This window comes from Rhinolophus sinicus, chromosome 1 (assembly GCF_057876585.1).
Source record: "Rhinolophus sinicus isolate RSI-liver-muscle chromosome 1, RSI-T2T, whole genome shotgun sequence".
Classification (NCBI taxonomy): domain Eukaryota; kingdom Metazoa; phylum Chordata; class Mammalia; order Chiroptera; family Rhinolophidae; genus Rhinolophus; species Rhinolophus sinicus.
The window spans coordinates 134590596-135078182 of NC_142501.1; the positions used below are offsets into that span (position 1 = coordinate 134590596).

General features: G+C 38.9%; 7 protein-coding genes, 1 non-coding gene and 4 pseudogenes across 43 annotated transcripts; 7 read left to right on the forward strand and 5 right to left on the reverse strand.

Moving 5' to 3' along the window:
- The first annotated feature begins 119124 nt into the window (after positions 1 to 119124).
- Positions 119125 to 123869, forward strand: LOC141570006 (patched domain-containing protein 3 pseudogene; annotated as a pseudogene).
- A 117-nt stretch (positions 123870 to 123986) lies between these two features.
- On the reverse strand, positions 123987 to 124919 carry LOC148759274 (TIM double twin CX3C motif protein pseudogene; annotated as a pseudogene).
- A 1153-nt stretch (positions 124920 to 126072) lies between these two features.
- SPATA18 (spermatogenesis associated 18) lies at positions 126073 to 169425 on the reverse strand. 3 transcript variants are annotated; one of them, XM_074324681.2, is made up of 13 exons: positions 169049 to 169425; positions 159419 to 159524; positions 159196 to 159311; positions 148223 to 148335; positions 143722 to 143817; positions 141508 to 142032; positions 139533 to 139845; positions 137714 to 137872; positions 136676 to 136851; positions 132910 to 133033; positions 131021 to 131104; positions 128595 to 128640; positions 126073 to 128296 (listed from the first exon to the last, which is right to left on the reverse strand). In XM_074324681.2, the coding sequence occupies exons 1-13, from the start codon at positions 169133 to 169135 to the stop codon at positions 128289 to 128291; spliced, it is 1953 nt and encodes a 650-aa protein (XP_074180782.2). In that variant the 5' UTR covers positions 169136 to 169425; the 3' UTR covers positions 126073 to 128288. The 3 variants fall into 3 exon arrangements, 2 of the variants coding, with proteins under 2 accessions (XP_074180782.2, XP_074180781.2); XR_012493739.2 differs by having other exon boundaries at positions 128204 to 128296; positions 132860 to 133033; positions 169049 to 169283; XM_074324680.2 differs by lacking the exons at positions 126073 to 128296; positions 128595 to 128640; positions 131021 to 131104 and having other exon boundaries at positions 132604 to 133033; positions 169049 to 169283.
- Positions 138344 to 138446, forward strand: LOC141570226 (U6 spliceosomal RNA). The gene has a single exon (XR_012494237.2). It is a non-coding gene; the product is annotated as a U6 spliceosomal RNA (small nuclear RNA).
- Positions 169426 to 179089: 9664 nt separating the features above from the next.
- On the forward strand, positions 179090 to 197105 carry SGCB (sarcoglycan beta). The gene is made up of 6 exons (XM_074324679.2): positions 179090 to 179213; positions 183202 to 183411; positions 189305 to 189490; positions 190143 to 190334; positions 190648 to 190779; positions 193870 to 197105. The coding sequence occupies exons 1-6, from the start codon at positions 179181 to 179183 to the stop codon at positions 194071 to 194073; spliced, it is 957 nt and encodes a 318-aa protein (XP_074180780.1). The 5' UTR covers positions 179090 to 179180; the 3' UTR covers positions 194074 to 197105.
- A 137-nt stretch (positions 197106 to 197242) lies between these two features.
- Positions 197243 to 226272, forward strand: LRRC66 (leucine rich repeat containing 66). Of its 3 annotated transcripts, XM_074324677.2 has the most exons (6): positions 197243 to 197483; positions 200261 to 200761; positions 212380 to 212549; positions 217663 to 217882; positions 219135 to 221230; positions 224289 to 226272. In XM_074324677.2, exons 2-6 carry the CDS (start codon positions 200266 to 200268, stop codon positions 224295 to 224297), a joined length of 2991 nt encoding a protein of 996 aa, XP_074180778.2. In that variant the 5' UTR covers positions 197243 to 197483; positions 200261 to 200265; the 3' UTR covers positions 224298 to 226272. The 3 variants fall into 3 exon arrangements, with proteins under 3 accessions (XP_074180778.2, XP_074180777.2, XP_019596580.3); XM_074324676.2 differs by lacking the exon at positions 224289 to 226272 and having other exon boundaries at positions 219135 to 221689; XM_019741021.3 differs by lacking the exon at positions 224289 to 226272 and having other exon boundaries at positions 217693 to 217882; positions 219135 to 221689.
- An 18480-nt stretch (positions 226273 to 244752) lies between these two features.
- Positions 244753 to 311424, reverse strand: DCUN1D4 (defective in cullin neddylation 1 domain containing 4). Of its 10 annotated transcripts, none has more exons than XM_074324672.2 (12): positions 311269 to 311423; positions 309889 to 309950; positions 290743 to 290813; positions 290527 to 290566; positions 281854 to 281968; positions 278820 to 278911; positions 271712 to 271764; positions 268350 to 268441; positions 261345 to 261453; positions 250371 to 250475; positions 248175 to 248277; positions 244753 to 248065 (listed from the first exon to the last, which is right to left on the reverse strand). In XM_074324672.2, exons 2-12 carry the CDS (start codon positions 309905 to 309907, stop codon positions 248010 to 248012), a joined length of 855 nt encoding a protein of 284 aa, XP_074180773.2. In that variant the 5' UTR covers positions 309908 to 309950; positions 311269 to 311423; the 3' UTR covers positions 244753 to 248009. The 10 variants fall into 10 exon arrangements, with proteins under 10 accessions (XP_074180773.2, XP_019596592.3, XP_019596593.3 ...); XM_019741033.3 differs by having other exon boundaries at positions 271712 to 271782; positions 311269 to 311420; XM_019741034.3 differs by lacking the exon at positions 309889 to 309950 and having other exon boundaries at positions 311269 to 311424.
- Positions 311425 to 334380: 22956 nt separating this feature from the next.
- Positions 334381 to 440450, reverse strand: CWH43 (cell wall biogenesis 43 C-terminal homolog). Of its 12 annotated transcripts, XM_088789763.1 has the most exons (22): positions 434531 to 434665; positions 433616 to 433799; positions 427905 to 428092; positions 420557 to 420712; positions 405835 to 405954; positions 399063 to 402206; positions 395200 to 395362; positions 388655 to 388846; positions 383154 to 383274; positions 382631 to 382785; positions 380222 to 380423; positions 373637 to 373725; positions 365361 to 365618; positions 362801 to 362926; positions 359671 to 359750; positions 357028 to 357133; positions 355852 to 355987; positions 354033 to 354182; positions 348614 to 348758; positions 343301 to 343362; positions 342367 to 342522; positions 334381 to 334644 (listed from the first exon to the last, which is right to left on the reverse strand). In XM_088789763.1, the coding sequence occupies exons 8-22, from the start codon at positions 388806 to 388808 to the stop codon at positions 334566 to 334568; spliced, it is 2019 nt and encodes a 672-aa protein (XP_088645889.1). In that variant the 5' UTR covers positions 388809 to 388846; positions 395200 to 395362; positions 399063 to 402206; positions 405835 to 405954; positions 420557 to 420712; positions 427905 to 428092; positions 433616 to 433799; positions 434531 to 434665; the 3' UTR covers positions 334381 to 334565. The 12 variants fall into 12 exon arrangements, with proteins under 12 accessions (XP_088645889.1, XP_088645875.1, XP_088645894.1 ...); XM_088789749.1 differs by lacking the exon at positions 399063 to 402206; XM_088789768.1 differs by lacking the exons at positions 399063 to 402206; positions 433616 to 433799; positions 434531 to 434665 and adding an exon at positions 440288 to 440450.
- Positions 419315 to 420258, forward strand: LOC109452209 (large ribosomal subunit protein eL22 pseudogene; annotated as a pseudogene).
- On the forward strand, positions 434410 to 436536 carry LOC109452234 (DAZ-associated protein 2-like; annotated as a pseudogene).
- Positions 440451 to 442533: 2083 nt separating the features above from the next.
- OCIAD2 (OCIA domain containing 2) lies at positions 442534 to 454391 on the forward strand. Of its 4 annotated transcripts, none has more exons than XM_019741071.3 (7): positions 442534 to 442651; positions 444912 to 445035; positions 449504 to 449600; positions 451168 to 451221; positions 451884 to 451931; positions 452999 to 453116; positions 454044 to 454391. In XM_019741071.3, the coding sequence occupies exons 2-7, from the start codon at positions 444970 to 444972 to the stop codon at positions 454123 to 454125; spliced, it is 465 nt and encodes a 154-aa protein (XP_019596630.1). In that variant the 5' UTR covers positions 442534 to 442651; positions 444912 to 444969; the 3' UTR covers positions 454126 to 454391. The 4 variants fall into 4 exon arrangements, with proteins under 4 accessions (XP_019596630.1, XP_019596631.1, XP_019596632.1 ...); XM_019741072.3 differs by having other exon boundaries at positions 442588 to 442670; positions 454044 to 454341; XM_019741073.3 differs by having other exon boundaries at positions 442633 to 442770.
- Positions 454392 to 465732: 11341 nt separating this feature from the next.
- Positions 465733 to 487205, reverse strand: OCIAD1 (OCIA domain containing 1). 9 transcript variants are annotated; one of them, XM_019741026.3, is made up of 9 exons: positions 486992 to 487205; positions 485547 to 485612; positions 485047 to 485127; positions 481046 to 481099; positions 474941 to 474988; positions 473812 to 473947; positions 472937 to 473112; positions 468676 to 468828; positions 465733 to 466243 (listed from the first exon to the last, which is right to left on the reverse strand). In XM_019741026.3, exons 2-9 carry the CDS (start codon positions 485605 to 485607, stop codon positions 466206 to 466208), a joined length of 747 nt encoding a protein of 248 aa, XP_019596585.1. In that variant the 5' UTR covers positions 485608 to 485612; positions 486992 to 487205; the 3' UTR covers positions 465733 to 466205. The 9 variants fall into 9 exon arrangements, with proteins under 9 accessions (XP_019596585.1, XP_019596587.1, XP_019596590.1 ...); XM_019741028.3 differs by lacking the exon at positions 486992 to 487205 and adding an exon at positions 486840 to 486920; XM_019741031.3 differs by lacking the exon at positions 486992 to 487205 and adding an exon at positions 486777 to 486902.
- Positions 487206 to 487587: the final 382 nt, after the last annotated feature.

The following is a 487587-nucleotide window of genomic DNA, read 5'->3' on the forward strand; positions in this document are numbered from 1 at the left end:
AGGATCCTTAGGGTTGACAATCTACAGCTGTTGAAATGCACAGGACAAAGGGTCATTTTCCTCATGTGTAGGAACTGGTTTCAGATGTTACCTTGTGAAAAAGCCGTGTTTGATGCAGAGATTCAGGTGAGGAGCCACTATTCCTATTATTTCTGAAAGTTTTGATCTGCTACATGAAATTTTGATGGTTTTCCTATGAAGAGGGGTAGAAATGAATACGTCTAGTGAATCGCTACTTTTAGTGTCTAAGAGCTTGATACTATCATTTCAAGGCTGGGACTCAAAAACACCCAGTACTGGGCAAGAGCAAATCACATCCCACTGTCAGTGCTAGAGACAAATCGCCTTCAGCCATGCTCCCACCATGCCGGACTGGTTTACTTGTTTTCAAACGTGCATCCCCATGGAACTAAAACATATCTTGGGGATTTCAGCTGACGAGAGAAGTCAGAAAACCCTGTGTTTAGTTTCTGCCAAGCCCACCCCTGTGTACTATTGTACATCTTGGGGGAGAGTGGGGGAAAGAGTAATTGCACCATTAATATAATTTTTTAAATTGATGAACTGCAAACAATCCTACTTTTTTGGTAATGTTCCAAATAGTGGGAAAAGAAGCCTGTGTTAAGTACTTAAAAGCAGTCTGCAGAGGGAAAAACACAGGTAAAAGTCACAAAAAGAAAGTGTTAAAAATGCCAGAAGCAAGCTCACTATCAATAGTCAATTAAGTAGACAGACCAGTGACTTGATAATGGTGCGTATCCAGCTACACTATATTTATACACTTTATATCTTTGTAATATCTCTCATAGCCCTTTCTCTTTAGGAAAGGAACATTTTCTGGTCTAGATTTCAAATAAAAAAATTAATAATGACATCATTTTGGACAAAAAGAGGAAGAGGACAATAAAGAAACACCAAGAATAATCTCATGCAGGTTGGTCACAGGCTCCACCATGGTAGGCAATAGTTTATTTCCTAGGTAGTCAAATTCTACAGAGGGTAATAGTGTCCAAGGATTCCTAGAGACCCACAAATGGATACAGAAACTGAGGAAACTGTTAATATAGTATGCGACACTGAAAATATATTTGTCTAAGTGTATTTTTTTCTGAGGAGATGGTCATAATTTTATCAAAATCTCAAAAAGTGACATTACCCAAGAGTGTGAAAATCATTCGTTTGCAGATATTAACAACATTGGTGCTAAAATCACGCTTGTTACATGTGACTTCTTTAGTTTCCATTTCCCACAGGGACTGAAAACCCTATCACCATAAAAATTAACAAATCTTTACTTAGTCCAGTAAGTTCCTTAAAAACAAAAACATATGGTGTTTGTCATGTATTTGTTAGTAACAAGTGTCTTTGATCTTTTTCTCATATTTGACCCAAATAAAGAGATAAGTTACTAAACTCAGAAGTTTTCTGTTAAGTTGATGGTAATTCACAAATGATTTCCATGTTGTTTTTTTATTAACACTATTGATCTCACACAAAAGTGACATGGAGAATGAAGGCTTAATGCCTTTTTCTACATTGGGGCACAGATAGGAGTCTTTAATTTTACAATGTCACTACTTTCAGAAATGGGCTTTCTGGTCTATTTAAACCTTATTTGGGACAAATAAAAAACAGCTGAAAATCTTCACCTAAAAAAATATTAAGGAAAAACAGAACTGAATAACACAGCATTGTCATTATGGACATATTAAGTCCCTATAACAGGAAAATATGGGTTCTTTGTACCATCTCAAAAGCTCCAGCAAACTCTGACCAAACAGCAGATGTTTGTGAATTTAACTTGTCAGTTTTAAAGAGAGTATTTGTTTCCCTCCTTTCAGGCAACAAATAGCTCTTTTAGAAAGGAAAGTCAATGTCACTCAAATTCTTTCTACCAACAAAGTGCTGATATTCTTGCTTTATTTTAGAGGAAGATGTCAATTATCATTGGACTTGGTAGCCATCTGTCTATATTAAAACAATATTAGGATATCAAGAATGATTAATGATTTTCTCTTATCTGGACATTTAATTACTCAAATAATACTATAAAAAAAGACGTGGGCTGGAGAACCACAAACTCCAAATTTCCCTCTTGATGGCAATACGGTTTGCATATTTCTATATAAAATCAGTTGCTAAGATGACTTTCAATACTAACTGAATATTTTCTCTCATTTACCAACAATCTGCTAGTCAAATCTTGGTTGTTTAGGTCTCATTTTCTATGCAATTTGTTGTTCTAAGCTATTTGGGTATTCTGCCATTTAAGAAGATACATAATACAGAATGAAACAAAAATCTGTTGGAGTTTCTATATTGCTCTAATTACTGATGAAGAACAAATTTGAAAAGGTGTTTTTGAAAGGGGTACCAATCAGAGTAACAAAGCACTGTGCTTGCCTCTTTCCATGACCACATTAAAATTACAACTAAATTTTAGAACAATCAACCTGGAGAACCATCTGAAGAGAAGCCCTATAACTAAGGATATAAAGAAGCTACGTCAAAACTGTTAGGAAGGGTGGAGACACACAGTGGGCTGGCCCCACACATACATGTGGCAGTCGGGAATGGGAGGGATATCTCTGCTGTAGAAGTCTCCCCAGAGGGTGAGTGGTTCCAAACCCACACTGGGCTCACCAGCCTGGAGCACCAGTGCCCGTAGGGTAGCCCACACAACATCTGGCTGTGAGAAACAGTAGGGATTCCATCCATCCAAATGAGATAAAAGGCTGCTGAAGAAACAGCCATTCTCTTAAAGGGCCTGTACATAGATTCTCTCACTCCCATGCACTCACCCTGGGCTCCAGTTGAGGGACTGCAGCTCAGGATGTGCTAGAGACATACAGGGAGTGACTGAGTTGTGTTACCTTTGGGCAAGGGCTGAGGGAAAACCAGCTGCCCTCTGTTGAGCCCTCTTCCCATGCCTATGGCTGGGGGCCATCTTTCCTGTGTTGCGCCCTTCCTCTACACAGCCAATTCTGAATCTCCATTAACTGGTTAAATATACTCACTCCATCATAGTGACTACCTGGAAACCTGCCCCATCCAACTCATATATCACTTTCAGGAGCAAGCAGCTGGTCTTGGCTTGTGCGCCACCAAAGTCACTTTCAGTGGTGGGCAGCCAGCCCTGGCCCAAACTGCAGTCTTTCTTGGACAACTCTTAGGGGTCCACAGGCCCCAGGTAGGTGGAAGCTGGCCCCCGCATGCTGAGCCTTTTGCCAAGTGGCCCCAAGTTCAGCACTGGTCCCAAACCTAAATCTGTATTAACCTGGTAAACACCACTGGCCCCAGCCTGGTGACTCCCTAAGACCCAATGTCACCCATTCACATTCCACTGAAGCCTCTTTCAGCAGTTGAGCCTTACAGGCAACAGCAGGCAGCAGCAGGCCTTGGTGTGCCATGGGTTCTGTTGAGCTGACTCAGGCCTGGTACTGGTGGCAACTTGCCTTGGTTTGCAACATGGCCTGTGCCACACACTGCCAGGTCAAGCACAGGCATCAACCAACCACAGATCAGTTTTTTAGTTCCTACCAGGTAGCCCTGGACAGGTCACAGGCAGCAGCTGATTTTGCTTGTATGGTAGCCCCTCCCAAAAGGTCTCAGAACCAACATACCTGGAGGCTTGTTTCAGACCACAACAGAGCATCACCCAATTAGCCCTACAAACAGCACTCCCAAAGGGTGGTCTTCGCAGATACAAGAGCCTACTAGGGTAAATCCTATTCCATGGGGTCAGATCCCACACAGCAGCTTATATGCAGTGGGTGTGGCCAATCCTTACAGCCTGAGGGTCAGCCCCACCTACTGATGTGCCAACAGCAGTCAAAGCTCAAATACAACAAACAGGAGGGCACACATATCACGCACAAGGGACATTCTTATAGCACATGGCACAGGTGATCAGGGAAACTGCCTGACTGAGCCCCATAGGACACTTTCTACACAAGGCCACAAGGCTAAGACTAGGAGACATAGCAGATCCGCCTAATACATAGAAACAAAACACAGAGAGGTAACCAAAATGAGAAAACAAAGAAACATGTCTCAAATGAAAGAACAGGAGAAAACTCCAGAAATGCAGGCCAACAATCTACCAGAGACAGAGTTCCAAACATTGTTTACAAGCATGCTCAAGGAACTTAGTAAGAGCTTCAACAAAGAAATAACAAGGGTAAAAAATAAAGGACATAGAAACCATAAAAAAGATGCAGTCAGAAAAGAAGAATGCAATAACAGAAATGAAGAATACACCAGAAGTAATCAACAGCAGATTAAATGAAGCAGAGGATGAAATCAGTGATTTGGAAGACAAGGTAGCAAAAAACACCCAATCAAAATGGCAAAAAAATAATTAATTATTAAAAAATTTTTTAAATGAGGATAGTTTAAGGGACCTCTGGAACAACATCAAGCATAAAAACATTTGCATCACAGGAATACCTGAAGGAGAAAAGAGAGAATTGAAAACCTATTTGAGGAAATAATGACTGAAAAATTATTTAACCTGGTGAAAGAAATAGACATACAAGCCCAGAAAGCACAGAGAGTCTGAAACAAGATGAACTCAAAGAGGCTCACACCAAGACATATTATAATTAAAATGCCAAAAGTTAAAAGCAAGGAGAGAATCTTAAAAGCAGCGAGAGAAAAACGGTTAGTTACATAGAAGGAAAATCCCTCAAGACCATCAGCTAATTTCCCAACAGAAAGTTGTCAGGCCAGGAAAGACTGGAACAAAATATTCAAAGTGATAAAAAGCAAGGACCTACAAACATCATTTATCTACCTAACAAGGCTATCATTTAAAATTGAAGGACAGATAAACAGCTTCTTGGACAAGAAAAACTAAATGAGTCCATCAGAAACAAACTAGTATTACAATAAATGCTAAAGGAACTTCTTTAAGAAAAAAAAAAAAAAAACACATATGCATAATAAAATGACAATAACCGTGTTTCCCCCCAAAAAAGACCTAGCCAGACCATCAGTTCTAATGCATCTTTTGGAGCAAAAAATGAATATAAGACACGGTATTATATCATATATCATATCATATCATATCATATCATATCATATTAAAGACCTGGTCTTATATTATAGTAAAATAAGACCAGGTCTTATATTAATTTTTGCTCCAAAAGACGCATTAGAGCTGATTGTCCAGGTAGGTCTTATTTTCAGGGAAACACAGTATCAATAATCAATTTAAATGTAAATTATTAAATGCTCCAACCAAAAGACATACAGTAGCTGAATGGATAAGAAAACAAGACCAGTACATATATTTTCTACAAGAGACCTATTTCAGATTGAAAGACCACACATGGACTAAAGTAACTGGATGGAAAAATATATTTCATGAGAATGGAAACAAAAAATACTGGGGTGCCAATGCTTGTATCAGACAAAATAGACTTTAAAACAAAGACTATAATAAGATACAAAGAAGAACATTACATAATGATAAAGGGATCAATCCAACAAGAGGATATAAACCTTGTAAATATTCACATGCCCAACATAGGAGCACCTAAATATATAAAGCAAATATTGACTAACATAAAGGGAGAGATTGACAATAATATAGTCATAGTAGGGGACGTTAACACTCCATTGATACCAATGGACAGATCTCTCAGATAGAAAAGTGAAAAAGGAAATAACAGCCTTAAATGACACACGAGATGAGATAGATTTAATTGATATTTTTATAACATTTCACCCCAAAGAAGCAGAATATACATTCTTTTCAAATGCACATGGAACATTTTCCAAGATAGACCACTTGTTAGGTCACAAAACAAGACTCAGTAAATTTAAGAAGATTGAAATCATATCAAGCATCTTCTCTAACCAAAAGATCAGGGAAGCCAAGAGCTGGTTCTTTGAAAAGATAAAAGAAATTGATAAACCGTCAAACAGATTCATCAAGAAACAAAGAGAGAGGACCCAAGTAAATAAAATCAGTAATCAAAGAGGAGAAGTGACAACTGACAACAGAAATAAGAAGGATGATAAGAAAATACTATGAATAATTATATATTAGAAAAATTGGAAAATCTGGAAGAAATGGATAAATCCCTAGAAACATACAATCTTCCAAGACTGAATCAAGAAGAAAAAGAAAATCTGAACAAATAAATTACTACAAATTAAATGGAATCAGCAATCAAAAAACGCTCAACAAACCAAAGTCCTTGACCAGATAGATTCATGGGTGAAATTAACAAAATATCAAAGAATTAACACCTATCCTTCTCAAATTATGCCAAAAACTTCAAGAGAAAGGAAGGCCCCCAAGATCATTTTACAAGGGCCCTATTACACTGATTCTAAAACCAAACAAAGACATTTAGAAAAAAGGGAATTATAGGCTGATATTTCTTATGACCATAGATGCAAAAATCCTCAATAAAATATTAGCAAATCAAATTCAGCAATACATTAAAAAGGTCATACACCATGATCAAGTGGGATTTATTCCTGGGATGCAAATTTGGTTCAGTATCAGCAAATCAATTAGTGCGATGTATCACATAAACAAAATTAAAGATTAAAATTATATAATCATAACAGTAGATGCAGAAAAAGCATTTGATAAAATCCAGCACCCATTTATAATAAAAACTCTCAATAAAGAGGGAATGGAAAGAGCATATCTCCATATAATAAAGGTCATACATGACAAACCCACAACAAATGTCATATTCAACAGGGAAAAGCTAAAAGCATCCTCCTTAAGATCAGGAACAAGATACATACATCCATTTTCACCATTCTTATTCAATATAGTATTGAAAAGCTTAGCCACAGCAATCAAACAAGAAAAAAAAGAAGGTGGGGGGAATCCAAGTAGGAAAGGAAGAAGTAAAACTCTCATTATTTGCAGATTACATGGTTCTAATATAGAGAACCCTAAAGATTCCACCAAAAACAATTAAAAGTGATTAATGAATTCAATAAAGTGGCCAGATACAAAATCAGAAATCAGTTTCATATTTATACACCAATAACAAACTATCAGGAAAAAAATTAAGAAAAAAAATCGCATTTACAGTTGCATCAAAACAAAACAAAACAAACAAAAAAAAACCAAAAAAAAAAAACCAAGGAATAAATTTAACCAAGGAGTTCAAAAAACTTTATGTGGAAAATTATAAGACATTAAGAAAGAAATTAAAGAAGATACAAATAAATGGAAGCACACACCATGCTTATGGATAGGAAGAATTAATGTTAAAATGTCCATACTACCCAAAGCAATCTATAGATTCAATGCAATCGCTATCATTGGTATCAATCAAAAATACCATTGCCATTTTTCACAGAACAAATAATCCTAAAATTTATATGGAACAACCACAGACCTCAAATAGACATAGCAATTTTGAAACACAAAAACAAAATTAGGGGCATCATGCTACCTCCTATCAAACTACACTACAAGGCTATAGTAATCAAAACAGCATAGTAGTGGCATAAACACAGACACATTGATTAATGGAACAGAATAGAGAGCCCAGAAATACACCAACACCTGCGTGGTCAATTAATCCATGACAAAGGAGGCAAGAACATACAATGGGGTAAAGACAGTCTATTCAACAAATGATGTTGGGAAAACTTGACAGATACATGTAAAAAAATAAAACTGGATGACCTTTTACACCATATACAAGAATAAAGTCAAAATGGATAAAAGACTTAATTGTAAAACATGAAACCATAAAACTCCTAGAAGAAAACATAGGCAGTAAACTCTCTGACATTGCTCTTAGTAATATTTTTTCTGATATATCTCCTCAGGCAAGGGAAACAAAAGAAATAATAAACCAATGAGATTACATCAAACTAAAATACTTTTGCACAGCAAAGGAAATCATCAATAAAATAACAACAACAAAAAAAAGACAACCTACTGAATGGGAGAAGATACTTGCCAATGATACATATGATAAGGGATTAATATCCAAAATTTATTTAAAAACTCATAGAACTCAACACCAAAAAAACATACAATCTGATTTAAAAATGAGCAGAAGACTTGAACAGACATTTCCCCAAAGAGGACGTATAAATGGCCCAAGGACAAATGAAAAGATGCTCTACATCATTAATCATTAGAGAAATGCAAATTAAAACCACAGTGAGATATCACCTCATAACCGCCAGAATAGCCATTATCAACAAATCAAAAACAACAAGTGTTGGCGAGGATGTAGAGAAAGTGGAACCCTCATGCATTGCTGGGATTGCAAATTGATGCAGCCGCTGTGGAAAACAGTTTGGAGGTTCTTCAAAAAATTAAAAACAGAACTACCTTATGACCTAGAAATTCCATTTCTGATTACTTATCCAAAGAAATTCAAAATACTAATTGGAAAAGATATATGCACTCTGATGTTCACTGCAACAGTATTTACAATAGCCAAGCTCTTGAAACAACCCAAAGGCCCGTCAATAGATGGCTGCATAAAGAAGTGAGATATATATATATATATATATATACATATATATATATATATATATATATATATATATATATATATGTATATGTGTATATGTATATGTGTATATATACATATACATATATGTATATGTATATATGTGGAATATTACTCAGCCATAAAAAAGAATGCAATCTTATCATTTGCAACAACATGGATGGACCTGAAAGGTATTATGCTGAGTGAAATAAGTCAGAGAAAGACAAATACCATATGATCTCACTTATATGTGGAATCTAAAGAACAACGTAAACAAACAACAATAACAAAAAACCACCAAAACAGACTCATAGATACAGAGAACAGATACAAATGGTTGCCAGAAGGGAGGGTGGTGGGGGACTGGGTGAAAATAAAACAGTGAAGGGATTAAGTAGTAAAAATTGGTAGTTACCAAATAGTCATAGCACAAGGAGTATAGTCAATAATATTTTAATAACTATGCATAGTGCCTGTTAATCAAGGGGATCACTTCATTAATCATATAAATGTCTAACCACTATGCTGTTCACTTGAAACTAATATAAAATGTGTCAATCTAATATTTAATGTCAAATGTAATTGAAAAATAAATTTTTAAAAAGTTTTTGAAAGAATGCATAGTAGACAACTTGAGGGTTTTTTTCTCCCTCAGTAAAGAGACAAAGGGTAAGATGTTCCCTTCCTTATTATTTCCAAAGGAGAATCCTCTTTCTCTTATTTTTCCTTGATGGTTCTGATCAATAATAAAGCACCAATATTAAAGGAATAAATAAAAATGGTCCAAAAAAAAAAAACAAGAATGGTGATTCAAAGTGAAAATTTTATGCACTCAATTTACTTTCTTGTCTTGTGCCTTCTGGTAAATACATACATGCATTGGCCATTCCCTCAGTAAGGTTCTAAGCACTTTGCATACATTAACTTAACTCATCTTCCCAACATCACTTTGAGATGGATGCAATGATTATTTATATTTTACAATGGTATGTAAAAAATATTTACAAAATTTAACTAACTTATTTAAAGTCTCAAAGATTTTAAACCATATGGCCAAGATTTGAAATTTGATAGTGTAGCTCATAAATTCTGAGCTTTTAACCCAAATGATCTGTTTCCCTCCTACTTAGCCTTATAATTACTTTCTGTCTTAATGTATGTTTTTCATTATATTAAGGTATTGTCTCTGTTTGTTTTGTATTTGTTTATGTCTTTTTTCATAATTTAACATTCAAAATTTCCTTATTCTATGTTTTAGACATAGTTTTTATAAATAGTATGCTGCAGAATTTTTAAAAAAACAAATCTGTTAATTTATATATTGTAATTAGCAAATTTAATCATTAACAGTTATGATTACTGATATATTCAGATTTACATTTTCTATCTTACTTTGAGCTTTATATATGTCTGTTTTTCTTAGTTTTGTTTTCTTTGTTATTACTTGTTTTGTTCTTTCTTTTTGGTTATTTCTTAACTGCTTTGATTGTTTTTATATTTCATCATTTTTAAAAACATAATTTACACATTGTGATTTTAATTATTTTATGTGAATAATATTTGCTTAAGTTTACTTATTTTTACCATTTGCTTTGTTCTCTATTCTTCCTTACATTTTAACTCTCTTTCTTTCTGAAATACATCATTTAGAAATTCTAATTGTTGGCATGTTGGTGGTAAACACTCTCAGTTTTACCGTTCCATTATCTCCTTACTTTTACTTTTGTTGTTGAGAAATATGCTATCCACTTGCTTTAAAGAACTTTAAAAAGATGTAAAACATTAACACATGAAAAGCTTTGAATAGCCTATAATAATATATAATCGTAAGAGGTTATTATTCAATGTCAGTATCTTAGAAGAATGATATATATCACATACTTTTCCTAAATTAGTTAACTAGATAATTCAGTTAACTTATACAGGAGAAACTTGATTATGACTAACAATAACAATATATAAATCATCATAATAATTATAATAACTGGATTTTCTTTTTCCATCACTCTTCTAAGACCTTTTCAGAAATTAACTATTACCATAATGTGTCTAGGTATAATTTTTGTATTTATTCTGTCTTTGTTATGAAGTCCTTCTTGAACTTGTGAATTCTTGTTTGTAATTTATTCTGCAAAATTCTCTGGCATTACCTTTCAAATTTTTTTTTATCTCACTCTCTGTCTTTAGCTCCACTAACACATTTACTAAATCTTTTCACTGTGTCTCATAAACCTCTTACTTTTTTCTAAAATTTTCTACTCTTTAGGCTTTCGGAATCTCAGTCTGGGTATATGTTCTGATCTCTCTTCCAGTTTGCTAATCTCTTCAGCTGTGTACAAGCTTCTATTTAATACATCTACTGGTTTATTAAGCTCAATTATTTCATTTGAAAGATCCAAAATACCTATGTGATTCTTTTTTCTACTTTCTGGTTTCTACATCTCCTATCTTTGCATCTAATTTCTTCAAAATGTAATCATAGTTATTTTAAAGTTTTTGTGGCAATAAATCTTAACATTTGAATTTCCTGTGGGTCTGTTTTGGGTTTGTTTCTATTACCTATTTCTTCTCTTGGTTTTAAATTGTGTGAAGTTGCGTGCTGATATGACTGGGGATTTTACTGAACTCTAGACATTGTCTATGAGAAAAATATAATATGCAGATCTAAATAGTGTTGTCTTCTTCCACAGAGGATTTATTGTTACTTCTGGCAAGCAGTTAAGGTAGGAGCAGATAAATTTAAGGCTAATGAGGTCTGAGTGCTGACCCATAGCAGGGCTTTTGAATTTTTAAGAGGTGACCTATTTCTGATTCACCCCATGTGGTTGAGGGAGTCCCAGCTGATAGCCTGGAGTGTTAAAATGTTCCCTTACACTTCATGAGCTCTGAACTCCTGTTTTTGTCCTCATACTTCCATAGGATTTTTGAAATCTGTGCCAGCTTCTCAACCTTCAGTAGCCTCATCAAAATAAAAAATATCTCAAGGGGGAAAGCACCACAAAAGGTAGAGCTCACATCTCTGAACTAAACGCCAGAATCTTATCCCCACAATCCACAGGTGTTCACTAACCAGGTAGCTCTCTGATGCTTTTAAACACACACACACACACACACACACACACACACACACACACACACACACACTATTCTGCATTTTGGCCTGTTTCTTAGTTACTATACATAATTCAATGCTTGACTTTGTCTGGCATAGAATAGACAATTAATACATTGTGAAGAGAGATAGAGATATATTTTTCCCCCTTGTTTCTTTCCTTTTTTTTTTAATTTATTGGGGTGACAATGGTTAGTAAAATTACATAGATTTCAGGTGTACAATTCTGTATTACATCATCTATAAATCCCATTGCGTGTTCATCACCCAGAGTCAGTTCTCCTTCCATCACCATATATTTGATCCCCCTTACCCTCATCTCCCACCCCACACCCCCTTTACCCTCTGGTAGCCACTAAACTATTGTCTGTGTCTATGAGTTTCTGTTTCTCATTTGTTTGTCTTGTTCTTTTGTTGGTTTTGGTTTATATACCATATATCAGTGAAATCACATGGTTCTCTGCTTTTTCTGTCTGACTTATTTCGCTCAGCATTACACTCTCAAGATCCATCCATGTTGTCACAAATGTTCCTATATCATCTTTTCTTACCGCCGAATAGTATTCCATTGTGTATATCTATAGAGATATATTTTTAAAGAACTTCTCATGTTTCAGTCACTCTTTCAAGTACATTCATATATTATCACACCAGTTAGTAAAATCCCTATGAAATTACATTTACAAATAAGGAAACTTGGTGTGGAGACACTAAGCAACTTGTAAAAATTTGCATATCTTCAAATGGTAGAGCCAAGATTAAAAACAAGATTTGTATGAAACAAAACGTTATTATCTTATTGTCTTTTTTATACTAATACTCTATATTCTTTCTTTTTTCTTTTCTGTTTCACTTCTTCCTGTCTTGCTTGCTTAGGGTCTTTCCCTCCCTCCTTCCTTTCCCCTTTCCTTTTTATCTTTGTAACATCTAAGGAGAAAATATAATCTAAAGACATTGTCAGCCTAGATTCTGACTAGCCCGAGGACCTACATAAGTATGGGTGAACATAATGACAACACCAGCTGTCTGATGAATTGAGACAAGGGGAGGCTAAATCTGCTACATATCTCAATAAATGGTTGGTTACACCATCTCAAATGAGAGATCTCTAAGTGGCACATGTCCATTCTTCTCCTTTATTTCCTAGTCTCCCAATTTGCCACAAATCTCTCCATTTCTCATCGTCTTCTCTTCTCCTACCTTAGTTTAGTTACTATTATCTTTTATTGGGAACTATGTGTACTTCCTAAATGTATCCATAATTGTAGTTTTGCCAGGGTCCAGTGCATTTTCCAAACCAACCAAACTGATCTTTCAGAAAAGGAAAACTTTTAATGACGTCACATGCCTGCCAAAAGCCTTCAATGACCTTTTATATATCCCGCAGGGTAACCCTCATTTGGGAGCTGAAAGCACTTCATGGTCCAACCACTTGTCACTTTTTTAGCCTCTTCTCACTTGTTAGCTTCTCTGCACATTTTCCACAGCTCTTTAACATACCATATCCTTTTTTAAAATTTTTGCATATTGTTTTTTTCTCTTTGAAAATGGAATGGCTTTACCACTCCATGTTTCATCGTGGGTGATTCCTCCATTTTTAATATCAACTTAGTCATAACCACCTTCAAGATTTTTCTAATCACCAAAGACAAGATTTCTACGTGCTGCCATAGATCTCCATGCAGCCCATATTATCAGCTCACTGATCATGTCATCCTATCGTGTCTTATTCACTCATCTGTTTCCTAGTCACCATTGTACCTCACAATTAGCATGACATGCAGAGGGTTCTCATTAAATGTTTATTTAATAGATGATTGAGTGAGTGATAAGAAAATAAAAGTGCAGCAAAGTACCCATTGTGTGACCTAATTTATATGCAGGAAAAATTCTTAAACATGTAGATGCATACATACATACTAGTAGTAAAATAATTGGAAGATGCTATAGCACCATATTTATAATGGATATGCTAAAAATACATTCATAAGTCACTTGTACAATTCAATCACATAAAAGTGATTATAGATGCTACTTCCAATTTCATCACATATGAATAGAAATTTGTAACACCTAGAATATCAGAGTTTTTTTATATATCATTTTCTGGATTGTCATTGTGCTACTGGGATTTGAGCTTTAATTTGAGCTCATAAATTATGCTTAACAAATACATATTAAATTACTATCATGCTGTTACCACAACCTTGTGGTATGGTAGAAAAAATGAGTCTACAACTGTTTTTGCACTGCTTGCAATTTTTTGGAGAGAAAAACTATTAATATATAAATAAGACTTAGAATTTTTTCTACCAGGTAATCAGGTGTATATACTTGTTTGTAAAATATTCAGAGGTTTTTGTTTGTTTGTTTTTTAATATATTTTAATGCCTCTCCCAATCTACTCCTCTCTCTGTACTGGTCTTTTTTGCTCATATATATATATATATATATATATATATATATATATATATATATATATATCACAAAAAACAACTATATACACACACACACACATATATATATAGTTGTTGTTTTTTTTGTGTGTTTTTTTGACTCATAGAATCCTACACTTAAAAAGAGCTCAAAGAACTTCAAGGGGCAAACCATTGTTTGCCTGAATGTTTTTTGCCACATTATCTCCAACTTGTCATATTTTTCAGGCTTAAACACCTCTAGTAATGAAAACTCAGTGCTTCTCAAGATTTTACCACTTTGTGCCATCACCTTGTGGTTTCAAATCACAATGTAAAGACCAAGTCCAATTCCTCTTCCCCTATTGATCAGTGAATATCTGAAGATAAATATTCTGTTACTTCTGAATTTTCTCATTGCATTGCTATTTAAAAATCCCTAGTGTAATCTAGACAAGGATTAGTTAATTTATGTGGTTGGTTTTTTGAAACCACATACAAATGTATATATTTCCATAGGAAAATTTTTTTCTTAGACTCTGGCCTAATTTTTTCACTCATCAAAATCTTTTATTGGTCCATAATTTATACACACATACACACAAAGAAACTGAGGCACCAATAGGTGAAATGACTTGCCTAAAGTCACACAGTATGTAGTAATGGAATTGAAATTTGAAACCAGAAAGTTTGGCTTCAGAGTTCCTCCGTATGATACACTGCCATTTTGTATGTCATTCTATGAATAGTCATACATTGACAATACAATCAAAATGACAAGTGTGGCTTGTCACTTTCTTTCTGTTATGGTCAATATATATCAGGGGATTTGTGCCTCTAAAGTCACAAAGTCAGCGTGAACATTATAAAAAAAGTCCTTATGGCAAGCTCTGCTTGACAACCACACATTATCACCTAGCACCTACTTCTTAAAACTAATTCATTTAAAATGTGTCTTATTATTTTTGCATTATTCAAGAAACTACTTATTCATTCAGTGATACAGTTTCTATTTAAATATAAACATACATGTGCATATATTAAAATATAACTATTTTAAATTATAGAAAAGATTGAAATATAAAACCGTATTTAAATAAAGACACTAAGATAGAATGTTTACAGTGAAGTTGTTGCAAATGCACTTCTGAAATATTATTTTTTAAGTCTATAATTAAGACCAAATTATGGTGACTTAGCCTGGGGTGACAAAATAATATACTCCTTACTTATGTTACAATGTGCTATTTGTTTTGAAGTTTGAATAAGTGAGAGGCAATTGGAAAAATTTACAATACCATTTTACAATGAAAACTGGTATTTTTTTCCATTATTATGATTCAAGATAAATATAATGCTTCTCCTCCTTACTATCCAGTGGAAGAAGTTCAGAAACTGAACTGGAAATAATTGTGTCCTTGGCAGGGACACAGTGACACCGTGTGGAATAAAACAGAACAGAGCTATTCTACAAGGCCTGACACATGCTCTCTGGAAGAGCACAACCTGAAACACTAGGAAACTAAAGCCTGGTTTTTCAAGTGACTCACCTAATTTTCCTAATTTTCCTTTAGTATTCTTCATTAAAAATGTATGTCCAGGTCAGCTATCAAATAGAGAATAAAACTGATGGTAAGACATTATGATTCATATACATCTGATTAAAATCTATAAAGAAACTTTCCCTTCCCATTTCGCTCCAATACACATTACAAATATTATCCATAAGTGTATCTGGAAACTTTAGTGATCTAAGAGCATTTAAAATAAAACTACAGCTTAAATACTTAATGAATGAACTTTCTTCACAAATTCTTCAGGAAAATTCACAACAATGAATTTTATGCCAAATCCAATAATATAAATCAATTGCTTCAACAGGGAGAAGCCAGGACGTCACTGGCTAACATGTATACTTGAGATGCCATTTGGGGAAAAATTTTGACTTAAAATTTTTTGAAGAAAGATGTATGCATCTGGAATTATGTGTGTTGTTAACTTTTTTTTTTCATGTATTGATTTATTGAACAACTATGAATGGCACATGTATAACATTTAGACGCTATGAGAAGTGTTGGAGACACCTCTGTAAAGTACAAGTTCTTGTCTTTGACTTATGTCATGCAGGCGACCCTGCTCGCTGCACCATTTGTCACGCAGGGTCTCTGGTCCCACTTCCCACATAAGAACGCAGGATATGGTGAGGCCAAAAAGGAACGCCCACAGAGCCATAGGTAGGGGAGTCATACCACTATATTCTCACTGGTGGCTGGGTTGGAGACACGGGAAGCAGGAGACACAGGAAGCAAGAGCCACACGATCCACAACCCGCCATCCATTTCTCTCTGCCCACCAACCTCACCTCCAGCTGCAATCCGCCATGCTAACTGCAATCCGCGCTTGCTAGCTCAGCCACCATCTTCTTGATAGCCCCCATTTAGCGTAGCCACAGCAGTTATATTAGTGGCCGATGGCTCACTGGTTACAGCGACAGCCAAGTAGCCACAGCTGATGGCCATCCAATCACAGTTGATGGCCATTTACTACCTGAGCCAGCACCTTTCCATGTGAGGCTGAGAGCCTGGAAACTGCACTCCTGGCTCTGTCCCCACACTCCACCCCTACAGGGTCTCGCCTCACAATCTACATGACAAGCATCTTCTGCGAGGGGCCCTGTGCAAGGAGCCTGGAGGTGAATGCAATATCCTGGACACAGCCAGGCTCTCTGGGCACAGCCAGGGTTTCTCAGGGCACCACCAGTACTTCTGGGCACAGCCAGATCCTGGACTCAGCCAGGGCTCTCAGGGCATCGCCACTCTCTCTGGGCGCAGCCAGGGCTCTCAGGGCACTGCCAGTCTTCCTGGGCACAGCCAGGGTTTCTCACATTTTCTCCATGGTGGCCGGTGGAGACACAAAAGCAAACATCTGCCAGTTCCACTACATGGTGGTAAGTTCCCAAGCAAACAGTCAAGCAGTCCATTAAATTATGGATAGAAGACAATTCCCCATAATCCATAGTCATTCGCCAGGACTGTCCTGGGGGTGAGGGACAACCTTGACCTCACCCACATCTCCCACGGAGGACTCAGCAAGCCTTTCCTCCTGGGACTACAAGTCCCACATCTGGGCTGCCTCAGCAAGAACTTCCCAGCCCACAGGGCCACAACGACCTTTGCTTTCTACAGCCTATGCTGGTTGGGGAACCGTCCATGTCTTTCCACCCCTCCATGGGGTTCCAGCTCTCCGGCAGCTGCTCCTCCCGGTCTTCCTGAGACTGAGTGTTCATACGCACAAACTGCTCCACTGCCCTTCAGGGAGCTTTGGCCGGCACCGTACCCTGCTCGCTGCGCCATTTGCCATGCAGGGGACCCTGCTATCTGTGCCATTTGTCACGCAGGGTCTCTGGTTCCACTCCCCACATAAGAACACAGGATATGGTGATGCCAAAAAGGAACACCCATGGAGCCATAGGTAGGGGAGTCATACCACTATATTCTCACTGGTGGCTGGGTTGGAGACACAGGAAGCAAGAGCCACATGATCCGCAACCTGTCATCCACTGCTCTGCAATCCGCAATCCCCGCTCCACTTGCTAGCTGCAATACGCTGTGCTAACTGCAATCCGCGCTTGCTAACTCAGCCACCATCTTCTTGCTAGCCCCCATTTAGCGTAGCCCCAAGCAGTTATATTAGTGGCCAATGGCTCACTGGTTACAGCTGACGGCCAACTAGCCACAGCTGATGGTCATCCAATCACAGTTGATGACCATTTACTACCTGAGCCAGCACCTTTCCACGTGAGTCTGAGAGCCTGGAAACTGCACTCCTGGCTCTGTCCCCACAACTTACTAGCAATATAATGAATTGTCAAAAAAAATAAAGAATTTTACAATATTATGTATAAAATACCATTTTAGCATTTATGAAAAAGATCACAATATTTTCATACAGACCTAACAGGATAAATTATATCATTCTTTCTCCACAAATATCCAGAGATAACTGTTTAATAACGTGTCCCTCTTACATTTACATAAATTGGAATTCTCACTCTGGTCTATGCCAGCTTCCCTCACCCTTCCCTCCTTGCCTTTCCACTCTCATCTCACTATACTCTCCCGATCTGACAGGCCTTGCTCTTTTGGATACACAGCCCATCTCTGTTAGCAGCAGGCCTGTGCACAAATTCTGCTCCATCACTAAAATATTCCTCCCTGACTTCTGCACAGCTGGCTCTTTTTATCTCTCAAGAGTAAACACGACTCTCATCTCCTCACAAAGGACATTATCTAATTCTCCAATTTAATGTTTCCCCCAGACTCTATATAGCACTTCAATCCATTATGATTCTCTCCTTATCACATATTACTACCAGTTAGCTATTATTTTCTTATTGATTTTTGTTTATTATTTTTTATGTGGCTCCAACGAGCGTGTAAGTGTGGGGACAAAGTCCCAGAGAGCAGTTTCCAGGCTCTCGGCCTCATGTGGAATGGTGCTGGCTCAGGTAGTAGATGGCAGTCAGCTGTGGCTAATTGACCATCAGCTGCAACCAGTTAGCCAATTAGCCACTGATGTAACTGCCGCAGCTGCGTTGGTTTGTCAGTTGGTTGCTTGGCAGGCAGAGAAGCAGAGAGCAGGTTGCAGGTCGTGTGGATCCAGCCTCCAGTGAGATGATAGTGGTATGACTCCCCTATCTATGGCTCCGTGGGTGTTGCTTTTTGGCCTAGCCATATCCTGCATTCTTATATGGGGAGCAGGAGCAGAGACCCCGCAGGCCGCATCGCACGACAAATGGCACAGCAAGCAGGGTAAGCTTCCAGCAAGAGCTTGTTTTCTGTTAGCTATATATCTTATCGTTTAGAATAAAAGTTATACACTCAAAGGTACTCAACATGTATTAATTAAATACACAATGATTTGATCTTCATTTGTTTATTCATTATACATACCCTCTTCTAAAGAAGAGACTTTGAGGCACTTTCTAGTTTACTTTTTTTCCTTTCTTTCTTTCTTCCCTTCCTTCCTCTCTCTCTTTTCCTTCCTTCCTTCCCTTCCTTCCTGCCTTCCTTTCTCTATTTCTCTCTTTCTTTCCCTTACAGAAATATAAGATTTTCATGCTTAGCCTTTAAAGAAAACTGAAACTGAATGCCAAATCAAATGTCTTTGTTTTGACTGAATTCTTAAAAACAATTATTTGGAAATGGTTCTCCAAACACCATGAAAAACTGCTGGAACAAATAGCAAAGCTAGCTTATAATAAGTTTTGCAATTATATTTGTCCTAGTAGGAGTGATTGAAGAAACACGATTTATTTGAGTTAGAATAGTGCAACCATATATGAGGTATGTTAAACATTTAAAAAGATTTTCAGACCTTTAATAAAGAAAGGTGTTGGAGTTATGCTGTAATCAATGAGTAGTAATTATGAGGAGACACATTTTAACAAAATATAAGAAAAAATTTACAAATGAGAAAGACGTGTGAAATTTAAATTGTCTGCTTCAACCAATTCCAACTCTAGTTAATTGTTGGTAGCTGCCTTAAGTACTATGTCTCTAAGGATTCTGAGGTCATGTGTAGGCTCTGTGGGTAGTTCTATGATAAAATAACAATGCGTATGTAAATAGCTCCCTGAAGTAAAATTATGTTAGTTGAAATACCTAGTGTGATTTCCATGTTCTTTAATGGACTTTGACTGATATTGAAGCACTTTCCCAGGTGTTCTATTTATATACTGCAGTAATTAAAAGGTCATTTATTGAAAAAGCATCAAAGTATACTGCACCTGAAAACATTTATGGATAATCTATGAAATTACCTAGTTTTTCTGCTAGAAAGGTCTACAGGGGGCATTGAACTGCAGAGAGTGGATGGATGCATGCAAATTTTGAGTTGCCATGAAGGGAGATTGTTCAGGTCTTCTAGTCTTATTCTTGGAGAGAGAAAACAACTATTATTGTAGCATAATTCTGAACAGTCCTTTGGTCCCATGTCCTTATACAAATATAATGAGATACCTATTTGGCCAGCATGCCACTTGAGCCTAACTCTCTTGATTAATTTCTGCCCCGTGCTCGCTTGATAGAAACATTTGTGTATAAAGTTAGCTGACGTAAATGTGGGTAAGTGGGCACAAGTATTTTGAAATGAGTTGCCTTAGAGTCATTGTACAATTAGACCAAATAGTTAAGTAGTCTATAAATTTGAAACTGATTTAGACACAGTACTTGAAATAAATGCTTGCATTTATTTACAGGCCATAGAAGTGAAGCCAATGTCTGCTAATACTAAGTTGCATAAGGGTTATATCAAGAGGTAAGTGAAATCTACATCCCAGATCTACTTTGAACTTTATAATGAAGGGGATAAATTTTTTAAATAATTTATCTCTATAGGTCCAGAAATTGTGAAACTATGCATATTAAACACTGAAAGTTATTAAGTGGTTACTAAATACTATAATTCAGTTCTGATACTTCTATCCAGACCTCTTTTTCCCTTTGTGTTGGGTGAAGGAATAGGCTGAGGAAGGAGTGGGGGGAGGCAAATATAGAAAACGACGGAAAAGAATTTAGTAAATGTTACTTGCATATAAGAGGGGAATATGACAACTTTTATTTCAGCTACTTAATTCCTGGAATCTATTCTTAAAATTGGTAGGTCCACTAAACAACAGCTTTGATAGTGTTGAAAACCAATGTGAAATGAAGTATATCACCAAGGTTCTGGTTCAGTGTCACTGAAACATTCCATGACTGATTTTGGTGACCTAAAATTTTCAGTAAAGACATGTCAACAGCTTGAAATCTGAGAAAAGATAATCCTGGACTTAAGCTCCCCCCAAAGAAATTCTATATATCATACTGGAACAGATGAATTACATGAATGTTTGCAATTTCTGTTTATTCACCAAAGTACATTTGAATTACATCAACATATTAATTATTCCATCTTTATTTTGAAAATTAGAATTTAAAAAACAAATTTAATCCCAAATACTGGTTAATAAAGAGAGTCTGAGTTACAGAACATTTTTAAGGAGGAAAATTACTTATTTCTATTAATACTCCTTTCCAAGAGCATGGTTTTCTTTTATTTTGGCCAGCTCCTATTGCCAGGGGAAAATAATACCCAGATACATATGTTTCTGAGTAATTAAATTAAAAAAAGACAGTAAGTTCAAAAATAATTGAACAGTGATTTATAGTATTTAGATATACTTTTACTATAATTGCAAGATCAAGGATTTAATGTTTGCAGCCCAGTGATTCAGAATTTTGGAGGGAAATACATAGCTGTTGATATTTCTAATTATTTATACATATGGACAACTTTAATGTGAAAACCTTGCTCTTCAACCCATTGAATAGACATAGGAAAAACCTGCCCATTTTCCTTAAAGAATATCCCACTAACAACATTTCTGAATTTAAGTATATTGGTACAGTTTTCATTAACTAACAAACTTCAAGAAATCTATGAGTTAGGCTTAACAGCTAAGAATCCATGAGTCTGACAATCTTAACCATCCATAAACCTGAGTAAACCAAGTAACATGGCACTTTCCAATTTTTAAAACTTGAGGCTTTAGTAAAAGTGTTTTGCTTTCTCTTCACAATGACATTTTTACATTTGAATTTAATTTAATAGAAGCTTTGATTATCCCTAACAAATTTTTCAACAAGTTAGGAAAGATAATGTTTTCAATTTTGAATTCATCAACAAAGTTTAATAAAAAATACTTTTTCATGAATAAGCAATATTTTGTTTTCTTAAAGTAGGATAAAGGCTGTAAAAAAATAATACGTAGTTCTTTCTTTGATGATTATCAGCTGTAAAGCATTTCTCTTCAGAAAAGATGATACCTTCCACTGTTTTCAATTGCATTTTCTCTATTTGCAACAAGGAGAATTAATTGAACTTTATTGTTCAATACTGTCTTCCTCAAGCACAGTTACTGTTACTTACTGAGTAGAATAATTTCTGAACTGCTCTTTTAATGAGGCCAATAAGTCAGTAGGAAAAGGAATTCTGATCCCTCAATGTAGATTATTCACTTAAAATTCTATCAAATTAAAATTGCAGTTAAGACATAGCAATTATCTGGGAAAATGTTTATACTCCATGTCATGATAGGAGTCTGTGTTCAGGTATATGCATTTGTCAAAACTCATTAAATAGTATGTTTAATGTTTGTGCATTTAATTGTATATAAATTTTACCTCAAAATAAAATCAAATGAACAACAAATAATAATGGAATTCTTTGTAATGATATGTATGATAAGTATTCAGGGGAATGTGTACTAATGTCCACAACTTATATATACCAAAATTCATTAAAAAGATGGATTGCTTGATAGATATAAAATGTCATGATAAAACAAATATATTTTAATGTTATTGATAGAAACTAGGAATAGGTATTGACTGTTAACTGTGAAATTGTTTGAAATTTTCTCTATGCTTCATATTTTCACAAGAACATTTAATTTTTTTAACTATAATTAAAGAAAAATTGCATATCCATATCTACCTAATGAAGTCTGCTTTATTCTTAAAGATTATTTTTAAGGATTTAAAGAGTATGTGGTTAAATAGATCAAATTATTTAGTCAGTTAAAACAACTTACATTTTTATGTAGATTAAATTGTTAGTGAGATAGATTTTGCATGACTAATTATTAAACAAATATTTTCTGTGGGAAGATGATAATCAGAGGAGAGTTTTAACATTTCAATCTATATGTGTAGGTTTGACTGGGTGGACCAAAACTGAGATAACATTTTGATTTCTTGCCCTTCCATTGACCCCAATTTTCAGAGATTTAGAAATTGGCTGCAAAATTGGCTTTGGTGCTGAAACTTGGCACCAAGACCTAAAATCCAAGACCAAGTCGTCATTTTCAGTTTATTTTCAAACTTATTGGCAAGAAGTCACAATATTCATTTTTTTGCATGAGACAATAGTGCCAGGGGATGTCAGGACACAATGTCCCTCAGGAGATGTATCAGGAATATCTGAAAACATGTGGAGTAAGTAAGATGATAATGGCCTAAAAGGTCCAAAAATACTAAAGCATAAATTGAGAAAGAAATGAGAAGATAAGGAAAATTTAATTTTCAGGGATTAGTTATTATTCTTTTTCATTTTTACTAAATTCTGCATGGATAAATGAATTGTCTAGCTGAGGATTCAATATGTTAATAAGTTGATTTGCCATCTTATTATTATTATTTTGCATTAACATTTTGAAATAAATAGAACAGTAATGTTAGTCATTTGTACATTCAGGTGGAGAAGGTAGGAAAGTTATTTCTTCTGATTCATTTCTCTCTTTACTTCCACTATTTTTATGTGCAGCTTTTTTTCTATTTAATTGATTAACATTTTATGTTTCTTAAAATTATTCTTCTATGTTATATCTTGACATACATCTCAAAATCTCTGGAAAATTTTGGAGATTAAAATGGTTTTGTCTTTGGAATATCAAGGACCTCGGGCTGGTGCTGAGTTGTAAAGAAAACAAAACACTAACTCAGAAATAGCTGATCTTCCCAAAGAATTTACCCAGAACAATAAACCAAAGTAAAGATAAAAGCTGGAGGAAAGACAATAGAAAAAAAAAATGAGTTTGAGGAACCTATTCATTCAATAAATATCAATTTAGCACTTCTGAATGGCCTACCCTACATGAAGTGCTTTGCTGGGAAATGCAGAAATAAAGAAAACATTGTTTCTATCTTTGAAGAACCAATAAACATGCTGTGAAAAATTGAATAAACAAGTCCTCCTACTCAGGAACCATACCTAGTTTGAGATAATAAGTAATCAGCAAGCAAGTTGACTTCACAAGCTTGTCTAGTAGGAATTTTTAAAATTCAGCAGTGAAACCTAGAAGCAAAAGAGAAATGAAGAGGAAAAGAACCAGTAAAGAGTACTGTTAAGGATGTTTAAAACTGACAACCAGTATCTCTTCAGCACTTACTACATATCTGGTATAAAGTACTCTATTTGCATTATCTTGTTTAGGTATACAACATTCTCATGTAGTAGGCACTATTATTCTGTCCATTTTACAGACAAGGCAACTGAGGCCTATGGAATTTAAATAACTTTCCCAAGATTACATGGTTAGCATGTAGTTGAACAAAGATTCAGAGATGGCTACTCATTTCAGAACCTAAACTCATAGGATAGTCACTGGTTCCAGATGTTGTAATGATGCTATGCTGGGATGGACTAAAAGGTAGCTATTGAATTTGACAGAAAGAGAACATAAGTGAGTTGGCATAGTAGGATGAAAGAGAAGAACACCAATTACAGTAGTATAAAGATATAAGATATGAGATAAATGAAGTATTCTATGGTCATAATGGTTATAATAAACAATAAAACCCTAATTCACAAAACACTATAACAGTGAAGAGAATGTCACTTCCTATCATTTAAATATTCTCTAAAAATGCTTAAAAAGGATAAAAGAAGAATAAAATCTGAGTGGTTCAACAAGATAAATTCTCCAAGCTATGTTTGCTTCACTGAAATGGTTTAAGAAATATCTTTTTCATTATGCAGTGTATGATTGGTTAGTTCAGGATAATCTAGTAGGTAAAAATGGTCTCTCCCTGGACAGTCTGTGTTTCTGTCTACACATTGTTTCATTTGATTGGCCCAAATTCCCCATTTCCTAAATCTCCTGTCTCCCACAAGATTTTTATCCTTATTGTTATGATCATGTTTGGAGAGCCCCAGTATTTAGGCCAAATATGGCAATTCACATCACAAATAGTATATATCTTCTAATTGATATGTAGAGGAACTATAGAAAAATCATAGAAAATATACTATTTTTATTGTTCAATTATTTAGTCATGTACTTTGATACTTGATTGCCAATTCTAAGGCAGTTTGACTATTAGAAACTCTTCATTTGGCTCTTATATCCCTTTGTCATATGTCCATCAGTGGTTTTTGATTGTTTTTGTTTTTAACACTCCTTACTTTCTGGCACTACAAAATGCTCCAGGCTAATCTTGTATATTTTTTGCCCCAGTCATGGACTTGACCATGTCTCCAAGGAGCCTTGGTTCCTTTGTTTGGAGAATGATATTAGAAACCAAGATCTGGAAGGACTGGTCCAAGATGGTGGATTAGGTGAAAATCTCAAATAAACAGTCTAACTTTACACCTAATGGAACTGGAAAAAGAACAGGGAACAAAGCCCAAAGTGAGTACAAGGAATGAAATAATAAAGATCAGAGTGGAAATAAATGAAATAGAGATTTTAAAAAAAAATACAAAAATAAATGAAACTAAAAACTGTTTTTTAAAAAAGATAAACAAAATTGACAAACTTTAACCAGACTCATCAAGAAAAAATAGAGAGGACTCAAATAAATAAAATCAGAAATGAAAGAGAAGAGGTGACAAAAGATACCACAGAAATACAAAAAAAAAAAAAAAAAAAAAAAAAAAAAAAAAAATTAAGAATATACTATGTTTACATCAACAAGGTGGACAATCTGAAAGAAATGGATAAATTCCTAGAAACATACAATCTTCCATGGCTGAATCAAGAAGAAACAGAAAATATTAACAAAACAATTACTACCACCAAGTCAAATTAGTAATAAACAAGATACCAAGAAACAAAAGTCCTGGATCAGATAGCTTCACAGGCAAATTTTACCAAACATTCAGAAAAGAATTAACACCAACTCTCAAACTATTCCAAAAAATCCAAGATGTGGGAAGTCTCCCAAGCTCATTATATGAGGCCAAAATTACCCAGATCCCAAAACCAGAGAGAGACATTATAAAACAGAAAGCTATGAAGCAAAAATCATCAATAAAATATCAGCAAACTGAATTCAGCAATACATTAAAAAGATCATACATCATGACCAAATGGAATTCATTCCTGGTATGCAAGTTTGGTTCAATATCCACAAATCAATTAATGCGATACACCACATAAACAAAATGAAAAATAAAAATCATCTGGTCATATCAATATATATGCAGAAAAAGCATTTGATAAAATCCACCGTCCATTTATTATAGAAATTCTCAGCAAAGTGAGAATAGAGGGAACATATCTCAATATAATAAAGGCTATATATGACAAACCCACAGCTAATATCATACTCAATAGGAAAAAGCTAAAAGCATTTCCCTTAAATCAGGAACAAAATAAGAATGCCCACTTTCACCACTTTTATTCAATATAGTACCGGAAGTTCTAGCCATAACAATCAGAGAAGAAAAAGAAATAAAAGCCATCCAAATGGGAAAAGAAGAAGTAAAATTGTCATTATTTGCTGATGACATGATACTATATATACATAACCCAAAAGATTTCACCAAAAATCTATTAGAAATGACAAATGAATTTAGTGAAGTAGCAGAATATAAAATTAATATTCAGAAATTGGTTGCATTTTTATACACCAATAGCAAACTATCAGAAAGAGAAATTAAGAAAACAATCCCATTTACAATTGCATCAAAAATTATTTAGGAATAAATTTAACCAAGAAAGTAAAAGACTTGTACTCAGAAAACTATAAGCCATTGAAGAGAGAATTAAAGGTGATACAAATAAATGGAAACATATACCATGCTCATGGATAGGAAGAATTAATATAGTTACCATGTCCATACAACCCAAAGCAATCTATAGATTCAATGCAATACCAACCAAACACCAATGACATTTTTCACAGAACTAGAAGAAATAATCCTAAAATTTATATGAAACCATAAAAAACCCAAAAGCCATGGCAATCCTGAGAAAGAACAAAGCTGGAGGTATCATGCTACCTGATATCAAATTATACTACAAGTCCATAGCAATTATAACAGCATGGTATTGTAATAAAAACAGACACACAGATCAATAGAACAGAATAGAGAACCCAGAAATAAAGCCATGCCTATAGGGTCATTTAATCTATGACAAAGGAAGCAAGAATTTACATTGGAATAAAGGCAGTCTATTAAATAAATGGTGCTGGAAAACTGGGCAGATACATGAAAAAAAAAAAAAAAGAAAAGAAACTGGACCACCCTCTTATGCTATATACAAGAATAAAGTCAAAATGAATTAAGGACTTAAATGTAAGACCTGAAAACATGAACCTTCTAAAATAAAATATAGGAAGTAAATCCTCAGACATTACCCTTAGTAATATTTTTACTGATATATCTTCTCTGGCAAGGGAAACAAAAGAAAAAAATAAACGAATGGGACTACATCAAACTAAAGGTTTTTTACAACAAAGGAAACCATCAACAAAACGAAATACATCCTACTGAATAGGAGAAGATATTTGCCAATGATACATCTGATAGGGGTTTAATATTCAAAATTAATAAAGAACTCATAGAACTCAACACCAAAAAACAAACACTTCTATTAAAAATGAGCAGAGGACCTGAACAGATTCTTCTCCAAAGAGGACATACAAATGGCCAATAGACATATGAAAAGATGCTCAACGTCACTAATCATCAGAGAAATACAAATGAAAAAACCACAATGAGATATCACCTCACACCTGTCAGAATGGCCATCATTAATAAATTAACAAACAACAAGTTTTGGCGACGATCTGGAGAAAAGGGAACCCTTGTGCACTGTTGGATGGGATTGCAGATTGGTGCAGCCACTATAGAAAACACTATGGAGTTTCCTCAAAAAATTAAAAATAGAACTACCTTATGACCCAGCAATTTCACTCTTGGGTATTTATGCAAAGAAATCCAAAACACTAATTGAAAAAAATATATGCACTCCTATGCTTACTGCAGTACTATTCACAATAGCCAAGATAAGGAAACAACTGAAATGCCCATCAGTAGACTAGATAAAGAAATTGTGGTACATTTATACAATGGAGTATTAGTTTGCAATACAAAAGAATGAAATCCTACCATTTGCAACAAAATGGATGTAGCTAGAGGATATTATGCTAAGTGAAATAAGTCAGACTGAGAAAGACAAATGCACATGGTCTCACTTATATGTGGACTCTAAAGAATAGAATAAAAAAAATAAACAAAACAGAAATAGATTCATAGATACAGATAAACAAACTGATGGTTGCTAGATGGGAGGGATTCGGGGAATGGGTGAGAAAGGTAAAAGGATTAGGTAGTACAAATTGGTAGTTACAAAATAGTCACAGGGATATGATATACAGTATGGGGCATATACTCAATAATATCGTAAAAACTATATGTAGTGTCACATGGGTCCTGTACTTATCAGGGGATCACTTCATAAATTATAAATGCCTAACCAGTGCTCTGTATACCTGAAACTAATATAGAATGTTGAATGTCAATTATTATATATATATATATAATAGTTATATTATTATATACATATATACATAAAATATAACAACTAATGTATAACAATATAATATAACAACATATATATATATATATATATATATATATATATATATATATTCACGGGATGTAGAGTATAGCGTAGGGAATATAGTCAACGGTATTGCAATAGCTATATATAGTGTCAGGTGGCTGGTAGACTTGTTGGGATTATCATTTTGTGAGGTATGTAAATGTCTGATCATTATGTTGTTTTTTACCCCTGTAACTAATACCAAAAAATAATGAATAATGTCTCCAATTCTAATCTATTATCCATGCATGGATCATTCCTGTCTTCCTTCTCTCTTTGTACTTCTGTATCCTCCCACTTACTTTATCAACTAGAGTACAGTGCTTATGTACTCCTTTTGCCTTGATTTTTACAGACTCCACTCATTTCCAATGTTACTTAAGTCAGCAACTTCTCACTGTTTTCAGTGAGGTTATTTCATATATTTGTAGCACAGTTGGATTATTTTGCTATATCTTGCAGTCCTTCCTGAAATCTACTGAATTTCTAAATATTTTTTTAAATTTGTATGCATTAGGTTAATTATCTGTGTCAGTGGGCTTTGACAAATGCATGTCATATGTCCACAATTACAGTCACATGCAGAATAATTTTATCCCCCTAAAGCCCCTCATGTGCTTCACTTATTCAACACTCTCTCCATTGTGTAAGTATTTTTAAATAAACCTCCTTTTCAAGGAGGACAAAATATTACCATTTATCTTGGCATATATGGCAATATAGTCTTCATTGTTTGATTTATGTTTAGCTTTTCAGACACATCTTTAGAATCATTTTCAAAGTCAGCGAAACATTTGTGCATTCCATCCTAATACAACAACAGAGGGTGCCAATGTATACACATTTTAAGAAAGGAAAACTGTATTAAAATTGTGATATCAATATATACTGATAACAAAAGGTGAATACAAGTCACATTTGACTTCTGCAATTACAAGAGGTGCTCAAAGTGGTTACCATCAGCATCCAGACACTTCTGATTACGATGAACTGCTTGAGCAATGCTGACCAAAGTGTCTACTTGTATACATTTTTTGGCACCCCCAGTATTTGTATTTCTTAGAATATATCTTGTCATTAAATTAACTTCTACTAAATACTAATCCCTTTGTCTAAAATGTCCTTACAGATGTAAAAGCCTGGAAAATTTCTACATACTCTTCAAAAATTATTTCAAGAGTTATAACCATCAGAGAAAAACCTTCTTGATCACATAAAATAAGTTAGGTAAAACATCTTAAGTGTATTATTTAATTTATGTCATTTGAATTATTCTTCTACATCGTTATATTTCTATTATTTTCCCCCTCACTAGAATTTAATCACCGTGAAGAAAGGCATGTTATTCATCTATATATACCTATCACAGTATCTTTCATTTAATATTCACATATTCAATAAATACGAGTTGAATGGACAAAAAATGAACAAATGTATGAGAGGGAGAATAAATGAGTCAAGCATATGTATTGATTTCTGATTTCAACTCTCAAAACTTGAGCTTTTTTAGAAGTTGAGGCTGGTCTAAGGCTAAAATGTTATGTCTCGTCTTCCAAGGGGAGTTGGAAAGGATCTGGAGTCTAACCACTTAAGGACTGCCAGGTCTAGTTTTTGCAGGCTTGAGATATAAACTTGATATGCATTGTATTTCCTTATAATTGCTGCATAGTTTCTTTCCTGCATTGACTTACTAAACTTAAAAGGGTGCTAAACATACCCATATGACTGCTTAACCTGCCGTTTATGAGTACACAGTTACACATACACAACTCTAAAAATGATTCTTTGGCTAAATGGTGAATTTGGGTGATAATGTTGGGCCATCGCAACCCTCCTCTCTCAGAAATCCCTTTTGTCCTTAATTTCACACTCTCAATCCACAAATTTGGTGCAAATATCATCATATTAAGTACAAATTCCACTACTGAAATTCCATATCCCCCAGGCTTCAAAATAAATCAGTAAAAGTAATATAAATTCTTGCACTACATCGCAAGATCCCTTCTCCATGTTACGTAGAATCACGGCTCTCTAAACATTCAATGTGAAGTTCAACTGTTCAACCACGGAATATTGTAATTTTAATAAGAGCTATCAAATGTGGCTGAGGAAAGGGTCTTACCTTCTTTATTAGATCCTCCAAATACAGGAACTAATCGTGTCAAGTTAAACCTTGTATTTCTATAGGCCAAAGCTAATACCTGCTCATTGAGCAGACTGGGTGTTATTTAACTTCCGTGTGCTGAGTTCAACAATTAGCCAGAAAACAAAACTCTGCTTGGAAAATGTAATCACCTCAAATAAAATGAACTATTTAACTTAATAATAAAAATAGTGATTAATTCTAGCGTCCACTCTTACAAGATCAAGGCATTTCATTTAGGGATAAATAAAAATCTTCCCCTGTTATTTCTAACCGTTAACCTTAAATCAATCTAGACATTTGCAGTGAACTTCTTGAATAGGAGTATGTTTTCCTTTTATTGTTCTCTAAAGTGAAATTGAATAGAGGTAGAAATTTCAAAAATAGTGATAGAAAACCATTTTGTGAAGGAACCGATTCAACTGTTTTTCTTATGACTGCCACACTAACTTTATTAGTTCTGCAAACTAAGTTTGGGCAGGTTTCTTATCAAGAGCTGAGCTTTTGGATGTTTGTGTAAACAAAACCTGGAATGTACTCTTTGAAGTTAATTCTGGTACTGTTAATTTAAAAGTAACCTGCAAGAGTGTTAATATATAATAAAATCAATAAATATTTATTTGCTGACTATTGTTTTGGGTGACAGAGATAAATAAGAAGTTCACAGGTATTCAGTGAGTAAAAAACCTTAATACTCATTGAAGAGTGAAAATGCAGCAGCCTCTGACGTAGGTGTTTGTCATTTAAAAAGGAAAGAGATACTCTAGAGGAAATATGACCTCTGAAGTTGATTGTAATTAAACAGATACAGATTTACCTATAATAAAATTTTCTGGCACAGATTTTATAATTATGTATTCCCATGAGCAAACATTTTGGAGCTGGAATTTATTTTTTCTTAATTTCAATTTGCTTTGCATCCCTTACCTCTGATTCCTAAGAAAAACAAAAACAAAAAAAGCAATTATTTCTAATCATGTTATCCTAGTCTGATATGTGTAAAGTCCAACTGGAGAGTGCAATTACATTTTTTATTTTTTATCTTTTTTACACTTTATTTATTTATTTATTTATTTATTTTGACATTGATTATTATTTTACATTAATTTAAGGTGTACAGCATAGTGGTTAGACATTTATATTATTTAAGAAGTGATCCCCCTTATTAGTTTAGTACCCACCCGGCACTATGCATAGTTATTACCATATTATTGACTATATTCTCTGTGCTTTACTTTACACTCCCATATTTTGTAACAACCAATTCTTGCTATTTAATCCCTTCACCCTGCCTCCAAACCCCACATCTATCATATCTAAAGCTAGCATACCCATCTGACACCATATTACAATATTATTAACTATATTCCTTATGCTATACCTTACATCCCCATGACTACTTTGTAACGACCAATTTGTATTTCTAATTTCTTCCCCTTTCTCACTCACACCTAAACCCCCTCCCATCTGGCAGCCATCAAAATGTTCTCTGTATCTATGAGTTTGTTTCTGTTTTGTTTGCTTGTTTATTTTATTCTTTAGATTCCACATATAAGCAAAATCACATTGCATCTGTCTTTCTCTGTCTGACATACTTCACTCAGCACAATACCTTCCAGGTCCATCCATGCCACCACAGATGGCAAGGCCCCAATCCCTTCCAAGGCCAGCAATATTCCATTGTATCACCTACACTTTATCCATTCATCCATCAATGGACACCAAGGCTGTTTCCACATCTTGACCATTATAAACAATGCTGCAATGAACACATGGATGCATACGTCCTCTCAAAGTACTATTTTGGCTTTCATCAGATAAATACCCAGAAGTGACATTACTGGATCCTTGTCTCTTGTTATAGCCTTTGTTTTAATGTTTATTTTGTCTGGTAAAGTATGACTACATCAGCTTTTTTTGTTTTTTATATTTGTTGTTGTTTGATTTCCATTAAATATCTTTTTCCATCCCTTTACTTTCAGTCTGTGAGTGCCTTTCAATCTGAAATCAGTCTCTGTAGGTAGCATATATAAGGGTCTTGTATTCTCATCCATTCAACCCTATCTTTTGATTGAAGAATTTCATCCATTTACATTTAAAGTAATTGTTGATAAATATGTAGTTATTGCCACTTTATTATTCTTATGTTTTGTCTTGTTTTCATCTTCTTCTTAAATAAGTCCCTCTAAAATTCCTTGTAATACTGCTTTGGTGGAGGTGAATTCCTTTAGCTATTTCTCTTCTGGGAAGCTCTTTATCTATCCTTTGATTATAAATGATAGCTTTCCTAGGTAGAGTAATCTTCATTGTAGGTCCTCGCTTTTCATTACTTTGAATATTTCCTGTCATTCCCTTCTGTCCTGTGAGTTTCTATTGAGAAATCAGCTGACAGTCTTATTGGAGCTCCCTTGTAGGTAACTAACAGCTTTTTTCTTGCTGCTTTTAAGATTCTCTCTTTGTCTTTAACCTTTGCCATTTTAATTATGATGTATCTTGGTGTGGGCCTCTTTGGGGTTATCTTGTTTGGGACTTTCTGTGCTTTCTGATCATGTATATCTATTTCCTTCACCAGGTTAGGGAAGTTTTCAATCTTTATTTCTTCAAATAGGTTTCCTTTCTTTCTTTTTTTCTTTCTTTTTAAATTTTTTTATTGGGGAACGTTGGAGAACAGTGTGTTTTTCCAGGGCCCATCAGCTCCAACTCAAGTCGTTGTCCTTCAATCTAGTTGTGGAGGGCGCAGCTCAGCTCAAAGTCCAGTCACCGTTTTTTAATCTTTAGTTGCAGGGGGCGCAGCCCACCATCCCATGTGGGAATTGAACCAGCAACTTTGTTGTTAAGAGTTCGTGCTCTAACCAACTGAGCCTTCTGGCCACCCCAACAAGTAGGTTTTCAATTTCTTGCTCTCTCACTTCTACTTCTGGTATCCCTGTAATGCATATCCTGGTGCACTTGATGTTGTCCCAGAGGCCCCCTAAACTCTCCACATTTTTTGGATTCATTTTTCTCTTTGTTGTACTGATTGGGTGTTTTCTGTTACTTTATCCTCTAAATCATTGATTTGATCCTCTGCTTTATCTAATCTACTGTCGAATTTCTCTAATGTATTTTCATTTCGGTTATTGTAATTTTTATTTCTGAATGGTTCTTTTTTATGCTTTCTATCTGCATTTTTATGTTTCCTATATCTTTGTTGAAGTTCTCCCTGAGATCACTGAGCAGCCTAATAACCAGTGTTTGAAACTCTACATCTGGTAGATGGCTTGTCACCATTTTGTTTAGATATTTTTCTGGAGCTCCGCTCCATTCTTTTATTTGGGACATATTTCTTTGTCTCCCCATATTGATTGCCTCCCTGTGTTTGTTTCTATGTATTAGGTAGGACTTCCATGACTTCTGGTCTTAGTAGATTGGCCTTATATAGTGGGTACTTTGTGCGACCCAGTGGTGCAGTCTCCCTGGTCACCAGAGCCAGGTGCTCCAGATGTGACCCTTGTAAGTGTCTCCTGTTGTAGTTGAGCTTTGGTTGCTATTTGCACGTGAATAGGGGGATTGACCCACGGCTGATTGGTTCCAAGGACTGGCCCTGACTACAGTGGAGGAGTTGTGGTACAAGGGCTGACCATACAGAGCAGAATTTGCTTTAGTGAGGCTCTGGTGCCTGCCCAGTCTAACCTTGGGTTTGTCCCCAACGAAGCAGCCGGTAATGCTCTGGTTTGGTCTGAAGCTGGCCACTATGTGTGCCAGCCCTGGTCTCCTGGGGTCTCCTGGGGTCTCCTGGGGTCTCCTGGTATGGGACCCACTGCAGGACAAGGTAGCCACAGCCTGTACTTTGCCTGGGGCCACCTGATATGAGCCGCAAAGCAATCTGCAGATGGCTACCGCCTGTACTGGGGTTAGAAGTATCTTGAGAGGCCAATCTCGGAACCAAGGCTGGCTGTCGTTAGTGCCAGGCTTAGAGCTACTCAGCCAGAGATACAGAACACGCAAAAGCCAGATACTGCTTATTGGATTCTGTGATTCTCTGAGAGATTTTATGAAAGTCTGCAGCATGAGTTATGATAGGTTTTTGTATGGAAAAGCCACTGGAAGTGGCTTGAATATGCCCAAAAGTTGGGTGAGGCTGGGTCTCCAGCAATCACCAGAGTGGGGCTGACGAAAGGTGACAGCCAGTTTGATGGAGACACAGATATGGCATCTGCCTGCATCCACTCACAGGGAGGGGGAAGGCTCAACAAATAAACAGTAGCTTCCACCAGCTCCTCCTTCTGGGAGAAAGCTACCCCTCTAGCCCTCACTCTAATGCCAGACAATTCAGTTTCTCCCCATATGTCCCTGGAACCTTTCAAGCTGTTACCTCAGAGCTGGAGCTCAGAGTGAGTGAGTCCATCAGTGAGTAAGTCTGTGCATGGGCCCTTTATGGGGAGTGCCTGGGTCTCCAGCTGGCTTCCATTTCACTTAGTCACAATCTCCACTGGTTTACACGCAAAAAAATTATGGAGAATTCTCTCCCCAGCACTGGAACCCTGGGCTGGGAAGGCTGGTATGGGACTGAGACCCCTCGGTCCTCTTGGGGGGACCTTTGCAACTGAGGTATCCATCTTGATTTTTAATGGCCACACATGCATATGGAACCAGACTATTCCATGTCTCTGCTCCTCCTACCAGTCCACAGGTGGCTTCTTCTGTATGTCTGTAGTTGTAGGGCTTTGGTTCAGCTAGCCTTCAGGTAATTCTCAGTGATGGGTGTTCTGTAGTTTAGTTGTAATGGATGTGGTCCTGAGAGGAGGTGAGTGCAGCATTTACCTACTTTGCCATCTTGACCAGAAAATCTTGAGAGTGTAATTATTTTCAATTCGGCTTCAAAAAAACTCCTTCTTGAACTAGGAAAGGCTTAAGAAAATTAATGTGATGAGAAAAAATATTAACAGAGGCTCATATTTTGAAAAGTTAATGTAAAAGAGGATAGCAAACTAAGGTTTAATGGAGCAGCTATAGTAATTTTCTCGGGAATAAGTAAATATCTTTGTTTTTGAACTGCTAATCTCTTCGATGAAGAATGAAATCATGTTTTACTGTCTTTATTTGATTAAGGCAAAACATTTAGACTATGATTGTTTAAGTGTAACACACTATAAAATGTTATATTTAACTATTTTTACCAAAGAAATAAAACAAGTTTATTGGTTAAATGACATTTTTTCCTTTAAAAGTTAAAGTAATTTTCATTCCCATTTTATGTGTAGGTGGAAGATAAGATTTTTACAGTTGCTGTAACACAAATACTGCTAACCTTTTTATAATAACATTTCTCTTTTCTTTGGAATAAATGATGCCTGAAAACCAGTGAACCATTTCCTGCTATGTGTTATTCTTACAGTTTCATTAACTCCAGATCTACTGCCAGTTTGAAAGCTCCTGTGCATAAAGCACTGCCAAGCTAGAAAGTATAATAAACCTCCTGTAATATTCTTGGAAACTAAAGATACAGTGAGCTCAGAAAGTCAAGCATTTCTATGTTTAAGTCAGGTATTGCAATTCTCCTAATCTCATGAGATAATAAATAACTATGGCTGAATAAAGCTGTTTTCTGCTAACAATGATACTTCACGCAAATCTATCAATATCAAATGAAAGTTTCCAAAATAGAAGGTGAGGTTTGCATTCACAGAAGAGGGAGAATACCTGGGTGGGTGTCATGAGTGCTTGAAAGATAAAACAAATACTCATAAGCTATGTTCAGAAAGCAGAAATTCAAAAGTTTCAGTACAAAATATATTTGAGCATCCATTTACCTGACATAATTTTTTTCAGGGACAAATCTATGCTTTTGTGTGTTCCTTATAGTCACTGAAAATATTTGATTCTCTGATACAACCCTCCAGTTTGAGTAAAGGAAATTAAAGAATATAGAAATGTTTATCCTTCATTATTAGAAGTGTCTGGCATTTATTATAAATTTTCTTACTATTGTAATTTGCACGCATTATAGCTGATAAAACATTCTACTCACTGGTCAAGAATGATTCAGGTCTCAGATCTTAGATCAAATATAAAAAAAATTTGATCAAGGAAATTCAGTTTCCTTCCTGTTACAAGAAAATATTAGGTCTTGCTGTTAAGGTCAAAGATGAAGCAAGCAGGAGCAAACGTTTAGATGTCCCCAAGACCTCTGATTCATAATCTGTTTGTTTGTTTTTCCCTATTAAAGCAGTAGTCAGAAAACCATAAGCATACAGAGTACTCTTCTGGAAAAACCAGAAGTAAAACCTTATCAAATAATAAACTTCTTGAGGTCTGAGGAAATTCTCTCTCTACAGAAATACTATTTTCTTTATTGGTTTTTTGAGAATGTCAAGACAGTTTCAGAAGGCTAAGAAAACATATACATTGTATTCTAACAGCAGGATGCTTGACATGGTATTCTATTGGTAATATGTGTGTTGATTTTCGTGGCTGAATTGACCTTTGCATGCCTCAGTTTCCAGTTCTGTAAAAAGGGTGTAAATCAGACCCAAAAAGATTTTGATGAAAGACTTTGTTTGTGTTTTTATTTGCAAAGTAGCCTATTTCCCAAATGCACTCTCTTTTCTGAGAACACGCAAAGTTTCTTTTAGTTCTACAGTGAAATGATTCCCAAAGGCTGGGCAAGATATTGACTCTTCCCCTGTGAGTCAATCTATATCCATCTATATCCAAATGTTCATGTTAAAGCTGATAATGATAATGAGAAATCTGACAGTAAAATGGAGGTGTAAGGACAGTTGGAAGGTTATTTTTCCCTACCCCCATCATCCTTCTTTCCCTTTTTCTTCCCTTTCTCAAATGGCTTGGCCGCTGCAACGTGAGACAAATAGTTGCACTGTGTCTGCTCTCTATATGAGGTGAAGTGAGGAGGGGAGCGGTGACTGCCAGGCACCAGATTGATGGTGTGTGGAAACCCAGAATCAGAGCTGCTGGCAGCCAAGTGCTTCTCCATGGGGATCCCACATAATACACTTTCCAGATTTCCGGGCCTCCATCCAGCCACACACTTCTGTGCGTGTAACTCTCCCTTCATGAGAAAGTGATAGGGGGAGGGATGGAGGTGAAGGCCTATGTGTGCACTTGCTTACATATTTACAACTTTAATAAATGTGTTTAGCATATGTTATTTAAGAAGCAGCCAGGGAGTGGAAGGCAATCTGACTATCTCTTTCCACAAAGTGATCGCTCATCTCCTTCTGGGGTGAATGATTAAAGTTGAATAAGGGCCAGTCTGAGAGGGTGATATATCTTCAGGGCTGACAGCCACTGAAGAAGGCTTATGTGAATGTGGTAAAAACAACACTGATAGCATCTCCTCCACTGTCAGCTATGCTGCCATGAGCAATTAGAATTTCAATTCTAGGCCATCACCTCTGTTCATAACTGCTGTTTTCTGGGAACCCAATATCCCTGGAACATGATTCACTTAGGTGCTCTAGAGGGCCCAACAGCTGGACAATTACTTACCTCCAGGACACAAGAGGACTAGATTATGTACCTATGAATTAACTGAGAATATCACCTTTTCCAGCATCAGCTGGTTTGGAATGTCCTTTTCCCCTCCAAATAAAAGCTAAATTTGAAGCAGCCTAAATGTAAGCACACATAGTAAGAAATGGTGGAGTGAACAGAGTATATTGAGAACAGATTGTATTTGTGGTCTCAGATGAATTTAAGATGTCAATATAATCAGAAATACAAAAACATTACAAGATTAAAATCATATTGAAAGAAGTGTCCCAAATAACTATAGAGTTGAAGTCTTGTGGCTCAAGGTATCTGATTCAGCATATACATTTTCTCACCTCTATTGAAGTGACAGTAAATGAATTAAAAATTATAAATCCATAATAAAAAAAAGAATAAGAAAGAAGGAATCTATGGAAAATATGGAAAGTAGATAAAAGGATGGAAATGGTTAAATCAGACATAAAATGAAAAATCTATGACATGAAAGGTGGGAACTACATAGACAAGGCTATAAGACTACAAGTTAAATGACACACAGAGAGAACAAGAATGTGGGAGTGAAAACAAGGTAAAAAATTAAAGGATAAATCAATTCCCATTAAACATTTAGGGGGTCATAGAGTCCCTATCAATCCATGCCTCATCCCAACTCCTTGTGCAGACCGACAGTTTACCTCCAGGCAGTATATTGGAGAGTTGTTCTCTATAAAAAACTGCCAAAGAGTTTGGGAAAAACTATGGCACCTAAGATGGATATTGACATCATAGAATAAAGTACTAATTATCCTGGCATTTTTGAGAAGCGCCAGGATAAAGGCCAGCTTCTTCTTGATCACTCATGCCAAAGCATTTTTTAAAATGATCTCCAAGCTTCCTGTTTGTCATTCTAACCTCTCAATATAAAATATGAAAGAACAAATAAAGACCACTAGATATTTGAAAAAAAGCCTCACAACCCCTCCCCCACTTAGAATGTTTCAGTAAATGTTTTGTGAAGAAAGAAAAATCAACAATTACTATCAAAAAAATAATACCAAAAAAAGGGTCTTAGAAAAAAACCTTTTTTATAGAGAACAACTCTCCAATATACTGCCTGGAGGGTTTTAAAGTATGATTGATTAAAAATGTCAATAGAATGCTGGAAAAATAAAATTGAGGAGTGCTCCAAAAACTTAACTATAGGACATAAAGTGTTAATTCCGAAAATTCAATATCTGACTAGCTAATTGTGAAAATAAAGAAAAAAATTGGAAAACAATGTAGTGAAGAAATAATGGAAGAAATTTTCCCAAGACTGAAATGGGACAGATTACTGTAAATATGTTTTCGTGTTTAAAGAGCCTTCTAAGTGCCGCGTAATAAGAATTTGTGAAAGACCTACACCTAGAAAAAACTACCAATTTTTAAAATACTAAATATATCAAAATAAGATTCAAAAAAATTTCCTGGAGAAAAACAAAACATCTTCTATAAACAAACAAGAATGAGTCTTGCATCTAATTTTTTCACAAAAACAATATCTCCTAGAAGACAAACAATAGAATTTCTTAAAAGATAGAGGGACATATTTAAGAAACTGAAATTGTATATTTTAGCCAAAATATGAAACAAGTATGAGTATGAATTAAGATTTTTAAATAAAATATTCATAAATTTTCTTAAAAGCATCCTCCATGAGGAACATTTTGAAGTTGTACTCTAGTAAAACAAAGCTGTAAAACAAGACAAATAAAGATGTTGGATACAAAAAATGATGACCCTGCCTTAAGAGTCCAGTTAAAAAAATTTCTTAGCCATGCAGTATGCCTACGATTAATCTTTCCAAATTTGAACTGGAAGCCAGTTGCTTCTAAGAAGAAGGCTTTCATTATAAGAGAAGAGTATACTACAAAGAGAGGTTATAAGTTGTAAGAACTTGGAAGATGTCAGAAATAAATATGGTATTGATATCGTATCTCAATAAGAAAAATAAGAAGCAATCTCAAATTCCAGGAAAAACAAAAACATGTCCAATAAAGATATGATCTAAGTATGACTCAAAGTAGAATGTGACTTATTATAAACAATTGACAGGCAAGAATGAAATGGAAATTTAATTTATTTGATGTTACAAATATGAGTTTTTATGTACGGCACAAGGATCATAACAGCAGAAGTAAAGAGAAGAACTAAAAATAACAGAGGCACACTACTTGGCTCCTCAGTAAAAAAAAAAAAAAAAAAAAAAAAACACTCACCTGGTCACAATTATGTACACATTATTTATTGGCTATTAACTTTTAGAATCAGGATGAAGAACTTAATTTTAGTTATAGAATGTGACAGAATGTTGGAAGTAGAACTTGAGTAGAGGCAGAGGTTACATTCAGAAAGTCCATGTTCTCATCTTAAAAAGCAGCAAATCAAGACACTGTTATTAGCATAATAATCTTAAGATCTATCCATTTTGTCATAAATGGCACTATTATGCTAAGCAAAATAAGTCAGACAGAAAAAGTCAAGAACTATATGATTTCACTGACATGTGGTATATAAAAGTGAAAACAACAAAAGAACAAGACAAACAAATGAAGGAACAAAAACTCACAGACACAGACAATAGTATGGTGGTTACCAGAGGGTAAGGAGGGTGGTAGATGAGGGTAAAAGGGATCAAATATATGGTGATGGAAGGAGAATTGACTCTGGGTGGTGAACACACAATGTGATATATAGATGATGTATTAGAGAATTGTACACCTGAAACCTATGTAACTTTACTAACAATTGTCACCCCAATAAACTTTAATTTAAAAAAAAGACACTGTGGAGTGTCCATGACTTGAACTTTAAAGGTAAAAATTATCCATAGTTATCCATGTAGTTACAAAGGACTGTATTAAAGGAACTAAAATCTGTGATATAACAATCAAAATATGGAGTGGAGGGAGAAGAAATTGAGATGATTAAGGGAACAAAATTCTTAATTATTAGAAAAGAAATATATGAATATCAATAAACAGTGGTATTTTTGTTAATTTGAATATCATCACAAAATACTGATAACATAGATATTTAAAAGTAGTTGCCTCTAAGAATCTAGGGAAGTGAGGGAGTTGTTACTTTTCTAACACTTTTTGTGCTAGTTCCTTTTTATACTACATGGCATGAATTATTTTTTTTTAAATGTAATTAAACATAAGCAGAGCAGAATGATTATGGATATGATTAAAATGTTTGATTTCAACAAGACCAAGTCCCCTGGTTTTATCTCCATTTTGCAATCTTCCGACACATACCAAAGTATATAGCATTTTCAAATAAATCTATAAAATTGAAAATTTAGTCATATTAACAATGTAAATTTGTTCAGCCACTTAATATTTTTATTTTGCCAGCTGTCAATCAGTAGTAGAAACCTTCAAAGTAGTCCAACATCTGCTTCCATATGATTGATTTCTTTCATTTTTAATGACTCCCATGGGAAGCATAGATGTTTTAATCAAATTCATTTCAATATTTTGGCCATCTTATTAAGCACAAAACAACCCACAAAATCTATTCCCTTTCCATAATACCTCCTATGCTTAAACGAGTTTTGTCTCTTGAATAAAATAATACTGTTTACTTTTCCCTCAACCTTTCTAAGGATTGTCAGTAAAAATGCATGTCCACTACTATAATAGAATTCAAGCTCCTTGTGACAGTGGCTGGCATATATGTTTATATTAAGAAGATAAAACTATTAAATATTTTAAAAACCTTCATATTTTAAATAATAATTTCTGCATTTATTCTCTATCTGCTTTACTTGTTTTAATTATACTCAAGATCATTTGGGCTTGTATTGAGAATTTTATTTTTATGCCCTTTAATTCAAATTTATGTTTCTGAAATGTTCATTAATTTTAAAACACTATCAAAAGTATTTTAGACATGTCCTCTTGTTATGGAAAATTGTCTAAAAAAAAAAATCTAAAAAAATAACACCAGAAAACAGGTACTTGGAATGGATATTTTTGTTACTTATTATGGTTAATTATTTCAAAGTTTTAAGACATTTTTCAAACAGTAAAGTAAAATTTTATCTAGCCTATGGTTAGTTGGTCCACTATTATTAAAAATGAGTAACACATAGAGTACCCTAAGAGTTTTCATTTGCTTTCCATGTTAATTAAAGGACAGTATTTTATTGTCCTAATTTATAGAGTAGAAAAGATTAATTTTTAAACATACTGAAATATGAATATCATAACTTGTTCTTTCAGTAAATAACTCATTAATGGGAAATGAAGTTAAATGCTCACTAGATTGAGAAAATGTCACTTGTTTTCCTGCTTTGAAAATTAAATATTTTTATTTCCCACTATTTCCTTTTTAAACTTCTCTACTTCTTTTCATAGTTATTTTATTGAGAACATTATATTTAATTTTAAAATCCCTTAGAGGGAAAAAGTCTCCACTATAGGGATTTTTTTTCATTTTTGCATCTTGTATAATATGGAAATGAAGAAACTGATTTGATGTAAATATGTGGGGACAAAGCATGAAAAGAAGTTCAGACTTTCAGAGTAAATGATTGTAATATATCACATTTAAATGATATACAACTACTGCCCTCTGTTATATGTGTTTCTTCAATAGACTTCCTTTTTCATTTTTCAATTACAATTGACATTCAATATTATTTTGTATTAGTTTCAGGTGTACAGCATAGTGGTTATAATTTACGGTGTCTCCAAAGAGAACATACAAATAGCAAATAGACATATGAAAAAATGCTCAACATCACTAATCAACAGAGAAATGCAAATAAAAACCACAATGAGATATCACCTCATCCCAGTTAGAATGGCTATCATCAACAAGACAACTATAACAAGTGTTGGAGAGGCTATAGAGAAAAAGGAACCCTCATACACTGTTGGTGGGAATGAAGATTGGTGCAGCCGCTATGGAAGGCAGTGCGGAGGTTTCTCAATTAAGAATAGAATAACCGTATGACCCAGAAATCCCTCTCCTGGGTACCTACCCAAAAATCTGAAAAACATCCATAAAGACATGCGCTCCAATGTTCATTGCAGCTTTATTTATGGTGGCCAAGACATGGAAACAACCAAAATGTCCTTTGATAGTTGAATGGATAAAGAAGTTGTGGTATACATACACAATGGAATACTATTCAACAGTAGGAAAAGATGAAATAGTACCATTTGTGACAACATGGATGGATCTTGAGATTATAATGCTAAGTCAAATCAGTCAGACAGAAAAAGTAGAGAACCACATGATTTCACTGATACGTGGTAAAACTGAAAACAACAAAAGAACAAGACAAACAAATAAAGGAACAAAAACTCACAGACATAGACAAGAGTTTAGGGGTTACCAGAGGGCAAGGGGAAGGCAGGTCTAGAAGAGAGTAAACGGGGTCTAATATATTGTGATGGAAAGAGAACTGACTCTGGGTAGTGAACACACAATGTGAGATATAGATAATGTATTACAGAATTGCACACCTGAAATCTATGCAACTTTACTAACAATTGTCACCCCAATAAACATTAATTTAAAAAAAAATAAAGTTTACGAAGTGATCCCCCTGATAATCTCGTACCCAATCTGGCACCATACATAGTTATTACAATATTATTGACTATATTCCCTATGTTGTATTTTACATCCCTGTGACTACTTTGTAACTATCAATTTGTACTTCCTAATCCCTTCACCTTTTAAACCCAGCCCCCCAACCCCTCCCATCTGACAATAAGCAGTGTGTTCTCTATATCTGTGAGTCTCTGTTTTGTTTGTTTATTTATTTTGTTCTTTACATTCCACATATGAGTGAAATCATATGGCATTTGTCTGACTTATTTTACTTACCATAATACACTCAGGTCCATCCATGTTGTTGCAAATTGCAAAGTTTCATTCTTATATTTGTGTCCAAGTTATATTCCATTGCATGTATGTACCACTTCTTTATCCATTTATCTATTGATTGACATTTAGGTTGCTTCCATATCTTGGCTATTGTAAATAATGCTGCAGTGAACATTGGCGTGCATATATCTTTTCAAAATAGTGTTTTGGATTTCTTCAGATAAATACCCAGGAGTGGAATTGCTGCATCATAAGGTAGTTCAATTTTTAATTTTTTGAGGAACATCCACGCTGTTTTCCATAGTGGCTACACCAATTTGCAATCCCACCAACAGTGCACGAGGATTTCCTTTTCTCCACATCCTCGTCAACACTTGTTTGCTGATTTCTTGATGAGAGCCACTCTGACAGGCGTGAGGTAATAGCTCATTGTGGTTTTAATGTGTATTTCTCTGATGATTAGTGATGTTAAGCATCTTTTCATATATCTATTGATCATCTGTATGTCCTCTTTGGAGAAATCTCTATTCAGAACCTCTGCCCATTTTTTAATTGGATTGTTTGGGGGTATTCCTGGTGTTGAGTTGTACAAGTTATTTATAAGTTTTGGATATTAGTCACTTATTGGATGCGTCATTGGCAAATATCATCTCCTACTCAGCAAGTTGTCTTTTCATTTTGTTGATGGTTTCCTTTACTGTGTAAAAACTTTTTAGTTTGATGTAGTCCTATTTGTTTATTTTTTCTTTTGTTTCCCTTGCCCAAGGAGATACACCAGAAAAAAAATATTACTAAGAGCAATATCAGAGAGTTTACTGTCTATGTTTTCTTCCAGAAGTTTATGATTTTGGGTCTTACATTTAAGTCTTTAATCCATTTTGAATTTATTACTATATATGGTGTAAGAAGGTGGTCTAGTTTCACTCTTTCGCATGTATCTCTCCAGTGTTCCCAACGCCTTTTATTGAATAGACTGTCTTTACCCCCATTGTATATTCTTGCCTTATTGTCATAAATTAATTGACCATATAGACGTGGGCTCATTTCTGGGCTCCCTATTCTGTTCCGTTAATCTATGTGCCTGTACTATACCGTTTTGAGAAAGAAGAACAAAATAGGAGTTATCACAATACATGATATCAAACCATACTGCAATAGAGTTGTAAATAGCTTTCCTGCTGTCTTTGTTTCAGCAAACATGGCCTCAACCACCTTATACATTGTTGCCAAATTTAATGATTTATCATACACAAATAGTCATATTACACTCATATGTAAAAAATGTGTTAGCTCCCAGTGATGATCGGAAAATTCCAATTCTCTTAGCAGAACAAACAAGTCCTGTACAATATGTCCCCATCTGCCTCTTGCCTCACTGCCCTCTTCCACTTCACAGCCAGATTTCTCAAAAGACTTGTTTTTGCTTTCTCCTTTTCTTTACCATTCACTCGCTGTTCAGCACACTGCAATTTAGCTTTCACCTTTATTACTACTGTACTGACATGTCGTCAATGACCTCCTTGCCATTTAACGAACAGAATCTTTTCCTTCCTAAAGCACTTTCTTTTGCTGCTGACTTCATTGACACCACTTCTGCCTCATTTCTCTCCTGTTCTTTTAGGTGCTCATTTCCTTTCTCCTTCTGGTTTATTTAGTTCCAAGCAACCATTAAAAGTTGAGAGCTCCTCATAGATTAGGCCTCAGCCTTCTCCTCGTTTTTTTCTCCAGTCTCTTAGTCTAAGGTGATTGCATCCACATCTACAGGACAATGATGATGTGTACACAGATGACTCATAAATTAATATCTACATAGTAGGTTATTACACTGAGCCCTCAACCACATAAATCAAACTGCCCACTTGATACATATTCTTTAATGTCTCAACCAAACCTCAAAACTCATCTTATTCACAACCAAACTCATAAATTCATTTCAAAACCCAGTCTGCTCAGTAAATGTTACTACTTGCTATCTTGTTTTAAGAAATAAAATGCTTTAGAACCAAGCTTGATATGTTTCCGTCATCATTTCCTACTCCCCTAACCAATAAATTAAGGATTTTACTATCATTCTTAATTATCTATCTAGGGTTGTCCAAACTGCAGGTCCCAAGTTTTTATATCAATTAAATGGTTCAGTATCATCACTTTTTCTGTTTTAGTGACAAAAAAAAATACAGTAAACTAAAGCTGAAAGAGGTCAGAGTAAATTTTAAGTCACAAATATTTATTTTCATTATAGATTGATACATGTATCTGTTTGTGTATGGGTCCATGCACGCACACATTAGTTTGAAATGTAAAAATTACTTATTTTAGACCAGGGTCAAAAAGTTTGTTTTCTCTTCTGTTTTCCACACCTCTATCCATCACCACCATCCTTATCTATTGCCATCAGATCTCTCAAAAAAACAATCTCCTAATTGATGTACTCTGTAATCTTAGCATAGTCTCTGGGACATATGCTCCACACAATTAATATGAATTAGTTACTCTAACTTTATCTTTTCAGTGTCGTATTCTACTGGTCTCCTTCATAAGCTGTACTTAATCACAGCAAATTTCTCTCCATCCTATAAATAATTGCATCACAATATGCTCATCCAGGTTGTTTTCTCCATTTTAAATTCGAGGCTTTCCTCTTATTTGACTGAAACTCTGTGAGGCCAAAATCCTAGCTTGTCCTGCTCACCACTGTGTTGGTGAGTTGCACAATACCTGACAGATAATAAATGCTTCATACACAGCTTTTGAATGAGTAGATGAATGAATATCGATAAAATGGTGTTAGAAAATTGACACATTTGAAGAGAGTCAAACTATGTATTTGACAACACAAACAACTTGTGTTTTGAAAATCAGTCTAACTTGTATGAATTAAACCAGTTTGCTTCAAAATATCTTACTATCCCTACACTTAAAATTTTAAACTCATGCATATTTTGAAAAATATATTGATTTGCTAAATAACTCAGTGAAAAATATTATGAACATACAAAATACTTGCTCATATGATTTTATGAACTGTTTTAAGGCGAATTCTTAGTATTCTTTGCTTTCTAAATACAGTGAGATGTGTCTTTTGTTTCTCCATTCAAATATTTTACATTTCCAATTTTACCTATAATCTGCAGCAACTTTTGTTCCTCCTTTCGAAACTATTACATTAACCTTCGCTTTTTAATATCTTTTCATGCTGAGGTTTGGAAACATAATTTGAACACTGGAACCACATAGCATTCTAGACATCATGATTTTACTACATAAAAGAAAGGATAACCTATCCCAAACAGTTTCTACTTTTAGTCTAGTTCTAAAGCTACTTTCCTAGATTGCAGTGAGTAAAGATCAAAGACATTTTATGCCAAGTTTGATCTCACTGAAATTTCATGGATTTAAGACTTTGAATTAAATTTAAATCCTCCCATAGTAAAATATGCTTTGTTTGCTCTCTCAAAAATTACTTTATATTTTGAAATATTTTTTGTGGGTGAGGTGTACCGTGTTTCCCCAAAAATAAGACCTAGCCAGACAATCAGCTCTAATGAGTCTTTTGGAGCAAAAATTAATATAAGACCCGATTATATTATATTATATTATATTATATTATATTATATTATACCCGGTCTGATAGTAAAATAAGACCGGTCTTATATTAATTTTTGCTCCAAAAGACTCATTAGAGCTGATTGTCTGGCTAGGTCTTTCAGGGCAACAGGGTATCAAGGTACATTTAAATAATTTTTTTAAACTAGCTATAAAAATTTGATAAATATTTCTGAACATTAATTAGCTTTTACAAAACCACAGTTTGTGAGTTGTAAATTACTTAAGAACATATATGTAAAGAATATATATAATATACACATATGTATATTATACATATATAATTTTCCTTGAAATCTACATGGATTTAAGACTCATTCTTATATTACATATCATGCACTACAGTGCTCTTATCATAAGAAGTCTAAACAAGACTGAAAAATAGAAGAATTTATCAATACAATGCTAGTAGTTTTCAATGTGCCGGTTTTGTCTTTACATCTGTACTTGTATGCATAAAACTGCAGTGATTCTTGCTTAAGTGAATAATAGTAATTCAGTAATACTGGACTCTCTTTAAACAGGCAAGCTTCTGGACTCAGTATTTAGCATGCCTCAATTCAACAACTTCTTCAGATGTAAATATTTCCAACCTTTATGCTCCATCCATTTATACCTACATTCTATTGATTCTCAATTTCGTGTTTCAAGTGCCCTCAGTTTTATTATCTGTTTTGCTTTTGTATTTTTAACAAAATTTTGACCATCACACTCTCTTTTAAATTGCCCAATTTTTCCCAAAAGCCTCTGTGATAATGTCCAAGTCCTTACATGATAATGTAAAGTTTCTGACAATGTGGCCCCATTTATCCCAAATGTTTCTTTCACTAATTCTTGTCATACATTTTATGCACCTTTCAACCCAAATCTTGTTTCTCTCTCAAAATAGTTCTATTTGTCTTTGCACATGGTCTGTGTGGAATGTCCACCTCTTTCTCACCTCTTACCCTGCTTAATTCTTCAGGGTAAGTAACGAAGCTTCCTTCTTTTTGGTCTTTTCTGTTATTCTCCAACAGTAGGGTTCAGTCATCACTAAGTCCTCCCTCTGTTCTCCCACAGCACTTTATCAAATCTTTTACAACATTATCATTGCATTTTATGGTATTCATTGGACTGCATTGTATTACAGTGCCATATTAATGTGTCTTTCTCTCTGTTGCAAATTCCTTGAGGGTAGAGAATTTGCTGTATTCATGTTATATCTAAAGTATATCTCTTGTCCTATAATAAGCAATAAATCTTTAGTGATTTGAATAATGTGAGAAAACAAGAAGAAAAAATTGGACTTGAGACTTATACAGGAATATGTCTTATCTTATTTCTTATCATTTTTAAAGATATATGTACTCCTATGTTCATTGAAGGTTAATAACTCTTGCCTATATTTTATTTATAAACTAGGCCTTGAATATACATCTTGTGGAGGGTTGTAGCAAATTAATCTTCTAACTGTATGTTTATATTGTTCTATTTGATTATCAAAATTTAGTCTCCAACATGGAGAAAAAAAGAAATTTCACCTATGTGACAAATGAAAAAATAGGAGATAAATGGGATTTGTTAATAATTGGCATCTGTCACAAACATGATAATTTTGTACTATTTGTGATAGTAGTAAAATGAAAAAATTGTATATTCCTTGGGTTTATGTATCAAACACATTAATACCAATTTATTTTTTTATTTCATTTTTAAGAGAAATATGTTACTTTAAAATGATTTATCAGTATAATTTTATATATTGAAAGAGCAATTAAGTTACTTTTAATGCAAATAAGCATTTTCCATTGTAATGGCAACTGTAAAAATATTTTTTTAATTCACACCAGGGTGTGCGGCACAGAGTTTTAATACAGCCAATGTCCCTAAGATGTAGAAAATACAATATTACAAAATCAGTAGAAAACAGTCAAACAAAAATGTTTATCTCCTTTGTCCAATAAGTTTGGGTATTAGGGCTAAAGAAGCTCTATAACAAGTTGCAAATTATGTGTGAAATGAACCACCTATGCTTAGCATATAAGCAGAGACTATAAAGTTACTTACCCAAATACAGTTCTACTGTGTTGATTGCTATAAAACTCAGATCACATATGGCAGAAAGATGACCAAATTTAGATAACTTATACACTGATGTCATTTTGAACTCTCTCCAAATGTTCCTATGAGATAGGGATTGTTATTATTCCCAATTTTAAAGATGAGGGTCCTGAGGCCTGGAAAAGCTAAATAATAGCACGGCTAAGGTAGTAAGTGGCGAAGTCAGGGTTTACCCCTCAGCATTCTCTCTCTAGAGCCTGTCGTCTTCAGCACTGTTACACACAGCCCTTGACCATCTCTACAAGTTTGCAGGATGCACGCGTTGGTGGATGAGTGGGTACAGACACAGCATGTTGGCTACATTCACACCGACTATACTAACAAATTAGCTCTGGGAAACACTACTATCCTTAAATAAATAAGCGCTGTGGGGACTCACCTTGGAGCAGATCGTCCATGTGAAGCAGCCTTACCTCACACCAAGTCTTGAGGCCTCTAAGGAGACTGTCCTGTTGTCATTCTGATGTGCCAGCTTCTAAACACAGTGTGTACACCCTACAAAAGGAAATTTTTCTCGTTATACAGAATCTATATTCTGAAGTCAGATCATCCCAAATGACCCTCAGGTTTGATGACAACCTGTCACTCTACTCACACATCATTTGAGAGATTGAAAGAAACTTATTTTGTATATAATAAGACATTTTCTTTCCCTCTCCTTCCCCGCTTGGTAGCCCAGTAAGCAAAGGACAGCTGCGCAGGGCACTTTCCTGTTTATATGTTTTTCTCCTAAGCAGTGCCTGGTCTCACAGTGTGTTCTTGATCCTTCTTTCTCTATATCATCCAATATTTATTGTCCTGCTAAGAACCAAGAAAAAAAAGAAAAAAAAATGAAACTTGCCATATGCTGAGTAATTTCACATACTTTGAGGAATCCAAATCTTAAGGAGTTGAAGTTTCTTGATTAGCTCACACAGTACACTAGTGGCAGCACAAAATTATAATCCAGGCCAAGCTAAGCCCAAAGCCCTTTACACTTCCAGTCCTACTAGCAATTACCTTTTAGAGGAGAGCAATTTATTTAAAAATCTAAAATACTCATAGGTCACATGTATTTTTTCTATTTAAAATGAAAATGATTCCAGTATGTCCAACTGGAAAAAAAAAAATGTATATTTCTTTCGTTTAAATTTACTCCTTTTATGGAATGAAATAATACGCATTAAACAATTGGCACTGTTTTTAGCCACTAGCATGTAAATATCTGGGATTATTAGTAGTTTACAACTTAAAGTCTGTTTTCTAATCTTTTATTTCTCATCTTTTATAGTCAAGTGTCGTCCTCTTACTTCATTTTTGGAAAAAACAAATCCTCAAGATAGTTCCTTCTGGGTTATAGAAGATGAATTTGAAGCAAAACATCAGAAATTACTTACTGAAGCTGAAGTTACAGAGCAGTGACTGAAGGTAGTTGGTGCCATTCATTACCACATCCACCAAACAATCGCAGAATGGGGTATCCCACTTGACATAGACACAAGGAGATGGTAAAGGTGTGCCCCCTGTCTTTCCCCTGTCAAAGTCCCCATCACTTGGTCTCCTTCACTGTAGTGGTATACAGACCTCAATGGTTAAATGATTGTGTTTCATATGGTTGGATATATATAACAGGGAGATAAAGATTCATGAAGTTGCAATTCTAACCAATAATATTTATATTGTATTATGTCTGCAATACGGTTTTATTCACACTCCTTTTAATAATATATTCAAAAATGTTTCAAGCATGCTCAAAAATATAAATGTAAATAAGCACCATTATGAAAACTACTCAGCTTTATCCAATTAAAAAGCTATTTTACATGATTCCAAATTTTACATGTGGCATTTTACAAAGTGGAATATACAGGTATTATAGTATAAATTTCATAAAATATGATCCCTGAGCTGAGGATCTTACTGCTTTAGTTAGAGAGAAATATGCATAAAAAGAAAGTGTTTATAACTCACGATTATACAAATACAGTATAATATTAGAAATATGTGCTAAGTATAGAGATGAATCAAGTAGCAAACATTTTACTCTCCTCTATCAGCAATGTAGAGTAAATAATTGAACTAGGTATTAAAAGAGGAGAAATGTTTTTGGCATTTCAGAAACAATAACATTGCAAGCTTTGGTTTCTGAAGCAGTATGCATAAACTGAATAGAATAATATGTAATTCAAAATGATTGAACCATCAAATATCTGACACATTTTGTGACAGATGGAATTTGAACATGTAGGAAGGGGCTGTTTTCTGTTTTATGGTTATAATTACTAAAACAAGATTTGGACTTTATTTCACAGTGGGAAACTTAAATATTCTTAAGTAGAGGAGTGCATGATCATTTTATTTTAGAAGCATCTTTCTAGTGGCTTGTTAACAAAAATAGGGAGACTTCTATTGTAACACAGAAAATAATGCATACAGGAAGAAATAGATTTTAAAGAAGTTAAGAAAGTACACTTGAAACTTTATTAACAGGTTTCTGTCTTAAAAATTTGGAAACGTGTGGTATTTTTCAAGACTAGAAAAAATGGGAATATAGTAAGCTTGGGAAGAAAATGAACATTGGACAAGTGTGAAAATAAGTTAAATATGCTGTATTTGAGACAGCTGTAACACATTCAGGTGGAGTTTATAGACTTTTCAAATATGTGGATCTGGAATTTAGGAGAGAAGTATAACCTTGAAGCACAGGTTTCGAAATCATTAGCATCATTGGAAGTAAACATAACTGTTGTCAGGATCATCCCAAATATGTGTATGACCTTATAGTGAGTGGGACTGCTCTGAAACAGTCGGCAGCAATTTGGTTGATATCTTGAGCTCCATACACAACCTTCTTAAGCCTTGACTTTTTCAGCGCCAAACATCCGAGCTTTTTCTCACTGCCACATTCTCGTTGATTAAAAGATGGTCTCTCTCTATGTTCCTTTGATACTTTATGCATGTTGTTCCACTATATCTCATCTTTGAATCTTTTGCTTGCTTAACATGAAAAATCTTTGCCTTACCAAGTATTTTAAGCCAAATCCAACAGATCTTACGTTGTTCTCTCTCCAGTCATGTCATTTGTCTGAAACTTGTCCACTTGTAGATCCTCAAGAAAGACCAGGAGAAATACATTCTCTGATATTTGCAATTTTATGTGAGCTATTTCTGAACAGTTGGGCTAAATGTAAAATCCAACCACACAATTTCTTTCCATGAGCATCTTAAATATGTTACTTTGTTATCTTCTGGCTTTGATATTAAAAAGATGGTAACAATATGATTTTCTTTCAGTTTTAACTGACTTTCTTTTTTGCCCAAATACCAAAAGATTCTATTCGGCCTTTGCTTTAAAATTTAATTATGTTACCATAACATTTCTCAGTGTTGGCTCTAATAGGTCAATTTTCCCAGCTATATAGAGTGTCCTTTCAATATGCATTTTCAAGTCATCTTTTGTTTTTGTAACTTTTCTTGAATTACAATTTTTACATTTGTGCTTATTAACTGTTTTAGTTTTCCTCTCCAGGGTCTCCTAGTAGATTTATGTTGGACCTTCTTGGTTTCTCTTTTATCTCTAACACTTTATTAAAACTTCTCTTTTCAGTTTTAATAATTTTTCTTCTTTTCATATATCTCAAGGCATTATCTGATGTATTACTTGTTCTCATGTTACTTCTAATTTAGTTTTCATTTCCAAAATTATTTGTTTTGTTACATTCTTGGTACTTTTCTAATTTTGTTCCCCTTTTTCAAATATCCTTTTCTTCAAGTAGATCATTTATGATTCTTAATAATTATTTATGTTTTAAAATAGCTTTTAAGATTTTCTTGTTATTCTTGGGTAAATTGAAAATACTAAGTTATCATTTTCATCATTTAAAGATACATATTTTTTTTGCTCTTCCTCATTGAAAAGAAATTGTATCTTTATTTTGTCACAATATGTAGGAATTTTGTATGTCTTTTTTAAAAAAATTTTATTTAAGAAAATATATCTAACATACAACATTATATCAGTTTCAGGTGTACACTATAATTTTTCAACATTTATATACCTAATGAAGTGATCACCATAAGCCCAGCAACCATCTGACACTGTACTGTGCTATCACAATATTATCGACTATATTCCTCATGCTGTACATTACATCCTTATGACATATTTGTTTTATACCTGGAATTTTCAACCTTTTAAAAATGTTCAATTACAGTTAACATTCATATTACTTTATATTAATTTCAAGTATACAGCATAGTGATTAGACACTTGTATAATTTAAGAAGTGATCGCCCTGACTAGTCTAGTATTCGGCTGGCATTATGATTCAACTGACATAATCACTACTTCCCAAATCAACTATCTCCCCAAATTTGGTAACAAACAAATTTTCTCACTTATTGTGAGAGTTGTAATTTTTAAAAAGCCTAACAGACTGAAATTGTTATTGTGGGGACAGAGCCGGGAGTGCAGTTTCCAGACTCTCAGCCTCACGTGGAAAGGAGCTGGCTCAGGTAGTAAATGGCCATCAACTGTGATTGGATGACCATCAGCTGTGGCTAGTTGGCCGTCAGCTGTAACCAGTGAGCCATTGGCCACTAATATAACTGCCGTGGCTATGATAGCAGAAGATAGGGGCTAGAAAGAAGATGGTGGCTAACAAGCACGGATTGCAGTTAGCACAGCAGAGTGTGGGGGAGTGTGGATTGCAGATTCTGTGGCTCCTGCTTCCTGTGTCTTCAACCCAGCCACCAGCGAGAATATAGTGGTATGACTCCCCTATCTATGGCTCTGTGGGTGTTCCTTTTTGGCCTCACCATGTCCTGCGTTCTTATGTGGGGAGCGGGACCAGAGACCCCGCCTGACATCCCGCATGACAGTTACGTATTTCTTTTCTAATTAAATTCAATAAGTTTTATATATTTATGTTCTTTTCTTTCTCTACAGAGATGTTACTCTGTACCTTATTCTCTTTTTCTTATATAATAAATTTTATATGGGCTTAACTGAAATCCTTTTCAATTGTTTCAATGAAATAAGTTTTCCTTTACTTTTAAAAGAGAGAGATGGGCCAAGAGACAATATCTACCTTTGTGTTTCTATAGAATCCTCTCTTATTTACTTTTTTTAAGCAAAGTGTTAAAATATGACAGTGCTTTGTGAAATATGACTCCGACTGTCACATTTTTATTTAAAACTTCTCTTCCATTTGACCATATTATTCTTACCCTGCTCAATCTGTATTCAAATCCCAGCAATTTCTATGCAATGCATGGCTTTGTCTTAGAAAGGAGATGGTTTAACAGTTTCTAAAATCCACACTCTCAATTAACATCAGATAGCCATCATTGTCCCCTTACATTAATTTGAAATTCATAAACTGCTGAATTCCTTTTCACTTTGGTCTGTGTTTGCAGATTGATCTGTTGTACTTTCCATTGAGTACCTATGAGCAATTTTATTGTTCTACTGCTCTCAGAGCATTTAGAAGCACTGATTTCTTTTTTCCTTTTTATTTCCACACAAATAATGATACTAAACAGTAATGTGGGTGTTGGTAGTTTGCATTTTGGAGTTCAGGAGAAATTCTTGTCACCTGGTTTTATTTGTAAATATTGTTTCTAGGTGTTTGGTTCTGTCATACTGTTATTTTGTAAGTTACTGTTCACAATCTTCCTGTAATCCTTCATTAAAAAAAAATTTTAATTCACTTTAGTCTATTAAAAAGTTAGATTTCCACATCTCACCGAAGCTGTTTGCCAGTCTAGGAACAGCTGTTTTAAGTATATCATAGCTCTTTTCTTTGTAGGCAATAATTAGAAATTGACTGATTGCTCTGGTGAGGACTTCCAAAACTATATTGAATAACAATGCTGAGAGGGGGCAACTTTGTCTTGCTGCTGATCTTAGAGGAAAAGCTTTTGGTTTTTCATCATTAAATATGATATTAAAGAGTTTGTCACATATGGCCTCTATTATGTTGTAGTACTTTCCTTCTATATGCATTTTGTTAAGTGGATAAATGGATGTTGTATCATGTCAAATGCTTTTTCTCCATCTATTAATATGAGCATATGATATTTATCCTTTATTTTGTTTAAAGTCCTATCCAGAGCAATTGGGTAAGAGAAAGAAATAAAAGGCATCCAAATTAGGAACGAAGAAGACAAACTCACTTTTTTCAAATGACATGATTCTTTATATAGAAATCCTAAAGACTTCTCCAAAAAACTATTAGAAACAATAAACAAATACAGTAAAGTTGCAGGATACAAAACCAATGTACAAAAATCCATTGTGCTCCTATATACTAACAATGAAATTTCAGAAAAAGAGAAATGAAAAAATAAATCTCTGTCGTAATTGCAACAAAAAGAATGCAATACAATACTTAGGAATAAATTTAACAAAACATATGAAGGAATTATACACTGAACACTACAAAACTTTATTTAAAAAAACTGAAGAAGACACAAGGAAATAAAAAGATATTCTGTGTTCATGGATTGGAAGAATCAACATAGTTAAAATGGCCATATTACCCATAGCAATATACAGATTTAATGCAATCCCCATCAAAATCTCAATAGCATTTTTTAAAGAAATAGAACCAAAAAAATCATAAGATTTGTATGGAATCACAAAAGACCCTGAATAGCCAAAGCAATCCTGAGAAAAAATAACAAGTCTGGAGGTATCACCCTCCCTGACTTCAATTTATACTACAAAGTGATAATAATCAAAGCAGCATGGTATTGGCAGAAAAAAAAGACACAAAGTCCAATGGAATTGAATTGAGAACCAGAAATAAACCCACATATATATAGGCAGATAATTTTTGAAAAAAGAGCCAAAAACATACACTGGAGAAATGAAAGCCTCTTCAATAAATGGTAATGGGAAATTGAAAAGCCACGTGCAAAAGGAAAAAACTAGAATGCTGTCTGTCACCATGTATCAAAATTAACTCAAAATGGATCAAAGACCAAAACGTAAGACCTGAAATATTAAATTGCATAAAAGAAAGCATAGATACTAAATTTATGTACCTTGGGTTCAGAGAGGATTTTATGAATTTGACTTCAAAAGCTAGGGAAGTAAAAGTAAAAATAAATGAATGGAACTATATCAAACTAAAAGCTTCTGCACAGGAAAAGATACATCAACAAAACAAAAAGGCAACCAACTGAATGGGAGAAGATATTTGCAAACAACACCTCCGATAAGGGGCTAATATCCAAAATACATAAAGAGCTCATACAAGTCAACAACAAGGAGGAAAAAATCCAATTGAAAAAATGGGTCAATAACTTTAACAGACACTTCTCTGAAGAAGACATACAAATGGCTACCAGATACATGAAAAGATGCTCAACTTCATTAGCTATTAGGGAAATGCAAATCAAAACCACAATGAGATACCACCTCACACCTATAAGAATGGCTATTATCAATCAACAGGACAAGTAATAACAAGTGTTGAAGAGGTTGTGGAGAAAAGTGAACATACACTATTGGTGGGAATGTAAATTGGTACAGCCACTATAGAAAACAGTATGGAGGTTATTCAAAAAATTAAGAATAGAATTACTATATGACCCAGCAATCCATCTTCTGGATATCTACCCCAAAAATCTGAAAACATTTACCTGTAAAGATATATGTGTTCCAGTGTTCATTGCAGCATCATTCACAGTGACCAAGACATGGAAACAACCAGTGTCCCTCAACAGATGATTGGATAAAGAAAATGTGGCACACACATGCAATAGAATATTACTCTGCCATAAGAAAAGATGAAAAAATGCCACTTGCGACAACATGGATGGATTTTGAGATTTTCATGCTAAGCGAAAAAAGACAGAAAAAGTCTGGAACCATCTGACTTCTCTCATATATGGCATATAAAATTGAAAGCTACAAATGAACAAGACAAACAAACAAACAAAAACCCATAGACACAGACAAGTTTAGTGGTTACCAGAGTGTAAGGGGGAAAGGGCATGGTAAAAGAGGGTAAAATATATGGTGATGGAAGGAGAATTGACTCTGGGTGGTGAACACACAATGTAATACAGATAACGTATTATAGAACTGTATATTTGAAATCTATATAGTTTTCCTAACCAATCTCACCCCAATAATTTTAATTTTAAAAAAGAAGGAAAAAATTGACATCATTCCAAAAGGGAAAACACAATTTTTCTCAAGGAAGTACATGTATTTTATACAATTTGGAGTGCAACTACAACTTAATAGGCAGTTTAATCATTTTAATCCATCGAAAAGCATTTCAAGAAAAATGAACAAAGGAAAGAAAGGAGGTAGATTATTTTATGTAGTGCTAACACATTTCTTCTGGGAACCTAAACACTTTAAAAGAAATTCAGTTAAGTGTCCAAATATTACATATTATAGCCAGGAAATAAAAATCTACAGTCCTACCAAAGTCATTGTCCTTTACATGCCCAATGTTAAACCTTGGCATTGGCTGTCACGGTCACATCCTAAGTCACACTTTCAAAATAGCCATGTAAGTTATAAATAGTCCCTCATAAAAATATAGGAATTTTATTGTAGTGACCAGAAAATGAAAAGCCAGCTCTCTTCAACTCACCTCTGTCTTTTCTCTCTTAAAATTATTAATGGCCAAAAATGGGGATTAAAGGAAAATCTAGTATGGCTTCATGATGGCAAAAGACATTTGTTTTCTCTGAGGTTAATGCATTTTCCAACAATAACAAAGCATTTTCCAACAGCAGAGTAGCGAAACACAGGGGTTCTTTATATTCAAGCAGGATTTTTGGGTCTGTGCTTCTTTTACATATCACTGAAATTAATATTGCCTGACAGCTTTAAGACTTGCGTGCTGATTAAGCTAGACAAGTTTTGGGAATAACAATAAGTTGTTCTTTATGGATAATTGGAACTGTGGTAACTTTTCACTTGGCATGTGGCATAGCCCTTTGGATAGAAGTGACTGGGATTGGAATATTTTATCTTTTTGAAGAAAAAGAATCTTATTTTATTTATCTTTTAACGCTCAGTATCTAACAAAAAGCCTGGCAGAGTAAAAGCTAAAAATATTCTTTACATTCAAGATTGAGTAAGTGAATGAATGAATAAATGAGTGAATGAACAATAAATAAATTCATCCTTCACAAAGGAAAACAGTATCCTTTTCATTTTTCCAGATATTGAACATGGTCTTGGAAATTTGCTATCTGATATCCAGTATATGACCAGTTAAAGCAGAGTGGTCCTGCCTTTAGAACAGTAAATTCTGTGGTTAAAATGAACATAAATAACCGTTATTAATGCACTGTGCTACCAATAAAACAGAAACAATAATGTGGAAAAGTACTCTCCCTGAATGTTTCCTGTGCCCACATTTCATTTTTCAATTAAATTTATTATAATGACATTGGTTAATAACATGATATAGGTTTCAAGTGTACAATTCTATAATACATCATCTGCAAATTGCTTTGTGTGCTCTCTACGCAAATCTAGTCTTCCTCTGTCACCATATATTTGACAACTATACCCTCTTATTCCTTCTCCTCACCCAGTTCCCCGTAGGTAACCACCCTTCTGTTGTCTATGTATATAAGTTTGTTTATTTTTGTTTGATTGTTTGTTGCTTTCTGTTTTGTATCTCACATATGAATGAAGTCATATGGCTCTTATCTTTTCTTAATATTTTTAATTACAGTTGACATGCAATATTATATTAGTTTCAGGTATACAACATAGTGATTAGACATTTATATAATTTACAAAGTGATCACCCTAATGAGTCTAGTATGCATCTGATAGCACACATAGTTATGACAATATTTTTTACTATATTCCCTATGCTGTACTTTACATCCCCATGACTGTTTTATAACTACCAATTCATACTTCTTAATCCCTTCTCCTTCTGCACCCATCTTCCCAACTTCCTCCCATCTGGCAATCCTCAAAACGTTCTCTGTATCTATAAGTTTGTTTCTGTTTTGTTTGTTCATTTTCTTATTTTAGATTCCATATCTGAGTGAATCATATGATGGTTCTCTACTTTTTCTGTCTGACCTATTTTGCTTAGCATGAAAATCTCAAGATCCATCCATGTTGTCACAAATAGCAGTATTTCATCTTTTCTTACAGCCAGGTAATATTCCGTTGTATATATGTACCATATCTTCTTTATCCAAGCATCTATCAAAGGACATTTGGGTTGTTTCCATGTCTTGGCCACCGTGAATAATGATGCAGTGAACATAGGGGTACATATATCTTTACGGATAAATGTTTTCAGGTTTTTGAGGTAGATACCTAGAAGAGGGATTGCTGAATGAGTAAGAAAAGAAGGCAACTAAATAAGTGAATAAGCTAGCTACAGTCAGGTGTCTAGTTTATTTTCCTCGTGGCAATAATTGTATCATAAAATTCAAATGAAAAAAATGAGTAATTTGTTCTTGATTTAAACTATATCAAGAAAAATGAACATCCACAGCAACATCCATAAAAAATGGATTAACATAACCTACATAATTTCACACTGTTTTTGATTTTAAAAGAAAATTGTATTTTTGTTAATCTTAATGTTCTTCTAAACTCGTATTTTATGTATTCAGCCATGTCAGAACTTTAAAACAAAACAATAACCTAAAAAGCATCAGAATAAACGAAGACTGGAAAATATTAAGAATATAATCTTGTATTAGTGTGTAGGAAAGCTCTTTCATTTCATGAACAACATTATTACTTCCTCAGATTTTGAGGTACAAAACAATATCTTTTGAACACTTTGCATTATACATGTTATTAAATGCTTAAATTGTAAACTTTTAACTTAAAAAATATGCATCTATGAGAAGCTACAAGCCAGCACAAAAGAGCATGAATTTTGCTGCCATCCATCAATCATGACCACTATTGTAGGCAGCCATTTTCCTCTTGGGCTCTGTTTGTTTTCTTCTCTTGATCTATCACTTTTCATGTTACTTTTTAAATGTAACATCTTGTTATAGACTTATTTTTAAATAAAAAAATTCCAAAATCAGATGTTTTTGATACTTTTAAAAGAGAGTAGAAAAGATATATATATAAAGATATATATATATATATATCTTTTCTACTCTCTATATACATATAATTCTCAAGTAATGTCTACATTTACATAGATGTGATATATTCCTTTAAAGGAGAGTAGAAGAGATAAAATAAGTGCTCATGCTATCTATCTATGTGTATATATATATATATATATATATATATATATATATATATATATATATAATTCTCAAGTAATATCTTCATTTACATAGATGTGATATATCCCTTGCTTTGTATAGTGTACATGAAGTTGTGAGAAAATGACTTAAACACTTTTGAAAAAGTATTTCCTGGTAAGTAAAACAGGTTCAGTATAAGTCACTTGTTTAGGCATTTAGATGAGTACAGTTTGAAATTTAATTATTTGCCCTTGTGTGCTTGAAATCTTAACTTTATTCATTCAATCTGTAATGACTCAAAACTTTGTTGCAGACCTAAGATACACACAGTATTATTGAAGCCTGGGAATGTAAAATGCAAAGCACCATCCGACTGTCAGTATGTTGAAAGATGAACATGTTAAGTGAGGTGCAAATCAGGCAGAACCTAGACTTACAAAGATCCAGTGTTGGGAGGAAGCCTATTGGGGGAATGAATACAAGCAGTTCCTGAGGCTGAAGGGAAGATATAACAGGAGAGAGTATGAAAAGTCCAGAGATGGGAAAATGAACAAAACAATAAAGGTCTGAGCAACCATTTGGAATTTATATTTCACCTTGAAAACAATAGAAAAATATTAGAAGAATTTGAAACAGGACAATGACATGCTAAGAACTAGTTTATCGAAAGAGAAAAAATAAGACCAAAAGGACAAAACACTTGGCATTCCAGAGAATAATTATGTACAGGCAGAGGATTAAAGTGCATTTTTGGCATGAATAATATTGTCCATTAACAAACTAATGCAGTGATCAAGGGAATACTTTTTTTCACTTGTAACAGCAATTAATTGGAACAAATTTAAACTTTAAAATTTCCGTAAGGTAGTTATGATTCCCATAACTCAAAAGGACTTCTGTCAAATAATTAGAGTAAAACATTTCCTTGACACCAAAACCTGAATCACTTCCCTTAGAGTGAATTATAGGTGTTAAATGAACTGTTTTCCCTTAAGAATTGTTTTGGGAGTACATCAGACCACTATTTTCAAAGTGGATATTAGTGAAAATGTTACTTTCTCATAGAAGCTTTTTGTGGTCTCTCATTTTCATGACCTGAACCTGGTATCATGCCTTTACATGAGACATCTTCACTAAAATTTTGTTGAGCTGAACCACTTACAAAATATAATCCCAAGATATTTTTATGCAATACGTGTTTTCACCATATGCAGTTCTTTTCTTTCCTCTCCACAGGATAAAATAGAAACTAACCCATTTCCAGATGATAAATTCTGTTTCAGCACATTTGAAAGAGAAAACTCCATCATACCAAATGCAAAGTAAGAAATAAATTTATATGAAAAGTTTTAAAAGAAAAAAATTTCCACTTAAGGAGAACGTTAACATCAGAAGATCATGATATATTTTAGAGTTCCCTTTTCTGTTAAAAGAAAAACAAATTAGTGGGTCAAGAAAGAGTGAGAATTTAATTTTTAAATTCTTCTCTTTGCTCCAAATACATAGCAATGATAAATAGAATATTTTTTAATTAAATGACATAGGAAAAGTAAAAATAAGATAAATATCACCTTGGACCAAAAGGAGAATAGTATTGCACAGGGAAAAGAGGGCATTAACTGTTAGCAGCTAATTAGAAATAAGTAGAGAATATTTTTTAAAAATCAACTCTTATTGGGCTAACAAAGCCAAAAGTACCCCAGTTGTGGTAGGAGAACTAAGAAAAACCCACTATGTAAGATAGAGTTTCAGCCAAATTTTCCAGGCCTTGAAAAACCACAAAAATAATTATTCCATAATTTGGCTTTTTTTATTTATTAAATGTTTTGGGGTGACAATGGTTAGTAAAATTATATAGGTTTCAAGTGTACATTTCTATAATATATAATCTCTATATTGCATTGTGATTTGCTTTCTCAAAGTTTCTTTTATCTCTTCTGACATTTTTGGATTGATTACAAGTTTTATTTCTCAATGATTAAGATTCTGGAAAATTCTCTACTTTTTTCACTCCTTAAATTTTATATCTCTCCTCGCCCTTTTTCTTCTTTTAGAACTCCAGTTAAAATTATGTTAGGCTCTTAAAGTCTGGTTTTTAAGAACTTTAACTTTTCTTTCCTATCATTCTATCTCTTTGTATTTATGTACTTCCTTCTTAATATCTTCAGGTAAATACTCCAATCCATAAAGTTTCTCTTCAGGAGAGTCAAACTTGCTCTGCAATTTATATATTGAGATTTAATTTAAATAATTATATTCCACATTCCCAGAAATTTTTTTTGCTTCCTTTCTAATTTGCCTGGTAATTTTTGAATAGTCTCATATGCATGAACATGCTTCTACATCCTTCATTTGTTTCTTTAAGCATATTATATGTAGCTACTTTGTAAACGCATTCACTAATTGCAGCATCCAGAGCCCTTGAGGTTCTGTCTAAGTGTAAACTTGAAGTACCTGGGTGGGGCAGCGAGACCTCTAGAGAAAATTTCCCTTTGTTTCTCTTTTCCTCCTGGCCTACATTAAGTATGTTTCTAGGCTGGAGGTTTATCAGAGCACCTGTGTGGTGTGGGTTGGAATCTTAAATCCATGTGAAAGTAGGACTGTAGATGTGAATTTTCAGAGAAGACATTTGGAATATTTTTTTGATTTACACCCAGAATCAAGGTGAAGACTTACCAGTCTCCCTTTGCTTAGAGAATATTTTTTATGCTTTGTCGTTTTATTGGGGGTTTAGTTTTCTGGGTGTTCTAATTCTGTAAGAGAGTCTGAGTTACAACTTCCCAATTATCTCTTGTACCCTGTATAATCAGTGAAGCCTACAGCACCTGGCAACAGGACAAACTCTCACAGAAGAAGTGCTTTCAGTACCTCATTAAGACACTGATATGTAGCTCCCCCTTTGTTTTGAGATTTGCATATTTTCCTAAAAATTTTGAATGTTTAACTACATGTCTAAATTTATCTTTTTGGTGTGCTATTCAGAATTCTTCGAACTTTTGTGGTAGGAATATTTTTCTTTTTACATTTCTAGTCCATCATGTTTCCTAAATGGAAAGCCAATAAGTATTTATCAGTCAGGAGATATGACCTCTGTTTTTTGTCAGGAAGATGCCACCACTGCTTTGCAAGAGAAAAATAAGGTCTTAATTTTCATACAGCTCTTGTATGTACTAACCACATTATCTCACATCCTGCTTTCCTTTTACTCATTTTCCATTTCCAATCATTAACACATGATTACATTCAGATACATCAGACTGACATCATCACTACACAAACACACACACACACACACACAAACACACACACACACAAAATGAATATATACTCATCGATACTCCTTCAAAAACTGATGTTCATGTGAGAATAAAGAGAAAACTGATGTTCATGTGAGAATAAAGAGAAGCCCACTTCTGTTTTCTTAAAGGTACCACGGTAAATTTAGATGAGCCAAGAAACCTTGATTTTAATAACACTTCTTATAAGCTACATGGGAGTCTGAGTATGCTATTCAACCCATATAAGCCTAGGTATCCTCTTCTGAAAAATGAGGAGGGATACAGCTGGGAGGCGGAGGAGGTGAGGAGTTGTTCAGTAGGTATTGTGGGTCAGTTATGAAGGATAGGAGAGCAGTTCTGGGGATCTGTTGCAGAACAATGTGCTATAATTGACCATATTGTACTGTACCCTTGCAAAATGTGAGGAGGGTGAATCTTATGTTCCTTTTGCCATAATAATAAATAAGTACATACATAAATATAAATTTAAGAAATGAGGAGGAAGCCTTAAATAATCTCTAAAAATCTTTTTAAATGTATTAACCGCTGAATCTATAAACCTAACTATGATTTGGCATTGAACAAGTTTCAATAGGGTGCTAAGGATATAACACACAAATATTTAAGGAAGGAAAGTGTAAAATACTGGGACATGTGCAAACCCAGAAAAATCTGCATAAAATTTGCCATTATTTTGCAAACAAAATACCCAGTTTTAATGATCAATGTACCCGTTAACATTTTGGTTATTCATTTTCCCCAAAAGTTGTTGGTCAGTGGAACCCTCACATGTCTTTCCTTGGAGTGGCTCTCTTCCCTTCCAACTCGTGTTCTCCACTAGCTGAATCTCTCACAGGATGGTGGGAGGGCTCTGACCAGACCAGGGCCAGTGGCTCTGAGTGTTCAAACAAATCTTTCAAGGTTGCAGCTCCTTCCCTCCGACTGTGAGCAGCACTCCATCCAGCACAACAGCAGCCAAATGGAAAGTGGGAAAAGGCAATATTCTTTGGCAGCAACAGTAGTGCATTCACTGCCAAATCTTATGAATTCATGTCAGCGAAGACTGGCATTTCTTGAAATGCTCCAAACAAATGAAAAGGAAAAACCTAGCTGCATTTGCATGCAGAATATATTTAGTCCAGATGACTGCTAATTTTCTTCCAAGAGCCAAGATGGGTGATTCTGACATCTTGTAGACTAGCTCCTTGTCACGCTCTTTTTTCTCTGTTCTGTCTCCTACGTATTCCACTGACAAAGGTGAATCATATTTTGCTGTCTTAAGAAGCTATTCTCCTAAAATGGATGGCCATAGTGAGAGAGATTTGGTAATGAACTTATAACAGGGATGTGCTCTAAGACCATCACTGGGAGAAGGCATTCAGTAAAACACAGGTCTGGGAGAGGAAGCCTTCACATTAGTGCACAAACACTGGCTACTCAAGGATGGTTCTTATGTGCTGTTTTTCCTGCTGTTAAATTTTCAGAGACAGCCTTCAGTTAATACAGCATTTGGAAAAATGTATAGCAAAGTTCAGATGTACATTGCATACAAGAGCATATGCTTAACATTTTACAGAAACAGGTAATGAGGACACAGCCTCATTTTCTGGTTACGCACTATAGAATTCTATAGAATAAACTGATCAATTAGCATAAACCCAGGAACCCCAAACCAAGATAAATTAAGCCAGAGTTTAAGAGATTGATTACAGAAGAGGATTTTATTTTCTGAAAGAAACTGGTCATTATTGATGCTAATTTTAATCAATTGCATTAATAACCAGATAGTCTGAGAAAAGTCCACGTAACATACAGCGGCCTGATAAGGTACTTATATGGAGAATGACAAACCCCAGAGAATAAAATGTATCAAGTAGAAATAATTTCCAGGTCATCAATGTCCTGGCTTTTGTCATCGATACTAAAATCTTTCTACCAAATGAATAGAATATTAAAATTTTTATTGAAAGTATCTTGTTTATTTCAAATACTTTCATGACTTTCTAATTTTTCAACCTAATCTTGAGGTGAATACTTCATATATACTTATTTTAAAGGTAAATCATAAATATTTTACTAAGCATGCTACATTGATATGCAGCAGTACACTGAGCACTAAGGAGAGATAAAGAAGGATAAGACATGATTTCTACTGTTAATGAGAGTTAGTACTACATTTGTAGTAGACGCGAGTATCTCTCTATGGGTGGCCAGCATCAGGACAATTAATTGGAGGGATTTACAAGTTCAGAATTTCTGTACAAAGAGGTCGGTTGAGATAAAGGGTATAAGAGCTGGGGCTTGCTAAATATAAATTGTTTTCTTTCTCATAAATCTCATTCTAATCACGTATAAAATGTAAGAACTGGTTTTAAATTTTAATAAGTGATTATGCAGCCAAATATGTATTTGGAGTTCCCAAAATTTATGTAACATATTAAGTTTTTTTCATAAGGGAGTCCCACATAAGGGTGGGGGGAGGAAGCTATCAAATATTGTAGTGCCTCTCCAATGATTACACCCACTTTGTAGACCTACTATAGAAATCTGTACATTTATTGAAAGACACTGCTTCTTTGAGGATCATGCCACTAAGTTATGCTACTTTCTATTCATCCTTGTCACAGTCATTTCTGTATTTGTTAGCATTTGCTGCATAACAAATTGATCTAAAACTTAGTGGCTCATCTGGTTGTTCTGGTTTCAGCTAGACTCGTTCTTGCCACCATGTTGACTGAGGGATGACTAGACTAGGATGATTTCAGATGGGGCAGAATATTTCTACTCCACATGGTTTCTTATCCCCCAGCAGACTACCTTGGACTGGCTCAGATGGTGACTGGGAAGAACTACAAGAGAGCAAGCATTGAAGATTTTTGAAGTCTAGACTCCAAATTGGCAAGCCAGCATTTCCACTACATTTCATAGGTCCACTGATACAAGATAAGAGATCAACACAAATTCAAGGGGGTGGGAATAGACTTCTCCTCTTGATGGGAAGATTTGAAGGGTTATAACTGCCAATGGCATGGATGCAGGAAGAAATGAAGGATTGCAGTCATGTTTGCAATCTCTCTCAGCTTCTCATCTCCTGGTTCCTCTCCTCAGTCACTAAAGACTTTTCCTTAGAACCATAGTCCACATCATTTCCCTATGACCATCCACCATTCTGACTGACTTCTGGATCTCCATACAGCATTCTAGCTTCCCAGGATCCTAACCTCTTGATCACCAAAGACCTTCACTTCCGTGCCATATTGGTCATGTGTTGCCTAGCCACACCTGTATTGCTTAGACTCTATGCTAAATCATGTTATTCACTCTCCTGGTTATATCTTCAACTTCTTTTAAAAATACAGCTCAGCAATCTTAATGTTCCTTAAAAAAAAAAAAAAAAAAAAAAATGGCCACAACGAAACCCAATACTCTGCAGAATATTAGAGACAAAACTGACCTACAAAGCCACACATCTAAAAATGGAACCTATGCAGGTTGATGCCTGGCCTATTTTGCAGTTCACATTTCTTCACCTCTGCCACAGTGGTTCTTATTGTTCTGGAGTAGATGAAGTCCTTACATGTGTAAGTTATTTATTTTGGTATTTTAGCTTATCCAGGACATTAATAAACCAAAGAAAGACTAAGCACATTTACAAGGGGACATAGAAATATTTGAAACTGCACTAGGAAAATTTGATGGTTTCCGCTCCGCCCTCCTAAGCCTCCAACCATCTTAATCTCACCTCACCTACCTGGAGAAGGCTAAGAGCACAGTAAATCCTTGGATATTTCCTGAGCCACTAGTCATTTTTAACTTCTTAGAAATAGAGGGGGAAAATACTAACATATAAAATATAAAATAGTATTTTTATTTTAAAACAAATAAAATAAAATAATGAAAAAATATTAACATATATAACTATAAAAAACAAGAAACACTGAAATGAATTTCTATTCATGGAGGCCAACTGGTAAAATATGGCATTTTTAAAAGAGGGACAGAATGAGTGCCCAACTTACGTTACCCGTAATTGAATGTGTTGAAATCCTCCAGACTGGTGAAATCTTTTGGTTATACAAGTACAAAACCTCCTTGTAAGAGAACATACTTCATTTTCTCCCTCTGATGCAAACTGCTACCAGGCATTTATTTCACTTTAAAAAATAAACACACTGTTCTTTTACCTCAAACTTCACTATTTTATTTCAACTTTTTGTAAACAAATAGAAAATTTAAGACAGGCTCATGAAAACGATTCTTTATACAGGTCACAGTGCTAAGAAATTTTATGCTCAACTTGAATACAAATGTTCTAGCACCTACTTCAGCATTCTCTTCCCTGTTCTACAAGGTCAGCACTAATCCAGTCTTGTGTCACTTTTGTAATAACCTTGTTTTCTTTTATCGTATTGCTCTTCTTGTAGCTAGATACCTAAACATCATAGTCTAAAACAAAATGAACCAACAAATAAAACAAAACAATGTTTTTCTTCCACTCTGTTGCCACTTTCACTTTATCACTTGGTACCTTTTAATTTATGCATTCTTGCTCAGCCTCTGAAGCAGAGACTTAAAGGGAAATGATCATCAATGAATGCTTACTCAATCATCCTTTGACGAGAGACTCATTGAAAGGTGAGTAACTGAATTAGGAGAACCATGCCCTTTAAAAAAAGAAAACAAAAACTATAATATGGCCAACAAATGAGGAGTTTCCAGTGAGGAATAGAAGGGGAGTATTATAGGCAATCATTAGCTTAGTGATGGGTTGCAATAGAAACCTTTGTTTTTTAATTGGCTATTATAAACAGAAAAGTGTTTTTTGTTCAAATTATGAATCTTTTCAATCATACTAGTTTCCAATATCAACCTTAGAACATGTTCACAGGAAGGACAGTATTTAAACCGAACACTGATTACTGGGGTAGCGGTTGTCAAAATCTGGTCCATGTACCACTTACATTGTAATTACTTGCTGGGAGGTAGCTGTAAACGGCAACCTCTGGATCAGTCACAGACTGATGGTGAAGCCAGATTTGTCGTGGGCAGCAGTGTGGGGGGGATCAGGTGGGGTGAGAACAGATGGATGTATCTCAGGAGAAATCCTTATCAGAGAAAGTATGAAAAACCAGTCACATGTGGCACCACTCTAGGTCATTTCAACCTCAGATATTATGGGGATTTTTTTCACAGAGAATGGAGTTGATAAGTTTAAAAGGACCCTGCCTGCCAATCACACAGAGGATAAACTTATACTTTGAATGTTCATAATTTATGTGTTGCCTTGACATGGAAACCTCACTGTTTTAAGAAGTATCTGAGTTCTCCAACAGTAGCCACTACTACTTATACATATTTAGACCATATATAATAATAAAATATTTATACATGGTATAACATGCATAAGAAATTTATAGGTAAAAAATTTTGAATCAGAAGTTCTCAAAGAAACATGGCTATGGACTCTAAATAATTCTGACAGAAAACTGGTTTTGACTTAGAAATAATGCCTCAGACAACCTCAAATTCAGAGCAAAAAAAGACATTTTCAAAATTCATCCCTGTCTAGGCACCCCTGTCATTTCAAACCCAACCCTCACCTCAATAATGGCTGCTTTATCAGAAAGAATCAAAATGTGAATTTTAATTATAATTTAAAACATTGGGTAGTTGCAAAAAAACAAGAATACTGCAGTCTCTATTATAGTAATGACGATGAATCATACTGAAAGAATATAGGGAATAATTAAAGAATACAGGTTATCTGCTTATAATTAGAAGTAATAAAAACTATTAAGTGTAAGTTAATATTTTTAGTGATTAGAAAAATGAGGTTCAAAAAAGTGATTTTGTTCAACCACAAATAATACAACTCTTTAGTGACAGAATTGCTACTAGAACCTGGCCTTTTAGTAAATTATAGCTTTTAGAGGTATGAAGGTATCTATTAAATAATTATTTGTTTTAGGAAAAGATGTAAAGAAAGCATGTCATTTATACCACAATTTCTTTATCCTATTATCTATTGATGGGCATTTTGGTTGTCTCCACATCTTGGCTTTTGTAAATAGCACTGCAGTCAACATCAGGGGGCATATACCTTTTTAAATTAGTGTTTTGGGTCTCTTTGGATAAATAGCCAGGAGTGGAATTTCTGGGTCATAAGGCAGTTCTATTTTTAATTTTTTGAGGCACCCCCAGACTATTTTCCATAGTGGCTGCACCAATTTGCAATCCCACCAACAGCGCACAAAGATTCCCTTTTCTCCACATCCTTTCCAACACTTGTTTGTTGGTTGATTGATGACAGCCATTCTGACAGATGTGAGGTGATATCTCATCGTGGCTTTTATTTGCATTTCTCTGATGATTAGTGATGCTGAGCATCTTTTCATGTCTATTGGCCATCTGTATGTCCTCTTTGAAGAGAGGTCTATTCAGGTCATCTGCCCATTTCTTAATTGGATTGTTTGTATTTCTTTGGTATTGAGTTGTATGAATTTTTTCTAAATTTTGCGTATGAACCCCTTATTAAATGTATCATTGGTGAATTATTCTAACATAAAAAAGAACGAAATCTTACCATTTGCAATAACATGGATGGACCTAGAGGGTACTATGCTAAATGAAATAAATCAGACTGAGAAAGACGATACCATATGATCTCATTTATATGTGTTATATAAAGAACAAACTAAATGAATAAGCAAAACAGAAACAAACCCATAGATACAGAGAACAAACATAGTTACTAGATGGGAGGGTCTTGTAGGGCTGGGTGAAACAGGTGAAGGAATTAAGAAGTACAAACCAATAGATACAAAAGAGTCAGAAGGATGTAAAGTATAGTATGGGGAATATAGTCAACAATATTATAAAATCTATGTATAACGTCAGATGGGTACTAGACTTATCAGGGGCTCACTTCACAAATTGTATAAATGTCTAACCACTATGCTGTACACCTAAAACTCATGTAAAATAACATTGAATGTCAACTATAATTTTTTAAAAAGATAGTCACAGAGATACATAATACAGCATAGGGAATATAGTCAATAATATTATAGTAACTATGTACAGTGTCAGATTGGTAATAGACTTATTGGAGTTATTATTTTATGAGGTATATAAATGTCTAATCACTATGTCATTTTGTAAACCTGAAACTAATTAAACAAAAAAAAAGACAAAACCTAGAAACTAAAAATCAAAAAGAAAAAAGAAAGCATGTAATACAGTCCAGAATATCAAGGATTTCAGCAAAAAAAAAATTAATTATGAGAATGGTGACCTCCCAATTTACTGTCCAGTTCTGATCACTTAAGAGTGAATGGAATATTAATGAAAATTATATATTTTATGAAATATTTAATGACTATCAAACTGATATTGATACATTGCTATATTTAATATTTTATTTAAAAACTATTTTCAGAAATAAAATTATTTCTAAAAGTTAGCTATACATGTATATTAAAGCAAAAACCTATTTTGACTATCTAAACATTAAAAATAACAAACAGAATACATACGTGTGTGTGTGTGTGTGTGTGTGTGTGTGTGTACTTAATCCATTTACTAGTAACCACGTGAGCAGCATTTTTCTGAAAAATATATATTTTTTTGGAATGGTATTTTACATATTTATCATCTGCTTTCTTCAAAAATGGAAAGACAGTTCTGACTATCTTTTTAATTAAAGTGTACTTTTTAAAGATCATTTCTATTTCAAGGAGTTTATTACAAAAAGAAAAATGTTACAAAAAATAAAATACATATTTATAGATTTGCTCCACACACAGCCGCTATAGAAAGATCTCTTTAGTCTTTATCATTTTTTTCTTACACTTAAACTATAGTTTCCCAAGTTTCCTTCTGACCTTTCTACCTGGATTTGTGTGTCTCCCAGGCCCCAGAAATGACGATGGCACAAGTAGCTGAGGTGATCTGGAGCAGAGACAGCAGCAAGGACTCTCCCCTCCTAAGAATGGAAGTATTCTGCTATCCCAGACTTTTATGTCAGTGCATAACTTGGTTACAACTGTTAGTGCCCAGTATGCTGTCCATGAAACTGAGCTGTTAAATCACATTTAGAAAAGAGAAACAGGTTGGCTATTGTTGGCCCATTTCAGATTTAACCACAGACATTTCTTACTTGCTATAGGACAATCTATTGCAGAAGCTAGAAGTGAAAAGTGACCAGTGTCCAAATCCATTCCAAATTATAACACATCAATGAAATACAATTTTCTTTTAAATAATGAAACATCAAGATTGGTGCTAAAAGGACAGGACATGGTTCAGGAGACATAAACCAAGACTTTCCAGGACATCTCAGTTATGAGATTTCAAGGACCAAGACCAGAAGAAACACTTGTCTGGGCCTTGTTAAGGTGTTGATATGGCCAATGTTTTTGTTGTTATAGCAACAGAAGAGCATGTCACGCTTGGTATTTGTCCCATAGCCTCTTATGAAAGAGCCTTTTTCCACCCTTTAGGTATGCCCTTTACAAATGCATCTGGCTTTGACTCTAAGGGTTAAAAATACTAATATGTATATAATGTTTACCGTCATGCTCAAGCCCTTGAGTTCTGGATCACTCATCTATAGAATAACACTAACCTATGTTGGTGATACATCAAATGTTTACTAGCAGATACACCTTGATAAAACATTACATAGCAAGGTAACTTTGGGAAAGATTATGCTCTTTTCTCTCCTTGGAAACATATTTATAATATATAGTAGCATTCTAAAGATGCTGAGAAATCCCATGAGCTAACACAAAGGATAAGATGTCACTTCATACACACAAATCAGAGATCTTTCTTGAGCTTCACTAATAATTTCAAAGATAAAAGTAATCAAATGGCACAAGTGAAGCAGGAAGAAGTGTGGGACACCAAGGTCAATGCCCCATGAGTCTCTTTCCCACATTGCGTGGATGTTTTCTGGTCTGTAATACTGATGAACTTTTTAAAAATCAGATCCACAGATTATTACTCACAAACCTAGAACATGTAGGTTGATCCCATCTTATACACTAGATAGTTCTTACGTGACATTTCTGGAGGCCATGCTTTATAAATCTGTAGATTCTATATTCGTTATCTATAAGCAGTTCTGAACCACAGACTTCCTGCTAAAAACATTTCACAAGTAAGAACTCTGCTCCTGGCAAAGACAATGAGTCTATTTACCAGGTCAGTTTTCAGCCATGTGGACAAGGATGTCAGAATGAGTCTCCCACTCTACCCATAATGGGGAGGGGAAAAAAATCATAAGCCAGCTGCTTTAATTCCTTTATCTCCACCCTACATTTTTAAATATCTGTTAAATTTCTTTGATCCAATGTTTCAACAATTTGTTTAATTTAGGAATAATTTTGTGAATACAAATATCCAAGGAACACATTTGGGGAAACACTGAAGTAGATAACCCTAAGATGCTTTTTAGTTACATATTGTATAAGTTATTGAAACCTAGGACAAGATAGTTGCTCTCCATGAATTTCACATTCTGTCAATAGAATGGAGATAACGATACTTGTTTTTTGCAGAATTATTGTAGGTATTATAAATAATATACAAAATACCTATTATAGCTTATCACTGAGTTTGTTATATTTGGCATTAAATGTGTCGTAGCCTTTTGCTCAATGGTATTTAAGTCCAGGTATAGATTTGTGACAAATTTTAATTTAAAAAAACTATAATTATTCAATTAGCTCAGGTTCTACTCTCCAGTTTCTTGGTTCTACCCTCTGAGACATCATTCCATTTTTTTATAGCATGTCACCATTGTTTGTAGTTGAGATAATTTGGGAGATCTAGAAGCCTTCTTTCATTTCATAATGTCACAGTCTAATTTAGTACAAACTGACACATTTCTGCTGGAACAACTTTCTCAGAAAACTTGTGGGTCTTCCATGTATTTCATAAGGTTCACATCATTGGATGAAAACCAGGTCCAAAGACTTTTTCAAGATAATCTCTTTGCTACTTGGTGTCCTGTTGAGATGGTGGAGCAACAACCACCTTAATCGTCCTAGAAAAATGAACACTCTGGTCTGATGGAGATGGTCTGGAAAGAGCATCTTTAATCTCTTGAAAGGGACTTTTGTGTGCTTGTGTGACTGAATACTCTGACTTTTTTACCTTTCTGAGGTTTTACCAAAAGGGTATACAATCACACCCAGCGTTTTCTCTGTGCCATACTTTTGGCTGTTATTTCTAACTTTATCATCTCTTGTTATATAGAAGTGCTGTCTTTTCAAAGACCTTGGCTCCTTTTTATTTAACAGTTTTCCCCTCAATTTATCTCTCTCCTCTTACATTTTACTATAAGCAACAAGAAGAAAACAGGCAGCACCATCAACAAAATTGTTTGAAAGTTTTCTTAACTACTTAACAAGTTTCATCCTTTACAAGTCCTGATTTCCACATAACAGCTACACATATTCTCACTTGGCTTTCTGCCACTGTGTAACAAATCTAACTTTCTAATAGCTATCTGTTCAAGGCAACCTAGGCTTTCTCTATCACGTGCCTCAAACTGTTTCCAGCCTCCACCCACTGCCCTACTCCAAAGCTACTACTAGATTTTAGGTATTTGTTATAGTGGCATTTCACTTCCCAGTACCAAAATCTATATTCCATTTTAATGGTCTATTACAAATTACCACAAATTTAGTGGTTTAAATCAACATAAATGTATTATCTCACAGTCTCTGTAGTCAGGAGTCCAGGCTGAATCCTAGGCTGTCAGCTAAAATTAAGGTGTTGACTGAAGCTGCCACCTTGTGTGAGGCTTTGTGTCCTCTTTAGGCTCACTAGTTGCTGACAGGATGCAGTGGTCACGGCTATAGGACTCATCGCAGCTCTTTTCTTCAGGCCAGCAGGAGAACCTCTCTGCAGTGAGCTATGATGGACAGAACCTTACATAACAAAATAAGCCAACCATGGGGAGGCTTAATCCATCATAATCACAGTCCCCGCTACGTACAAGGGGAGGGAGTATATACAATCGGGGGCAGGAATCTTGGAGGTCATCTTAGAATTCTGCCTACCACAAACATATTCATATTTTTGTCTCTTTAATCTATCCCAATTCTGAAAATTCTCTTGTCCTCCATAATTAATGTGGTTTTCTCATGTCATCTTTTCAGCCTAGCATTTAGTCAATCATCATAACTTAGAAACTCATGTTAACTCTCAATTCAAACAGATCTGTTCTATTTTTATCATTAATTATTTTATTTTCTTCATCTACTTGGTTTTTTTCCTTCTGGATTCCATAATGAAAGTACCTTTTTGAAAATATTTCTTGTTTTCAATTATAGTTGACATACAACATTATATTAGTTTCAGATGTACAACATAGTGATTAGACATTTATATTACTTACAAGATGATGACTCTGATAAATCTAGTACCCATCTGACATCATACACAGTTATTACAATATGATTGACTATATTCCTTATGTTATACATCCCCATAACTATTTTGTAACTACCAATTTGTACTTCTTAATCCCTTCTCCTTTTTCACCCACCACCAACACTCCTCCAATCTGGCAACCCTCAAAATGTTCTCTGTCTTTATGAGTCTGTTTCTGTTTTGTTTGTCTACCTATTTTGTTCTTTAGATTCCATATATAACTGAAATCATATGGCATTTGTCTTTCTGTCTTACTTATTCCACTCAGCATAATACCCTCCATCCATGTTGTTGCAGATGACAAGAATCCATTCCCTTCCATGGCTGAGTAATATTCCATTGTATATATGTAGTGCCTCGTCTCTTCTTTATAGACCATTCATCCATCAATGGACATCCAGGATGCCTCTACATCTTGACTATTGTAAATAATGCTGCAATAAATTTATGGATGAATATAGCCCCTCAATGTAGCATATTCAGTTTCTTCAGATAAATACCCAGAAGTGGATTATTGGGTCCATCTTTGTCTCTTGTTATAGCTTTTGTCTTAAAGTCTATCTTGTCTGTATCAGTATTGCTATCCCTGCTTTTTTTTTTTTCATTTCCATGTTCATGAAATATCTTTTTCCATCTCTTTATTTTCAGTCTGTGTGTGTCTTTCCATCTGACGCAAGTCTCTTCTGGGCAGCGTATGTAAGGATCTTGTTTTCTTATCCATTCAATCCCACCCTGTCTTTTGATTGGAGCATTTACATTTAAAGTGATTATTGATAGTATGTAGTTTTTTGCCATTTTATTATTCATATTTTTTATCTTCTTTGTTTTCCTTTCATCTTCTTCTTAAAGAAGTCCCTCTAACATTAATTGTAATACTGGTTTGGTGGTGGTGAACTTCTTTAGCTTTTCCTTGTCTGGGAAGCTCTTTATCTGTCCTTTGATTCTAAATGATAGCTTTGCTGAGTAGAGTAATTTTGAGGAAAAAAACTCATGCAGTAGACTGACACAATGAAAAAGTCAGAAAGATTTAATGAGTCTGTAAGCAATGACATCTCTCATACTGATGAAGGCTGTGTAAACCTACATAACATTTGGAAAACAATCTGGCATTATCTAGAAAAAGTGAAGATATACACACCAGAATTAGAATTTCAGTTCTAGAAAAATGGTGTATGTCCAAGATGAGGGCCCAAGTAGAAGAATGTGCATATAAGCATTGTCTATATTAGAATATAACTGTAAACAGCTCAAATGTGCATCAATAATAGAATGGACAAAGACAATTCCATTGATCAGTGACCCTATCTCTCTGTGCCTCAGTTTCCTCATCTAAAAATGGGGTAATAACTGTCCCTATCTCACAATATTATCTATGGACAGATCCATTTGAATTGCTCTATGTGTCTGTTTTTCCCTATTCAGACTAAGTTCTAGATGGTGGTTACCTTTAGCACTGATGAGGAGGCAGAGGGGTGTGATCTGAAATGTGCCCCCAGGGGCTCCAAGCATATTCTTAAATCAACTGCATAATGTGGTTGGCACATTCTAATGTCATTTTATTTCATTCTTTAAACTGCGCATATACACTACATATTTATTTTATGTGTCCTATAGCTTATACTTTAAAAATTAGGTTATATATTATAAAATTATTTGCCCATGTTTTTTCTCTTAAAATGTGCAATATACCATTTAAACTGTGAACTTCAGATTAATGAACTATTTTGTTTTTTCTTCTAGTTCCAAGAATTGGTATTCAAATAATACTTGCTGCTAAAAGGACTTTATTTTAGACAGCACTTGATACTCACACACAAATTGGTTTTTAATCTGGGCATTTGATTGTGGTGAAACTTCTAAGGCATAAACTTTCATCCAGGAAATGGTACATTTGTAAGACTATAAAACTTCTAATTTACTCCATGAATTTAGTATACCTTAGTAAATTTGTAGCTGGAAGAGACTTTTATTTAATTCATACTTAAAGAACTAAAGTGTAATGAAATGAAGTTTTCCATAACGGCTTACTCTCCTGTACAACTCCAAAATATTGTTAGGAGCTCAGGAAACGTGTAAAAATGTCTTAAGTTCTACTCCAACAGCTCAGGAAACAGAGGCAATCCATGCCTGCATTAATTAATCCAATCATCAGCCTTCTAACACTGGTCTGCACTAACTGAAATCTGTCCTGATAGTTCACCTTGAAACTTCCTTTTCATATTGATGCTTTTCATTGCAACCACCACCTGGTTTAGCTGTTTACTCACCCCTAAGATGCTGTCTCTTGACCTCTTTGGAGTCTATTTGCTGAAGCTTTCTTTCCAGCTTCGTGCAACCCCGAACTCAGCCCCAGCCCCCAAACCCCAGAACCAAGAGCCAGGCCTAGGAAGAAGAGAGATTTGACAATGATTTAGTCAGTAATTATGCAGTTACCGAACAACAAATTTGAACCTAGTACAAGCTACTACTAGATCCTCATGTAAACATGTTCTGCTTCTTCATCAGAATTTTTGTTTCAGTTAGTGCAATTTAGTAAATTTGTGTAGGTTGGCATCTTTGCATTAATCTGCCGAGTTTCACTATTCTCCTCTTTAAATACTAATAAATTTCTTCCAATGAACAACACACCTTAGAGGCTAAATATCAATTGTCTTATAGTATTGGATTTTGTGACTCTCTTAGGTCATCCATTAATACTCTCCTCGAGACCATGCTGCTTAAATGTTCTGGCTCCTGTTTTCCTCTAAAACAATTATGTGGTTCCACTTCAGGGCTTGTGCACTTATGGCCTCTCTGCTTGGAATTCTGTTCCTACATGTCCAAGCAGCTGAGTCCTCTACCTTCTTTACAGCTGCACTTAAGTATTCCCTATTGATGAGGCATAATCTGATTATTCATTCAAGGTAGCAACCTCTTCCTCTTCCTGACACTTCCAATCTTGCTTCCCTGATACATATTTTTTTCTGCATAGAATTTTTTACCACCGAACAGAGTATTTATTGATTATATTTCTTCATCACCAGAAGCATATGTTCCATGAGATCAGGGTTTTGTATTTGCTCTCTTATTACTGTATATCCAGTGCCAAGAACACAAGAATTGTTCAACACCTATTTGATGAAAGGGAGGCAATAAAGGAAGGGAGAAAAATAGCAAGTGAAAGTTTTGTTTTCATAGCTTCATAATCCCGTCACCCAGCATCATAAACATGCCTATGATATTATGTTGAGGGGCAGCCATGCTGTTTCCTTTCACACCTGTCACATATTATCTTACTAAATCACTGAAATACCTTAAATTATTTAATTAATTGACCTGGCCAAATGGTAAAGAGGAGCAGAAGTAAAGATGAAGCGTGAAAAACAACACTTTAAATGCATCTTTATTCCATTTGTCTCTTCATTTCTTTCTTCCTTCTTCTGTCCTCCCTCTGCTTAGTAACTTTGTACCCTCTCCTCCTTCTGCTCCTTTTCCTCTCTTACTAAAGCTCAATGCATCTGTGGCACCAAGCCACGCTGAGAGGCAGAGACTATTGAGGGTCTATGAGGCACATAGTAGATGCAGTTAATCTGCCTTGTACACTGTTGGAGGAAGAGGTCCTGGTGCTGAAATTGGATAGGGTGTTCTGTAAATCGGCCATCTCCAGTAAGCATTTGATTTAAACTGAACAAGGTATTGCATATTAAATTGCTATCAGTTGCTTAGAGACACCTGCTGATGAGGACGCATTATAATAAAATATAAAAAAAAAACTGAGGATGTTTTTCAATTACTTTTTTTCTTTGGTTAAGATTACTGTGTCTCTTAACTGACAAATACTTAAGAGTAAATTTTAAAAGTGAACAAGATTCAGTGTGTAAAGAAAAGGTTAAGCCTTTTAACATTGGGCAGATTGCCTTTCAATTGCATATTAAATGGATGTCTGTCATGGAATCAGATATGATGTTTTGAGATATAATTTGTTGGTGCTCCTGCCTCCAGACACACACTAACTGGTTCCTGATCATTTTCCAGCTAGAATTACACACTGCATAAATCCCACACTGCCTTAATCCAGAATTCCTTGAAACAAAGCAAAAAGAAATATATAATGAGTTGTTGTCATGTCCTCAATTTTAAGTTAGAACGTCTAACCTGGAAATGTAATTGAGAACAGGGCGTAAACACCCAGAAACCCTTGTCAACGACCTGAGTTGTAAGTGCAAACCCAAATCAGAAGCAGCTATTTGTGACAAGCAAGAATGAGGCTGTATACAATACCAATTCTTGGATAAGAGGTTGGGAAATAGAAAACAAATCCTAAACAAATAATTCTCCATTTCATTCTTTTAAATATTTTATAACACTTCACCTGAAATCATTGCTCTGCCTCAGGCATTTTACAAACTTCCTAAAATTCGATGTAAATTTTTGTGTGAATGTACGCATGTCAAATTTTCTGGAATGTGTGTCTATAGTAACCTTAGATGTTTTTTTCTGTTTATAACTGCCCCCCCCAAGGAAAAAAAAAGATAAAGAACTACTGCTCTATAATCTTTCGGCTATTTGAAAAACAATGTGAGATAAGTGTCTGGCTTTCTGGTATTTTTAGTTGACAGGAGTCCAAAGAGCTGCCTAAGTGAAGGTTCTTTGGTTGCAAGAAACAGAAGCCCAAATAACCTAGCTGTAGCAGATCAAAGATGCCTATTAATCAGAGTTTTGAACGGCAAACAACAGAAAGAGAATCTAGCCATTTTAAAGTGAAACTTAATTCATTGGATGAACATCATGGAATTCCTAGAACTGACTGGAAGCTTTAAAAGCTAGGTTTAAAAATACAGGCAACAACTGAGGCAGGCCATCAGAAGCAAGTCAAAATCCAGATATGAAAAGAGTGTGGTTAGGACCCTGTTGATTCTAGTGCAGAGCCTTGCATGACACGTCCGTGTTTCCAGAACACTGGGAGGCACCAACTTTGCACACACTTGAGAAAATGAAAATAATCCCAATTTGTAATCATTCTTTTCAAAATCAACTTGTATTTAATTTTGTTCATTGGTAAAAATGGAAACGTTGCTCATCAATATTCTGCACAATATCTTTTTGCATATGTAAAAATGGATTGATAGTTAAGGCTACTTTTCAAACTTAAGAGACTGATTTTTTTTTCATGCAACTTGAATTTCCAGATAATACAGACAATAAATGTATATGCTCTTAAGGCGACAACAATAACAGTCCAAACCATGTCATTTCCAAACTGTCTATATTTCACTTAAATATATTTTATTCCACAAATTAGAATCATGATTCCATTATAAAAATTAATGAAATACCAGCCATCATTTATATTCAGCCCTTTGAGATCATTCTCTACTTAGAGCTAAGATAAACAAATCAAATTTAGATCTAACAATCACGGAAAACGAAGTTCAGTTAAAGATTTAAGTGATAAAAAAGGAATGTAACAACAACAAAAGATGATTCAGATAAAAAAACAACCTACTAAAATATTATAAGAACAACTATATCACTAGATAATCCAACTGAGTATAATATTGAATATAATCTTAATATGACATATATTATCATTCTGGCCCATTACATTGGTGGTAGTATGGTAATTGGGCCTGGTTAGCAGCGAGTTGCAGGCAATCTAGATCCTTGCTACTCAAAGGGTAGTTTGTAGACCAGCAACATTAACATTGCTTGGAAATTTTTAGGAATGCAGAATCTCAGGCCCTATCCCAAACTTACTGAATAAGATTCTGCATTTTACCACAGTTTTCAGTTGATTCACATGTATATTTAAGTATGAGAAGCACTGCTCTAGGTCTCAGTTACTTGCTTTTCTTCAGGACTGTAATTTTAACTAGGAAAGACTAAGGATTGAGAAGAATCACTCGGGAATATTTTTAAAATCCCCAAACCTGTCCTGTGACCAGATTCTGCAATATTCTTTGAGTATAAGAGGTGTAGGTAGTCCAGTATGAATGCTCTTTAGAAAACTCTCCAAATAAATGCCTTAACCTACCCTCTCTGGTTTGAGACTGTCTTACTTAGTAATGATCATTTCTAAGTCCCTGCTCTGTAATAATAGGACCACAAGTCACCTACTGGATCTAACTAGTTGTGTGACCCTGATCAATTTACTTAATTCCTCTTTACCTCATTTGCTTCATCTGTCAAATGGGTGTAATGATAGTACCTATCTAACATGGTTTTGAGAGAATTAAATGAATATGTAAATATAATGTGTCTACAACTGTGTGGCAAAATATGCATCAATAAAAACGTCTATGGTGATGCTGTTAGTGATGGTTGTGGTACTAACACTCGCTGGCACAGAAGGTTCCTAACTATATCTTGATTTTGGAATGTACAATAATTTAGAATATGAGTTATAGATTTTAACTACAAAAATACAACTGTTTTGACAACAGTTATCAGAGGGTAAGGGAGGAAGGAGGTGGTAGAAGAGGGCAAAAGGGATCAAATATATGGAAGGAAAATTGACTCTGGGTTATGAACACACAGGATAATATATATAGATGAGTTTCCAATAAAAATATCCATGACAATATATATAGAAAGGCAGATTACAACCATATATAAACTAGGGCTATTGGTCATTTCTCTATAAGAAACTATGAGAATTTCCCATTACCAAGGTGGAGATATACAGTCCAGTGACAAAATATTGTGGCTGGTTAGAAAGGGAGTAATAGGTCTCACTCACTACTGTATAAGAGGTTCTCTCCATGTCTCCTGCCCACGTAAGGCTTTTATTTCTTGCCCTACATTCTTTAGCTGTCCATTAGTATACGAGTTATTCCATTTAAGTGAAAACTATGCTTCGCATTAATGTAAAACCATCAGGGAAGAGGCAGACTCCAGGGTATCCTGAAATGTTGACATTTGAATACCAGAGTCCGAAACAATGAAGAAAGATCTTAAGGGAGCTGTGCTCTTTGGGTATTGATCATACTTATTTTTTCTCTGCTTTTTAAGAATGTACAAGTTACAGTATACTTCAAATAATTTATGACTAAATTCTCCTATATATATTCATATAACTAAGAAGTGGTAGCATACATATTTTTAGCTATCTTTCAGAACTGCATAAAATAAATGACAAGCACTAAAAATTTGACTAGGGGCTGTGATAATCATTCCACCTTTCAATTTAAAGTCTAAAATGAGGATTAAAATAGTAATCATGTGGATGAAAGGAAATTTATCCATGCAGTTTATTGACAAACATCAGGCCTAATTCATTTTAAAGATGGGTAACAGAAAAAGAAAATTAAAACAATCAAATGACAAAATCAAAAACAACTTTTGTAATTTAAAAAACATCCTTCAGCATAAGTGGAAAACAATAATTCAGAAGAAAAACGTACTTTTAGTTAAAAAAAAAAAGAAAACTTTTAGTTCAAGAAATACAATTAAATTTTAGGGCAGCTGGATGGCTCAGTTGGTTAGAGCACGAGCTCTCAACAAGAAGGTTGCCAGTTCAATTCCTGCATGGGATGGTGGGCTGTGCCCCTTGCAACTAAAGATTGAAAATAGCAACTGGACTTGGAGCTCAGCTGCGTCCTCCACAACTAGATTGAAGAACAATGACTTGGAGCTGATGGGCCCTGGAGAAACTCACTGTTCCCCAATATTCCCCAATAAAATAAAATAAGTTATTCATAATTCCTTTAAAAAAGAAAGAAAGAAATACAATTAATTTTAAAGACCGTGAGATTTTTACTCAAAAAAGTCCAGAAAACATTGACTCTCTTGACATGAAAGATGAAAAATATGATGATACAACTGAAGGAGATGAAAAGTGAACAGGCTGATGGGTATACATATAGAGAGAGGGGAGCCAGGTGACACAACCTGAACACTTGAGGCAGAGCCTTCAGAAGTATTGACCTACAAATAAGTCATGTGAAACAAAGGGCCAGCATGGAGTAGGGCCTCATTAAGTGTATTAAAGCTATTAGAAAAGAGGGGAAGACGGTTCAGAGGTATACAAGAAAGGAAAATCCAAAAAAAATAAACAGAAGATAATGTAATTACATGATACACTTGTTGGAGTAGAAAGCAGAATTTACAATGTAAAAATTGGATCAGTAATATTGAGAGCAAATAAATACAAGTTTACCTTATTTTATAGACAAAAAATAGAGCTATGCCTTTTATATTGTTAAAAGATGCAACCATACTCAAAATAATTTTATGCATTGAATAAAATAATAGTGAAATGTATATAAACTTTGAAATACAGGTAGAAGTTAGGATACACCTATTTTATGATTGGCAACTTCCAAAATGCTTTCATAAAATAATTAAATAAAACACACATATACACACACAGAGAAAACACTTCCCTACAAAAAAATATATATACTCAAATTTAGTATTTTAATAATGGAATATGTTCACATACTCATATTACTTTAAACATTTTACACAATAATAGTGTGACTTTTAAAATCAGAAAACATTTGTTACACATTTTCAAACAAAGTTTTAAATGTACCAGCAGCACTATAAGACTCAATATCTCTCTCTCTGTCTCTCTCTCTCTCTCTTTCTCTCTCTCTCATTCCTCTCTCTCTCTCTCTCTCTCTCTCTCTCTCACACACACACACACACTAATGTCCCTGTATGTAGGCGAGAGATTTGTTTACTCAAGTGGATATGCTTACTAGCCCAAAGAAAATATCAGCTAGTTTCACAAATAAAAAAACTCCTATAAAAATAGATATATAAGCCCAGGAAGCACAGAGTGCAAATCCCAAACAAGATAAACCCAAAGAGGGACATGAAGACACATCATAATTAAAATGCCAAAGGTTAAAGACAAAGAAAGAATCCTAACAGCAGCAAGAGAAAGGCAACTAGTAACTATAAGGGAGGTCCCATAAGACTGTCTGCTGATTTCTCAACAGAAACTTTACAGGTCGGAAGGACTGGCAGGAAATATTCAAAGTGATGAAAATCAAGGACCTAAGACTAAGACTACTCTACCCAGCTAGGCTATCATTTAAAATTGAAGGACATATAAAGAACTTCCCAAACAAAAACTAAAGCTGTTCATTGACACCAAACCAGTATTACAAGGAATCTTAGAGGGACTTCTTTTCAACAAAAAGAATTTTTTAAAAATCAAAACGTGAATAATAAAATGGCAATAACTACATATCTATCAATAATTGCATGAAATTTAAATGGATTAAATGCTCCAATAAAAAGATAAGGTGGCTGAATGGATAACAAAACAAGAACTTTACACATGTTGTCTACAAGAGACTCACTTCAGATGGAAAGGTATGCACAGACTGAAAGTGATGGGATAGAAAAAGATATTTCATTAAAATGGAAACAAACAAACAAACAAAAAACTGAGGTAGCAATACACATACCAGACAAAACAGACTTTAAAACAAAGGCTATAACAAGAGATAATGAAGGGACCAGTAATCCCACTTCTGGGTATTTATCCAAAGAAACCCAAAATGCTACTTCGAGGGGACAGATGCAATCATACTTTTGTTGCAGCATTGTTTACAATGGCCAAGGTGTGGAGGCAGCCTGGGTATCCATCAATGGATGAATGGATACAGAAGAGGTGAGATATATATATATATATATAATGGAATGTTGCTTGGCCGTGGAAGGGAATGGGTTCTTGCTATCTGCAGCAGCATGGATGGACCTGGAAGGTAGTGTGCTGAGTGAAGTATGTCAGACAGAAACATAAATGCCAAATGATTTCACTTATATGTGAAATCTAAAGAACAAAATAAACAAATAAAACAGAAACAAACACATAGATACAGAGAACATTTTGATGGTTGCCATATGGGAGGGGGGTTGGGAGTGAGTGAAAAATAGGAAGGGATTAATAAGTACAAATTGGTAGTTACAAAGTAGTCATAGGGATGTAGGGTATAATATAAGGAATGTAGTCAATAATATTGTAATAACTATGGACGGTGTCAGATGGGTACTAGATTTATCAAGGTGACAGATGAGAGGTGGAGTTGGGGGCAGGGTAAAAAAGATGAAACGATTAATAAATACCAATTGGTAGTTATAGAATAGTCATGGGAATGGAAAGTAAAGCATAGGGAATAAAGTCGATAATATGGTAATAACTATGCATAGTGCCAGATGGGTCCTAGACTAGTGAGGGGAATCACTTCTTAAATTATATAAATGTCTAATCACTATGCTGTATACCTGAAATTAATATAAAATAATATTGAATGTCAAAATAAATAAGTAAAGTATAAGAAAAAACTTCTATAGACCACCATTATGGCTACTCTTTATTTCAGATATTCTAGAAGAGTTTTGCTCTAAAAAAATTCTATCCCTGCTTGATTGTGGTAATCATTTCATAATGTATACATATATTAAAACATCATGTTGTACATCGTTAATATATATACATTTTATTTCTCAACTCTATTTCAATAAGCTGGAAAAAATTTTAAAAGCAGGACAAACATACTGTTAAAAGTACTAAAATATAAGTCTTTTTACTTTCATCTTCATTTCCACTATCAAGCTGTCTCTCATGGTGTCTTTTTTAATAAATTTTATATTTTAGAACAAAAAATAAATCCATCCTTTTGTCAGGCTGTTTATGAAAAAACATATCTCGTGAAGATTTTGATTTGGGGTTCAAAAATATGATCACCTTTTACACATTCCCAGGTAACCATTGACATTTATTTCTGTCACAACTGGGACACTAAATGAAACAGTTTGAAAGATGTAGTGAAATCCATCACTATGATGGAGAAAGGTTAAAGTAAAGGGTATTAGAGTTTCAGTAAAACACAGGAGGCCCAGTAAAGTCAAAATTTTAGATAAACAATAAATATTTTTTAATATAATTATGCCTCATGCAATATTTGGGAAATATGAAGATCAGACAATTAAGTTCACGAACTCATCCTAGAGAAAGTGCTATATACCGCATTGCTGAATATCACTATGGTCACCTTCGAAATACTTCCCCTTGGGAAGCTATACACCAATGCCAGCACTTAGTCCACCCTTCAAAGCAATTTTGGAACTCTTTTACTGCAATGGCCATCAGAGCTATCGTTGTGTTACTCTTGATGTCCTGAATGTCATCAAAATGTCTTCCTTTCAATATTTCCCTTATCTTCAGGTAAATAAAGAAGTCATTGGGGACCAGATCAGGTGAGTAGGGAAGGTGTTCCAATACAGTTATTTGTTAACTGGCTAAAAACTCCCTTACAGACAGTACCGTGTCGTGACGTAAGAGCCATGAATTAGTGAAAAGTTCAGGGTGACTAACTTTTTCACACAGCCTTCTCAGCACTTCCAAATAGTAAACTTGGTTAACTGTTTGTCCAGTTGGTACAAATTCATAATGACTAATCCCTCTGATATCAAAAAAAGGTCAGCAACATGGCTGCAACAAGTTCATGAACTTAATTGTCAGACCTCATATACTAAAAATTATTTGTTCTTTTTCTGATATTCAACTGTAGCCAGAATCTTTTATTTTTATTTGCTAAATCTAGTAAACCTAGGAAGGCTTGCTGCACTAAAATTAAGAAGTGTTATTTCTGCTCTATTCATTAGCATTGAACACTTAATAAGTGTGCAACCGTAGAGGAAGGACCAAATGCTATAATAAAATGGCTTGTTGAATTATAGTTTCAAATCAAATACCAATTGATGTCCAATATATTAAATTAAATCTTCAACGTCTATTTGATCCTATATTATAAATGCCAAATATGACATACCATAATAGCACAATTTTAAAAGATAATTTAAGAATATGTCACTAGGGTTATGTATTCATAGAGACACAGCTATGCACTCAAGGATATGGGCAAACTACTCCAGCAAAACAGGGAATACAAAAGCTTCTGGAGAAATAGACTATTTTTAAGTGAAACATCACATATCTCAAGTCAAACTGTTAATTTGTGATAATATTGGCAGTGCTAAAAGCCTAATAACTTATAGATTCATAATATTGGAAAATAAAGCATATTGTTGGTTTCATTTTTGGAATGCTATGTAAAACATGTAATCTCTCCCTCAAGACTTATAACAATTATACAATATAAAATAAAAGCTAATTTTATATAAATATTTGAAAATAAAGTTGATAAATCTCCCAAACTGAGAATTGATTTCTAGCTAGAGAAAAATATAAATCATACACCTTTTTACTTTTAAAATATCACAGATTTTATTAGTATTTTCAATAATAACAAAAACAACATCAAACACATTTATATATACTTTCTAATCCTTTACAATGCTTTCTACTCTAAACTCTGAGACAGGAACTGCTATGGTTCTCCTTCCGTAGATGAAGTGCTGAGGCTTAGTGAGCTGAGTCACCTGTTCACAATCAGTGAGGAGCAGAAATCCAGTTTGTCCATAAGAAAAGAATTTAACAAATAACATTTTCAGTAAAGTTATCCTAATACCTATGAAGTCTAAAAATACTTATTTCATCTTTTAATATCAGCACTTCTCCAACATCTCTTAAGCCTGCCACCAAATTTATCTCCTTAACCCTCTTATTCTGTAAAGTATGTGTAACAGACACAGAGAGAGAAAAAGTGAGAGAGTAAAAGTGAGAGTAAAACAGACAAAAAGACAAACAGAGAGAGAGAGAAAGAGACAGAGAATGGAAGACAGAGATGGAATTTACTGTAAAATAAGATAGGAAGGACTCTAGTATGTCTTTCCTTTGCTTTTTCAGTTCTGAAGTTCCCATTTTCATCCCTTAAAGTTGGTCTGGGATAAGTAACTTAAAGGAATACACAGAATCAGAGTGATGGAAAAGGCTGGAAGGGGAAGTAGTGACTGAAGATCAAACACTGAAGAAGGGGTAAGGGATGGCAAGGAAGATGGTGAAAAACACAAGTATAAAGATAGGGTCTTAGTTAGAGAGGACACACAGGCTGGAGGTTAATACCATGCAAGGGTCAAGTTTAACATAGTGAAAAGTATGGGCACAATGCGAGACCTGCCACAGTAAACTAATGATGGGCATGTTTGTAACAACAATGTTCAGACTGCAGTTATTTTAAAGATTGAATGTTCTTAAAATTGGCATGCCACGTCATTTTCAATGGTAAAGCAGATATTTTATTCAGTTCTCTCTCTCTCTCTCTCTCTCTCTCTCTCTCTCTCTCTCTCTCTCTCTCTCTCTCCTCTCTCTTCCTTCCATTCCTCTATTCTTAATCTGCAAATTTAAAATCCAATCTCCCATCCAAGTAGTAACTAGGCCCGACACTGCTCAGCTTCTGAGATCAGACGAGATTGGGCACGTTAAGAGTGGTATCCAGATAAAAATAGTAGAGGACCATATGACTTCACTGATATGTGGTATATAAAACTGAAAGCAACAAAAGAACAAGATAAACAAACAAAAATCATAGACATAGACAACAGTTTAGTGATTACCAGAGGGTAAGGGGAGTGGGGGATGGTAGAAAAGGGTAAAGGGGGTCAAATATATGGTGATGGAAGGAGAACTGAATCTGGGTGGTGAACACACAATACAACCTATAGATGATACATTATGGAATTGTACACTTGAAACCTATATAATTTTATTAATCAATGTCACCCCAATATATTCAATAAAAAATTGTAAAGGTATTATACACATAAATAAATAAATAAATAAATAAATAAATAAATAAATACATACATACATACATAAATACATAAATACATAAATACATAAATACATAAATAAAATCCAACCTCACATCAGTTCTTTTTAAAACTATAAAAAATGTGAAAGCCTCAAATGAGGCTTGTGTCATAATCTGGCTTTTACTGCCACTTGGTGGTGAAAGGAGCCATGAGTCTGACTAAGATCATTTAAGGTAGAAATTCTTTATCTCTCAAATTATACTTTTGAAATTCTAGCCACATTTAATGGTCCAAATGTTCCATTCTGTAGAACATGTTATAAAAATAGTTTCTTTTCTTCTCTTATTTCATTATTATATCATGCTTTAATTTGTGGTAATTTGTAAATGTGTCATATTTTCTGAAAGCTTCTTAAGGTCAAGATCATTTATGATGATTTTGTGTATCCCTTAATCTCTTGCCCAAATAAGTGCTCAATAAATGTTTGCTAAGTTAATGCCATTGAATAAAGTAAAACAATGTTATTTCTGCTATTTATAATGCCTGATTCTACATTAGCAGGGCAAGAATTCTGAGGCATTTGTCTAACAAGCATTTTGAAAATGACTAGCCAGCTTTAGAACTAGAGACCATGGAAAAGGTACTGAGTGAAGTCATTGGTTGACCTTGGCTTTACTTATACATTCTCTAACCAAATGGATACAGATCAGAGAGTCTCAGAGTTGGAAGGCACCATAGAAATAGTCAAATCAGAAAAAATATTCCAAGAAATACTTAAAAGATGTATTGAGCTATTAAAAGTTTTAAAAAGTAAAAATTTAAATGCTAGTTTCTTAAGAAAAATGTCACTTCACAAAAGAATACTCTTAACCATTACAACAAAAGCGATACTTTTGACAGAAGTACATTCATAGGTTTGTACACATTTTCAATGAAATATACATTTTTATGAAATATATGTGTTTATATATATATATATATATATATATATATATATATATATATATATATATATTTGACATAAGCAGATGGTTTCAAATATTTAAAAGTGACGTAAGCTTGATGTACAGTCCCAAATATTTCTGTCAGATGTCCAACTTCTTTGATTTTGAATCTTAAATGTGTTCCTTAAGTAAGTGACTTGAAGGAGATTTTCATCATGCTTGTCTTCCCCGTCCTCACTCAACTGAGAATGAGAATCCAGCTAATTACAAGGGCACAGGGCACCCTGATCTGTAGTGCCTGGGTGACATGGCTGTGGAGTAAAGCACTTTGGGGTCAGCCCCCAGACACTTTCCTGTGAGTCTTCTGTTTTCACATGAAGCTTCTGAAAAAGCAGAAATAAAAATGCCAGGAGAAATACATTGCCCTTCAAGAGTATAGACCTGCTGGGAGAGGTGTATACAACCATGGACAGAGTTCAATATTTTAAATGAACTTTCCACATGGTGTATGTGAATTTAACAGACTATTTTTGGAATCCTGTTTCTAATTTATGTCTACATTCTTTCACTTAAATTTAAGGGAATATTCATATTGGCTTTGAGAGATGTGTCTGCATTTGAATTTTTTCTCTTGCATTTTCTGATTGCTAGTGCAAATGACACTAATATTGCCCAGAGATGTGAAGTCAGTAGGCATAGTGTTTATCTAATCTGCCGTTTTGGACTCTCCTCCTCAAGATATATAGTCTTTACTTGAATGATAATGTTATTATCTTAACAATGTGGGTTCTAGTTACTAAGAAAAAAAAAGGAGAATGGGTGTTGAGGAGAAACTAGGAACCTTTGACACACATAAACCTTTTCTATAATATAAATGGTTTTTTAAAAAATTATTTTATATTAATGAGAAAAAACATGGGAAATCCAATAAAAGTTTGGCCAAAGAATATAATGGCCAAAGGTATTCGAAGGTGGGGAAAAATCCCAATGGATTAAAAAATATGTGAAGAGAAGCTCAAGAAAATTCACGATCAGCTAAATAACACAAAATTACACATTATAGACATTTATACATACATTTTAGAGATTAGCATCATAAAAATGTTAGTGAAAATGTGGGTAGAAAGGAATGTAAATGTTTTATCTCAAGGATGCAGACTCATTTAGAGATCTTAGTACTTACTGAAAATACTTATGCATATACTTTATATCCCAATCATCACATCCTGAGTGTTTTCCCCAGAAAAATAGGCACAGATGTCTATAAGCACATTTTCAAGGGTCTTATTGGAAGCACTTTTTTGTACTGCAAATTGTACTGAATTTAAATGTCTATCACTTGGCAATTCTAGTCATAAAGTGGGGTTTATCTTGTGTAAATATTACCATGATGTAATATGACTATATGACCTATATAAAATATGTATTTTTTATGAAATATGTGTGTGTGTGTGTGTATATATATATATATATATATATATATATATATATATATACACTGAGTACTATAGGTAGACATTTTAAATGGTATTGAGTGAATATATTAAGCACATTTTAAGAAGCAGATGGTTATCTATGCCGAGTATTACTTATGTATAGTTAAAATATATATACACACAAAACATAATATTATATGTTTTTCAGAGGCACATACGTCTCCAAGAACATATATCAAGCACATTAGAGTAAAAGCCTGGGGGGGGGGGGATTAGAAAATTTGAGTGAAGATAAAAAAATTGTGGAAAATAAATAAATAAAATAGAGAAAAATAAGAGGGAACTTACGAGGATCAATGCTGAGTTGAGGAGAAAATGAACTCAACTCAGTGTACTATTTCTCTCACCCCTGCACTTAACCTACAGCAAGGTGAAGAGTGAAAAATATAGATTAAAGTGATGAAAGGTGGGATCGAATAAGGATATATTGCTGACAAAATAAATGTCAGAATAAGAAAGAGTTTAAATACTATAATACTTGACACCTAACTGAATTTGGGATGATTTCCAGATTCTTAAGTTGGGTAAGTGGATAAATAGTGTTGATTTTTGACATAGGAGATTTTAAGGAAAAGTTAATAAGGTCAGTTTTAGACAGAGTGAGATTGAGGTGCCAATAGATGCCAAGTGGACAGTTGAATTTTAGGGTCTAGTGATCAGGGAAGGAGGGAAGTTCTTAAGACATATACTTAAGAGTGATCATTACGGAGGTGATAAGATCACTTAAGAAGAGCATCAAAATTTACAAGAAAAATGGGTCAGAAACACAACCTCAACAGGCACCAAAAAATAATGGATAAACAGAAGCAGAAAAAAAAATTGTTAAAGAAGCAGGACCATGGGGAACTCTTAGATACAGTGATCTGAGGTAATTGTAGTGTCAGTTTGTAAAAACTAAGGGAGGAAAACATTTTAAGAAATACTGTAAACATGTATAGAGTAACCAATAAGCAAAAAATGGAAAGTTGATACTTCCAAAGATTGACACTTATTTGGAAATATCAATAAGACTGATTTGATATCACATAACATGTCCCAAAGCAGCCAAATTATCTGCTGGCTATAAATATATACAATGACTCTTCAAGTATTTACCAAAAATATTGTTTCATTTAGAATGGTTTCAACTGAAAACAATAGAAAACTTAACTAAAAGGGTGTAAAAATAAAGATATTTATAATCTCACATAGCATGAAGGCTGGAGGTAAAAGGTTGGTTGATTCAGTGGCTCAACAACATCATTAAGGACCCAAGCACTTTAACTTTCTACCCTGCTATTCTCTACAGGCTTAGGTTGCCTACTTCTCAGGATGGCTTCAGCAGTTGCATCATCACATGCAGGGAGGAAAGAAATCAGAGGAAGAAACAGGAGTAGCCCTTAAGGAAAACCTCTCTTAGAAGTCCTCAGCCAATTTTCCTTACATCTCATCAGACAAATGATGTCACATAGTCATGCTTCACTCAACCACTGGGAAGAAGAATAAGGTGGATGCACTTTTTTTAGACTAATTATGATCCACTGAAAGACCCCCTCCTCTGAGCTACTCCTCCTACCACGAAGGACACAGCCATGACCATTTAGTGCAGGGAAATCACACCATAAAATAGTGAAGATGTCTTTGAGTAGAAAACCAAAAGTGTCTTCCGTAAACAGGGTATGGGAGATATATATAGCCTGCTTTTCTCCAACTTTCCTTACAATAGTGTCTTTAATCATCAGAACAAGCAAAACATCTATAAAACACAGACAGAAAGCATGCAAAACAACAACAAAAAAACAACAACAGTGTTTTATCACTTGAAAACTGACCTTGCCAATACCATCTCACATACTTTCAGCATGTAAACAATGTCATTTAAAGGGAAAACATGATTAAGCTTGTACCATAGTACCTCCTGGCAAAACTAGCACATCCTTCAACATCTAAAACACACCCCAAAGACATAAAGATATATACAATCATACAGCATTTTGTGGAGAATAATAAGTTATAAACCAGGAAACAACATTTACATTCAAGTAAGCTGAACATGGTACTAAAACATTTTTAACCACATATACCAAATCAGCAACTGTGGAAATTTAAGTTGAACAACAGCCCATGTCTATAATATTGGGTAGAAAAATAAAACTACTTTAAAGTGTGCATTTGTCCCAAATTACAGAATGATAAACTAGTCTCTGAAACCTGACAAATAAAGTAACTACATGAAAGAGTGTGTTTAAGATATTATTGTGGGGTTCCTTAAGTTAGGAGAATATGCTATGTGAGGATTCTTCATAGATTGAGTTGCCAAATATTCATGGGATATATACTAAAATGTATTTGTTCTTTATCTGAAATTCAAATTTAATGGAAGTCTTGTATCTTGTTAACTCTAGCAACCCTATTTATACAGGAGAAAAGCTTACTAGTGTTGGACTTCAGACAGAAAGCTTCTGGAATTAAATTCATTAATGCTTTGGGGGTCAAGTTCATCAAGTAATGAATACAAGTTGGTAAAAAAAAAAAAATACACATGCAAGTATGAACTGAATTTATTTGTTGCGTGTAACAATGTTTGACCAGTATCTCTTTTTGTTGTTAGTTTCAAGTGTACAAAACAATGTAATAGACATGTACACCCCTCACAAAGTGATAACCGCCCTCCCCCAATCTACCACCCCTCTGACCAGTATCTTAAGTTGAATTGTTTTTATTTTTGTTCTCTTAAATGCTATCATTTTGGGGTAAGGTAAAATCATGGAACTAGGTGATTCATAGTTTGACACAGTGATAGCTCTTAAGAATCTGGTCCTTAGCTGGCTAAAAGTGGTTGGAGGTAGCAGTCATCTTAGGGTATGAGTCAAAGTTACAGACTATTTCATTTGAAATGTCCAGAACCTGTTTATACTCATGTCCTAAATCTATATTTCTTAGACTTTGGTGTGCATGATCAGTCTTGCCCAGAACTGCTATATAACAGGACCATTTTCCAGGTGCTGCTCTACAAAATCAGAAAGTCAGGATGGGAATTCAGGAACTGTACTGTGGAGGATTTCTAAGAGCATTTTTGCAAAGACCTCACTGACAAATGCATTTATATATCATGCTGTAACTTCACAAGCTAAGTACTTTCATCTCCTGAATGGATGTTCTGCTGTAGCTGCTAAGGTGCTGCGGTTTTAGAAATGCTGCGTTGTTCTCCTTTGGTCATTGCCTTCAGTGAAAACTGGAATTTGTCTATTATATTCATTGTCGTAGTGATTGGCTTCCTTGTGGTATGCTTCAAATGTGTAAGTACCTACTAGGTAGGTATCAGATGGCTGGAATGTGAGGAATGTGATAGGTAAGAGAGCCTCCCATTCAAGTAGCTAAAAGGTATGTTTGGAAGGTGCAATTAACGATTTTCACAAATTATAATAGGAGCTAGAATAAAAAAGTAGCATGGTATAAATATAACAAAAAATTCAATTGGATTCCAAAAGGAGGAAATTATATCAAGTTGTGTGGAGATAAAACTTCAAGATAAGATTTAAGAATGAAAATGGGGAGAAACCATTATTACATGGTAAATAGTTTTATTTAAAGATTTTCAACACAACACGTGGTCAAGAGAAAAAGAAGCAAGAGGACAAAATGCACCGTGAAAATGCTTTATAAAATGTACTTTGGTAGTTATGTAGAAGGCTTATTCTTAAGGATGAGGGACATTAAATCTGAGAGTAAGTGAGTTATTTAGATTAGATAGAGACATCCCCTTGCCCAGTTGCTTCCTTGGTCCAGTTGCTTTTTTTTATTAGATTTTTTTCCTTGTCCAGTTGCCTTCATGTTCACAAATATTAATATTTAGGAAAAAGTCCCTCTGGGATACCATCTGTATATCAGTTCACTCTAACTTCCCATCATCAATGCAAGCATTCAATTACTAACAAAACTCGGCTATGGCCTATACACATAACCTATGTACCATCACTTCAGGAAACCCCAGGCTTGGGAACTGCAATTCCTTTCCGGACAACAGAGCAAAGCGTATGATTTTACTGCACACATCTGATGTTTAGGGACGACATGGAGGAGAGGAAGTTCAAAAACAATAGTGGAGGCTTTGCTGCCTTGCACCTGGGCTGACAAGCATACACAGGAAGGAGAGAGAGAAAAAGTGGGGTCAAGTGAGGGCTACAAGGGTGGAAATCAGACAACAGAAATGCTAGCAGCCCAGGAATTTCAAACAAACAACAAAGAATGGAATCTGGTCTGCTAGTGGCAATAATTTCAAGCCCATTTTGATAGGTTGAAGTTTTTATACACATCACAACAAAACATTCAGCCTTTCAATTCTTGCTTTGAGTCATTCTAACAATATCAATAACATAGGAATGGTGCAAGAGCTTGATGGAAGACAAGAACAACTGCCTCTTAGAGCTGAAAAACACAAATCATGAACTAAAATAGGATTTTTACAAATAAATGTATATTGATTTTTTGCTACCACAATAAAGGGGCATATTTTCTGCAAAATTTTTAATAAAGACTGCCAATGAGAGCTATCTAAGCCAAAATAAACCTCCTTTGCTTTTTCACTCCTAAGGGCAGCTATGCTTGTGGAAACCACGCAGTTGTGAAAAGCTTCAGCAGTTAATAGATAATAGACGGTTTAGAAGCCAGCGATTTTAAAACGCATGAAAAAGGAAAAGATCCTGAATGAGAATTATGACCTTTAAAAATAACATTTAGCAAGTCAATGAAGACATGATTAAGTAGAGAAGCATGAAACTGTGTACAAAACCATTGTGCAAACTTTTGTGGATGGGAAATTCAATTTGTTTGGTCATTCACCAGTGCCCTAAGTAAACCGTTTTGCTTCATAAAAAGCTAAATAGGCTGAATTCAGTTCAAGGAAATACTGTGACCATTTATGCAACAACATTAGTTTATACAGTCTGGACAAGATTTAGCATGCTCTAGGGGAAGGGAGGCTTTAAAAGGAATGTATAAAACATTTATCTTAAGTATCTAGTTTAAACTAACATACAAATAATAGCATGCCATCTGAGCAACCAAGAAAAAGTATTATGGTTTTTATGTTAGAAATAGATTATGACCAAAAAACATTGCACTGTGTTGTTAAAAGGCCCTCAAAACATTTTCCAGAGTGCAGAGAAAATAATCAGGAGGAAATTCTGCTTGTAAATACTTATTAGGCATTCCCACATATAGGGAAATTCCTTCCTGAAATCTCACATAAACGGGCTTTATACTCTTATAATAGAAAGAACAACCAATAAGTTGAGAACTTACCATTACTTAGGTATTATACTTGCACTTTTTATGCATTATCTCAGGTAAGTGAGATGAACTATTTAGTTAATTATTCTGCCAATAATTCTGCAATTATTTGGCAGAATCTAACAACATTTTTAAATTGCTAATTCAATCAATAAATTAAACTATCAACTTGCTTTTATTTTTCCAAGCTGAATTAGATACATTTATTATTATATTGGTTTTTTTATTGAGATAAAATGGACATAAAACATAGTGTAAGTTTAAGGTATACATCATGTTGATTTGATATATTTATTTATGGCAATATGATTCCCACTGTAGTATTAGTTAACACCTCTATGACATCACATAATTATCAATTTTTTTTGTGGTGAGAACATTTAAGATAGAGTCTCTTAGCACTTTGATGTATATAATACAGTATCATTGTCTATAGCCAATATGCTGTGCATTAAATCTCCAGAACTAATTCAGATTCATGCTATAAGTTTGTACCCTAGACTAACATCTCCTTAATCCCCCCAGCCCCTAGCCCTGATAACCACCATTCTACTCTCTATTTTTACTAATTTGACATTTTTAGATTGCACATATGTATCATATAATATTTGTCTTTCCCTGTCTGACTTTTCTCATTTAGCATACTGCCCTCAAAATCAATCTATGTTGTTGCAGTAGCAGGGTTTCCTTCCTTCTCATGGCTGAATAATATTCATATATATAATATACATATATAATATATATATTGGTGTGTGTATATATATATTTATTAAAAATCAGGGGTGCCAAAAAAATGTGTACAAGTGGACACTTTGGTCAACGTTGCTCAAGCAGTAGTTCGCCGTAATCAGAAGTGTCCGGATGCTGATGGTAACCATTTTGAGCACCTCTTGTAATTGTGAAGTCAAATATGACTTGTATTCATCTTTTGTTATCAGTGTATATTGAGTATTACAATTTTAATACAGTTTTCCTCTCTTAAAATGTGTATACATTTTTTTGGCACCCTCTGTATATTACATCTTCTTATTTATCCTTTCATCCATTGTTGGACATTTGTATTGTTTCCACAAATGGGCTGTTGTGAACAATGCTGCAATAAACATGAGAATTCAGATATTTTTTTCAATGTCTTGTTTTCATTTCCTATGGATATATACCCAGAAATTGGATTGCTGGATCATTTAAATTAAGTTTAAAAAAAGTTGTTGAGGAATCATGGTACTGTTTTCCCTAGGGGCTGAATCAATTTACATTCCCACCAACAGTGCACAAGTGTTCCCTTTGCTCCACATCCTCATCAATAATTGTTATTTCTTGTCTTCTTGAATAACCATCCTAAAAGGTGTGAGGCGATACCTCATTGTGGTTTTGATTTGCATTTCCCTGATGATTATTGATGTTGAGCATATTTTCATGTACCTGTTGGATATTTGGATATTTTTCTGAAGAAAACTGTCTATTCAATTCTTCTGCCCATTTTTGAATTTCGTTGTTTGGTTTTTTTGCTGTTGAGTTGTATGAGTTTTTAGTATATTTTGGAAGTTAACCCCTTATCAAATATGTGATTGGCAAATATTTTCTCCCATTTCATAGGTTCTCTTTTCATTTTGTTGATTGCTTCCTTTACAGAACAGAAGTGTTCTAGTTTGACATAGTTGATTTTTAAAATTTTGTTACTTGTGCTTTAGGAGTCACATCCAAAAATTTGTTACCAAGACCAATGTCAAGGATCTTGTTCCATATGTTTTCTCCTAGGAGTTTTACAGTATCAGGTATTACATTTAAATTTTAGTACATTTTGAGTTATTTTTCTGAGTGGTGTGAGATAATGGTCCAATTTCATTTTAATATAAGACCCGGGCTTATATTAATAAAAGACCAGGTTTTTATAATGTAATATAATACAATACAATACAATACAATACAATACAATACAATACAATACAATACAATACAATACAATACAATATAATATAATATAATGCCGGATCTTATATTAATTTTTGCTCCAAAAGACGCATTAGAGCTGATGGTCCAGCTAGGTCTTATTTTTGGGAAAACACGGTATCACATTGTGTGTTCACTACCCAGAGTCAGTTCTCCTCCCATCACCATATATTTGATCCCTTTTACCCTCATCTACCACCCCCCGCCCCCCTGGCCCTTTGGTAACCACTAAACTGTTGTCTGTCTATGAGTTTTTGATTCTTTGTCTTGTTCATTTGTTGCTTTCAGTTTTATGTCCCACATAGTGAAATCATATGGTTCTCGACTTTTTCTGTCTGACTTGTTTCACTTAGCATGATAATCTCAAGATTCCTCCATATTGTCACAAATGGCAGTATTTCATCTTTTCTTATGGCAGAGCAATATTCCATTGTGTATATGTACCAAATCTTCTTTATCCAATCATCTATCGAAGGACACTTTTGTTGTTTCCATGTCTTGGCCACTATGAATAATGCTGCAATGAACATAGGGATACATATCTTTACAGATATTTGCAGATTTTGGGGGTAGATACCCAGAAGAGGGGGTTCGGGTCATATGGTAGTTCTATTTTTAATTTTATAGGAACTTCCATACTGTTTTCCATAGTGGCTTTGCCAATTTACATTGCCACAAGTAGTATATGAGAGTTTCTTTTTCTCCACAGCCAGGAGATTGAATATTTTTAAAACTTGGATGTTGTGAGATCATTTTTATAATATACATGTCTTGAATTTAAGTTTTCTAAAATTGTTCATAAAATAAAAGAAAATGAGAAAGGCATTTTAATATCCCCTTTAGTAGGCCAAAAGTATAGCACTAACGTGTATTTTTTACAAACACCATTTTAGAAATCATTATCTTATTTATAGTAATATAGAGAAAATTCAGAAACTGTAAAGTAGAATATCACTTAGAATGTGCTTTGTCTGAACTTTGGAAATATTTTGGGACTGTACAGATGAATAACATGATTTATTTAGAAAACGCGACTGAGGAAAAATAACATACAAAAATTCAATGATAATTAGTTGAAAACATTCATTCTGATGTAAATATTTAGACCTCATAAATTGGTTCTTCCTCCCCTCTGCTGGCCATTTCTCAAACTGCAGACAGAGCTGTGTTCAAGTGAGAGTTTAAACTATCAATAAATCACAGGGTTGTGAATCACACTCCAAATTTTAGATATTGGAAAAGCCTCAGGAATCATCTCACTCAATTCACTCATTTTAATTTTGTTGCATAATCACAATATCTCAATTACATAGGCTCCTTTGAGATTACTGACTTATAAAATTGAATTTTGGCATCTCTTGGCTATTTGACTTGGATGTTAAATTATCCATAGCGATAGTAATTTTCCATAAAACGTTTACAAGCATAGTGTAATCTGAAGCTCTATAAATATTTCATAAGGCATGCTTTTCAAATAAATTAATTAAATACTTTAAAATGTACTTACTCTGCTTCCTACTGTTAGATAAGGCCTTTATATATTCTTTTATTCCTCATAATCACCCTATGCAGTATGTGACTTATATACTACACTATTCAAGTTTCACAGGGAAATACAATGATGCTGAGAATAACTAAATTAACTTAGTAACTGGCATACCCAAGATTTTAAAAACAATCTAAATCTGTACTTTGTGCCCTACCTCTTTATTCTTTTTCAAATCCATATAGTTTATTGTGAATTGATTTTAAATTAGTTAATCAAAATAAGTTATTAGTGTGCAGCTTACAAAGTGTTATATAACATCTTACTTTTGTTTAAGTCAGCATTGGTTTATCATATATTTTTATATTCTAATATATGCCAGCCTTAAAGATCTGAGTTCTTCTATAAAATTTAAGTACCAGTCTCTTTGATTTTAAAGCTGAGTTTTTAAACTATCTGAAAAATTTTGTTTTTAGTATTTAACTGAAGAACTTAGAAGCAGGAACTTAATGCTTGGTGTCCTTTTAATGTTAGGTGCCAAATAAATGCTTGTGGGCCACAAAAAAAGTACACCTTGAAAAATAATTACAGAATTAAAGAGTATAATTACAGATAAAAATGGTTATTAACTTGAAGAAGACTTTTCATTACTACAGAATTCCAGACTAAGCTTTCTTAAAGTTCCTTGTCTAAAATAGCTTCTTTAAAAATTCCTTGGGCATTCTGATTATAGCCACTACTTCAAGACAGATCATTTGAGTAAGCTATCGGTCATGTACAGACCAGTGACTCTGGTCATTCCGGTCAGTATGCAGTCTCTCCCTTGAATTTCTGGTTTATGCTGCTAATATGGCACTGACTTCACACAGCCAGCACAATAGGAAACATGAAGCAACCTCTAAGAACTAAAGAAAACAAATCATTCTATAAGAGTGAAGCAAGTAAAATTCATACATAACGGTCCAGGTTAGCCGCTGTAAAATAACCAGAGAATATGTCTGCAAATATGTGACTCTTCACATGACCCAAGTGACTTGAATGAATTCTCAGGGGAAGAACAGAGATTCAGCTACAAATAGGCAAGCTCAAATCTAGCCAGTTGTAATATATATATATATATATATATATATATATATATATATATATATATATATATGTCAAATACTTAAAACCCAAGTCTTCTAAATTTATCATGTGTATTAATTAAAGCCATTTCCACAACAATCCCGAGAGAAGTGTTGTTATTAACCACACTTTCATGATGAATGAATTGAGGCACAGAGAAGTTTAGTAACTTATCCAGGATTCCAATCCAGTAAAGGATGGAGCAGGATTCAAAGCTGGGTTCCAGAGTAGGCACACATAAATACCACACTATACTGCCTCACTTGATATGGGCTACTCTCTTACGCTATAGCTCTTCAGGATTGGGAAATGCTGTTTGTTCAGCACTGTTATCATTCCTACTGTGGTGTAGGAATAAAGTGAGGGTTTATTAGAGAGAAGGAATCAGAAAGCAGGGTCTGTCCATTATTCATAAGACCAAGTACTGTCTAAAAAAGAAAGGGGCCAGATCATGAGGAAAAGAGAGTATTCTGCTATTTATTCATCAGTCATGCTAGGAAAAATAATACAGAAATAAAATATGCAGTTTCTGCCCTCCAGGGCATCATACTTCTTAGGATAGCAAGCAAAGTTTATATGGATAAAATCCTTTTAACAGGGTAGCTTCCATCTTAATCTTAAATGAGCATGGACCTAATAATGGAGCTTCAAAATATATGAATCCAAACTTGATTGAACTGAAAAAGGGAAATATATTCACCATCATAGTTGGAGATTTCACCATGCCTCTCAGTAATTGACAGAACAGACAGAAGTCAAATACTTAAAACCCCACTCTTCTAAATTCTCTCTTCTAAGCAGAGAGAAGCTCTGAAAGTATCTACCACTAAGCATCATTAACATGTATAGAGCACTGTACTCAAGCAAAGCAGAATATAATTCTCTTCAGGAGCACTTGGAACATTCACCGAGAATGACCATATCCTGGGCCATAAAATGAGTTTGAGCATGTATAAAAGGAGTAAAACCCTTCAACATTTGCACTCCTCCTGGCTGTGAAGCCTCTTCAATCTGGGTACAGGCAGAAAGAACTAGAAAGGGACAAGCCTGCATTTCTGAATGAGAGGCAATAAATATTTGCAATTACATACAGGCCTGAACAAAACAACGTCAGAAATATTGTAGAGTGGAAAATTGTGAGAAACGTGGAGATGTAGTGCTTGTAGGGAGTAGGGCAAGTATATGAGTTAGAAATCATTCCATGGTTTCTGGCTTGGGAAATTGAGTTGATGATGATTTGATTTACCAATAATATAAATACAAGACAAAAATAAAAATTTGCAATGAATTTATATGTCTGTATATCTGTATGTGTGTGTGAATTTGTAGAGATGTAGTTAGTTTAGTTGTTCTGTCTTGTCTGTTCAAGAGAATATCAGTTTGAACACACATAAAATATCTTTCCCAGAAAGACGGCTTTCAAAGTCAAGAACATATAGACGACAGACAGACCCAAAGTTATGAATGAAGAGCTAGAAGGGAGAAAATGACCAGACAGTGCCCCAGTACAACTCTATTAACATGAACATTTCAAGGGTGAGCAGAAGATGAGAAGCTTGAATAATTATACTAAAGAAATTCCAGTAGAAAGTGATTATTGGTTTTTTCCCTTAACGAACTTCACGCTCTCTTTCTTAATGGTAGAGCTCTGTCCACCCCTTTTTGAGAAAGAGAGAGAGAGGGGGGGGGAAGGAAGGAAGGAAGGAAGGAAGGAAGGAAGGAAGGAAGGAAGGAAGGAAGGAAGGAAGGAAGGAAAAAGAAAACAAGAGAAAGGATGAAAGCCGCATGGAAAGAAACAAGTCTCCATACTTCTAATCATACTTCTAATAGATATTGTCATATCTGGTTTTCCTATTGCCAAACACACACAACCTGAAGTGGGACAAGCCCCCAAATAAGCACAAAATTTGAACACGGCAAAAATGAAAATGAAAAATTATTATGTCTTCAATGATGTATGAACTTATTATTGACAAACCATGAACACTTAGTATATTGGGATTTCTTGTTAAGTGTGTGGCTATTAAATGAGACAGCATAATTTCCTTTTCAAATGAGATTATCTCATTTTTACATGGGTTTTCTGAAAGTTAAAGACAAAGATATCTCTAACGTAATAGAGCAGTATCACAGACATCCAACTGAAAAATTGCTTAAAGGAGAAAATAGGTTAACTGAAAGTTTATTGGTGATTTTCATATGAGCAATTTCACTGTAATTCATATGAATGCAAGATAAATTTCAGTAGATTTAGGGTGAATGAAGGTGAGATAGGATGTGAAAATCTAGATTTCATATTATCTGTTACAGAGTTTGGGCTGTGAATAAAAAGAAATTGGGTAGAAGCTAGATTAGGGTTATAATAAAGACATTTTGTTTTATTTAGGGGTTCAGATTTTTCATGGTTGTTTTTATTTTTATTGGTTTGTTTTGTTGCATGTTTGTTAATGGGGCACCTTAGCATGTTTATGTGCCAAGGGGAAAAGTTTGCTAGAGAGAGAGTACTTGGCCTAAAAAGATGGTGATACTAGTGGTACATCACATCAGGAAAGGATAGCTTCAAAAGGAGAGGTGGAAGGATTGGCTTTCTGTCCTCATAAACTACCCCATTTTGGATTATTTCCTTGCACTCCAGATTTTTCATATGACAACACTTGAACACTCCTCATCAGAACACTCTTTTTTCCTCAAAGGAATTAGGGTTCTTGCCCCTATTAATTCTACCACCCCTGTCAACACCTCTAACATTGTAGGTGTTAGTGAAAACCTGGAGGACCTGTCAACTTCTCCTGAAAATGTTTGAAGCACCAGTGACGTAATCTGATAAACACGGAGGGAGAGTTAATGTAAGACTCCAGAGTTCTTCTCCTACCATATTCTAATCATCTGTTATCACCAAAAGCTGAAAGGAAACTCTCTGGGTTTATTAAAAGCCTTTTTCCAGGTCCTTTGATCTATGTATACCCACATTATCTTCCATTCTTTCTGGTTCACCTGATCTTATTAAACACTATTGCAATTATACTGAACAACTGAAAACGTAACATCTGTATACTCATTGGGAAAAGGATGGAGATTAAGAGTTCTATGGAATTACATGCAAAATTTGGTGTATATAGGCATAGATAAATTTATTTATAGCAAGGAGTTCTTTATATTCATCAGATGTGTAAGGTGATCCATGAATAAAAAAGGTATTAAGAACAAATAAAATAAAAGAGGCTTATGCCTCACCTGTCATCTCTACTTACTCTTGGCTGATGCCAGTGCCTGTTTCAATGGAAAGGACACTGGCTAATGAAATACAAATTGTGTATCTCAAAAAGTTCTAGAGATCTGCTGTACAACATTGTGTTTACAGTTAACAATACTGTATTATACACTTAAATTTTGTTAAAAGGGTAGATTTTTTTATGTGCTTTTGATCATAATAATAAAAAAAAGATAACCCAACTATCCCAGTACCAGTTAGCTTAGAATACTTCATACAGTATTATTTGGTACTTATATTGGGGCCAAACTCTGAGCTAGATGCAAGAAACGGAAATACAAATATAGTACAACCCTAAATGTGCTCCAGATCTTAGCCTTATATGGAAGCCAGACCTATAAGTGTATAATTTTACTTTCATATATCTGTGTGTCTATACACACAACATAATAAATATCTGAACTACCCATTAGAATATAACATTAAATAAAAGAGAAAAAGTTGCCTCTGCCTAGAGAATCGAAGAAGGTTCCTGAATAAAAGGTTGTGAGTGGAAACATTTAAAAAAATGATTAAAGAATATCTTCATAATAAATACGGTGAAAACAATTCCAGGTAAAGAAATAGTGTGAGTCATACAGTGTAGTCATAGAAATACAAGTAATTTTGATATTTTTAGGCCATGATTTGCCAGGAATGGCATGAGAAGAGATGAAGCTAGATGCTATGGTAAAGGTCCATTTTTAACTTGCTAGAGAACTTGTATACTTACAGTGGAAGGAGGTATATAAAAGGCTGTTAAGTAAGAAGAAAAATTGATTACTATTCTATTTCAGATAGATAATGGTGGGGAAGATGGATCCAAGTGGGATTAAGACTAAAGAGGAAACCAATGTTGCTGCAATGCAAACGGTTCATGCACTAATTAAAAGGATATGAAGCATTCTAAAAATAATTTTGGAGGCACAATTTCTATGATTTTCCTTAATTGATTAAAACAGGGAAGTGAAGTTTAGTAAGTGACTCCTGGATATTTTGGTAAGTAACTTGGTGGAAAACGGTACCATAAATGGAATAGGAGATACAAGGGGAATAGTTGGGATTGGGCAAGAGGAGAAAAATAAATAAATCTATTGGAGCATATTAAACAGAAATTGCTTACAGGACATCTAAATAATACTATCCAGTAGACATATAGGTAATATGTGTCTGAGGAACAGGAGATGTCAGGACTCTTGTATAAACTTGAAAGTCATTAGCATATAGATGGTAGTGAAAATGATGAAAAGTAAATTCCTGTAATTGATAAAAGCAGAAGGTTAAAGACTGAATGGTGGGACCACCGACATTAATGTGTGAATGGAGAAATATCTGTTAAGAAAACTAAGAATGGAGAATAGAGAGATCCAAGATGGTGGAGTAGATAAACACTGTGCCTGTGTCCTTCCATGAACAAATTAAAATTACAACTAAATTATAGAACAATCAACCTGGAGAATCATCTGAAGTCTGGCCAAACAGAAATCCTGTAACTAAAAACATAAAGTAGAAGCCATGTGGAGACTGGTAGGAGGGCCAGAGATGCATAACAGGCCCCAAACCTCCCTGTGGTAGTTGAGAATCAGGAAAGTTATCTCAGCTGCAGAGGTTCCCCCGGGAAGAGTAAGGGAGCCCAGCCCTCCACATCAGGCTCCCCAGACTAGAGTACTGGTGCTGGGAAGAAGAGCCCCCACAATATCTGTCTGTGAAAAACAGTGGGGATTCCTAACCGGTCAGGTGAGATGTAAGGCTGTGGGAAACCCAGACATTCTCTTAAACAGCCCGTGCACAGACTCACTCGCTCGCAAGCACCCACCTTGGGCTCCAGTGGAGGGATGGTGACTCAGGGGCCTCAGAGACATACAGGAGAACGGACTGAGTGGTGTGGCTTCAGAGTGAGGACTGGAGGAGAGTCAGCATTTTCCTGGTGAGGGGTCCTTTTCCCATGCAGCCAGCAGGCAGGCACCATCTTTCCGATGGTGAGCCTGCCCCCATAGGCCAAATCTGAATCTGATTAGCCTGTTGAGCTCTGCTGCTCCACCCTACTAACTCAGCTGGGACTCCTCCCTACCCAACTCATGCACAGCTGGAGGCACTTTCTCCAGCCCCTCCCGAATTGCACTCTTTCTTAGAAACTATAGGAGTCCACAGGCCCCAGGCAGGCAGAGACTGGCCTCAGTGTGCTCTGAGATTTTTGCTGAGCCACCCCAGGCTCAGTACTGGCACCAATCCAGAGTCTACATTAACCTGGTGACCACAACTCTTCCCACTCTAGTGATTCCCTGAGACATTGCCTCTCCCAACTGGCGTACTGCATGAGGCTTTATCAGTGGCTGAAACTTAAGGGAGCTGGCAGGTGACAGCAAGCCTCAGGGTGTCCTTGCTTTTTACAGAGTTACCCCAGGCATGGTACTGGTGGCAACCACCCTGAGTTCACAGTGTGGCCTGTCCCATGCACCTCCAGGTTTAGCACAGGTAGTAAAAAACTGTAGATCACTTTGTAGCTCCTACCAGGTAGCCCCCAGCCAATCACAGGCAGTGGCTGACTTGGGCCTGCACTGGAGCCCTTCCCAAGATACCCCAGAACCAACATACTTGGAGGTTGGCTTCCAAACACAGCAGAGCACTGCCCAATTAACCCCACAAGTGGCACACACAAAGGGTAGTCTCAACAGGCACCAGAGCCTGCTGGAGCAAATCCCACTCAGTGGGGTAAGCCTCCCGCACAGCAGCCCATCAACTGTGGATGTGGCCAAACCCCTAACCCAGTCAGCCTGAGGGTCAATCTCACCCACTGATGTGCCAATAGCAATCAAGGCTCAACTATAACAAAAGAACACACATAACCTGCACAAGGGACATTCCTGGAGCACCCGGCTCAGGTGACCAGGGAAGCTGTGCCACAGGACACCTACTATATAAGGCCACCTGGCCAACACTGGGAGACATAGCAGATCTACTTAATACCTAGAAACAAACACAGAGAGGGAGCCAAAATGAGAAAACAAAGACAACCCAAATGAAAGAAGAGAAAAATCCAGAAAAATAACTAAATGAAATGGAGGCAAGCAATCTACCAGAGACTATTCTGCAGGGACATAGGGAGTCAATGTAAATGAACACAAAGCTCTAGCTACTGCTTTTGCCATGTTATAAAGTTCTTTGTTGCTGACTCAGGTGTTCACATCTTCCACTTGCCTCCATGACAATAACAAGCTGGCCTGTGACCTTGCAAGTAGGGCAAAATCTCAGACCCTGGACACTTCTGGGCAGTTTTGGTGATGAGGATGGGATAGAAAACCAGAGGCATAGTTTTCTGGAACTATGAAGAAACGTGAAGACCCCTGAAGGCTAGGTTAAAAGACATAAGTATACTTCTCAGGATTTGGTAGTGAATGCTCTTGCCCAGTTGGGTGTGAGAAGGAGAAGTAAGGATACTCCACTTCCCTATCTATTCCTATTTCCGATCACTTTCCTATGCAGGAATGTTTAGAGTATGAGCAACAAGAGGTGGGATTGAAACTAACCACTCAAATGGAACCTTGGTTGTTGTTCACTCTTTATGCAATGAAAGGCAGAAGGGATGGTATCATGACAGAGGAAAGGGAGCCCCAACACTCTAGCTAAATGACAGTATGAATGCAACTGCCGACTCAAAAGGTTTTCAACACTGAAACAGAAAAATCCACAAGGAGATATACTGCTTTCAGGAAAAATGTTTGTTTATTTATTGAGCAGACCAGGCAGCTTCTGGACACTGGAAGTAAATGAAAAGCCTCCCTTAATGTTGAGGAGCCACACTCTTCCTTAGAGGACTCCTAATGACTCCCACCTCCTCTACGCCTACTCTAGATGTTTTTAAAACAAAGCCTAACAAACTGGGGAACATCAGAGAGAGAAGGGACTAGGTAATCAACCATTCCAATTTGCCTGGGATTGAAATTATTCCCAGTATGTTGGACTTTCACTGCTAAAACTAGGAAAGTTCAGGGCAAACCTATGTGAATTGCTCACTCTATGGATTCAAACTCTGTTGGATATGAATTTCCAAAACACCGTCTTACTTTGTCCTGTGAGGAGAAGAGCACTGTGTATAAGAGTGGCCAAAAGTGTTGAAGACAAAAACAAAGTTCCTTGAGCCCAAGTTCTCTCTGGATGCTAAGAAGAGCAAAAGGAAGAACATTGATCCTGGAGCCAATGGAGAAAAATGCCTCCCTCACTGCTCTACCACAGGCTAGGTTCTGCTGCCCTCTTTGAATTCTCAGGACTCTCAGCCAAGAGATATGATCTCCTGTGATTATTACAGCCCCTAATACATAGAAGTTAAGTCCTTGTTCTGTGTTTCCATGTAAGAGGAAGAGGAAGCACCTCAATTCAACTAAGAAGGTCTGAGAAAGTCCCATAGTGAGGGATAAATGTTAACAAATTACAAGCTCACTTAAAAAACATACAATTAGAATAGAGTGGAAATATTGAAACAATTGAATTTGTAATGAAAAACCTTTAAACAAAGGAAACTCCAGGTCTAGAACTCTTCACTAGTGAATTTTATGAAATATTTATTGAAAAAATAATACAAATTATATAATATTATTTCCACAGTAAGAAAATTCTGTTTTGTTTTGTTTTTTGAGAAGAAACTTCTTAACTCATTTTATGAGGCAAGCATTACCCAGAAATATAAATCAAAGATATTACAAGGAAATAAAATTACAGACCAGTAGCCTTCATGAACATAAGCAAAATATACTCAACAAAATATTATCAAAGTGAATCTAGCATTATGTAAAAATGGAACTATGTCATGACCAAGTTGGATTTATCCTAAAAATGAAAGACTTGTTCAATATTCAAAACTCAGTGTAATAAGCAATATTAAAGAATTTTTTAAAACATGATTATCTCACTAAATTCAGAAAAAGTATTTTACATAAATTAATATTCATTCATTCAATAGAAGAAAATTTCCTAAACCTGATCAAATATATCTACAAAACATCTCCAGTTAACATTATACTTACTTGTGAAAGATTGAATGTTTTTTTCCTAAAATCAAACATAACATAGAGATGTTCCATCTTACCACTCAGAGCGTAGCTAGAGTCATAAGGGTAGAAAATGAAATAAAGACCACACAGATTACCAAAAATAAAAAATAAAATAAAATAGTCTTTATTTACACATGACATGATTATTTAAATAGAAAATCTAAAGGAATCTACCAAAAAAAGGTAATAGAACAAACAAAAGAGTTTTTTGAGTCATTTAAAAATCAATTGCATTTCTATAATATTGGCAGAGAATGGCTAGAACTTGAAATTTTTAAAATGTGCTGTTGTCAATAGTATCAAAAACCATAAAATTATTATGCATAAATCTAACAAATGACGTGAATGATCTTTATGTCAAAACCATAAAACATTGATAGAAGAAACCCTGATGAAAGAAGACCTAAATAAACATGGAGGTGTGCTCTGTTCATGAACTGGAAGAAGTCAATAAGGTGGTATTGTTAGTTCTCCCAAATTAGTTTATAGCTTTAATGTAATTTAAATCAAAATCACAGCAGGATGTTTTGTAGAAACTGACAAGATGTTGTAAATTTTTATGGAAAGTTAAAGGAATAGAATAGTCCAAACAATTTTGAAAAAGGGAGAACAAAGTTGGAGTACTTACACTACCTGACACTAATTCTTACCATAAAGTTATAGTATCTAAGTCAATGTGGTATTATCAAAAGGATAGATACATACATTAATAGAACTGAAAAAGATAGCCCAGAAATAAACACACTACATAGTGTGAATTGAATTTCTGCACTTTGTCAAAGCAATTAAGTTGGGGAAGAAAAGCAGACTTAACTAGGCAGAAGAAGAAATCAGCAAACTTGAACATAAGCCCCTTGAAATTATTGAGTCAGAGGAGCAAAAAGAAAAATAAAGAAGAAAAGTGAAGATAGACTAAAGGGCTTATGGGACACAATCAGGCAGGCAATATACACATTAAAGGAGTCCCAGAAGTAGGAGAGAGAGAGAGAGAGAGAGAGAGAGAGAAGAGAGAGAACGGGAGTCTATTTGAAGAAATAATGGCTAAAACCTTCCCAAATCTGAGGAGATAAATAGACATAAAAGTTTCAAATGGCCTAAGAATTTAAACTAGAATAAATTCAGAGAGACCTACAACTACACACTTCATAATCAAACTGTCTAAAGTCACAAACAGAGAACCTTGAAAATGACTCTACATGTAGTAAAGCTCCTATTAGATTATCAGTGGTTTTCTCAGCAGAGAGTTTGCAAAGAAGGGAAAGGGATGATATACTCAAACAGCTTAAAGAATAAAACTGACAGCCAAGAACACTATATTTGGGAAAACTGTCCCTCAAAATGAAGGAGGAATTAAGGCTTGCTGAGGTAGTGCATCACCACTAAAGCTGACCTACCAGAAATAGTGAAGGGATGAATGGACTCCTTCCAATTGACGCCAAAGGATGATAAATAGCAACATAAAATCATATAAAAGTATAAAATAATAGTTTATACTGGTAAATATATAGACCAGTATAAAATCCAGTAATATTGTAATTTGGTGTGTAAATCACTTTCAAATATTTTATAGGATTTAAAAATGAAACCATAAAGAGCAATTATAAAATATGTTAATATATAGGAAATATTTTTTAAAAGGTAATGTGTCACCAATAACATAAAGTAGAGGAAGGGAGGGGTAGATGTAAAGCAGTAGAGTTTCATATGCAATTGAAGTTGTTATCAGTTTAATGTAGATTATTATAACCTTAATATTTTCATTGGTTGCAATGATAACCAACAGAAAATATCTATAAAATACACACAAGTGGAAATGGTAAACAAATCAAAATATATCAATAAATTTTTTTTTAAAAACACACAAAAATGGCAGCAGGAGAGGAAAAAAGAGACAAAGAAAGATACAAGACAAGAATATTAACCAAATGTTGATAGTAAGTACGGACTATCAGTAGTTACCTCAAAATAAATGGATTAAACACCCTAATTAAAAGACATATTGGCAAAAAGTATTTAAAATTTCCAACTATATGCTATCTACAATAGACTCATTTTAGATCCAAGGACACATATAGCCTAAAAGTGAAAGGACGGAAAAATACATTCTATGTAAACAGGAACCTAAAGAGAGTAAGGGTAGCCATACTTAGACAAAATACACTCTAAAACAAAAATTGTCACAAGAGAACAAAAAGGTTTATTACATAATGACAAAAAGCATGAATTCACTAAGAAGGTATAACAGTTAAAAATATACATGCATGGAGGTGGCTGGTTAGCTCAGTTGGTTAGAGCATGGTGCTAATAACACCAAGGTTGCCAGTTTGATCCCTGCATGGGCCACTGTGAGCTGTGCCCTCCTTAAAAAAAGAAATACATGCATTTAACATTAGCCTTTCATATATATTTATGAAGGAAACATTGACAGAACTGAATGAGGAAATACAAAGCAATACAATACTAGCAGACTTCAGTAGCTCACTTTCAGTAATGGGTAGAACAACCAGACAAAATATCAGTAAGAGCACAGGGAATTTGAACAATATTATACCAACTGAATGTAACAGACATATATAAAACACTATGTGACAAGAGCAGAAAACACATTCTTCACAAGCACACTTAGAACATTCTCCAGGATGGACTACATATTAGGCCACAAAGCAACTCTTAACAAATTTAAGAAGATTGAAAGTGTATAAAGTATCTTCTCCAACTACAATGGAATACAATTAAAATCAATAGCAGGAGGAAAATACAGAAAAGTGTGGAAATTAAACAACTTACTCTTAACCAGTGAGTCAACGAAGAAAGCACATAGAAGAATCTTTATTTTTTAAGGCTGAATAATATTCCATTTTGTATATATACTACAATTTCTTTATCTATTTATCTGTCAATAAACACTTAGGTTGTTTCCATATTTGTGTATAGTGAATAATGCTGTAATAAATATGACAGTACAGATATATCTTCAAGGTTTAATATCATTTCCTTTGGGTGTACACCCAGAAATGGAATTGCTGGATAATATGGTAGTTCGACTTTCATTTTTTTTGAGAAGCTTCCATACTGTTTTCCATAATGGCTGTACCAATTCACATTCCCATCAACAGAGAATGAGGGTTCCCTTTTCTCCACATCCTCTCCAACATTAGTTATTTATTGTCTATTTTGATAATAGTTATTCTAACAGGTGTGAGATGATATATCATTGTGTTTCTGATTTTTAGTTCACTGATGATTAATGATGTTGAGCACCTTTTCATATACATTCTGGACATTTATACTTCTTTTAAAAATGTCTATTCAGTTCCTTTGCCCATTTGTTGATTGGGTTTGGTTCCTTGCTATTGAGTTGTATGAGTTCCATGCATATTTTGCATATTTATCCCTTACCAGATATATGATTTCTAAATATTTCTCCCATTTCATAGATTGCTTTTTCATTTTATTTATTCCTTTGCTGTTCAGAAACTTTTTAGTTTAATGCAGTCCTTGTTTATTTTTAGTTTAATGCAGTCTTTGTTTATTTTTGCTTTTATTGCCTGAGCTCTTAGGGTCAAATTTAAAAAAAAAAAAATTCCCAAGGCCAATGTCAGTGAGAATTTTTCCCTAATTTTTTTCTAGGACTTTTATGGTTCAGACATTACATTTAAATATTTAATCTACTGTGAATTGATTTTGTGTATAGTGTAAGATAAGGGTCCAATTTCATTCTTGTGCGTGTGGATATCCAGTTACCCAACAAAATTTATTGAAAAGCCTATCCTTTCCCCATTGTGTATTTGTGACACTCTTGTTGAAATTTTGTTGACTGTACATTTTTTTATTTATTTCTGTGCTCTCTTTTCTGCTACAATTGTTCTACATTTCTGTAGAGATCAAATATACAGCATGATGACTATTATTAATACTCTATTGAATACTGGAAATTTTATAAAAGAGCAAATTTCAGGTGCTCTCATCACATAAAATTATAACTATGTGTGGAGAGCAAATGTTAATTAGCTTAACTGTAGTAATCATTTCACTATGTATACGTATCACCATTGGGTACTCTCTAAATACATAAAATATTTGTTTAAAAAAATAAGAACTATTCAATCTAAAACATGTTTGTTGTAAAATTGCAATAGACAATGGTTTGTAATTGAATGAAGGGAGTCTCTAATACGTTTTCGCACACAAGGGAGTACAGTCATTAATGGTGACAATGTGATAAAAATCATACACACAAATATACTGAGATATACAGAATTAAATACTATGTGTAAACTAATGTATGCAAAATTTAATTGAATATAAAATATGCAAGAAACTAAACAAAAGCTATGAGCAAAATCTGTTAAAGAACTCAAGCCTTTCGATACAGAAATGTTCACTAAAAAAAAAAGTTCACTAAGAAATTTATGACAATATAAAATTTTTCTCAAATATAAAATTAAATATGAGAAGCAGTCATACATGTCTAAATCTCTCCCACACAAAAAGACATATATATGTATATATATATATATATATATATATATATATATATATATATATAAATAAAATTGTATGAACCCACAATCAATACATAAAACATAGCACAATACAAACTTAATTTACAGTAAATACTACATTTAACCACCTGACATTGACAAATGTGAATACTAGGTTTGTATTACATACGATAGAGTGACCACATTTCTTAGAATGTGGACCCTAGTCTTAGGAAGATCTGCTTTCAAACACACGCTCCACCCCTTAAAATTTGTAAATTTTTGACATTTTACTTAATCTCTCTTTGTCTCAATTTCTTTGTAAAATTGAAAAAATACACATCTAACAGTATTATTAAGATTTAATAAAATTACATTTGCTTTAATGTTGTATCTATATATAGTGCGAGCAAATTAAATATATGTTTTTTAAAATGATATTTAATATAAGTAATTCTATGAAATTCTTATAGCATTAATTTTTAGCTAATAATAAAATCATCAACAATTTGTAGTAAAAGTACATGGGCTTTGGATACAAAAGGCTTACAGACTAAGTCTGGCTTTCTTCACTTACTGTCTTGGATAAATTAATTAGCCTATATGAGTCTTAGTTTTCTCATATGCAAATTGTGAATAAAAGTATTTGTACTGAAAAAAATTTTGAGAAATTCAAAATGAAATAATTTAAAAACAAAAACTACCAGGAATGAATGCTCAGCCAATTTTTTTCTATTAAAAAAATAATAATAATAATGTTGATAGTGGGAGAAATTGAGCAGCCTTTTCTCAGCGAATGATCGATGATAGGATTAGCACACTATAATGCATATAAAACAGTGTTTAAGATGTCTTTGATAATTCTACTTGTGTGAGTTGAGCGTTATTTCAGTGAATGGATGTAGTTACTACACTATAGTGCATATAATACAGTGTTTAAATACCCATGTGTATAAGATGTTTCTGAGAATTAAACTTGCATGTAAAGTCGAGGAATGCGTTATTTCAGTAAATGGATGTGACCACACTATAATATTTAATAAATAGCCTTTAAAGACACATGTATAAGATATTTCTAAGAATGATATACGAGGAACTAGTTGAGAATAATGTATGTCAGTGAATGGATGTGGTAACAAACTGTAATGCATGTAAAACAGTGTTTACAATTCATGTATAGAAGACAATTCTAAGAATGCTACTAGATAGTAAAGTAGAAAAGAGTTGTTCTTTTAGTGAACAATGTTAATCACCACACCTTCAATATACAGTCATGTGCTGCTCAATCATGGGAGACATTCTGACAAATGTGTTGTAGGCAATTTTGTCATTGTGTGAACATCATAGAGCACACTTTCATAAACCTAGATGGTATAGCCTGCTGCACACCTAGGCTATATGGTATACCACTGTCATATATATGGTTAGTCATTAACAAAAACATTGTATGTGCTGCATGAATGTATATAAAATAATGTTTAAAAACATAAAATGTTTCTAACAATGTTACTTGGCATAAACATTTGAGAATAGTGTTGTTTGGGTAATTGGATGTAATCACCACACTGTGACACGGAGCATTGTCATGATGATGATTTATGGCACACTTTAAAACACACCTTCTGTCAGCCAAGGCTCACACCCGACTGACTGACTGCACTGAACAAGTTGAAACTTGTCACACACTGTTACTAAGGTTTGATGCACCGCTTCCTGTATTGAAGATCCCTGCCTTTCCATTGGATGGCACTTGGTAGCAGCACTAACCGTATTTTGTGATCATAACGGAAAGACTCCATGTCACACATTGCTTGTGGTATGGCAATTTCTATCAAATAAAAACATTACGGTGTGTCTTCATCCACTTTATGCACCAGATCTGGCACCATACAACGTCTGGCTCTTCCCCAAAGTCAAAATGACCATGAAAGGTAAATGGTTTTAATCAATTCAGGAATTCGAGGCAACCACAACAGCACAACAAAAGACACTCATGAAAAACGACTTCCACAACTGCTTCATAAAGTGACAAGAACAATGGGATAAGTGTGTTTGAAACGAAGGGGAGTATTTTGAGGGGGATTAATGACAATGTATCTTTTTCTGTAATAATTTTGTTTTATTTAAACATTCATCGTATTTGGTGATCCCACCTCATATATTGCATTGTGTGTTCACCACCAGAGTCAGTTCTCCTTCCATCACCGTGTATTTGACCCTCTTTTCTCTTCTACCACCATTTTCCCCTCTAACCCTCTGGTAACCACTAAACTGTTGTCTGTGCTCACAAGTTTTTTAAAAAACCTCTCCTGGTTATATCCCCTCAGTGGTCAAATTTCCAAATTGGCCTGTATATTTCTGATAGCTCTTTCCTTTTCCCTCTTAGCTTTGGCCAATGAGAGCTAAATCACTTTTATATAAATCACTTGGGAACTTGTAAATAAATGGGAACTTGTCAACAGCAGGAAGATTTCTATCTATGATATGGTAAAATGCTTTTGTTTGTTTGAGCTTTAAAATAAAGCCTATTTCCAAGGCAAATTTTGCTTTCCTGCATTGTTTTGCATTAATTGGAAAACAACTCAGATGTGAAAAAATCTTTGGAAAAGAAAATGTTGCCTTGAGCAAATGGTGTTTTCACAAATATTTGCCATAAGTGCATAACAGAGAGCTGTGCCTCTACTGTTACTTTAGAAGTATCATCATGTAAAGTGAAATCTTAGAAAATTGAGTTCAAAATGTTTTCATTCAGGGAACTGCTTGACTTGCAAACATGTAAAACTCACCCTACCAGTGTCAACTGAGGGCATTCCTGCTGGGGTTGCAGTGACGAGAGGTGATGTACATATAGGAACAAAAGCACGTGAATGCGGCCCCATCACCTGCTCCCTCTGTACACCTACAACCCGCCCAGGACCTGCATGAGGCTGAGCAGGAGCCCCACTCCGAGGTGGAGACCCCGAGGGGGCCGTGGCTGGCAGAGGGGTTATGAGAAAGGGCGGATGATCTTGCTAGATGTCCAGACGTGACTGACCCTCCTGCCCCAATCTTCGGAAATCTGGGCTCCTGGGGTGCTCAGGGCCTGTAGCCTGCTGCTTCCCCTCCCCACATGCAGGTCCCAGGTCTCCAGGTCTCCACTCCTCCTACACATCCCCAGCAGCACCCATTTCCTAGGTCCTGCCCTACAGCAGCCACCCCCACATACTTCCCTCCCCCAGGCCTTCCGTCCTTGCTGGGCTCTGAGCCTGGCACCCACTCCCACACAATAACAGGAAGTGCTTCTTTCTGAGGTGGAAGGGAAGCTGGGAGACTAGAGTTGTGCCTTTTTCTGAACACCCCATTTCCCAGCCCTCCCTGACTTGGCTTTGGAGTTGTTTCCATGGTAACAGGACCTGGTGTACAGCATGCAGTATACCTCTACTAGAAATAAAATGCTTGTGGCTAAAAAACACATGTATTGCACATATTGTGTAAATACAGTCTGTGGATCTATACCTTGTTGCTTCCATAGCCGCCCTGCATAGCAGCAGCTCTGCGGCCATCGCTACATTCTGCCCCAGGGCCGCACAGTGGAGAGCGGGGTCGCCCTCCACCTCCTTCATGTCTGGTTCCGCTCCATGTTTTAGCAGGATTGTTGCACACTCCTCTTCCTGGCACAGCACCACCTGCCAGGATTATGCCGTTAAATAAACGGTAAATTCTGGGAATTCAAAGTAAGCATTCCGCAAGTTTCCTTGATTAGTTATAGTTTAATGTGATAAATTCATTTTTATTTTAAACAATTAAATCAAATCCGTCTTGTGTTGACATAGTTATAGTTGGCTACTGCGTACCTTCATCAGAGCTGTCCTGCTCTCCTTGTCAGGGAGGTTCAGCTCTTCCTGCCCCAAAGAAAGGAGAATCTGCAAGACGGATCCTTTCAGGGACTTTGCTAAACCTTTGTGTTTGCACCCTATGCCTCCCTGTTTAATCCCAGAAAGATGACTGCACAGTCAATGACAAGTAAGATTCCTCACGGAAGGAACAACTCAAGCCAGACGCAGTTGTGGGAACCAACAGGAGAACCCACAGGGTTCACAGAGGTGAGCACAGCCCCCCACCTTCCTCAGGCTAAGGAAAGCCTCAGTCTCTGTGGCTGCATTCCTTCCGGAAACCTGCAAAGGAGGTGATTTAATGAGGTACTCTCCATCTATTCATATGCATATAGGTTTTGTCCCTTGGGGAAGTTGAGACTTCTGGTCCAGCTCTCTGCAGACAAGGGTTATTGTCTCGAATCAGTTTTCTATTATGATGTATAGGATTCACAGATCTTGAGATTGACAAGCTTTATCTCCTTTGCTTCCCCACCGAACTAATAAAAGTTATTGCGCAGGCCCGACCAGTTGCCACAGCCCAGACGTTGAGGCTGCTGTCCCTTGGCCTACACATTTAAAATCTATTCATGGCTGCTGTCTTTTCTTAACCCTGTGCCGCCCTCCTCGCTCCCCACAACTCTTGTCACACAGGATGGGACAGCTTTGTACTTATCTGCTTTTGAATAAGGCCTGTGAACATAGAAATCTATTTCACTATTCAGTATATATGTTAAGAAAGAAAGAAAGTTTGCTCCTTTTGCCACATGATTTCACCAGTATATTCAATCTAGAATGGCCAGAAAAGACCTACCTTCCCATTCTTTTACTTGGTAGTATATTCATTTGTCAATTTGTGACAACTGTACCAGTATTATTACAGCTGATCCTTGATTTTCATACACTTTTTTTTGCAGCCACCTTAAATTTGTCATTTAAATCCTTCAACTGAGTTTAGATTAAGTTAATCAGTTCATGAATAACCACACTACTGACAGTTCATTTTTGGCAGCATCAAAACATTTGTCTGTAAAATGATTTTGCCAATATTTGAGTATTTAATCATATTTTTCTCCTTATAATACTGCATGAAGATATAAAAATGAATTTACCAACACCCAGAAGCATAGATCATACAAACATAATACAATTATCAAGCATAGACATCATTAGACATTCTGAGCAAAATCCTTACTTACATCAAGTGAAATAATAAAATTAAAGAGAATATATAAAACATTAGAAAAATCATGGAGGGTTACACAAGGGATGGTGGCCAGCGCTCCCTGCAACTAAAATTGAACATGGCACCTTGAGCTGAGCTGCCGCTGAGCTCCCAGACGGTTCATGCCCTCTCAACCACAAGGTTGCCGGTTCGACTCCCACAGGGGATGGTGGGCTGTGCCCCCTGCAACTAGCAACGGCAACTGGACCTGGAGCTGAGCTGCGCCCTCCACAACTAAGACTGAAAGAACAACAACTTGAAGATGAACAGAACCCTCCACAACTAAGATTGAAAGGACAACAACTTGACCTGGAGAAAAGTCCTGAAAGTGCACACTGTTCCCCAATAAAGTCCTGTTCCCCTTCTCCAATAAAAATCTAAAAAAAAAAAAAAAATCAAAGATGAATCAGTAATAGCTTTGACAAATTTCTTGGGATGAAATCCTTATGTTACAACACATTAAGACTACTATTACATTTTTATGCTTTTAAGTTCCACATACATTTGAACCTAAACAGCTATGAACTGGTGAAAATTGCCCCTTAATAACTACTTAAGCTTGCCATCTAGTGGTAAAAGTACCTACTGTCTTTCCAGTCTATCATTTCAAAAGGAAAGAATCCAACTTTTACTATTGTGTTTTTCTGAGTTTTCAGAAATGGATTACAAAAAAGAAAAGAAAAAAGACTATTTCTACTGCTCTAGGAGACTATTTTGGCCCTTTTCTGACAAGCACTGAGTCCAAGTTTTTGGTAGTGCTTCTATACATTTTGTACCTCCTAAGACGTATATAGAGCTGTTTCCAAATGTAGGAATTTTTAGACCTTCAAAATTTGGCAAGTGACGATTCCTACATCACACAGTATTTTACTATAGATGAAGAATATTTTTTAGATTATGGTCCCAGGGTTATGGCTATTGTTACTGAAACTCTTGACGAGTAGGATAAAGATGCTAGGCAAAAAGTGGAAAATGTCTGGCAGATTTTGAAAAGAATGACTATGTAGATAACATTCTTACAGTTTTGGTTATGAGAATATGTGCAATATATATAACAGACAAGATGTACATAACAAGAATGCTTTTATAAACAGTATTTCCAATTTTTATGGATTTTCCACTTTTTATGTATGGTATTAATATTTCATCACAATATGAAATCGTTTCCAAAACGTGTGAAATTCCCCTAATGGTATATAAACAGGCATTTATATATTTTGATCAGTATACTGCAATATTAGAAAACACTTTTTGAAAAGTCATTGTTGCATCAACAGCTACGTTCATTGTTTCCTTAGTGTTAATTCCTCATCCACTGTGTTCCCTGTGGGTAACTTTTGCCATTGCTCCTGTGATTGTGGGAGTAACCAGTTTCATAGCATTCTGGAGCATCAATCTTGAGTCCATACCCATGATTAATCTTGCCATTTGTATAGGGTTTTCTTTCCATTTTTCTGCACACATTTCCTATGCATTTGTTTATGGTGCTAAGCCCTCAGTAAACCTAAAAAACAACTGAGGCATTGTGTATGCTAGGCTACCCAGTGTTACAAAGTGTAACTTCAACAGTAATTGGGTGTGTGTTTTATCTGCAGCTAATGCATACATCTTCAAGACATTTTTAAAGATTATGTTTCTTGTTATGGTATTTGGGGCTACTTGTGGCTTGATTCTTATTCCAGCATTCTTAACTTTTTTTTTTAAATGTTTGTTTGAATATCCACTAGCAAATCAAGGACCAATTATAGAATTCCTGATTGCCCCAATTCGAACAGGTAAAAATGCATGATTAAGAATAGACTAATGGGGTGATCACTGCATAAATTATATAAATGTCTAACTATGTTGCTATGTACCTGAAACTAATAGAAAATAATACTGAATGTCAACTGTTACTGAAAATAAAATAAATAACTAGGAAAACAAAAAATAGTCAATAAGCTAAAAACAGAGGCATTTTTCCTTGGCTTTGAAATTCCATTTTAAAATGTTATTTTAAATACCCTGAGAAAAAATAATTAGTCTTACATTAAAATATCTTACATAAATTAGGAAGTGTTGTCATCTTTATTATGATCTATACAACCAAGTATAAAGTATAACTTTCCAGTTATTTTTTCCCTTTATTTCTTCAATACAAGTTTATGCCTGGAATTCAAGTATTTTATATGTTATATTATAAATGCAACATTACTTTTATTGTACTTCCTACATGCATTATCATGTAAAAGTTCAACTTACTTTATCTCCCAGTCTGGGGATTTGTTATGCATTTTCTTAATGGTGTATTTTGATGAACAGAAATTTTTAAAGTTTTGAAATCTAATTTATTTTCTTCTTTTGAAAATCACAAAAAAAAAGTTCATCTCAGTATTTTTCTCAAAACTAATAGTTTTAACTTTACATATGATCCATAGACCTCTGTTTGTCAGAAAGTATGGATAGAGATTCGTTTTATTCCCACAATAGTTATCTAGTTGTCCCAGCATCATTAGTGAAAAGACAATCCTTTCACTAATTAACTTGGATCAACTTGGCACCTCAAAGAATCAATTGACAATTTATGTGTGGCTTTATTTCTTTCTTTTTTTTTTTTTTTTTTTTAAGATTTTATTGGGGAAGGGGAACAGGACTTTATTGGGGAACAGTGTGTACTTCCAGGACTTTTTTTTCCCCAAGTCAAGTTGTTGTCCTTTCAGTCTTAGTTGTGGAGGGCACAGCTCAGCTCCAGGTCCAGTTGCCATTGCTAATTGCAGGGAGCAGAGCCCACCAGCCCTTGTGGGAGTCAAACAACCTTGTGGTTGAGAGCCCACTGGCCCATGTGGGAATCGAACCGGCAGCCTTGGGAGTTAGGAGCCCGGAGCTCTAACCACCTGAGCCACCGGGCCAGCCCCTGTGGCTTTATTTCTGATCATTAATCCGCTTGTCTATAAAAGCCAGCACCACACTGGCTTGATTACCAAAGCTTTATAGTAATTCTTGAAATTAGGTTGCATAAGTTGTCCAACATTTTCCTTCTTTTCCAAACTGCTTTTGCTACTCTAAGCTCTTTGCAATTAAATATTCTTTTTAGAATCACTTGCCAATTTATCAAAGAAGACTTCTGGGGTCATGATTGGAGTATGGTGAATCTATTGATTAATTTGGGGAAAATACCTATTTTAGCAAAATTGAATCTTCCAATATATGAATATGGTTTATCTCTCCATTTTTTATGTCTTCTTTAACTTATCTCAAGTTTATCTTTTATAGATTTTGACATATTTACTTCTGAGTATTTTTATTTTTATGGCATTTAATTTTTTCTATTCTTTTGTTTTAATTTTTATTAAATTTATTGGGGTGACAGACATTTTAAACAATATTTTTTAAATTCTTTTTCTATTCTTTTCTAGTACATAAAAACACAATTGATTTTGGTATACTTACCTTATATTGTGTAACCTGGTTAGGTTCATTTATTAGTTCTTGCAGAACTAATAAATGTAGTAGTTTCTTTATCTATGCAATTATATAAAGGTCACATAAAGGCTATTTATTTATTTATTTGTTTATGGAGAAAAAATTAAATCCTATTTATTTTTAAAAACCAGACCACTAGGAAAATATATCACAGTCCTGAAACAGCAGGCAGGTTACATTATCATTTCAAGTAATAAACTAGTAAAAAGACAACAAGGTCCTTATCAAAATGGCAAGATGCCAGAGCTGGAGCAGGAACACTGCATGTTGCAAAGGCCCCAGGTAAAAGTGGTATTTGGAAATGGGGAGCTGCCCCTCTTTTGCTCTAAAGGAGCCGTAGCTCACCTGAGTTGCTTACTTTTTCTCCTTTGACCTTCCTGTTGCCAAGGGATCGTCTCAGTAGTGCTGTATTAATTCAGGGGGCTAAGTAAGCAATACTGGATATAGGTTCCATTCCTGAAAACCAAGATTTTTCCAACTCTATTTACTTCATAACCCTGTTAAGCAGCCAACAGTTCCTCTTTCACTGTTCATTCCTGGGTACTGGTATATAGCACAATCAAAATCCTCTTTCCCTTCAAGGGAGTGTCACTGCAAGAGTGTCCTGTCACTTTGCTGCAGACAGCCTCATCATGGCAGCCAGTGAGAGGGAAGGTCTGCTTCCCATACCCAGTGTGACATCACCTCTCATGTCTTAGGAGAACTCCAGGCTGAAAGATGTAATACATGAGAATTTTAAGAAATGCACACCCACATCTGATGGCCAGAAATGGATATCCAAAGGAATCTCAAAGTTCTTATCTAAACTATCTCTCCCAACTCCACATCTTAAATCAACTTCATGCCCTTGTATGTAAGACAAAACCAAGCAAAACAATTACCCAGAAACCTTTCTTCCCCTTTAAATTAGTGACCTCATGGATTTTGTTTTACAGCTTATGGAAACTGGTGTGGTGAAGCTTCTGGTAAACGGGAGGTCGGCAACAAAGAGCAACACCTCTCCTCACACACCAGCAGATCCTTGGCAGGTTAGAGGAGCCTGTCAGCCTGGTGGTACCTGTGGACTAAGAAGAATCTGGTACCTGAGGCTCTGGATTGGTACGAGGGAGATGCCTGCTGCCAGCATAAGCCCTTGCCACAAGAAATTTAGGTTCTCAAAAACTTTCTGACCCAAATTTTAGCACCAGTTTTTCCATTTCATTGTCTAGGATTAAAACATAAAAGAACCAGTATCTCGAGGCAAGTGACATGTGCCTTAAACTTGCTGCCACCCTTAATTTCTTCACTTAGAAACTTTGCTTAAAAGACCAAAATTCTCATTCTTCCGAAATAGAGTCCTGCCCTCAGCCCTGATGGCCAATGGCAAAGACTTCTGTTCCTGAGTGGATGAGAATGACTCCTTCATCTTCCTGGTCATGGTTGGAATGAGGTTCATGTGGTCATCCACACACCTGGTCGCAACTCTCCAGCTGCCGCTTCACCTGAAGCTCTTTACTCCTGGCATCTATTGAATCTTTGGCTGTGTCGTTGCAATGCAGGGTGCACCGGGCAGGCGGTCCTGGAACTTCTCCAACCCACTGGCCCCTAGGGCTGGGGCCTGAGTCAGAGGCGCGCTGCAGCGCTCAGTGCACTGGAGCCCCGGCTGCATGGTCGCCTGGCTGTCCTCACAGCAGCGGGCGTTGCACCAGAACATGAGGCCCTGCCTCTTCCGGATGTTCTCTCTCTCTAGACTCTGCACCGTGGAGTCCACCGCCTCCTGCACACGGAGCTGCTGCAGCGCCGCCATGGAGCCCCGTCGCTGCACCCCGCTCTTCCGGGGCCAATGTGGACTCCATGCATGGGCTCCCGTAAAGGCCATTTTATTTCTTCCTATATAATCTTTCTTATTTGCCTTATTGTACTGGCTTGGACTGTCCAGAAAAATGTCGGAAAACATGCTAAGAACAGACATCACTGCCTTGTTCACAACTCTACGGTAAACATGTTGAATATCTCATCCAGTATAATCATCCCTTGAAGGTATTTCACAGCTGGTTCTATCAGGTTGAGGAAGCTCCGTTGTACTCCTAATTAGTTGAGCTAATTTAGGTATTGAATTTTGTCACGTAACTTTTGTCCATCTTTTAACATCATCATGTCCTTTTTCTATTTTAATCTGACAGCAGTAATTTATGTTGATTTTTTATTATTACACCAACCTGGCACCCCGAGGATGACTCACATTTGGTCTTGTCAAATATTGCTCCTTGTTTTGTGAATATTTTATCAATGATATTTGTTCCTGAGATCATGAGAGATATTGGCCTACAATTCCCTTTTCTTGTAATGTCGTTCTCAGGTTTTGATATCAGGGTTATGCTGCCTTCAAGAAATGAGCTGGTAAATAATCCTCTTCTATTTTCTGAAATGTATGATGTATGATTATCATTTCTTCATTTGTCCCTTAAATATTTGGTAGAGTTCACCAATAAAGTCATCTGGGCATGAAGTTTCTCTGGGAAGCCTTTTTATTTCAAATTCACTTTCTTTAACAAATATAAAGCCATTCAGATGTTGTGTTTCTTACTGGGTCAGTTGAGGTATGTTTTTCTCTTACAAGGAGTTTACTCATTTTTCTAAGTGTCCAACTGATTATTTTTTAATCATCATTTTAAAGCCTCTAGTGAGGTTCCCTGTGCAATTTTTGGTATTGGTCATTTGTATTTCTTGATCAAAGGATTATCGATTTTATTATATTTTTCCAAGAACCAAATTTTGGCTTCATTGATTTTTCTCTATTATTTCTCTATTCACTAATTTGTAGACTTTTCCTTTTTATTTCTTCTTGTTTTCTACTTTAATTTCATTTGCAAGCTTTGTAAAGTGGTAGGTTAAGCCATTAATTTAAACCTTTCTTCTTTTCTAAGAAAGCTTTCAATGCTATAAACTTCCTTTTAAATACAGTTTTATCTGTACCCACAATTTTTTATATGATGGCTGTTCCTTAGCATTAATTTCAAAATAAGTTTCCGTTTCCTTTGTGATTTCTTCTTTGACCAATGTTTTCTTTGACCAATCGAACACTGACTTCATCTTCTCTTCCTTTTTAAAGAATACTTTAACTTGACATAGAATTCTAGGTCGAGAGGGTTTTCTTTCAGCACATTAAAAATGTCATTCCATTGTCTTCTTGATGCAATGCTTGGATTGGAATTCAGCCTTCCCTGTTTCATTGTTCTTCTCTATAAAATCTGCCCTTTTTTTTTTTTTTCTGTCTAGGTACTTTTAAGGTTTTTTTTCTTTATTATTGATTTTTCAGGAATTTGACTATGATGTGGTTGTGTATGGTGTGTTTTCTATTCAAACTTCTCAGGTATCTTTGAACTTTAGGACGAGTTTGGAAATATTGTAGCCTTTATTTCTTCAAATATTTTTCTGCCAAATTGTCTGTCTTCTCTCCTTCTAGTATTCCAATTACAAAAAGGTTCTTCTTATTTTTAGTACGTTTATAAAATGGTAATCTTCAAGTATGCATTTTATTATTAATCAATTTGAATTTGTTTATACCTTTCATACACTGACTGACACCCAGGCTGCCTCCATATCTTGGCCATTGTAAACAATATTTTAATGAATATATGGATGCACATGTCCCTTCAAAGTAGCTTTTTTGGTTTCTTCAGATAAATACCCAGAAGTGGGATCAGCCACTCCCTGTGACTGGCAGGGCACTACCTGGAAAGAGCTACAAAGTGATCCATGGTGGGTTGTTGCCTGTGCTAGACCTGGAGGCGTGTGGGAGAGGCCACCCTGCAAACCGAGGATGGCTGCCAACAGTACCAGGTACAGGGTAGCTCCAGAAAAATGCCAGGACACTCTGACGCCTGCTGTCAGCTGCTGGTTCCCCTAAGGTTCAGCCACTCATAAAGCCTCCTGTGGTAGGGAGTTGGGTGTGTCAGATCTCAGTGAATCACCAGAGTGGAGCAAGCAGAGATCACCAAACCAATTGAGATTCAGATTTGGCCATGAGCATGGTGGGGGGAGGGCTCAACACAGAAAAGAAGCTGCCTGCCTGCCTGCCTGCCAGCTGCATGGGAAGAAAACCGCACACAGGGGAAATGGCAATTGTCCCTCCAGTCCTCACGTAGAAGCCACACACCTCAGTCTATCCCTGTATGTCTCTGATGCCCCTAGAGTCACTGTCCCTCCACCAGGGCCCAGATTGAGTGCCTGTGAGCAAGTGAGTCTGTGTATGAGTCTTTTAAGAGGATCTCTGGGTTTCCTGCAGACTTCCATCCCACCCAGATGGTCAGAATCCCCACTGTTTTTCCCAGCCAGATGTCAGGGCGCCTTTCTCAGCACCAGTACTCTAAGCTGGAGAGCCTGGTATGGGGCTGGAGTCCCTTGCTCCTCCGGGGGAACCTCTGTGGCTAAGATATCCCTCCCAATGTTCAACCACTACAGGAAAGTTTGGGGCCAGGACTTTTCATGTCTCTGCCCCTCCTACCAGTCTCGATGTGGTTTCTTCTTTATATCCTTAGTTATAAAACTTCTGTTCAGTTAGACTTCAGATGGTTGACTTTCCAGGTTGACTGTTCTATACTTTAGGTGTAATTTTGATGTGTTCACAGGATGAGGCAAGCACAGTATTGATCTACTCCACCATCTTGGATCTCTTCCCATGTAGCTTTTATATACATAACATGTACATTAAAACCATATGAAACATTCCCAGGAGATAAACACTAGGTAATTAACATTCATCTCAAAGCTGGCTTCTATCCAAATCATTGCTCTGCATTTATGAAGCAAGAAAATTCTCTTAAGTAAGTAGCTTTGACATATAGCACTCAGTTAAACCAAACTGGGTACTCAAAGTGGAAAAAGAGAGCCAACAATGAACCACAGTCTCTTAAATCATCACCATCTACATTTAGCCTGAAGTCAATGTGACTGCTAGGAGTTCCCCAACCTGAGATTAGGGCTGTCTTCCCAAACTTAAAAGAAAATGAAAGCAGCAATATTGTTTTCAAGTTAAAGCTAATACCAGCAATTATAATACTTATGATCAATTTGTAAACTAAAATGACTCCTCTTGTCTTTTGGACTAAGTATGGTAAAGGTTTTCCTTTTTTATTCATATAGTTCCTAGAAAAGGGCCCAGTACTTCAGGATGAAAATCCTGAACCTGTGTAATGGACTCTGCTTCCAATGAGTATGATCCTAAACACCTGGGCAAGAGTTTTTATCAAATTAATGGAATTTGTATCTATAAAATGAAATAAAATGCAAAATATCTGAAGTTACAAATGCACTATGCCAAAACATTTAACTCTATTTGTGGAGTGATACACAGAATTGCCTTTTCACATTATCTTAAGTGAGGTCTGAGGCAGACACTGCAGGCAGATGGAGGCGCTGGGCAGGTTGGCTGTTGCAGATGTCCTGTGGCAAAGGAACATGTCTTGTGGTTTTAAAACCCTAAGGAGAAAAATAAACAGTTCATTATTATGGTCTCTCTCTTAGAATTTCTTGGCGGAGGACCTAAATAAAGCAAGGTAGTTAATCTAAGTTTACATCAATAAAATCTCTCAATTTAAGCTCCTCCTATGTCACTCATGGCACCTGCTCAGGTACTATCCACCCAGAAATGAAAGGTATGAGGTAGAGGTAAACGCTGTCCCCTTGGAAGCAAAACATTCATTTTGCTGCACAGTGCTGAGTACTAAAAATAGCACTAAAACACAGAAAATTGTTCCACCTAAATCATCCCACTTACTTGGCAATCCATATCTTACTGGAGAAGGACTTCGGCTTTGAGACACCTGGAAAATATAAAAGTGTATGTGAATCACACAGTACATGGAGCTCGATGAGTGAATCCTTCTGATGCTTTTTTGTAAAACCAGCTAAATAGTTGTTTTGAGACACTTTAGAACTATGCTTTTCGCCCCTAAGGTTGAGCACTGCAATTCCTTTTTAACTTCCTGAAGTAAATGGGCACTAAATTTAAATTATATTATTAATTAAAATCTGGGTTCAGTGGCCTAGTTTTTGTTGCTTTTGTTATTGTTATTTAACGATTGCTAAAGACTTTGAGATTGGATGCTCAGAGGCCATACTGAATTAAAAGCTTTCCAGAAAATTATTCCTCTTATTAACTAGTTAAAGCTAAAATGATCAAATACTGTCTGATAGATCCTTTATATGAATTATCTCATGTGTCCAAAATGCTGCCTTATTAAAAAAGGTCACTCGGCAGCCAGAAAAAAAAATCATTGTTCAAATCTCACCTTTGCTTTCACTAAGCAAAAGCCACCACCTGTGCCTACAAACCTGTTACAGCTCACAAATAACTGACTACAGGCATCATTCTTGCTTGGAGCTTTCAAACACTTCAGATAAATAGACACTAGCAAAGATGGAAGCTGTTCTGGATGAGAGACTTCAGATAAACCAAAAAAACCCAGACTAACCAAAAATATTTATCTTTTATTTTGTAGGTGTACCAGTCTTGTTGTAAGGAGACAGTGGTGGGAAGGGACAGAACTTTGTAGCAGTTTCACATTTGAGGCTATATTTTATTCTCATCTAAAGTTTAGATTACTTTGTTCTCTCTAGGCACAAAGTGGGAGAGAGGAGGTGGTTCAGACACGTACAGGGGTTTATTACAGAGTGACGGTGCCCACTGATATCCTCCCAGTGAGCATCCAGAGGTAAAATACACCTTGGCTGTAAGCACAATAGGGTCTAAATTGCTCTTTCTTCTAACGTGCCATTTCCTCTTAGAATGAGGAGAATCTTCCAGTATAAAACTCAAGATTTCCTTCTTATTCATCAGTCCACTAAATGCACTCTCCTTTTGCTTTTACCTACTATAAATATTATCCATGAATAAAGACAAGTAAGTTATATTAAAATCTAAGAGCAAAAGAACTGTGTTAGATGCAAGTCATTTCCATTGTCAAGCCATTTGCTTCATTTGGATTTTCCTCCCCAATTTCCCAGCTCACTGAAATTCTGCCCGATCAAGCTGAACCCCAGCCTCACTAATAAATCCAGGAGGAAGCTCTGCCTACTCTGTGCTGCTTTTATAGATTGTATCATATACCACATTCAGTTACTTTGCTTACATCACATTAAGTTTCCTATATTGAAACCCATTCAGGGAAGAGACCATGTTTTAGCCATTTTTATGTGCCGATCGTGCCATAAATCTAGCGTTCATCAGATACGGGGGGGTGGGGGGGGAGTTTGATACAGGAGCATGCTAGAGTACCAACAGATGCTCACTAAACTCAGTAAGAAAAGTGAGTCTTATTAACTGCAGGGGTTTTTGTTTTTCTTTTGCCAAGAGGGTTTTAGACGTTTTTGGGTTAAAGCTGCATTGCTAGAGATAATTTCAGAGAAGTGGAGTGTTCCCAGATGTGGTTCTCCTTCTCCATCAGTCTACCTAAAACAAGGTTGAACAAATAGTTTAAATTTTTTATTGGAAGGAACAGCACTTTGTTAGCCTATCTGGTGTCCACATGTTTGGTCCAGCCCAGTATTCAAACAGCATTGACTAAATAGTATTTGTTGAATAAATGAACACTATTGAACCATTAATAATATTAATGTGGTGAATCAATAATATTTTCAGTGGTGAATCATTAATAATATTTTCCATTTTCAGAGGTATTTTTACTATTGTTTTTTTATTTGACAGAGTATTAATAATCCTTCCAAGAACTTATATGCAAAGAGAATAACACTAATCTTATTCTTCCAAGTTTGAAGTTGGGAGGAAAGTTAATCCCTGCAATGCCCAATATACAATATTGAAAGCCAGACCATTTGAGCAATTTCTCCGAATCATACAGTAAGTTCCAGAGGAAGCTGAGACCTATTCCGAGGTCAGTTGACCAAGGTGTCCTATTCTCTGTTCAGAAGACTGATACCTAATACCCCATTTTCATTCATAAAACTATGAAATAAGTAAAGTCTATTAGTCTTTCAACTAAATCAGAGAAAAAACTACCTCTACCTCCTTCTTTCTAGAATGATAAATTCCTCCTCCCAAGGTAGTATAAAAATCAGTTTGGGGTGATTGCAACAGGTTCTCTTTCTACCTATAGACTTATAATCACCTCTTTTATAGGCGACTGTTGAAGAAAAAAATGTCAACCATAGAATGACTTTGTGTAAAAATAACTAGACATGTACCGTGCTTAAACCAATATGGCTACGGAGGCAGACGGGACTTAAACTCCTGCTTCGACTTCGACTTACAGACCTCATCGAATTCCACTATGAAAAGAGAAAAAGAAAAACAGTCAATAGTCCGTGAAAGCACACATGGCTTAAAATAGTATGCATATCCCACAGACCACGGTTTTGATGATATGATTACACTTGCCCATTACTGGTCATTAGCATAAGGTACACTCCCTGCATTTCCTATAGTTGCCCAATATTTGACAATACCTTTAGAGTATTTCTAAAAAAGAAATCCCATTACAACGAACTTGAGGATATTCAAACTCTTGGTGCTAGTAGAATTTTGTTTTGATGAATAAGTTGTTAGAAATTACATTAATTTTGCAAGAGTTAGAGAATGTAAGCTCCCCATGGGCAGGGATTTGTGTCTGTTTTGCTCATTGCTGGATCTTCAGCCCCTACACACAGTGCTTGGGTCATAAATAACTACTGAATAAATAACTAATGTTGAATGAAATGAATTCATGAATGAGTGACTGATTCACCAATGCTGCCCATCTACTCTCCAACTAAGTTAATAAGAAGAAAATCGTATTCACTATAATGAGATTTCATTAGTAAAATCCTCCTTAAAAATTTCCCTTCATTTAACCCTTTCATTTTCCAAGTTCTTCCTTTTAGGGTATTCTTGTTTTGTTTTAGGAATTTACACTTGGGCAAATGTTGGTGATATGCTTGGTGGGAGAGAAGGAAATTAAAAGGCAATTGCTAGAACATAAGAATAGTTACTATTTCCTCTTCCTCCCTTCCAAATTGCACTGTAGACCATCTACAGTAAGAGTTTCTTAACAGAAGGTGATTATTATAGGGGCAAGAAGCATGTTTTATGAGTTTATTCACTGTAGAGCCTGTGCAGTTGTCAGATCAACACAATCCAATTTCTATGAGCTCAACTTGCATAGCACAAAATATTTTATTGAGATACAACTAGCTGCAGTGGGCTGCTTAAGTGCAAAAACCCTATTCTTAAATTCTTTTAAAACATACTGCTCCCCTTCTCCACTCTATAGGTGAAAATCTGCCATGATGTATGGCCCCTATTCTCTAGTTGACAGAGAACAGGAACTGAGACCACGCAGGTGGTGGCTTTGCTCTGGACCGAGAAGCTTCACTTCAGGAGTTACTTACCTCTAGGAATGGCAGGGTCAAAACTCTCTAATGTTCACTATACAGAATATGCAAGCACCCATGGCCAGCAGTTCCAACACCCAATCCCACCACAACACACACTCACACACTTTCATACCTAAGACTAGTTTGAAGGCTGCCTAATTATTTAGCATGTTCTACAACCAATGTATGCAGTTAGCAACCTTCCAAAGGTGATTGGCTCCTCTCTCCCCAAGTCCTCTGCCCTCTTTTTCTCCATCCCTCCCCTCTCTACACATCATACCAAGGAGAGAACAACAGGGCACATTCATTGGTTTCCAAACATAGAGAATTGTCAGTAAAAATTTGGCAACTGTTTCCTGAAAGTGAATTAATTATTTTCAAATGCTTGGAGTTACAAAAGGCCTCCAATAAAATGACTTCAAAGGGTTTAGCACTTATAATAGAATAATATTGCTAAGATGGAGGAGGTAAATATGACTAGTTCCATTTTATAAATAAATGAATCAATAGGCAAAGAAATTACTACCAGGAAATTATGAAGAATCATGAATGCATCAAAGAAAAGAATTTGTTTTTTCCCTGCTTATCCCTTTTCTCTCCTTTGTATGAAATTTTATCAACTCTTTATAAAGTTCTTTTATAGAATCTCTGGGTTTATAAATGTTCTCGAACTTGTGAATCAAACACTTGGGATGAATTTTCACTATGCAAGACATCCGTACAAAAGCCCCTCTCTTGGTGACAGCCTCTCCCTTCATGATGACAGTGTCATTCTCCATGAGCGCAGGCCACACATGATAGAAGACCAAGGGGGCAGTGAAATCGGAGTCATAGCTGCGACGGTACCTGTTTTAAACACACAAAAGAAGGAGAAAGAGAAGTTAAGCAATTATGTGGCATAACTGGGCAGGGGAACATCAGAGTAAATTTTTGTTTTGGTTAAGCTCAGATCTAGATAAATATGGATCCTCGTGCTGTTATTAAAGAGATGGTTGTGGGCTCTTAGAATGGGAATCAGTGACGACAAGGGCCTGACAGGGACTCACCGAGAACAAGTCGTGTCTGACTAATCTTGTCCTTCTCTTTTCAGGATTACAAGAGCTGCAATTCAGGGAAATCCTAGAGACTATGTGAAGTCCCATAGGCTTCCTACAAGATTTCTCATGTACACTTGCAGACAAAATAAGTATAAGTAAGTGATTAACTTAAATAGGGGGGTTGGAAACTGATTCAGTGATCATTTCCAAAGTGGGATAATTAGTGGGTCAATGAGAATATGAATGAAGGTGCAAAGGGCTCTCTGTCTCAATCCTGTGATAAATCAACACATTCAGCAATGATTTGGATAAAATATAGAAAAATCGTTCAAAGGTGGGGCGTGGATAGGAACAAAAAACAGATGACAGTAACTGGCTGGAACAGTAAGCTGAATCTAATCAGATCCAACGTAATGCAGATACCTATGGGGTCCTGCAATTGAGTCTAAAAAGCATTTCACTACACAGATAAAAGTGATAGATGGCTTAGTCATAGCACAAGTGAAAATTTAATAACAGATTTTAGTTGAACTCAAAATGAGTGAACAGTGTTATATGGCTGGAAAAAAGAAAAAAGTACTACAAATTAGCTGAAATAATAGAGAATAAGAATGGAAATCATGTTAGTCCCTCTAGGCTGGTCATTTCAAAGCAGGGGACGCCATACAGTGTGGACACTTTCTTAAACAGGAATGCCCAGAAGAGCATGGAGAACAGGCCAAGGAAACCCATCCATTTGTCAGGAAGTCTCAAACCCCCTCCATAGGAAAAAACCTGAAGCCATGAGATCAGAAGGAGGAGAATTTAAATAATGCTTTTACCTGTTTCGTGAAAGGCTGCCAAAGTAAAAAAAGAGAGAATGAAAAGGAAAAGCATTAGACTTGTTTTGTGAAATCCTAGAAGCAGAGCCAAATCCAACCATTACTAGGAACTCCAGTTTCCACTCCACAGCCATACAGGAGCGCAGGCCACAGAGAGCCCCAAGAGGCTGCATGTTCCCTTTCATTAAGGCATGGAAGCAGGAGGCCTGCCAGAGGTCTGGGAAATGTGCAGATTCCATGAACTGAAATGGGTGAATATTTCCAAGTGGGACCATGAATCCTCTAAGGAAAAAGGAATTTAAAAAGAGGCATGCAGATATTGTGTTCTGTAAGAGAATCAAAAAGATCCAACTGCAGTGCAATGTTCTAATATTCAGCTCTTCCATGAGGGGATTCATGCTGGCAGCAGTCATCTGAAAGAATCTAGAAGCTGGGAGATGGCAAGAAAATATGACATGCTACAAGGCAATTGGAAATGCCATCGTTGTGGTTTTTATAAGCAAAATAAAGCTATATGGTCTCCATCATCACAAGCTGGTAGGGATAGGGGGCTGCCACCAACCCATAACCCTACAACCTGAGCAAAGACCCAGAGCTACCATTTCCTGAGAGCATACTACATGCCAGGCAGCGTCCTTAAGTACTTTATCTGAATGATCTCAACGAACTTTCTATAGCCCCAGGAAATAGGTATAATTATTGCTTCCATTTGACAGAAGAAACTAAGGAACAGGAAAATTAAGTAAAAATTAAGTAAAAATGTAGCTACCTAAACCTGTACAGCTCATTCGTGGTGGAGCCAGGATTAGAACCCAGGCAGTTTGACACCAGGGCCTGTTCTTAACCATCAGCGTGGCCTCCTCCAGGATAATCTCCAGCTACATCATAAGATCTCATACAATTTAAGTAAAATGTTCTAAATTAAAGTTCTTCTAATTTATAAAGGAAACATTTACCATGTAAAAGTTGGTAGAAATCTAGTGTTCCAAGATAAAAGAGTCTAGAGCAGTGATTTCCAAATGTTAGTGCGCAGAAGGAATACCTAGGCGCTTGTTAAATTACAGATTCCTCAGCCCCACCCCAGGCCTATACTACAAACATGTCATGGAGTGTGATCCAGGAATCTGCATTTTTAACAAGTACTTGAGTAATTCTGATGCAGGTGACCCATACACCACATTTTCAGAAATCTGGCCTAAATAATGCAATAAAAACCAACAAAAGCAAAAAACCCAAAAAAACCTGATTAAAAAATGGGCAGAGAATCAATCTTCTTCCAAAGAAGACATACAGGTGGCCAACAGGTTCCTGAAAAGGTGCAGGTGCTCAGCATACTAATCATCAGTGAGATGCAAATCAAAACTACAACCTCATACCTGTTAGAATGGCTGTTATTGAAAAGACAAGAAATAATAAGTATTGGCAAGGATATAGGAGAAAGGAAACCCTTGTGCACTGTTGGTGGGAATGTAAATTGGTGCAGCCACTATGGAAAACTATATACAGGTTCCTCAAAAATTTTTAAACAGAACTACCATATGATCTAGCAATTCCACTTCTGGGTAATTATCCAAATAAATCCAGAGTACTAACTCAAAAAGATATCTGCACCCCTATGTTCATTGCAGCATTATTTGCAATAGCCAAGATATAGAAACAACGTAAGTGTCCATTGATGGATGAATGGATAAAGGAAGATGTGATATATATATATATATATATATATATATATATATATATATATATATATATATATATATATATATATATATGAAACAACGTATATACTAGAATATTACTTAGCCATAAAAAAATAATGAAATATTTCTTTTGTGACAACATGGATGGACCTAGAGGGTATTATACTAAGAGTTACAAAACAGAGAAAGATAAATACCATATGATCTCACTTATATGCAGAATCAAAAAAACAAACAAAAATCAAGCTCATAAATACAGAGAACAGATTGATGGTTGCCAGAGGCATGAGCGGGTGGGCAAAACGGGTTAAGGAGGTCAAAAGGTACAAACTTCCAGCTATAAAATAAACAAGTCCTAAGGATGTAATGTACACTATGGGGACTATAGTTAATAGTACTGTACTGCGTGTTTGAAAGTTGCTAAGAGAATAGATTTCAAAAGTTCTCATCACAAGAAAAAAATTTTTGTCATTATGTATGGTGACAGATGTTAACGAGACTTACTGTGGTGATCATTTCAAAATATATAAAACATCACATCATTATGTTGTATACCTAAAACTAATATGATGCTATATGTCAATGCTACCTCAATAAGAAATAAATTTTAAACAATAAAAAGTAATACACACTTGTATTTATATAGCACCTTTCTTTTAAAAAGGTCCAGAGAGGCTTCAGGTACTCATTAGTTCTCCCCAAGACCAATATGTTGAATGGAAATCATATTATCCCTCCTGAATCACATTTGGCTGAGAAAGAAAGTGACCCCAGGAGAGGGCCCTGCCCTGTAGTACCGGAAAGTACATGGCACAGCCTGGAAATTGTTGATTTCCCCACCCAGAGTCCTTTTCCCTAAATTGTTCCCAGGGAATAGAGACAAGGTCACTTATTTACAGAGAATCCCTTAGCTTCTGCTATGTCTCTTACATGGAATCATTAAAAACCTCTCCATCGGCCCCAAACGCAATATCTAAGGGTGGCTCTAAAGTCTGCATTGCAAAGGCAATGCAGCATATCTCCTGGATGAAGTTACTGAGGATGCAAAAGTCAACTTCCTGAGGGCATGAAATCTTGGGGTTGATATTCATGGCTCGGATCACATCCTGAAAAACAAAAAGATGGCATCACCTTGTTACCAACCTGTGACATGAAACTGACAATCCTAAGGATATTATGACTGATGGAAGGTGGGAAGAGCATGTGAGTAAAAACAACTTACAGTAGAGAAGGAGTACATGTGCTAAAAGGAGAAAGCCTGACTGATAGGGAAGGAGGAGAGATGACAGAGTACAGATGACATACTAAAGGCCTCAAGAGAGTCTCAAAAAAAAACCAAAAAAAAAAAAAAGCCTTAGTAGCTTTTATTTATTCTTTCCTTATTCTGGGCAAGTTATATGATATGCCAACACAGAACTCTGACTTGTTCATAATCTATAATAAAAATAATAAATAATAATAATAATAATGGCTTGCTTTTATTGAGAGTCTACTCTGTGCCAAGTCTTGTGCTAAGCAAATTACCCTTTTCCTTTCACTTAATCCTCTCAAGAACTCTATAAGGTCATGACCATTGCTGCTCCCATGTAAAGATTTAAAAACTAAATCACAGAGAAGTTAAGTAGATGTGCAAGATCACACAGCTAGTAAGTGGCAGAGCCAGGATGCAAATCCACACCTATCTTTCCCAAAATAATTTCTCTTAAGCACTATGATAGTCTATCTTGCAGTCTTAAGAGCCTATTGAAAGAATAGAACTATAAAGTTCAGAATACTTTTCCCCATAAAATGTCTAAGAAAGAAACAGCCAATAATGGCTGGTTCTACAAAGTGAATTGGGTGCTGCTCATTTCTGCTTTCCTATTACATAGAAGCAATACTAGGCACTGAATGGACTTCTGAGTCATTAGTATTCGGTATAAACATCAGCAGCAGCAAACCGTCCCCAATAAGAGACCCAACACTTACGTTTACGCTGCTTTGGGCATCATACAGATCAAGATGACAAAGGATATAATCCAAAACAGCATCCTCAAAGTCATTCGTCCCCGCATAAGACGGTGTCAACGATTTCTTCACACGGGTCTTGAAATGTCTGAATGCCATTTTAGCTATATGAAATGCCTCCTGCGCATAAAAATATCAGCAAATTTGTTTGGTGAGAGGAGGGGGGCAAAGATGTCCAGAGCAAGAAATGAAGAATGCCCATCAAAAATTCAACATCACATGGATCTTCTAATAACTAAACACAGTTGGTCAAAACTAATTTTAATCTGGGAGAACATACACATCTCAATTTTGAAAAGTACACAAATGCGTATATGACTATCCATGTTCATTAATTTCAAGACACTGGACTATCGTTCTGGTAATCCTGAGTGCAGGAGGCAGGTTGGTACAGAGGTTCAAGGAAATAGATCGTCTATGATTACATAAATACTGGAAAAGTGCTAGTTGTTGCTATGCTGTCACAGTAATGCCATACTACTGGTGAAGAAATGAGAGAAAATGATCAATCTAGGGTTTATGCAGTACATAGACACACATCAAAGGCCTGGCATGTTAGCTGGCATATAAATAATTCAAGAATTATGTATGGTGCTCGCTTCGGCAGCACATATACTGAAATTGGAACGATACAGAGATTAGTGTGGCCCCTGCACAAGGTGACACACAAATTCGTGAAGCATTCCATATTTTGCTTTTGTGATATCAGCGGGTGGAGGAACTGAGACAAAATAAAGGAAGTGTTTTACAGGATTGAAGTTGCTTCCCATCTCAAACCCCATCCCCAACTCCGCTAAAAAAAAAAAAAAAGAAAAAAAAAGAATTATGTATGAAATGCCTGTTATGTAGTTGGCATTGGGAAAAGTTAGGTATGCATGAAAGACATGGTCTCTATGTTATAGAACTTTAACCAATTCAGAAAGTGATTCTTAATTATAAAACCAGGGGTGTGCAAACTTTTCTGTAAAAAGCTGGATAGTATGTATTTTAGGCTTTAGACATAGGCTCTTTCTCTCTTTTTTTTTTACTACGTTTTAAAAATGTAAAACCCTTCTTATATTCTTAATTCTCTGGTGGTATTTTTCTTAGAAATACAGGCCAGGGACAGCTATGGCCCACAGGTGCTAGTTTGCTGACCTCTGATATAAATGAATAAATACAGCATAAAGTTCAGTAGATTCTGATTATTCTGCTCCCACACCAATGGTCTGTTCTGTTGTTTTAACATTTAACTGTTCTCATAATGAACTCAGCATCTCAATATGGTACTCAAGGAACAAACGCATTTGCTTTGGGATTTAGGATTATATATGAGCGCTTTTTAATCTGCCATACTCAAGTAGCTGATATGTTGGCAGCTTTAGCAACTAGTCTTAGTTAAATAAACAGAAGAGTTAACACAATCACGGCCGTCTGATATTTCTAAGCACTGAAGGAAAACAATCAAATGATAGCCATTAGCAATAATATATCCACTGGTGCATCTGTGTCCATTTAGAAGTCAGTGCAAATCAATTTAGTATGTACCCATCTGAGATAGTCCTACAGCTACGACTACTTCAACAAATGTCTGGTCAATATCTATATTAATATATATGAATAGTTATTGATTGCGAAAAATGACATCCTAAACACTTGCAATGGAAGGAAGAAAGGAGGGCGGGAGGGAAATCCCACCCTCTTGCAGGGACCTCAGGCTCTACCAGTCTGTTCAGTTAACCAAAACTTGTGTCCCCGCTGCGCCCAAGGACCTCTGGAGCGCAGCTGGAGTGTCACATACCACTGTGGCGATGTAAATGATGCGCTGCACCGTCTCGGCTTCGTCAATGCAGCGCCGCAACAGGCACTGGGCATCCAGGCGGGCCTGGGAATAGGCATCGTTGAACCGCGACAGGAGCGCAGCCTTGCGCGCCGCACTGGATAGTCGGGCGCGACTCGGAGACGGGGTCCTGATCTTCACCATTGCGGTGGAGGGGCTGCCAGCCCGGCTGTGTCTGGGGCTGCGGGTGCGGCTGCGGCTGCGGCTGCGGCTGCGGCTGTGGCTGCGGCTGCGGCCGCGAGGGGCAGGGCTAGGAGACCGGCTCCTGGCAGACCTGTTGGTAAGCAAGAATCAGCAGGGAGGCACTCTGATTCACTTCTCTGTCCTTCCTGGACTCTGCTGCTCCTCCCCACAAAAACTGCAAAGGATACTAAGGAGCCATGCGCCCCTGCAGGCGGGGAACGCAGCTGCCTTCCTGACCTCTCCACTAGGCCTGTCAGAGGCACTGTGAATCCACGAGGCCTCAGAGGTGACCACAACCACCAAACGAGACTTGATATTTATTTGCAGGGTGAATTAGAATTCATAAAACCCTTTCACTCATTGAGGACCTCAACGTATCCTTTAAGCAGCCCTGTGAAGCCAGCATTGACTGTTGGCCATTTTACAGATGAGGAACTTGAACCTCAGAAAAATTAATTGGCTGTCCTAGAGTGACACAGCTAGCAAGAGACCGAGTTCAAAAAGAAGTCATATTTTCAGTATTCCGTGCCCCAACACCTCGGTAGGTGTTGTGGTATAAGAGCTCACACCACATGAGCCGCATGTGAAAGAAGATTTATGTTGCCATCCCAGCTTCTCCATGTCACAGCAGTGGCAGCGTCTGCAATCATTTCTCCTCTCCAGAGCCTCAGCTTTCACCCACATAATTTTTGCTCTACTTTGAGGTGGGGGTGGAGGTTGGAAGACCAGGTGAGCTAATACATGTGGAAGTACTTGGAAAATTGGAAAGCACCATATCAGTGAAACATATGTGACTACCAAGTACAACCAAGTATAGACTAGCTAGCCCAAAGGAAATGGGCCTCCTAAAAAGGGAAGTTTTATAGAAGAAACTATGGGGCAAAAGGCAGTGCAACATGGACTCTGAGTGGGGGACAGCGTGGGGATTGGAGGTGGGGAAGCCCTCATTTATGGCGTTTGCCAGTTTCTAGGGTGCAACAAATTCTCCACCCATGGCCAACTTCAAGCTATCAATGTGATGTCACTGAACGCAGAGTTAGGCAAAAATGCACAGAATCTACTCCTAGGAGCCAGTACAAGGTGGTACAAGCACGACACTGGCGGAGTGATTCCCCAAAATGAAAGACATTTAGGGGAACAGGGTGCGGTGGTGGCTTTGATAGCCTGAACCAGGGCATGCGGGGAGGGAGGGAACGTTAGAACAAAGAAAATGCAGCCACTCCAAACAGAAACATACTGTTTTGTCCTCACTTAACACTAACTGAATGACCGGTCGTAACGTTCTGTCCATCGCTAGAAAGGAATTTCACAAGAAGAGGTAGCTACACAGCTATCACACACAGGCAGCTATAAAAAGGAACTGCCCTCCAGTAGAATGACAGCTGGTCATCCCTGGAGGGAGGGAGGACTCTGAGGACGCAGAGACCTTCCTACCATGGAACATTCATTCTTGCATTATAGGCCCGCTCAAATCTGGTTTCAAGCCAAAGAATTTTCCTTTCTCATATGTCTCAGTTTCATTCTTTAAGCCCCGTCGTCAGCCCCAGATCAGTTAGTGCCTAAGTACTGGGGTATCCAGGGAGTGTTTTCTCACCCTGGAAGGGTGCAGTCAGAGAAAGCCCTTTACAATTCAAAGCTTCCCATATTGTTGGGATTTGGGTTCAAGCATGTCATTTTACGTTGTTTTCCAAGCCAGGCTTGTATCACTAACAAAAGGAACTTAAAGGAAAAGGTCTGTGAGAATGTGTCAGACCTTCCTTGAAGTGCAGATTTTTCAGCACACAGAGCAGCGATCTCGTCCTTCAGCGTTCGGATCTGTTTCTCATAATTGCATATCGCTTCTGCGCTGGGCTTTTCAGAGCCGCGCTTGTCGGAGCCCCGCCGCTCGGATCTCCTCTGTTCCCAGCGCCTAGGCTCGGGGCTTCTGTACTCCCAGCCTCTCTGCTCCGAGCGCGTAGGCTCCAAGCTTCTCTGCTCCAAGCGCGTAGGCTCCAAGCCCCTCTGCTCCGAGCGTGTAGGTTCCAAGCTTCTCTGATCCGGGCCCCTAGGCTCCCAGCCTCTCTGCTCCGAGCGCGTAGGCTCCAAGCCCCTCTGCTCCGAGCGTGTAGGCTCCAAGCTTCTCTGATCCGGGCCCCTAGGCTCCAAGCCCCTCGGCTCCGAGCGCGTTGGCTCCAAGCCTCTCGGCTCGGAGCGCGTAGGCTCCAAGGTCTTACGCGCCGAGCCTCTTAGCTCTGAGTTCCTGTTGCGGGCCTCCTCATGGGCTTGAAGAGTTTTAAGCCTGAACAGCAAAAACGAAAGAAAAAAAAAAAATTTTTTTTTTTTTAAGGCAAGAAAGAAAAGAGAAGGAGGGAGGGATGGAGGAAAAAGCAATAAACAACAGTGGGTATACTTAATAACAGTGGCTATTCTGATGGAAATACGTAGGAATTAGCAATTAGAAATACGTAGGAAGTAGACTTGCCAGGGTCAGGGGCCACTCCATGTCTGCAGTTTGCAAGGGAAAAGGCTCTTGAAGAGAAGAGAGGCATGCAGATCTCTAGCAAAAGCAGAACGAGCCTATAGTCATACTGTTCTATATCGGACCGATCTTAACTGTACAAAACTCTGGAAACATTTGACCTCTAAAACCTAGTCCAGAGCTGGGTAAAAACATAATCTGCTATCCTCACTAGCGCTTCCATTCTCTACACAGATGGAATATGGGGAAAACTACAATGGAAATTGAATAACATCCTCAGTACTAGGTGGAAGTACGGACCTATGAAAATAATGTATTACAAATAAACAAAGCTTTGGAAATAAAATTGGCACCTTTATAAAGATACAAAGAGGCATGGCCATCATAAAACTGGAGCAAAAGTCATAAGAAGAGGACATGCTGTAATGAAAAGACAATGGTATAAGATGAAAAAGGTAAGGGGTAAAATTGAGAAGGATGTTAGAAGCTAAAAATGCAACTGCAGAATTAAAAGTTGCGCTACAAACATTAAAGAACAGAATTGGTGCTATTGGAAATCAGAGTAGAATGATCAATGTATTTGAGAAGGTCTACCTCTTAGTATTAGTGCTAATACTAATAGATTAAAGTGATGAGAGGGGAGATAGAAGTGAAAAATAAAATGGTGTTCCAAGCTAAAATTTGTGGGTATTTTTGAAGAAATCAGAACAATTAAAACGTGTGAAGTCAATAGAATGATAGATAGATAGATAGATAGATAGATAGATAGATAGATATAGATAGATATATAGATATATAGATATATAGATATATAGATATATAGATATATAGATATAGATATATAGACATAGACATACATATATGTATTTTAATATACTTTCCACTTGCTCTTTTTGGGGAGAAAAAAATCAAAATTAAGATCAAGGAAGGTATAATCTTAAAGGATCAGTGTCTTTTTCCCCTTCTAGAAATTTACCTGAGAGAATAATCTGAAATTTAAACGGATTTGCCACAAAATTATCACAACGTTATTTCCAGTCTTGAAAACTGCTATCAAAATAATCAATATTAGGAAAATACCCAAATGATGAAACATGATACACCTATTTAAAACTAAGTTCTGCATTTTTTTTCTTAGTAATAGAGAAAAACAATGTTAAGTGAATAAATGGGATCCAAAATTATAAATTCATACTTATTTTGTAGTTTTATCCCTATTTTTCATGTATGAATTGGAAGCTATGTCAAATTGTAACAGTAACTGGTTCTGGAATTACAAGAGGGCTTTTAGTTTCCTTTATACTATGTTGTACTCTGAAACTTTTCTCTAGTAGGTAGGTAATGTTTTTGTAGTAAGAAAAATATATTTTAAAAAAAACAATAAAAATATTGCTGCCTTTCCTCTTTGATTGTGAACAGATTCTTTCATATTTCGATGGAACACCAAACAAGCTAAATTCAAAGATTGGTCAGCAGGCTGCAAATAATCCTGCCATTTCTTTTTCTTACTGATTTCTTAGCTGATTTATTTCCTCCTCTGCAGCCAAAAGGGACATGGCCGGTCTGTCCTTGGTTTCTTCAAGAGTCTTTTCGGTTTCAGTCAGACTGTAAGAGAAATCAGTAACTAAAGACAGATTCTCCAAAATTGGCAGATTTTCTAAATCAAGGCATAGGTTCGCTCAGGAACTTTTGGCGTATGATATAAATTCAATATAAACAAGCTCACTTTATAAGACATCCACATTCAATTAGATGATATTGCAAATAGTATGGAGCACTTGTAGGCAAAAACGTACTAGCATCCTTTCTCAATGTCAAACACAAAGAAATTACAAAGCTACTAGCTCTAAAAGACTGTAATAATTACTAATATTAAAACGTAAAGGAGAAAGAAACTTGTTCAATTACTCCTTCTGACGACCCTAATTCATCTGCTCTAATTACACCAAATTCCCAAGTTGTCTCACTCTATAAAAATCTTCATTTTTCTGCAATATACTATCACCTATTCTCATTACTTTGTACAGTAGAGCAGCATTTGACTTAATTTTCCCAGGCCTCCTAAATGTAAAAAAAATTATTTACCCATTCTGTAGAGAAAGCCCTCCACAATTACACCTGACTACCACGTATTTCATGTCTTCCTGCCTCTGACGTCCACCACTTGTTAAGCACGAGTTTCCCAACTTTTCCATGTAGCTCAGTCACTGTTAGTTAAGGACTCTCTCCATTGTAGGCAAATCATAATAAATCATACTATTCTTTAAGTCTATCTAAATTTAAAAGGAAAAGGGAGTGTGATGGATGACATTGGATGAAGACCCATCAATGGTTCTCAATTACGTTGTCCTACTGCAGTGAGAGATCACGGGCTGGCAAAGGTTTCTTGACTTAGCTCACCCTACTTCCTTAAAACATCCAGGCTCTTTCATCACAGTGGTCCTGAGGCGAAGACGGTGCAACTGTCTTCTAAACTCACACCCGTCTTCCTCATCCTGCCAATGCCACTCCACATACCATCCTCGACTGTCTCAAGCCAAGTTTGTCTCCCCTTCTCCTGAGCTCCTCCAACACTCGGTTCACATTTATAATCTCATTACAAACACACTGTGAACTACTTGAAGGCAAAGATTTTATTTTATTCATCTCTTTACCCCCCAAAATGAACAAAATGTCTAAAGTCTAAAACAAAGCCATAGCAGCAATAACTTCACAATAGGCCTACTAGAGATTGGAAGGAAATTGCTGTGATCTTAGTCAAATGTGAATATGTTATAGGTTTTAAAAAGTATATATGGGAAAATGAACATTTTTATCAAGAGAAAACTGTAGAAAATTACAAGAAGAAATAGACTAAGAAAGAAAGGAGAGTATGAACAGGAATAAAGTAGTTTTTTTTGTTTTCTCTTAAGACATGGTATTCACATGTGAGCACATATCCATGCAAGCAAACATACATGCTAATAATTTGGTGCCCTTGGATGACATACAGAGAGAAGAAAGGAAGGCACTTCATGTGCCAGGAATTGTTTTAAGCAGGTTAATATTTATTTAAATTTATTACAGATTTATTCATTCATTGAGCAAATTCTTGAGAATTTACTATGTGCCAGGTATGATGCTAGGGGCTGGAGATACAACAGTGTCAAAATAGCAACACAAGACAGTAACCTTTGGAGTCCAGTGGATCATAAACATGCAAACAAATTTTTCAAAGTTGCAAATTAGGGTCAGTGCTATTCTTAGATCATTGTGAAGGAGAATTAAAGGAGGGGGCAGGAAAGACCTTTTGATGTATAGTGGTCACAGACAGACTCTGAAAAGTCGCATTTAAGCTGAGATCTGGAGGAAAATAAAGAGCCAACAATGCAAAGAGCCAGCGAAGACTTCCATTTTCCTGAAAGAGCACAGGCAAAGGCCTTCAAGTGAAGCAGTAGACAGTGGAGTAGGTGAGGGGAACCTGGCAAGAGACGAGGGTGGAGTGAGAGGTCAGGCCAGATCAGGCAAGGTCGTGAGAGCCCTGGGAAGGAGTTTAGAATTGTTGTCTAGGAGGCGACTAGCAGCTGTTCAGCAGGGGAGTGACTTGATACAACAGATATATATATCTATATTTGCTATGTGGAAAATGGATTTTAGTAGCACAAGAATGGAAACAGGGAAGCTAATTGGAAAGCAATGGGTTGAGGCAAGAGGTATCGGGGCAATGGCAGTAGAATAGAAAGAAAGGGACAAATGTGGGAGATGCTTAGGGGACAGATTCAACTGCGTATTCTAGTAGATTGGATATAGGAAATGAGGAAAAGCGAGATACCTAACCAGAATCCAGGCATGAAATCTAGCGGTCTTCCCTCGTCTAGGGCTCATCAAACCTGGGCAGCCCTGTCCCCATCCAGCACTGTATTGAAATTCACATCTTTGGAACTGTGTCACAACCAAACATGGGAACCTCCTTGGGTGGCCCATTCATTCCACAGCAGGCAGCATCCTGGCTTTAGAGACAAATAGGCAGAGTAAGAGAGGGAGCCTAGAGCTGGCTGCCCTAGAGTGTAAGGAAGAGCCGCCATCATTTGTGATGCCTTATATAAAAACAGAATATGAACCATAGGTGGATTCAAAACAAAACAAAATTAGGATATTCAGGGAAAAGCAACAAGCACCTTCCTGTGTGCAACTTTCAAATGGAGGGTGGGATGGGGGATATGTGTATATAGATAAACAGAACACACACACACAAATGATACAGCAAATAGGGCCAAAGTGTATGAAAGGGTATATGGATGTTCTTAGTACCATTCTTGCAAAGTTTCTGTATTTGCAATAATTTCCAAATAACAAGTTTTAACAAATGCATGCAGTCATAGTTTTGTGATCCACAGTGCCCCTCATAGGTAACTACAGAGCCATAGTGACAGAGAGGGAGGTAGGGTTCCTGGCTCCTATTGGTGCTGACAGACGTCAAGAGCCAGCAAAGACTCAAAGCCCTACCTCACAACTAGAGGCAAATGGAGGGACCTGGTCATCAGCAGCAGTGGCCAGCAAATGTCCACGGAGACCTAACCAGACAAAACATAACTCACCACCCTTCAGCGCAAGACACCAGTGCCCAGGTGTAACTGAGGCCAGCAAGAACCCAGCGGGCAGTACAAGACCAAAAGGCCCTCTCCTCCAGCGCCAGGAGAGCATGCAACACCCCTCCACCCCTAGATGCCAGTCTAAGGAAGCAGGAGGGCAATGACACCCCTTGACAGGGGAAACACAGCCCCTAACAGAAGTTTGAGCTTGGAATTAACTGAATATTTACATAAAAGGAACTACAATAAACCAGAAAAGAAATGGCACATTTAAGGATCCTCCTCACCCCACTCCAAACCAGCTGACATTAGTTGAAATAAGTTGCAGAAATTTGGAGGAATTATGCTCTTTGTACATTACATTTGTAAACTTTGCTGCAGCTATAAAACTGCTCATTGATGATAGTTCCAATTAAAATAATGAATGGGAATGTGTGGAAGTAACTATGCGTGTGCGTGCAAGTACACACAAAGAAAAATGTCTGGAGTAAAATATACCAGAATATTAACAGGGATAAGATTAACAGGGTGATTTTCATTTTGATACCTTGTTGTATACATTTTGAGAAAGAAATTTGTATTTTCTAATCAGGCAGAACTAAATCGTTCGAGATGGTTTCCTTAGAAGGAAATCTCAACAGAGAACAAGGCAGAATGCCACATCCCATTCCATCACAAGCCTTAACTAGTTAACAAAGCATTCCTCACTCTCCCATATATGTCAGCAGTGGAGCGATGCTGTGGTAGGGGTAACACCTTATTGATGTATCTGTGTTAGGTCCTTTGAATGCAGTTTCATACACACATGTCTATCTTCCTCAAGTACAAGCCAAAGTTTGGGATTTTCTTGGCAGTGATTCCTTAAACTTGTCACCCTGGCTTTGCACATAGCATGCATCTGATATCTGTTGTTGTCTGGCATTGCTTCACTTTTTAAAAACACATTTTTATATCTAATCGTTATTCCAGTATCTTGAATTGTTCATTCTGTAAAGAGTTTTATCTCGCAGTCCCACTCCCTAAATGACAGATAAATGCAGCCTGCTTCATCTTGCTTTTGCTCTTTCTCTTAATTTTTCTCATTACCTGATCTTACACCCTCCTTAACTCTTCCTTTCTGCATCTTGAATAGATTTTCATGTAACAATATTCCTCTGATTATAAATATGGCTGATAATGAGCTTATGGAGAAGAAGGAGCTCCGGGAATGGAGCCAAGGGAAGCAGGGTCTTGGGCATCATGACATAATATAGAAATCCTGTCCCCAGCTTCAAAGACACTGACTCCCAACTCACACACACACACACACACACACACACACACACTCACATTAGCAAATGCCTACATTATACATGAGCCATTATTCTCCTTTCAAACTTAAAAATTAAATAAAGAACAAACAATTTTTTTTGGAAAAAGATAACTTGCATTCCTCTTACTCGTCTTGACCCTGATTGACTTGATTAGGAGATGAGTTCAGCTCAGAGACTAATTGTTGTATAGCCCAATTCCGAACACCAGGATCTTTCTGTTTCTCCTTATCCAGCATGTCCTGCAAGGATACACACATAAAAAAATCATCTGAATGTATAAAAAACATAAACAGATTGCAAAAACATTAGGCTGAGCAAAAGAAATCAAGCCCATAATGTATAGTTCCATTTACATGCAGTTCTAGTGCAGGCAAAATTAATCTAGACTGATAAAATCAGAAGAGTGGTTGCCCTGGGAATGGAGGGAGGTGGTTGGGAAGTGGTATAGGAATGCTCAGGAGTGATAAAAATGTTTCATATTTTAATAGGGGTGTGAGTTACACAGATATATGCATTTGTCGAAATCATCCAACTGTGGATGTTATTGTAGGTAAATATACTTCAATGTTTTTTTAAAAAAGACATTGAAATATCATCGTATATCTCTACACCCAGAATAACATGCATAGGGGTGAGAAGCTAAGAAGCATATGAAAATCCCCAAGGAAAAAAACTGGTTAAAGATAACTGACATCTGGAAATCAGCAAGATGACAGAATAGGTAAACACTATGCCTGCCACCTCCCGTGATCTCATAAAATTACAATTATTGAACAATCAACCTTGAGAATCATCTGAAGATTAGCTGAACAGAACTCCTATAACTAAGGTTATAAAGAAGAGACCACATCGAGACTGGTAGGAGGGGCAGAGATATAAAACAGGTTGATCCCAAACCCACAGGTAGTGGTTGAGAACCGGGAGGAAGGTCCCCCTTTAAAGTGAGGCATCCCAGCCCCACACTGGGCTCATGAGCCCAGGGGTCCTGTGCCAGGAAGAGGAGTCCCCACAACATCTGGCTGTGAAAATCAGTGAGGATTCCCTCCGTCCCTCACGGTGAGACAGAAGGTGGCTGGAAACCCAGATGTCCACGAAAAGGACCTGCAAACTGAGTCACTCACTTGCAGGCACTCACCCGGGGTTCCAGTGGAAGGACGATGACTCAAGAGGCACCAGAAATATATCAGGAAAGACTGAGTAGTGTGGCTTCAGATTAAGGCACAGAGGGATAACCACCATTATCCCTGCATGGAGTCCACCTCACGTGTAACCTACATGAGGGCACCATCTTTCCTGTGTTGAGCCCACCCCCATAGGGCCAAATCTGAGATCGAGTTGGTCTGGTAAAATCCACTTGTGCATGCACCACCTTGGTGACTCCCGAGGACCCCCCCCCCAACTAGTGTGAAATCACCGAGGCACCCTTAGCTCCCGGGCATTTGGCCCTGCCCTACAAGCTGCTGGAGGCTTGTACAGCAGCAGGCAGCCCACTGTGGCCTGGGAAGATTTCAATGGTAAGTAGTCAGCCTAGCTTGCGTTGCAGTCTTTCTGGGGTGGCTCCCAGGGTTCTGGGGGCCTGAAGCTAATGACAGCTGGCCACATTGTTCTCAGGGTATTGTGGAGTGGCCACAGGCTCAGTCTGGCGCAAGAACTAAGTCTGCATTAACTTTGTGAAAACAACTGGCCATACCCAGTGAATCCCTGGAACCCAGTCCCACACAACTCAGGCAGCATCCTGAGGGCATTGTCAACACTGGGTCAACCAGCCCAGCCTGTCCACCTAAGGAAGCTCTTTCAGTCACTGAGCCTTATGGACAGTTGGCAACAGATCTAAGGGGACTCTGGGACTTTTGCTAAGCTGCCCCAGGTCTGACACAGGTGGCAGCCAACCTCTGTTCACAGTAAGGCCACCCCGACATGCCTCCAGGTCCAACACAGGCAGCAAACAAACACATATAGCTTTGCAGGTCCTATAGGGTAGCCCCTGATCACAGGCAAGGCTGAAATTGGCTGGCACATGACCCCTCCTAAGAGGCACAAAAAACAATACATCCAGAAGCCATCCTCAGACCACACCAGAGCACTACCTGATTAGCCCCACAAGCGGCACATCCAAAGGGTAGTATTAATAGGCACAACAGCTCACTCGAGAGAATCCCTTTCTGAGGGCTCAGCCCCCACTTCCCAACTCCCTTACCTCCCCACAGCTGCTCATACACTGTGGGTATAACCAGTCCTCACAGCCAGTCAGCCTGAGAGTCAATCCCACCCACTAACATGCCAAAAGCAATTAAGGCTCAACTATAACAGGAGAATACACACAAGGGACACTCCTGGAACACATGTACAGGTGATCAGAGAGATTGTGCCCACTGGACCACACAGGACACCTACTACATAAGGCCACCTAGCAAAGACTGAGAGACATAGGAGATAGATACCTAATACATAGAAGCAAACACAGAGAGGCAGACAGAATGAGGAAACAAAGAAACATGTGCCAAATAAAAGAACAAAAGAAAACTCCAGAAAATGAGCTCAATGAAATGGAGGCAACCAACCTATCACAGACAGAGTTTAAAACACTAGTTATAAGAATGCTTAAAGAACTTAGGGAAAACTTGAACAAAGAGATAGTAAGCATAAAGAAGGACATACAAACCAAAAGAAGAACCAGTCAGAAGTGAGGGATATAATAACTGGAATGAAGAATATTCAATAGCAGATTAGATGAAGTAGATAATAGAATCACTGATATAGGATCAAGATAGTGGAGTAGGTGAATTAGATGAAGCAGATACTAGAATCATGGGTATAGGGTCAAGATGGTGGAGTAGGTAAATGCTGTGCTCACCTCCTCTCAGGACCATATCAATTACAGCTAAACCATTGAACAATCATTATTGAGAATTGCCTGAAGCCTAGCTGATCTACAACTATGGACATACAAAAGAAGCCACCTCAAGACTGATAGGAGGGGCAAAGATGTGGAATGGGCCAGACCCAAAATCATGTGTGACCATTAAAAAATCACATGAGGGATTTAAATCACACAAGGGAGGGATCTCTCAGCTGCAAAATTGCCCTACTGAGGAGTGAGGGATCCCAGCCCAGGGTTTCAGTGCTGGGGAGAGAAGTCCGCATAACTTCTGGCTGTGGAAACCAGCAAAGATTGTGGCTGAGTGAGATGGAGGGCAGCTGAACTCCCAGGCGCTCCCCTAAAAGGGATCACACATGGACTTACTCGTTGACAGACTCACTTGCTCTGAGCTCCAGCACTGGGGCAGCAGCTCAAAAGGCACCATACAGGGAGGAACTGAATTGTGCAGCTTCAGGGTGAGCACAAGAGGAGCAGCTTTCTCCCAGATGGAGGAGCTGGCAGAAGCCATTGTTTCTTTGTCCAGCCCTCCCTGTCCCTGCGTGCAGACACAGGCAGACACTACATCTGAGTCTCCATCAAACCGGCTATCACCTTTCATCTGCCTTGCCCTAGTGATCCCGAGACCCCACTCTACCCAACTTTTGGGCACACCCAAGCAACTACCAGTGGCTTTTCCATGTAAACAGCCTGCATTGGCTCATGCTGCAGGCTTTCTTAAAAATCTCTCAAAGGTTCACAAAACCCAAACAAACAGCAGCTGGCTTCTATGTGTCCCATACCTCTGGCTAAACACCCCTAAGCCTGGTACTAGCTACAGCTGGCATTAGTTCGTGGCTTGGCCTCTCAAGGCACCTCCAACTACTGTGCAGGTGGGGGCCATCTCTGGATTGTTTTATGGCTCATGCCAGGTGGACCAGGGTAGGGCACTAACTGCCACTGAACTTGGCCAGCAGCAGGTACCCGCCCAGGAGGCCCTGGGGATGGCAGGCCCAGTAGACAGCTTTGGACTAACCTGGAGTATCACCCAGTCACCTCCAAAGATGACATACAGAAAGGCCAGAATAGGCAGGCACCAAAGCCCCACTAAAGTGAACCCTGCTTTGTATGGTCACCTCTGCACAACAGCTCTCCCACTGTAGTCACAGCCAGTCCTCACAACCAATCAGCCTGAGGATCAATCCCTCCCACTGATGTGCAAACAGCAATGAAGTCTCAACTACAACAGGAGAGCACACACAACCCACACAAGGAACACACCTGGCTCTGATGACCAGGGAGACTACACCACTGGGCTGCACTGTACACCAACTACATAAGGCACTCTACTAAGACTGGGAGGTATAGCAGCCCTACAAAAAAAAAAAAAAAAAAAAGTACAGGGAGGCAGCCAAAATGGGACACAAAGAAACATGTCCCAAATAAAAGAATAGAACAAACCTCCAGACAAAGAACTAAACAAAATGGAGACAAGTAATCTAGCAGATGCAGATTTCAAAACACTAGTTATAAGGATGCTCAATGATCTCAGGGAGAACTTCAATAAAGTGACCAGAAACATAAAAATGGAGATTGAAAACATGAAAAAGAACCAGTCAGAAACAAAAACTACAATAATGAAAATGAAGAATACATTAGAGGGAATCAACAATAGATTAGATGAAGCAGAGGATCGAGTCAGATATTTAGAAGGTAAGGTATCAGAAAACACCCAAACAGCAAAAAGAATCCAAAAAATGAGGAGAGTTTAAGGGGTTTCTGGGACAACATCAAGCATACCAACATTCGTATCATAGGGGTACCAGAAGGAGAAGAGAGAGAGCAAGGAATTCAAAACTTATTTGAAGAAATAATAACTGAAATTTTCCCTAATCTGGCAAAGGAAATAGATATACAAGTCCAGAAAGCAGAGATTCCCAGACAAGATGACCCTAAACAGACCCACATCAAGACAGGTTATAATTAAAATGCCAAAGGTTAAAGACAAAAAGAGAATTCTAAAAGCAGCAAGAGAAAGACAATGAGGAGACTCCCATAAGGCTGTCAGTTGATTTCTCAATAGAAACTTTGCAGGCCAGGAGGGTGTGGCAGGAAATATTCAGTGATGAAAAACAAGGGCCTACAACCAAGACTACTCTACCCAGCAAAGCTATCATCTAAAATTGAAGGAGAGATAAAGAGCTTCCCAAACAAGAGAAAGCTAAAGGAATTCATTACCACCAAGCCAGTATTACAAGAAATGTTAAAAGAACTTCTTTAAGCAGAAGAAAGAAGAATAAAAACAAACAAATGAAGATCAAAAATATGAATAATAAAATGGCAATAATTATGTACCTAGCAATAATCACTTTAAATGTAAATGGATTAAATGTTCCAATCAAAAGACATAGGGTGGCTGAATGGATAAGAAAACAATACCCATACATATGCTGCCTACAAGAGACCCATCTCAGATCAAAAGACACACATAGACTGCAAATGAAGGAATGGAAAAAGATATTTCAAGGAAATGGAAACAAACAAATGAACAAAAAAAACAGTGTAGTAATACTTATACAACACAAAATAAACCTTAAAACAAAGACTATAATAAGAGACAACGAAGGATATTACATAATTGTAAAAGAATCAATCCAACAAGAGGACATAACACTGGTAAACATCTGTGCACCCAACATAGGAGCGCCTAAATATATAAAACAAATATTGACCAACCTAAAGTGAGAGATCAACAGTAACACAATTATAGTAGGGGACTTTAACACCCCATTGACACCAATAGCCAGATCTTTTAGACAGAAAGTCAACACAGAAAAAGTGGTCTTAAATGACACACTAAACCAGATGGATTTAATTGATATTTTTAGGGTATTTCATCCCAAAGCAGAAAATATACATTCTTTTCAAGTGCACATGGAACATTTTCCAAGATAGCCCACATCTTAGGTCACAAAATAAAATAAGCCTCAACAAATTTAAAAAGACTGAAATTATATCAAGTGTCTTCTCTGACCACAACTAAAATATAAACCTAGAAATCAACTACAAAAAAAAAAAAAAAAAGAAAAGAAAGAAAAACACACAAACATATGGAGGCTAAATAACATGCTACTGAACAATGAATGGGTTAAAAATGCCATTAAAAAAGAATTCGAAAGATACCTTGAGACAAACAAAAATGAAAACACAATGACCCAAAAATCTATGGGAAGCAACAAAAGCAGTACTAAGAGAGAAATTCATAGCAATGCAGACCTACCTAAAGAAACAAGAGAAATCTCAAATAAAAAGTCTAACTTTACATCTATACTTCTGAAAAAAAAAACAGCAAACAAAGCCCAAAGTGAGTACAAGGAAGAAAATAATAAAGATCAGAGCAGAAATAAACAAAATAGAGGCAATAAATAAATAAATAAATACATACATACATACATACAAAAGATCAATGAAACCAAGAGCTGGTTCTTTGAAAAGATAAATAAAATTGATAAACCTTTAACCAGACTCATCAAGAAAAAAAGAGAGAGGACCCAAATAAATAAAATCAGAAATGAAAAAGTGACAACTGACACTACAGAAATACAAAAAAATATTTTAAATATTATGAGCAATCATATGCCAAAAAATTGGACAATCTGGAAGAAATGGATAAGTTCTTAGAAGCATACAATCTGCCAAGGCTGAAATAAGAAGAACAGAAAATTTGCACTGACCAATTATGACTAATTAAATTGAATCAGTAATCCACAAGTTCCTAACAAACAAAAATCCTGGACCAGATGGCTTCACAGGTGAATTTTACCAATCATTCAAAGAAAAATTAACACTGATTCTTCTCAAACTAGTCAAAAACAATTTAAGAGGAGAGGAGGCTCCCAAGCTCATTCTACAAAGCCACCATTACCCTGATTCTAAAACTAAAGACATTACAAAAATGAAAATTACAGGCTGATATCCCTGATGAACACAGATGCAAAAATCCTTAACAAAATATTAGCAAACAGAATTCATTACATTGCAATACATTAAAAAGCTCCAACACCACAATCAAGTGGAATTTATTCCTGGTATGCAAGGTTGGTTTAATATCTGCAAATCAATTAATGTGATACACCACATAAACAAAATGAAAAATAAAAATCGTATGGTATAACAATTGATGCAGAAAAAGCACTTGACAAAATTCAGCATCCATTTATGATAAAAACTCTCAGCAAAGTGAGAATAGAAGGAACATATCTCAACATAATAAAGGCCATATATGACAGACCCACAGCTAACATCATACTCAATGGGGAAAAGCTAACAGCATTCCCCTTAAGAACAGGAAGAAGACAAACATGTCCACTTTCACCACTTCTATTCAATATAGCACTCAAAGTCTTAGCCACAGCTATCAGACAAGAAAAAGAAACAAAAGGCATCCAAATGGGAAAGGTAGAAGTAAAAGTGTCATTATTTGCAGATGACAAGATACTATATAGAGAGAATCCCAAAGCACCAACAAAAAACTATTAGAATTGATAAATGAATTTAGTAAAGCAGCAGCATACAAAATTAACTTTCAGAAATCGATTGCATTTTTATACACCAATAATGAACTATCAGAAAAAGAAATTAAGAAAACAATCCCATTTCCAATTGCATCAAAAAATAAAATAAAATAAAATACCTAGGAATAAATTTAACCAAGGAAGTAAAAGACCTATACTCAGAAAATTATAAGACATTGATGAGAGAAATTAAAGAAGATACAAATAAATGAAAGCATATACCATGCTCATGGATAGGAAGAATTAATATGGTTAAAATGTCCATACTACCCAAAGCAATCTATAAAGTCAGTGTAATCTCTATCAAATACCAATGGCATTTTTCATGGAACTAGAACAAATAATCCTAAAATTGATATTGAACCATAAAAGACCCCAAATAGCCACAGCAATCTTCAGAAAGAAGAACAAAGCTGAAGGTTTCATGCTACCTGATATCAAAATATACTACAAGGTCATAGTAATCAAAACAGTATAGTATTGGCATAAAAACAGACAAATTGGTCAATGGGACTGAATAGAGAGCCCAGAAATAAATCCATGCCTATATGACCACTTAATCTATGACAAAGGAAGCAAGAATATACATTGGGGTAAAGACAATCTAATCAATAAATGGTATTGGGAAAACTGGACAGATACATGCAAAAAAATAAAACTGGACCATCTTCTTACTCCATATACAAGAATAAATTCAAAATGGATTAAAGACTTAAATGTAAGACCTGCAACCATAAAACTCTTAGAAAAAAACATAGGCAGTAGATTCTCAGACATTACCCTTAGTAACATGTTTAGTGAGGTATCTTCTTGGGCAAGGGAAACAAAAGAAAAATAAACAAATGGGACTACATCAAATGAAAAAGTTTTTGCACAGCAAATAAACTATCAAAACAAAAGACATCCTACTGAATGGGAGAAGATATTTGCCAATGATACATCTGATAAGGGGTTAACATCCGAAATTTATTTTAAAAACTCATACAACTCAACACCAAAAATAATAATAATAATAAAAAATCCAATTAAAAATGGGCAGAGGACCTGAATAGACATTTCTCCAAAGAGGACATACAGATGGCCAATAGATATACAAGGTCTGACAATTAAGTCCACCAACTTGTTGCAACAATGTTGCTAACCTTCCAGAGGGATTATTCATTACGAATTGGTACCAACTGGACAAACAGTTAACCAAGTTTACTAGCTGGAAGTGCTGAAAAGGCTGCATGAAAAAGTTAGGTGACCTGACCTTTTCATCAACAGTTCAGGGCTCTTGCATCACAACGATGCACCAGCTCACACGGCACTGTCTGTGAAGGAGTTTTTGGCCAGTAAACAAATAACAGTATTGGAACACCCTCCCTACTCACCTGATCTGGCCCCCAGAAAGACTTCCTTCTTTACCAAAAAATAAAGGAAATATTGAAAGGAAGATATTTTGATGATATTCAGGAGATCAAGGGTAATACGATGACAGCTCTGATGGCCATTCCAGAAAGAGTTCCAAATTGATTTGAAGGGTGAACTAGGCACTGGCATCAGTGCATAGCTTTCCAAGGAGAGTACTTTGAAGGTGACTGTAGTCATTCAACAATGAGGTATGTGGCACCTTTTCTAGGATGAGTGTGAGAACTTAATTGTCTGACCTCATATGAAAAGATGCTCAATATCACTAATCATCAGAGAAATGCAAATTAAAACCATAATGAGATACCACTTCACACCTCTCAGAATGGCATCATCAATAAATCAACAAACAACAAGTGTTGGCGAGGATGTGGAAAAAAAAGATTGCAAATTGGTACAGCCACTAAAGAAAACAGTATGGAGTTTCCTCAAAAAATTAAAAAATAGAACTACATATGACCCAGCAATTCTGCTCCCGGGTATTTATCCAAAGAAATCTAAAACACTAATTTGAAAAGATATATGCCCCCCTATGTGCACTGCAGTGTTATTTACAATAGCAAAGACATGGAAAAAACCAAAATGCCTATTAGTAGATGATTGGATAAAGAAATTGTGGTACCTATATACTACGGAGTATTACTCTGCCGTAATAAAGAATGAAATCTTACCATTTGTGACAACATGCTTAGTGAAATAAATCAGACTGATAAAGACAAATACCATTAATCTCTCTTATATGTGGAATCTAAAGAACAGTATAAACAAACAAAACAGATCCATAGATACAGAGAACAAACTGATGGTTACGAGATGGGAGAGGAGCTGGAGGGCTGGGTAAGACAGGTGAAGGAATTAAGGAGTACAAATTGATAGTTACAGGAGAGTCATGGGGATGTAAAGTACAGTATGGGGAATACAGTCAATAGTATTGTAAAAACTGTGTAGTGTCAGATGAGTAGTAGACTTATTGGGGGGAGCACCTCAAGAATTATATAAATGTCCAACCACTATGCTGTACACCAGAAACTAATATAAAATAATATTGATGTCAACTATAATTTTCAAAAATAGTCATGGGGATACGTAGTGCCGCATGGAGAATATTGTCAATAATGTTCTAAATAACTATGTACATTGTCAGATGGATAGTAGACTTGTTTGGGTTACTACTCTGTGAGTTATATAAATGTCTGACTACTTTGTCGTTTTGTATGCCTGAAACTAATAACAATAAAATAAAATACAATTCTCCTGTGATTGCAGACAATTGATTGACCAAATAAATAAATACCAAATAAAAGTATCAAAAAGAAAAAAAGACAACTAATGTCTAATAGAGTACTTATCACATGTAAGTTGTTTTGCATGCTTATCACTTTAATTCTCATAATAACTCTATTAGACCAGCAAAAGCATTGTCCCCGTTCAACAAATAAGGACACTATGACGTAAAAGGTTAGACAACCTGCCAAGGACCACAGAAGAGGAAGTAGAATTCTGTCCAGTGATCTCCAAACCGGAATCCTTCAGCCACTACCTCATAAGGCCTGGCTCAACATGCTTTAATTTTAGAAAGGAACTTATGTAAATGCATATAAACGTTTAAAATCCAGGTTACTAATGTTTTGCTTACCCAGCCATAACGATGCCAATGCCTTAAGCAAGCTATATGTTCTCTTTCCAGTCTGGTATTCAACTGTTATAACACTGACACTGTCCCATGGGAACCACCAATATCAACAACACATTGTGATTCCCTTTGTCAGTCTACCAGAACTAAGTGTTCTTCTTATCTCGGAAGTTTCCAATTAGTTTTATTTCACTCTTTCAGAATACCGAGCTTTCCCCCATCTAATGATCTCTTTCCCTTCTGAGCACCCGTGGTACCCTAACTATCTGGGTGACTGATTTGTCATTTAAAAGTTACTATTTAATGTCTAGTGTGAGCCAAGCAATGTCCCAGGTGTAGGTCATCACCAGGCCCTTGTCATAGCGGAGGAAGCAGAGGCTCATTGATTTGTCTGAAGTCACACCACTAGTGAGTAGGCAAAGCTGAGAATTGGATGCAGGCCTGTCTTAAGGGAAAACTCAGTCCGCTGTGCCCCATACAACTGTAAACAGAAACTCACCTTTCATACCTATGTCCCAATTCCCTAAGTAGAATTGAGCCCCTCACTAGGCCAAAACCATATCTTCCATATGTTTGAGTTCCCAGAGCCTGTTGAAAGTCAAGGGGAATCCTTTAGCATCCTTACCTGTGGAAAGGGGGCCTTGCTGCTAACAGGTTTTCCCAGGGAAGCACCAGTAAAGGTGGCCTCTAGCCAAGGCAAAAGGCGTGATTTGATTACTTCCAAACTATCATTACGTCCTCCTAAAAGAATCCACAAATCAGGTCAATGAGAGAAATCCAACCACACCAACTCAAAGAGCATGAAGAAAAGAGGGAGAGCTGCATGGGCAAGCTCTGGCCATTCTCACCTTCTTGAGCTGTTGCAGTGAGGATTCCAAAGAGTTGTCCTTGCACTTTGGCAACTTGTTCGATGAGTTCGAGGCAAACATTTAAGTTTTGATCACATGAGTTTTTCTGCAAAGCCAAAGCGGTAGGCATCAGTAGACATAGTTCCCTTTCCTCCTGGGCACACATTGCTTCCTAACATTTTCCTCAGCGTCCCTAGCAGTTTGTGCAGCCATGTAACTGAGTTGCGGTCCATGGGATGGGAAGAGATGTGTGCCGTTTCCAGGTGTGACCAGAAGAAAACCTCCTGAGCGATTCTCTTCTTTCTCTCTCTTTCCTCGTCAGCCAGCCAAATGCAGAGGACCCAGCAGAGGACCCCAAGGGCATAAGGGATGGTGGAGCCACGAGATTTGGAAAGATGTTCATTGAACATTCTAATGACTGTTACCTAGTAGAGAAAGCTTTTTGTGGATGTTAAACCATTGAGATTTGGGGGTATTTTTAATAGCAATAACCCTGACTCCTACTCAATGGAATTCTACAAAAAGACCTTTTATAAAGTGAATAGACCCTAGTAACACAATACACATCATTGCTTCCTAATTTACCCGCTTTGTTGGTTCTGTCCTCTACCTAAGTTCAATGTGTGCATAAAGAACACCACTTGTTAACAGTAAGAAGGTACTGCTGGGTGGAGGATACAATGGTGAACACGACAAAACGATGGGCCAGGCCACATGGTACATGCAGACGAGTGCGGGAGACGGGAGCATGGACAGTTACCTGCAGTGGAATGTAAGTCTTACTATAGGGCGAGCACAAGGTCTACTCACGAGCCATTGTCGCGGAAAGTCGGGGAAGACTTCCGAGAGGTGAGAAGAAATTAGGCAGACTTGGGGAAAGGGGTGATTCGAGTGGCTGTGGAACCATCTAAGCAATAAGAGCAGAACATGAAGAAGCCAGGAGGTAGGGCTTTTAGCTATCATCCTGCTTTTGTTGTCTCCTGGTGAACGTTTAACGTTTCCTAATTAGCCAAACTCCTAATTGATCCTAACACTAAAGGAAAGAACACAACTATAAGCAACAAACAAATAACATGGGTGTAAAAATGCATAGACTCAAGCCATAATAAGGCACTAGCCGTGGGTGCCTCCTGGACACTACGAGTCTTGAGATAGGAAGCGGGTTATAAGGAGGATAGAAACGAGAATGAAGAGGAAAAGTTTAGATAATCTCCATGCAAGAGTTTATAAGTTTACAAAATGCACATCTGTGTCATCGAGGGAAATGGTTCAAACAGGCAGTGAGCTCCCTATGGAAGGAGGCTGGGCCAGCCCTGCTCCTGCCCTGTAGTCCCAGCCCTGCATTCCAGTGTCTCTATATATGCAAACTCAATAATATGTATTGGATGGATGGATGAATAAACATGAGACAATTCAGTCGTTTTGGATTTGTTACGCACCTCCTAAGTGCCGGGCACTATTAACACTTTCCATATATACCCAGTTAATCCCCACAATAGTATGCTAGGAGCTGTGAGTGCCGTGGTTATCATCCCCACCTTCAGATGAGAAAACTGAGATGCAGAAAGGTGAAATAACTAGCCCAAGGTTACTTAGCTAGGAAAATACCAGAACTGCGGCTAGAACCCAAGCTGCCTCGTGTAGAGCCCGTGCTCTTACCCACTAAACTATACTGACTTTTAGACGGTGATCAGTGCTGGGAGTAGAGGGAGGACTAGCCGCTGCGACAAAGAATGAATGGGGAGGGCAGCCTGGGAAGGCCTCCTGCTCACGTAAGTGGTTTCCCACGCTTATCACACACTAAGCCCTGGATGCAGAGACAGGAGAAAGAGCGTGTGGGCGGTGGGAACAGCAGGGGCAAAGCGCTGTGGCAGGAAGGACTTTGGCCACCTTGTGAACCAAAAGTGGGTGCATGTGGCCGAAGCCCAGAAGGTCAGAGAGGTTGGCAGGACAGAGCCTGGAAGGAGTTTGGATGGAATGACTTATCATAACCTAGACGGCAACTGCAGGTTTACTTTCCTGGCCTGGTAAGTAGTACCTGGTGACCAGCTCTGTTGTAGCGCTTATTTCTGTTGTGGCCATTTGTTTCTGTCTTACCCTCTCTGCTTCTCCTAAAAAGACTATGAGATTTTTACAATTGACTGTGTTTTTCATGTTTGTATCAATTGCCACTAGTATCCATAGCAAATGGAAGGGCCCAACAACGTTTGATGGACGAATGAATGAGTGACTTAACAGCATAATATCGATATGATGAGAACACTGGGAACCCACATCCTGAACAGCGCCATCCATTCCTTCCTCGTGAACCAGCAGCCCCTGTCCTTGCCCTTTAACTCCTGCACTTACCACACTGACCTTTAGCTCCCCTGTTGCAGCCTTTTGCCCCCTGGCTAGACCGTGCCATGTGCTACGTGGACAGAGAATGGGCATGGGAGCCCAGCAAACCTGAATGAGTGTCTCAGTTCTGCCACTTGCCACAAGTTCTGTGTGATCCTGGCACTTAGGAGGTATGTACCAAATACAAAGTGAGTGAACTGTCTCATGTTTATTCATCCATCCAACACATATTATTGAGTTTACCTACATAGAGAAGCTAGAATACAGGGCTGGGAATGCAAGAGTGAACAGGGCAGGCACAAAATAATGCATATCAGCACCTCAGAGACAGGAGATGTCCAATATTTGGTCCCTATGAGGTGGTATGTGGTAGCGAAAGGAGCAATGGGCTTCGGAATAAAGCAGACCTTGGTTCAAATCTGCTTCTCCACTAATTAGCTGCATTCCCTTAGAAAAGAAATTTCAAATATGAAATTGCCTCTGTTTACTCGTATTTAGGAAGAAGTTGATCTCACGAGCTAACTTAAATACAGAGCAGAGAAGGGACATAATAATTAGCAGTATTACTGTGGTATTATTATATGCCCCTAGGCCTTGCCCAGTATCTGGTACAAAGTAGGAACCTAAAGGAATGCTTGTCAAATGGTTGCATACACAACTTAGATAACAGAAGAGAATATACTGTCAGACAGTTCCTGTTCCCAAGACATGTCACAACATGCTGCAACTTCTAACACAAAGCATCGCACAAGATACTCATGTTTCAATAGGGTCACGTTACTCTACTAAACGTGTACTCGCACATGATAAATAATTATACTGCCTCCTCATTCCAAAGCACAGACTTTCAAAGTTCATTCATTCACAAACCATTGAATTCCTATTATGTGTAAGGCCTTGGGTTGGCACTTCTGGACACAAAGCCACGTTAGAGAAATTAAGAATAAAAAATAGGTTGCCTGCTGTCATTGAGCTCACTAGCTGGGAAGTGGAACGAAGAATGGGAAATACACAAGGGTTAAATATTACCTTAGCGTTTATTAAGTGCTCTAGGTGGGCAGTGAGCTGCAGAAGGGACAAAGCACATTCCGGTAAAGGGTGAGGGGTGAGAGGTTAGGGCATCACAAGCAGAGGAACAGCAGGTACCAAGGCAAGAAGCAGCGAGGTACATTACAGGGGAAAGCGGGACACAGGGTCCAGAGACCAAATAATGAAAAATTCAATTTGCCACATGAGGGGCTCTGGGCTTTATCCCATCATAAAAAGATTTAATGGGGCAAGTAGATGAGGATGGATATGACATGGTCAGATTCGCTTTGCATTTCAGGAAAATCAGTCTGGCAGAAGGAGACCAGATAGAGTTTGGATAGAGAGTGAGTCTGGCTGAGATGCTGAGGGCTGCGGAGACGTCAAGCGTCCCCTAAAGCTCCTATCTAGGCCCCAAATCACAGCTGCGTCAGCCAAGGTACCACTGAGGCAGGACTTGAGGATGCAGCTGGGAAGTTTGGAACCAGGTTACGAGGTGTGAGCAGGATGATGCTGTTTGGGGACAGTCAGTGTCTGCAGGACCTTCCGATGGAGATTTCCAGTCATGATACCTAACAGTTATTGAGCACCTACTCTGTGCCAGCCAGGCACTGTGCTAAGGGCTTTAAATACACTTTCCTTTAATCCTCAAAAGAACCCTGCAAACTGGATGCCATTCATCATCCCAACTTCACACATGAGCAAAACAAAGGTCTTAAGTTATTTGGAAGAGATAGTGTTTGAGCTGGAACCTAAACCCATTCCTGCGGCCTCTGACACTGAAGTCGAGTTCTCAACCATGATGTTTTACCAAAAACAGCTGGAAAATCAGCCTAGCTCTCAGAAGAGAGGTGGGGTGGGGGATGTGGCATTGGAAGCCTTCAGCAGAGGGACAGAGTGGAAGCAGCCATATGTGTAGATGAGATCATTAGGGAGAGTACAGAGTGGGGAGAGGGCTGAGGGCTGGGCAGAGGGCAATTTTGCTAATTCAGAAGTGGACTGAGGAGGAAGGGCCAGTGAATGAAAACCAAAACAAGAGCGGTAAGAAATTAGAGGACAGCCAGAAAGAAAGATGAAGAACCAGGAAGGCAACCAGGAGCCAAAAAATGCTTCACTCGTGCATTTATGCTCTCAACAAATCCCTCTGGAGGGAGCTACTGGGCACTGCAGGCGAGGGACACAACGATGAAGGAGTCAGTCTCTTGCCCTCAAGGAATTTATAGTCTAAGACAAACATGTCAATACATGCAAAACCAGGTACTATTTGCTATCATAAAGGTAGGGCCAGATTTCAGTGGTGAGGCTCAAAGGAGGACGTGGTAAGAAGCCAGGAAGATTCAGGAAAGCCTTCACCTGAGGAGCGTGGTGGGCTCCTACTCCAAGAAATTCTAGTTCTTTGAGCGTGAGGCCTGGGAGCTAGAAAATTTTTTGAAGCTTTCTAGATGATTTTTATGCGCAACCAAGATTGAGAACCACGGCATTAGTGGGAAGTGAGATCAATTTAGTAGGGCTCAACCAGCCCCCCACCAAGAAAAATTAAGAGATAACAGAGTATATCACAATTACTAAAGATTCGTGAAAACTTTGCTTCAGTTACATATACATAAGGGTGTATGTGTGTTATGTTATGGAGTAAAATGCATTGATTTCTGTGGGTAAGTTTTTAAAGCACTGCCTCGGGGATAGTGCTTTGCTCTGTGTTGAAAATCACTGGTCTGGGAAATGAGGAGCCAAAAAAAGTCACCCCTCAAACAGCTATATCAAAGTTGAATTGGAGGTCGGCAAGGAGCAAGGCAGGGAAATCAATAGAAATATGCCATGTTCTAGATGTGGAACTTAAATAACCTTCAGACTTAGTCTACGGCTTTGAGCATACGGGAAAGCAAGAGGTAACAGAAAGGAGTAGAACATTCAGGAATATAACTACCAACATTATTAGCATATGCAGAACTTGTTCTTTGAAAGCTACCAACCCCTGTGCAACAGAGATGGGCTATTAGCCTCCTTTTGTAACCACGATGGCTGTAAAGATACTGTGAGTCCTGCTGGGGACAGAATTCTCTGGACAGCAAGAAGCTACTATACCTGAGTCTCCTCCTTGGCTGCAACAGGTATTTTTGCAACAAACTTTGCTTGAGATTTGCCCTAAACATACCCTAGAAGTTGGTTTTCCTGCACGTATAATAAATGATGCGAGCTTGAATAAGAGCAACAGTAGCTAGAGGGGAAAGGTGGGAGGCGTTTGACAGATATTGAAGAGGTAGAGTCCTCAGGGCTTGATGAACCCACTTGTGAGGCAGAATGGGGAGGGAAGGGCCCAGGTTTCTGGACCCAGGACTTGGGTCTCAGGGGCTATCGCCCAACCAGAGGCCACACGCGGAGAGCCAACAAGACTGGAGAGAGGATAACTAGTCCTGCGTGGTTCGTGCTGATTAGAGGAGGTGGAGCTTCCACGTGGAGCTGTCTGGAAGGCAGGTGGGCACTCACATCAGGAGTGATGGAGAATGGCGCATGCTGCAAATAGATTTGGGACTCACCAGCATCTGGGAAGCAGCTAAAGCCATACAATTTGATAAGATGTGCCAATTGCTGCAGAGAAATAAAGGAGATAAGGACTAGGAAAAAACGAGATTGGACTTGACTGACCACCAGGTGGCCTCTAATGACTGTTAGGAGACCTGTTCTACCAGAATGATGGGGGGGAGGGGTACTCGATGGACTTCCAGATTGTTCCATGATGAGGAACAAATGGGAGTTGAAGAAGCTAAGGCAATGAGGACAGAAGAACAGATTCCTCTTTCAAGAAGTGTCATAGTCACAGTGTGGGGAAAGAGCAACAGGACAGAAACATTGTTCCCATCCCTTCAGTGTCACCACTCTCTTGCCCAAGCAAAAGCTCCTGACCCATTGAGCCTAAATGTTGCCTAGTTTCCAAGGTCCTTAATTTCCTCCAGCGACTCTCTCCACTCCAGTCATTATCATGCTCTGCCGTTGCACATATCATGTGTGCACCAGGATGACCACCAATCCTTTAGTGCCTTTCACTTCAGAATCTTTGCCCTAGTTTACTAAATGCGCCAGCGTAGTTTACAAGAGGCTGATTCATATCATGTGTTGCCTAAAGTATCTTCTAGCCCTGTCCATTCTCCCTAGAGTTCCCAATATCCCCATCATGCAACAGCTAGAGAAAACTTTCCAAAACACAGCCCAAACACGTGTCCTCTCTGCACAACGTTTTTAGTTTCGCCCCACCGCCCTCAGGATCAAATCCAAACTCCTTAACACAGCATCCGAGTCCCTCCACCCTCTGGCTCCACCCCACCCCACCTCCTCAGCCTCATCTCATTTCCACTCCTAACCTTTTCACACCTCCTAGCTTTCTGCACATGCTATTTCCTCTACCCTTTGTTCTCTTCCCCAATGGGAAGTTCATCATTACGATGCACTTGACATTTCTATTCCCAGCACCTAGCGCAAACAGGTGCATTGTAAATTCTGAAAAAAATATTTGTTGAATAAATTCATAAATGCACTGCAAAAAAGTATAGAGTGCCTCACCCAAACCTTTACACATAGCAGAAGCTCAGTAACCATTTGTTGAATGAATTATTAAGCTCTTAACAATTGGTTCAGTTCTTGGTTGAACAAGAAGGGATTCTCTGTGGCTCTTTCACCAACATTCTCAATAACCACAAAAAGGGGAACAATTCTGCAAGTTAGGTGTCCACACGAAGCTGTCCCTGAACATCCAGTGGGATCCAAGCTTTAAAGGCCAAGTAATGCAATAATCCAGCATCTCTTTAATAACTAAAAGAAAATGAGTCGGCAATGTTTGCTGTTGTTTTTATGATTTGCTTCAATAGCCACCATATTGGGCAGTGCAGATACAAAACATGTCTGTCATCACAGAAAGTTCTATTGGACAACTTTGCTCTAGAAAGAACAAGAAGGCCAAGAATTGCTAGGGCAGATTGAGCAAGGAGAGTAATAGATGAGGTCACAAAGTTTAAAAAAACACAATTGTATAGGAGCTTGATGGCCATTTTAGGAACTGTGACTCATTCTGAGTGAGATACAAGTCTGGAGGGTTTTGCTAGAGGAGTAATTTGATCTGACTTGACATTTAGAAGAATCACTTTGGGTTATTTGCATAATATCCCAGATGAAAGATGATTGAAAGTGGACAAAGGTGGCAGCAGTGAAAGTGATGAAAAGCGCTGAGGTTCTATGTAAATTTAGAAGCTGGTACCAACACATTATGCTGGTGAAAAGGATATGGAGTGGTTCTTAAGACAAATTAGGAAAAAGGTCGGTGTTTGGGGCATAGGAGAGGCTAATGTTGGTTTTGACTTTGAGATGACAGCACAATTGGAAATATCCAATGGTCAATTGGAGAAGTGAGAACAGGCCCTGAATATAGATATGAGATTCATCAGCTCACTTATAAGAGCTGAAGCAGGAATGAAGGTAGAAGGTAAGATTTCTAAAGTCTGGCCCTCGAACAACAGCCACAAGAGGAAGTGGATTAAGGCACGGAGACAAATAACAAATATAGAGTCTTAGAAGAATGGGGATGTCAACAGTCAAATGCAACAGAGATGCCAGAGAGTTGAAGAAAATGATGGGCACATAATTTGGAAAGACACCGGTCTCTGAGAGTGCAGTCTTTACTACGTGTATGTGGGTGGGTAGTGGGCAGAGCTAGGTTGAAATGGTTTCATTGAGAACAGAGGAATGGGATGGACCACTGTTAATGAGAAGGGAAAGTACAATAAACTTGAGCATTTCTCAGTACTTACAGGTAGTTTCTAAAACAATCATTTAATTTGGTCCAGTTAAATGCTAGTGTCATTTGTGTTAAATGTTGTCTTGTGGCAAACTAAATAGTCTTTTTAACATTCAGAGTTTATTTAGGCCACAGGGCAATAAAACAAATTTTCTTTTATTGAGATTGTTTTAAGAAGGGTAAATACATGTATCAAGATTTGTTATTCTCAACCTTTTGAGTCCAAGTAGCAAGTAGGCACTGTTAAAGGTGGTGGGGGAAACACAAGGCTTTTGTGATAAAGAGGGAAATTCTAATTTTCCTGCAATCTTGATAGAGAAGGAATAGTCAGTGCTGATTCTTTAAAAGTGGGCAAAGGGGGCAAACACTAGGAAGGAAGGCTAAGGAGAAAGCCGTGGCTGTTCTTTGAGCTCCCTTCCACCTCAGGTGTCCTGGTTAAGGGTGAATGGGAAAGTCCAAGGGACTCAGGACAGCAGCCAGTTCCATTTTTCCTGGTAGGGTTTCAGAAACAAGCTGATCTAGACTCAAAAAACTGAGATCATAAAAGGAACTTTATGTATCATATAGTCCAGACTCTCCCATTTAACAGAGAAGGCACTGAGGCCCAGAGAGGTTAGATAAATGGCCCCAGGTCATTCAGCTAGTTCTACACAGAGCCAGATCCTAGAATCTAGGAGGGTGGATTCCACGTCCCCAGCTCTGTCTGCGTCACCGTTCTACTTGCTACGTGGACTCTCCTATTTAAGACGGACTGACCGAATGTAAAGCAAATTCAGCACTGGAGTTCTGCTTTCTGGAGGTGGGGAGAAATAATGAGAGCCGGAGAGGGGATTAAGAAGACTTGAAGAGGCTGGCTTCTTACAAATGCCCTGGCAACAGGCCTTCTGAAATCTGCCTTGGTGTTTTAACTGTGCCAGCATACCAGTGAAACCGCAACGTTGACAAGTGTCCGTTTCACTCACTCTGCTCTGGGTAATAATTCCTGGGTATATTGTAAAATCTGTCCTGATACAACCGCTGAGTATCTCCAAGAATAGGAGGTTTATGGAGAAGAAGGAGGAGGGTTATAATTCGAGTTGGGGGTAGTGAGTGGATTGCTGGCGGAGAGAAGGGGAGGGAGAGTGGCAGGCTTGACCAGACCCAGGTCAGGTAGCAGGTCTTTCCCGTTGCTAGGGCCACCAGCGTCCTTGGTTACCACTAAAGTGACAGCGCTCTCTACTGCTCCACTCCGAATCCCGCGCTCCGCCGGCCGCGCCACCCCAGCGCCGCCCCGCGCGGTGGCGAGCAAAGGGCGCTGGCAGACACGTGCCTGTCCTTCTGTCCCCGCGATCCCAGTCTGAGGCTGCGTCCCTGCTCGGAATCACAACCGCCACGGCTTTGCAAAGCAGCCACCTGGATGCCAGCCCTAAGAAACCTCCTCTGAGGGCTGTACAGGGACTAGAGGGAGGGCGACCCGGGGGTCTTCCACCCCGACTCACGTTGTAGTCCCTCAGCCAGAGCTCTAGCTTGTCCTGCATCGATCGTAAGGATTCGCTGGAGACTAGTTTCCTCAGGTTTTCCGCCATCGCTCGCTTTTCCGCTCGTCCCGGCTCTGGGAGATGGAGACGTGGAGGGGACGAGTCGGTGGCCGACGCAGGACCTCGGGGTGATATGGCGGGAAGGGTGTTATCTTCCTGAGGGGCTCAGAGCGCGGCGGATATTTCCATCCTCCCCCGCGGGTCAGACCTGGCAGGGTTTGGGGAGCCGGGGAGGAGGTGCCCTGAGCCACCGCTGCCGCGCCTCCTCTGCTGCCCCGCAGTCTCCTGACTCCCGGGCGGCTGCCCAGAGCCTGGCCATAAATACCCGGGCGATTATTAAACAAACCTTGACGTGGGGGGGCGGCTGCTAGGGACGCGCGCCGCTGGCGTCGTGGCAACGCCCGGATCGCCACTCAGCCCGCACTGCGCCCTCCACTCACCTGGAGCCCAGAATCCTCAGGGTTCCTGGGCACCCGCCAGGGAGCGCAGTGTTGCTGCTCCTAAAGCTGCGGCTGCTGGCCCAAGGCGAGGGCGCCTCCTACCGCAGAGAGTCCTTGCTGGGCCAGGGGCTGGAGGAAACCAAGACTACAGACGGCGGCTGCAGGAGACAGGCCCGCAGTGTGGAACAAGGGCGGGCGGGAGGGTGGGGGGGTGGAGAGGCAGACAGGGGGTCAGCTGGAGACCTCTTGTCTAGAAAAGCAACGATTATTTCTCTATAGAAGTTTTTGGTTAGGAAAGCATGTTTGGCGCCTTCTTTATTCTTGCACTTCTCAGGCCTTTAATCTTTCATTTGTAATACCTAGGGCTTATGTATATGAAACTTGCTTTAACTAAAGTTTCAATTCTGCCAACTGCTATCATTTCCTTTGTTCCTTGGCCCACTGGGTGGGTGCCCAAGTCAATAGATTTTAGTTCCAGGATGTTCACAAATTAAAATGAATCCCTCAGGATTAGACAAGATTTGTTAGTATATTTTTAGAATCATTGAGTACTTTAAAGTTTCATTTAATTCTGCATTCTCTGAGACTTTGTGAAAGTTCAGACCTGTTTTGATACCATTTCAAAAGGATGTATTAAACCACGATAATAGTTTGAAATGAAACCATTTCAACCATCGTTAAGCACTTTAGAAGCCCTTATTTTATATTCTATCAAATGATGTACTGGTAGCAAATCAGCCTTATCTAGTCATTAAAACAGTAGGGTGGAGCAGGGCCTCAGCTCATTTTACTAGTTTAATTCAGTTTCTTTTCTTTAGGGACTTGAAAATATATGAACATTGTATATGTCCAAGTACTGTAAAATTCAGAACTTGGGGGCGGCCGGATGGCTCAGTTGGTTAGAGTGCGAACTCTGAACAACAGGGTTGCCCCATTCAATTCCCACATGGGCCAATGAGCTGCGCCCTCCACAACTAGACTGAAGGACAACAACTTGGAGCTGATGGGCCCTAGAGAAACACACTGTTCCCCAATATTCCCCAATAAAATTTAAAAAAAAAATTCAGAACTTGACCACCTCTTGTTTTTATTTCTCTTAAATACAGTGGTTTGACTGTCCTCTAATAAAAATGAGAGGCTCATTTGTGGAACCTGTGCTCCTACTATTTTCTGTAGACCACAAAATGACTATAAGGGTGCATAACACATGCTATTCTATCATAGTAGGATAACAATTACTAATGTAAAAAAATAAAATTCATTAGACACCTTTTTCCTAAAAATATAAAGAAAGAGGAAGGGAATGGGGGGGGAACCACACAGATTTCTTAATTTGGAGACAATAATTGCATATTTCAACAGGCAATTGGAATCTTTGAACAGACCTATTTATGTATTTATAAAAACCAAGTTGGAATAGTTAGTCAAATTAGGAGTTAAATCCTCTTCCTTGCTGTGGCATTTTAACCTCTAATCCTTGGTTTCATGATCTGTAAACAAGGGATAATCATTCTTCACAGAATTATTATGAGACTAATAAGAATTCATGTGAAGTACTTAGTACAGTGCTTGGCATACACTGTAGTAAGTGCTTCTCAAATGCTATCATCACTATTACTATGCATATAGATCACAGTATTATATTTAATAGAGAAAATTAGGTTGGAAGCAATCTAAATCTCCAACAATAGGGCATTGGTTGAGCAAATCAAAGAAATGTTGCACGATAAAAGTCCTGTCACTGAAGACCATCTAATTTCTAGGAATTCTCAATGCGTAATGTGAAGTGAAAAAAAGCAGGACACTAAATTATATATATTGTGTTATATTATGCATTATGAACTCAAGGTATGATTACAGGTGATTTTAATTTGCTGCTTTATACTTTTCTGATTTTCAAGAATTTCTACCATGAACACAACTGCTTTTATAAAAGCTTATTCAGAAACAAAACTACCCAAAAACATGACCACCCTCAGAAAAGTGTTAGGCAAAATATCCATATTTAAGCTGACTCAAAACAGAATATGCTTTGACCAAATGTTCATATTACTAATTTAGTAGTTAGACTTAGAGTCTTAGGATAGACTAGATCTTTGCAATCCCTTTAGACGATGCTATGTGATGTTATTTGTCTCTACAGAGCTCTAGCAGCACAACTAGATTCAAGACCCTAAGGCCTACAGTCATTTCGTGTACCTCTTGGTTTCCCTAGAACTCTGGTGTGTGTTTGTGCATAGTAAGAACTTTTTATTAATAACAAAGAAACATAGTACTCAATGACTCAAAAGAAAGGAAATGTTTTACATGTTTATTCATTATTACCCCCTACTAGTTACAAAAAAGGATCTGAAATGGCTTACAGTAAAAGACTTGAATTAGGATGGTGCAAAAGTAATTGCAGTTTAAAAGGTTAAAAATAATTGCAAAAACTGCAATAACTTTTGCACCAACCTATAGATAATATCATTTACATTAGAAATATTTTTAATGGAAAAAGTAAATATGCCCCAATTTTAAGCCTATGTACTAAGACTGAGCCTTATTTTACATTTATTTCTGAACTTTGTGGAAGCCAAGACAGAAAGGAAAAGGAGTTGTGATTATTAATTTTTTAAAATATATATACCAGTTCTTTGAATAGAAAAGCATTTTTCTGGTACTAATTCTAAAATATATTTATCCTTTTCCAAAGAGTATAGAACAACAGAGATGAAGATGCCTTTAATAACCCCCTTTTTTAAATAAAATATAGAAATGATCTTGATATGATTGTTTCTTGCAGTCACCTTTGAGCAATGCCCAGGGGGTTATACTAGAACACATGTCATCAAAGAGAGGGCCAAGCAATTGACACCCATTTTTCAGTTCTGGTGATGTTACTTGCTACAAACTTAGAAATTCCATACCTGTAGGAATCAGTGGACAGTCTCATAAGTGCCCTTAATGATGATCCCCTCTCCAGAGCTTTTAAGGGTGCAGGATAGCAATCAATTAAACAAGAGCTAGAGCCTGGTGCGAAAATAGTCTGTTTCTGATCACAGAAGAATCTGTGTGCTTTTAATTACAAGCTTGCAGTCAACAAGGTAAAGATTCTGTTCAAAGAGTTAAATGAGTTCCATGATCTCTTGCAGTTGTGACATTCTTTAATGCTAGTTGGTTTTGGTTTTGTTTTTTAACATATTGGTTAAGGTTCAGATTGAGCAAATCTTGCTCTTTGTTTCAATTTTTGGTTCACAGTTCAGTTCAGGACAAGCCTTGATTCTGAGAGCATTAGCAAATCACCAAAAGTTGAACATCTTTCTTACGTACAATTTATTCTGCAGGCTTGCTGGAATAACTAATATTCCTAACCTCCAGAAAGTAAACAAGGGATTTCTCTATAGTTGCACTTTTAATTAATTTAAACCCAACTCAAACTGACAAAAATCTTCCTAACTGCCCCAACCACTCAGAGCTCATCACTCTCTTCTTTATGTTTTCTCTGTTTAACTTCCAGACGTGTTAATATTGTTGCAATTATCACAGGATATTATACTTGTCTGCCTCCTATGTAAGCTTGTGAGTTTCCTGAAGAAAAGAAGGGGCTTATTTAGTTTTATATCTCCAGGACAGCAACTGGTATGTTCTATACCCTCTGTATAAATTTGTTGAACTGAATTGTTAACACAAAGGGAAAAGGAAGGAAGGAAAGAAGCAAGAAGGAAGAAAGAGAAGGAGGGAGGAAGGAGATGATTGGCTGCTTTGTATCTAATGTCATAATCCCTTTGAGTTTGAAGAAAGCAAATTTAATAGTGAGTTTGTTGTTTTATGGTATCATAATTCTGTCATGCAGCCAGAAGCCATTTGTTCTAGAGAAATGTAATGTGTCAAACATCTGGACGGAATACACTTTCTGAAAGTCCTACATTTTGCCTACTCTGAATTTTACCTACATTGGTATTAGAGAGATTTTTACTTGTGATTTTATGAAGACAACAAAAGATTAACAGAATCCACTCAGTGAAATGAGAGCTGTGTATGTAGTTCTGTGCTACTCCAAACATAAATATATTCAATAAGCTACAACAATATACGGTGGGATCTTCATCATAATTTCCAGTTCTTCCTCACTAAGGACAACTGCAAACCCTTAGTTAGTGTGGCTGAAGACTAATCTGCTCTGCTCTGGCCTGGATGCTTTTTCAGGCGCCCCAAATCCTCTTCTGTATGTGCCATGCTATTCTTGTCCTACAGCTGTCTATATTAGGACCTTGCACCTTTGGTTCAGGGCCTATATTAAAATTTGAAGAAAATCTTTTAGCCTTTGCTGACTCACGTGCATGATGTTTCCTTTAAATTGTTTTTATTGGTGGCATTGCCAAGGCATTTTGTCTCCACTTGTAGGTAGCAAAACGCTAATTTATCCATTTACTCAGTGTTCTCTAACCTGAGTGCTCTGTGTTCTCATTTTATCAGCTTCATTTGGTCCTTTCTGTTCTCTGCCACACTGGAAGGGAAAAGATTTAAAAAAAAACAAAAAAAAAAAACAACCACTGGAGAAAGAACAATGTGGGGGTTAGGGGTGCCCAACTCCTGCGCAGTTGAAAATACAAGTATAACTTTTGACTCCCCAAAAACTTAACTACTGTTAATCGGAAGACTTACCGATAACATAAATAGTCAATTAAGACGTGTTTTGTACATTATATGTATTACATACTGTAGTTTTACAACAAAGTAAGCTTGGGAGAAGAAAATGTTAAGAAGAAAATCATAAGAGAAAATACATTTACAGTACTGTATGTATTTATTTTTTAAAATCTGTGTGTAAGTGGACCTGTGCAGTTCAAACCCACGTTGTTCAAGGGTCAACTGTAATTGGTAGGGACCTGAGCTGAAGACAGTTTCCCCCTCTGGATAGAAGCAGAGATGCTGTTTTCTGTGTAATACCAATAAGCATTCCCTGCTCAGAGCAACAGTTCAGAATTTTTCTGTAAAATTATTTCATGCCCTGTGTTAATTAAACTACAAAAACATAAGTAATTTTTAATACCGTGTTTCCCCGAAAATAAGACCTAGCCAGACCATCAGCTCTAATGCATCTTTTGGAGCAAAAATATATTATATTAAAATAAGACCAGGTATAATATAATATAATATAATATAATATAATATAACCAGGTCTTATATTAATTTTTGCTCCAAAAGATGCATTAGAGCTGATGGTCCGGCTAGGTCTTATTTTCGGGGAAACACAATATATCACAACTGTATCACCTTAGCACGTAAATAAACTACAGGACATTTATAGCAAACAGATTAGAAGGAAAAAAACACAATTTACTGTGATTTTTGAGAGCCACAAGATACCCCTCCTATCTCAACCCAGGTTTCCATCATTATAGTTAGTTCAAAAAAGAAGACACCCTTGCCCTCAATCTTTTCATCTCTGCTAGCTAAATACATGGCAAATACTCGACTTTATGAAAATGGTCATTGAAGGAGTAAGCTAATGAAGCTATTGCAAAGGCACAGTGGGCATGAGCTATACTGTAAGATACCTTTAAGCACCCCAAGAGGGACATGGGACAGCATGAGGTCAGTTCTAAGGTGAAGGGTGCTGAAATAGAGATTTTCAGCACATTTGGTAAACATTTACTGAATTTCTAGTATGACAGAAACATCTGCCTTAATAAGAAGGCAAAATTAGACTCGGTCCCTGCTCTCACAATCTACTCAGGAGAGAGATAGACAGCCATAGTTCAGTGTGACAAATTACATTAAATATAAAATTCTGTGGAAACACTGACCCTTCTCTTACCTCCTCCTCCACCCCCCTGAAGAAAGCATCAGGGCAAGTTGTGGATGAAAGTGGCATTTAGAGCCAGCTCTGGAAGTATGGAGAGGAGTTCCTCAGAGGAGGAAGAGAAGAGAAAATGGAAGAGGACAGACTAGCAAAGAGGCATAAAATTACATGGAGAGGCAGGGACTGACGAATGCTACTCCATTGTGACAATAGTATCAGAGAAAAGACTGAAAAGATAGTCCTGGGTTCGGCTACAATGAGTCTTGTATATCAAGCTAAAGAAAGTGATTTTTATTTAGAGGCTAACTATTTATCTAGAGGCTAACTTTGGAGCGGGCAGAACTAGACCCAGAAAGAACATTTAGGAGACACAGAGATGAGAGCTAATGAGGTTCTTCTCTGGGGTAACGCATGGTGAGAGCATTAAAGTGGACACATGTCAGAAACACTTAGGTACTAGTAATATTTTTTACCTTTGATGACAATATTCACTCATCAAAGTTACTAGGTACATATTATATACTTGGTTGCTAATGTGTTCAGGATTTGGAGCATCACAGAAGCTGTTAACACATTGCCCCTACTTTATAATGAGCTTACAGTTTACCTGAGAGTAAATTATATGTGCATGAAAGGTGAAATAACACAAGATAGTGTGTTATTATCAAATGTTCATCATAGGAAATGGTGCAATAACAGTTCAGAGAGAGAGAGAGAGAGAGAGAGAGAGAGAGAGAGAGAGAGAGAGAGAGAGAGACAGCAATAATGATTGGCTGTAATTGACAGAAGGAGGTGGGGCTGAAGATGGTCCTTAAAGACCGATGAGATTTGGAGAGGTATGAATTCACAGACAAGAGAAATGGGCAAGTAAATAAATTTCAGCATAGTGGGATAAATGTGACAATAGAGACATGTTTGAAGATCACAGAGAAGAGCACAGAAATCAGAAATTTGTGATGGGGAGAAAGGCTTCCTAGCAGAAAGGTCATTTGAGCTAACTTTTAGTAGAGAAGTAGAAGAACAGGTAGATAAAAAAGATAAATATCCACATATGCAAAGGCACAGAGATCTTCAGAAACTTGATGCATTCTGGCAAGTAGATGGGAACTGCAAATGTTGCACGTGGCTAGAGTAAAAATGAGTTTGTGGGAGAAGCAGTAAAGGAGGCTAAAAAGAGGTAGATGGGAACCAGGAAGTAAAGGACCTTATGTGCTAAATAAGGAGTGTAACTTTTATCATGGAAAGTACTGGAGGCTTTTAAGCTTCTGCATGAGGAGTGACATGATGGGATTTGTATTTTAGATCACACTAGAAATGATTTCAAGTTTTCTGAACAAATGGCGATATCCTTCACTAAGGGAGTTCACGAAGAGCAGATTTGGGGAAAAGATGTTGAGTTCAATTTTTGGATGTTTTGAGCTTGAATTTGTGAATTCGTTTTTTTAAGGGCTGTTGTACCAAATTACCACAATCTTGGTGGCTTTAAACAACAAAAATTTATGATCTCACAGCCTGGAGGCTAGAAGTCAGAATCAGCAGGGTCTGTTCTTTCTGGAAGCCTCAAAGGAGAATCTGTTCCCTGCCTCAATCCTCGCTTCAGGTGATAGTCTTGACATTCCTCGGTTGTAGACACATCACTCCAATCTCTGCCTCTGTCACATCATCTTCTCTGTGCCTCTGTCTTCTCTTCTTTTACAAGACACCAGACATTAACTTTAGAGCCTATTCCAGGGTGATCTCATCTTGAGATCCTTAACTTAATTATACCTGCAAAGACCCTATTTCCAAACAACATCACACTCACAGGTACCAGGGATTAGGACTTGGATATATCTTTTTTGGGGGGAAGACACTATCCAACCCACTATAAAGCGAGTGAATCTGATTAGTACTTCATGATCTGATTCGAACTCTAGCCTTGGTTTGTACTTCTAAATGCTAATATATTTACAACAGGCAAAAGGAAATGCATAATTAAAGACTGTGTTACATGGTAGAAAGAGCAAAGACTTTAGTCAGGTGGATCTACGTTCAGTTCTGGTTCTTTATTAGTTAAAAACCTGGTTAACCTCTATGAGTCTCGATTTCTTCATTTATAAAATGGGGATAATATGACCTATCTCATAAAACTGCTGGAAGAATTAAAAAGAGATTGCCAGGTACACAGTAGACTCTAAATATTATTATTTCAGGGGGGAAAATGCTTGAAGATAATACATTTGGAAATGACCACATCAAAGATGTGGTCATGTGAGTGTGTTGGATCTCTCTTTAAAGGCTATAGCGATTGGTATCAAGGAAAATTGTGAGGTGTCCTGTCAGAGAGGTGGAGATCAGCAATGAGGACTCCAAAAAAAGGTGGTCTTTCAGCTATCAAAGGGACATTTGGCATCAGGAAAATGAGTTATCAGTTATCTTACCACCTAAGTGGGAGAGAAGTTGGCAAAGTCAAGATAGGACTCTAGTCTTAGAAACTGGGATATCAGGCAAATTTCTAAGACAATAAGTGTCAATACTATGCTAGGCATTGGAGGTAAAACGACAAGTAAGACATGGCCCTTCCAGATAGAGTTCACCGTCTTTTAGATGACATCAGACAGGTAAACAAGACAAAACACAATAATATGAAGTGCTAAAAAAGACTAGGAGCAGAATTAAGGGAAAGACCAGCTAAAACTGCCCATAGGAGCCTAGGGAACCTTTAAAGAGAATGTGACATTTTAGTGGCTTCTTGGCGGATAGAAAAAATGAGGACTTTCCAGGCTGAGGAATAAGAGGCAAAGCATAGGAAAGACTAGAGTAACTGAACTGGAGACAGGAACTGAAGATCAGTCAAAGGCCCAGTGATCTAAATCAAGAGATGGGATCAGAGCCGGACTATTCACAGAATCTTACTGCTGATTCCCAAAGCCCTGGGCTGTAACTTCCTGCCTAAAATGCAGGTTTGTCCTAGAGATCCAGGCAGGAGTGGGCCTAGAGATTTCATTCAGGTTGTTCTAGTGTTTGGAAAAGAATATACACAGAAATTAATGAACAGTTAGGTACTGACATTAGCCAAAATCAGGGTAGAGAAGGGAAATGTTGATGAGAGATTTGTTATGTGTCAGATTGTCTATTTAAACTTCACAGCAATCCTCTGATGTAAAGCAGGCAGTTAGTGAAACAATGGCTCCAGTCATTAAAAAGCCATACTGACCGAGTTCCTAGAAAAAGAAAGGTTACTTGTACATTTGGGTGGCTTCCTGGTGTACAGTAAATATCTGAAATTAGGTTTCCCAGGATACACATGGACAACACTGTCTCCAATACTAAATGGTAAACCCACCCCACTGCCACAGAAAAAGGCATCAAACGTCATCGGCCCTCCTCCAAAGTTAAGCAGCATCCCCTAAAGTGACTGTGCATCTTCCTTGAGGACTCTACGCCTTCAAGATTGTAACAGGCTACCTGGCAACTTGTTACCGTCTGTCCACATTGTCGCCACCCCATCTTCGTCCACCTCTACTCTGGAAAACGCCCCTTTGGGCCCCAGCCAGGGAGACCCCGGCCCATGAAGGAATGAGAATAAGCCAGCCGGGGATGGCCTCGGCCCAGCGTGGCGGGGAATGGGGTTGGGGAAGCAGAGGCGTCCTCAGGACTTTGCGGGCGCCCTTTCGGGAGAGTCCACGGCCCGAAGTCGCGTGGAATCGCCGTGGGTGGAAATACGTTCCCGAGGCCACAGTCCTGGATGCAGGGCGCAGCGGAGCGCCGCCTCCGAACCTCCCTCCCGGGGACAGGGTTGGGGGGCAGTGAGCCGCAGGTCCCCCCTCCCACCCGGCCGCCAGGGCGCAGGCGCAGGCGCTCGGGGTGCGGCGGCCGCGGGAAGATGGCGGCGGCAGCGGCGGCGGCGGCCGAGCAGGTCTGTGAGCCCCGCCGCGGCCGCGGACTGCAGGGGCAGGGGCGGGAGCAGGGGCCCCGGGGTCCTGCCGGTGGGGCTGGCCTGGGGCTGGCCGGCGGGAGGGGGCTCCGCGGGGCGGGCGGGGCGGGGCGGGAGGCGCTGTCTGCAGCCCGGGATGCTGGCAGAGGCCGGGCGAGCCCCCGGGCAGGGGCTCCGGGGCTGGGGAGGAGAAGCGAGCCGGGCTCTCGGCCTGGCCTGGCTGTCCCTCGGCTGGGATGAGGAGGGGTCGCGGTCCTAAGAGGCCGGAAGGCGGCCGCGGCGCCGGGAGCCTGCGCGGGGACGAGCCCGGGACGTGCGCTCGGTGGCAAAGCTAAGATGCGGGTAAAAATAACCTCAGCCCCGCCGCCGCCAGGCTCCCCCGACAGCAGCCAAGACACAGCTGTTGCCTGGGTGTCAGCCTGCGGCCACTTCTTGTGTCTGTCATCCCCAGTGTGGAGATGCAGACATCCCTATTTCTCCGCCCGCTTTGGTTTTTGGAGATCTCGTCACCAGTATGAAACTGTCTTCTGACCGATTGGCTTAAAATCATTTTTAAAAATGCGTTATGAAGTAATGCATGATCGGCATTGTGAACTTGTAACTTAGAAAAGTTTAAAAGGCTATTTTCCTCCAAAAGCAAGCTGGACATATGTATATATGTATACATGAAGTGTGTGTGTGTAAAGATACATACACATACCTATAGTTACTAAGGTGATTTGTTATAAAAATAATTTTCATCGTCACTTTTTTCTTTCACTGTTATTTCCCTTAAAAAAAAAAAAACTATGATGTGGTAGATTCTTTTGAAAAAGTCCCATTCTTCAACACTTTAAAAAAATAAATACGAGTCAAGCAGCCAACATTCGGTCTCCAAAAAATCTTTTTTTTCTGGGAAGATTTTCTTAGCTAATTAACGGCTTTTAGAGATCTATTGGATATATATCACTGGAAGAGTCATTCTTAGGGACCTAAAATAAACTTGTCTATTCCAGTTCATCTCTTACTGGTTTGATTTTGCTCTAATGCAAATTCTCTTGTATCACTAACCTATTTCACATCTTCAGTAGTCAGTCCCCCATCGCCTTCAGATAGAATCCATCATTCTTGACATGGTACTTATATCCATTCATTTACTGGCCTCTAACCACATCTCACACCTTTTTGCCCCTTTCCTATGCAGTTGCCTGTACACATTTCATCTATAGCTGCACTTTTGCCTAACTCCTGTTTATCTTTCAAGATTCAACTAAAACCTCAAGTTTTCTTAAAAACCTTCACTGATGCTTCTGCTTGCGAAGTGGAGTTGCATTCCTCTGCTGTCTGTGCATTGCTCCTCTACGGCACTTGGCACGTTGAACTGCAGTTGTTAATGACCCTGACTATCTACCCTACTTACCTGTAAGGAAGTTCATTGAGAGTAGGTGCCGTGTCTTGCTCATTTTAGTAGTCTGAGCATCTGGCATATAATAACTCTTCAATAAATGTAAAGTGCATTCAATGAATATAACAGTGCACGTGAATTTGCAGAGAAGAGTAAAGTATGCATCCTAGGCAGGATGCATTTTGCCCTGTCTCTCTCATCAGACCTATATTCAAACTCTGGCTAAGATTTTTAAATTGCACATCTATCAGCATTGTCACACATGTCTGTGAACAGTAGAAGAAGGCACACCTCCCTTAAGGGATTTTACTATCTTTGGGGGGGGGGGCTATCAAAATGCATATTCAACTCTAAAACATCTAGTGTCATGCACCCTGATAGATGTCGCACCTCATGTAGGTACACAACCACCACAACTATATTCAGCATCGTGTTTTGTGATAAAATCTATTGAGTAGATTGAATTCTCTTCTACAGAGCTCTCCTTGCTGCTTTGTGGAATTTAAAAATTTTATCTACCACATTACTCAAGATGATCTTTCCTGTCTTTTTCCATAAGCCCTCAACCAGCCTGCTACGCCCTGGTGAGATGCCAGTAACTTTCTCCTCTCTTTCGTGGCATCCCTAGGAAAATGAAGAAGGTTTTCCCTTCGTGGTGTAAACCATTTCAATGATGTGGGAGCCCACCCTGTAAGACTGTTCTCTTGTCCTCTGTACCACTTGCTCTCCTGCCTCTCTTGGCATATTTCCTTCTGCCATCAAATATACTAGTCCTCCTACAAATTGAAGGACTGGGGAGGTACTAACAACAACAAAGAAAAGCACAATGTTTCTCTAACAGTACATGATTCTTTAGCTAGACTCCCTCTTTCCTCTTTTCTCCTTCTGAACTCAAAACTAGATGTGCACATGCTGGCACCGTTTCAGGACTAATTCCTACTCTCAAAGTTCATCTTACGGAGGCACTTCCTGACAAATCAAGTTCAGCAACAGTACACATCCTTGATTTTCTTACCATTCATTGTCTTTCTCATTGTCCACATTCCCTGCATGTTTAAAGTTTCCCAGGACTATGTCCAGGGCTTCTCTCTTCCCTCTATACTGTTTTTCACAGTAAACTGATACAGCCTCATAGATTTAACTTACCTCGAGGCTGAGGACTCTCAAATCTATCTCTAGTCCTGACTGACCTAATATCCCATCCTTCCTATGGGCTTTGAGGCATGTGGTATTTCTCATTCAATTCAAACGCAACACATGTAGAATCTCCCTCCTTCATTCCCCATATTTAACTAGTCATCATTCAGTAAACATGAGGTTCTTTTTTTGACATAGCTACAAATTCAGTTAACTTTTCTGTTGAAGTATATTTTCCATCTCTCCTTTTTCATCCCACCTTAGTTTAGGCCTTCGTTTCCACTAACCTCCATTACTACAGCATCCCCAACAGCCTGCTTACAGTCTACTTAATCCTCTTTCCTAGCTCCTACCAGGGCCACATTTAGCATCCTGAAACATACATGTGCCATTCATGCTCAGAAATCTCCAGTGACTCCCAGGTAAACAGACATAAAGACTAGAATTTGCACCCAGCCGTCCAAGAACTTGAACAACCTGCCCGACATTTCCAACTTTATTCTCCCTGAATTACCAGATCTGACCCACCTACTCCTTCTGGTTTCCCTGACAACTCCAAGCCATCCTGTCTCTCCTCTCATTGAATTCCACAGCATATATTGTCTATACCATTGGTTTTGGCACCTGAGCATACAGAATCCTTTATTGCATGCTAATTATTCCATATACACAAATCACATTTGTTTGTCTAGAGGACAAGGATCCTGTCCTATATTTCGTTTGTATTCCTATTTATGCTTAAGCATAAAGTGCTTACTAAATACCTACTTAATAAGTGAATTTTCTCAGAGTTCTATGAAATATGTAAATTGTGCAGTATCCATTTCTACCCATTTCTTTTGTGTTCGTGATGGGCCAGGTTATTACCTAAAATGTCATTCAACCACAGTCTAAGTCAGAGGTCTCAAACTTTTTGGTCTCAGGTTCTCTTTGAACTCTTAAAAATTATGGACAATTCCAAAGCCCTTTTTTTTATGTGGGTTATATCCATTGATATTTGCCAGATTGGAAATTAAAACAACTTTTTAGGGGGTGGCCTGTTAGCTCAGTTGGTTAGAGCGTGGTGCTAATAACGTCAAGGTTGCTGGTTCAATCCTCACATAGGCCACTGTGAGCTGTGCCCTCCTTAAAAAAAAACACAAGCAAACAAATGTGTATGTCAATTCTTTCCCCAAATGAGCTAACTGTACACTTACTGAAGTAGGACTGTTCACAGCAGAGAGTAGAAATATGTTATCAAATAGTCACACTGAAAGTTCTCCTCTATGACACCTCCAAGCACAGTAAGGCCCTTACTGAGCACCTGCAATTAAATGTGGCTTGAAGTTTGTTACTGGAAAATATATCACTAACCAATTCCGCTTTCTTTGGTTACGAATATGCACTTAATAAATAAATGCATCAAAAAGAGAGGCTATAGCTGTCCCTATGTGTTGTGCTTTGTTTTAGCAAAGTTCCAATGGTCCTGTAAAGAAGTCCATGCGGGAGAAGGCTGTTGAGAGAAGAAATGTCAACAAGGAGCACAACAGTAACTTTAAAGCCGGATATATTCCAATTGATGAGGATCGCCTCCATAAAACAGGCTTGAGAGGGAGGAAGGGCAACCTGGCCATCTGTGTGATCGTCCTCTTGTTTATCCTGGCTGTCATCAACTTAATTGTGAGTATGCAGCACAGCACATTCTTTTTTTCCTTACCATGGGGAATTTTTCATCTGTTTTTCAGTGAAATCATGGACTTCGTTTCTATAATTTCTTTCAAGACCCTCTTACTTTCTTCTTTTCTACACGTTTTATCTCTTACTGTGTTTCGATGACTACTTTATATATAAAAACATGCTAATATTGCCATGTATTCATTTTATTTAGAAAAAAATGTCCATGGATCCTTCCCTTTAAAGGACTTAAGTTTTAAAAGGATAGGATCAACTCAGCAGAAAAGACCTTTGCCAAGGTGATTTTATTGCCTTCACCTCTCTTAAAAAATATAATCGTGTCTGTTTTCATTCAGCTTTTCCCACACTTCGTCTTATCTCCTTGGCTAGATTTTAATTTCTTTTTTTTTTTTTAATTTTATTTTATTAAATTTATTGGGGTGACAATTGTTAGTAAAATTACATAGATTTCAGGTGTGCAATTCTGTATTACATCATCTATAAATTCCATTTTAAAATTGTAAACCCTCGGGTGGCAGTAAAGGGTTATTTTTTATAGTCTTAAATCTCTGTTGTTAAAGAATGAAAGGCTCTGGTAGGCTGGTCTACACTAAGGTGCTAAGTACCTGGTATGTTGCCTTTCCCAAAGAGATTTGCTTTTTTAATAAAGAAGACTTTCAATCCAAGGGCATAACTATCTGAGGGTTAAATCTGAAACCCTCTGGCATGTGTGTGGATACATATTTTCAGAGCGTGATTATTGGTGTACTTAACCACTGATCATGAACGTGGACTTCGGCAATTCTAAAGTGATTCCATTTACTTTCTTCTTTACTTCTAATACTCTCAAACCAGTCCTTTGTATTTATGTACATCCAAAACATTTGTGTCTAATTCTTTACTTAAAAAGAGCTGGTACTGTAAATAGCTTTACTAGGAGCACATATTCTGAATTTATTTTATTTTGTAAATTTATTTTCTTGGAAACTTTTGATTAAGATGGCAGAGAAAAGACATTATCATCCCCTTCCTCTCTAAAAAGCTCATCTCCAGGTGAAAATGTCAAGAGACAGAAATATCTTAGAAGAAAGTAGGATTTAACTGAAATCTAAATCATAACATATGAAGACAAAAAGGAGGAGAAGGAATAGCAGATAACTTATCAGAGAAGAGAAACTGCTGTGTGTGTGAGAGACGAGGTTGCAGGGTGTGTGGGTGAAAGCTCCTTGCAGAATCCTGAAACGCCTCAGGAACTGGAAGTACAAGTACCCCGAAAAGCAGAGGTGAGGCGGGAACTGAAAACAGAGCTTGTTTGAAAATCTGTAGAAGGAGCCAGGGGATCCCTAGCCTTCCTCTGCCTTCCAGCCAGCAGTGAGGCAACTACTGCTCCTAAGCCCACACGAAAATACGCTGAACCAGAGAGGATTCTTTCTGCCTGAGGCTGTTGCACAGAGGAGGTAGGGGTGGGGTTCCCTACCGAAAGCAGGGAAGTCTAAATCCTGAGCACTGAGACTCCCTTTCCCAGGCTTCTTTGTCCTTATCTTCCACCTCGTTTTCTGATACTCCAGGCAAGAGATACCCTGGGCAAGAGATAAAATAGCCTCCTCTGGAGAAACTGAAGCACCTGGAAAAAAAACCCTGAAGATATTACCCTTGGCAGGTCCCAGTGAAAAAGTCACATGATCTCCCTCCTGGGAAGCCTGTCAATCACAAACCCCACCCCACACAGAGAACTTTCTATGGACGTTTTGTAACCTCACTGTTAAATATGAACACTGAGCCACAAAGGATCAATATATTTTGGAGGAAAACTCCCAGAATGGAAAAATGATAGAGACCTAAAATATCCAAACCATGGGGAAAGTAGGAATTCAAGGAGATAGAGAAAAATGAAATGAATAACAGAAAACTTAAAAAACAAAACAAAACAAAACCCTAAAAGCAGTATCTTCAGAGAAATGAAAAGATATTACATCCATGAAACATGGACAACATGCCATCAAAAAGGAGCAATTAAAGAAGACGGACCAACTCCTAGAAATCTAGACATGGATGGACAGACGGATGGATGGATGGATGGATGGATGGATGGATGGATGGATGGATGGATAGATAGACAAACAGATAGGTAGATAGATATTGGAAGAACTTTCTTCCAGAAAGTTCAATAACATTAAAGAATCAATCCAAGAACTGTAACATTCTGTTAATAGGAGTTTCAGAAACAGAAGAGGGAACACACTGGGGAGAAAGTTGTCAAACAAATCAAGAAAATTTCCGAGAACAAATTTAAAACTACGTTCTGGGTCCAGCATACTGCATAGAAAAGATTCATACCAAGGCCATTACTGTGAAATTTAAGAAAACCAAGAATAAATAGAAAATCCTAAAATCTTCCAGAGGAAAAAGAAACAGGTTATGTAAAAAGAATACAAAATCAGAGTGGCATTGAACCTCTCAAAAGTAGCACTGAACACTAGAGAGCAAGAAAGCAAAGGCCTTCAAAATACAGAGAGGAAACAGTTTCTTTTTTTTTTAAAATTAATTATTTATTTATTTTTAATTTATCGGGGTGACAATTGTTAGTAAAATTACATAGATTTCAGGTGTATAATTCTGTATTACATCATCTATAAATCCCATTGTGTGTTCACCACCCAGAGTCAGTTCTCCTTCCATCACCATATATTTGATCCCCCTTACCCTAATCTCCCACCCCCCACCTCCCTTACCCTCTGGTAACCACTAAACTACTACGAGTTTTTGTTTCTCATTTGTTTGTCTTGTTCTTTTGTTGTTTTTGGTTTATATACCACATATCAGTGAAATCATCTGGTTATCTGCTTTTTCTGTCTGACTTATTTCGCTTAGCATTATACTCGCAAGATCCATCCATGTTGTCACAGATGTTCCTATATCATCTTTTCTTACTGCCGAATAGTATTCCATTGTGTATATATACCACAACTTCTTTATCCATTCATCTATCGAAGGACATTTTGGTTGTTTCCATGTCTTGGCCACCGTAAACAAAGCTGCAATGAACATTGGAGCACACGTGTCTTTATGGATAAATGTTTTCAGATTTTTTGGGTAGATACCCAGGAGAGGGATTGCGGGGTCATATGGTAATTCTATTCGTAATTTTTTGAGGAACCTCCACACTGCTTTCCATAACGGCTGCACCAGTCTGCATTCCCACCAACAGTGTGTGAGGGTTCCTTTTTCTCCACAACCTCTCCAACACTTGCTACTATTTATCTTGTTGGTGATAGCCATTCTGACTGGGGTGAGGTGATATCTCATTGTGGTTTTGATTTGCATTTCTCTGATGATTAGTGATGTTGAGCATTTTTTTCATATGTCTATTTGCCATTTGTATGTCCTCTTTGGAGAAATGTTTCTTCAGGTCCTCTGCCCATTTTTCAGTTGGGTTGTTTGTTTTTTTGTTGTTGAGTTTCATGAGTTCCTTGTATATTTTGGATATTAGCCCCTTATCTGAGGCACTGTTTGCAAAAATCTTCTCCCATTCAGTTGGTGGCCTCTTTATTTTGTCGATGGTTTCTTTTGCTGTGCAGAAGCTTTTAAGTTTCATATAGTCCCATTCGTTTATTTTAGCTTTTACTTCCATTGCCTTTGGAATCAAACTCATAAAATGCTCTTTGAACCCAAGGTCCATAAGTTTAGTACCTATGTTTTCTTCTATGCAGTTTATTGTGTCAGGTCTTATGCTTAAGTCTTGATCCATTTTGAATTAATTTTGGTACATAGTGACAGATAGCAGTCCAGTTTCATTCTTTTGCACGTGGTTATACAATTCTCCCAGCACCATTTATTGAAGAGGCTGTCTTTGCTCCATTGTATGTTTTTTGCTTCCTTGTCAAAACGTATCTGTCCATATTTATATGGTTTTATTTCTGGGTTCTCAATTCTATTCCATTGGTCTATGTGTCTGTTTTTCTGCCAATACCATGCTGTTTTGATTATTGTAGCCCTGTAGTACAAGCTAAAGTCAGGGAGTGTGATACCTCCAGTATTGTTCTTTTTTCTTAAGATTGCTTGGGCTATTCGGGGTCTTTTGTGGTTCCAAACAAATCTGATGATTTTTTGTTCTATTTCTCTAAAAATGCCATTGGGATTTTGATGGGGATTGCATTAAATCTGTATATTGCTTTGGGTAATATGGCCAGAAAACAGTTTCTAATCTAGAAATGTATACCAACCTAGACTATTGATCAGATGGGAGGGAATATAAGACATTTTTTAGCCATGCACACTCTCAGAAAATGTTACTTCACATAGATTTTTTTGTTTGTTTTTTTTGTTTTTGTTGTTGTTTAAGAGGAACAGGACTTTATTGGGGAACAGTGTGTACTTCAGGACTTTTTTCCAAATCAAGTTGTTGTCCTTTCAATCTTAGTTGTGTAGGGTTCTGTTCAGCTTCAAGTTGTTATCCTTTCAGTCTTAGTTGTGGAGGGCGCAGCTCAGCTCCAGGTCCAGTTGCCGTTTTCTAGTTGCAGGGGGCACAGCCCACCATCCCTTGCGGGAGTTGAACCGGCAACCTTGTGGTTGAGAGGACATGCTGTAACCAACTGAGCCATCTGGGAGCTCAGCGGCAGCTCAGCTCAAGTTGCTGTGTTCAATTTTAGTTGCAGGGGGCGCTGCCCACCATCCCTTGAGGGAGTTGAGGAATTGAACTGGCAACCTTGTGGTTGAGAGCCTGCGCTCCAACCAACAACTGAGCCATCCGGGAGGCAGCTCAGCTCAAGGTGCCGTGTTCAATCTTAGTTGCAGGGGGCAGAGCCCACCATCCCTTGTGGGACTCGAGGAATTGAACTGGCAACCTGTGGTTGAGAGCCCACTGGCCCATGTGGGAATCGAACCGGCAGCCTCCGGAGTTAGGAGCACAGAGCTCTAACCGCCTGAGCCACCGAGCCGGCTCCCACTTCACATAGATTTTTAAGGAGCCTACTGGAGGATGTGCACTACCAAAAAGAAGGTATAAACCAAGCAAGTTGAAGATAAGGATACCGGAAACTGGGTATCCAGAGGGAGAGAAGGGAGAAAAACAAAAGGAAGTTCCAGCATGAAAGTGAAGGGAAAAGTTCATGATTACAGCTGTGCAGCAGACCCAAAGGGTAACAGTCCAGACTGAGGCAAGAAAATAGGGGTTCCAGGAAGATTTCTTGGGAGAGAAAAATAGAAGTTATAAATGATCTGAGAGGTTTGGACCACTAGAACATTTTAGTGAGAGACATTTGGCAGAAATGTTGGAAGGTTTGAAAAGATTTAGTTAGATTTTCAAAGAAACTAAGCAAAGGAAAAACAAATATTAAATTCAGAGACACAAAGTACAAGAAAGGATCTGCCATCATAATACAGTATTTGGCTTAGCAGTAAATAATATTTAAATGGTTATTATACTGAAAGTATTGAACATGGATTTAACCAAAACTTGAGATTCAAGTTGGAAAAGAAATACAGATGAGCTAAAATTCTTACCTGCTAAAATAGGAAACTAACAAAACCTAAAATTGAAGAGTGAAGAAACAATATACACATACTATTTAGAAATAAGGAGGTAAATTCTGGACGAAATAGTGAAAATTATTGAAAGTGGTTGTCCCTGGGTGAGATATGGAGAGGGTAGACAAAATAAGAAACTGCTCTTTTTTTTTTTTATAGACCTTTTAGCACTTTTTAACTTTTAACTATTTGCATGTAATACCTTGATAAAAATAAAATTGATTTTGTTTTTAAGTGGAAAACCAATTGATATGTTCATCTCACCGATAAAACACTGGAAAGTTTAATCCTTTGGCAGTTATCTTTTCTATTTGTTTTCCAATTATGTTAAATGTATGCTACCTATTAACAGTAGGCTTGTTTTCTTTTTTAGATAACACTTGTTATCTGGGCTGTGATTCGCATTGGACCAAATGGCTGTGACAGCATGGAGTTTCATGAAAGTGGTCTGCTTCGATTTAAGCAAGTTTCTGACATGGGAGTTATACATCCTCTTTATAAGAGCACAGTAGGAGGAAGGCGAAACGAAAATTTGGTGATTACTGGCAACAACCAGCCTGTAAGTTACCACGTTAATTGAGAGACATTAAAGAAAAATTCTTGGGAAAACCTAGAGTTGATTCTTAGAAATGGATGTTTTCCTTTAGGGAAAGTTCATAAATATATTTAATAATATTGTTGGTCTTACAATTTATTAATATTAGATACTTTCTTAATATTCTGGATTTTGTTCCTTGGTAGTGTTTTCTGTGATGTAATTACTGTAAGAATACATAGTTTACTCTTTTCTTCTCCGTACAAGGAAACCGTTAAAAAAAAAGCACCTTCCCAGATCAGAATACCCTCTACTTTCTGGGAGTCTAGAAGAGAGTACACCCATCTAGTCAGTGGCAGCCCATGCCAAGTGGCTGCTGTCACACAGGTTTGTAACTGCCTAGAACCTCAAGGAGGTATCCTTACCTCCTCCGCCCATCGTCAGCCTCCGTCCATTTGCCCTGTGACCCATGTATTTGTGCAGAGCAGTATAAGCAAATAAACACATAAGCCTTCATTTAAAGAACTCTTCTCCCAAGTGGGTGGAGGGGGGATAGACAGAAGCAGTTAAAACTATTTAAAATTAGTCTATTATTACAGAGTGTTCTAACAATGTTCTTGATGAAGTTTGGTTGCAGTCTTCTTTGAAACCATTCATGAAAATTGTTTTTCTGAAGATTGTTTTTCAGCAAGGGACAACAAAGCTCAGTGTAGAAAAGAACAAAACTTCTATTACAAGTGACATTGGTATGCAGTTTTTCGACCCAAGGACTCAAAATATCTTATTCAGCACAGACTACGAAACTCATGAGTTTCATTTACCAAGTGGAGTGAAAAGTTTGAATGTTCAAAAAGCATCTACTGAAAGGGTATGATTTATTTTCTTTGCTTTATTAATGGAAGAAAATTATTGTCTGAAGTTACAAAATGGGAGGGGAGTTTCACTGTTTGCTAGTGATATGAAAGAAATTCCAGAGCAATGGAACGGATTAGTTCTAGATGTGTTATTAACTAGCTGATGTGATCATTATCAAGTCATCTCTCTTTATCTCAACATCTGTAAAATGTGAATGAAAACACTTGCCTTTCATATTTCACATTGAAACACCTATTCCGCTATCTCTGATAATAATTCTCACTTTAATTTAGAAACTCTTTTCACTACTTCTTTTTTTTTTTCAGATTACCAGCAATGCTACTAGTGATTTAAATATAAAAGTTGATGGGCGTGCTATAGTGCGTGGAAATGAAGGCGTGTTCATTATGGGCAAAACCATTGAATTTCACATGGGTGGTAATATGGAGTTAAAAGCAGTGAGTATTTTTTAAGAGTTTAAGAGAATTAATAGATTCTTGGGTACATAAATCCATATGTAGAATAATATGCAATTATTGAAAATGGCAGTGTAGTTGTATTTTTGACATGGAAGGATGTTCAAAATGGATTGTGAAGTAAAAGAAAGTTATAAAACAATTTGTGAAATATCTCATTTTTACTTTTCAGAACATATATATGTTTATAAAAACCTGGGCAGGTATGTCAATAGATCAACAGTGATTAACTATGGGTCGCAGGATAACAGATTATTTTAATTTTAATTTTATTTCTGCTTGCCTGTTATTGTCTAAAAAAAAATTTTTTTTTTACATACTGCTACCTATATTATTTTAAAAGGAAAAAAACAAAACAAAAAGCAAAAAAACTTCCAAAAGAGAATTCTGGAAAATTAAAGTAAGTATCTCTTCCACAAAGTTGCCAGGGTATTTTTTCAGTTAGATTTTTCATATCTGTTCCAGAGTTTTGTATCCAGTGATGTGAAAATCAAATAGGAAATATATAAAATGTATTTTTATTTATATATCCATTATTAATTACAAAGGAAAAACCTTTTGCCTTTATTATAGCTATTGAAAAGTGAGATTTTCTCTGCGCATTACAGATTATATCTGAACTTTAATAGGTAACATATTTCATATGAGGGAGCCATAAATCCCAAAACGTTTTACCTACTCACAATCCTGGTAAAAGAATATTTATTCAAAATGTCTTTGAGCACCTGCTATATGCTACTTAACTAAAGCTAATTAAATCTGTTTTAACGAGCATTAAATGAAAAAAGAGAACTTAAAGCTATGGCCTTACAAAATCTTTCCTTTTTTAAATTTAATTTCATAGGTCTTAGGGGGAAAAGACTTTTAAAAATTAAGTTCTTCCAACTTCCAAAAATAGCTTTTCCCATTAAAGCACATATTCCAACCTCTAAATAATAAAGATGAACCTAAAATGTGATTCTTGCCAGAAATTCAATAGCAATACTGAGTATTTTTTACATGTACTGTATAGTAAGAAGCCATTTCTCTAAGAGAATAGTGTTGAAAAATGGTCTCAGGGGGCTGTTCTCTGCACTAGAAACTCGAAGAAGCAATAGATGTTATAGATTTGTACTTAGCCATTAGTGAGTTACTAAATCTTTTATTCCCCCCCCCCCGAGAATTCTACCTGTTGTTAATATGACAAATATTAAAATACTTTAAAATATACATACACATGTCACTTTCTCCACAGTTAAAGAAAAAGCCAGTATTTAAAATAATAATTAGCTTTGTAATTCAGTTAATATTAGTGGTTAGTTTTTAACTGTATAGTTAATCACTAGAGTTTTCTCAAACTGCTTTTAAAAAGTGATGGCTTTAGCAATTTAAAGAAAATAAAATTAAATGACCACAAGATGGCAGCACTGGAACAAAATTGGAAAAGTCATCACTTAAGACTTATTTATTCCATGTACTATCACTTCATAGTCAATTAGCCATTTTCATTACTTTATAACCAACTTCCTCATTGCTTTAAATACCCTCTATAAGCTGATGATTCTCAAATTTGAAATTCTCTCTTTAATCTCTCCTCTGAACTGTGATTCTCATATCCACCTGCCTTCTTACCTTCTCTACTTCAATATCTAACAGGCAACTCAAATTCAACAAGACTAAAATCTTAATATCCTCCCTCCCTCCCCAAACATACATTTCTTTCAGGATTCCCTTCTAGTTAAGTGGTACCTATCAGTACATCAGCAAAGCCTTCAGGCTCTGCCTTCAGAAGACGTACAGAATCTAGCTGCTTCTTACCACCTTCACCACCAGCACCGCCACCACCACCATGGTATAAACCATCATCATTTCCTACCTGCACTGTTGGAACAGCTCTTAAGTGGTCCCTACTTCCTCTTTCACCCTGTAGTTAGTTCTGTATACAGCAGCCAGGATGATCCTTTTTAAAAGATCATACCACTTCCCTATTCAGAACCCTCCAAATGGCTTCCTAATTCAGAATAAAATCCAAAGTCCATTCCCTGGACTTACCTATCTGGCCCCTAGTTATTTCATTGACTCATCTCCTACCAATCTACCCCCTCACTCTCTCTGCTTCAGCCGCACTGACCTCCTTCTTGTTCCCACAGCACCAGGCACATCTTGGGGCCTTTGTGTGTAGTGTTTCCTCTGCCCAGAGTGTTCTTCCCCAGTTACCCACATGGCTTACTCCTTCACATAATCCAGTTCCCATTGCTGCGTGACCTTATCAGAGGGGCCTTCCCCAACCACCCTGTGTAAAGTGTAACCCCTGCCTGGTCACTTTCTCCCTACTTTTCCTGAGTTATTTTTCTCAGATATCATATTTGTCTTACCTGCTCATGTGTTTACTGCCCCTCTCCCATTAAAATGTCAACTGTGTGAGAATTTGAACCTTGCCTGTCTGTCGACTGCAATATCCCCAGCACATAGAATAGTGTCGAACACATAGTAGACATTTAATCGTTATTTGTTGAATGAATGAAAAAAGAAAAGGAACGAAAGGAGAGAGAAGCTTAGGAATTCTTTTTAAAAAGGGAGGTAGGGAGCCTACAATACAAGAATGTTTCTAGAACAGTGGGATTGAGGAAGAAAACCTCCAGGCAGTTTCCCTCGAGTGCCTGGTCTTCAAAATTGTATAGTTTGAATCCTCATTTGAGGTGTTCAAAAACATTGGGAATTAAATTTCACTAGGAGAAAAAGTCTTTTTCTGCTTATCGTCAGAAACTTATCAACCAGTAACCTTGTTAAAACTCTGTTAGGAAGTAACAAATAAAAATGATCTGAGACTTTATCAACATTAGTCTTATTATACACTTAGGAATTTTGATGTAATTTTAACTGAGAAATAAATTGTGTTACAAATCCATTTGTATACATTTGAACTATTACTAAGAGGTCACTAGTTAAATCTTGATACTAGTTTTGTTTTCTTTGTTTTGGTCATAACTTTACTCTTTCTTACTGCCTTCTTGTTAATATGCCAATAAGTTTTATTAGACTTGTTTTATCCTCATTTGCGGAGGTAAATAAATTATACTATTCTCCTAATAGGAAAACAGCATCATCCTCAATGGAACTGTGATGGTTAGCACAACTCGCCTCCCCAGTTCCTCCAGTGGAGACCAGTTTGGTCCTGGCGACTGGGTGCGCTACAAGCTCTGTATGTGTGCGGACGGAACGCTCTTCAAAGTGCAAGTCACGGGCCAGAACATGGGCTGCCAAATTGCAGACAACCCCTGTGGTAACACTCATTAGAAGAACCTGAGAGGTCATCCATATGTTCATGTCTGGACTTGACTTTTTTTTTAAGTATGCATGCAAATCATGTTTTTACAGTTTGTGATAACTGATAATTATTTTATCTGCAGAACACTACTGTATCTATTATATATAATCTCCATATTTAAAATATTCTCAGAGAGCCTACCTTCTGTTTCATTAATTTGCACTGATCTTCAAATTATAGTTCTCTAAAGTAATTATCAGAAATTAATAAAATCAAAATTAATCTTTTAAAAAGTGTTTTTAAAATTCCACTATTCCTTGTCTAAAGGATAAAGGGCTGAAGCAACTGTTGAGACTCCCTATAAGTAAGCTTTTGGTAACTAAATAAAGATAGACCCACTTAAGATATTTAAAAGGTACACATCGTCAGTAAATGTTACACACTGTGTCTCATGGCTTCTTAGAGCAAAGACAGGTTTTTGGTGCATTAACTTGCAGCCATATTCTCACATGCAAGTGAATCATTAAAGAACTTCATGTATGTGAGATAGTAAGAAACTGTGGTTCCTTAGTTTTGCACAAGGAGGAAAATACTCTAATATTATAGAATGTTTACTTGTTACATATTGATAAATACTAAATGTTCACAATGTGGTAGAAACTAAAATTCTATCCATCTCAGCTTTAACTTTTAGATAATGATAATAGCTGTCATTTACTAAGCATCTTATATATCCTAGGCTTTGTCCTGGGCATTGCATGTGTTGTTTCTCTAATTCTCACCAGAGCTCTGTAAGTAGGTGTTATTATCCAAGTTTTACCTATTAGGAAACTGAGGATCAGAGACGTTAAGAAATTTGCCTAATGTCACATAGGAAATAGAAGAGTTGGGGTTGGAATTCAGGTGTAGGTCAAACCTAGATGTACCTGCTTCCAAATACCATGTTCTTTTCAATATCAGTACTGTAGTTTTAATTATTTAAAACTGTAGAAAGTTGAACAAAGACTAATTCAAACTTACACGTAAGAATCGAACAAAATAGGTATGCTTACTCGTGTTAAAAAAATCAGTCACTCAATTGTGTCAAAAAGAAAATAGCCAATCCCTGTTAGATTTTAAACTATCCTAAGCCAATTCCAAAATATTATACTATAGAGATGTTAGATTGCCTACTTATGGGTTACCCTACTTTCCGGACTGATGGGCCTTGGCACACTGGAGTACCTGACCTGGGGAAAAGGATTGCCAAGGTATTTATCCCCTCAGCCCTCAGGGCAACACAGTAAGAAGTGAGGGGGTTAGGGAGGCCATGGCCCCAGTTAAGTCCCGCTGGCCAGGAATAGCCCAGTGGCTTCACCCCAATGTGCGATAGTACCCTTTTTAATGTGTGTCATGCCTTGAAAAAAGTTGGGAAGCACTAGACTAAACAGTGCTAATGCAGGAAATAATACAAATAATTTTTAAGGAAGTAGGAGAACTGACTCTGCTCCTAATATCACCAGCCCACTGTAATGATTTACAACCCTCAGGTCGGTTGATTTTTAATGTATTTTATATTTAACTTGAAAGGAACTCTCTGGTATTATTAAGACATACACAACATCAGGGGCAGAGACTTCAAAGTAGTTTGCTATAAAGTAGGCAGTTGTGATAAATCGTAGGCCCTACTCTGCATTCAACTATGACAATATCCTGTCATGGTCACTTTGAACTGTGTAGATAAAAAAATACAAAAAACAATTTGCATTCAGTGTTGTTACAGTTCTCTTTGATAGAAAAACCAAATGCCTTAGAGATTATCGATAGTCATTAAAGTATACTAAAATAGAGATTGACTTACTACATAGTACTGAATACAGTTTTTAAATGAAGAAAAAAGAAAGTAAAATTTATGACCTCTGAGTGTTATTAATTATAGTGACATTCAGAATCTATTTTAATACATTCAGTATCATTTAATATCTGAATGATATTCAGAAAAAAATCCTTTGGAATTTTCATTCAGATACATAGTATATTTTTAAATTTTACATTCATTACTTGTCTGCTCTATTTAGATTTGTTTTGAAAATTTGTTTAAATAAATATTTTTACAAACACTACAGATGCTATGTTATAAAATATTATTTATTGAATGTAATTCATGAAATAATCTATTTTTACTCCTCTTTGAGAAATACTTGTGTTTTTGATACATTTCCATTAAGTGCTTTGGACATGAGAGGATATTTTGATGTTTTTATAGAATTGATTGTTAAGGTAACAGGTGTAGTATTTGAGGACACTTTAAAGGTCATCCCACTTTTTCACTGAAATGCAGACCTGGAAAATTCCCTGGAAAGCAGATCAAGAACAAACTGTCTGTTTTACCTGTCACCTATTTTGCATAAAGTAAAGCTTGAGCTACTCATTCTCACTACCAGGTCGTATTTTTCTATAAACTGAAATGTTAACTTTCCTCTTTCTGCTGGTTGTTCCTCCCCTATAATGAGCACTGATGTGACAAGCAGTGACCAGGGAAAGGTAGATGACAAAGACAGGGTCCCAGGAGAAGAGGGGACACATCCTTGTTTAAGTAACTGCAGTACTTGAGAAGTGGGATGCAATGGCAAGGGAGACAAATGAAATAAAAGCGAAATGTTTTCAAAACTAATGGGCAGAGAGGAAAAATGGAAAACAACACAAGGTGGGGACTGCCTACATATGGTCTACAATATTTAAAACTATATTTATTTGTATTCTTTTTGCATTATGAGAAAGCAAATTTTGTGTAATAGATTTGTTGATGAAAGGTGGAAATTCTACCTAGTTTGAATGAGTTGTTTTTTTTTAAGAGGGTAAGAAAGTTTCGGTGCTAAACTTGATAAAAAAAAAAGATACCATTGAAATGCTGATAATTTTAGTAATCTTTTAAAACGTGTTGAGGGGGGGCAAACATTACAAATTATGCCATACAAACTAAACCTATAAATCTGTTTCAGATTGCTAACTTGAGTTTCAGTTCATTCAATTTGTAATAACTATTAATGACCTCTGTTTACAATAAAGATTCTGTAAATTGTTTGCTGTTGATTTCTCAGTGGTTAAAATGTTACCAGGTTTCTACTTAATCATACAAACATGAATTAAATTTAGTTTCAGACTGTGGCCCCAGTCAGTATTTCTGGAATCCTAGAGCTGGAAGTTAGAAGTTATACAGCCCCAGTGAGGGTAGTCCTCCAGGGCAGTGGAGAAGCCCCCCCCGCCCCCCCACTGGCCCTGACCTCAGTGTCCCACTGTCGCTGTGGCAAGAGGCCAGAGCCTGGCGATGAAACGGTGAAGGTTTGCCACAGGGCGGGCTCTGTGGACAGATGGGCGGAGCTTCACAGGCTTGGGTCTAACATTCCCACCTGGCTTGATCCAGATAGAGCCCGTTTGAAAACTACCTAAGGATCACAAGGTATACCTTAGAAACACTGTTACTCTTGTGTTCTTTCTACTTAATGAAAAATAGCCTCTTTCTCTTTTTTCCCCCTAATTGTTTTAACTTCCTTTATATAAGAATGGAGTCTTTATTTCCTTTCTACTTTCTGGGTTTTTTTTCTACTGCCCTTTCCCTATCTCTTTCACTCTGACACACACGCCCAATATTTTTAATTGCTTCCTCATACTTCAGCTTGAATATGTCTGTTTAAACATTTACATTTTACTTGTTTTTCAATTTCCTCAGAAAATTTTTCAGGAGTTCTCAGGGGTTCCTTACCTAAGTCACATAAGTTTGTATGTAGTAAATGTAATTTTTCTTTACAGATTAATAGGTTTCACTTTAAGACATAAGATTATTATTACCTAGCTGTTTTGAATGCAGATCTATTAGTTAATGTGTAGATCTCTTCAACTTAGAAAGGACCATGTCAATGAAAATCTTTAATTCCCCTTAAGAATAAATATTTTTCAACCACGTTTCTCTCTAATACTACAAAGTAATGGGCCTGTGAATTATTGTTGTTTATTTGGTGGTTGCTGATATTGTTACATTATCTTAGTATACAGTTGTATATATAATGATTGCAGCTTTGAATATAGAAACAAAGATCTTTCTGACTATACAAATCAATTCAATTTCTGGTATTGCATAAGAGGTACTCTGAAAATAAATCACTTCTCCATGCTGTAGGGCACCTTTGCAATTCATGGCCATGTATAACCCGAATTTAGATGCCCTTCAAAAATGGGAGACTTGACCTTGTATGAAAACAAAGCTTAAAAGTTGCATGGTAAATTTTATTCACTCATGTATTCATCCAAAGAGCACAGTCCCATAACAGACTGCAGACGACTATTAAAAATATAAAACGTGAGGAAATTTTATATATGTATAAATGGAGAGCGAGAGAGAGAGAGAGAGCCAAAAAAACGTACACACATTTTAAGAAAGGAAAAAGCTATTAAAATTATGCTGATGGTAACCACTCTGAGCACCTCTTGTAATTGCAAAATTCAAATGTGACTTGTATTCATCTTTTGTTATCGGGATATATTGAGTATTACAATTTTAATAGTTTTTCCTTTCTTATGTATACATTTTTTGGCATCCTATGTATATATTCTCAAGCTTATAGTTCTAGTTGTGTGTGTGTGTGTGTGTGTGTGTGTGTGTGTGTGTCTCACATGGAAAATAATAATGCTTACCTTCTGGGAGCTTACAGTCTTTGGGGGAGTTTAAAACAGACAAACAGCAAAAATGTAGCAATGCAGGATAGTGTTGATATTCTGTCCAACTGAATGTTGCTAATATGCATTCATTCATTCAATAAGCATTTACTGAAAGATTTCTGAAAACAAAGACAAAGTAGAGGCTAAAGCTGGACAAAAGGTCTTCAGGCCATAGGATTTGAAATGGATATAGAAGGATATATAGGATCTGGACTGAGGAGAGGAAAAGGCATGGAGCTTGGAGTTGGCAAGGAACTAAAACCTAATTTTAGCATAAGATGTGCATATATAGTTCTGTGCACAGTCACACCCTGTAGTTGCTCCACACATACGTTCGGTACCTCGTTCAGAAGGTTAGCTAGATAATGCAAAGTCATGAATGTCAACCTGAGAAATTTGGACTATACTCATCGGCACTAAGGAGCCAACTTTGAGGATTTTGAATGAGGGAATAATATGAGGGAAATAGCAGCATGAGGAAATAACCCTTTGGAATTTTATAGGCTGGACTGAGAAGAAGGAAAATCAAGAGGCAGTGGGGAAAAACAATTAAGCCTCTCTAGCATTTCAGAGTAGTGACGAGGACTTGAAGGGTGTCATTAGAACAAAAAGGAAGGGACAATTTGTTGCCAACCTGCATACTGAATAATGTGGTTATTTGTATGCTCACTGGTTTTTAATCGGCATTTAGTTTAATTAAAACAAATTTTTAAAATGATTCATTGACTCTTTTTAAAAAAAATTTGTGTATATATTTAGCCATTGAGATTTGTGGATACCTGTTTTAAAACTTTCGATTGCTTCCCCCAGAATCTTTGCTGAAAAAGGTACTTGATATGTCTATCTTCTTACATCCTCATGGTTCTGAGGCAGAGCAGCTTTCTTATAACCTGTCTGATTTATGTTAGCTATATCTAAATGATTTCAAAAGGATTTGAAAAGTCACAAAGTCAAAGCTTGGAGTTCTTACAGTCATTTAAAAAAAATGGAGAGTCGCTTTTATGAGCTAAACTTCCCACCCATACACTTACTTCCATAGTTTAGTGTGACCAGCTGGCTGGCTTGTCACACATAATAAACCACGTGACTGATTACAGTGTCATAGATAAGCATGATAGACTTTGCTCAGTACTAATAACCAGCAAGGAAGCAGAGAAATCTTTCCTCTTGGTAGGATTCCCTCACTCCAAAGCAGACTGCAGCACAACTGATCCCAGAAAAGCAGACACAGAGGTAAGGCCCAAGTGAATATTTTCTGAAAAATCAGGGGAGTTCTTTCTTTAGAATGTGACGTAAATGTAATTTTATACTATAGCTATACCATTTTGGTAGCTCCATTTTAATCCCCCTATTTCTAAGCAATTCTAGGAAATTTCTAAGAAATGAAACATTCACTTAAATTGGCAATCAAAGCAAGATACTTTTCCTAAATCTTAAATTGAAAATTGAGTTTTCCGTTTATTTGCTGCTAGTTTTTACATAAGTAATGGTAAATACGTCAATTCATTTTCCTTTCTCCAGGCATCATGAAAAACCTATGTTTCACAGCCATTACCATGGCTATAGGTCTTTATTTTACTGGAACAATGGCAAACCCAGCAAGAAAAAGCAGTATTTCATTCAATTCTGAGTGCCAATGGAATGGATATCTTCTGACCAATTGTTCTTTTCCTGGAAAGCATGCTATACCTATGGACATATCACAGACAGCAGCCACAGTGGATGTAAGTTCCAATTTCTTTAAGATTCTCTTACAGTCTCCCACAAAAAAAGAAGAATGGAATATAAAACATCTGGACCTCAGTAACAACCTCATATCAAAAATAACCTTAAGCCGTCTTGCACATTTACAAGCTTTGGAACTACTGAACCTCAGCAACAATGCCATCCGCTCCCTCTCATTGGCTCTACCCAGTCCTAAGTCCTCATCAGTGAAACGCCACAGAAGCAGCTTGAGAAACGGACTTCCACTTCTCAAGCTGCTGATTCTTCAAAGAAATAAACTCAGTGACATTCCCAAGGGTAAGTACAACCTTAAAAGATCGACTAGACCAAGAAACAGTATGTGGAGAGTTAATGTTTTATGTCAATAAGAATTCCATGTTTCTTTTCAGTTTCAAGAAAACAGCTGAAAATAAAACAATTTGGTCAGAGCAAATACAATAAAGAGTTAAGAGTTTCTCCCTGGAATTTGCAGTTATTCTATTTGGACTGTATAGTCAATGCAATTTAATTACTACAATTTACATTAATGTATATGGATTTGTCGCAAGACACTAAGACACTTAGTGTCACAAGATACTGAGAAGTATGTAAGTGCTAGATAATAATGCACAATTTTAAATTACCTACTTTGAGTATCATATGTTTGTTACTAAATATAGAAAAGCACTGAGAAATAACTAGATCAGATACTTTAAATATGTTAATATAATTCAAATTAAATGTATTGCCATAAGTATAATTTTTTTAGAAGACATTTTGTGTCTACTTATCTAGTTGTCCTCCAAATGTAGACTAGAAATATGCTAATATCATACATCAATATGCAAACTTTCTTCTTATCTAATCAAAATCCGAATTCCTTATCCTGGTTTCTAACAGAACAGCCCATATAGCCTCTTATTATAATAACTTCTCATCCATTCTGACATTCAGTAATCTACGTGTTGGAGTTCCTTAACTAATCCACCAATGTTTTATTTAGAAAATATATCAGGTTCATTAGCCAGAGCTTCTTTTATTCTTTTTATATTCAGGAGAGCTAGACAATTTCCTTTCCCTGTTTGGTTTTAGTCTTGGTCACTATTTGCTAAGTACTTACTTTACAGAAGACACTATACTATAAAAAAAGAAAGTGTAAGGATATTGTCATTTTTCTCCATCCCAAATTAATACTTAGTTTTTCTCATTTTTCAGTTCTTTCTCCTTCCCTTCCTTCCTTCTGTCCTTCCTTCCTTCCTTCCTTCCTTCCTTCCTTCCTTCCTTCCTTCCTTCTGTCCTTCCTTCCTTCCTTCTTTCCTTCCTTCCTCCCTTCCTTCTTTCCTTTCTTCTCTTTCTCCAGCTTCTGGTCTTGTATTAAACATAATTTTGACAATAATAGCCTGGCAGGTGAAGGAATGACTATTCCAGTTACCGTATCAGCAGAATTGTGTGAGTAGGGTAGGCGTCTTCTCTCCCTCGCCTTTTCCATAAAAGCAATGTGAAGTATTTTCAGTGCAAAGTGTAAACTAATTGTATTTTATTTTATGATTTTATTGTACTGTTCTTATTATACAGGAATACTTGTTATTTGTAGAACACTGGGATTTAAAGAAAAATTTTAAGGGAAAAATTAAAGTCCTTCATGTAATATATATTCTTTAAGTTTACTGTTTATGTCTACATATATTTTTTTATTTCAAATTGAATTGTACTTTCCATAATATTTCATAACTTGTATTTTCATATCACAGAATATTTTGAACATTTTTATCTAATTAAGCATCTCATAAATAATATTTTAAATAGTTTTCATAGATACATATATTATAATTGGTTCAATCAAATAACATTTAGGTTATTCCCCTTTTGTTTGCTGTAACTCTTTGATGAACATCATTATAGCTACACGTATACATATGATATAACATATGTTTTTACTAGTACGGTAGATGTAAATCTCAACCCACAAATTCAAGTATACTAGTGATATAACCTTCTGTTGTCTATGACTCAACATAGTTTCTGATTCTGAACCCCCGTTCTACTAGGATCAGTTGGGGGTGGGGTGTAAGGTACTTGTACTTAACATCAATCTTTTGTGAGCTTTCCTGTCTTTCCCCAGATTTGTACCACTACTCTAGAATGTCATACCCTGACAAGGCATCAAAGTGAGTGTGTGTGTGTGTGTGTGTGTGTGTGTGTGTGTGTGTCCCTTATGCCCAATAACCAAAGAACATTTCAGTTTGGAGAAAATTCTTCCTCCTTTTTGTTTCTTCAAAAATCCTTTCTAGTTCTAGAAATTCCTTTCCTCTAAAAGTTTAGGCCTTCGGAAAACAAAAGCCAGAAAGACTTATAGACTCCTCCGCTTTGTGCCTGGCAATGTGCCTCCCCCGGGACAATTAACACAGAGCCTACTTTCTGCTTGAATGGAGAGAAAGGGAAGGAGGAAAATAGAGGTAAAAGAGTAATATGTCAAAATATCCCACCACAAAAGTAAATAGAGAGATGCTGAACATATTTCCTTAAGGCAGATGAATTCCCTAGAGCTAATAGGATATTAGGGCAAATACGACTCCTTTGAAGGACCAAATATCTAGAGTTTCCAGGCGGGAATTCCAGTCCATTCTCAGGAAAGTTTTTCGCTTTCCCATCCCTGAATCCTGAGATACAAACTATTTTCTGTTCTCCATGATGAATCATTTCTACAAAGTGAAGGCTGATACTACCAACCACCTGGGTTCAAGGAGCCGATTTTCCCGATTTCCTGACCAACTTTTCTCGGGATTCGGGAATGGAAAAGTGAAAAAATTTCCCAAGAACGGGCAGGAATTTCCACCCAGAAGCCCTACAAATATCCCTATATGATGCAGATACAGCCCCATCTTCCTTTTCTGAGTTAAACTCTGCCTCCCAAAATACTGGGGAAAATGTTGAACTTGCGAAGGGGGAAAAAAGGGAAATTAGCAAATCCTGTGTCTGAAATTCCATTAGAACTCTAGCAAATGAAATTATAGAGAGATGAATGAAACAGATGGGTGATGGAAGTCCAGTGTAAGCCCTGAATCTAATTGGATATAAGTCAGAATTCTTTTACCCATAGCATTTTGTGATTTGAATTATTTTCCCAAAATCATCATACATTTTCAGTTTTTACTAGATTAAGTTCCCGCCAACATCCCTTCCCATTTTATGATTCTGTGACTGTAGCTGAATAACTCTGACTTTGAAATCTCATTTCAGAGGGAAAAGCCCTCCGAAGAGGGTAAGAAAGAGATCTGCCTCGCATACCATGCTATTTCTGACCTATCCTTTGTCCTTTTTTGATTCCTTTATTCTAAGCCTGTTTAAAGGTAACATCTGGATAATATAATATTTACTCATAGAATTGTTGTGAGGAATAAAGAAAAATGTATCTCAAGAACCTAACTTTACCACAGTATTTGGCATAATAAATGGTAGCTATTAAAATATGTGAAAAGTAGTTTGTAACCTTGTCGTTTACAAATAGTAGTTATTATTACTCCCTTGGCACAAATTGACAATAGCAGTCTATTTATAAACAAATAATACATTTGTTTTTGTCAAAATCCCAAGTTATCTTTTAAAATTTAAATAATTATTGCAGTAGATGGGACTCCTTAGTCCACTATAATTCATGAGCCAAGAATCATTTGTGTCTAACTATTTATACAGGTGTTTGCTCTCATCTAAATTAATAACTTAGAGATATCTGAGAAAGCAGCAATCAAGCTGCTGGCCTTGTAGCACATGTGTACTTTTATAAATCATTCCCACATATCTTAAAATGGTGACAGTTTATAGAGCCAGCAAAAAGTTGCTTTCAGTCAGTAAAGCCCACTTTTGTAAAGCTGACTAACCCAATGTCAGCTGATCCCCTGTCTTCAGAGTCAGCTGTGATGTCACCACTAAATTTCACATTGGGAAACACCCAGAGGAAGTGCCAGCCAATGCAATTTACAATACAGAAGCCAGACATGAATTTAAACTTAATGGTCATTCTATCTTCCTACCATATTTTTGAAGTACAGTGTTAATAATGGAAAAATCAGTTTTAAAAAAACTTAAAATAATGGGATGGGTGTCCAGTTAAACTATCCCACCTTCCTCAGGCAGTATTTTTAGAGTGCTCACAGAGTACCTAGAAATCTATTGGGGCCAACATCTTATTGGGATTCCAGTTAGGTTGACAGACCAGAATGTGACAGCCTGATATTAATGAACTCACTAAATTCCAGAATCCAAGAGATGTGTTATTAATGAGATGAAATAATACCTAACTTTGAAACCGGTGGAGTAAAAAAACATAACCAATGTATTGTAAAAACTAAAGTGTGTTGTATTCTTTTCATTCGTAGGGAATTTAACATTTCATCCTGATTGCTATTGGATTACAGAAACATTAATAACCAATGTTTTCAAAACCAGTTCAGGTTAGAAAGTAACAAAATGAATGTATGTCATTAAGTTAAGAGGGTAAACTCTTTGGCTCACCTATATAAATTTGACCACATTAAGGTCTGGCTTTATGAGTCAAATATCTTATCTAGAGCCATTCACAACTGTATTCTAATTATTAATACTCTTTGAAATTGAAACCACAACCCAATGAATATCATTGTTCTATGGTATCAGTTTATCACACTTGGGAGAGCATTTAAGAAGTTGATAGTCCAAAGGGATGCTTCTAAGATGGCTTAATGTCTGGATATACCTTCTGTGGCTGTTTTTCTAACAGACACGGAGATAGTTTCTTGGGAGTAAAATTGTCTCTGGCCACTTAAATGCAAAAGCTAATTAAATTCCTGTCTCTCATGGCCTGTGTGATCATCAGAAAGCTGTTCAATAAATAATTCCATCTCCACAAAAGTGCCTCCATATTTTCCTCCCAACATTCAACTCTACTCTCTTGGAACATAGAATCTACCCTCTGATGTCCAAACCCCAGCCATCAATGCACCTCCCAACCTCTTTCACTCACCTGAATATCTACCCCCTCATCATTGATTCACCATGCAAAACTTTTAAAAGGACATTATTTTTCCCCACTGAGAAATGTAATTAAGTATCATGAAAGAGTTTATTCAAATTTCCCAGCTCCATTTTGGGAGGCCCTAAACAAGGAAGGTTACATCTCCCATTGTCTTTGGATCAGCCGGCTAATCACAACATGTTATTTTCATGGCCATGTTCTTGGCAGAAGCCACAAGAACAAGCCCCACCATGTGCACACATTTAAAATCTTTGCTCACATCTTGACTGCTAACATCTCATTGGCCAAAGCAATCACATGGTCAGTTCAGTGATGGGATATTCTGCTCACAGGAAAGTAAATATTTGTTGAATAATCTAAACGGTTATACCTTGCTTCCATTGAGCTTAAAATACTTGAAGATCATAGTAATCAAAGATAGACCTCAATTCTACTGTGAGAAACAATTTTTAAGAAAGGAAACTGAAGCATCGAGACCTTAAATGGTACACCCTGATTCACACCAAAAGTCACAAACAGAGCTGGAATAAAACTCAGTATCTTAAGTACCCTATTTGCAAGATGATACAAGTGGAATCACAAAACAACCGCCAGTACATTTGGGAATTTTATGTATTCCATGGCCCATATCATTCTTTTGCATAGAGAGCTCTGCCCACAGCCCCCTTTTCCCTTTTCTAAATTCAAGTTATCTTTCAAGGACTTGCTTTTTTTCTTTTGTAAGAAATGTGCATGGTTAAAGCGTAATTGTTAAGAGATCCGAGTTTTGATCCCAGTTCCACAGCTCCACCCACCATGACATAGAAGTTCTTAACTTTGCTGCATCTATGTTTTCTCTCACAAAATGGTAATAACCCGCAGGGCTTGTGGGAATTAAAAAGATGTTTGTGAAATGCTCAGAGCATAAAAAGAGTACACAATTAAGTAGGGATTTTAAAATAATTTCTTCCCTGCTTTCCAAAGCTAGGCATGATCTCCCCTCCACTGAACTCCTAGCACACCCTTCAATTCAGTTCATATTCAATTCACGGAGAAATTTCAGGAACCATAAATTCACATCCCTATGTAGGCCAAGCAGGAATCATGAAAATGTTAAGAAAGTTATAGCTTCTTTCATACTGGTGTCTTGCGTTGCATTTTTTTTTCTCACAAACCCATATGTTTGCATATTAAAACATGTAGGAATATTCATCGCTCCCAAAGGAAACCTTTCTCCAGGGGGGGAATACTGAAGTGCCTAGGACAGTGGGACAGCACTCAGAGGTGGGGGCAGGACACGGGCTTAGCAATGGCTACTTTACAAACCAATATGGAAGCATTTCTTACTAGCATATGCCAGCTGAATATCAACCTTGGTTCTCTCCCATTTTTTTAATCATGCAGGCTTCTTGGCCTAGCCTTTGATTTCCCTATTTTTGACAGAGACATGAATGCAAAGAAATTATATTCCTCTAGAAGTGCAAGGCTCATGTAAAGCAGACAGTCCTCAGTCAGCTCCAGCTAAACGTTGTCTTCTGCCAGTTGGAACGTCCAATATTTCAAGAGAAGCTAGAAATGCAAATTGTTTGTATTGATGCTTTATCATTGGCTCAATAAGTTTTGAATCTCTGTGCAAGCCAAACACTATGACCTGTGGCTTATTGAATGCATGTTATATTCCAGGCATTACAAGAGTTCACAAAGATGTGAATTATGCCCTCCAGGGACTAATCATCTGATGGAGAGGACAGTCGGATAGTGGGAGCATAATTGCCTCATCTAACTAGTAACTTTTCCTTGTGTATATATCTTATCACTCAACCAGACATAAGGATTCTATGCCATATTGATCGTCAGCACCAAGTGCCTTCACTTATAATGTTTGGATTGAGTTGTCATCCTAATGATCACTTGCTTAGTCTGTGCAGCTGAAGTTAACATATGATAACATAGATGTACAACCATTTCAATTAAGCCATCATCTCTCTGCATAATCAGTCTCACAGGAAGTACTTTGCAAATAGTAAGCAAGGAATAAACCCTTCTGGAACTGAACCAACCTGATCTGTTGTATAGTAGTTGGTTAAAGACGCAGACTACATGTGAGAACACAGCAGAAGGCAACGTAAAAATGCAGAGCTTCCTTGTGAGAGTCATATGGGAAATCAAATTTAGAAAACTGCTGTGACTGGCACTTCATTCTCAACCTTTATTTTCAGTGCCAAATGGGCCTCCTGGTTACTCTCTGGAATCAAGTGAAATACAAGGGCAGAGACCAAAACTCAATTAGATTATTTTGCCAGAACACAAAATCTAGCAATAACTTATCACCTTTGAAAATACATGAATGTGGACTTCCGGTCAAGATGGTGCAGTAGGTAAATGCTGTGCTTACCTTCTCTCATGACCACATCAAAATTACAACTAAACTACAGAACCACCATCATAAAATCCTGCTGAACTGAAGCCCTACAACTAAGGACATGCAGAAGCAGCCACCTCGAGATTGGTAGGAGGGCCAGAGATGCAGAACGGGATGGTCCCACACCTGCGTGTGACCATTAAAAATTAGGAGGATACCTTGGCTGTGGAGGTCCCCCTCGGAGGAGCCAGGGGTCCCAGCCCAGGGTTCCAGGACCAGGGAGAGAAGTCCCCATAATTTCTGGCTGTGAAAACCAGTGGAGGTTGTGACCGAGTGAGACAGAGGGCAGTTGGAATCCCAGTTGCTCCTTTTAAAGGGACCAAGCACGGATTTACTCACCAACAGAATCACTAGCTCTGAGCTCCAGCGATGGGGCACAGCAGGAGAGGCAGCAGGGACAAATTGTGGGGAACTGAGTTTTCTGGCTTCAGGAAGAGGGATGGAGGGGAAGCTTTCTCCTGAACGGAAGAGCTGGTGGAAGCCATTGTTTCTTTGTTGAGCCCTCCCCCTTCCTTGCATTCAGACACAGGTGGCCCCCATATCTGAGTCTCCATCAAGCTGATGCAGTTCGTTGGCCACACCCTGGTAATTCGAAACCCCACCTCACCCAACTTCCAGGCACACCCAAGCTGCTTCCAGTGGCCTTTTCGTACAAACCGCCCACCTTAGCTCACGCTGCAGACTTTCCTAGGGTCTCTCAAAGGTTCAAGTAACCAAGACAAGCAGCATCTGGCTTAAGCATGTCTTATATCTCTTGCTGAGCAGCCCTAAACCTGGCACTACCCACAGCTGGCCATGGTTTGAGGCTTGGCCTCTCAAAGCACTTCCAAGCACAGCACAGGCACTAGCTATCTGGGGATTGCTTTGTGGCTCCTTCTGGGTGGCCCTGGGCAGGGCACTGGCTGCAGCTGAACTTGACCTGCAGCAGATCCCCTTCCAGGTGCCCCTGGGGCTGACACCCCCAGTGGCCAGATTTGAAAGAAGCTTGATCCTTACCCAGCCACCTCCAAGGGATGACACACCCAAGGGGCAGATTGGGCAGGCATCAGAGCCCTGCCAAGACAGATCCTGCTCTGTAGGGTCAGCTTCTACAGCAAAACTCCTCCATTGTAGTCAAGGCCAGTCGTCACAACCAATGAGCCTGAGGGTCGATCCCTCTCACCCTCTCATTGATGTGCAGATAGCAATCAAGGCTCCACTACAAGAGGAGGGCACATACAACACATACAAGGGACACATCTGGAGTGTGTGGCTTAAATGAGCAGGAAGACTGCACCACTGAGCCCCACAGCACACCAACTACATAATGCCAACCTACTAAAACTGGGAGACATAGCAGATCTACCTAATACATAGAAACAAACACAGGGAGGCAGCCAAAATGGAGAGACAAAGAAATATGTCCCAAATAAAAAAACACAACAAAGCTCCAGAAAAAGGAACAAAATGGAGACAAGCAATCTACCAGATGCAGAGTTCCAAGCACTATTTATAAAGCTGTTCAATGATCTCAAGGAGAACTTCAACAAAGGATAGAAAACATAAAATGGAGATAGGAAACATAAAATGAAGATAGAAAACAAAAAAGAACCAGTCAGAAATAAAGACTACAATAAAACAGTAATGAAGAATAATGAAGAATAAATTACAGGGAATCAAAAGATTAGATGAAGCACAGGATCAAATCCTGATTTTATTTAGAAGATAAGGTAGAAGAAAACACCCAATCAGAACAGCAAAAAGAAAAAAGACTCCAAAAAATTGAGGAGAGTTTAAGGGGCCTCTGGGACAACATCAAGCATACCAACATTTGTATTATATGGGGTACCAGAAGGAGAAGAGAGACAGCAAGGAATTGAAAACCTATTTGAAGAAGTAATGACTGAAAACTTCCCTAACCTGAAGAAGAAAATAGATATACAAGCCCAGGAAGCAAAGAGAGTCCCAAACAAGAGGAAACCAAAGAGGCCCACACCAGGACACATCATAATTAAAATGCCAAAGGTTAAAGTCAAAAAGAGAATCTTAAAAGCAGCAAGAGAAAAGCAGTTAGTTACCTACAAGAGAGTTCCCATAAGACTAGCAGCTGATTTCTCAACAGAAACTTTGCAGGCCAGAAGGGATTGGCAAAAAATATTCAAAGTGATGAAAAGTAAGAGCTACAATCAAGATTTCTCTACCCAGCAAAGCTGCCATTTAGAATTGAAGGACAGATAAACAGCTTCCCAGACAAGAAAAAGCTAAAGGAGTTCATCACCACCAAACTAGTATTAAAAGGACTCTTACAGGGATTTCTTTGAGACCAAAAAAAATAAATAAATAATATGAATAATAAAATGGTGATAATTACATGCCTATCAACAATTACTTTCAATGTAAATGGATTGAGTGCTCCAGTCAAAAGATAAATGGATAAGAAAACAAGACCCTTATATCTGCTGCAAGAGACTCACTTCAGATCGAAAGACACACACAGACTGAAAGTAAAGAAATGGAAAAAGATATTTCATGAAAATGGAAACAAACAAACAAACAAACAAAATCTGGAGTAGCAATACTTATACCAGACAAAATAGACTTTAAAACAAAGGCTGTAACGAGACAAAGAAGGACCTAGTAATTCCACTTCTGGGTATTTATGCAAACAAACCCAAAATGCTACTTTGAGGGGACGTGCTCATCCATATGTTCATTACAGCATTATTTACATAAGCCAAAATATGAAGGCAACCTGGGTGTCCCTGAATGGATGAATGGATAAAGAAGAGGTGATACATATGTACAATGGCTTATTACTCAGCTGTAAAAAAGAACAAAATCGTGTTATCTGTGACAACATGGATGGACCTAGAGTGTCCATGTAGTAAGTCAGACAGCGAAAGACAAATGTCATATGATTTCACTTATAAGTGAAACAGACACTTGAAACAGAACAAATGAAATGAAACAGAAACAAACTCATAGATACAGAGAACATTTTGATGGTTGCCAGATGGGAGGGCAGTTGGGAAGGGATTAAGAAGTACAAATTGGTTGTTACACAGTAGTCATGGGGATGTAGGGTATAGTATGAGGAATATAGTCAATAATATTGTAATAACTATATATGCTGTCAGATGGGTACTAAATCTCTCAGGGCGATACATGAGAGGGGGTTTGGGGGCAGGGTGAAAAAGGTGAAGGGATTAAGAAATACAAATTGGTAGTTACAAAATAGTCATGGGGATATAAAGTATAGGGAATATAATCAATAATATGGTAATAACTATGTATGGTGCCAGGTGGGTACAAGTCGGGGGATCACTTCCTAAATCACATGACTGTCTAACCACATTGCTATACACCTCAAACTAATGTAAAATAATATTGAATGTCAACTCTAACTGAAAAATGAAAAGGGGGCGGGGGAGATAAAGAAGAGTAAGAAGTCCAGAGTTCCAGATATAAAACAAGTAAGTCTTGGGAATGTAATACTGTGTTTCCCTGAAAATAAGACCTAACCGGAAAATAAGCCCTAGCATGATTTTTCAGGAGGACATTCCCTGAACATAAGCCCTAATGCATCTTTTGGAGCAAAACTTAATATAATACCCAGTTTTATTTTCAGGGAAACATGGTATACAGCATAAGAAATATAGTCAATAATATTGTGATAGCATGGTACAGTGTCAGAGGGTTGCTGGACTTGTCATGGTGATCACTTCTGTAACATAGGGAATATAATCAATAATGTGGTAATAACTGTATAATGCCACGTGAGTGCTGTTGAATAACTATGGTGTACACCTGAAACTAACATAATATTGTATGTTAGCTATATTTTAATGAAAACCTTTTAAAAATAAATAAAAGAAAGAAAATATAAGAAAGCCTAGAAAATAGTTATAATATCAACAAGTAGATAAAAGAAAGATATAGCTACAAAATAGAATAAGAAACGCTTAAAACTCAGAGTTCATCCACATAAACAAGTCATCAAAACAACTAATCAGTTTTACCCATAGTTCAATCCAATAAATATTTACTTATCACATCCTTCAATCAAAGTTAGATTTTTAAAATTGATGCTTTTATGATAAAATTAGCACATGCTCATTGAAAGAAAGAATTCAACAGTATATAAAATAAAGACAAAGTTGCCTTCCTTCTCCCATCCCACCTTCCCCCACCATCCCTCTCGAAAGTGTAAGTACCACGGACAGTTTACTTCACCTGCTTCGAGCCTTTTTCACTGCTCGCTCAAAAAATATGTATATGTTCTCATATGGCTCTTGTTTTTCCAATAACATTGTACTTGTACTCTATACAACTTAACATTTTCCTTCCTGTTCAGTCAGTTCATGTTGGTCTGCCCCCATTCTTTTTTAAGACTACATAGTATTTTATAGTATTGATATACCATATTTTGTTTAACCACTTCTCTATTGAAAACCATTTAGGTTGTCTATAATTTTTCACCCTCACAAACAATGCTGCAGTAAGTATCATCAGTTTATATTTTAATTTGCTTTTTAACTTTAACAGGACTATGGAAACTGAAGTCATTACAGAGTTTGGATCTGTCATTCAATAGGATATCGCAAATTGGTGTTTCTGATTTTCATAACTGCCTTCAACTGGAGAACCTCTATTTAAAGAGCAACAAGATATTCAGAATCCATCCAAAAGCCTTCAAGGACCTCAAAAAATTACAGGTTATAAAATAGTTCTTATAATATTTCAAATATGCAGATATATGGGCAATTACATTAGAAGAATATGTCCATTGAAGTTTCTTCACAGCCAGTAGTAGTGACTATTAATCAAAAAAATGTAAGTCTATTTTAAGATTCCCCTAAAATTACTGAAGTCTCTCTTGCCTTAAAAATCAGAGGCCTCAGTAATGGATATGAGTTTTACTCGAACAGCAGCAAGAATTGACACATAATTTTTCTAAATCAAATTAAACCCAACTCCGAGTTTCCACTTGCCAATTGGTAAGAGATTAAATCTTAGTTACCAGTGAGGCTCTCTCCCTGAACTGCAAGGTCAGTGAAAGGTCCTGGGGAGCTTATGCAATCTGGAACACTTGGGGAGGTTCCTCTAAACCACCCTGGTCGATGCTGAGATGTCACCAACCCAGGACTATACGGACCTCTGAATACCAGTGACCCTGTTGCTTCCACACCAAAAACGATAATGATAAAAGCTCATACTTTTATAGCACTTCCCATGTGCCACATATTGTTCTAAATATTGGGGGAAATCTGTGTCCCTTCTTGGAGCACCTAGCAGTTAATCTCACTTAAGGTGTGAAGTGAGGTGAAGGTGAGGAACCCCCAAAGTTCTGCTCTACTTTCAGCAGCTTCAGCCCCTTCTCTTACAAACAGTTTCCTCCACCCCCTCTTTTTTGGGGGGATATTGCAAAATCTCCCCTCAGTGCTCCTTTAGAAACACCAGGGTGGCCTCCAGTGGAGCATCTAGAGATGCCTTAGGAAAAGCTTTAGCCTGCAGTCTCCATCACACATCCCCATTCTTTATACAGGCCAGCATCGCTCCATAAAAACAAGGTATGAGCCACATATGCAACTTTAGATATTCTAGTAACCAAACTTTGAAAGTAAAAATAAGCAGCTGAATTTCATTTAGTAATTCATTTTTAACCCAATATACCCAAATATTATCTTTCACGCATATAGTCAATATAAAAGTCATTAATGAGCTATTTTACATTCTCTTTTCCATACCAAGTCTTCAAAACCTGGCGTGTGTTTGACACTTACTGCACACCCAATTTGGACCAGCCACACGTTGATGCTTGCTAGGCACATGTGGCTAATGGCTGTCATGTTAGCATCGACGTACACACCTGAGGTTTTCTCAGTTTTATGTACAGTGATACTCAAGCATAGCTGCAAGATAAATCTCCAACTCTCCCTGTTCCACCAGAATGACCCCCCAACTCCCTTCTCTTTTGAAGGGAGACTAGAGAAGCTGGACTCTCAAGCCAAATTCCTGGGTTTAAACCTAGACTTTCCCACTTTGCCAGCTACATGATCTTGGGCAAGTTACCAAATCTCTCTGTGCCTCAGTTTTCTCATCTGTAAAATGGAGATGGCTTGGTTCCTTTCTCATAGAGTTTTGTGACAATTACATGTTTTAATACATATAAAGTGTCTCAAACAGCACTTGGAATACAGTAAGCTCTTTATCAATGTAGATTACATATAGAAATTCTAAAGTGACCACAGTACCTTACTCATTTAACATACAAATCTGATTGTGCCAATTCTTATTTAAAATCCTTCTAAGCTTTCATAGCACGGATCTGGCTGCTGCCTGCCTCTCCAGCCTCATTTCAACTGTCCCCTGGCTCGCAGCACTCCTGCCTCTGTGTTCACCTCAAGCTCTCTCCACTTGCTGATGCTCTGCCTGGAAGAGCTAACTCATATCCACCCTCCCCATGTTACTTCCTCAAGGAAGCTTTCCCTGGTCCTGCAGATTGAATCAGTTGTTCTTTTATACACACTTATAATATGATATGCTTTTTTCACAGTGAAGTTATTCAGTTTTAGGTATGGTGAGTTGTCAATGCCTGTATCCCCATAATCCGTCTCCTAGATGGTAAGCTCTTTGAGGACATACATCATGCTTATCTTGTTTTCTAGTGCTTAGCATTTGTCTAATACATAATACATATTTAAAAACACTTGTTGAAACAAAGGAATGAATGAATAGATAATGATCACGGATAGGCATGTTAGTTATCTATTGCTGCATAATAAATTACTACAAACTTAGCAGTCTACAACCACACACATATATTATCTCACGATTTCTCTGTGTCAGGAAACTAGGCAAGGCTTAGCTGAGTCCTCTGCTAAGGGCCTCTCAGGAGGCTGCAATCAAGGTGTTGGTCAGGGCTGGCATCTCACCTGAATGCCCAGCTGGAGGAGAATCCACTTCCAAGCTCACAGGAGTGTTGGCAGGATTCGGTTCTTTGTGGGCTGTTGGACCGAGGGCTCAGCTCCTTACTGGCTGTCAGGCTAAGCCTGTGGTCAGTTCGGTCCATGTGGGCCTCCCCATAGGATAGTTCACAGCTGGCAGCTTGCTTCAGAGCCCAAAGAAAGCCTGCTAGCAAGAACATTACAACCCTAAGTAATGCAATCATGGAAGTGACATCCCTTTGTTTTTGCCATATTCTATTGGTTAGAATCAAGTCACAGTCCCCACCTACCCTTGAGGAGATTTCTCAAGGGTGTGAATACCATGTTTCCCTGAATATAAGACCTAACCTGAAAACAACCCCTAGCATGATTTTTCAGGATGACATCCCTTAAACATAAGCCCTAATGCGTCTTTTGGAGCAAAAGTTAATATAAGACCCGGTCTTATTTCGGGGAAACATGGTACCAGGAGGCAGGGTCATTAGGGTCCATCTGAGAATCTGTCTGCCACCGTAATTATGAGAGCAGCTGAGAAAGCCCACTTAACTTGGCAGTCCTCCCCGGTTCACCACAAGCAGGTTGTCAGATTGCCTGGCATCTCATTTAGTATATCGTACACTGATTATAAGTATATTTGTATATGTAATTGCTGTACGTCTGTTTTATTTCCTATGCATTTTTATTGTGCTTTATAAGTCTTCTGTAGCTCACGTGTAATGGAGGCTACAAGCAAACTGAAAAACAACCCCAAGAATGTTTTAAATCACCTGTATTTCTCAATTCACCTGCACTGCCCAAAATTATACAATTTCTCCTTCTCTGTTATTCCTTCTACCTGTTCGACAATAACTTAAAAACTGGTTTTGGAACATGATGAACATATTTGGTACCAGAAAGCTGCATATTAAAATAGATGGGATTTTTCTTTCAGGAGATGTATTTAATACTTACACTGTACAATATGTCTTCCCATGTTGAAATTTACTCAGAAGCCAGATAGATTTTTCAAAACATGAATTCATCATCATGTTTGATAGAATAAATTAAGTTTCATTGGCATTTCCAATTAGCACTGCTGTGTACCTTTTCCTTAATCTTATTCTATTCATCTTAGATTTAGTGATTTGTGTAGCAACATTATATGCTTCTCGCAATCTTTCTGTAACGTACAATCCTTTCAAATGATGGTGGATGGCTATTTCTTCAGCCAAACTTAACCACTCTGTTTTAATCTTTTCTCAGAAATTATTTCTCCTGAATCATCTTATGTATTCTGTCTTCTCTCCAGTTTTGCTTTCAGTTACATGATTTGTAATATAATAGCTGCTAGAATAAAAAAAAAAAAAATGCAGATATGCACTGAAAAGAAAATAACTCCCTGAAAAACATTAGAATATGTCACTCTGTTGTTGAGGAGGGGCACATAAGAAAACTATGGATCCTAGGCAAGGCTAGGCCCAAGCAAAGTGTTGTTGTTGTTGCTGCTGCTGCTGCTGTTGTTTTCTTCCCAATCCCAGTCTCCTATTTCCTGTTTGGGGGAACTTTCCTTTGGGAATCAAGACTGCTTAATTACTTAACATTGGAAAGATCATCCTCACCACCTAATTTCAGGGAGAATTCTGATTTTACATGTAGTGGTCTTGGCTATAGTGCTGACTGTTTGAATCAGCTCTTAGGAATTTATATAACCTGAGATATCAATGCTGCCTTTTTCCTGATGTTTATTAAAACAGTTGACCTGGACAACATTCAGCCTCTCTGGTTTTCATCCATAGCCCTCTTTTTATTTTTCAGCAAGGTTTGAATGATTTCTTTTATGATTTCCTCTTCTCCTAATAGCCATCTGCTCTTCCCCGAACCCCAAGACCCTGCTGTGGTACTTCATGCCCCAAGCCTCCTCCACCCAGTGCAGTGGGAGCTCAGGCTCCGAGAGGGTGTGTTCTGAGTAAAAGGCACCTGGCTGTGAAGCCAGATCAGATCTCAACTCTGCCTTTCCTTCATTCATTCCTTTCTCCATTGTTTACTGGGCACCTGCTACGTACCACACCCTGTTACTAGGGGCTATGTGGGATATACTGGGTGACCTAGCAGTTTCCTCCTCTGTACAAAAGGGAGAAATGAGGGACTTGCTGAGAGGATTAGTGATAACCTATATAAAGTACCCAGTAGAATGCCTAATACACAGCAATGCTCTGCAAATGGTAGCTAGAGGTACATGTAACTGTGCTTTCCATGCTGTATCATGTCACTGCCATGTCCAACTTCAACAGATCCTTCTCTGTGTTCCTAGTGCCACTGAATCCTTTTTGTTCCCTGGTTTCCCCTTCATTTCTAATTAGACTAGAAAAAAATCGTCATCTTGTGTGTAGTGAGTAGCCATGGGTGCAGGGAAATGTCCTAGTACCCTTGAGATAATACTTGATGCAAATGACCTCTCCTTGTTATTTCTGGTCAACCACAACTCTTCTGTGTTCTATGTCCTCCTCATCTAGTATCTTCTGCCACTTTCAAGATCACCATGCTTCTAGACATTGTAGACCTCGCATTTAATTTTAGACCCTGATAACAATGGGGAGTCTCAGTTTTATCTGACAGTACAAATCACAACTCATAGGAAAGAAGGAAGGGAAAATGATTGGGCATCTAATATAGGCACGATACTTAAAGCTCTCACATACATTTAATCCTAACAACAACCTTGGGAGGTAGGCTCTTAGAGAGCAGACAAGATGCTGAGGCTCACAGAGTTGTTAGAAGCAGGGCAGCGATTTAAACCCAGTATTCTCTGACTCCCAAATCAGTGCTAAATTCTTATCGCCTCCATAGAGATGTTAACAATATCTGTAACTCATTTATTGTCTCTAAATGTCTTTCTTCATAGACGGCCCTAAATTTGTTTCTTCCTGAGCAGGCTGTAGACCTCAGCAATAATGCTCTGACCACCATCCTGCCGATAATGATCATTGCTCTAGAACTGCCCCATCTGGAGGCTGACTTGGCAGACAACAAATGGCAGTGTGATGGGAGCGTGGCTGTCTTCCAAAATTTCTTGTCTGAATCCTGGAAAAAGAAGTGGAATGTAATTTGCAACAAGACTATAGGTAAGTCAGTAGTTCCTCATCTCTCGGAAAGGGTTCCTGCTGAACTGAAAAAAGTACACAAAACATTTAGTTTCATTTGAAAGAATAACGGCAAGAGTGCTGTTCCACAGCATTAGTCAGCCTTGGGCTGTAGTACAGAACCATCATTGGTTCCAGACTGTTTTCCTCAGTTCATGAATTTTCTTCACGTGGTCAAAGAAACCTCGTTCAGTTAGCTCAGAAACCACCGGATTTGGTCAAAAACAGAAATTTCACAAAAACAGAATTTTGCCGAAACCCCAAATTGTCAGAATTTTGCCGAAACCCCAAACCTCAACAAATAAGTGATTAAAGAAAGAACTTTCAAAACTTGAAACACGATTATTTAAAATGTTTACTAGCACTCTAAAATGGATAATCCTATGCATACACAACATTTGTACGCTATTTCAAAAGTATATTTTTCCTTGATTCGTTCCCGGCCACTCTCCCAAAGCACTAGAATATGTTACTGGAGTTGAACATTCTGGAAAGCATTTTCCACTATTTACTATTTTGGCTAAATCTTAAACTCCTAACTGGGGGTAGAAGGGGAGTCAGATTTTCTTAAGTGAATCCTGGACTCTGTTCTATTCAGGACTGACATTAAAATGGAAAACGGGCCATGCTTACCAGGTTTAGAAGGAATCTGTGAAGATCAGAGAGCCGTCTTAATATTGTCAGCCACACTTATCTCACTCCTCTCTAAAAGCCACAACTGTCATTCTGAGTGTGCAGGGGAGAACAGCAGGAGCCAGCAAAGAAAACTGAGTATACTTTTGCTGTGTCCCAGCACTGGGGGATAGTGAGGAAATGATATTGCAAACTTGGTTAGGGCTGACGTAGATTGTGCAGGGGCCTGATAGAATGTTCTCACAAACATGCGCTAGGTGAGGCTATGGAGGAAGGAGAAGCAATGAGGCTGCCCCTCCAGTCTGGCTTATTTCCTCCCACAGGTAGCCATCCGTCAAGAAGCCTAAGAAACACACAACCTTCTGGGCCTAGAGCAGCGGACCTCAGCCCGATAGCCATGTGGAAATGTGCACAGAGCCGTATACATACTATTGGTGTTAGACAGTATCAGTCAGTCAGTCAAGTTGCTTGTCATCAAGTATATTCATAACAATGGGCATCATGGACATGAAATACAGCTAGATAAGGATTGAGAGAGACTTACAGAAGCTTTTCATACCATTGCACTCTCCTTTCAACATGTGTTTATCCCCCCTTTCAGGGAATGAGGAGGCATACTGGTGGGCTCCCAGAAGCAGAATTCCCAGGAAGAGCCGCATTCCTCACACTCATCTGAATCATAGGAAAAGCCTCAGACAGAGCAAAGCCGAGAGGCACCAGGAAGGCATGTACATTAGCTTTTCCACTCCAGGGGAAAAGGACCACGCCAGCTCTGATACCAGTGAGCCGCTGGGACGGCTGTCAAGATGGGTGAGGAGTGTCCGGGATGAACAAACAGCTGATGGAAAGGAAGCCGCCCCCCAGAACTTCGCCCTGGCCATCTGCCTGGCGGTGTTCATCACATTCTTCGTGGCTTTCTGCCTGGGGGCTTTGACAAGGCCTTACGTTGACAGACTGTGGCAACAGAGATGCTGGCATAGAAGTTCTGGTTCAGACCATGCATATTCCAACGAGGGCTTCTACGACGAGATGGAAGCTGCAGAGAACACACGGCATGCCAAGGTGGATCCGCGCCAAGCTTGCCATGAGCTAAACCTCTGTGAGAACCAAGACCCGTTCTGGGGGACAGAGGCCAGACCACACGCTTCAGTCATTGCTGACAGAAATCTGGGAAGATGCAGAAAGGAGAGTGGCAGCCAGCAGAACAGGGAACGATGTGGGGACCACACTGGGGCAGGAAGCAGAGAGGACATTGTGCTACCAAATGACAGTACAGCCCGGTCCATCCTCCACGGACAGCCAAATACTGATACTAACGCACTAATTGCAGCAGGACAGGACCGCAGCTACAAGAATGTTATTCCTGGAGAAATAAATTATGACACTGTGTCCCAGGAAGATTCTCTCTGTGAGCATTCAGTGGGCATCCCTGCACTAGCTGGCAGGTCACAAACTGACTCTGGCTCAAACCGTAAGGATTGGAATGAATTAGACCCACCCCTCTCAAGTGAAAGGACAGCTGCTCTCTCTGAAATGCAAACACATACAAAAGCACAGAGGATTGGAAAGAACAAGGAAAGAGAGGGCACTGAACAGTTACCTCCAGAGTTTTCTAAGGAAACGCAAGTGAGCACTTCCATTAGTGTGCTGAGCCCACAACAGCAAAGGCTCAAAGGGGCCATTGCTGAGGAAGAGCTTTCCACCTACTATAGTTCAGTCACACTCAGTAACCCAGGAGATATGGACCCGTCCCCACCGGTCTTTCCTCCAGGATGGGGCAGTGACCTGGCCACCACTCCTACTAATGAGGAATCAGTGCAGAAACACACTCCTGACACACAGTACGAGCTGGACACCAACTACGAGTCTGATGAAGGGTCTTTATTTACTCTAAGTTCAGTAAGTTCTGAGGATGCAAGAAATGTGGCTGAAGAAGACACAGATGGCAAGGAGAGCTGTAGAGCCAGTGAGCCCCTGGAGGACGAGGACTCAGAGGAGAGGAAGGACAGTGTCACGTCATTCGAGAATCTTGAGGACAGCATCACCTTCCAGAAGATTCAGGGGAAATGTGAGAATCAGGAGGATCACTTTGAAAAACCTCTCATTTCTCGTCCAGACTCTGGTTTGTGCGAGAGTCACCTGGAAAGCGCCTCTAACACTAACAAATGTGAGACTCCACTGACCTCGCCCGGCTCACTGGGCAAGAGTCCTTCCGCTGATGAGACCCCAGACATGCTCGTTTACGATTGTGTCACGGCTCCTTGGCCTGAGGCAGCAGAGTGGCTCCGCTCACTTAGCGACTTAGAATTTTTCACTGTGGATAATTCACCACAAACACCACCATGTTCTGCAGAAGTTCCCTCAGAACCTGACCAGAGTGCCCATCGTGAAAGAGACTCAGACTTTGGTACGTGCGAACCTTTCATTCAGGAGACAGACACAGCTCAAAACAGTGTTCTTTTCCAGATCACTACAGGGGAAACCGTAAGACCCTCACAGCAAGATTCTGAAGGGTGCAGTGTGAATTCCAACCCTCTGGACATTGATGCAAGTGAGGGGTTTGTATGTCCTCTTGAGAACTACGATTCCAGAGAGGCTATAAGCCAAACACAATTATCAGAATTCTTTGGCGATGAGCCAGCTCTTCAGTGTGACAGAAGAGGAGGGGAATATTTTGAAGAGGATCCCAAGAGCCAGGTACCATTATTACAAGAGCTTCCGAATAAAACCAGTTCATTAAGAACACAGGAGCCCTTCAGTGATAGAGATGGGCGTAAATATTCAGAGGAAAATATGTTGCAGTGAGAAAAAGATGGTTCTGACTTTTATACTCAAATGCAGAGCCAGAGCCACCTCATAGGAGCTGGCTCTCTAGGTGAGGACTGGCTCTACTATGACAAAGACAGATGTGGAACTTGAAACTCAAAGGGAATTTAAGCCACATTTTAATATAGATTGAAGCACTTAGGTGGAACTGCTGAACAGATTCTAATGAATTCTGCACAGAGGACAGTACAGCTTTTGGGAGGTTCATCATGAAACTACAAAATTGGAGGGACTCAGGGCAATTTTAAATATTTTTTAATAAGGTATGTTAAAAGAAGGATCATTTTGTAAAACAAAGTGTAAATTAAAAATCAATTTGCAAGAAGACAAGAGATTTTTTTGTGTGTGTGAAAGAAAAAGGGACTCCACCGTTATCCTTGCTTAGACCGTCCTCGGCCGGACTCGCCCACTGGGGCTCTCAGCTGTGTTCGTCTGTTTGTCCTCCTGCTTTCTGACACTTTCTCCTTTCCTTTCCTGACACCCCTCCTCTGCTTGCTGTCTTACAGAGCATTCTGCGAGGGTCTGTTGCTCGTCTTTCTTTATGTCCCCTTTGTCCCTCCCCATCGGCCCCCAATCAGCTCTACACGGATGAGGCCCAGATCTACACGACCTCCCTTCCAAGCTCCAGACTCACATTCTCAAACCCAGTTGCCCAAATCCACATACCGTGTTTCCCTCAAAGTAAGACCTACCCCGAAAATAAGCCCCAGTTAAGATCATCAGCCAGACAGACGCATTTAGTACGTTATGACGATGTTCTAGAAGAAGATGACATGACTGGATTTGAATACATGTAGATTGTTGTACATGCAAAAAATAAGACATCCCTGAAAATAGGCCCTAATGCGTCTTTTGGAGCAAAAATTAATATAAGACTTGGTCTTATTTTCAGGGAAATACAGTAGATCCTGCGGGGACCTGAAATTCATCATTTTCGTTCACAGACATGACCTTCTATATTCTCTTTCTTGGTAAATAGTATCATGACATCCACCCAGTAAAGCCAGTTAAAATTTCTGATTAATCTCTGACTCCTTTTCACTTATTTCTTATATCCGACTAGCTTGTAAGCTCCATGCAGTGGAAGTTCCTGTATATCTCTACAGGGAGACATTTAGTAGAGCAATCTGGGCGCTGGGCAGTTGATGTCAGACAGTGTTTGCATAGAAAGCAGCGTGTTTCTACTTAGAGTGTATATTTAGGGTAGATTAGGATGGAAGGTGATTGAGTTTGGGAAAGGGTCCTAAGGATCCCCCAATCCAACTGTTGGCATCACCACTAATCTTACAGGCTCTAGCTCCTCAGTAACTCTTAACTTTGTAATCTCTACTCTTAACCCTCAAATAAGGCATATTCCCTATCTATCACCGAGTTAAGGCCTCTTTGTGCCCTTTGTGACCTTCTCCTTGCCCTCATTCTCCCCCAACTAATCTTATATCCTATTCATCCTTCCTCTACTCAGAAACCTTTGCTAGTTCCCCATTGCCTATAGAAAGACTAAATTTCATAATCTAGACACATCCCACCTTTCCAACTTCACCTCATGACATTATCACTTTGCCACACATTCTCTATTCTAGCTTTGATCATTTGCATCATTTGATCATTTGATCATTTGCATCAATCATTTATTCACTTATTTTCGCAAACGTCTGAGGCCTTCACTGGTTCCTGATCAATCCCCCTTCCCCATTCACAATTACCGTTTTGAAATGTCCCTGTCCCTGAACTTCCTCTGCGAAAATTTAGGCTATGAGGAAGAAACTCCCTCACTCCCCTACCGCATAGCAGCAAACATTTTCCTATCCATAGCTACACTCACGCCTTTCCTCCAGTCTAAGAAGTCAGCATTCTGCGGTCAAGGTTAATCCCTCCTGTCTACAGCAGTCCTGAGCATGGATCCATTCCTGTTTCCCAGTCCTGCACTTCCAAGCCTTCCCCATGCAATGGCTCCTTCCCACGAACCAAGAGCATGCTCAAGTCCCTTCAACCTTAGAAGGAAAGAAAAGAGCACCCTGCCGCTCCCTCAAAATCCTCCCTTCTTCTCCCTTCCATAGCTTCTCATAGGAATGGTCAGTGACTCTCCGCTGCCTCTTCAGGGCACTAAAGTCATGCTCTCCATTCCTTTAATCTGAGCTAATGGATTCCCCAACACCCTCTAATTGCCATGTACCGTGGACCTCAAGCATGACCTCTGCAGGATGTGACACCGTAGAGCACGCCCACCTTGACACTCTGTTTCTGTGCTTTTGTGACATGACGATAAAGGTGAGGATCCCAGAAGGACACCGAGGGCAAGGAACAGGTGTGACTGGAGAGAGCTGAATGAAGGAACCATTAGGAAAGATCTAGACAGGATGAAGAGAAACTGGCAAGGGAAGGTGAAGGACCAAAGGGCCAGCAACAAGAAAGCCTTTCCCACCCTTCGGCCTGGAGAGACCAAAGGAATTGCAGCTGTGGGTGCACAGCACGAAGTGTTGCCTTTTGTAGCCACGAACAATCCACAGTCCAGCGGAGAAAGCCCAGAGAATAAGCAGCTCTCTCTTCCTACCCTCCAGTCTCCTGCCAGCACCTCCCCGTGTCCGAAATCTGGGAGCCAGAGGATCAGTCCACAAAGGTCTGCCTTCCGGCCACTGAGCAGGATGAAGACGGGTAGAAAGTCGTGTTGGAGGGGCAAATGGAGAATATCCAGCGCATACTTTCTTCTGACTCTCCTACTTCTCTGGTCATTCTTTCTCAGGCTTCTTCTCTACCTCCTCTTTCTATGTTCACTTCTTAAATACCTGTGTTTCCCAGGGTTTGGGCTTGGAACCGCTTGTCTTCTGATGAAAAATATTCATAATTATGCAGTGAATAAGGGAATAACAAATTTGCTTACCATCCTTTTTTATTTTTTTTCTCAAACTTGTCATTCTGTCCTTCCTTATAGATGATGTAGACAACTAGAGTGACTTCCGGGAAGCATTGCTGCAACTGGGAGCGGTTCCCAGGAGAATAATGAGATACAATCTGGAAGATTCCACCATTTATTCCAACCTTACTCTGTAAATGAGGCAACTGAAGCACAGTTTAATAACTTTATGTGCCCAAGGTTACCCAGCTCGTTCTTGTTTCCAACCAGAATTCACTTTGGATAGAGCCCTATCAGTGAAGAAGATCCTTACCTTTCTCTACCACTCCTGCTGTTGGCCTCCCCTCTGGCTGGCTGCCTCGACAGTGAGGCCATGCCACCCAGGAGATTTAGAAAGCATTCTTTCCAGGACATCACAGCATCTTCCAGACCCTCCTTCCCAGGAAAACCAGCTGCCTGCTGCAGCAAACACCGTGCCTGGCATGTTCAGAGCCCCACTCACAGGGACAGGGGTAGGACCCCATGGCTGGATGTAATCCTGTGTGTTCCACCGTCCAGCCGGAACTGCACCTTCCTGCCATCTTTCTGTCGCTCCCTCCAGATCCGAGGGAACTGTGTGCTTCTCCCTCTCCAGATCCCCGCAATGCCAGTCCCCTCAGGTCACCTGGGTGCAAAGGGAACCTCTACAGCCACAGGAGTGGTAACAGCTGAAATGGTCCTCAGTTCCCCCACCCCCCTTTTTTTAATTTCAGCCACCGGAATGCAGCCACAGACAGCCTCACTCAGCGACCCAGGAAGAGGCAGCTTGTCTGCTTTAAGAGCATCTTTCTGCTCCTCCCAGCCCACCTGCCGGCTGCAGGCTGCATGCCTCGCTCCCCATCGCAGGAAAAGACTGGGCATAGCACAAGACCTTGAAGAAAACAGACGTGCTCCACTCAATGTCTCCTGGTTTCCTGAGGGAGAATACCAACCAGCAGTGCTCGCTGGGACTGTGATTTAAGTAGGGCTGCCAGACTTAGCAATAAAAATAAAGCAAGCCCAGTTGAGTTTGCCTTTCAGGTAAACAACAAATACTTTCTTAATATTTAAGTATGTCTCATGCAGTTTGGGGGATTTATTTATACTAAAATAAAATTCATTGTTTATCTGAAATTCAGAGTCAACTGGGTGACCCGTATTTTACAAGCCACCCCTACTGCAATGTTCAAATACTACAATGAACTGAAGAATCTTCCATGCGAGGTACTGAAAGGGCCTACATAGTTCAGCAAGGGTGGAGGATAACAACTATTGCTGAGCTGCATTTGCTGCAGCAAAGAAGGGATTAGCTATCTGGTCGGTTCTGGGTTCTGCGTTAGGCATTAAGCACACGCCATCCATGCTTACAAAAGTGCCTCCCTCAAAGCTTAGGCAATGATTTACAAATCAGTAAACATGGAAATTGACTCACACCCCAATCCAAGGGGGCGAACACCCAGCACATCAAGTCCTGCCTGCAGTTGCCAAGGAAATGACAAAATAAACGGTGACAAAACCAAATGGCTGCAAATGTGTTTTCTTGCACAGAAGCAAAGAGCTACTTGTAGGGAGAATGGATTACATAAAAACTTGCCATTGTCAAAAAGAGAGGCCCCCCCGGGAGCCTTCCATTCTGTGCCTCTCACACCAACTCCACCCAGGCCACAAGCTCACAGCTCCAAAATGCATCATCCTTTCCTTGGGCTGACTCAGAAGCCTGGAATGGATGACTTCCAGTTAACTCGGTGGCACATTTTAAAATGCCACAACCACTACTTTGGCCAGCTAAATTGCACACACATACGCACAGAAACCCTTTTGTATTTGCCACGCAGTTCAAATGACCGCTTCTAATGGGCAAAATGCTGTGCAAGACACGAGGTGAGGATGGGGTACAGGGTGTGGGGGAGCACGGGTGTGAGGCTGGACCCACACAGTGCCGCCCTCAGAGCGCTTCGAATCCAGAGAGAAAGTCTCACAAAGACAAGCTTCCGACACCAGAAGTACAACAGGAGCGTCCAGAGAAATCAATTCCATGTTTGGGAAGGGACGGGTGGAGGCAAGGGGGTAGGAATGAGAGGGAGGTGGGAAATATGCATGCGAGACTTCTGTCCATATTATAAAGCAATGTATGGATGGATGCAGAAGGAATGTCAATGTATTATTTAGACCACATACCTAAATAACAGATGTTAAACTGAATCCAAAAGTGCTAAAATATAATGGGCCCTATGTGGGTCAGTAGAGGGAAAATCAATTTACAAATACAGGAATAAGATTCGATTTACATTTAGTGATAAAGGCCCCCTTCAGACAACCTAAAGCTACAGATGGAGGCATGTAGAAATTTTGTCTTAAAATATTATGCACATAATGCTATGAACGGCCATATGTAAGCAAAACTCCACACACTGGAGGAAATGCTAATAATGTTAAATGCTAATAAATAAGATTACCATTAAACAAAACATGAGACATGTTTCTTTTTTAAAAAATGTGAATATATAGATTGCTCTTTTGTCATCCTCCATGAAGACATAGCTGGGATATGCAGCTTCCACCAGGCAGCTAGATCATGTCACTGTCCTGTAGAAAACCTTCCAAATCAGCTCCCTCCTTGGCCCACAGCACCCCATGTCACCTACGCCACTCACCTTCTCGCCAACCTCCCCACTGCTATTCTGCTGATTTCACCACTGCAGCCACACTAGTGTCTCTCAACTCCCAGAATATAATAGTCATGGCCCCACTTCAGAGCCTTTTACTTTTTCCTCTGCGGGAATTGACCGTCCGTAGTTCTCACCATGGTTTCTTATTATAATAAAGATCTCAGCTCAAATCTTATCTTCCCATCTTATTCTGTCTAAAGTAGCACACCCCACCCAAAGCATTCTTTATCACATTTCAGTTTTGTCTTCATACCGCCTAAAATTATCTACAAAACTATTACTCGTTAAATGCTTCCTAGTGTTTTGTCTGTCTTCCCAATATGGACAAACATCTTATTGGTCTCCGTTACTAGAGCATCCCCGGGGACAATACTTGGCACAGAATAGGTGCTCAATAAAAATCTGCTGATTGAACAAATACATTTCAACTCCAGACAAACCAGAAACAGTGCTTTTCAACATACTTACTCATATATCATCAGTAAGGACACATATATTAGAGATGGGAGAGAAGTCCCAGGCTGTTCACTTTTCAGAAATGACTCAAGAAAAATGCATTTAATCTCCTTTAAAAAAATGATTTTATGTAGTTTCTTGGGAAGCATCCCCATGTTCTAGAAAATTTTTAAATTAGGAGAAAAATGTTTACTATTACTGACTTTCAATCTAAATTTTTCTTCACTTAGAACAATTTTATAAAAGTTCAGTAGAGAAGGCTACCAAGTACTGGCTCTCTGACCATTTTCACCATTGGCTAACAGCTGCTTTAACCCAATATTTATATGCTTTTTCCTTGGTCAAAGGAAACTCACCTGTAAGTGTATTTTGAAATAGACTGGGTAAGTATTCCCAGCCTTTCTAGGTCCGCAGTGGTATCTACTCTCGCCTTTCGTCTCTTGAGTCTGACACACTTTCCTCCATCTTTTTTAGTGTTTTAACCAGAGTCCTGTACTTGCCCTGGCTTGGCACCCACACTAGGACACCGCCTTTTATTATAATTCTCCATTGGTGTCATCAAAGATAGGTTTATATAATTCTCTTGGGGCAGCACCAGAGTCTACAAAACAGGAACAGTAGGTACAGTCAAATCCTCTGGGGGGCAAGGGGAGGGTCACCTGAGATGCTACCCCGCACACAGACCTGCAGCCACCAGAGCCCAGCAGACTCATGGTGCAGCAGGTTAGGAGATGGGGCTGGAAGTCAGCTGCTCTTTCTGCCATGATGATGTGGCTCAGACCCAGGCAATCCTGCAATGATCTAGAAAGGGATGTACTTACCCGAATTTATGTGCCACACAGATACCTTTGCCACGTGCTCCTGGGCCCAGTCATGGGGCTGCTGCCAGCTTCCCTGGACCCTTTCCATGCTCTGCTAGCAGCACATCACTACCTATGGGCCTTAGTTTCTTCACCTATGTGATAGGGATAAGAATAGCATCATCCCGTAGGTTTACATAACCTCTTTGTCCCTCAGTTTCCTCATCTGCAAAATGAAGATAATAATATCTACTTCTTTTTTTTCCAGTTTTATCGAGACATAATTGACATAAGGAACAGTATAAGTTTAAGATACACAGCATAATTATTAGACATATATATGTCTAATATATATATACATATATACATATATGTCTAATAATATATACATATACATTTTGCAATATATATACATTGCAAAACGATTACCAAAATAAGTTTAGCTAGCATCCGTCATCTCACATAATATTCCCTATTTCAAGTGACTGTTGTAAGGATAAAATGATTTAACATATGTAACACACTTAAAACAGTGTGTAACACTAATAAGCATCACATAAATGTTTATTGTTTCTGTTATTCTATTTCCAAGTTCGGTTTGCTTCATCAACCTTTCTTTGTGAAGCATCACACTTAGGAAATTAAAATATTTAAGTGTCACAGAATTGTAGCCGTTTAGAGCTGGAACAGGTTTTTAAAAATTAATCAAGTCCATCCTTTTGTGTTCTGAATGACAAAAGCAAGCTCAGAGTAGCACATCCAAGCTTAGCCAGCCCAGACTGGCAGGTCAGGGACCGAAATCCAGCCCACAGCCCTTTCCAACACACCTTACCATGCTCGGTGCTTATCGAAGAAAGCACCACGTGCCAGTAGCTCTGATCAAGCCGGAGCCTTTGCTGCACAAGGAAACTTAGGCCGAGAACACAGAAGCATAGTGGAAGAATTTGAAAATCACCCCCCACACCACGACCATCTCACTGTCTTTGGCTTTGTAATATCTATAGAAACCCGATTCTTTAACCCCCTCCCCTCAAGCGCTGTTCTAGAGCTCCACCTGCCACAGCTTTTAATGGAATTCTAGGGGTTAAACAGGAAAGTTCTTCCAATTCTTCCCAAATGAACTCTGTGTGTACCACCTCTTAATTGTCCCCAAGAAGCCCCTCGTCCACAGAGAGTTTATGTAACTTTCTGCTAAGGTCACAACACAGTTCTCCTTCGGCAGCTGCATAGTAATTGGTCCCTGATCTTTGAACTCTGCTTTTCAGACTGCTGGGTTGAAAAACATTTGTCTTTTAGAGAAAAGAAAGAAAAAACTTTCTCATCCATTCTTTCCTCTCCTTTGCCACTACTGCCACCCCACATGGATCCATTTTCCATACTGGGTGATTTAACTCTGAGGTGCTGAAATGCATTGGGGAAGAGGACTGTGTCGGTGGGTGAGAACTGGCCCTGGCTCTGCCATTAATGAGCAGGGAAGTGGTTTGGGGGAAGTTCCTTAACCGCTCTAAGCAGAGACATGCTGGAGCTGGCTCGAGTCAGCACACAGAGCAAATTTTATGCATCTTTTCCCAGCTCTGTGTTCAGTGACATCATTATGGAAGCTTGAAAATGGTCATGGTGATACTATACACCATGGAAATTAGCAAACACTACACATTAGGGTCTCCCTGTTTCCCCAGGCTGGTTGTTAAGCATTTACCAGCACACCACTACAGGTAAGACTTGCTTCTTCTTCTGTGTAATGGGGATGATGAGAGTTAAATAAGATCATGCATGTAAATGCCCAGAAAGCATAGGACATAGAGTACTCAATGTCATCGCTATTATTAGCCACCAATCTCGTAGTTCCACGCTATTTCCAATCTAATCCATCACTCATTCGTTCAACAAACATTACATTCAGCTCTGCCATAGTCCAGGTGAATCTCCTTACATCATTTTCCCCATAACTTTCCTACTGTCTATGATAACTTTCTCCACTCCCAACTCTACTGCAGACCTGTTCTGGATCACAGGTTCCGTGAATGAGGGAAGAGGAGCAGAGGGGATGTGAGCGAGAGGAAGAGAAATATAGAGTAACTATAGCACTAAATACCTGCTTCACAACCACAGGGACTCAATTTTATTCCTGGCTCCTCCAATAATTCTGTTCTCCTGGAACTGTGACATTTTCTACATGCCTCTGTTTATACATCAGCAAAACATGGGCAGATGGCCCTGTGTGTGTGCACAGCACAGGGGCACGTTCACACCCACACATGTGCCCGTTCACACCCACACAGGTGCATGTTCACACCCACACATGTGCCCGTTCACACCCACACAGGTGCACGTTCACACCCACACAGGTGCACGTTCACACCCACACATGCGCACGTGCACACCACCACCAGCACCTCCACCACCCAGTGTGGGAGGGTTCTCAAGTTTACGTTGTGAAGGTGAACGCTTCTCCAATAGGAAGTACTGCCTGCCACTCAATTCTTCAAGGATACTCGACAGGCCTTTATATGACTTTTCTATTTCCTGATTGGCTTTCAGCTTTCCTTGTCTGTCAACATCATCACCTCCCGATGGAGGAAGGGAAAGGAGGTTATACTGAGACTGTGCCCACGAGATGACAAAAAGCTACTGAGCCTCAATGTATAAAAAGCAAACTTTGTTCTGAACCAAACAGCTATTTATTGGTTTGCTGACTTCAGAAAATCTGCTTTGTGATTTGCTATGAGCTCCCACAGAGTAGTGGGAGGAAGGTAAAACTATTAACTGTCCTTACTTTTGAAGTGTGCAAGGTTAATTATTTATGCCAGGATTCTGCACACTCCCTTGAAAAGGGGGAAAGAGGAGGTGTTTTTCCACGTACTCTTTCCAACGTCTCCTTTCTGCACACATTTTTACCACAATTAACCTAACTCTCTCTTCCCTGATTTTCCAGCTGGCCTGCTCTGACCATCCCTCCTCCCTGGCCCTCTCTCAAACCCATAAGCGTCATCTAGGCCACTTTGTTTCCCTTAGCTAACTTACTCCCCGTTCAGTTCAGTGCAGCAGAGTTTGGATGTTTTCTTACAAAGTCGTATTAAGAACCTAAAGGGCAAGCTAGTATTGAGCTGGCATTCACCAGTATGAGCCTACGGTTATAAAAATATTGAAACACTGCACATGACATGATGTATGTAAAAAACACTAAAGACTCCACCAAAAAATGTTAGAAGTACTAAACAAATTCAGTAAAGTTTCAGGGTACAAAATCCACATACAAAAATCAGTAATGTTTCTATATACTAACAACAAACTACTCAAAAAAGAAATTAAGAAAACAATTCCATTTACAACAGCATCCAAACTAATAAAACACTTAGGAGTAAATTTAATCAAGGAGGTGAAATATCTGTACACTGAAAACCATAAAACATTGATGAAAGCAGTGGAAGAAGACACAAATAATGAAAAGATATCCTGGGTTCAGGGATTGAAATAATTAATATTATTAAAATATTCATACTACCCAAAGTGATATACAGATTCAATGCAATCCTTATCAAAACTCCAATGGCATTTTCACAAAAACAGAAAAACAATCCTAAAGTTTATATGGAACCACAAAAGACCCCAAATAGCCAAATCAGTCTTAGGAAAAAGAACAAAGTTGAAGACACCACACTTCCTGATTTCAAGATATACTACAAAGCTATAACGATCAAAAGAGCATGATATTGGCATAAAAACAGATATGTTTCCAGCCTAAACCTGGGCTCCCTCCTGGAAGCATAAGGCTTTCTGGCCCAGTGATTCTGAAACAGCTACTGAGGATCAGTGCCCATATTGTGCTGAAGGTGTTACCAGCCTACTAAGATGTGAGTGAGGCAAAAGATACCTCATTCCACGTAGGGTAGGTTTTGTTTTATTTTGTTTTAAGAGGAGAATGATGACTGCATTAATTTTATTTTTTATTGTGGTGAAATACATGTAACATGAAATTTTTCCATCTTAACCATTTTAAAGGGTACAGTTCAATCCTGTTAAGTATATTCACTGTTATGCAACACATCTCCAGAACTTTTTCATCTTGCAAAACTGAAATTCTGTACTCATTAAACAACATCTCCCAATTCCCCTCTCCTCCAGCCCCTGGCAACCACTATTCTACTTTCTGTCTCCATGAGTTTGACTACTCTCTGTACCTCATATAAGTGAATCATACAACATTTGTCCTTTTGTGGCTGGCTTATTTTACTTAGTATAATGCCTTAACGGTTCATTTATGTGGTAGCATGTGTCGGAATTCCATGCCTTTTTAATATACAGAGGGTGCCAAGAAAATGTATACACATTTTAAGGAAAAAACAATATTAAAGTTGTAATACTCAATATAAGCCAATAACAAAAGATGAATACATGTCACTTTTGATTTCTGCAATTACAAGAGGTGCTCAAAGTGGTAACACCATCAGTGTAATTTTAATATAGGTTTTTCCTTTCTTAAAATGTGTGCACATTTTTTGGCACCCTCCGTATATACATCATGTTTGTCCATTTTTCTGTCAATGGACATTTAAGTTGCTCCCACCTTTTGGCTATTGTGAATAACACTGCTATGAACATGGGTACGCAAATATCTCTTCAAGATCAGCTTTTAATAATTCTGGGGATATTCCCAGAAGGAGAATATAGCTGGATCATATGGTAGTTCTATCTTTAACTCTTCGAGCAACCACTATACTGTTTTACATAGTAGCTACACCACTTTACCGTCCCATCAGCAATTCACAAAAGTTCCAACATCTCACCTCCTCATCAACACTTGCTATTTTCTTTTTTTAAAACAGTAGCCTTTCTAATGGGTATGATCATGTAAGGTGTGAAAAGATAAATGTATTCCATTGTCCTTTATTCTAGGATTGTGTCTTTTCTTACTTTTTTAAAGGTTAAAATTCTCCTTCCTTTCATCAAATGATGGCGATCGTAGATGCTACTTTTTAAAACATATCCTTCCATGGAAAAATTAAAAATTGACATTGCTGGGTCAGTCCCTGCAATTCAAAGAACATGTTCAGGTCACACAATCCACGTCTAGAAACCTACTGGGCAGGAAAGAGCAGTAAATGCACTAATACTTGCTTGGGGTAAGAAGAGAATGTGTTTAAAAAAACAAGAAAATAAATTGATTCTATCATAGGTGCAATCGAGACAGAATAACAAAATGCCTGGCTCACAGTCAATCCCACTGACTCTAATGTAAGAGGAAGAGCAGATGGATAGATACCAGCGACTGCAGAGCAGCACCTTGCCTCACTCACCCGCTCCGCTTCCAGTGAGGCCGTGAGTTGAGAATGACTGCAACAGAAATGATGACCGATTCAACTAGACATATTTTATATTCTTCTTTATTTTATATTCCTCTTTAGATTTTTTTCTCATGTAAATAACTTGTAGAAAACTAAATTCTTTATGCAGCTAATAACTACCTTGGAATTTGTGTCAAATTACAGGAATTGGTACTGCACATAACAGGTGCATGTAGGAATGCTGTGCTACACAGTCACCTCACAGAAAAAAAGTCTAGAAAAACTCATCTAATGGACATTGTTCAGCTTTTCAAGATTTTAGATGTTATTCTACTATAGACCTAAAACCATTCAAGTTTCTGTACCTTGTTGATAATTCTTAGCGCCAGAGAGAGGAGGGCAGTGATTGATTTCATAGGGCCGAGTGGACAAGGGATGTTAGCACAGCTCGGTTCAGAATACCCAGCCCAGGTAATGTAAATGAGAGGCAGCCTTATATTAGTGGCTAGCTTTTTAACAAATAAGAATGTGAAGCGATGTCTTGGTGTGTCCTTTTAAATGTCATTAATCTGAAGGCCATAAATGTATTTTAATGAGCTTTAGAACACACTCTTTTGAATGATTCCCCGTCAGTACATCACCACTCATCCGAATGGATGTGATTTCACTAAAAGTGATTCTGAACCACATCTGGCAAAGACGGTTGGAATCATGCAGTGAAATGCTAGTATCATCAAGAAAAGGAGATCTGGCTACAAAACAATAGGGCTGATTGGAAAGCTTTCTGAAGGCAATTCCAAAAGAGGAATTCCGAAATTATTTTTAGCAACGGAAGCACTATTGGTAAAAGTGTGTACGTGCCCAACTCGACTACTCTGAAGGAAAACCTACCAGTTTAAACTCTGAATATTTTGGGGGAAACAAAACAAAAACATTGCTTTCCAGGGATAGCTCATAACTCACTCTCTTAGAATACCAGACACAAGCTGGCAACCCAGAGGCCATCGCTTGGCCCACACTTTGGTTTTCTTTGCCTATTTTATTAAAATACTCTGAATATTTAAATTGGGGGATTTAAATTTTTTTAAAATCTCAATTTCTGACGGATCATGAACACTCAGCCAAACTCTGCTGTCATTAGCAGGCATGCTTGCTTGACCTTTAAGTTACTTCAACTCAGTGCCTTAGGACCCAAAGTAACTCCAGTTATTTTCCCCATCTGAAAAATAGGGATAATAACACTGTGTTTCTCTGAAAATAAGACCTAGCCGGGCCATCAGCTCTAATGCATCTTTTGGAGCAAAAATTAATATAAGGCCCGGTATTATATTATATTATATTATATTACATTGCATTGCAGTACATTACATTACATTATATTTTAAAGACCCGGTCTTATATTATAGTAAAATAAGACCAGGTCTTATATTAACTTTTGCTCCAAAAGACACATTAGAGCTGATGGTCTGGCTAGGTCTTATTTTCGGGGAAACACGGCAGTACCTCTAGCACTGGATTATTCTGAGCTTACAATAAGACCATCTATTTGCCTCAATAAACGTGAGCTATTATCTGGGAACACTGCATCCCCTTTTCTGCAAGAGCCGATTAGTGGCTGCCCAGTTTATGAGGGGCAAACATCCTCCAGTTTGACACAGTTCCCATCTGGGCCATTTCCCCCATTTACATGACCCGACCGGCCCCTGTGACGATTTGCAGTCTGCAACCCCTGCCTGAGAATTATAGATCTGGCCAAACAGCCACATTTCAAGATAAAAAAAGAATTACCTTCCAATCACGAAGTTAGTCAGCAGTAGTGCTCGCCGGCCGTCTGCCAGGCCAGGGTCACTTCCAGTGCCCACTCTACGGCCCCATAACCTTGGCCTGTGGCAGAGGCTCTCACCGCCTACTCTAGGGAATTGCAGCAGGGCCACAAAATCATTCCCAAGTCACACAGGCTTGCAGAGCGAACGGAATTTCTTTTACCTATAACTGATATGCTTCCTAGGATAGCAGGAATAACTTACACTTGCCAGTGGAAACTATTTGTATCTCTTCCAATCTAAATTATCTTCTTTCTGTTTAAAATTCTAGTCTGTTGAAAATTAATTGACCTCTCTATCAGGAGTAGGTTAAGCAGCTTTGTTGGCATGACTTCATCTCTGATTTCTGTCTCGTCTCCATTCCTTTCCTCTGGTTGGTATCTGGGTATATGAGGGCCACACTCTGTCTTTGAAGCTTTGGGGAGAAAGGCGCTTTGCAGGAGGTGTCCCTGGACCACCCGGTGGCTGCTCGTCTTGTCATTCTCTGGCTGTCACTTGTTTTGGATTTGTCGAGGTCTGGTAACCTGCACTCACTGCCTACCCCACCCAGGCTCTCACAAACACCCGGGTCTGTCTCCCCTGCATGCCCATCTCCAAAGCCCTACACTAAGGGCCACCCCACTCCATCTCTTTGATAAGGTCCCCAGGCAAGCCCTTAACTAACCTCCCTATGTGCTGCCCGAGGCTGGGGTCCCTAGAAAAAGAGTCTGCAGTAAAATGTAAAAGCCAGGATATTATTGATAGAGGGATGGAAGAGGGAGCATCTTCAGGGAGACAGAGGGGAAAAGGTAACTACTGTAGGGGAAAGGGAATGCAAACACAAGCGAATGCACAGGGAAACACGGCTGGTTGCTCAGGCACAGGGACTTCTCCGGAGAGGCTGCACCGAGTCACTGAGTCTCGGAAGAGTCAGGAGGCAGGAGGTGGGGTAGAGGGAAGAGGAGGCAGGGTAAGGAATGTGTCTGCTGGCTTCTTTCCAGTTCCTGTCTCTCCCTGTTCAAACTTCACCCCACAGTCAAAACTCATCTGCACTTCTGGGCTGTGTCCCCTGACCCCCATGCAGCACAGAGAGAAGCCAAACCCCTGTCACATTGTGCTGCACCTGAATTTGAAAATCGTGGGGGCCCTGACTTCAGCTGCAACAGCTCCCATAGGGCCCACATTTCAGACAGTTAAGAGCATGAGGTCACTACACACCCTGGGCCAGTTGCACGCTCAGGCCATGCTGTGACAGGCTGAGTGGCCCAGTGGTCACAGTTATTGGCCAGGGCGCCTACAATGGGTACAGACTGGCAGAGAACGGAAAGGGTCCAGGGAGGCTGGCAGCAGCCCCATGGCTTGGCCCCGGAGCACGTGGCCAAAGGCATCTGGGTGGCTCATCAATTAGGGCCAATACACCCCTTCTGGGCTATTGCAGGATTGCCTGGGTGTGAGCCACACCGTAATGGCACAAAGAGCAGCTCTGGAAAGCTGCCTTCCAGCCCCATCTCCTGACCTGCTGCACCACGAGTCTGCTCTGGTGGCCCCAGGTCAGTGCGGGGGGTAGCGTCTCAGGTGACCCCTCCCCCTCCCCAGAGTCCTCAGTGATGCCCTTGGCATTCTCCTGGTCACATCTAACCCACGTCCCTACCTCCATATGGAGGAGGCACATCTCACTCCTTTCCTGTTTCCTCCTATCACCTCCTACAATCCTTCACGACCAGAGGGGCCAGTTCCAACCTTACACTTCCACCATTTCATATCCTCCTGTCCTCCACAGCAAGCCTGTGGGCAGAAAAGGGATCTTCCCTATTCAGCGGCAGAACTCTCTGGGCCGGATCCTCTGAGACTGCCTCTCACTGGACCTCACTGGGAGAGGTGATCCACCATATGGGTCCCTGCAAGCTCTTACTGGTGTGCCAGCAGGGCAAGGCCCTCCGCTCCTCTCCACAGCCACTCAGGGTTGTGTTTGCAGGGAGGGCCTGAGGGATGAGGTGACAGCTTCCCCAAACCAAGAGCAGGCTTGCTATAAAAGAGGCAACTCCCTAAACTCGGTGTTCCTTGGCCACGACAAACCACGCTCTCCCTTTCCCCAGTGTTTCTTGTGAGCCTGTGGTGAGGACCAGTGAGGAACCTGCAAATGGGTGAACATTGGGCAGCTCCCGGCGTTCTGCATTGTCATGCTAGTGGCAATTCGTTACAAATCTTAGTTGAATTCTTCTTACCAGCTTGTACAGCCTCTAGAAACATGTGCCCTGGCCAAGTGCTCACGGCCCATTCCTCCTTGGATGTTCCTGTCTTTTGTTAGTTAGCTGCATGCTACCTCAGCTCTCCGGTAGAGTCAAGAAAAGCAAATATGCAGCTTTTCTGGCAGATTATCACTTATTTGATGAAGGCCTAAGACATTAAAGAGAAAGACCGTGACGAAATAACTGAAGAAAATGATGCAGCAGTAAACAGATAAGGTGGAGAACAGACCATCCAATAACAAGAGAAAACTCGGGCATTAAAAACATGATGAGCTGTAGACTGAGCTGGGAATGAGTACTACAGGGACTGCTGGTTTTCATCAGAATCCTTCCTGAATTGTACAGTTCATAACCACGTCCATATATGACCTTGATAAAAAGATTTCAAAATTACAGAAGGCACACAAAATCTTATTTATCACTAAGTCATGAGCAAAACGCAAAGCATCCCTGTCACAGTGTTGTTGGTAGCTGGCAGAGTTTGGGGACACAACATCAAAACCACAGAACCCAAATCTGTTCCCCTGAGGGAACTCGAATCCACGCCTCTCCAAGAAATACAAATTGGTAAATCTGGGAAGTGCTGGCTCTTTGTAAAGTTGGCGTTGCTACACCTCTGTATCGACTGAAAAACAATTGAGTTGTTTCTGGCACCACGTCGGCATCTAAGAGTGTCCTTAAAATTAGGGTTCATATAGTTAAATTGCGTGAGAGGAGCCGTGCCTAGCGATGCCCCATGTTGAGGCTGCTGCCCGACAAGCTGAAACACGGCACTGGTTACAAAAACTCACCCTGGCTTCAGTCACGCTTCACTCCCTCTGACACCCAGTAGTTACCTGAGTTGGAATCAGAGAGTTCCCAGACAGCCTGGCACCCCGAAACAACCTAAACTATGCCAGGGTTCTACTAGTCTTCTCTCACATCTCTTTCTATAATCAAGCATTTCCAGAAACACATTTACAGAAAGAAATGAGTCATAAGGATATGATGTGTCATAGTTGAGCTGTTAGTGAATTTCTTGGATACTTTCCATTTAGTGGCTTAGAACTTAATTTGAAGAAGAAACTAGCTTTCACTTACTATAAGGTGAAGTTGGGTCAAGCAGAAACTGAAACTTTGGAAATGCAGAACGTTCTCAACAGCTTAAAGGAGGGAGGAGGGCAAGTGTCAAAATCTGTACCCCTGATTCCCACACTGGTTCAGTTGTTCAACAGAGAAACAAATAATAAATTCATATAATCTTACGTGTCTTCAAATAAACAGATAAATAAAAACCAAGAAGATCTGACCAAAAAAGAAAAAAATATCGAATGGGGTCCCACCGAGAAAAGTCTGATGTTACAAAATCTATAATCTCCCTTCTTCCCAAGGAATTGGGGTTTGAGCCCGACAGGGTATTGAGCGGAACGGGGCTTCGCAAGGAGCAGGCCCCTACTGCTTCCAGAAACGGGTAGAGTTACTGTCACAGCCGACCGACATCTCCTCAGGTTGGAAGCTACTTGGTCAGCAGCCCCCCTAATTCCAAGCCTCCTCCCTAACTAAGCAGGAGGAAAGTTTTGTAGTGCAAAGCTGCCAAAGCAAGGGTTTGGGCTTTCCACACACAGATGTGTTTCTAACCACAGCCAATAGAGAAAAACACATGTATTTTTTTCTTTGGGCAGGAAGAACATTCTTCCCGGACATAAAAAATTGTGTTTTCCATACCATTACAGAGCATGTATGCAAGAGCAGTTTGAAATGCTGCTAATTAGCCTACGGGAGCTGTGTGGATAGAAGTGAAGAATATGGGAATTCTCATGCGTACGATAATTCCCCAGACGCACATATTAAAACTTGATTTTCTCCTGTTAAAAAACTCTGGCTGCTTCACTGCTTAACTGTGTAACCTGGGGAAAATTGCTTAACGAGTCTGTGCCTCTGATGTTTTCATCTGAATAATGAGGATGTAAGGTTGTAGTGAGGACTAAGTAAGTTGTGGCCTGCAAAGCGCTAAAGATAGGGTCTGGCTCATGGAAAGCACTGCGCACATGTCACTTACCATTGTTCTGGTGGCAGACTTTTCCTGTCCGAATCGCTTGTGATCCACGAGGCGCCCTCTACCAGTCAGCGGAGGAGGAATACCTGAGAGGTCCTGCAGGGTGTCTGTTAACCGAGCCTTCTTTGAAACTTTCCCCATGCCTTGTTCTACATCTCTTCCATCTGCTGTTCCTGTGCTATATCCTTTTGTAATAAACCGGTGATCTAGTAAGTAGACTGTTTCTCTGAGTTCTGTGAGCTGTTCTAGCAAATTAATCGAACCCCAAAAGGGGTGTGGGATTCTCCAATTTATAGCCAGTTGTTGAGAAGCACAGGGGGACTTGTGATTGGCATCTGAACACCACAGTCTTGTGGGACTGAGCCCTTAATCTGTGGGAGCTGATGAGATTTCCAGGTAGACAGTGTCAGAACTGACATTGTTAATTGCTCGGTGCCTTGGAAAACACCATATTTCCCCGAAAATAAGACTGAGTCTTATATTAAGTTTTGCTCCAAAAGACGCATTAGGGCTTATGTTCAGGGGATGTCATCCTGAAAAACATTGCTAGGGCTTAGTTTCCGGGTTAGGTCTTATTTTGGGGGAAACACGGTACCTACATCAGACCATGCCTTTGAGAGCCAGGCCCACACTTCTGAAAGATGGCTAACCAGTGACCTCAATTCCTTGGATGAAGGTTAACCAATCCCTAAACATTGCCACTTCTGAAAAACCAGCCAATCCCTGAACTCTGTTTCCCAGAAACTCTCTATAAAATTAGCAGGAGAGGGGCCCAAGTCATCCACCAGAGAACCACACTGCACACATGGGGCTTACATGCCTCAACCTTCCTCCTGGCAAACTTGCCTCTATCCCACGTGGCCTCCCTCCCCAGTAACCTGCTGGAGTGGAGACACCTACCTGAGTGAAAACTCAGCTCCCCCCACCTCCCAACTATGTGACTTAGGATTAAGTTCCTGAAACATTGTGAACCTGTTTCCTCCATGTACTTTCCACGATTGTTAAAAGGCATTCAAGGAGCTCAGCGTGAAGCACAAGGCCTGCCTGGCCATCTGCTCTTCTGAAAGGAGCTAAATCATGACAACAAGCCACTAGTTGGTCTTCCCGACCTCATCCCTCGAATCCCTTACAGCTTGCTGGCAACCAACTCTCAAAACAAAACTCAGGAGTATGCACATGACACCAGTACGCTCAAGGACGACGATGACCGTGTTGAATCAGAAAGATAAAAAGTCTGATTTTTCTTGGTCACTCATCTGAGTCTATCATCTGCATAGTAATCAGAATTCAAAAAGTACTTTGCCTAAAAAGATCCAAAAAAGTCTGCTCCCTTATCTCCAAATGCCCATGCTGGAGGGAGAGGGAGATGGTTACAGGTGCCTTTTAGCAAATGATTCTTTTAGCAGGGAGGATTGGGGCAGGGGGAACAGAGGGGGACAAAGCAATGAAACTACTTAGCTACAAAGGTTTCGACAATGTAACTGCACAGAAAATCATATGCTGCGGGAAAATTGTGTCAATTCTGATGAGGAGGAGAGAACACAAGGTCTCTGCCAGCCCGCAAGCTCTCCGTGACTGAATGCTGGCAGTCAATGCCTCCTCTGTGGGAGATTCGATACAGTCTGAGCTTTGGCTCTCTGAAAATTAGTTAGCAGGAAGACTTCCTGTTCTCCCCACGCTGTCCTCCCAGCTCAGTCCGCTCATCTACACCTCAGCCCAGCTCGCTCCGTCTCCCCACTGCGGCTCCGCTCCACTAAATCTGCCTGTGCCACACGGACCCTTCTCACCTGCCAGCCCTTCCGCTTCCCACTCCCAAAATCTGAGGTCTGCCTCCCATGGGTGTGGTCCGCTTTTTTAAAGTGCCTAATGGCTGGGGCCTGGGGAAGGAAGATGCTCCTAGAAAACTGACCTTCATCCCTTTTCCTGTAGGGAATGAGCTGGGGTGTTGGTACCAGTTAGTTCCATCTGGTGAGTGGGCAAGCTTGCTGCCAGTGTCCAGAGGGCAGCAGGTTCAACCCCGTGAGAAGGGCAAAGAGAGCATCTTCTGCCCGGTAGAATCCGTGCTGTGTGTGTGCACTTTCAGTCCTAGTTGGACCTTTGGAGCCGGGGGAAGCATTTCCCCCACTGCTTTATCATCTGCTTTACGCAGCTGCCTCACGATACTCTGCGTCCTTTATCACCGACGTCCCCAGTTTCTGTTGGTATCTTTCCAGCAATTGTATTGCTCTCTCTTGGTGACAACCATAAACTCTCTGCCCTGAAACCTCTCTACCGCCTCTATTGCTGTGTGTGCCAGACCTCTCTAAGGGGAGACTACACTGAGTCGCCCTCTTTCCCTATAATGCCCTGCTCTCCAAAAGGAACTCCCAGCTCCGAGTCTTCCTACCATCCATCAGCGGCTGAGGCCACTTAAACTTAGTAGGCACAAGACCGCCCATCAGGAGGTCCTTCCTCATTCTTCAGTGTATTTCCTATTTACCCCAGCCCCCTCTATGCACACTTACCAACTTTAATGCCAGTGTTCCCAATGTCACATAGGAATTCTGCCTTACAATTGACGTTTGGTGATAGAGACGATGATGGTGCTGAGACTCTGCAAACCCACCTTGCTGCGCAGGAGGAACCAGGGCTTGAAGGACTTACGCCTTTGTGGCATGCAGTATAGGTTGCTAAAAGGCACCTCCTATTTTATTCAATGATTTGGGGTGTATCTGTGATAGGATTGATTATAACACTTGTCCAAGTCCCACGCTCAAGATGGAATATTTAGGAGCCACCACAGGTCATGAAGACAAAATAAATAATAAGTAGAGACAAAACACAACGGCTCTCGATATATGTACAATCAGAAGTAGGCCCGAAACTTTTTGAGTTTGTTCACTGGTATTGAGTACAGCTGCCGCTCTCTTTATCATCACACATTTATTGGAAAATTTCTGGAGAACACTAGTTAGAATTTCAAATGCTCAAGTTTAGGCAATTCTGAGCTGTCTCTGCTGGAAAGTGTCAGAGGAAAAAAACAAACCCTTCACAGCTTACTCTCTCATTGCCAGGGTTCACCACAATCCACATTCTCCAGTGATTGCCAAGGAATCTCTTTCAAACGACTGAATACATTTCTTTAGAAGGGATTTACATTTTAAATGATGTACTTAAAAATTTCCATTTAATTATTATAGTCAATTTTTTTCAGTTCCCAATTATTATTCTCAGCATAGCCTATTTACTTACCATAATTTCTAAGTGAGTACTTGTATATACATGGGATGGTTTTATTTTTTGTTAAGGCAATTGAAGATAAATGCCAGGGACCAAATTCAGTGGGGAAAAAACCCATAGAAAACTATTTCCTGCTAAATGTGCCAAAACTGGTGAACAGGCCCTATTTTGGATTATTTCTGCTTAGATAAGTGATGGCCATAAAGCTTGATATTATTTCCTTACGAGTGTTTTTCTTTTTTTTTTTCCTACGAGCTGTAATAAAGTTCCAAAGGCAATTCTTAATAAGTCATAAAAGGTTTTCGCTAATCTTCTGCCTAAAAGTCATTCTTCACACCAGCATTTGGGGATAACATTTAAATGTCACTTCAGTGTGACGTAACGCACATTATAGTACCATGGGAAACGTGTCCTGCCTTCCTAAAGGTTCCAACAAATCAAGCAAGCTGCTGTCCAGACGTCGCTGACTGTCCCCCTCACTTCTATAGCTCCAGGATTGACCCACTGAGCTCCATTTTTTTCTGTAGATAATGCTTTTCATTTCTTCAGTTCACTTTCCTCTTCGTCTCATTATTTCAAAAAACTATCTTTAAAAATGCCCTTTGTTTAGAGCAACCTTCCTGTAACTTCCTTCCTAGCACTGCAGGTATGTCTGCAGTGCACCTCAGCTGGGGTTTTTTTGTCTACTCATGAGTAGACATGAGTGATTTATTCTCTCCCCAGTCTATCTCATTCCAATTACATTGCCGGGGAACTTTCTTTCAACGCCTGTTAATTTTATCGTGAACTACAAGTATTGCCCGGAGAATACATCTCGCCTTCCTAGCTCCTACGCTAGGTTAATAAGCCTCGTGTGCTGTAGCCCAGGTTAAGAATCCCAGCCTAAGGTTTGTCACCTTCCACTCCTTTCTATCAATTTAGGTTAATTTTTTCCTTTATCTCCACCTGCCATCTATTCCCTCTCCTTGCAGGTGTCTGAAAGAATACTTTCCCAGTTTAATCCTCAGCATTGAGCACAAAATAGTTGAAATAACCAGCAACATCACCAATGGAAACAGTGAACAGCTGGATTCTGGATTGTGTTTTTTAGGAGTCTTGTTTCCTACTTCCCCTCTTGCTTTCAAGCTTCCAAAAATCTTAAAGTCTGTATCAGTCCTTCCTAATTAATCTTTACATGAGGTTTCTTATGTCCTGACAATTCTTTGTCATGTGCAAACTGTTACTTGCTTCCTTCCACACACATTTTCTGAGCGTGTGCTCTGTGCCAGAGGCGCCGCCGTCAGGGAGCTGGCATTTTAGTGTAAGACAACTTCAGTGAGGAGGCACGAGGGCTGACACCCACTTACAGACTAACAGGGTGGGAGCCCTGCAAGGAGTAAAAATGGTCATTTCGGCCTGGCTCCTGGAACATAGTAAGCACTCTATTATTGGCTCAATATTTAGAAAGATACAACATATGGTAGTACATATACTTTTTAAAATCACTATTCGGCCAAAGAGTGTTTGCACTGTATCTGGAATTGTTACAGAGTAAAAGAGACTAAAGAAGCATGACAACTAAATGAAACGCTTATCCCTGAATTAAAAATAAAATAGTTGCTGGGACATTATCGGTACAAATGAGATTTTACTCTAGAGGCACAGTGGGTGGGTAATAGCATTGCATCAGGGGTAAATTCCTTCAGTGTGGTCACTGTATTGTGGTTCTAAGAATGTCCTTGTTTGGAAATACTAGGTATAAGGTGTCATAATGTAATTTACTCTCCGGTGGTTCAAAAAAAATTATAGCTCTCTATTTATGTAGAGAGAAATTCATATTCTCTCTCTGTCTCTCTCTCTCTCTGGTGCAGAAACCCAGGTGGTAGATGTATGGATGGGTGTTCATTATATTGTTATTGCATAGTTTCTATGCTTTGAAACTTTTCAATATAAAAAGTTGGGAAAAGAAAAAGAATAAAAAACAAAATACTTTAAATGCCAGAGCAGAGAAGGAAGAATGCACAAATCAGTTCTGAAACCAAACACAAATACTTTTTATTTATGGGATTATCATTTTACATCAATTACATTAAAACCTAAAACCAGTTTGCTGTACTCAAGTTAGGTGGCATAACAGTATGTGAGTTAAGCTGGGCGTCACAGGACTTGCACACGTTTATGAATGTAATGCAAATACTGACGACATGAAGCATTCACAGTTATAGGTTAGCTGCTGTTCATTTAACAGTAACCCCCAAGGAAAATTATTTTATGAAAAAAGCAACCCACGTTTTGGTCTCATTTACAGACACCCAACATTTTAGTTGGTCAATGAATTCTATACATTTATTATACAACATATGAAAGAATAAAAGATAAGGCTTACAGAGGTATTTTAGCAGTTGTAAGAATAAAAACCAAGGGCACAAAATGAACTTTTAAAGCTTTATGTATAAACTTCAAAAGCACTGTGAAAATGGAGACTGAGAGGCAACAGAAATCTGCTGTTAAACGTGAAGGTCTGTCTCGTCAGATTTGTAACAACTTAATTCAGAGTTCGCTTCCAAAAAGCTGCATGTAACATTACAGTGGGTGTTTATGGCAAATCAAATAATGAAATTTGTGACCTATTGCAGCAGTAAACATCTAAAAGTTGTATTCCATTACAACAGGGTATTGCAATGAGGAGTTCCAAACACAACAGAAAGAGATAAAGGGTGTAGACTTAGGTAATAAAGAAAAACCAGAAGAAGGCACCCTAATGTATTTAATATTAGCCAGTTAAGTAAGTGCTTGATGATTCCTCAATTGTATGTAATTTAGGGACATTTTTAAGAAAAGTTATCTTGTTACTCTAACCCTTATTCCTCCCCTTAAAAATAACTTCATAAAATCAAGAAAACCAAGGGCAAGTACTCTGCAGTCACAGAGGTTTATTTTTCAAGGGAGTTTAAGATTATTTGGAGTTTTCTAAATATCGCTTTGGAATACTTACTTTTGTATTCTACACCATGAAACCATTTTCACTCGGGTTTTTCCCCCATTATCAAAATGTTCATTGTGGATGAAATGTACCATCTCCCCTGTGACAGTACATTAATTTAGGATTAACTGTGCCTGGTGTTTAAAAAATTCTCCAGTTTCTAATAATAACTTTTAAAGTAATTTAATCTATGATTTATATTTGTATATTCATTTGTGATTTATAGTTGATCAAATTTAAGAACTGATGACTTTACAGTGATTCTTTTTAAAAAAAACTTTACAGGATACTTTTGAAAATGAATCAAGTTCTCCACAGATCTGAACCCACCTGTGGCCCATCGCCACTGGAACAGCACCGTCTGAACCGAACCCCTTTCAATACACCGGGCTTGAGAGCTGTGCTTGCCGTTAACATCTCCTGTTCTTTTCAGATGTTAATTTGTGCAAACTGGTATGAATTTATAAAGTAGAAGGGAGTCTACAATCCCTAAACAAGGAATGATTAAGTATGCTTAATCACTATGGAGTTTTTCAAACTTCTGGTTTATTTCGCAGCAAACCAAACCTTTCTATTTGGTGGAAAAAGGAAGTAATTTCATTCTACCGTATCATGATTTTGTATATGCACACACACTGTATATACATACAAAATTTCTGTCTTTGGTGGTTCAGTTAGAAAAAAAAATAATATGAAAATCTGAATACTGTTTGCAAAGAAACTGTGAAATAGTGGTCAAAAGTAGCATTGTCTGTGTGCTTTTCTGATTTAATGCCATTTAAAGGTTCACATTTAATCCAGAAGATTTTTCGGCCAGGTTTAGAAATGATCCAAACCTCTTCCAAGCATTATATAGTCAATCATGGATCTTGCTCACAACTATAGCCATTCACTTGTTCAAATGCACCATTAGCTTTTTACTTGGATTAAATCATTAGACTTTTGTGTTTCACAAAACTTTAGGGACTCAATTAGTCACTTAATAGCACCAGATAGTTGAGGGGGAAACATGTTATCTATACATTTCCTCAAGAAGGGTAAGGCAAGGGGAGGGGAGAAAAAAGACATAAAATACAAACCTAAAAATACCATCCTGTTTACTCTTTTTCCTCGTCCACATAAATAATGGCTACCGACTTTCTATACAAATTACTCAGGTAATGATGAGTGGCCTCTCCAGGAAAGGGCCTGCCGTATGATAGAGTTATTAGCTCAATGCTGGTGGTTTCATATCCACTGCCTGCAGTGGACATTCTGCCAGGAAAAGCCTAGCATGAAAGAAACAAAAAAGGAAACCAAAACACCTCTCACTTAGAGTTTTTTCCAAAAAACTAGAAAATTAGACACCATGAAAGCTTAACTAAAAATTCAAGCCACAACTAAAAGTGCTCTGCAGTTATAAAATGCCAGCAAACCATTAGGTTTTCATGGAAGAGGAAAAACAAATTTTACTTAGAATGGCAATGAAAGCATCAGCAGACCAAACACTGACAAGAGAAATGCAAAGGAAGAAAAAAAAAAAAAAACACACACACAAGAAAGTTTACTACAAGAGCTTAAAACCCATCTCATTAAAAAAAAAAAAGGTGAAATTTTAATTTGTTCATTTGTACCTATATTCAAATTATTACAGTTTTTAACATTAGAAAAGAAAAATCTATACCTTGCATTGTGGAAATGATTTGTGACATGGTACATGTCTATATGCTCAAATAAATACTAGTTTCATCATTTAAAAATGCTAATATTTAAGTAGACCAAATTATATTTGGCATTTGCCTCTCAAAAGTTATAACTCCCACCTCCTTCCAAAAGTTGGCCTCTTGAACAATAAGGTGAATTCTGGCAACATTTACTTATGCTAACAGTTGTTTTGTCTTGTTTTCTGAAATGCTACATTTGAGACCAAATAAAGTGTAATTGGTTCATTTGAAAAAAGGGACTAGAAATATGCCACAAAATTATTTTTACAATACATTTTTGCAGAAATAATCTCTAGGTGAAGCTTTTTCTTTTTATACACATATACAAAATTTAAACAGCAATATACACATAATCACAGTGAGGACGTTGGTGAGTTCACCAATCTGTAGTGTAAATACAAACTGCAAAGCAGCCTTCCAAGAGAACAATGCTACACAGCAGGCAGAGCTGGCCCATTCCATAGCAAACACCAAAAAACGTCCCTGCAAAAGGGAGACAGTGCAAGAAAAGCAGCATGCGCTTTGATACAAACAGCGATTTATGGCTAATGGTTGACATAACTGTGGTAACAGTGACTCTTTCGCTGCTATGCATCAAGTCCTAGGACATCTGTTTGTCTTTATACCACTCCACAAACTCGTCCAACAAAACTGGCCCTGAAGAGAGAGAGAGAAAACAGCACGGCTCTGAGGCTTTTCACAGTGAGAAGGACGAGCAAATGTACAGCGATGGGGGAGATGAGAGAACACCCAGCACGGTACTTACACGCTCCGTCTTCATCATAGTTGCTGAGGTCAAGATTAATTGTTCTGCTAAACTCTAGCACATTGCACCACTGGTCTTTGTTAATAACTTTGTATTTTGATTGCTGATGGAGGGAAAAGTAATATGAATTACTGACACAATTAAAAAATAGGACAGTTTCAACTGCTAACTGCTGTATGAATCAACTTAATATACAGTTCATGAAGGTTAACTCTTTCCGTTTGCAGTGTCTTAAGCACCATCTAGGAGAAGGGTGAGAGAGAGCAAGAGTAGAACTTAAGATGACAATTTTCATTACAAAAATATTATGGGGGCTCAACACAAAATGATAAGCACATCAAAAGAACACAGTTTTATTTCCCTAGAAGTGAAATTTCTAGACTGCAAAAGCCCTTTTATAAAAAATGGGGATAATACCTACTTCATAGAGATATTGCAAGGATTAAAAGAGATAATTTATGTAATTTATGTGGAGCACTTCATTCAGTGCTTGGCACAAAGTAAGTGCTAAATAAAGAGCAGCTCCCATGAATAAGCCCTGATATGACCAGCAAGCTCACTGTCAAGATGTCAGCTGAAAGTACACGCAGCAGGAAACGAGGAGTTACTAAGTGCTACACGTGGTCTCAGGCTAGGTGCTCTAGCCGTTGAAGAAAACTACTGTTCTAATAATTCAAAACTTGAATCTGATCATAAAAGTAATCAGAATAGCCATGAAGTAGTTTTCTAGTCCTCTTAGAAAAGAAATATGCCACATGTATATTTTAAAATACAGTATTCCTGTATAAAGATTTGACAATAAAAGCCAGATAAAACAATTTCTAAATCCTAAACATTACTAACATCAGAAACATTGGAAAACAATACAAGCACATAAAAAGCAAAGAGTTGAGCCGACGGTTTTGAGGATGCAAACACAAGAAAAGCTGAAATGAACGGATTACTGTGTCCTTTTAAAAGGATAAGGCAAACTAGTAAGAAAGAGAACAAAGCACAGACTACAAGTTTAACTTTCTAAGCAACTGAAAGCAAAATCCAGTCATTGCAACAGTTGGTGAGGCTCCTGGACTTGTGGAAAGTCCAATCAGCTAAAGAACGTTTCACACTCAGGCTCAAATTCTGTTAATCTCTCTGAGAACAAGAACCTGTTTCTACTCATTTTCCAAATAATGCTAACATTTCATAAGGTTGTCAGAGAAATCAGAACAGATCATTTGTAGGTATGAACTATCATGTAAACAAATACATCTTATATTAAAACTAGTTTTTATACCTTTCTTGAAGAGTTCCAGTTAGTAATGCTACAAGCAAATTTTAATAACAGTCCTCAAAGAATCCTATCAATTGGAAGTTTTTCCAGACAATTACATATAGTAAGTGGTAAGAAAGATGATTTCAAGAGTGAAGCTGCAGTCAGGGAAAGGCCCAGGATTTCCTCAAAGACCCAACACACTCAATCCTTTCAAGCAAAGGGCATTTTTTTGAAAGGGGTTTGTAGCTGGATGGCAAGAAGGATGCTATCTATATGTGACAAGCCAAGTAACTCAAACTTACATCTCAAGTACTGTCAGATCCTAAATATTACACTGCATCAAAACCAGCTCCCAATAAAGAGCAGCTCAAAGTTTTTTTTATCATTAATACTTAAAGCAAACAAATAATGATGGAGTAAAGCGCTGGATTATTGCTAATACAAATGTGAAGAGATTTTTAAACTGTCAGTTTGCCTAACACTTACATTGATTCAAGGTCCCCAACTTACTTGGAGATAAGAGAAGACTACATTATAAACTTCTTTTAACAAGAAGGGAGATGGCTGTTTTTTAAACTTTGCTTAATAAAAGTGGAAATTAATGTAAAGCCACAAAAGAAAATAAACCTTGTCTTACTATTGTTATAAGGAGCAGGGCACCTAAACAAAAGTAAAGCCTTTAAAATGGGGAAGAGAGAGAAGACAGGAGAGAGCTGCCGCTATGGCGGATACACTTGCACCAGGGGAAGGCCACACAACATGAAATGTACACACAGATAGGCTCAGAGAAAACAGGTCGCTGCTGAGTGACAGCAACTACGTCACCATAATTCCTATAAGCAGAAAAGTGCAACAAACAGAAAAGTACACAAAATGGTTAAACAAAGTACACTTGGTAGTTCTAAGCAAGCAAACATATATTCCATAAAATAACAATTTGGTACCTCTAAGAATTGGTGAAAAACTGGAAAAAGGGGCCAGATTTTTCCTAATAACAGTCCCAACATGCACTTGGCAGTGTTTATGTCTAGGCTGCGCTGGTCCTTTTCCTGTTTGACAAACAAAAACATGAATGAGCCCGATGCCCCAAATAAATTCCCATAATCCAAATTTCTACTTCGCTTCAACAAGAAATTAGTCAACAGCTCATTTGTCATTTATCATATACAATAAAACCCTGGATCAAGACTAAGGTGGGGGAGGGGAGGCAGTCAAACACAATGGAAGGCTAGATCATTCTGGTACTACACGAATTTATTATGAGAAAGATTCATTTCAATTCAGTGACTGCCCTAATGTAATATCAACATCATCTACGATTTTTTCATGGGATAAATAAAAATCTATAACTCAATCACTCGCTGTTTGACATTTATGATAATTATCAAAATCATAATTGTTCACCCCAAAGCCCATTACTAAATGAAATTTAAAGGTTTCAATTTCCATGCTTAGGAATCAGGTTCCCTTAATAAAAATCATTTTCTAATAATTTTATACCATTGGTAAATGTTTTTCTTATACTTAAACACTGGAATTATGAATTCAGCTCGTAATAAATGTTGGGCTCTGGAGATTCCAAGTAAGAGGGTGTATTCACCCACCCACTCTGGGGGAAAGCAGTCTGTCTGTTACAGTCCTTCTTACCTTGGATTTGTTAGATGTGATATCTCCTAGTAACCAAGTGAAAGATAACATTTCATAAAGAAGCCAGGAAAGAAATATCATATAAACCTGAATATGGGCAGATTAAGTTCATTCTATTTATATTTGCAATTAAGGATCTAATTTCTCATTCTCAATTTTCTTACAAATTCCCATTCTGGAACTACAAGTGGGGAGTTTCTACGTAAAGGGACAGAGGACCTGGGGCCAGCAGGGGTAGCCTTACATATCCAAAGCTCGCCTCCAAGTGGTATCTCAATGCCAGCGGAAACTTGCAAAAGCACTTTTTACAACGGGAGAACGTTCCTGACCATCCCATTTGGGGTGGAATCTGAATGTTTCCAGATGATGCTGTGACCACCACTGGCAGCCACATATCCAGCACATACACCTCCTGATAAAACATATTATTCCCTCCAGAACTCTACAGTGGAGTGCTCTTTGGTACATAGAGAATTTCTGGCCTTGACACTGACTTTAGAAGTGAAGGACTTAAACAATACAGCAAATGTAAGGGCCTCACTCAACAGCAGCAAACACGGTAGATGAAGATACAGGAAGACGTGTGATCGGTCTGTCTTTTGGTCCCAGTGATAAAAACTAATGACTGTTCACGAACAAACTGGGTCAGATGGCTCCGCATCCGTCACCCCCTCTGTCACAGGCCACACAACTTAAGTCTGGTGACGGTCGGGGTGTCCCAGTTTCGCAGTTCCATGCACACAGGTGGGGTGGGGGGGCTCCTTTCCAAAGCCCTCTCTGCTTGTCCCTTGGCCGTGCACACTGTCCTGCTCAGGGCTGCAGGACTCATTCCCAACAGAGGAGGACAGGACAGAAGGTGCCCTAGAGATTGTCCACCTTTGCCAACCAAGCCTCACTGGTGCGCTGCATTCCAAGGGCTTGTACTTCTGCGATGCATGGTGCAAGCAGATGGAAACCTTCCTCTCACCCTGTCACAAAGGCGTGGCAGACAGCAACAGAGCACCACACTATGAAGCAATCCACAAGAAAAACGAATAAACTGTTGAAAACACAAGTGGCACCACTGGACTGGGCCTAAGTTCAATTGCTGAACAGCAGCTCAGGCAGCAGTGGCTGACGACACTGGTGGCAGGGAAAAGCTTTCCCTTGGAGTCTGCGATCACTCACTAAACCTAAAATTGCTGGTCTTGCCTCCATACATATTGTGCCTTCTTCCAATACCATCAATGCCTATGTCCCCACCACAATGGACATACACTAAGGTGACAAAAAAGAAAAAAAAAAGATACAAGAGACCTGGACAGACTCTTTGGAACAATATAATCATCTGACAAACTGATGATCATGAAGGGTTTCGATGCATGTGTTTGGCAGTGATGCCCCACAGGGAGGAAAGGCATCAGACTCACAGGACCGGAAGCTGAACAGCACTCACTCACTCCTGCGCTGCACAGGTGCCAGCCAGCAGCTCACAAGCACTAACACCATCTTCTGCCTAGCAAATAAGAGAAAGGTATTATGGATGCACTTACGATCCCAACAGTGGATTCTCACTGATAGACAACCAACATTGCCTGGGTTGGATTTGAGGCTACGTGCAAATGACCGTAACTGGAAACACTCAAAGTTCCTGGAAACAACAGGCCTGAGATCTCACCGCAAACATCTACTGAACATGAAAATGGACACATGCCCAGGGGTTCTCTGCAGCAATGCTCCCAATGGCATTCTCTACCAATGGGTTCCCAATTAAAAGTAAAATCAATCTCCCAGGACGCTATGAAGCAAGGCATTAAAAAAAATATCACCTTAATTAATTTGAGGACAGCAAAGACATCTAGAGGCTCCTCGCAGGAAATTAAAAGAGAACACTGTCAACACCAAGACTGCAACCCTCCGTTCAGGGAACACCAAGCACCCGTGCAACAAGGGGCAGGTGTCTGCATCCCCAGGTCAGAATCTAAGCAGAAAGTACCTTGAGACAGACTGTCAAGAGTCAGTCAGCATCCCCAGAAGGCCCGTCAAGGTGAAAGAAGAGGAAACGAAACTTTTCTCCCTGCCCACGTCTTGACCCAAGATATGTCGGTATGTATTTCATTAATTTTAATTTTAATTTTCTAAGGTAACAAATTTTAAAACAATTTTATCTTTTCAAATAGCAGAAACTTGAACAGGTTCTGTCCACCAAAGATGTACCAACCCCCTGCAGTACACAACTAGACTCTGCCTCGTCTTCCTTAAACACAGATCAAAGAGCAGTTACAGTTGAAATTTGGCCTCTTAGTGGTACAGCTGCAAAACCAAAGGATCCTATTGTGAATAGTCTTAAAAGTTATGTTTTGTATACGGAATAAATGCACTCCCTACGATAAAGACTAATAACAGATAACGCAGAGTAGAGAATATTGAAGTTTTATTAAAGTCTGATTTGAAAAAAATATTGCTTTAATTGCCTTTGTTCTAGTATAAGTTTTCCTATAAAATGTGAAAATTAAACATTTTTTCCTTAAATGAAACACATGACTTAAGAAACAATAACGGAAACAAATATGTAAGTGTATATATGTAAATATAAGTGATACCATAAAAATGAATCTTCAACTATCAAAGTATCCAGATACACTATTCAGAGGCCCCCCAATTGTTTCAGATGGTCTAGTTCCAATTCTCACAAAATTTTAATAGCTTAAGATTTATATGTAAAAAGGGGAACCTTTAATTATTAAAATTATAAAGAAAAGAATCTTCAACAGGAAAACAAAATTCCTAAGATTTTCAAGAACTAGTTGGACTCTAGAAACAATATATAAGTGACCATGATTCACAAACATAAAAGGTGACAACCAAGTCCGAAATTGGTACATGAAATCAAAAGGACAAAAATGAAGACCTATGACATATATCATGGAATTCTCATCTGAGATGAGGGGATTACAAAAAAGAGAGAGAAAATACAGTCCTCCTTGACACGGCTGCCTAAATAAACAAACAAAAGGCAAAACTAGAGAGCTCGAACTCAAATCTTAAATAATGTGACTAAGTTTGTAAAACTAAAAATATAGCAAATCAATTTTTTGATGGGAGGGTTTTTAAAAATACACATTAAAAAAAATCATAAAACCCAAGAGTATCTGCCACTGGGGAAAATGAATCTAAATAATTATGCTCTTAGAACTTATCCAGCATTAGTTTACAGATCACAATATTTGCAAGGCAATTACTTCAGCTTAACCTTTCCTTTAAAACAAACAAACAAAAAATCTGCCAAATGACAGAGTCCTTCCTTGTCATTTTATTTGGTACAGATTCTATTACTGTACGCATTAGTCTTGGAAAATAAGTCATTATTTGAAACTCGAGGTTTGCAGACACCTGAGTCATGTCAGTGAAGAGTAATTCAACAACTATTTCTAACTCTATGGTTAACTGTTATTAAGAAATTAATTTGAGCCAGAAACTGTTCTAGTGCCTTAAACTTATCAAATACAACAACCTTCTCAGGATAGGCATTATTATCCCCAATTTATAAATAAGGAAACTGAGGCACAGGGAGTTAAAATGACAGTCTTTAAGTGATAGATAATAGGTAAATAACTAGGACTTGAACCAGGAAGTCTGATTCCAAGCCTGGGCTCTTTCTTCTTCATGTACCATCTCACTTCCCTGAGAAGTGATGAGGGAAGAGAGATTTCAATGTAAAGTGCCATACAGTCCAGTTAGCTTTATAAGTTAACAGCTGAGCAAATCTGTGTGTGTCTGCAATAACCAAACAGTACTTTTTAACTGAAGTATAATTGACATATTATATTAGTTTTCAGGTGTACAACATGAGTCAACATGCATATAGGAGTACATTAAGAACATTAAGCCTCTGCCACAGAGAATGTAGAAAAAATCAGATTTCATTGAATTTAATGACTATTCCCCTATTAACAAAACATTAATACTATAGTCTTTTATTGCATTCTCTTTGTCCAATCTTATTTTCTCTAGGTCCTTTTAAAAAAAAGAATCAAGAAAAGAAATGGCTGCTTTATTTAAAGGAATCATACAGTAATATTTGTTTATATAATAAAATTTAACTTGTATGAGCGAACTGGCCATTTCAGCCATTGAACTTATATCCCACCACCTTCCTCTAACAAGATACCACAGGATGGTGGCAGCTGTTGAGTCAGGGAAGGTGTGACGCTATGGAGAGGACAACCGCCTGCACCTCAGGGGCAGGCAGACCTCGGCCGTGTTATCCTCTCCTCTCTAGCTCTGTTTATTCATCTACACTATGACAAAACTGGACCAACTGATTTCTCATGGTTTCTTTCAGCTGTAAAATTTGTCTCTGACATCCATAACACTATAAATAAGTTCAAGTCAAAGTAAAATTAGGAGAAAAATAATACAACTTTATAGCCAAATAATATTTTTAATTGGCTACAAATCTGAAGATGAGAGAGAAAAATAATCCCGCCCTTAGGAGTACAGTCTGGGTGGAAGGATGTTAAAAGGGCTGTTTTATCATTTTCTGGTATTGTACTAGAGTTTCTTTCTTGGTACTTTAAAGCATAATTCAGAATATTTAACATGTGCCATTGTGATCTGTGATAGAAAATGTTTAGGACATAAAAACTATCAGAAAATGTAATTTCCATTAAAAGTTTGATTTTAAAAGGTGTTAATTATAAATTATTACCTCTAGAAGTCATTTTTCTAGTAGGAAAAAGAAAGATTAGAAGGATAAAAAGCGGTTTGACTTCTGCTTCTAACCAAGATGGAGTTAAGAAAAACCAGATTTCCCTTTTTACTTCAAAAAAACCAGAAAACCGGACAAAATGATGAGAAATGATGACTTTCACATATTGGACAACAGGCAGCACAGGACCATGACCCCTGACAAAAAGGAAACATGAAGTAAGCCCTGCAGTGAAACCACCTAACAGTATGGAGGTGGTTCCAGGACACACAGGACGGGAGAACCCAACTGCAGCCCCATAGCCTTGCTGAGGTGGAAAAGACAGAGTTCGCGGTGACAAAGGTGACTATAATCCGTGGGTAAAAATACTAGCGAGATGGGAGCTGTGGGGAGGGAGCTGCGGGGAGGGAAGGGAGCTGCGGGGAGGGAGCTGCGGGGTGGAAACTAAAGGGTGGGAATGAGCAAAGAAAGACATCTGGAAACCTACAGTATCTCCCCAATCTTTGGCCAAAGATTTAACTTTGCATATGAGAGAGGAAACCACCAGAGCCTGGGGAAAGAACCACTGCAAAAGAGTCAACAGAAATTCTCAGCGCCTGGGAATAGTTTGTATTCCCAAGAGCCAGAGTGGAAAGATCTCATAATGCATAGGGCCTCGGGTGGTAGACTCCTCAAAGGGTATTTGTTTTACAAGTGGGGTCCAGTCATCCTTAGACTGAAGTCTGCTTGGCACCAGCCCTTTCAAAGGATCAAACTGATTCCAAGTAACTTAATTATACACCAGAAAAACTTTAAAAGCCAACACTATTTAAAAGAATACAAAAAAATACCCTAGCAACTAACAACACAAAATTCACAATACCCAGCATCCAATTAAAAAAAACAAAAAACAAAAGAACAAAACTAGCAGGAATGCAAAGCTATAAAATACGATTCATGGCCAAGACAGAAATTAACCAATAGAAAGAGACCCAGAAATGGCAGAGATGATGGAACCTGACGACAAAGTTGTTACTATACCTGTTATAAACATATTCTGGATGTTCCAGAAGGTGGAGGAAAATACTATGATGAAGAGAGAAATGGAAGATAGAAAAAAAGACCCAAATGGAACTTCCAGAGATGAGAAATAACAGTATCTGAAATGAAAAATATACTGAGTAGGACACTGTGGGAGAAAAGATTAATATTAGAAGACATGGTAATCAAAACTACCCAAAAGGAAACAGACAAGGAAATAAACCTGAAAAAAACTGAACTTGGCATCAGCGGCTTGTGGGACAATATCAAACATCAAACATAGGTGTAGGTATAACTATAGTCCCAGAAGGAAAGCAGAGGAAGAACAGAAAAAAATCTGAAGAAATAACTGCTGAAAAATTTCCCAATTTAATACAAACTATATGCCCACAGATCCAAAAAACTCAATAAACCCTAACCAGAATAAACAAATAAAATTTTGCAAAGGCGCATTGTAATCAACTTGCTGAAAAGCAATGAAGAGAATAAAAATGGTCAGAAAATAAAACAAGACATTACATTCAAAGGAATAATGAATACCACCAGACTTGTCATCAGAAGCTACCAAAGACAGAAGACAATGGAGAGAGAACATTAAAGTACTGAAAGAATATTCAATCAACCTAGAATCTTTTATGCAGAGAAGTACCTTTCAAAACTGAAGGCAAAATAAAAGCTTAAAGAATTCATCACTAGAAGATCTCTACTACGAGAAATGTTAATTTTTAGGCACAGGGCAAATGATAACCAGATAGAAATCTGGACCTGTACAAAAGAAACAGAACACAGAAATGACATATATTTGGGTAAATATAAAAGACATTTTTACCAAAATGATAACACACATGCCATGATCTGGATGTTTGTGTCCCCCCAAAATTCCTATGCTGAAACCCTAACCCCCAAGGCGATGGTATTGGGAGATGGGGCCTTGGGGAGGTGATTAGGTGCCCTCATGAATGGGATTAGTGCTCTTATAAGAGACCCCAGAGAGATCCCTCCTGCCTTCTTCTGACACTGCGTTTACAGGAAGTGAAGCGGGCTTTCACCAGACACCCAATCTGTCCAGGCCTTGATCTTGGACTTCCCAGCCTCCAACTGTGAGAAATAAATTTTTGTTGTTTATAAACTACTCAGTCTCTGGTATTTGTTAGAACAACCTGACTAGACTAAGACAATATACTGTGAGATTTACAGCATACATGTAAGTGTATGATAACAGCAAAAAGTATGGGAGGGCGAATGTAAAGTTTCTTGCTTTATACATGAAGTGGTATATTATTTGAAGAAAACTTGTGAAAATTTAAATATAATATACTATAAAGCCTAAGCAACCGCAAGAAAACTGAAGCACAGATAATAGCTAACAAGGCAATAATGGAAATAAAATGGAATTGTAAAAAAACCAAACCAAAAACTCAATCCAAACTAAATCATCAAAAGAGGAAAAAAGGAACAAAAAGGAGATGGGACAAATAATGGGAAAAATAGCAAGATAGGAGATGTAAACTTAACCATACCAATAATTATATTAAATAGAAACGGTTTAGACATCTCAAGACAGATGTCAGACCCAAATATACACTATTTATAAGAAACCCATTTTAAATATAAAAACACAAATAGGTTAAAAGTAAAAGAATAGAAAAAGACATATCTTGCAGACTTTAATCAAAAGAAAGCTGGAGTGGCTACATTTGTATCAAAGTAGACTTCAAACAAGCATTATTACCAGAGATAAAGAGACACTTCATAATGCTGAAGGGTCAATTCTTTAAGACATAATACTAAGTGTACCTAAACTTAATATCTGAGCTTCAGTACATGAAACAAAGAAAATGATAGAAGTGACAAGAGAAATATTATCGTTGGCGAGTTCAACATTCCTCTCAGTAACTGATAGAACAAGTAGGCAGAGATCCATAAGGACACGGAAGACTGAACAACACTATCAACCACCGTGACCTAGCTGACATTTATGAAACACGCCACTGAACAGCAGGGGAATATTCCTTCTTTTCAGGTACACATAAGATATTCATCCCAGCAGATCATATTCCGGACTATAAATCAAGCCTCCATACAATTAAGTGGACTTAAAATTATACAGGATATGTTCTCTGACCACAGCAGAATTAAACTAGGTATCAATAATAAAAAGATTACCTGGAAAATCCTAAATACCTGGAAAATAATACAAACAACACACTTCTAAATAACCAATTGGTCAAAAAGGAAATCACAAGAGAAACTGGAAAATATTTTGGACTGAATGTAAATGAAAATACAACATCTCAAAACTTGTGTGACAGAGCTAAACAAAACAAAACAAAAAAGGATTCAACAACAAATTTTGTGACAGTATATTTTAGCTGAATGGTGGTTGTTATTATTCATCATTATGCAAAACAATTCACTGATCTTAACTGATACTCTCCTTAAAAGCAAAGAACTCTGCTGGCTGCTACAGGGGATACCTAGAAAGAAAACACTAGTCCCTTAGTCTGGCAGATAAAATTGAGGCCTTTACCTGAACTCCAAAGCCAAGCTAGAGGAGATAGGAGCTTTAAGTAAGTGAAGACACAGTACGACCCCAGCACAGAAGGAGGGGGAGGCTGTGTGAAAGTGGAAGGAGGGGCTTGGGCCCGGAAGCAGGACAAGGAGAGAGCTGCATGAGTACACACGGGGCTCTAGGCGGAGGCCCAGCGTGATGAAAGACAGAAAGCAGAACCCACCAAAAAGGTAGGTGGCAGGTTCAGTGAACAGCTAATTCAACTTCACCACAACACAAGTGTCGCAGGCATCACATACATAAGACAGGGAGCTTGGGACTTGATTGTAAGCCTGGATTGACCTGCAGATTGGACTTGGAGCCAGAACGTGGGTGTGAGTCCTGTGTCTACTATTGTTTAACAATGTGACCATGGTCCAATTTCTCCACTTCTCCGAGGCCCACTTTCCTCCTCTGTGAAGTACACTGAAAGCATCTCTGCCTGCTGTGGGAGCAACTGCACCACTGGATACACTGTGAAGTACATACATACAGGCAGAGGGAAGGTACCGAAGGCTTCAGTGAGGTGGAAGGTGGCCAAGTGACCCTAGGGCTGAAGGAAGATGAATGACACCCTACTCATGTGTATGCTGGATGAGAAGTGAAAAAATGTGGAAATAAGGCTACTGTAGCAGTGCAGGCAAGGAGTAGCAAGGGCCTCAACCAGCAAGGCGGTGGCAGAAGCACCATGAAAGAGGCAACCAAAGGACTGACCGAGGATGAATAAAAGCCAGGAAGGAGTAAAATGGAACCTGGGGCTAAAGCGGCAGATACATGGGAAAATTTGACCCCCACATAGTAAAGTTAGAAAATAAGCCCTATTTTCTAGAAAGTTTCTTCTAAACAAACTTTGCCCCATACAGTAACAAACAGCTGACTTTGGGAGGAAAAAAAAATCTCATGTAATAAAATATTTAATCCTAGAAACTATGCATCTATTCTAAAAGCATCTGGCAAATAATATCTACACATAATATCTATATATAACTACACAAATGCCATTTAGTAAAACTCTGTATCTGAGTTTTACCATATAATTTCTAACATCTATAAATTTCCATGCATGTTGTCATTTTATTTGAAAGTTGCAATAATGCAAATATTTACGAATGAGGACACCACAGAAAACTACTAATGTGTTATACTAACACACGAGAATTCACCACTGAATAAACCTTTGGTGCTGAAGTAGCAGAGCCAAAGCAGGTAAAATGTGAAAAAAATCAGCACAGGGGTAGGAAGGAAAAAATCATTTTTCACTAACTTCTCTGCTTTGATAAAAAAATTCATTTAAAATATGCAATCAATCAAGAAAGCCTAGTCACTCAAATTCAACAAACATACCAACATAACAGAAAACACCATGTTTGAATAAAGTGTAATTGTACGGGCTGTTGATTGTGTGTGAGTGAGTACAATGGGAGCTGGTGCCGCAGCACTCAGGACCTATGGTGACCAGGCTGAAAAACAAGACTTGATTTCATTCCAGTAGAACCACTGTCACATACCTGGACCCGGCTCACTATGTAACAAACAAGATGACCAGTTTTCAAAATGATGATTAGAAATTACATTTGAATAAATGTTCACTGAAATTAAGTTTGAAATTCAAATGCTGTCCAAATACAATATAGCACCCAAAGTGAAACCAGATTAGATCTGATTAGCTTATTCTAGTAAACCCAATGGTGAAGATCCGCTGTTTCATGAGAAGGAAGTTTTACCACCTTATCTAAGAGATATTCAGAACAGTGTCTATTGCATGCCCATTTATAAATTACTTCTAAGCGAGAGCTACGAGAGGTCTGTCACTACAGCTTTTTGCTTATCGTACTACTTTTTTGCTCAGAATCAGAGTTAGTTTAGAAAGTGTACACGCAGAAAGAAATTCGAACTAACATCCTGGGAGTAACTTATTAACTTCTTTGCTGTAGTATGTAAAAACAAACCTCAAAAGGCAAAAAAAGGGCGGGGAGAGGGAAACATCTGGATAGGCTCCAGAGAACTCACCCGTGCAAAGTCAAACGCATATCTGTAAATAAGTTTAAAGTTTGTAGAATCATTTAATAATGATCTTAAGTAATCCAAAGTATTTCTGAGTTTTTCTGTTGTATCACATCTAGAAAAACAGAACAAAGGCAAATTATAACCTGAGTTTTCTTTCTTAATTGGGGCAGTAATATAAAACACAATACCAAAAGACAGAATTAAAACCCTGGAGTTGGAACATATCTGTGATGACCGATTTTTTTCGTACAATTTTTATTTTAAAACATTTCAAACGTATAGAAAAGTTGAAAGAATACTAAATAAGCACCCATATACCCATCCCCTCAGTTCACAACAAACATTGTCACACTTGTACTCTCATGCACACACTTTTTTCTGTACCATTTAAATGTAAGTTGCCAACTTAATGACACTTTGCTCCTGAACACTTAAATACTATCACTCTTAGTATTCTATCAGTGTTAACTTTCTTAGCTAATACACAACCCACATTACCAAAGTCCAAATTGTTCCCCCAATTTTCTTTATAGCTGCTGTTTGTTTGTTTTTCAAACTAGGCTTATGCATTACATTTTGCTGTCATGTGTCCTTAGTCTCTGGAAGGGTGTCCTGCTTTGTTTCTGTCTTTCTTGACAATGTCATTTTAGAAGAGATCAGACTAGCTGTTTTATAGAATCTCGAATTGTCAGAAAATTTCCCTATGATTATATTCAGACTAAACACTCATGGTAAGAACACTACATGAGCTGTCCTTCTCCGTGCACCCCAGGAGGAGGCTGGTAACTTCAGTCTGTCCCATTACTGGTGACACTCAGCTGATTCACTTAATTAGGGTACTGCCCATCAGATGCCCCATTTAAAGGTACTTTTCCTCCTCTGAAATAGCATGTAATCTGTAGGATGATATCTTGAGACTCTGAATCCTGTTCCTCAACAACATTTCACCAGTGGTTTTAGCATCCATTGGTGATAACTGTCTGAACAGATTTTACATTTGAAGATACAAAATGGTGATTTTTCTAACTCTATCATGCTTTTACACTTACTGGCTGTAATTTTTCTATAAAGAAGAGTTCTATTCACCACTTATTTTTTGGACTTCAGGATTTTTGTTTTCCATTCAGTTTTATAATCTATTACTGTCTTTATATTCTTTTTGATGCACAAACTGTCCTCATTTGGGCAGCGGCTCCTTCAAGCAGGCTCCAGGGTCCTCCTGACATGCCCCCGTCAGTCTTGGAGCATGTCCTCACTTTCTGACACAAGACATTCTAGCTCACCTTGTACTTTCCCTACCCTAGATTTGAAATCAGCTATTTCTCTGTTGAGCCCTGGTGATGATAACCCATTTTTATAGGTAAGTGGCACACTGTTTATTTTTCTTAAGGAAGTAGACTAATTGGTAATTTTTACAAACTAATTTAGTTTGTAATATCTAGCCCATAAAAATGAGAACCAAGAGTCACCATTTTCACCAGCAATATCAAAGCTTTTCAATGCGGGATGTATTTCCCTGTGCTTCTCTATAGAGCTTTTCCGTGCAGATAATATATATAACAAGTACAGATAATATATATAACAAGTATTATCAATGTAAATATTGTACTTTATAAACTAAAATCTGGCCCATAATAAAGCACACTGATCTATATTTTTAGCAATAAATTTGTGAAACCTAACTACAAAAAAGTCTCCATAATCTACTGAGATGAAATCTCTAACAGCCAAGACTTAGAGCAAATGTTTCATTTCTGTGAGTCTGAAGTGTGATTACCACATACAGTGAATGTTTAAATAGAAAAAAATTATTACAGTAAAAGACACATTGCCATTAATCCCCCTCAAAATATTCCCCCTCACTTTGAACACACTTATCCCATCGTTCTTGCCACTTTCTGAAGCAGTTCTGGAAATCCTCTTTCGTGAGTGTCTCTAGTTGTGCTGTGGTGGCTGCCTCAATGTCCTGAATCGATTCAAAACGGTTTCCTTTCATGGTCATTTTGACTTTGGGAAAGAGCCAGAAGGCACACAGTGCCAGATCCGGTGAAAAACGTGAATGAGAACACACCGTTATGTTTTTGACAGTAATTGCCACATCAGAAGCGATGTGTGACACAGAACATTGTCATGATAGAGGATGAAATAAAGACACTCACAAAAGAGGACTTCCAGAACTGCTTCAGAAAGTGGCAAGAATAATGGGATAAGTGTGTTCAAAACGAGGGGGAGTGTTTTGAGAGGGATTAATGGCAATGTATCTTTTACTGTAATAAGTTGTTATTTAAACATTCACCATATTTTTTGATCACACCTCATATAACAATTTAGAATGTCCTTATTTCTTTCTGATATTTCAAAACTTAAAAAAAGATTAAAATTAATGATTCTGGAAGTCTAATTAGACTATTAAAGATGCCTTCTTTAAGGGACTAACATGTAATCTGATAGCTGAAAGATAAGCAGAGATTCGATGTTTTTGGAGGGGAGGGCTTTCCAAATAAAATAACAGCATGTGCACAGGCCTAGTGGTAGAAGGAAGCATGGCAAGTCCAAAGTCTAAAAGAAAAACACTGTGACTAGACTGAGAAGAATAAGAAGGGAAGTGGTACAAGCTGAGGATGAAAGGGAGGTGGAACCAGACCATAAAGAGTTTCTGTGGCCCACAGTGTTTTATTTTTTTATTGAATCCTAGAACCAATGGAAGCCACCTCCTACCACAGGAGAGACCACGATCAGGCTTCTATCTTGAAAACCTCATTCTGGATCCCTGTGAAGAAGGGTTAGGGAAAGGAAAAAAAGAGACACTGATAGCCTAGTTAGAGCTCTAGTGCCCGAACCCCACTGAGGATAAAAGGGTACAGAAAAAGACAGTAAGTGGGAGTCTAGGAGGCAGGTGCGGGAGCAGGGCTTACTTTGCACTGGGTACTCTACTGTATGGTTTGATTTATTACTATGTATATAAATAATATTTTATTATAACATGGGGGAGGGCCAAAGAGGAGGGCATGGTAACCCTAAAACATAAGGTAGAGGTCCCTGGAACCTGTACTGGAAAGGAATATTACAGACCAAAGCCACAGGAAATTGGCCAGATTTTGGCCAGTTTAGTTTAATCCTGCCCAGTGAGAGGGAGAGCAGTTGTTTGTTGAAAAGATTCAAGGGCAGGAACCACTCATTTAAATAACCTAACAGGAAACAAAGTAGCTGGGAGTCTTTGGGTAGAGCTGCAAGGAGAAATGTCAAGTTCTGCAGCATGCCTGGGAGTGAGTCCAGCCGCCCTGGCAAAAGACGTCCCTATGTTTAAAGGATGGTCAGAAGTCTTTTCTGGACCGTGAAGCATAAAATGCCCAAAGTAAAATTTTCACTTCATTTATCTATTAAGTATAGTTACATGGATTAGAGATAACACTGTCAATGAAGAATTTAATCTGCTTTAAAAGGCGCTTTGTCCTGCAGAGCCCCTGGACTAACCCCCACTAGGGAAACGGGCCGCTGAATCACCCTGTTTGAACCATAGGGTGCCATCTAGTGGCCGTTCAACAGGATGGTCTGCAGAGGTGACTCGGTTCTAGTTCTAACAAAGGGCCTGTGAAGAAACAGGCTTGGGAAGTTGAAGCAACCAGCCTGAGATTTTTCAGAAAGCAGCCACATCTTCACTCCGGTGCCCCCTACTTTGCTGGGTACCACCTATAAGAAAACTCACAGAAGTTGTAGAGTGACAGTGCCACACCACTATGGGTCATCACATGCCTAAACAAAATATACACATTATCATGGGATCATTTCTTATTTGAGTTTTGCTGCCACAAAACACATGCAGAAGCAACAGAAATCAGGACAATCATCCTCAAAGGTTATAGAATCAAAGGTAGTTCTCCCCCCATTACCCAGAAAGGGCCTTCACCCCTTTACTTTGTCAGCCCAAAGGTTATTTCCCAGCCCATCAGTTCTATGCAAACTTAGCTATAACTCTAACATACTTCGTTTTGTTTAGCTTAAACATCCCTATAAAGCTTAATTCATCAGAGGTAACCTTAAACCCACATGTTAGAACAAGGCAATAAATAAAACAAAAGGTCAATTTAAATAAGAACTGTGTTTTCTCTGACTAATGACCTAGGGAGCTTGGGGACAGAATTCCCTACCAGCTGCTGCCACTTCCTCCAACACTCACAAAACCAGGCCCTGCGGAGGCCATGCCCACAACTCCCCTAGACAGTGGCGAGACTGGTCTCTGAGTGCCCAAGCGTATGCCACACTTCATCAATTCATCTTCCTGCTTTCAGAAATGCTACCAGAGACACCAGGAAGTGGCCAAACTGATTCAGAACTCTCTGGTTCTAAAACCCATGCGTGGGCTTTCTATTTCTAGTACACTCCCACTGTACAGTAACAACAAAAACCAGCCTTTTAATCAAATCTACTAGTATATGAAAATGCAGATTCTGTCATACACACTTTAAAGTTTGAGTCCAAAACAGTTCACTGGACAGGTTTAATAAACCCAAAAATGAGCAAAAAAGCAAAAGAATCCAAAATAGAAGATAAAACAGATCATTCGAAAATGGACTACTTACTACTATCTTAAGAGCAAATAAATGAGTGAGCAGAGTTTTCTTAGTTACTGGGTGCACGAACCTACCAATACAGTACTTATTTAGTTAATTCAAGCAGCATAAAGAGAAGTGACCTTATTACTTTTGATCTTTTGCCTGAACATTGCTTCCAAGCCTCGGCCACAAATGGACTTTGTCTTGGTTGTGGGTTTTGTTTCTCCAGGACTAGAACACAGAGCTTGGCACACATCACTGCCATTCAAATATTTGCTGAACAAATGTCAAATCAAGGGAGGCTGGAGGGGGTGGGGGTGGGGGGTCGAGGTTCTTAAAATATGAAACTGGACTATTTTTGAACTACAAAGAACCTTACAGGTTATTCTGAGTAATTATCTCCCGTGTTGATGAGGAAACCAGTCTCAGAGATTCATATCACAAAAAGCAAGCAGATTCCTCAATGCCTTTACATGGACCAGGCTTGTCACTGCACTCTGAACTGCAAGGACCAAGTAGCAGCATTCCATAGGAGCCCACTGCCACCACCTATGTCACACAAAGTGGCAAGCAGAGTCCCCAACAATGAGCCTGTGGAGTGTTCCCCTCAACCCCAAACATACATATAGACCTCTTCCAGGAAACTGCATATTTCATTTCCCAGGTGGTGAGGCCGTGAAAACACATGGGCAAAGCCTGGCAATATTCTTTTGTAAAGGCAAATGTAAAAAAGAATCCAGAACTATACAAAAATGGATATTATATTTGTAAGAAAAATGAAAATGTGCCTGAAAAAATGTTGACGGTGCCTCCTCTGAAGCCTTGAAATAACACTTTGATACGGCCACGCAGTCGTCATTACAAGGACACTTTAAAAAAAGAGCAGCCATCAGGTACTCTATTCAGAAAGCAACAAACCAAGGCAGGAAAACAATGAGTTAATAGGCTTAAAACCATAAGGAGATGTTTGCTAACACAATTTTTAGAGATTTCAGAGACTTAATCCTAAATTCTAGTGCATGCTGAGAGGCAAGTGTAGTTGGAAATGGGTGGTTTTTGGCTTTTACCTAAAACTCATTTGCCATCAGACAATAACAGTACAGGAAGAAGGAGAAGTCTTGGGTTTTCTTCCCATCTCTGCCACTTACTTTTACAAATCACATATCCCCTCTGAGCCTCAGTTTCCTCATTTGTAAAATGCACAAGGATCAAGCCTGACCTTTCTCGGCAGCCATGAGGCTCAGATGGGAAAAATAGTAAGAAGACTTCATAAACTACGAAGGCACAATGCAAATAAATAAAGCATTATTATCAATAACAAATGGACAATGATACTGAAAGTTGACATAGTCCAAAATTATTTAAATAAAACAAATCGATCTCAATTCCACTTTTAATCTAATAAAAATCAAAGTCTATTAATCCCAGTTAAAGTGAAAAGAAAAAGTAATTCAAAGTACTAGATCAACGCTACTATGTTAAGAATTAGCAGTTCATCTTCCAATACCATTTGAAATGTTTAGTCATCCACCTCAACTGTACCCTTCAACGCGTAATATAGAACAATTTGTTTTCTTGAATGCAACTTTCAGCGTACGAACACACACATGCGTGCGCACACACACATACACACACCACACCACACCACACCACAAGCACAAAGCATACACATAAAAACCACTGATTTTTTCTTATTCTGGGTCAGGCAATTCTAACAGAATTTTTATTGCTACTTTTTAATCACTAGAGTAAAGAAGTCCCAATTTTGCCCGAAACTAAAATATATAAAAGATATGAAACATTTTTACTTGTAAGTTTTGCTTTACTCAATTTTTTCACACTGACTGTAAACCAGATGCTAATAAGCCTTTGCTTGTAAAGCTCTACCCTGTGCTAATACAGTACACAGTAAACACACACGTGGCTACCGAGCACTCGAAATGCAGCGAATGCAAATTGAGATGTACCGTAAATGTAATACACACATCAGAGTTTGAAGATGTAATACGAAAAAAGGATGTAAAAGAGCTCACTGATTTTTTAACTATTGATTACATGCTAGAATGATAATATTTGGGGGTTAAATAAAATACATTAAAATTAATTTCACCTGTTTCTTTTTACTTTTTTTTTTAATGTGGCTATTGGAAAATTTTAAATTACACATGTGGCTCACATGCATGAGAAAAGGCTGGTATATTTCTATTGGCCAGAGCTGTTCTAGAGGAACACTAAAATAAATATACATTACATAAAAACTTTATATGGTTGCTCAAATTCAACCATAATAGCCCTCCCCTCCTCATCATATAAAAATGGGGCTTGGCCTTGACACCCATGGCCACAGATCACCTAGCCTTCCTCAGTCACCCACCCCAGGCTCGCTGAGGTCCCAGGGAGGAGGCAGCCCGCAATGAGAGGGCAGGGACCCCCGCAATGCAGTCTCAGGACTTACTGTAGAGAAGTCATTCCTTTTAACCATTCCTGTAGAGTAAAATAACCCATATTTTGTGCATCCAATTTCCAAGCTAGGACAAGCATAACTACCTGTTAAAAAAAGAAATAGAAAGCCCAATGAAATCAGAACAACAGATCGCCTCAGTTAAATACATTAACATCTTGTCAAATGCTTCTGTTCACGGTCGTTTAGTCCCCGAAATACGACAAGGTTAACTTCAAAACAATGAGTCCAGTTTGGCAAACATCTAGAAATTTGACAATTCAGTCTGCTGACAAGGGCTTGGAGAAACATAAACGCTCATGTTGCGTGACAGTGCAGTGTGGGGAGCTTAACCTCTTCAGAGGGCAATTCTGCAGGATCTACCAAAACTAAAACCAGTTACTGACTTGGCAATTCCACCTATGGAGAGTTACCTTACAGACATACCTGCACATGCTCACAAAGGTGTAGAGTCAACAATACTTACTGTAGCAAGAGATTGAAAACAAACACACGTCTACTAACATGGGGCTAGTTAAACACCTCTTTGCTAAATACATTCCGCACAAAGGAATATGCTACCATTAAGACAAATACAGTAGAGCTATCGGTACAAACAGGGAACAACCTCCAATATTTATTTAACGCAAAGAGCAAGGGGCAGAACAGAGTGTTACCAAATAAAAAGCTGGTGGTGGAACATATACAGTGGAGTTGGATCACAAATACATTAATGTTTATAAATTCAACTATATACGCTGTGGGGGATTATAAAGTAGCCTGACCTTCCACTTAAACAGCGCCATGCCTGGAATGTGCACGGGGCAGCAGCACGGCCCAATCACGTCTCAGTGGGCGCCACACAAAAAAATCAAAGTCACTGCTATGATGGTAGGATTAAGTGTACTTTTTCTGTTTAAAATTCCCTTTCATCAAATAGCAATCAAGTCAGTACATAACTATTTTTTAAAAGTTACCAGGTGTGTTAGACTTTAAAAAATCTAGATTACGAGGTAGATTATGGGAGCTGGTTAGTAAATCAATTTATTTACATATTATACACATCATCATAAAATAAGATTGTGAACTTAAAAAATGGCAACTTAAGAGACTCAGAAGAATTGCCCAAAAAGAAGAGGTTATATATTCTTTAAAATGTTCACGTTAGTGGATTTTCTCTTCATCTCTCGGCTTTTCTTAGAATTCTGACTCCTGTATATCCCTGTACCTCGGTGAACAGCCCCCCATTTCTTAATTTGGTATGTTCTCAATATCTATACTCAATCCTCTATTAGAAAGATTACAAGTTCCACATAAACACTTACTAAGTTAAAAAAATGGTGAAGGCACAAGAACACAGACACAGTATACGTAAAATATGTCTAAACTGCCATGCAGACATTCAAGTTTCCTTACACAAAATAGACCTTTTTTTATGATAGCTAATAAGGAAGCTAACTACTTAAATAAAGGACTTTGCCATTACCTTATTAAATGAAAGAAGGCTTGAATTTTTCAAGCCTACTTAAATTTCATAAGCTATAAATACCAGGCAAGGTGAGAGTTTTAAATACTTTAAAGTGCTTACTCATCGAGGAAGACAGCCTTTTAAAAACTTTTTTGCCACTTGTTTCTCAAATGTTAACATTTCTGAAATTGGGATATATCCACAATTAATGTCGTATTAGAGTTATTTAGCAATGTTTTTTCTTTTTCAGTAATGATACAAAATAATACAACTTCTATCAATGGCATCTTAGGATTGAAGTACGGTAATAAATCCTTTAAAATAATATTCTAAATTTGGTCTTTTAGTCTTCAATGTGCATGATTCAACATTCACAAATATTTCTATTTCTACAGAAATAGAGAGTTAAAGGACTCATAAGTGCCCCAAAGGGGGTAACATTATAGTAGCAGCTCTCTTTTATTGAGTCCCAGTATTTGGGGGTGAGGAGCTTTGAGGAGCTGCCATCTCCCCTCCTTTTTTTTCAGTTAGAACCAACATCAGCACCTCCTCCCACACAGACAGCCCTTTCCACCTGTGAGGAAATGCTCATCTAACCCCCTCACACCTCCAGCCGGACCCTGGTCTCCCCGTCTCCTTGCCACGGCCCTGCTGCCCACCCCTGCAATCGATCAATCATCCATCGTACAGGGACTACTGTCCTCCGGGTGGCATCTCTGGATCCCCTCTCAGCCCAGCTCACTCATACCGTTCAGAAAACACCCTGCCAACCTTGGCCCACGTTCTGGCAAACACTTCCTTCTTAAAGTCAGCGAAATATTCTTTCCTGTGTCTACAACTGGTCTGTGGACCAGACTAGGCAAAACACTATTCACCCAGCTGTCCCCAAACCGTCCCACCAAGGTGAATAATTATCAAGATCCCGGAACTAGATCATACTAAAATTAAAAATACAAGACAAAAATCCTGCAGTAAGTTGGAGACATTCCAAAGGCTCTTTAGAAAATGTAAAGTGTCATTGAGGGGAAGTGGTGGGGGACAGAGGCACAGAAATGATACTGAAAAAAAAAGTTTTAATAAAAAAGTGTAGTCTCAATTCCTAGTTTTCTTTCAGAACACTAGATACCCTGCAAACAGTCTGAATGAAGGCGATGCTCTCTTGAGATCTCTTCCAGGTCATAAATTCATTTAGGATCTAAGACATATTTGTTAAATTGGAGGCTAATGCAATATTAAACTGCACAGTTAATGATCTGGGCATTTGTATGAGCAGAATTTTTCATTTTCATGTAAGAGAGAAGATATGGGAACAGGAAAAAATACTCAACAACAACATGGTAAGAACTAGGCAAAAATAATTAAGCATATAAAATAACTTCTAATTAAATTTTTAAGGGAAGTATTCAGGGCTTTTACACTAAAAAGCAATTGCTTTCTAAGCTAAATTCAAATGGAAGTGTAAGAGTTGTGAAAAATTCTTGATAATTACATCCTATCAAAACCCTTAAGAACAATTTTATTTAAAGCCCTGGCTAAATCCTACATTAGACTAGGACAACTGCGGAGGGAGACAAAGGGACACAAGGCCATGACGTGGTCCCCCGGTTGACCTATCACTGTGGGTAGTCATGCCCACATCACTTTTTAAAAATCTAGTTTAATTATTTTATTACTGCACCTTTTAGATACAAGAAATTAAACAAGAGAGACAAAAGGACTGCAGTTACACTATACCAATGACAACAAAAAATTTCACTTACAAACCAAATTAGAAATGGAACTTATTTCTTAGATTGCCACATAAAAACTAACACGCCATTACTTCTTTATTGTTGCTTTAGTAGTCAAGGGAGAGAAGACGTAAGGAAAACAATCCACTTACTCCCCCAACTTTGTCAGTCAGACTTACGTTTTCTGGCTCCACACCGATGTCCTCACAAAACTTCTCCATGCCTTCAGGACCTACAACATCATCAGTACCTGGGATGAAACGCAATCTTATATAAATTAAATCTAACCACGCACACTATTACTACTGCACTGTATTGTCAAAATATTTGTTATTAAACTAAACTAAAATCAAATAACACTTAAGGGCTATAACTCCTTCTCTGAAGAAAGAAATCACTGAGTATAAATTGAAAACTATTCAGGAATTTCAGTTATATCATTAAAGGATTCTGCTCTCTGCACAATCATTTAAGTCAATTTACCTCCATGTCCTTCCCCCTGTGGACATATGGTCCATATCATTTATGTCTACAGATAAGGCTACTGAGTTCAATTTCTGCTCTTTATTAAAGTAGCTTAAAGCTCTATTCTTATTTTCGTTATAATTTCAATACATACAATAATTTTTAGAAACAGCAAGGAACCACATAATGTTCTTTGTAAAATCAATTGAGAAATAACCTGTTTCTTTTACACCGAAAACCAATCAGTCTTTCTGTTCTTGATAAGGCAATAGAGCTTTCCTCCCACTCTAACTTTAGCTTTGTGTCTTCCTGAAAGAACTGTCCACATGTTCCATCTCTACTTTATCTCCCATTCATTCTTCAGCCACTGCAATTTGGGTTCTGCTCGTCTCGCCACTGAAACTCTTCTGGCCAAAGTCACCAATCGCCCCCTAACTGCCAAATCGAATAGACACAGCCCACCTTTGTTTTATTTGACCTCTCTGATATCTGAAAATTTGAAGTTCTTTCTTCACAACTCTTGTGTCCTCCCATGGCTGCTGGGAAGTGCCCTCTCACCTGGTTTCCCCCCGCCTCTCCTCCTCTAGCCTGTTTATGGTTCCTTTGCTTCTCCCAACTTGTTAAATTTGATGTGTGGAGTTCCATACTTAAACCTCTATACACTCTCCTTAGGAAATTTCAACCATACTTGAGGTTTCGGGTATTACCCAGACCTCTTTGTAGCCCGCATTTCCCCCCTTAGTTTTGAACTCTCTGGCTACCCCCACCTCTTCTTCAACTGCCACGACGAAACTCCCCTTCTGCCCCAAACATACTCCTCCTGCATTTCCCACTTCCAGCCACCATCTCACTGAGCCCATCCTGTCCCCATGACAAGCCTGCTTATCCTCCTGTACTGTCTCAACTGGTGGCATCACCAGAATAGAAACCTGGGAGTCATCCAGATTCCTCCCTTCTCCTACACGCTCCACATCCAATCAGTGATCAAGTGTGCTGCCAATTTTCCTTCCAAATATTTCTTAATTGCACTGCGCTGACCTATTCAGGCTTCCTTCTCTCACTTCGATTACCACAGCAGTCTCCTCAGGAGCTCCCTAATTCCACTGTCTACCCCCCTCGGACCCATCCTGCACACAGCCACCCTGGCTTAAAATCCTTCAGTGGCTCCCTACCACCTAAAGCCCAAAGTTGATGCCTATTAAATAAGGTACCGTATGATCTAGTACCTCTCTCCCTCTTCAGCCTCATATCTTTCCACCTTCAAATTACGTTTCTTAGAAATAATCAATGAATATTGCTGAATGAATAAAAATTAAGACTCAGAAACACTTCCTTACCTGTGGCTTGCTCTGCACACCATCCTGACACACAGCCACCACACTACTCTGAGCCTCAGCCCTTCCTCTCCCGTTGCCCCATCTTACCTGGCTAACTCCTTCAATCCTTAAAGACGAACTCAGACAGGCAACCACCCCAATCTCCCTCCCCCCACCAGCAGAGGCTGGGTGTCTGGCGGTCCTCTGTGACCCCATGCAATGCTAGGAATCATGAACCACAATGAATGTATAGGGAGGTTGTCCTCAACAAAGGATGACTATTAAAATCACCTGGAACACTTGTTGGAAAGTCTCATGTCACTTCTCTGCTTCAAATCCTATCTCCCCCTAAACTCTAAACTCAGGTCCTTCCTCATAATCTGGCCAGAGCAAATCCTTTTTCTCCACTCTGTTTACTTTAATCATAAATGTGCTATTTTGTTACAAAATGTCTTATTTCATATATTCAAATCTGTTACCTTTTTCTGGGATTTTTTTCTCCTTTCATATTTTAAATATTTTTCTACATACTCCTAATTTTCTTAACTTTATTAAGGGAAAAGTTCTTAACCAAATAAAATTTTCTTAATTTTTAATTTAGTTATTTTTTGCTACATTAACACACAAACATGACACAAAACTTCATTTAAAAGTGAAAGTGAAAAATATAAATATTTAGAAAGCAAAAGTTTCCCCTCAAACCCCTCCCTACTCCACAGAGACAACCATTTATTAAAGAGTTTAAGAACCGTTCCCAAAATTAGCCATTTATAGAACCTACATGCATGGAATATGTATACATTTATTTGCTCTCTCTAAGTTTATCCAGGCAATTCTCTGTGGCTTTCCAGATATACAATAATATAATCATTTCATCTCCAACAAATGACCGTTTTTGTTCCTCTTTTCCAATATTTATGCCCCGTCTTTCTTTCTGTTGTCTAACAACACTGGCTAATAACTTCCAAAACAATGGCAAATAAGAATAGTCAGAGTGGCCATCTTTCTCTCATTCTTGACTCAAATGGGAATACATGTAGCATTTTATCATTTGATATGTTGCTAGTTTGGGTTTGAGACTGTATGTACCCACATGTGCACACTCATGTATATATTACACAAATGAGACATTAGTAAATACAGTAAACAGAGAAAACTTGCCTTCTCCCTTTCCTTACCAGTTAGCCATGTGTCCTCCCAGACCTTTCTGCTATGCTTTACGGATGTGCAAATATACAATGAAATGCAGCTGAAACATGTTTATCTGCACACATGGGTTCGTGCTGTGCCTATAAATTCTACCCCTTGGTGTTTTCAGTAAATATGCCTGATAATCTTCCTGTGCGTGTACCTACGGATCTACTTGGCTCTGTTAGCGGACACATTCTACATTACTCCACTGTACGTGAATGTGTGTGTGTGTGTGTGTCTGTACGTTCACCATGTCCCACTACAGTAAAGTATTTAGGCTGAAATTAAATAATAATTCTCACAAGGAAATAACCATCTCTTCCTATTCTGCTAAGAGGTTTTGTTTTTAGGAAAAGACACCTTTTTGGTGACTACCAATAGGACTCATTGGAGGTGGCTACCTAGAGCTTAAAAAAAAAAGTTTCCTTATAATTCTTCTTAAATTCCTCTTTGGTTTCTATTCTTCCTGATTAAAACAAGCTCTTTCCCTGTAACCTGTTCTTGAGCCTAGCCAGCCACCTGCATTTCCCAGGCCACTGCACTAGGCCTGACTGTCTTCCAGCTCGCTCTCCCACTCTCACACCCGCCGTCCTGGTGACCGCCAATGTTCTCTATCAACATTCATTACAAAGATGACACTTTTCAATTTATTTGTCTGTTTGCCACACTAGGAAATGAACACAGCACTTCTGCTGACTGTACCCGAGCCTGGCACACAGCAAGCCCTCAAAGGTTTGCTGATATAGATATACTGTGCAGTGGGAATGTTAAAGTTATCCACGCTTTTTCCTTTTTTCCACATTTTACACAATGCCATTGTCATCTTCATTGTATGTACTTACATCTATATGTTTTAAAAGAACAGTCTTTAACAGTATTATTTGCAACGGCATGACTCTACCAGAAGTCATCATTTTATCCTAAAAATATTCAAGTATAGCTTGTCCATCAACATTATTTAAAAGCTATTCATGGGGTGACTGGTTAGCTCAGTTGGTTAGAGCGTGGTGCTGGTAGCACCAAAGTTGCCGGTTCAATCCCCACATGGGCCACTGTGAGCTGATCCCTTCTTTAAAAAAAAAAAAAAAAAAAAGCTACTCATAATCCTGCTATCTAAAACAACTTTTCCTTTGGTCTCACTATCTTTCCCATGCACACATTTAGCTCTAGTTGTAATCGCATTGTTCATTGGAATTATGGTGGTATTTAGACTAAGTTTATCTGTAGAAGTGAGCAATCTTAAGTCTAACAAATATGCCACTGACTAACACAAAGTGGGGTTTGAAGAAGATGGTTTAAAAAACCATTATAGTTAAAATCATAAGCTACGCAACGCCCTGGTGACAAGATTCTGGAGATACATTGAGAAGACAGATATACTGACCATAATCTAGAAAACAGTGATCCTCCCACTTTCCCTGCCATTTTAAGCAGGGGCCCCTAACTAAATATATTTAACCTTTTCACGATGGGCCAAGACCCTCATGGCCAAGTTCCCATAATTACACCACACTGTGTCGCTGAGGCAAACGGGGCCCCACTGTCTTCTTTGGTAGCTTTTAGTATCTCTTCCTTCGCTGACACTTAGCATCTGCTCCCGGTCCCTAATCTCGTTTTGGAGAACCAAAAACAAACGATTTTGCTATAGCACTTAATCCAAAATAACAACTACGGGCCTACAATCGGGGCCTGCACAATTGTGACGATCTGCACAAGTGAGCTTGGTGTGACTGCACAGCACTGGCCCGTGTGCTTGGCTTACTTCCTTATTCTTAGACATACTCCCAGAAAGTGGAAGTTATTACATACATTATTTATATAAAACTGGTTATTTTCATTCTAATAGAAAAGAAATGGGATTCTGGTTTCACATGGAGGTCTAAATAATAGTCCCCCACCTTCCTCCCACCATCCTTTCTAAAGTCACAGAGCACTGAAGTAGCAAGTACAAAAGGGAGTGAACCTATAACCACAAAGAACAGGACAAAGAGCCCCCAGTGGAACGGGCTCATTTATTAAATTTCTGAGAAACAGATACTGAGTTGATAGGGATTTAAAAAGGTGAGAAGGCTGCATCCTAGAATGTGCAAAGGAGGGCTGGGTTAACTGGCCAGGCAGAAGCTGGAGGACCTGGGCTCAGGCAGCAGGAGCCATGGAAAGCAGAGAGCAGGTCCAGGAGCGGAACTGAGAACTCTGGGAAGAACTAAAGGTCCATCCAGGTGAAACAAATGCACCACCGAGGCCCCTGCTGCCCCTCCACTCCACTCAGAATTAAAGTGCAGGGAGTCCGCCCAAACCAGCTGGCTCTCTACCAGGGAAAGTGGACACACTATGAGTGGTAAAGCCCTCCTCATTCTAGCATCTAGGGGGCCTGGGAACTCACAACCTGCTCCCCCAGATTCACCCCACAGCACAACCTGTCAGTCATCCTTGAACAATACTGATCTACAGTTTTTATTCACGTGGTTGGGATACTAAGAGTGAAACAGCTACCACCTGGGGCTTTTAATTATTGCTAGTTTCAAACTATTTTCCCTACTGATAAGATATGTGAGATTAAGGAAAAGGGGAGATTTATAAAAATAGGGATAGCCACACCCACAGAAACTTCTTAGGGATGAACTATAAGGAACCACGCAGCAGGGATCTCAAGGAACCTAAAGAATGTGGCTTAAACTTTATCTCAAATGCCATCTTTGTGAGCTAAAGCAAAGAAAACAAGAAGGAAAACGATAGCCTGATCTCTTTTTAAAGAAAACAGAAGAGTGGCTGATACTATGGAAAAATTCGTATTTGTTCATAAAGAAAGACACACAAAATAATCAAAATAGCTGTGCTATGACGGTGGGATTAAGTATACAGTTTTTGTTTAATATTTCCTTTTTACATTTCATAACAATAAATGTGAACCAATAAAAGACAGCAAAAGGTCTTTATAATCAAAGTGATACAAATATGAGAAAACTCTTAATTCATTTCAGCAGCCATGTACCAGACATCTGGAAAATAGCCAACCACTTTCACTAGGAATACAAAACGTCTTCAAGAAATCTGTGTTTTTATTATCTAAATGTGAAAACAGATAAATTCTCATACTATGTAAGTGTTTGTACTAGTGTCCACGCCCCACAAATAAAATTCAGCTCAAACGAGTTCTAGTAATGAAGGAGAATTCACTAGAAAGATATTGGGGTAGCTCAGAAAAATCTAAAGAATCACAGGAGCAGGATCGTATTCTTTCAAGTCCATCACTGGAAAAGAAAGATGCTCTTCTCCCAGCTTCAATCTAAAAGTGCCAGGGGCTTTTATCTGACTGGCCTGGCTGGCCTAGGTTACCTGCCAGCCACTGGAACAAGAGCTGTGGCCAGAAAAGGGGTAGGGTGAGGGGAAATGGCAAGATCAGGCCGTGGGAGGAATCCTCGCTTGCATATCCAATGAAAGGGTGTCAGAACTAGTTGTGAACAATGTCCTAAAGAAGTACAGAAAAGGCTATTCAGCTAATTAGGGGGCTTTAAAGATGTATAACAGCTTCTCAGATGGAAAATGGAGAAAAGCACCAGGCAAAGAGATGGCAGGGAATTAGTGGTCTTTCATCCCATTGGTGGCAGGGATTTTTAAGTGGGGTGGAGTAGAGGTGGACTGATGATAGCAAAATTGTTTGAAGGTTGCTGGCATAGTCAAGTTGATAGGAAATAAGACAAGGAACAGAAGAGGTAAAAGAACCTTCAGCTCAAACTTGTCTGAAAATGTTTCTTTTTCTCTGTTCATACCATACACCGCTGCAATATAACAAATAAACCCTAGATTTCACTATTACACTATCCAACCAATTATAACAAGTTGCAAAAATGGGACTGAATTTAACACATTTAAATGACAAAACAAACATTTTCTGCCAAAAGATCTTTCAATACAGACACTTAATATAAGAAATTCCATTGCACTACATAAAGGTTCAAAGCAGCAAAGCTTATTTTAACTTTGATGTGTAAATCAAATAACCACCCAGTACCGGCATTCTAAATAGGTTTCCTAGCAATCCAAAGTATTGCTTCCAAGTACATTTCATCTTTTCAGTTCCCTTCTAGTGTTCTGAATTCTTTGGCTTAGCTGCTGGCTATAAATAGTAGGACATTTGGTGATTTGTTTCAACTATGTTCTCTCCCTCAAACAGGGACACACACACACACACACACACACACACACACACACACCAAATTCGAAAAGTACACATTTTTTAATCCCCTATCTCCTCGAGGTAGTCCTTACTTTTAATACTGAGGATCGGTCTCAGATGATACAAGTGATTACCTACCTGCATACTCATAGAACCACTCTAAGCACCTCTTACTTGAAAAGGCTTCTTCTTCAGTCTTTATTCTAGTTGAATCATATTTTCTATACATGCTAGAAATTGAGAGAGCAGTTTTAAGTTATTTACAGTAAAGACAGTGAGTTATTTTAACTAGCAGATAGATTTTATTCACCTACCCAAACCAGACATCTATTCAATCAGTATGTCAAGTATAGTTTAAATATTTTACTTCCTGTTTTGGGAAGCTTCAGCTTTTATAACTACAACTTTAAACATAGTCACACTCAATACAGAATCAAATGGTAACCACTTAATACAAGCTTTTCTCTGATTAACGAAGAATCCGTAAGAACTGAATACAACAGGTATTTGACAGACTCCCTTCTACCTGACTAGCCAGAACTAACTACAGAATGATAGTGAGATACAGTAAGAAATGCTTACAGTGTTTTCTCCAATTGATGACCCTAGAACTCACTTATGTCTCCACATTAAATTCTCCTGACTTCTGTGTCTTACAAGTCAGGTTGGGCACAGAGCACACTCAAAGGAAGAACCTGTCACTATTAGACATCTCAAGAGAACATTAAGAAAATAAAAGAAACATCAAACTATGTCCAAGCCTCCAGGGGAAAAAAAGTCAGGTGTAAGGTTGATGAGATAAAATCCCTTGGACAGTTTCTTGATTAGTATAACCTTAAAAACCTCAGGAGAGAGATGTATAGAGAAACCCTGGCTTCTGCCATTCTCTTACAATTCCCTAGTGTTATGATGACAGCCAGCATCAGCCAGAGAACTGACTCGGGAAGCACAGCAGCCTCCTCCTCCACACTGTGGCTTCCACAGGATTTCACAATGACCCAGGTCTGAGGACTGAGATATTGCTCCGGGGGTGGGGGGGCAGGGGGTGGGGGGGATACAGTATCTCTAAAACAGTGACTTGGATAGAAAAATAATGAATATATTATTTTTCTTATCCCTTATTTATATATAAATTGCCTAAATAGTTATAAACATTTATGAACAGTTTTCATTCACGTAGTACATAATATAAAAATCATATTTTTTAAATGAGCATTTACTCATGACCTTGACATTCACCAGAGTACCTATATATACCTCTGATTAGAAATTTTGAGTTTTAATACCAAAAAAAAAGAACATGGTGATAGCATGTACTGAACCTGCAAACTACCAGTTTTGTATTTCTTCTATAAAAGGTTACCATACTACCTGGGAACAAAGGTGGGTACTGGCCAAGGGTTCAAACAGAGATGCTCCAATCCTGGGCCTAGATATTCCTGTCTCAGCTCAAAGTCTGTAATTGGTCAATAATCTGGAGATCAATATATGATACTGTAATGTTTGAATTGCTTAAACGTACTCTACATAATAAAGGACAATGGAATACCATTCAGCAAATAAAAGAAAAATAATATTGATACATGCTATTAGAAGGATGAACCTCAAAAACATTAAGCTAAGTGAAAGAAGCAAGACACAAAAAAGGTCAACTACATAAAATGTCCAGAACAGGCAAATCTGTAGAAAGTAGATTCATGGCTGCCTGGGGGTGGGAACAGGGAGTGACTGAATGAGCATCAGGGATCTAACGGGTAATGGAAATCTTTTAAAACTCGTTTGTAGTGACGGTTGCACAACTCTAACAACTTCATAAAAATCACTGAGGTTGTGCACTTAAAATGGATGAACAATGTGGTATGTAAATAAGGTGTTTTTTTAAAAAACAACCAAGAATGAAACTCAGATAATGCTATAGCTCCCTTTCCCTTGGGTGATCAAGGAAATGCTGTCGGTAAGAGCACCTCACACCCTTCTGCAACTCAACTACCAGTTTTTAAACTGGCTTTAACATACTAAATTGTATTAGACTGTGGTGAAAAATAATAAGTGCTATATATATATATGTATATGTGTGTGTGTATATATATATATATATATATATACACACACACACATACATACACAGTCACAAAATGCTATGTGATTATTAGAGTTTAACAATGCCCCAAAAATCACATCACCACCACCACGGAATTACATCAAGTAACCTGGCTTCGTAAGTCTAAAAATCATTGGTCTAAACCGTTGCTGATGATTCTCTTCTAAATCACTGCTATCTTCTTTTAGATACTACTTTCTCCTCATTAGGGATATGAACAGTGACATTATTTTCACATTTTCAGAGTCCATCTCTCTATCCCTCCAACTGAATTGTAGCATATTAAGTAACACAGCAAGAAAGAAATAGAAAAATTTCATCTTGATTTACAGATGTGAAAATTCAGGCCCATTAGTGAGGTGACCTACAGAGCAAGAATGAAGGGAGATGGAAAGAGGCAGAAAGGATTAAAACTCTGATGTCTGTTCATTGCTTAAAAAAAAAATAAAACCTGACAAACTTACTTATTAAAATTAGGGTGAAAACCATAAAGAGGCCTAAAATAAACAAGTCTAACAGACCTTTGGAGTTACCAAAATTAACAGTGCACTTGTCTGAAAGAGAAGTGGTTGAAACAGTCTTGTTTTCACAGTCCCTAACCAATTCTCACTCCTCTAATAATAAACCTCAGGCAGGCTTAGAGGATGCAATCCAGGCAGCTCTGTCCAGCCGCCGTCCAGGCCCTTGCAAAGGCAATCAGAGGATTCTTGAGGTGGTATTTACTGAGACTCTCACAGAACAGATACATACCAATCCTGGGGTCCTCAACAGGCACCGACAGCAAGCCCTTAAAAGGAAAGAAAGAAACTCTACACCAGTTTTGGTGGATCAGTGCACTAAGATAAAACTTTAATTTCTAAGAATACAAATGACCTAATTTGTTTTTATTTTATAAACCCACACATAAAGTAAGTGACAGGAAATAACCATACTTCGAAAGTCCACCTGGCAGAATGACAACAATGTTCCCGTTGGCATCTGCACATTTAGAAGACCCACACTGGACTAGGCAGACACGTGACTCTTTGACACATATGTCATCAATTTTGATCTACGGTCTCTGCCACATACCTGTCATGTCTACTTTTCTTGGCAGATAAATCATCTCCAGAGGCAGGTCTTCTCTTTTTCCTTGGTGGCATCACTTTACTAAAGCAGTCCGAAGAACTACAAGACCGCAGACTTCCTACAGCACAAAGAGTCAAAGGGTATAAGATTAATGCACGCCACATCACAACTCTTCAAAAAAATACACCCCCCCCAAATGAGAAAGCTTCGTGACTGGTACTGTAAATGGTTTAGATGTTATCTGTAAATGCTATGAGGTGAAAAAAATGGTTTTTAGCTCCTGCTCGAAAAAATGTTATAGTCAAGAAATAAACTAGCAATGACAAATAAGTTAATACTTTTTCTGCCCAAAACCACACCAGAAATAGAAGTTATCACAACTTCAATTTACTCTCCAAAAATACTAATGTAAATCATCTCAGCTTTCAGCTTCTCTTACATGTCAATGTTCCTTCAAAAAGAATTGCACTGCTATCTCATTTATGTACTTCACCAGGCAAGGTCAGCTCAACCAGTCACCTTGCGTCTAAAATACATACAAGAACATCAGTCCTGACACTCTTCAGTTTCAGGAGATAATCTGGTTTGGGTTTAAAAAAAACAGGATTTGGATACTTTTAGGAAGAAGACTGACATGATCTTGAGCAAAACTTCCATGATAATTTTGAGGTTTTTTTCCTGCAACTTGAAGAAGATTCTGCCACTTTCAGTCAGGGTTTTCAGAAACATACCTTCATTTGGTAAAAAACAATTATTAAAATAACAACACGGAACACTTATTGAAACCTTACGGTTAGCCAGGCCCTGTTTTTAACACTTACTTACATGTATTAACACACTTAACATCATGAGCTTATGAGAAAAGAACCATCACTACTGACCATGCTGATGAGAAAATGGAGGCAGAGAGAGTTAGGGAAGTGGCAAAACTAGGATTCAAACCCTGACAGTCTCGCTTCACACTGACAAAAATTACAAGACAATTATAAGATAATTAAAATACCCATCTTGGCACAAGTACTATCAGATATGTCATTTGGTTCCCACAATAACCCTGAATTATACGCAGAGCAGAGGTAATTATCTCTACTTGACAGATGGGGAAAACTAAGGCTTAGGCATTTAAGCAAATTTCCAAGGTCTCTGAAGTGTTAAGTGATGAATTCTGGAGCGTACATCTTTACTCTTTCCATTGGCCTCTTGGTAGAAGGCCCTGGGGACTTCTCAGTGAGCCATGAGGACGAGCGCGTAGGGGTGCCTGCGCTTGAACAAGCTGCATTCCATGAATGAGTTCCAGCTCTTTACCTACCTACGTGGCTTGGTCAATCACTGACCCTTTCTGGGCCTTGGTGCCCCATCTGAAGAATGAGAACTGTGGTATATCTCTCAAAAAAACATCCATTCAGGAGGTGCTTAGGTGCCAAGTGCTGTGCGCAGACCGATGTTGGAGACGTAAAGAACACGCTCCGAGTGACATATGGGTGATGCCGTGGAGCTCAGGCAGGACCTCACAAGAACCCCACAATGTAGGTGATTTGCTAGCATCCCCATTTTTACAAACGAAGAAACTGAACCAGAGAGATTAGGTGACAGATGGAAAGTGAAGTAAGTGAAGTCGAGGACCAAACAAGTGGCCCAGCAGCAAAACCCAAGCTCTCTGCCACTATGACTGCCACCTCCCCTAGGCCAGAAAAGCAGAGACTGAGAAGCAGAAAACTAAGGACAGAGCCCTAGGGAATGTGGATATTCAGGGGGCTGGGGAAAGAAGGTAAAAACCAGAGTAGGGAAAAAAGCCTCGAGGAGAGTCACGTCCTGGAAGCAGAGGAGAGTGTTTCGAGGAGGGACGGGCGGGCGGCACACAGAGCAGCGCAGGAGGGAGTGAAGGCGCACCCTGCACTGAGCACTCGGGGCAGGAGCAACGGGCCGGGCCGTGAGGGGAGAGGCCAGATTGCACGGGGCTGGGAAAGGCTGTGAGGAGAGGGAGTGAAACAGCGGACATACAAAACTCCTTCCAGAAAGCTGCTCGGGAGGCAGGGAGGCAGCTGTCAGTCGCTAACAGTCACCACCCAGGAAGAGCAATGCTCAGGACTGGAACCTAAACGCCACTTTATACCGAGGCTTCCACCGCTGTGCTAAGTGCTCAGGGTGACTCAAACGCTCCAAGAACATACCAGCCAAGAGCACTTACTCTGTTATGAAACAAGACGGCAGCCTGACTGAGGTGTCCGCCCAGGGCCAAGGACCAGAAAAGGCATGTGCTCGAGGACCCAGCCTGCTACTCCAGCACCCCAACCAGGGCTAAAAAGACGACACTCAGCTACCTCTCCCGGGGGCCCAACCAGGCCTTCCAGAGGAGGGAGTCAGGGTTTGTCTGAGACTTAAGGCACCCCCGGATCTCTCTCCCCATCACAGCAGCAAGAACTGAAAGAGAATGAGCCGGAGAAAGGGCCTACCGCCACAGGCACCTCATTCATCCTCCCTGGGAAATGGTGGTCCAGTTTACAGACAACACCAAAGCACACACAAAGGTCCCAAGAGCTGCAGTGACCCAAGCTTTTGCAGACTGCCAAAATTTAAGAAAAAGATTTAGTCTTGCCCATTAATGCCTTGGGGTGGGCCCTGCAAAATTAAAAAGCACACCCCGTCTAGCTGAAAAGCCTGCTACACTGCTCGGAATTAAGAGTCTGCCTTACACCTGGCGGCTTGCTTCTCCCACCGTGGACATGCTTTGTGTGAAGGAAAGACACTGTCTTCCAGTAATGGTCATGGTTTGGTTCTGAGCATCTGGTCCGGCAGTAACTGCTCCCTTCCACCAGTGTTTGCAGAGCACAGAGGAAAATGTACTTACCTCCTCAACCCGTGGGAAGACGAACACTATTTAATGTCTTCACCAATATTCACCAGTAAAGTTTAATCCACCAGCTGCTCTACTATGCTTCTTCATAGAAACACTGGTATAATGTCAGGCTTTCACTGAATCTCACTTGTCAAGAGTATCATGTATTTGGTAAATATACAAACATTGTAAATTAACCAACTTTTTAAACTTTCTTTTATTTTTTTTCCTTACTGATGAATGCTTTCTGTTAAAGAGTTTCACAAATCACCTTTTCTTGCGTCAGCATAAAACTTATTCATATTCGACCCCTAAATCATCCCAAATTTGACATTTTATTCTTTCACTTATCTGACATTTTTATCTTCTAGGTAAGAACCATCGCTTTTGTTCAGCTCTGTCCACTCGAATCATCAGCATAAGCGAGTGGCTGTTATGAGACCATCTTTCACAAAGAAACAACATCTGTTCCTTCCCTGACGCTCATTACAGCTCAGGCCCCCACGGCTCGGCTCCCTGCTGCTCTCACCCTCACCTCACAGGAGGGAGGAGTCCAACTCAAACCCCCGTGACGCTGCAAAGGACGACACAGCACAGCTCCTCAGGTAGAACCCTAGAACCTATGGCAGCGAAAAGTTTCAGACTACATAAAAGCTATTTTTTTAATGCTGAGGAAAATTAAGTTTACTTAAAATAATGTGCCAACATGAACCAAATCAACAAAACAGAGAGAATACAACTCAAGTTTGCCCCAAGCCCTCCACCCCAACATGGCTCCAAGGACCCTACCTGAGTAGGGCAACAAGTAGGGTTTTAGTATATGTGCTGCCAAAGCGAGCACATCAACAAGTAGGGTTTTAAGTGCACGGATACAAAGGTACACCTTGGTTTGCAGGGCCCTGTTTGGTTCACCTGTGTGTACACAACAGCTAACACAGTATTACAGTGCAGTAATAATCAGACATATACATTGAGAATCCTATAGTAGACTTTCAATAAATATTTGAATAAATGTGTTCCTATAACATGCATAAATCAAATGCTGTTAAAATTCAGTACATTTCCAGATATTTAAAACACTTATGAATAAATAATACACCATTATTTTTGATGTTTTTTCTAATTCTCAGTAAAACAAGCACTTTTAAGATTCCTGGCAGGTAAGAGTTTTTTTTTCTTTAATACAAATATTCCAGAGTATTTGCTTCTTAAAATAACTCTGTGCTAAGTCTTTTTATAATAAAAATCCTTAAGTCTAAATGAATATGTTTTACAAATTTGCATTTATCTGTATAGTTAAATTTAGACTTTACTGACTCAACTTCTATCACAATCACAAACAATGAGCTATTTTGACCCTTTAAACGTACCTACTTAGATACAAACAATCTGCCATTACAGGGAGAGGCAAAACATTAAAGTCGATGTTTTAAATAATAACAATAAAGCACTTTTAAAGTTATCTTACTTATCTTCATAAAGCTGAGGGGTGTTATTACTACCCTAATTCTAAAGGTAAGAAAACTGACTAATAAAGAAAACCTGAAAGTTCCAAGATCGACAAATACTTAACAAATAAAAGTGACTGCCTGATGAACTTTAAGATACCCAGAAATTAATTTGAAATGATCGGAGCTGCAAGTTTTCATTCTTTCACAAACATGCAAGAAAAACAGTGATGAAAAAGATTATAGGGAACCCTCTTAAATCTCCTAAAGAATGTTTCACAGAAACATATGAAAGAGGAAAAGGTTTTTTGTAATAATAAGAAAGAAGGAGGAAGAAGAGAAGAATAATCTCAACCAGTAATCCCAAACTATGATTTGGGCTCCTCAAAATTATCCTGATTGATATTCTCATGCTCAGTCTAACGATCTCTCTATTAGATGAACAGTGAGTAAAATCAACCCTCCCAGTTCTCCCATCATTAGACGCTATTTCTTGATACCGGGGTTTTTAAATGATCCTTAGGAAGGCAATAAAAATTGTTTATAGTTTTTAACTCAAGGGTTATGATTTTAGTTCGGGTTTATTTATTTTCCATTCAGTGTTTAAAGAGAACAAATAAATTCTTCTACTAATGAACTATGTTTTCAGATAAATCAGGTAGTGAATGAATATAGCCATTCTTCCCACATTAAACAATTAGAAATACTGCCAACATTTTTCAACATATCTATCCTAACATTTGGCCCCAGAAAATAAATTTTAAAGAATAACGAGTTTATCTGGCTCAGACCAAAGGCCCTTTACAGTCAAATCCAGTTGGTTCTTTTGCTACTGTGTTTCCCCGAAAATAAGACCTAGCAGGACCATCAGCTCTAATGAGTCTTTTGGAGCAAAAATTAATATAAGACCCGTCTTATTTTACTATAAGACCAGGTATGATATGATGATATGATATGATATGATATAATATAATATCAGGTCTTATATTAATTTTTGCTCCAAAAGATGCCTTAGAGCTGATGGTCCAGCTAGGTATTATTTTCGGGGACCCACCGTAATAACTAAGCATGTTATTCTCAATAAATGCTATCTCAGAAGGTGGTGCGCTGCCTCTTTTTTTCTTTTTTAAATCTTTTTGCTTGTGGGCCTCATGTAAAAAAAGGTCCTGTTCAGGATTTGTTTTCTGTAAGACACATACAATTGTGTGCCCAATTTCTAGTCATCCACAAACAACAGGTCAAGAATTTCTGACTTTTCCAAAATTAGTATAAATGCATGCTCTAATATAAACAACTCACTGTCTAGTTTTTCATTTCAGTGAGTTTGTTGTATCATATAGCTTTATTTCACTTAATAACATTTTACGTGGTTCAGTACATTTTATAGAGCTATTTCACCTCACTTTTCACTGAACAGTGTCACAAAGATACAGTAATTTGAGTTGATAAATAGATTGCAATTTAAGACATCTTACCAGTACCTAATATGTTATTTCATTTTCTTGAACAGACCATTGAACTACTTGCTTGCTTGAGTAAAAAACTATTAAGTGTCTATATGCACAAATTTTATCCTACTATTTAAAGCTAAAATATTTCCTTTCCTTTCTCTTTTAAAAATATTGACTTCTGACATCTATCATCTTCATCATTTTTTTTGTCTACTTCTCCAATATTAACTCTCTGTCTAACACTCGTGTGTGTATGTGTGTGTGTGTGTGTGTGTAAGATTGAAAGCACCAAAGAAAATCATTAGAGGAGACAGAAGGGGAGCTTCCAGCCTCTCCTGCACTTGGGGTTGGCTCTCCACACACACTTGTTACAGATACTGCTCAGATTACGGATGAGCCAAGAGATTTGAACAGGACTACAATGATTAACTTTTTCAGATTTCCAACATTATAGATTATATGTTGTTTAATTTTAAAGGCTACTCTGTCAGGTATAGCAATCACAAGTGGTGCTATAACCAGATGGAGAATGTTAATGAAATGGACAAATCTAAGAAATTCCTAACACTAATTGACACTGACTGGCAATTACGAGGTACTAGTAACTGGACTAACACGTCATGTACCAAACATCAGACACACCCACTGTCCCTAAGGCGCGAAAGAGGAGGCATGAGGCCAAAGATACTTTCCACTTTCATCTTCCTTAATTACAACTTAGCTATTAAACTGCCACATTCAGATTAAGTATTTAAATATGAAATTACTATAGTAACAATACTCAATTTTAATCCAAAAGTCAAAGTTAATTACATAATGTACAAGATTCAGAGCTTAGAACTTTTATTACCTTTGCTAAGGGAAGATAACCTAAAGGCTTTACAAACAAAATTCAGTTTTAAAAATCAAAACTATACTAACTCTTAAATTAAAAAAAAAAAATCCCCAAAGCCTACAAACATATTGTTCCTGAATAGGAGAGAAATGTGCTCTTTTTTTTTGTTACTATTAAAAGTAGCCCTGAAAACTTTTATTTCAGCATTTTTGGTAGTAGCTGAAAGTTAAACATACTTAAATGTATATATCAATAGAAACATATCATGATATATCCATGAACTGGAAAATCATGCACTCATTAAAAAAATTAAGTTAATGCTTTATAAATCTGCTACTATGAAAAGATCTCCAAGATATACTGAATGACAAAAACAAGAGGCACATACAAACGCACACGGTATGTGAGGGAAAAATATACTATCACCATCATCACTTGGGAAACAAATATTAAGAATATGAGCGTTACCTGTAGAAAGTCAAATGTGGAATACTCCTGGGGAATGGGAGCTGGGGTAACAGAATAGGACAGAAACCTTCGCTTTCTGTTTTATACCTTTTTGACACTTCTTTTAAAACTGTGTACATACACTACTTTTAAAATTATTAAGGAAACTTTTGACTGTCTTTGACTTGATCTACATATTATACAATGAAACAAGAAGATCCGGTGCAGGGACACTGGCCTGGCCTTCTAGGACACTCCTGGCACAGTCTCTGCCCCCATCTCTCACTCCTACCCCTGGGAGGAGGAGTGTCTGATCTAACTGGTGATACAGAAGAAGGAGCTGAGCGGAGGGGCCCAGCCCTTCCTGAACTCCCTTTCAGACTGGCCTGCCAACAGAAGCTCAGGCCTTTGCACTGTCACTAGCGGGGCCCGAAGGGGGAGAGCAGCTGTGCTGGCCGGTGCTCATCCAGCTGTGGCAGTGACTGAGTGTAAGGGTGTCTGATTCAGGTGAAACACTGAAAAGCCTCTGCATTTTTGCTGCACAACTAAGCTGTGTTTTCCAAAAAACTTGTTACTTCAACCTTCATCTTGCGCTTAATTTTCAAATGATTCTGAACCAATTTGGAGAGGTTCCAAAAACCTCCAAGATATACCATTAAATGAAAAAAAAGAACGATGCTGTATAGTGTATACTGTATAGTATGATCTCATCGATGCTAAATAAAAAACACCACTATAAAAATATACGCTTGTATAAAAATGTCTGAAAGAACAAACATTAAACAGGGTAAAGAATGGATTGGGAGACGGGAAGGAGGACTGTCACTTTTTCCTCCTCAATTTACTTGTGTGCTATTCAAAATTCTCCAGCAAGCATGTATTCATATATTTTTGTGGTAATTTTCAAAATATTTTAAATATATTTTAATAAGTTTTGCTGGAAGTTTTAGTAACTACAGATCAAGCGCAAGTTTCTAAACTTTATGGTTACCAGCAGTTTCGAGAAGTGGTTCTCAAAGTGTGGGCTCCAGACGAGCTGCGTCAGCACCTGGGAACTTGTCAGATATGCAGACTCTGGGAACCCATCCCAAATCTGCAGAATCAGAAAGTCTGGGGAAGGAGCCTAGCAACCTGTTGTAATAAGCCCTCCCCAGGTGATGATAATGCTACAACAGTATGAGAACTATGCGGCTAGAGAATCATTTACAATAATCAAGTTTCAATTTTCCCATTTATAAATCTTCAGGACCTTTACCGCGCGCGCACATGCACACACACCCCTACCTACCTATAAATCATGTTTCATCTCAACAAACATTTATGGAATACCTTTCAAACTGCGTTAGTGTAGTAACTTTTTAGTATAAACTAAAATACTTCAGTAGATAAATGGTATCTTGAAACCATAGGGAGAATGCCCAGCCCCCTTTTAAAGGGACTGAAGCATTGTCATAAGCCAAAGCCCCAGAACAGATTTCCTACTAGGAAGGAACTGTAACATGGCTGCCTCCATACACACTGAAAAACATCCTCAACCAAATAACAACTTGTTAATGGAATGTTAATACAATGTTGATTATTCTCAGCTAGTATTTTTCCTTCGTAACTTTATGTTAGGAAGTTCATTTAAAATTAAATAGTATTAGCATTTACAGATACCTGTTTGGTGATCGTCTTGGCCAACGTCTTCTGTTAGATTCTGCAAGAAATATGTTCATTAGTACCAAGAAATCACATACCACACTGCAAGTTTTAAAATTCAGTATTTTCATAAACAGCTGGTATCTTAATATCTATAACCTAAATTTTTATCAAATACACTTAAAACAACTATTTTAAACAGTTGGTAGTTTTGTCTTTAAAAGATTGACTTACTAGCTTATTAAGGGTGTGGTAGATCTTATGAATATTTGCCAGTGTTGAGAGATGAGAATTCAGCTGAAAGTCTTTAAAAGAAAAAGGGGAAAAATCAGTGTCATTCATTTCCCACAGTGCAAAGACTATAAAAAACAGCATTCACAAGTGAAGATAAACAAATGTTTAGATACAGTTGAATACTATCTCCATAAATTTGATATTTATTAAATAAAATATAACAGGCAACTACTGACCTAGAAATAAAGTCTAACAATAAAGCTAAAATTCCAACCAAATGTTAGAGTTCATCAAATTTTCATGTGAATTGTAAGAAAAACAAAAATACTTCAGTACTTATAAAATCCTACCAGCAATGAACCTGAACTTAACAGAAAAATATCAATGTTATCAAATTAAACAAGTCACACAAATAGAAGACAGATCTCAAATGAAACTGATCATTTCTCTTTCTCTTTGTCTTCCCCAGAATTACCAGTAAAATATCAAGCTCCCCGGAAGAAACTAATAGACCAACTTCTCAATCATTCAGCAGTTTTTACAGTATATTTATTTTGTTGGCTCTTACACCACAGAGAATAACAAAGGAATCTAAGCCCCTTGCCCTCCCATTAGTCAAACACAGACAAATCAAAGAATGATCCTGCAAGCTGAGCCCGGCAAGCCCTGTGATGGAGTCTGTTACTGCAATATTACATGTGCCACAGAACCAGACACACAGAAACAGAAATCACACTCTGAGAGAAGTAGGCCCAAATCAAAGAATGTATCCACACTGAATTATTTCCAACAGTTGTGGAGTTACTAAATCATACATACAAGACAAATTACGTTGCTCCACCTAAGAATCCCACACAACATAAAACTTGAAGGTTAAACTGTTAGGCTTTTGAATCTCTAATTTCAAATTATTTTTAGCAAGCTAAGTATGCTAGCATACATATTAGGCTATGTAAAAATTAGCTAAAAGTCTGAATAATGTCATATTTGACTAAGCATTAATAGATGTGTTTTCATAAAATATAAGAAATTACATTAGTTGTTTTTCTTTACTATCATAAAGGTTAGTAAAGGTTAGTCTTGAAAGTAACCTTGAAAAGATACTGTATCTCTCCAAGTTATGCCATTCTGATTAAAAAAGGGGAGGGGGGCATCGCCCTTCATGGGGGTATTTATTCAGGACATGTATCAGATGTCAAGAACAGACCCAAAGAGCAGACTCCACAATACAAGCTGTCTATGCAGGGGGCCTGGACATTCTGGGCTACGGCTTGGAATCTGGAAAGCAAGCTGATTTCCCTGCCAGTATTTAGAAAGCTTTACTTTCTTTTCTACATGGTGGCAGTAATCCAGTTCTTGGCTGGCCTGCAGGGAAGAGGGGCCAGCAGGAAGCAAAGCCCTGACACTGATGCTCCACTGCCAGGAGCTGCAGGCCCTCCAGGTCTCCACCGCACGTGTATACTGCTCTCCCTACCAGGTGACAGCCAATCACCTACCACCATAGTCACAGCCATCAAGAGGGGTCCAGAGAACCCGAGCTTTTGGCTGAGAGGCAACCAGAACAGGGGCTCAGGCTCTAAATAGGCCTCGAACATAGACAAGTGTTTATTGTTTGGCATCTGAATGGTTCAGCCATATTTAAGGTAAATGACAACATAAGGTGGCACAGAAGCTCTTCCATTTTAATTAGAGCATTGTACAGAAAAGTTTTAAAAAGCATGAGGGGTGTGTGAGTGTATGTCTATGTGTGTATTTACTTACTCATGTTTATATTTAATAAACATGGACAGCGATCCCTAGAGCTAGAAGCAACAGCCCTCTCCTGAGCTGCCAGAGGCAATGGGGTACTTAACCATATACCACCCCCCACCCCGCATCTACTCCAGAGCCATAACCCCCCTTTTTGTGGTCTCTCAATTTAAAAATAGGAATACAAATGATACCTTCCATTATCATCTTGATATTAAATCCTGAGTTAAAACTCCTGGGCACCCCCGCAAAAAACAAAAATAGGAAATTTAAGGGTCATGATTCTTTTTTTTCACTGAGGCCACACAGGAGGGAAGAGAGCAGTGCGGTTTCCAGGGCCACCGTGCTACACTTGTTCACACCCTGACGTCAATTCACCAGTCAAAATTCACATACAGAATCTAAACGAGTTGTAATAACTACATCCTTCTACACACACACACACACACACACACACACACACACACACGTCCTGCCCAAATAACCACTGTGCTTCACTACCTCTCTCTGGAGTCTTACATCTGGTTTGAATCTCAGGTCCGCTAGTTCTTTAACCTGACCTTTGAATGTCCTCGTCTGTAACATGGGATCACAGTGCCTGCATGAGAGACATCCTTTACAAGGCCTGGACCAAAGCAAGTGCTCAATAAAAGGTATCAACTATCACCATATCCTCTTGTACCATTTTTCACACCACCTAGCTTCTAAAAGTGTCTCTAATTTCCGTAGGTCCAAGTCAAGCCCCAGCACAGAAACCCCCAAGCTGGCGCTCCCTCTGTGACTGAGGCACATGGCCCGACACATCTCCACAGCCTATAGGGCCTCGCTGCACTCATACATCACCAACTGATATTCATGACGGTCAAAGGTCATCTCTACACAGTGGAAAACATCTACAGGAGTCATTAAGACCAGGTTCTATACATGAAGTTTCATGTTCACAAACAGAGAACAACGAAGTCCATTTCACAAATCACATGTCAGCAAGTCTCCATTTCCACATCCAATGGCTACCACCGTCACCACCGCGTCATCGCTTCACCCCCCAAAAAAATCAGTAAAAAGTAAAGGAACCAGCAACATGAATCCTTTTTCTTTAGTTTCACCAAGGTAAGAAGAAACTGAGGAGACACAAATTCAAGGAAAAAAAAGACAAAAATGGCCTTAAAAGATAAATCCACAAAAATTAATACATATTAAATTTATGGTTCATCTGTTCAGTGCTCAGGGCAAGTAATAGCCCTTAAAATCTAAAAAAAGATTTCACATCTTTAAGGAATAGATGTTAAGAGTAAAGATCAAATGCTTTACAGAGAAAGTATTTAGGAAAGCACTAACTGATTCATAAAAATCTCCTTCGGCTCATATTTCAATTCCGAAGGAAATGCTACGTTAAGTCAACTTTATTCCACCATCAAAAGGCTCTTTAGAGTAAAGCAGTGACTGGGGTTGACTCTCCTGTGTGACATGCAAACCCTATATTCTAAATTAACAGCAACAAATGGCTCTGTAAAAAGGCACAGCCTGCGTGATAAATAGCTGCTGAAATTATCTTCTGGGTATTCTTACAACTACCAACAAAGGCTGATGGAGCATAAAAGTTTTCTGGGTTGCTGGATTTTTTGTTGTTTTGTAATTACCATTTGCTGTAATCCACGTAACACAGAAGAAAAAAATGTGTGCCTCTGAGAGGGTGCAAGTCCATTCCCCCAAACTACCCCAGGTAGAGAGTCCCACAAAATAGACCAAGACATAAATATCTGTAATGAAACAACTACAGGTAAGTTCAAACAATGACCATCAACCAAGAGAATCAAATTTTAAAAATTAACAGTCTTTCCGTAAGAGGGTAAGAAAACAATTTAAATGTACAAAAATTAAAACCTTTCCTTTATGCCACAGTCACTTGTACAATACAGCTGGGAGGTGATCTCAATTTTAATAGGAACAAAAAGCAATAATACACGTAGGAATAATCTTAAATATGCAACATTCAAACGAAGAAACAATAAAAGCTTACTGAAAAACATAAATACAGAGATACTACATTCCTGGAATGAAAAGTCCCAGTATTATAAAGCAATCCTTCTCCCTTTACTAAACTACAAAGTAATTGCAAATTCCTATTCTTTGCACCTCCCAGTTTCCCACCCCTAAGAAAGAGGTGGGGAAAGGGAGGGAGTCAGACAAACTTGGCAGGTTGGTTCTAAAGTTCATCTGAAAGAACAAACATGCTAGGTTGGCCAAGAAATTGTTGAAAAGAATGAGGAAGAACTTGCCCAGATATCAATACATAGTATAAAGCAGAGGTTGGTAAACTCTCTGTAAAGACCAGATCATAAATATTTTAGGCTTTGTGGGCTATATGATCTCTGTTGCTACTACTTTGCCATTGTAGCTCAAAAGCAGCAATGAGCACTGTATAAACAAATGAGTGTGTTCCAATAAAACTTTATTTATAAAAAACCAGGTGGTGAGCCAGATTTGGCCCATGGGCTGTAGTTTGCCAATGTCGGATATAAAGGTACATTAGTCCCCTCTTATCCGTGGTTTTGCTTTCTGTGGTTTCAGTTGGCTGAGGTCAACCACAGTCCAAAAACATTAAATGGAAAATTCCAGAAATAAACAATTCATAAGTTTTAAATTGTGTGGTGTTCTGAGTAGCGCAATGAAACCTCATGCCTGCCTGAGACACGCACCATCCCTCTGTCCAGCGTTACCCATGCTGTACATGCTCCCTGCCCATTGGTCACTTAGCAGCCCTCTCCTGTACCAGATCAACTGATCAACTGCCAAGTTATCGCAGGGTTTGTGTCCAAGGAACCCTTCTTTTACTTAATAATGGCCCCAAAGCACAAATGTAGTGATGCTGGCAATTGGGATACGCCAATGCGAAGTCATAAAGTACACCCTTTAAGTAAAAAAAAATGTATGTATAGGAAAAAAACATAGTATATATAAGGTTCAGTACTATCCGTGGTTTCAGGTATCCACTGAGGGTCTTGGAACACACCCTCCACAGATAATGGGGGAGTCTGTATAGTAACTGTAATGGTAGGTACATGTGCAAGACAACAAACGAATGGAAGAGAGTTGATAAACATGTATGTATGCATGTATGTACATATGTATGAACACAAATATAATCAATATATATAATAAAACTGCATTTTAAATTAATGGGGATGAGATAATTACTTAGTAAACACAGGGGCAACTAGCTAGCATGTGAACAAATTTAAAGTAATTCCAAACTCACACAAACGTGACAGATGGAAGGGGAAGGCATGAGAGGGAAAAGTCCTAATTATAACCTCAGAGGCCTGCACACTCTGCCTCTAGCTGTCTATTCACTCTCATGTCCTATTCATCTTCCCCTGGCTCATTATTCTCAGTCATAGTGAACTTCCTGCTGTTCTGTAAACCGTCCAAGCATACTCCTACCCCAGGGCCTTTGCACATGTTGTTCTCTTTGCCTTGAGTCCTATTCCCTCTACTTGCTCTCATACTTCATCAGGTCACCATTTAAATATCCTGTTCTTACAAAACCTTGCCACACCCAACAAACAGGACTCCTTCACTCTTTATCACCTTGCCATGCTTTACTTCTCTTTATGGTACCACCTGGTAACATGTCATATATTTGTCATCTTCCTCTCCCATTAGGATGTAAGCTTCACGAAGGACTGCTGTATCCCTACTACCTACCAGAACAATATCTGACACATACAAGGTGCTCAGTGAATACTCGGTGAATAAATGAATGCAGATACAAATGCACCAAGACCTAAATTCAGTATGTTCAGGGCATTTTAGTACATCTACAGCATTAGGTCTTCAAATGTGAGAAGCGGCATAGTAATAGACTCAAAAAAAGGTCCAAAAAAGAAGACTGAATCCTGCTTCAGAGTTTAGCTTTAATCTCCTAAGGAGATTCCAACTGAGCCAGAGGGTATGCAAGTGTAAGAGGTAAATATGGCACATTCAAGCAGCAGCATCAACTCTGCTCAATGGCAATTCATCTGTAAAAGTGTTACATGAACACAAAAATGTGATTATGGCTATAAGACTTTAAAGAAATGCGCCCACACTGAGCGAGGCTCCCAGGACCGAGAGGGCACCTAAGTCACGGAACCTCTGCCATAGCCCAAGGCTGGTGGAGAAGTGTGAGAAGCACGGCTCTGCGTCAGGGCGCCACACAAGTGGTTTAAATCGGGTTTTTTTAAGAAGATCATTTCTATGGCAAATGTGTGGCATAGATGATGGGTGGCCTGGATTTAAGATGGCCTTTCCTGAAGACTACTGGAAGTGATTGGAATGGAAAATCATTAGGGCCCTAAGTTAGTGGCAGTAAAAATGGAGAGGGAAAATGCTGAGTACAGTGGGATTGCAGAATATCCACATTTAACTCAAACAAATTCAACTTTATTCACTTGGCCAACAAAAAAAGGAGCGAGAGAGAAGAAAGTAAATTTTCAATTGTCCCAGTAACTGTCCTCCCTTCTCCTTACTGAGCAGATGATGGGGCAACGTGAATCCCAGTCACTCAGCTGCCATATGCCAATCACATGTGCGCAACTCACAACAGTGTATGAGTCTAGTATTTAAAGATTTTTCTTCCCCATAAAACACGGCCCTTAAACGCAAGGTAGCTGCTTCAACTGGTGCTCAGCGGAAGAGCCAGCGATGTGTCCTAACGCTGGAGGAAAGGACTGGCTGCGCTGACAACCCCACCGGGACACCTCCTGAAAGCAGTGCCAGTGACATTTTTAATACGGGGGACTGTCACCTTACATATGGACTTTAGAACTAACTTCTATATAAAATGTGATTGTGCTGTGAGGAAAAAGAACAAGGCCGCATTCGGGAGACGAGAGAGGAGCTGTGCTGCACGTCCTTTCGTCCACATCTCACTTTATTAGCTCAAGCAGGTCAGACAGCTTCGCTGTGGCCAAGCTGGGAGTACGTTACATCTTCCAATTCCCAATCCAAAGTCTGCTCTTCCATTCCAGCTTATTTCTAATCTGATCTATCTTCACGCTCCATAAAAGACAAAAGGAAAAAAGCCAACAGCATTTCCCATGCAAAGTTGTTAATAATCAGGCACACGTAGGGTAATATATGTTTTCTAAGCTATCAAAACTGGCTAAATTTAGAACAACCTACCTTTAAAAAAAGAAAGAGAAAAGATGTGCAGAAAAGGTACCACCAGTAATATGGATGTTATTTCTATTTTAAGTACACTTCTTTCTGTTGGTCACTAAAGCGTCATAAAAGTAGTTTATCATTAGCTAAACTCCAGCTGGCCAATCAGAGCAATGCTCTCAGGTATAAAAGTTTTTGATGCAGCACTATGCACAGATATGTACTTAATAACTGCTGTTTGATGACAATGAAAATGATAAACCAAACCAGTAAATGCTGGGGGAGGGGGGGGGACCACGGGACACTGAGACAGTGACAGAAAAATGACTGTGTTACTGCCAAAAGAGTGAAACAGAATTGGACAAAATTAAAGGTTATCAAAACCAGAACTCATCCCAAATGTGTCTGGGACAGAACCTGACCTAATGGTACAGGGCTGGGCCTCTCTAACTGGGACTCAACACAGACAGCGGAGGGCTTCTCTAAGCCATGGGTCACCCGGCCCATCCTCCCGAAAGGTGAATTTCACTCAGTCGTATGGAAAAAGAAAACAACTGTGTTACAGCCAAGGATGTAGGTAGCTGAGAGCCACTGTTTAGGTGTGCGTGGTCTCCTTCCTTCTAGAAGAGAAGCGTTCTCTCCTACGGGTTTCAGACAGAGGATGAGAATGTCAGTGATCTCCAGTGGAGACCTCCCTCCGCCTTTGATTTCAATCGCTGAGATTTCGGATTTGTTACTGAAGCACAATAGACTCCAAGTCTTCCACACGTCCTTCCAAAGCTCTACCTGATCTAAGTTATCCGCCCGAAGTCATCTCATTCCACTTATCCCTGCTCACTCCATTCCGGCCACACTTCTTGAATACAAGTGACTTCCTACCTCAGGGCCTTTGCACTTAATATGCCCTCGGCCTCAACAACCTCTGATGCTCACAGGCCTGACAGGTGACCTCACTGAAATAGCTACTCAAGTGTCACCTGGGCACAGAGGTCTCCCCTGACTTCTCTATCCAAAGCTGTACCTCCATCCCCACCAGATTTAGATTACTGCATAGCACTCATCACTTTCTGACATTTTCTAACAGCTTTATTGAGATCTGGTTCACAAACCACCCAAGTCACCCATTTCAAGTGCAGTCAATGTTTTTCAATGTTTTCACAGAGCTGTGTAACCATCTCCACAATCTAATTTTAAAACATTTTTATCGCCCCATTAGCCGTCACTCCCCATTCCTTCCCCTCACTCCTCAGGCCTACGCCACCATAAATTCCACTTTCTGTCTCTGTAAATGTGCCTGTTCTGGACATTTTATATCAATGGATTCATACAATATGAAGTCTTTAGTGACTTGACATTATACTTTATATATATTTACATCTTTATCCTTTGCCACTTCCCTAGAGCCCAAGGTCCAGGCAGACAGGGACTTTCTTTTGCTTTGTTCCCCACTATATCCCAATACCTAAAACAGCAAAAGCCTAGTACATTGCAGGTACCAATAAACAGGAGAATAAAGGCTTTATAAGTACGTAGTCACTGAAGTGGGCAATGTGACCTTGGCGAAGATTTTGAAGCCAGAACTGAGGCCAGATGAAGTGGGCTGAGAATCAAGCAGGCAGTGAGGGAGAGGACTATGTCAAACATAAAAATCCTGCTCCAGAAGTTTGACTGTGAAAGGGAGACTAGAAATGTACACGGGATTGAGCGAGTCTTGATTAGGGTCTCATGATGGTGAGCATGTTTAACATGCAAACGTTAGATTTGCTTAGTATCCTGGAAGGTTACAGTAGCCAGAGTGTAAAGACCAGGTCAGATCACAAGTCAGTGCAGATCTATCTACACATAAGCTCATATGTCTGATTTTAAAAGTACAAAATGCAGGGCAGCGAGTTGGTTCAGTGGTTAGAGTGCAGGGCTCATAACACCAAGGTCGCCCGTTCAATTCCCACATAGGCCAGTGAGCTGCACCCTCCTCAACTAGGCTGAAAACAATGACTTGACATGGAGCTGATGGGTCCTGGAAAAACACACTGTTCCCCAATATTCCCCAATTTAAAAAAAAGTACAAAATGCAATTTTAAGTAATAAAAATCATTAAAAATGAGTTCTACTTTAAAATAACTTGGAATATAAAAATCTACCACAAAGTAAAGTCTACTTGCTTTTGGCACTATGAAAAGTAGTGTTTTAGGGGGCGGCCGGATGGCTCAGTTGGTTAGAGCACGAGCTCTTAACAACAGCGTTGCCGGTTTGATTCCCACATGGGCCAGTGAGCTGCGCCCTCCACAACTAGACTGAAAACAACTTGAGTTGGAGCTGATGGGCCCTGGAAAAACACATTGTTCCCCAATATTCCCCAATAAAAATTTAAAAAGCTTAAAAAAAACAACAAGTGTTTTAAATGATCTACAATATCAACTTACACCTTTGCATACCAACTGACAGCCATTCAGCTATATGAGATGGCGCGAGTATACAGCTCATCTGTAGAAACAAATATATTCATATTTGAGGTCAAATTATTAAAACACAAAGATTTGAAATGAGTTTTCTATATCGCAATACTAGGAAAACCCAAAAGCTAGGTTTGTGGGTCAGCTTCATTCTACATGCCTTTTATTGCTAGAAGTAGGAATTTCTTTATCTGTAAAATGGGTAATAATAGTGCCATCCTCATAAGGATTCTGTGAGGATTAAATGAGTTTTTGCTGCAATGTGCTTAGAACAGTGCCTGGCACACGGAGAGCGTACCTGAGGGCTGGCTATGTCAAATGGGGTGCAGGAATGGTCTGTGCTACCCGCCCAGGGCAGGGCCTCGGTGACAGAGGCTGCAGATTTTGAGCCCTCTCCCCCACAGCCCAAACCAAAGCCAGCACACTAATTAAGCTACTTAAACGAACCCAGTGACTGTACATCAGAATCACCTGGGGAGCTTGAAAAAAATGCCACTGCCGGCACCCCAATCCAGATCACTGAAATAAGAATGGGGGAGGGGGGAGCGCTGATCTTTTCTCAAGCAGCCCAAGTGATTCTAACGTGCAAGCAGAGAGGAGAGTTCTGTCCCCACCCTCGACTCAATGGCAGCCAATCCATTCCTGGAACAACCTCACAAAACAGACAGGAATCCAACTCATTCATAAGTACCCTATCAGCATGTAAAAAAAAGATCAAGAAGCATGTGAAAAAAAGATCAACGCCAGGGAAAAGATTACAAGGCTGAAAAGCCAGGCAAAAATGAAAAGAAACAAAGTAGCAGTGACGAAGGTGTTAATGTCATTCTCATCAATAAATATTTGCTACTTACAAGGCAGAAAGCCAACAAGGTGAGCATGGAAAGGGGAAAGCCACTAAGTGGGGGGAAGCAGGTCATCAGAGGTGACGCAGCGTTTTTACTGAACACAAAGATCCAAAGTTAAAGCCATCCAAGCACACCGCTGCTGGCTTTTTCCTCCTAACTCTCACAGGACCCATAAAAGAGGCTGGGAGGAGAAACCATCCACCCAGGAGAGGCGCTGTGCCACCTAGCACCCGTCCTCCATCGCACAGCATATGCCTGTGGGAGCCATCTCAAAGGAGTCGGCCACTTCAGGACACCGGGTCTGGCTGCGCTCCAAACGTAACATGGTACAAAGGGCCCTAGATTCATTCCCTTCACCCCACCCTCCCCGCTGAAGAACACATATCTACTCGGGAGTTCAGAGTAAAAATCATCCTTTAACCTCACGAATGTTACAAGAGCGCAGATTTAGGTTCAAGAGTGCAGCTGTGGCATCAGAAAGCCCTGGGTTCGAGTCCCAGCCCTGTGGAGTCCTCGCTGAGTGACTCTTAACCCAGGCTCACTGTGCCTCAGTGTCCTCATCTGTACAGCCAGAATCCCAGGACCCTCTTTCCAGGGCTATTGTGAGGAGGAAATGACATGTTACATGCCAAGTGCTTCGCACAGTGCTGGCCCACGACTATGCACTCATAAAGGGTCATTATTTTAATCCCTATTATTAGAAATGGAAGAGCCTAACAGACTAAACCCAGAAGATCAAAAAGTAAAGACAGGGCAAGAGGAATGACAGGGTGACAGGTCTTTAAAACTCTAACTTCAATAGCCAGTTGCCTGGACTTGAATATACAACTATCCTTCTCAGCTTCCTGTTTAATTAAGAACAAGCGATCTGTGGTTTAATTTTGGGAATGGCATCTGTACAAAGAGATCTTAAAGGGGAAAAGGCTCATCTACGGACAAAGAAGAAAATTTCAAAGATGTTACACAAAAACTACATTAATCGCTCTACTGAAAGGTAAATTTTACATTTTCTGGCTTTTCTGCAATGTAGGTAGATACTTCTTATAGTTTTTAAAATATTAAAAGTGTGTGTTTGGAAAGTACTTAACACATGTCTATTTAAAATAAAATGTTAAGAAGACTAAAAATGACTATTTCACCAGTGAGTTGAGAAAAAGTATGGAAATATTTTTGTTTCCCACTAAGAATCCATTTTTAAATGCCGTCTGTTATTGCGAGTAAAACGGCAGAAATGAGAAGAGGAGGGCTGGGAAAGAAGGAATTCATCCGTGACCCTAATCCTGTTGGAGCCCATTCCGAGAAGAAAAGAACCAAAAGTAAAAGAGAGAAAACCATATCAACTGGCTCTGCTGTCATCATTCACAGGCCAGGGACAAAATATGGAATTCCAATGTATCTGCAGGGTTACCACCAGGATTCAACGAGCATTACTTTACTGGCAGTGCTGGAGTCCCAATGCCTCAGTTAGAATCTCAGTGCACTACTTATAAGCTGTGTGACCCTGAAAAAGTGAGTTAACTTCTTCACCTCAGCTTCCTCATCTGAAGAATGGGGATAAGAACCATACACAACCCACCTTCGGGGTGGCTGCGAGAACTACAGGAGTTAATACGGCAAAGCAGCCGGGCAGCGAGAATAATCCCGTGTGTCAGTCCCTCCCATTTCCCTTGGTTCCTCCTACCTCCCTGCACCCACTTTCTGACTTCTCATTTCTTCTCTCACTTCCCGGTACCTCTTTTCAGCCCTCCCCCACGTAGCTCCTGCCCACCCTCTGCTCCCCTCCCCGCTTCACTCTGGGGCCCCAAACTCCCATTCTGCAAACACAGTCCTCAGGGCTGCCCCCTCTGCTCACACAGCCACCTGCCCACCTCACTCCCCAGGTGCACACAGATCCTTTTCTTCAGACAATAAAACTTCAAAAGCTGAATCCACATGACAATTGCTAGCCCTTCCCTGAAGTCTAATTTTACTGACTCCTTATTTGTTCCAAAGCAGCTTAGGCACCAGTTAACCCAGCAGCCATAGCCCCACACTTCAACTGCCCATTACTTCTCTGTCTCCACCACTTAACTAGCTGGAAGGAAGCTCCTTAAATACAAGGACCCCGGTTCAGTCCTGTTACGGCAGCGCCTGGCAACAAGAAAAACCTCCAATGTTTGGTGAATGGCTGAGTGAGGGAATGCCTCGCTCCTTCGGTGCTTCTTAATCACCTCTTTTCCTCTCCAGGCTCTCCTTTTAAAGCCTAACGAGGAGACTGTCATTAGACAGTAATCATTAGCAACAAAAACAGAAAAGTGCCAAGCACTTCTTTGGATACTATGTGTTTTATCTCCTTTATCCTTGAGATCATTTTTGATCTTGCCTCCTACTTTTTTCTCCTTGGCCCAACCCCCAACTCTACTCCAAGCACACCAGCCTCTTTGCTGTTCCTCCCATGCAGCCTGCTCCCCACTCAGAGCCTCGCGTTGGCATTCCCTCTGCCTGGAATGCCCTGTCGCCTCCATCAGGGCTTAACTTAAAACCTTCTTTGTGAGGCCTTCCCTGACCATGCTATTTAAAATTACATCCTCCACTCCCTCTCCCCCCTCCACCTACAGGGAGGGCTACCTGTGCTCTCCCCCTTCCCTGATTTATTTTTTCTACAGATTTACCTATTTATTATTTGCCTCCTTCCCTGCACCAGAATGAAAACTTCATGAAAGATTAAGAACGGGACCTGGTGTATAGTAGGTGCTCAATAAGCATTTGTTGCCTGAACAACTCCATACCTGGCAGTAGTTATTTCTTATACATGAGAACTCTGAAGTGCACACAGAGCAGTTGAGTAACTTACCCACGGTCACACAGCTAATAGGTAGTAGAGCAAGGATTTGAACCCAGACATTCTGACTCTAGGCCTCACACTTAACTGTTACGTTTTCCTGCCTCCTAAACTGACCCAGATAACAATCAAAAGACATCATCGCATTCAGGCAGCATATCCTAGCACAGTATGTCTTTGGGCCACAAAGAAGTATGAAAAGCCATTTACTGGGAAATCTTTCAAGAGAACAAGTCAACATAGACAGTTTCATGTGGTAAAATAGTATCAGATTTATAATTTATACAGCACTGGTAGTTTTTCTTTGGATTTAATAGTTCAGTAGAAAAGAGAGAGAGATTTATCATACTTTTCTATATTGTAATATCCCCATGAGCAGCAAAATAACAAATTATCAACCAACATGGAGGACTAAAATGATATATATTAAAAGCTAAAAATTATAGTGGGAGGTAGAGAAGTATAAATTACAAGAGGGCACAGGGAACTTTTGTGGGTAATAAAAATGTCCTATATCTTAATTTTAGTAATGCTTATACCAATATAGATATTTATAAAAATTCATCAACCTGTAAACTTAAAAAGGTCCAATTTTACAGCATGTAAATTATACTCAATAAAGTAGACTAAAAAGCAATTAGGACTATCAGATACAAATTCTGGCTAAACAAATATTCCACCGGGAAAAAAAAGCCACAAATATTATTTCCACAGGTAATATTCCCAAGTCAGATCCAAAAAGATGCGCAAGTTACGCTTTAACTCCTCGAATTGTTTTTTCCTAAGGGACAAAGGCGATTAGGGAAAGACAGCAATCAAGGAAGGCTCCATCAGATGAGAACCAGTGGGCTGGCTGGTGTGTCGCTCAGAGTCCTGCCTGACCACCGGCAAAGCAGCCCCCGCAGCTCACACTGCCTGTGTGCTCCGCCACTTCAGTCCCCTAAGCTGCCTTCAAGCAGGACTCCAGGTCTCTACACAGAGTCCAACCAGGGTGGAAAGGCCGATCACTGCTCTTCTCCACCAGCGCCTCCACCAGGAATCGACAGGGACAGGTCTGGATGTTGACTTGGTCAGAAGTCTTAGTTGTGAACATCAGAAACCAACGAGCTAATTTAAACAGAAGAGGGATTTGTTTTTTAAAACCTATTGGATAGTTCACAGACTCCCTAGGAAATCCAGGGAACCAAGCACATCAGCTATACAACCACCATCAGGGGACTCAGCAGAGTACACCATCCACACAGCCAGGACCAGCCGGCCCAGACACCCCACCCCCCACCCCCCACCCCCCACCGCAGCCTCCACTGATTCTAGAAATAGAAATAGTGCAGCTGCAACCACTGTCCCTGCTCTCCAAAGGGCCTGCAGGACCCTTCCCATCACTGGCCTCCATCTTCCGATTCCCACGTCGAGGTGGGTGTGCCTAAGCAGCTCCTCCAATGAGAGGAGGAGCCAGGTCCTGCCCACCAAGACACAAAAGGATGTGGCTGCTTCTGCCAATACTACTGATCCAGGCCAGCAAGTAATGAAAGGTTCGCAAAAAAGCATTCACAAGAAAAACATCCTCAAAGATGAAACTAAAAAGAATCATACCCAGAGGTAATGCTATTTGGGGAGGATGGGGCTTTTTTCATATTATTTAGCATTTTACTCAGTATACTAGTTTCAAAAACTACAAGCCTACCTTCTAAGATTGAAAATAACTCATTAACAGCATTTTCAATCTAAAAAAAAAATTCAAATCTGAAGTGGCTGATAGTTTGTCAATTCGAATACTGGACATGATACAAAAAATATCCTTAGAGCTGAAATAGTCATGCAATAATTGCTAAAATACATGATTCTATTTAAAATGTAGTATCTCAATACCTTCTTCTGCTTAAAACATAAGCCACAAATTATAACCTCTTTTATAGCCAAAAATATTTTTAAATGTATGTTCTGCTTAAAGCAGTAATTCTCAAGAGGTACTTCTAACCTGAATCCCAGAATAAGACAAAAGAACAAGCCATGAAAAACTCTGAACACTAATTCAACCTGACCAACTACAAAAAGGTATCAGCATTAATGTCAGATTCTCAGAAAACTCACCTCCAACTAACAAAGTTTACTTTTTAAATGAAGAAAGCTTTTCATCAATGTCAATGTATTGTTAATATTCAGAAATAAAACGTTAGGACCAGAACTGGTTATGAAACAAAAGGGGGGGGAAGCAGAAGCACTCTAGGCCCCTAAGATCAGGCCTGCCTGAGCCCCTCCGCACAGCGCTGTAGGCCCCCGGATCAGAAATGGACACTTTCACACGCGGACTCCTGGTTCCTCAGCATCATTAGCATTTTAACCTCTTTGAGAATTTCTCCGGGCCACAGACATTCTTTGAAATTGATACATGCATGTGTTTTTAAAGAAATACTATTTAAATCGGTTTGCACATGGCTGACGTCCAAAAAGGCAGAAAATGAATGTGAAAGTTTGCATTCCCTGAAGAAAAATCTAAAGATAATGAAAGACTCAGAAGCCTGCTGGATAGGAAGAGGAAGAATTGAAATTTTCCGGATAATTCACGAACTATTCAAGAGTTGACCAGTTAAGCTCAATTCAGGACATATATGAGGACCTAATAAGCAAGACATCACGGGGACAATAAAGTAGACACTAAGACACAGTCCCAGATCTCAAGGGGGTAATAACCTCATTGGAGAGGGGACAAAAGAGCAAACAAGCAGTTATTGTTATATAAGATAAAATTGAGAACAGAAGTAAACAGTACTTTGGAGATTCGATTCGAGGGAACATGAGTCTGCTAGCAAGGGAATAAGGAACTCAATAATCCAGTTCCATCAGAAGTAGCACTGAAGGCAGTGGGCAAGCAAAGAGCAGTCCAAGGGGAAGAAACTGAGCTCAAACTACAGAAGCTGGTTGGACCCCAGCTTCTGAGAAGTCTGTATTTCGGTAAGCAACTAGGAGCCCTCCAGTTTTTTGGGTAAGGGAATCATAAGGACAAAAATGATTCAACCAGTGATAGAGTAGAGGAGGTTGAGCCTGGCCAAAGGATTACTGGTTATTACAACATATGAAAGGATGGGTCAGACCAAGGATGATGGCAAGAGGTACAGGGAAGAGAGGACAGGCAAGGGAAGAGATCCAGCCGCCCTTTCACTACTGATCAGAGATAGAGAATGAGAAATGTCTAAGCATCCTGCTTAGGTTATTAAATGAACTGTAGTTTCATTAACCAAATGAATAAAATTGGTCTTGTTTTCCTCTTTGTTTTGCCTACTAGGAAGCTCAGAGCCAAATGCATGGCAAGCATTTATGTGTAGCCTGTCAATCTACAGTTTATTTTCCTTCCCTTGACACGATTTTATCTGTATTTTGCAGGTCACCTCTAATTATTTCAGAATGAGGCAGAAAATAGATCAACAGATAAAAATGATGGAGACCAAGGCAGAGACACACCACGTAGCTGGTTCAGGGATATACCTGCAGGCTGCCAACCCAGAGCGTTCTCCTCACCCTTCTTCCACCCTAGCAAAGGCCATATGCCACGACAGCTGAAAAATGCCAGATCTCACTTTCTCAACCTCCCTCATAAGTACCAGTGGCATGAGATCAGTTCTAACTAATGAAACTCAAGTGAAAGTAGCCAAGGTAAACTTCTGGAAAAGACCTCTCAGTTAAGAGGGAGTTGTAAGTAAATAAACTTTTTGCCTCACTTTCTTATATACGTATGTCTGGTGCCGCAGCAACCACATTGCAAACATGAGGTAATGAGCCTGAGACTTTTGATAAGCCAAAATACTAAGAATAGAGGAAGAAAGTGATGGAAAGGGTATAGATTCTTAAGTTATCATTAAGACACTGCATCAGCCTTAGAACCTAAAGAAGATAGATAAGAAATCTTACCTCTGGACTTCTTGCTACTGGACAATAAGCTCTACATTTAAGCCATTATTTTTTTTTCTTATTTAAGCCATTTTTAATTGAGTACTGTTACCTGCCAAAAGCATCCTGACATAAGAGAGGTCATCACAAGGTCGGTTTCTGACAGGTTGATTTTTAAACTGCTGAGTTAACAAGATGATGATGATGATGATGATGATGATGATGATTATTGAGAATAACGCAAAACATGTACTATAGTCAGGAAGAAACCAACAAGCTAATAAGAGCTTCTGAGAGCAGCTAAAGATAGGAACAGAAAAGAATATAATGATAAATAACATTTGATAAAATGTGATCAAGTGTTAGCAGGAGCACTTCTTGAAGGCAGGAAAGAGGAAGAAAAGAGTAAATGTACAGAAGTAATCTAAGGTAGAGAAAATGAGGGAGACTTTCTTTGCTGGCAATGTTATAAACAAGAAAACCTAAAAATCCTTCCCCATGTAAAAGGGTCCAAAAATTCTGTATAAGAAAGATCTGTTTAAATGTATAGCTAAGTTCACAAGAAAATAAAGGACCTCCCCAAAGGCCTAAAATCAAAGAGGATCCTAAAAACCAAAGCAGAAAGTGTAAGTTGATAACTTATAGAAACCTAGGGTTTGAAGAGCTAGGGGAGGAAAGGGGTTGTATTGTGTGCAAAGGGCACCTGCCCTTTGGAATGCAAGATAAAGCAAAAGGTGAAGAAATGACTAGCCTAATATATTCCTTTAAAAAACCCACCATTTTGAAGACAATTACAATTCTTGTTTTCAACTTCATACACTTTATCTTTTACAAGAGCAAATTCCACTGTTAAATGTACACTTTAAAAAACATGTCCGTATTTCATATTTACATATCACAAAGGGTTTCCTGGATATTTCACCACAAACTTAAAAACTATATTAATATAAGATAGATATAAACTATATCCCCCCAAAAATCACACATTGCCCAATTTTTCAGCCATGAAGAAAAGAACCATCATTGAATCAGGTACACATTCAGTGTATTTGTAACCATACTAGAAGGTTTCCAAATCTCAGGGCTTTTTGGTAAAATTTTTATCATTAGGGTCATTATTCTTCCAGTGACTATGGTACCAATAGTTTCAAAATACCTTATATATCACATAAAAATGATTTCTCATCTCCAAGCTAATTTTGTGGCCCTCTACATTATTAATTTTTTGAATCATTACATATAAATGGTAAAGGGAACACACAAAGGATACGAGGTTCAGGTAATCAACAGACTAAGAGAATGGTCTCTAATACTTACAAGGCAACTAGACGGAATTATAGGCTGTAGCTAAAATCAAAAACAAAAAAAGTGTAAACCTCTAAAGGTCCTCCACTGAGTTTATCTTCCTCTCTTATTTGCTTCCCATGCTTCTTTGAAAACTGAAGACATCATATATTCCCTTTATTCATCTTTACGTTTTCATGGTGGCTTTATGAATGAAACCACCCTAGATTCCACCCTAAATTCTATTAATCAGCCTCCATCACTCAAATCATTTCAAAACCGTTTTTTTTTTTTCAAAAAGTTCCCTCATCCCTGAGCAATCCAGACAGCCCACGAAATACAAACACATAATTTATATTATCTTCACAAGGGTTACATGTCTCCACTGTGTTCCCAGATTTATGTAAGACCGAACCTTTCTACCTACTGTTTACAACCAACAGACGCCACAATAAATACACCATCCTAAAAACAATCCTTTATGTTGTGATGCACCTTGAATGTTTTTCCCACAATCAATGTGCTCAATGGTTCAACACTAAGCATTTATTCTACACGTAAAGCCACCAAATGCAGGGGGGAAAAATCAACTTTCGGGATCAAGAACCCCAGTGTGAAAGGACTGCACTTTGCTTTCTCCCCATCCCGCTGACAAAGGGAGGTCTACTAAACCATTTCCAGTCCCAGGGGACTGGGGAGCCTCGGGAGAGCACTCTCAGGTCCACCAGGAATAAAGCAAGAGTTAGCAGAAAAGGGAGGCTCCAAGGGGCGCGCTGCATTCTGGGACTCGTTTCCACAGTTACCCACGTGCACTCAACCCAACCGCCGCCAGGACTACGAGTCCCAGAATTCCGCGAGACCGCCTTTCCCCTTCACACCCGGCGAAAGGAGCCAGACCCTAAAGGAAACCCCTAAAGCGCTCTCCCCTCAAGCCTAGGAGCGGTCGCGCCCCACCAGGCGCTACCCCGGGCCTCCAGCTCCATGCTCCCTGCAGGAAAGCGGGTCCTGAAGCACCAGCCTCCACACCTGACAACCAAAAATTAGAAAACTGCGTCACTGACAAATCCAAGGACCCCGACACCTTCCCTGCGCAAAACCCCCCACCCGGCCTCCACGGCCCAACCCCTCCAGTTCCCACAGCGGAAAACCCGCAGCCCGCGTCCCTGCCCCGCCTCCCAGTCCCGCAGCCGGAGCCCGCACCAGCGCTGACCTCTCTTCCAGCCGCTCGCGGGGGAACCGCGACCAGCGCCAACCTCGGGGCACCTCCCCCGTTCCCTACGTCTCAACCCCGCCCCCTCCCTGGACCCCGAAGCTCAGGGCTCGCTCCCCTCTCCAGGGACCGTGCCTTGATGGAGTGGAATGGGGGGCAGAAAACACCTCCCCCAAACACAGTCTGACACCTTAGGCCCCCACAACCCGGCACAGCCCGAATCTGGACTTGACAGTCGTCTCCCTGCCCCGGCCCCTCCCAATCTCCCTTTCCACCCAACTAGCTCTTTACCCACACCGCACCTCCTTTACCCCTACCCCCATCCTCTCACCCCAAACCCTCCTCTCCTTCCCAATTACCCTCTTACTCCCAATTACCCTATCTTCCCAACACCTGCTCCATCCTACCACCCCAACGTCTGCCCCTCTCACCATTCCCAGTTAGCCCACCACCCTTCCAATACCCCTCCCTCCCGCCCGCTGGGCTCCCCAACTATCCCATCACACCCCAATCCCTCCCACCATCTCGCTCTCCCGTTACATCAGCCCTCATCTCCTCGCCCGCCCTCCTAGCCCCTCAGCCGCTGCCCCCATTCCCCCACCCCATTGTTTCCCCCCACCCCCGCCAACCAGTCCTCCTTCCCATTGTCCCCGCCCCCGAGCTCCCCTCACACTCACCCGCCTTTCTCACCCAGCCGCCCGCACCGCTCAACCCCTAGGAAATCCTCACCCCTGCGCCCCGCTCGCTCGCTCCCTTTCACGCCCTCCGGTGCCACCACCCGTCCCTGCCCGCTAACGCCCGCCGCCTCCACCTCCCTTCACCCCGGACACTCCGGTCCCGGCCCTTCATCGCACGTCCCGACCCCCCTCCCCCAACACTGAAATGGAGCCAGTCCCCACCCCCCTCACCTCCGCCCTCCTCCAGCAGGCCGGCCCCTTCCCCCCACGCCCGCCCCCGCCCCGCGCAGCCCGCGGCTTCACCGGCCGCCTTGGCCCCAAGAGGGGAAGGGGTGGCTCCCAAGCAGGAGCTCCCCGCGCGTTTTGGGACAAGAGGCGCGGGCGCAGGGACTGCGAGACCCGAGTGGAGAGTGTTGGCAGCCGTCCGGCCCCGACCCGCTCGCTCTCTGTTACTCACTGACAGCGGCAGCATCCGAGTGCATTTTCAGGCAGCTCACACGCCGCTCGCCGCCCAGGATCCCGCGCTCGCCTCGCGATCCCCCCACCGGCTTGCCGCACCTCGGCTGGGAGCTGAGGACCCGCGACCAGGAACTCCCGGCCCGCCCACCTCACCTCCTTCATTGGCTATACCTCTGCTGAGGAACAGCCCCTCCGCGTTTCTCATTTGACAAAAGGCGTGCGGAGAGCGCCGGTCTCGGGCTGACAAAGAGGCCCCGCCCCCTGAGATCCAATGCGATTGGCCCCGGCACCTTATCTTCGTAACGCCCCTGGCGGAGGCCACGCTCTGGAGTAGGAGGTTGGACCCCACTGCTGTCACTCATCCCCGGGGTCCGAAAGCGCGTGTAGGGGCGAGGCCCGGGAATTGGTCCACCTTGACCCTGAAGCTCCGCCCCGCCGCGGGCGGGATTGGTGGAGGTGCCGACCAACCGATAAGGATGGGTCGGCGTCTGAAACAAAGCACGAAAAGTGTTCCCAGAAAAACCCGGCAGGGGAAGCGCTGTCGGGGCAGCGTTTATCCCGCTGCACCAAACAGAGGAGGCAACCCATCCCTCACGCCTGGCGCAGCGCGTCCGGATCTCTCACTTACTCGCACGCCTCAGAGTGGCTCTCTGCAGGAGCCCAGTCCGCGCCGAACTTGAACTGGGACTTCACTTGCTGTTTTCTACAGCTGGAAACTGGATAAAGAATTGCCGCGACGTCATTTCCAGCAAACCCTCTGGTGAAGGACAAATTCCCATTTCTTGTACAACAATCCATCCTCTTCCCGTTTTCGAAATGCACTTCTTTTCTGGAGTTAACACATTTACCCCTTCGTCACAAATGGGCTGTTCTAAAGCCTTCGAATGTTACAGGCATTGCCCATCATATACACACATCTGTATGCTTCAGTCCGCATGCAGGAAATCCAGGACCACGCTCCGAGCTTTGGGCTCAGTCTGGCACATTGGTCACCAGCCGTCTAAGGTCAACTAGCGTAAACTAAGCGAACCTAAGTCATTGACGCTGGGAGACCGTCCAGAAAACAAAATTGGCTGTTGCTTGGTAGAGAAAGGCGTTAATTTAGGTGAATTCTGACCATTGAATTTCCTAAGAATTGGCACCATTTTCATGAGTTTTGACCAGTTTTTCCAATGCTTTCACACCAACTCATTACACTCACTACATGATTGTCGTGAGTAATACTATTTTGAGATATTAGTGGAGGATCGCTCCCTCCTACCCCAAGGACAGCACACGTGCATCACACACGTCCATCACCTCCTCGTATCCTAAGGCCCTGACCAAGACAGCACCCGAGTATTCCACCCATCTCACCTCAGAGAATGGATGACACTACAAACAACTGGTAATAAAACATCAGTCGTTTTGGTTTTAGATTTCTACAGCCAAGGTTTGGAGTTTCAGGGTTCGAAAATTTAGGTTTCAAGTCAGGGCATAAATGTTATGCCAAAAACAAGATATTTGAAACAATGGAATCAAACCTGTTCCGCTGTCCCACACCACTCCTGTTGTAATAAACTCCATTTAATCCCTAATGTTTCGTTTTAAAAAAAAAATCACATCCTTATAATTTATAAAATATAATCTATAATATTTCTATCATTCAAACATTTGTGAATCACATCATCTAATCATAGAACGTCAGAATTGAAGGTGAATTTATCCTTCTCAACAAGAATCTCACTCATATTGGTGACCTTAAACCTGACAGAGCATCATCTGGGCGCCATAGAGATGGGTAGTTACCTCTGGACTCGGAGATAAGCCATTCCTTGTTGGGCAAATTTAATTGTAAGAATGTCCATCCATACTAACAGCAGAAAAGCTGCTCCTGAATTCTTTATCCCATTTATGTTTTCAACCTATTCTACATCTAGGAAATAATAAATTATATTTAGCTTATACAAGTTCATATTTTGTACATGTAGTATTCGTATGGGATTTTTTTTTTTTACTTCTTATTATGGTACTTCAAGGGCTAAGGCACAGTTTTTTTTTGTACAGAAATGGGCTTGCTTCTTGACACTACTAAATTCAAATAAGCCACAATTAATTTGTGTTAGGTAGCCATTTGCTATATGAATTCATTTGCAGCAAACTTTGTAATAATGTATGTAAAGCTTAAGCTACATAAGGGACCTTCCAGCTGCTTTGCCCCTGGCACCCAGCTCTCTTCTGGCACAGGGTGTCCATAAAAAAAGTATAGAATGTACAACTTTGTTATTTCTCAGCATAATTTTCAGTGGGGTCAATATGATTATTTTAAAATAAAAAAACAGACTTAGAGAGTAATTTACACAGATTTTTGTAGTGGGTCAGTTGTAGTCTGAAGATTGAGAGGTGAAGCTCATTATTATTCTGCCAAACCTTACTGCCCCCACATTTTATGAATAAAATAGTTATAATTCAATGACTACATAATATTCTGCAAATGCTACCCCATTGTTTTAATAATCCACAAGATTATAAACCTTTGAGGGCAGGAAACTTGTTACATTAATCTTTATGTCCCTAGTACCTAACACACTGCTTTCAAATAGTAGGTACTAATTAACTGTTCCTTAAAGTGAACTGAATGTTCACTGTAATGAAATTTTAGATCTGGAAGGAAGCTTAGAGATTATCAAATCCAACTTCCTCATTTTAAGAATATGAGACTTGAGGTCCAAAATAGTTAAATGTCTAATCTGATAACAAAGCATTAATTAAACTCAAATTTCCTAACTCCTAGGCTAGGTATTTCCCCCTGCACCACACGTCCAAAGCTTCAAATTCCAAAGATGGGTAAACTACTTTCTCCTCCCCCTTGAAATTTATTATATCAATGTAATACAAATTCTATACTTCAGAACTGGAATGTTGCCTTTTTTTATGAAATTCAGTAAGAAAACTTTTCATTATATATTTCAATTTTTTTCATTGATAGCATTCCCAAATAACTTGATCCCTGTGAGGATGTTTACTGAGACAATATTGTTATACTTCTGTGTGTTTATATTAAATCCTTGGAGAAAAAAGTGAATAATTGTCTTGGGACTGTGATGGGTAGAGATATTTGGGAATGCAGTCTCTCAGCATCCCCCTTCACCAGGGTACTGCTTTAAGGTAATATTAAAGCAAGTTATTGTGTGTCAACTGATACCAAATTTAATTGGAATTTTTCTATGTTATTAGTTGTATAATATTAATTTTAATCAGATATATTTTCAAATACCCTAAGCCTGCATTAAAATTTGATTTGGAAAAGTGTAGTGAGAGAAAAAACAGCAGAGCTCTTTAATCAAATTTTAAAACTTTTCCCTAAATTCTACAGACCCCATTATAGCATGCTTTTCCTGCAGATGTTAGGGTTGGGGGTACAGAATGAAAAATGGCATAATCCTCAGGACTGAAATAAAGTTGGGTCTGCTCAAACAAATAGATAAATGTGTTCCTGGTAAGAGTTAAAGAGAATGAGAAAGAACACATGCCAGGGTGGAATAATTCAGCCTCAGATTACAGAGACAGAGTATGTAGAACTTCACGAGTCACAAAAAGTCAAACTAAGGGGGTTTCCAGGATATGGAAATGGGGAAAAAAGAAAAAGTAAATACAGTTGACCCTTGAACAATGCAAAATTGAGGGATGCTGACCCCCCACATAGTCAAAAATCCACATAACTTTTGACTCCCCAAGAACTTAACTACTAATAAATAGCCTACTGTTGACTGGAAGCCTTTCCAATTACACTATTGATTAACACAAATTTTGTACATTATATATAACATAATGTCTATTCCTACAATAAAGTAAGCTAGAGAAAAAAATGTAAGAAAATTGTAAGGGACAGAAAACACCTTTGTAATACTTACTGAAAAAAATCCATGTATAAGTGGACCCACACAGTTCAAATCCGCGTTGGTCAAGAGTCAACTGTGTATCTATAGAGGTCAGGATAATTTATTCCTCCAAACTCATAACCAACTGACAGTTTGCCAACCCCAAAATGATAACCTTTTTCAGTGCTTCCAGTATGATAGGCACTACTCTAGTGCTTTGCCTATAAATTATTCCACCACCCAATGTACTAATATTATCCCCAATTTACAAATGACTTAACTGAGGCTTAGAGAGCTTTAGTAACTTGCCACTCAGCAAATAGGTAATAGTGTTAATATTGTCCCGAAGTAGCCAAACTCTCTACTCTCTATTTTACAATGTTTCCATGCTGGGCTTCATTCAATTCTCTCTCTCTCTCTCTCTCTCTCTCTCTCTCTCTCTCTCTCTCTCTCTCTCTCTCTAATTTTATTTATTTTAAGTGTTTTTCCAGGACCCATCAGCTCCAAGTCAAGTAGTTGTTTCAATCTAGTTGTGGAGGGTGCAGCTCACAGTGGCCCATGTGGGGATGGAACCGGCAACCTTGTTGTTAAGAGCACCGGGCTCTAACCAACTGAGCTAACCACTCACCCCAAGTTCCCTCTCTTTTTAATCAGGTTAATATATGGCCAACATATCTGAGAGATTTATTTATAAGGATACAATAATCTGGATGTGAATGTGCTTTTGAAAGATAGTGAAATCTGGCCTCTGTCTTGAGTTGAGTATCTAACCACTAAGGAGTACCTTGTAGGTATATATTGTGAAAAATATCAGTCAGATTATTTCCAGATTACTACATCTTTCTTATCTATTTAATCCTTTTGACTTTATTTCAATAGCAAATATATACTTCCTGGTATATTGTCAACAATATTATTTATACCAGTCTCTAATGAGGCACTACTGCGTGTAACAAATTCTCTAATACATCAGCATACTGGAATTCACCTTTTAACCACTAAGGCCTGTGTTATTGGAAGCATGTTTCAGTTCTTAAACTTTTAATTACATATGACTATCTCTGCAATGTATATTGCTTTTCACATATATACATAGAACAGTTCTGCAAATAGCCACTTGCCAGATGCTACTAGGGTAATAAATATGTTGGTTTCATTTTTCAGTGCCTGCATACAGTCAGGTCTTAATTATCAGGTTAATGGAAAAAACATAGAAGTAGGCATTTTTCCTTGTTGTCATCAATGAGGACAGCATCTCCTCAAAACTGGAAGTGACTGACAAGCTGAAAAGATGGCATCGGCTGCCTTCTATCTTGCTTTACTATACTTTTTCTTTTATCAGCTTCCATTTTCCCTGCCTATCTTACACCAGAGGTCAGAATACTGACAAACACAAACAACCTCTTTATAATCGCTACAAGTTACTTCATAGAATTGATATGTTCCTGTCATGTGGGCTTATAATGCACATTCAAGAGACCTCCATGTTTTTCATCACCCTCCACTGGGGCTACTACCTGTCCCCCAATATGAAAAAACCTTAACAGATGGAACTTGATAGAACCAATGCACACTAGGCATTTTAGCTTTAGAAGTTAAATTTTGGGGGGAGCTAAACTTTAACTCTGGAAGTTAAACTTTTGCCATTTTTTTGGAAGCCAAACTTAGGCTTTCTGGAGCCTAAGGTCTGGATCAAAATCCCATTGGCTTCACCACTTAAGAAGACAAATTACTTCACACCGCTGTGTCTTAGTTTCCTCATCTGCAAAATAGTGAAAATAATAGGAGCTACCGCATAAGTATGTTACGAGAATTAAATGAATGAATAAATTCAAGTAAAGCACTTAAAAGTACCCGGCACATACGTAGTGTCACTCAATAAATGTTAGCCACTGTTGTCATTGTGACACTCTTCAGTACTCATCACATTCTTCACATCCAACGTGTCATGCCAAATCTGTCTTTTCCTCTAAACGAGTCCCTGACTCCAGTCACTGTTTTATTAACTTGGCTTCTCTCATCCCTTTCAGAGTTGACAGGGAACATTGAGTTAGCATACAAAAGAGCCTCCCCCAAGACATGCCACCAAAGGGAAATTAGCCGAGTTTGGAACTGAAATGTGAGATTTTCTTTCTTTTTTTTTTTTTAAAGGAGGGTGCAGCTCTCAGTGGCCCATGTGGGGATCGAACCGGCAACCTTGGTGCTACCAGCACCATGCTCCAACCAACTGAGCTAACTAGCAGAAATGTGAGACTTTACACAATAAAGAAAAAAAAATGAGTATCTAATGTCAATGCTGTGTCTTTCAAACTCTTTGAAAAACAGTTTAATGACAATTGATACTGGAAGTGCAAATGGGTATAGGAAATTCCTGTGAATATAGACAGACAGCATCTTAAACAACTAAGCAGATTGTAATAAATTACAGGGGATTCTACATGAATAGACACATATTGTGTTCCCACATTGAATAATTTCTCTTCCTTGTACTTTGAAGTAACATTACCCTTCCCTAAGAGCCAGTTACCAGCATAAAAAATTTTTAATCTATACCAGAGGCAAAAGCAAAATGTCTTTAAGTATTACCCTTGGGCCAGCCTGAATTAAGACTCAAATCCTATCACTTAAACCCTTGAACAGGCAGTAAACTTGGCTGGGCCTCAGTTCCTTCATCTGTAAAAATGGGAGTAATACTTTCAAGGAATAAATAAGGACTAAATAAGATAAAATATGTAAAAAAAAATTTGTAAAAGTAGGAGAGGGAAGCAGGAATGAATGCATAAGCACCAATTATGAGATGCTGTCACATATTTCTTTGTGAACCTAATGCAATCTTGTGAGGTGCAGTTGGCTAATTTTTATGCTTGGGACTATTTCAAGTAAAAGTGAGTCTGTGTTTTTAAATTTCTGGAAAATCCTGGTTTTTTTCTTTCTGAAGCAGCCATCTTATGGATCTCTCAGAAAAGCTAAGAATTTTCCAATTATGCTGAGATTCGATATCAGTGTTTCAATTTCATTTAGCAATTATTTTTCTTTTTTTGCCTCCCCTAGATATAGAGAAAATTTCACTTATTTTTAAAACTATTTCTCACTTCCAAGATTTTTTATACATGACTATTAGGGTAGCATTAATCAGCCTTTTTTTTTTGCTAATCTTTTTCTCCAGCACAACTATGGGATGCTTAAACTGACACTGTTCTTTTTCACCAGGGCCTTTTATTTTACAGAAATCACACCTGCCTAGGGATTTTTTTTTTTAATGTATTTATTCATTACCACATGCTCATCTCTGAATTGGGTATTTTCACCTTATTTGCACCGAGCTAATCAAGTCCTAATGATGTCGTATTAAATCGATCTCAGAAGGTATAATTTTCCAATTGACTCTAAACAATGCACGACCTTTATAGTGACCCTCAGAAACAGCATCGCCTCAGTTACTCCAGCTAGCAGGGAATGGACAGAAAGAATAACCATTTTACTTGGACAATGGCTTCTGTGTGTTGTCAGGCTCTTCATTTCTCCTCGCTTTTTCTAGCCTGCTTCCATGAATACAATGTCTTTTAACGTCCCTCTCAGGGCAGTACAGGAGTCCCCATCCATCTCCAGATGTCGGTGCTGCACAGCAGCCGAGCATCTCATTATGGCCAAGTGAAGCATTCTGGGAGAGTGGATGGAGCCGCAGACAGCAATAGGAAATGGGGGAGGGAAGACAAGCTGTGGAAAATATATGCTCATTTCCTTCGTGATGATACCATGGTATGGAAGTAAGAACTTCCTATTTTAGAGAGGAAGAGGATGTAGGATGTCAAAAAACCTGTGACTAAGCAGATTCCAGCCCCCACAACCTGGTTACACCTCCCTCAGCTACCCACACGCCCCTTGACACACACACCTGAACTCCCCGTTGAAGAAACCACAGGAGCCATGTTGGTGGGAGGAAAACAATGAATCCAAGCATTAAAAAAATAAAATCCATGGTTCCAAAATAGAAGAAGGAAAGAATTTGGATACACACACATCCATGCACACTTGTGGGCACATACACTCACAAATCAGTGACGTATGGAATTGAAAATTATTTTCTTCCAACTAACCTGAATGCTTACATTTTACTTTGTTAAGCTGCCTTAGCCAAAATAGGTTAAAGCAAATACTTTAACATTTTGGCAGTCACAGCCCCTTTAAGAATCACTGAAAATGATGCCTCTCTGAAACCTGCCTTTGCCCACCCCATCGCTGCCTAAATTAAGACTTCCTAGGTTAGATATTCATTTGAGTTTACAAGTATTTCCTTTTTAAAACCCAGGCACTTTAGGGAGTAGTCAGTGGCTTTTGGTAACTTCATTAGTGAGAGATAAATTCCACTCTGTTATCTTTCCTCCCAAGTCAGGCTGACATCTGAGTATAAGCTCAAATAATGGGAGTTTTGTTAGGGAACTGGTGGGTGAGGTGAACAGTTTCAGGCTGTGGAGCAGTGACAGAGGAGGAAGGCTTGGCTCTGGGGGCCGCATTTTCAAGGCAGAATGGAAATATTGGACATAGAGCATGAGAGGAGAAGTGCTCTCTGGAGAGGAGACGCCAAAAATAAACATCTCTTTCCACGTTTTGCTCACCTTCAGTTCCAAACTGGGTTACAATCAAAACTGCTTTTTCTGCAGCCAGCCACCTACACCGAGACTCTGGGTCCTACCCTTCCCACAGGTGCCCTTTGCCTTCTCTCATCTAATTGCTTCAGCCCCTCATCCCGGACCCCAGGTCCTGATCAACTCCCACAGCACATCCCAGCTGCCATGCCCCTACACCCATGGTCTGGTCAGTTTATCCTGAAAGTCTGACCTTGAGTCCCTACAACTGCTTCCATTTTATTTTTCATCCCTCCATCTCACAATCACTTTTTCTGGTTTTGAAGCTCTCTCAACCTTCATCTGTTCTAAGCCTCCACTCAAATTTTCTATAACTTTAGCTTTGGGACATTTTAAGTTCATAGATAATAGACTAGGGAATACAAATATTGCAAACAAGTCCTACTCACTTGGTACCAGGTACTGTTCTAGTGCTCATATTAACTCATTTATTCCTCCTAACAATCCCAAGAGGTAGAAACTTATTAAACCCATTTTGCAGGTAAGGAGACTGAGGCACAGAATGGTAAAGTAACTTGCCCAAAGTCATACAACTAGTAAATAGCAGAACTGGGAGAATTAAACCCAAGCAGATGGGCTTCAAATCTGTATTTTTCATCACTGTGCTTCATTGCTTCTTTGTGTAGCATTTTACAGAGGGCTGCTTGCCCACCCAACTCCCCCTCCCCCAACACACACTCCAAGTCCACGAATGTGGATGCTGTACCTATTTTTCTAGTACCACTAGGCAGTCACAGCAAGCACAGTGTTCTCTCTGCCCATCATTAGTGGCAGCATGAAACACAGTTTCCCCAGTTACAGGATATGGAACTTTATTCTCTTCCTCGTTAAACAGATGTGAGGATCCAGCAATAGAACCACATGTTGGGGTATGTTAGAGTAGGCCCCAAAGTAGCAGAGTTGTTACAGGCAATTCGGCTTTAAGGGATTGCCACTGCACGTGGGTCAACACTGCATCGCTTGCCCCTTGCTCCCAATTGCCCTTGGTGAGCCTTCTCTCCCTCTTCCGGCTCCCCTTCCACGTACCCAAGCCTCCCACTGTGGTGCCCGGTGGACAGACCTCCCGGACAGATCGCTTCCATTTTCAGTATGAGGCCCATCCTTAGCGAGTAAAGGCAAACCGCACTATTCTCCAGTAGGAACAAGACTGAGGAAGATTCAGAGGGTAAGGGGGGTGGGGAGTGGGAGATGAGGGTAAGGGGGATCAAATATGTGGTGATGGAAGGAGAACTGATTCTGGGTGGGGAACACACAATGGGATTTATAGATGATGTAATACAGAATTGTACACCTGAAATCTATGTAATTTTACTAATAATTGTCACCCCAATAAATTAAAAAAAAAAAGATATGGAGCTAAATTGGAAATTACCTCAAACAGTTTCATAGGCAAACATTCTTAATAAAAATGGCTGATTTTCCTTTGAAAAAAAAAAAAAAAGACTGAGGAAGATTGAAATGAGCTTAAACAACATCCTTGGGGGAAGCCACAGAAGGAACAGACAGGTGTGGAGAGGTTATAGTACTTAGTGATCATGGAAAGGATTTAGGGCCAGTTGTGTGTGTAGGAGTCTAATGTCATTTTAGCATCATGAAATACAGACTTCTTCCGTCCCTGTCTCCATGAGCCACTCTCCTGCTATTTGAGCAAATCTCCGTCCCCTCTGCCCCACCCTCAGCAAAGTGTATACAGACCCCATGGTGACCCATCTAATTGATACACCCTAGAGATGCTTGTACTCAGGACCTATTTTGATTATCAAAACTCACCTGTCCAATGTCTCATTCCCTCAGATCCTTGTGGATGATTGGTTTGCTGTTCTCGAATAAGCTAATTTGGGGGGAAATATAGATAAGTTAACATGGTACCCTTTACAAAGATGGTATCCCTTACATTTAAAAAACTGCTCCTGGGCGGTCCCGGTGGCTCAGGTGGTTGGAGCACTGTGCTTCCAACACCGAAGTCGCCAGTTTGATTCCCACATGGGCTAGTGAGCTGCGCCCTCTACAGCTAAGATTGTGAACAACAGCTCTCCCTGGAACTGGGCTGCCACAGGCTGCTGTGCTGCGGTGGGCTACCGTGTGCCGCCATGAGCAGCCAGTGGCCGGTGTGAGTGGCCGGCAGCCGGTAAAAGCTGCCGTGAGTGGCCGACCAACGACTGGTGACCGACTGCCTCAGCCAGGGGGACTCATAATACCAACATGGGTCAGGGAGCTGTGTCCTACACAACTAGACTGAGAAACAATGGCTTGAACCAGAGTGGGGCTGGGGAGGCGGAAGAAAGGGGAAAAAAAGATTTTAAAAAAAAATCCTGGGTGACCAGTTGGCTCAGTGATTAGAGCGGTGATCACGAGTTAGAGTAAGGTGATCATGACACCAAGGTCGCCAGCTGGAGTCCCACATGGGCCAGTGAGCTGTGCCCCCCCACCTAACTAGATTGAGAAACAACTTGCCATCCTGGAAAAACACACTGTTGTCCAATATTCCCCAATAAAAAAAAATACTCCTAACAAACAAATGGCTCTACACCAATGCCTAACATACAAGGTCTGAAAATTAAGTTTGCGAATTTGTTGCAATGATGTTGCTAACCTCTTTTGATACCAGAGGGATTATTCATTATGAACTGATACCAACTGGACAGTTAACCAAGTTTACTAGTTGGAAGTGCTGAAAAGGCTGCGTGAAAAAGTTATACGACCTGAACTTTTCGCCAATAATTCGTGGCTCTCACATCACGACAATGCACCAGCTCACACGGCACTGTCTGTCAGGGAGTTTTTAGCCAGTAAACAAATCACTGTATTGGAACACCCTCCCTACTCACCTGATTTGGCCCCCAATGACTTCTTTCTTTACCCGAAGATAAAGGAAATATTGAAAGGAAGATATTTTGATGACATTCAGGACATTAAGGGTAATACGATAACTGCTCTGAAGGCCATTCCAGAAAGAGTTCCAAAATTGCTTTGAAGGGTGGACTAGGCACTGGCCTCAGTGCATAGCTTCCCAAGGGGAGTCCTTCGAAGGCAACCATAGTGATATTCAGCAATGAGTTATGTAGCGCTTTTTCTAGGATGAGTTCGCAAACTTAATTGTCAGGCCTTGTATGTCCTCCAGCCAGCCCCTCACCCTGAAAATCTCCCCTTCTTCCTCTCTTCATACACAACTCCTCCTCAGCCTTTCCAATTCAACTTAAAGCTCACCTCCATGAGACTTCCTTGACTGAGGTTGACAACGGTCATGTCTTTTTCCACTAACACCCACAGCACTAGAACAGAATTTGGCAGGAGAAGAAAACAGAATCAGAACCAGAACAAAAGGGAATAGAACACTGAGCTGGATGATCTCAGAGGTGAGCTCAGCACTTTTCCTCATTTCACACATGAGGAAACAAAGACCCACAGCAGGTCAACGGCAGTATGAGGCTCTCTGGAGTTGTTTCTGCTCAGCCTTCCCCTCTTTTGCTAGGAAGAAACCTCTCTTCTTTTGGGGAACTGCTTGCCCCACCACTCCTCAAACAGAGCTTTGATATAGATGGTTAATCAGGGTGCCTCCCTCTCCCAGTGAGCATGTGATCTCAGCTGGGCCAATCAGCATCCTTCCCTATAATTTTCAACATTGGAATTAAGGAGAGGCAGAGTTCTCTGTCTGTGGGCTCATAGGCTGCCAGCAACCATGGCCCTCACCTCATAGAAAAAGCCAGTCCAAGAGAAATAAAGAAACAAATACTCATTTGCTTGCTCATTCAATTATTCAGGAAGCAAAGGACCTTCTATATGCCAGACACTGCTGGGCCCTAGGAATAACACGTTGAGCATAAACAGGACCATTTGCTGCCCTTGTGGGACTTAAAACCTGCAGGGGCGACATTCCTTAAAATATCATGCAAGCAAAGTAAAACTGCTATTTTGACAAGTAGTAAGGAGAAAAGGTACACAATCCTCTGAGAGCATACAATAGGGAACCTGACTCAGCTGCTCTGTACAGTTGTACAGTTTGTGCACAGCACAAAGGAGCACAGCTGATGGAGCAAGTGGGTTGAAAGCCCATTTTCAGTCTGATCACCAAGCCATGGGGCCTGGTGTGATGTTGTATTTGCTCAGAAGAAGGGGCACCTTTTTCTTCACACATTGACACTGTCCGTACCTTTCTCTAATCTGCCCCAAAGTCTTGATTAGATCAGCCAAGACTCTGTGCGACCCAGTCAGAGATAAGTGGCGGGGAGGAAGAGGCTCTCCTGAGGAGGTGACTAGAGACAAGTGAATAAAGAGTAGGAGACATACTAAGTGGGAGGGAAGAGCTTTCTAGGCACAGAAAACAGCTCTTTTGGTGGCCTTGTCTTGATGGTTATCTAGTCCCTGGTTCCAGTTGCTTCTGAAGCCTTGCTGATCCCCTCCTCTTCCAGGGCATTGGTTTCACGACAATACATTCTCTTTGTGTAATTCAAATTACACAAAGGTTTCTGTCACTTGCTACCAGGACAGCCCTGGCTCATAGAACCAGGCGGTTCCAGCTGTTAATTCTCTCCAGTCCAGTGGACCCCCCCCCCCCCACTCTGCCAGGCCCATCCTTCCATGGCAGAAACCTCTGCTCTGTAAGGCCACCTCACCTTTAGCACAGGACCTCTGTCTTCGATGATCTAGCACTGCCTCCAGCACGTAACAAAACTCAAACATTTCATGAGTCAAGAGTTGACTATCTGCTGGTGATCATTTTGTCCACTATGATAAGAAGAAGTGGTAACGTACGAAAGGACAGAATGGCTTTTCTGTAATTCTCTCATCACCCACCAAGGTCATCCATGGTTTCTACTGGCCCTGAGCATATGCAGTTTCCAGCTTATACTTATGTTAATAGATGGCTCTGATTTATCTAGATAGAATTAGGTTGTGGAGAGCTAGTGAGAATGATTTCATAAGGAAGAGTCAGAGGCTTTTACAGTCTCTGCATACTGAGTGCCAGTGAGGCCCAGAAATGTGCCAATTCCACAAACTCTCCAGAAAATTCTTATGAACACTAATGGTTAAGAGCACCTCCCAGGTCTCTTAGGGAAAAGCTTTGGCTAAAACTTTACACTGTCTCCTATGAACTAACTCAGCTGTGTCCGGCAGCCAGCATGAAGCATGCACAGCTTGAATCATAGGCTACCTGCTCTATCAGGATAGCAGAAATGGGTTTCTATCAGGATAGCAGAAATGGGTTTCTATCAGGATAGCAGAAATGGGTTTTACGAGCTGTTCCTCACAACAGTGTGATGTGGAACTGCTCCAGTCGACAGCTATCACGCACAGACACTGCTATTCTTTGCAGTTTGGTATGTCAGTGGAAAATTTCATGCAATTCTTGGAAATGGTAAATATGTTGAATAAACTCATTCACTCTCCTTCGGTCTCCATTGTCTTCACGAAGCATAATATATCAGGCTAATATAGCCCGTAGACCGTAACAGATTTTTTTTTTTTTTTTTTTTTTTTTGGCTTCCATACATGTAACGGTCTGATGTGTTTGAGGACCATAGAACTAGCCTAGCAGGAGGAAGAAGAACTTAAACTGCTGATGCTATGGGGCCCACAGCTATATAGCGGAAGAAGAACCGGGCATCTCTTTTGTGCTCGAGCGTATACTACATGCTTCCGGTATACACGAACTCATTTAACTCCTGTAACAGTCCTGTGAGATAGGAACAGCTCACTTTATTCTCATTTTCCAGAGTGATTAAATGACTTGCTTCAGCTCACCCAGGAAGAAAAAGAAACGAATGACTTCCCCACCCCAGGGTTAATTAGCAAAATGAAAACAAGGGAAGATAAGAATATGTGGTTCCTGAGGCAGCAGGTTTGCACCGCAGCATCATCTTCAAAGTTTTGTTTGAGCCCCGCATTAGTAAAGACTTCCGAGCGCATCTCCCATACATGTGTATTTATTTATAAATACCGGGGGTGCCAAAAAAATGTATACAAGTGGACACTTTGGTCAACATTACTCAAGCAGTAGTTTTCCGTAATCAGCAGTGTCTGGACACTGTGGGAACCACTTTGAGCACCTCGTGTCATTACAGAAGTCAAACGTGACTTGTAGTCATCTTTAGTCATCGGTACATATTGAGTACTACAATATTAATATGGTTTCCTTTCTTAAAATATGTCTACATTTTTTGGGCACCCTCTGTATATAATAACATACATTAGAAAACAGTTTGCTCTTCAAACTTTAATAGGTATCAGAATCACCTGGAAAGCAAACACAGCTCACCATCAGGCCCACCCGCAGAGCCTCAGAGATTCATTCACTAGGTTTGAGACTGGACTGAAGAACGTGCATTTTTAACAGGTGGTCCCAGGTGATCTCCATGCTGCCTGGGATGGAACTCTCTTTCAATAGCATTGCTGTAAACATAACCCCCAAGGAGATATTTAAAACACGAAAATACTATGGGATAAAATACTAATTCTAATTAATATTTTTCCTGCATCTCAGATAATTGTCTTTCGCAGCTCCAGGAGTGAAAGACCCCATTTCGGAAACCACTGCACTAAACCAAGCCATACTCCCTTTCCTTGCTAGAGAAGCAAGCTCAGTGGCAGGCACTTCAGAAGTCACAGAAATTTCCCAAGCCTCAGACACTGCGAATAAAGGAGATAATAAAGGGACACATTAGGTGGGCACAGCTTGTGGTTCTACTAATCTTCTCCCACAGTGCTCAAGCACTCTGCCTTTCATTTTCAGTTAACTCGACTCCTATCATCTTTCCTCTGCTTTAATTTCTTTTCCCCTTTGTGATAACAGCTACCATCACTTTTAGGTATTTTGCAATCTAGCACTCCTGTTGTTCCTTTTACGGGAATCCTAGCCACTGCAAATGCGTGTGGTACTTGATATCCACAAAGCACAAATGTTCCAAGTGAACGATGCTCTGATTGAACTTTAAATTTGCTGTTGCTTTGAATTCCTCGCTCTGAGGAAGCCAAGTGCTGTTTAGCATGGTTACATTCAGAAGCACCTGGAAGGGAATTTTTCCCTGCTCACACATGATGTAGATTTCCAAGGGGCTTTTGTAGACGTCTTCACTGCTTTTGCTATTTGGTGAAAAATGAGGCAGATTTTTATGCAGTAAATAAAATCCCAGCATTTTGAAGGAGGAGAGAAGGTGTTTGCCAAGACTTGGCACATAAATTTAAATCTAAAGGATACTATAGCAACAGGCTATAGTAGCAATAACAATAGGCTATTATAACAAAATAATTATAAGTAAAATTATATATAATTAATATATTATAATTATAATATAAAATAATATTATATAATACAGCAGTAGGCTCCCCTGTAATGGGAAAAAAGAAAAGGGTTATTATAGCCACTGTTTCGCTAGAAGAGAAAAGCAGCATCTTCTGAAATTTTGAGATAAAGGAAAGTGGAAACACAGCCTGTTAGTAAAGACAAAGTGCCTTCTGCTGGAGATAACCCCAGGACTTCCTGTGACCAAATCTGAGCAATAGAGCAAATGTCATGTACTGGGAGGTGCTTTTCAAAAAGGCATTTGTACTGTACAGAAAAACTGCTGCGAAACATGCTCTGGATTTTGTTGAATAATGTGTCAATTTAAAACCAGCTTCCAAAGGACTGATTCATGTTGGTCAACGAAATGGCTCATGCTTATTTCTTCACCCCACAGCTATTTATTTCCTGACTAGAGTCCCACCCCCATTAATCTCAAATAAATGGGCTTCTACCATGGGTTAAGCCCTTTGCTTGCTCAGAACTCAAGAGAATGTTAACCCAGCAGCATACACTAAGGGCAGCAGCTGGTGCCACTACAGTTATCCAGACCCCCAGTTCTTAGAGAAAGTCCTCCACCTTTTCCCTCTTGCCCCTCACCTCATTCCTGCTTCAGAAAGGAAATAGGTCAAATGGGAAAAGAGAGGTACTGGAACATGTACCGTCAGAAACACAGACACTTACAAGCTCTTCTGGGCCCTCCAATATTTTAAAAGCGGAGGAGCAAAAGAGAAGCAGTATTAGCACATTACGTTCTCCAGGAAGTATTTGAGTCCGGCCAGGTGTCCAGCAATATATGTATACTAGCCTCGGAATCAGCAGTCCTGGGATACTGCCCCCCTGGCCCCACTTACTAGGTGTGCCCTTCTGGGCAAGTCAATCTATCAACCTGAATATTAGTGTCCTCATCTAAGAAATGCAAAAATACCTCTTGAAATCTAGCCTTGGCAGATTAAAGATGGCCACGTACTTTTCGACACTGTCACGTGAGCAAAGCCAGCTTGGACTCGCTGGTACAGCCCAACGACCATCCACATGCCCCCAAATGATTCCAGTGAATGCCACACAGAACAGGATTGCCCAGCCACGTTCTGCCCAAACTTCCAACCCATGAATCATGAGACATAGTTTATTATACAATAATAATCAGAACATTAGCTAGAAAGATGATTGTGAGAATCAAAAAAAAATTGTCGATGGAAAAGAATTTGTAGACTACAAAGCACACCTTTTGTCTGTATTATATGAAAGAGTAAATACAGTTACTATTTGCCATTACTGTTTAGGGACGCAGAGTCAGTTGCCACCAGGTGAGCGGTAGAGATGAAGAGAAATACATTCAACTTCTTGTTCTTTCCTATGATGAGGGCCAAGGTTTTGTGAGTAAGGGGTACGAATGCAAACTCCAGCTGAGAAAAGACTATACCATCGGGCTTTAAGTTATTTACTTCATCACGGAATTCAGAACCATGATTCCTTTTATTTCCTATGAATATATTCACCTTAGCATATTTTGAAGTAATAATCTCAATTAACCAGAATATTCAAAGAATGTGGTACTCTTATTATCTGAAAATTCCATCAGTGCTTCTTGTTGAAAACATTTTCCAAAATGCTATAACTTTCTTGCCTTAGTAAATTGTTCAGGAAATCCAAACTCTTGAAAAGACTGTGAAAAGTTAATTTATTTAAAGGTTCATTTATAAGTTGAGTGTTGGAAACTTAAAACACATTACCCATTGAAATGAGGCTATAAATGATAATAAGATTCCAAGACACAAAGCCAATAGAATTCTAAATGTGCTATATACTACACTTAAAGGTGTGTATTTTTCAATTCCCACAACTAATTCCATATAGAGATTTTTTTTAAAAATGTTTAAGCCTCATGAAGTACACTGAACCTGATCAAATCCTTTTCAGTCAGATCTAGGGAGGTCCCAGGATGTCAGAGCCCAGTAGGATGGTGGCTCTAAGAGGACCACTGCATCCCTGTTCCCTGTGTACGAGCTCAGACAATTAAGTTCACAAACTCATCCTAGAAAAAGTGCTACATACCTCATTGCTGAGTATCACAACAGTCTCCTTCAAAGTACTCCCCTTGGGAAGCTATGCACTGAGGCCAGCACCTAGTTCACCCTTCAAAGCAATTTTGGAACTTTTTTTCTGAAATGGCCATCAGAGCTGTCATCATATTACCCTCGATGTCCTGAATGTCATCAAAATGGCTTCCTTTCAATATTTCCTTTATACTCGGGTAAAGAAAATCATTGGGGGCCAGATCAGGTGAGTAGGGAGGGTGTTCCAATACAGTGATTTGTTTACTGGCTAAAAACTCCCTCACAGACAGTGCCGTGTGAGCTGGTGCATTGTTATGATGCAAGAGCCATGAATTGTTGGCGAAAAGTTCAGGTCGTCTAACTTTTTCACGCAGCCTTCTCAGCACTTCCAAATAGTAAACTTGGTTAACTGTCCAGTTGGTACAAATTCATAATGAATAATTCCTCTGATATCAAAAAAGGTTAGCAACATGGTTGCAACAAGTTCACGAACTTAATTGTTAGACCACATATGCCCACGGCTCAGCCCGGTGCCCAGCACTCAGCAAATGTTTGCTGTCATCCCTCACGCAGCGCAGCAGTGACCTGCTTCGAGTCAAAGAGATGTAGTTTTGATTTGGCTCTGCCTCTTGCTGCTGGTGACCACGGTGCATCTCTAAGCCTTGGTTTCTTTAACAATAAAATAAGAATCAGTAGTGACTACGACATGAGCTCCTGCAAAAATTCAATGGAACATTTTACGTAAAGGCTTGATACCATGCCTGGCATGCAGTAAGTGCTCAAAAAAATGACAACAATTATTATTGCCATCACAGAACCCCAACGTATCCCGTGTGTGGCTCCCAGGGTACCCACTACCCAATTCAGCAATGGGGCATGGTGGGGGTGGGGGAGAGGAGAACATGCAAGGAGAAATTACTACCTCTATTTATATTCCTTTTTATCCAAAAATATTGGAGAGAAATTAACCTTTACTTATATCTGACACATGGATTTACAGTAGTATACGCATGTAAGTTATAAGTAAATATATTAAGAGTGCATGCTCAATATTTTTTTTTTTTTACTGACATGGCAGCACACATCAGAATATTTGGAGATCATTGGCCTAATCCTTGAAATAAATCAGCAGAACCAAAGAAAGGGCAGAGGCACACCCCCACATCAAAGAAGGAGCCCAGCTGTGGGCAGACGGAGCTAAATGTCTTTATAGACACAAGAGAGCCCTTGAGTCTCTATCCCTCTAGCCTCCTACATAGTCAAGGTCCTGCCTCCTTAAGAAGGGAATGACAGATGTTGAATATAATGCTGTACACCTGAAACTTACAGAATACAAAGAAATAATAAATAAATAAGAAGGGAATGACGTTGGAGGAGTGGAAGAGGGAGGGAGAGTGAGATGGAGGGAAGAATTCTAATAGCCAACCAGCCAGTCAGGCAATCTGTCAGTGACAAAGTTAGCCCATGAGTGGGCTTGGGCTCCCTCTGGTCAGGGGACCTCACAAAATGGGGGAGGTAGAATTTCCACAGAGCTGCTGACAGTAGGACTAACAGAGTGAAGGGGAGAAATGAGGTCAAAGAGGGGGTTGGGACAGAAATCTCCATGGGAGATACAGGCCCTGCCCTAGTGCCTGGGGGGAGGGGGAAAGGAAGGTGAAACAGAGATGCAGGTGGCAGACCAGCTTCTGTTGCAATAGGGTGGTAAGACCAGGGTTGGGGTATTCGAGACATGTGTAAGACAGACATAACTCAGTTTGCAACATCAGTGTTTATGGTGTAGAGGTTTGGACTATCTATCAGATCCTCATGATATACCCTGGAAATGTTTTCCCCATCAAATTTTATGAGGTAATATCATATGGAAGGTGGAATGCTGGATCACTGAGTCAAGAAAACAGAATTCTTGTTCCAGCTTCTCTATTATTCTGTCATTATGTACATCATCTAATGCCTCTGAATTCATTTTTCTCGCCTGCAAAGCAAGAGAGCTGATTTATGTGATCTCTAGGTTCCCTTCCAGCCCTGTGATTATGAATTCTGGGATTCAAATGGGCATATTCTCGTATGATTTGTCTCGTATGTCTAAAAATTGAATGTAGGGGAAATTATAGTTTATCAAGGGTGTCTGATTATTTGTGTTATTAATCAATATTTGACTAATTGGTTCCTATTCTAGAGTCTTCTTTAATACTTTCACTCTGAAATTAACTATGTTACTGCTCCTATTACCTGCTCACATTATGAAGGCAGCCAAAGGCATTACCTCTTCTAGAGCTCCTCAGTACAGATTAAGGCAATATAACTAAGAGAGAGAAAAGAGAATGTGCATTATTAGCTCATAGGAAGCTATGGCTAAAAAAAAGGATGCTTCCCAAATACATGGGAATCAAAATGGCTACTGACTCAATTATATGAGATAAATTAACCACCCCACAATACAGCAGACAAGCACTTTTCTTTTTTTCTTGTCTCTTTCATTGTCCCCAGAGCCCATCTGATCATCTGAAAAAATGTATTAGAATTCAAAAAACAAACAGGAAGCAGGAGGATGAGGACGCATCTCTTGAATTCCCAGGCTCCGCTAAGTAGACAATTCATTGGAGAACAAGTAGGAAAGAAAAGAGAAACTGGTTTTCAGAATGGAGGAGACATCAACTGTTAATAGTATGTCCAATGTAAAGCAGGGGGAGATATCTGGACTTTTCCCCACAGGACTGTCTTCCCCAACCTACATACTACCCACCCCAAATTGAGAGTCACTAGGTCAGTAACCCAGTTTTGTTAGTCAGTTTGGGCTGCTATAAGAAATTACCAAGGGGGGCTTAAATAATAGACATTTCTCACAGTTCTGGTGAATGGGAAGCACAAAGTCAGGCTGGCAGCAGATCCATTGTCGGGTGAAGGCCCTCTTTCTGGTTTACAAATGGCTGTCTTCTTGTATCCTTGAATGCCGGAGAGCAGAGAGAAAGTTCTTATGTCTCTTCTTATAAGGGAGCCAATCCCATTCATGGCAGCTCCACCCTCATGACCTAATTACCTTTCAAAGTCTCCACCTGCTCATACGATCATATTGGGGGTTAGGATTTCAACATGTGAACCGGGGGTGGGAGGGGACACAAACATTCAGTCCATAATGCCTGTCCCCCTAAGAGCATCATCAACGAACAACTAAATTCTCATCTTAAATTTAAAAGGAATATGGGGAAAAGAAAATAAAAACCATATTCAACATCTTGCTAGCTAGCCAAATATTTTAAAGGAAAAAAATCTAAGTGGGAAACTGCCAGAAATGTTAGAAAATGTTTACAGAGATATTGTTAGAAAGTTTCTTTGTGGCAAAAAAAAAAAAAAAAAAACACAGAGAAATGTTTATATAGTGTTTTACTCTGCTAGGAAGCAATACAAACATAGGAATCTGTACACTTCCTTCTCTTCAAAGTAAGCTGGAACTGAAGAAGATCCAGGTCCCCAGAACTCCAATCATCCTGGATCAAATTATAGAATACGAACTCTGGTGTTATCATCACTAAGAACCCCAACTTTCCATAGACTTGGTTTAATTTCTAATCTATTGATTTCCTCAGAAACTTTAGTAAGGTGAGCTAAGAGCATGTTGTATTTTTCTGGTTCAGAATACACCAGTTTACTAATTATCATGTTTCCCCGAAAATATGACCTAGCCAGACAATCAGCTCTAATGCGTCTTTAATATAAGACCCAGTCTTATTATACTATGAGACCCAGTCATAATATAATATAATATAATAATATAATACAATACAATACAATATAATAAATATAATATAATATAATATAATATAATATAATATAATATAATATAATATAATATAATATAATACCGGGTCTTATATTGTTTTGCTCCAAAAGACACATTAGAGCTGATTGCCTGGCTAGGTCTTATTTTCAGGGAAACAGGGTACTGCAATTTCAGCTACATTATCAAAGTCTCCAAAGCAGTCTCCCAGGATGGCAACCTTCACTCCACCCAATTTACCACAGGCTTTAGCCTCCTTCTCCAAGGCAGTCCAATGGGTCTGCTCAGAAGAGCCCAGCAATTAGGAAAACTGTGGTCAGCCACTCTCTCACCCCACCCCAAAACATCAGGGCCTTTATTTTACCCCAGGAGTCAGCAGCAGAAAGCACATACTAGGCCAGGAAGGTTAGAGGCACTCTGAATTACTGTGCTTGCATTGGAATCAGAACCAAATAGGAGAAAGCTGTACACTCTGACTTCCACGAAGCACACTACTGTATGAAGGTGTAAAGGGGTTGTTGAAAGTGCTAATTTCTATGTAGAACAAGGATAGTGCCTTTGCAATCATTGAAAAGATGCGTCTGAATTTCCTATTCCCTGGGAGCCTTCCATTTCTTCACCTGAGTTTCTTCTGACCTATCTTACAGTTCTTCAGCTATTTGTCTATTCTGATGTTAAAGGATTCCACTGAATTCTTAATTTCAGTTATACAATTTTTGAGAATTCTAGAATTTTTCTTTTTTTGAAATCTGATGTCACTTTTTATAGTTTCAGTTTCCTGACAGAATGGTCATGCTTGGCTTTTGTGTCCTTGAACACAGCATAATTTTTATAGTCTGTATCCAATAAATCCCCTACCCGAAGCCTCAATATACCTGTTTCCCTTGTCTGCTGTTTCTGCCGATCATGTTTTACAGTGTTTTATTCCTTGTGTGCTCAGTAATCTTTGGTTGTGTACTGAACATTGTGCATTCAAGAGCATTCAAGTCACTATTCCCTATGGAGATGGTGCTATTAGGCTGAACTCTCCCATCACCTACCTGCTTGGTTCTAGGGGAGAAAAGTCACTCCATGGGACCCCTCAGGGCATTGAGCTGTGCTCCCTGACAGACGGTAGCCTGACTGATAAGAGACATCACCACAGTGTGTCATGTACAGCCATGGAGTGATGATATAAACATGGGAGACAGATGATCGATCACAGCAGAGAAGGATGGTGAAGGGCTTGCTGCTGTTGCTGAGTCAGCAATAGTGACATGCACGCATTAGTCTCCTAACAATTAGACTTACTCTTTAAACATCTTTTCCCTGCTTTGTCCCAAGAGGGATTTAAGAGTGTTTGATTTTTGTAAGTAATCCTTAATCAATAAATCAATTTATTATTTTTAAGCATTAAAAAGGTAAGACATTGTAATGATTTTATCTCCAGTAGTAAAACTTTTTTATATTACCACACATTCCATTTTTTATCAAAAATGTAAGAAAACCAATTTGGAGAAATGCTTTTATTAAGCAATATCATTTATTGATAGAATCTCCCATTGCATAGATACCATATTTTTTCAAACTTGAGGTTCTTTTTGTGTAGTTTCCCATTTTTCACTCTTCTCTTCTTTTTATCTTATATACTTTTGTTTTCCTTAGACTTGCTCAATGCATTCTTGTTTTAAATAGTTTATAAAAAGTATTTGGGAGTACTCATATGAAAGTGATGGTTGTTCTCATAATTGTGTCCCTCTTTGTAGGATCCAAATCTAAAGAAAAAAGCAATTGATATGTAAAAACCATTCCGAAAGGTACATTCTTATGTAAAATTTCAACCATAACCTATTGTGGTTTTACTTATCTATAACAAAACTAGGAGAGAAGTGATCAATTAATAAAACACCAAGTGAAGAAATAAAAAAGGATTCATGCATATGGAAAAGGCAGATTAACATTTTAACCTTTGAAGTCCTCTTTCCATTGTTATGGATCATTCCAAAAGCACAACTGTTCAAGAATCATTGGCTGATAACATTGATGAAAAATAAATCTGGATGTTTCTCTCTAGTCCTCAGCTCAAATAATATCCATTTTCTAGGTTAAGCGATCATGAAACCTAAACTGTTATTCATGTTACAGTTATGCATTTATAAAAATCTATTTTGGCATGATTTAAACTTCTAAGTCTTTTACTAGTGCTCACGTCTTGCAGCTTAATTATTCACTTTGCTGATGAAAAACATTAATTATATAGTTCTGGTTAATATACAAAATGCATTGAGATGAAATACAAAAGGCACTGAAAAGGAAGCTAAGACCTGAGCAAATGAAGCCCTTGACTTCCTTTTCTTCAGCAATCGCAATAGCCAAATAACTTCCATAATGTAGGAGATAAGAGATCTGTTTACTTTTTTATCTCAAAACAATAATAAGGTATATTAAAAATTTGCCCAACCTTTGACCCTGCTTGATTCCATGCTAGAACTGAGTCCTAAGGAAGTAACCAAGGATATGCCTAAAGATATAAGAAGAAGTCCCTGGAAGACTTTTTATAATAATGAAAAATTAAATGTGCAAAAACAATTAAATTGGTTAGCTAAAGTTTGATACATCCATACCATGGAATATTATGCAATCCTTAAAAAAATATTTTCAGCAGGCCAGAAGGGATTGGCATGAATATTCAAAGTGATGAAAAGCAAGGACCTACAACCAAGATTACATAGCAAAGCTATCATTTAGAATTGGAGGACAAATAAAGAGTTTCCAGACAAGAAAAAAACTAAAGGAATTCATCACCACCAAACAAGTATTACAAGGAATGTTAAAGGGACTTCTTTAAAAAGAAGAAGGAAAAAGAGATAGAAAATATGAATAATAAAATGGCAATAGCTACATTTCTATCAACAATTACTTTCAATGTAAATGGATTAAATGCTCCAATCTAAAGATTGGTGGCTGAATGGATAAGAAATCAAGAGCTTTATGTATTCTGCCTACAAGAGACTCACTCATTTCAGATCGAAAGACACTCACAGACTGAAAGTAAAGGGATGGAAAAAGATATTTCACAAAAAATAGAAAAAAAAAAAAAAAAAAAGGAAAGCTGGGGCAGCAATACATATACCAGACAAAATAGACTTTAAAACAAGAGACAAAAAAGGACCCAGTAATCCCACTTCTAGGTATTTATTCAAAGAAACCCAAAACATTAATTTGAAGGGAAATGTGCATCCATATGTTTATAGCAGCATTATTTACAGCAGCCAAGATATGGAGGCAACCTGGTGTCCATCAATGGATGAATGGATAAAGAAGAAGTGGTTCATATATGCAATGGAATATTACTCAGTGACAAAAAAAGAATGAAATCTTGCCACCTGCAACAACATGGAGGGACCTAGAGGGTATTGTGCTGAGTGGAGTAACTCAGAGAAAGATGAATACCATATGATTTCACTTACATGTGGAATCTAAATAACAAAATAAATGAACAAACAAAATAGAAACAAACTCATAGATACAGAGAACATTTTGATGGTTGTCAGATTGGAGAGGGGTAGGCGGATGGGTGTAAAAGTGGAAGGGATTAAGAAGTACTAATTTGTAGTTACAAAATAGTTATGGGGATGTAGGGTATAACATAAGAAATATAGCCAATAATATTGTAATAATTGTGTATGCTATTAGATGGGTACTAGATTTATTGGGTGATCACTTTGTAAGTTATATAAATGTCTAATCACTATGTTGTACACCTGAAACTAATATGTCAACTGTAATTTAAAAAAATATTTTAAAAAATAAAATAAATATTTTCAGAAAAATACCTTATTATGGAAAGAAGTTCATAAATAATATTTGGATGGAAAAAAGTCAAGTTAATAAGTAGAATGATTACACATACACACACATACATATATATATATATATTTCATACACTTATATGGTTGGAATAATTGTGTGATCTATAGGTATATACACACATACACACACACACACACACATACACACACACATATGCATATAAAAAGCAAAGATGTATTCAAGAAGATTACCAGTGATAATCTTAGAATTGCTGATCTCCCACCAGAACATAAGCTCCACAAAACAAAGACTTGGTCTAATTCCCCACTCTGTCCTCAGTGTCTAGCACAAGGCCTAGCCCAGCGTTGGCATTGTGGTACTCAATAAATATTTATTGAATTAAGAAATGGGATTTTTGGTGAATTTAGTATTTTTTTACTATTTCTATTTCGTAACTTTTCATATGTACACATTTTTTATAAAGAATTTTTAAATTAAGGTATGACTTTTAATTATGCTTCAACTATTTTCACAATGAAACTAAATGGGAAAACAGATCTAGCTCCCTTCACAGTTGGTTTGGATCCATCTGCAGTTATGATTAGTCAAAAATATTTTATTTGGATTTCTCTACACTCCTGGTATATGAAGAATAAGGAAACAGGAAATATTTTTCTTCCCAGATCTTCTACTTCCATTTACAAATTTACCTCATTCAGCAAAAAGAGGGAAACTATTTTTCTTCTCCTGTTACCACTACAAATCCTATTGTTGCTATTGCAGCTATGGCTATTGATCACTCACCACACACTAGTCTAAGAACTTTATGTGTCATTCAAACCTCAGATAACCTTAGGAAGTAGGCACTGCTATTTTTCCCATTTTGCAGATGAAAGACTTGAGGCTTAAGAGAGGTTAAGCACCTTGCCCACAGTTACCCAGCACTTTGTTGGCAAGAGTGAGAATTTGAACTGGGCAGCTTGACCTCATAGCTGTTCACAACTACCTCACACTTACAAAGAGCAAGATCCCATACAGTAATGGAAGCAAATCAAGGTTTGGTTATAGCTCTCGTCACATGCCTTGCCTACACTTTAGTCCAGTTTTTTCTTGTTGTAAGGACAGACAAGAAAGAAAAAGAAAATGAACGAATGTCCTTTTTTCCACTGAACAAAATAATGTCTGAAAAGTTTATATAGCTATTAGCTGGTAAAAAGAGTAGAATTGTCAAGTAATAATAATGTATATGATGTGTTCTGGTTTGGTTTTTATGCAGACATTTCCTCTCATTGTCCAGTCATGAGAGAAGAAAAGAGCACATACTCCAAATAACAGGTTTTGCTGCAAATAGATTTCTCAGATAACCTCTATTTAAAACTAAACAAAATCCAATATATTTCACATGGTAGATTATCTGCAATGGAAACGAATGATTCATGCTCCATGATCTCAATCATATCTGCATGTTAGAATAACCTGGAAAGATTTTTCAAGTCCAAAGCTCAGAACACTGAGAAGTCCTGATGAATTGGTCTGGGGAGGCCCCCAGGCAGTGGTAGTTTATAAAAGCGCTCCAGGAGAGTCTAATGTGCAGCCATCGCTGAGAACCACAGCAACCCAACGAGACTAACAGGCTTCCTTCCTACTTCTTAGCTCTGTCACTGACTAGCCATGTAACCCTAGGGAAGTTATTTCCTGTTCCTCTAACCTGAGCTCCCTTACCTATAAAATGGAGATAACATGGGTACCGACACACTGAGGATTAATCGAGATAACACACAAAGAATTTAGATCAGGGTCTGAGACATAGGAACACTCAAATATCAGCTATCATGATGGTGACAGTGATAATAATGCAGATGTGATCTTTGTACCTGACGTTGGGGCCACATGTTTCTCTATCCCAGAAAGCAGGGACCATAACTTCAATCCAAGCAGGATTTTATAACCTTTTTTTTTTCACTTGGTAATTATTCTGCAATTTTTTAAAATTATTATTTTTTTAGTTTTCAATTACAGTTGACATACAGTATTAGTTGCAAGTGTACAACATAGTGATTAAACATTTATATAATTTACAAGTGATCACCCCAATAAATCTAGTGCTCATCTGATACTATACACTGCTATTACAATATTATTGACTATATTCCTTATACTATGTTTTACATCCTCATGACTGTTATGTAACTACAAATTTGTACTTCTTAATTCCTTCCCCTTTTTCACCCATCCCTCCCATCTCACAACCCTCAAAATGTTCTATCTATAAGATGTTTTTTTCTTAAATCCTCCTGAGAAAATTTACTTTATATTCCAGTGAAATTCCTTTACTACAAACCTTCCCTTCACACCTACCTCCCACTCCACACACATAGAGGAACCTTCAAAGATTTCTTGTCACTGAGTAGATAAAGTTGTATTTATGAGTTTGTTTCTATTTTGTTTATTTTGTTTTTCAGATTCCACATATAAGGAAAATAATATGGCATTTGTCTTTCTCTGTCTGACATACTCCACTCAGCACAATAACCTCTAGGTCCATCCATGTTGTTGCAGATGGCAAGAACCCATTCCATTCCATGAACAGATAATATTCTACTGTATATATGTACCACCTCCTCTTTATCCATTAATCCACTGATGGACACCCAGGTTGCCTCGATATCTTGGCTGCTGTAAATAATGCTGCTATAAACATATGGATGCACATTTCCCTTCGAAGTAATGTTTTGGGTTTCTTTGGATAAATACCCAGAAGTGTGATTACGGGGTCCTTCTTTGTCTATTGTTATAGCCTGTGTTTTAAAGTCTGTTTTATCTGGTATATGTATTGCTACCCCATCCTTTTTATTTATTTATTTATTTTTCATTTTCATGAAATATCTTTTTCCATCCCTTTACTTTCGGTCTGTGTGAGTCTTTTGATCTGAAGTGAATGAATCTCTTATAGGTAGCAAATATAAGGGTCTCATTTTCTTATCCATTCAGCCACCCAATTATCTTACTTTTTATAAAATGTATTGGGGTGACAATGGATAGTAAAATTATGTAGGTTTCAAATGTACAATTCTATAATACATCATCTATATATTGCATTGTGTGTTCACCACCCACAGTCAGTTCTCCTTCTATCACCATATATTTGACCCCCCCTTCGTCTTTTGTTTAGAGCATTTAATCCATTTACATTTAAAGTAAGTATTGATAGATGTGTAGTTATTGCCATTTTATTATTCATGGTTTTTATCTTTTTTTTCCCTTCTTTCTAAAGTTTTTCTAACATTCCTTTTAATACTGGTTTGGTGGTGATGAACTACTTCAGCTTTTTCTTGTCTGGGAAGCTCTTTATCTTGTCTGGGAAGCTCTTTCTGTCCTTTGATTCTAAATAACAGCTTTGCTGGGTAATCTTGGTTGTAGGTCCTTGCATTTCATCACTTTGAATATCCAGCCAATCCCTCTAGCCTGCAAAGTTTCTGTTGAGAAATCAGCTGCGTCTTATGGGAGCGCCCTTGTAGGCAACTAACTGCTTTTATTTTGCTGCTTTTACGATTTTGTCTTTAAACTTTGGCATTTTAATTATGATGTGTCTCAGTGTGAGCTTCTTTGGGTTCACTTTGTTTGGGACTCTCTGTGCTTCTCGGGCTTGTATGTCTATTTCCTTTGCCAGCTTAGGTAAGTTTTCCACCATTATTTCTTCAAATAGGTTTTCAATTCCTTGCTCTCTCTTCTTCTGGTACCTCTATGATGTTTATGTTGTACACTTGATGTTGTCCCAGAAGCCTCTTATACTGTTCTCATTTTTTTGGATTCTTTTTTCTTTTTGCTGTTCTGATTGGATGTCTTCTGTTACCTCATGTTCTAAATCTCTGATTCAGTCCTCTGCTTCATTTAATCTACTGTTGATTCCCTCTAATGTATTCTTTATTTCAGTTATTATATTCTTCATTTCTAACTAGTTCATTTTTATGTTTCCTATTTCTTTGTTGAAACTGTCCACATTCAGCATCCTTATAACCAGTGTTTTGAACTATGCATCTGGTAAATTGCTTGCCTCCATTTTGTTTAGTTCTTTTTTGGAACTTTGTTCTGTTCTTTCATTTGGGACATGTTCCTCTGTTTCCCCATTTTGGCTGCCTCCCTGAGTTTGTTTCTATGTAGTAGGTAAAACTGCTATGTCTCCCAGTCTTAGTGGCCTTATGTAGTAGGTGTCCTGTGGGGCCCAGTGGCATAGTTTCCCTGGACACCTGAGATGGGTGCTACAGATGTGCCCCTGTATGGGTTGTGTGTGTCCTCCTGTTGTAGTTGAGCCTTGGTTGCTATGTGCACATCAATTGGAGGGATTCACCCTGAGGCTGATTGGTTGTGAGGACTGGCAGTAACTATAGTGGAGGAGCTATTGTGCAGAGGCTGACCCTACAGAGCAGGGTTCACTTTAGCAGAGCTCTGGTGCCTGCCCAATCTGCCGTTTGGGTGTGTCATCCATGGAGGCACCCAGGTGGTGCTCTGACTTGCTTTGAAGCTGGCTACCAGGTGTGCTGGCCCACAGGACCTCCTGAAATGAGCCACAAAGTATTCTGCATGTGGCCGCCACTCATGTTGGGCTTGAAATTACCTAGGAGAGAATAAGCCATGACCCGAGGCCAGCTGCCACTAGTGCCAGGCTCAGAGCTGCTTAGTAAGAGGTACGGGGTATGTCAAGGCCAGATGCTGCTTGTTTAGGTTTTGTGAACCTTTGAGAGATTTTAGAAAAGTCCACAGCATGAGCCAAGACACGTCATTTATATGCAAAAGCCACTGGAAGTGGTGTGGTTGGACTTGCAGGTTGGGTGGGGTGGCATCTCAGGGAATCACCAGGGCAGGGCCAAAAGTGTTAGTCAGGTTGATGGAAACTCTGATATGGCTCCCACCTGCATCTACATGTTGGAAGGAGGATAGCTCAACAAAGAAACAATTCGGATAGCACTTCTGTCTGGGAGAAAGCTGCCCCTCCAGCCCTCATCCTGGAGTCCAGACAATTCAGTTCCTCCCATATGTCCCTGGCACCTTTCAAGCTGCTGCCCCAGCACTGGAGCTCAGTGCGAATGAGTCCATCAGCAAGTAAGTCTGTGTGCAGGCCCTTTAAGAGTAATGCCTGGGACTCCATCTGCCCTCAGTCTCACTCAGCTACAATCTCTGCTGGTTTTCACAGCCAGAAGTTATAGGGACTTCTCTTCCAGCACTGCAACCCTGGGCTGGGGAGCCTGGTGGGAGGCTGGGACCACTCACTCCTCAGGGGGCACCTCTGCAGCCAAGATATCCCTCCCGACTTTTAACTGCCATATGTGGGCATAGGGATCAGCACATTCTGAGTCTCTGCCCCTCCTACCAGCCTCAATGTTGCTTCTTCCATATATCCTCAGTTACAGGACTTCTGTTCAGCTATACTTCATACGATTCTCAAGGATGGTTGTTCTGTAGTTTAGTTGTAATTTTGATGTTGATGTGAGAGGATGCAGGCACAGCATTTACCTACTCCACCATCTTGCTCAGAAATAGGATTTTTAAATCTTTAACATGACTCCTTTACTTAAATGAACCTCTAGAACCAAATATAATTTGTAGCTCATTGTGAGGTAATATTTAGGTCCCTAGAGAGGATGCCATGCCTCATAACTGTAGCTTACAACATAAAGCTTACTCACCTGGGACTGAAATGAATTTTCTCAGGAACTTCCCTGTGGTCTGTGACTACCTTCTGGTTGTCTCTATAATTAATGGGGTCATCAGGGATTCTAAATTTGGCCATCTGAATTTCAGAGTCACTCAGTTCAGCATGGGAGATTCTTGCATAACCTAATCTGTGGCAGAAACAGAAATGGTTTTTAAAGGTTTTATCATCATACAGAAATCTGATGAGATCTAGTAGATAACACCTTAATTATTAAGCCAATTTCCCATTCTAATTCTACTCTGTATATCACTAGAATTACGTTGACTTTATACTATAAATATTTATCAACATATTACTTTTATGATATAAATGAATAAGGAACATGCACATATATTTAAGTAACTAAACACACTTGGCAACCTTACTATTTATACTAATGAATAGTCTATCTATACAAACTGCCTCTCACACAATATATTTTGGAATATATTAATATATAAAATATTCACATTTTGATATGGGATGATATGTTTTAAAAATGTAATTTACCTAGATTCCTCACCACAATATAGTAGTGGCTCAAACAATTTAGTTGACTTATCCAAGATTACATGATCAGAAGCTGGCAAAGCTGGAATTCAGACCCAGGGCCCTCTTAATCTACGGTCCATGCCATACAGTCAAAAAATGCTGCCATTCCTAGTATGTGTTGACGGTTACATACTTATCATGCTTAATAACTTACATAGCATCCTCTTTGTATAATTAAGCTTAATTTGCTTAGCCATTTATTCCTTCTTAAATCATTAGTCCATGACTTGGAAAAAATGTTAAACTGCATAAATAACCAAACAAATATTTACAAAAAGTAACAAAATTAATTCATTGCTTCCATAGAGTTTGAGATAGACCCAAAAGATCACAGTAATAAGAGATTTTTTAGAATATCAAACACCTATGCTCACCTGATCAGCCCCCGATACATAATGTATTCACACCATCTGTCTTGATCTGTGCTGTCAATATCCTAATTAGCAGAGAAGAGAATATTTAAGGCATTAAAACAGTGCTGTATTCTGAACTGCCAAGAAAATATGTGAGGTACAGTAATAAATATGCCTTTGTCCATGTTATTTTCTTTGCCTGGCTCCTACTGATCCCTTAAGGTCCAAATTATTTATTGATTCTACAGATACTTCTGGAACACCTACTATATGCTTATTTTGCTTCTGTACTTGATGGATGGAGTACAAACATAAACATGGTCTAGAGAGGGGGTTAGGTGGGGAAATCAACAATTGCAATACAGCCCTGGCTCCCTGCAACTTTCCAAGTCTCTCATCCCAAGCAGAATTTACTGAATCTTCATCGATCAACCTATATATATGTACACCAGTTACACTGTTCTGTATGGTTATTTGTTTAAATGTCTTCACCTTTCCTCTCCTGAGAAGAGGAACTCTTAATCACTTTGGCTGTCTGGTACTTAGCATGAAACCTGGCATTTGGCAGGTGCTCAATCTGTGTTTGTTAGATTGAATCACCAGAAATAAACACATTTGGGGAGTGATCATGAGTCTTTTTGATGTTAAAAGCTTGAGACCAGGATTATTCTTCATCACAGAAGCAGAACGTACACATATTTTTTTTCTATAATGTGTTGGGAAAACTCTAAATATGGAGATTTTATACTGAAGAAATTTCCATTTTCTTCTTTTTAGAAATCCTATAAACAAAATACCTGACTTTTGACCATTTCTCAATTTTTACTATTAAAATTTAATTTAAAAAGTTTAAACCACTAAAAGAATACACAATTTATTATTATTTCTTAATTTTTTCGTAAGCTTGGCAGTAGACATATGGATGCTTGTTAATCAATCTTTACTATTTCATTTCATACATATACAGAGGGTGCCAAACATATGTATACACATTTTAAGAAAGGAAAAAACTATTAAAATTGTAATACTCAATATATGATAACAAAAGATAAATACAAGTCACGTTTGACTTCTGCAATTACAAGAGGTGCTCAAAGAGATTACCATCAGTGTAATTTTAATAGCTTTCCCTTTCTTAAAATGTGTATGCATTTTTATTGGCACCGTGTGTGTGTGAGCGTGTGTGTGTGTGTGTGTGTGCCTTTAGTATAGATTTTAAAACATAATAAATTTCAAACAAAAATTTCAGTGACAAAAAAGCAAATAAATAAATGAAAAAGGACTATTCTGGTTTGCCTTGGAAAGAGACAAAACTTTAGTCATTCAGCTATATATACCGGAGATAATAAACTGTGAATATGCTTAACTATCATTTTCTTTTATTAGGTTTTTAATAGATACTGTCAATTTTTAAGAATGCAGAATTTAAATACTCATTTGTTAAAGAAAAAAATCTATTCATCCAAGCACTTATGACCAAAACTCCTCTCCACATTAATAAACTTCCTGATAGAAAAAGCTATATAAGAATTCACTGCCAATATTGACACAGCTTCTGACCATTATAGTGGAAAACCAAGGGATGATTAAATAAAAATCAAATAAAATTCATCTTCTCTAACACTATGCATATGCCTTCCACATACACACACACACACTCACACACACGTGTGATCAAACAATAGTGAATATTTAAATAAAAAGATTATTACAGTAAAAAACACATTGCCATCAATGCCCCCCAAAATACTATCCCTTGCTTTGAATACACTTATCCCATCATTCTTACCACTTTCTGAAGCAGTTCTGGAAGTCCTCTTTCGTGAGTGTCTTTAGTTGCACTGTCATGGCTGCCTCAATGTCCTGAATCATTTTGACTTTGGGGAAGAGCCAGAAGTCGCATGGTGCCAGATCCAGTGAATAAGGTGGATGAGGACACACCAGAATGTTCTTATTTGACAGGAACTGCTATATACCAGAAGCCCAGAAGTGATGTGTGACATGGAGCATTGGCATGATGGAGGATGATTTACAGCACACTTTAAACTTTTATTTATTTAAGTATGTTTTTCCAGGACCCATCAGCTCCAAGTCAAGTAGTTTCAATCCAGTTGTAGAGGGCGCAGCTCACAGTGGCCCATGTGGGGATTGAACTGGCAACCTTGTTGTTAAAAGCACCACGTTCTAACCAACTGAGCTAATCAGCCACCCCCTACGGCACACTTTAAAACACACCTCCTCTCAACCATAGCTCACACCTGGCTGATTGCACCAAACAAGTTGAAACTTGTAACACACAGGTTCGACGCACCGCTTCCCATATTGAAGATCCCTGCCTTTCCATTAGATGACAATAGGCAGCAGCATTCACCATATTTTGTGATCACAACAGAAAGGCTCTGTGTCACACATTGTTTCTGGTAGGGCAATTTCTGTCAAATGAAAACATTACCGTGTGTTCTCATCCATGTTATTCACCAACTCTGGCACCGTGTGACTTCTGGCTCTTCCCCAAAGTCAAAATGACCATCAAAGGAAAATGTTGTGAATCGATTCAGGACATCAAGGCATCCACGACAGTGCAACTAAAGATACTCACAAAAGAGGACTTCCAGAACTGCTTCAGAAAGTGGCAAGAATGATGGGATAAGTGTTTGAAGTGAGGGGGAGTATTTTGAGGAGGATTAATGGCAATGTGTCTTTTACTGTAATAATTTTTTTTTATTTAAACATTCACCGTATTTATCTCACACACACACACACACACACACACACACACAATGTGAGAATTCCCTCTTATTAGGATGCAATTTTTCCTTAGACATGCCAAATATCATCTTCTGTAACATTCTTGTGTACTTCACAGACCATGTACTTACACGTTTATCTTATCTGATTTTACACATACAGCCAGATGCACATAACACACATATATGTAGCTACCATTTATCAAGTGCCGCCTACATACCAGGCTGAGGGCCCTGCAGACGTCTGCTTATACTTCATCATAACAACCTTATAATAGAATAGATATTGCTATTACCACTTTACAGATACAGATACTAAGGCCCAGAAAGTTTAAATAACTTGCCCCAAGGTCACACAGCTCATAAATACAGCACCAGCTAGGCTCGTGAATGATGACAGACCATATGGAGAGAGAGGCCCAGATCAGAGCCAGCACCAAGGCCCCAGACATGTAAGTGGAGCCATCTTAGACCGCCCCCTCCAACCACAGACAAGCTACCAGCTGACTGTATGAGTGAACACAGACAAAAACAGAAAAACACAAAGTCAACCCACAAAATAATAAGAATAGTAAACCACTGTTTTAAACCACTAGGTTTAAGCGGTTACATAGTGATAAATGAGTGATACAACCTCTGTGATTTCACACTCTCCATGTTTTTCTTTTACTCTCTGACATATCCTTCATCTCTTTTCTGAGATAATCTCCCTTCTCTTCCCTCATCCATCACCCCCATGACAGCCACATTAAATCAGGGGTTTTCTTTGGTCTTCCTTTTGCACTTCTCTAATTCCATAAGGAATATCATCCACTTCCACGGTTTCAATGATCACCAAGGTGGTGGCAATTCCCTAATTTATATCTCTAGTCCTGACTGCCCTCTCAATTCCAGATCCATATATCCAGCTGCCTATTCAAGAGCTCTCTTAATATCCCACAGATGCCTCAACACAGCTTAAAGCTGAACTCATCATCTTTGCCAAACTCTTCTTCCTTCTCTATTCTCTATGATAACAAATGTCACCATCATAAACCCTCTGACCAAAGCAAAAATCAGGAGTCCCTCTTAATTTTACTTTCTGCCTTATCCACCATAACTCACCTCCCCAATATCTGCCTTGCTCTTCTTCCAAAGTTGTAGTATTTTTAGCAGGATGGTGTGTGGGTATCAAGATTAAATACTGTAACTTCCAACTTCCTGTATATCAAGGTGAGACCATGTGACTAAATTCTAATTGATGAAATGTAAATACAAGTGTTGGAGGTCAGTTTCTTAGAATTTCCCTTCAGAGACAACATTCTTATGCTCTTGGCCCCTTCTTTATCCCCTTCTCTATCTTGCTAACTAGAACATGGATGCTGCCATCTCGGACCATGAGGCAAATTTGGGAATAGAGGCCTCATCAAGTGGAGCTACAGATAGAAGGAGTTCATCCCTGACACCAGAGTGCCGTACCAGGCTGAATCAGGCTTTAACATAAAGAAATACTCTTCTATAGCAAAAAAAAAAGGAAAGAAAGAAAAGAAAAATGAAAGGAAAAAATAAATACCCTTCTCTCTTGTTGAAGCCACTGTCATTTTGTGTTTTCTGTCACATGCAGAAAACCCTCATTATGCCATGCTCTCCCTCACCTGTCTTTCCAAGCACTTGGTAAGATGGATAAGCAAGCTTTTCTCTCTGCAGATATCATTTTAAGTCATGAAGTCAAAAACAAAATGTAAAGGACTAAGACACCTACACAGGGCTTAACTAAATATAACAATTATATGTCTCATTATAAATTCATGTATTAAGCATTCTAGCACATATATCAGTCTCCACGATGTGATTCGTGTGTCAGTTCCCCAAAGCATGATTATATCTGGGTACACTGACAAATTCAAGTGTTTTAGACCGGAACAGGTAAGGACTAATTCAGTGACATTTATTGAGGCCCTGTCTGGCTGATCAGCCAGCCTCGCTGTGTATCATTTCATTTCATCCTTTACGCTCAACATCATACCTAACTTTCATAATAAGGCAGGTTTATTTTTGAAACACAATCTTTCTACATGGTATTCTTATAATATGACTTTAATATTCCTTGAGGAGTTTATGTGTCTTCCACTTGAATGTGAGCATGTTGTGACAATGACAGAAGTCACACTATATGACTTACAAGGCTAGGTCATACAAGGCAAGAGTTTCTTCCTGGTTCTCTTGGGACTCTTACTCTTAGAACCTAACCATCATGCAGGAAGGAAACCCATAGAGAGGAACCAGGACCCCCAAGCACAAAGCCCCTCTGAGCTCCTCGTCAACAGCTAGCACCAACGTGCCACTCGTGAGTCATCTGCAGTCCCCAGCTGAGCCACCGAGTTGTGTGGAGCAGAGATGAGCTATCCCCACTGAGTCCTGTCCAAATTGCAGATTCATGAGCAAACAGATGATTATAGTTGTTTAAAGCCAGTACATTTTTTTGGTGGTTTTCTATGCAGCAGTAGATAATTGGAATACATATTAAGTTGTCAGGTGTTGTTTTTTTCTTAAAAATGGAGAAGAAACATTTTACTTAGTAAATCAAATCCTATTAAGATTGTGTTACCTTCACATTTCCATGTTCAATGAGCTGTTGATAATCTCTGGAACCAGGTGCTGAAGTGATATATCCCAGAAATATCACTTGATTAGAGCTACTTTTCAGTAGTTTTGAAATAGCAATAGCCTGAAGTTTCCTGTCGAGGTCATCTCTAAAAAAAATGCAAAAATGTAATTTTTTTGTATTTGCAAAACAATTTTTTAAAAGGCTTAGGTACCTAAGTTCCAAAAATATATCTTCAATAGAGCACAACCCAAAGTAATTGCTACTTGGGCAAATGTCTGAATGTTATGGAAATTAACAAGACAGAGATACAGTGCTTCAACTGAGTAGGCAGACAAATCTTCAACTAAGAACAACATGATCTTCCCCGACAAATCATTTGTTGTCAAGCTGATTTAAATATCTACTTTAAAAACAGCATTTGTTCGGGGCAGCTGGATGGTTTAGTTGGTTAGAGCGTGAGCTCTTAGCAGTAGGGTTGCCAGTTCGATTCCCACATGGGCCAGTGAGCTGCACCCTCCACAACTAGATTGAAGACAATGAGCTGCCAGTGGGGCGGCCAGATGCTCAGTTGGTTAGAGTGCAAGCTCTTAACAACAAGGTTTCTGGTTCAATTCCCGCATGGGATGGTGGGCTGTGCCCCCTGCAACTAAGATTGAAAACGGCACCTGGACTTGGAGCTGAGCTGTGCCCTCCACAACTAGATTGAAGGATAACGACTTGACTTGGAGCTGATGGGCCCTGGAGAAACACACTGTTCCCCAATATTCCCCAAATAAATAAATAAATAAATAAATAAATAAATAAATAAATAAATAACAAAAACAAACCCAGCATTTGTTCAACTTTTCATCAGACGAAATTATGTCAATAGTCTGAAACCTGGTAGTCAGTATTACAGCTAAAGACTAGTAGAGAACCCTAACATTCACAGAACATTTCAAGCTTATGTAACCTACTCAGCTCCCTCAATTTAGAACACTTTCTAAAAGTGGCTCTCCTGGTAAAATTCTGGCGAGACAGGATATTTTATTATTCTAAGCAATGTCAATATATAACTGCGATAATAAGATAGTTACATGAGGCCTTTGGGCGGGGGGGTTACAGTCAATCTATTTGGGGAAAAATAGGGCCGTCATATTTGATGTGATCCAGCCAGGAAAGCTGAAACCACCCTAAGTACTTCAAACAAAATGAATTCAATATAGGGACTTGATTACTGAGGTGATGGGAAGCCAAACAGCAGTCAGTGAAGCAGCCAGTGTGTAGCAACAATGAGAAACCAGCATAATCTCTAGAGCTAGAGGGACACAAGGAGGACGCCAGCCCTGGCTGGTGGGAGATGATGCTGTGAAAGAGGCTGTCTAGAGGGAGCTGGGGCCATCTAAGGAGGCGCTGGAGCCACAGAAGTCACTCAGCTGCTGCCAGACACACCAGAGAACGCAGAGAGAGAGGATGAGGAGGACCCTGCCTTCTCCACTCCTCCCGCCTTGCAGACTTGCACTAGTGCCTCATTAGCTACACCTACCAAAGGCCAGAAGGCAAAAACTCTGGGATATGTGCTTCCCTGCAATGTATAGGGAGGGTGATGAGCCAGGAATGGATCCAAGAGCAAATAGGCAGTAAAACAACACTGGCATTTACAGAGAAAGATAGCTAACAAATTAAGGAGAAAAAAACAATGACAAAGGAAGATAAATGGAGATCACTGAGGACTGAGAAGATTAGAGAAACCTCGTTAAGATAGGATCTGAAGACAGGACTAAGCTCAGATAAGTATGTGTGGGCAGCTGATACTATTAAAAGATATCTCAAGAAATGGAAGAGCGGAAAGAATGACCATTTGTTTAACATCTTTGATACTGAATTCTCATAACTGAGAGGTAGGTGTTTAGCTCTGCTTTTAAATGAGGTTAAGTAACATGCCTATGGTTATTTTCCACCTCCCCTGCGCAGATCCATTCTCTGTCCTTCTCTATGCCCTAAGAGGCTGACCACTGCAGATTTCATCTCCTGGGCTCCCTTGTCAACTGATTTCCAGTTTTGTTTGGCCAATTGGAAGCACCGGCAGGAGATGAAAAGTTGGGAGGAGAGAGAAGTTGGAGTATTTCTTCCCCAGTTCCTCTGGCAGTAGCTGCATTCCTCCTGCGTGGTGGACCCTCTTTCTGGTTCCAGATTTCTCTCTAGAAACACTTTTCCTCTGCCCGTCCCTAAGGATGGTAATGATTCCCCACTGTTACTAGTGTCTGAGTGCCTGAGCATCTCTTATCTGTTGCTTTGACCCTCCCAACATGTTGGTAAGTCGTCCATTAAGTCTGCAGTGAATTCTGTTCCTTGTGATACGTGGAACTAGAATTCAAATCCAAGTACAGAAAACCCCAAAGTCACTGCGACACAGACAGTGTTTTCCTACAAATACATTTTAGCCATATATTATTGCAAAGTAATCTATAAATTTGATTTTGCATTTTCTCAGGAGATAAATCTTATACAGGGATAATGATAAAAACAAAAAGTATATGTATGGCTATAAGGCAAGGGGAGAGAGAGAGAAAAAAAAACATGTTGTTTTCTTATCTGTTAATATTTGATTAGCCCAATAACCTTATCACGTGGGCTGGAAAAGAGAATTTTATCCCCTATTCAAAGACAAGGATACTGAAACTCACTGAGGTTATGTTACAACAGAACCAAAACAAGTACACAGGTCTTCAGTCTACAGATTCTGTGCTCTTTCTTCAGTGTACATGGATATATATTATAAACAAAAGAAAAAAAAAACAATGGTGATTAACGGGTGGCTCAGTTAATTGCCTGTAATTGAATAAAAAATGGTGTGTACCCAAATGACTTCTAAGAAACGCTGCTATTTCCTACTTATGGGCTGTAAAGAGATATTTGTGTAGTCAGCAATTTTAAAAAAATCTTGTTGAATCAGCTAATGACATGCACAAGCATTCTGTAATTCATTCCTAATATGATTTCATGCAATATGCCATAATCACTAGAAAATGAATTCTCTAAATATTTATTCGCAGTAAGGATTTTTTATTTAGTATTGTAGAAAACAAAGGCGAATGAAAATATGTAATGATGGCTTCACAAATTATCTGAAGTGTGTACTTTCTCATGTCACTTGCTGGGACATGGACTGGGCTTGAGACACGGAAAGTGCTGGATTTATGCTTGATGAATGACTTCTTTTTAAGCTGCCCAACATACTTTACACTTAGAGCTGTCTGATTTGGTTTAATAATAACGTCCAACATTAATTGAGCACTTATTGTATTCATGTACTTTGCATGAGATAATAATCTCATTTAATTCTCATAAGAACCCTATGAAATAGGGGGATTACTGCCCCTGATTTACAGGTGAGAAAGCTGAGGCTCAAGCTAGTTAAATAACTGGATGAAGGACACACCTTGAATTAGAATTCAAACCAGATTGTCTGATTCCAGGTTTTGGAATTCCATGCTCTTAACCATTACACTACACTACTTTCCTCCCTCGAGTTAGATCTCAATAAATGTTAACTATTATTGCAACTACTGTTGTTGTCATTATTATTAAATCAAGAGAGTTAAGAGAGCATATAAAGGATATGGTTTCATCAGAGAGCTTTAAAGATGTGGTTAATAGAAAGTTAGACAAGGCTTTCCTTCCTTCCTCTTTTCTAAACACATTCTGGGGGCTTTTAGTCTCTCTTCCCTTTCAAGTCTATTCTTTACATTGGGGAGGTTGGAGGGAGTTGAAGGGGGAAACGGGGAAAAAAGCAAAGAAAAAAGGGAAGGAGTAGATTCAACTGTTTCTTAGGTTGAAACCTTGCAACCTTTAAACACAAAAGTGCCTATGTTTTAAAAGACAAACCCAATTCAAAGTGCAATTTAAGGTCAATGGAATGATTTTTGAATGCCTATGTTTGCTACATGAAAATGACGAGGAGAAACAGAAGGCATTTCTTCAAACAGCTTTTTAAAAAGATATGGACCATCTATATCACCGTCTTCTAAACACCCTTTTTATTTCTAAGGAGGCAAGCCAGCATCTGATTAGCAAATGGTTCATACTAATTACATTTGGACAGTTTGTTTATATTACTTATGCTCTGACTTATTTCAGAAAATATGCAAGTATACTTTCACTGATCCCCATAATACTGTGAGAAAAAGTGAGGTAACCAGGAAAGTAAGAGTAGTGGACACATTAGTTCTGTTTAGATTAAAACTTACAGTATGACAATGTTGTTTTTCTAGTGTTCTGTATGTCACTTTAAAGCTCTGCAACCTCTTGTGTGGACAGGACTGTATGCCCTATTTTACAGCACTTAGCACTTTACACCAGTGTTTTCTATTATTATTACAGAATGTTTACCATAGTAGAGTTATCAATTATATACCTTTATCTTTGCTTTTACAATACATTCTTGGCATCATTCATGATGTATTCAGTACGAAGTAACTGGTTGTGAATGTTATTCTTTGGGGATAAAACTCATTTCCTCATATCTCCATGTACAGGGGCTTTCTTAGAAAACCATCTCTGGTCTCTCTCTCTCTCCACACTTTACTTTTGGGAAGGATTTTTATAATTAATTAAGTTTGGAAGCATGAACTAGGCAGGTTTGTCTCAAACCCTTCCCCTCTCTCTCATCCTTGGAAACTGCCCGTTTGCAGACAGGATGTTTTCTGGCTTATTCCCTCCACCCAGGAAGGAGCTTGACAGGGCAGCCTCTGCACCTCCTGGGGAGGCTTGTTCTTTTGGGGGAGTCCGTTTCAAGTATTGTTGGGGGATGTATTAACAAGTCCACATGGACGCACTGAAGTCATGTTGTCCAAATAGGCTTATCGGAATTAAAAGTGACATTTTGATCTCCCTGCCACATTCCTCTGTTTACCTATCAGTTGATTGTGAAAACATGAAGGAAAAAGGAATGTCACTTAGTACCCTCAAATCCCAACAGTACTGCTAATTGTAGTAAACCTGCAGAAAGAAAAAGGAATTTCATTTTTCTATAGTCCGGTTTACCATGTGGTTCCAAGCACTTGCAGGCTCTGAACTGGGTCTTCCTAACTCCTAGCTGTGTGACCCTGGCTGGACAAGTCATCTAACCTCAGTCTAGTTTCTTTCTCTGTAAAATGGGTCTATACCAGTACTTACTATATACAGAGTGAAGATTCACTACAGCCGAGCATTAGCACACCAATTGCTCGGTAACTGCAGTGCTGCCCTCTATCATCCCTAAGGACGGCCTGCATCTCAAAGGTTTCTGCGGCTGATTTTTAAAAGCAGCAACACAGGGGGAAATACTTTGGGAGAAAACAATTAGAAAGTAAGAAAGGTCATTGCATGGAAATCCAAGTAATGTATTAATAATATTCCTTGGCATTTGTGTACCATTAGACAGACCAAAGAAACCCACTCATGATTTCCAAAGTGTGTCACAACAAAATCCACCAGTTTGTCGGAGATGGTAACAGTCAGTGTGATGGCTGGTGCGATCTCGCCCTCTGGTGACGGGAGAAGGTGATGCTCTGATCTCACAATGGGGTATCTTGACAAAACCATAATCCTGCAGAGGAGTGAAAAGAAACATCATTGTTGGTCCGGCGATATCACACAGACAGGACTAAGCAGATGTGTAAAAAGGAAGGTGTCACACTGCAAGCACCCCACTGAGGGCATTCAGAGCAATAATGTGGCAGAGACTTATCTGCTCACTGGTTCACTCTCTCTCTGCTATTTAGCATGTCTCGCTGTGTCACTACAATACCAACTCTGTTTTAGTAAGTGATCTGGAGACACGAAAAGGGCAGAATTAATAATACACAAAATTCATTTTACTTGTATTGTTACTCTGGCAACATATTTGCATAAACAATTCTAACATTAATCAACACATTCGGGGATGTACAATCTTGCCAGCAAGGACACAATGTAACAATTTACAACATTACAATTGTCTAATAAAGATGGGAAAACATATTCCTCCTCAGTCTAAGTCATATAACGACACAGGAAAAGGATGAGCAGAGCGCAACCCTCAGCCAGCCTCTCTCCTGGCTGCACGCACTCTCTCCCGGGCCCCCTCATGGAGTCACTCCAACAGGACCATGTCTACAGTGATGACACCTGAATTTCCATGTCCAGCTTGTCCTGTCCTACTCGGCTCTCCAGGCTACCCACAACTGCCTACTGGTTGTCACTTGACTGACCAGCGCCATCTCAAACTTAGCACAATCCTGCTACTCTCCTGGCCATTCCCATCCCATTAAACAGCATCGTCTCCTGTCAGGTATTCACATCAAAAACCTACCTGTTGCCCTGATTCTTCATTTCCAGGCCCTTGGCATCTAAAACATCAGTAAGTTCTGCCAGTTCCATCCCAAAACAGTTGCTGAATTTGCCCCCTTCTCTCCATCTCCCCGGCTCCCACTGTCATCTCTTAACTGTGCTATTGTATCTACCTTATCACCTGTCTCCCTGCTCGCACTCCTGCTGCCAACAATTTGTTCTTCCAAAAACAGCCAAAATGATCTTTTTAAAATATAAATCAGATCAGACCACTCTCATTTTAAATCTTCCAATGGCTTCCCAGCGGAACTGAATTAAATCAAGCCCAAAGCATGGATTACAGGGCTCTTTACAATCAGGTGTCCACGTTGACAGCAGTTCTTACCAGTTCCCCCTCAGTCCCTAGGCTTCAGACACACCACGCTTGATTCTGCCTCAAATCTTTACGCTGCTGGTTCCCTCAGCTCTTGCAACAGGTAAGTCCCCTGGGTCCTTTCATGAGGTTTCCAGAGAGCTTCCTGACCGTCCTACCTGTAGTAGCATCCCCCATCGTCCGGCCCACCCAGTACTCTCTTGCGGTAGCTTGCTTCCTTTTGCACACAGCACTTACTACCTCAAATTCTCTTATTTACTTCTTTGTGCACATGTTTATTTTCTGTCTCTTCACACTAGAACGTAAGCTCCATGGACAGCATCCAGGTCGGACATGCTTACTGTTGTAACCTCAGCTCCTACGCTGAATGGTTCATAATGGTGCAGAATTGAAAATATCGAGGAACAGGCAAACCATTAACACAATTACAGAATATGCGTGTCTTCAGCACCTCCTCATCCCCCAGGGAGCATCACTGGGGCATAGTCACAGGACCAAGGTATGCCAATCTCTAAGCCTATGCTGCCTCGTCTTTCAGGGCTATGTTCAGGATTCGTACCCAAGGTCCACTCACCCCCAAGTGTGATCCCTTGCGCTTGGACCAAAGTCGGTGTAGAAACCCAACTTCTCCCCTAACCACATGGTTAAGTCATTGTTCCCAATAAAAGGCTTAGAGGCATCGCTCTCCAAAATCGTTATGAAATCTGCCCCTGTTCAGGAAAAAAAAAATGCACACGGTGATTAACCACAGCAATGCAAAAACAATAAGCAAAACTTTATTCTTGAACCCTTTGCCTTTACTCAGAAATCAAAAACAAAGTAATTCCTGATGGGTCACGAAAGTGAAGTGGCTCAAATCTGAGCTACAGGGAACTTACCCATATTTAGAATGTAATTAATACATGTGACACCTTGAGAAAATGCAGGAAAGAATAAAAGCATAACTTCTCTAAATTTTCAAATATTCTTAACATCGTCCCCCAAATTTCAAATAAGTTTCATTTCTTTCTCAGATACCCAATTTATGTTCCGAAACAATAGAGTGGTGCACAGTAGTGTTTTATTCCTGGGCAAACACCTCCAGAGTATTGGCACAGAAGTAAATGTATTGGTTTTCCCAGACCCTGGCCAGACGTACGGGAGGCCTGTAATCAGGACTAAGGGACTCAAGGCCCAGGAAATTTGTTAGCGGCATTAGACTTATACAGACCGTCGGCCATTTTCCAGGAGACGTGCTTATCATTAGGAATAACCAGAACAGTATAGCCCTTCATGTATCTTGCTCCATGCTCTAAGAACCCAACACCCACATTATTTTCAAGGATGCTTCATACAGAAACGAGCTCCCCCGAGCACGGAAATTTAAAAATTCTCTCTTGGACTCTTGAAAGCAATTTGCTTCACAAATGAGTATCACTCTAACTCATGCTGCCTTTTAATCTGACAGTTTTCTGGTCCCCAACAGTCAGTCCCCAAGTGACAGAAACCACCAGCAGTAGCATTTCTAAGAGCAAAGTCATGACCAGAATCCCCTGTAGATACCCAGTATGAGCCTTTGCTCAGAATCAACGGAATTAATTGCTCTCAAACAAAGACAGATGTGCTTACAGAAGCTTAACCCTCCGGCAGCTGCCACCAAAGCAAAGCCTTTGTAAGAGATTACTTTATGACGAAGCAAACCCTCCTCCTATGACTTATGAGCTTGCTCAGTAGTTTCTCAAATCCTGGAACTAATTCCAGTAAAACTTACCTGTTTGATTGAGCAGTTGAGCTGATCTTTCCAGACTGGTCCATCCTTCGTTGTCGTACCCAAACCTGAGAGGCCAGATGGCTGCAGAGACCTCTGTGGCTGGTGCCTGAGGAATTATTTTAATGGTAATTTAGGATGACCATGAACAATGGCAAGTTTGGTGACTGTTTCTCCACGTCTCTCTTCCAAATTTCATATTTCAGCAAAGGAATTTTCTTAGACATTTGCCCACATTTAATTCATAAAAATAAGGAGATAGTTGCTATATGGTATTCTCTGAATCTTCTGTGAACTTCTAGCTTAAGCTCAGAAGTCAGGAGGAATGTTTGGAAAACAAGCATTTATAATAAGCATTGTTTACAATAGCAAAAAGTCAGAAACAATAAGGCTGTCGTTTCAATAGGAAAATGAAAACAATAAATGGTGTCACATACGTATAATGGACTGCTATGCAATCCTAACAAACGAATGAGGCTACCTATTTCCATATGAATGAATCTCACAAAGATAATTTTAAGTAAAAAAAAGTCAGTTGCAAAATATGTATGTCAGATGTCATTTAGATAAAGTCAAAAACGTGGAAAAAACAATATTGTCTAGGGATATATGTGTATCATATATTGCAACGATACAAAGAAATGCCTGAAAATAATAAACACCATATTCAGGAGAGGGGTTACCCTTGTGCTGCAGAAGAATGAGATCCCAGAGGGACACATAGAGTCCTTTAACATATTTGTAAAGTGGTGTGCCATCACAACCAACTTATAAATGGTGTCACGCCCCTGCTGTCCTGACAAGGCCAAGGTTCAGGAGTCTAGTCCCCTGGGAGACCTCCTCTTTTCAGTCCATGGGCTCAGTCAGAGAATGCACTGCCCAACCCTAACCATCCATTTCGAATTAGTAACTACTGATTCACAATAGGGATCCTGTGAAAGAGCATGGCTGGATTAGAACAAATCCATCACCACAATTGAAAAAAAACACTCCAAGTGGACCATACAAGTTCAGGTTGAGAGAAAGATAAGTAGCAGCCTCTATGCACAGGAGGGTCACCACTCAACCTAAACAGCTCAATGTGCCACCAGCCGTGAGTGGGGCATTTCATCTTTATTCAAGAAACATTCTTTGGTTTAGTGAACGTCATACAAAGAGAATGGAACCATCAACAGAGATTTCAAGAAGCATGATTATATTCATCAAGCTATCCCTTTATACATAACTCTATTTCTATGACTAACTCTGGATTTCATCACTCCAAAACCTGGTACTCCCTCATTCTTCAAATCTCAGTAAATGCTACCTCCCTGCATTCAGTTGCTCAAGCCAGAAAAACAGAAGTCGTCCTGGAGTCCTTATTTGTTCCTCTGAATACTGTCTTTCTCCCCTACTAGAATGTAAACTCTGTGAGAGCAGGCATCTTGTCCAACTTGTTTATCTCTGTATCCCTGGCACCAGGCATACAAGAGACATTCAATAAACATTTATCAATGAATGAATGAAAGAATGAATGAATGAATGAATGAATGAATGAATGAACGAACGAACAGGTATTAAATCTACCTGAATGACTCCTTTTTGAAAAGAATCCTTAGCTGACATTACATATCCTCTTGTGACTGACATTATTTGCAGTAATAACAACTAATAAATCAACGGAAAAAGAAAGGAATCATGTAATGAATTGTTTACTTAATTAAGAAATAGTTACTGAGTTCTGAGTGTGTGCCAAACACTCTGTGAGGTGCTTGGAGTACAAAAGTAAACAAGAGAAGCCTGGCCTGCATCCTCAGTATAGCTTTTTACTTAATATGAAAAATTTGCTTAGACAGATTACTGAGATTCAAAGTTAACCCTCAAATTCTACATTTCCCCAAACTGGAACTCTAACTGCATTATGAAACAAAACAAACTTTTTATCAGAGCAAATAGAAAGCACACATTGCAATGACTTACTCTTGCTTCTGCCCATATTTATAGAAGAAAAGGGACAATAAAACTTTTAAAACCGTAGACAGTAAGAGGGGAAAGAAAGAGAAAACTTCCACAATGCATCAATACACAAATTACCCATAATCTGCAAAATGAAGAATTGCCTGTAAGATTTTTTTTCTTTTTCTTTTTTTTTAAGTTTCTTGGGGTGACAATTGTTAGTAAAGTTCCATAGATTTCAGGTGTACAATTCTGTAATACATCATCTATATATCATATTGTGTGTTCACCACCCAAGATTTTTCTTAAATTAAAAGAATCTCACATTGTTGCCCACAGCAGTATCTACCAGACAGTACAAAGAAGCCCATTATAAAATAGTCCTTTATTTCACGGTTTAGATATGTTAAATCATGGGATGATTTAGCCATGGGATAAAATTTTAATCATGGGATAAAAATAACTTCATATAACAAAATCATGAGCAGTTTGCCTCTAATATATGGGTCTCTATCCTGTCCCAAGAACCCAACTTCAGAAAACAATTCCATTGTGTTATCGGCCTCTGACCTAATGGCTGAGGAGATAGGTTCCAGGGCCCTGAGGTCATTAGACCTGGGTCTAGAGTTCAATCATACTATGAAGTGTACAAATGTATGTACATACATATATATCATCCAAAATTCTATAGCAAGATTTTTAATTACTTACCCTTTTGCCCAAGTTCCTCTCATAGGCTTTATGCCGTAGTCCTAATCCTAATAAGCCCATACCAACAAGCAGCCACAAAACTAAATAGAAAGAAAATATATTTGTTTAAAAAATTAAGTTTCTTAAAAAATAGTTTTCATGAACTTATTGAAACTATTAATCAAGGATTTTGTGCAGAGGGGAAATGTCTAATTCCTGCATTAATTTTCCGGGTAACATGCATACATAACCCATACTTTAAAATGACGTTTCAAAGAATCTTTCCTAAAAATATTCCAATGACCATAGGCTTAAAATAAAAATAAAGCATAAATAAATAAATAAATAAATAAATAAATAAATAAATAAATTGTGTGTGTGTGTAGAAAATAATATATAAGAAAACAAGTCTCCATGAGCAGTAACCAGCAGGAAAAAAAATACCTGCAAAATGAAGCCCAAAAATACTTCAGATACTGGAACTTTCAGAATCAGAAAATAAGCAGGCTTAACATGTTTAGAAAAGTAAAAGAAGGCATTCAATAGTATGACTCAGGAAGATAAGACTAACTCAATAATCAGGAAGATTTCCAGCAATAAAGTTATATAATATTTATAATAATTTAAATTAGATGCTCAATGGACAACACAAACAGCAGATCAGACAAAGCTGAATAGAGAATTAGTGCAAGGGGCAGCTGAAAAACAAAGGTACAGTATATGAAAGAGGTTAAGAGATATGGGAAGAGGATCACAAGGTCCAGCACATATCTAATTGGAGTCCAAAAGGGAAAAAGAGAAAGAATAAGAGGAAATATTTGCAGTAATAATGCTGAGAATTTTCCAGAATTGATAAAAGATATGACTCTTAGGTTCAGAAATCCCAAAGACTCCCAAGCCAGATGAGTGGTAGGTGGGCTGAGAGGAAGGAGGATCTACAACTAGATACACGAGTCACAGTGAAACTGCAGAACACCAAAACAAATATAACTGCCAGAGAGAAAAGACAGATTATCTTTAAAGGAGCAAAGACAGCTGACTTCTCAGCAAAAATAAAAACTAGATGACAGGGGAATATCTTTAATGTGCTGAGAAAAAAATAACCAACTACTAAAAGAACAGAAATTAAAGCTATAATTTCCAAGCTAGAAAGAGGAGTGGGGAGGAGGAGAATAAGAAAAAAACAAAACCCAATCAACGCAAAAGAAATCAAGAAGGAAAATAAGGAAAAAAATATACACCTGGAGAAAGTAGAAAAGAAAAAGGAAAGTAAGATGAAAGAAATAAATCCTAATACATCAGAAATCACAATAAAAATAGATTAAACTTTGAAGTTAAAAGACAAAGATTGACATTCCAGAAAAGGCAAAACAACGGAGACAGTTAAAAAAAAAACAAAAAAAAACAGTGGTTGCCAGGAGTTGGGAGGCGGGAGGGACAAATAGGTGTAGCACAGGGTATGTTTACGTAGCAAAACTATTCTGTATGATACTGTAATGGTAGATGCATGTGTCATTTGATATAGACAAATGTCATTGGTATACAAGTGTTATTTGGTACATAATGGTAGATACATTATACATTTGTCAAAACCCATAGAACATACAACAAAAGAGTAAACTCAAAAGTAAACTACGGACTTTAGTTAACAATAATTTATCAATATTGGCTCATCAATTGCAACAAATGTACCACACTATTACAAGATGTTAATAATGGTGGAAATTGTGGGGGTAGGAGTCAGAAGGGGTATATGGGAACTCTAGATTTTCTGCTTAATCTTTCTGTAAACCTAAAACTATTCTAAAAAATAAAATCTATTAATGTTTTAAAAAGATAAATATAATGGTTGCCATGGGTAGAGGGAGGGAGGGATGAATAGACAGATCACAGAGGATTTTTAAGTCAGTGAAACTGTATGATACAGTAATGGTGGATACATGTCATTATCCATTTGTCCAAACCCACAGAATGTACAACACCAAGAGTGAGCCCTAATGTAAACTGTGGATTTGGGGTGATAGTGATGTGTCAGTGGAGGTTCCCTGATTGTAATAAATGTCCCACTCTGGTGGGGATGTTCACCATGGGGGAGGCTGTGTGTATGTGGGGTCACGGGGTAAATGAGAAATCTCTGTACTTTCTGTTCAATTTTGGTGTGAACCTAAAATTCCTCTTAAAAATAAAGTCTACTTTTAAAAATCACATAACACTGTCTAAACAACTTTGTAAATAAACTGTTCCAAATGCCTTGATTTGATGAATGAATTAAAGAATTATGGTTCTTAATAATAGATAAGACAACAATTGTCAGGATTAAAAACAAACAAAAACTGTCAGATCCAGGTTTAAAAGGACATAACTCAAATACAAGAACATACCAAAAAAACTCTAGATTTAAAAAATTTTCCCTAAATTTTAATATAATCTTTTCAAATTATGACAAACATATATTAAGGTTTTTATATAATGGTCTTATTGCTTTGTGACATTTCTTTTAGAAATACAGTAAAATTTTATTTAGCTTAATTGTTTTCTACCCCTGTACACTATAATACTTTGTCTTCTTTAATTAAGTATCAAGTCACTGAGGTTGCAGATCAGTTTTTCTATGTCTTTGTATCCTACATAGCACTATGCATTATAATAATGGAATGTATTGTATTCTAATACACTATCTGCAAAGTTTATACATTCAATAAATATTTTTATTTAATACAGTCCATTTGAAATGAGTCAGATACTGAATAGTAAATCAATTTCATGTTTGAGTTTGTAATCCATCAATATTCCAAAAGTTAACATAGTTAATCTCCTAAAAAAAGAAAAAAGGAGAGAAATGGAATAAATAGTCTCAACTATTTAAAAAAAGCGTTTTGGAAACTACCTGTTAAATCATCTTATGTACGTTAGGAGTGAAACAAAGCTAATACAGAGTATTTATGATTGAAATGACATGGTATCAGAGATTTGCTTTAAAGTATTTCACCAAAAAAAGTAGGAAATAGATGATAACAACGCTGGGAAAATGTTAATTGTTGAAACTGGGTGAAGGGTACATGAAGGTTTATTATACTCTTCAATTTCATATATGCTGAAAATTTATATTTTTAATAAAATTCTTTTAAAAAGAAAGCAAAACTATACCTACAAAGTTTCATGTATTTTTCACTCTTTCTGAAAAGTACTTTTGGACTGTTTTTTGTTTGAAGAAGGAAGTGAAGGCTTTTCTTAGGACCAAATAGCATATTCAGTCCAATAATTAGCATCACTGTGCCTATTTAAAAATAAAAAAGAAAGAATATATTAGAATATATTACATTTTAATCCCCAAATCCTTCCAATGATAAATTTCAAGAGCCAAGACTTCAATGAAATGGGCACACACTGAAAATTCAGCTTTTCATTTACCTCAATACCTAAGCAATTACTCTAATAGTACTTTTGATCATAAGAAATCAGCTAGGTAGAACCCTGATGAGGGATTTCTTTTCATCTCCTGAGTGTTTCCCAGTTGTTAGTTTGCTAAGACTGCACATCACTGATAGGTGACTGTTCAGGGGAGTGGGGAGCATAAGAGAAAGGAGCCTCTGAATGGCCCTCGGGACTCGGGACTCGATCTTCTCCACTGAAGGGACTTCACAGGCACCAAATTGAGGAGCGCTAAAGAGGCCATGTAGGTTCTTAACATGGCAGTGTTTGTGGCAATAATTCTGGCCTGAGATGTGGATATTCTGGGCACAGGGTCCTCACAGAGGATGCACGTTGGAACTCACCCTGTGCCAATAAGGCCAACCAATAAAAATGAGCTCAGTTGGGATGCATTACAGTGTAGCTTACGTATAAAGTTTATATACTTCTAAATTGCATATAATAAGAATGGAAACACAAGTATGATGGAACAATACATAAATTAGGAAATGCTAAGTAAAAGTTAAGCTTAGGTAGAAGGCTAGCCAAAAAAAAAAAAGTTATGTGCAATTTCCAGGAAATAGCAGGAGAAACCCAGACAATAAATTTATAACTAGTTTCTGATTTAATACAGATTTTCATAATATGAAAAGCTACTCTGAACACTACCAACATTTCTTAGTTTTTGTGGCCTTATCAATACGTATAATGCCACTCTTACTAAAAAAAAAGAATTCGTAGTTGAGAAGGAACTCAAACAGCACATCGTTCATAACATTCTAAAGAAATAAACTTATGCTTAGAATGGCTTACTTTCATTCGTTTTCTCCACATGGCAGACCCCTAAGCAAGCTGGAGTAAGAAAAAAGCAGGGCATTGGACAGGAAGATAGAGCAGGACAGAGTACACACACCTGAAAGAAACCAGAAGACATACAAGGTTTGCAAAGCCAAGATTATCGCAGAGGAAATGCAGCAACGGATTTCTTTAATTAGATGAGAGCTTGGGTACTTGCCAGAAATATCAAGTTCTCCAAAGTTATTTTAAATATTTCAGGCAATTTAAAAATGTATCTTCCAAATCAGCCTGTCCTGACAGATGTCTAGGTCATGGAGTAGAATGGGGTCAGAAGTAGGTCATATGAAAATGTACAGAGTAGTTAGATGTATACCCAGGGCACAAGGGGGGACGGTAAAGAATCTCAAGAAGCGTAGACTTCTGCACAGCACTCACCCCAGCTGTAATTCCCTAAGTATTTGTCTAATTTTATATATGATGTTCCCCCTACTACACTGAAGCCTCAGAAGGGGAAGAACACTACGTCTCTTACATCTTCAGCCCCGGGCACTGTGCCTGGAACACAGGAGGAGGGCAATAATTTTTTTAATGAATAAATGAACAAATGGAAAAATGAACGTGTGCACAAACAAGAACTAAATCTCCTCACATGTATTGGCTCCTCATCTTTCAGAGATTTTTATCCTGGAAGCATCTGACATATTTTACTTAAATGAGAATGATAGGCAACATTTGATTTTATATGCTTAGTATATACATCTGTAATTTCATTATTGCCAGAAGATAATTTTTTAAGTATTAAACTGAGATGAGTTTAGGAAATTTTAATTTTTGTGCATAAGTTCATAACCAGTGAAATGGAAAATGTATTTATTCTATGATTTGGGAACATATCGTTCACACTAAGATTTATATATGCAAAAATATTTTATTGGTAAAATATGGTAATAAAAATTCAGAACCAAAACAACAGTCGCAATTCCTGTATGTATGTACAAGCCTATCAGTGAAGTAGTAACATGAACTGTCATGACCGTAACTTTTCCCAGCATATCCTATAATACAAATGTTACCCAGTATCTCTTTTACACTTTATTATTAATTAAACTTGATTTTCCCCAACTGAGTCCCTTTTTTTTTTTTTAAGGAGGGCACAGGTCACAGTCGCCCATGCAGGGATCGAACCGGCAACCATTGGTATTATTAGCACCACACACTCTAACCAAGTGAGCTAACCAGCTACCACCCCCCAACTAAGTCTCTTAAAAGGCCTTTGTAGTAATAAATAATACTGAAACTCACTGATGAATTAAGAAATTTGTTTTTAAGTAGCAATACACACATTCTTCCTATTTTTTTAAATCAAGTGACTATTTTAATGAGAAAGGCAAGATCATCCTACTTATTTCCACCAGTCAATGTAAAGTGCTAAATCCTAGGCAGTCCTGAAGGGTATTTTCTAGTCGTTATTACTTTAATCCAGACCTTGCAAATGTACGCACCCAAAAGCACATCAGATCTTTCTCTAGCGTAGACACCTCCTGGGACAAATTTAAAAGCTGTGCACCATGCACAGAAAAATATATCTAGAAGATAAAATATCATGGCAGTGGTCATGGTCTTCCCAGGACTTGACCCTGAGCTAATAAGATGTCCCAGCACTAGAGGCCACATGGACGCTGTGAAGAGGGCGAGTACACAGCCAGAAACAGCGGCTGCCCACGTAGGCAGGTAAAGGAGACCTGCAGCTGAAGCTGCTCCTGTTTGTGAGAGAGAAAAAGAAAAAGAATCAGACAGGAAAGCAGTAACAGTCTCTTCCATTTTCTCAAAAAAAGGGAGGGGGGAGAATAAGCTTAAACGATGACCAACATGAAGCCATCTAGAGCCAGAAGGGACCTCAGGGACATGCAAGTCCAATCTCCACACTAATGAGAAGCTGAAGTCTAGCAAGGTTAATGTGACTTGCTAAAGGTCACACAGCTAGTTACTTGCACAACTGGAGGTGCAATGTGGGTCTAGTAAATTTCAGTCCAGTGCTATTTATTCAGGAATGGTGGTGGGGAGGGAAGAAGCCATTTTTAGGGTATTTGTGTCAAGATCTTAAGAACACTAAAAACTGAAAAAACTGAACTTACCTGTAATATGAAAAACATGTCCATTTAATTTAACCAGCCAGAAGCAAGACATTAGAAAACATGTAGAATCTGTGTGGTTTCTAGAATGTTTTTGTTAGGGAACATTCTAAAGGAATTTCCATCCATTTAAATGCTGCCCCTTGTCCGACAATAAGTAAGGTATCTTTCCCAACCACACAGCCCTAAAAGATGTGACTGAGGTCGTATCGTAGACACTCTGCTTTAGCAATTCTGCAGTTACTTCAGTCCTTATCCAACAGCCTAGAAGGTTTGGGGGCTGTGCAATCTGCCTGGTCCACGGCAGGCACTTGTTTGCTAATTTGTTGAACCAATCCTGAGGGAAAAATTGGGAATTTTTCCCAATTCCTGTGAAATCAGCTTTGAGAAAGTCCATCAGGGTATTACAGCACCCCCTTTTAGAGCCATCAATATGATACTTTTCCATAGAACATGATATTTTCTGCACATTTCAATCAATGTAGTATAATTGGAACCCACCCTAGGAAAGTGTCTACAGCAGACACCTCAATATATAAGCAATCATTTTCCTGTTGCTTGGGGCAGAACTCCAGCAACGCGGGGAGGGGAACAGCAAGCAGCTCCAGCTCATGGCTTCTTAGAGCCCATGGCTTCAGCCATCAGAAAGTTCCACCTGCACCATCACAGGACAATGCCATATGACCATCTATTCCTCCCCACTTCCAAAGACTGTAACTTACCACAGCTACATCATACTCAATGGGAAAAGCTAAAACCATTCCCCTTAAGATCAAGAACAATGCAAGGTTGCCCACTATCTCCACTTCTATTCAACATAGTGCTGGAAGTTCTAGCCACAGCAATCAGACAAGAAAAAGAAATAAAAGGCATCCAAATCAGTAAGGAGGAAGTAAAACTGTCATTATATGCAGATGATATGATACTATATATAGAGAACCCTAAAGACTCCACCAAGAAACTATTAGAGCTGATAGATGAATTTAGTAAAGTAGCAGGCTATAAAATTAATATTCAGAAATCAGTTGCATTTGTATATACCCATAATAAAACATCAGAAGGAGAAATTTAAAAAAGCAATCCCATTTACAATTGCTCCAAAGACTATAAAATACCTGGGAGTAAATTTAACCAAAGAAGTAAAAGATCTGTACTCAGAAAATTATAAGACACTGAAGAAAGAAATGAAAGAAGATACAAATGGATGGAAACACACACCATGTTCATGGATAGTAAGAATTAATATGGTTAAAATGTCCATACTGCCTAAGGCAATATACATATTCAACGCAATTCCTATCAAACTACCAATGACGTTTTTCACAGAAATAGAACATGTAATCCTAAAATTTATATGGGACCATAAAAGACCCCGGATAGCCTCAGCAATCTTGAGAAATAAGAACAAAGTGGGAGGTATAACGATACCGGACATCAAATTATACTACAAGGCTACAGTAATCAAAACAGCATGGTACTGGCATAAAAACAGACACATAGATCAATGGAACAGAATAGAGAGTCCAGAAATAAATCCATGCCTATATGGCCATTTAATCTATGACAATGGAAGCAAGAATGTACGGTGGGGTAAAGACAGTCTATTCAATAAACGGTGCTGGGAAACCTGGACAGACACATGCAAAAAAATGAAGCTGGACCACCTCCTTACACCACATACAAAAAGAAATTCAAAATGGCTTAAAGACTTAAATGTAACATCTAAAACCCTAAAATTCCTAGAAGAAAATATAGGAAGAAACTTCACAGACGTTACCCGGAGTAAGATTTTTACTGATATATCCCCTCGCGCGAGGGAAGTAAGAGAAAAAATAAACATGTGGGATTACATCAAACTAAAAAATTTTTTCACAGCAAAGGAAACCATCAATAAAACAAAAAGGGATCCTACTGAATGGGAAAAGATATTTGCCAATGATATATCTGATAAGGGGTTAGTATCACAAATTTATTAAAAAACTCACTCAACTCAACTCCAAAAAAACAAACAACCCAATTAAAAAATGGGCAGAGGACATGAAGAGACATTTTTCTAAAAAGGACGTACAGATGGCAAACAGACATATGAAGAAATGCTCAACCTCACTAACCATCAGAGAAATGCAAATAAAAACCACAATGAGATACCACCTCACCCCAGTCAAAATGGCTATCATCAATAAATCAACAAACAACAAGTGCTGGCGCGGATGTGGAGAAAAGGGAACCCTTGTGCACTGTTGGTGGGATTGCAGATTGGTGCAGCCACTATGGAAAACAGTATGGAGGTATCTCAAAAATCTGAAAATGGAACTACCTTATGATCCAGCAATTCTACTCCTAGGTATCTATCCGGAGAAATCCGAAACTCCAATTCAAAAATCTTTATGCACTCCTATGTTTATTGCAGCACTATACACAATAGCCAAGACATGGAAACAACTGAAATGCCCTTCGGTAGATGACTGGATTAAGAAACTGTGGCACATTTCTACAATGGAGTATTACGCAGCCATAAAGAAGAAAGAAATCTTACCATTTGCAACAACATGGATGGACCTAGAGAACGTTATGTTAAGTGAAATAAGTCAGACAGAGAAAGACAAATACCATATGATTTCACTTATATGCGGAATCTAAAGAAAAGAATAAGTGAATGAACTAATGAGAAACAGTTTTGGAGACATAGAGGAAAAACTGAGGGTTGTTAGATGGGTGGGGGGGGATAAGGGGGAAGGTGAGGGGAGTAGAAAACAGTTGGTGACCACAAGATGGCCACAGGATTTTGAAAATTAATTTGGGGAACGTAATCAATAATGTCATAAAGATTTTGTAGGGTATCCAATGGACACATGTCCCATTTGGGAGACAGTGGAAATGTAATGGTTCTGTGCGATGTCAGAGGGATAGTGGATGGGGGGAGGGGGATTCACACAGTGTGAGGGATATAAATGATAAACGTCTAAGTATTACTTTGTCTTGTGCACCTGAAATTAATTTTTAAAAAAAGAGCGAGCGAGAGAGAGAGAGAGAGAGAGAGAGAGAGAGAGAGAGAGAGAGAGAAAGAAAAACCGTAACTCAGAGAAACATGAGAACCAGGTTCCAGGTCCTTTTACAATTCACATAGTTTAACCCCACAGTGAGACCTTCAAACACTTAGATCTGACATGGTTATTTTAATAACAGAAAAAAATTTGTTTTCATTTTGAAATAAAAAAATGTAATGCCTATTCACTGTAAAAATTTTAAAAATACAGAACTCTAAAGAAGCAATTAAGGATCGCCTAAGACCTAAAATGACCATAGCCGAATGTAGACTGGTGCAGCCGCTAGGGAAAGCAGTGTGGAGGTTCCTCAAAAAATTACAAATAGAATTACCATATGACCCAGCAATCCCTCTCCCCGGTGTCTACCAAAAAAATCTGAAAACATTTATCCATAAAGACACGTGTGCTCCAATGTTCATTGCAGCTTTATTTACGGTGGCCAAGACATGGAAACAACCAAAATGTCCTTTGATAGATGAATGGATAAAGAAGTTGTGGTATATATACACAATGGAATACTATTCGGCGGTAAGAAAAGATGATATAGGACCATTTGTGACCACATGGATGGATCTTGAGAATATAATGCTAAGCGAAATAAGTCAGACAGGAAAAGCAGAGAACCATATGGTTTCACTGATATGTTGTTATATAAACCAAAAACAACAAAAGAACAAGACAAACAAATGAGAAACAAAAACTCATAGACACAGACAATAGTTGAGTGGTTACCAGAGGGTAAGGGGGAAAGGTAAGATGAGGGTAAAGGGGATCAAATATATGGTGATGGTAGGAGAACTGACTCTGGGTGATGAACACACAATGGGATTTATAGATGATGTAATACAGAATCGTACACCTGAAATCTATGTAACTTTACTAACAATTGTCACCCCAATAAACTTTAATTTAAAAAAAAAATGGGGCCGGCCCGGTGGCTCAGGCGGTTGGAGCTCCATACTCCTAACTCCGAAGGCTGCCGGTTCGATTCCCACATGGGCCAGTGGGCTCTCAAACACAAGGTTGCCGGTTCAACACCTGGAGTCCCGCAAGGGATGGTGAGCAGCGCCCCCTGCAACTACGATTGAACACGGCACCTTGAGCTGAGCTGCCGTTGAGCTCCCAGATGGCTCAGTTGGTTGGAGTGACTCCTCTCAACCACAAGGTTGTCAGTTCGACTCCCGCAAGGGATGGTGGGCTGCTCCCCCTGCAAAGCAACGGCAACTGGACCTGGAGCTGAGCTGCGCCCTCCACAACTAAGATTGAAAAGACAACAACTTGACTTGGGGGAAAAAATAAAAAAGCATAGCCAATACTCCGATGTAGTTCTTCTCAATCTTTTTCTATGTCTATATAGAAGTATTTTTACACAAATGAAATCATACCATATATTGAGGATTATATTCTGCTTCTTATGTGACATTATATCAAGAACATTTTCTCATGCTTTAATTTATTTCCTAAAAAACATTTATGTACATATACTATTTCACTGGATAAATACACCACAATATAAGCAATCATTTTCCTATTGTTGGCCATGTATGAAGCTTCTGACACCATGAAGAACATCTTTCTTTGCCAATTAATCTCTTACTACATCTCTGATTATGCCTTAAAATAGATTCTTAGAAGTATAATGACTATGTCAAGAGGTAAAAGCATTTTAAAGAATAATTACCTATATAGCCGGTTGCTTTCCTGAAAGCTTATACCAGTCTTCATTTCCTCCAGAAACCTTGCCAAAAGTCTCACCTTTTGAGCCCTGCCCAAATTATTTTTTCTAAATTTTTTTGCCAAATTAATGATGAAAATAGTATCAAATTCTGAATTACATTTGTTTATTAGTGAGATTGAATTTTTCCTGTTTACTAGCTTACAATAACTACTTTTTATAGAATGAATTCTGATTTGATATTCTAACCTAAAGACATTAGAATGACTGATTGCTTCTGTCTTACTACAGAGAATTATCTAGAGGGAAAGAAAACATCTCTTAAAATTTCCCTTGACTGTTATTGCTTTTATTTTTTAGTTTCTATTTTGACATAGGCTATGTATTTTTAAATCCACTAAATTTGTATTTTTAAACAGTTTATAAGTCCAAAATTCGAAACATAAAAAAGAGTCCCTCTAACTATTGTCACCTACTAGTTCCTCTTAATGAAGGCAACCAATGTCAGCATTTTCTGCATTCTTCCAGAGACAGCCTATGCATAGAAATATATATGTATGCACATTTTTCTTTTTGTACACCAATGCTGGCACATGACACACACTCTTAGTCACTTTGCTTTTTTCACTTAACTACACACCTTAACTGTTTTTTGTTTGAGACTGAGTCCTTCCAAATAATTTCCTCCAAATCTTTACAACATCTAAGACACCAAATAGAATTAACAATAAATGAACATCCCAATAATATTTATAGTGCCTAACATGTTCATTTTCAATAGATGAAATTTTGCATACAATAAAATTGTAGGCACACTGTATAGTACACTGGGATCCTATGAATTTGTTTAGTACATCAATATCTTTTTAAAAATAGAACTTTGATTTTACTAATTGCCATCAAGATTTAAAGTTCTTTGAACTTATGAAATTTGGTCTTTGCCATAATTAATTTCATGCTGAGACCCAGTTGGGATTTCAAACTTTATCTGTACAATGAAAAAAATACGATTTCTTTTTTTACACTCTGCTTTATGATGTAGTTCCCAGGGATGAATCACATGAAAAGTGGGTACCATCTCCAGATAATTAAGTGTGAGCTCCAACTTATTTCAGGTGAGCAGGCGATCAGAGTAGGAGATGAAACTCCTGAATTATGGCCCTGCTTTTCTGTCTACTGCAATAGCCTATTAGAAGCCTTCCATCTGCTTGCCCTTAGGGTCCTTTAAACTACTATTTAATACTCTAGAGCAGGGGTGTCCAAACTGCGGCCCGTGGGCCGACTGCGGCCCGCAATCCATTTTTAATTGGCCTGCAGCAAATTCCAAAAATATATTTAGTTACTTAAATAAACCAGGTGAGGCAATACGTACTTCACCTTGAGTGAGTGGCCCGGCTGTTTGTGTATTTTACCGCATATGGCCCTTGGTGAAAAACGTTGAAAAAAGTTTGGACACCCCTGCTCTAGAGAGACTGCAAACTTAGATTAGGTGTGACTCTCAAGGGAATGACCTTACTTATCTAGGGAAATGAGCTTAAGCATAACATTGTAAATTCACAGCTTTTCTGTTCTTTAACAGTTGATGTGTCTGTGGACCTCAGTTCTACCATGTTTGAAGCCATAAGCATATTGCTTATATTCCACGAGAAAAGGCATGATATAAATGCTGAACAAACTTTCAATGTATTTCATGTTCCTTTCCCAGTTGCATAGAGATTAAGAAGCTATAGGTATATGCTCATTGCAAACTCAGCATTCACAAAAGTATCCGGTCCTTTTCTTGAGGAATCTCATGAGGCACCTCTCTGATGAGAAGAAAGGTTACTCCAAAATTCACACGAACTTCCACAGACCCCATAGGGGATGCCTACCAGGAAAGACACAAGCAAGTGAAAACAGCTCACCAGGACTGCAACAGTCCACTGAGCCAGCTCCAGGAGGATGAGGACCTGGTCATCCTCATTAACTGAGCAACCGATTTGGATTCCACGTACATCTCCATGCAAGGGTGAGGGTGAGAGAGCGTATGGAAATTTACTTATTATGTTATTCAACCCCTATTACTGATACACCATCTTACAAATCCACACAGCATCTAAGGCAACACTCTGCCTACCCTGCTTAACTGGTATGTATAAGGACATCGCTCTGCACAGAAATCAAATATAGTATTCGCTCTGTCACAGAGTTGGAGCAGGGGAGGGGGCGCGGTATTTAATACTAAAACTGACTCGAACCATTTCTGCCTCTTAAGGGGAAGGGAGAAGAGTGACAATTCAGTCATAGGAAAGCAGGTAGATTGCTCCTGAAGCATGACAGACTTCACCAATATTCTGTGAGCCTAACGGGTGCGACTGGGAAGAGTCAGACTGAATAAGCCAACGTGGACCCCAAAGCTGGGTAGCGGGGTGAGGAACTAAACTGCTACACATCGAAGAGAAAGGGAAATTGAGCTTCATTATGGAGTCCCAAAGGAGGACATTCCCGAAAACCAGAGAAGGAAGGAATCTTGGAGGGGGGAGGAGTAAGGAATCTTGGGGGGGGGGGGGGCAATATGGCTACATACAACCCTCCATCTCCTCCGACCTTCAGTAGTAAATGTGAAGGCACCGGACACACATGCCTTGTAAAAGTCATTTGGGAGATGGAGGAGACTGTCAGCAGAGTCGAGGCAAAATGACAGGAGGAGCTACAGGAGGAAAGGGGAAATGAAATAGGAGGAAGCAGGAACCTGGAGCCAGCGGTCATTGGTAATCATGGTGACATCGGGGCCACAGGGGTTGCAGCTGGTTATAATAGCCCATTTGGCAACAGCACACATTTGTATGGCTGGGCATCTACTTCTAGTCCAGGGGCACATGCTTGCAAGCAAATTGGACAACCAAGCTGAACAACTGACATATGTGCAGATAAACTCTACATACCTGTAACCCACCAGATTAAACTGGTACTTGGAAACCATGTACATGTTGGAAGCATCAATCCACTCACCAAACTCAGCAGGACTGCACCTCTGTAAAAAAAAAAGACATGCTGTAAAAACATCTGACATTAATCATATTTCACTGTCCCATATATAAAAAAAGAAAAATATCTCCTATCTCTAGGTACACCCAAGAGATAATAAGTATGAAACAACCAATGAAATAACGAGAGCCCATTGGGATCCAATATCATACACATTCAGAACACTGAAGGGAAAACAACTCTGACTTGAATGCTATCTGCAGTCTTTCATGCTTAAGGGAAACAGAGTGAGCTTCCTCAGACTGTTATATTATAGTCATACCCACCATGCGACACATTTTAAATGGCTCTGCCAAAGACAAAAAGAAAAAAATCACTGGGAATAGTTTCTATTAAGTTCGCCTCTTTTCTTTCTTTTCTCTACCTCAATACTGCTTTTATCTACAGTCTCTGCCTTTCTGGGACCCGTGTCAGTTTGATAAGTAATTGATAGCTGTGTGTTTTAAAACAACCATGCATTATTTCATTCTTTTGCTCCTTTGGCAAAAACTTGTAGGAGGAAGAAAAAAAGAATTTAACTAAATTTTAGGTGGGAAATCCAGCAGCAACCATAGCTAGGACATGGCACGCAATTAAGTAGCTGAATATAAATTAAGCTTAAAAACATAGCATTTACTATGCAGCAGGCAAGGTTTAAGGAACCGGCCTGAGATCACACACAGTAGCACCCACAGGACTGAGAATCTCACAAAGGCCCTTCGACTGTGGAGTAAGGCTCCCAGCTGCTATCCTGCCTACTCCCTCCTCCTAAGGTTAAGGGTCATCCTGGGTCCACAGAAGACCAGGTGTGACAAAAGGCCATGGAGCACACTGTTAATCTTTTTCTATCCCTAATTCAACAACAAATGTTTATGAGGACCTATTACGTGCCAGGCTCTGTTCTAGGAGTTTGGGACACAGTAGTGAACAAATATCCCTTTCCTCCATAGGGCTCATGTTCCAGTGGGGGGAGGAGGACAAACAATAAACACAATTCACAAATAATACAGGCTATCAGAAGGTGGAACATGCTACAGAAGAGTAAGAGGAACAGGGTTGGGAGTGCTGAGGTGCGGAGACTGATGGGAGACTGGAACATGTGACTATGACACAGTTGGTCCTGTGCCCTCATTCTCCCATTGTCTACAGTCTGCACTGATTCTTCCATTTCCCAAAGTCCCTCCAGCACCCTCTGAGCCCCTCTCACCTCTTTCTCCCATCTCTCACTTCTTTATCCCATCAAAACTTATCTACAACCCATTCCCTTAAGTAGAATCTAGTGAATTTTAGACAGCAATTCCTGCTATGACAGACATGGATGATGATGATCTAATGCAATATTTCTCAAACAGGTTTCTGAGAAACACCAGCTTTATGACATGTTCACAGGTGTTCTAAAAAAGGAATTCCATGTTCCAATAAGTTTAAGAAACTTCCAAGAGTCTAATAAGCTAAAGCGCATTGTGAATCACCAAGAAAGGACTATGAAATGCACTATTTCCTAAACCTATTCGGTCTAAAATACTTTTTTTTTTTTCCTCTCAGAGTACCTATTAACGTCTCAAGAAATCAGTGTTCCACAGAAAACAGTTTGGGAATGCTGATCTCATGAGTTGCATCTCCATCTTCAATGTCTCGCTCCGACATAATTATAAAATGTCTGAAAAGAAAACTCTGATTTTACACTGAGAAAACAAGGCCAGGGATACAATGTGACTGGTCCAAAGTTAGACAGTGAATGACTGCTGCCAACCAGGACTCCAGCCTGGCCTTGGGTTCCTGGTCCAGTTCTCCTTTTGCTCTTCCACTCAACTTATGCTTGTTTTCACAGGGAAGTTTGGAATGAAGCTTTAAAACATAAGAATAAACTCCTTGGAACAACCAAGATGGTGCAGTAGGTAAATGCTGTGCTTACCTTCTTTCACAACCACATCAAAATTACAACTAATCTACAAAACAACCATTATTGAGAATCGCCTAAGGACATGCAGAAGAAGCCACCTCCAGACTGGTAAGAAGGTCAGAGACGCAGAATGGGCTGGTCCCACACCCACGTGTGACCTTTAAAGATCGGGAGGGCTATTTTGGCTTTGGGTGTCCCCCCTCATCCCCTAGAGGAGTGAGAGATCCCAGTCCCACCCCAGTCCAGGGTTCCAGTGCCGGGGAGAGAAGTCCTCATAAATTTTGGTTGTGAAAATCAGCGGAGATTGTGACTGAGTGAGACTGAGTATGGCTGCATTCACAGGCGCCCCTCTTAAAGGGACTGAACGAACTTACCCACTAATGGAATCATTCGCTCTGAGCTCCAGTGCTTGGGCAGCAGCTGGAAAGGTGGCAGGGACAAATGGTGGGGAATTGAGATGTCTGGCTTGTGACGGGGGGCTGGAGAAGTGGCTTTCTCCTGGATGGAGGAACTGACAGAGGCCATTGTTTCATTGTTGAGCCCTTCCCCCTTCCCGGCATGTGAACACAGGTGGCAGCCATTTCTGAGTCTCTGCTGTTTGTTCACCCAGCCCTGGCGGTTTGAGACCTGGCCCTGCCCAACTATCAGGCATATCCAGGTGGCTTTCAGTGGCTTTTCATGCAGACCACCTGCCCTGGCTCAAGCTGCACTTTCCTAGGGTTTCTCAAAGGTTCCCTGAACTAAGTCAAGCAGCATCTCGCTTGAGCATGTCCTGTACCTCTGGCTGAGCAGCCCTAAGCTGACACTAGCGGCAGCTGGCCTTGGTTCGCAACTTGGCCTCTCAAGGCACTTTCAAGCACAGCACGGGCAGGAGACATCTGCAGATTTCTTTCTGGCTCCCACTGGGTGGTCCCAGGTGGGTTACAGGCTGTGGTTGAAATAAACCTACAGCGGGTCCTCTCCAAGGTTATCCTGGGGCTGGAGCCCCCAGTGGCCAGCTTCAAAATGAGCTGGAGCATCACCCAGCCATCTCCAAGTATGAAACACCCAAGGGGCGAATTGGGCAGGCACCAGAGCCCCGCTGAGGCAGATCCTGCTCCATAGGGTCAGCCCTGCACAACAATTCTTCCACTGTAGTCAAGGCCAGTCCTCACAACCAGAGAGCGTTGATGTACAACTATCAACCAAGGCTCAACTACAAGACGGGGGCACACACAACCCACACGAGGGACACACCTGGAGCACGTGGCTCAGGTGACCAGAAAGACTGCGCCAATGAACCCCACAGCCCACCTACTACATAAAGGCCACTCTACTTACACCGGAAGATATAGCAGCCATACCTAATACATAGAAACAAACACAGGGAGGCAGCCAACACGGGGAGGCAAAGACACATGTCCCAAATAAAAGAACAGAATGAAGCTCAAAAAAAAAAAACTAAGCGAAACAGAGATAAGCAATCTGTTAGATGCAGAGTTCAAACACTGGTTATAAGAATGCTCAATGATCTCAGGGAGAACTTCAACAAAGAGATGAAAACCACAAAAAAGAACCAGTCAGAAATAGATACAGTAATGGAAATGAAGAATATATTACAGGGAATCAACAGTAGATTAAATGAAGCAGAAGAGCCAACCAGTGATGCAGAAGATAAGGTAGCAGAAAACACTCAACCAAAACAGCAAAAGGAAAAATAATCCAAAAAATTGAGGAAAGTTTAAGGGGCCTTCGGGACAATATCAAGCGTAACAACATTTGCATTATAGGGGTACCAGAAGGAGAAGAGAGAGAACAAGGAATTGAAAACCTATTTGAAGAAATAATGACAGAAAACTTCCCTAACCTGGTGAATGAAATGAACATACAAGCCCAGGAAGCACAGAGAATCCCAAACAAGATAAATCCAAAGAGACCAACACCAAGACACATCACAATTAAAATGCCAAAAGTTAAATACAAAGAGAGAATCTTAAAAGCCCCAAGAGAAAAGCAGTTGGTTACCTACAAGGGAGCCCCCAAAAGACTGTCAGCTGATTTCTCAACAGAAACTTTGCAAGCAAGAAGGGATTGCCAGGAAATATTCCAAGTGATGAAAAGCAACAACATACATCCAAGATTGCTCTACCCAGCAAGTCTGTCATTTAGAATTGAAGGACAGTTAAGTAGCTTCCCAGACAAAAAGCTAAAAGGAGTTCATCACCACAAACCAGTATTACAAGGACTCTTAGAGGGACTTCTTTAAGATGGGAGGGGTGTAAAGGATGGGTGAAAGGGGAAGGGATTAAGAAGTACAAATTGGTTGCGACACAGTACTCATGGAGATGTAGGGTATAGCATAAGGAATATAGTCAATAATATTGTAATAACTAGGTACAGTGCCCGATAGGCACTAGATCTACCAGGGTGATTGATGGAAATGGGGTTGGGGGCAGGGTGAAGAAGGTGAAGGCATTAAGAAATACAAATTGGTAGTAAATACAGTATGGGGAATATAATCAACAATGTTGTAAAGATCATGTAAGGTGCCAGATGGGCATGGGACTTATCAGAGGGGCCATGTAGGTGCCTGGCCAATGTGCTATACACCTAAAGCTGAAGTTGAAGAATATTGACCGTAACTATAACTAAATATATAGGTATATATAATCACGGGATGTGGAGTATAGCACAGGGAAGATAGTCAATGGTATTGTAACAGCTATATAAGATGTCAGAGGGGTAGTATCTTGGGGAGTGGGTTATCAGTTTATGGGGGGTTTAAATGTCTAACTATTATATTGCTTTGTACAACTGAAACTAATTTTTTGAAAAAGGAATAAACTCCATCCCTGCCCCTCTCTTCCTCTGTGCCTTTCTTCATTCTCTCCCTTTCTTCCACATGTGCTAAAGCATCCAAATCAAAAAGACATAGATTCTGAATGAGATAACATAGGTAAAATTCCTAGCTCAGTGCCTGACACAAAGTAAGTCATAAATATTAGTTCCTTTTCTCATTTCCTGCCCTCAAGGACCATGGTGTCTGGAAAGGAAGAAAGACATCAAATAACTAATATTGTTTAAATTGTAACACAGAATAATAATGGGAGATATAAAGGGGGGTGGAGATTCAAGGTAGTATGTGGCATAAAGGAATCCTTGGGATAATGAGAAAAGATTTCACAGAGGCAATGCATGAGCTGGGTTCTGAAGGGTGAGTAAGAGCTTGCCAGGATATCAATGCAGAGAAGGCAACCCAGATAGAGGAAAGAGCATGTACATGCAGATGGAGGACTAGAATAGTCCAGAACTTCTAAGGAACTAAAAGCCACTTCAGCCCGGGTAAAGCACCGGGATAAGGTAGGGAGCATTTGTAAAAGTGTATCTGGTGGGGGGAAGGGTGTGCAGATCCTGTCACAAGTGATCTGGCATGGGAGGGGGGAAAAAAACACTAAAAAGTTTTAAGCAAGGGAGTGATGGAGTCAGATTTGCATTTTAGAGAGCTCACTCTGGGGCAGTGTGGAGAAGGCCACACTGAAGAGAGACCACTAGGAGACAACAGCAACAGCCTTGGAGAAAGGTGGTGAGGACTCCACTAAGGCAGATATGGTTAGAGATAGGGAAGAAGGGAAAGACTCTTTAAGAGAAATAGTAGAATCAACTGGACTTAACGCCCAATTCAATGCAGAAAATGAGGAAGACTCAGAGTTCTAGGATGGCTCCTGGCTTCTGGCTTGGATGGTGGGGTGGGGAGACAGAGAACCAAGGCATGGAGGAGGAGGAACATGTTTGGTGACTGGAGCTACTGAGTCCAGACGTGGACATGCTGAGTTTGAGACACCAGTGGGATAGGCTCAGATACATGCTGGGGAAGATCCAGCAGGAAGTTGCGTGTCTCCAAATATGGGAATTTCAGTCCTGAGGCAGATATTTTAAGGATTCTCCCTTAAAGGACCTGAAAGGTTTAACATGAAAGGTTGGACCTGGCCATGGAAGAAAAGAGGTGTCAGGAAGAGTAGACAGAGCGTTAATGAGGACCAAGCACGTGCACCAACACCTGAACTCCAGACTGCTAACTCCTTGGGCGCCCCACGGCAGGAGCAGGTCCCAAAGTACCAGAGGGTGCAGAGCTCTCTCTGGGCTTCCCTCATGTGCAGAGAATCGAGAACTATGCCCAAACTGCCAACGTGGTCTCTCATCAGGCACTCTGGTCTCATCCTACCAAATGCCCATGACTGTAATGGGGTGGGAGCAGTGGGAACTCTGGAGAAAATGGCCAGGGAATGCCACGTCTTCCCTGCCACTGAGCATGGTCTTGCATGTGGAGATTCCTCAGAGTCTCAGAGTGCCCCTGCAGGAGCTCCCAGAACCTCCTACTGAGCTGTGCACAGTCTTCAGTGCTCCCTCATCTGCTCTGTAGTAACTTTTCAGAACTGGAGCAAATACTCTTCTGGCTCCTCACCTCCAGAGTACACAATAATTTTATGCAACGTTGCTGATATCTAGGGTAAGGACAATAGGAAATACCTGGCTGGCACAGATCTAGCTGCTCAACAAGTGAGGTATTTCTCCCTTCAACCATAACAGCCAATTTCTTAATTGCTTCCAACCCCAAACTCACCCAAAGGGGTTAGGCTCTGGCCCTGGATGGGGATGCCCACTCACTGCCCATCTGGAAACAAGAGAGACTTCTCCAAAAATCCAGTGGGTGAGGAACACAAGACTGCCAAAGGCAGCCCCTGCCAACAACCAGTGCGGTCTACAGGCCATCCCCTTGGCTGCCTGACTGGTCTTTTTCCCCTCAGGTTTACTGCAGTCACCATCTAGAATAAAAAAATAGAAAAGGGTCATTTACATGGAAATGTACCTCTATATGTTACAGACTTTTATGAAGGGAAAAAAATGGCATCTGGTTTCAAGGAGCTTACTTTAGAAGGGGAGATGAGACATGTAACTACAGTACAAATCAAACTCTGCTGAGAGCTAGTCAGTGGGAGAGATTATTTCAGATAGGCTGGATCAGGAATGGTTTAGGAAGAACAAAGAATTTTGGAATTTGACAAGTGAACATGCAGAAAGTTCTTTACTTCATCTGAAGTGAACAGTAGGAGCAAAAATACATGTAGGAAAAGTGAATGGAATGTTCAGGGAACAGACGCAGTCCAATCTGAGTGGAACACTTCCAGGTCCCCGGTGACTTCTCATCCTACCCTCCAGGTACCCAGAGTGGTAACAGTGCGTGGACTGGGCAGTTACCGTGTGCCAAGACCTGTTCTGAGCCCTCTATATGGACTCTCTTAATTGTTGCAACAACTTTGTTATGGTAGCTTTATTAGTAATCCCATTTTACAGATTAGAAAACTGAAGCCCAGAGACAACGAGTGACTCGTCCAAGATCATACACCAAGTAAAGAGAAACTGGGATTGGAGCTTGGGCTGTCTGGCTGCAGCACATGTGTACGTAACCATACTGTACTTCCAGGACAGTTTAACCAAGGGGTCTCAACTCATTGCATAAGTGACATACCCTACAAAAATGTAACAATCAGAGAAAACGCTGGCAGGAGAATTTCTTCATAGGAACAGAGAGCCTGCTTTATGACACTGTGAAGGCTTCCGTAGGATCAAAGGAAGCCTTAGGGGGATGGCAGCCCGATGTCACAAGTAGAAAACCATTCTGCCAGTAAAGGGGTCAGAAGGAGGAGGAACAGAGCTGAAAGCGATGGGGTTAAGGTAGAGGGTGGTGAAAACGGCGGAAGGTCAGGGCCTGAAGGCTAAGCAGTCTTTGGAGAAGGGAGATATCTAAGCTGAATTTCCTGAGTATTATGATGGGTGACCCTCCCCCCAGGACCCAGCAATTCTTCAATAAAACTACCAAAAAAAAAAAAAAAATGCCTGGTTTGGTCACATATCCAGCTTATCAGAGAAGCTGGTGAGGAGCCTGGAGTTTTATAAATGGAAGCACAGGGGTAAAAACAAGAAGGAACCAATAACTGGGTCACATAAATTTAAAACAGAGGTGAGAAACAATAAAACACAAGTCAGGAAGTGTAAAGGATACCCTGAGTTCAGATCCTTATCAGGCTGTATCCGTGAGATTTGCTGCCTGAGTTTCTACTTTTAAATGTTAGTGTTTTATAAAATATAAAACATATATTAGGGTACTAGACCGAGATCTAAATGTTCTAATGAACAGTAATGTCACTTGACCAATTTACTTGCAAGATGTTCCTCTATTCTTACTACCCCCAATTCATGTCAAAATCAGGGTCAAAAGGATTTTGTTCATGGTGTGCCAAAACCTTCTCAAGTTCCGTGAGATTTTTCCTTGTATTTACAAAGAACAGTGACTCACTGAAAGTTACAGGAGCCAGGAGCAAATTAATTAGAATCTAGTCACACTTCTCCCTTCTTTTCAGAAGGGTCAAGAGTTAGCATGTGAAGCCAGCATCTGAACTGGGTATGTGAATGTCTGGGAGAGTCAGCTCCAGAGGGAGACAGGTGATTTGAAAGGTGGTGGGAATGAATGTGCAAGAAGATTGCCTTTCTTTTCAAGTTTCAGATTTGGAGTTCAAATAGCTTCAGATTCCTGGAAAAAAAATAAACAAACCCAGGTAGTTCCCACAGCCCTAGCTCACAACTTTCTACGGTATGAGAGACATAGTGAGGTGAGTATGGAGGACGAGGGGTGAAGAATCCCATCTCGGAAAGCCCTGTCCAGAGGGGAAAAGGAGAAAGAGCTGAAAGCCCACTGGGAGCAGGATGCCTGGTCGACTCTCCCACTCCACAGTGACACAAGCCACAGACCACTTTTTATTTTCTGTCTCTGTACTAGCAAGGAAAAGGTGCCTTCTGCTTGGAGAATAGTCCACTGGCTGCACCAGTTACTATTTCAGAGGGAGAAAAAGTTGAAATAGAGAAATAGTGCAGAAGGACTATTTTTACCTTTCCAAGATGTGTTCCATTTAGATAAGAAAGGTAAACTATGCAAGAGAGAAAATATGCCTAAATAAAGTAGGCACACCCTTACCTGCGGAAATGCGATCAAGTGTGGCGATGGTACTCAATGTCAGTATCACTCTGTTGGCCATCTGATAACTCCAGATGGGGTTTAGTGAAGTATACCATATGCGGAGAACAACAAGAAAAATCTGTCCTGAGATGAATCCCCAGATTCTGAGGTACCTGCAAGTGCAAAAGTATTTTTAAAGACTTTTAATGGGTTTCAATGAGCAATGTCCATCATGAATTTCATAGCTTTCTAGGATGAATAAATGAAATAGTCTAATTGGTAATTTGCAGTAATATACATGACTTAGCCTGTAGCTAGTCCATTACCTAAGCAACTTGTTAAAATTCCTTCTTTCTCAAAACATTATCAAGACTGATGGCAACTATTCAGTCCTGACTTTGTAAAAAGAGGAAAAAAGAAAACTTCTATTCAGCCAGATGGAAGGTAAATACTATAACCTGGAACGTTTGGTCCCAGCTTCCCCGTGGGTTACAGATCACCACACTTATTTGCCTACAGGTGCACAAGATACGGACCATACCTTTGCAAACCACTTCCTGTCCACCATGTCACAGCTTGCACTATCAGCGAGGAAGACACACCAAGCGCAAGGACCACGAGCCGAATTTTGGCATTGGGAGCCTGGAAGGAGGCTATGCTGCCTACAAACAAATTAAAGAAAGCTAAACATATATGGCAGACATGCATTGGTACTCAATGGCCTGATACCATCTTTATACTCAGAGAGATAGAGTTAATACATAATTAATTGTATGTGTATATAAATCTTTTTAAAGATTTTATTGAGATATCATTCATACCATAAAATTCACTATGTTAAAGTGGACGATTCCATGGTTTTTAACATATGCACAAAGTTGTATTACTATTAACACATCTAATTCCAGAATATTTTCATCATCCCAAGAAGAAACCCATACCTGTTATCAGTCACTCTCTTTTCCTCTTCCTCACCCCAGCCCCTGGCAATCACTCATCTATTTCCTGCCTGTATGAATTTTTCCTATTCTGGGCATTTCATATAAATGGAATCATACGACATGTAGCTTTCTGTGGCTGTCTTCTTTCACTTAATATAACGTTTTCAAGGTTCATCCATACCGTAGTATGTGTCAGTATGCCATTCCTTTTTGGCCGAATAATATTCTATTGCATAAATAGACTGCATTTTGTTTATCTGTTCTTCAGCAGATGGGTATTTCGGTTGTTTCCACTTTTTGGCTATTACGAATAATGCTGCTGTGAACATTTGTGTACAAGGTCTTGTGTGAACATATGTTATCATTTTTCATGGGTATATACCAAGGAGTAGAGTTGTTGAGTCATATAATAACTCTGTTTAACATTTTCATGAACTGCCAAACTGTTTTCCAAAGCAACTACACTATTTTACATTCTTACCAGCAATGTGTGAGGGTTCCAATTTCTCCTCATCCTTGCCAATACTTGTTATTTTCTATCTTTCCGATTACACCCATTCTAGGGGGTCAAAATCTCTAAAGTCGAAACAGCCCAATAGGAGTATGAACTAGTTTAATAGTTAACTACAGAGTAATTAAACTAAAATATCTGAGATGCCAGAGGTAAGCTAGCACATAACACTCAGCTTTTCTCTGTAGTTATGTGAGAATACCTTAGGACTCTTTTAAAAACAAAGTTGTTTCATTTCCTTAAGAAGCATCTGAAGGGAGTTTTAAGACAAATCATGGCTTACTTCAGCCTTTGTTTAGCATCAGCAAAGCTTCAATGATTACCTGGAAGAGTATCTAGCAGAAACTGGCCTCTTCATCCTCAACTCTGAGTCACTACTCCACTTGCTCAATATAATTCTACCTCTATCCAAGGTGATGAGTTTCATGGAGAAAGGAGGTGGAAGGGAAGCATCCCAAACATTGTACCCACCTCAAACTTATTTAATAGCTCTTATTGCCACCAGAAGTTCCTGGGCTAGAACTGGATTTAAGTAATAAAATACTGTCCCAGCAACTGCTCAGAAGGTGGCTTTGTAGGTAAGACAGCGTTCAGCAAAGGCAACAAAAAAGTGCCAGTGATGAGATCACTCCTGTAAAAGCCAACCAGGGAGCATGATGAGAAACTTGCAACACTCAGGCCATCGTAATGCACAGAAGGATACTATAAGCCCAGGGCAGTTGAACTCAGTAGCTATACATGCAGTTCAGGGTAGAAAGCTTCATTTCTATTATTTCTGGAACAGAAAATTTCGCAGCCATTTGATATGTCTTTCCATTCCTATGGCACCATCTTTGTCAAAGGTGCATTTTTCAGGGGTCTTTACCACTGTTCTGAGTCCAAGCTCTTTCAAAACCAGAATTCTACACCTATGTGGACAGCCCTAGAACTCACTACACTAGCTGTGTCCTGCCTTCTTCAGGCACGGGTGCCTGAAAAAGCAGAAGGCAATTTCCTAGTGATTCCCATCCGTTTTTCAAAAAAAAAGTCAACTGACTGTTTCCAGACAGAAGAAATACATGGCATGGTTCATAAACAAATGCCACTGGGAAAACTCAGAGACACCAACTGTGTTCCAGCAGGACAAAGACAGCTAAAGTTTTCATCAACAGATTCAAGTAGACTGCAGCCTGGTGTTTCTGTTTTTTAAACCTTTTCTCCACAACCTCACCTTCTTGCTTTTTTACTACCACTATCTCACCAAGGTCTCTCAATATTTACTAATACCAATAATCTCAATTCTTAGTGAGAGTAAGTGTACATCAAAAATTTTTTAATTGATTTTTTTTGGCAATGTGACATACTCAAATTCAGAATTCAAAAAGTACAAAAGGTGTACAGTGCAAAATTTCCCTTTCATACCTATCTCTACAAACCATATGTTTCATCCTGGAAGCAACTAAAATGCTATTCTTTTTTTTTTTTAATCCTTTTAGAGCTATTTAATGCATGTTCAATTAAATACTAAATATATTTTCATCTAATCTTTTCTACACAAATGTTAATATTCTGCATACATTGTTTAGTGCTTCCTTTTTTCCACTTACTATATTTTGAAGAACAATCCATTTCATTACATAATGTTCTTTTTTTTAATAGCTGCATAGCATTCTACAGTATTCCAAGTTTCATAACTATAATTTACTTAATTTATCCAGCAGCCATTTATGATAAAAACCCTTAAGAAAGTGGGACTAGAGGGATCATATCTCAACATAATAAAGGCCATATATGATAAACCCACAGCTAACATCATACTCAATGGGGAAAAGCTAAAACCAATCCTCTTAAGATCAGGAACAAGGCAAGGTTGCCCACTATCTCCACTTCTATTCAACATAGTGCTGGAAGTTCTAGCCACAGCAATCAGACAAGAAAAAGAAATAAAAGGCATCCAAATCGGTAAGGAGGAAGTAAAACTGTCATTATATGCAGATGATATGATACTATATATAGAGAACCCTAAAGACTCCTCCAAGAAACTATTAGAGCTGATAGATGAATTTAGTAAAGTAGCAGGATACAAAACTAATATTCAGAAATCAGTTGCATTTGTATATACCCATAATAAAACATCAGAAGGAGAAATTGAAAAAACAATCCCATTTACAATTGCTCCAAAGACTATAAAATACCTGGGAGTAAATTTAACCAAAGAAGTAAAAGATCTGTACTCAGAAAATTATGAAACACTGAAGAAAGAAATGAAAGAAGATACAAATAGATGGAAACACATTCCATGTTCATGGATAGGAACAATTAATATAGTTAAAATGTCCATACTGCCTAAGGCAATATACATATTCAACGCAATTCCTATCAAACTACCAATGATGTTTTTCACAGAAATAGAACATATAATCCTAAAATGTATATGGGACCATAAAAGACCCCGGATAGCCTCAGCAATCTTGAGAAATAAGAACAAAGTGGGAGGTATAACGATACCTGACATCAAATTATACTACAATGCTACAGTAATCAAAACAGCATGGTACTGGCATAAAAACAGACACATAGATCAATGGAACAGAATAGAGAGTCCAGAAATAAATCCATGCCTATATGGCCATTTAATCTATGACAATGGAAGCAAGAATGTATGGTGGGGTAAAGACAGTCTATTCAATAAATGGTGCTGGGAAACCTGGACAGACACATGCAAAAATTGAAGCTGGACCACCTCCTCACACCATATACAAAAATAAATTCAAAATGGCTTAAAGACTTAAATGTAACATCTGAAACCATAAAATTCCTGGAAGAAAATATAGAAAGAAACTTCACAGACATTACCCAGAGTAAGATTTTTACTGATATATCCCCTCACGCAAGGGAAGTAAGAGAAAAAATAAACATGTGGGATTACATCAAACTAAAAAGTTTCACAGCAAAGGAAACCATCAATAAAACAAAAAGGGATCCTACTGAATGGGAAAAGATATATGCCAATGATATATCTGATAAGGGTTAGTATCACAAATTTATAAAAAACTCCCTCAACTCAACTCCAAAAAAACAAACAATCCAATTAAAAAATGGGCAGAGGACATGAAGAAACATTTTTCTAAAAAGGATATACAGATGGCAAACAGACATATGAAAAAATGTTCAACCTCACTAACCATCAGAGAAATGCAAATAAAAACCACAATGAGATACCACCTCACCCCAGTCAAAATGGCTATCATCAATAAATCAACAAACAACAAGTGCTGGCACAGATGTGGAGAAAAGGGAACGCTGTGCACTGTTGGTGGGATTGCAGATTGGTGCAGCCACTATGGAAAACAGTATGGAGGTATCTCAAAAATCTGAAAATGGAGCTACCTTATGATCCAGCAACTCCATTCCTAGGTATCTATCTGGAGAAATCCAAAACTCTAATTCAAAAATCTTTATGCACTCCTATGTTTATTGCAGCACTATACACAATAGCCAAGACATGGAAACAACCGAAATGCCCATCGGTAGATGACTGGATTAAGAAACTGTGGTACATTTATACCATGGAGTATTACGCAGCCATAAAGAAGAAAGAAATCTTACCATTTGCAACAACATGGATGGACCTAGAGAACATTATGTTAAGTGAAATAAGTCAGACAGAGAAAGACAAATACCATATGATCTCACTTATATGTGGAACCTAAAGAAAAGAATAAGTGAATGAACTAATCAGAAACAGTTTTGGAGACATAGAGGAAAAACTGAGGGTTGCTAGATGGAGGGGGGGGGTAGGGGGAAGGTGAGGGGATTAGAAAACAGTCAGTAACCACAAGATGGCCACGGGGTTTTGAAAATTAATTTGGGGAATGTAATCAATAATGTTGTAAAGATTTTGTAGGGTATCCGATAGACACTTGTCTCATTAGGGAGACCACCTCAGGGATGATGTAGACGCCTGATCACTGCACTGTACACCTGAAGCTGAAGCTGAACAATAATGAATGTAAACTACAAGCTTATATATATATATATATATATATATATATATATATATATGTACATATATATGTATATATATATACACACACACGTATATATGTGTATATATACGTGTGTGTGTATATGTATATACTTACAAGAAGCTGAGTACAGCATTAGGAATAGAGACAGTGAAAATGTAATGGCTGTGTGCGATGTCAGAGCGATAGTGGATGGGGGGAGGAGGGTTCACACAGTGTGAGGGATATAAATGATGAACGTCTAAGTATTACTTTGTCTTATGCACCTGAAACTAATTTAAAAAATTAAAATTTAAAAAAATAACTGAAAAAAGAAAAAGAGTTGACGTGTTTAGCAAGGTATCTTTCCCCTCCTTATTTCAGTGATTTTTTAAGGCTTTTTCAATAGGACAGAAACGTTAAAAATGGAAAAACATTGGGTTTTGGTGTAATCTTCCAATTTTACTAGAATCCTTCTAAGGTCAGAGAAAGAGAAATTTTTTTTTTTTTATTACTTAATGATTTAGCATTCAAAGAACGGTCTACATATTTCACTTGATTTTTTCACTAAAACAAATCTTAAAGAAATACTTTTAAATCTTACCGACAGTAATTATCCGCAGGAGGGCTAGCATCCATTTCTTGTTAACCAATTTCCAGAAAGGATTAATTGTTAGGAATATTGGAGAAAGAAACGCTATGCCAAAAACTTCAAGCCCAGTAAGCTCTAGTGTTTGCAGAGGAAAATAATAAATCATCGGCGCCAGGCCATGGCAGAGAGACCAAGAAATGTATCCTAGAAAACAAAAATTTTTCAGAGAAAGACAAAGCGTAACTTTACCGTGGTTTCAAACAGTAACCCCACGCCTCCACAACCGCTCCTGCTGGCTGCCTTCCTTCACAGCTCTGGCCTTAATTTGTTTCCAGTAAGAGAATTCCTCGCCTTGGCCAATAAGGCCAGGTTGAGCATGGCTCCCTGCTGTTGTGAGTCCCTGAGCATCCCTCATTTGTTCCTTAAACCTTTTTCAACCCCCCATTAGTCGTTCCTTTATTAAAGCCTCTTCATTTGGACCATCTGGGTTGCATTTGGTTTCCTATCAGGATCTTTGTTGATAAGCTAAGGTGACCCTTCTGGAATAAGAAATATGAAAATCGACAGGAGCACTCATTAGCAGAACTCCTTCCTCCCACTCCAGACTACATCCAAAGGCAGGCTGGTTAGGTAACAATCATTTTCTTGAGAGTAGACTATTTTAAACCAAACCCTTAGAGACAGTTCCAGGTAGTGGAATACCCAGATCTGAAGTCAGTTTCACCTCTGCCAACTACTGACAATGTAGTCTTCTACAATAATGACAATTAATGCTAATGGGCACTTACCCTGTGCTAGAATCTGTGCTAAGGACTTAATTGGATCATCTCTCTTATTCCTCACATGACCTATGTCCTATGATCTTGACATTATTTCTACACCTCTCTTACAAATGCAAGAACAAATAACAACAAAAGCATCCTGAGACTGGGAAAGTTAAGTAATTGTCCAAGGTCACAAAAGTAGCAAAGGCAGAGTGAACTTAAACCCCACGCAGTTTGGTTCCAAACATAACCTCTAACCACTAAATGCACTAACCTTCTCCCAAGTTGCCTCTCAGTCTCCCTTTTTTTTCTTTTTAATAACTTTTCTATTTCCTTCCCCCCCACACACTTTCTTCCCCATCCCACCCCACCCCCCTGCAGTTCAAGTCCTTGTTTTTCAGACTAGTTGTGTAGGACACAGCTCCCTGTCCCATGCTGGTATTATGAGCCTTGCGCTCCCCAGGCTGAGGCAGTCAGTCGCCAATCAGCGGCTCACAACAGCTCCCTGGCTGCTGGCTGCTAAAGGCAGTTCACAGTAGCGCTCGGCAGCTCACGGGCAGCACACACCAACCTCCAGCTGCTCACCGAGGCCCAGCTCCAGGAAGAGCTGTTGTTCACAGTCTTATCTGTAGAGGGCGCAGCTCACTGGCCCATGTGGGAATAGAACTGGAGACCTTGGCATTAGGAACACAATGTGCCAACCACCTGAGCCACCAGGCCGGCCCTCAGTCTCCCTTTCTTAATCAGCAAAATAGCACTTTTAATCACCTCACCGGTTTACGATTAAACGAGGTCAATTTGTACAAGGAGTATCTAGCACTAACCTAGGTATTTACATACGTCGCTTTAAAACACAGTACTTTCAGATACAGACTGAGCCAGAAAAATGGGCCCTCTGAATATTACCAGCTCGGCAGAAAATCAAGTTCTCAGGAAGGCGCCCCTCCCTGGCCAGAAGAACGCTTGTTTCATAATGAACAGCAAGATTCCAGTGATTTCCCAAACGTTTGTCTGAGAATTCTGATTTTAATCATACAACGCCGACAGAATTACACCAATAATTGTTCTCGGGATTTTTTGCAAAGCTAAGTAGGCACACAGGATTCGAATTCGATGCTTTACACCAAATGCCCAAATAAATGTGCAGCCACCACCAAGGCCACCCGTGTCGGGCCAACACCATCTGTAGCTACCGCCCTGTCTGCTCACCTGCAGCCGCCGGGGAAAACAGGTGCCCCTTTCCTTCCAAAAGTTGGAGTTTGGTACTGAATTTTATTAAATTAAACATAAAAGTCACGGGTGCGGGGACTCAGGAGCATACCAGCTGCGTGGGTTCAAGGCCGATACGTGGAGAACTCCCGGACCTTGGGCGCAATCCCAGGGCAGCGTGGGAACTCGGAAGGCACCGTGTCCCGCAGGCTTCGGAACCTCAATCTAGGTCTTTCACCTTTTATCTGTTTTTGTTTCTACTGAAGCAAAAGTTCCCAGGGGGACGATAAGCATCTCTATTCTGGGCCCCGAGCGCGCTTTTCTCCCTCGCAGGGTTCAACCAACCCGGCCGAGCGCCGCGGCTCCGGGTAGGGCTGGGGGCAGCGGGCACCCACGAACGCGCCGCGAGGGCGGCCTCAACTTACCTAGGAGGGTCTCCAGGAGGATTTCTCTCCACAGGGAGCGCATGGCCGCGGCGTGCAGTGGCGCCTTCTAGGAAAGCAGCGCTGGCCGACCCCGCCGCGCACACCCTGCGCCCCGCCAGCCGCCGCGTCCTCCCTGGCCCGCGTTCGCGCCCCAAGTCGCGTAGCCGAGTCCCAGCGGCCAGCCCGCCCGCGTGTTGAGCCCAGGCGTGGTTGGGGCCGCAGCCCCACCGCCTCCACCCGGCTACACCCAGCCGGCCCCGCCCGGCGCACCGGTGCGCGCTGCGCCGCGGCCGCCGTAGCCTCGCGTCCCGGGGCAGCCGTCGCTGCGCTACTGCACCCCGCGCGGGCCGCCTCTGCCAAAGCGACTGCTTCCTGCAGGTGACACGCGTCCCAGCGCGGGAACGTGGAGGACCCCGCCGTCGGACAAAAACCTGGTTGTCCGGCCGGCTCCCGGAGCAACCCTGTGATGGAGATCAGCCATCGCACAGAAGGGCGGGAACAAGTGCAACTTCGGATGAGGGGTGCCCCGGTTTAAACAAGGCCCACGGGGGTGCGTTGCGAGGAGAACGCAGAGGAGACTTAGATGGGACGGACAGCCTGGAAGACGGGCGCTGGAGCTTTGGGCGACTCTCTGGAGGCAAGCGGACTCCGGGGAGAGCCACCCGACTGTGCTACTGCTGTTCAGCGTGAATCAACAAATTGGGTGAACAAATTGCATTCCTGAAAGGTGGCCAAAAAATTCTAAAGGCTGCCGGATTGTCTGTGCCTTTTAGAGATGTCCCAACACTTGCCCAGGGGAGAGAAAACGACTGGGCGAGTGGAAACTTCGCTCCTCAACTTGATGAATAATGATCTTTGACAGTGAGCATCCCTTTGAGAGAGTTCCTCTCTTTAGCAATGGTGTGAGTGAACTAGCCAGTATTTCTCGCTCTAATATTACCACACCCCAGGATGTCTTGAATTTTTCAGAACCTTCTAAAAGCAATTTATTTTAATTTTTTTGTTAGAGTTTATCATTTATCAGTTCTGAAAAGTTTGCACTGAACTTAAACTGATGGATTGCCTAAAAGTGTAAGAATCACTTGAGAGCAATAATTGCTCTAAATCCATAGCAGTTTTGACCAGATTTCCAAATCTCTTACTTACTTACTAATATTCTTTGTCATAGGATAGACTTATGGATCAATGGAATAGAATTGAGAGTTCAAGAATAAACCCTCTCATTTAGGCTCAAATGATTTTCAACAAGCTTCCTAAGACAATTATATGGGGGAAAGGATAGTCTTTTCAGTAGTGCTTCTAGGACAACTGAATATCCGCATGAAAAAGAATAAAGTAGGACCCCACCCCATAACACACCACATACAAAAGTTAACTCAAAATGGATCAAAAACCTGAATGTGAGAGAGAAAACTATAAAACCCATGAAAGAAAACATAGGAGTAAATCTTCATGATCTTCAGTTAGGCAATGGATTCTTAGATACAACACCAAGAGCACAAATAACAAAAGAAATAATAGATAATTTGAACTTCATCAAAATTAAAAGCTTTTGAACTTCAAAAGAACATTATCCAAAAAGTGAACAGACAATACACAGAATGGGAGAAAAGATTTTTTAATCACACATCTGGTAAGGAACTGGTATACAACATATGTAAACACACACACACAACCACACAACTACAACTCAAAAAGACAACTAATCAAACTTAAAGATGAACAAGGGATTTGATAGACCTTTCTTCTAAGAACCAATACAAGTTTCCAAGCATAGGAAAAGATTCACTACCATTCCATTAGGAAAATGCAAATCAAAACCATGAGATAGCACTTCACACTCACTAAGATGGCTATAATCAAAAAGTCAGATAATAAGTGTTGGTTGGTAAGGATGTGGAGAAAGTGGAACCCTCCCACGTTGCTAGTGAGAATGTAAAATGGAAAACAGTATGGTACTTTCTCAAATGATGAAACATAGAGTTACCATATGACCTAACAATTCTCCTCCTAGGTATGTACCCAAGAGAAACGAAAACATACATAATTTGTGCACAAATGTTCATAGAAGCATTATTTGTAAGAGCCAAAAAGTAGAAACAACCCCAAAATGTAACAGACTGATGAATGGATAAACAAAATGCGGCACATCCATACAATAGAATATTATTCAACAATGAAAAGGAATAAAGTACTGATATATGCTACAATATGGATGAACCTTGAGAACACTGTGCTAAGTGAAAGAAGCCAGTCACAAAATATATCACATATTGTATGATTCCATTTATAAGAAATGTTCTGAATAGGAAAATTTATAGTGGCCGAGAGTAGATTAGTGGTTGCTCAGGGATGGGGGGACAGGTGATGAAAGGGAACTAATGGGTATACAGTTTCTTTCAAGGGGAAATAAAAGTCTTCTAAAATTAGATTGCGGCAATGGTTGCACAACTGTGAACATACTAAACACATTGTATTGCACATGTTGCACTATATAGTATGTGAATTATATCTCAATAAGGCAATTTGAAATGCAATTTGTTCTAGTTACATTTTGTAACAATATTTTGGCTGTGTTCCAGTCATTTATTATCAGGCATTCTTCACTGTGTGAAGGACTTCAGTAACTAAAAACATCAGACCCTGCATTTTACTTCCTCTCTGCCCACATAGGTTTATTTTCTGTGCACCCATATGAAAAGCATCTATTTCAGTACTGTGTGTGCCTAGTAGGTACTCTGTCAAGTTTGTCCTTTTCAAAGCTAAGTGCTAGGAAAAGCTTTGCTTCTACTAAGGAGGCAGTGTATTTTCTCTTTCATTCAGAGCTCCATTTTTCATCTTAGTGTATTTTTTTCTTCTCTTTAACAGTTATTTAATAGATCACTGCTAACTTCAAGGGAATCTGGAAAAATGCAGTCTAGCTGTGAGCCCAGAAAGGAAAGAACCAAGTTGCGGTGAGCAGCTGTCTGTCTTTGCTGTAAAAACCTACTTTATATACATCGTGTCATTCTGAGGTTTAAGTAGATCAAGTACTAAAGCAGTCAATACATTGCCTATGGAATTCACAGTATTCAGTAAATGGTAACTTGCATTATTATCTGTATACCCCTCATAATGTTTGGACTTGTGCTAAGCATATGGTAGGTTAGTACATGTTTGGTAATTACACCAGTCGCCTCTCCATTCTGAGATCATTTTAATTGCCTTCTCTAAGCTTTCTCTAATTCTTTGATTTATTTCCAACTGCAGAGACAAGTATGCCAGGGGGAATTCCATCAGAAATATTTATCCCCTCCTCTTCTACAAAGGGATAATAACGTTTCAGCTGTGTTTGCAATAATTTTTCTGATTTATTGTTTTTCCCTCCATGGTGCATTGTAGGAAATTTTATCACGATTCCTCATTCTTTCCTATGTAGCTGGTTAAGTCTGAATTATTTTTCCTGTAGACAGTTAATTATGAAGTTGCTTGTAATTTCATTGTCAAATATCATAAGCCAAATAGATTGCTCATGAGACCTTTTAATTACCTTGTTCTCCATTGAATATCATTGCTATTTAACCACTGTTACCATATAACTTTTAATCATTACACACAGGATACGAGTTACTGTACAACTGAGAACAGCATCATTCAGTTTGACTTCCTCTGTGAATGCACCATTATATATAAATTCACCGCTGCTACCTTGATTTTCATATTTTAAGTCTGCTGGTTATAATTTAATTTTGAAGGCCCTGGTCTTTTCAATTTTGCTGGAATCCCTTCTTTGACCTCAAGTTGCTATTTGCATTCTTATTTTACATGGAAATGAATGGAGCTCATTATAGCACTGCCCAATGCTTCTTTCTTCCTCCTCTATTTCTTGGAGCAGGAACTCATCAAGTTCAGTCAGAACATATTGAGACTATTTTTCATATAATCAGAAGACAAGAATCTCTGCTAGGAGATAAAGATAATACTCTTTATGGTATAATCAAGATCTTCTGGTCTAGCAAAAAACAGAAATGCTTTTCTTTGAAGAGATAAAATAAAAAGAAACCCCTTCATGTCACTTCAAGCTCTCAATCATGCTCATTAATTTTTTGAAAAGCATCTGTGCCACTTTAGGATAAGCCAAGTTCATGATTCCAATGACAGATGTTTATTTCTCACTCACATCACATGTCCATGATGGGTTGGCTGCAGCTGCACTCCATCCTTATGAATCTGGGACTCAGGCTGACAAACGCACCTCTACCTGCGGGGCTCATGGAAGACCACATCAATTCCACTCATGCTCAGCAAATCCAGTGGTCAAGCCGGCCTCAGTGGGGCAGGGTCTATACAGAGAAGCAGAAAGTTGTTTTTGAACAATAATGCAATCTATTACAGCCCTCCCTTTTCCCCGTAAAAATGTATACTTCTGTTCTTTTAATTAGTCATTGGTAGTTATTTAATGATTATATTTGAATGCCTGCTTTTTTTTTTTTTTTTTTTTTTGCCTAATACATGCAGAATATTTTCTCACGTCAATAAAAAATCTCTGCAAAGTGACTTCCCATGGCTGTATATTATTTCATAACATGACCTTGCCTTTTCAGCTGTCATTTCTGCCACCACCTCCAGAGAGAGTGGGCTAGTTTAGGCCGCTCAGGAAGCAGACACCAAGACAAAATTAGACGTGGAAGGGATTTATGAGGGAAATACCCAAGAAAAACAAGGGAGGGGGCAGAGGTGGGGAGAAAGCCTGCAGATTATAATACAGGTCTGACACCTGTGTAAGGAGAGAGGGAAGGGAGGGGGCATGGGTAGGAAGAGCCTCAGACTGCAGTGACCTCTGCGAAAGTCCTCCCAGGCAGAATGGGAGTCTATTCGAGTGTCCTGCATTAGAGAGGAATGGCCCAACTGTACCCCTCAGTGCCCATTCATTGGAGGGAGCTGCCTGGGTAGAGCAGAGACATGGAATGAATGCTGCAGTGTATGCCAGAGGCTCTTAGTTAATTATACTCCGCACCACAGGTTCTCTGAGTGGCACACGTCCATAATGCCGAAGGAGTGTTCCCACCTTTTCCTTTGGCATTACTGGTTGCTGAGTCAAAGTCTGATTTATGGAGATTGGACCATGTGCCCTTACTGCAAGGAAGCCTGGAGGAGCAAGTGACTGGCATTTCAGCACCAAAGGAGGAAATCGCCTCCTTAGATGTAGATGCAAACAAATGAGTGTAAAACATGTAAAACACTTAGCCCAGCACCTGGGGAAGCTGCTATCCTCACCAAGAGCACAGAGAATGTCAGGGGTGGTGATGGAAGGAGAATGGGTGGTTGAGTCAGTTTCTCTTGGGTTCAAATTTTGATTCTAGCCTTCCTGCAAAATTGGCCCAGTGACTTAACTTTTCAGAGCCTCCTGTCCTCAACTGTAAAGCCTCCTTTGCAGAGTCATTGTGAGGATTTGCGTTGCTATATAGGAAATGATTGGCCCAGAGTAGGCTCTGAGAAGACAACAATACTGTAGTTACTTTGTAGTGAACAGAGTAAGGAGCCCCAGGATCACAGTATAAACTCTGGGGGGAGGGCACTATGCCATGTTGATCTTCGAAGGCCTGGTACTCAGTAGAGACCATGGCATATACCTGGCCCGCAATAGATACTGGTTAATGAATGAATAACTGAGTGAATGAATGAACATATTTTTTTATTGGTAGATAACCAAGACAGAGCTACATAAATCATTTTAAACCAGGATTTTGTTTTGCAGACTAATTCTTCCTAATAACGTTCTCCCCTCTCTTTATTTTTTCCTAGTGTTCTTGCATTCAACCCAACCTCTCCAAGGAGCTTAGAGAGTATTAAGTCAAGTTGTTTTATTTCATTAATTTAATTTTTATTCTTATCAAAGTATGTAATAGTTTTAAGAGTCACATAATAAGGACAAAACATCTTTCCCCTGTCCTATCCCTCCATGTCCTTATTCCCCGTTCCTCATAGGCGACCAGTTTCAACTCCTTAGCTTTTCCTTGGTATTTACTTCCATATGTCTATTTCTTGTTTTTTTACAAAAATTTAGACATTATTGATTTTTTTATTGTAGAAGATAGAGGTTTAAATCTCTTCACCCAGACACACACACACACACTTCTTCATCTATCCAATAGTTGTTTCAGTTATTTCACAAATTTTTAGTAAATCAGTAGTGTGTTTATTATATTAGTATTATGCCAGTGCTGAGCTATGCAGTCGTCTTTTATTTCTCATACAATTTTTTTGGTCTTCTCTAGTTCATAATTGATCTATTGTCTTTTCCATCTACTTACCCATGACAACCACAAATTAATTCCCAAACTATCCCCCAGAGCTATAAAACCTCGTGATAGTCAAACCCAGGAGGTCTTCTACTCTTCCCTTTTTCCTTGGAGTTCTCTCTCTGGCTGCCCTCTACTGTTCTGCTCCAATCTGGACAGGTTTCTCTCCAAGCCTAGAGAGCTATTGTCCTGGAGCTTCTCTTTCGCCCCATTTGAGAAACTGCTTTCACCTCTTGCCAGTTTTTAACTCCCTATTTCCAGGATCCCATGTTTTCCTCTTAACTGGTTTACTGCAGTGGCTTCCTGAGAGAGTGCATGAGAAGTAAGAAGTTTTTTTTTTTAGACTTTCTCTACAAATGCCATTATCCAAACTTGTGGGAACAATCCATTGAGATTGAGAAATTATTAGACTAGGAAACACCTTATTGTGATTATTCATGCCAAGGTTTGAGCAAGTATGACAGAAATTCCAATGGAACAGGGGCTTGAACAAGATTGAGGTTTAGTCTCTCTCACATAAATGTTGGCCTAAGTAATCCCAGGCTGGTATGATGGCTTTACAGTTATCAGGATCCCAGGCTCTTTCTATCTTGTTGCTCAGCATTTCCCCAACAGGCAGATTCCCCTTCATGATTCAAGATAATCACTTCAGCTCCAGGCCTCACATCCTCATTCAAACCAAGAATAAGAAAAGGGAAGGAGAAGGAGAGAGGACCGTGTTTGAAGGACATTTTCTAAAAGTTGCACACACTACTTCTACTTATATTCCTTTGACCAGAATTTAATCATGTGATTGCATTAATATTCTATCCTTCTTTTATTTTTGGTTTTAACCTTATCTTCATGATAATGATTTTTGAAGGTTGGCATAGTTGTCTTCCCAGTTACCTTCGTCCATGCTGGTGGCTTTAGGCTTCAGAATTATTTTTAGCTTTCTTGGTGGTGGAGGCCATGCAGGGAAGATACTATGTACCATGTGAAAGAAAGTGGTTTGCATTGAGAAAAAAATTAATACTACATGAAGAGAAGGGCAAACTGGCTTGGGCAGAGAAGAAGTCTTGGCAGCGTTCAAGTCCCTTGTTCTATTTGTTTCTAAGACCCAGCTGCACGTATGCCCTTCCCATGGTTTGTTCAGTGCTTCCATGAATCCTGTTATCAGTAAATCTTCCCTTTAGCCCAAGCCAGTTTGATTCACATTTTTGTCACTTGAAAACACAATAATCTTGATTAATTCATATTCAAACAAAGTAGCTTGTTGTAATTGCAACAGAGCTTTTTCGTTGTGCACATGGCTAGTTTCCCAGGGGCAGAGGTTGGGACTGATGGCCAAAGGGTACAAGGCTTATTTTTGAGGTGAAAACCTTCCAAAATTGAGGGTAGTGATGGTTTCATAATTCTGTCAATACACCAAATCTCATTGGATTGTATACAGTGATACCTCAGTTTTCAAACATAATCCATTCCAGAAGACCATTCAAGTTCTGAAACGTTCGAAAACCGAGGCATGGTTTCCCCATAGAAAGTAATGCAAAATGGATTAACCCATCCCAGACCTTTAAAATCAACCCTTAAAATGGCAATTTAGCATGAATTTTGCTATCTAATGATACCACAGATCCATAAAATGATACACAATGAAAACAACAAACACAATATACTGTACTGGAAAAGGAATAATAAATAAATACAACGTAAAAACAGTACTGTATATGATAAAAATGAAAATGTAATTTTCACTTACCTGCCACGATGATAGTCATGGTTTGGATGTGGGGTCACCTTCAATAGTAACAATATGTGGCTGTTCTTCAGGTGTTCTCTAGCCCTCTTCCATAATCACTGTAGGTGACTCCTCTCCTGCCATTCCTTCCCTTGATTATTTACTCCACTGACACCTGGTTTAGACTCACTGAATCTTTTCCTCACTAAAAATTTTTCAATTGACGTTTGCTTTTTCCGATGTTTGAAAATGTGTCTAAAGTGAGACATAGCATTACCATTGAAAGTGTTAGTGGCCTGACTTACAGCAGCTTTATCAGGGTGATATTTTTCAACAAAAGTTTGCACTTCAACCCATTTTGCACTCATTTCTTTGATCAGTGCAGTAGAAACACTGTCTCTTCCCTCCTCAGTTGCCACCTGTTCCTGCTCTGTCAGAATGTTCTGAAGTTCTTCTGTGGTGAGTTCAGACTTGTGGTCCTTCACTAACTCCTCCACATCATCACTACTCACTTCCAAGCCCATGGACTTTGCCAGAGACACAACATCCTCAACAATAGGAGCATCCTCTTCAACATCCTCAAGTACACGTTCAGGGACAGCGTCCGGCCACAGTTTTTTCCATGCTGATTTCATTGTTCTGTGAGACACACCCCTCCATGCTTTGTCAATGAGATGTAAGCAATGTAGGATATTGAAATGATTCTTCCAGAACTCTCTGAGGGTTAGCTCTGTGTCTGAGGTCACCTCAAAGCACCTTTGGAACAGTGCTTTGGTGTAAAGCTTCTTGAAATTAGATATGACCTGCTAGTCCATGGGCTGGATGAGAGGAGTCGTGTTGGGGGCCAAAAACTTTACATTGGTAAAGCTGAACTCTTCCATCAACTCGTCCTCCAAGCATGCGGGGTGAGCTGGAGCATTCTCCATAACAAGCAGGCACTTCATTGGAAGATTTTTGTCTTGGAAGCATGTTTTTACACTTGGCCCGAACACTTCATAAACCCACTCAGTAAAAAATTGCCTGGTTACCCAAGTTTTGCTGTTTGTCCTCCACATCACATGCAATTTGCTTTTTATGACATTGTTTTTCTTAAATACCCTGGTTTTGGCAGAATGGTAGACTAGCAAAGGCTTCAACTTAAAACCCCCACTTGCATTCCCACAAAATAAAAAGGTTAGCTGGTCTTTCATGGGCTTGTGTCCTGCGATGAATTCTCCTCCTTTGTTATGTAGGTCCTCTTTGGCATTTTCTTCCAAAAGAAAGTTTTCATCACAGTTGAAAACTTGTTGGGGAAGGAAACCCTCTGCCTCTACATAATCTTTAAATTCCAAACAAATTGGTTGGCGTCTTCTTTGTTGGCACTGGCAGTTTCACCTTGTCTCACCACATTGTGTATGCCAGTTCTCCTCTTAAACTTTTCAAACCACCCTCTACTTACCTTGAAAATATCACTCTCAGCACTTGTTACAGGGGTGTTTTTGATGAGGTCAGCATGCAAATGTAAAGCTTTTTCACAAATTATGCTCTCACAAATGCTGTCACCGGCCAACTGTTTTTCATTTATCCATACGAAAAGCAATTTTTCCACTTCTTCAATTGTCTGTGTTCTTTGTCTTGTGTTTTAACACCTCTTGCAACACTGGCTCCTTTAACAGCTTCTTTATTTTTTAAGATGGTACAAATTGTAGATTGGCAATACCAAACTGTGTTGCCAGATCACATACACGGACACCACTTTCATGTTGGAAATAATTTCCTTCTTCACCTCTATTGTTGTTCTGTTAATGATTCTCTTGGCTTTGCAGCTTTTATCCATTTCTCACAGCAAGGGGTGATTGGCAGAGGGCTCCTGATATGACATGAACACAGATTGATTGCACACAGTCACAAAAACAAATTGGTTGCAAGAGTGCTCCTGAGATTAGCTGAACACAGATTTATGCACTGGGTTCCACACAGTCACAAAAACAAATTGGTTGCAAGAGTGCTCCTAAGATGAGATGAGCACAGATTGATTGCACACAGTCACCAAATAAGCCCAGATATCACCTCTGTGTTGCGCGGGTGCTCAGGACTCAACAGCCAACAGCTAGGCCTCAGGATCTTGCACTCAGTGGAAGCCGCATGACAAGTTGGACTTTCAAAGTGTGTTCGAAAACCGAAGCATTTACTTCCGGTTTACGCGTTGGTAAACCAAAATGTTCATCAACAGGGATGTTCGAAAACCGAGGTACTACTGTACTTTAAATATACTATTTAAATTAAAATTATTTGATTATTTTAAAATTGAATTTTATCATATGTGCATTATATTTCAGTAAACTTGTTTTTGAAAACCATTATACGTTATAAAATTGCCACCAGTGAATCAGGACCTGGTCAGGACCCCCATAATAGAGGACTTGCAATGTCCCCAACCTCACCATTCCTTGACCTATAGCCTAAGGATAGATCATCCTCCTGCGGCTGGAGCTCAGAATGTACCCTGTCTCACCCAGTTCCCTGTTTTAGAAAATTACGCTGAAATTTATGATTAATACCCTTACACTTATTGATTGCAATCTCTGTGGTCTAGCACTTTTTCCAGGCTAACCCTATCATTGTTCCTAAATTGCTGATTCCACCATTGCATTGCCAGAGGGAAAACTCCATGCAGACCCCCGAACTGTCATGTAGCTGTCGACAAAAAAACATCAAACCTAAGAGAAAGCTTATAAGAGTTTATCTGAGCCAAACTGAAAAACATCCAACCTAAGAGAAAGCTCATAAAGAGTTTATTTGAGCCAAACTGATGACAATTGTCGGGAAGCAGTTTCAAAGGATTGAGACAATGCTCTGGAAAATGGCCATTTTGCAACTTATTTTATACATTAGAATCAAAGGAAGAGGGTTACATGAAATCCATTGGTTGTAGATTAAGGGGGTGGGAGAAAGCAAAGCAGGGAAATCTCTGGGATTGGATAAAAAGCAAAATGGAGAGACACACACTTATTTTTACATTGGTGGATATAGGATAGTTAATAGAGTTTTGCAGAACATAGAGATGGTATTTGGGGAACAAGATAACAATGAGAGATTTTGTAGTTTCCTGCTCTGGTGTGGTGGGTTGTCACCTCTGGAGGGTCCAGAAAAAGAGATTGCTCTGACGTTCCAAGGGTATGTTATCTAAGATGCAAAAAGACAACAGATAGGCTCACTTAAGGTAAAGACTGACCTTTGTCCAGGAAGCTACAGGCCAAGGATGTGATTCCTGCCATGGCCCACCTTAGTTAAGAACTTTTATGCTCACCCCATCCTATGTGGTTATTTTCAGTCCCTGAGCTTGTCAGGTTTAACAGGTGGCCACTTTTCCGTCCACAGTAGAAATTGGTCTGACACTGAAAAGCAAATTGTGACCCCAAAATTTCAGATCATATCCAAAGCAGGAATTCATTAAAGGGAAGAGATAAATTTCAAATAAAATAAATAGGTTTTTGGATTATTTGATAATCCCATAATGAAGAGGAACAGAGATGTATTTAACTGGAAAAAGTATTTAAGTTTCTTGCTAATTTGACATGAAATACTGCTATTTAAAGAGATAACAGAAATTATGATATACCAGTCCCACGAGGTCATAGAAACAAAAGCTGGTAAATAAGTGCTGTGAATTCAAGCAGTATTCAAGATTAGATACTATACAAGAAAGTTAGAAAACGTTCTGAAATCTTACAGCTTGTATATGAGTGATAGAGATTTCCCCAAATTTGAACATAAATCTCAGTGTATTTACATATAACATTACAAATTAATTGTGAAGCTGAGGGAAAATTCTTCTCAATTATCAACATCAAACAAATTTTGATGAAACATGATTAAGGAAAATCTGAATTGTCTTTCTATTCTCACCACAGAAAATATTGCAAAATCATTTTTTTTTATGGAGAGAAATAGTTTTTTAAATGTAGGAGAAAAGTGTGTTAAAGAGGTGTGTGAGACAGTTAAATAATAAAACATACTTTACTTATATGCATTGTGCAATGTCTGTAGTTGTTAGTTTTTTGAAATAGTTTGTTGTCATTTCTTTTCTCATTTTAAAATACTTTCATACCTGATTTTTGTATTGGTAATTTTGTATTCTTTCATCTTAAAGAGAGCCCCCTAACTGAGTATCCTACAGGTTCCACAAAACTAGGGCCTGGGCCTGGATATAAGTTAAAATGGCTATGTAGTTTCTTAACAGGAAGAAATCTGGGCTTCTTTTTGCAGACGCTGACCAGGTGGTCACCGGACAGTGGGTTGTACTGGGCCTTGACCAGCAGGTGGCAGTGAAGTAGAGCAATTCCAAATAATAGCCTCAGTTGCCAACAAAAATAGCTGCGAGATAAAAGGTTATTTTTACATACTGCCTGGTACCAGATGTTTCACTTTGGTGTTTTGGAGCATCGTAGAGGAAGAATGTTTTAAGAAAGATCTGAAGCATAAATATAGCTTTCCTAACCAGTTAAAATATACTAAGTGAGTCTTAGAGGTATGACAATTAATTTCGTGAACTTGTTGCAACTACGTTGCTAACCCTTTTTTGATATCAGAGGGATTATTCATTACGAATTTGTACCAAATGGACAGTTAACCAAGTTTACTAGTTGGAAGTGCTGAAAAGGCTGCTTGGAAAAGTTAGATGACCTGAACTTTTCGCCAATAATTCATGGCTCTTGCATCACGACAATGCACCAGCTCACACAGCACTGTCTGTGAGGGAGCTTTTAGCCAGTAAACAAACAGCTGTATTGGAACACTCTCCCTACTCGCCTGATCTGGCCCCCGATGATTTTCTTTACCTGAGTATAAAGGAAATATTGAAAGGAAGACATTTTTATGACATTCAGGACATCGAGGGTAATATGATGACAGCTCTGATGGCCATTTCAGAAAAAAGAGTTCCAAAATTGCTTTGAAGGGTGGACTAAGCACTGGCATCAGTGCATAGCTCCCAAGGGGAGTACTTTAAAGGTGAATGTAGTGATATTCAGCAATGAGGTATGTAGCACTTTTTCTAGGATGAGTTCATGAATTTAATTGTCCAATCTCATATATTTAATAGCAAGTTGACCCTATCCACCAACCCTTATTATAATTATTTGGTTATACCGTTATGAGCACCATGCTTCAGAGTTTTACTGCACCAAAACCAGTTTCTCCTAAGGTGTATCTTCTTCCTTATTACACTGCAGGAGAGGCCATTGATTTTCCACTTAAAATAAGCCTCTTCTAATCTTGAAAAGCAAATATCAATTTGCAGAATCTGTTACATGCAAAACTGAAAGAATCTCATGTTGATAAAGAACAGCCATAGCAATTATAGCAGCACTGTGGGCCAGTGGCAGGTGGAAAGATCAATGTCAGTTAAACCCCGGCGACCTTTCGAACACTAGTGCACAAGTTGGATCCTTGGCATAACTCTAACAATAATAGCTAGGGCTGGCTCTGTGCCAGGCATTGTTCCAAGTTCTTTATGTTGTTTTATTAACTCAAATAATGCTCACAACAATCTCATCAGGTGGCACTAGGTATTATTACTTCTGTTTTCAGATGAGGAAACTGAGCCACAGAGAGGTTAAATAACTTACTAAGGTCACACAGTAAGTGACAGAGCTGGGCGCTGAGTCTAGGCAGCCCGGCTCATGAATTGAGGCACTTCGCCACCTGCTACTGCCTTTTGCTACAAATCCAATCCTATTTTTATCCCTTCAGAAGAGAACATCATTACGAAACAATCAGTGGGACATACCCTAAAAACAGTGATACCATAATGTTCCAGTCTTTAACAATGACAAAAAATGATGCTCTCACTAAGTCAGATTCTCTCCTCCATGTTAAGAAAGCTGCACTGCCCGAGAGTAGAAGAGAACGAGAACTCAACTTCGCTCCCTTTTCTCCTGCCGTGACTGACCAGTGCAGCTGCCAACTCTAACTTCCCACAGAATATCACTAAGATTTCTCTGTCCGTGGCATTCCCCAGAGTCTCCATGGCATTATCCAGAGTCTTTCTTTCTTTGCTATGAAACTCAAAAGAATAGACTGTACTCACATTCCCCATTGCCTAGTCATTCACTCACCCCTCAGTCCTCAAACGGACTCTCCTCCATCTGCTCCTGGGAAGCTGACCTCAGTGAGATCACCTCCATCACCCAGTCAGCTCCACCTCTCCCAGCCTCTTCCCTCAGCTTAGATAACCTTTCTCCCTCTGGTCTCCTTCTACATCTCTGCCCTATCGTAGCCTCACTTGCTGATGTCCTCTCCTGTTTTCTTCCCTTCTTTTCTCCCATTCTACACTCTCCCTCGCCCTCTGATCTGTCTGGCACCACTCAGAAACTGACGCGGTCCAACACTTTCTTTTTCCAGCTGCTCCCCTTTGCTCCCGTCTCGTATTTCCTGCTGTCCATCATACATCTGTCTTTGGATGTCTCCTCTCATAACATCCAGAATAGTGCCTTCTGCCCACCCACTGCATTCCTTTTCTTACATCCCCTCTTTCAGCTAATGACATCATCCTCACCAAAGTTACACACCCCAGCACCACCTTGCAGTGCTTCCCTCCCCTTGATTCTATCTGGTCCGTGAGTACTGGCGACTCTCCCTCTAACTTGTTTCCAGCCTCATCCCCCTCAGTCTCCATTCCCACAGCCCTTGCTCAGTTTCATATTCAACCACATCGGCTCTGCATAATAGCATTTCCTAATTTGTTTATCAGTTTACTATCATAGCCACTTCCCCAATCTCCATCTCCCAATTTCCACTCTATCCCACTTACCTTCCTCAAATAAAGACTGATGGGGCGGCCGGTTAGCTCAGTTGATTACAGCATGGTGCTACTAATAACACCAAGGTTGCAGGTTCGATCCCCACATGGGCCACTGGGAGCTGCGCCCTCCTTTAAAAAAATAAATAAATTAGTAAAGACTGATGACATCACTGTCCTACGTTAAGATCCTTGGTGGCTTCCACAAAGGACAGTGTATGTTCCTTAGAATGTCATTTAATGACTGCTGCAGTCCAGTCCCAACTTGTGTTGCTCAGTTCACCTGTGATTACAATGCCCACTCTACCCCCTCACTCAAACACTCCATATTAGCCCCCATGCTGGACAGGGCAAATAACATACAAGTAAGCTTGCTAGCAGACAGCCTGGGGTCAATATCTAAATCGACCACATCCAGCTATGGGACTTTGGAACTATTATTTAATCTCCCTGTACCTCAGTTTCTTTATCTACAAAAAGTCTGCAATGATCTTTTCCTAACAAGAATGGCTATTCGCTGAACAAATATTTGTAGAGTATCTACTATGTACTGAATGTTGTGCTGAGAACTCAATAAATATTAGTTCCTTTTCTCTATACCTACTTCCCCCTCCTTTTGTTAATGCAGTTCTTTCTACCTGAGCAAACCACTCTCCCCTCCCCTCCCAATCCTTCAAGCCAAGGTTCAGTAGTTATTTGTGACATAAATGTCACAAATAATTAGTGAAGGAGTGCCTAGCCTTGCCTTGAGGTTCCCCCAGCCCTCAAGACAGGACTCAAACTCCTTCCTCAGTGTTTGGAACCAGATATCGTGCAGTGTATTTTGTTAGCTTTCTAATGCATTCTTTCTTCTTCTGGACTGGGAGCTCTTTGAATATAGGAATGGTGTCTTACGTATCTTTGCACTTTAGGCATCTAAATACGTATATTCAAGAAGAAAAAATGCATTGTTACCTACTGTTACCAAGACTTTACCACTCTTAACATGATTCTCTGGAAATTAATTATAGATACTCTGTTGAAGTATCCTGAACATTTTCAAACTGCCTTTCTTATATTGTGCTGAATAACTTCCTGCCTTGATACAATAAAACCTTGTTAATTTGATATATGAAGCACAAAAGAAAATGGGCTTTGAATGAACGACTGACTTGTTTTTTCTAATATTTATATTAGAAAACAGCTGTTGATTAGTTAGCTACAAAACAGCCATTGCTAATGTTTGCGTATTATTTTGAAGTAATGATGTTTAATCACATGTACTTGTTTTTGCTAATATTACCCACATTTTAGTTACTTTGGTTTTTTAATTTTTTTGTCTGTCTCCCCCTGACTAGAATGTAAATGTCCAAAAAGGCAGGAATCTTGTCTATCTTGTTCACTGCTGTGTTCCCAGAGCCTAAAACAGTGTTTAATAATATTTGTTGACTAGATGATGAATAAATGAATGCATGCTATATTTTAATTGTTAATAGAATGTACATTATTACAATGTAAAATATTATGCATACCAATATATTTAAGAAATTAGGGGCAACCGGATGGTTCAGGTGGTTAGAGCACGAGCTCTCAACAACAAGGTTGCCAGTTCAGTTCCCGCATGGGATGGTGGGCTGCGCCCCCTGCAACTAAAGATTGAAAACAGCGACTGAACTTGGAGCTGAGCTGCACCCTCGACAACTACATTGAAGGACAACAACTTGGAGCTGATGGGCCCTGGAGAAACACACTGATCCCCAATATTCCCCAATAAAATGTAAAAGAAAAAGATTTAAAGTTTCACAAAAAACATTTAAGAAAACTTATTTAAAAAATTAGTTGAATTATAACATAGATGGTCCAATATTTGTAGATGTCTTCATTTGTACAACCCACTAACATCTCAAGACCTCATGTCTTAATGTCTATTTGAGTTACTAACCCACATCCTCTAGCAAAACCTTTTCCACACTTCTTTAGACCCAAATTCCTCCCCCATTCCTTTGCTTCTTTCTTTACTTGAAAGTTTAGGTCATCTAATGTGAACTTCTCAGCTTCCTTCTTTTCTAAGTTAAGTCATCATGAACTTATTCATGGTTCTCATTCCAAGCCTCATACTGTTTCACCTCGCTACATTTCTTCTTTTCCCAGAATTCTCTTCCCAGCTCCACAAGCCTGACTCCTTCACAGCTTACCACGGAAATCATTTTCTGCATGAAGCCTCCTTGGATCTCTCCAGCCAGAAGTAACCCATTCCTTTTCTGTCATTTCTCAGCACTATGTGTACATTTCCTTTAGGGCATCTTAACAAAAATAAAGTCTCCTTTCTGGAAAGCATTGTAGGTGTTGAGAAGGTTAACAGAACAAGGTTCCAGCCCTTGAGTAGTTTGCTCTCTAGAAGGAGTGTAGTATAATAAATGGCCACGAAGAAATATCATAAGAATGTTTTAGATCCCTTCTTAGAATATAAGCTACCTAAAGCAGGCCTTTGGTTTTCTTATCTTTATATCCCACAGAACATTTTACATGGTATCCTGCACTAAGAAATGCATGTTTCTAGGTTATTAAGAACATTCTGGCTTTTTGAACAAAAAAGTATTTGCCTGCCCTTCACATAACATTGTCCAGAGAGGAAGTCCGCCACTGTTATTCCCAGAATGAGGCAAGTTTCCCTATGATCAGTCAGCAGGTATGGAAGAGAAAGTTGTGTGCTAAAAAAAGAAATTGTTCCTTCTTGTTTTTTTAAATTTAGCCTGGAAGAAATGAGGACTGAAGCAGAAAAGGGGAAAAAGGTGAAGGAAGATGTACTAAGACCTGGAGAACCCTGAGTTGGCAGATGGTTGTTTTCCATCAGCAAAGAAGGGGGAAGAAATGGGAGAGGGAGGAAAAAGAAAGGAAAGAAAAAGAAAGAGAAGGGGAGGAGAAGAAAAGAGAAGAGCAATATTTCTGGGAAGAATACATTGTTTTTATGCCTGTCAGAACCTAACTAGAAGTTGGTTTTGTTTTGTTGGGGGTTTTTATTAATAATGAAGTTTTTTGTGTGTTTTTTTTGTTGTTGTTGTTGTTGTTAATGTTTTCTAAATGTATGACAGGATGGACGAAACTTGAAAACATTTTACTAAGTGAAAGAAGTCAGTCATAAAAGGCCACATATTATATGATTCTATTTATAGGAAATATCCAGAATAGGCAAATCTATACAGACAGAAAGTAGATTAGTGATTCCCAGGGGCTGGAGGGAGGAGGAAATGGGGAGTGACTTCTAAAGGGTCTGGGGTTTTTTTGGGGGGTGATGTAAATGTTCTGGAATGAGAGTTAATGGTTGGGTTATTTTGTGAACTTACTAAGAATTTCACTGAATTGTACATTTTAAGAAGGTGAATTTTATGATATGTAAATTATATCTCAGGAAAGCTTTGCTTTTTAAAAAAACTATCCTTAACAATAAAACTTTAACATCCAGGCAAGGAAGTCTCTCAACCCACTAAGCCACCCTTCCCTTTGTCAGACCCCCTAGCAGCAGGAATTATGTGGCCAGCTGTAATGCTAACACTGCCAGCTAAAATTAGGGAGACTTCTTTTCTTTTTATTTGAGAAACCATCCTTAAAGTCTATAGAGGTTTTTTCACATGTCTGTTTTTAATTGAGCTGTTAGATGGTCTTTAAGAAAAACAAAAATTTGTGTAGGTATAACTTCTTTCCTCACGTTTACAATCTAATTAAATAATGAAGCATACATTCACATGTCAAATGATAAACAGTACAAGAGTTAAACAGCAAAGACCACAAAAGTGCTCTGATTAATCAAGAGGTTATTTCTAACAACTTTATTATCTGTCCAAAAAACTGGGTACAACCTAAAAGTCCAACCTTAGGGATGATAAATTATGGTATACCCCTCCAAATGGAAAAAACAATATTTTTGAGGAAATATAGAAAAAATTAGAAAATGCTCATGAAACTCTCATAGAAAGACAAAGAAGAAACGAAACAGTTTACAAAGTATCGTCCCAACTTTATCAAATATGTTCATGGGTAAGTAGAGAAAAGACTAGAAGGAAATGCTGCAAATATTGACAGATGTAGAATTACAGGCTTAGCAAACTTTGGGATATGAACCTGTGGTACTTCATTTTAATTTTTTTAATTTCTATTTCAAACAAAAAATACCTAAATATCATAAAGAATTTTAGAAATACAAATGGGTCACAATGAAAAGTAATTCTCCTTCACAGTCCTGTCCCTGAGTCCTTAGCTTCACTGCCCCCGAGGCAACCCCAGTTATGGCTTCTTGTGTGTGTTTGGAGAGATAGTTGTTGGCTGGGTTAGAATGGTTCCCTTCCTCGGTGAGTAGTTATCCCTGGAGACAAGAACTAAAGACTATTCCTTCTAGCTACCTTCCTGCTCCACAAATTCGCTCTACATGGATCTTAATATTTGCCTTCCCTTAGCAAAAAACCTAGCCTGATATTTTGGGATTCCCCCGGCCCCACAAGTGTTTTCCACTTTGCTCCGTGGTGCTTACAATCCTCCTACCTAGAATATAACTTTGCATGCACAGTAAAGGTAAAAGAGTAAAAATGTGAATGTTGGGTGGGTTCAATACTGCAAACATGTTATTCCACGACTCGTCATGATCCAGCTGATTGCACAGACAGTGGATCAAATGGCAATTAACCAATCATCTTTCTCTGGTCTCTTGCCGCTCTGGCGAGTGTTTCCCAAACTTTATTGATTCACGTACCATCTTCAGAATTTTGCTTATGTACCTATTCTAGTATTTAATTTTTTTAAATTAACTCACGTTTTCTTCTTAAATACATGTACTTTAAGAGAAATTTTAATAGTATACAGTGGTTTTTTAAATTCACAGTTGAATATAACTATTAACATTTGTAAATGTGCGCATGTACCTACGGATTATATATGAAACATTTAATAATCCAGATGGCGTGAGTGAGCAGTAGGGCTCTGTCAGTTCTCACCAGCTGAGTGTCGGCCCTGCACAGACAGCCCACCTACCATCGTCCTGTGTACCACCAGCAGGACACTTACCATATTTTGGAAACTCTGCTGCATCCATATTCCCTTCATTTGCTAATTTAATCTTCCTAAAATGCAAATGCGATGTTGCTTTCCTGATCAAAAATTGTCGCTGCCCATTGTCCCACATCTCTTACAGCAGAAAAGCCCAAACTCTTTATCTTGGCATTCAAAGCCTCTGTAATATGACTACAACTTCCCCTTAATGTATTCATTTCATAAACATGTATTTATTGAACACCTATTATGTGTCTTTCCAGCTTTATCTTCCATTACTATCTTTAGTGAATTAAAAAGTACCCCTTTAACCTCTCTTCACCCCCAGAACATGTCCTGCTCCTACCTGTCTCTGTGTCTTTGCTCATACTATTCCATTGTTCCCCGCCGCAGTGCCCCTCCACTGCCAGCCACCTCCAGCTGTCAAAATCCTGCATAGCTTCAGAACTCAGCTTAAATGCTTTCTCCTCCATGAGGGCATCTCACATCCCTCTGCACCAGAAACAGTCTCTCCCTCCTCTTCTCTCCCACACCCTTCGGCCATCTACAAGGTACTGAAGTGCGTCATAGTTCTATCCATGCGTGACTTCACTCCCTTACAAAATGAGTATGTTCCCGAAAGCAATCTTGCCTGACCAACTTGCCCTCGCTATCCAATGTCTTGCCCAATCCCTTGCATCAATTAATAATGTTTTTGAACTCAACTTAATATGCAAACTGCCCCTAGCAATATCCTTACCTATTCTACACTATCTCAAGTTTAAAAAATGCCAATCAGCCCTCAGACATACATTAATGGAGTTGTCACTTGTCCAGAGAAACCTGTATTGGGAGGTTTTCCAAAACTTTGCACCTGCTTTACAAGCCACCAAATTGTGTTGTTCCAATGGCTCGCATTTCAGGGCCTAGGTGGAGTGTTTCAAAAGACTAGAAAAAGAAAGCGTAGGGAATTGAAAGATTCATAAATCTTATCTGTGCCAACGAGTTGCAACTAGTACTCCATGTAAAAGATGCCAAGAGGGAGAGTCCCTTGTGAGTCAACCATGGTGCCCAGGAAAACAATGGAAAAACATTTCCAGATGCTTGGCCACCAGGAAACAGCACCGTCATTCTCTATTAATTTCTGAAATAGCTGGAAAAGCCATAAAGCACTTTGCATCTTTATTAGGCTATCAGCCATTTTAGACTTTTACCCTTTGTATGTTCCCTATCTAGTTAAAAACTATAAAACTCAGCTCTAAGTAGGCCTCAGTAAAGTGGTATGACATTTATTCAGAACTTCTTAAATGTCCACCTGCCTCATAGTAGAAAAAAAAATCCAAAAATTCATGGGAAGAACAACATAAGCAAAACCACTATCCCTTCTTAAAGTGTCAAACTGTTTGAAATTCGAATCTTCAGATCACCAGGTGGGAAGCTGCTGAGTTTGTTTCCCCTTAATGATTCTTTTGCTTTGATTCCTATGGCCACCATCAACTCCTGTAACTTCTGAGGTCTACACTCCTCCTTTAAGGACCTGATTTTTGCATATCCAAGAAACATTGCCTTGCTCCTTAGTATGGTAGAGACAGGATAGAATTTTCATGAAGACTTACAAAATGTCAAAAGGTACACAAGGAAAGTAAATACAGAAAACCTAAGAAACATTCTAGTTCAGTGGTTCTCAAACAGGCTTTCCTCAGGGACACTTAGCAATGTCTGGAGACATTCTTTACAGTCAGAACTGGGGAGATGCTATTAGCATCTAGTGAGTAGGGCATTTCATTCCTCCTGCTACAGTACCGACGGTACAATGCTGCAAATCTTCCTACGCGTCCAGCACAGCCCCTGCAACAAAGGATTATCTGGTCCAAAATGGCAATAGTGATGAAGTAGAAAATCCCTGGTCACAGGTTGAGGGCCAAGAGAAAGGAGAGGTCCCAGCCTTTTGGTCAATATCTCAGATGACAATCAGAATAAGATAGGGCTGGGACTCAGAGAAAAAGCGACCACATGGAGAGGGTCATGTAAAGAAAGACCTCTTTCTCACCATCTCTCCTTAAGTCACACTGACATCTCTGGGATCAAGTCCAAGAGAAAGAAAGCTCCCCATTCTGAACCCACCACCCTTCTCCCGTCGAATTCTGGGACCGAGGCCTCTTGCCTAGTTGATGAGACAATGAATTATCTCACCCTTCAGATATGACCTCACTCCTTACACATATCCCTGTGGCTTTACCCTTATATCCAACAGCATAAACATACATTATGCGAAACAATCACCATAGCATTTACATAACACCAATCTCCGTTTATGGCCCAAGACAGTCACTCAGGCGCAAGTAGCATCCAGCACTGACAGCTGTAGCAGCTAAGGAAGAATGGCCCAAATACTGTCATGCATAGAAAGTCATCCATCCAACAAGCCCTGGTGCCAGGCCCTGTGCTAGGTGCCAAAAACGTCATGCTGAGCAGGATAGATACGGACTACAAAAATGAGTCAATAAATTGGCAGTTAGAGTGAACAATGGGCCAGGCACAATGCCATCTGCTTTATGTACATAATTTCAAATGAGTATAACAACAATCCTATGAGTTGGATACTTTAAGGTTGAGAAAACAGCATCGGGAGGTTAGGTAACTTTCCCATAGTCACGCTTTTCTTAAGTTGTAGAGGCATGATTCAAATGCAGAGCTGTATGAAGCCATATTCCAAGCTCCTAACCCCTCCGGGGACATATCAAGAGGCACCTTTAGAGCCCAAGCCCCTTATTCTCTTCTGCCCCCTGTCTGGTAACCACAAATTTTCCACCCCTTCAATGGCAATAACAGGAAGGACAGTAAGAGTGGGATAGGGATGGTGACTCATGCTTCTCCTCCCTAATTATTTCTGCTGAAGTGCCAACATCAAATTGAGAACCCTTAACATTTATTAGAACCAACAGCCCACCAAGACATTGGAAATGTTTTCAGAGAATTGCCCATATAAACTGGGCCTTAACACCAAGCCGTTATACTGCCTATATTCTCACACTTTCAAAGAGTAATTAATTCCACTGCAAAATAAATTGCACTGGAAAAAGTATAAAATATAAATGAAAAAAAGAACTACCCAATTTATTTTAGGAAGATAACATAACTGACAGCAAAACCCTGACATGACTTGCACACAAAAAGAAAGATAGGAAATAGCATTTCTTCCGGGGAGCCTTCCGGTACTACTTAGCCAAATTAAGTATGTAAGTGTCCTCTAGCTCAGAAATTAACTGAACCTGTATCCTGCGGACATTCCCACCCAGGTCCGAGAAGGAAGTGTCCATGGCACGTCGCTGCCGCACGGGGGCAGCAGAGAGCAAGAAACAGAACAATACAATTCACTTAAATGAAAACTATATTACACAAAGCAACAATATACAGTTTTCAAAATCATTCAAATAGAAATAAATAGAACCATTAAAAGGGTTGTTTGTTGGGGACAATAGGGCCAATATATGGGATAAAAAGATGAATAAATGCAGGGCCACATTCTGATCTCCATAAGCCCTCAGTCCTTTTGCATTTGTGAAATTTTTGTCCATAAAAAAATATGAATATCATATTTTACAACTGTGTTGGTATAAAGATGAATGTATTAATAGTATGTGTAAAAACATCTTCTTTGACCTGCAAGCATATTATTACTTCTGATTTAAAAGAAGTTAGAACACTTTTGCGGGACCCTCAAAGCACCCTGCCTATAGTGAGTGCCCAAGGATCAATTGAATGAGTGAGTGAGTGACAGAGGTGCCTTGTGTGAACCAGGGATAATTATGTGCTCCAAACTGAGGAGTATGATTCACTCAGTCCTCTGAATCAGAGGTCCAAAATCCCTTCCAAAACAAGCAGTTCCTTAGGTGTGGTAGAGAACTCTGGTTTCGTGGGATAGTACAAAAGCTTAAGGAACAACAAGTCCCTGCAAAGGTGCCGCAATTGGGAAATGTGGAGCTCGTGGCCTGAACTCACTCAAAGGCGTCAGCCCAGACACCAGCCTGCCGTGTCCTGGATGCCACAGCAGAGCTGGGCTCCCACTCGCAGGCAGGAGGCGCTGTGGCTCCTTTAGTCTCCAGGTCACAAGGACCCACCCCAGGAAGCCCTGTGGCCATGCGGGGGCATAAGAGCTAAGTGCTGTCGCTTCATTTCTAACTTGTGAAGATGTAGACATGTGCTATGCAGGCTTTCATGTATACTGTTGCCCTGGGCCCCTCAAATATAAGGGGTAGCCTGTGGCCTGATAGTTCTTCTAAGAAGGATGATTCTGCTGCACCACCCTAAAACTGGCCTTGCATAATCAAAATCAGTCATTCAGACTCCCAAGACCCCTTTCCCAGCCAGTCAGGCTCCAAGACGCCTGGGCAGACGAGGGTTGGGTATCCGCTACCATCCCAGACTCAGAACCATCACAGCATGTGAGTTCTGGGTCCTCTACCCCAGAAGTTCCTCTCTTCTCTACTTAGGGAAACACGCATGTACACACACACAGACATATATAAACAGACACACAGGGAAACACACACAATACATACAGCGACATACATGCACAAGCATACTCAGACACATATGCAGACAGACACACATCCATATACACCCACATAAATACAAAGACATGCATTCACACACAGGTATACCTACACACAGACACACACAAACACATCCACAGATATACACATAGAGACACAGCCAGGTTACAGTTATGAATTCAATCTTTAGGAAAATCCAAGGTGTTGATTGAGTTATGACGTTCCAGAGTCCCCAACGAGGGATCAGAATCTCCCTAGGTACTTTTACCTCAGGCACTGTGCTGATTATTCTCCAGTGGCTCCTTCCAATCCATCCTCTGCCCTTTTCTGCCATGGCCTGTGTGTGTCCCAGGAGGCTGACCCCTAGGGACTTCCCTACCTGGTCTCGTCCAGCCAGGCCTGTGACTTTGGGAGGAATATGCATAAAGGGCTGAGGGAGGAGAGGACGCTCCAATATCAGCCAGGCCTGAAGGGCTCTCCAGATGTGGCTTTCACAGTGAAGGCACTTTTACATCTTGTACTCAGAAAAGTATTACATTGAGGAATCTTTCTCCACGTAACAACACGACTTCAGCGAAGACTAGACCCTACCTCTACCCATATATATGAACCCTTGATGAAAAGAGATGGAATTCTCTGGATTGAGCTTGGACCTACTCGACCTGGACTGGGTTCTTGATACTTCCTACACGGTTTTATTTGAGACTGAATAACCCAACTTTTGGGAAATGTACTAACAACAGGCCATGGTGTGATTAACTTGCTGAGGCCACGGGACCAGATCATTCTCTCTTGTATAGTTTCCTATGTAGGTAATGAGTATTTACAATTCTCAATCATTTAGGCAACAGATTCATCGTCTAAGGCAAGTAGGCCAAAGACAGAAATAAGGAAGAAATTCCCTTTTATTCTCTAGGGGTGGGAGACCATTGGCACAAACCCTGAAGAATTTAGAACCTTCCAGTAGGGAGTGAGCTGCCCCAGCCTAGTGAAGGGGACCTAAGTACAATTAGAGAGCCTGAGGACTGGTCTGGTCTTTCTCTGCTGTGTTGTACACCCCTTTCATTGTTATCAAATCTTCAGGAAACTCCTTAAAATAAAGGAATAGGGAATGAAAAGACAAGAGTATGAGCAGTGTAATAGTATCACTTAGCCGGAGAGGACCGCCTCAGCCAACGGAGGAGAATCCCTTAACAGTCAGCCACAGCTGGAGGAACAGGTAGGAGGAACAGGTGGTAAGTCATGTGAAGCACATGTTTGGCATGGCTCAGAAAACACTAAGGGACAGCCTGAGAGGGACTGATTTCCAGTAGTAATAACCTGAGTTACAGGTAGGAGAGATCAATACAGATAAGTGAAAAAGAGAGACATACTAGTTATGCCTAATCTTCAGATACTCCCGCAATTTTAGGAATTCAACTTCAAAAACGTCAGTCTAAATCATATATGATGGTCTTTCATCAAAGCTCATATGGTACAATTCTAAAATAAGTAGACAAAGTATTTAAAATTTTTCTTCCTATGTTTTAAAAAAATGGGTCAACTTTATACTCCCAAAAGCCAACTTGACTTGAAGCTATAAAAGGAAACAACGCTTTCGAAAGGTATCTACCTAAAACTCTCATGCTCCCGAGGCATTAAAATAATCAAAAGAGATTGTACAGTATTTGATCAATGATCTTTGTTCATAATACTCCTTATAAAGTACACACAGGCCCACTGCTAATAACAGTCATGAATCACATAACCACACAAGAGATTGGGCAAAGGATAATTATATCAGGTAATAAAAGTGAGAAATAGCCAGCTATTAGAATTGGGAAGCTATTTTTGTACAAAGTGCAGCCTCCAAGTACAGAATCAGTGTGACATATTCAGGATGGCGCCATGTATGTATAAGCAGTAAAAGTAGGTAAATTTGATCCCAAAGTAAATGTTTCTATCACATGAAACCAAGGAGAACTTAATGCTCAAAGCCAGCCCAGGTGTGGAACAGGGCCCAGGGACAACCGTGCCAGGCACAGCAGCTGATTGGATGTCCCTGGCAAGTTCCTTAGCTGCTCTGGGATTCAGTTTCAATTGCAAAAGATGGAGTTGGAACAAATCCTAAGTTCTTCTCTACTTCCAAATTTCTCTTTATGGCTGCTGATTCAGAGTTCATTCAATTCTTGAAAGCCAAAAAGACCAACCCAGAGACTGTTACAGGCTCTGACTTAAACTAAACTTATGATCAGTGAATACAGTGTGTCCATCAGAGCTTGTTTAAACAAGCTCTGGAAATCCTGATCCTGAAGTGGGCACCAGGTGGTGGTATGTTTCATAAATGTCCAGGATGATTCTGATATGCTCTGAAATGTGAGAACCACTTGTTCTGCTAAATCATCAGGCATGATAAACAATTATTAGAAGGGGCTGAAAAGAGAAGCAACATTCACTGAAAATTTGCTCTATGTCAATAGTGAACATATGTTATCTCATTCAATTTCCATAATAGTCTTTGGTTCAGGGGGGAAAAAAAAGGAAATCTTTCCTTAGATGGGGAAATGAACCCCAGTTGAAAGTAAGGCAATAAAGAATTCTAGATAATCCCTATAAATTAATTTCCCTTGTTGACTCTTGCCCAGTTAAATAAATAAGCTAATTGTATGCATTTCTTTGTATATTTTCTTTCTTCTATTGAAGTAAGGCAATAAATAAAAGGAGAAATAAATTTCAAAAATTCAACATAGTTACATAAACACAATATGCCAAAAAAACTCAGCAAGAATTAAGAATTTCCTTGGATAAATAAAACTTATCAAGCCATAATTTAATTGTACATTTCATTTTGTGTATGCCAACCAACACTCTAGACAAAGATTTACTCAGCTGAATTAGAAAATTAAGATCTTTTATACCTCACACTGCACACATAAACTTTCTATTTAATGATGTTTGTGTTTCTCCCCTTAGATGTGCCAAATGCAAGAGAAGACTAATAAAAATTTCAGGTTGCCAGGACACATTATCCATTTATTCTGAAGTACAAATCTTCATCCTTGCTCATACCGGGATAAATTATCATTGTTGAGAAATGTAGAAGTACAGTCAGTTCTCAAAGTGCTTTCCCCAGAATATTTATTGAAAAAACACTGCTCTAGAAAGGTTCCATGTTTTTTATTCTTAATAACTTGGATGGTGCAGTGACAGTCCAGTGAGTTAGCATTTGGTAAGGCATTTATGACCCCATTGGTAGTTCAACTACCAGAGAAGAGAAATTTATAAATATTTTGAAACTTCAGAGTGAAAATAGAATGTGACCCTTGGAAGAAGGATGGGGTGAAGTACTGGAAATTTTTCCAATATTTATTTTTAGTATCCTTTCAGATCTAAAGTCCTTTTTGTTCAAGAACATAAAAATTGAATTCTGATTAGCTTAGTTTACTTACCAAATTATCATGCATGTAATTTATTTAGCTACTTTTAAATATACTACCTGCGTGTTCTTTTTGATGTTCAAAAATGTTCCTACAAATGGAGCAATATATTGCCAAACTTAAAGAAATCTAGCATCTTGCTAAAAAACTGGCCAAAATCTGCAGAGGAAGAGAGAAAAGAAAGAAGCATTTTGGAGCATTTACTGTATACAAGCATTATATACTATATAGGTAATCTCACGGATTATCTCAGAATCCTTGAGAGGTAGGGATTATTGGCCTATTTTACACATGAGGAAGGTGGGACATAGAGCAGCCCAGTGGGTCACTCATCTAATAAGTGATGGAACCACATGGAACTCAATATATTGGACTCCATAGATTGAGCACCTTCTCTTACGTCACTCAGATGGCTCAGTTAATGGGCTCTGCAGAGAGAGTGTATTTTATGCATTACTCATATACATGATCGGGTACTGAAAGGCCATTAATCCTTTTTCCGCCTCCACAGCCTCAGTGACACCCATGAAAAAGCTTGTATCCAAGAGGAGTAAGGAAGGGGAGCAGGTTGTTAAGTTCACCCTTGATGGTACCTACCCTGTAGAAGATGGAATCATGGATGCTGCCGATTTTGAGCAATTTCTTCAGGAAACAATCAAAGTGAATGGAAACTCTGGGTATCTCAGTGGAGGAGGAGTAACCATTGAAAGGAGAAAGGCAAGATAACCTTTTTCCAAAAGGTATTTGAAATATCTTATAAAAAAAAAATATTTGAAGAACAACCAATGTGATTGGTTGCACATAGGTGCTAACAGCAAAGTGAGTTACAAATTATGTGACTCCCAGGTTAGCCAGGACAAAGAAGAGGATTACTCATAAAACTCACTTATCTGGAATATTTTATATGAGTTCGTGACTAAAACTTGGGAACCAAAAAAAAAAAAAGAAGCCAACTAATCACCATGTATCATTGAGTTCCTACCATGCGATTCTGTTTCTGTGATTCTCAAACACAAAAGGCTTATGAGTGCATGATAATTTCCCCACGTGAAGAGAATCAATTCCCTTGTCAAAAATGTCCGGGTAACCCTGAACCTCTAAGGTAGCCCTGCACAGCCAGGGATGAAAGCCCTCACAAATCCAGTCAGGTGCCAGGTGTTGCAGTAAAGAAGTGTCAGAACTAACCAATATAAAATAATATTGAGTGTCAACTATAATTGAAAAAAAAAAGTGTCAGAACTAGACAAACCCTAGTAATGTGGTCCCAGGAAAGTGATTCTAATTCCCCCTCTACTATTTGGAGGTGTAACTTCACTCCTGATGAGGGGTGTGGGCCCTTGACACAGACTTGGCTAATCGTAGTATCACTTCCCTATAAATAGCAAGGGATCTAGGAGTGGGCAATGACTCAAGTAGAATCAAACAAAGACCCTTCCTGAGTCTGATGTATAGATAACGGGAAATGGAAGTTCTAAGTCAGGAGGATGTGACATTTAGGCTGCCAGTAGCCATCTTTCCTGCCATGACCCTATGGAGAAAGCCTTCCTGCAAAATGAAGTCAGAGATGAGAAACAGAGTGAGAGAGTAGGAGAATTTCTGCAGTGCCCAGACAGGCGCTGGTGTGTACAGCCCTTCCTCTAGTCCTATGAGAGACCCCAGAAACAGTATCAATATAGGAACCAATATATCCTCCTCTGCCTATAACCAGTTGAGCTGGTTTTCTGTAGCCTAGAACTGACAGAGCTTTGATAAACACACTGTTACCTTTCCCAGGAACTGAGAATTCCCTTGGTTTTCAGCCATGTCCCTAGTATCTTCTTGGCCTGATTTAGCTCACAACTTCCCCCAATGAACTCCTTGAATTTGAACCATATTGCCATGCAGATATCCATCTCTTGAATAATGCAGAAACAAATCACCCTGAAAAAACAATGGCACCATATGCTGGTTAAAATAAGTAGGGATACTGATTAAATACACACAGAAGAGTGATACCATGCACATACCACACACTAATGATTTATTATCTATGTGCAGAAGTGGCTAAATCCCAGATACAGGATGACAAATGAGGGGACTATGCGGTGCCAGCTGCTTCTATTTCAGTTTGGAATCTGTCTTCATGGAATTTCTGCCTTATTATCTGGTTTCACTCTTAGGACGGCACATTTTGTGTATGCCGTTACAGAATGTGGGCTGACTACTGACTTTCCATATAAGTTTATGCCAGGATTTCTCGGCAGTGGTACTATTGACCTTTTGGACTGGATTATTCTTTGTTTTAGGAGCTGTCCTATGCATTGTAGGGTGGTTAGCTGGCCTCCACCTACTAGAGCACCTCCCCCATGACAATCAAAACTGTGTTCAGGCATTGCCAAGTATTCCCTGGGGGAGAAAACTGCCTTTAGTTGAGAACCCTGATTTAGACTGATTACCAAGTTTGGGCATTTTGTCTTTGGAAGATGCTTTTGTCTTCCATCATTGTCCTCAAAACACACACGCTAGTTCACCAGCTTTATATCTTTAGACTCCAAATAATTGAGAATGTTTCTCTAGCAACGGCTGCATTTGGGCCATTATTTCAGATAAGTTTCTGTAACTCATTTTATACACACACACACACACACACACACACACGCAAACACATGCACAAATATCTTTCTGTGCATTCACTCTCATAGGTCCTCTGATTGGACTAATCCATATTTTATGATTTCCTCAGTCACAGTAACTATAGTCTGTAACAAAGACTTCAATCAATGTCTGATGTCAGCACCCATTTTTTTCACAAAACTGATCCTGCCGCCATATTTACTCCTGCACAGTCCAGATTGAAGCCAACTCTCAACACGAGCTCGTTCTCTACTAAGGTTGCCAGATCTAGAAAATAAAAAATGTCAAACACCCAGTTCCGTTTGAATTTCAGATAAACAATGAATAATCTTTTGGCATAAGTATGTCCCAAATATTGCTAAAACATCCTACAATGCCCAAGACAGCCCAACAACAAAGGCTTATACAGTCATATACTGCATGAGATATACTCGCGTTGTATCTGGCAACCTTACATCTCTCTCCACGCTGCCTTGAATCCAGCTGACTTGCGTCATTCTCACTAGTCTTTCCCACCTCCTGCTAGCACCACAAAGACGTGCCCTTGTCCCAAGTTGCGCTTGTGGACAGTGTGCTTGTCAGGTTCTGAGTTACTCAGTGCTTCCGTGTTTTACCCAGGGTCTAATCGGGAAACCAGAAACGAACTGGAATTGTAATGTAGGGAATTAGTTATACTGATGAGGTAAGAGGTTTGAAAACCACGTGGGAAACAATGGAGTAACTCACAGATTAGCAAAAGCATGCAGTTTATTCCCACCAGTAGGCTGGAGGGACAAAAGGAGGAAGTGGACGTATCGGAGGTCACAACTTGGGGTCACCTGGCAGAAGCTGGAACTTGAAAGCAGGCTAATCTAGCAGAAGCAGGAGACCAGAAGACATTCAGTCCCTGTCTCCACCCAAGGAGAAAAGGAGAGGGAGGAGTACCCTGGCTCCTCCCACCAACCAATTTCCTCCCCGGTGCCTCCAATTTGCCGAACCCAGCCAGAAACCAGCCAAGGGACCTGGGAACTACAGCCAGTGCAAAGCAGTTTGAGTCCATTGAACGTGACTTTCAGAGTCCCTTCTCCTCTTGTCAGGGCTGGCTGTCTCTTCTAGCTTCATGGAGCACAGAAGAGGTAGGATCTTCCTGTCTTTAGGATTCAGATGAAGTCTTGGTAGCTACTGCCCCACTCCCCAGTGTTTACTCTAAATTTACTACTGAGAAATTCTGATTTTTTATATATATATATATATATATATATATATATACTGGTTTCCTACACTCAGTCACCTGCTGAGTTTGTGGTGATGAGTCACACTTTGGCTATTCTAAGTCCTATTCTTTCCAGTTCTGCAATTCCTGTATGTTGGTGTCTAGAGCTATTCACAAATGTTCTGGCGGTCCATCAGTAGGCACATGGCAGCATTGCACACCCCACCTCCTTTGAAGTCAAGTGTGACCATGTCACTTGCATTGGCCGGTGAAATGCAAGCAGAAGAAATACGTGCTGCTTCTAGTTGAAACTTTAAGACAAGGTACATAATTCACCAATTTTCCGATTTCTGCCTTAGGAATCATGAAAGTATTTGTCAAGATGGAACATAGGTTTCTATTAGTTTTCTACTGCTCTTGTAACAAATTACCATATACTTACTGGCTTAAAGCAATACAAATTTATCATGTTATAGAAGTCCAACACTGCTCTTGCAGGGCTAAAGTCAGGATGTCAACAGGGCTGTTTCCTTCTAGAGGCCACAGGGAAGAACCCATGTCCTTGCCTTTTTGTGTCCAGAGGCTGCCTGCCCTCCTTGGCTGGCGACCCTCCCTGAGATCACTCTAAGGCTTTCCTTCCACGGACACCTCTCTGATTACTCTTTTTGACCTTCTTGCCCGCCTCTTACAAGGACCTTTGTGAGTACATTACATTGTATAATCTGCATAATCCAAAACAATCTCCCCATCTCAAAATCCTTAACTTAATCACGTCAGCAAAGCACCTTTTGCCATGTAAGGTAACAAATTCATTCTCAGGTTCTTGGGATTAGGGTGTCTTTGGGGGCCATGACTATGTCTACCACAGTCCCTGAGAGATCTCAATGAGCAGAGCACCACCTGCCAAGCTGCATTAGACATGCAGTGTCAGTGAAAAACAAACTTTTACAACATTAAGTCACTAAGATTTAGGGAGCTGTCTGTTACTGGTGCACAATTCAGCCCACATTTATGGCCCTGTTTCTTTTCTGTCTCCTGTCTATATTTTGCAAAGTTTAAAATAGCATAAAGTATTAAATATGACTATTTTCTGCATAAAATACATTTTTAAAATAGTATGCCATAAATAATCAATTTATGAGCAAACCAGGGTTTGATTTTCTTGTTTGTTTGCTTGCTTCTGAAGAACAGTAACTTTAGATCTGTAAAGTGAATTTAAAAATAAATATTGCACATATTCAATTCCCTAACAGGATTCTTCCCTGAATCTGAAAAGTCTCCACAGAGTCCCTTTGTTCCCAAAAACCAACAGGTTAGCAATGTTGATTTACTTGGATGTTGAACCAGGTGAAAGTAAGAGAGAAAACACTCATTGAAAGATTATTAAATCTAGCCCTGTTTCTCATAAAAGTTTTAGGGGAGTGGACAGAGGGGAGGGGTGATGGTAAGGGTTCCTGACAGTTGAAATGGAAACACTTATCTGAGTGTCTGAAGTATAACGCTTTCCTTAATTCCTGTAATTATGCCTTAGGTCACACAAAGTAGAGTAAATGTTTTACAGTCTTGAAGTGCAGACTCCAATCTGGCCTACCACCCACACCTCATTTTCATAAGTCAGATGGACATGTAGACGTGTTGGTCTCAGTCCAAATCAGTAATCTCCAGCTTTTTGGTCATGCTCTCTAATCAGTAAAAAGTTTTTAGTACATGCTTCCAATATGTGTACCTCCCAAGGTGCTATGAGCACTATAATAAATGCATGAAAAAGAAAATAAAAAGATGCTATCAAGATGAAATAAATAATATTTTTAAATGCCTTGCCAATCATGATGTTATCATATTACATTAGTTAATATTTCAAGACACAATATGCCCTTAAGGAGAGATTGGCATTAATGATAGTAGATGTGAATCTAGTAGATGTAAATCCAAGTTGTAAACCATCTTCTTGATAATTTTGAATATTTTTGTCAGACTTTTGTCAGATCTGATTTTATCCTCATTATTTTAATCTTTTAATGTGGTTGGCAAAGAGTTTGTTCTTTCTAGGAGTAAACGTGTCTGATCTATCATTTTGTTTTTGTTTATTTGCTTGTGTTTATGTTGTTTTCACTTCAGCTCATGGTTTCTTTGCAGGAAATATGTCTATTTTATGGGAATGAATTTAATTAAAACCAGAGACTATTACCTAAAAACAGTTATGATAATACAGCTGGGCACATATAGGTTATAATATGTCATCCTGTGCTGAAAGCAAATAAAAGAGGAAACCACCATCAGCCCCTCTGTGTTCTGGCACTCTCACTCTTTTCTTAGGTTGGCTCTGTGCAAAGTAAACGTGACACTTGGATCAAGTGAGGCTGCCGTGTCAATTGTGTATTTAATATTATAATGTTTCTGGGATGCATGTGTCATAGTCTGTGGAGCTCTAATATACTTGTAAATAACTGAAATGTAAGTTTCTAAAAAGGCTGTCACAAGAGCAATGAATTTAGGTATGTGGCAGAAGAACCATTATTCTATTCCATTAATATTGCATTATAAAACAATGCTCCCAGAGAGGCTGAATAAATTTCCTAATCCACAGAGGTTCTTGGCAATTAGGACCAGAAACCAGGCCAACACGCTTCTCATGACACCTCAAGATTAAGAAGGAGTAAATTCAGCAATTTCATGACTGAGTTAAGTCCTGCTGGCCTCCCTTTAGCATAGTGCTATGTAATGAGAGAAGAAGACTAAAGCCAATAACAAGGAGAAGAAATCGGAGGTGACAGGGCCAGCCCTGGAGATGGGAGAAGATTTGTAATTCTCTGCAAGATCCGAGTGTTAGGTCAGCTACGGGCATGGTCAAAGCGGCCAGGAGCCAAGTCATACCCCTCTGCCAAGTCAGACCCCTCCTCGCATGACGGAAACTGGGGCCCCTGGCATTTCCCGAAGAGGCAGCAGACCTTTGGTGCGATTACCAACTCCAGATGCAGCCGCTCGCGCCGGATCTGCGCTGGGGGGCCTGCCCATCTGCCACCTCACTCAGCCAACCCCCACCCCAAAAATCACATATATGCCTCCCTCGCTCTGCCCTGGACGTGACTTCACTGGCCTGTCTGCAGACAGGTGAACCTCGCCCGGGGGCACAGCATAAAGCACTCACCTTTCTCAACCCGCCTGACTCTCTTAGCTTCATTATCTCGCCGCAAGCCTTACACCGAGGGCAATGATTTGCCTTTCCACTGTATCTCGAGTTCATGTTTGTCTCATTGACAAGGATCTTTAGATATTAAGGTTCTCCTGAAAAGAATTCTTTTCTGCCTCCCCTACCAGATACTCGAGGACAATGTCACATTGATTATATTGATACATACTGATTATATTCAAGGACAGCCAGCCCAAAAGGTGTCTGGTGTAGCAATCTATAAGGAATGATAAAATGTTCCTGGACATGTAATAAGATGAAGATAATTATATTTCTCTCCTGGACCAGTAAAGTTCAATCAGGGAAGCAAGACCACCATGAGCATTATGGGGTAGAGTACTTATCATGGAATTACACCTATACAATTTTGGGAGAAACTGAGGAAGAAAAGGTCCAAAAAGTACCAGAGAAACGTCCTAACCAGCCCTGATGCAGGTGGACACGTCGGAGATTGTTGAGCTCTCAACAGCGGGAGAGGGACCCCAATGGAAGCTGGTATAGGAATGTCTGGAAGACTGTCGGCTCTCTGTGGCTTCCATCTCTGAGCTCACAGCAGAGCATCTCATGGTGAACTGGGGTCACGGCTGATCAGTAGAGCCAGCAGTCTGGAAAAAGAGCCAGGCTCAGAGTAGGGAAAACAAGAACCAAGTGGGACCCACTGGCACCTCTGCAGCTGTTCCTAACTGCCTCTACCCACCTTCATTCAAAATGAGATGGTTGCTGTTTTGTTTCTGTCTTTCAGGTACCACATATTTTCTTTCTTGCGGTGACCATAACTGTACACCATACAGAATTCTCCTATGTCTGGGTACCTGGAAAGTGAAGTTCCCATTTAGCTAAGTTGCCGTTGTACAAAGCCACCACAACTCCTCTCAGGGACATATACTATGTGGCTGGAAGCAATCGTTTGACAAGCTGCTGGGGGTAAAGCAGCTACCCAAGGCTCTAGCTCCAGGTACAATCCATGATTGCTATGCTGCTTTCTGAGGGTGAAGGGCTGTCTGCCTCCAGGGCAATTGCTTTGTGTGTGGAATATGCTATTTTGGAGGCAGACCTGAATCCCTGAGGGCGGGGAGGTGAGGCAGCAAGGTGCCCCCTGCAGAGTTTCTTCACTGTGTTAAACAACAACAAAAAATCTAACTTCCATAGCTGAAAGTCTTTTTCAAAGAAACAGTTTATTAGGTCATTGGTAGCAAAAACAACTAACAACAAAAACAGAAGACCAGTCCTGGAGTATAGAGTCTAAACCACCAGCAGCATAGCTAAGTAGGAAAGACATGTCCAATGTCCAGGAGTTTTGTAAGCGTTTTTGTACATCAGGTAGCCGGGAGAAAGATGCAACCTGAAAGGATTTCCATTAGCTATAGACAAAGGATACGGGAGAAGCTGAAGCGGGGCTGATTCTGGGATAGATGCAGGAGCATCTACAGCAGACTCTGTAAAAACTCCTGTGTAAATAAGAAGCAGAGGTTCCTGGTAGTGTACGGCGCCTGGCTATTCTCTCTTTGGGATAATCCCAGAAATAGTCACCTGAAAATGAATCATAAATTCCAACAGATATACAGGAATGTGAGCAGTCTTTTGTCAGAGCTGGTCCACAGCTATTAACAGACTAACTGTTCTGTCTCTTTCTCTCACTCTCCAACCACTGTATTTTAATTTAGAACATCACAGAATGTTTTCTTGTCAGCTGCCTTTGCCTAGCGCCTCCGGAAAGGAATGTAGCTCTGCTGACACCTTGATTTTAGCCAAGGGGTATGATCGGAATATTTGTGTCCTCCTCCAAAATCATATGTTGAAATCCTAACCCCCAGTGTAACAGTATTAGTGGGGGGCAGGGGAGCTTTGGGAGGTGATTAGGTCATTTGGGTGGAGTCCACATAATAGGATCAGTGCTCTTACAAAGGAGACCACACAGGGCTCCCCAGCCGTTTCTCCCACAAGACACACAAGGAGAAGTCTGCGACCTGAAAGAGGGCCGTCACCCTGGCATGCTCGCCTTCTGATCCCAGACTTCCAGCCTCCGGAACTGTGACAAATACATTTCTGTTGTGTATAAGCTCCCCAGTGTGTGGTTTTTATTATAGCACCCTGAAGAGACTCAGAAACCACCTTACCTGGCAGCCTGCTGCCGATGACTCACTGATACGAGGGTCCAAGAGGCCAGCCCACTTGTCTCAAGGGGAACACACTCTGTAGTGCAATTCACGGCAGAGCTCCCCGTGGGCCAGGCGGCACCAGCTCCGGCCCCGTCATGGCTTAGCTCCTTCAGCTGCTCTCTCCTCCTTTCCTCTCTTCCTTTTTCCTGAGAGCAAGCGTATCCTCAATAAATCATAGACACTTGAATTCCTGTCTTAGGCTCTTTTTCTAAGGACTCCCTCTCCAGCCACACTGGCCTTGACAAGAGAAAAATTCTGAGCTATCCCAAATTACATTACAGCAGGCCAGAGGGTGAGAGGAAGAGAGCGGAAACCAACAAAAGACTACTCACATTCCTGAAAGTATGTGAAAGCTTTGAATCAACGTCCAGGCAGTTATCTAAAGAAAACAGCCAACCACCAGGTGCCACTCTATCCTACTTATGCACCAACTCTCTGGACAGTTGCCCACAATCAATCCAGAAGTAGGAAATAGTTCTTCCTTAGAGACATGCACCCATCCTAGAATTGCCCTTGCTTCACCTTTTCCCACCCCCGAAGATATATAGCCAATGTAAATTTTTTCAAAATAACTTACATTTTTCTTCCAAAATCCATTGCATAAAAGAGCCCTGTCAGCTCCAGGATGGCAGACCTTTTGGTCTTCTCCATCTGGCCCTGTTGCTGGTGGTTTAGACTGTATGTTCCAGAACCTGGTCCTTTTTCTGGCTCAGTAAACCCTTTCTTTTAGGAAACTTTCAGAGCCAAAGGTTATTGTTTAACTCCCTCTTGCAGTTCCTAGAACCCTAGCATGTGCCAGCCTCAGGATCTTTGTACTTACCATTCCTTCTGCCTAAAACACGTTTACCCCAGATACCGGAGTGGCTGACTCCCGCAGCAACTTCAGGTCTTTGCTCAAATGCCACTTTTTAATTGAAGTCTTTTCTTACCACTCGTTAAAAATTACAAACCCACCTAACACTCCCTTTCTTGGTCTAACACCATTTAATATAATAATAACATGCACTTATATGGTGGTTTTAAGTATGCCAGGCACTCACTATTCTAAGTGCTTAACAGTCATTAAATGTAATTCTCATGACAAACCTACAAAAGTTTTATTAAACCCATTTTACTATTGAGGAAACTGAGGCCCAGACAGGTTCAGAACTTTCCCAATGGTCATATAGCTTGTAAGTGATGTAGCCTTGACCCCAGGCTATTCAACTCCAGACACTGTGCCACTATACTGCATTATCATACTGATTTATTTATTTACATTATTTACTTCATTTATTTTGGTTATTGTGTTCACCTCTCACTAAAATACAAGCTCTTTGAGGATATGGATTTTTGTTCAGTTTTCCGCTGTATCCCCTAGTACCTAGGGAAGTCCAGGGACCATAAGAGGCTTTCAAATATTTATTAAATTACATAGCTTCTGTGACTTTAAGCCCTCCCTTCTGGATTCAAGGGGAAAACAAATTGTTATAAGGGTAGATTGGTTATTCAAATTTCAGCCAACATCCAGAGTCATAAGAACCTCTTGAGTCACGTAATAAGTTGGATGCAATATATTTAAGGCACATGGTGGTTATTTAAATATTTGGTTCACATTTTAGAACCATGAGTACCATGCAGCTATGTAATTGTTGGCTAAAATAATCTCTGGCAAGTTCATGCTAAAGTCACTTTTTATTAAAATCTAGTACTGCTCCTTGGGACTTCAGGGAACCCCTGAAATAGTATGTCATCCAAGTTATGAACTACTTGAGAAATAAACAAACAAAAAAAGACACAGGGAAATCAAAATATCATGTTTACTACTAAGAAAGCTGATACTGTAGAATGTGGCTTAGATTTAGGAGCCAAATATTTTCCTAACACTAAATCTTGGAACTAAACCCTGGAACAAACTTACCCACGGATGACTACAGATTTGCCCAGGCAGGATCTTGGCCCTATAAACTCATCCCATGAAGGAACGGAGCAGGACACACGACTTCTGCAGGTATACCAGCTCCCAAGAAGACTCCAGAGGGAAGCACTGACTACTTTATCCAGAGTCTCCTTCTAAACTCACCAGTTAAATAAGTCACTGCATGTGCCCAAGAAAAGAGTGAGTGATAGTGCCGAAAGATGCCAGGAGTCTCACAGGATGGGTGTCCCTCTAAATAAAAGAAAACATTAAGGGTGGGGAATAACACTATACCTACTTGCAACACTATTCCCCATGGGCAATAGCACTACTCTTGAAGAAACTTCATTACATTTTTGTTTCATGAATGTGGTGTTACAGAATATGTAGTAGCCTCTTACTGCTACCATTTTGCTTCTTAATTACCATAGCTCAAACTAGATTTAAATCAAGACTTTTGCAACCAAAAGTGAAACTTCAAAGATAATTTGGTCTACTGTTCTCTGAGGCCCAGAAGGGTGGAACATTTTGTCCTATAACAGAAATGCAGGCAGGTCACCCAGAGCCAGAACTGGAATCCCTGTTCTCTTGCCTCTCCATCCAAAGACTTTATCTCTCCAGTGACCTAGTTTTCAGCTTGACCTCAAATTGTCGCTAAGGTCGAGAAGGAGAGGAAAGAAACTCTCAGCCCATAATAAGAACTAAAAACATGATATACATGTCTATCTCACAGCCAAGATTACAAAGTGGAGGTAAGAAGGTGAGGTGTTCCAGGGGAAGACAGCAAGCCTTTCTCTAAATGATGTAAAACGAGAGCCTCATCCACTCTCACTCACTGTAGCTTTCATGATGTGACACCTCGCAGTAAAATTTCCCATCTGTTAAGTCCAGGGTGCTAGTTAACTAAGTCTGTCTCTTTAGGGAGACTTAGCTTTTAACTGTCACGAAATGCAAGAGAATTGGATAGCTTTTTCGTGACTGTAAACGAAACCTAGCCATATGAACATAAACCCCAGTGTCCTAATGATTTCTGTTTTAAATTATTTACGCACAGCTCAAACCTCCTAGGCATTGTTAAAAATAAAGCCTACGTTTCTGTGAATCATATGAGCTTTGTCTCAATGAATGGTAAAAGAAATGAGTGCCATTTTCAGAAACTCGAAGGAGAAGAAAATCTTATTTCAGGATTCTTTCAATTCCTATAATGCAATGTGTATGTGTTAAGGCTGTAAAATAGGACTCAAATATCAAGATCACAGATCCTCATGTTAGCACACAGAAATAAAGAATACATTTATCATTATAAATAGATAGTATAATAATAGCAATGATTTTTAAATTCTATATACCTGTAATTACTGCTGAAGGTATCCAATTTATTTGTTTATCCCAATGCTTTGTAATATGAGCAGCTAGTGTTATAACTTAAATTATAAAAGGTTTAGGTAACTGTCTGTGGAGAACTGTCAACTGTTTTACAATTCCTTCAGAACTACTTGCCTGTGTAACATAACAAGCAGCAAACCTGAGCCGTGAACTGTGAGTTGGGTGTGCATATGGCTATATTGTTCCAAGACCCGGGTGCTGCTGTGTGCCTGCCTTGGGCTTCCCAAGTAGGTCAGGCCACTGCAGACTCTGTTCTACCCTGCAGCATGAGAGCAGTTCGGTTGCTAGGGGGGAAAAGCCTTACCTGATGAACTACAGTCTCTCCCAGCAAATTCAGGTCACTGTATTAATGGAAATGAACTGTGGTGTTCCTTTTTATTGAAATGTATGAAAATTGTCGCAACCAGGTATCTATAACAGAGAAAAATAATCCACCGGCCTGGCAATCCTGAATCATTAAAGGTACTGCCCCATATTCATTAAGTTTGCCTAGAATAGATGATGTTTTGAAAATATGTAGACGAATGTATGCATTGGTTGTTTATGTATTGTTTTTGTAAGGAAGTACCTCCTTTCAAAGAGAGGTGTTTGGGGTGGGGATCGGTTCTTTTTTCTGGAAGAGTCCAGCTTTAGTTCAGACTTCCATTCTTTAGAGAATTAGAGAATTAGGATGAGTTTGGGGACCTTTTTTCTTTCAGGAAAAGCAAATTAACTTATAGGGCTACACTTCTCAAAAGCTAGGCTAGAATGCTGCCTAATCATGGAAGAAGGACTTATCAACTCTAACTGCTAAACTCAGCAGGGATTTTGATATTTTGTGCCCCTCAGTGTCCCCAGAAACTAGTTACTGAGCCTGAAGCTTTGTAAGTGCTCAATAAATATCGGTTGGATGAAGAATGAATCATTAATTCTAAATTTCAAGCCTGCCTTTATTACAGCTGCCAATGTGATCTCGGGCGTTTTTAACATGTCAGTGTGTCAGTTCCCTCAAGGGAAAGAGGCGTGAAAGAATCTCGGGTTGTGAGAAGTAATGAGACTTCTCAGGTAAGGCACTTTAACACAGAACTTGTCATGCAATATCAGGGGATTTGAAATCATTTATATGTGCACATATCTCTTTTGAGGTATAATGTAACTGCATCACTTTGTTCAAATCTTCAAAATAGTCTTTGTTATACATTTTTAGTACGAGAAAATCCCCAAGTTAAGTGTACCATAGTGTAGAGAAACACCACGCTGAACTTCATAACAGTCAATGGTACAAATACCACATGTATAGAACACAAAATTTAGATGAACTGAAATGATAAGATAAAATAAAATCCAGTTGCCAAAAACAAAAATCAGAATATCAAAGATCCCTGAAATATTCTTAACCCTAATGAGATTTCTCTGGACTCAAGTCATTTTGCAGTGAGGCATTCACAATATGACCCCATTAACTCAGCTTAGAAATTCTGGGGCGCCATGAGTGGCTGCATCAGACACTCAGACAATAAATGGGAACCAATTTTTTTTATCTGAAAATTTGCCTTAATTTGGTTCTAAAGTCATCAGGCTTGTGAAATGCATCCTGTTCCTTGCCCTTCCCCCCTCCTCCATTTTAAACAAACTATTGTTTATAGTACAGTTTGCTTTGCTATCCTTTGTTCAAACAAGCTGAGTTTTTCTGGCATCAAAACAAATTTGGGTTTGGTTTCTGTATGAAATGACAACCTATGAGGAGGGTCCAAAAAGCACCCTCCACTTTTGCCTGAGGAGATGCAAAAGCAGAAGTAATGGGATCTGTGCTTGGGGCCCACAGGGGGTTCAGAGGATCCTTGTGAAAGACTAGTTAAAAGATGACAAGTGAGGAGAAGTGCAAGGAAAGAAGGAAATTGTCTGACTGGCTTTCTGTCCTGCACCATTGATTCAATGGAGATTGGCAGGAGGGAATGGAAGACTAGGGTTGAGGGCGGGATGTGGGACAAAGGATGGAAAAGAAAAGGCAGACCACTAATGCATTTCATTTACAACAAGTAATATAAATCAAAGACTTAAAGGCAATTAAAGACCAATCAGAATAATTGGGCAACTTTAATTCTTAAGAAGATGGAAGTTCCCTCCAAACCTAATTTGATGTTTTATTACTAAAAGCAAAGACCAGTATGATACAGTATTACTCTAGAGGAATTAAAGGAATATCCTTAGGGCTGCTTCACCCACATTCATTTCATGAATAGATACCTCCCCTACCATGAAATGCTTTAGGGGGTGGGGGGTACTGCTACCATGACATGGTTCCTTATTAAGTTTGAAAAATGCCTGAAAGTTGGGGCACCAGAAAATCACCTCAGTGACATGTGTCTACACTGCACCTTCATGTTAATATGACTAAAGCAGTTACCTTGTGAGAAGTGCTGGAGGTATGTGATTTCGTTCTCGGCACAGAGGTAGCCTTGGTCCTTCATCAAATGGCATAGCCATCATCTGTGAGACCTTGACAAAACATTCAGGTGCACCTCAAAGGTGAGAGATTCCACTGGACAACTGTCCTGACTCTCAGCAAATCAGCACCATGAAAATAGAGGCTGTTAACAGAGGAAAAGAAAAGGTAAGGACCCCAGAGAACTCTATAAGATGCCTTTATAAATATATCCCTTCAAGCAAATCTGACACATGACAATTTAGGACTACAGTTTATCTTTGGATTTAGCAAAATACAAAGAGAGTAAATATGATTGTAACTATGTTTCAGGTTTTCAGTTAGATAAGTACGGAACTTCAATTAATACCCCAAATGGCTTTCTTTTTTTTAATGTTTCATGTCAATTTTGGATCTTTAGTACAGTTCTTTTCTTTCTCCTCATATAAACACAGAGAGCTTTTGACCTTTAGAAGCTATAAGGACTTTCCGACAAGTTACTACAGCACATTTATCTTTAATTCTAGAATAAACAAATCTTGAAGATTAAATGGGCGTGTATCAGAGAAAGTTTTAAATGGCTAGGTTAAAGTTTACAGTCATGAAAAATTATGAAAATCTTGTAAGGTCTGCCCTACCGAACTAATAGCCTCAGAAATGAGGACATTAATTGTTATGTTACCACACCATAATTTCATAAAAGCAAAACATTATTTAAAATATACGTATAGAAATGACCGTCCCTGATGCCAAGCCAAACTGGACCTGCAGCCAGCATGAACAGCAAAGGTCGATGTCCCATGCAGCCAACCCACCCTGGGCAGCCTCCTGGGAGTCCTGTGTCCCCTCAGACCTTGCATCTTCCTCAGGTTCCCCCTATACTGATGCCCAACCTACCTCCTCAGAGTTCTATCGTCTGAGCTTTGTGCACCCCAGGGCTGCCACCGTCCCCACCATTTCAAGTGCATTTCCTGATGCCTCTCTGTGTTTTTCCATGGCCCAGTCTGTGGTAGTTGGACCTTTACTTTTCACAGTCCCCGTGGCTTATTACCCAGTTGGCCCCATCTACCCACCTGGTTCCACAGTGCTGGTGGAAGGAGCCAGATTTGGAGCTGGGGCAACTCCTGGAAACATTCCTCCTCCACCCACTGGACACCCTCCCAATGCTGCCAGTGTGCAGTCATACAGGGAGCCAGTGTCCCCATAACTCAGCGGAAGGGAAACTTCTTCATGGGTGCATAGTCTCCTTCCACCAGCACTGTGGAAATAGGTGGGTAGATGAGGGGACACAAGGTTCCCAGGAGGCTGCACAGGGTGGGTTTGCTTTTACGAAATTATGGTGTGGTAACATAACAATTAATGTCCTCATTTCTGAGGCTATTAGTTCGGTAGGGCAGACCTTACAAGATTTTCATAATTTTTCATGACTGTAAACTTTAACCTAGCCATTTAAAACTTTCTCTGATACACGCCCATTTAATCTTAAAGATTTGTTTATTCTAGAATTAAAGATAAATGTGCTGTAGTAACTTGTCGGAAAGTCCTTATAGCTTCTAGAGGTCAAAAGTTCTCTGTGTTTAAATGAGGAGAAAAAAAAGAACAGAAAAAAGTTACTAAACTGTACTAAAGATCCAAAATTGACATGAAGCATTAAAAAAAAGAAAGCCATTGGGATAGTAATTGAAGTACAGACTTATCTAACTGAAAACCTGAAACATAGTTATAATCATATTTACTCTCTATTTTGTTAAATACAAAGATAAACTGCAGTCCTAAATCGTCATGTGTCAGATTTGCTTGAAGGGATATATTTATAAAGGCATCTTATAGAGTTCTCTGGGGTCCTTACATTTCTTTTCCTCTGTTAACAGCCTCTATTTTTGTGGTGCTGATTTGCTGAGAGTCAGGACAGTTGTCTAGTGGAATCTCTCCCCTTTGAGGTGTGCCTGAATGTTTTGTCAAGGTTTTTATCTTGTTCCTCCTTTTTCTACTTACTGTCTTTCAGATACTGTTCTGACGCTTAAAAGGGCAAGAAAACAAAGCAGGTCTGCAGGTTGTTACATAGCAGCCTAGAAAGCAGTCTATGAAGACTCGAGAGGGGAATGAGCAGAAATTAAGGACTAAAGGAACATTTTTGGATTATCTCTAGACTTAATTCATTTGAGTAATTCCTGGGTGAAAGACCACAAGTAACTGAGAGTAGAAAAACAACAGCCTACACAGCTTTCGTTCTGAGCAAGGACTAGGAATTGCTGGGCACAAGGCAACTTTGTGAAATGGATGCCAATACGCAAAGTAGGATTTTGGTTTTTGTCCAACAGGCTTTATCATATTAGGTGGGGCTTAGTGATACAAGTTCTGACTAGAGACTCCACAATCTTTCTACAAAGTGCAAAGCAGTCAGGTGTAGTTGTTAGACGATCCACAATGGAAGACTAGTGAGTTTTAAATTCAACTTGTTGCTACACAACTTGTAGTTACAAACAGCTTTTGAATCTTTGTTCAAAGACAATTCATTTGAATGTGTTTTACATGCTCTGGAAATAGCCCTCGAAAACCTTTATTCAAGGTAGTAAACAAAAACTGTTTCTACGGCACTATTAAAATAGACAGGATAAGTATGGAGAGTCCTCAAAAAATTAAAAATAGAACTACTTTATGACCCAGCAATCCCACTTTTCTTTTAATCTGAAGAAATCCAAAACACCAGTTCAAAATGACATATGCACCCCTATGTTCACTGCAGCACTATTTACAATAGCCGAGATATGGAAGCAACCGAAGTGTCCATCAATAGACAATGGGATAAAGAAGAGATGGCACGCACACACACACACACACACACACACACACACACACACACACACACAGGAATACTACACAGCAATAAAAAAAGAATAAAATCTTGCCATTTGCAACAACATGGCTGGACTAGCAATAAAAAAAGAATAAAATCTTGCCATTTGCAACAACCTGGCTGGGCATTACGCTAAGTGAAATAAGTCAGACAAAGACAAACACTGTATGATTTCACTTATATGTGGAATCTAAAAAACAAAATAAACAAAACAGAGAATCATAGACACAGAGAACAAACTGATGATTGCTAAGATGGGAAGGAATGGGGGACTAGGTGAAAAAGGGGAAGGGATTAAGACGTACAAATTGGCAGCTACAACATAGTCATAGGGGTGTAAAGTACAGCTTAGAGAATATAGTCAATAATATTGTAATAACTATGTATGTTGTCAGGCAGGTATTAGACTTATTGGGGAGGTCACTTCGTTATATAAATCTTTAACCACTATGCTGTACACCTCAAACTAATATAATATTGAATGTCAACTGTAATTGAAAAATAAAAGAATAAAATAAAAATAAATTAATTAAATCAATAAATCAATAAACAAACAAAATAGACTGGATACATTTCAAAATACTTTTGGCATTCATCTATTTACTTGCCAAATAGTCAACGTGCCTACTTTTGCTAGGCTCATGGGCAGGTTGCAGGGGTGAATTTCAGCTCACTTCACTAAGGTTCAAAGCAAGCCATATGCCTTTGTGTCTCCAATACAGTTATATTTGTTCATAGGCCCCCATCCACTCAGGAAACATATACCTTTGGTGGGGGCCCGGTGGGGAGGTGGGCCTTCTCCCTCGGGTTGGGAGCAGGGGTCTGGCACAGGGCAGAACCCGGCCCTTCCTGTCCCCTGCGACCACTAGTGTGATGTTCAAGTGAAAATCCACAGGGCCCCTTGAAAGCAGTGGCCCCAGTCCCAGCCCTAGATCTTCTGCAGACATGGAAGCTAAATGTTTACTGAACCTCCTCCCTCGAGGCATCCTGCAGCCTTTGGCCATGAGGTCCTTCCGCAGACCAGAGCTAAAGGAGGGAGTGAAGTGCTGGTCTCCACTACTCCAGGGCCTGCGCACCTCGGCTCCCGTCCCAGGTTTGCAAAAAGCTCCAAATCTTCCCTCTAGGATCAGTCCACTTCTTCTTCTCTCCGCTGGGGCTTTTATTTTCCCTACAACAAAATTCTACCTAGGGGTGATATTCTGGGTGTTTGTTTCATGCTTGATCTATGGACTCTCTTTTATCCCTATGATGGCTAACGTCATCAACAATCCTGGAGGTAAAGGCCCTCTTGGCGACTTTCTTGGAAGGGAGAAGACCTACTATTTGTTCATGCTGCTGAATGAATATGAAACATCCTATCTAGATTTCATATGGTTTTCCAGTCATAGACATGAAGGTGAGTAAGAGAGTCCCTGCCTTCAGGGATCTCACATCTTAGAATAGAGGTCAGTTAAATGTAGCCCCCAGGGGGGAATCCCTGCACCAGAGAGAGGCCAGGGAGGGTTTTTCTGGAGGAAGTGGCTATGAACACTTAAATGGCACTGCCTACCTATGTGCCAGACACTGTGCCCAACAATTATTTATACAGATATAGGTTTATAGTGGGGCTATCATCGGAACCCAGGCAATCTGGTTCCAGCGTCCATGTCCTAGTCTCTGGATATCGCCAATGAAACCCGAAGAGTAAGTACAAGTTCATTTCCCTAATGCTGAGGAAAGTGAATCAGGCGAGGAGGGCTGACGAGGGTAAGGAAGGGATTCCCGAAAATTCCCCTCAAAAGTAAATCTTTACTGACAACACCAGAGGATGGAGAGGATGTAAGAGTAACAGGAACTCTCATACATCGCTGGTGAGAATGCAAAATGGTACAGCCACTTTAGAAGACAATTTGGAAGTTTCTTCCAAAGCTAAACATACTCTTACCATATGATCCAGCAATCACACTCTTTAGTGTTTATCCAAAGGATTTGAAAATTTACATTCACACAAAAACCTGCACACAGATGCTCATAACAGCTTTATTCATAATTGCTAAAACGTGGGAGCAACCAACATGTCCTTCAGTAGTTGAATGGATAAACTGCTATATCCAGACAATGGAATGTTATTTATAGCTGAAGAGAAGAGCTATCGAGTCAAGAAAAGACACGGAGGAAACAAATGCATATTACTAAGTGAAAGAAGCCAATCCCAAAAGGCTACACAATGTATGATTCCAACTATACGACATTCTGGAAAAGGTAAAATAGAGACAGTAAAAAAAAATCAGTGGTTGCCGGGGCAGGGGGTGGGGGTGGTGATGAACAAGCAGAGCACGGAGAATTTTTAGGATACTCCAAGTATTCCATATGATACTATAATGGTAGATACATGTCATTATACATTTGTCCAAAGCCAAAGAACATACAGCACCAAGAGTGAGCCCTGGGGTAACAATGATGTGTCCAAGTAGGGTCACCAATTGTAACAAATGTACCACTCTGGTAGGGGATGGTGATAATGGGGGAGCATAAGTGGGGTGGGGGTGGGGGTAAAGGGATATTGGAAATCTCTGTATCTTCCTCTCAGTTTTGCTGGGAATCTACAACTGCTCTAAAAAATAAAGTCTTTTTTTTTTTTAAGTAAGTCTTACCCAACCTTCTATCAATTAGATTTTGATTAATAAACCTTTCTTATAACACGGAATTATGTCCTGCAAAGAGCTAAATCTGTGCTTGGATTTACACCCTGCTGTATTTTTTTACCGGAGAATCAAATTGCTTTCTCGTACCCTGACCCTAGCCAGGAGGGGAGCATGCTCTAGAGAGGCTTGGGACAAGACACCAGGACACGAAGATGACAACACTCTCTTGGAATGAGATCAAAATATCTGCCACAAGATATTACTGGCCTCTGCTTGACCACATATTCTCTCTGCTTCTCCAGGAGCATTCTCTTTTATGCACTCTAACGGCTTTGCATGTCGCAGGCTATGGCAAGCAGTTTTGGGATATTAAAGTACTGGATTTTCTTTCGGGATGTTTATTATTAGCATTCAGGAGTGAAATGAAGGCTAGGCCTCTTTCAAGGAAGACTGGAGACAACCAAATCACGTATAGTCATATTCATGCGTCTAACTTTCCCCATTGGGGCCGAAATTATGATCTCTGGGCCCTGCTTTGCCTCTTGCTGAGTCTGGCAGTCTGAATATTAAATCCAGATTAACCTAAAACAGCCAGAGCTCTGGGTCATTGGCCCGAAAGCTCAAGCAGAGCTGGCAACATGCCTCTCATGACAGCAGTGCCAGTTCATGAAGGAAAGCAGAACCCTAGCTTTTGAGTGACACCTCATTTAAACCTGACTGTTCTGCTTTTGTGAGATTTGACATTATTTATCCCTCAGAGAGGCAATGAGTGACTCAGGAGATCTTGTGATTCACAGAGCTTCTCACAGAGCTAGGCAGATGGTAAGTGGAGAGTTGGGACAAGAAAAAGGATTGCAGGAGGGTAAGGGCTGTGCTGGCCACCAAGATGTGTCCCTCCCCCCCCCCCCCAACCCAAACACACACACACACACACACCCGGGAAACCATCCAGAGCCCCTTTTACCCAGCAGAGAAGAGGTGCTTGTGAATGAGTCCTGAGCTCCCTGTAGCACTGATCGACCTTCCTATATGCACTTTGTTTTTAATCCATCCTAACTCCTTCCCCACCAGGTCTTGCTCTTCAGCCAGCCACACGACATAGCACTCTCTCCCACCTCCCCCAAACTGCTTGTCTGCATCCCTCTCCCTCCCATGCTGCCCAAGCTTCTGTACCTGTCTTTAAGAATGAGAGAAAGAGAGGGGTGGAGAAGCAGAGGAAGCCTGAAGCTCCGGCACATGCAAAAGCATGAGAAGGGAGAACCCCAGCCACTCCACAGGGCCCTGGCGGGCTTAAGTAGATGTACTAGAGAGACAGGCAGGAGCTGAATCATGCAGGGCCGGCTCAGGAATTTGGGTCTCGCCTGAGGACGGTGCAGGGCTACAGAAATAGAACAAGGTGGAGCCTGCCATGACCACTCTGGCACTTTCTAAATCAACCCCATTTTCATAGCATTAGCCAATGACAATCAACTTCATGGTCATGACCCTGAGCCCTGTAGAGGACAAACGCAAAGCCTAAGAAAGGCTCTGTTCAGTGTTATGTACTTCTAGGGCCAGACATATTTTATTTTATTCTAATTCTTTGGAGAGTGACAAATTCTTTGTGGGAAGGACCCATGTCTTTCCTCTCTCACCTCTGAAAGTGCCTAGAACATGGGCACGTCAGATTTGTCCGGCAGATACCAAATAATGAATTCCTATACTCCATGCACCTTACATATTTGTAACTTCTAGTTATTTAAGTCAGTGAGGGTGGGGTCATGGATTTGATTGTAGCTAGATGTTTGTTAAAGGACAAATGTCCTCAAGGTGTTTGTTGGACCCTTAGACTTCTGTGTCATGGAGGGCTATTCGTCTCTATCACAAAACCAATTAGAAAGCTGCTCCTTTTAGACCACACGCTGGCAGAGGATTACTTCTGACTTCTGGTAACACAATGTAAAATTAGTAATGGAACTATATCCCCATAGGAGTGGGGGCGAAAGAAAACCAGTGACTCACATGGAGAAACGTCTGGGGAATCTACTGGGGAACATGCACCTTCCAGAACAAGAGTGTGTTGACAGATAGCCTTTGAACCCAGGCTCACTCCTTCGTTTATTGAATAGTTATTTACTGAGCCCCTCTTACATCTGAGATATCAAGTATACAACGGTGAACAAAATAGACACCATCTTGTTCTGTACCTCATGAAGATTACACTGAAGCAGGAGAAACAGGATTGAAACAAATGAACGCCCTAACAAGCATAGAATAACAACTTGTGATAGGTGCTGAAAAAGAAAACACAGCGTGTTCTGCTATGAAAGAGAAAAAGGGAGCCCTCCGTTAGGCTGGGGGTGGACCAAGACAGGCGTTCCGGAGGAACAGTCAGAGAAGGATAAGCCAGGATGAGACTGAAGGGGAGGAGACGCTAGGCAGGGGGAAGCTCCATGGCAGCACTCGGGTGGAAAGAGCCAGGTGAACATGAGGAACGGAAAGGAGGCCAGGGTGGGTGGTGGAGGGGCCAGCGAGGGGCTCAGCACGTGCACCGGCTGAGGCCAATGAGGACAGTTGGAAAAGGAGAGAAAGGATGAGGGCCCTCAATGCAGTCCAGGGCCTCTCTTCAACTCGTCACACCCCGTGAGTCCCAGGGGCCTGTCCAGGGAAGAATGACATGGGTAGTAAAGGCGCCAGCGTTTTCCCCACATGTCAGAGGTTTGTGGTGGCAGGAGGCTGGAAAGAATGGACAAAGAACAGTAGAAAGAGAGGGCCTGGGACCCAGCTGACCTAGTTGGACTGCAAACTGCCAGGGTAGCCTTGCACAACGCATTGCCTAGCCCATCAAATGAGGATGATAGTACTCTCACCCTAAAGGGTTGTAAAAAGGATTGCATGGTGGTGGGCGAAATGGGTGAAAGGGGTTCAACAGGTACAAACTTCCAGTTACAAAATAAATAAATCATGGGGATGTCACGTACAGCATGGTGACTATAGTTAATAATCCTGTATTACGTATTTCAAAGCTGTTACAGAGTAGACCTTAAAAGACCTCACGGAGGGGAGGGGCTGACTAGGTAACAATGTAGAGCGATGAATGTTAACTAGACTTATTGTGGTGATCATCTTGTAATGTATACAAATATGGAATCATTTTGTTGTACACCTAAAACGAATATAATATTATATGATAATTATATCTCAATTTAAAAAAAAAAAAAGGATTGCAGAAATGTGACTGTCAAAGCCAGGCCCAGAGAGGGTGTTCAGTAAATGATTGTAGCGTTATTGTTGGGAGGAAAGGAGTTATTTGAAAGACATTGGGGAGGTAGAATCTAGCGGGTGTGGGGACAATTCTTTGGGAGTGGGTTGGGAGTTTCTAGCAAGAGCCTGAGCAGTTGGGTGTGGGTGCTGATGTCACCCACAGAGAAAAAGACTTCAAGGTGGGGGTGGGGGTGCACTTGTGAGTGGCTTAGGCAAGGAGGCGAGAAGCAGCGAGCCGAGGGGGCGGAGCAAGAGGAGGAAGGAGAAGGCAGGAGAGACGCTCAGAGAAGAGAGGTGAGGGCCGGGAAAAGAGGTGAGGGGACCTGTGGTCCCGGAGCGCCGCAAGGAGCCAGGGCGGACGCGGGGAGGCGGGCAGAGGTGCCAGGGCAGCCGCAGTAGCGCAGGGAGGCGAGGTACGCTCAGCGGACGCAGGAGACGCAGCTTGCGAGGCGATCCTCACCCCGCAGGTGATCCCCCCGCCTGGAGGTGACAGCAGGAGGGGTGGCGAGGAGAGGGTGGCCTCTGGCCGCTTTATGCCGGGGGTCCTCGGGGACCCGGGTACTTCGCGCGGGTTGGCAGCGGCCGCCCAGAGTCGCCCCTGCCAATACCTCTCCGCGGTGCTCGGGCTCCGGCAGCAACCCGGTCAAGGGTGCAGGGCTTGAGGTCGTGCTGGCGGCCTCAGCCTGGGGATGGCGGCGGATTCCTGCAGGCTGATTCCGCGCTTTCCCCACAACCGGAGAGTGCGGTGACCCCCTCGGCTGTCCCTCCACCACGCACCCCGCCCCGTCCTGCTGCGCACCAGTCAGCACTCCTTCCCCCACCCCCACCCCACTGAAGAAGCCGCGGAACTCCAAACCACACGGGGGTGTGGTAGTGGGAGCTGCGCCTGGAAGACAATACCCTCAGACGGCTTGCTTAGATGTGATGCTTAATTGGGTGCGAGGGGACCTGACCACCAAAGCTGAAATGCGTATCTTTGCTTCTTGATTTGAAGCAATAGCCTACCTTTGACGAAGCACAGATAATCTATTTTGACATTGGGTCAGCAAAGACTTCCTGGAGATCCAACGTGCCCAGGGCCACTCTGACAGCTGCCCTTTGCGGCTCACACTGTCCCAATGAGCTGGATGCTCGGTGTGGAGCTGAGGCTTATGGGCCTCATCCCTCATCCTCATCCTAATCTCTCATCCTTGCAACAGCCCTTCAAGGTTGCTTTGTCTATTACCCCCACTTAACAGATGAGAAAGCTGAGGCACAGACACATCAAGTCATTTGCCCCAAAGCACAGGGCTAGCAAGGAGTAGAGTCGGGATCTGAACTCAGTTCTTCCTGATTCCAGGACGTTTCACTGTGGGGCATCATGCTCTCTCTACAATAACATTGGGTACCTAAGGTGAAACTTGGTCCAAGTGAGGGCCCCTTGGCTCACATGCCTGGCAGTTCGGTAGGAAATGGAATTGTGTATAAGGTGTTTGTTTTGCAGGGAACTCCATGGCAGTCATGGAGTCCAGGGCTGCAGGGTGCAGTGGCCACTGGCAGAACAGCGGCTCATAGTCTATCTGGACTATGTCCATCGTTGCCAAATCACTGTTCTGAGCCATGTGACAGCAGTGATTTATTCTCTATTTCAGAAACTCCCTCCCCTCTGTACCAGCTATTCTTTCTTAGTCATTTCCTTCGCCTGTTTTGTTTTCTTCTCTTGTTGGTATTCCCTTGGCCTCAATGTTCACATACTTCAATACTCTTTATAGACAATTTTATTCATGTTTCTTGCTTTACCTATCATCTCTACGATGGCAACTCCCAAGTTCATCTTTCCAGCCTCCCCCTAATCTGTAACTCCAGACACAAATCCTCAAATATTCTAATACCCATTAGCTAATTCCAGTGTATGCCCCATTGGCACCCAAATTCAACATTTCCAAACTCAAATTTGTCCTCTCTATGCTTCCCAGCAGGGTGTTGGTTCAGGTCTCTATACTTACTTGCATGGACTATTACAGCACCTGTCCAATTGGGCTTCATGCCCCGGAGTCCATCCACCCTCTACAAACTCAAGAATCTTAGTCTTTGATGTCTCAGACCTGACCAGAAAGACTAGGCTTTGCCTCCATTCCTTCCTTTGCTCCCTGGCATACCTCTAGGGGAGCCCTTTGCATCTGTGTAACTGCTGACTTGTGTGTCTTCCCCTTTACACTGTGAGTTCCTTTAGCACAGAATGTGCCTTATCTATCCTTCCTTCTATCCCCTGGCCTGGCATATAATAGACACTTAGTAAATATTTGTGTAGTTAATGGCCTGGTAATGAATTGAAACTCTTTTTAAGACGCCATTTATAAGCAGTAAAACATTTCACTGTTCATAGTGTGACATTTCACATTTGTGTGTGTTGGTGGGGGAGGAGTTAGAAAGTGAGTTTCCAGGTGGTTGGAGATGAAGACTAATGACAAAATGAAAGTGAGTTTTCCAAATAGGTGAGTTGATACTAAGGGTGTTTTTAAGGTTGATGTAAACACTCAGTCACAGCACAGTGACTCTCTTTTACTTTCCTTAGACATCCAGTAAAGAAGCTGAGTACACTCAACTAGAAGAGAAGCAAAGATAAGGTCATCATGGCTTCATTGTCTACTCATGAAAACCAAGATAAACCTCCCCATTTGCCACCTCCAAGCAAGCAGGTATATTGTTAATTTGCAAATCTACCATCTGAAGAGCAACATCGTATAATACTTTCCTTAAACCTCATCCTTGACCAGTCATCTTACTTTTTCAGTCTGGCACTTTGTTGGATGGGTTCAGGGGAAAATAGAATGGGGAAGGAAAATGTGTTTTTGACTGCCTTGAAAGGACATCTTTTAAATTTTTAATTACAAAATCCTTTCTATACTCTTCCCTATGTAGAATCCAGCTGAACTAACTCTTACATAGTCTGTCAATGACTAAAGAGACTTCCTTTGGCAGAGCAAAACTCTTAATTGAATCTAACAGAATGATATTGATGCTTGTTTTTATATTTTTGTTGCCAGGGCTAACCATACTACGTACATGCTACTGAAAGGTGCTCCTGTTAAGGGTAGCAGAGTCCTTAACTACTAAATTAGCCATCAGACTGATAACTCAATTTTCATCTCGTTAAGAATAAGTATTACGTGTTTCAGGGACACATAAATGAAGAAAAGCCGAAGTACTGAGATGGGTAAATGGAGTTCATGTTCTCCAGGGTTAGCTTTTCAAGCTAAAAATAGTTTATGGAGGAAGTGATATTTAAGGAGCGAAGTTCAGAGAGGCAAACAGACAGATGATATCAAGTCACAAGGAAAAGAATTTAGACACCTGAGTTGCCTTTGTGAACTGGAGAGCTATGAAACATTGATGGCTGTACAGAAAAGGATCTCCAGCGCTCCTCTGGGGAGGCTCTGCAGGAGCTTCCATCTTGACTACAGGACTCATAGCATTGTGACCCTAGATGCGAATATATGTGTGTGTTTGAGGGAGAGCAGGGAGAGAGGTGTTCCTTATTTCTGTCACAACCACAGCAAGAACCAAGAGGAGATCTTTACAATGGGATAAGGAGGCGTGCTTGCTGAGGAGCTAGGATAGTGGAGAATGAGAACGGCTCCTTCTCTCATCGCTGTGACTAACACTGACCACCACCTCCGTGTGCTGTGCTGCGCTGTGGGGAGCTATAGGCAAAGATGACGGGTTGCCTGTTTGGGTTGTTTGTAGAGCTTTGAAGGCATAGGTGCCATGGGGTCCTTCCACCTTGTCAGCATGCATGTAAGTGCTTGGCACAGTGACCAGACCGTGGGACAGTGCTCAGGAAATGATGACCATCATCCACACTGACATCTACTACAAACAAATAGTTCCAAAAAGAACATTGGCACAATCAGCAAAATGGTTGCACCTCAATGAGAAAAACATTAAAACTTCAAGAGGTAAATGGCAGAGGACCTACATAAATAATTCACAAACAAGGAAATACAAGTGTCACTTTATAGTAAGGAACAAATTATTTAATAAAATTTATTTTAAAGAAAACGAATGAACCACTCATAGAACGGGAAAAATTATTTGCAAGTCATACATCTGATAAGGGTCTAGTATCCAGAATATATAAAAAAACTCTTAAAACTCAACAACAAAAAGACAAACAATCCAATTAAAAAATGGGCAAAGGACTTGAATAGGTATTTCTCCAAAGGAGATACATAAATGTGCAACAAGCAATTAAAAAGATGCTCAATGTCATTAGTAATTAGAGAAATGCAAATCAAAACCACAGTGAGATACCATTTTACTCCCACTAGCATGGCCATAATTAAAAACAAAACAAAACAGAAAAAACAGGAGTTGAGAAAGATGTGGAGAAATTCTGCAGCTCCTATAGAAAACAGTTTGGCACTTCCTCAATTAGACAAACATAGAACTACTAGATTGCCCAGCAGAATTAAAACCAGGTGTTCGAACAGAAACCAGGAATATTCATAGCACCTCTATTCACAATGCTCCAAAGATGGAAACAACTCAAATATCCACCAGGGGATGAATGCACAAAATGTGGTCTTTCAATAGAATATTATTGAGCCATAAGGAGAAACGAAATACTGATACATGCTACAGCAGGAACGAACCTTGAAAACATTATGCAAAGGAAAAGAAGCCAGCCACAAAAGGTCATATATTGTGTGATACCATTTACATAAAATATCCAAATTGGCAAGTTCATAGAGACAAAAAGCAAATTAGCGGTTGCCAAGGTTCTAGAAGGAAGAGGAAATGAGGAGAGACTCCTTAATGTATATGGAGTTGCCCTTTGGGTTGATGAAAACGTTCTGGACCTAGACAGTAATGATGTCTGCCCAGCATTGTTGATGTACTTAATGCCGCTGAATTGTACACTTTAAAATGGCTAAAAGGTAAATATTATGTGTAGTTTACTATAATAAAAAATTAATGAGCCAATATATAATGAAAGATGACAGCCCAGGGCCAGTTGCAGGGATTCATTACCTCAACAGTAGACGACCAGGGCAGTCTGGCCCAAACACATTAGTTACCAGAGAAATGCAAGTGAGACAATAAATTATTACTTTATACCTATTAGACTGCCAAAATTTAGAAAAACTGGCTAGTGCCAAGTGCTAGAAAATCCTTTCTTTATTCTAATCTGCTTGGAATCCAGTTTAACTAGCTTTATTAGGCTCTGTAGGCCCAGAGAAACGTCCGGGCACGGCTGGTGGGAGTGGAGAATGGCACAGGACACTGGGGAGAGCAGTCTACAGAGACGTCGCCAAACTGGGAATACACCCTGTATTTTACATGTAGATATATATCTGAAAAATGTTCTTACATGGGTCTGTGAGGCGACATGTGATGGTGGGACTTGGATGCATCCTGGAGAAGTATGCAACAGTTAGAAGCAGTGAACTCAAAGTAGAGTGCAATAGGGAGGGATCTTAAAAGCATAGAACCAAGTTGGACATATTTTTAAAATAAAATTAACTATATGAAACAATTACATTTTTAAAGATGCACGCACCCAAGACAATGAACATTTTGCAAAGATGCATACATACAAAAGATCCACATGAGTTGTGGTGATGAGCAGAGGGGAATGAGAGTAGAGACGTGGATAAGACTGAGTGAATAATACATGCATATCTATAAAAGGGGAAGAATCATAAAAGATGAAAGTTAGTCCCAATTGCAGCATATCAACATGATAAAAAAATATTGTAGAACTAGTAAAAGTTATTATGTTAACCATATCAATAGTTGTACAAGAAATTATTTGCAGACCACTTACAGATGTATATTTTTTAAATGTCAAGATACAGACCAGCCCAGTGGCTCAGGTGGTTGGAGCTCCGTTTTCCCAACGCCGAAGGCTGCTGGTTCCATTCCCACATGGGCCAGTGGGCTGTCAACAAGGTTGCCAGTTCAACTCCTCTTCTCCTGCAAGGGAAGGTGGGCTCTGCCCCTTGCAACTAAGATTGAACACGGCACGTGGAGCTGAGCTGCCACTGAGCTCAGTTGGTTGGAGTGCATCCTCTCAACCACAAGGTTGCCAGTTTGATTCCTGGACTCCCGCAAGGGATGGTGGGCAGTGCCCTCTGCAACTAACAAAGGCAACTGGACGTGGAGCTGAGCTGTGATCTCCACAACTAAGATTGAAAAAGGATAGTAGCTTGACTTGGAAAAAGACCTGGAAGTACACACTGTTCCCCAATAAAGTCCTGTTACCCTTCCCCAACAAAATCTTTTTTAAAAAAAAGTCAAGATAGAAAGGAAACTGTAGAAAAATTAAAAGCAATCTGTTGATGAGTTCCTAGTCTAAAAATGCATACAGAAGTATAAATACGTAAATTGTAATACAGATCTATAAATAGATAACTTGTAATCCAGTGCCCAGAGTGCGATCCCAGATGTGTAAATACTGTGCTGTAGGGGAAACCTCTGTTTATGGTGTAGGCCACACTGACCTGGGGAGACCAGGTAGTCAAAGAGTGAGTAGCATTGCAGGGGTCATGAACTGCATGGACAGAGGCTGGAGGTAAGAAAGAAAATGTGGTCTGAGCAGGAATTCATTCTCACCAGGTACCATGTTTCCCCGAAAATAGGACCTAGCCGGACAATCAGCTCTAATGCGTCTTTTGGAGCAAAAATTAATATAAAACCTGGTATATTATATTATATTATATTATATTATATTATATTATATTATATTATATTATATTATATTATATTATATTATATTATATTATATTATATTACATTATATTATAGACCAGGTCTTCTATTATAGTAAAATAAGACCGGGTCTTCTATTAATTTTTTGCTCCAAAAAACATATTAGAGCTCATGGTCCGGCTAGGTCTTATTTTCAGGGGAGCACAGTATCTGCTCCATGCTCACTAATTCATAAGTCACACTCTTTGCTTCTCCAACTGGAATTCTTTCCTTGTTCAAGTCCATCCAGCATTTGTTGCTGGAAGGCGCTCCCTGAAACCAGTCTTTATTCTGTGCTGGCTGCCCGCACAGAACGACAGGCTGATGACCAGAGAGAAGAGACCATTACACCCTCCTCCAGAGAAGACAGAGTGGATGCTTTTCTAATGATTTCAGTCATTACTTTCCTTACAGAGCCTGTTGTTTTGTCCAAAATCAAAACTGCACATCCACAGAGGGGAGATTTCAAAGATTATCCGAGAATGTCAAGAAGAAAGTTTCTGGAAGAGAGGTAAATCGCACTGTCTTAATCTGTAACACTACCTGTGCTGCAGTCACCTGCCTGAGTATCATTCGAATTATGGTCGTTTGTTTTTTAGCAGGAACTTTGCATAGTTCACTAAAGACCTTTGATATGGGGAGCTGTTTAGAGTTGAAATCTGTATTGAGAAGCTTTTAAAGGCAGAGATAATATCTGATTTACCTCATTTTGCAAAAAGTCATGTGTGTCCAAGAACATGTGCCAAGAATATTATTTAGAATTTCTTGAGAGTAAACCTTCCTAAATTCCACTTGACTCTAACCTCATTGAGTTCAGAAGTAATGTCAGGTTCATTGCTTCATCCCGCACCAACCACAGTGCTTCACGTAGAGAAAGTACCTATTCAGTATTTGTGGAATGAATGAGAAGTGGCAGCATCCATTAATACTTCTCTTACGTCTTTGAAATAATCTTTTCTGCTGAGTCGCCCCCTCTTCCCGGGCCTGTCATATATAAGACAAGGGTGTGAATTTAGGCTGTGTGTTCAAAAATTCATGATTTATAATTTGAAAACGTCATAATAGAGCCTACAGGTATAGCCCCAATATTTACAACATTGCTGATGAGGATAATTTTATTTTGAAATACTCATTTTCATTTCTTAAGTCATTCAAATTCAGTATCAATTGTTTGGGCAGTAATGCTCTTTAGAAGTTGATACTCACTATGCATTACTATGATTATTGGTTGTGTTTCTAGCAATTCATTCATGTCTTTTCTGACAACCGATGAGTAAGTAATTTAATTAAGCCCTAGTAGACTAACATTTCAGTATGACCCATTTGCCTACCATCAGGTAGATATGAGAGGGAAAATTGGTTGCTCTTTGATTTGTCTTGGTCGGTAGGAAGAGCTAGATGTTTATCACTGCTCTCTGCTTTTAGAAAAAAAGTCATTTGACACATTTTGACAGAACTAGAAACTGCCTTTGCCAGACTAACTTGCCTGTTTTAAAAGTCAGAGCTAAACATCACTCATGTTTAACATGAATGTAGTAATCTTGGAATCCTCAGAAAATAGACATCCAAATTGTGCGACAAAATGCCATGAAAGACAAAGGCAGGGAACTATCCTAGAAAGGATAGGCAGGAGTTTATTGCACTGGTTTTTAACTTTTATGTAGGACTGAAAATTTCAAAATATATAGTTAAAGGCCATTTCCAAAGTCAACAGCGAAGTGTACACACACACACACACACACACACACACACACTCTGAGGTGTCTGTGTTGTATGCAGTCATCCGAATCTGGTACACGGTGGACATTCAGTAAAAGGGGATATTGGAGGTGGAGTACCATGGGATTTAAGTTTTGTCAGATTAAAGCTGTACGTCAAGTTCGGTGCCTGGGGCCGACACCAAGAAAATTCTCCAGGCAGTACTTAACAAATATTTGTTGAATAAGTAAACTAGCAAATGACTAACAACTCATTGCCGAGGTAGCTAAGAGAAAAAAACTCAGAGTAATTCTCCCTCATTTCTGGGTGAGGTGCCATGTTCTAAAATGCCAGTATTAAAGGTCATTTATGTTTTACAGCTCTGCCTTTTTCTCTTGTAAGCATGCTTGTTACCCAAGGACTAGTCCACCACGGTAAGATTCAATATTTGTTCCATAATGTAAGGGAGCCCCATTTTCTGTGAGCATCCTGGCAGCTTTTTGATGCTTGGTATTTATTTTTTTGGTGAACCATTGATGTATGCAGGCTTTTGCCTATTTTCAGCGTAAGCCCCTACCCCGCCCCCTCTGGTAGATGTTCTAGTATCTGGAATGAGTGAATGACTATACACAGGGTGCCAAAAAAAACAACAACATATACACATTTTAAGAAAGGAAAAAACTATTAAAATTGTAATGCTCAATATATACCGATAACAAAAGATAAATACAAGTCATGTGTGTGTGTATTTTTTTTGGCACCCCCAGTATTAGGTTACATGGCAAAGGGAAATTAAAATTGCAGATGGAAAGGCTGTTAATCAGCTGACCTTAAAATAGATTATTTTGGATTCTCCAGATGGGCCCAGTGTAATCAAAAGGGTTCTTAAAAGTGAGAGTGAATCAGAAAAGGGAACCAGAGAGATGGCAGCATAAGAAGGACTCGGCTCAGCATTGCTGGCTTTGAATTATAACTCTTTGAAGACTATCTCTTTAGATTAAGAATCTGTGTATCTCTTAGACTTTGATTTCATTATACTTTACAAATTTAAATGTTACAAAATGAAATAATAATGTATTTTCATATGACTCCTTAGGTTATTTAGCAGCTAACCCAAGATTTGGATCATTGCCTAAAGTTGCACGTAAGTCATAGAAGTAAAAAAGAATCATTTTTTTAAAAGAAAATGTTTATAGCCACTGGAGATATGCATGTCCAGGTTAACCAAATTGACTCTCTGAAAAATCAGTCTTCGCTTTTTGCCACTTTGCAATTTATTCAACATTTTCTGATATAAAACTGAGCAATAGAGACTTCACCTTCGTCCTCTTTAAAACATGGCTTAGGAGGGACTGGCAGGATCTACAAAGGATTTCAACAGAACAGCCTCAGAATGATAGGTCCATCAGGGATTCTAACATTCTTCTTTTGGCTAGTCTTTTTAAAGTATTTTCTATAATGGACATAACAAATGAATGATTTTTTTTTAAATCAGGGACTTTCTGGTAACACACTTGCCACAAACTTGGGGTTTCATCTTCCACTCATGATACCTAGACCTATTATGTACAAAGAGGATGCTTTCCAGTTTACAGTCTGCAACCTCATTCCCAGTGGGAGGAGCAGGTTGGAGATTTCTTCCATGGGAGGTTCCCTCTGCCTCGTGACCTCTCTGCCCCACAGACGGGCTGGACTGCAGCTCCCCAAACTCCAATCCATAAAGAGAATTCCCTACCCATTGATCTGGAGGCTACCTCCAGAGCCACAACCCGAACCCCATCTCCACCTCCCCTGGTGGCCTCAGATATTTGTTTGCTGGGGGCCTCCCTCAGGCGGCCTGGCTCAGGGTCACATGTTTGCTTGCTCTGTCCTGATCTTTCTATCACCAGTTCAAAACTGAGATCAGAAAGTCTCCAGTTCTGAATCCTGCTCATTACTAGGGAGTTTCATTCTCAGAGTTTTTGTTCATTGATTTACTATGGTTTTTGTTTTGTTTTGTTTTAAGGAGGGCACAGCTCACAGTGGCCCATGTGGGGATTGAACCGGCAACCCTGGTGTTATCAGCACCATGCTCTAACCAACTGAGCTAACCCTATCATTGTATTTTTAATATAAAAATTACTACTGTTAAGAAAGAAAGTTCTAGAAGGTAATTGATGGAGGAAATCCTGAACCTTTATATAATCTATCTTTCCTAACCTGTTTTTACAGTTGCTGGTATCTTGGGGTTTGGCCTTGGAAAGGCATCGTACATAGGAATATGCCAGAGTAAATTCCATTCCCTTGATATTCAGCTTCGTGGGGCTGGTTTCGGTCCAGGGCATAACAGGTTTGTAATCTGTTTGGTTGTGGGATTGTACTGAAGATAATTATAAAAATGTAAATGAGAGATCAGTCACCATTTATAATATTAAAGTCTTTTTTAACATCCATTTATTTTTTTTAAAAATCTCTTTAACCCTCAAACTTTGAGTTGTTGCTATTCAACTTCACTAATAATTATTTATTATTTAACTTAGTTAACTATTTCATTTGCTAGACAAACATTTAGTGAGTACCTACTGTGTGCAAGGCCTTGTGCAAATCTCAAAAGAATATCTTAATCAACAGACATGGCTTCTACCATCACAGAGTTACAGCACATCTAAACAGGTTTCTTTACTGCAGGACTTCTCAGAGCCTTTGCTATGTTAATATATACCGTGATTCTCATAAGTAGTAGGACTCTGGAGTTAAAGGCATTGCTTCTGCTCTTAGAGTACCTGGGTTGAAAACCAATTCTATCACTTACTAAACTATGTAAACTTGGAAAAGTTTCTTAAACTCTCTAATCTTCCATTGTCTTATATGTATAAAATGGTGAGCAGAATTGTTTTCATGGGATGTTATAAGGCATAGAAATGACTATTTATGACACTCAGTAAGTCCTCAGTAAATAATAGCTATTTCTACTACAGTATTACAGGACTACTGTTGGGGACACATTTCCCTAAAGGCTCTCACTTGTCACAGTGGATTCTATTTGAGAGGCAGCATGATACTGTGAAAACAGTGGACATGAAGATCATTATTGGCCTTTTTTTTTTTTAAATGAAATTCTAGGGTCTCAAACCAAAAAATAACTCCTATTATTCCAAAAAAAAAAAAAGGGGGGGGCTTGTGAACTTTAGTATAGAAAATGTTTCTCAATAATATTGTGTTAAGACTAGAGCTTCCAGGGTCAAAGTACAAACCTCTATTTTTGCTTCTATTCTAGGCACTGCCTGCTTACCTGTGAGGAGTGTAAAACTAAGCATGGATTAAGTGAGCAGGGAAGTTCCCAGCCTTCTGCTTCCTGAACTTTGTTTCTATGGCTTTTGAAATTTCTTAAACCTCTGAATTTATACACATGTAAATTTTCAAATGGACTTTAAAATAATATGGTGAAACGGAAACATTATGATTCGCTTATTCTATTGAAACACTTTCTGTGGAAGGTTCTCAATTGAATTGAGCATTGTATGTCTTTTTAATATTTAAGAACATGTTGGGAGCATTCACACACCAAAAAGAAATTATGTTACATTCTAACTTGCTTATAGTTAAGTAAAAGAATTTAGTCTTCTCTGATTCTCCCCGTCCATTCTTTCAATCTGCTTTTGTTCTGGGTTTTAAGATCTCTGATAGAGGACAGGAATGAATGTTGAGGAACTTGGGAAATCCTGCCACAAGGAAAACCATTGTGTATAGATAGACACACAGGGCAAGAAAGATTGCATCTTATAAGTATGTGAAGTGCTGTTGAAATGGTAGGGAACCAAGACTTTTAACTTAATGAAAAATATTTCACTTGAAAGAGTCACAATATAAATCAACTGTCCTTTCAGTGACCTCGATGACTTTACGTCTCATCAGTATGGTGGAGTTTTGACCAAACTCATCTTTGGGTTACTTTTTTAGCTAATGGCTACATGCTTGTGGTGAGCACTCAAGAACCAGATTCTTTTATATATTGCTCATGGCCTGACAGACAAAACACAACTTCCCAAACAGTCCCTCCTTCTCTGAAGGAACACTTTATTTATGGGAGAAATCACGGGAAGAATTAATTCATAGAATGAAAAACTTTTAGAGCTATAGGGAGCTCAGAAGCAGCCAAGCCTGTCCCATGAGCTGGATTCCTAGTCTTATGCCAGGTTTTTTGCTTGGAAAAAATGAAAGCTCTTCTATTGGGGACCTTTTCTTTTTTTTTCTGTAGCAGGTTGTCTGAGCCCTACTTGAAAACTTCTCTTGCATCTTTGCATTTTCTCAGGAAAATGCTTTATATATGTGTCACCATTTATATGCCATGTTTCCCTGAAGATAAGACCTAAATGGAAAATAAGCCCTAGCATGATTTTTTCAGGATGACATCCCCTGAACATAATCCCTAATGTGTCTTTTGGAGCAAAAATTAATATAAGACCCAGTCTTATTTTCACGGAAACACTGTATATATATATATATATAAATATATGGTGTATATGTGTGTGTGTGTACATGTTTGTGTTTTGCATAATATGTCTTGAAACCTGTACCAGGGAGGTAAGAAGGGAAACCTCATCAGAAGTTAACACTTGATATGAAATATTTTATTTTAAACATAAAAAATATTTGGAAGTTTTTATTTTTACATGAACATTAAGTACAAAATAGAGTGATTTTGACCATATATATGTGTATATATATGTGTGTGTGTGTGTGTATATATATATATATATATATATATATATATATATATAATCTCCTGGTTTTTCAATCAATTAAGTTCTGTTTCTGTAAATCAGAATGCAGAGCCAATATCCTAGCTTCTTAGATGCAGTTTAACTCTTGGCTCTGACAACTAGCAACTGGGGACTCTTTGTTGTCTCAACTATTGCCAAAAATTCAAAATTGGGCACATTTATTTCCTGCGTTCCAGAAAATGATTTCCCAGGGATCAGAACATTTTCACATTGCTACGCACAGCAAATCAGTGTTGAAATCAGTCTTTGGGTACTGAGAAAAGATAGATCTATTGCTTAAAAGGCAAACTGTTTTTACTGCTGACATCTTCATAGTTCTTCTGAATCAAATTGGGCTTATTGTTCGAGCTCTCTGCTTTTCCTAAGTAGATAAGTTATTCACTGAAGCAGTTTTTCACAATGATTTTAGTGTGAAAAGAAATCAATAAAGAAAAAACTGGAAGGTCACCCAAGAGATCTTGAATATTTTGCTGGAATATCTATTGTATATGTTAGGACGCAAGTATCTGGGGAAGAATAAAGAATGTCTGTTTCTTGTAGAAAGATGTGTTAAAAGATCAATATTTGTCATTTAGCATTTAGCAATTACCAATTCATCACCAAGTTTGTCAGATGAAAGTAGTACCTTCATGATGGAAAAAAAAACGATGTTCAGGACATAATGCTTATACATTTTTAAAATACTCACTTAAGCAAAGATATTCTCTTCCCTAGCTGTCCGAATAGATGATTTATCTATTTTCTGTTAACATGAAAGTATAAAATTTATCTTGAATGATGTGATTAAGCAATGAAAACATCATGTAGGTAATTTTTTTGATATTCAAATAATGCAATGTGTTCATTGACAGAAAACTTTTCCACTTTGGAACTCTGCCCCCAAATTTCAACTATAGAATTTGATTTCATAAACATTTAGAGTTGGCAGAGATTTCAGTGATTAATCCAGAGGCTGCAAAGTCCGGGATCAAAGAGATAATGTAACTGAGTGAAGCTGGATTAGTGGCGTGTTAAACAGAGGCATCGTCTACACTTCCACACACACAATTGGGTTGGTCCGCTGTTGTCAAATCTTCCAGTTTTTTAAAACAAATAAGTGCAGGTTTTTATGTGAAATATCCTGGTTTTAAAATGTTCATTCTTTCATATATTCAGTTATCGAGCACCCACTCTGTGCCAGGCACTGTCCTAGGTCCTGGGAATGTAACAATGAGCTCAACCAACAAAATTCCCCCCCTTCCTGGAGCTTATATTTTCATCACCAATCTGAGGCTTGAGATCCACCCCAGCCGCCCAGCCACTGTGGCAATCCCCCCCACTGCTGTCTGGACAGGTGAGATTCCAGGACCTACATACGTACTTTCAGGGCAAGCACACTGCCTGGCTGCCAAACTATCCAGAAAGGTCTGTGGGAACCCAGGTTTTCCTCCCTACACCCAAACTGGAAGCTCCTCCAGGACAGAAAGTGTGCCTTTTTTAACTTATCTCTGAATCTCCAGGACCCAGCAGAGTTCTTGGCCAGATATAGGCACCTAAACCTGTAAATTCCCTGTGGCTACAGAACAGAATTCTTTTTCTTCTTGCACATAATAGCCTTTAAATATTCGAAGGCACGTTCCTTTCAGAATTCTGGCAAAAGGGCCCCAGTTTTTTTCAACCACTGGAGTGGGTTTCCAGTCCTGTCACATCCTGATCTTGGGACACCCTTTGGTTTGTGATGTCCTCACACACCAAGACTCCAGAATTGGATCGATCAGTTTAGAGAAGAGCACGATTGTCGTGCTTTTTGTTTTAGGCCTCTGAACTGATAGCGAGAGTGGCTCTGCATCGGGCCCTAGGCTCAAATCCAGGCTCCACCACTTACTGGCTACCTGATAGTTATTTATCTGCTCTGGGACTCGGTTTCCTCATCTGTAAAATGGAAAAATATTAGGCTTACCTGACAGGTTGTTCATGTAAATAAAATGAGCTGATACTTGTCAAATGCTTAGAACAGTGCATGGCTCAGAGTAACCACTCAATGATGTTAGCTACTACTACTGCTACTACTACTAGTGCTGCTGTTGCTGCTGCTGCTGCTGCTACTACTACTGGTGCTGTCCAAAAATGTGTAATTGTGTCCCACTTTTGGCCCATGATAGGCTTTTCCACATGACCTGCCTTTAAGTCAAGTCTCCCCATTTTATGCTTATGCAGCTGGTCATTCTGAATTTCAGTGTAACTGAAATTAAATTGTACACTTAACTTTTTAATTTCATGATGCTATTTTCAGGCCCAACTACCTGTCCTTTTCAGTCTAAAATTTGTGATTTAACTGGTGAGTCATGTGTCACCTGCACTGGAAAATACTGTTTACTCCTTTGGTTTCTTAATGTACAGTGTTCGTGGCATATACTCAAACAGTCTTTGTTAACTGACTGATTGTCTTGAAGGAGCAGAATTTATTATAAAATACAAACCTCAAATAGTAGTTTGGTTTATTAGAGACCTTCTCTCATCTTTAGATGTGAGTGGGTAAAGAATGAGGGTAGGAATGGCCAGGTGACAAAAGAGGAGGCACCTGGGAGGCAGAAGTCAACAATGATGGGGAAAGAAATACCAAACAGTATTCTCCTGAGTAAGGTTTTGAAAATCAGGGCTGTCACCACAGGCCTTATGACGTGGAAGCCCAGAAATGACTTCATTAATTCAACAAATATTTTTCAGTACCTACTATATGTAAGGCCATGTGCTAGAACTGGGGTACATTCATACATAAGATAGTCCGTGCCCTCAGAGAGGTTCAGTAGAGGAGATATGTAAATAAATAGCTGAAATACAATTTAAATCTCTCTCTGTGTGACTGTGGGAACAGAGCCAGAAGTGCAGTTTCTAGGCTCTTGCCCTCACGTGGAAAGGTGCTGGCTCAGGTAGTAAATGGCCATCAACTGTGGCTAGTTAGCCGTCAGCTGTAACCAAGGAGCCATTGGCCACTAATATAACTGCTGTGGCTACGCTAGCAGCAAATGGGGGCTAGCAAGAAAATGGTGGCTGGCAAGCGTGGATTGCAGTTAGGACAGCGGGTTGTGGACAGTGTGTCTCCTGCTTCCTGTGTCTCCAACCCAGCCGCCAGCAAGAATATAGTGGTATGACTCCCCTATCTATGGCTCCGTGGGTGTTCCTTTTTGGCCTCACCTTATCCTGCATTCTTATGTGGGGAGCGGGACAGGAGACCCCGCATGACACCCCACATGACAGTTAGCTAGAATACACTAAATGCCACTAGAATTCAGGGGCAGTAGTGGTCACTCTTGTTGCCCTTGCAGATTGTATTACCGGCTCAGTTCTTTACCGCTCCTCATATCCATCCATGCCTTTTGTTACGAATTTTGTATTTCCTTCCTGCTGTGAGTAGAGCACACTTATGTATCTTTTGACCTTGGGCTTGTCCATATGACTTGCTTTAGACAAAATGTGAGGGAGAAATGAAGATGTGCCAGTTCCAAGCTCACGCCTAGAGAGACCTCTGTGTTTCTACCATGTCTCCATCATAAACATAAAGAACATGCCTGATACTAGATGCACAAGTGTGGGGGCAGAGCCCCAGAAAGTAGTTTACAGGGTCTCGGCCTCACGTGGAGGGGTGCTGGCTCGGGTAGTAGATGGCCATCAGCTGGGGCTGGTTGGCCGTCAGCTGTAGCCATTGAGCCATTAGCCACTAATATAACTGCTGCGGCTACGAAGGAGAGCCGAGGAGAGTGGAGAGTGAAAGAGAGTCGTCGGTGGGTTGCAGACAAAACGGACAGCAGGTCGCACGTCCAGTGAACCCAGCCTCCAGTGAGACCGTAGTGGTATGACTCCCCTACCTATGGCTCCGTGGGTGTTCCTTTTTGGCCTCACCATATCCTGCGTTCTTGTATGGGGAGCGGGAGCAGAGACCCCGCAGGCCTCCCTGCACGACAACAAGCAATAGCCTGGAGGCTGATCCACTAGTTCCACAATTGCCAAAAATCTAATTGCCATAAACCCCTTACTCTATCATTCAGAGAAATTCTGCTTTTCTACTAAATTCTAACCCAGAAACTGGGTAGCAGGAAGTGGGGTGCTGCCATAACAAAAATCTGAAACATGTGGCATTGGTTTTGAGAACAAGCCACAGGTGGATGCTGGCAGGACCTTGAGGAGATTGTCAGTGAAAACATTTCACTAAAGGTGAGGGAGTTAACAGATGCCTAAAGAGCTTCCAAGGAGGCTGTTAAGGTGGGATTACAGAAGAGAGACGAAAACACTACTGGAAGCTGGAAGAGACAACAAATATGTAGTAAAGTTTAGCAAAATGTTACCTGTGGTAACATGGAAAATAATAAATATACCTAATGAACTTGATGATCTAGCTAAGATTTCTGGGCAGTGTTGAAGGTGCCACCTGGCTTCTTCTGTCTAAAATAAAATGAGAGACATAAAGAACAAAGTATTCCATTTCCAAATGTGATTTAGAGAAAATATAAAGGCTCAGAACAGCCTTTCAAGCCAGCAAAGGGTTCTCGTATTTAGAAATGGCTTCTAGGCTGCTACAGATCCAAGATGTAAGAGTAAACACTATGCCTGTTTCTGTCTGTGAACATATTAAAATTACAACTAAATTATAGAACACTCAACCTGGAGAACTATCTGAAGTCTAGCTGAACTGATGCTTTACAACTTATGACACAAACAGAAGCTACAACGAGACTGGTAGGAGGGGTGGAGACACGAAATGGGCCCCACACCTGTGTGTGGTGGATAAGAACCAGGAGGGATATTTCGGCCATGAAGATAACCCCCAGGAGGAGCAACAGACCCCAACCCCACACGGGCTCCCCAGCCCGGAATACTGGTGCCGGGAAGAGGAATCCCCACATCTGGCTGTGAAAAACAGGATTCTGAGGGACAAAAGGCAGCAGTAAACCCAGACGTTCTCTTAAACAGACTGCGCACAGACTCACTCGCTCACAGGCACTCACCTTGGGTTCCATCGGAGAGATGGTTACTCGGGGATGTCAGAAGCATACGGGGGACAGGCCGAGGTGTGTTGCTGCAGGGAGAGGGCTGGAGGACAGTCAGCATCGTGTGGGGTCCTGCTCCCATGTAGCAGGAACACAGGTGCCATCTTTCCTGCATTGAGCCCGCCCCCTACGCATATGGCCAAATCTGAATGTGATTGGCCTGGTGAGCTCCACAGCTCTGCCCTGCTGATTCATTTGGACCCTGCCCCACCCAACTCCCCCAACACAGGAGGCACATTCTCCCCAGCAGCCAGCCCCACCCACATTGCACCTTCTTGGAAAACTCTCCTGGTCTGTAGGCCTCAGGACTGCGGCAACTGGCCTCAATGTGCTCTGAGACTTTTGCTGAGTAGTTACAGGTTCAGCACTGGCAACAAACCAGTCTACATTAACCTGGTGGCTACAATGCTTCCCGCTCTACACACCCAACTATGGACCACACCAGGCTTTATCTGTGGCTGAACCTTAAGGGAGCCAGCAAGTGGCAGCAGGCCTTGGAGTATCCTGGATTTTTGTAGAACTACCCCAAGCCCAGTACTGGTGGCAGATGACCTTGGTTTGCAGCATGGTCTCTCCCATGCACCTCCAGGCCCAGCACAGGGAGCAACCAACCACAATCGCTTTGTAGTTCTTATCAAGTAGTTCCCAGCTGGTCACAGGCAGTGGGTGACCTGGGCCTGCACCAGGGCTCCTCCAAAGTGGCCCCAGAACCAACACACTTGGAGGTTGGCTTCAGACCACAGCAGAGCACCACCCAACTAGCCCCACGAATGGCACATACAAAGGGCAGTCTCAACGAGCACTAGAGACCACTGGGGTGAATCCCACTCAGTGGGATAAGCCTCCCTCCTACACAGCAGCTCATAATCTGTGGACATGACCAAACCCCACAACCAGTCAGGCTGAGTGTCAGTCCCACCCACTGACATGCCAAAATCAATTAAGGCTCAACTATAACAGGAGGGCACACACAACCCACATAAAGGACACTCCTGAAGCATGCAGAGCAGGTGACTAGAGATTGTGCCACTGGGCCCCACAGGATGCCTACTACATAAGGCCACCTGGCCAAAACTGGGAGACATAGCAGATCTACCTAATACCTAGAAACAAACACAGAGAGGCAGCCAAAATGAGGAGACAGAGAAATACGTCCCAAATGAAAGAACAGGAGAAAACTCCAGAAAAAGATCTAAATGAAATGGAGGCAAACAACCTACCAGAGACAGCATTCAAAACAATGGTTATAAGGATGCTCAAAGAACTTAGTAAGAACTTCAAGAATGAGATAGGAAACATAAAAATGGACATAGAAACCACCAAAAAGAACCAGTCAGAAGAGAGTAACTGAAATGCAGAATGCACTAGAAGGAATCACCAGCAGACTAGATGAAGCAGAGGATCAAAACAATGATTTGGAAGACAAGGTAGCAGAAAACACCCAATCAGAACAGCAAAAGGAAAAAAGAATAAAAAATAACAAGGATAGTTTAAGAGAACTCTGGGACACCATCAATTGTAACAACATTTGCATCATAGGGGTACCAGAAGGAGAAGAGAGAAAGCTAGGGATTGAGAATGTATTTGAAGACATAATGATAGAAAATTTTCCTAACCTGGCGAAGGAAATAGATATACAAGTCCAGGAAGCACAGAAAATCACAAACAAGATGAACCCAAACAGGCCCACACCAAGACATATCATAATGACAAAGGTTAAAGACAAAGAGAGAATCCTAAAAGCAGCAAGAAAAAGGCAACTAGTAACTTATAAGGGAGCCCCCATAAGATTTTCAGCTGATTTCTCAAGAGAAACTTTGCAGGCCAGAAGGAATTCGCACAAAATATTCAAAGTGATGAAAAGCAAGAAACTACAACCAAGATTACTCTACCCATCAAGGCTATCATTTAAAATCAAAGGACAGATAAAGAGCTGCCCAGAAAAGAAAAAGCTAAAGGAGTTTATCACCACTAAACCACTATTACAAAAATGTTAGAGGGACTTCTTTAAGATGGAATAAAATCAAATTTTTGAATAATAAAATGGCAATAGCTACATATCTATCAACAATTACTTTCAATGTAAATGGATTAAAAGCTCCAATCAAAAGACATTTGAGGGCTGAATGGATAAAAAAACAAAACCCTTACATATGCTGCCTACAAGAGACTCACTTAGGATCGAAAGACACACACAGACAGAAAGTAAAGGGATGAAAAACGTTATTTCATGAAAACGGGAACATAAAACGCTGGTGAAGCAATACTTATACCAGACAAAATAAACTTTAAAACAAAGGCTATAACATGAGACAAAGAATGACCCAGTAATCCCACTTCTGATTATTTATCTGAAGAAACCCAAAACACTATTTTAAGAGGGCAAATGTATCCACATGTTTATTGCAGCATTGTTGCAAGATGTGGAGGCAGCCTGGGTGTCCATCAATGGATGAATGAATAAAGAGGAAGTTTGGTTCATAAATACAATGGAATATTGCTCGTCCATGGAAGGGAATGGGTTCTTGCCATCTGCAGTGGCATGGATGGAACTGGAGGGTATTGTGCTGAGTGGAGTATGTCAGAGAAAGACAGATGCAACGTGATTTCACTTATATGTGGAATCTAAAGAACAAAATTAACAAAGAACACAGAAACAAACTCATACAGAAAACATTTTAATAATTACCAGACAGGAGAGGGTTTGGAAGTGGGTGAAAAAAGGGGAAGGGATTAAGTAGTATAAATTGTTACACAGTAGTCATGGGGATGTAGGGTACAGCATAAGGAATATAGTCAATGTTGTATTAACTATTTATAGTGTCAGATGGCTACTAGATTTATTGGGTTGATGGAGGGGTTGAGGGTGCAAGTGAAAAAGGTTAGAGCAGCATTAAGAGGAACAAATTGATAGTTACAAGTCATGGGAGTGTAAAGCACAGGGAACATAGTCAATAGTATGGTAATAACTATGTATAATGCCAGGTGGGCATTAGACTAGTCAGGGGATCACTTCTTACATTATATAAATGTCTAACCATTATGCTGTACACCTGAAATTAATATATTGAATTTCAACTGTAATTGAAAAAAATTTAAAGGCGGGAAAAGGGGAATAAGAGGGCCAAATTTCCAGGTATAAAACAAGTCAGTCATGGGGATGTAATGTACAGCATGGGGAATATAGTTAATACTGTGATAGTGTGGTAGTGTCAGATGGTTGCTGGACTTACCATGATCACTTCTTTAAGTGTATAAATGTTGAACTGTAGTGTACACCTGGAACTGATATAAGGTTGTATGTTAGCTATATATTTTAATAAAAAAATCTTTAAAAAAGTAAATTGTCACCCATTTGATGGGTACTCAATGCTCATTTTAACTGCAATTTTCCTGTCTACTTGTGATTTTGAACACTGGCACACATGATTTATGGTCATTTGCTTTGCTCTTGTGACCTAATTCACATCTTTTGCTCTTCTATTTTGTGATTTGTTTTTCTTTGGATTTCTAAGAACCCCTTGTGTGCGATAAATATTAACCCTGTTTATCGTCTGTGTTGCATATACATCTTTCCATACCTTGAAAAAAAAAAAAAAGCTTTTAGGTAAGGATCAATTCTAGAGTGGGGCAGTAACTTTTTGTTCAAGACTTCAGAAAGATGACAGTACAACATAGGACATTTCAGAAACACAAATGCCTCTTTTCATGTCTTAAAAGGCGTAACCTTGTAGACCTTGCCCAACGCTTCTAAGAATCTTAGGGATGTTTTTCACCAGCCTCACAGGGAGCTCAACATAGAAAAGGGACTGTTTCCAGTAGACATGGGTGGCTTTTGTATAACGGAATGGATTTTCAATTGATACTTAACTCCACAGGTATAAAAAATTATACACTCGTTTTGACAGGGATAATATAAATAGGCATTGGGGTCCCTGATTTCTACGTGCAGACTGAGAAAGCTGCTTAGCTGCACGAGCTACCTTTATGGGAAAGGTAGGACGAAAAGGCATGGCGAACCCCTGGGGGATATGCCTTAGCCCTAGTAAAAGAATTAGCAACGAGGCTGGCTCTACTTCAGAATTACTATGGCCAAGTGACTGGTGTGTGCCTTTCATTTCACTGTTTGAATGGGGATGTCTGGACAAGTAATGTTACGCCTTCTTGGATTTGGGTTGAACAGGGCAGATTAACTCCTACATTCACAGGTATTCAGACTAAGAGTGGTACTCAAGCTTTACCCAAACGCCTCATCCATACCAGGACCTGATTAGATGATGAGCCCCTAGATTTCGATGGATTGGAATCAGAGGTCCTGTGAGTTGATTATGCACGTGGGAGGGATGTGAATTACTGTGGCCAAATGGTGCATTGAAAAGAGTTGCAACACCTTCCATTCCACGTGTTTTTTTTTAAATGTCTAGTGGGAGTCTCATGTTCCTGCCCTTTGATAGGCAGGTTTGTACAGAAATGATGCTACCAACTTCTGAGTCTAGGTCATCAACAAAGGGCAATGCAGCTTTTCATGCGCTTGCTGAAACTCATGCCAGAACCCTAGTCATGTAAACTGACTGCCGTGAGCACACTGCTGTGAGGAGCCCACACTAACTCATGGACACGACATGGCGAGGCCCTGAAACTACCTGGAGGGATGATGCCCTGGCCAGGCGCCCGCTGCTCTAGCTCCATTTCAGCTCCTTCCAGCCCCCGACTGCAAATAAGAGACCAAAAGACCAAATCACTCAGCTGAATCCTTAATTTCTGATCCACAGAAAAACTGGGATAATAAATGACTAATGTTTTAAGCGACCAAATTTTGGGATAATTTGCAGCAATAGGTAACTGAAACACTACGTTTCTGGCAAAAATGTCTACAAGTTAAGCAGAATTTAGATGAGACTACAATTTCGTTTTCCAGGAGCAAACATTAGGTCAACAGTGAAGAAAGTATACCAAATTTTTATTCCCCTGAAATTTGCAGTTTTCAAACATGACCACTGCTTTTTTTAAGGCATTGAGCCATTTACTGTATGTTGATTAATCCGTTTACCATATCATTTTTAAATATTCAGAATTAGAAGACTTTATTTCCTATCCCTACAAAACACCACTTATAATTGTCTTTAAAAAAGTGCAAACAATAAGAACATGAAATCAATGAAGATGCATGTTCCTTTATATTTTATTTACCATAAACATTAAGAGAATACAGCAAACACTGGAGAAAGGCTTTTAAGTAATTTTTTGATGTAAAGCTTAACACTTAAAATTATGCTTGCTCCCCCACCCACCCCAATTCAACATGCAGGTATCATGTACAGCATTACAATCTCACAATAGTTTTATAGGAGAGTATCCTTTCCCTGCAACTTAAATTGCACAAACTGTATACAATCATGGTATAATACCATCATTCATATAGTTCCCCAAGGTGAATACATTAACATATTAACATTAAAATTTGTGTTTTTCAAACATCATTTTAATAAGCCAAACCACGAAAATCTAGGTACTAAGTTTTTAAATGTGTTTATGAAGACTGCTGCTGAGCTCAAAGCATGCAGGTATTCATGACCACCTAGATGAAGATGGATATTGAAACTCCTTCTGTAGGTCCAATGATGCAATTTTTCACTCATCCCAAGTATCTCCATATTTGTTTACTTTGACTAGGAAAAAAAGCACAAATAATTGATGATTCCAAAAGTGATAAGGCAGTATTTTAAGTTTGCTATGATGATGATGAAAAGTTCTGTTTCTCTCTCATTTGAATGGACATGAGTCAATTTAAAAAGAGCTAGCTAGACTTTAGTGAACTAGAGGTTAGACGCAAATACTAATGCACTATAGCAAGAAATTTACATAAATAGTTGATCCTCTTAACAACCGTATAAAGTAAACACAACCCCCATTTTAAGGGTGAGGAAACAGATTAGTAACTTGCCCAAGGTACAAGCCTAATGAGTAGAACTACAATTTGAACACAGATCTGATTAGGTCCAAAGGCTGGGTGCCTTTACAACTTGTACCATACTACCTAAGTAAGTTTGGTATGAATTACAGCACACACACAAAAATTACTGGGAAATTAAAAAAACAGTGATAAAAAACTGATTTTTGTTTTTCACAAAAATACAGTAATAGAAATGGTCAGGACTTTAGGTTATGTTTAATTCAATCTTGTCTCCCATGAGCCGTAATACTAGTGCAGAGAGAAAATAGTTTCCAATATTCCTGCATTTTATATAAATTATATTTTGAAACATGCTCCTGACTTCCCTTTCACCTTTTGGCCTCTCTTTTACGTAACCTTCATCTGTGACTTACAACCCTTCAGAAGGCCCAAGTAGTCCTAACAATGTAAAGAAGCAGTTATCAGAGTATGGACTAGGACCCCTTTCCCAGGACTCTTTCACGGAATTGGTGAAGTCAAAACTATTTTCGTTATTTTACTAAGACTTATATACCCTTTTCCTTCGTATGTTGCCTTTTCTCCTTGCTTTCATTCCCTCATTAGTACAAGATAGTTTTCTAGAGGCTACATGATGTGTGGTGATATCCTCGCCCTGACAGCTAACTAAAAACGTGCTGACAGTTTTAATTTTTCTCAGTCTTAATTTTTAATTAGGTAAATGTTATTCACACAAACTAAAGCTGAAAACTTCAAGTGACACTTCTTGACCCAATGAATCTACATTGTACTAATGTCAAATTTTCTGTCTGGATTCTAGAATAGAATATTGTAGAAAATCATTGAAACTAATTTGTAAGTGTTTTTTTCTTTATATAAAGCACAAAAAACAGCTTTCTTTTCACAAAGAAATTATTTCATATTATTGTGTCATATAACATAACTTTAAGACTGCTTACAGTCAAAAACCACAAATGTCAAAATCTAGCAAATGCCAAAGTTCTACTTTTTCTTTTCTTAACCTTTCCTATGGAAGACCCAAAGCAATACTCCATTTCTGATTTATCAAGTGTATGGTACTATGCTGTGCAAACACATAAAAGATGAGAAAAATGAGAAAAATACTACTGCCTGCCCTCATGGAGCTTACAGTCTAAATCTTCAAATTAATTAGAACAAAGTACCAGTAAATCTTTACATATTACAGTGTAACGGCCACTGAATGCATAAGGTTTACCCTAATTTTTTAATGACAAACATTAACAAGTAATACTGATTACAAATCCATTTTAAAGCTAGATTTTTTCACATCAATCATATGATATTCTCCATCATTATTATGAAAACAAAATTCTAAATGCAGCAACTGCTAACAATTAGAAATAAAACTGGCTCTAAAGAGTGATCATAATAAGAAACACTAAGAATTTTTATATATTTTTACATTCTTGTGGGATATGACTCTCAAGGAGGTACCGAGAACCTATTCCTTCCATTTTTAAAGTAGTAAATAGAAAACCTTAATCAAGGACACATCCTCTAAAATTCTATATTAAAATAGCTACAAACCCCTATTCAAAATGCCCCCTTCCATTAGAGGTAAACTTCTGTGTCACAAAATTTACTTAATGTATAACTACTTTGAAATGACTTAAAAGAAACTGCGATTTTAAAATTTGTAATTAATTATAGAGCAAAAGTACTATTTTTATAAAAGCCAAACTCCTCTTTTGGAAGTGTCCTAAAAGCTGCTTTGTAAAGTATATAATTCTTATTTCAATTTCACAAACATATTAAGTGGCATTACAGCCCAATTATCAACCTTAAAGTCACCAGATCTGATTTTAGGAAATAAATGTATCATTAAAAAAATGGTAAGTTTCCAAGGTGACTTTTTATAAGGGAAAACAGTCACATCGGAAGTATACTTTTTACACTACATTACAAAAACTAGTCTTACTATCTTCAGTCACACTACTATTTAGACTTCATTATTTTCCAACACAACATGGCCTTTGGAACACCTTAAAAAGGAAAAAGTGATAACTGTAAAATAGCTATCCTTTTTAAAAAAATGTTACTTTGGTTAATTGCTTGTAGAATTCAATCACGTTAGTATAATTAATGTTTTAAACTAATGCTGCAGTTTCTATTCCTAAAGAGTAAAGCGGTTAGACTAAACTATCATACCTTCTTTTTTGGGCACTCTTTCCTGCATAGGCCTGACTGAGTGGTCAGTCTTATGTGCTAAAGTTACTTCATATGACTCTCTGTTCTTATTCCTTAATTCCTCATATGTAATATTTTTTCTTTTAGGACTTTCTTCAAAGTTGGGATCAGGTCCTAAAACAACAAACAGTTAATAAATGATAAAAGGATTTGAATAAATCCAAAGCAACTAAATTTTATACATGCTCCTTACCTACAATAAAAAATAAAGTGAAATAAAGGATCAAATTACCACCACCATTCCAAAAGTACTACATTTTCCCCAAGGTAATTAAAAACTAAAATCAACTTCCTCTTACACTTTAAACTTTTATTTCTAAAATTTTAAATTAACATAAAAGAATTACAAACTCACCATGGACAGAACAGATATCATAATACATACCAACACAATTTAGACTCATTAACATGTTAGAGTTTTATACTATAAAGTTATTCAGTGTTTATATAAAGAAAAATATACTGACAACTGAAAAAAACTTGAAATAGTATAGATTTTATTTAATAGTATTTCCATAGCTAAACGTTCCTATAACCAGAGTCTATATGGAAACAACTCCAGCTATTTAAAAAAAAATTATTTTATCATCTTTTTATCTAAACAAAAATACTTGAAAATAGCTACTGAAAAGTATAAAGCATAGCCTTTAATCATAGCATGCATCATCTTCACTCAGGTCTAATGAACACAATACTAAGGCAGAAGAAGGTGGCAACTATAATTTCACCGGGGGAACCAGCATTTACTCTTTCTCCCTCCCAAAGAGAGTCAAGGTATGAATACATATTATCAAAGAGTCAAATACTCACATAAACATACATGATTACTCTTAATATTGGGTGACAAGGCCAAATATTGAACATACTTTATAAAATGTATAACCAGCAAAAAAGGCCATATAAAAATTTTTAAAGAAATTAATGTTAACATAACATCCAGTAAACAACTACTTAACTTACGATCTTACGCACCACTCCAAAAGTAGTCTTTTTCAAAGAGCTTTATACTAAGACATATAAATTGGGCACATTATTTTAATTAATATAATTATATTAATTAAAACAATTAAAAAGAATTTTTTTGTTAAATGGTACTATTTTGGAACTCAAAGGTAAAGTCCCAGTAAATAATCAGAATTTTTAAAGCAATATAACTATACATTAAATGCTTTCAACTATTATCTTTTATTTTAATACAAAGTGTATTGCTCTGACACAGAGAACATTTTAATTTCTCCTTATTAGTTCGATTATACCATTGTTGAAAAATAAATTTTTCTTGCCAGAAAAATACAAAAAAAAAAAATATTGTAACCTTATATTGGGTTTAAAAAGCGCTTTGTATTTCACTAGTAATGTGTAATTATTGGACTCATTTCCTTTCACCACAAATGATACTTTTAAAATTCTAAAGGAGATACTGTGTACTATAGTTAGAAACCCTAGGTTCTCATTTCTACTATGCTGACAATTAGTGGATGTCCTTGGGCAAATTACTAAGCTTCTTTGAAATTTTGGTTTTGTCTATTGTGAAACAAGAAAGTATAACTAAATAATCTATCTCTAAAGTTCCTTCCAGGTCTAATACTTTTCCATTGTTCTAAAATTCTGCGACAAATTTCATTAACACAAATCAGGCAGAAAATTAGGGAGAAGTTTTTACACTTACAAAAGCCAAATGAAAATATCCTGCATTGTGTAAGGAGCTTAATTTACTCCTTTGGGAAGGTTATTCAGAGCTGGAAGGAATAAGACAATGTAAAACAGCACTGATTTAAATCTAACTGTAATAAACTATGAAGGAGTACAACTATGAAGGAGTACTTTCTACTTTGAATTTTTGGTAAGAGAAAGCAGAACTGAAGAGGACAAGTAGCTCTACTTAAACAAAAAGGCCACTGCTGGCCCATGTGGAGAGCAGTCAAAGAGCAAAAATCTTGACTTAGAGAAGCGGGTGAGAAAGCAGAGCAGTGGATGGAAGGCCATATAATAAAATATGGGCCTTGCTGTAGTCTGGGAAGATACCAAAGGCACTTTTTTGTTTATGTGAAAAAGAAATTATATAACATGAAATGGAATGCTAATGCAAATGCATGGAAGGATGGAAGTCATTACAAGGGAAGAATTGGTGCACAGCTAGAACACAAGTAGAATGGATTTCAACTTGAGAGATGGGAAAAATGGAGAGATGCAGTGAGAGACAAGTACAGCTGCCTTGGGAGATAAAATAACGACTTTAACCACTCTCTATAATCTGCCCACCTCCTTCCCTTTCTGACTACAGTTGACCCTTGAACAACATGGATTTGAACCATGCCGGTCCACTTATAAGAGGGTTTGTGTTAAGTGGACCTGCGCAATTCAAACCTGCCTTGTTCAAGGGTCAACTGTAATTGAATGTCTTTAGATCATCCAGAGGAAAAAAAAAAAAAAACAGCAGTTGAGAATTAACAGACTCCGAATAACTTTCAACCACTTAAGAATCTAAGTTATCTGTAACTTCCGTTCTCTCCTGTCTCTTTTTTTCTGCAAAGTTAATATTCACCCTCCTCACTTTTGCTCTAAAGCAGTGCTGTTCAATATAATTTTCTGTAATGTGACAATGTTCTACATCTGCAGTCCTACAGAGTAGCCACTAGCACATGTGGCTACTGAGCAATTGAAATGATGTCAAAGCAACTAAGGAATTACATTTTCAGTTTAATATTAATTATTTTAAACAGCCATACATAGCCAGTGGCTATTTTATATCCAAACCTGTCTAGAACCCCCTCTGTGTCACCTCGAACCTTACCTGATCTATAATCACCTTCTCCCTTTCCACTGTATGCCTTCCCTCCCCTTATCATACATATATATATACATATATATATATATATATATATATATATATATATATATGTATATATATATATATATATAGAGAGAGAGAGAGAGAGAGAGAGAGACAGAGTCAAATCTCTCCCATCTTAAACAAAAGAAAAATCCAAATGTTCCTTTCCTTTAACTTTGTTTCCTCTCCATAGTTTCTGGCTTATTATAATTGGCTCAAAGCAAGCATTTTCAAAAAATACTCTATGGAAGTCCACAATCCCTTATCCAAACCCTTGGAATCAGAAATGTTTCAAAAATTCAGACTTTCTCAGAGTTTAGAAAAATATTACAATATATAGCCCTTACATCATTTAATATTCATCCATTCAGAAGTTTAGAGCAGCAATTTCAATAAGCAAACACATTAATATTTCTACAATAAACCTTAGGAAAAATCGTATTAAGATAAAGATTATAAATAAACATGTCAAGTTTAGGTCAGGGTTTGAAGTGAGTTCAGGTCAGACTTTATCACCTGTCCAATTATTAAAAAAACTTTGGTTTTCAAAGCTTTTTGGATTTGAGATAAGGAATTGCAACCTGCACTTTCTGTTTGTAATTCCTCACTTTTCACTGCGAACTACACTATAGAAGAACAGAAGGAAACTAACGTTTATTGAGAGCCTATTATTTGCCAGGCGTTATCTCTGACTATGTCATCTCATCTCAAAAGTTCTTTAAAAAAGGTATTCTCATCTCCATTCGAGAGATCAAGAAACTAAAGGGATCACAAGTTACTTGTCGAAAGTCACATAGCTAGTAAATGTCAACCATGATTCAAATTCGGGCCTTAATCCAAAGTTAATGTTCTTCACTTACATTATGTGATCTTCAAAGCTAGTATTTATACAAACTTCATAAAGCATTTTCACACGGATTTTCTTACTAGACAACAGTTCTGTAAGGCAGGTAATTATGATTTTTCTCACATTACAAAGAAGCTGAAAGCCTTTAAGACCAGTCTAACAAACATAACCTTCTTAAAGCTTCCACGAGGCACAAATTAGCATTTCTTTACCATTCCACTAAACTTGGTTAGTATTTTCAACTAATGGGATGTACTAGTAATTTATCCTTAATTTCTGTATCTTTTAACAGACTGAGAGAGTTTCTCAGCGACAAGGACCAGCTCTTATTCATCTTCACTTCTTCCACACCTAGCAGAATGCCCGACACCTACAGGGCCTCAAAAAACGTTGAATGAATGAAGAAACAAATGAACAAACATGCTGAGTTTAGGCTGATGGTGGAACATAGAGGTGATAGCCATCAGAAAAGGTCATCAAATAAAGTTTATACATACGTTGGACCATAAAATGCTGACATTCATTTCAAGAGAAGTTTCTACCTTGGGCAATATGATCAGTAATACCAGTAGGAGTAGATTCATTCATAGCAGCACTGAATGGAATTGGCTCATAACGAGGTAACGCCTCTTTTTCCACGTTGTCTGCTGCTGGGGATGTCACAAAAGATGAACGATCACTCATGTTTGAATCGTATTTTGACTTTTGAGAATAGTGCCTATAAAAGAAAATCATATTGTATAAGAAACATGAGTTATTGCCTATACTTATTTAAAGGTATGAAAGGTATGAAAACTAGTTATCTTATTTTCTAAAGAAATCATGTAATTTTAACATAATTATTTAAATAGTAAAAAAAAGTCTGTTTCTTTCTGCCACAAAAAAATTAGCAGTCCATATAAACTCTATTGTGCTAAAGCAGATGTAAGTCTAGCCCTCCTGGGGTTTACACTGCTTGCCATTTATGTTATGACAATTTACCTGTCAAATCTACTTAATTTCCTTATTATTTATCCATCTACCTATCCAAGTTCATTTATCTATACTTATACAATTTCTCTACTATTTTTAACAAAAGACAGATTAAAACAGTTGAAATTTGTTGAGCTGGGATTGATAAATATTTGGGAATTCAAAAGAAAAGCCCAAAATATAGGTAACCAAAGGTGTTTGCCAAATTAAAATTCTTTATTCTGGAATATGCACTCCCAAAGGGATGCAACTCTGTATTTAAAACAAAGGTAGTCAAATCTCACTCCTACTTTTTAAAACAAAATTAGCTTTAGCTTGCAACAAAGTGGCAAGTTTCCAATGGTCCTTCAGTTAGGCAATGTTTCATGGCCTGAATTATGGCAATATCCAGTTACAATTTTTTAGCTAAAATAAAAAACAGAATAAAGATCAGAATCTGGCATACCCAGGTGGTGAAGATCGTCGTGCCTGTCCCGATCGTAAAGCTTCTCCAAGAGGGGAATTTTCAAGATTCTTGAATTTCTCTTGGCAAGTTTTCACATAAGAAAGCTTTCCAGCAAAGTATCCCATGATACAAGCAACTTATTTGCAAAAACAAACAGAGTGTGACTCAATGTGTGTGCCTTTTTAGACAAGAATCTTTTCTAAACGAACATTTAAAAAAAAATGTGATTCTAATTACGTCTTCAGTGTGGAAAGACTAATATTTCCTGAAATAATGTAAAAGCACCACATTAAATCAGATTCAGAGTTCACAGAAAGATTCAGTGGATATAATTCACTTTCACAAAATCAAACAACCCAAAATAAAGTTGCTGTAAAATAAATAAATTCTATTTTACTAATTACTTTATTAATATAGATAGGAAAGATATGGTACAATGGAATAAGAAATCAAAACATCAGAGCTCTGGTCTAGTCACAGGGATTTAGGCCATTTCTTTTCCTGTAAAATAGGGCTCATACCATTTGCCCAGATAATTTCTTAAGATTATTTTTAAAATCAGGTGCAATATATCTCTTACAATAATGAATCATGAAATGTTACCTAAATCTGGCTATTGTTGCATCAAATGTCTGTTTCCAATACAAAAGAGAGCCTAAGCTGGTATTTATCATTAAAAACCTCAGGTATTTTTTAGAGCAATTTAGCTTCTTTTCTATTACCATATCACAAAATGTAAATAGGTTTTGCACATAAATGTAAGTTATTCTTATTTACATTTTTAATGTAAATTAAAAAGATTTCTTTTTAAAATTAGGCTTAATTTTAAAATACACTGTTTTGATTAATCAGAATCTCTGAATTCTTTCCTCATAGACAGATCTAGAGGATTTTCAAATACTCTATCTTTACTAAACAATTTAAAATACTCTATTATAAAAAGAAAAAAATTCCTCTTTGAACTCATGATTTTTAATGTGAACAATAAAAAGTTCTACTAGTCCATTTAATGAAAAGCTTAAACTGATTTATTAAAGCAAATAAGTAACTGCTATGAGTAAAACAAAATATTTGATAAAAACACTATTTTACTTAGAAAAAATCTAAGGAAACTAGTATTCATACTTACATATGAGTTTAGGGATGGAACCATATTTGGGATGACTTGAAAGAATTCCTAAAGATAAAAACAGTTAAATATTTCTGAGTTAATACTGTTCAAGGAAGACACATTCACATAATTAAGATGTTACATCTTTTATTAAGATAAAACAGGCTTATGCCAAGTTTATGCTAAGAGTATATAAGAAAATGACACAGAAATTATGGTAAAAAATGCAAAGGAACTATTTCTGCTAGTTACTACATGATCTCTTCTAGTGTGAGACAAAAGTGGTATATTTAGCAATGCAATATAAAGACATATCTATGTCTCAGCAGCTTTGTGCAACCCACAAGAAATAAGGAAAAATCAGTATAGGCTCTCTTGAAATACTACCTAACAACATTAGCTCTTTCCATAACCCTAGAGAGATCTAAGCCATTTAAAGAGAGAACCAAGTAAATTCAATATTAACAGAAACATGAAGGAAATCAAAAACTCCACAATTTATTAGAGTAGGTGATTTTAGCAAGATCACTTGATACATACAAGGCCAATATACCAAACAAAAAATTTCTTTATATCCGGAACAAACAAAAAACACCCCATTTTCTGGAAGATACAATTACAGCACCAAAAAAAGGAAAAAAAATCAAAGACTCAGGAGTAATCTAATGAAAAATATCAAAGATCTCTACATTGAAAACTACAAAACTTACTGAGAGAAGTGAAAACTAAAATGGAGAAATATACCATGTTCACAAACCGAAAGACTAAATAGCATAAAGATGGCAATGTGTCAGAAATTCATCTATAAATTCAACGCAATCCTAATTAAAATCAAAGAACAGTTTTCCCCAAAATTGGAAAGTTTATTCTAAAAATCATGTGGAAACACAAAGGGACAAGAATAAGCAAGGCAATACTGAAGAACAACAAAATTGGAGAACTACCAACAAATATCAAGATCTATGACTACAGTAATTAAGACAGTCTGTTATAAGAATAGATAAACTGACCAAACCAAAAGAGAGTCCAGAAACAGACCCATATATGCCATCACTTGATTTATGACAAAAGCAGCACTGCACTGCAGTGAACAAAGAGTTCTTTCAAAATGTAATTCTGGGTCAACCACATATCCACAAGGGGGAAAAATGCAGCTTGATCCTACCTCATACAATATTCCAAAACAATTCCAGATGACTTCAAAATTTAAGTATTAAAGATAAAATAAAGCTTATAGAAGCATGAGATTCTTCATGATCTTGTAATAGACAAAGATCTTAAACAGACCACAAAAAGCACTCATCATAAGGAGAGATCTGATAAATTGGACTCTATTACATTAAGAACTACAGTTAATCAAAGGAAAAAATAATTAATGTGTGTGTATGACAAAAGACCCATTTCCAGAATACATAGAGAACTCTCACAAAACCAATAGGAAAAAGACAATTCAGTGGAAAAATGGACAACAGACTTAAACAGATACTTCATAAAGCAGGGTATGTTCAAAAGGGATATAGACAAAAGAAATGGCCCTTAACATACTTAGACATCAGATGAAAATTAAAACTACAATGCAATCAGTATCCCTGTCACTCGTACTTAGGCTAAAGTACGAAGACAATGAAAACACCAAATGTTGGTGATGTGATACAAATAGAATTCTAATAAACTGGCAGTGGGAGTGTAAATTGGTCCAGTTTGGTAGTATCTACAAAAGCTGAACGTATACATAATCTATGACCCAGCAAAATGTCTACCAATAGACACTGTATTTTTGGCAGAACTATTTGTAATAGTCAAAACTGGATACTCAATTGCCTATGTACAAGAGGATGGATAAACACTGCTGTGGTAGTCACACAGCGGAAAACTAGATGGCAATGCGAGTAGGTAACCTGCAACTACATGCAACAACATGGATGAATCTAGTGATGTGCTGGTAAACCGGCTCTCCAAATAAAAAGCCCTGATTTGTAATGTTGGTTGATTTCTGAGGAGCAAATACATGGACCACGACCAATTTCAAGCTACCAAATGGTTTAAAAACCAGCTTGCCAACTTCTTGAAAATTTAAAAATCAGCTCTCTGAAGCTAGTACAAGCCAGTTCCAGCATACCACTGGGTGAATTTCACAAATATTGAAAGAATGTATAAGAATAAATAGTTGCCTGATTTAATGTATACAAAGTATAAAACTAGAATTCTTTAATGCTGTTAGCCTCAGTTCCTTCATTTACACAAACCAGATGAGAAATGGAGGATGATAATATCTACATTTATATAAAAGATTTTCCTTCATTCTGTCACCAAACAGTTATAGACCACTTACACCATACAGGCACTGCATACTACCATGTTTCCCCGAAAATAAGACCTAGCTGGACCATCAGTTCTAATGCGTCTTTCGGAGTAAAAATTAACGTAAGACCTGGTATAATATAAGGCCGGATCTTATGTTAATTATTGCTCCAAAAGACGCATTAGAACTGATGGGTCCAGCTAGGTCTTACTTTCGGGGAAACACTGTAGAAGTAGAGATATAATGGTAAATAAGATACTCTCTTTACCCTTATAGTTTCCAATCTAGAGAGGTGAAGACAAAAAGAATAGTGTTGGTTGCTATCCATTCACTCTAATATTTGAATATCGACGTGTACTATGCTCTGACAGATGACAGAGATAGCCCATTTTCTAAGAGGAAGTAGCAAGAATGGAGGCAACGGGACTTGCTGAGGGCTAAGGCAATCCTACTAGCAACAGATGGTTGCTCTATAGCGGCCAGGCAGAAAAAGGTACAATATACAAAGAATATTTAGGAGCTGGACTAACATGGGCATTTATTGGACAGGCAGGTAAGGGACAGAGTGAAGGATAACACCTCAGTTTCATGGACGGATAGTGATGTCATTCAGATATGGGGAAAACAAGAGAATTTGGTTTTGGGGGAAATGAATTCAGTTTGGGATGAAACAAGTTCAGTTTGAAGAGCCTATAGGAGAGCGACCCACGTATAAATGTACAGAACATGGTTCCGAAGCAGATATCTAAGCTAGAGATAATCCTGGGGATTTAGAGCAACAAATAGTTTCTGAAGCCCAGAGTATTGCTAGGAAATAGTATATGGATTGAAAACTGAAAGAGCAGAACTGAAGAAAAACACAAATGGAAGAAGAAAACCCACACTAGAATGTAAGCACCAAGAGGTCATGAATTTATGTCTTATAATGCTATTTCCAAAAACTGTACAGTACAAATCACTCAAAAAATATGAAAAAAGGGGGGAGTTGCTTGAGGTAGGACAAAAATTAGAAGTATGTGCTATCATAGAAGTCAAGGCAAGAGAATGTTTCAAGGAGGACTGGTTAAAGTTGTGTAACAGTCAAGAACAAATTTGTCCACTGAATTTAAGAAACAGGAGGTTCTGTTGATAACCTTTTAAAAAGTTTTGGTAAATGTTAGAATACATCCATAATCTGTGACACAGACTGCAATGGGTTAAAGTAGTACAAAGTGAAGTGCTCATTCTTGAAGTGTGGCTTCAGATGCAGGACAGCTGGAAGCAGCTGGAAAGGGATATAAGGGAAGATTTTTTTGTTTTATATTCTCAAGTTAGAACAGACCTGAGCACATTTAAATGTTTTGATAAAAAAGGAACAAGTAGAGAAAGAACAACTAAGACTATGCTGAATATGACATACTGTGGATGAAAGCATATACAAAATTTTAAGCTTTTTGATTAAATGCAAATGTCTTGGTGGATTCTGAATTGCTTTTTCTACAGTCTCTCCCCCTCCCCCTTTTTTTGAGATACTTTATTTGAATACTCCACGCAAAACTTAAGACCCGAATAAAATTTCAGCAAAAGACCTTAATTCTGGGAGATAGTTACATGAGTTATATATCATCCAATGCTATTTTTCGTACTTTTTATTTGAAAGTATCAAAATCCCAATAAAAAGCAACTCTGACAAAGTTAAAAAGATGACATGTGACATGCTCAATAGAAAATAATGTCATTCTATGAATTAGGTTAAATCATTTTCAACAATTTTATGTTCTCTAAAAAATAGGACACTAAATTCCACTGTAAGGTTCCAGGTTCAGTCATGGACAATAACAGAAGATGTTGGAACAATGTTGTTGCTCATGGTATGACTTTTGTAAATGAAATCATACAGGCATAAATTGCCATTGCTGACAAGTAAAATAATCACCAAATGGTGCCCACAAATTCAGGAGGATTCTGGCTACAAGAATAATTTGCCTCCTCAGTAATAGATCCTAGTATTTTTAGGAGGCTTCACCTTATATATATGATAATAGTTCTACAAGGATATAACTATAACTTAAAAAAGGGAATTCCTCTGTGATTCAGTTATGTGTAGGAGCAAGGTGTTCCCAAGCTAGGCAAAAAAAAAAAAAAAAAAGACCCAAAACAAACAAACAAACAAAAACAAAACCAGCAGTGGTTTTCATTGTTGAAGACACAAGGTCTGTCTAAAGGAGTATGTACAATCTCATTCTCCCACTGTAACTGCTTCTAACTTCAGGCCCTCTAAGTCTCCTGTTCTACCTAAGCCCCTAAGCTTCAAGTTTACTTTCTCTGTAACCTAATCAAAATAACCATTTCTCCTGGTTCTACCTGAGCTAGTCAATGGACTTTTCACTCTTCCCTGTATGATTCTGCCAGTCTAGCCATGTCAATCTCCTGACTGTCCCTCCCAATAATCCTGCTTATTATTTTGATAACCAGGTCCCTCCTTCCTTTTGATACTCTTCCTTCTCACCCAAATCCTGCCTATCTTCAAAATCCACTTCTTTCAAAAAACTTTCCTTGATCATAGCAGCTCTGCAGAAACATTTCTTCTTTGAAGACCTATAGCTCTTGACGTCTCCACTACACAATTTAGTAGCTTATTAAATATTTAATTATATTCTCGATTTGCTTCACACTGTGTTCACATTGTTTGTTCAGATGAACTACCAGCAGCTCTTAAATTTGTTTTGTAAAATCCCCTCATGCCTAGCTCCAATCGTTATTAAATGACAGGATTAAGATAGATAAACTGGGCAGTACAATAAGACACTATAATTTGTCCATTCATAACTCCCTGTGCCACAGTTTTTCCTTAAAAGTAATGTGATAAAAATGTTGTTTCACACTATAGAAACAATCTTAGTACATCAAACAACTTAGTCCTAAAGCACACTTAAGTGAACAAGTATCTTGTTTCCATTTTTAAGATTCCTATCATGGTAGCACTTTGTAATGAAGTTCTTGGGAGTACTTTAAACAAAATTTGAACTCCCTAAATCCTCCCATTGCCCTCCTAAACTACCTTCTCAACTAGTTGTGTCAATACTATCTAAGTACTACATACTGCTAATGTGAAAAGGCTAAACTTTCCTATCACAGTCACGTTTTAGGAGCTAGCTAAGAGAACAGGGTTTTAGGATATGTGGAGGACATCCTAGGACATCTTCTCATTCCAAGGAAATAGTTCACAGAATAAATGCAATGTGTATTTAATTTTAAGATGCAGAGATAATTTTAAGATACATTTAATACTTATTCTAAACTCAATTCCACACATGGAATATACTGTACTATTTAAACCAACAGAATTTGAGACAAGAAAATGCCCCCTCCCCCCATTATTGTAAGATAAAGCTAATTTAGGGAGTTATTCATCTTTAAACCAGTGCATAAGAATTACCAGGAGTTTGTTTAAAGAATTCCTGGGCCCAGTGAGACTGTGGGATGGGCCCAGGAATGTGCATTTCAAACCTGCTGCTAGGTAACAGTGACGTGGATGGCCTCCCTAGGCCTGGTGTGTCTCTCTACCCCCCAGTAAACCATCCACAGGCTTTTACTTTCTTGCTCTTATAGACTCTTAGTGTTGCTACAGGGCACGAGGACATCAAATTCTCAAATCAAGATATATGAGACAGTCCATGAAGACATAAGTCTTCTGATGTTGTAGAAATTTATCAATGATGTTTAATATGATACATTAGCATAATGATACATTATCATATTTACTTTATCTAAAACTCAGGAAAATAACATAAAAACATAACATCCAAAATGCTAAATAAATTCAAATTTTAAGTATTTACCTTTACTAATTAATCCTTGAGTGATCAACATACTTGTTGCAGCCAAAGGCACAGCTACAGGAGAAAAAAAGAACTTGTCAACATCAACAAAAGATTTTGTCTGAGTTCATTAGGACAGAAAAATGTATACCAGTAAAACCATCCAGGAAATATGTCGCACAATTAAGATCTTTAAAAGAGATTTTTCCCATTTTTAAAAGCTGTACTGTGTAGTCACTGGAAATACAAAAGAAGCATTTTAAATTTAAGAAAACATTACAAAATACTAAACAATACAATTCAAGAAGACCTGCTTGCTAAAGTTATTGGCTGATGTCTGGAAACTTGACTAGGAAACAGTTCCCAAAACTGATATAAAACTTTATCCGAATAGTCGCTCACTGTCCCTAAATGGCTTGTACAAATAGTTTATGCTGAACACCTGCTTTCCTTCTGATTCTGGAATTTTGGGACCTGGTAGGCTGAGGATACCTATATAACCAGCCCCCAATAAAAATTTCAGGTACTGAGTCTCTAATGAGATCCCTTCCTAGGTAACACCTTACAGGTGTTATTACAACTAACTAGCAGCTGGAGACATTTAGCACATCGTGTGTCTCCTCCTCCCGCCCTCCCCTGGAAGATGGCTCTTGGGAGCTTTTGCCTAGTCTCCTCTGGACTTCACCCCAGATCCTTTTCACTTCACTCATTTTGCTTGGTATCCTTTCCGCTGTAAATTGTTTTAAATTTAAATAGTTACATGTGGCTGCCACATTGGATAGTGCAGTTCCAGACCAGAGGTTGGGAAATGTTCTATAAAGAGCAAGAAGGTAAATATTTCAAGTTTTCATGGGTCATATAGTCTGTGTTCCAACTATCCAAATACCATTTTAAAGCAAAAGTACTGAGACAATACATAAACAAATGAACATAACTGCATTCCAATAAAATTTTATTTATGGCTGCAAAATTAAAAATTTAGGCAGCTTAGGCACAGTGAGCCACTTATCACTCAGGGAAAGTTTTATATCAATCAGCATAGGGAACTGTTTATCAGTAATTTTAACATATAACAAAATATATTCTTTTGTTTCCATTTAAAACCATTTGAAAATGTGAAAACCAAATTCAGCCCTTAGGCTGTAGTTTGCTCAACCCTGGTCTAGACTATATATGGGCAATTTAAGAACAAAGGTAATTAAGACATTAGATTTCATGATTTAAATCCGTAACTTTGGAATAGGGCATTAGTTTTGCCATCAGAACCAATTTGCAGAAACCCTAAGGTTTGAATCCTCACTCTACTACTTACTAACAAATTTTACCTATCTGGAAAAATAGTTTCTGTATTGTTGGTTGGTTAGAGTGCCTTCATGTATTATTATCCAAGGTTTTTCAAAGGACAATTCCCTTTTGATTACAGCATCAGTAAAATTTGCAACCATTTTTCTCCTTCAACTTGGTTCAAGGATTGCAACATGAAGAAACATATAAGGATGAAACGATGAGTTAGCGATAAGTTAGTTGGCCATCTCTCCAATGGATAATGCTTTCCCTATTTTACTTTCTTCTTAGACGAAGATGGTACAATGCAAAGAATAACTGTCTGGTTACGAAGATTGTAGTACTATTAGGTTGGTGCAAAAGTACCGTGTTTCCCCAAAAATAAGAGCTAGCCGGACAATCAGCTCTAATACGTCTTTTGGAGCAAAAATTAATATTAGACCCGGTTTTGTATAAGACCTGGTGTGTTATGTTATGCTATGTTATACCCAGTCTTATATTACATCATACAAGACCCAGTCTTATATTAACAGTAAAGTAAGACCAGGTCTTACATTAATTTTTGCTCCAAAAGATGCGTTAGAGCTGATTGTCCGGCTAGGTCTTATTTTCGGGGAAACACAGTAACTGCGGTTTAAAAGGTTAAAAATAATTGCAAAAACCGCAATTACTTTTGCACCAACCTAATAGTTATGATAGATATTCATCACTATGTCTTCTCATAAATCTCTTCTTCTCATGCTATAAAGATTAACAGGTTAGAAGTAAGGTCTCTTTCCAACTCATGTATTCCGCCATAGGAAATGGGAATGGTAAAATTGAAAGGGACTTCAGAGCTTAGTGTCTAGTCTTCATCCTAATCAGAGTAAATTGATATCCAGAAAGGACAAGTCATTTGCCCAAAGCAATAGCGATGGTTAGTTTGTGGAAGAGCTTAGATCAGAACCCAAGTCTCTTGACTCTCATGTCAGTGGCCTTTCCCACTATACCATGAGTACCATTTCAGAGACTGTTAAATAATGTTTTAGGCAAACTGCTGACACTGCTGTCCAAAAGCTATTTTGTATTATGACCATGGTCCCAACCATATCCAATACAAGGACCCCTAAAAATCTTTTAACTCTTCTTCACTTACAATAGCACAGTGCTATTCTAAATTACAATTGTTTTCAATTGAAATTGTTATTTAATTAATCACAATAGCACCAACAGCCATTTAATAAAAGGTAGCTTAACATTTATATAATAAATTAAATTGAATGAATCCCCATAAGAATTAAATCAGATGATTATCCCCATTTTACAGATAAGGAAACCGAGGCAAACAGACATCAGGATCTTGCCTGAAATCTCGCAATACCTGTGGAGCTGGGATTTGAATTCAGACAGTCAGGCCTATGCTCTTATCTCTCATTATACTCACTTGAAAACCAGGAGTACACATGTATAAAATATCATTCACAAAGATCCATAAATGATGAAACAACTATGAATTCATACACCTTTTCAGTAATTCCAGAGATTGAGAACTGTAACATATAAAACACACTAAACTGACCCCTCTAGGGCACATTCTTTCATTAGCTGTATGTTTGGCACAGATACAAATGGTGTTGTTAGTGCACAAGGTCACAATTATAAATAACTGCAAATAAGATGCCTTCATAATTATGCTTTAAGATTAACAGAAAGATCAGAGTAGAAATAAAGTCACCTTAAGGAAAAAAATGGCCCCTAGATCAACAAGTCTAATTTTAAACCAAGATGAAGATAGCATTTAACAAACTTAAAAACGTGTTAAAATTACCTTAGTAAGTACTTTTTCCACACATTCCTACTTTCATCACAACCTTTGTAAATCAATAGACACAAAACTCTCCATAGAAATATGGATTCCATTATTCTTAGTAAATACATGTAAACATCACAAATACATAGAATATCCTTAATTTGAAGAAACAAATGGAAAGTAAAAAATTTTCTAATGCATGACTATTAGTCTGTCTCCTTATCATTATATGTTGAAAGCATAAATACCAGGCTGACTGATGAAAATGTGCATCCTCTTTAATTACCTAAGTCACCCCATCCTTTAAAAACTCCATCCTGCTTTTTTGTTAGAATTACCTTATCTGAAAGGACTGCAATGACCAAGTGAAGGAACACCAAGGGTTCTGTTCAAAAGTAAGATAATGTTTTATGTTTCTTTCAATAGTTTCTGTACTTAAAACAATAAAATCTTCATGTATAAGGTCTCTAGTCAGAAATCAAAAGCTGGTAGTGTAATAGCATTTCAGTATGATAAGTGGTTCTAATCAGTTTTTATCATGTAATGATTAAAAGTTGAGTTAAAATCATGAGCTTCTGTTTCAGACAGACCTGGCTTCAAGTCAAGACATCACGACTTAACAGCTGTGTAACATTAGATAACTCATTTCACATCTCTAAACCTCAATTTCTTCATCTGTAAAGTAATAGTTATCAACCTTATTAGGTTTTTTAAAATATATAATCCATATACACTCAGTAAATGCTACTACTATTACCAACAAAAATACTTCAGTCTCGAAAAAGTTCTAGAAATATATTACTTTAAAATGTGTACAATTCTATTTCCTTAATCAACCTCTTTTAGTAATAAACATACTATGCCAAAAGTGTGCCAATTTTTCTATACGAAGTCATTAAAATATCAGGTACTAAAGGTCAAATTTTGTTGATTAGAAAATGTAACTTACATCTGAACCAGAAGCTTTCATCATTGCATTCTGCGAAGACCCTTCTTTCTTCCTCTGTTGGAATGTAATCAGCCCCTATGTCTTTTTACCAAGGAAAATCGACAAACATTAAAACACTTATGGAACAACTAAGTCTAAAAAATTACCTTATTTTATACATTAACAAAACATACCCTTTTTTTAAATGAACTAATGAAACAACTGGCTTGAAAACTTTTAACAAACTTTGACTTCAAACAGAAGTTAATGTTACTATCTGCTACTTAGAACTGACTACATAATGTGCTATGTCCAGTGCAAAATGAATATTTGGGAACCCTTGTTCAAATTATTAAGAATATCAAGATGGCAACAGATCATTAACGAAGTGTGGGTCCCTATGTTACTGCACAGGTCATACACCCATGAAGCCAGCCCAGCTGCTATACTGTTCCTCATGACAGTAAAAATTTCTCTACAGAGCACGTGCTTCTAATTATAAATACGTAATTGATAGTTACGAGGAATTGGTCTTGGAACTTCTTCTGCATTCCGCTCTCGAAAATCAGCCCTTCCATTCATCTTTCCTGCATCAAAAACATTTATATTTAGTATCAGAAATAATTATGAAATAGGTTGTAGTCAGGATATAGTATAGCAAAATTACTAGTCTACGTGGCAATCAATCAACTAGTATTTACTAAACTCTATGTCTGAAATACTTGACATACGTAATAAAGTTACCTAAATAAAAAAGTCACAGACCTATTAACTAATTTGGAAATGACTAGTCATCTTAGGTCCCTTAACTGGAAAAACAAATGATGCTTTGTAAGTATAGCATTTATCAACTGATTCTAACGTTAAGATATTAAAAGGACATCAATAAAACAAGAGTTTTCCTCCTATTGCTGCTTTATTTCACATTATCCTATGTTTGGATCCTTTCAAAAATATATGCCCAACAATTAGGTTAATTCCCCCAAATAAAGGAGGAAAAATCTCAAAGTCATTCCATTAAAAAAAAAAAATCATCATCAGGAAACACACCTCTCCCTCAAAACAACACTCTCCAAAAATGGAATAACAAAGACCTCATGTCCTTTTCCCAGTGGTATAAAGCTAGCAGCAAATTATGTATCCTCCAAACTTTCCTCCCTCCCCAAATGAACACTTACAGAAACAGGAAACGCAAAAAATGCACAGCATTTCAAGAACATACACCTTTATTATTGTTTTTAACCCATGCCTCATGATTTAAGAGACCAACAGATTATTGTGTATGTTACAGACTATTCCCATAGACTCATGATTATTTCCAAATAATTTACATATAAACGGTTAATGGCCTACATGAAGAGGATAGCAATTTGGGCCCTTCCATAATTTACGTATTTATTAAGCCATCATTGAGGGCCTACGACATGCCAATTCCTTAGCTAAGAAAAAGGAACAAAAGGGTGAGATGAATTCATGGATGATGGAGCACACTTAACTGAACTACTTAAATCCTAAGACAGCCGTGAAAGAAGAAACGAAACCCTCTTATTTCCCAAACAGCATCCTAGGTAGAAACCCTAGAAAGAGACTATCAAGGCCGACACGGCCCCTTTGGACAGTGTCATTTTAATCTCTTAAATCCCAAAGAAAAAAACTGAATTGAACCCACGTCGTCCAGCCACCGTCGATTCCCGCACTCCATCCCCCATCTACTGTATCTGCATATCCAGCTGCAACTCCCCCAAACGCACCCGTCACCAAGAATGTGTCCCATCCACACACCCCAGAAACACTCCCTCTCTTCCCCCGGTCACCGAAACTCAGGAGCCCGAGACCCAAAGCGCGATCGGTCCAGCCTCGCAGGCGGGAAAATGGCGGAAGGTGCAAGGTAGCAGCTGGAAGCGCTAAGGCGCTGAGTTGGGGGGGGGGGGGGCCGGAACCGGGCTCTCAGCCTCAGCTCACCCACCTCGGACGACAGCGACAGGCGATGGCGCGGCGAACCCGGGCGATCCGGGGCAGAAGGCCCCGAGGGAACCTAAGAGGAGTCAGGAAGGGGGAAAAGCGCGGGGAAATCGGGAGGCGAGGGACACCACACCAGAGGTAGTGGTGAGGGGCGGACAGCGACTCCGCAGCCCAGAAATTACCCCGATACGGGCACAAAATGACCGCAACCCGGAAGCACTAGCGACCTACGGACGGAAATAACGTCAGTATCTCTGCGGTGTCGTAAAGCGAGTAGCCTCGGAACGGACGGCTGCGCCTGCGTCTCTCTGCGCCTGCGTCTCTCTGCACCTCCCACTGCGCGACCCTCCGGCCGGCACCTCCGGGCCGCGGCGCTCACGAGCTGCACTGCGGCTGCGCTGGCCTCGGCGGACGGGGAGCCCGCCCCGCCCCCTCCCCGGAAAACGGGGGGAGGCTCGGCTAAAGGCTGCTGTGACGCACCGCTCTGATCTTCTAGTGACCGCCTGGCCGGAAAGTTCTGGAACCCCGCCCCCTTGTATCTCTTTGTTGAGAATTACCGAGTTTTCTTAGATGTCTCTGTAGGCTTTACATAATTCATTC

Excerpts from the sequence above, each read along its gene's own strand:
- SPATA18 (XM_074324680.2), bottom strand. The coding sequence starts at position 169,135 with ATGGCGGAAAACCTGAGGAAACTAGTCTCCAGCGAATCCTTACGATCG. Across the intron at positions 143,818-148,222 it reads GTCAATCAGGGTCAAGACGA|TCTGACTGAAACCGAAAAGA; the intron begins GTAAGAGGAATG and ends TTTCTCTTACAG. Across the intron at positions 136,852-137,713 it reads ATGCCCAAAGCAGCGTAAAC|GATGTGATCCGAGCCATGAA; the intron begins GTAAGTGTTGGG and ends TTTGTTTTTCAG.
- SGCB (XM_074324679.2), top strand. The coding sequence starts at position 179,181 with ATGGCGGCGGCAGCGGCGGCGGCGGCCGAGCAG. Across the intron at positions 179,214-183,201 it reads CGGCGGCGGCGGCCGAGCAG|CAAAGTTCCAATGGTCCTGT; the intron begins GTCTGTGAGCCC and ends GCTTTGTTTTAG. Across the intron at positions 189,491-190,142 it reads TTACTGGCAACAACCAGCCT|ATTGTTTTTCAGCAAGGGAC; the intron begins GTAAGTTACCAC and ends GTTTTTCTGAAG.
- LRRC66 (XM_074324676.2), top strand. The coding sequence starts at position 200,266 with ATGAAAAACCTATGTTTCACAGCCATTACCATGGCTATAGGTCTTTAT. Across the intron at positions 200,762-212,379 it reads ACTCAGTGACATTCCCAAGG|GACTATGGAAACTGAAGTCA; the intron begins GTAAGTACAACC and ends TAACTTTAACAG. Across the intron at positions 212,550-217,662 it reads AGGACCTCAAAAAATTACAG|ACGGCCCTAAATTTGTTTCT; the intron begins GTTATAAAATAG and ends CTTTCTTCATAG.
- DCUN1D4 (XM_019741032.3), bottom strand. The coding sequence starts at position 311,293 with ATGCACTCGGATGCTGCCGCTGTCA. Across the intron at positions 250,476-261,344 it reads ATGCGTTTGACTTTGCACGG|GAAAAGGACCAGCGCAGCCT; the intron begins GTGAGTTCTCTG and ends TTTGTCAAACAG. Across the intron at positions 248,278-250,370 it reads TTTTTCACCAATTCTTAGAG|CAATCAAAATACAAAGTTAT; the intron begins GTACCAAATTGT and ends TCCCTCCATCAG.
- CWH43 (XM_088789747.1), bottom strand. The coding sequence starts at position 391,083 with ATGCGCTCCCTGTGGAGAGAAATCCTCCTGGAGACCCTCCTAG. Across the intron at positions 382,786-383,153 it reads ACAGGAAGTGGTTTGCAAAG|GTACCTCAGAATCTGGGGAT; the intron begins GTATGGTCCGTA and ends TTGCACTTGCAG. Across the intron at positions 355,988-357,027 it reads TCAACTGCTCAATCAAACAG|GGGCAGATTTCATAACGATT; the intron begins GTAAGTTTTACT and ends TTTCCTGAACAG.
- OCIAD2 (XM_019741071.3), top strand. The coding sequence starts at position 444,970 with ATGGCTTCATTGTCTACTCATGAAAACCAAGATAAACCTCCCCATTTG. Across the intron at positions 451,222-451,883 it reads CCAAGGACTAGTCCACCACG|GTTATTTAGCAGCTAACCCA; the intron begins GTAAGATTCAAT and ends ATGACTCCTTAG. Across the intron at positions 453,117-454,043 it reads TTCGGTCCAGGGCATAACAG|GCACTGCCTGCTTACCTGTG; the intron begins GTTTGTAATCTG and ends CTTCTATTCTAG.
- OCIAD1 (XM_019741026.3), bottom strand. The coding sequence starts at position 485,607 with ATGAATGGAAGGGCTGATTTTCGAGAGCGGAATGCAGAAGAAGTTCCA. Across the intron at positions 485,128-485,546 it reads AGTTCCAAGACCAATTCCTC|ACATAGGGGCTGATTACATT; the intron begins GTAACTATCAAT and ends CTTGGTAAAAAG. Across the intron at positions 466,244-468,675 it reads AAGAGTGCCCAAAAAAGAAG|TCAAAGTAAACAAATATGGA; the intron begins GTATGATAGTTT and ends TTTTTTTCCTAG.